Below are 457776 nucleotides of genomic sequence, written 5' to 3'. Positions count from 1 at the left end.
CTACTCTTCCGGGGAGAATAAAAACACATTACAAGCACACGTTACAAGCACACCCAGTTCCTTACCAAACAATCCAATTAAAAGTGTTCTTCCTTCAGCAGCTTTATTTTATGACTTAGGAAGAGTCTCTGCCTCCTGATGTTTGGAGCACATGTGAGGTAAGCAGCTCTAAACCCTCCCTATTCCTAAGGGTTGCAAATTTTTGCCACTTCATCACAAGAGTTTTTAGTAATGTCATTCAAAGCAGCTCGTCACCAAAGAAGTCTACATGAAACATGTCAAAAGCTGAATTAACACAGGGAGAAGAGAAAGATATATTAAGTAAATACAGAAAGGGCTTTCTCTTACAGTTTTGCATAGAGCAGTTGAAGGTCAGGATCTGATGGACTCCAGGCAGAGCACCCTTGCACTCTGGCCCAGCAGAAGTCTCTGCCCTCCAGCAGGGGCCTGTTGGGGCTCTGCTTTGGTTATGAGTGACTGGTACAAGCAAAGTTACACTCAAAAAAAGATGCTTCTCACCATGTACACCCCAGGCGTTGACTCCTGCCTATAGGAGTCTGCCCAGGCACTGGGCTTTTTGCAGACTGCTGACAATATGTGAGTAAGCAGACCAGCAGGCAGGACAGCACACGCCATTTCCATACAAAGGGGATTTGCACATAACTACTGCCTGATCCACATGAGCAGGGCTATATCTGCACCACCCTGACACCCTGTTTATCACAGACTAATTTTAGCTTCTCTCAGGACACATCTTGAGACCTTGGTAACTGAGTTCACTCAGCACATAAGTGTTAATCCATCAGAAGATCAGTCCGAACCGCACCACTGACAGGCTGGCCAGGTGTGGCTGATGCTGCTTCAGGGGATCACAGAGATACCAACAATTCAAATGCAGTATTCAAATGCACAATCATCTCTGCTATTACACATAAGCTGGCTAACATTCAAGCTATTGAGAAAAAGCAGCCATTTGTCTTCCTGGGTCCGCTTTTATGAGCTTCTAAATTACCCACCATCATCCAGAAAGCGATCAAACTGTATTTATGAGTAACGCATAAAATTCAAACAAGACCTTTATTTACATTAGGTTTTCAAGCTCTGGTATTGCAACATACATAACAAAATTTCATACTACGTTTTTATAAGAAATCAGGTTGAAAAACTGATCTACAGAATCAATTTGTCAAAACTGACTAAGCAGAAAATGCATCAGCTCAGTTTCAGAGTACTCTGTCAATTTTATACCGCCTGCTATCACTCGGAGTATTCGCGACGTCATGGTTATAGAAACAGAGTGCTCATGCAGGTTAATTTACAGTGAACTCTCAGAGAGAATGTTTCATTCCTCCTTGTTCAGAAGAGGCCAACGCTCTCCACATTGTCTCACAAAGCTATTAAGGATCCAAATGGGGAGAAAACCCGGTTTATTAGGAAATATTCAACAGAAATGAAACAAGATTTGGCAAGACAGAGTCAGAACTTAAGCTGCTTGATAAACACGATTATAATCTCATTCTGTAGAAAACAAGGTGTACTGTAAAGATTAATCAAGTCATTTTATTCCAATATTAACATTATGCACCAACTGACATGAGTGTCTAGGTAACGTGAAATGTGCTGCCAAGCTGACTTCTGTAATGCACGCGAAGGATAAATGCAACAGTTCTGCTCACTGCCAGAAACAAAAAAATGGCTTCAGGAGCAAATAACACTGATTGATACTGTGCTCAAGCACTACCTAACAAAATCTATTAACCTATGGACGGGGAAAGAAAAAATAAAATCTTTTTTTTTTTAAAGCAGCTTTGTTATCTTACTTGTGACACCTTATTTAAACCCCAAGTATTACCTCTTTCTACCAGCATAAATACGGAGCCTTCTGCACCCTTTATGATGTGGTTACAGACACAAAAATGTTATAGTTGAAAGCAAGAGCTAGGTCAAGGAATTTCAGACTTTGAAATCAGCAAGATACAAAGCTAAAATTCATACGTTCCATTTCAAGTTATGAATACTTTCACTAAAACATAAATATTTTAACATATATTAATTTTCTGACATTCAAAATTGTAAAGTCAATATGGCAGAATTATTGTTAAAAGCACATATTTACAAATATTCTTTTTTCCATACATAAAGTATTTGGCATAATTATAACAATCTTACTGCATACACAACTGTTTGCTTCTTTTTCACATAATGGTACACTCCTTATTAAAATTTACCAATTATGTACAAAAATACTCGAACATTTATTATAGAAAACCTCTATAACCACCCTCAGCAGCTTATAACTACTGAAGGCTTCAGAGAATATAAAAAGTGGTCACTTTCTTCCAGTTAAGCTATCAACAAATTGGACACAGCTAAAATCAACGTGAGCTTCCCAACAAAAGAGGGAGAATATCTTTAGCGGCGTGATTTAAAATGCAGTTCATACATCTGTTCCCAAGCACGTGTTAAACGGTCAGTAAAAGAAAGAGGATACCAAAAATACATACAGAAGGTGCTTTTGTCCCTACGGCTTGGCATGGTGTTAGCTTTCCAGATGCCAGTCACTAAGGTACACCCTAAGGCCAAACACTGCCCTCTGATAGCAGATGATGGTGATGAACTTGACCTAAAAAGCGAACCCCAACTGATGCACTGCTACATACACATCCAAAGAGCCATTTGGAATTTTTGCTAGGTTTATACAAAACTGTTAACGAACTCTGAATTTGCTTTTGAATTACTTTACTGTAATTCATACTGTAATTCATATTCATACTTTATTTGTTTAGTGTATTGCCTTGGCACGACTCGGTGCTAACTCCAGCAATCAAATTAGATGAGTGTGTTTTTTGTACCCATGAAATACAGTGATTGTATTTTAGGGTGATCTCTCAAAAACAGCAGAGGACCTCCACTAGCAATTAAAACAAAAAAAAAAAAAGACACTAACTGGAATAATAAAGGTCGGTTGCACCTCAAAAAGCAAAGGATGCACTGGGTACAGTAAAACACTAATGGCACCAGAATGGTGCTCTACACTGAATGAAATGCAGGCATCTTTCCATCTTAAAAATAACAGCAACCAAGTGTTTGCTTCAAAAATTCCAAAGCACATTCTCGCTCAGCTCTCTGCAGTATAACTTGCATTGTATCCGTTCTTCCACAGACATTTGAAACAACCAACCCATCCACTGCATGGGAGAAACGACTTCCCACCTACTTGCGGAAACAGCTGAGCCTACAGACTGCTCGATTAGACCACGTGCTGCTATTTCTAGCAGTAGAGACCCAGTCAGAATGTTTTGTTTTGTCAGGAGCATTCATCTGGCTCACATGAGAATTGCAGGGTTTAGGTTTAAATTTTTAAATAAAAATAAAGTACAAAGGAAAGCATTTATCAGTATTCATCATCATGACATTAAAAAAGAGTCTCTCATTCATGCTTCCTATAATATCTGGCAACCTAAATTAGTAATTTCATTTTAAAATGTGCAACGTAACATCAATAAGCATTTAAAAGTTACTGAAAGGGAAAGGTGGGCAAAATATTAAAGTGCCTAACTAAACGCATTTTACCATTTTTAAAAAATATTATTCCTTAAATGGTAAAGAATTCCTTGTGATCAGATCCCAGATGGCTCCTCATAGCTGGGACACCTTGCGCGGCAACGGCCTGGGCCGCGGGGCCGGCTCAGTCCTCCTGCTGCTGCTCTCTGCGTTGCTGGGCCGGCCCAGCTGCGGCTTGGGCGGCAGGGCAGGGGGGTCGGTGGGCGGGATGGAGAGGCTGTGAGGTAGAGGGACGGGGCGCTTCAAAGTCCGCTCGTACACGCTGTAAGGCGGCGGGGTTTTGCTTTCCTTCCTCACGGGCTCCTCTGGGACGCTGTAGCTCGGGACCGTCACCGGCGGTTCGCTGCCTTGACTTTCAAAGCCCGATGTCTCCGAGGTGCTGCATCGGCTGAGCGAAGAGATACCGCTGCTGTAGCTCCCTGACAGCACCGGAGAGTTGGATATGAGCCCCGTGGAATGGTACTCCACCGGAGACGGCGTGAATGACTGCACAGACCCCTGCTTAAAAGAAAGGGCGTGAGAAGAAATTAGCGGCACTGAACTGGGCAGGGCACTCCGGTGCTCGGACTGGAAACGCACAGAGGCACTTGCGCAGGTTCTGAAGCTTGGTAAATGTAGCATTGCATCTTGGTTTTAATTAAGATTCAGTAAGAAACCAATAAAAACTCATTTCAGGAGTGCCCAAGTATACCCTAAGCAGTGCTCATGCCAGTAATTCATTTAAGTGAAAGCAAAACTGTATTTAATTGTTGTCTTACTATCTGGAAAAATCTGGAAGCCTTTAAAATGAGCTCTCAGCTTTCCCAGTTCTTTTAAGTGAAATCCATACCCACGCATGGTGTCTGCCTAGTGATGTCCTGCCCTCTAATGCCAAAACACAGGATTTGCATCACCTTCCATGCTGATGCTGCAGTCTCTCCTTCAACATTCATTTTCCAAAGTTTTTCTCACAATTTCAGTGCATGGTCATGCAAAAAAAGCACATTTACATTGTGGAGTTTAACTGCAGCCTAACCCCATCACCCAGGTGATTTTTGGATGCACTGTGCCACTGTGCATGACACAAAACACCATCACAGCTCTGGGGACAAAGGAGGGTGAAGACATGAGGGTGTGTGGGAAGGTGAGAGCCAGGGAGCTGAGGGCTCAGCACCAGCACTGACAAAAAGCAGAGGGCAGGGACAGTAAAGCCACCACGGAGAAGTCCTATTCTAGTGGAACAAGTTCGGCAACTGCTCTAACAGGTTAGAGTACACCTTACAAGTTGGGAAAGTTTGGCAACTTACCTAATTGTGACTAGAGCAATCAGACAACCTAGACTTAACAGTCTCAAGCACAGGCTGAAAAATGGATGGAAAAATCGTATCAAAGAGAAATTCCTGACCGCAATTCTTATTAGACTGCTTGGCATCCAGCTGCTCAGCTTTAGATGAAATTGTGAGCTGTGCAACAAGGGTAGGGAAGGATGGCAGAGGAGCAAAAACGTATAGAGCTGGTTGCACTGACTTCATTCCACTGAGATAATCTCAGATACTAAGACTGGATCCACAGCACACTGAAACCAATGGAAAGATCTTCATTTGCATCAGGTTTTGTACTAGGATGGCAGCATGTAACAGTTGGAACAAAGACTAAAAACTGAGCCATGTGAACAAAGGAAAAACAGAGCAGATTTTCCTGCAACCTCAGTGCATGCTGAAGATATTTCACACATTGTGGAGATGCTGAATATTAAGCATTTGCTTCAGATTCAAACCCTCTGTTTCTAAAGAAGTCGTAACTGCACTCCTATCCACGCAAACATCCAGGGTCAAAGTTTTCAAGTAAATAATGTAATTGGTTCAAGTTCCAAGAGCAGTAGATGCTTGGGTTAAGTGACTATAGATAAAAATTAGGGGCTTGGCTTTTGACATTCAGAACACAAGCAAATACATGTAAATACTGCCTACTTCAATTTAGCAGCTGAGCAGGAGCAAGTACTTCATTCCTGACAGTGCTGCACACTCTGTGTATCATAATGAATAGCAGTCTAGACACCAAAGGAGTCTGGATATTCATGGCTGTCTAGAGTGAAATCCAGCAACTCTCCGAAGTTCCTTTGGCCAGCATTCCTCTACTCTCAAACAGCAATCCAGAGTTTGGCTGTAAAATGCTTAAATTCCATCCAGGCCTTTAGAAGGAAAGGTTAGGACAAGTTTTAAACACCTTAGGAACCATCAATTCAAGAACACAGTCAGAGTTGGTCACCTTTTGTGCAATATTCTAATGCTCTGAAGAGATTCCTAGTAAGAATTTGATCAGAAACTTGGCATCAGCGCTCACTTCAGCACATGTACCATGGTAACGGGACTACAGGACACTTGATAGCAAGCACAATTACTCTCTGTTGAAACTGAGCCACTTTGCAGCCACAAGTGGAAAACTAATAGGTGCGTGGGACAATAAAGAAGAAAATGACTGCAGAATTATGATTAAGAACTTCACGGGGAAAGGAGGTCTTTTGGGGGTGTCACTTCCCTTCTCCTCAGGAGATGTGCACGTTTGCAGCATTTATTATGCACTGAGTACCTGAGGAATCACTTCAGCAGGAATGCTCTCTAACTGAAGCACCAGTCTTGCTCGTTTTGAGTTGCTCTAGGTTGTTGATCCCATATTTCCAACAGCACAACCATCTCAGCTTGCATGCGTTAGCAGAAGTTAACCCTGAGACTAATATGCTGTCCGTCAATAGCAAGGTTTTCTTGGAGAATGCACTGATGCCTTGCAGTGCTGCTGGAAACAAAGATTTCCTGGTCAAGTTTTCTAACCAATAAGCTGTTGCACAACAAATGGGTACCAATATCTTCAAATACACTGAAACAGAAATGAAACCTGCTAAGAGGAATCCTTCTTGCTACAGGTGCCTAACTGTTAGAGAAGAATCGATGTTCATTCACAGCCTCTGCTTAATGTTTCCTACTGACAGGCTTTAAACTATTTCCAGCTTCTCCCCTGGATTCCCTGCAGAGGCAATGAGTATTAAAATTAGTGGAGCAGGGATTACCCTCTGAGACTCCTAACAGAGCAGCTTTGGATGTTGGAGGAGTAAGAGGAATGGGCTGCACAACAGGTTCTCCTTCTGACACTGCTGGAGATGGCATTCTGGACTAAGTAAATCAGATGACACTTCTTACATTTATTTTGTACACTCCATTCTTTCCCCTTACTCAAGAGAGCTTGATTATGCACAGAGGTGAGAAGTCTAATACTGACACTGTGAAGATAAGATTTCTTACCTGCAGTTTTTAAAATCGTCAGATCTGCCGTGATTGTTATGGCTTTTTATTCTTGTGAATGTATTTTGTACAGGCATATAATAATATGTACAAAATATAATAATAATGAATAAAAATGCTAATATAATGGAAGAAGAATATAATATAATCTCAAATAACATATTAAATATATACGATATACCCTACAGCACATACGATCTGTCCCACAAAGGAGGTTGAGTTGCAAAAAGTCAGTACCTTCATTGGTGATCTGCCAGCAGGAGAAGGGGAAACAGAGGCTATGTGTCTTGCTGGTGATGCTGTAAAGTGAGAAAGATTCCAATGCAGTCTTTGTCTTACAGTTTTCATTAAGAAATCTCCGTAAGAGGTAAGAGATCATTCCACCCACAAATATCTCTAGTGCTTTCTGTGTACTTGCTCAGTAGTTGCAAGTAGTCTTAAAAATTCTGTTTCTTTTTTCAGGATTATCTTGCCATACAACAAAATGTAAGAAATTTCTGCAGCCATCTTCCATGACCAATTTTATATCATGAAAATTTGTTTATACCCTATCAAACAATAACAGGATTCAAAGAGAGTGTGCATTTTCTGCTCCCCCTTTTCCCTTTCCTTTTTCCTAAGAAATACATTCCATATTTAATGTCAAATAAGAAAAAATACAATACAAAATGTATTTTGAGGCATAAGGCTGAAACTTCTAAAAGTTTTCGCTCCCTTGAGAACAATTATATTTATAATACTACTTAATCTGTCTGATCTTTACGTGGAAATTAGTCTTTTGAAGGGCAAATTAGTTACAGTAATGGAACTCACATACTTCCATGACTGCTGAGCATTTTCTGGCAAGTAAGATTCTTTTTCATTAACAATAATTTCCAACTGCTAACCTCTAATTATTGTAAGATCAAAAGATTAAATTTGATCATCCACCCTAGTATCAGAATAAAGTGTCTGAAATTCCTCAGTCATTAAGTGAAGAGGCAGAGTACTGAAAAGAGAATGCTACAAATAAGCTTAATGAGAGGAAAATATATGCAGTTCTACAGCCTTCCATGTCAGTAATTGAATAATAAACTAGCCTGCCCAGAAAGTTAAATGTTAGTCAGAGTGGAAAGAATCAAATCCCTCAAGTAAATCATTTTTTGAATGGAGTTTAGACCAAAATGTCCATTAACTCACCCGTCTGTGCAGGTCTTGGTGGTACAGGAGGAGATATAAGCTTCCCACTGTCTGATGTGTTTCTGGCTTCTTTCCCACTGTCCAGGCTCCAGCTGCTGGGAGTGGCATTTACAGCTGGAAGAGAATGGAAAAGCTGACACGGGCATCACCACTTCTAGCTGTCACATTCAGGCTCTCTGACTTGCCTTTCTTTGTTTGGCTACAAATATACAGAATGAAAACTAACTGCATGCCTAGAAAGCTCTCACACTTACATCAGGATTTGAAAGGTTCTTAAATAACGTCTGTCAGTCTCCTGATTTGCCTAACCTATACATTTGGCCCTCCGGTCAGTTTGAGGCTGTACAGCAGTTTGGACTTCAATAACAAGAGCAGCTGAGATAGGGCCCTGCTGCACTGCAAATCCGGCCACAAAAGGAAATAAGCTTGAAGCCTGTTAATATTATCAGTTTATCTTTGTACCAAACCCTTATTTAGAAGTTTCTAGGCAGAGGAGGACAGATTATTCACATTCTGTTTCCATTAACTCATTTTATATACAGAATGGACTAAAGATGGGAACTCGCTGAATTCCAATCAACATCCTTCAGAAAGCCTTCAGTGCTAGCAGGCTTTTGTTGCCAGAACTGAAAGAAGGTGGAAAGAAGGGCACAAAATTGAGAGAGAATGGGGAGAAACAAAAGCGTTTGAAGAAAATCAAATGAATACATTATTATGGATTAGCACAATTTATATACACTGTTTACAGACTGGTTCAGGATCGTGCAAATCAAATATCACCTTGACATGTCTAAAATGGATGTTCTGTTTATCTGTGTTACTTTTTACCAAACACCATGACTTTAACCAAATGATCCCCATAGGGCTGGGAACAGCTTCCGTACTAAAACTAGATCACTACTTGTCTTCATATAGTCACTACTATCAGAAAGAACAAGTCAGACAGAAAGTTAGGGCATTTAACACGAACAGCACACTAACTAAAAATCTGCAGTTTTTCTTACATGTCCTGAGAACAGTGAAGAAGCTGCTTCCAAAAACTAACAAAAAAATGAGACAAGTTAAAAAAAAACAAACACTGGGAGGTGAAGAATTCCTGAGACTTTTAAAACCCCAAACCTTTCACCAAATCCAAAGCTTTTTCAGGAAATAACACGATCATGCCTGGCTTTGACAGTTTCCTTCTCGTTGGCTCATACCGCAAATGTGAGAAGAGACCTACCTGGATGGACTTTGTGCTCATTTACAAAGATTAAATGAAAAGCAAAGTACTGCTGCTAAACACCAAATGACGTTATCAGTTATTGCTATTGCAGCAACACTAAGGTATATCAGAAGGACTGAAAAGGCACTGTGCTACTCTATACAAGACTTAACACAATAAGTACAGTACAAATAACATTTGTTTTATAGCTGTAACAATATTGGTACAGTATAATTGCACGTTAATTGACCCTGAGAACAGCACACAGAATAATCAGTCTATTTTCTAGAGGATCATTTTGCCTTTTTATTGGATTCATGCAATTCATTGTTTGCTTTTCATTGTAAGCTGTCACCTGGCAATGTAGTTTTGCCTTCATCCTAAAAACGACGTGGCACCAGGCCTGGATACTTCAAATTCCTGAATCTATCGAGAAGCTACTTTTTCCTTTCAAGTTACCCAAGCAGTTAGTTTTTTGGACTGCTTATGTCCCTGGGAGATAGTATTTATCTTAACAACTCTACAGTGTACTTGGCTGCACAGGCTTTGACATTTTCACATCATTATATTATTTTACATTTTTCATTATGTGAAAAATTTTACATCAAAGGATGTACAAATTCTTATGCAAATCAGCTCTTAGTGAACAAAATCTGATTCCTAGTCAGTTCTTGTCATAGTTTTGAAATGTTTTTAATTCATCTATTTTATTGTAACCTTAAATCATGGTGCAGCAAAGAGTAGCACTTAACGAAATTATGGAGTATATAATGGATGCATGGCATATAACAAAATACTGGAAAACAACTTTGCAAACAATATTGAATTTCCCCATGTGAAAAATTATAAAAGAAAATACTTTGTTTATTGACATTCATTGATTTCTTATTTACTCAAATTAGGCCAAAGTGTAACCAAAAGCACAGCGAACGTTTGTCAAGGGGATTTGCAGGCAGACAACTTCAGAACTCTGCCCATTTCTTTAGCTTCCTTTTGCCCCAGCCTCAATAAGTTCAACTTCTCTAGGCTTCAGCTTCCCACATTTCTCTCTAACATTTCTAACATCACAGTTGAATGGGGGCAAGGACAGATTTCTCAAGCAGCCTGCTGCAATGTTTTACTGCACTGTCCCTTTCTGCAAACCTTTGGGCCCTTCAGAGCATAACACTCAGTTCAAACAGACCTGCTTTTCCCCTTTTTCGGCAGTGTTTTGAAACTTAGGAATATTAGCATGTTTTATTTGTGAGAGTTGCTCCAACAGAAATGCTTCCGATGTTAATATGTTGGCGCATGACATCAAAGGTGGATATTGGTGGTATGGCTGAACCTTCTCACCAATATCCTATTGCATTTTGTTGCCTTGAGACAGATGGCAGCAGAGGAACACTCTGACAGAATGGTGTCTGCCACTTCTTCATCATCATTGCTGCTGATGGGTTCAAGACTATGACCTCTGGACATGCGCTTTCATCCCCCCCATCCTTTCTCTGTCCCCAGTAGGCTGACATTGGAACTCCTCAAAATAGACCAGTGATCTTTTTTCTGTCTGTCTCTCTGACTCTTGTTCTCTCTGTTTCTCTCAATTTCTCTTGTGGGTGATCTCTTTTCTGTGTCCATCTCTCTGTCTCCTTTGCTCTTTGTCCATTTTCCTCCATTTTCTCTTTCTGTTCTTTTTATCTCATAAAGTTGTTAAGTGATTGCAAGATTTATTTCTCTTTCTTAGAAGTCATAGCTCTTATAAAGTCATTAAGTGATAAACTTGTTAAGTAATCGTGAGACTGATTTTGGTTTCTTAAGGTCGACTAGTTTAGCTCTGCAGTTTAAGATAGATTTTCAGTGTGCCATCTTCTCAAGTCATATCATTTAGCTGTGCAGGTAGAACAGATTTAATTGTTAAAGTGCCAGTATTTCATGTGCCAAAATCCAGGGATAACTGTAGTAAATAGATTCTTCCTAAAACTGATGATTGCATATGGATCTCTGCATGTCATATCTTATGGACAGGACATGACATTGCTGACATTCACTGATGCTTGCTGATCAGTTATGGAGACTTAACAGTGGATGTGAGCACAGTGAGGCGGTGGGTGGTGCGTTTCAGCTGCAGTGACAGCGACATGAAAGACGAGCCACGTTCCAGACAGCTATGCACAGCTGTCACAGCACAGAATGAAGAGCGTCTCTATCAGTTCACCCACATGAATTGGCTAAGGGTGGTGACTGCATTGAAAAACAGTGTTTTGTAGCTGAGAATTTGCTCTATCATATAGCGTTACTGTGCTTTTTGTATCTGTTGTATTTTCCATGGAATTAAATTGAGGCACTACTTTCAGAGAGACCTATGTAATATTTTGAAACTCAGAGATAATGTTATATGCTCAAGACAATGTGCATTATATTTTCGCTGATTAACACAGTTAGTATAGTGCAAAATTTCCACTCACCTTTGTCAGGGCCAGGCAGATTAGAATCACTTCGTGGCAAAGCACCATCTCCAATATGATTAAACAACATTCTCTGTAAATCAAGAACAGAATGGTTTATTCATAACTGCAGTTGTGAGTAACCTTTGAGAGAATAAATATATTTTTGTTATTATCCCTACCACATGGGACTACTTGGAGGTAGAGTGATAAATATCACCTAAGAACATAAATACTTGAATAAAAACACAAAATAAGGTGTATACTAGTCTGAAAACTGTACACACTGAAATCAGTGGGAGGATTATAACATACTGAATTCTGACAGTTTCCTGCTCCCTGAATGACAAAATAAGGCTCACTCCTCAGTCAGGTATCTGACTGAGTTAACCTGACTGAATACTAAACACATGGAGGATCTGATTTGCTATCTTTGAAAAGCATTATGTGTTATTTCCAACACTAACCTCTTTCTACCAGTATTACTCTTGCTTCTCTTCAGGAAAAGACCTGATCAAGTCTCTTCTTTCTTTTTGGGTTGATTTTAAAAAATAATCACAGTAAATTTATGAAATGATTTTATAATTCCACCAATTATTTCTTTTGGCAACATTCAAATAATCAGTGGATCACTATTTTATCTTGACAACAGGAACAAACAAAATATAGTCAATCCTACAAGTAATACAGATGTACATTCCAAAGGAAACAAGAACAGAGTAAACATTATGTTTTTTTTTTTTTTTTTATAAGAAAAAATGAGGCAATATGTGAAATCCAAATCTGTAAATCTCTATTCTCTTATCACCTCCCAGTGTTCACAGAGCCAAGTCATTGAGACATGATGCTATGGTTGCACACAATGGCAAATCCTGCTGCAGAGCAATCATCATGGATCTAACACATTGCAGTTCCGTATTACAGAATGAGGAATAGATACTTAGCCAATCCTACTTGATTTAAAACATCTCATATGAGAATGAGTTGGCAGATTTTGAGTAAACTGGGTTTGCTGTCTGTGCTGTATTAATCATACTGGATCAGGCATCATCTGTTTTCCCAGAGCTACCATTAAACTGAGGTGGCGTAACTACATAATTAGTGATAGAAAATGTGATCATATATTCCTATCTGATCTGGATCAAATGTTCACTGCATAGAGATTCTGTGGATATTAGGTGGGCAAGTGTGGTGATGTTGCTGAAATCTCTTATGTTGTGAAGGTCAAGAGCAGAAGCTGGAAAAGCAACTGAAATTGGGGAAGCTAAAAGAGGCAAAAAGCTTCATGATTTACAGAGACATGAGGACATATTGAAACAATGGAATATAAAACCATACGGAAGAGCAAGAGCAATCACAGGATATTTAATGAAATTCAAAAGAATCAAAAACATGAAAGCCAAAAAGCTCCACTAAGAAGAAGTAAAGCACAAAAACTAAAAGAACCAGTCAACAACAAGAGACATTCACCCTCAGCGTATGGGAGGAGCTAGAGACACACCATACAACTGCTCAGCCAGAGATCAAAAAGCAATCACAAACAGATGGTGACCAAACACAGTTGTACATAGATGACCTTGAGCAGCAATTTCAATGAAGAGATCAGATGAAGTACTGCTGTGGTATGGTTCTATGCAATCCATCAAACTTCCTTAAAAGAGAGAGCTGGATTTGGACTTGAAAAACGTGAATTTTGCCTGTGCATCTCATTCTTCCAGGTTGAAATCTATTGTGAACCTTGCATTCATTAAGCCAAAGACCTTCATAAATGGGTGATCTCTTTCTCGTGACTGCAGTGTGAAGCTCTAACCAAGACTTAAAAAAGTTAACTTGTGTTAGAATAAAAACGGAGAGCATGAGTTAAAACTTGACCATCTAAATTCTGATAAGAGTTCCAAGTATTCTTAGGATGTATCTCCCTACAATTGTTCTTTGAGGATTTCTTTTTCCCATCTTCCTCATGAGGCAGAGAATCAGAACTTGCCTTCTGATCACAGTTCATTTTTAACGCTCAGAAAACAGAGCATCAGAGAAAGAAATTGCACCTTTTCCCAGAAAGATACATCCTCATTCACAGTTATAAGGTAAAACTGTCAGACCTTCTCATCTCTGAAACATGCTTCACTGTACAAGCAAGATAATTTTCTACTTACCCTCTCTTGGGACACTGAGGGTAGAGACAGATTGGGAGATTTTGCTGCCAGGCGAGTCTCTGAGAGCGTGGAGGCTGGGCATACATGCTCCTCAGCCTCCCTTATCGAATCTCGGGTGGAGTGGGAAACAGAAGCCGCATTCCACTTGGCAAAGCAAGAGTTTGCAGTCTGGGAGCAAAAATGGGATAATTTTTCTTTGCGGCAAGCTGTAAAACCGCATTATTTAAAGAACACCTCCTCATCTTTCCTGTATGTTGGTTTGGCTCCACAACTAGTGAGAAAGTGCCCAGCTGATAGACCAGCAAGCAATTACTGACACCTGTTGTTAAGTCTGGCTCAGTTTTAATAATAATTCTTAAGCCCTCAGGTAACAGCAAGAGGACTTCAACAGAAAGGAAGAAAAAGTTAAATCAAGAGTCAATTCAATAACTGAAGAAGAAAGAGACAAGAATACAATAACTACAGAGAAACCAGAAATCCAATTCTAAAATTCAATCAGAATCAAAACTTCTGGTGGAAATGAGAACTACTGCTGAAAAGAGGGCCTTTCACAGGATACTTATGTTTTCTTCTTTCTCAGCTTCAGCAAGATGAGCATAGTGTAATACTGTGGATTGAAACAACATCTATAGAAAAGGAAAACACTTTAGGAAAACAGGTCCATTCAGAAGAAAAGATGAAAAAAGGATTCAAAACTGCCTAGCTTACCAAGACCATTTTGCATTTCAGTAACTAAAAAAGATTCAAATTTTATACAGACCTATGTACCAGTAATTTTAAGATAAGGACTCAACTCATTATTTCCTCTGGAGTAACAAAACATCATTCTTTTCCAAAACTCTGCTGAAAATAGAAATTGCCACATGGAGTGGGTTACAATCTCACAGTGGCTAGGATTATCTATTTCAGAAGAAACTGAGGGAAGTTTCCAGTTTTTCTTCTTCCCCAGATTGAGCAAACACTGCTGTTTCAGTCAATCAGGATATGCAGGTCTTTTTCCAATGAGTAAATATCAAAACTAGATCTCAACCTTAAAAAGGAAGCAGAAATGTAGCCAAATACAGTATATTCTCTTCACATCTCTTTTGTGTGCGTGTGTGCGTGTTAAGAAGCTTTCTGCTTATAGAAACGAAAAAACTGAAAATTAACAGCACTGAGCAGACAGTGAAACTGTCAAAGTTCAACAAGTGCCTTTATCATCTTCTTAACTAGAGTTAAGAAGTTATCTTCCTACCTGTGAGGCTTCCAAAGAAGTAGGGTAGATGGCACTGCAGGGTCGCTCTCTGGGAGACAGGCAAGAGTTTTCTCGGGAATGCTTATGTTTGTCAGACAACAGAGGAGAGGCTAGAACACAAATGTGTCAAGTGATTTCACAATGAAATTCAGTCATCTCAATTCTATAAGACTATTTATGACAAAGAAATCCTCAGCCACTACTAATGCTCATTCTCAAAAAAAAAAAAAAAGAAAGAAAAGGAAAAAAAAGGCCAAATTTGATGTCTGGTGACATTGTGCAAAAATTATTTAAGGATTCAGCTGTGAAACAGATCAAGAATCATTTAATTCAGTTTACCACAGGAGGACTGACCTCTTGCACTGGATGGAGCAGAACTGGTCACATTAGGTGAAGCAGAATGAGTAGAGCTCAAGCTTGAGGTAGATGGACTTGGCTGTGTATGGAAAAGATAGTGTTGTTACCACATCATACTTATTAGTTTGGAAAGAAAAATTTTTAATGTATTTCACCCAAACTTTTTTTTATTGTAAAATAAATAACTAATAATTTGTTATTGATTTTTCAGCAAAACAGTGTAAAGAATATTAATGTAACTAGACAAAAAGCTTTAGTACAGTATCAAATAAGTAGAAATACAACCAATATATTAACATAACTACATCAGTGTGATTACTGAATAGAAAAGTCTGGATAAAGTCAGATAATTTTGCATAGCACATTGAATTTGTCAAAAATTCTTACTCGAAGTTTGAAAGAAACTGTTATATAAAAATTGTTCTTTGTAAGTCAAGGAGACTAACAGCCCGTTTAAATATTTGTTTTTAAAACGTATCAGCAATAACTTCTAGATTTCTGAATGAACTAATAGAAACATCAATTTAGTAAATAACTTCACAAGAAAAAGAAAAGGAGTTTGAAGAATGACAATAATTTGTACCTGCATGTTAAAAACTTCATCAGAACTTTCTGACTGCCCAGTGATATTGCTGACTTCGGCAGAAGCTTGGGATGACAGTGATGAGGACGAATACCGATTGACAGCTGGGTAACTCAAAGGACTATTTTAAAAATAATGAAACACAAAATGATTTACTCTAGTTGTCAGTTATAATTTTTCATGTGAAAACAATACATGCTATTAATCTCCACAATTTAATCTAAATTTTCTAAAGAGGAAGAAGAGGGAAAAGAGAGACAGAAGCAGCTATTCATACCTGAAGATACTTCAGACTGACCTTAGAGAAAGCACACACACAGTAAAAGTATTCTTTGGATCATCTTCCACGAGTAATAAAATCTATCAATTTCTAGTAATTTAACTTGCCTGCGTCGCGGTATTACCCGAGCACCATCTGGACTCATAGAAACAGGTACTGAGTTTCGACACACACGAGGACTTCCATTTGGAAAATGGATAGGGCTAGCTTGTACACAGGCAGAATATTCCTGCAAGTTGTTAAAAGAAGATTAATTGAAATGAACATTTAATTGAGTAGTTATATCTGCATTTTATCCTGCCAAGAAGGACTTGAGGGGCCTGGTGGGTGAGAAGCTGTACGTGAGCCAGCTGTGTGCTCTTGCAGCTCAGAGGGACAACCGTATCAAATGATAAAGGGGTGACCAAGGGAGGTGACTGTCCCCTTCTGCTCTGCCCTCATGAAGTCCCAACAGGAGTACTGCTTTCAGGACCTTCAGCACAAGAAAGGCAGAGGCCACGAAGATGATCAGAGGGCTGGAGCACCTCTCCAGAAGAAAGGTTGAGGGAGCTGGGCTTGTTCAGTCTGGAGAAAAGAAGACTCCAGGGAGACCTCACTGTGGCCTTCCAGGACTTAGAGGGAGCTTATAAGCACAAAGGAGGCCAACTTTTTACATCTAATAGTAAACAGGTCTAATAGTAACAGGACAAGGGAGATTTAGGTTAGGTGTTAGGAAGAAATTCTTCAGAGTGTTTGGAACTGGGTGGTTTTTGAGGTTCCTTCCAATCCAAACCATTCTTTTAGATTAGCCTCATCAGTAGAAAAAATATATTTTAATTTTTTGCTGATGATACTTTCCCTGTAGTCAAACATGATTATCTAGCTGTAGGTGCCCCTGTTCAATGCAGTGGAGTTAGACTAGATGACCTATAATGGTCCCTTCTAATTCTAAGGATTCTATGATTCTATGATTTTTCTCTGCACTGCATGGAAAGTTAATTAACTTTCCCTATGCTCTGTGATACTGTAATTCTGTAAGATGTAATGTGAACAAATAACCAAAAGATGTCACTATTTGTTGCTTAGAAAAATTAACCACTGTTACCGTGGTGTCTTCTGGTTCATCTGTGCACCTGCTCATATACCTGTATTCCCAAGCTAGACTTCATCACAAAGAACTGATCCACCAGCTTTTTGTGCAAAGGCCTCATGTCCTGGGGTACAAACTTCTCATGCACAGCTAAGCCAAACTCCAGAATTTGTGCCTGTAGGAGAGTCCGGAGGAAAAAGAAGAAAAAAATACATTTTAGATCTCTTTTCTTTACACTTCTAACTTTGAACAATCCAGAAAGTATCTTAGGAATCCAAACAAACAACAACAACAAAAACACAACTAAAATGCATATTAAAATAATTTGTTTGCATGCCTGAGAGACCTGTAATCAAAGCAGATCTAAAAGTCTGAGACCAAAATCAGTGATGCACAAGAGGATTTATGGTACTTCTTATTTTACTTGGGCAACCCTGCACACAGCAGGGGATTGGATGTTTCTATGATTATATGAATTGATAACCTCTGAATTATAAATTAAAAGAGTTAGCGATATTAACCTGTAAATTCAAAAACACTGTAATGTAACATTAATATATATTACCTAATTTAAAATGAGCTTAGTGAGTTTGTTTTTGTTTATACTATGAATATCTGTGCCTTTAGCTGATCTGACCAAAAGATATCACTATACTGACAAAAAAAAAAAAAAGGAATTTCCATCTTGCCAAATTCCAATATTCTAAACTTTTTATCCTAATCTGGCAAGAAAGCTTGAAATTTCAACATGCTGCATAGAGTACAGATAGGTAGAAGTCAGTTAAAAGAGCTGAAATGGTATGATAAATTGATCAGAATAATTTGTTTCAGCATTTCCAGCCTTCTTATGCATAACTCCCCTCTTGGATAATCTGCCAGTAATCTGTATACTTAAACTGAATTACAATGGTTAGGTCTCTACATCCTGACATTTTCTGAGGGATAGGGAAGATGGAAACATTCTCCTTTCATGTCTCCCAGTGAAAAATTCTAAATCTTTTCCTTTGGTTTATTTATTGTCTCTTAAAAAGAGACTATTTTAAGTTTAATCATTTGGCTTATTGCATGAGCAAATCAATATCTAGGGATAATTTTATAATCATCTTGCTTTGCTGAAACAAATGTAAACAAAGAGTAAAATAAATAATAATTAAGAAACCCAGTGACTGTTTTATAACATAATCAAATTCTAGAACCTGAGACTTCCATCAATTCATACACAGTTCATTTATTTTTAATTTCACAAATTTTGGTAGCAAATTCTACAGGAATATTCATAATGACAGGACTACAATAAATAGGGAAATGAAGAAATAACAGAATAATTATTTAGTGCATAAAAATTCAATTCTGTGATTAAATCACCTGGTGTTTATTTTAGTGCCTAACCAGACAGGCAATTGTTATTAGTGCTATTAGATATCTTCCACCATGTGTGTGTGTGTATTCTCATATACTAAACACTACAGTAAAAATGATGTTTGTTCTGTCCTTGTGGTAAAATGCAATGTACAAATATTTGTTTAAGCCAAACCATTTGCTGAGAATACTGTTTATTCTGCAGTAGCACTAAAACACATTGTGCAAATATTTGCACATGATCAGCACTGTACAAAAATTTGCCTCTTGTTCAACTCTTAATTTATAATAGTTTGATGTGCTTAAGAGGGACAGAAGGAACTAGGGAGAATATATTAACATGATCTGGAAACATGCTCATATACGAAGCTGCTGTCTATTTGCAAACTAAATCAGAAAATACTGAAGACCACTAAGCAGTTAGTAACCTGTGCAGCTTGATCTAGCATGCTTACTTTGGCAGGGGGTTGGACTCTATGATCTCTGGAGATCCCTTCCAACCCCTACAATTCTGTGATTCTGTAACCTCTGAAATTTTGTACTTTATTTTGGGACGCATCATTTCAGCTAGAAATCCTAGCCAGGATTTTTCCCCACTTTACCTGCTCAAGCATCAGCTCCCTCAGGCGTGTAATCTTCTCTCCATCTTCTGGATGGTTCAAAACATATTCTTTGACAAAGAATGCCTAAAGGAAAACAACAACAACAAAAAAAGAAAAACAAACAAACAAAAAAAATCACAAAATAACAAAGCCAGTAGAAACAAATCTAGTTTGTTAGGTTTTTTTGTTTGTTTTTGGTTTTTTTAACCAACAGTTTCTTCATTGTATTTTTGAAACAAAAGCTCTTTTTGCAAAGCTAAACAAGTAATTTTTCATTTCTGCATTGGTGGAGAGTATGAATAAATAAAATGGAGCCCTTCTTGAAGTGGAATTCAACCAGTTGTTCAATATCCTGGACATATCCTGAATCAAATCTGGAAACTGGCAAATCACAGACGCAATGAAGTAAAGGTCAACTTAAATAAATATCTCTCTCCCATTGATTGTGAACTAGGAGTTTCAAATAATTGCAGAGAATTAGACCAGAAGCCTTTTCATACTAGGAGGTTTGCTATCGTTTAAATACGAAGATACCATAAGGACAGCATGGAATTGTAAGCTACTATATGTATCAAAACCGTGCCAGCATTGTGAGAGCGTTTCTCACAGTATCTTACACACTCTTATAATTAATATTTGAAAGAACTCATGATGACATTGATTTCAGAAAGCCACACTTTTTCACTACAGGAGTATCTGACAAACAATACTTGAATGTGTTACATGACTTTCCATCCCACTTCTAGTGCTCTAATACCCTGTCATAATACCCTGAAGTCATTTTTATCTGCCAGCCATGGCCTGGATGTAGCAGTCACTTTTTGTTCATACCTGCATCTTAGTATGGCACCTATCCTATCCCACAAGAGGACTGTACTAAATTCACCATTCTGCTTAGCTCTATTCTATATAGAAAATGCCCAGCAGCTCATTTGAGAGATTTACAGACCATCTCAGATGTGCATTTGTCACAGAAGATCTCCGTTTACATACACAGTTTTCTCTCCATAGAGTTGAGAGGATAATAGTGGCTGCTTTATGCTGTGTTTCCCACTTGTCTTAGTGATTCACTCACATAGCCCTTACAAGGCCCTCCAACCAACTTCAGCTATTAAAATTTTTGCTGTGCATAATCATTTGTAAATATAAGCAACAGTGGAGCTGGAGATTAATATACCCCTTTCTCTGACAGTTCCAAAATTTCATGCTGTGGCAACTCATGAGACCTGTCTAGAAAATGCTGATACTGTAGCAAAGAATATTTATTTTACATAGCTTTCTCACTGCAGATAAGTCAGTATGAATTCTTATAGGTTTAAATGGCAAAAAGGAGCCCTCTGATACTGCTTGCTAAATTCTCAAATCCCAAGCTTCTGACAGCTGGTTTTTTTCCCCCTCATCTAAAAATCTTGATGTGTTTTCAATATTGAGCAGGTGGTGTCCCAGTAGTTTTGGGCTGAGATTTATACAGAACTGCAAGAACTGTAGTATGAGTCAGAGACGTAATAATTTAAGCAAAATCCCCAGTATTTTATGAGGAAAAAAATAATCAGAATTCAATTAAATCTATTAAGTCTTGGAGCCTGTGGTTTCCAATAATTAAACATGAAAGTGCTTCTACTCAGTTCCAAGCAGATGCAAAGTAATTAAAAGAAAAATACGTTGTAGCACAAAGTGCAATGTAAGAGGTGTTATTTAATGAGCACAAAACACACTTCATGCTTTTTAGCATACAGCTCCCAGAAAGAAACTGCATAAGAGCTATCACTTCTCTAGATTTTCCTAGGATGTATTTCTGTACTAAAAGCAGTGAATGAAAGGGTAGCTCTAACAGACGTAATATCAGCCAAATTACTGCGCAGTTAGAGACAACCCCTTTTTATTAGCAGGAGAAAAAATGGGGAAGAAAAAAAGCAGAATCAAGAAGGTAGCAGTTGACCAAAAGGGATTATTTGCTGGATCTTTTACTTTTTAAAGCTGGGGAAGTTGCCAAAAGGGAAATAAAGGGAAATAAAGTAAAGACATGGTCGTACCTACCTCTTGACCACATGCTTGGTGAAACATGTATGTTGTAATGTCCTATCTTAGATATACAGCCAAAGAGAGAGAGAAGAGGGGGGTACAGGACAAAGGGGAATAAGCTACAAATTAAGACTATCTAGGAGAAAAATTGTAGCTAAGAACAGTAAAAAGAATGGAATGAGCTAGAACCTTCAATAAGCTCACGAACAATGGAGAACTATGCAGAGACGCATAGCCAGCTCAGATGAAATTTGTCTATACTGCTAATTCAAACTGTCAAACTATGTCAGACACAGCTCTGGCATGTCTATATTGCTCCAGCAACTCCATCTGTGGTGCTCTGTTTTGCTAAATAAGCTTTGTTGTCCCTTTTCTTTAAATGCAGGTGGGAGACACCAAACATAGCATTGCTTTACCTTAGCCCCACAGCTTTCATAAATGCTGCAGTATGAATGACAGTTTCTAAGACTATAGCAGAATGAATCTCTTGTAGTTTAACTTAAATGCAGCTTTATCAAATTTACCTCTGTTGAATGAACAACAAATTTTACAGCCTTTAAGACAAGTGGGTGGTTATTCAACTTCAAATTTTCAGTGGAAAAGGCACAAGTAGCTAATTCAAGTGTTTCAAACGACCACTGTGAAAAACTGTGAGATCAAGCCAGGCTGAGAAAAATAGCCCTCCTTTCTTTTTATTGCTATTTCAAAATCTCTCATAAATTTGTGAAAATACACCATCCCCAAAATTTAAGCTTTTCTTAAGATGATTCAGAGATTATAATAACCAGGCACAGCTTCTGGGGACAAATCTAGCACTGAGATAGAAGTTTGGATATTTTACAAGTATATAGCAGTTACAGCTCACTAGATTTTTCTAGAAAACAGTTCTCTAGAATATGGAGAGGCAGAAGAATAAGGATATAGAAAAATGATTACATAAGATAAATATATTTGTTGTTATGAACTATTTGTCTTAAATCAGAACATCATCTCACAAAAGGAAATGTGCTGGTCAGCCAGAAATATCTCCTTACTTGGGGTGGGGTGTACATATTACAGCAATATAGTTAGAACTGACTACTTTTTAAGAAAGATAACGATAAAGAAAAGCACTAACCACTAAAGAATACAAGGTGAATGTTAATGTTCTCATCACTGGAGTGTATTTATGACATTATCTGCAGCAAAACAGTTGTTCCCATAAAGCTATATATATTTAACATCAGCTCACACCTAATATATAACTGCCATTAAATGTATAATTTATAATAGTTTCTATCCTCAATTCATACAGAATTTATCAGTTCAGAGAAATAATTAGAAAGAAACAGTCTTGTAAAAGAATTTTTATAAACACAAAATAAATTGCTCACCTCTTGGTATCTAGTAACACCACCATTAACTGCTGCATCAATGACCCCATTTAGACACATTGTGAGAGGGTTAATGTTTTGCATCTGTCGAGTTTGACACTGACTGATCAGTGTTCTCAGTTGCTGGTTCTTATTTTCTAAGACTTCGATGGCATTCTCAAGGGGACTCATTTCCACCTGAAAGGGGAGTGAGGAAAATCAGTTAAAAAATGAATGATATTAAAGGTAATTCTTTTGTTGAATTCTAAACCTGAAAATAACATTATTCTATGTTGTAGTGTAATGTGACAGAAAGATTTGTTTTTCAACAAAACAAATATCTGGAAAGGGAAACATCACGTAATCAAGGGCCAAAGCAAAGAACTCTCTCTAGCAGGTTAATTATCTGACCCTGGGAGATTGCTCAGCATCTGCTACAAAACACATACTTCAGCATGGTGAAACTTGGGGTTTAGAAGGTTTTGTGAATTGTCCTTGGTAACTCTCCTTAATTAGGGGGGAGGTCAGAGAATGCTTCATTGCACTTAAGGACACAGAGCAAAGCTTAAGCATGGGTGAGCTAATTCCCATACCCGACGTATAATATAGTCAACAGTAGATGGTATGGATGAGAAGTTGGAATACAGGCTTTGATGATAATCGAGTTACAGTCAAGGGCAATCACTGAACAGGATGTGCCTGTCTTCCAGAGAAGCTCTACTCACTGTTGGCATGAACTGCAGGAAAAGCAAAAAGCAGAGAGATGGGAAGAGGGCCTGTAGTTGGCATAACTTACCAAAACATTTAAGCACAAATATGAGTCGTGATCTAGTACATGCCCAGAAAAAAATATGAGAACTAGCTGTAGGAAATGGTGACTATAATGGTAATAAAGTAACTGAGGTGGTTCTTCTATATTCCAATTTCCATGTAATCATTAATTTGAGGTCATATGTAAGGTCTTTGTGGAAGTCAACTAACAAAATTTTGTGTTGCACTTTTTTTAAAAAAATTTTTAACTAAATTACATTTTTTTGTTTTCTGCAAGACAGTCCAGTTTTACAACAGTAACCCTATAATTAATGGGAATTTTGTTAAGAATAGCTTTAATAGGAAGGGGAAAAAATTACAGATGTTATGTTCTCTGGCTCAACAACTGACCAATTTTTTCAGAGATTTTTAGAGTATGAGCACTCCTTAGAATACATTTGGAAAGTATTTAAGGATTTTCTAAGAAATAAAACAAGGCATGAGAAGAAATTACAGTGTGTCAGTAAAAGATTGCTACATTAGACCCTATTCCCACAAGATCTGCGTAGGCATGCTTCCATGGCCATGCTGAGAAGTGACAGTTTCAACAGAGCTCTAGGTAGAAACAGAGATATACCCACATGGCATTTATTACAGTACAGAGAATGGTAAATACTTACATTTCAGGAATGCTCAAAGACACATTAAACTACAGATATTCTAAGTATTAAATTTTATGCCAAAAGAAGTAATTTGTTCACAATAAGCGTTGCCTTTTACTGAGTTCTGGCTGCCCGTTATTGTTCATGGCTTCTTTTTTTCCTCACCTGTTTGAATGAACCATAAATCTGGTTTCCTTGTAATATTTTATGGGATAAGAGAAACTGGACAACTCAAAATACTTTGTAAATAGTTTTGTTGTAGTCAGCTTCAAAACATGCACAAATAAATTACGTCTGGACAATTGATCTTAAGGTTTTCCAATAAGGTATGGATGCAGAACTAAAGCAACACAATACACATTGCAATCAGTCTTATACTCACTACTTCACGTTTTTCCACTTCAAACCAACGAGAGATTCCAGGTAAACTTTGCACCAAGATCAGTGTAGTTCTCTCCACCCACAGGCTCTACAATATACAAAATCAATTTATTTCCATAATTTACCTCTAGAAGTTTAGTGACTATTCCCAGTTTTCTTTGTAAATACATCCACTTAACAAACAGCATACATAAAGAGAAAAAAAAGTACTAATATCCAGGAATCTATTGAAATGTCCATCCCAAAAGCTAATGATTTTCACATTGCTCAGAACTTTCTCAACTAAGCAGTAATTTCTGCCACTTCCCTACTCTTACACACATGGTATTATTCTATATTATTATCTCTGAGACAAGCTGTAAGTTCAAAGGTAGTTTTTAGTTTTAGTCACAGGAATGGAACATTATGCTATATCTTAGCCAAAACTGTCTTTCCTCTGCTCTCAGTAGAGGGAATTTGTGGTAACGCTATCTATACCACAGAAGATTAACTTAGCAATGTTTACCTGTCTGCCTTATAGGCTTCTCTGGAGAAGGCTGCTCTCCTCTCTGCAGTTCTGCCTTCGATGTATCATCAAAGTAAAAAAAAAAAAACAGGTATTTTTTGCTCCCCTATCATCAGCTCCTATATAACTATTACAGGAATGTTAACTAAAATGAAGAGTAAAAGAGTCAAATTTGACCTACTGTTTCCTTTAGAGAATTTGTCAGAACACACTCAGTTTAATAACACAACTGTAACTGATGTTTCAAATAAATCCTTAGGTCTAGTAGTTTGGGAAAGTGCATGGTACTCTACCTTGAATTCATTCTCCTTGTCCTTGGTACCTTTGTGAAACGGCCTGTCATATCGGAATCGCCAGATGTGATTTACTTTGTAAAAACTCTTGATGTTATCTGGAATGCCATCTCTCTGCAGGACTTCTTGATTTTCTGGGATTGGTGTCACAGCATAGATCTGCAAGTCTGCATATAAAGAGTTAAGGCTATTCCACGTCACTGAAATTAGCAAAGCACATTGCCTCCTGAGATATGACAGAATAAAAATTGTTTTCAAAGTCTGTATCATTAAATGCTTCTAGAATACCAATGGCTTAGGAAATGAACTTCAGACACTTTTTGGTTATTTGGGATTTCTTTGTATTATTTTTTGTTGAAATCTCTTATTTAAAAAAGAAAAAAAAAGAAAGAAATAGAGCTACTTACATGGAATAGTACGTGGAATAAAAGGATTTAATTAAATATATACTTATATACTGGATGTCATGCCATGCCAGCATTATATTTTATTGTAAGAATTTGAGTTATTGTAACTTGAACTGACACACCATTATCAAAGCTATGAGAGTTCCATGAGCATTTTTGGTTGAAGTAAGAATCTTAATAATCAAGAAATTTTTAAACAAAACCAACAATTATGTGAAAATAAGTCTGAGCAAAACAGAGTGAGTGGGACAAATTGCAGGGGACTTCTTACCTACCGTTTATTCAAGTGGGAGCTGCTAGTTATTGGTTATATTGGTTATAGGATTACCTACATTTTTTAAAACCATAAAAGATTAAGTGGTATGGGTTTGTGATTATGTGGATACACTGCGCTTCTGCCTGAAAGATTGTCTCATCTGGTTGATTTGCATGTTGCATAGCAATGGCATGTGGGAACTCATTCAACATTCGCTGCTGGAAGGCCTCCAGTCTTTCGTAGTCATGTCCTCGGCAAACGAATTCCTTATTCTGAGAAAAAAATATGAAAAAAAAACAAGTGCAAGTTATGCAAAAATGAATGGGTATCATTAAATAGATTTAAACAGACAGTCTTAAATACACTTTAAGGGCAATTCTTACATCATTTTATCATCAAGAGGGAAAAAGATAAGAATCATGAGGCCAGGATGAAAATAAGATATCTAGATGAAGGAATATTTACTAGATACAAGTTTTACACCAAACATGAGCTTTCTGGATCTGAAATACTCACTGGAACTTGTCCCCAACTGTGGTGCTGCTGAGGGCTTCTTATAGGTTTGAAATAAAGGAAATTACCATTTTTCTAAGAAATAGTATTATACAAACTTTATATCTATATTAGAAATCTCTCATAAGTCACTACTAACGTGTTCTTCTCGAAGCTGATTTAGATAGAAATTGTAGTTTTCCTTACAGTATCTTTTCAAGGAACAGGAAGCACTGAAGTCTGACATCCTGGACTTCCATGGAAACTGCTACAAGAAACCAACTGCAATGTGCAACCAGAAATTAAAATTTGAAAGCTTTACTCTTCTTTACTGAAGCTTTATTCTTTATTCCTTCTATGGCAAATATACCAGACTTTTAAAAAGGCACAAACTTTCCCCCCCCCAAAATTAAATCTAATGTAGTTAAGTTTTGAGGTCTTCCTTCTGGTGCAGGAAGCATAAATCTGTTCTTTAGTAGTGTCATGTATGTTTAACTTGGAAAATGCATCAATACTTCCTATGCAGATGTATAAATAGTGAAAGACTTACAGGTCTGAAAAAAAGCACTCCTGTACAGACTTTTTCCAGTACTTTTACTGTATTGTTTTTAGGCATTATATCCTTTCTAATCAACAATTTCAAATTGGTTTCTCCAGAAGATATATACAGACAACAACAAAACCTATGTGCCCACAAGGCTGTTTTTGTGTAAGGATTTAAATGGAGACTTTCATTCTATATTTACAATCTGGAATTTGCAACTTTCCCAGACATTAAGAAAAAATTGGCTTTTTAGGCCTCCTCCACACAGAGGTGGTTCCATCATCACTTATTTGAATTATTACAGGAAGGGGAGCTTGGATTATGACTGCAGTGGCTTCACAAATAAGATGGATTCTGTTCTCTTCCCAAGGTGACAGTCAATGCAGCTAAACCACTGCAGACTGTGGAAGAGGGGAACAGAATGACAAAAATAACATTTTCAAGGGCACTTTGGTAGCTTCAGAATCTAAGATTAATGTTCAAGAGTAACTTTATATATCTTGTCAGTTTTAGTATACTAATAAACAATGGAAGTCAGCATGCTGAATTTCCAACTCACTTTAAAAAAGTGAGATTGAGAATGTAATTCCTTCAGTGCTAAATTACTGATTTTCCAACTGCCAAATGACACTTCTTTTGATAGCTGCCGTCTGAGCAGCCACCAGCAGAAACAGAACAATGGGAACAAGCTACCATGAAAAGAAGACAGTGATTTGTGGAATAGTTCAGGTGCATGGTTTCTAACACAAACTACAATCTTAAGCCTATGTGGGACTCTAGAAGCCCATCATTTGTCTTTCTGTTAGATAGAACCTTTTCTTGCCGTTGATAACATGAGGATATCACATTTACCACAGAGAATTCCCTGCTTCTCATAGAACTTATATATGGTATGATCAAATTCTCAGGTAGAGAAAGTCATTACGAAAAACAGCACAAGTCTAGAATTATTCAATTTGGTTCATTTTCAATTCACTTACTCTCAAGAAGAAGGGAAACTTTTTCCCGTAAAATCCAACTCTGAAAAATTCTGGTTCCAAACGCTGTTGATCCATAATTTTATCATACAAAGATGCTTCCATCATCTGGTTGAGATTGAAAAGAAATGCAATTAGTGCTCTTTGAAAACATATTTTTACCTTAAGCTGTCACAAAACACGAGGTGTTTTGACGCACTGCTCTGGAATACTGCAATTGCAGTGCATCTCTGAGTAAAAGTAAGGAGCCATATTCAAAATAGTCATGTTCAAATCATACCAGTTTCCAATGATTTCAGTGCCTAACATGACTCTTGAAAAGTCTCATGATAGTAACTTTATCATTTTTATCAATATATCCCACTTTTATTTTACTCAAAATATTAATACATAGTCATCTTTATGTCAAAGTCTTTTTTCTAATCATGAGATTTCACCAAAAAATTCCCTGTTCATACATTTTTTTTATGCTGTGGAAAAAAAAGCATTAACCTCATTTCAGCTAAAGTAAATAGCTATTTAATGTGTATGTGATATCTGTAACTGCTGAGTTTATACTGCTATAGAAATCCCTTAGCCCTTCTTTTTGGGTTAAAACTTAGGTGGCACAGATATAGTAGAAAGATACTGACTAATTCAAGCACAGAACACATTAAGTACAATTAATTAAATGTGCATAAAGAAATTATTTTATTAATATGATGACAGTCATTTTTTGTTCTTGCCTACAGCATTCTGCCATTGAATTATCTAAATATATATATAAAGTAAGCAGATCATAAGGAGTATTATAGTCATTGTATTATGACTGTGTCATAAAAGACTCCTTTTGTCTATATGAATTAAGCAGATCATATTTTTATGCAATACATAGATCAGCAAAGTTGTATGCTACTTGTTGCAAGCTGTTTGTTTCCAAATACAACTGCAAAGATATGCTGCTGCTCTTAACTAAGGACTGCATAGAGCACATTCCCTGGACAAACAATAAGAAATCAACGAAACTGCATTGATAGATACAATATTTTTGCATGAGCATGCACACAAAGGGAGCGCTATACAGGTACAAACACTGCAAAATCGCCTCTTCTTATTCAGCTTACACTTCTTTTTATAATCTGTTACAGAAAACAAGTACAAGCTTTAAAAAAAAAAGTGTTTTCAAACGGAACTGAAGTGGCAAACTTAGGTTTCCAGGTAACATTTCATATTCCAAAGGATAAAAGCTTTTTGATCTATGATTGATGAAAAGTACTTAGGTACGTTACCCTCATCTTGCTAAGGTTTCTGTAGTCATAGTAGCTCTCATACTGTTCAGCAATTTTCCTGCATAAAATAATGCCATTTTCCCAACACTGCAAGCAAGTAAAAGATGTTTAGTAATTTCACAACTGTTTGACAATTCATGACTTACTTATTATTGAAGTCTGTTCTTTCTACACCAGATCATACTTCCAGTATGGAAGTGAAAATAACTGAACATATTGTTCATTAGACATACAGATAGCTGTTAAGTAATACTGATGAATTATTTGATTGATCTGTTTGGAGACTTATTTAATATATGATTCTTACAGGACAATCACTGCACAAGATATAGGTAATTATTGCTTTTGATAATACTTATAAGACTGATTCAAACAGGTAGGATTTTCACATTTTAAAAATCTGTTCCTCTTAACATATCCTGCTTAATTTTTCTTGTTTGGAATATTTTATTGCACAATATGATTTAAACTATAAACTGATCAGAGAATTTTCTGGAAAAAATATGATCATCAACATCACTTTAAAAACATTTCCAAGGCTTACCTGGATATTATACTACCTATGCAAAATTGCACTGAATTGCCTGTTCATCCCTGAGATAAATAATCACACAAAGGGTATACAAAATTTTAAACTACAGGATAATTGCTCTTGCACAATTCAGAATAATCATTCTCAGAGATGACAATGAGCTGTGACCTCCCAAAAATGTTCTCCTTTTAGAGATTCTGCAGTTGATATTCAAAATGATACACCACAATTTAGGAGATGCAAACAGATGCTCAGAATGTTATTCCTCACTTGGTCACTCAGTGAACTGTATAAGGTTCTTTTGCTGTAGGGCTCATTTTCACCACCTTTAAAATGGGGAGAAATTATAACATCTTTTAAAAAGTCCTTTGTCACTTGCAAAGAGATCTGCTACACAAGTGGAAATTATTCTCACATTTAAGTGTGGGAGATTTCTAGGATACAAACAGAATTAGAAGGAACCTACTGTGTCGCTAAGTAACTGCTTAATCAGGCAGTGACAAATACTTCCCCTCTATATTAGAAAATGCAAAACTGGAAATAAGTCATGGAGTGAATTAACTATCCTTTCCAGATTTATTCAGTAAAATAGGACTATTTTACCTTTCCCCTATCAAAGTTTTGAATGATAGTCAGATGGAGATACTCTTTACGTTGCCACTCTGTTTGCATGGGGTAGTTTAGAAATTCTCTCAGGGGCCGATCAGACCATTCCAACAGCTCATCGTAAAGCAAGAGCGTGTAGGCAGCCTCTGCAAGACAAATTACACCACAATACATATGAACACCAAGCAAACAAAACACAGAGAAAATACATGGTAATGTGAATACTCTTACCAAGATACAACTTTTTGAAGGAAAACTGATGTATTTGAAGTAATAAAACCAGTGGTAGTGATGATTTTGGACATTCTTAAGCTGCCCATTTGACTTCTTTTACTGCAGATTTAGTGCAGACCTCAGATACGCTGAGGTAGGTGAACTTGCCCCAGACAACTGTACCCTACTTCTGATTCTTCTGCGTACATTTCTCTAACTCAGATGATGTTTGCCAGGCTATATAGGGATTTTTTTTTCTAATAGTGTTCCTGTTATGTATCTAGCCTAATAACATGTGGATGAAAAGCCATCACTGCAGAAGATGTTTGTGGGAAAGCGTGCTTTGAATCCAAGTGTAGTAAAATGCTAAGTATGGTATAAAGCAATGCTGCATTACAACATGTATGTGGAAGGGAGACCACTTGAAGTTGCACAGTCAATCTTAATTCTGACATCTCACAGCTTTCAGACTGCTTGGCTAGCAATATACGTTTTCCAAGTTTCAAGCTACAATTCTGTAGTAAAAACATGCAGCATGTTTACATAACAATTAAGAAAATATCCATGAAGTTAACAATTGTTCAAAATTGAAAGAAAGAAAAACAGCAGAGCATAAATAGATGTCAGGATAGCTTACTATGACCCTTCCTTTCTCACTTGTCACTCAAATTCGTAGCCAGGATTTTTATTTTCTAAAAAAAGGACTTTTTTATTCACAGAGAATTAAGACGCATTAGAAACAGTCCTGTAAATAGACTCCTTTTCTATTCTCATGTACTTGAATTCAGTCAATTCAAAAAAGATCTGTATGTTGCCACTGACTGATAATCAATGCAATGGACTACATAAGTCTATTTTCAAGTGGAAAGACTGCTTCTAACCATGGGTGTGACACAATTCTTCCTTAAGTCTCTCACAGCAAAAAATCTTGGAGTCATGGAATCTACCATGGCAAAGAATGCAGATGCTAAAAATAGATACACAGGAAATATAACAAAGTCCTGGAGAAAAATTGTAAGCAAAGTACCATTAATACTAGAATTATCATTAGAATATTAGAATTAGGATGATAAAACAAAATGAAAAGGTTCATATCACTGCTGAAAGTAAATTGGATTCATATTTGCAGTCAATTTCTAAAGGGAACGCAGCATTGCTTAAAGAGTTACTAACATCTGTTATGTAAAATCAGGAAATTAATAATTTGGCAAAAAAGCCAGCTGGGACAAAGATAGTAGTGCTTGATAATCAAAACTCTCTTGTGATTCACTACTGCCAGGTCACATGAGGACCTCCTTAATATACCCAGCAATTTAGTTTAGACTTTAAATCCATGAATAGCAAAGGGACTGTAAAAATTCCAAGCTAAGGACCTTTCCTATGGATCCTAGGAAATTCACTACCAGTATATACCCATAGCCTGTTTATTAGTGACCACTAGCCAAAAAATCTACTTTTAAGAATGAAAACAATCTGCAGAGATTCTGAAGACATGAAATTGCTGTTGCAATCACTGGGAAATGGACAGAGATATTACAAGGTCACTTGAGTATTTTGGCAACCAAAGACTTTAATTTAAAGAGATACTGATTTTATTAATTCCAGCTATTCTTCATAACAGTCACTCAGATGAAGTTCCCCTTTTATTGTACAAAAAACAATATGTGCTTATCTTCTTATTTTTCCATTTAAATGATAATTGTCAGCACTGGTGCTAAATTGACATTGAAAAATACTGGACAATAGAACTGCAAAATGTGATATGCAAAGATTCACACTACCAAACTGATTCACATAAACCTCATCTAAGCTTTACTCCTCTTGGCTGAAAACAACTCATGACATATATTACTAGCATGCATCAGCAGTCATTGTTTCAACAAACAGAAAGTAGCAGAGTTGTAGGGCTGAAAGGAAGCCCCACAACTCTTAAAGAGACAAATTGAGCAAGAAAACTCAGCCTGAATTTGCGTATTCTGCACTGCACATAACTTTGAAGGTTTGCAAATCACAGCCTAGTCCTAGATACTTTTTCTAGTTTGCATTTAGTTACCTGTAAAGTTTTGTGCTTTCAGATGTAGGTCATAGAGTTTATGAATATACCGAATATACATCTCTTCTTTGTTCAGTTCAGTCTTGTAAAAATTCTGCAATAAAATTTAATTTCATGATGAAATGTAGTAGATACTAAATACATCTATCACATACAAAAGGTATTCAATATAATGTTTAGTTCCATTATATATTTGGTAGACCACTCAACATGCTCTTTTTATTTATTTATTTATTTGTAATAAAGAAAAAAATGTGACAGAACTGAAATCTGATGTTTCTTTCCCTATAAATATAAACCCACCCCAAAAATACACCCATCTACTCTTACTTAGAATATTTAACATCTTGCTGAAAGCTCCTTGTTGGTTTTAAAATGCTGACAGTGCTCTAACTTTTGTAGTCATATTTTAACAAAATATCTACTGCCTAATATGTCTGCTCTTCATTTTGTCATAGTGAAATATCAGAAGGACTTTAGAACACTGCAAAGAACTGTCTGGTACCATAAATAGCATAATGCCAAATGAAAATTTGCTTCCTTCAGCCCTGACTTATGCTGGGAACTGAATACATAAATACTGAATGCACAATTGCAATACTAAAAGTTGCACACTGAAGTAATATTCAGGACAAAATTTCTCTAGCTAGAGATTTCTGGATGAGTAACTTCTGTTTTCTGTATTTTGGATAAAATATAGGATGCAACATCAAAACTTTTATTTCAAAACATTCAGTATTTGCAAACACTAAAATCAAGTATGAAAAGGTTATAAGAAGAGGATCACAAGTCTTGCACTGTCCACAAGTGTTCCATGTAGTCACTGTGGGCATGCAGGTACAGTTCCCCTTGTAGCTACATTTAATGTTCAGGATAATATACTTTGGTTAACAAAAATGTATAGGATAGAAAAATCTAGCACTGTTTCTCCTTAGCAATTAGCTATTTCTGTTCTATTATTCAAAACTCTTAATATATGAACTCTAAGCAAGTAGCCAAAATGTTTCTCTTATTGGAATGTATTCTTACTGCGTGACAGTTTCCTACATTGAAATATTAACAAAGAGAAAACTGGGAGAAACATTAGAATAGTATAATGAAAATACTATTGAGCTTTTAAAAAAAAATTGAACTAACTTCATAAAATGACTTTTAGGCCAACATACGCCTTCACAGTACGAAGACTTCCCTTTTCCTCCCATAACATGTAGAGCTAAAGGCTCTAGGACTTGTCACAACTTTAAACTGTACACATCAACAGGTTCTCTGAGGCTCAGCACTGGCAAAGTCCAATAGGTCTATCAGGCAGACTGCATCAAGACAACCCAGTCACAGCTCAGATTTATCATGCGAATATACTGATAAAGGCATTGTGTTTTTTCAACAACTTCAAGACACAACGAATAATAGACAAAGCCTTGATAAGGAACATAATATAAAAAGCAGAATCCTTAATTAAAAAGAACAGCAAACAGGCAGCATTCTACTCTATGATATCATGTAACATTCCAGTGTAGATCACCACAGGAAAAATCTCCTCTTTCTAAAAAGATATAATTCTAAATGAATAGAATCTGGAATATGAATTAAATGGCAAGTATTAGTGAAGACTGGGGAATGCCTGAGAAAAACTCAGCAAGTTACCAAAAGTTAATCCACATTTTTTCAACACTTTTCTGTGGTTCTGTAATGATCCAGTTATTCCACTAGAAATTCATCTTTGAAGTTAGGTGATTTTTACATTTAAGGAACTCTATTAGATACCTTTTAAACCAGCTTTTCTGAACAAACATTGCTAATGTGAAACCTCTCTCTGATGATCCAAAGACTGGAGAGAACAGGAAAAAAAAATCCAATGTGTTCCTTTCATCGAAGTTACTGATACTTGTACCTCTGCATATTTCATGATATAGCATAATTCTAGTTAGTTTGATAACTTTGTTAACTTGTTCAATTCTACTTCCCAGTAGAACAGCATGTACCTTCATGGAAAAACATAAACATTCTCTTTTCAAGCTAATCAATCCTCTCATCTTTGGAAGTCAGAATACTTTTGAAGTGTTAATGAAAAATGAAGTATTGCTTCTTCCTCTATATTTAAAATAATTTTAGGATTATACATTCCTTTAATCATTTGCATGGACAAAACAAATACTGAGTTGACAAACAGTTATCCATCATATGGACAACTAAATGTCTTAAATTGTGTGTGCTATTTTCGTAATCAAACTTTACTTTTCAAAATTTGGTATTAGTTGTTTCTCAAGTGGGCAAACAGTAACAAAATGTGTCTGAAAATTATTAGGGTAGAAAATCTTCCTTAACCTGTACAAATTATAGAAAATCCTATTAAAAAGTATAATGGCATTGGGAGGGAGGAGGGGGGAGTTTAAATGCTTGAATTTTGTTTTTGTTAAAATCTTGAATGATTTACTAATAAGAGTTTAAAAAGTCCTTCCTGATAGAATGAAAATAATCCAGGTACTTTACAGAATTCAAATCATGCCAGAGGTTCTGATAGAAAGCCAGCTGCTCTACGGCTGTGTAGTAAACATTTTCCATATTTGAAGAGTATGATTTCCCTGCTGAAGAAATCCTTTATTCTCTCATGTATAACTGCTACTTAGAAGTGCTACCAAATTGTTTTGCTGACGTCAAAAATGCAGAATTATGAGTCAACTTATTCTGTTGCTGTTTTTTCCCCATGGCTAAAAATATAGCTTTCCAAAACAAACATCATGAAAATGGAAAATTTCCAAGGTTAACAGAAATCAACAAACTTGTCAGTAGAAATTGGCCTAGAACAACAATGTATCCCATTAACAAAAATGAAATATTTTTCATAATACAGATTGACACTGATGGTTGGTTACATGACAGGAGGAAGTCTCAAGAAGCATTCCGGGCTGAACCAGCTTTGAGAAAGATAGGAAACTGGAGAAATGACAGTTTCATTGGGTTTTGGGGAAATAGAAAGGTTTGTTTCTGTCTGAGAACTCGGAGGCCAATTACATTTAGAAAATACTTTGGCAAAATTTACCTAAAAAGAAGGGAAAGAAGGGGAAGAAAACTGAATGAAGCAGTATTAGAGATCTCTCAGAATCCAACTATACAAAGGAAACAACTGTATCAATTTCATCCTGAAAAAATGATCAGCAATACTAATCATAGAATAGCTTGGGTTGGAAGGGACCTTACAGATCCTTTCATTCCAGCCCTCCTGGCATAGGCAGGGTTGCCAATCACAGGATCAGGCTGCTCAGGGCCCCATCCAACCAGGGGATGCCTCCAGGGATGGAGAATCCACAGCTTTGCCAGGCAGCCTGTGCCAATGCTTCACCACCATTCTGTCAACTAAAACTGCATCAAGAAACAGGCTATTTCCCATTCAAATATATGGCTGTAAAATTGAAAATGCTTAACTGTAATCAAAAGGGGCAGGAAAAGTTATTATACAAACCAAAAGGCTAACAGTGCAGCCAATTTTTTTGCCATCCACTTCTCCCATTTTCATGCAATCCCTAAAACAGAAAATAAAACAAAAGGAACAAAGTTTAGCCTTTTCACAACACAAAGCACACCTGTCATTCACTTGCTACATGAATCCTGGAGATTCATTTGGTTTCCTCACACCTTGATCTCAAACCGGGGCAGCAGAAGCCAGCAAGGCAGTTCTGCTCCCCTATGGCTCTCAGGCACTCATTCTCAGTCCTGCACTGCTGCCTACAGAATTCTCAGGAAGTGAAGCAAGTTAGGCAGCATGTTTTGGTTTACATTTTGGTAACATTTAGGTTACATTTAGCCCATCTCAGTTAGACCACCACAGCCCAGCACAAACATTTATGTTGGCACAAGGAACACTGTGACAGGAGTGAGGAGATGAATCTACTTTCTTCACAGATAGTGTAAACCTAAAGTGGTCATGGAATTACAACACTGGTTCTGTGAAAAAGCAGAATGATACTGACCTCCTCTTTAGAATGCTCTGAGGTCCCCTAAATTTTCCTAGTAGCACTCTATAATCAGTATCATTCATTATTTGGTGAGGGAACACACCTGATTCCCAGCCAAAATTTAAAATGGAACCATGAAGATTTTGATTAGTCAACGAAGATAGTGTCAGTACAACCATACTGGAGTAAAAAAGTAACAAGCAGGCACTGTGCAGTAACAAACAGTGACTGTGCAGTCACTAAAATAAATTTTACATAATTTTAAAACATTCTTGCATACATGAACTAAACAATTGTCTCAAATACTCTTAAAACCACTTGCATAAACAGTTGTTCTGAAAGTTGTTGGATTCACAGCCCTGGAGGTAGTAATCCAACTGGTCCCTGAGGAGGAACAGCACTGCTCTATTCCTCCCCGAGGAGGAAAAACACTTCTAGATGTTAAGAGTTTGTTGTTGTTGTTGTTGTTGTTTTCTGTTGATGAAACAGCTTTATTCTCAAACTGTTGTTGAGGATAGCAGAAGTATCAAGTCTCACCATATCTCCCCCGCAGAACTGGATAAAAACCAAATCCTTAAGCTCTAGAAAGTACTACAGCTTGCCAATGAAGAAGACTAAGCTGTAGTCCTAAGTTTCTACATGGACTTCACAAAGGACTGAGAAAATCACTTGCAGTCTTCCACTCAGGCAGAGCAAGATACACCTCTCCCTTTCATTTTTTGGTGTGGTACAGTCAGATGCAAGAGTCTCACCGAGAGATCATGTTTCTGTATACACACTTAGTGTGCCAGCTGACACTACTACTAGGGGTGATTGACATAGTGATAAGAATTTACATATTCTTTAAGACAGCTGTCAGGTGATTAGCATTGAACTTAGTGACTTCAGACAAACTTGAATCACTAACCTACTGCTGAAAGATCCTATATTCCAGATAAGAAACTGGTGCAAGCAACTGGATTTTCATATCATGTGAAGGATTCTCTGTTTTCAGACATGCTGTATAATTTGCGAGTTGACTAAGTAGCTGCTGCCAGAGATCAAGTTGATACGTCCATGTATAGTCACTATTTGTACAAGATCCCAGTGCTTGTCTCCTAACATTTTTAAGATGACAACCTTACTGAAAGATAATCACCTGTAGTCCAGTAACCTTTCCATGAGGCGGGTCACTGTAGCAATTAATGAAACACCACTTTCTCTCCATGTTTCCCGCTCAATTTTCTTCAGCAGACTGAAAAAAAAACAAGAAGCCAGAACAATTTTATTATTTAACTGTCACTATGACAACCACTCTGCTTTTACCAGTATCTTAATGCCTTAGCAACAACTTCGATACTTTGGTTTAGTTTGTTTTTTCTTTCACAAACACCCTCCCAAGAAGCACAATTTGCAAACAATGTCTTACCTAGGATAAGGACCAAAAAGTGGAATTCTAGTCCAGGAAGCATTGACAAAACAAATGATTTTTAAATTAGCTGCATCAGGTTAAAATATATCAAATACTGAATTTTCAGAATATATTAATACGCCAAAGACTTAACAAAGCTTTCACATAAAATTCATATATTAATTCATGCCAATACTTCACAAAGCAGAAATTCTCTAGATGTATTTAGAGAAGAACATGTACCTGCTCAATAAACCTTTTTAGTAGAACCTCAACTTTTTAAACAAAGATTTTTCCTCCTCACTTCTCTAATATTTTGGCATACATTAAATTTAAGAATGAGAAAAGTATTTTAAAAAGATGATTCCCTATCACACTTAGTATTTTCTTCTGAGAACGAATTATTATTACACATAAAATTCAAGTTAGCTTAAACTGCTGTAAGATTCTTAATCAAAACCCATGTTGAGCTGAATTCTTATCTGAATACAAATTACAGATTGAAGGAAAAAGATTTTGAAATGTTCTGTAAGTGAAGCTGTCAGTAAAATTATACTTAATACATCTGCTAAATATCTCTGATTTTCTCTAAGTTTATCAAAGATTAATCATTTGTGCATGGATTTTCAACATTTCTTCTCTGGGGATGAACATGGAAATATTTATCTACATAGTTGTTACTTCTCTGCTTTGGCACAGTACCTCAGATGGATAACATGTCTATGGAGATATTATGGCAGTCTCTCTGAAAACACACTCAGGTATGGTTTCCATTGAAGCCTCTGAAAAACTGCTACATCTGTATACTCAGGGCTTTTTAGAGAGCTGCTAATAGCATTTCCAAACCTCCCGTCTGCAGTGGGCAAGCTGTCAGCTCCACTGACCTTCATCTATACTGAACATGTTCAGTCCCATAAAACTCCTACGTTCAAATTTCATCGAATACACAGCAGCGCCCAATAACTCCTACATGCCAACTGCAGCAACTATGCTCTCCACTTCTGTTCAGCTCCTCTATACAGAAGGATGTCACCCATGCAATTCTACAAGCTATTTTGACCTAAATAAAGCTGTGCTGTGCTGGAGGAAACACTCATCTTCATTCTGCATGCTGATATTGATCTTAGATTTACTACTTCTTTTTAGGGGGGCAATGAGATGTCTTCCCCTCACATTCGAAGACTGGCTACCTGTCATTGCTAGGAGAGACAGGTGATAAAGCCGTCCCTATAAAACAATGCTGAAGCACTATGGCATCTCTGCTTTCCATAGACTAACTTAATTTGCCTTTAAACCCCTGATGTTTCCTTTCAGTACAAGTTTTTGTGTCTAACAGAAGTACAGCCTGTTACATTATTAAGTACTGATTACTGCACTGACTTTTCCTTTCTATTGCTTTTCAACTCTATATTAAAAAGGAACATTTCACCAAAATAATTACCTACAGTTCCTGTAAAAAATCAGTAGATGTCTGAGCTCTCTTTTAAAACAGATGAGTTCAATCTACACTTGAATTATGTATTTTCATTAAAAATGCATTGGCATATTTGTTATAAATACGCAATTTCTACAGATGGGTGGTGAAGACCCATCAAAATACTTATTCACACTGGCATGAACATTGTAAGTGGACAATTTTATATCTTGCCTTCTGATGCATGCCTCCCACTCTCCACCATACACCTTTCAACACAATGCACAGAAAAAAAACATTCAGAACAAAAGATCTACTCAAATAAATTCCTTGGCTTCCTCATGGCAATATTCAAAAAGAATGTGACATAAGTGACTTGCTCAAGTTAAGCATTTTTTCCTTCTAACACCTTGTGTTTGAAAATAGACATGCACTTTTCTAACATCTCTCTTCTATTTGACCCCATTGCTGGATCTATTTGCTTTCTAAATGCAACCTCTTCCTTGAGTGTAGACATAAACACAGGCAAAATTCTTCCTTTGCCTGTGTTGTGCCTACCTCCATCATACAATTCCTTCACCCGAAGTATAGCCAAGATGCTAAATTATACAAGGGAAAAAATAAAAACACTATATCTGGGCTCAACTGAACATTGCTGGTTTTTTTTATCTAGGGTTCTTAAGAATAAGGGTGTGGGGTGCAGACCCAGAGGATCAGAGCTCTCTGGGGAAGAATGCCAGGCTCTGAACCATGTTTAGACTATTTAAGCCATGTGGTAAGTCCCAACATAAGTAGGTTTTATATATCTTAGCTACAGAGCTATTTAGGTCACTGACTTTAAAACACTTAATTCTAGAATTACATTCAGTTACCAAGATCTCCATCTTGGAGTACAAAGTTCTTCAGATACCTCAATTTAGTCAGAGACATCCTCGTTTACTCAGACAAGTCAAAGTCAAACTTTGCTGTAGTTCAGAAATGGGAGAGGAGCTTCCCAAACCACAGAATGCTCAAGGTGAACTAAAAGACTCAGTCCAGATTCTCATGGAACAGGCAGGGCTGAATTCAGTTACACAGCCAGAGGAAGAAATGGAGAAGACTGAAGACAGCATGGGAGAGAGAGCAGTCAACACTTTTTATACAACAGCTTTATGTCTAGTGAAATCACCCAAGATCTAACAGAGATAGGTATAAAGTGCCAGATTCACTTGAATCTTAGTTGCAACTACTTCACAGAGAAGCTCAACCAACAATGGAGCCTGTTGTCCCAGGCTTTGTGTTTCAATAATGCAGCCACCTACCTTCCACATCTGAAATGGCTTGTGTTAGGCCAAACTGAAATATAGTTATTGATGTGATAAACTCTCAGCATCTACCAGATTAGATTCAGAACAAAAGAGTTACTCAGGTAAACCCTTTGGCTTCCAAAAGTTTTGCTCTCATTTAATAAAATTGTAGGATTCTTTGCGCTAGTTAATTCAGGAGCTCCTTTTCAGGGTTACAATGCAAAAGTGGATCAGGACACCTTCCTTACCACGATTACACTAGACAGCAACATCTGGTTTCTCTTGATAGTAAAATGTTCATCACTTTCACATTCTTAATAGAATCACAGAACTATTAAGATTAAGATCGGAAAAGATCTCTAAGATCATCTAGTCCAACCATACTGGAAGAGCAGGAACAATGGCAAAGGGACATTGTTTTATATCTGAGTTATTCTCCTCAGCATAGTGATGCCCTCTACTGCATCATGAGCTAATCCCTGTGTGGTCATGTTCAAGTCACTAGAAAGACATAAACAGCAGCCATCTTCCTCCCACTTTCACTGTGTGTTTTCATTTGATAAAGATAATTCCAATATAAGCAGTGAATTGCAAGCATGCAGCATTTTAGAGATGTCCAGAGTTGCTTATAATTTGTCTCTGAAAACAGAAGACATTCAAAGAAAAGAAGTGGGGGGGGGGGGGGGGGGGGGGAAGTTAACGTGGGAGTTGAGAGATTTAAATTTGTTTTCTGATTCAGACAAAATAAACAAAAAGCTGGACAAAAACAGAATGTGTCACACCCACTGTGGTTACTACAGTGTATCCAAACTAGGTGTGTGCATCTTCTTGGCTCCCAACTGTACCTATCAAAACCAACCCAGCCACATCTTCAGACTGATCAGGTCTGCAGCACTTGTTTTTGTTAAAGACTACATAATCACTGCGGATCTTAGACCTAAAATACTGTTTCACATTTTCTGTGTACATACCACAGCCCTGTCACTTACGTCTAAACAAGTCTGTTTTCATGCAGACTGTGTGAAGACAGTCTAATACTGCTTAGATTAAATTACCCATGGAAGGAAAGAAAAAAAGAGGAGAAGTCTTACGGTAACTGACTCCATACATTCCCTAAACTTTCTGGTTTTAATCATTTTCCTTCACCTACCTTGGAACACTGTCATCCTCCATTTTAGATTAATACCCTCTCTAAGCTCTCCTCTTGAGAGGTGTTAATGTATGGACTCTAATCTAACCCAACTGAAAAACTAATGATAAATAAGTATTTTCAGTTTTCTTGAACTGGAAATGAACTTGAGCAGATACTTTGAAATGAGCCAAAAAGTCTTGTTATAATTCAGTTGAACCAGAACCGAAACAAATATACTGATGCTGTGAGACATTTTGCAATTTAGATTACTACATCTTCAGCATTTAGACCTAAAAAAAAAAAAAATGCTCTCCCAGTTTTTCACCATATCTTGTTTAACTTCCCTCAGTTTAAATGTAATTCAAAAATATAAAAGAAATTAAAAACTGTATTTCATACTAATATGAATTCTTACAGAGTTAAGAGTTATTTCAGATTCCCTGATGTATTTTGCAAGAGGATGTATTTAGACTTAATTCTATAACTAGAGACTCTCCCTTAATGACTTATTTTAAAGTTAGAATACTGTCAATACATACTGAAACATTCTTACCTGTTATTATCTTTACTCAGACTATGAAAGATCAATGAATAATTACAAGAAATGTCTGCTTTAGCATATTGTGCTGTTGTTTATCATCACTCATCCAGTCTCTCTACCCACTTTTGCTTTTGAAATGATATTTAGAAATTCTATATTTTTTCAACTCATCAGCATTGCAGATTATTATGTTTGCAATTCACAATCATTATATGCATTAGACTAACAACAAACCTGGGTTTCGTATTCACAGATCTGAATGTTGTAATTTAAGCAATGACAACAGAGGTAAAATTTAATATTTAATGAAGAAGAATGGTTAAGAAGCCACATAAACAAAAATATTGTGTGCTTAACAGCATTAAAGAATGCACAGCTTGGAATCTTGAAGAGGAATAACACATCTCCTATTATAACACACCAGAAATGAGTGAAATCTTCCACTTAGGGAGAATAGAGTTCTAAGAAACAGCAAAGAAGACAGAGTTCAGTTAGTTATTTTTCACTCTGTGACAATCATTTATTTCAATCAGTGGGATAACTTCAGTGGGGAACCTTAGGAACTTCAGCACGATAGATTTAGCTATTGGATTTCAGTGGCACATTGTTTATTAAAATATATTAAATGTTTAACAAGAAGTTGTGGAAGAAAATAAAAAATAATATTATTAAAATAAATAAAATTCTATACATCAATCAAGAAATCAACAAGTGAAATTACACAGATAGTTACAAATCCCTGGCAATAAAAAAAAAATCAATTAAACACCATTTTGTTGAATTCTCATGCCTAATTTTCAAAATGTCCCATTTGTGCACTACCTGCACTCTGTGCAATTATGAAACATTTCTTGTTTTTCGGAATTTAAAACTAGAAGTCAGAGAATGTTCTGTGATATAACAGATTTAGCCTTTCCCAATTATAGCTTTATACAAGAAGTACAGCCAGACTTTACAGATGACATCCACCACTATAAAATGTTTTTATTCCTCATATTTTCAGCAAAAAAAGATTCACAACTGTTCTAAGCATTACTTTCCTATACTGATATTAGCATCTAATACAGCTAATGGAACTGAATGAACCACTGTAAAATAAACACATTACTCACATACTGTTGAAGAGCTCTCGGTACGTTTCGTCACCTTTACCTTCCGACATGAGGCTGTCCAGTTTGTCAATCAATTTTGCTTCCACCTGCAACATATAAGTGTGGTGTAAACAGCTTCTCTTCCCTTTAATGATGATTTTAATAGTAGATTATTTTTTTAATGTATGGGACTTTGCTAAATGTATATTTCAAAATTACTGGTCAATCATGTAAATCTGATAAGTCACTTCATGTCTTTGAAGCTGTTATTCCCAAGGTTTTGGGTTTTTCTCTTTTTTTTTTTTTTTTGGTGATTTTTTTTTTTTTTTTTTTCCTGGAGGGAGGGAACTAATTTAAATTGAGCAACGTGACTTTAAAACTACAGGCTGAGTAGCATTTGCTGCTGCTAAGGCAGCTATCTATTTATGGAGTCAGACAAAAAGCACACAGCCCAAATAAATTGCCTGAATTCTCACTGTGGGTTGTAAGCACAAGCCATGCTCTTAGACTTCAATAAAAATTTCATCATTTCTAACCTGTATCACACTCTCTACAGACTAATTTTTATAAATGCCTGCATGGTTCAGAACGTTTTGAGGCTCAGACTTACTTTCCCAACCTTTCTTACCTGCCAATGTATTTGGCTAGAAATTCAGCTTGCTGGTTTTACATATTAACTATCAAAGAAGCTTAAAGAACATCTCAGGTGGCTAATTACTTCAACACATATTTTCAAATGTACTGATTATAAAAAATAGAGAGAGAGATGAAGCTACAATGCAGGCTAATATTTCAAATCTCATTTTTAGCTGTAATATATTAGCAACCACAAATCTAAGGGAGAAACCAAGCTGTTGTCAAGATATTTTATTAGATAATAAATCTACTACAATTTACGTTTAAACCCAAGCAGAAAACAAAGAGGTAGAACAAGTGGATTTTTTCACTTTCACTCCTTAAAAAAACTCTTCAATTGTTATCTTAATAATAAGCTTATATATTGATAGTGAAAAGCTACCTACTTACATCACATGCACTCCTCCATTCTTAATAGTTTTGTCTTTCTGATACAGCTCTTACCCTAAGCATTATGATTGCTTGAGATTAATTCAAATACTTCTGCTTTCCTTCATTTGATGCAGCATGAAGGAGGGCACTGAGAAATAGTTTGAGGCAGTCTGAAAGAAGTGAGTGGGAGCTGTAGGAGCAGATGGCACACTTAGTCTTTCCTTCCTAGCCCGTTATAAAGGTGTTCAAGCAGCAAGAAAACTTGGATCCTTACAGAATAACATTCCTTAAAGACCATCTGATCTTTTTTCATACTAACCCAAAAGGAAGCTACGTGAATCTTATCTGCTACTGTAAATTAGAGACAAAAAAACACCACAACAAAATCAGCCTTGTTGAAAAGAAGTGCCGTTCTTCACTTTGGCAAGCCATAGATTTTATCCTTCCTCTTACATCACTAACATGAAGGCAGAAGTGAATTCATTGCAGAATCTTACTAACCCTGCACAAAATCAAAAGGAAAAAAATCCCAGTAATCTCTCTCCAACAGAAGTAACAACACTATGGCCATCCTCTCTGGACTCAACCACCAATTGTTTGGACCAGCGCTCTTAAATTCCAGTCCTCTTTTATAGACAGTTTCATACTTGCTTAAAGTTGCCACTTCGCCTTTGCTCCCAGTCCATCATGTCATGGAAAATGGGAATCATTACATTCCTCAGGTCTGGTTGAGGGATCAAAGTCACTTCCAGGAAGGGGCCAATCAATGCTGGAATAAAGTGAAGCTTGTGTTCCCCTAAAATGAAAATGAACATGAACTTGAATCATGTGAATTATGAGCTAATGAACAATACAAACATTATCTAAAAATTAAAAAATACAACTCCAAATGTCTTCAGATTTTTACCTAGTGTTTCAAAGCATGGCTTATTTCTTAAATGCAAAATGTGAAGGGAAAAGCTGCAGACAACAGAAGAATACAAGGCTAGCCAGATTTTATTATGCAATACTGAGGTCAAATGTGATAGTGGGTTACTGTTATCCCAAGTCAGACTTCCAGAAGGAGAACAAAGACAAAGAACTCTGGGCATTTCACTTTTATCCCAGGAATGGTTTGGTTTCTGTGTTCTGCATTTGTGTTCATAAAATGGTTAACTATTTGATATTACATGTTCATCAAATAGACATAACTACTTTGATTTTATCTATTTTTAGTTAGTTAGTGAGTAAAGAAATGGAAGTGTATGTTGTGACTGCAGCAAAGGGAAAATGTGACTCAGCAGTTCCCAGAACAACTCCTTTAAAAATCGGTGTTAAAATACCTTCAATTAATTCAGCAGAGACTGCAAAACTTTCTTGTCGCGAAAACTAGGAATGGCATACACTAAAAACTGACCATTTTGTTTCAGTTCTCCAGGCTTAAGACTTGATCTTCATAATAGGAGAATTATAAATGTCAATATACTAGCTGTCCTAGATAGAAATTCATTTCCATAGCAGGGCTACACCAGTGGCCGGTCACACCAGTCTGACACTATTTGGTATTCTGCAAAGGAAAACTACACTCCTCTGTTGGAGTAATCCTAGGATGCTTATCCATATGAAATCAAGGTGACCACAAAAAGACCAAGACTTATGATGAATCTTACTGACAAAAGAACTGTGTAATGTTGACTACCGTAACAGCAATTATATGAAATATCCTGCCTGCATGATTTAATTAGACAAATTATCAGATGAACTTCATGGTGTCCACAACAGTCCTTGCCCCCTGCTGAAAGACATCATGACTCCCTCCTTCTAATATAGAAATTGGCAGGTTTCTGTTCAGTAGAAAACAATGTGAGGAAGGAAATGATGCACACTGAGGTTTTATCCAAGCATGAGATCCATGAGTGGGTTCCTGATAAACCAATTTATAAGTATCTATCATGCATTCAAATAAGCTAGAGTACAGATGCCTTAGAGTGAATAGTTAAGAGTAATAAATAGTAAATATTTTAAATTAGTAAAATATGCTACATAACAAATGTTAACAACACAAATAAGCAAACGTATCTCACTTTCAATACTTCTCTTCCTAGTACAGGCTGAGCAGAAAGTCTAGTTCTATTACGACTACATATCTTGTCAGGGAAAAGATTTATGGAAATGAGATGATAGATCTCAGTAACCAATGACCTTCATCTCTTTCACGAGCCCTTTAATGAATGAAACTAATGAATAATTGAAATATAAACATGACAAGCGTGGTATTCAAAGCTTCTAATTGGTTTTGATACTCTTCCCAAACATTTAATTGCATTTCCCTGAGGCTTACACTTTCAAGCAATTTTCACAGTTACTGCTTATAAATATAAAAATGCTTCTAAGTTTATATCTAAGAATATATTTTTCTCTTGTTGTCCAATGTGTCATTTATGTATCAGTTCCTGATTTGTTTATGCCTTTATGGTTTAGTGGAGCTAGGACTTTGGGGAAGATTTGATGCAAATGCAGCATCTCAAGAGAGTTTCAGAATTAAGAAATATGCATGTTACTTAAACTGTTTGGCAACAGAACTAAAATTGTGAGCATAATTATACTTCCAGGCATAAAAATTCTGCCCAAAATGAGCAGTACTTTCTCTTCTAATTTTCTTTGACAGGTTTCTTCTAATTCTCTCTGAAGAAACAGGGATAGGTTCAATACCGTATCAATGCTTACAATTGATTTAGCTACAAATGACTAGGGTTTTCTGACATTTGAAACAAGGCTTCATATAACCATAGAATCATAAACGTGGAAAAGACCTCTAAGATCATCTAATCCAACCGTACACCTACCACCAATATTTCCCCACTAAACTACGTCCCTTAGCACTACATCTACCCTTTCCATAAACACGTCTGAGGATGGTGACTCCATTACTTCCCTGGGCAACCTGTTCCAATGCCTAACCACTCTTTTGGAGAAGAAATTCTTCCTAATATCCAACCTGAACCTCTCCTGGTGCAACTTGCAGCTCTTCCCTCTAGCCCTATCACACAGGATAGGGAGCAGGAGAAGGTCAATCCCCATCTCACCACACACCCCCCCTTCATTCTCCCCTGAGCCTCCTCTTCTACAGATTGAAAAATCCCAGTTCCCTCAGCTGTTCCTCATAAAACTGGTGCTCCAGAATCTTCACAAGTTTTTTTGCCCTTCTCTGAACATGCTACAGAGCCTTGACACCTTTTTTGTTGTGAGGGACTGAAAACTGAACACAGAACTTGAGGAGCACTCACCTCGAAGTGAGCACAGTATGGGCAATCCCAACTCCTCTACTACTGGTAACTCTATTTAATAACTGAAGTAATAATATTTGCTTTTTATTTTTTGAGCTACTGAAAATGTCTTTTAACTCCTTACCTAAATTCTGCCACATGCTGAAGATTTCACATCCCATTGTTACCCGCATGTCACCATATCTAGAATATATTAGAAATAAAGCAAAACAGTGAAAGATCATTTAAGAAAATCAAGTTCCTATAGCATTCTGTGACATAGTTAAATGAAATGTCTCATTTGTAGCTCATAAAAAAAATACTTCAGAAGTGATGATTTCTTCCAACTTCTTGCTCCTCACATTGTATCCAGCTAAAACTATATTCCTAAAATCCAGTGCATTCACAATATTGTCCAAAGTACTTCTTACTTCTCAAGGCTGTATATCAGCAATGAAACTATGAAGCAGTATCTAACTTTCACAACAATACACTGTAGGTCACTCAGAATAAATAGTTTTGCTCTAACTTAAAGAAACAACTGAATGACTGAATTAACTAACACAGAAACTGGAAATCTGTGGCGGCACTGCTACAACATGGATAATTTGCTCCCACATCTGAATAAATTTAGGCACTTCCATGAAGGCTGCTATCATCTCAATACAAAGGTTTTTGTAGTGAGATACAAAATACAAAATACAAAGGGCCAGAACTAACTGTCATTCAGGAGTATTGTTACTGTGATTTTTGGTGGGACTTTTTGCAACCTCCCATATTTAACATTTTGAAAGCAATACTTACTTTTCTAAAACCTTTTTTTTCTTGGAAGGTGTGAACATCTCCAGTTGAAGACATAACTGGTTTATAAAAATTACAGCAAGAAAAAAGTAGGAATCCCATATCTACAATAAGCAGATGGCATTTGGTTACTTTATTTTCTCAGTATTACCATATTGTGACCACCCAAGTTTCAAATTTTCAAATGACATCACTTGAATAATAAATTACTCAAACTGTTTTTAACTGAATTTCATTGCACACAAGTATACTTTTCATCGGCACCAAAATACTCAGAAGAAATAAATCTATTTTACATATTTTACATCTCTTAAGTGCAGAAGTTGCAGAGTTGCAGATTTTTATGGTTATTTTTTTACATCTGCGAATCAGAAAAGTTTACTTTCTAAGTTTGGACAACTTAAAAGCTATCACATGACAGAACTTTCATTTTCTGGCCTGTTCTCCTTTATAATTTTATTTCCCAGTCTCACCAGATAACAGCTGCAGGCCTCACCGGACAAAGCTAAAGCCAGGACGTGTTCTCATATTGTAAATACACAAGTGTTTGTGAGCATGCTTTTAGAACCAGATATTGAAACTTCCACATAGAATTAAAAAAAAAACAACTGTGTAAGTAGTCTACTACAGAGACTAAAATAACAAAATGAAAAATAAAAAGAAATTAAAAAAAAAAAAAGACAAAACTAAACACAACACTCCCAATTTTTAGGCCAGTCTGGTATTTAAGAAAACATTTCATTTCTGAACATCTGGAGTTGCGGATATAGTAAAAGTTATGGGTGTTCAGAAGCTGGACCATCTGATAACAACCAGGCCACAGGACGATGCAGCAGCAGGTGCTATATCTATCTTTTGTTTGACATATTTACTCTACCTTGTAATCAAAGTTTTCATTTAAGAAGTTTTTACGAAGGGCATCTGAAAGGTACAAGACTGTAGTGATGATCACACTGGAAAGAAAAGAATAAAAGAGAGTAGTTTTCATTAAGTGGAAATTCATAAGTAATACTGAGAACCAGAATTTTTTTCAATGAAAAATAGGTGACATTACCATACAGAGTGACATTAAATACCGCATTTTAAAAATATACAAATACCTGACTGCTAACAGCATTTGTTGACAGAAAACAGCACATCAAGAAAAAGAATGGGTGTTCTATACAGAACAGTATAAAACTTATCAGAAAGACAAATCATTAATTCTGTTATGCAGATAATGCTGATATCACATTGACTTTGGGCAATTTCCTTTGAAGTTTCTTGGTCCTGAAAATACATACACAGAGATTCTCAATATAAAATATCTAGTAATTATCACATGTACAACAGTGAAAACCCTATGGAGAAGTCTTTTTAAAGACCATAGGTAAATGCAAAATTGCATGAACGCGGCCAGAAAGATCTCTTTTCTGACTGTTGCAAATGGTTGTACATTGTTCATACACTGACATCTCCCTGATTTATACTGCCCTTAGATAAATATGGGCAACCAAAATCTTTTCCTGGCGGCTGTCTCCAGATGTCAATGACAATCTTCTTTACAAGCAAGCAAACAAGATTTGCCAAGATACATGTTTGGGAATCCACAGAATCAGATCATCCTTCAGGATTACTTAGATATATTCGATTTCAATAAGTGAACCTTTAAGCTGACCTGCTGCACTCATGACTATTGACTTGTTTAGTGAAATCAAAAATCTATATAAGCCAATCTTTTTCAAAGCAGTCGGAAGTGGATGCTTATGGGAGAGGAAAAAAAATTAACAGTGAACGATCTTTTCACTGTCTCACTCATGTAGCTCACAACAACCAACGGTTTAAAGACCTCTTGCAAAAAAGACTACATCTGCAACATTTCATGTAATTGCTATCTATTGAATGTTAATACATTCAATAGTTCTTTGAATGTTTATCAACATGTATCATGTTACAATGTTAAAATTGGTTTCCCTTTCCACACTCCGTACTTCATTTTTCACTTTTTGCAATGAATCTAAGACTAAACGTCTCTTACTAAATATAGTAACAACTATATATATATATATATATATACATACTTAAGGATGTAATATTTTCAACTCCACAACAGCGAGCAATTATACATTAATCAACCCATCTAGGAGATAAATCATATCTTTCTTCAGGCATTTTTGACGGATTTCAAGTTTATAAATATAAAATGGCTATACATCATTTAGGTTATCGCTAGCTCAAACGTTCACTTCCATTTCTCAACTTCTAAAATGACTGTCTCTGTCATGCTTTACATTCTCGTTTGATGTATCTGAACACCTGGAAAAATTGAGCCTCAGACTGTAGACCACAGCTTGAGTCTCAGATTTCCCTCGGTCTAGTTATATTGTTCAAAGGTAATCTCCTTACATGCTATTTTTTCAGCATGTACATTGTATCTTAGCTTTTCTATCCAATTAGCCTTCCACGTTTAGTGCTCATCTGTACAGTTTATCCCACTCTTACAGCAACAGGGAGTTATACTGTACAGCACTTCCTGTTGCAGCATGGAAGACAAAGGGAAATGTTAGCAAAATGTTAACATAATCAAAGCTAAGAATGAATGCATGGTAAGAAAAACAATCATCTCATTCTTGTTATGGTGCATGATTTAATTCACATCCCAGGTGTTTCACAAAGTGAAAAGCGTTTGTGCATTTCAGGAAGATGTTCTGGTAAACAGGTCAGTTCATCAGAACTATTGCTACATACAATTTCAACCCACAGTGCAAAGTAATCTCCGAAAAATGGTATACGTGAGAAAATAACAAAATATCCCCAGAAAAACAATCATATTGCCAAGTTTATAGTAGGTAGAAGTATTTCTATCCTTTCTTGCCACATTCACATGGCAGGTGAAACTAAAGAGTCTTAAATACTAACTAAAGTGTCTAAAATCTGCTTAAATATATAAGAGAAATAATTAGGATAGAAATTTTAACTGTAATTTTTAGGAGACTTTCTCAGAATTTTCCTGAGATAGCAGAATAACTGCATTGCAAGTGTTTGTTGCTATAGGCAACATAGCTCCACTTTGCTTTATTTGTTAACCAGAGATATCATATGGATTAGTTGATAAAATGTACGTCTGTAGAGTGAGAGTGCATATGTAGTAGATTAAACAAACAAACAGCACAGAACGATGATGGCATTGTTTCTGACCCACAAACTGAATCCACTTGAGCTACTAAAATCAGGAAGGACAGAAAACATTGCTGTGACTTGCAAAGCATATGGATCATCTCTCTCCCACCCCTGCCCTTCCCCCCATCCCTTCCCCCCCCCCAAAAAAAAGTAGATTCTATAAAGAAAAGAATTTTTAAAATGCACAAATTAGGGACAGCAACCTGAGGACAGATGAACAGCTGAGTGATTCCAGTACAATATTCACATTCCAAGTTGCTCCCCAGCCAACAATTTCAAAATAGCACACATTTATTTAAAATCTAATGGAGTATCTATTGAGAAAACATTGAGCTTGAGACAAACTTTCCTTTCTTCCTGCCACAAATTTGTTCACTGCTTTACGTGAGAAAACATCGGCTTGTAGCTATTACATTATTCAGGGCTCATACACAGAATGCTAACCCAAGGTCTGTCAGAGTGACTTTTGTCAGAGTGACTTCTCCATCCAATTATTTCTATAGTAAGATTTTTCAGTAGTCCACAACAGTCCCTATAAGTTCAAGAATTGGTTTGGTACTTGGACTGTGCTGTGACAACTTGAATTTGTTTGGGCAGCCAATTGTAGAAAACAAAAGGTTTCTTTTTCCATTCTGGTATGGGGCAAATATAGAACACAGACTTCCCATTTTATCCTTCACTTTCAAAAATCTTTCAAAGCACAGAGATGTTCAAAAAGAATAAATTGTCTTTCATATTTCATAAATTAACAATATGAACAGAGATTCACTTCTTTGAATACACCTTCCAATGTATCTGTACACGTATGTGCACATATACTCTGTGACAGACTGTACAGTGCAGAAGAATTTTTACAGCTTCAGTTGAAAGCAATTGTTTGTATTACATACAACCAGGAATGCTGTTGGTAACACTGTGTATTACATTAAAGCAAGAATTTTTGTTCAGCGTAGGAGTCTCAAACTCCCACACCACGGGAGCTAATAGGATTCTTCAAAGCAGCCTTAATGATGAAACTAATGCTACTTTGTTGTCATGATTCCTTTATTGTGCATTCTGTTTGAATATTTTTAAATAATAATAGTAATGTCTTCCAGTTGTCATTGAATTGGATAACCAAAAGGACTTTCTATTTAAAGTCAATATGCCCAACTGTCAGCAGACGCATTTGTAATTTTATTATAAACAATACATTAGAGTAAATCTTACTCTACAGATCAATGATTTTTCTATAATCATAGTCATGCTTTCATTTGGTATGCTCAGAATTTGAAGTGAGAATTGGGAGATCTAGCATCTCTACCATTCAAGAAAATGCTCTAAGTATACACATCAGTTAGTTAATCACACAGAAATCCTTAAACAAAAACTTATTCAATAGCAAGGGAACTGAAAAATTAATTCCTTGTTACATAACATGTAGGTGCAGTATGTTACAAATATCAGACTTACTCAGCAAGTCACAGGAACCTCACTTCCCTTTCTGCTAGCCTTCTCAATTGTTAACGAAACATGGCATATCTAGAGTTTAGCTGAGTCTGTTCAGTGCTCTCAGAAGATGCCAGGCAACTAAAGCATTTGACAAGTGATTCTTCTCCTATGCTAAGGGAAAACTAAGGGAATAACCATTACCCTGTTATGTCCAGTGGAGAGAGACATTATAAAGGTGTTATGCAAAAGCTTCAGTTTTAGTCCAGCCTAACTTACTGCCTAGATCACGTAGAGAGTAGCTCTATTCCATAATGAAACAAATGAAGAAGAAATGAAGAAGGTATTTTCTTTAAAATGTATTAAAAACAATTAGTCACTCACCGCAGAGATCCCTTTTACAAATATTAGATAGCCATAAATAATCATTTTGCTTTGCTGAATGTATCCTGATTAGCTCAACAGAGATGTGCATGGTCATGTGTTTTAAACAGAGTTAATTTCTGTCTCATTGCTCAACTAGTAGAAGTTAAAAAACATTAAGGATTTGTTGCATGTATTCCTCCTTCCCCCACAGAGCACAACTCATATAAAGAACCATTTGTCTGATTTAGTGCTTTGTCTGTCTTTTTTTATATGTTACTTTGTTTCTCAAATTTTAGAAGAAGTCACATGGTGATTCTCTAATGCTAGTCATTAATGTTTTTTCATCATGGGTATTTAGACATTCAAAATTACAGACCATGAGTGCTGCATCATCATAAAGTATCCTAATTTCTGGATAGATTCAAATTTGTCTTCTTAGCTCACAGTACTTTCTCTTCTGTTTTATTTCAGACAGCATCCAAGTATCAGATGCTACATAATTAATGAAAATACTGCAACAGGAAATAAAAAATTCTAGAAGCAAGAGAGCAGCAATATTTTTTTAATATTATTATTATATATTGAAGGACTCTGATGGCTTTTAAATCTAAAAATCTTTCAGGTAAATGAAGTTCTGCATTTATAAATAAGAGACCAAATGAAAACTTTTTTCCCCCTTCAGGAAAAGCTTATTACCCGATTATATCCTTTCCAGGACTCATTTTTTTTTCCTAGGCTCAGTCAGGCTAAATCTCTTTTCCTGTAAATACCAGACAGATTGAATATTTATATGACTCTGGGGAGTGGGGAGAAAAGGCAGTGCTGCTGGTGATACAACTGCAGTGATGGGGGAAGCACCAAGATACACGCTGCCTGCAGATCGGTGCCTGCTTCTCGGGCTGGAGCCCGGGTGACAAGGCAGCTGTGTGACACAGGAAGCATGACAACGATTTTATTCCTGGGAAGAAGGAGTGAGAAAACATCCAAATTTTTAATGAATTACTTGATTATGCTCTTTAAAGGATGGGCTACACCTTATCCTCATAGACATGAAGTTCAAGAAGTTTTGCATTCAATCACAAAGTGACTTACTGGAAGTGTTCTGGCTCTGCAAGCAATGTTAGAGGAGAACAGCTCAAGTGTGCTTCTGTCCTTGGTGCAGGCAGTGCCATAACCTCTCATCCTGCCTCTGTGATCTTCCCTTCCTACTGAAAGACTATGGGTTGGGAAAATCTCAGCAAAGCAATCACTTTCATGTCTCTTTGCTTTTGAATTCCTTGGGGAAGATGAAGGAAGGCAGCCTCCAAAATGGCAGTAGGGAAACAAGTGAAAGGAAGGCATTCCCGTTCAGAAAAACTAGTCCTGAAAAAATCTGTCCACAGCTAAGGATTGAGGTGGATTTTCTCCTCTGCTCTCTCAAAAAGAAACAGAAATTAAGCCAATGATATAAAAAATGCTAATGATGATTCTTCGGTTTGCAAACAGACTTTTTAATACTCCAAACACCCAACCAACACTCTCTTTCACAACACAAAGCATAATTTCTTCCACAAAGGAGCATACACCTAGGAAATAAAATTATTAAATGCTAAATTTGTAAATACGTGCTTACATAACATTTGCTGCAAGTAAGGTTTATGCAATCACACATTAATAGGGTCAGTTTGCCAATTCCGTCTGTCTTCCATGCCCGACAGAAGTACATAGTTTGAGCCACAGTTTGACCAGAGATGGTCAAAACCAACCGACAGGGATTAATAAAAGATGTTTGATGCTAACCAGAATACAAATGCAAGCACATTCTTTTGCAGAACTTGACAACAACATCTTTAGCATATCTGAACACCACCAGTCCAAGAAACACGCATCAAGGTCATTCCTAAATCTTAGTTTTGTACATGTCAGCTGTTGCAAAGCCATCTGCCAAGCCAGCTGTTTCTGGAGTATGTAACTTCTTAGACGATATGCTTAGTCTAAGAATACCTATGTTTTTCCCTCCTTCCTGTATATCTCAATTTATATCTTAAGCATAATTACCAGATGCGCCATATCCATTCTCTGATTATTAACACTTTTTTACTGGAATTCAAATTAGGTAAGATTAGTATCACTGAACTATTTAATAAAAATGAGCAAAAATATTATTTTATCAAGTCATGATAAAGTTCAAACAAATACTGCGATGTTTTTATGTCCATGCATACACACAACATTCATCAGGATCATAATTTTGCCAAATTTAACTGCAACCATTAGATTGTTCTTAGTCGTCTGCATAGACTGTGAATTCAAATTCCTTTAGGTGCTGGTAAGTGCAATGAGACTAAAAACCAATTCAACAGGCATTGTTGTTCATGTAAATCCTAAAGTCTGGATTCCTCTGTCTGCTCAGTACAACCCCCCTCTTCTGCTGACTCCAGTGGTTAGATAATTCTGTTGACTGGTCAGCTGGCTTATCTGATCAAAACTTAAGCCTACACAGAAGGATAGCTGGTGACATTGACGAAAGAAAATTCAATTGTTTTAGACCTACTGTAATGACTTCTCAGAAATGCTGGGAACCTGCTTCTGTAAAAATAAGGCCAGAGCACAGAAAGAATGGCTCAAGTGCCATCCCAATATCTCAGACTATCAGTAGGGAACTCCTAGAGCCCCATGCTACTGTTCCCTGTGTTGATTTGTGATTTTCAATCTGTGATTTTTCTCTAAATATGCAGAAACACTGTTAATGATGTTGTAGCAGACAATTTATTCTGGAGAACAAAGAGATATCTACTAACTCAGCATTTCAACAGTCAGATTTGAAATGAACTTCTATTGAGATTTGTCATTTGCTATGTGGAAAACAAAGCTGCTGATGCTTAGCATCTTCAATCTGTAAAAGTGTTTCTGAGTTTCCAGTTATGCGTGCTTACTGAAATACAGAGTATATGATTATTGTAAATTTGTCATGTAAAATAAGTGCAGCAATTTAAAAAATTAAATCAAACCTTAAACTCAGAAATGAAAAAATGCAGCCAGCATTATAAGCCATATTTTGCTTATTTTATTATATACATACTAGAACTGTATTTATTTACATTGTGATCTTCACACACTTTTATGCAATGTCTTACTTGTTCGCAACCAATCGCATCACTGTCCAGTCTTTGGGAAACATCTCTGGTCGTATCAGTATCCGAAATACAGTGAAAATCTGTAGCAGGAAATCCTTTGGAAAGAAAAGAAGTAGTCTTATGGCTTTGATGTTTTACAAAGAGCAGTGAGCTTTAGAAATATTTTAGTCAGAGACAAAAAAAAATCATTATAGTAATAGCAAAATAGAAATGTAACCCTGAAACCCTGAACATTTATTTTCAACATAGATCTACCCCAGAATTTTTTTTTTTCATTTTTTATTCCCCAAGAAAGCTTCAAATAGCAATCAGATTCATTTTTTTCTTAAGAGGAAAATAACTTAATCTGCTACTTGAATGATAGCAATACATATGATAAAGATGCATTTGGTTTCCACCCATACACTTCCACAAATGTGATCCCAGGAACACTTTGCAAATCAAAAAAGCACTTTACAAACACCACAGAATTCTGAATACCTCCTTAATCATGTCAGGTTTTCATCACATTCAAGACTTATTCTAAAAGAGGCATTATTTGGTGGGAAAGAAAGAGAATATAAGGACAACTGTAACACTGGGTTTGCAAATACTGGTAAAGTCAACAGCTGTGTTCAGACCCCTGAACTGTTACTGCAGCTGCCTGCCTCTATGCAGATCACTTAACCTCTCTGCCTCTTCTGTTCAATCTATAAAAATATTGAATGTATGTGAGCTATTCTGAAGTTAGAAAGCACTGTTTACGAGCTTAGTGTTATCATCTCCTGTCATTTAACTCACTAGTAAACAGCTAAATTAAACTATTCTTCTCAGAACAAGGTTTTTCAGATTTCCCTTTGATAAGTAAAACTATAAATAGAGCAATATTTCTAATGGTTGATCTCGATTGTGTATAATATCACCTACAAATTTTTAGTAAGTCAAATGGAGCTTTTGATATCAGGAGAAGAATGAGGCAAGTGATACAATTCACCTAACAGAACCAGTGTTGCACCTGACCTTGAAATGTTTCATATTGATTCTGCTAACATCACTTGCAGAGACAGACCTTGAAACATGATGAGATGAAGACACAACCAGAGGATATCAAATAATTCTGAACACCAGAATATATTCTCAAGTACATTTACCAAAGTGTAGATGGGTATTGCATAACAGATGTCTTTCATTAGAAAATCACTGTAAAGGGGGATGAATGCAGGCGCTAGGAAAGGCAGCTGAGATCCCAGCACCCACCCACCAGAGAAGATTACATAAAAGAGACAACCTGTTTTCTAAGTAAGTTGCCAAAAATTTCTCTGTATTAGAGAGTATAAAAGTGATTCAGTGCAGATAATACAGTGTTTGAATGCAGGTGACCAGCTTTACAAATAAACAAGTAGCTCCATAAGCAACAGACTTATCCCAGACTGCCTAAATATAGTTTTCCACCTTACTAAATTTCAATACTTTATCATCTTCTTTTTTTTTCCTTTAGGGTTTACCTACATTTCCTTTGCAGTAACTTCTGCAGTTCTGCACCATTATCACAACAATATGGCAATACCCCAAATGCTGCTGTTTGTCACCTCACAGTAATTCCCCCATTCTTCCACACTATCTACTGTCCAGACACAATACACGTTGCTGCTGTTACAGAGCTACTGAATGGCTGCCAACCTGAAGAGACCAAATAGTTGCTGTTGGAAAGCCCGAAGAATCATAGAATCACCAAGGTTAGAAAAGACCTCTAGGATCATTTAGTCCAACCATTCATCTATCACCAGTATTTCCCCACTAAATCATATCCCTCAGTACATCTAAACTTTTCTTGAATACCTCCAGGATGGTGACTCAACCACATCCCTGGACAGCCTGCTCCAGTACCTCAGCACTCTTTGAGAGAAGAAATTTTTCTAATATCCAACCTGAACTTCTCCTAGCACAATTTGAGGCCATTCCCTCTATCCCTATCCCTATCCCCTATCCCCAGTTATGTGGAAAAAGAGGCCGAACCCCACCTCACCACAACCTCCCTACAGGCAGTTGTAGAGAATAAGTTCTCCCCTGAGCCTTCTCTTCTCCAGACTGAACAATCCCAGTTCCCTCAGCTGCTCCTCATGAGACTTGTGCTCCAGGCCCCTCACCAGCTTTGTTGCCCTTCTCTGGACATGCTCCAGAGTCTTGATGTCTTTCCTGTAATGAAGGACTGAAAACTGAACACAGTACTCAAGATGTGGCCTCACCAGAGCTGAGTACAAGGGAACAATCACCTCCCTGCTCCTGCTGACTGTACTATTTCTTATACGAGCCAGGATGCCATTGGCCTTCTTGTCTATCTGGGAACACTGGGTCATGTTCAACCACATGTCAATGCAACCCCCAGGTCCATTTCCTCAACACAGTCTTCCAGTCAGTCTGCCCCAAACCTGTAGCATCATGTGAGGTTGTTGTGGCTAAAGTGCAGGATCTGGCACTTCATTTCCCTGGTCTCAGTCCAGCTATCCAGTCTGTCCAGATCCCTATGAAGATCTTTCCTACTCTCAGGCAGATCAACGCTTCCTCTCAGTTTCGTGTCATCTGCAAACGTACTGAGGGTGCACTCGATCCCCTCATTCGGGTCACCAATAAAGATATTAAAAAGGGCAGGCCCCAGTACTGTCCCCTGGGGAACACCACTGAATGGTTTAAGGATCACTTAAAACCCCACATGTGCAGAGGTGTAAACATAGTGTCTTTGAGACCCAACAGGCCAGTTCCAAAGCCTGCTGAAATTCATAGGCTTGTTTAAAAGTTGTTACAGAAAGAATGACAGATGGAAAGGAATATGACATATGCTTCATTTCTTTAGGCAGCTAGGTTAAGAACAGAATAAGCTTTTTATTCCAGGGAAGCTCAAAAACAAAGTAAATGTAGACATTGGTGTTATATTTTGAATTAGGAACATTAGGCCAATTTTTCTCATATTAACAGAACCTGTGTCATCAATTCAGTGATATGTGATTTATTAGATATAAAATATGTATTTGAAAAGCCCAAGATTGAAGATTTGTCTATGTTACTAAGTATGTAAAAAACATACAAACATAATGCAGTGCAATTCAAGGCTAAAATATAACTGAACGAAAATTCATAATTTATTTAGAAAAGAATAGCTTTAGCAAGATTTGCAAGATACAACTATTAAATTTCTACTAACATAATTAACATTAATAATTAATAATTAATAATTAAAACTCTCATGATTAAGTCTGTGCATATTTGGTAATACATGTCTCTAGGAATCCATTATAAACACTAAAATAACCAAACAAAAAAATGTGAGTTGACTAGCCTAACACTTTACCAGTCATAAAACGTTGTTTACATAGGCTTAGATTGGAAGGGACCTCAAGGATCAACTACTTCCAACCTCTCTACCATAGGCAGGGTTGCCACCCACTAGGATCAAGCTGCCCAGGGCACCATCCAATCTGGCCTTGAACACTTCCAGTGATGGGGCATTCACAGTTTTTCTGGGCAACTATTCCAGTCCCTCATCACCATAAAGTAAAGAACCGTAAAGAAGTTCCTTCTATCATTTAATTTAAATATCCCATCTTTCAGTTTAAAGCCATTTCAGTTTCCTGTGTGATGAAATTATGAATCTGTGATTCATTCTCACTGTGATTCAGTGAGAAGCACTGCCTTCTGAAGGACCAGAAACTATTTATTCAGTTAATCAACAACAATTTTTGAATTTCTTTTACATTTATCTATAATACATGCAAAATCTTCTTTAAAGTAGGTCAGACTCTACACTGTATTTTTCAGGATAAATCTATGTTAGCATTTCAGTTTGGGACAACAGTCCAGCTACTTGCTTAATCCTCAGTGTCTTGGTTTGCACTGCAGTTATCAAGTTACTTCTTATCAGGTCTTTGTACAGCATCCTAGGGATATTTTGCAGAGTGCCAAGGTGCCTACAAGGAAGACGATTTGACGGCTGTCTCTGCCAGGAAAACATATCCATCCAGATTTGTTCCCCAGATCTCTCCTTCACTGTGTCTGCCTACATCATAAGCCACCCAAATATTTGTTTTAGAGCTATCTGCTCCAGCACCAATCCTTTTAGAAGTCCCACAGTGTGTAAGTGCATGCATGAGTGGATACATTTATATAGCAGCAGAAGAATGGTGGCTACTTCTGAGCTTCTTCACCAGAGACATTCCCCATGCTAGCCAACCCACACAGCCTTTGTCCCAGCAGCAGAGAACAGCGTAATAAATTGCGCTTGGTGTTAGGCTTTGGTACCTGTTGTACCCTGCTTGGGTTCCTTTTGCTGGAAGAAAGGGAACAAAAAGAGGTAAAGTTCACACACAACCCCAAGAAAATATGATCTTTTCCTCCGTTTGTTTTCTCCTATGTATCTATTCTGGTACATTATCTAGTGTCCATCTCCTATCCAGTAGCAGATAAAGATTAGGCCTGACAGCTTTTAACCCAATTATTAAAAAACCACTCATATTAACCAAAGCCATTTTGCTGTGGTCAAGGCTGCATTATGCTCATTCACTTTCCTACTTCTCACCTCCTATTTATAATTTCCTCTGTTAACTTTTGTCATAAATCAGATCTGAGCTTTTTTGTGGCAACAAATATAACCGCCTACAAGGGAGCTCTGTTATGTAAATTGCTATAAAATATATTTACGAGAAGAAGACGATATTTTGTGGTAAGCAAAATGAGCATATCTTTAAAATAATACTGAAATATAAACAAAAGGAAGCATTTAAAATTACTGCCTTATTAAATTAGATGTTTCAAAAAGAGAATGAAATACAGTCTTTGGTGCTGCCACTCAGTCATTAATCTCCTGACATCTCTTTCTTACTTCATTTGCATATTTTAAAATATAAAATGCTTTTTCCATCTTCTACTTTCTCTGGAAAATAACTGACTCTCCTGAAGTGTGACTAAAATAAAAATAGTCATTGTGTCAATTACTTAAAGTAAATATATTTCAAAAATAGAAAAATCTTTCAATAAACTACCACTTATTTAAAGCATCACTCAGATGTCTGTCATATAAAAATGTGTAGATATAAGTGTCGTTTTTAAATTGATGCAATTCCTTCAAACTCCATTTTCTATACTGTGTTGAGCAAACTAGAAATGGTCTGTAATAATTTGGTATAAACTGTTCTCAAGAAAGACTGAAGATATGTTTAATAGGATAAACAATAATCATTTTCTTTTTCACATGTACTTACATGAGTGAATTTTTGTTTGGAGAAATGGTTTGATGGAGATAATTTTTGAATATTAGCACAAATGCTGTGCAAACATGCATTCGTGCAAGAACTAGGTATAATTACTTTGAGAATTAGTCAAAGAAAGTAGAAATACCTTGTGAAATCACTGCCCAATCATTCAGAATAGAGGGATGCCTATAAATAGAAGTAATCAAAGCAAAAAAAGCACAGCAGATAGCAATTCAAAGCCCGGGGTTACACTCAGATAAGTCACTTGCAAACTCTGCATTACATCTCTTATTTAATGTAGCTTAGAGAAGATTCAATCCAATTTGATATAACTGATCAAAACTGGTGCAAAAAGAGGATTCAAAACTGCAGCAAGTTGATGCTAGTTACCACTGACGCTTAAATCCCAAAATATGTACTAGCTAAGAGAATAATAACTATGATTACTATTTCTCTAAAATCACCTCCAATAAAAATGTCTTATCACAAGTATTTACACTCTAAATCTTATTTTACTCATACTGATGTCAGTTCCTAAAGAGCATGCCTTAACGCAGTATAAAATACGAAAGAATTTCCACGCTTGGCAAACAAAGCAAAGAGGTAAGTGGGAAGACTGTTTAAGACAGCCTAAGAAATACACAGTCACCTCATGATTAACAGCAGTGTCAGACAAACACATTAGCTCTCATCTTTCCCTTTTCCTGTTAGTCAGGATTTCAGTGATATTTGATATTTCCAAGTTAACAAAAAATCTACTTCTTATATTACTTAAGATTCAGAAGAGGAGTGCTGCATTAATTATGATCAAACATATTGCCACTTAATCACTGGTGAAGTTGATGCTGATTTGATGAGATCAGAATGGAGATAATAAACTCTGGACTCAAACTCTTACAACCTCTATTTTGACAGCTGATGGCACTAGCTATAGCTACTTTCCAAATGTCTTTGTATAATAATAGCATATGTATGTGTAGTGAATATAAATGTGCCACCAATCAAACACCATTCAAGCAACAATTCTAGAGATTTTCATGTTCTAGAATCATGAAAGTCTCAATAAACTCAACACTGTACTTCACAGATATACCAAATGTAGGAATCAAGTTTGAAACATCCAGCAAATATAAAAATCTAATCCTAAAAATATATACCAGTTCAGAATTCAAACAGCAGGGAAAATATTTTCAATAAAAAAAGTCTAGGTTCCACAACATATATGAATAATTAGCTAATGATTAGGTAATTACCTCCACTGTGTGAAAACAGATGGTCATTTTACTATTACAGTAGTAATAGTATAAAAATGTCCCCCCAGTTTAACTTCTAGGTAGAAGATCTTTTGTTGTTCTTGTTGTTTTTTAATAGGAGAAGAGGAAATAGCTTTAAACTAAGAGAAAGGGAAATTTAGGTCGGAAGTTAGGAAAAAAATCTTTACTCAAAAGTGGTGAGGCACCGAAACATACTTGAGTTTATAAATCATAACTTCCAAAGTAACATCAAAAAACTATACAATCACACCATGATGTCATGACTTTCCTATTTGGGTCACTGCCTGAACAAGATTTATTATATAGACCAAATGTGGTTCTAGATTAGTTTCTCGGGGTTTAGTGGAGTAGAAGCCTTGGTGCTATGTCTTTATGCAAATAACCTTAACCTTGCCTTTTCTTTTTTCATCTTTCTTTTTTCCTCTTCAATCCATTCTCCTCTTCCAAAAAGGAATTAAAAATAATGAATCTCCATGAACCCGTTAAGTCCATCAATAAAATTGGTACAAGCTGCCCTGAAAAAGTTCTGCAGCTACTCTCTTCCATAATCAAACAGGAAAAACATTACAATATGCCAATGGACTTGCTACGCCGTTAAGAAAAATAGAAAGTTTTTTGAATATGCATTTCTCAAACTGTGTGCTTGCCATTGCCATATGTAAATAAATGAATAAGTAAATAAATAAGACAAATAACTGTATATCAGAAAGAATCAAGCAGAGCTGTGTAACATTAGACTGCCATCATCTATAAAACAAGATCTGAGGTTAAGTTTATTGCTTTAAAACAATTATACAGTCCCCCATTCCGTATTCTATCATCTATCACTGCAGAAGCAATAGATTCCTAGCCTCATAACAAGAGTTGACCTCAGTACATATGGAAATCTGGGTAAAAGTTAGCTAATCTATAAAACAGATTGCATTTAAATATGTTTCATCAAAGCACAGAAGTATCTGAAAGGGAGAAATCTAAAAGAGAATCTAATTAGAGAAACTATTACATCTAATGGAGACTTGAACAAGTAGAAAAACATTTCTGTTACTTACTCTCAGGTCCTCCTTTGTATTGAAGCTATCAAGAAGCTGTTGATAATGTCTATCGGTCATTTGTCGCAAGAGTGACAGTAAACAGGAGACAAACTCCCCCTGTTAAGATACAGGCATGAAGGGAAGCATTAAAGATTATAAGGTCTTCTGTACTTGTACTTAAATTGTCATATCATAAGCATTTTAATTAATTTAAAAATGTGACAGAAATTAATTATACAATTAGAAAACATTATTTCATATTTAATGAAAATACATTAATTTAGATAAGAACATCCTACCCATTCAAAGAATTAATTTCCCCTCAAAGCAATTCACTTGCTCAGCAAAATCTGTTTGAAATAGTTCCCAAAAAGCTAAAGCAATAGAAGTTTGATTTGCCATTTGTTTCTTTTGTATTTATATTTAAACAGATTATTAAGATTGCTAAAATTACAACCTCTTAATCAACTCAGTTTTGAAGCAAAATATAAATATTTTGCAGCAATTCTGGGAAGAGTCCTATTGTTATCCTTTAAAAAATAAAGAGCAGAGAATTTTTCAAAATTAAAAATATCGTATTAGTTTAAAAGAAAACTCATAAATAGGAGTGGAGAAAAACTGAAAATGTTTTTGATAAGAAGTTTTCTTGGTCTTGCTATGGAATTTCTCATTAAAACCAGCTTAACCACTGGGTAGCCACACTCGCTTCCACTGTGTTGACTTCCGGATTCCCTCTACAGCATGTCTCAAACTCTAGGAAGGTGTGCTCCAGGATGTAGCCAAGGAACTTGTGGGCTGCTCCACGGATTTCTCCCTGCCTCTACAGATGCACATCCTGGATGTCCCCTGAACAGCACGGGATACAGGAATAAAAAAAAAGTAGAGAACTGCTCTGAGTTTCTCCAGTGAGCAATCAAGTAAATGAGGTACTACGGGAAGAATAGGTTCTCCCTCTCTTTGCCATCTGCTTCTTCTCTTTTGGCCTGGGAAGAAACAGTGAATGGTATCAGTATGGTCCAACTGCAGAGTGGATGAGGACAGGAAAGAGTGAAAGGTCTGGACCACATCTCAATGCTGTAAGGGAGTAATTCTGGTATCATGTATGCTTGTTCAAAAATAGGAAACACATTTCAGGCCCCCATCCACCAGAAACGGGGAACAAGGCAGGAAGGACAGGTATAATTACATTACTTTAAAATGCTGCCTTTCACTTGTTTTTAAAGCAAAATTTAGCAACAATTTCCCCAATCTTTCATTAAAAGCATAATGTAACATTAAAAGAAAAAAGGAATATGTCTTCACAGAAATGTCTGATGTAGCTTTTACACTTGAAGGGCTAATACAGTTGTGATTATACCTAATATAACTGGGGGTGTGTAAAGGGCTTGCTTTAACACACAACATGGTGGTAAAATAATAATTATGCCTTGCTCATAGTAAGACTCTGCATAGAAATAATGCTCACAAATTCTGTAAAACCACTGTTCATAGTGAACACAACTTTCTCAAAACAATATCCAAAGTCTATAAAGTTAACCTTTAAGGTCCAGGCATAGCCACCAAAGTCACAGCTGTTATTTTGTATATATCCATAAGGTATTTGAAAATCTATTTCCTATCAGATTCTTTTCAGAGATCAGAAAGACTTTGGTCTTTTATCATTATTTTTCTGTAGTTGCAATTTCATTTTATCTAGTCTCAGTACTCAATATTCAATACTCTAGATGGTTTCCTCTCTGCCACATCCTTATATGCAGCCTCATTTTTCTTAACCTAAACATCTAAATCACTGGCATCCTAAATGAACTGAAGTATAAGCTTCACTTTCACCTCTGTATTTATTTCAATGTTAGTTAGTACAACTTCTGTAACACTGATCCTCTCCTCAGGTTCCCTCCAAGACCTGTTAAATTTGCACTCAGTTTCAAGCACCACATCCATTTTGCAGGTTACTGTCCAGCTTGCTACAAATGGAAACAGTACCAACGTACCAAAACTATCTGAGACAAAAAAAAAAAAAAAAAAAGAAAAGAAAAGAAAAAAAAAAAGAAAAAGAAAAAAGGTGTAGCCATGAAACCACACAGCTTGCTGCTGACTGCTTTTATGCTGCTTCCTTATAAACTGCACACATGGGCCTAGAAAATCACACTATGATGTGTTGACTACGTTCCTACTATATCTGATGAAAAAAGTTTGATAGAGTTTTATCTTGTGCACTGACATAATACATCTCTCAAAGACTATTTATAATATGTGGAGCTTGAAATAATGGTAACATACTGGAACAGACTCTACTGCGGTACTCCTGTACTTCATCATACTTGCTTTACAAATAGTTCCAAGAATCTGGCTCAGTGTGTTGCCATAAACCCATACTGCATGATTTTTCTACATAAATGCATATAATCGCCTTATGCTGTGCCATGAGTCACTTCCACATTAAGTATTCTTTCAGATGCCTATGGTAACAATGACATGGCTCTCCTTGTGGACAAAAAGAAAAAATTGAAACTTCAAAGTAGTTTCAGCCTAAGTTTTTGATACCTTGGAAGAATTAGACTGTCATGATGTTTTACAAAAACTTAACCCGATAGCAAGTGGATGTGTCAGAATAAACCAATTATCTCAGCACTTTGTAGCATTAGGACTTTAATACTACAACCAGTCCTTCAGCTGAGATTTCTAGTAATAATCTGATAGAGAACTGTAGAATCCTTAGAGTTGGAAAGGACCCTTAAAGGTCATCTAGTGCAATGCCTCTGCAATGAACAGGGACACCTACAGCTAGATCAGGTTGCTTGGAGCCTGATCTGGATGTTAATTTTCTTATTATTTTATTAAGCTATAAGGATTGTTCAGTCTGAGTAATAGGACCTATAGATATAAATCAATGACATAACATTAATTTAGCCTTAATGATTTCGCAAGGTGTATGCAAGTTTGGCTTTAAAGCAAGACAACGTACAAGGAAAGTCAATGAAAAAGTAAAACAAAAGATAAAAAAGATTCTGCCACAGATTACCTTTGTAATTTTGTAATTTACAAGGAAAAAAAAAAAACTCTTAGATGTATACTCTTACTGAAACACAGTGATTAAAGCATGCTGTTATCCTTCTACAGAACTTGGTCAGCCCCATAAACACTTTAAGTAATGTTTGTTCTTTGTCAGAAAAGTGAAATAAACAAAAACAGAAAAGGCAACAATGCATTTCTTTCGCTGGTATTAAACACTGTTTGAAATGTTTGATCTCAGAGGAAATTCCAGTTTGAAAAGCAACTGTGTATTTGTTAACAAAAAATGTTACAATGTAAAATCAGGCAATTAATTAAATGTATAATGAGATGGCAAATCACAAGACCTATTATATTCTGCAAACAAAATATTAAGCCCTCAACTCATACTGGAATCATGTCCCCTGCCATATTAGAACAGATTTGCCCTTCAAAAGCAAACTGGGAACCTTACTGAAAGCAAAACAAAATAACACTTAATTTTGTTTCACTCCATGATTAGCTTTCTTGTAAATGCCTCAATTTCAACCTTCTAATTTTCATGGCTTGTTTTATCATATTAACCAAAATATCATTTGTTAATCTTCTAAATCCATCTTCTGTGCTCTACTACATGTGACAGAAATAAAGCTCAAATGCTCATCTCAGAAAACAACAAAATGACTTTCAATTAATAAATTTGTGCAGGCTAGCACCATATATTTTGGAGGCACATTCAGAGCTGATTCATCATCTAAAAAATATATGCATTTTAGGAAGTAAACTGTTATTAGCTGACACTTTTCCACTTTCAGGAAATCAAATTCAGTGAGAGATTCAGAAAGCTATTAAAAATGTCAACAAATGAAACACAGTGCAATAGTTAATTCTCCCAAACAACCTCAAAAGTAACTTCTTTTTAATGTCAAAATACATAAATAAATATAATCAAAAATATTATCATTTCCACTAAAAATGAATAAAATGCAAAGGGTTTTCTTTGTTTTCCTCATTCTCTGTTTTTTACACAAAATATTACCATAGTGACATAAATACAGAATTCTCATAAACGCATAAATGCAGCACTTCTACCAACCAGTAACAACTGTGCAGTATTTCACTGTAAGGAACTTACAGTCACATCTTGAAACTGAAGGCGCATAGCAGAGCCTGATGGTTGTGGTCGGCTGGTGATCTCTAGTATCGTCCTTAACAGAATATCTAGCAGGCTGCTTACAATCACATCAATTTCTTCCAGAACAGATTTCTCCTTGAAAAATAAATAAGATACTTAAATTATAAAAACAGAAGGATGACCACAAGAATATTTCCTTTGATATGGCTTTAAAAACCAATGATAGCTTTGTTACAAATATTTCATTTGAGAAACAAGATCTTTTCTCTAGTTAAGATATTGTTTAATTCCACTGATGTTATCTTAACCATTTTCAATTACACTGTACAGAAATACAGAGGACAGTTAAGAGGATGACATTTAAAACATTTATCAAATTAGCATATTCCTATTTTCAATTAATGTTTAAAATAATATTGGTGGGTTTTTCACTGAAGCTGATAACAGGTAATGCCCATATATTTTCTGAGGAAATCAGCAAGTGAGGCTTAAAGTCCAAACAGTAGAATTAGGTTTTCAAACTTTTAAACTACCACCAGGAACAAATAGATGGTACTCAACCTTCAAGACCTGCTTCAGCGGTAAGGACCAGCTACACTGTTTTCTGTCAACTGAACAGCACAAACAAATCAGCCATTTATGTAAGACTACAGCTTGTACACAACATCAGTGCAAAGGAGCCAAAGTGTTCATCGCCAAAATAGACCATGAATATCTTAATTAGACACAAGAAAACACTTGATGCAATCAAGTTTCCTTTTTAAATCAGACAGAAATATGTTTTCCCTGCTTCAGCAATGTTTTCTGTCTCCAAGGCAGCAGACAACACCATCTTCCTCTAAGCCATTTTATCCACTGGTTAAGATGACATTTCATTGCAGAAATAAACACTGCATAATCAAATGCACACAGCCAAGCTAAAACTCAGCTGACAAACAGAATCATTCAATTCCACCGGCATCGAAGTGTAGGAATGAGATCTTTATTTTGTTCCTCCTACACACGCTAAGCATATGATTTGTAACAAAATTCTTGTTTGAACTCAAGATGAAACTAATGTCATGGCGTGCTCTCTGTCATTTCACATAGTGTCAAACTACTGTTAACTTTGCAACTTATGAAGGCAGGCAGTATTCAGTGTATTGAGGAATCGCTATGCCAAGGTGTGAGGATTCATGAACAAACTACTGTTAGAATGACCAACAGAAAAAAAGAACAGTTTTCAACAATATCTCCATGTAAATCCAGTTGTTCCATCAATCTCTGATTTTTCTGGATCATTAACAGAAGGAATCAAGTTTTGAATTGATCCACAAAAATCTTATGGCAGTCATCAAGTTGTTAAAACTCTAAGTGACTCAAAGACTACTGAAAAGAATATCTGAATGTCCTGCACACTGGAGAGAGTTTTATGCAGACATCAAATTCAGGTTGTGCACATTGCTGGAATTCATGACTAGAAGAACTTGGTGACTTCAAATGAAGGTTCTACTGAAGTTAAAGTCAGACATACAAGCTTTTCTCCCAGTCCAAAACCACAGCAACGCTTTTATCCCTTTCCCCTGTAAAGAGGTACTAATACTAACAAAGAGCAGTTGCAATAAGAATGTTATGATGCCAAAGTTGCATGTTACATCTACATCAAATCAATGACTTTAATTACTAACAGTAGTTCAAAATGAAGGAACAAACACAAGAGTTCTCACCACTGCATTACAATTCAAGGTATGCTGGTCCTGATTTGTATGTAATGCACGAAATACAAGCAATGCATGTTTCTTGTTACCTTAGTTGCCTGTCAGAACTTCACCATCATCTTTCATGTTTGCAATACACATACCTAAGGTAGCTCTTACATGCAGCTTTCACAGATGAATTTGTAAAGAGAAATACTAGAAATATGCCACAAAATTTACCAGCTAATCTCCAGAATCAATACTTCCTGCAATACCCTTATCAGTTCCTTCCCTATATCATCTTCATGTCTTCTATGATTAAATAACTCACAACATAATACACCTCTAAAAGAAAGTGGACTTTTTTTTCTGTACAACACAACATTCATAAAGTCTCAAAGCTTGGAGGAAAATAATGTGTTACAATTAAATAATCTTGCTTAGAGAAACAAAAAAACAAAAACAAACAAAAAAAAAGGTGCCTGAGAAATCAAACTACATATTCATGTAGAATATTACACAGAGAGCTCTTTAAAATGTTCTTGGTCAAGGTCCAGCCTGTGTCATTACTGCGTGCCATTTAAAGAAGTTCAATAACTTATGGGTGTAAGATTGTGTTTACTTACTGAGCTGTTCTTCTTGATGAGACAAAATATGTTGCTAAGGATACGTGCACACATTATAAGGTCCTTCTGTTCTTGTAAATGCATGTGGAGATGATGTAAAACTACTGGAAGAAGAATATATCGTGAATCTGAAATAAATGGAAACGTCTATGAGTAGAACCCTCTCGTAGAATCATTTCAGTTTAATACAGGCATACAGATAAGTCCTGAACAGTGTTCAGAACTGTGTTTCTGATAAGCAAAAGCTCTTACATACATGCTTAAAACAACATTTTTATAAGCAGAAGCCTTTAGTTAATAATTTCATATGAACTAAAAGTAAGTTTTTAAAGAATGAATAACATGCTGAAAGGCAACATGTTGTACTATGGATGGAGACAAACACCACTGTGCCAAATACATACAACAGAAATAATGTATTTATTGAATTGTCATTTAAAAAACCAACCAAACAAAAATCACAGCATAATAATACTTTATTTAAAAGAATGAGGAATTATATTCTAGTGTTTCCTGCTTTGTGACAGGATCCCTTTGCATGCCGAAGTCACAACCAACTTTATCCTGAAGCTATGTTATTCTGCAAAATGAGCCTTGATTTTTAGACCAGCAGTACTTTCAAATTTCTTTCAGGATTTTTGCTTTCCCAGATTCTTCACTCCTACTGCATATAAGCAATTTAGAGTACTGGTGTCTACATCGAGTAATTTGCCTTTCCCGTATTCCATTTCCTAAACACAGTTCCTTGGTGCTATTTTTAGTCCTGAATTCTGTCAAAATGATGAAAGAACTTCAAAAACATACTACTTTTTCTTCCTTCTTCTTACAATTGAACAGTGTTAAAATTGAAAAGTTCTAATACTTAAACTTGTTATAACATAAAACACCTATCCACAACTTGATAAAAGGAATGGGTGTTATCTGCTTTCATGCTGCCGGTTCCAGGTGTTTTCCTTAATTGAGAAATGATGCCCTCTGGGACAATTTCCTGTACTAAAATATCAAAGATGATTTTCTACCTATCTATATACACTTGTTTTTCTGTACATTAATGAAATTATTTCCTAAGAATTGAATATATCTAGCAGGAAAACTACCTCTTCAAAATCATTTTTCCAGCTAGGTATCATTTCTGATGTTTATGCAAGCATTACTGTGTTGAGTGTAGTAATCCATCTTCAATGGCAGAGATGAAGGATTTAGAGTGTAAAGCTGCCTGAAGCTCTATGGCAAGTACTCTTCTGGGAGTAATACAAGTGATACAAAGCTCAATCATAGAATTATAGTAATTTTTGAATTGTAAGGGACCCTTAAAGGTCATCTTGTCCAACTCCTCTGCAACAAACAGCAATACCTACAATTAGATCAGGTTGCTCAAAGCCCTGTCCAGCCTGATCTTTTATGACTCCAAGGATGGGGTACCCACTTGGCAACATGTTCCAGTGCCTCACCATTATTATTATAAAAAAGTTCTTCCTTATACCCATGTCATTGTTTGGCCTGGTTCAGCCTAGTTCCATGACAAGAAGGTAAAGAGACCCACAGACCCACGCCCTTAGAAAAAGAGTGGAGAGGGGGAGGGAAAAGGTAGGGAGATGGGAATACATGAGGAAAACAGTGGCAACAAGCTAAGGGAAAAAAAATCTTAGTTTACTGAATATAATAGTAGAAATGTGAGATAATACTATATAATACAATATGATTGGAATTGAAGCTAATAAATCAAGTAATATGAGAGAGTTTCTGAAACCAAAGTCCTTACTCTAATGCTGTAGGCAAAATAGCCAGAGGGCAAAAAAAACCAAAGAAGGGAATTCTTGTGACTCCCAGCCAGTTTTATCTTTCCGTCCAAACGGAAAATGGAAACAGACAAATGAAGTCTTCTGGGAGTTGTTGTGAATTCTTCTATTATGAGACCATGAAACCACAAATATCAACAATCCATAGAACTACAGCATTAGCTCTTTAACTCCAAGTGCACTGCATGATGTTCTGATGTGTAATATCAACAGAAAACCATAAAACCATGTCAACTCAATCTAAATCTCCCCTCTTTTAGATTGAAATGTTTTCCTCTTGTTCTATCACAACAGACTTTGCTAAGGAATCTGTCCCCATCCTCCTTATAGCCCCCTTTCAGGTACTGAAATGCTGCCTCAGGCCACCTAGAGGCTTCTCTTCTGCAGGCTGAACAGCCCCAGCTCTCTCAGCCTGTCCTCAAAAGAGAGGTGTTCCATCCCTTGAATCATTTTTGTGGCCCTCCTCTAGACATGCTCCAACAGGTCTGTGTCTCTCCTGTATAGAGAACTCCATATCTGGACTCAGTACTCCAGGTAAGGTCTCACCAGTGCAGAGGAGAGGGACAGGATAACCCCCCCTTCCTTGCTGGCCATGCGTCTTTAATGCAGCCCAGGATATGGTTGGCTTTCTGGGCTGTGAGGGCACATTGCTGTCTCATGTCCAGCTTGCCATTCACCAAAAAACCCAAGTTCTTTTCGTCAGGGCTGCGCTAAATCCTTTCATCCCTCAGCTTGTGTGGGTAGTGGAACTTGCTTCAACCCAGGTGCAAGACCTTGCACTCAGATTTGTTGAACCTCATGAGTTCACCGGGGCCAAATGATCAAGCCTGTGTAGGTCTCTCTGGATGGCATCCTATCCCTTGGGCATGTGGACTGCACCCCATAGCTTGGTGTCATCCACAAACTTGCTGAGGATGCACTCAACCCCACTGTTGATGTCATTGTTGAAGATACTAAAGAGAATCGGTTCCAGCACTGACCACTGGAGAACATCATTTGTCACTGATCTCCATCCGGACATGGAGTCATTGACTATATGCTCTGGGTTTGATCCTGCAGCCAGTTCTTTCTTTATGGAACAGTCCATCCATCAAATCCATATCTTTTCAATTTGGAGAGAAGGATGCTGTGGGATATCAGGTGTCTGGCCTTACTGATGTCGAGATAGATGACATCAGTGGCTCTTCCCTTGTTCACTGACACAGTAACAGCATCATAAAAAGTGACAAGGTTGGTCAGGCACGACTTGTCTTTGGCAAAGCCATGCTGGATATCTCACATCACCTCCCTCTCTTCCATACGCCTCAGCTCCCACTGGAGGATCTGCTTCGTGATCTTCCTTGGCACTGATGCGAGGCTAACAGGTTGGTACCTCCCTGGGCCATCCTTTCTATCCTTCTTAAAAATTTTGCCATTTTTCCAGTCACCAGAGACTTTACTTGACTGCCATGACTTTTCAAATATCAACAAGAGTGACTTGGTGACTATATCAGCCGATTTCTTCAAGATTCTGAGATGCATCTCATCAGGACCCATAGACTTATGGATGTTCAGATTTCTAGGGCAGTCATGAACCTGATCTTCACTTACAACAGGAGGGGCATTGCTCCCCCAGTTCCCACCTTCCAAATCATCAATACAAGGGCTGTGTGAACAGCATTCTCTTGTGAAGTCTGAGGCAAAAAAGTTGTTGAATACCTTGGCATTCTATTTGTCCATTGCCACCAGCCTTCCTGTGTTGCTCACTAGGGAGGGTACGCCCTACTGGATTTTCCTTTTCCAATTGATGTACCTAGCGAAATCTTCCCTTTTTTCTTCTTTGCACTCCTTGCCAAGTCTAGTTCCAGCTGGGCCTTGGCCTTCCTGAACCTCTCCTTACACTACTTAGCAGCATCCCTTTACTCCTCCCAAGTTACCTGTCCCTGCTTCCATTGCTTGTTCATTTTCTTCTTGCTCCCTAGTTTGAACAACAAGACCCAGTTCAACCATGCCTACATCTTTCCTTCCATTCCTGACTTCCCGCACTTGGGGATGGAGAACTCTTGTGCCCTAAGGAAAGCTTTCTTAAAGATCTGCCAGCTCTGCTTCTGCTGCCTTGGCCTTCAGGACAGATTCCCAGGGGTTTTATTAACAACCTCCCCAAAGAGCTGGAGGTTAGCTTTCCCAAAAATTAGCAAAAAGCATGCTACAATGGCTTGTAACTATAGATGAGAGGTAGCAGTGCCACTTACTGAATTAACTACTACATATAATAGAGCTTTAGAAAAATTCCTTGGAATCTCATAATCTAAATGCCTGTCTTGATCTGTTTAAAAGAGAGATCTAGTGGTACTACAAGAGAGGATAGCTAACATCACCACTGCTCAGGCTAAACCAAGGATTATGAGAATGTTTTGTGAACATAGTATATATCATCTGTCTCAGGTTACTCTTTTTTCTTAAAAACTTGCAGCTGCAATGTCAGCCACTGTGCACTGTAAAATTAATGAGTGCAAGGAGTGGTGCAATAACCAGGATTCCTAGCAATCAGTCACTGTCTTAATTTTTCTTCTGTGCAGAAAGCTGAATTAGCTGACTGTTTAAAATGCTAATACTTGTCCTTCACAAATATTATACTGAAAGAGAAAAAAAAATTATGATATTAAGCTTTTCAAGTACATGCTTAGCAAGATTAGAAAGAGATACCACTCTGGACAATCTTTGTGACTTTCCTATGCAAGCTAGATTAACATTAAACATTTAACTCATAACACAGTTCTTCCCCTCGGTTTTTAGCAGCAAAACATCTTTACAGACATACAAAAAATTGAGCACTCCAGTGTGTTTTAAGGATTAAACTCAGAAGGATGATATTCATTTCAAAGACTACATCTGATCCAAGGGACAAAACTTCAGCCTGCCAGGAAAAAAAACTAGTGTAATTGAGCATCTTAAATAAATTAACAGCAAGAAGCACTTGAACAGTGAAAAGCAAAGATGTTGTCCTTTGGTTTATTTGGACTTATTCAATTTATGCAATCACTGGACTCAACGTGGATAGGAGAAGAAAATGATGAAGTCAAACAAACAATTATCACCTCATTTCCAAAACCAAACATATATGCCAGCTCTCCAACTGCACAGACACATCACTGTTTTCAGAACAGTCATTAACTGTTTTCAAAACTGCCTTTAGTGCTGAAGAAAACACGGGTATGGCTGAAAAACTCCCTTGCTCCTTCAAAAAGAGCCACAGATGCAAAGAATTACTTGCAAAACTTTTCCAAAATAATTTCCGCTATCCACTGTAGTGATACTAATATAGACTGAATTTCTGAATAAAATATACATGAACACATATATCTCCCCCAGCAGTTTTGTGAGAAAGTATGAAAGAACATATGCAAAGGAACAGAAACTATTAAAGGAACAGTATATTGCTGGGGAAGTCAAATTAGGAAATAGTAATTAGTCTGAAGAAGATCCTGGAGTACTTGGAAGCAGTATAAAATCTTTGCACTTTGGAAAAAAAAAAAAAGAGGAATTTTTTAAAAAATGCAGAGGTCTTATCAACCAGCCATAGGGAAAGCTAACTGACCTTGGGCTCAAACTTTTAAAGTACAATCCTTAAAACAACACTTTTTTTTTTTTTTTTTTTTTTTTCCCTAGGATCCCTTTCTTTATTTTGCAGCATATCAAAATATTTACACATACCCCAGGGGTACTGCAGTCTTCATCACTGTAGTTGTTCTATCATGACTGATTTAGATAGCAAAAGCTGATGTTTCTACTGAACTCCATCAGCCAGCATCCGAAGAGCTCTCAAGAGAGCTTCTGGTTAGAAAATTAACACTTACTAATTTTTTAAAAATCTCTTCTATTTTAAATTGCTTAGTACAAAATTATTTCCTCTCAAAATTAATACTTGGTCTTTACTATGGGTTTTACTTAGAAATCAAAAAAAAAAAACAACTGTGGGGTCACCACCACTCAGAACCTTTTTCTTCCACATAGCAAAAAACTATACTATTTTATATGATATATATTGAGTATCACTTGCATCTGTGTAGGTTTTTTATGTTGTTTTAATAAAACAGGATCAAATCTGCTGAACTAGCAAGACAAACAAAACTTAATGGATAAATGAGAATCTGTTTGCTGAACTGCCCCCAAAGAAGAAAAAAAGACGACTTTACATTTGTAGAGCTTTTCCCCTTTATAATTACTTTAAAAGTATAGTGAGAACTTATTTCACAGACATAACCAGCAGCAGTTTAAGAAAAAAATGTTTTTTTTTATTTGTCTCTAAAAACCCAACTTCTAACTGACTATATTCTTGTTAATGAGCAGCTTTTACAGAACAGCACTTGAAGAAACATGACTTAGGAAATGCAGTTATGAGGGGCACTGTTCTCTTCAGTACCTGCAGACCTGCATACCAAGCATAACACTGAAGTTCCTAACACAGGCAGCCCAGGGCAACCTTACCTGGGTTGGTGTACAGGTGACTCTCTACAGTTTTCCCAATACTCTGAAGTTTAACAGCTTGAAGGGATTCATCCCCCTGCATGACTGTCGGCAAACTGCCCAGAGCATCATGAACCAAATTTGCCACTTCTCTTACATCAAAGAGCTTCAAAAGTTCAGAGTACACAGACGGGAATGAGCTGAGAAACACAGCCTAGAGGAATAGGGAAAAAATTGGACAGTTAGATATTGCAGTATAATTTTTACATGTATAGAATTTAAATAACTATAGTGATACAAGTACCTGTAGAAAAATTACTCTATTTACATTTCAAAGGCAGTGAACACCTTTAAAATTGGCTAGATTTTTCAGAAGAAATATCCTCACTTTCGTTAACGTTCTTATAATTGTGACTAATTTCCCTTAAACACTATCACAGGACTGTACCTATCCTTCACAAACAAGGAAAAAGCTCAATTTAGAATAAAAATAGTTATAATTTACAGGTTCCTCATGATCTATGTGTAAATTTTTGAAACAATAACGTAAACCAGCTGATAACAGAACAAAAAGAGAAAACTTTTATTCTGGAGTGAGACAGCACTGACAGAAGTGGTTCACTTCAACAACCTTAAAACAGGTTTAGAAATCTTTCAGTGAGAATAATGAATGTGGAAACACTGAAGAAAGGAAAGAGGACAATGCTAGAGAAAGGAAGCGAGAACTTACATTGCCTCCTTCCTCTCCAATTCCTGCCAACGGAGAAAACCTACTTATACTTCAGACCCTTTTCATGCTGGTTTAACAACAGACGATATTCAAGGTTAAAGATAGCAAGGAATAATTCTAAATATGTTTGTTTATATCATTTTGCTGCAGACATTACACTCCAGCTACTTATGTGATATGAGATGGAAGAACCACTTCACCACCCTGTTCTCTCTGATTTTACTATCTTCTTGGAAGAACAGACCTTAAACAGTCACACTTATAGTAGCAGGAGACAACGACTAAGAGGTACAGCTACAAGCTGTGGACACTGCTAAATCTACCACACCTAATGCAGAGATCTGTCTCCCGAGCGTTTGCCTTTGCCCTTCAGCACTAGTAAATTCTTGTGGTCTCAACTGAAATAAAGACATACCAGCTGAGTAGTAAAAATACTGTTCATCAAGATTTATATTTTTCTGTAAAGAATAAAAAATCTGACAGCCTTTTGTTTATTTCAAATTCTTGAACTCAAAAGTAGTTAAACAAAGTTGTAAAGTGCTCTAAACAGAGAAATCCCTTGATTACTACTCAGCAGTTCTGAAATGTCATTTCAATCACTGGCATTGTCAAAAGCATAATACGAATTGCTTGTAATTCAAAACTATATATTTGATTTAGGGTTATCTTCGTCATGCATATTCAGAAGCTGCTGGTATGAAAATTTCACAGAACAGGACGAAGGTATGAGCGTAAGCTGAAATGTCGTTTTGCTGTAACAAAAAACATTTTCTTTTCCAAGAAAACATAGGTAAAAACACATATTTTTTTAATACTGCATATGGAAACTAGTCATTACCAAGGCACACTCACAAACTTACTTGCAGTTGGCATAAAGCACTGGCTCCTTTGCTCTCTTGAGAAAGGAAGAAGCGTACTGACATCAGAAGTTCTTGAATACAACAGCGAAATTCTTCCTCATTTTGTCCACCAGTAGCAATAGAGAATAACCTTCGAGACTGAACTATATACTTAAAGATATATTCCTGTGCCTAAAATGTCAAAATTAGAAATAACTCATAAACATAAACCAACTCATCTATAAAAAGATTTATGCTTATATAACTTCAGTAATGACAAGGGTCTGAAACAGAATACCATGCTATTTAATTTTGGCAAACTTTTTGTTTTTACTTCTAATGCAACACTAACATTTGAAAAGCCTTTTGCCTTTTATAATCCCTATATACTAGGGAACACTCATTTATTTTAAAAAAGTAAAGCTGCAAAATCTCAGCACTGTCCTCTGCAAGACATCCATGCATGTCTGTGGCTACAAAAATATGTAGAGCTTAAACATGCAAGGCTGACACAAGAAACTGAGCTGTCCTACGATTTCTTTGGCCTGTTACATGTTAAAAATGTTTTCCTGTCAACTGTTAACCAGATAATGCCAAAAAATAAGCTTAGTCCCAAATGGAATTATTCTATTCTACAACTCAGCCTTTCTCTGCACTGTACTCTGTTGATGTACAAAACAGGATGAGAGCAACCAAATCACCATTTTAAGTAGAATTCCTTGTTGTCAGGGTTGAATCATTAAGTCAGCATTCTTGTTTACCATTTAGATTCAGTTATGTGACAGATGTTAATACTACCAACGCAATTTATATACAGTTTCTTAGATGCAACTCCTACTTATATATATTCTCATTCAGTAAGGATGACAGAGTCTAGGGGTTGCAAGCTTTATTGACAAAAGAAAAAAAAAAACAACTGATTGCACTCAGAATGCCTGCAACTCCTTAGAATTAATACTACAGGTTCATTATTTACACATACTGTGTTCCTTTTACTGAGTTAAATCTGCTGGTACCATATAATCGCCTTCAAAGGTGATTCTCTTACCTTCAGTACTTCCTGTATGTGCTCATGCAGCTCCACTTCAGTGACTCGATCAATATGCCACTTCAGTACTTTTATCAGATCTCTAGAATACCACATCAGAAAGTACTATAAAACACTGGTTGAAGAAGAGTTTGCTCTTAAAATGCAAATTAATCTTTCATAAAAGACTGAAAACATTGAAAAAGTAAAAAACTTACGACAAAACTCTGCTGATCACTAAAAGACCAATATTACAGTTAATTTCAGACTTTTGATAGATCTACTAGGCCTCTAATAAACAGGGAATAATTGTCAGCATTACACACGTAGTAGAATTATTTTGACATGAGTACGTGATCTCAGTTGAGCTTTAGGAGACTCTGCCAGCACAAACTACCCCTGCTATTCCATGAATTGTTTGGCAGTCTCAGTAAACCATATTTGTTTTAATGAAAGTCTAGTGACAAAATAAATACAGAGAACAGTGTAAGTGAGGCTTAATAGTGCACTGCAATACACAGTGAACACAGATCTAACTGAATGGTGTTAAAGTTCCTATACTTTTCAATGTTATTTAAATAAAGAAAGCCAATGAAGAAAAAGAGACAAAATTAAGCCAGCAAGAGGGTCTTAACAAGTAACCTTTCTGGTAACTAAAAAAATTTGACTATTCATATAAACATTGCTTGTTTTTTTTTTCCTACTGTAACATACAGATAACTTTCAGTGTTCAAATCAGTTAGAAAAAGTACAGACTTCACCTGTATGCAAGTGCTCCTGCAAAGTGACTTTCAATGTAAGTGTCCATTACTGGCTTAAAGTGGTGAAATTTGCTGTCCTGCAGCAGATTTATTATGTGAACCTAAATGTGAGGGAAAAAAAATAATTTTTTTGTTTCATTTTTTACTTAGTTTTAAATGGCGTTAAGCATTATCACAAAATGAAACTTACCAAACAATCAAATACTTTTGATCCATATTTTTGAGCGTTTTCATCTAAAATTCCAAATAAAGTGTCTAGTGTATCCTGAAGAAACTAATTGGAGAATAAGAGGCAGTTTGTTATTGAACATGTATTTTTGAGACACACAAGTAAGTTCACTTGTGACAATTATTTCCCTCATATTATCTAAAAGCAAAACAAAGGAAGGAAAGAAATAGTGGTATATACCTTTACTATTTCTGAACCATCAATTTCTTTTAATTTTGAGAGGCAACCTGCAATTTTGTCTGGATGGGTTCTCCACTTCAGAAGGTCAAGCATATCTCCTGCCAAAACAAATTGCAAGATTAAAGCTGGAACCAAAGCAGGGTTTCAGATTATATATTCTGCTACTGCAGTCCACTCAGCAAAATTGAGATTCAATAAAACAAAAGAAAACATCTCAAGATTTCCTATAATATATAATCAGTTTCAAACCAACAACTTTCCATTCCAACCCCTAATTGCTTCACTAATAGAAATGTAAGAACTTGGTATTGGGTCACTAAAATCAATCTCCTGTGGCAAATATATCATGCAGTTTTGCTCAGAAATTTGTCAACTGCCTGCTTAAGAGAAGTAATTATCTTGCTGTGTCTTATCCTATTAAAGAATGCCTTCCAGAGCTATACTCTGACAGCTAGAAACAGTCTCTTAATTATTTTGCATGTATTGTTTGCTTGTATTTTAGAATACTAATCTTCTTATGTCTTTTAAAGAACGAACATACTGCCTCTAAGATCCTTTTTTATTAATAAACAAGACAATTTCTACCAGAAAATAAACTCTTCTAAGCTAAAACACACTTCATTGTCTTTGTGCTTACTCAAGTTTTAATACATCCTCTTTAGCCTTCTTGACCAACATGGTACATAACATTAAGAGGAGGTCCCATCACTGTTTTCTTTATCATCATTAGCAGGCTTAAATGTCCACTGCATATGCACTGTAGAGTTTTCATTTTTTGAGATTTATCATGTTGGTTACACAAATAGCTCTTTCTTTTTTTAATACTGTCCAGCTCCGTGGCTATAGCAGAATCCCCAAGAATCTTCATATAAGCCTGCCTTTCATACCACCAGATTCCATGTAAGTTCTATTCTAACTAATTATTTAAATTAAAGTTGCCTTGCTGTGCCTATATCATATTTTGGTTTTATTCCCCTCAGTTGATGACCCCTTTCATTTGCCTATTGGAAGCAAACATCATTAACAGGCTCTCTGCAGTCTTAGGTTTTAGCAAAGCATCTCCCACTAACAACCCCTTCCACCTCCACTCAAATAAGAGGAGTCAATCCCAGGCCAAATACTTCAGATCTGGTATTATTTACCTTCTGTTCAGGAAGGAAATCCCTTCCTTTACAGTGCAACCTGCTCTTTCCCTTTTAGCCTGTTATTTAACAGTTTTAAAATTCTTATTCTAATCTGTATCGCTTCTATTTCCCATGTGGTGTGTTACTGAAGTCCAGATGGTTTCGATCTGCTATGTTTCCTCTGAATAACAAAAAAAAAAAAAAAGCCTTAGTAAAGAAAGATTAAGAAGTTTATTCTGGCATGAAATGCCTTTTACAAACTTATCTTGAGTTTTATAGCATATTCCATTTAGCTACAGGTCCATTACTTCATCCATGAATTCTTGTAAATACTTTCATAAAATTCATTAGAGGGTGATGGCCCAGATAAGGTCATCCGCTCTTTCTCCTATCTTAAGTAGAGGTTCTGTATTTATTATTCTTAAATCACATGTTGTTGGTTTCAGCTTCGGAAACAGAATAAAAGAAATCTCAGCTTGGTGTAAGATTGAGAACTTAATGTTCAACACCATTCAATACCCAAAAACAGAGTTTTGCAAGTTGGCTTGGCTTTTTAACAGTTTTCACTTCATGCTGACCCCAGCTGAACCCTGACAGATTGCTGTTATTTTTCTGCTTTCTGTTGCAGGTTCCCTGCTTACTCCTCACATTTTTCACTTGTGACTCTCTCAGTTAGGTCTGCAGTACTCCTTCCAAGTCATGTTCAGAGCACAGAAGTTACTCATTTATCTTCAAGTATACTACTGCCCCATTTCACTGACCAGCTTTTCAGAATTCCACAAAGCCAGACTAGCTTCTTGAAAAAAAAAAAAACCTTAACCACTGTTCAAACCTTCAATCAGCTTAAACAGAAACTCTCTCTACTTGATCATTGTCCAGTATTGTTTTAGAAGGGTTCAGTTCCTTTGAAACAACCCCACTATTTCAAACTAAGTAGATAATAGCAAGTTTTCCTCTTGGTTCAGCAGCTATTTAGGTTGTTATTACCACAGTCCACTTTCACACTAAAATTCCATTTGATTCACACCCATTTTGTGTCAGTTCTTTTCCAGTTTGCCCCAGGAAGTTGAACTCTCTCATAGAATCATAGAATTACTCTGGTTGGAAAAGACCTTAAAGACCATCAAGTCCAACCACAACCTAACCATACTACCCTAACTCTAACAACCCTCCACTAAATCATGTCCCTGAGCACCACATCCAAAAGGTTTTTAAACACATCCAGGGATGGTGACTCAACCACCTCCCTGGGGAGCCTATTCCAGTGCTTAACAACCCTTTCTGTAAAGAATATCCAAGCTAAACTTACCCTGGCACAACTTAAGGCCATTTCCCCTCATCCTGTCACCTGTCACGAGTGAGAAGAGACCAACCCCGCTCTTGCTGTAAGCACCTTTCAGATACTGGAAGAGAGCAAGAAGGTCTCCCCTCAGCCTCCTTTTCCCCAGACTAAACAGCCCTAGTTCCTTCAGTCATAAGAAGGAATGAAGTAGCATTTCTGCCTTTAGTAATATTACTAAACATCTCCACCTATATTCATGTCTTGCCAAAGTTGTTAGTAGCAAGCCTTCTACACATTATTCCACTACTGTTTTGCTGCTTTAGTTAACTTCAGAAGGCACAGTTTTTTAAAATACATTTACACACTTCTTTTTGTTTTGCTTTAGTGTGCTAGCACAGAATGGTTTGGATTAAGAGAGCCACTTAAGTTCCACTGAGAGTGAGGAAAAGTTCCACATGTGTCAGGGACACATCCCATCGATCAAGGACAGGTGATAGGTATTATTCCTTCTGTCAGAAATGTTCAAGAAACAAGCATTAACAAATCCCTACTGAGCTTTATTTGTCTTCTGGATAATTAAATGGACTTCTACACTTTATTCTCTTTAAACCACTACTTAAGCTGAGGAACAGTGAAACTAGCTAAAGCTGTCAGTTCATAGTAGGAAAAACACTTCTTTGCAGGTTTGCTGGAGGTTCTTGATGGGTAGAGACTTGACACTGAATATTAGGGATTTGTTGGAGGATTTAAAGGAAAAAAAAAAAAGCAAATGTAAGGCACTCACTTCAAAGCACGTATTTCAAGGAAAATGCAAAGGCGGGAAGACGTTGCTGAGATGGCATTAGTGAATAGCCTAAGCTTAAATGACATGAATAGAAAATCTGACGTGAATCACAAGGAGAAGGGATAGCAATGTGTCATGTATTAAGAGAAATGAGAATATAAACTGTCCCCTAAAATAAATCCACTATGAAAATACAGTTTTGGAAAAAGCCAATGCTGCTGATACACTCTGCTGAAGAGGAAAAGTATTTCCAATACCTTCTCTATATCATGAGCTGATTTGTACATTTAGAATTGTTCACACCTGAGCTACCACCCTTACAAAAGAAAACAACTTCCCTTCTCAAAGCAATCTAAATTTAAATCCAAAGTACTAGGTGAAACAAAAGATTAAGGTGTATAAGGAACAGGTTTGTGGTCTTTCCATCTGTATAAATCCCAAGTTAGCCTGGTGCAGCATTCAAAATGAAAAAGCTGAAATTCAGAACTGGAAATCTGTATTTCTCTTACAGTAGGCAGCCAACACTTCCCACCCACCCAAGGAGGGGGAGGTCACTCTTAAAAGTTTTCCTTGTTACTGTTGTTTTATAAATCACGAGTTTTCCTTTTTTTTTTCCTTTCCTTTTTTTTTTTTTTTTTTTTTTTAGTGTAGATAGATGGATTACACCTCTGCATTGCAAGAGACATGCTGTATGGCAGCTGCTTACTGAAGATGTGCTGATGACTGCTGAGAAATGACTGGATGCCAACATGCTAACATACTCCAACTTGTTGGATGGATCCTGACTCTCTGGCAGGCAGAGTCTTCCTAAATGTCAAAACCAAATAGGACTATTTAGACAGCTAGTAAGTGGAAAAATACTATATTCTCTCTTGCTCTCTCTTTTAGTTTGTTCTTTCGAAAAATGAATTATAACTGAAATACAAATGAAATCCAGGTAAGAAGCAGGTGTACTTCTTTTGCTAACATCACCTGAATAACAATCTAGGACTAAAGGTCAAGCTAAAGAAAGATAACCATCAGACAGATTAAACAAGGACACGTTCTTACAAGAGTTGTTGATGAATGCACAGAGTGCCCTGTTAGAAGCTCTCTGAAATCAGCTTGGAAATAATCCTAAAATCCCCTCCAAAGCATGTGCAGTAAGGAAGTTATGGCTCCCAACAACTGGGCAACAACCTCCTTCTCCCACTCCTCATAATTTTAATATTCATGAAGGCTGATGGCAAGTGGGAACAATCAGTGAGAGAAAGAGAGGATCTTTCATTACCCCACAGCCAGACCAACGGCAAGATTTCCATTTCAATTTTGTTTGTAGACACATGCAAATCATTGACAACTTCAGAAAAATCTCCAAACAGATTAAAAAATAATCAGAAATTTTAGAGATACTGCTACATTTACCAAAAAAGTAAATATACAGATCTTTTTAATCCTGTTTTCTTTTTGTTTTTTAAAAATATGCTATATTCTCTCAGGGAAAACTGAAGCAATGCTCACATAACCAAATATCCACATGCTTTGCTCTATTGTCATTCTTTGAGCATGCAATAGATTTTGGCAAATTTTTGTTTAAAAGAATGGGGATTTGGAAACTCACCAAGATGAACTTCCCAAAGAAGATCCTTGGAGAAAATATGAGCCTGTCTATTGAAAATATTTCCACCCTCTGAAGTACTGCTGAAATAATTGTTAACTCTTTCAGGGCTGAAAAGGGGATCAATATTATTCAGATACTCTACACTCTCTTACTCTGTATATGGTAAAAATATATATATACATATATGTATGGAAATTTTATGCCCTACATCACACATCTTTTTACATCAACTATTCAATAGCTCCTGTACTGTGAACATAAATCAGTGAAGTTCCTATAACTGCAGCCAACACCCAAACTACTCATCAGTGAGACACTTTAGTCCAGGCAGCACTTATAGGCATGTGTAAGCATCAGGAGGTTCATGTGATTTCCTAAATCAAGGCTTTTAACTGAAGTAAATTTAGGCTATGATTGCCTATTAGCATCTTTGGGGAAAATCTTCTACTGACTAACTTTTATTACTTTGAAGCTAACTGTTATGAGAATACAGACTGGATGTGCACAGTGAAACAGACAATTTACTCTTTACATATAGTTCTACTTTGGAAACATGCTTTCTAATGGTGAAAATTAAGATGAGTATTTACACTTACAAAGCTGCTCTAGTTGTTGTAATATACCTACAATCAATTTGCAAGTAATTAGCAATTTTATCAACATATATATGTGAAGAGGTAGCACAAGAGGTAGCTAAGCAAGATCTTAAAAATGAAATAAATAGCTCAGAAAAAAATATTATAACACTGTGACGATACAAAAAAAGAGTCATAAATGTATAATCAAACAAATACACCATATTTAGAAGACTGTGGGAAACTGTTTCAGTAGTTAAACTGTAGTTAGTATGGCAAATAAACAAGAATTTTAAGATTTTTATGCAGAGCAATGATGAAGAGTACATCACACATGCATCTTCCGCTCATAATATCCACGTATGAAGTTGTCTTAAGCAGTAGTATTTGTAGATATAAAGGAAGAGAATGATAGAATAGGCAAGCAATATGTACCTAATTACAACCAAACTGCCACAGCCTAAAGCCTAAAATAAGTATTTCATAAAACCTATAAAATAAACAGATTAAGATGTTTTGTAAAACAGCTGGGTTTTGCTAGTTGATTCCAAGAATGCTGCATTTGATTCCAAAATCATGTTAATTTAAAAGCATTCTTGAACGACATAAAATTAGTGGTTTATCACGCTGCATTGGTTTCCATCTGGATATCAAAAATATGGAGAAAACTAGTCTGTAGAACTGATAGAACATAAGCTATTTTTGAGGATATCCATCCATACTTGGCACAGAAAAGGCTATCACACTCATTGTTCATGATGTTTTAAATAATCAACATAACCTACCATTTTGTGTGAGCTTAGTGGAGCAGAGAAAGGACGTAATCCAGAAGGACTCTTTAGTGGTTTTTACTGCTTGGCTGTTGTTTGCTAGGAAAATTCCCTTTGAAAAGGGGAGTTTGAGGTAGCGACTGGAATCCTGAAGGTTTGCGTTTTCTTCACACTGTGAAAAAAAACCAGTTAAAATCACTGTACTGTATGCAATTCCTGAAATTGTTTCTTTGCCAGAAACCATAGAATTTCTAAGGATCTCATACAAATGAATTCTAACAAGTTGAGTTCATTAAATATTGCTTCTATTCAAAACATATGCACCAGCAACAAACACCATGCAGCTATGCATGTAATGTTTTGAATAAAGAAATCTCATCAAGTATAGAATTCCAGTCAAGTACAGTTTAAGGTATGAAAAATTGCTTTTACAATGCATTCAATACATTTGAATGTATTTTAAAATAGCATTACTACTAGAAAATGCCCTAAATAAAATATTCACACATTTTTATAATTCAGAAAAAAAACTTCACCAAGCCATCCTAAACAAATATTATCTATCTATATATATATATACCCACACACATGCGCACACACATGGGTTGCTCTGAAAGAAATGCCTCCTAATTATTTCCATGGAAACCACAACAAAGAGCACAAGAACACTATTTAACAGAGAATAGTCTCAGCTGCAAAACACTCTTTTTCAACAGTCACCTCCATCAGCTGTGCATTTTTGCCAGCGATGAACAAGAGCCTGCATGCCACGCTCTTAAACATCTGCACCAGACCAGGGACACTTCTGCCACTGTTACCAGTGCTGAAAAGCACCACCCACCGCCTTACTGTGCTTGCATCCATTCTTTGGACTCCATATACGTTGCAAGCATCACTGAATGTCAGTGGGCACAATTTTTTCCAGATGGAGGAACTGAATGGCACATCGTTGCTTCATACGTGCACTGCCACGTCAAACACCATTTTGTCAAACTGCCTCTCTGCTGCCATCTGTTTCACAGCAAGAAAATGTAATGGTATATTGGTGTGAGGTTGAATCTCTACTGTCATCTCTCTCTGACATTATGGATGATCAGAATAAAATAGAGGCATTACTTTCAGAGCAGCCCTCACACACACACACACACACACACACACATATATATGCACACACATTCATACACATAATCAATATAAGAACACATCAATTTTTTCTCTTTGCTATTATTAATATTTTTTATCCATAGAAGCTATCTGAAGATCACTTTTTATCAACAAAATTAAGTGGCACTAAAACACACTAGTTTCAGATGGGAAACTTAGATTAAGCTGTCATATGAATAGATAATATTTTCCAGCACATTTTCCAGCTCACTGCTTTCATGGGTAGTTCTCACTAATGGGAAACGCCTGTTGCAACTTCATTTCTGAATTACAGCTTCATATCTGACATTGGAGTCATAACAAAGTAGCAACTTTGTATGGGTTATGCCAAGTTAATAGATATGAATTATGATGCTTAACATTTAAATCTATCTGGAAACATATCAAGCCCTCTGGACTAAGAGATAACTGGAAAATGTGGAAACAAATAAGAAACTCCTCAAGATAGAAATATGTAGAAGAGATAACACTGATTGGATCTGCTTAAATCCTTTAGCTTTATTTTAGCTTTATTTTCCATCTTCAGCAGTTCACTAAGTGGGTACCATCACTCTGTGTGTTTAACTTTGTGAAATGTATTATAAATATAATGTAACATAGTAAGACTTCATAGTACTACTGCTGCACTGAAATGCACACCTAGATTCAATTGCAGTTTGTAACAGGAAATAAACAATCAGCAACAGGTATTTTATTGGTGACAAGATTATCACTCATTTGGTTATGAATACAGACTTTCTCAACCTAATGCTTCAAGGCATTTATAGTACGTTCCAGAGGAATCATTATAGTTAATGATTTCTAATTCAAATTACCTTGTGTACAATGAGTTCATGGGTGCCATCTGGCAGAGTCCTCCCATTTTCTTGCATCAGGGGCACAAAAGAAAAGCCAAACAACTTCTTCTCACCCTTTTCTTTTGCTGAAACACATATATAAATAGTTTGAGTTAACATTATAAATATTGGACAAAATAAATGGATATAATCCTGGATAAGGAACTTTACTGGAAGCTGTTTGCAGCTTGTCAGACTAACAATATCTTAAATTTCTCTATGGATCTGCATGTTATCTCCTGTAATGGTGTTTGCTATGTTATTATAAATCAGAAAGGAATGTGATATAACTATTATAATATGAAGAGAAAGTTGTTCTGATTTTGCTGTTTATCCATTATTGACACTTCTACTTATTATTCTCCATTTTAGGTCAGCCTCAGTACTTCTGTTTTCAAATAAAACATCTACCTCTATAGATATGACTGAAGATGTCACTGTTCCCTGTGGGGACGTTACACTTCAGATAACATTTTCAAACTAGGATGGTTAAGGTTAAATTCCAAAACACACGTATCAACTAACATCATCTAAATATGGAGGTTGCTCAAAAAGTAATGTCTCCTATTTATTTGCATTGAAACTGCAATATATTCAAGGAGCACAAGACACTATTTGATAGAGCAAGTTCTCCTACAAAACGCTCTTTTTCAACATAGTCATCTCCATTAGCTGTGCATTTTTTTTGCCAGCAGTGAACAAAAGGCTGCATTCTGTGGTCGTAAAAATTTGCACTAGTGCAAGTGACCCACTGTCACTGTGGCCACTGCTGTAACACACCGCCCATCGCCTCACTGCGCTCACATCCACTCTGTGGTCTCCATAAACATTCAGTAAGCACCGATGGATGTCAATGGGTGTTATTTTTTCTGCATGAAGGAATTCAATTCCACACCTTTGCTCCATATACATGTCCATATCAGATGCCATTTTGTCAGATTGTCCCCCTGCTGCTGTCTGCCACGCAGCAACAAAGTGGAATGGGATACTGGTGGGAAGGTTCAATCTCTACTGCCACACCACCAACATCTGCCTCTGTTGTTGTGGACCAGTAGAATAAAATAGAAGGCATTGCTTTTGGAGCAGCCCTTTATAAGACAGACAACAAAATTGAGAATGTAGAAATTTTACTGAAGCCAACAAGAGTGTTGATGCCATATATTTTTCAAAATCAACAAGTTTTAATCAACTTTACTTATATACAAACATACTATGCATGACTTTTGAGTCTGAGTTAGCACAGTTGCGGTGGTGCAGTCAACCAAACTGCAAAAAAAAGATCTAACTTAACTTATACTGTATAAAAAACTGTGCAAAAACATATAACCAATTGGAAACTCACCACTGACATTTTTCCATTATTACTTCATTTTTCCTTTATTACTTATTGCTAGCTTTATAAAAGAAATCTTGAAAAGAACTCAACGAGTATTTCTTCCTTTATTATCTGTTACTTACATTTTAAGTCTAGGTACCTGAAATCCAAATATACTTCCACATGTGTGATTGCCACAAAGGCAATCTGAATAGTATTGCTATATTGGAGTTGGATACGATGACCCTTATGGGTCCCTTCCAACTCAGGTCATTCTGTGATTCTATTATCTGCTTCACCGGAAAGAGCCAAACAACAGCAGCCACTTAAAAGATTTAATGATTTTATCCACGTTTCTCTATCAGCTTGACAGTGCTCAGCAACACGTGTAACTTGTATATCTTGCTGTGCAAACATGGATATACACTTCAACAGTAGTATCATTTTTACCCTCAAAATCAACTTTAAAATTGTTCATTTAGGGAATTCTGGAATTTTATACAATAAATAAAAAAAAAAGCAAAGTGCAAAAATACAAAAGTTATATTAATAGACAACACCATGCATGCATACTTCTCCAACTGGCAGATTGCCAAACAGGTACGAAGAAGCAGGTATCATTTTAGAATGTTTCACTAGGTAAGTTCTAAATTTGCCTTTGGAAATTCTGTTTCAGAATACTTTTCAGTTGCAGTGTTATCTATTACTATTAATAAAAGTAGATTGTTTTCTCCTTGTGTTTAGGCTTTATCAAAACACCAAGTTTTATTAAGCAGAGCTGCATGCCTGAAATGCTGTGTCATGAAAGCATAAAGAGAAAGTTTATAAAACATATGAAGTTTATGCAGCTTTTTCCCAAGGTGTTATGGAAACTCGTGTGCTGACAGCAGCTTTAACAGAGAGGACAAGCACAAGTTGTAATCAGCACTTACTGGAACAGTGTCGGAATTCACAGCGGATGTGTGCTCCCCTGAATTTATCCACAGGAATAGGAAGTTTCAGCAGCTCAGCCCATCTGGGACCATTGTTATGGTAAAGCACAAAGGAATGGTACTCACTGGCTGGTGGCTCTCCAGAGCCAAATGAGATAAAATCCTAATGAGGACGAAATATTGATTAAATTTTTAAAGATATATTTGTTAACACATTAGTAACATTTTTGAACACTTGCTGATTAGAAAAACAGCAAAAAATCATCCACACAGATGAGAATCAAAGTATTTTAAAGGAGTAATTGGGTGACTAGGAAGGCTTAAGCAACACGTGCAATATGGAATTATACAGGGTGGTCCCTGTAGTAAGTACGTAAGAATTTAAGTGATACAAGAACAGCACAGACTATGGGACCCCTATTCACATGAAATAAACCTGAGAACTTTCTGTTGCCAGTGATACGTGCCAGCATGAAACAGTAAAGAAATCCAGATCCCCTGACTGCTAACAAGCAATGTATTGGGTTGCCTTTGCAACACCCACAATGGTCTTTCCTTAGCAAAGAAGGCAAACAGGTTTCTCAGGATCTTGTCTTGGGGATATCTATCAATTCTCTGTGGGAAAACTATGCTTTTCTGATCAGCAATTATAATCTTAATATTCTTTATAAGTATATATATATACATGCACATATATAAAAAGCATTTTATATAAAACACACATACACAGCACTCCATGCATTCACACACAACTTCAATTTGCAAATATGCATTCAGGTATGCAATTTGAACCAGGCTGTATGTGTCTTCATTTTGTCACCCTGTAACTCTCAACATCATACAGAAGATATGAAAAAAGTACATACAAAATATATGAAAAAAGTACTTTCTAATTAAACTAAGAATTATGAAATCAAAAATTCTCCAGAATGTAATCCTGCTTGAACATTTTACAGTATCTTACTGAAATCATTAGTTATTTGATTAGTGATCTTAGGTGTTTATCTGGATCATGTAATTGATTACAGAAATAAAATATATAAAGTGGAAATGCTTTGAATATCTATACAGAGCAAAAGATACACAAGACCTCTTAAAATCAATTTTGTATTCGTTAAATAATGCCAACTAAAGATTATTTAATCTGAAGAAGTGTATCAAGGTTAACTACAGCAAGGAAAAATTCACAACAAAAGTACCCTTAAAATCTGACCACCGCTGTCCACAACATGCATTGTCACTTCCACATTTCTGGCCACGCTTTTCCCTCCTTTCTCAAATTCTCCTCTTTCTACAGTGATGTATAAATCATTCCTCATTTCACCTAATTAAAAAAAAAAAAAAAAAAAAAAAAAGTGCAGAAGTCAGTTCACATTGATTACTTTTCACTACTTTGTAGTAGTGAAGAGAACCAGACTTTCATCTTTTCTTTCAAAGAACAATATCACAATTTACCATCATTTTCAGATTTTAATGACAAGAAAACCAATAAGAATTTTCATAAACCAAGAAAACTAACAAAGCTTCATTCTGATAAAGGCCCAACAGATTATCTTCTATAGTAAGCAATGCTGGCAACTTTTATTCATGTTAGCTCTTTTGGTATTTCCCATGGCACCTCCATCCATACTGAAGCTTGGCTTCATTCCTCTTTTAATCTACAGCAATATCAACATATTTTTTTCTCAATTAATCTCCACATTTCTCTGTTTAAAGACCCCTCATTAGAACTTTTTTTATACTTAATCTCTAATAAAGTTACTACTTGGCTCATTACTCTTTGAAAAAGCAAAAAAACAAGTTGGAATTCATTTCTCTTTCTCATCTAAGAGACCTCAACATATTTTACATTGATAGGTTATCCTGAAGATCAGTAATGAAAAGCAAGCTTATTTTACTGTTGTTGGAAAGGTTTCTTAGATTAAAATCTTCATCAACATATTCAAGGCACAAATCCAAGGCAGACAATACCTAAGAGTTATCTAATATGTATTAGTTATACAATACCTCTTATGTGTTTAAATTGAAAATCTTTCCATTTTTATCCATCAACAGAATAAGTAACTCACTAGGCCTTATTGAGAACTTCTGGATGAGATCTATGCAGACTTCAGTTTCAATTCAATACACACCACAAAGTTTATGGATAATGAAAGAAGAATAGTTTGGCTCTTGTCAAAGACTACGCAGTAGAAGTGGTGGTAGGAAGCCACCCTTTTCTTTGAAATTCTAAACCTTTTTTCTAAGAAGGAAATATTAACCTACTTCTGAACAAACACTGCTAGAACTACTTGGAATTTTTGGGAAAAATGAAGGGCAAACAGCATGACCACAGGAGCATCTTCTAAAATTCTAATTGCTAGAAAGAAAAAGAAATCGAGAATACTTGCTTTCATCTAGTGAAATGCAAATTAAGAATTAAAGTTGATTTTCACTGTGCATCAGAGAAAAAACAACAGTTTTGTGTATTTACAGGCATATTATTAAAAAGTCAAATATGATTATAACTGATAAATAATCAGTTCATCTTCAATTTTCAGCTTTGTTTTAATGTGCAGGCAGAATATGACCTGCTCTTGTGTTTCATATTTGTTGTGTTTATTTTGCTGCATGCAACTTTGCCAACTAGAAACATTAATCTTGCTGAAGCCCTCTGATATTTTATAACATTATTCCATCACTTATGAAAATTAATTGTGTTCTCTAAAGCACAATCTAAACCACTGTCAATCTGAAAAGAAAAAAAAAAATCCAACTTTCTTATCAAACTCTCAAGAAACACACCTATTAAAAAGAAGGGGAAAACTGCCATTGTATTAACTTGTTAGCAACTGTCTACTGATACACTGATGCAAGATGTTAGAGAACAGATAGGCAGCACAAATAAATACCAGGAGCAGATGGTATTCACTTAAGAGCTTGATATGAAGTCAAGGATGAAAAAGCTGAACTACTAATAAGTGTGTGCTACCACTGAATCAGTCGCTGGTACCCAGTTTCAAAATGAGCTAAAGCAGTGGTTATTCATGTAATGGACAGCAGACTTGCGAAAGAAAACCCAGAACTTTCCAAATGATGTTGTGAATGTTAGAAATTTGATCTGAAAGAATGGGTTCAAGGGGAGAACAGAGAAGTCTTGGAAGACAGATCCACTGAAGGATATGAAACAGACGGTCACAAGGAGCTCAGGAAATCCCTTGAGCTGAAAATAGCTGGAGGCTGAGAGAACAATTGAGGTAATCATCACATATGCATACATTCCTGTCCAGTTCTCTCTCTTCCTTAGGTACCTGTTTACAACAGCCAGCTAGCAGGCCCTAGCTCTGAAGCAGTAGAGCTGTACTTACAAGTCAAATCATAAAATTACCTTTAAAATTACTAGATTATGATTATTTCTACATTTAAGTAGATCTTTTTTTATCTTTTATTATAAAAGGTTTACAAGTATGGCCACCAAAGAGCACGCAATATGTTAGGTCCTTACTTTGCATGTGCTTATCCTAGAATTAGTCCAGGTTAGAGCTGGACGTCAGTCACCAACAGGAGTTTCACATTCAGAAGAAATACACAGTAGTAAAAAATAGAAGGTTTGTAGTATAACTGGGCTTAGCAAATAATTTCTATCTGCAGCAATATCTCTATAAAGTCTAAGTTGAATTCTGCATCTATGCATTTACGCATTATTGATCAGCAAGGAATTATTTCCACTTTCCATGAGGTCTGCACTGAAATAGAAACAAAAACACATTTTCACCACAGATTTCATGACCTAGCCCAGATAAAACTCAGTGAAAACTACTCTTTTTTTTTTTTTTAATTTTTAAGCAGAGCATACTCTGATTTAAAAGGATTTAAATGGAAAAAATAAAAAAGTATTTTTAAAAAGTAATCACAGTTTCATAGAATTTAAGAAGTCACAGTGTCTGTTTTTAAAGGATTTTAAAAAATGTGCAAAAATGCAAACTCATTGTCAGAAGAGAAAAAAATAAAAAAAAAACTCACTAGGAAAAAAGACACAGGAGGATGTATTTGCACAATTCCTATCTTGCTTTGCCCTACAGATCCTTGGCTGTGCTCATAATCAGTGTCTTGAGAGAATAGGTCAAACAATTTTTGTCCTTAGCTACAAACATTCAGGAAGCTCTACTCTGTTTTCAGTGTTTCAGAGTAAGCCATACAGTCATCTTGTTCTAAGAAAATGTCATATTTTTTCCATTTCATTCAAAGCAAATTAAATGCAAGTGGAGACAAGGACTCACGCTATATGAGAAGCAATGATGTATATAAAATATGATGATTTATATGGAAACAGATGGACAGAAAAGCAGAAGGGAGATAACTGAAATAAACTAGAAAATTAAACCAAAATAATGTAAGCTATGGGCTATATATCAAGGGTATAGTCTGCATCAGGCAGATGAAACAACAGGTTCTTTTCTCATAGCATGCAGCATATCTGACATTTTGTAATCTTTATGAAAATGTAGCTTCTGGTTTAAGTTTGGCCTTGTCAGTATTGATCTGCACTCACACAAATTTCAATTTTGCTTTACAAAAGATCACTATTTTCAACTAAAATACAGAAAAACCTAGCTACATTGAATTTGTATAGTTTAGATAAGGGTAGTAGAAGGTTAAGAACTTAAAACCAAGCTTCCAATAAATCTTCAGCGCAATATTTATGTGAACATACTATGAGTAAAAGCTCAGAAGATTAAAAAGTCAGAGGGGTTGTAAAAATAAACACAAAGACTTATCAGAAAATAGAATTGCTGATTCAAGTAATGAAAATGGATTTGGGAAGTGAACTTCAATCAGGAAAGGGAAAAGGAAAGAAAACTGTGATAAAAGCATACACAAATATATTTGGAATGACTTTTTAAAAATTTATTTAACTCTCAATACATTGTTCTGGAGACATCTTAACCTCTTCTACTTCCCCGATGTAGAAATGCCATTGCTTCAATCTTCCTTGACAGAAATTCTCAAAATCTTGAAGTCTGTACAAAATTAATATAGGGGTTTCTTTTGCAAATCCTCTTCCACTAAAAACAATTCCATCTTGTTTTATGAAATATTCAAACATCAGACAATGTTTGAATTTGTTATTTATGTTCCTTTCACTAAACTTTTTCATTTATGGAAATTATAATTACATATTTTATTACAAGAGTATGCACACTTTTCCTATAGTATCTCTATACCAGATGGATAATTCTCATATTATATCATCATGCTTTTACCAAGAGATGTAATTAAAACCACAGGGAGCCCTGAAAGTCAAACTTCTACTGAATATTTAAGTTCTGAGGTAGACTTTGGCAAGTGCAGATACTATCTTCTGCTAAAATACCTGCATGACTAAGTAAATCTCCTCTGGATGTATGCGTACTGAGATTTTCTACTGTCTTACACTGGAACAAATGTGAGGAATTTACAAAGAAACAAACAAGGGAAATCTCAGACATTAAATAAAATCAGTTTTTAATTACTGTTTGAAAACATGCCTATAAAATCGAATCTCAAACAGGCAAGCGGAGATTTCAAATATGATGAGAAAAGCAACGTATTCCTATTAACTGCTCAGAAATACCAACATTAAATAAAGACACACAATTGTTAATTTCAGCATCAAGTTTGATACAGTAAAAAGCAAGTGAAAACAGAAAACGTTGCACAACTCTAAGGTGACAAGCCCACATCTAACTACAATGAAGCTGTGTGGTAAAAAAGATCTAGACCATTTGAAGAGTTTTCTTTCAAAAGAAAGGGAAGCTCATTTTTGCCTGCTGTCTCTGCCTCAATCCTGCCTGTTATTATAAGAACTGGTTTTCTTCAAGCTTTCTGAATTCATCAGAGCTTCCAGACTGTGCAGTGCACATGTGGATGTAGGCATCCAGTTAATAAGTTTTAAACAAAATAGGATTGAACCCCAGAGTAATTCAGTTTTGTCTAAGGCTAACATACAGTTTTCTGGGAAAGAAAAGGCTACAATACTGAAACCACAAACACAAAGATTCATTAAATGTGTTCGGCAAAGATAAATCACTCCCGAGAAGCAAATGGCACTTCTGGACATGTGGGTTATAGGCTGAGTCAACAGAAGATGGAGAAAAGGAAATTAAAGAAGATACTCATTGCGTTTATGAGTTCTCTGAATCATTCTGCTCGTAAGAAACCTGCTCCTTGTAGCACAGATACCTTCCAGCCACTATCACAAAAAAAACTGAAGTTAACATGATACAACCAACCACAGGTAAAACAGAAGGTTGGTGCAGATTAGATGTAAGATGACAAAGAACAAAGCAGAAAAACAAAGCTTGGCATTGATCCCTGCTGGAGTAAGAATTAATAAATCCTCTCTTGGCAAATGGATGAACTGTGAAAATCAGCGTGTATCTAGGGAAGCTGTTATTGCTCTTTTCAGGCAATAACACATCATGTTGAAAAATTATATCAGTAGCTTCTGTGCTAATTACAGAAGCTACCCAGTAGACCCCAACAATACTTAGTTAGTGCCCTAAGGTTTCATTTGTTTGGCTAATCAAAACTACATTTTAAAATATTACAGTTACACCCAAGTCATTCCTACAAGAGCTTGTAGTATGAGGGGAGGATTAAAGACAACCAAAGATGGAAATCAAAGTTCCACAGAATGTAATAAAGAATTGCAAAGCTGTATTGGTGTGGTTGATTACAAAGCCTTGATTTCCCATGCAGTGCAAGTGTTGAATGCACACGCTGAAGGGACATTCGTGGTGGTAAGTGAATTTAATTGCATGTGAAAGATGTGGAATTGAAATGTCTGAGTTGCTAAATCAAAATGTGTACAGCATAGCATTGGCAGTAATTGCTTCTTAAAATGGTCCTGCCAAAACGTTTCAGCTTCGACCTGGCAAAAACATCTTGAAAGCACTATTTATAGGCCAAAAGGAAAAACTCCAAATCTTTTTTAAGCCAGATGTAGGTGCTAACCAGGCACACTACAGCTCAAGGTTTCTGACCTAAGAAACAGAAGCAACTTCATGACTTCATTTCAGCTAACAATGAGGTATCCAAGCACTAAACTTGAGTGGAGGATGCATGAATTACATGACACAGGCAAATAAAAGGAGAAAAAAGAAAGGCCAATTAAAGCCCAAAAACAACCACAAAATAGACTGTCGAGAACACACTTATCTAATGGAGGTCATCCTTCCTGATGCTGTCTAAACCACAAACTTTAAATAACCAGAAAAGAGAAAGCAGCCAAGAGTAATTCACAGGCTGGAGATGACAATGTGTGCTCAGGGGCCCCATTATCTCTGTTACCCAGTTTCATTATGGATGGCTCTGCAGGCTTTCTTTTCTTCACAAATAGGAGGCTGAATTATCACTATTCAGGAGCTTGCATACAAGCAAAGGCCTGCTGCTGCTCAGTAGATGTACCCCCAGATACAGGACACACACACAAGCTGACCCTGGCTCACAGAAGTTTCACAACTGAACGTCAGCCAATGATATGCAACATATGTAATCACTGCAGTCTAAACATGCATCATGAAAACGTGTGTATGAACGCAGTATTTGTTCCATTTTTTTTTTGCCTCCTACAGTTTCTATTTGTCTTCTACAAATAGAAGTATTTGTACCTATGTGTCAAAAGAACGATGAGAATTGCTTATGCTGAGGAAGCTGTGAGTTGCAACTGCAATGCAGATATTGTAACAACCTTTCTCATATTCCAATCCCATTTAGAACTGTAAAATTTGTTGTAGCACATTTATATGGAATGATGTTTTCAAACTGAAGGTAGCTATTAAAGATCAAAAGCAACTGTCTTTGTTAGAAAGGGAGTTTAGTTTGCCAGCCATTCTCTAGAAAGCTTTCTAGTAAAATAAATTCCAATTTGGTTATTTATTAATGTAACAAAGGAGTGTGACTGTATTTGACTGTAACAGCATCTCTGATAGTTGCAGTTTACAGTGTGGAAATCTGAACTATTGCGAGAGCAGCTGCTAATTTGAAAATAATTACACACAACTTACTAGCTGCTTTGGTTACTGGCTGCCTTTTTGAAAGCTTTGTGCAGAGTTATAGGTCCTTTAGAACCAAGAATTGAACAGGGGCATAAAATATTATTTTGTTTACAGAAAGTTCTGGTAAATTTACATCTCTGTAAAATGCAAGCTAAGGAGATGCTTTGTTTTATACCTTAAGTGCAAATTTAACAGATTTTAAAAAGATTTCAGCTGCAGGGACCAAAGTTTGCTGGACACAGCAGATGAAATGGCATTATGCAGGATTTAAATCTTGTGGATGAAAACTGTTTTATAGAAAACCTTTTGAAAAGACTTTGTAGAATAGGGCAAGTGCAATGTAGTCGTTGTCAGTAAGGGAGATCTCAACAAATCACACTGATGATGGTGGTGATTTTAACTTGATAAGAAGGTCAGAGACTCTTATAGCACATTGCCTCCTTTGAGTCAGTATGCTCAATGCTTCTTAGCAGCTATGAGGCTGTAAGTGTATCTGTGCTGATATATTTACATCAACAACCAAAACAAGTTGGCCTTTTTTAAAAATAGCACATTAGAAATTCATGTCAAGTTCCAGATCTGTATTTAACTTAAAAACAAAAAATCAAAACCAAATTCAAGTTATGCAATTTCTTCACCATTTGTGAAAATCATAGTGCAGAAGGATGTATTAAAGGACACTGTTAAAGAGATCAAATCAGGAACATATAGGCACATGGCATTTCACAAGTAATTTCATCCCTGTAGTAAGTGAATTTCCCCAAATGAAACAATTTCTCTTCTGTTTTGCACTGTAGGTGATACTGAAAGAGCAGTTGGAGCTGCCTGTCAGTGAATGTAATCCGGAAAAAAAAAAGCAGATCTGAAGGGAGAAATACTACTAGCACTTCAAATAAACAGGGCAAATCTCACAGACGTGACTGAAGCTTCCAGTGTAAGATTTAAAGTCTGTGACAACCACCAGCCAGCTTTATGTTCCCTAATTTCTCTCAATATAGAAAACTTCTTGCTTATCGTGGCAAAGAAAATTTGTTATTTGCAAGAAACAGAGACTCACAATAATTACTATTGATCAGTAATAGGGCTCAAGAATGAGAGAATGTTGTACTGAGTGCTCAAATACAAACATTGGAAGAAAAGGTCTGAGACTGGAACTTTCCAAGTGACAGTTGGCAAAATCTTATTTGGTGAGCATGTGCAAATTTGTCTACATTTAAGTATATGACAGGGGATGGGCAGAAAGAAACAAGAGCATTTCTTTATTTTTGTACTGCTAGCTAGTTTTTATATAAACATCAGTAATACTATTAAGGAAAAATTAAAACAACTCTGCATGTGTTGGAATTGCAGGAGCACTGGTAATTTTGGTAACAGTACTGCCTGTTTACTATTAGATTTAGTAAATTTTGGCATTTAAAATGAAGGATAAGATGAAAAAAAAAAAAAAAAAAACATTCCTTTTCTCAGTTACTTCAGTGTCCCTTTTCAACAGAACACTATCTGCATTTTCAGCTTTATTGCAGAAACTCTCAATAAGCCCTAAAAAACATTCATCCGAAGAAAGCTGATAAAGCAAATGAAATGCCCTTGACACAAGGGATTCTCAAACTGCAAAACTTTCAGATTTTAAACAAAATGTAGATCTAGCTTGCATGATTGCTCTGTGACTCTTCCTTGCTCTCCCTTCTAACGAGATGTAATATAAATTGATTTGAACAGCGGGGAATTAAAGATTTACAAGCTTGTTTAACAGAAAACTTGGATCTGTTGATTTTGGGAGGAATTTAACTGAATTTTGAGAGATTATTGTCCAAGCGCTTCTTGAACTCCATCAGTCTTGGTGCCATGCCCATTGTCCTGGGCAACCTGTTCCATGCCCACCATCCTTTGGTGAAGAACTGTCCCTAACCCCCAGCTGCCCTCCCCTGACACAGCTCCATGCCGTTCCCTCGGGCCCTGTCGCTGTCACACAGAGCAGAGCTCAGCGCTGCCCTCTGCTCCCTGTGAGGAGCTGCAGTTACCATCAGGCCTCCCCTCAGCTCTAGGCTGAGCAAACCCAAGGACTTCAGCCACTCCTTCTTTGTATTGCCCTCAAGACCCTCCACCATCATTGTTGTCCTCAGTGCACACACTCTAATTAGTTTTATATCCTTCTTGCATTGTGGAGCCCAAAACCGCACACAGTACTGCAGGTGAGGCATCTTCAGCATCACTTGGTCCTTGGGGCTACCAGGGAACTCACTGTTGACTCATATTTCAATTGCTGTCAAACAGATTCCCCAGACCCCCTCTTGCAGGGCTGCTAGCCAGCCCTTCATTCCCAAAATTGTACATATCATAGAATCGTTAAGGATGGAAAAGACCACTAAGATCATTTAGCCCATCTGTCAGCCCATCACCACCATGCCCACTAAACCACGTCCCTCAGTAACACATCTACCCTTTCCTTGAAAACTGCCAGGGGTGGTGATTTTACCACTTTCCTGGACAGCCTGTTCCAAAGCCTAACCAGGAAGAATTTTTTCCTAATATCCAACCCAAATATATGCATATATCTAGGATTGCTCTGTCACAGATGTAGATTCTGGCTCTTGTTAAAATTCATATAGAAATTGTAAATTGAGGGAAGTTCAATTAAATTCTGGCTTTTCTTCCCTTTCCATAGTCCTCTTCCATTTTTCCTTTGGTTGCTAATGAATCAAAAAAGAAGGGAGACACTATGGGAAGGAGAAGGAAAACAATATAAAAATTCCTTGCACTTGCCTAACCAAGTACAGAGTCATGTATTAGTATCTTTGTTTTCTGCAGTGACTCGAAAGATAGATAGAAAGGAAGATAATTCCTTTGGTAGAAAAGATCAAAGCTTCTAAAAAGTACTGAAATAGGATTTGGAAAGCAGAGCATATTCCCCACAGAGTACTATGGTTTTGTGAAAGGTCAAAATTCAGGGTGTCTTTACTTGACAATATTGCTTAAATATATTTTGTGTAACTAATATATCCAGGCAATATTACTTTCAGTAATTAAAAATGTGTATTTCTGGATTCTTGGAAATCAGAACAGCTAACAGTGGCAGGTGGATATTTAGGCTGTTTGTACTCCATAGAGACTGATGAAGATTGGAAAAAATTATACCACTCCTCATAGGAGAAAAACATGGAAGGGTGTGAAACATATTTTTCTCTTCCTAAAATCAACAAATCTTTCCTAAGTCCAAGCCTAGTGACAGCTACACAGACACATGAAGAGAACAGATTCCATAGCTTTCTCTACATTTTTGCTCTCCAGATTCTTATTTTAAGCGTTGAAAGGAGGAATATGCTTCTAGTCAAAATCACATCATTGAAAAATTCATGTTAATCACATGGATAGCATTTTGTAAGATCATTTGTATAAAAAAAAGACAAATATTCTAGTTACAGTTCCATTTTAAAAGCTTGTGAAAAAGAAAGGAAAAAAGAGAGAAAGGGAGAAAGAGAGAGAAAAAGAAAGAGAGTAAGAAAGAGAGAAAAGCAGAGAGCATACTTGCACATGAAAAGAACAAAAGATCTTTTAATAAGCCAGATGAATAATAGTATGTTCAGCAGCTTTCAAAGACAATTCTGATGAGATTTAACTGGACAGCTAAAGGATACCTAATGGACTTAAATGATAAAAAAAAAATGCAAAGCAGTGCATTTGTGATGGTTAAAAAAGGGGGAAAAATAATTCCTACATTAAGCATAACAAAGCTTATATAAAACTTGTAAGCACTGCAGCATCCTGGGCTGCTCACTGTACCTGCTGAATAAGCAAAAACTGTTAAAAAAGACAACACTGAAAGACAGAATGCAAATTCTGTGGTTTGATAAACATAAGAGACATCTGGAAGTATTAAATTCTGTTACAGAAATTAATACTGCAGCTTCATGTGGATTCTTAATTGTGTCCTTTGCAAGGTGATATCACAGTACTAGAAGAGACCAAAAAAGACCAAAAGGTTCTGAGTGAAGGATTACTAGCCAAGAACATTCCAGTCAGGACTGACTAGCTCAGACAGCATTGTTTTAGACCACTTACGGGTACGTACAGGGAAAATAATGGTCACTGCAATACCATCGTGCTGACTTGTCAATTCTTTAGCCTTTTCTAGTTTCAAAAGAGTTTAATAATTTGGATGAGTAGGAAGAAATATAAACTCTGATCTTAACTCACAGGAAGCTGTGGTCAGATCTCAGCAATGGTAATGCCACTGGCTGAAATCCAAAGCTGAAAAAGGGTGTCTATAGATAACTGGTATCTGTCTATGAAAATCTGTTCAGACATCAGTCAACAGGCCATTTGTTTATATTCTGTAGTATACCTTATGGACTTTCAAATATATATAGCATTTCAACTCTCTAGCTGTTTTAAATAAGAATTCTTTTTTAGATTATGCATAAAGCAGCATAGAATAATATGCATGTAGAATTTCAGGAAATAATGGTTCAACCTGACTAAATTTCTTAGTGAAGAAAGAACTCTACAGAAAGCCCTGAGATTATTTTGCTTTATCTGCTAATGTCTCACACTGAATAGATTCTGGCTTTGAGTGTACCAAACAGCAAAACATGCTAACAGTAGTAGACTTAGGACTGTTAAGAAGACTGTAACTTAAAGCAAAACAGATGCAGTTCTAGTTTGATAAGCACAACAAAGTAAGATGTGCAGCTATACAATGCTTATCACGTGACAGCTCAGTCTGTTTACAACTGGCTGCCCTAGCAGAGAGCTCTGGCCCCTTGAGTAAATCCTCATTCAGATAAACAGCTGCATTAGGGTTTACCACCACACACTAATGAATGGGTTTCTTTAATGAACTAGGTATTTTCTACAGAGATGAAAAAGAGCCAACGCATGCATGCTTACATGTCAGAACACATGAGCGTAACATCCAGCACTTAAGTTATGCAGAGATACAAATGCTATATGTTAAACTTGGAATCAGATTCTATTATAGAACACTACATAAGAGAGCAGAAAAGCAGGTAACATTTTATATAGAAAGATGTGAAAGGGCTTTCACATTCCATCAACTTCTACATGTGTTAAAGTATTTCTCAAAAAGCTTAGTATGTTCATAAACATCAAAAGGAAAATTTTATATACTAAATATATGATTGTCTGTCCTTTCAGGAAATGTTAAGATAGAAATTCAGAGAATAAACACAGTTTTCCTTTGACGCAGTACAAAGCTTTCCAAGAATACCAGCTTGCTCATCTGCCAACTGTCACACTTGGATGCTGGAAAGGAGTGTACTGGTTAAATCTAGAAAAATGCATGTTGATTAGGCTCCTAAAGTAACACGTTCACTGCCTTTCCTTATTCTGCCAGCTAGAATAGAATGAATTACCTATTTAATAGCCTCCTTGAATCATATATGCCTTTTTCTACTGATCTACTTCATCTCCTTAAACTCTTGAATTTCATCATTAAAAAATTTCACGAGTCCCGGAAAGAGCACTCTGTGGCTTCACCCTGTCAGGCTCCAGTGACATAAAAAGTACTGCTCTACAAAAACATGCATTATTATTGTCATCAAAATTCTGGTATGGCATGTGTGCTGGTGCTAGTTATTTTCAGAAGCAAAACCTCTAAAGAGAAAAGGCTTGATACAATGCAAAATGAAGGTCAGTTAGAGTTTAAATACATCAAAATAGGAAAGCAACTTAAAATCTGGCATCTTATAAAAGAAATACTACGGTTAAGCAGCATGTAGTATTTCTTATTAAATAATTCAAGAGTCTGGTTCAGAGTCCTAACCTAAGTGCTAATTAGGCAGAGCAACACACTCAATTACAACAAAAAAAAAGACCTAATTAGTGACCATTTTCAGTTGCAAAAGATGAAGTTCTTTAATTTATCTCTGAAAAAAAGACACTAGAGAGATACAAAATGAAAAGGGAACTTTAAAAGAAAAAATCATTTCAAAGGCTAGGCTCCAGCAGGCATTTCATTGCCTAGAGCACACTGCCCTGCTTAGCCCTTGGAACTTGTCATTAGAGGAATAAGATGATTATTTTCCTCTAGGAGAAATTTTTTCTATGCCAGCAAACACAAACTAGAATTGTACGTTTTCTTAACTGAGGTAAGCATATATTTGGACGAAGAAATCAGCACACCAAAGTTCATAGATTTTTTATCAATAAGAAAGGGTCAAACTGAGCCTGTGCAATTCTTTGAGTTGCAGCAGCTCACCACACAGTGCTTGGCTACAACATGCTTTTAGCAGTTGATGTTACTTCACAACTGGAAAATCAGAGCTATTATAGAATAAAGAAAATTTGATAACACAGAGCTAAAAATCACTAAATCATATGTAGATAATCAGTAGATGAAGAAAGGTTTCTTAATGGGAATTATAGCGCGCTCTGTAAAACTGCATTCAAAATTATCAGCCATATTATCTATAATATTCATTTGATTCAAATGAGACATCCAAGAGTAACACAATCAAAAAACCTAGCTAATAAGCATTAAGATTTCAAGTGAAGACTTTCATTTAACATATGTATATAATCTGCCTTTAAATTAAATAACACCTAACTCCCATTTTATTGTTCTAAATATTGTGGTGATTTCAGTAGAACAGTTTCATAATAATGATGAAACTGTTTTATGAACTTGTGCTCTGTGCATATTTTAAGTGCATAGTAGTACTGATGAGGGATGCAGAAGGACAGATGTTTAACTGGCAGTAAGAGCAGAACAGTGAATTCTCAGCTGTCAAGTTTCAGGCTGAAGTTCAAGAAAAGTGCATACCCACAGCTAAAGCTGAGTCTCATTACTACAGACTCTTAAGACTCCTCTGATTAGTGAAACAATGAAGCTTACCAATTCTTGTCTCAGAACCACAATTTATTTTCAATTTATGTACACAGGAATGAAAAGACATATTTATAAAGGAAAAAGTAGTTCCTATTAAGAATCTGCAAGTCCTGAAGATTATTTGTATCTGAGAGAGCCAAGGCATTGCATGCAAACTCAGAGCTGAAACAAAGATGTGAGCTCCTCCCTACAATAGTCCTCACTAACACCACAGCACCACAACAGTTGTGCCAAAGTAGGCTGCTCCTAAGTATGCTTTTCCTTTGAAGAGACACTGGCTAAAGATTTCATTTCTGGGAATGACCTATAGATTTTACCTACCTTACCACTACCTGTTTTCTCCCTGTATTTGCTTGGTCACATTCATAGTGGCACATTCTCTCAACCTTAGCACCTGTTTACGCACTAACATAGGTTATCATACAATCTAATGAAAATAAATCTCCACATCCTTTCTACTGTCCATTTCCAGTATCTCTGTTTCCATCAGTTGAGGCATCAACTGTGTGAAATCAGAAGCTGCATCATGTGAGTCCTTATTTAGAAGTTATCTGCTCCATGTTCTGCTGGTTGCCTCTTTATCTGTGTAGAGCTCAGCAGTCTTGCATCCAGTCATCTTCACTTCCAGAAAGCAGACAACTATCTCTGTATGCTCTTTTGACATTGACTTAATAACTATATAATACACAACCTGGGATGCAGTTTTCTTTTATTTGCATCCAAAAAAAAGTCTCTGGAAAATTAAATAATTTTCAGAATTCCATATTTATTTGGAAAGCAAATGAGTACTCATTAATTCCTCACTAGTTCTTACTCTTGCTCCTTAATGAAAATTTGTTCTTTTCAACTTACCAGGCATGATAATATTGGAAAAACCTAGTTTCCTTGTTATGGACACTCCATGGGTAAACATAGATGTATACTCTCTCCTAATTTGTTCTATGTCTCCATGAAGCAACTGAAGAGAAACTGCCAGACCTGAAAATCAAGAGAAAAACAAGGGAAACTAAGACATTCAAACAGGCTGTGATTATCATTATCAAATTATCAGTGATGTGTAAGTAAACTACAATGACACATCAGATCAAAATCGTCTCAATAGAGATGGATGGTGACTTGCATTGGAGAAAAATATTAAAGAAACATCAATTTAGAGAAACATCAATCAATAATATTTGCTAACATTTCTTTTTTTCATTTACTTCAACTCAGTGCTGCCTTCAATGTTATGCAGGAAATAGTACAACCACAATGCTCCCAATCCCTTTGAAAAACATGACCATTTCACTACAGTGCATCACTTCACCTTATACAAGGTTATATAATATCAGAATATCCAATATCAGAAGAATTAAGTTCCTAATAAACAAATCTATCATAATTGCTATTTGTCACATAGACTCAGTAATTTCATAATGACTGAGATTGAAACTTTTCATCAATAATAATCAAATTTAATCAATCATGTTCTCCTGTTTGCTAGAAGACACACAAAATTTAAGGCTGGTCGTATAATCATTTCCCAGTGTTTATTCCTCAAGAATCTAGGAAGAATAATTTCACCTATCATATTTGCAGCATGCAAAATCACTGCAGACAGAGCTAAAATTAGCAAAAACAACAGGAATGCCTTATGGTTATTTCAAAAGTAATCACCAAGACAAGTGTCAGAATACAGCTTGTAGAGATTAATCTTCCCTGACCTTCAACATTACTACAGCATATCACGTGTCAACAGACAGATCAAGGGGAAGATAAAACTCTTCACATACACTCAACAACTGAAGATAAAGGAAAATCTCAGTCAAGTCATAATTAAACTCAGATTAATCTTAAGTAAATAGCATACACACACAAACTGAACAACAAGGTCATCAGTCCTTTGGGCTTTGGCAGAAAATTTCCCTACAAGCATGTTATATTTAAATGAATGAATTTTACTGATGGTTCTAAATTGCAGCCTGAAAAATCAGCCTTGAGTATTGCTAGTCCAGTCTCATGCATGTAAGAGACCAGAGATCTGATTAGCTTGACACCTTTTATCTTTTTCCTCTTATTTTCACTTATGATATATAATTTTGGCACCTATGGAGAATGTGATGTTCTGACCAGACTTCCATTGTCTTCACATGAAAAACAACACACCTACACATCTCCAATTAAGTGTGTAAATAGATCTTAGAAGGAAAAGCATTCAGTGAAGCCTATTTTATTTTAAGGTCTAAATTTAATACTATCAACATTAATTATCCCAGTAATGGTAATTTGTTCTGTAGTAACCACTTAAATTTAGGAAATAGTAATAATTATTATCAGTGTAAGCCGGAAAATAAACCATACAGTGGTCAGATTATAGTACAAGAGCCTTCTTGTTCTTTCCCCATTGGTAAGAGGTTGCAGAGGCAAAATCCAGACACTCTTAGAGTAGGTGGAAAGTTTTTCATTGCTGGAAGGAAAAAGCTAGGTTGGATCTGTTGAACAGTTAGAAATACTGATACTTAGCCCACTGTCAATCTTGTTCCTTCTATATTTTGAGATGCTGTTATACATAGGTACGTATATTCATAACCCCTTGTGTGTATTCATACCCCCATATACCTCCACTTCACTGTTTCCTTGGAAACCTAAAGAAAAACATTTGTCACTGCCCAGACCAAATCAACAACAACAACATTAATCAGATACTGTACACTGGTGTTGTATAAGGTGACTGTGTTTTCTAAACACCAAGTTCAAGACCTCAAAACCAATTATTACTACAGTTTTGTATATTTTTGTCTACAGATTTCACAGATTTCCATGAATAATTTTGTTTAGGTAAAACCCAAGATAAATATCAAAAGCTCATCAGTGGCAGAACAGTTTTAACTTGAGAAATATACTGTCTGTCAAGAGTTTGGTGGTTAAGTCACCATCCCTGAATGTGTTTAAAAACTGTGTGGATATGGTGCTCAGAGACATGATTTAGCAGAGGGTTGTTAGGGTAGTATGGTTAGGTTGTGGCTGGACTTGATGATCTTTAAGGTATTTTCCAAATTATTTTTTGTTCATTCATTAAATAGGGGTGGTTTTGGTTTTTCTTTATTTATCTATACGCATGTTTGTTTTTAATTTTGGTCTTTTCCAACCTGAGCAATTCTATGATTCTATGAATATGAAACACTTGTTCATGCATGGGAAGAATAGTATTAGAGCTCTGCTTTTCACAGTATTCATTATTCATAAACGAAAGGTCATCTGCTTATGTCTGAAGAACCTCTGAAGATCAAGGTTTCAAGTTAACAGCTGTATTACTGAGGACCCAGCTTCCAAATGAAAAGGGAATTGGCACTAGCAGAAGAACCGATAAGTCTTGTAAAGAAGCTGAAGTCAGGAGCATAAACACCATAATCAATGAAATATGGATATTTAGCCCTGCTGAAAAAGACCTTGGGGTACCAGTGGATGGGAAGCTGGACATGTACCAGCAATGCGCTCTCATAAAACAGAAAGCAAACTATATTCTGGGCTGTATCAAAAGAAGTGTGGCCAGTAGGGCTGGGGAGGTGATCCTGCCCCCCTGCTCTGTGCTGGTGAGACGTCTCTGGGAATATTGTGTCCAGATGTGGTGTCCTCAGTACAGGAGAGATAAAAATAAAGAACGTGCTGTATATGAAAAGCCAGGAACTCATTACTCCTAACAGAATTCATAGCAGTCTAACTAAGGAGTCCAGTTACAATGATACTAAAATACTTAAAATTAAGTACTGTTACAGTAACATATTTAAATACAAACCTTCTAGCATTTACTCCATGGGCAGTACTTTCAAGTCTCAGGTATCATTGTACATCTTTACTCTCCCACATTCCATTTCATTTCATTACAGAGAACCAATTCTATGCATAGTAACTACATGTTACAGTTATCTATTACATAGGTTGCTCTGAAACTAATGCCTCCTATTTATTTCAATGGAAACTATAACAGATACAAAGAGCACAACAACATTATTTGATAAAGAATATTCTCAGCTACAAAACACTCTTCTTCAATGTAGCCACCACTATTTCCCATGCACTTTTGCCAGCAACGAACAAGAGCCTACATGCCACGCTAACAAACATTTGCACCAGCAGACTTGACCACTGTCACCACTAGCTGCAAAGCACCACCCACTGTGTCACTGTGCTCACATCCACTCTTTGGTTTCCATAAACATTTAGCAAGTTTCAATGAATGTGAATGGATACAATTTTCTTCCATGCGGAGGCATTCAGTTAAATGCCTTTGCTTTACAGGCACACTCCCATGTCAGCCACCATTCTGACATTGCCCTTCTGCTGCCATCTGTCACACAGCATCACACAGCTGAACAAAGCTAAGCAAGAGCTAAAATAAAGTAGCTGTAATTTATTGTTTTGTCATTAGATAAATGCTGTTGAGAGTCAAAACAAAGCTACAGGCAGGCCAAGACAAGCCAGAGAGGTCCTGAGTACTGTCAGCTCAACACAAAAACTGTGGTCAGGTATGTGTAATAGCAACTCCATACTCATGGCTTTGTAAAGACGCCACTTCCCAACAGCAGCTGCACACCCATCGTAAGTGAGAAAACATATGTCTGAAATAAAAATCCTGAAAAAGGGGTACTTTGCAAAGATAAAATAATTCACATTTTATGAGGATCACTTAAAATTTGACGACTTACCATGCTTATTATAAATCAGGCTACCTGATTATCAATTAGAGCTAAGATAATTTACATTATACAGACACAACACAGAGCCATTCAGATTTTATTAGGATGCACATTCAATTGAAGTGAAGAAGCGATCTCTCAGACACAATGAAAAACAAAGAGAAATGAGGAGGAGCCAATTAGTTCGAAGACCACCTTTCTCACCAAGACGTAACCAGAATTTTGTGCAACACTGTAATGGCCAGAAAGTCACTGAATTCAATTTGCAAGTAATTATAGCTATCTCTATGGAGAAGAACGGAAAGTGGAAGATAAGATTACTGCTCTGAGAAAGGAAGGTTTAATCAACAGTCAGCAATGAGACAGGGTCAAACAGGAATAGGCTTCCAATTTGGTCAGCATCTAATTTGGGGAGATGGAGAAGATACTCAAACAAAAGAAATGCAATGAAGGCATTAGAGATACTTTTTTTGTATGAGGCGATAGAAAGATAAATCATTAACTTTTCTCCTATGAAAAAATGAACTTCTATCATATAACAAAATTAATACAATTTATTTTTAATTAATTGCACTCTGATGATGTATGTTAACACTAATTTAACGGAGGAAATTAGGTGAGAAAGAACAATAAAATTATCAGCCAAATCTAAAGAGTTCAGTTTCAAAAAATATATAAATAAATACTATTAGACTACTCATGCAGGACCAGTTGTGCATGGACAAAGAAAAACAGAGAACTGTAAGATGCCACCATATAAAGCAGCTGATGGTGGCTGATAGGTTAATCGCAGCATTTAGCAGCCCTAGAATCTCTTCAAAACTACAAATTTCCCATTTCTAGAAAATTTGGAGCTAAAACATAAAATGAAAATGATGATCCAGTGTCTAAATGACTGGTATATTTTCTTTAATTAGATGTATAGTCTAGTTTTTCCCCCTAGACAAAACTTCAATCACCTTCGATTATATTTTAATGGTAATTAAAATCTATTGTGTTAGATATCATTTTTTATTTACTTCTGTTTTTAAAATATTACTACAAAGCTTCGTGTGCTGTTGCTAACAGACTTGTTCTTACATCTTTTGCAAGCACAAGAGATTTCTCACAATTAACTTCCACCATAGATGATTTTTATCATTCAGATGATAGACAATACAGAAATTGAAAACCTGCTGAATAAGCATTCTGTATTTCTGTTAGATATGTGATTTTAACTTAAGACAAATTCTATACTGCATTATTGATTTCTGCATTTAGTAATGACAAAAGGCAACTGTTTATTATGCTTACATACTCATTTGCATTTGAGCCTCTGGGGGAGGGGAAAGCATTTATATTCAGCTTCTATCTACTCGCAGCAAAGCATCCTAGATTACATTAAGGAGAAAATGCCTAGCAGCTGCTCAGGAAGCCAACAGAAAAAGAAAAGAAAAATACCAACAAAACAATAAAGCCAAAAGTCAGACAGAAAAGTATTCAGCAGTGTTTGTATTTTAAGAAAGATAATGAAATAAAGCATCTGTTCAAATTAAGCTGCGTATGGGTGTTAAAAGTATTCAGAACACATACAGGTGTTCACATATTTGTTAGTATTTAAACTATCCAAATTACAACTGCAAAGATCAAACCAGTATATTTCCATATTATAATTGGAAAACAAAATTAATTATTAATTCAATGTAATTTAGGTAAAATAATTGCCTAAATCTCTGTGAAATTTGTGAAATTTGTTCACAGTAAAAATCTCTGTAGTAAATCCCACAAATTACAGTCTGGGAGCAGACAGAAAAAGAGAGGTAAATTCGATCTCCACAGGCCTTGTTACAGTTACTCTGAATGAACAAAATAAATGGCTAATTAATTTAGGTACTTGCATTCCAATTACATCTTGTTTCAAATAAAGAAACAGGCAACATTTAACTGAAACCTACAGAAAGTGTTAAAAACAAATCCTCACAACCAAAAAGCCCAGGTAATGTTAGTAATGAATTTGTAACTAAAACCACTGGAGGAGATAAAATCTTGTGTGTATGTTTCATTAATTTTATCAGTTGAAGCAGTCTTAAGACTTGTTATTCTTTCAGTAGGTAAACATAAGGAATTCAAAGATGGCATTTCTTAGTAACAAGCAGAAACAGCTTTTTGGAGCAGCTTTTGGAAAAGTTTTTGTCCAACAATACAATTTGAATTTAATTTGTCTAAAGTGCTCATCTTCAGCAAAGTCTACGAGTCATAGTCATGCTGTGTGAATCACAGAATCACAGAATTGAAGGAGTTGGAAGGGACCTCAAGAGACTGTCAAGTTCAATTCCCCTGCTAAAGCAAATTCCCTACAGTAGGTTGCACAAGTAGGCATCCAGATGGGTCCTGAATATCTCCACAGAAGGAGACTTGACAACCTCTCTGGGAAACCTGTTCCAGCACTCCGTCATCCCTCCTATAAGGTTCTTCCACATGTTTCTATGGAACTTCCAGTGTTCAAGTTTTAGGCCACTGCTCCTTGTCTTATTGCTGTACATCACTGAGAAGAGCCTGGCCTCATCCATTTGCCTCCAACCTTCCCTTAGATACTTAGGAAGGACGCTTATGGATCACTACACCAAAAAACATCCTGAATCTGACTTATGTTTTCCTTTCGGTAAATCTAGAACCTTCACAGACCAGAAGAAAAGCTCATGCTGCCATACAGACATACAAATTTATATCTGATTTATTTATGAGTCTGACACTTTTAAGGATTGATATCTTTTCCCAAAACTACTGCAGTTAACACTATATGCTACACTAGGTAACAGATATGGGTTACACTTGAATTTGGAAGAAGGGGTTAAATATTCAATTGCTGAGCAGTGTCAGGCATTCTGTTAAAATGTGCTTGAAAAAGGAAATTTTTGTCTAAAAACTTTCATTAAAACTGGCTTTTCATTACTTCATAGCTGTTATTCAAGCCTAAATGAGCTTGAGGAACAACTTGAGTAAATTCTCTATTTAATCTTACTGCATTTAATCTTTCAGCTTTGGCATTTGTTTAGAACAAAATGGAATGCCTTAATTCATTATGTACTTACGATGAAGCACATACAACTGCAGTTCTTATTTTAAATGTATTTCAAATATCAGCCTTCAGTGACAACTAATTCTTAAACACATCACAACAGAATACTCAGTCTCCTTGTCACAAAATGTAACAAAAGATTAAAACTGGCAAATTAATAGATTGTCATAGAAGTAAAGTAATTAAATAAATATATTTTGCTCTGAAATGTTAGCTATGTATAGCTACAGAAAACATTTCAGAGAACTGATGACACACCCGGGCACCCTGCAGAGAAGAGACAAACACTGTTCTCAGCTGAGCACAAATCATAGAATCACAGAATCATTTGAGTTGGAAGAGACCCTTAAAGGTCATTTAGTTCAACTCTCCTGCAGTGAACTGGGACACCTACAGCTAAATCAGGTTGCTCAGAGCCTGACCTTGAACATCTCCGGGGACAGAGCACCTACCACCAATCTGGGCAACCTGTTTCAGAGCTTCACTACTTTTTTTGTAAAAACCTTTTTCTCCACATACAGTCTAAATCTCTCCTCTTTTAATTTGGAACCATTTCCCGTCGTCCTTTCAAGATAGGCCCTACTAGGTATAGTCCGTCCCCTTCTTATATCCTCTATTTAGATACCGACAGGCCTTTTGATACTAAAGATGTAGGTTGAAGCTGAATGTGATGAACCATAAGTTCAGGAGTTACCTGGTTGTCTACTTTCTTCTGTTTCTTCTCTTTTAAGCACATCACCACTCCTGCCCTCATTGTTCCTCATGTCCCTCCCTTCCTCTCTCCACCATGAGCCCAGTCTTCCTCCCTATGACTAACAGCAGTAGCTGCTTCCATAAGGACATTAACACATTGTTTCTCACCCATCACTCACACCAACTCAGGAGAAGGTTTCCTCACAACTCCAAGTAGGCTAATAATGTGAGCTGCTGGGGTACTGTCATGCTGAATCATAGAACCACTAAGGTTGGAAAAGACCTCCAAGATAATCCAGTCCAATCATCCACCTACCACCAATATTTTTCCACTAAACCATGTCCTCATTACAACATCTAAACATTTCTTGAACACCTCTGAGGATGCACTACATCTTGTATCCAGAAAATACTGTATGAAGTTGTCACAGTGTTGCCATAGAAATACGTGTTCTATAAACTCTTACACCGAGCTAACAAATTCCCTTCTGTACTTGATTTCTTATAGGTTTTCATCATAAAAAGTGGGGGAAAATGATGCTTCTCATGAAGCTTCCACAGTTTCAGCACTGGAAGGTAAACGACTCCAAAAGACTCCCCCACTGAATCATATAATTTTTAAGCCAAAGCTTACCTTTGGTAAAACATTAGATGAAACAGTCAGAGTATACTGTCTTCTACCTGCTTTTTTAATATCACAGTGTTTGATGGTAACCATGGAGAAAAGATATTATTGGATTGTCAAGAGGCTGCTGAAAGCAGAGAGGTGCAGGAAGATGTAGACTGTCCCTGAGCACACACTCCTGTTTCTACTCATATGCCCCCAATGCCACACTTGTCTCAGAGCTTGCATCTTGCCAGATAGGCTCTTTCTCTGAGACTGTCTTCCTTGTGGCTCACCTTCTCTAGCCACATCTTACATGAATGCAGAGATAACCTGAGTTTCAGTACAAACCCACATTATACTTGGGAAAACAAATATGTGAGGTGACACTAGTTCCCCTCAACTAGGTGGTTTGCTTTATGAAACTTACTTTGGTCTGCTTCAATTAAAATGATAGCAGCGTAACAGAACTTGCCTTTAATGAGCAATCTCCCTGAACTTCAAAAGAGATTCCACAAAGACAGAAGCTAGTTTTGCTTTGAGTTGGGGCCAGACCACAAGACCTTTAGATGATGCTACACCTGCAGATTTTTGCACATGTATCACAGGAACAAGTTTCAATTTATTAGTGACAGTAAACCATATATTTGCAGAATATACCTGTGCATTTTTCTCTTTTAAAGAAAAAACATTTAAGTTTATGGCTGTCATGCTTAGGATAGTCTTTTACAAATCAAACCACAACCTGGATTTGTCTTCAGGACAGCCTCCCCATTCAGATATTGATTGCATCTGCTGTATTTAAAATAAATATTTCTTTCTGTCTCCTATGATATACAATACAGTTATTTCTGATTTTATTGTTTTAATGATCTAAACTATATGCAAGAGGGTATGATTTAGGTAGCTTTATCAAGAACTATTTTGATAATTAAAACTGGCCACCATATCGAAAATAAAAAACAAATGGGAAAAAAAATCACACTCATGACAGGAATGGTAAGAGAAATTCCACTATTTTCAACACGTCTCCTCTAAAGTTTAAGGCCCTCCCATCAATTAAAATTAATGTGTAGTTACCACGCATACCCCGATGGAGCAAGTATTGAGACGTGCTTTCAGCTTCAATCAGTGGCAGAGATAACACATCTTTAGGTGTCTATGGGAAGACACCTTGTACTAGAGGAGGAACTTTTGAGATGTTGATGATGTCTAAATAGGGATTACATTAAGAATGATCACTGTTTAAATGGGTGATTTTTTCAGTCAAAACCTCCATATTCAGATCCCAAAGGACTACACTACTCAAGGACATTCATTCCACATAGTATGCTGTATTTAATCATACTTCAAGAGTATAAAGAACTGGATAAAAAATGTGGTAGCATAAGCAAGAATATAAGGTTATGCGTGATAAACTGTTACTAAAAAGAAAGAGAAGAAATACAAGACTTTGCATAACCACAAAAATCAGAGTTGCACTCACTGATTTTTATTTATGTATTATTGTATAAAAAAAATATTCAGTGACAACTAGATTTGGCCTTGTTCCCTTGCCCTTTGTCCTAAAATGCACTTTAAATTCAACAGGTTCACTCACACATAGTAATTCTGTAGGCAAATGAAGCACTTATTATATGATCAATAACAGTTTACAAGGCACTTTGCACACTAGTTCCTCATTTATTAAAGAGAAAAGCAGCCCACGTCCAATACTACTTACTTAATAAAGACCTAAGAAAGGTCCAGAATATAGTTTCACAGCCACACAGCCAGAGAATAACATCTGCTACCACAACCTACACTGCAAACCCTAAAAAAAAAAAAATATTACGTTTGACAAAATCCCAAGTTTCGATGTGAAAACAAAATCTTTGGCTAGGCTCCACTACCTAAAATATACTATTACTTATGGTTATGCTATCACAGGCATTGAATATTTAATTTATCTGAAATTACACATTCCTTTTGAAACTTTTATTTCAGAATTAAAAACTAGCATGAAATTGGCTTTTTTTCCTTTACAATTTACTGGAGTTTTTTCATTCTGAAATTCAGACAATTAAAATAAGAACATAATAAATGTGCAGTAAAGTGACATGCAGTAAACAAATATGTTTACTATTTGCAGTCTCAACATAGCAGCTGCATAAACTGGAACTGCCCAGATCTGAATGAACTAATGAAGAAAACAGCAAAAAGGAGATAAAGGACAATTTGGTACGGTTTTAGATAAGCAAGGAACTGTTTTCTATATCTGCACCATACATTTCACTGCTTTTTGGTCCTACAGACTGATAGATACAAATGTGGTATTTTCAATGCAAGACTGGAGTAATGGGGTGTGAACATCTAATAGAAATATTCATTTGCCACATATTTTTGCCCTGAAAAACAAAGCAATGAGTCTTTAATACTTTTGTCTTTATTTGGCCCTTGCTTTTAATGTAGATTCAAGCTGAGAAGAAGATTCATGAAGATCCTGCCCAAGAAGTAAAAGTTGCCATGAGTTAAAGTGGGAAAAAGCACTCTTTTCGTGGTGGGATTTTGAATGTTAAACAGAAAAGCTATAGAATGACAATTTGTTTTTTACATGTAAGACAAGTACAGTTTGGATTTGTTTTTGGTTTTCCACAGAAAACTGGAAGACTTTTCTTTGCTGAGGAATAATATGAATTTTCATATATAACTGTTTCAGTAGTGAGAGACAGTCACTTCTGGAGACTAAAACTGTATGTGAAAATCTGCTGAGCTAGAAGAAACTGTACAGGACAAAAACTTCAGAGGAAGCAAGCCCAGAACATAGATAACAGTCTGATGAATTTTTGCCCTTGTGCCGATTGTGTTTCAGTTCTTAAGCCTTTTTAAAGTGACTTTAAAAAGCCAAATGCAAGCTCTCTTATGTTTGACTTATACCTACAATGGATCTTGAGACAGTAAAAAACCTGTGTGTCCCATAATCATAGATTTACTCTTTTCTACCCCTTTTTCACAAATATAAAATAGCAGACAAGTCTAGTGCGCCTTCAGAACCAGTTATTCAAAACTATTGCAAAGACAGCAAAAGGAAAATACATACTAGTGTAACAACAACATTTTCCATGAGGTGTCAGCAGAAGTATCTGAACATATTGCTGAAGTCTTTCAAGTGTTTTCAGGCTTCTAAGCAGTCAGAAAGGAACAAGTTTCACATGTGTGATGTAAATAACCTTTCATAGTTCGTGTTTTAGTCACTCAGTACTCGAAGTGGCACTACTACTTGCATCCCCTTTCCCTCTCCAGCCTCCGCAAGTGCTACTCTCTCTTGCTTCCCTCTCCAGACAACCCTTTATCAAGACGTAGCTGGTATTGAATGTGCAAGCTTTATTTTCCAGCACTTGCAATCAGGAAAAAAGTCACGTCCCACATGTCTTTTATGTTGATAATTACTTAATTAAGAGAATTCAAATTTATTGAATGTCTCCAAGGACAAAAGGGTATTTAGCTATGAACTTCTACTTCATGAGAATGAGAATCACAGAACGGCTTGTGTTGGAAGGAACCTTACAGACCGTCTAGTTCCAACTCCCTGCCACGGGCAGGGCTGCTACTCACCAGATCAAGCTGCCAAAGGCCCCATCCAACCTCGCCTTCCAACACCTCCCCATCCAACACCTCCAGGAATGGGGCATCCACAGCTTCTCTTTGCAGCCTGTGCCAGTGCCTCACCATCCTCTGAGTAAAGAATTTCCTCCTAACATCTAATCTAAGTCTCTCTTCTTTTAGTTTCAAATCATTCTCCCTTGTCCTACCTACAAAGTTGGTCTCCCCCTGTTTATAAGCTCTTTACATTCTGGCAGGCAGCAATGAAGTTTCCCTGAGGTCTTCTCCAAACTGAACAAGCCCAATTCCCTCAGCCTGTCTTCATAGCAGAGGTGCTCCAGCTCTCTGATCATTTTTGTGGCCGTCCTCTGAACTCCAACAGCCCTCCATCTTGTGCTGGGTGCCCCCAGTCTGGACACAGTACTCCAGATGGGGTCTCACAAGGGCAGAGTAGAGGTGGACAATCACTTCCATCTCCCTACTGGCCACCCCTCTTTTTGGTGCAGCCCAAGATAAAGCTGGCCTTCTGGGCTGCAAGCACACACTAGCCTTGTAACCTGAATCACGCCACTGCCAACAAGAATCACCTAGAAGCATACAGCATGCCACATTATACTACTTTAACTGCCTATTCAGAAAGTAGCAACTCTTTCTATTTTTCTTTTTCAAGTGAGGACATAGATGGACAAGTTAAATGTTTCATAGCAATATTTACACAGAAAACCTCACTTATAAACAACAAGCCACCTTTTGCAAACCGTGAAACTTGCATTAATGCCAGAAGCAATGTACCTATTTAGAAACCAAAATGCATGCATTCTTTATCACACGTTGGATTTTCCATCTAATATTCAGAAAAGGTATTTGTACAGGTCTTGAATTATGTATTTTTAAAATGTTCCATGGCTTTACAAGTTGAGTCAAAAGGTATGCTCCAATTTTCTAAAAATTCAAAATATCACCTCTATCTCTAGATTGGTTATGCAGAAAAGACTTGTTATCATTTTTAACAGTAAATAAAGATATCAATTTTTAGTAATGTGCTTTTATATTTTTACTATATTATTTTAATAATTGTAGTCCAGTACAATGCTCTACATTCTAAACCTTAAATGTATGCATGTATGTGGCTAGACACTGCAAAAATAGAAATAATAAAATTATAGGATCAGATTGATTAAATACACAATTTCAGTCTTGATAAATATCAGGAGTTTTTATGTGCTTCTTAGACATCCACTAAAGACTGCTGAATATACAGTTGCGAGATAAACACTATGCTTTAAATCAAGTCAAAAGAGCATGAGGTTTACTACATGGGATTATAACCACAGTGCAACTTAGAAATCTGAATTCATTTGAGATTTTTCCACATTCATATTTCAAATAACGAATGTTTCACAGGGGCAAAATAGTATTTGAATAGAAGCACAATAGATTTGTAACCTTTCATTTATGGTTTCCCTTCAGGTTTGACCATTTTCCAGGACAACAGCACTAGAAAATGTTAACAAGCTGGCATTCCAAAAACCAAAAAAAAAGCAAATCCAGCATCTCCTTCGGTTTAAACCATCATCTGACATTAGCAAAGGTCAGTCATCACTTAATTTCTAAGTCTTCCAGTTGAGTTTACTCTGATGACACTTGGTGACAGACAATTAAATATGGAAGGCTATGGCAAGTCCCTGAATATCAACTTTGCATCTTGCTCTGTTGGCCAGTAGAAATGCAGAAAGCACTGGCTCCGTATACAGGTCTGTAGGACCTAGTTAATTTTTTATGATTTTTTATATTTGTAAAGTGGAAGTATAAATCATCAAGCAATGCACATCAATACTTAGATCGGCCCCACTCAGAGTTCCATAGCAAACTGTAGCTCTTCAGCAAACAGCAAGTTTAGTTTACATAATTTCTTGAAGAAATTTCCATGATTTTTTAAAAAATGTGCAAACAAAAGGCAATAGCACATATTTTCATTCAGTACGAGTATTTTTCTGAATATGAAGTATGTTTCTTTCATAGATATTAGACTTCATTTGCAGACAAAAACATAAAAAACATTACTCACCTGCATTGGAACCAGTCAAGTTGTAACGTGCATTCAGCTTTTTAATGATATTTTCATGGATCTGATACCAGTCACTCTCTGTGTTGCACCTGTAAAAATGATTACTTCTTTAACTCTTAAATGGGAACACAAGATTTTCAGACCTGCTTCACCACAAACCTCCACGTAAATCCTTTTTTGTTCAAAAAACTAACTCAGTGGGACCAAATAAAGCCCCATGAAACTGCTTGGATCAATGGAAACAACTAGAGCAGTTGTATCATTTGAGGAAATATCTGCTTCTTGTGGAAAAGGGCGGGAGAACGACAGGAGCAGTTATGCTCTGGAACTCATCATGAAGAAGTTCATCATCTATAATTCTATCCTTCAGTTCCAAAATACACAGAATATCTGTCCCACGACACTCAGGAAGACACATGGGACTCAGAGCTGGTCTTAGACAAAGATCTGTACTGTACACTTTGAAGTTATTTAAAATGGAATATGATCTTCAAGAGACAGTCAATTAAAGAGCAAATTATATCTCAGTATATATTTGGAAAGTAGCACCTTTTTCATGAGGAAAAATAGGCCACACTGAAAAGTGAACGGCTTAGACTTGACCTGGTCTTACTAAATCTGCTTCTCAATAATGTTTCTTTGTCCCTTCTTTTTTTTATATAGAAAATAGAGTATAACGGGCAGATATATAAATCTAACAATTTGTTATCCAACAGCGAACACTTATTTGACTTCAACATCCTGGGAGTCTTAGTAAGAGCCAGCAAGCATTTTCACTGTCACACTTGATTGTTTTTCTGCGGCATCATCTCCTGCAGCTCTAATTCAGCACAGTATGAGTACAGAGAAGAGAAAGGCTGCCTAAAAGCCTTCCATGTCTTCAATATTTGAGTGCAAACCCTGAGAGTCAGAACTTCCTCATGCACTCGACAAAATGCTTCCCAGGTTTATGTACTTAGAATAGGCCACTGCACAAAACAGCTCTTACTATAATCTCTCAGATCACGATCAGCAGGAAATTACATGCACTGTGTTGCTACGAACAGAAACACGAACTTTCTTCCAAATACCGTCAAACTCCACTATTTCACGAACCACTCATTTTAAGATCTTTTTTTGATTTTTCATTCTTCAGCATTAACTGCCTCTTACACTTATGCTATTTCCATTAAACTATTGCTTACCTACGTTGCCTTCTTTTTTCTCTAAAGTTACTTCTGCTAGATGCCTAGGCAGCGCAAGCTGTCTAAACAAGCCTTGAAAACACTTCATGTTGCTTTAAAGAGAGAGCTCCAGAAGCTCTTACAAGGATGTGATAAATGCTGAAACATACAAGAGGATCTGAAAGGATGCAATCTTCATTTTTAACACTGTCCCTTTTTACAAAGAGATCTGTAGAACTAGCCAAAAGTTCTCAACTGTGATGAAAAAAAGAAATTAGATACTATACTTTTTTTTTTTTTTTTTTACTAACACCACATTTAAAACCACTGTTTTTGATGTAAACCTACTGTGAAATAGTTCCAATAGTTATGAAAAAAAAGCCATTCCTTACATGTACACTTTTAAGATGAGGTCATCCTTTGAATCTCCTGCCAGCAAATCTGCAATACTGAGGACCGCGCAGCCAAAGGGCCGTCTGTATTGTACGTTGCAGGCATTTTTCTTTTCTCCAGCTCCCATTCGCCCTGACAAACAAAATATACATTTGATGCATAATGTACAAAACTGTCTCCCTTAAAACCACAGAATGGAGGCAGGGAGCAATCCAGCTCTGTATGTTGACAGCTCTGAGTACGTGATGCTAAGCGTACTCTGCAAATCTAGTCCACCCCTCTTTACACTACATTAGGATAACAAATGGTTCAGGAAACCCATTAATGATGTGTTGATCTCGTAATACCAGAGGTACTGTTCATCCTCTCATGACCTCGAGTCCGCAGCTCTTCCTGATACTCAGTGACAGCTCTACTTGAGACACCACCAAATAAAATTTAGTGTTCAGACATGACAGAGTGTCCACCACCATTTGCTGTCCAATAACAATATTTTACGTGGCTGTTGCTACTTCTGATTTATATGAGAAGTCTTGTGACTGAACCACTACAGTTTAGAAATCAAACGCTGCCTCCAAGCAGGCAACTTGCTAGCAGGAGGATAAAATTGCAGAAATCAAGGAGAGATGAAACTCGGGGAGAAAAGATGACAAAGGGCAGGAGAACAAATTATGGTACAGAAAGAAGGCAGTCAAGGAAAATAGAGTTGAAACAAAGTATTTTTCTATTTGATTTAAATGCAATTCATCAGTCTTCTTGTGGTGTTTCTGATAGATGAAGCTGCCCTCTTTCTAGCCATTCTATTCAATTATGTTCTGGCAGCTATGTATCTTTCCTACCAAGTCTTAACTTGTGACAAGAAAAGCCTCTGGCTGTACTTGCCACAGGGCAATGTCCTGTGTATATTCTATACATCACAGAAGCTAGAAGAGTAATTGTTCACTTTCACACCACAAAGCATATAAAGGTTATATTAACTTTTTAGCATTTCACTCATTCGTATACAGACTTGCTGTGAATATATTTTGTAACTACACAGAAGGGAAAATTCTATGCCACATTGTTCTTTAAAGCATTTACTCTCCTCAAAATAACTCATATTACATCAGAATTTACTACACTTTTTCCCAGCCCTTGCCAATAAAAATGCAATATTTTGATATTCCAGTGAAACACTACAACATCATGAAAGTGCAAGGAAAAATCATCCATCTGAGTTGTAAAACAGTACTTACTCTATAATAAATTGTTTCTGAACTCAGCACAAGTTATAGCTACCATATTTGAAAACAAAATACCTTGCAAAAATAGGAAGATATATTTAGTCATGCAGTGATGCAACTAGGGAGACCATTTACAAAAAAAGAAATAGATCTAAGAGGTCAAAAGCAGACCCAAAGAATCTTGCTTCAAATCAGCACAACCAGGAGGTTAACTTCTTAAAATACATATGCAGCACACTTTTTGACTCTTCATCTTTGTTTCAGAAGACACAATATCTGCCTGTATCATCATGGATTAAAATTATTACATGACATCGTTCACTTACTTCCTTCTCCTCTTTATAAAGGGATCAGGGAGAAGACAAAATTTATCTGAACAATTTCATCAGATACTATTTAATTTCTAGGTAAGTTTCCTATGAACAAACGATGCTTGAAATTACTCTCTTTGTAACTAGAATGGACTCCCCAGTGACAACTCCATCATTTTAGTGCAGTTCACATATGATATGCCCTAATTTAGTTTTGCAATAGGAACAAAAAATACTGTATCAAAACTCATCAGCACACTTGAAAAATAACACACAAGAGTGCTGAGAAATTCAAGGCAATTTTCCCATTAGAAGAAAGGCATTTGCTTCATGAAATTTATACAGAGACTTAGCAAATCTAACAGATCCCGAAGCTGACCCCAAGTGGTTTTCTTCACTGTTATATACCTACCAAATGTCAGATTTCTACTGACAGACTGTTATACCTACCTATTCGGATAATGTGCACAGTGATATAGATGTCCTTCCTGAGTTCACTGCTACTCAAATCCTGCACAAGACCAGAACCTCATTATTTCTGCCTCCTGATTAAAACATGATATTTAAAAAGATATTTATGCATTGCTTTTACTGCCAGTAACAGTGATAAATGAACAGTGAGGTCATTTATATAGAATTAACAAATTATCCATTTAACACTTCAAATTGGTGGTCATGCACTCAATATGTCTGTCCTAAAATACCATGGGCAAGAATTTGTCAGGCAGCAAAATGGGAGAGGAGGACAGAAAAGATTCAACGTGTGCCCTGAAGAGTAATGGTGCTTTTGTGCAACTCCTAATATCTTGAAGTTAAAAAGAGCATTGCACAAACCATCTTGTGGGCCTAAAACTCACAAGTCTTTGTTGCAAGAAAAAAGACTGCTATATATATATGTACATGAAGTACATACATCCACATATTAGCAGAAAACATTCAACTTGAGATTTTAATAATACCCATTAACCACCCTTTAGAACTAATAAAGTAAAATCTTAGGGAGTACCACTGAATCAACTACAGAATAACTTAATCCAAATTTGGTTTTAAATACCCAGCACAAAAAGGATTGAGAATAGGAATAACTCACCACAAAAAGAGAACAGTGTCTTTCAGGCTTTTCTGGACATTTTGGCAAACCATTTCTATTCAGTCTTAAAAAAAATCGTTCACTGTAAGAAAACAAATACAACAGATACTTTGAACAACACTACAATAAAATTAGATCTCATATTGATCTTATTTTTAGATGTAACCTTTGTCAAGATATAAAAGAATGAAATAATTTCTTATTAAAAGGCTGAAACATATCAAGAAAAAAAAAGGAAAAGACTAAATAAGAGTAGTTAATCATCTAATAAAATTACTGAAAACTCAATACAAACTAGAAGACTGATTGTATTTTGAAAAAATGATACTATATCCCAGCCCATAGAGCAATAAAATTCTTATATCCTAGTACTGAAATTAGATCCGAGTGATGTTGTATTGATTCTTGCTAAACAACTGTCAACATTGCCACATTCGTATTCAATCAATATTCTTTTTCAAAGACAGGAAGATAAATGCCAGGGGATATTTTTCCTGCCTAACTCTATGAAAATTTCTTTCTATACTGCACTGATTTTGGCAGTCTTACAAGTTCCAGCAGGCAAATTTCATTTTCAGAATTCTGTTTTGCAGTCGGCTGCAGGGTGCCATGTACTGCATCAGATACAAATAACAACAGTGATAGTAGAGAGATGCAGAGAACTCTTATTTTGGAGTAAAAATGGGCACAAGAACCCACTGAAAGAGAAATTACTCTCTGAAAAATTCCTATTTGATAGTAGCTTCATCATGGACAATCTCTGGGAGAACTTGTCATTTCATGCATGGAAAACTTTGGAAAATTCAAGCTTTCCATGGTTTGGGTAATTTTCTACTAGATACAGCCTCATAGCAAACATAACCATAACATTTATGCATTGAGAGACATGCAATGTGAGAAAAAGTAGAGGACTCAGAAATGGCAAGTTGTGCACAAGTGTTACATGTATGTAGCACAGAAAGTAACGCCTCCTATTTATTTCCATGGAAATTACAATAGATACAAACAATACAACAAAACTATTTGATAGAGCAAATTGCCAGCAAGAAAACACTATTTCTCAACACAGTCACCATCATTAGCTATGCATTTTCATCAGTGATCAACAAGAGCCTGCATGCCATGCTAGTGAAAATCTGCACCAGCAGAGGTGACCCACTGTTTCACAGCTGCTATGATGGCACTGGTGCTTGGAAAATGTTGCCCATGCAGTCCATTTTCATCGGCCTAAACAAATGGAAGTCAGAAGCTGCCAACTCCAGACTATATGGTTGGTTTGGTAGGACAGTCTTGTCACCAACAATGATGCCAGGAAACTGCCACCTTCAGCCTCATGTTGGTTCAATGATGCCAGGAAACTGCCATCTTCAGCCTTGTGTTGGTTCAATAGATCCCAACAAACTTGCTTGCAGTGTTCTTTCTGTTTGATACTCCAGTGTTGCCACCATTGTTTCCAATGCACTGAAGCCAATATCCAGCTGTGTATACAGTCCCCTGGCCATAATCTGCCAATTCGCACAGAGAAGCTGACTGAGACAGTCTTCATTTTGTGATGTGACAGCTGTGCATGGCTTTCCAGAACGTGATTTGTCTTTCACATCACTGTCACCACTACTGAAACACACCATCCACTGCCTCACTGTGCTCACATACACTGTTCGGTCTCCATAAATGTTCTGCAAGTGTTGATGAATGCTAATAAGTGCCATTTTTTACACATGGAGGAATTCAACTCTACACCTTTGCTTCATATGCATTTCCATGACAGACACCATTCTGTTAGACTGCCACTCTGCTGCCATCTGTCACACAGCAACAACATGCAACAGAAAACTGGTTTCAAGGTTCAGCCTCTACAGCCACACCAACACCATCCAGCTCTGACACCATGAGCTGACATTATAAAATGGAAGGCATTACTTTCGGAGCAGCCAGTGTATCTGTTACTCTTCACACTTTCACCCCTAGCCCTGCCTGGCCAGAAGTTGAGTCTGAACACCCTGTAATACTCAAATACAACAAAAAAAATTCCAAAGTGAGATTATTGCAACTGGTTTTCTCCCAGCTGTACCCGCCTCTCCTGCTTATTCCAAAAGCTAAGCATGCTTTACCACTGCTCTCAAAATGCAGCTGGCAAATCACAAGAAATATGTTGGATAAGATGCGACACAATATAGTCTAATTAAATTTTTACTATACCAGCATTTGCTTTGTACAAAATCTGGATCAATCATTCACAGAATCGTTCACATTGAAAAGGACCTCAGAAGATCTCTAAGTCCAACCTCCTGCTCAACACTGCACCAGCCATAAGGTCAGATAGGCTTGCTCAGAGCTCATCCAGTCAGGCCTTAAAAATCTCCAGTGATAGAGGCTGCACAGCTTCAGTGGACAATGCCTGACTGTCCTCAGGTTTTTCCTTACATTCAGATGCAGTCTCTCGTTTCATTTCTTGTTTACACTCATTGATGGTGCTGACCATCTTGCAGGTACAGGCAGATGCCTGTTAGCCCCCTCCCCAGGCTGACCAAGGCCCACTGCCTCTGCTTCACCCCACAGGACAACCAGCTTGGGGTCTTCTGCTGAATTGCCATCCAGTCATTCATGTCTGTCTTGTATGAGAGGATCCAAACTGGCATGGTTTAACCAAAACTGCACAGGAGGGAATAATCTCTTATCTAGATCAGCTAGCCACATTAGTGTTGTTATAGCCCAGGTCACTGTTAGCTTCAAAAGCACATTTCTTAAAAGCTATGACTGCAGAGTACTTCATGAAATGACTGCCACTTACCCAGGCTGAACCTACAAATGCCTAGACTTTTTTCTTGGGAGCATTTAAAAACGTTAGTGCAGTATTCAGCTATGTAGGTTTTGTTTTTTTTTCATCAGACAGCATGAAAGGCAGAACCTAAGAATAGTACAGTTGAACTCAAATACCTCTGAGTGCATGAAATGTTATTTTCTCAGAAACACTCTTGTTTTATGGTACAGTCAACTTCTGCAGCTTTTGTCTCCATGGAAACTTTAAAACTGAGTTTTAAAGAATGTTTACATGGATATATTTTTTTAAGAGAAACAAGTTGGTATTTTGCTGTTGATTTAAAAATGTTATTCAAAAGACTTATGTCTTTTCGTTTACATTTACTTCATTCTCAATATCAGAAAATACCATAAGAAAGCACAAAGCTTTATTTATGGAATCTCACGCAAAGTCCAGGTTTACTTATATTATCAAAGCAGTTAAAGCTTCAGAACCCATTTTGTTGGATAATGTGCAAAACTAAAGAAAAAAGAAAACAATGTTGAATTTAAGTGGGACTGTTCTCTTCCTTCACTGAGCATACTTTCTGCAGAAATCAAAGGCACGTCCTTTAAAAGCTTCCTACTCACTATCCACCTGGATATGAAATTTGCAAGTGCTGCTTACACTCACAGACCATGAGATTATGATTCACAACACAGTAAACAGCCAAAGACTTTGGTCACACCACAAAGAAATGCACTGATTGCAACACATGCGTAATGGTTGTGCTGATCCATTTTCCTCATCTGACTTTGAAATTTTGTTTGACTGAAGCACGGGAGGTAGCAATAAAAAAGGCAAACTGAAATAACCCCCACAGAATCTTAATCCTTCTTCAGTGCTACAATGTATTTCAAGCAAAAAAAATAAAAAATAAAAATAAAATAGCACCAGTTACAGTTCAGATAAAAACAGTTACCTTTGAACATTACCGCAGAGCAAATGCAGATATACTTGCAAGATCATGAGAATAAAATAACTTTTTAATAAAATATAGAGAGCATTCATGTTTATAAACAATTCAGAGCATTTCTATAGAGAAAAATAGGTTAGAAAATGGTTGAGGAAAGTAAACAGCCTTTCAAAAACAAAATAAAGACTGAGAATTCCCAAGATCTGAAAGCTTGGCTTCAAACAGTTGCAAAAGCTCCAGAGGGTGAAATCTAGGGCTAGGATCTTATTTCACAGCAGCTTTCTCAGCAGTCATTTACACATACGTATATACAGCAACCACACACAGCAGAAATCCCAAAGCAGAAATATCTTTCCTTTCTATGAAGTTGGTTTGATTTTAGTTTAGATTGCAATGCATTTTTTATGAGCACCAATCTTCACAGATAAATATGCTGCACAGATTTAAACTCTGCTGTCTTCCCACCGAAAATAAGGAAATAACTAATGCTGGAGAGATTAATTTAAGAAGGTCAGCAAGGGATTTCTGTACTGTAACTTCCCGTGTATTAGTGAAGCAACAATGTGTTCTAAATCTGCAGGCTTAACACATGAACTTAAAAGAAACACTGCCACAAACTGTTCTATTTTCATAAGCGACCCCTATTTCCTCAGTATTAGCAGGAAAACTTTACCAGTCACATGTTAGCAGTCTAGACAGACTGCTTGTTCTATGATTTATAAACACTATCAAAAACCAAAACAACAACAACCAAGAAAAACAGCCACATGGCATACGCTTGCAGTAAAGCTGTTCATCCAATACGCACAGCTCCCAGCACAACTTCCCTTTCTGACATCTTTGCAAATGGTCTCTATGTAAATAAAGGTTTTAGTGTTTTCTAAACTAAATGCTGAGAGACAATAAGAGAATATTGATGTGCACTGCATGAGCTCAGGTCTACCAAATTCCAGAACACCATTAGGGGATGCTCACTAAGAACTAGAATCTGGATCTACTGAATGTATAGCTAAAGGGTCATTGACATCATAAAACCACAGTCAGACACAGAAGGTTGCCCTTTAACTTAGGGGTGAAATGCAGAGGAATGTGGTACAACAAGTCATAAGTTACTGAAGTAAATAGACAAAAAAGCTTTAAAATGTGCCAACATGACTTTGCAGTACAAGCTGTTCCACAGTAAGTCAGTCCCTGTACTTTAACTCGTTTACATACTTTTGTGAAAATCATACTCCCATTTCAGGCTGAAAAAGAAGTAGCAATGAGCGAAGATGGAAAGGAAGAATGAGTATTAGAAAAAAAAGATTTCAGCCAATTTCAGATAAAAGCACTAGCACAGACTAAAACATATCACCAAACCAATATGATGATGCTATATTGAAGCTTATCATCACATCTAGATGTGCTGACAATGTGGGAAGAACAAAAAATTATTTTGAATGCTAGCTTTGTGCTGAGGAGTCAAATTTTCCCTATGTTAGAAGTAGAGTTAATGAGGAAGGAAGGAAAAGTGAGAGAATAAAGGGAGATAGGAGAGAAGACTGATGGAAAAGAAAATCAGATAAATATATTAGCTAAATCAAACTCCATCTTCCATCTCTTTACTAACAGAAGACAGCCTTAAAAAAACAGTTTTTGCCAACACACTCTATATTGTATTATACTATATATACTTGCAACTGTATTTTAACTAAAAGGTGGTGTTACACATTTCCTGAAGAGATTAACAAGTTACATTGGAAAATGACAATTTAAAATTATTATTTGATGAAGTACGAAGAGTGAGAGGAAGATAATGTGTTTTTGAAAAGCAAAAAGCACACTGGAATCTCTCATCATGTATTTACAACTAAAAACAGAACAAACCAGAAGCCAGAGCCTTCAGTAATGGTGAGCTTAGTCTGCCACCAATGATAAACGTTTTGCAGCACGGCATTATCGGCACACAGACCTACAGATCCCTTAAGCTGAATTACAGATTTGATCATTATCCCAGTAGCTGGCTGAGGCAACAGTACGGATACAAGTAGATCTGCTGTATTTTAACCCCAAAGATTGAAATTCTTTGGAATTCGTAAATTCCAAAGAGGAATTGGTAAAGGTTAAAGGAATTTAAGAATACCCCACTCCCTCCAAAAGCCCAAAGCTTCCTGTGTATTCATCTTCATCTGGGGGCTTATAAACAGCAATGTTGTGTTGTCTTGCGATGTCTCTGCCTTTTATCAGTACCCAGGACATTGAGTTCTTGCTAAGATGATCTGTAAGCCCATCAGAAAACCTCTGCTGTTAAACATCTCTGATGATTACTTAAACTTGTCACAAATACATCACGAGTGGTGCACATACACACCTCTATTCTAAAACTTCGCTCATTTTTAAAGAATAACCTACCATTTAACATTCAAATGGTAAAACACCAGCTACAGGAGAGGTCACTCCTTGCAATGTTTTTATCACAGCAATTAAAAACAGTGATTTCTCCTGTTGCTTTTCAGTTTTTACATTGCAATTGGTATGAGGGCTATTTGTTAATGCTCAAGAGAGACCTACTCCAGACCAAAGGTTTCACTTGGGTTAGTTTATCTGCTTTAAAATGGGTATGTCTATCCAAGAGAATCTCCATATAAGTGAGCACCATTACTCCTGACACAGCAAGTAGAAGATATCAGAAAATCTCTGAAACCTTTCTTTCAGTGAAAATGAAATTTCGTAAGAGGAACTGAGCTATGTAATGAAACAGCTAACATTTAACACACTTCAATTGGGAATAATTAATCTGTATTTGCTGATTTAAGAGCATATTAGAAAAACAATGAAAGAAACAAGTTATGTCTTCTCTTAAATACAAAAACTTTAAAGAAATGAACAAAAAAGGCCTTCCAAAAGCATATTCCTGCTAGACTACACTCATACCTGTCTTTGGCAACTCATTCTTACCCCATTCTACCTCAGTTATGAAATGCTATCCACAAATTTAGTTTCCTTACCAGAAATTCTCCCTTACAAGTGTTAAAATGTTACAAAAGCTGCCTTACAAGCATTAAGCAGAAAAGTCTAGGCAGACCGACCAATGCAAACGGTCTTGAGGAAATGCCAGCTCCTCAAAAAACACTTGGAACACTACCCTGAAGCAAGAGGCTATTATTCTCTTACAGTTCTGGAATGGTTTGAAATTAAAAAGCAATTTATCAAAATTCTCACTAATCACAGCAAATTACACAGCATTGCACAAAATTAGATTAATGGAACGATCTATAAAAATAAGTACTATTAAAACATATAGAATGTCTTAAAGCCAGGATTAACCTTTCTGATCACTTGGCAATGAGTGGAAGTAAAGATCTGTAGAAAAGACATTTATTACAGAAACCACCAAGGCCAAAATGTTTGGAGGACGCAGCTGTGCCAAACATTCCTTTTATACACATTCTGTCTGCAACATAAATCACATCTGCTTATACTACTGCTGTTGACAAGTAAATAAAACTGAGCTACCAAAAAATGACTTACTTATAAAAGAAAGATATATTTTTGCTATTGATATCTGAGTGCCATGCACATGAGATGCTAAGCTAATGTCACCTTACTTTCTATATGACACATCGGAGTAATTTTCAACTTAACTGGAATACCATCTGTGGAGAATGGCTACTGTAATAAAGGTAAAAATATCCAATGCTTTTACCTTCCTTCAAACAGACCGCTTGAAGGAAAATAGGCATCCCCCAAAATACCAAGTACATTGAAGAAACATGACAGAGATATAGAAATCTTTACAAGATATACACCCACCAATTTTGAAATTTCTCATTAGTTGGGATGTGTTCCTGTGAAGTTTCTAAATCCCAAACAGACTTTTCAGGTCAAAAGCAAACTGGGGACAAAGAATTAAAAGAAATCCTTGTTACACTGTGAGAGGCAAGTTGCAACTGACAGACTGTAGTTCCAATGTATTTATTATTGACTTTAAATGTCAAGCTACTAGCTAGCACAAGTGTTTCTACTTTTCCTTAGGAGTTGTTTTTCACTGTAAAACAAATGCAAATGTAACTAATTGGGCAAACTGACCAGGCCAGCATTCTTCCTTCTGGTGTGAAGGAACTCCACAGCAGGGAATTTAATTCAGTATTCTCAGGCAAAGAGCATTATTCACTTGAGACACAACCTTTACATTTCCAATTTAAAGTAATCCACCTGACTGCAACCAAGAAACCTTTGCTTATCTTCTCTTGATGACTCCTACTACAGAATTTCTCCTCATTCTAGAATCAAGAGATGTCATATGACTTCTGTTACTTCACTACCCTGCCAAGAAAGGCCTGAATATATTCTTGTACAACAGAATCATTCTGTTCACAGTGGATAACTGGAAAGAATGTTGCACAGTTTTGGATGGGGAACTTTTAAAGTTTCCAGAAGTTCAAGTTTCTCCTTCAAGCTGCTTCTTATAACTGTACGTGTACTTCCACTTACAATCACATCAAATATATTCTTGCCCACATGTGTGGGCAAGAATAATTACCAGGTACCTTGTCATAAACAAAACCAATAGTAGTGAGTACATCAGTCAATATAAAGGATAATACCAAAATGAAAAAAATAGCTACCTTACTCAATGAAGTATACACCACTGTTAATCATTCTGTGAGATATTTAGATATTTTTATTCCAAATGTGTAAGGGATTGTTTAAAGAGTAATGGCCCCTCTTGAAAAAATGATTTTTAAGTTTCACCCTCGTACTAAAATTACGAGTCCTGAATGAGCAGAATAAAACCAGGCTCCTCTTGTGTTACCTTGTTTCTAAGGAGGAACAAAAGAGAGTAATAAGTGGCTCAGCTAGAATGAAGGACATCAAAATAGCTGACAAAGCCAAGATTCGTAATCTCTCCTGCATTTACAAGGTACAGATACACATGCACTGATTTTGTGTAATTCACCATGCTGTAATTTAAGTACTGCACGAGATTAAAAATGCTTGCACACGATGCACAGGAAACTAAAAGTAACGCTGAACCCCACTATGTTGTGGTCCTATAAAAGTAAAAAATATGTTTTTGTGGAAATACTGTAAAGGAGACATAGCCCTGAGCTAGTTCATTTCTTCCAGTTCCCCTAAGTCACTTCCCCTACCAGAAGCACTGCTAGCTTCTGTAGCTCAAATCCTGTCCAGGATCCAAGGCTGCTTCAAGACAGAAAGCATTCATAGATAACGTTGAGGTATTCACGTAACAAATCATTTCCAAGGATTTCTGTTTAAGTGTAAGTTATGCATGTTAAAACATAGTATTCTAAGAAAGAAAGGCAGAGTAGCCTTAATGACAGATTACAAGGAGAACCTAGACTGTGTGTAGTGCATTAGATTGCATTGTACTGAGTACACTATCACCTACATGTGTTTTTTTTCTGAAAAACATCCTGCTTCTGAAAAGCTACAACAAAGACCAGTGTGAATTGTGCCTCTCTAGTCAGAGATCACTCCTTCCAAAAAATTCTGTGCTATGGGAGCAGGCAAGTGATTCTGAGACAATTAAAACATAATCTTACACATTCTGTCTTTTCCCCAAATGACATTAGTTCTTTTAGGTAACAGTGGAAGTGAATCTCTCCTTCTATTAATCAATCCTCTGAATTTTCATGACATTCAGAAGCACAGAATTTAAATATCAAACAATCAGATATGTACAGTAGCAGAAAATGTATGTGCACATGTAAAAATAAATGTGTGCACACTGTCTCCAGCCTTTGTTTTAGAAATATATTGCACCATCTAAACTGCTTTCTGAATTTAATTTTAAAGGGTCTCACTGATTCCCCAGTCCTCATTTGTTCTTTTCACTGTAGTTTCAGAGAATAAAATAAAGAATAAGGTGTCTGGAAAGAACAGTAGATGCACACATTATGTTCAACAACAAGAAAAAATTTCAAATAAAACTCCTAATGTGGAACATCTGCATGATGACATGGAAAGAACAAAAAAGAAGCTAAAATTCATGTAGGTGGTTCTGAATTGGAACCTCTGGAATATCAGAAAGACAGCACCAATAGGCAGCTGGGTCTTTTGGTTTCTTATGGAAGTATAGCTCTTTACACATTTTTCTCAACTTTTCAACTCTGCTAGATAATAACTACCCCATAACTGCCATACTACAACACTTCACCACTTGTCTTTCCTTGCCCTGAATTTCTAAATAACTATGGCCAGTGAACTGCTCCCCACAGTACACTGAACAAATTCTTCATAGGTAGACAATCACATACACAGCATATGCCTGTATTTTTAAATAACTACTGTAGTGCGTTAGATAACACACCATACCATTTCACAAGTATATTTTTCCATCTTCTTCATGGCTTAGTGTCCCACATTACTGAGAAGGAAGAAAGAATTCAGCTATTTGAGTGCTGATGTCTGCAGCACTGATCCTGAGTAAACTGGATATTAAAACTCAAGTGTAACCCCATTGATTTACATGTTTAAAGTAATACTGACTCCTTGAGCTCTAGCTCAACAGAGGCCACAATGATATCTCAGCTTTCAATGAAAGACATCTCAGGTTCAAAACAGTGAGACTTCTGGGAAATGGAAATAAATCATTAGTTAGGTTGGAAAGGTGTTCAAGCCATCTTTTCATTGCTGTTTTTCTGACTGTCAACAATTAACTCTAGTCAATTCTGTACATTTCCAGTGAGAGGAATGGTTAGAAGTTTGTTAATTTAAGCTGCCATGATAGCAACTCTTATGTTTGGGGAAGCTGCAAAAAGCATGTTTAGACATCTTTCTTCCTATGCTAAAATTCTTTAAAATTTCCACAGAATAGGGGCCAGTGGGAGGGGCGGGTAGGGGAAAGAGCATTTGCTTCTTAAATGGAAAAAAAATGACATCATGGCTTCTTCTCTGGAAAACAAAGTACCAAAAAATAAATTGTAACTCAAATCAGCAAATATTTTGACCCATCAACCATGGGTTTCAGTTTTCAGCAGGAGATAAAAATGATTTAAGTAAGTACACAACTAAAAGAAGAAATACATTAAAAGGTTAATGATTTGTATTAAGAAGTTGAGGTTGAGACTCCAACAAACAAAAGGTAATCTGTTTAACTTTGATACGGCATAGAGTCTACACAGTCCTTAAACATATAACCAAAAGCTTACAAAATAGAAAATGTAGGTTACTTTTATTTGCCTTGGATAAGCAGTCTATTCCTCTTTGTGTTGATGAAGAATCTGCACTCATTTGAGGGCAGTATGATAGTAACAAACAAGGTTGTTCAAGGTGACAGAAAAAGGAGGATTAGCATGCCAGCTTATCTCCGCTTCTCCCGCAGATGTGGCCAGAGGCATCAATCATTTGTGATAAGACATTCATATCATATTGACACAGACACGAAATGTATATCAGTTGTTAAGGAAATTCTTAACACACTCCATCTTTCTAAAGTGCTGCCTTAAAATTGCTCTATTAATAGCATTGCTATTTGGAGAAAATGATAACATTAAGAAAGTGGCTTAGAGAAGATACAGCTAGACAAGAACCGTGTATGCCATTGCAGATTTAAGCAAAAAATGTCAGCATTCTACTGCAGTATGTTGTTGTAACACACAGAGGCACAAACACTACATAAATGTAAAGGTCAGCAAAACAACTGGGACTTTGGGCAGGAGACAGAGCAGCATCCTCATACATATCATCAATAACAAGAACAAAGCCCACTTATCTGAACAAATGCAGGTAACTGCATTTGTGGTAACTGGCTTAACACCCTCCATTCCCTTTTTCATAGTGCACCCACAAGATGATAATTGCCTGTGTCTCTAAATTTCAATAAAGAAACAGACAGGATTTCTGGGTAGTGATGTACAACAAATAGAAATATGGTCTTCCAATAGCTATACTGGAAAGGTAGGTATTTCAGAGCACACTGAGATATTTGACTTTTGGAAAGCAAAATGTGTGTAGCATCAGAACATTATTGTGGCAAAAAATAGACTGTGAATAATACACATAATCTTAAAAACAGCAAAGTTGGTGAGAAAAAAAGCTGGTGAGATCTTTCAGACAAAAACAATAAATAAAACAATATATACTTCTTACTGAAGATTTTGTCTCAGATCTCCAGTGCCCAGAGCCCAGCTTCTTCTGGTTATACTAAGGTCACCACTTCCACAACTGCTGTGCTTAGTAAATGATATGAGCACAACCAGGGAAAAGAACATACTATGATCAGATGTCCTATACTTGTCCAAAAATCTAACGGTGCAAACTGTGATCTGTGTCATCTATCAAGTATGCATTGTAGACTTGGTATGTGCAACCTCACTGCTGATTTATTTACTAAACTTTTATGCTGGTAAGAAAATAAGATACCTACAAAGCACCTACAAATCATCACCACATTCTTTGAAACTCTAAGTGTTGAGAATCTTCTGAATTTACAGAAGAAAAGCTACCAGTTATTTCTTTAGAATAGAAAAATATCAGAAGCTTCCTAAACTCCATAAATAATCACACATTACAACAGTTTTAGAAACTAGCTAATGAAGAACACAAGATTGTTGAACTCCTACAAAATGTTTTAGAGAACACACTTTTCCAGTCTTCTTTTGGAGATCCATAGTATCCTATCTTGTGCCAGGAGTTTAAATGATGTATTTTCCTGCAAGTGCACCTCACACTAAACTCAACTCAAATCAGGCATCTAAAATCCCATTTAACTATGAAAATGTCTTTGTAATGTACTTGTAATGGCTAACGCCCAAGGTAAAAAGTGATAGAAGTAAAGCTGAGTTGCTCCATATTCTACACAAATTTTCTCTGTTCAAACTATAATCCTGTAATATTCACCTTATATATGCTATTTTAAGATCTACATCAGCTTAGTTTGTATCAGATTTTTGCTTTCGAAGAAAATCTCTTAGTTGTCTCCACAATCCATCTTTTGATTCACAATCCAAAATAGTTTTAGTGGATTTCTACTGAATTAAACTGGAAGACAGACTCTCACCATTGCTGGGCATTCAGATCACACAACCTCATAAATTGTCTTTACTAAAATCCTCCGAACATTTACAGATGTTAACATTGGGCTCTGAGCATCCGCTGCTGTTCTGCAACTCCCACTGGCCACCACTGCCTGTACACCGCAGTCTTACAGCAAATTTAGATGACATGAAACGAACTTTCAAAGCTCAGTATTACATCGATAATCCCTTTGGATTTTGCTTTTCTCAAACATTAGCTGAGCACGCCAGCTTCAAGGAACAGATTTTATAAAAGCATTTTAGAACAACGCTAATTAACTACTGTCTGGATTCTCGACACATCTAGACTGAGTATGCTGAGACAATGTTCTTTAGAATAGACTATGATGCTGTACCTCTGAGTACCTGGTAAAAGCTCAGCAGCAACCAGGAACATAGGATTGAACCGAAAGACAGAAAAGTTTTAGGAGAAAATAAAAAATATGATAACAGACTTCTTACATTTTCCAAATACAAAACTGATACTACAACTGTGTACTCTCAAAATTTTGCTTGTATATTAGTTTTTTTCAGTGCAATTAGTGCAACAAACGAAAGCTTAATCAAGACAACTTTTCACTTTTCTAAAGATTAAAAAGCTTTAGAATACACAAACAAGGCTTTTGACGGGCACAGAAATAAAAAGAGAAGAAGAATATAAGTTAAGAAGACATAACAGTGCATAAAACAAAGAGTTTAACTGAGGCAAGTCATACGGCTGCATCATGTTAAAATAGAGCCATTCACAATTTTACCAAATACCATGCAGGGATAACACAAATCATTCCTACAGTTAGTTTAGCTAGAAAATATGTATATCTACATATGCATACACACAGAATCAAGATAAGTTACTATGCACTAACAAGGCAGAATATTACAATTGTAGTTTTAATGAAGCAAGTACATACACATCATTACTCAGATTTATACTTGGCTATCAAGAGAAAATTTCTACAGTTTCCTAGTTTCCACATGAAGTAAATGTTCTTGACAATACATAGCTTTTTAAAGTGTGAAGGCATGTATTAAAATCAGTGTAATCATATAAATATAGAAATACTCTGCAAAGTAATATTAACTGTAACAGTTTATTAGCAATAACAAAGTCATAAGCAAGCCTGTATTTTACTACATAATTAATGCAACAGAATTGATGCTTTTGCAAACACCAATATGATTAAAAAATTAATTTTTAATAGTAATTTCCAGCCACAAAAAAAGCCTCAAGAAGAATAGTGTCTCATAGCATCCCTAACAAACATTAAGGTTCCTACCAACAGCAATGCAGTGATCACAAAAGAGCATTTATCTCTAACTCCCTAAATTCAACAGAAAAAAAATTTGTTGACCAAAGTGTGTATTGATTACACTAAGGTGGATGCAAGCAAAACATCACAGCTGCTACAAATCTACAGAAGTCCTTAGATGAAGCTTGAAGGTCAAAGACTGACTTTGCCTCTCCCAGCATCACTGAATCTTTATCACTACCTGACTTCTTCTCAGGGCAAGTCACTAATTTCTACATCATAGTTTCTCACATCTCACCTAAAAAGCTGTTATTATATACCTATTTGTACATATAGGAAAGACTGTGAGCTCTTCAAAAGAAAAATTATTTCAAAATGATGTAGTTACAAATTTACTTAACTTTCATTCAAAGCACTAAAAATATTAGGATACATTATCAAAAACAGAAAAATGTTTCTACAATTTTAATTTCTGCATCTTATTTACTTTAGCAGGTACTTGCTTAGGAATGCACACAATCAAAAGATCAGTTTATTGGAACAATATTCCTTAAACATAACTAAAGAGTCCTTCAGATAATCATTTTTTTAATTAAGAAAACAATTTCAAAATACACTGAAGCAACAATTCTAAATTTGTACATACAGGTACCACAAATTTTTGATCCCCCTACTGTAGAATTCTTTGCAAATATTTTAAGAGCAAATTCAGGGAACTTCTCTTTATAGATTTCACCGTGTGAGGCTAACGGCAAGAAGTCAGATAAGTAATATTGAATATCCATACCCTTTTTGATTTCAACAACAATTATTTCTGATTTCAAAGGCTCAAACTTTGTGTAGACCTAAAATAGCCACATAGAAAGCAAGAAAGAAATAGGATGGATTCAGCTCCAAATTACTTTGGGGTGCACTGGGCAGCTCTTTAATCAGCCCAGTCAATGGATTCTAGAGAGCCAAGGAGATACAGACATTTTATCGGCTTATCCAAGCTTCACTGACTAAAACTAACTGTAGTAGAAGTCTAGATATATAATTCAAACAAAGATCTTAAATTCACATCTTCAGAGATGTATTCGAATCATACAGTCCACGTACTCATCATGAAACCTTCTAAAATTAAACAAAAAAGAAATGCTAAGCATTGGCAGAAGTCTTAATTTTGGTGTTTCGTTCATTACTCCACAAGATACCTCCATCTAAACAGATTCCAGAGCATGAATCAGAGGTCTTTTAATCTAGGCAGTTCTTAATATTGCTTGAGAAAACTAATATTTTACTATGGCCTAAGGACAACCTTATTTTCGCGCTTTAATAAAAACTCAGCTATTAAACCATACATTTCTTATGCTATCAAGTATCTTCCTTTTTCTTTTACTTTTACAGACTTTCCACATGGTAACATATTATGCACTTTTCTAATTAAACACAATCAATTAGAGAAAGTGGCAAAGAGCATATACAGAATTTAAATATGAAGAGTGGTGAAACCATTTTGGATGTTTTTGCTTATTTATTTTCTTTTAAAGAGCAACAAAGTTGTGGTGTAGTTGAAAAACATATTAACAGGTTAAGTTCTTCAAGAAAACAAAGGTCTATGCTCAGTTTCTTGCTATGCCTTCCAATGTTTATATTTCCATACCCTATCTTTCAGGGAGTCTGGACTGTCTCTTAAGCTAGAGCAACCATCCTTAAAATATTTTATAAAGAGAACTGAAATCACTAGTATTCTCCTTTTCCTCATCTGGTTGTCTTTACAAAGAAAAACAGTGGCTAGCAATGCAGTGTAGGAACCCAGCTCTGCCAAGAAAACATACTGAACTTAGTTCCTAAGGCAAACCATAGGAGACATGAGAATTAGACAGAAGCTGTGTGCTGATATTCAGGATCACAGTTTTCTATTTTATATCTATACAACAATATTCTTCTTACACATCACTATGTTATATTTTATTATTAGACAGAATTCTAACCTCACTATGTTAAATGCAAGACCTGTTAACACAATGGGCTTTCTACTTGTAACTTTGCCACAGTTGCTATGGTATACTTTTTCAGAACAAATCTATAACTATAGCAACCAAAAAAAAAGTTTCATTTTCCATCATTGTTCAGTGACAATATTCTAAGTATGAGAGTTCTTAATATTGTCTCAGAAAACTACAATTTTACAATGTCCTAAGGACAGCCTTCTTCTTGTACTTCAATATAAAGCTCAGCAATTAAACCACAGCTTCCCTATGTTGAGTATCCTCCTCTTCCCTTTTATTTTTTTCCTTCCCTGAGGCGCAGACCTTTCCACAGCAGCACGTTATCCACATTATTAATAAATTCAGATAGGTTTAATATAAAGGAAGAGGAAAATGAAAACCTTTCAAATGATTTCACAGCACAGTTGATCAGAAAAAAAATAACAGCTGAAAATTCTGTAAAGATCATAAGATCATATTGTTCTATGCATGCAACAAATTACATCCTCTTATCAAAAATCTTTAAACACTCCAAATATAATGAAAATATTCTGTACAAATTCTGCAGCAGTATACAAATAGATTTTATAACATATTAATATATGTCACAATAAAGTATCAAGTATATTCTCTGAACAGGATAAAAATTTCTTGACTGTGAGGGTGACAGAGCCCTGGAACAGGCTGCCTAGAGAGGTTGTAGAGTCTGCTTCTCTGGAGACGGAACATGCTGCATTCCTTCTTGAAATTTGCTACTTGTTTAAGAGCAGAGAATCCTACACCAAGTCTGCTTTTTTCTTGCACTAGTCTGCAGCTGGACAAGGAAAGTTGCTAGACTCAAACTTCCTAAAGTGTTACGGTTCTGTAGATACTTGCCTCACCTTAGTACCTACAACTGCAATTCATTTTACTGACGATACTTGAACAAACTTTTCTGTGCAAAAAATTTCACTGAATGTATGAAACAAGTAATGTAGAACAAAGAATGGTTTGGAAAAAAAAACACTCTATCAACAAGAAAACACAGACAATATTGCTTCTAGTCCCCCAACAGTTTTTAAATCTGCTATTTCAATTGCATGCACTTGGGGTTAATAAAAAGTGAAATAAGCATATACAGAGATCATATGCTTGCAGGTTGATCTGATAAGAAGCTATGGTAGTCTTAAGATAGAAAAATATCAGAACAGAAATTCTATCATTAAATCTCAATTCTTCTCTTTTTACTTTCTCGACAAGAACTCCTTTAAGAAGCAACAAAGTTCACCCATTTTATGTATATTTACATCAGCTGGACAATAAACACCAGATTGAAATCTATACAAAGTTGTATTTTTGGAGCAATTTTAACCTCTGGACTTGTACTTAACACTGTGCATTCCAACTGTCACATTCAAACAAGCAGAATTACCACCTGAGGAAAGCTCGGTACACACGTAGTGCTTGCCAAACTAAAATTAAAGTAAAAAGTAAAAAATTCCAAAGAAATGAAACCCCCCATTCTAATACTATAACCACAAAATTGAAGACATACATTATAAGTGATATATTCCCATATTTTTATCTGTCAAATGTTCTGTTTCAGGACATAAATTGTCATATATGGTTTATCTGTGCGATTAACAAGAGTTTAATTTAGTATTTTTATTGCTTTTTTCTTGTGGGCTGCTTAGCAATGACTCAGGAAATCAATAAACAAATCACCCAGGTAGGTTGTGATAGAGATTAAGGTAATGCTAAACACAGCTTTTTGACATGCTACTATCATCCAGAATTAGGAGAAGATTACATCTATCCAGGTATCACACTTTGCAGCTCACGTTTCTTACTGCCAGTAGGCCTTGCAGGGTGTGAAGCTCAGTAACCAATGACTGCACACAGTCTCACACATCATCTCCTCAGGGTTTATTGCATGCATGTATCAGCATACATACAAGGGCATAAAGCTCTCTGAAATATCCTGCCAATTTGTATTCAACGAAATATCATATTGCTGTACATATACACAAGACTTTACACTAACTTATATGCTCTAACAAGCACTCAACTGACTGAAATACAGAGTAGGTGTGGAAACTACAGCCATGCACGTATTAAGCAAGAGCACAAAAGCCATGTCAGCAAGCCCAGCTAGCCTTGGTTTAACTCTTGGACAACGCGGTTATGTTGCTTGCATATCTAGTCCACAAAGACCACAGCTTAGACACATCTGTGTTCCAACTCGTGCTGTGATACATATATACCTTGAAATCAAATCCATTCTTATGAAAACTCCCTTGCTTTCATTTGTTTCCATGTGTTTCCCATGTTTTTAATTTGTGAGAGGTGTGGAGGTGTGTGTGTTTATTTTAGATAGTAACAAACTGCTTCCCCAAAGTTCATCTTGTCATTCCTCCCATGTACTAGAAGGCAGTTTGGATTCATGACAACACACTTCTTCAAGGTTTGTCAGTAATGGGATGAGGAAGTTCACACAAAATAAAGCAGCTGCAAATAGACACTGGAGTCAGAAATCAATACCTAAAGGTCAGATCACAGCAAGCATGTGACAAACAGCTCTAGAATTTGTGCTTTCATGTGAATGTGAAATCCAATCCATTTGCTTTCATACAACCACTACTGCCATAACCTTGTTTTCAGCAATCCATAACACTCAAATTGTTTTCTGTCAAGGTCTGAAGCTCTCATCTAAATTCATCACCTGCTATGCCATTCACTGAAATGGACACAAAAGATGTGCCCTGATGCACATTAAATTCTCAGAAATGACAGTAAACTGTTTTTGGTGACTAATGTCCAAAGTGCATTCCAGGTCAGTATTTAGCAGCTAATGTTCTAACAATTTAAAGATTTCATTAGCTATAAAAATCAATTTATTCAGTATAAACTTCCTTCAAAATAGTGGGTAGCTATTTTGCACAACTACATAGCACACAAATCATTTTGCCAAATTCAGTCTAATGTGCATGTGCAATGCCCCAAATTCCTATTACCACATGTATAAAGACAATTAGTACACAGTCATGGCTTTGCACACATTCTGAATAACACTTCTTATCCTATTAACAGGCTTACTATAAAAGGTTTTATTTCTGTTTGTGCATTTGTGTTCTGACTTATCTGAAGCGCAATTTGTTTTTAAGTCTAGTCTTTCATTTCTCCAGTGGCTACCCTTAAATCAGACTGAGGTGTGTTGCCTCCAGTACCTGTAGTGAGAACACAGAAATACACCAAGTAACACACCAAGTAGTGACGAGCAGCAAATTCTGAATGAGAGCCTTCTGACCAGTCTTCCATCACCAATGTACGAGTGTTTAGTGTGGCACCGCTCCTTCAATCTTCCTGCCATATTTCTCATACAGAACTCAGAAGGCTCATCCACCAACTCTGCTCTCCCCCTATAAATCATATCTGCTAAGTGCATCATGATTCTGATCCTGTTCATTCCCTGGTCCTCTCTCTCGGCCAGAAACATGCTAGGAATAGAAATAAGTACCGAACATTTAAAAATTAAAAGGATTTCAGCTCTAGGATAAGCAGAAGAATGGTTACAGGATCAGTTCCCAGATGAAAAAAAAGGCCAGCAAAACCTAAATGGATGTGAGATCGGGTTTGACTGCTTCATTAAGAGCATGCACCTCAGGCTCCTATTATAAAAAGATTTCATAACTCACTAAGCTCTCTGGTTTGAGGTACCTAGGAGAATTCATCTTATAAATATTACAGAGCAAGCAACAGTTGTAAGTTTGAATGTGCACTGATTAGGAGAAAGGAAAATAGAGATATTAAAAAAATAACCTTTGAGTCACAAAATTAATATTCAGTCTGTATGCACAGGTGTATATATGTTCCCTTCAAGTAAAACCAGCTGAAAACTGAAATAAGTAAAAAAGCCAGAGAAAAATATATTATTTAAATCCAAAATGATATTGGCAAATATTAAGTATAGGAACTGAATTACAAGACAAATTAAAAAAATCTTGTTTCTAAACGTGGAATTTATTACCAAGATCAAAACAGTCAGTGAGCACTGACAATTTAAAATCAGTATCCCACTGAAAAATTATATGCTACCTGATGGGTCGATTTTCTTTACTATCAAAGAGTGAGAAGATTACTTCCAGTTCCTCTCCCAGATTGGAGCACATTAGACTCTTCATCTGAACAAAAAGATGGTGGCTGCTGGCTGGTACAGGCGTGTCTTTTTTTCGATGACGATGCTCCATCTAAACATATCACAAAAAACACAGCAGTCAGTTTGAATTAAATGTAAAGATCTAGGAACAAAACAAAAGGTAAAAAAATACAATACTGGATTACTTTCTTATTCCCAATTTTTAAGCTTTTAATTCAGTATTAATTTGTTATAGTGCTTTATTCTTTCTGGTTTTTTTTTCTTAATGTGAGAAGGAGAAAGTAGGAAAGCCACTTTGCCAACATTACACTGCATCATAATTGTCCCTTGGAAAAGCAGTAAGTTCTAGAAGTTTGCCTTTTTTTCTGCTCAAGAATTCCAACCCATTTTAAATGTCCATGCTGTAACTACATTGTACTTCATAGCTGGTTTAAATAGTTAATGATCCGATATTCTACTAATCAAACACACAAAGAATGCTTTGGCAAAAGACTACAGAGAAGTATTTTGAAATGGAAAAAATTACTCCCGTATTCTCTAATCGTTAGCAAAACATTATGTAAAAGTTACTAAGCTCTCCTGATTTGACTTTACAGTTTATATCTTTACCATTTAGTCACCAATTAAGGTTATACTGTTTTTCTATTATGTCGTACCAAAACCAATTTTAAAACAGCAATCTTTATAAGTTACTGAGCCCCCAAACCAAACTTTTCTTGGATCTTTTTTTTCTCATTATTTTTGAAAGTGCACTCCACAATTTTCATCATTAATTTTCTGGACTACTCTTCCTCTGTATGTTTTTTCTTATGATTGATGCTTTCTCAGTGTTTGTCACTTAGTGCTTCAATATAATTCCATATGATTACATATGACTTTGAACCTGCCCAAAGGTATACTGATTCCAGAGTGAATAAATTACTATTTGACTCGACAGCGTACAGTTTCAAAATCTATCAGTAAAAATTATTAAACATATTAAAATTTTGGCTCCATAACAAATTATCACAATTTTCCTACATTCTATATTCTGCATTAAATCCATGCGTTAGCATAAATAAAATTTAATTTAAATAAAAGCTTAGTTTTAAGCAAGTAAGGCTCAGAACTCTATTACTGTAACTGTGATAGTACTATGAACCAAGGCCTGTAGAAATGAATTGGAATGCTTTCTTAGACCTCATTTGATATAACATCAGAATAAGAAATACCAGTACTCTTTTTAGGAAACCAAGATGGGCTTTCATGCCCAAAGGAGAGCTTTTCTATGTAGCTCAGCTGCCAATAACATTAATGTATTAGAAGAGATCAACAAGCCAATATGATTAATCATGACAATACTTGTACCATGAGTATGTTATTTTATTTCCACTAATGTTATCTAATGGGACTCATGGGCCAGTTAAAGCACTAATGATGAAGAGTCTCATAAGCTTTTATTGATGATTAAATTCATGTTAGAACTCATAAATTTAATGATATATCAGAAAACAAATCTGTCAGTAAATAACGTGGAATGTACGTGTGCAGACAGACAATACAAAATCAAAGCATCCCATGCAGAGGAGGAGATGAAAAAAATATTAAAAATAAATCTTCTTTCATCATAGTAAAACCCATTGCATTAGCAAATTCCAGTGTATTTGAGCAGAAAAAGTACTTTTGATTAAGTAGAAGAAAGTTATCATGAAAACCTCAGCATGTAATCTGTCAGCACAAGGACAAAATATTAAGTTCACATACCAGCCTATAGAGCTCTGTAATGCTGATCTCTTCAGGATCCACCATAGCATATTCTTTTCTTGGAACTAAGTCAAGTCCCAGTTGTCTGTATGAGGAAAAGAGAAATAAAGAGATACTATAAAGCACTAGAATAACAGTAAGTAGTTTCTACATACGAAGGAAATAAATTAAGAAATTTATCTAATTTTCTTCATTTAACATCAATGTTCCATTTAACAAAGGAAATACTAATTGGTACTCCGAACTTGTTAGGGGGCTTTTTTGAAGTTCATGCATGATTCCTCTCTTTTCTTCACTTCGTAACAGTAATGGAATATCTTTTCCCACAGTATTTAATTCCATTTCACACCACAGCAATGTGCAATGGATACCATCCTTAGTACTACTGTGGACGTTACACAATGAGAATTGCACTGGTCTTGTCATTTTGAATGACAACCGCAGAAGATAATACAAAAAGAAAATCCATACAACGTCAAATGATGGGTTTATTTTAAATTTGGACTGTACTGCAGCAAAGCCGCTTGGCTGTGTCTCCTGAATGAAATAATTAAATACACTTCAATCAACAGGAATAAAAAAAAATATTTTCAACACAGCAGCAAGTAATAAAGATCATATATGGGGTAGTCATGGAATTTAGAGAAAAAATGACAGATTAGAAAACTTTAAAATATTTGCTTTTAAAAAATGGGAACTGATGACTTCAGAAATTGCCACAATTCTGAGCAGACAGTTCTTCTACTGCGCTACATACTTAGGTTTTCAGATAGCAGTGCTTTCAGAATCCCCTGAAATTCAATTAGTTCTACTACTGAGTAGTATTCAGTCAGTTTGACTGAAGAATCTATGGGCTAAAGAAAAGATTTTGGAAACAGCACCTCAATGCCAAAAGTTATTTCAACTTTTCAAAAATTGTTAGAGAGTGGTTTACCCTGTGATCAGGCAGGAATTAAATAGAAGGGAATGCAAAGAGAGATGGATCTGACATGATCCATTCCATCTCCTTCAAGTTGAAAAGCTGGAAACAAATGACGTTGAAATTCACACTTTTTAGAAAAAGGATGCCATGGCAGACATACTCATTTATGTAAAGTAAACTTTACCTGTATACAGTGGCTGTACTCATTTTTTGTTTGTTTGTTTTTAAGCTCCACACTTCAGATGTAAAGTACTTTCTCTATTGAAAGCTTTCAGTAAGTACATACTATAAATCACATCACTTTCACTCATGCTAAATGAAAGTAGACTTGACATTGTTAGGCAAAAAATACATCTTTAGAACTCATTAAGGGATTTTTTATAGTTCTAATCAAGCCAAAATTGCATTTTGCACCATCTTTTGTGTCACTCTTGCTGTGCTTTCACAGTTTCTCTCAAAGGTTTTGAATAAGTTTTATTTGGTATTTAGAAGAAAACTATAAATTCCTCTTCATGCACTCAAATTCTACGGAAATTGAATTCTTAAGAAAATAAAAAATCTATTAACAAAAACAGAACACCCTTTATTTTACAAAGGAGACCTTAAGAGTGAAATAACTGTAAGGCTGGTTTATAAATAATGAAGTAAGAAAGATTTGCCACAGTAGGATGTTAAGCTGCATTGGAAATGAACTCAGAGATGACAATAAAATCTGATATCCAACAAAACTGCCAGTAGCATTCTTTTTGCTGCTTACTACAATAAATACAAACTCAAACTTGACTAAAAGAAAACAACATGATGAGAAGTATCCATGGCATCTGCATAACAGATGTAACACAAACACAAGTAGGTGCAAAGTGGTTTTATTACTGATACACAAAACTAAGGATTCAAATATCTGACCTCAGGAAACTTGTTTAGGAAATATTGCATTACTCTTCCTACTTGTAAACTTAGAAAGCTGAAGAAAGTCCAATTCTCATTATCTTGTTCTGTTTGAAGCAGAAAATTTTCAAAACAATTTATAGCCATTTCTGTTTTTGTCCTAAACATCAGCTTTCATGGATGCTGAGTCTCCTTCGTTACAATGAACTCCTGCACTGGAAGAACAGCGCAGAATTTGGAGAATGTTATCTGGTTCAAAGAATGGGGAAAGACCAATATTCTAGAAAAAAAAAAAAAAAAAAAAAAAAAAAAAAAAAAAAAAAAAACCTCATTGATATTTTGATGGCTCCATACCTGTAGAATGGGGAGGAAATACTACGGATAAGATCCAAATCATACTTATTCCTACTGAGAGTATTTCTTTCTGCTATGAGAGCTAGAGTGACTGAAGTGCATTTCAGTTACAAGCTTCAAGGAATATACCTACCTTTTTCAAAGGCTGATTCAGACTTCACAAGTTCTATATTATTCTATTCAGGGTCATACATTTTGTAAAAAAGCTTGCTATGGAACAAGGCATAGAGCACTGCTCTGAGTAGACTATCAGCCTGTATCAGGTTATCAGCCTGTTCTGGTATAAGAATTACTATTCCAATATACAGGACTTTAATCTATGAGATTAGTTTACTTTTTTTGTTTTAGTTTAGTTTTCCAAGGTCAAATTTATTGCCTCAGACGAATCATAGAATCACCAAGGATGGAAAAGACCCAGTCCAACCATCCACCTACCACCAATATTTCCCATTAAACCATATCCCTTAGTACAACACATCAGTAAACACTTGAACACCTCCAGGGACACTGACAGTCACCTCCCTGATGATCAAAGAAATCAAGTGTTTTTGTTATCTTCATGACCACATAAAACACTGATGGTACTGCCTCGGGGTAGTGTACTGTGAGGGAACAGAGATGCTCCTATCACTCCTGATGCACATACCAATCTTACACTTGTCCTTTCGTTCTCAGGGACCTAGCAAAGTAGCCAGGAGTGCTGCATTGAGGAGACAAATACAATATATGTAAGCAAAGGGCTACAAATGTAGCAAGACAGTGTTACTATGGAGGAAGCACTGCAAAGCATGCTGTACAAAACAGCAGCAAAATTTACTGTCTGTGGAGCCTATTTCATTTGGTCTCAGATTTCTGAACTCAAAGCAAAATCAGCACCAAAAGCAAGGCATGCATGCCAATGTGATTAACAGCAGCACATTCCATTTTTGCATTTTCCATACTACTCAGCTGCCCAACATACCAAGCACACACTTCTTTACAAGAGAATGACGAGATTCTGATGCCTCATTGCTACAAGAGCCCAGACTCATGCTGGTTTTGACTGTCATTGTAAATATCACAATGTTTGTTAACTGTGCTGTTGTTTTCACTAGTAATACTGGTGTTAAGAGTAGCCTCTTGGGTTTATTATTCTCATGGGTGAGGTATCTGGAACAGAGATTAGTTTATTGGCCTTTTAAATTATGCAAGATAGTAACAAGATCTGTGAAAGTTGTATTCAGAAAGTGATTTAGAAATCATTTTCATCATTTTCATCATCATGCATTATGCTAACAAATCTCTATCCCTACAAGTCTTTATACTATTAGGCATTTAGTAATACTGAAGAGATATTATTTGAAGTAGTGTGGGTTTAAAACAAATGAAAATTTCTTGCTTTGAAAAAAAAAAAAAAAACTTAAGAGAATATAACTGGGGTTATCAATTTTTATTTGTCACTCAAATAAAAGAAAGATGGATAGAATAGTATCAAGATGAATGCTAGAGATGCTTAAGTAGAAACTGAATCATAGAACACAGATCAAGAAGATTAAGTAGTGTCAGCCAATATAATTTCAGTTAATACACAGAGCTATGCCGCATAACAATCTGGGCAGATATGTTTTTAAAAGACTTAAAAGGAAACTGCAGAAATCCAGTATTCCAACATACTATCTGCAATTCTTTTGCAGGTCATACCAGTGCTGTGTAAAATAAATTGAAGCAACTATGTCTCTTTAGAGGGAGGAAAAAAGAAAGGAAAAGCTGTAAGTCATTTTTTACTGCTAAAACATAGTGGACAAAAAAACAATGAAGGAAAAAATCCATTGAAAAAAAGCAACATCTGTCAGAAATTTGTTCCTTATTTCAACATTCTATATTGAGCCTAAAAATGACATTACACTATTTTCCTCCACAATTATAGTTACTCACTCATTGCCCCAATCCAGACGAGCAGTGATGTGCCGCTTCACATCCTTCATTCGATCATGGGTGAGGTGGCCAACCAGGACTTGCCTTCGCAGGTCTAGGATTTCATTCATTATATGCCACAGTCGGTGAAAGAGATCCCCCTCATTTCTCTGTGAGATAAATAAAGAATTGCATCTACACCAACTGACAGTCCTAATGAATACAGATGTGATATGGAAATCAATACCCTTACATCCTTATTCCCTTAGCTAGTCATGATCCTCTTCCTCCCTCTAATGCTGTGACTTCTTTACCTGTATGTATGCACGCACATGTGCATAAAATCATTTCAGAACTTATCACAGATAACACCTTTGCACTGTCCACACTCCATAATTTCACTCAAACTCCTAACACCACACGTTTACACAGTCTGATTTATATGACAGATATGACAAAGATTCAATAAAAAATTGCTGAATGTCACAGCACTGTTTTATTCTGAAAGCATTTTCATTATATGTCGTTTCATCAAAACTGGAACCATGACAGCGTAATTCAAGACCATTTGAACTCACACACATAAGGGATCAAAAGGAAATAGCTCCTAGAATTCAAACTCTGAATCACACAGCATTAAAGTTCTTTTAATTCTTTCAGGGACATAAATGTACACACTATGGCCTAACTGTAAATAAATAGACTCATGTAGACAGAAATCTCTCCCAGACTGTTCTGCTTCACCTAACTGCAAAATAGAAGAAATTACATGAATATGAATAAAACACATCCTCCTACTCTAATTACATACCAGTTAATGACATAAACCATTTCCCATGATGGTTTCCTCCCTAACAGCAGAAGTTCTTTTAACTCTTCCTTCACTTTACTGTAGGCAGTTTTACTTAATATAATTTTTCTAAGAAACTGTATCTTGGGAAATTATTGCAACCTCCATTAAGCAACATATCACCAAAAAAAAAAAAAAAACAAAAAACAAACAAACAAACAAAAAAAAAAAACCAAAACACTGAAAATTCAGATCTGTTCTGCCTATTTTTGCTAAAAACAAAAAACACAAAAAAGTAACCACACTAAGCCACGCATTTCCCTTTTACTTCTTCCTAAGAAAAAAATGACACAAAACCAAATTTCAGCTATTACTGCTAGATAATTGCCATGAAAAACTAAAATTCACTTAGAAGCACCATTATTCTCTGTCAGTACACTTTATATTCCATGAGCTCTGAAAAACACTGCTGTGTGACAAATTTGCCTTTTTTATTTCACATTCATTCACTTCATAAGCTTGCTAAAATAAGCACTGATTTATTGTTTCTTTTGGCTGTCTGGGAAAAAAAGGAAAATCAGTGTGTTTTAAACACACAATAATAATAGCAACAAAGATAAAGGCTGATGAAAAAGTCAGCTTCAGTAAGAACAATAGAATATATGAACTTTATAAGTAAAAGAAAACCAAAAAAACAGGTCACGTAAATAGTGTCTAAAAGCAAGATACTGAAAAAGTCTTTATGGGAGCATTACATAGGCTCGTGCTCACAGTATTCCATTAGTTAAAGAGATTTCATCTTTCATTAAAAAGAAAACAAATCAAATAATCACTAATTCATGTGTATCTTTGTTTTTGATATGCGATGATAAACTCTACTGAGGTAAAATATTTAGCAGAATACAAGAGACATGCTGGTATTTCACAACAACACTAAGCTCAAAATAACGTTTTCAAGGCAGCATCCTTTTTTCCAAAGGTTTAGCACTTGTCTGAGTTTCTTACATCTCAAAGTGCTGAGTGGCCCTGCAAGCAAATGTGCCTGCTTTATAGATTTGGTTCTCTACTAAAGCAGATTGTGATTTTGCTCCTTTTTCACTTACATCCTTCCTCATATGTAAGCACAGAAAGCAATTACACCTAGATGTGCTTAAGACAATTAGGAAAAAAACTTCCCATTGTAATCTAGAGAAATTTCAATATAGTTTTGAAGCTCACCTTAGAAACAGTTCATACTGCTTAACTTTTTAGCTTGACTGTCAAGTCTAATTTGATGCTGTAAAACACTGAATTCAACATGATTTTTTAGGTTCTTTCAGGAAAGCTTTCACTAAGCAAACTAGCCACTGTACCAATTGCAGGTTTCAGAAGTGTCGCCTGGTTCTGAATAGTCTCTCTGAACACAATCCCTACAATCATCACTCAAAAGGAAGCAGTCCAGCTGCTTCTGAACCATTCTGACTTGTGGACTGTATTATATAACAAAAGCAGGCCCTCTACAAGTAGAGCGAGAAGATAGCTAAGCTTCTCACAGTTTAAGTCATAACCATCAGATCAGCAAGGAGTTAAGAACAGGACTTGGAGGTCTGAACTATAAGGAGATGCAGAAAAACTATGGAGATGCAAGAGAAAACATTTTGATTCCATCTGATATGTGTATATGGTGTCAAGTCTAAGGCATGGTTAGGATTCAGTGTAGCAGATCAGGAGAAATGTTAAGAACCAAAGAGGATCACAATGAAAATCAGAATTTAGTAAGTTTAAATGGAGGCAACTCTTCAAATATTTCATTTCAGTCTTTAAGGACAATTCCACAGTTAAAGTTAACTTTCCACAGGGAAAGTTAAAACAACAACAAGAACAAAACCTCAAGTGAAGAGAGGAAAGAGAAGGAGATATGAGATGAGGGAATTGATGATAATTATTACAAGTTAGATTACAAGGATTAAAAAAAAAAATGAAAAGATGTAGAATGGTGACAGAAGACTAAATTTCGGTAAAAATACAGAGATTAAAGATTTAACAGTTTTATATGTGTTTTAAGTATACCAAAACCAAATAATTTCTGTCTTTAGTGGCAGCCAATTAAGTGATGCAAATGGTAGAATTTTTCACAATGAAGAACAAAGTAACTTCAGAGAGAGATCTTCTGTAAGCAGTTGTAATAGAATTTGTAAGACAAGTGCAAATGAAATATGGAAATGTATACATAAGAAGAAATTAAAGGCACAGTACATATTAATTGCCACAGAGCCCCTTAAGCATGATTTCAGTCAAGCAAGGGTGACAAAAAAAAAAAAACAGAACTGATGATGTCAGGAAGAAAGAGAAAAGAACCAGCACCACAACATATCCAGATAAGGAAAATAAGAACTGAGAAATGTGGGACTTTTGCTGAAGATATATGAAGTGTGAGACAAAGTACCAGACACCACTTCAGAAGTGTGTAACTGTAGGCCCCAAATTAGCTCATTACTGTTAATGAAGAACCACTTCTGACTCCCTTTATCAGTGAGGACTCAGCAGCTGGCATCCTTTGATCTCTGCATCACATACAAGTGACTCTGGTCAAGTAAAATGAACATGCCTTGGTACTTATGAATGTGTAGATGTAAAAGAAAATAAAATCTATAAGAAAATGAGCATGAATCAAATCAACTGGCTTAGGGACTTTCCATAACTGAAAATGTAATTTTATTTATATAATACTTTGCCTGAAAATGCAGTTCTTTTTTGTATTTGCTGTTTGTTAATAATGTTTTCTAAGTCTTTTGTTTCTTCTTCTTATCTTTGCATATATATATTCTGGTTATTCAACCATTAAGAAGATCATTTTCCCTCAATTAATGAATTGGACCTGCTATTATAATCTATAGGTATAATAATACCAGTCAAGAAGTCTGACATTCCCACATTTAATTATTTTTAAAATTATATTAAAATAAGAATTGTAGATTCTTTGACTTATTTACTGAGTCAGGGTGAGCATTAAACTACAAAAGACAAGTAAAAAAAATAAACAGAAAAGCAACAATAAAATAAATCCAGTAGGAAAAGAGAATCACAAATTGTCCACTACCTTTAATTATATTTTTTTCTTTTTTCATGCAGGAAAAACTATATTTTAACAACATATCTGGTCTTTTGAGCTGGTATTCAATCAAAGCAACTTATTTAAAGTACTTGCCACATAGAGTTGTTTCCACATCGTTCCCCAGTCTCTTAAAGTTGATGTCATCTCTGTAATAACAGAATCTTCTGTTGGAATAACCATTTCAAATTGTCTGAAACGTGCAGAAGAACACATGGTATTACATAAGCATTACAAATCACAGTACAGTTACTAACATAAAGACTTCCTCCTGCCAACAGCAATGTCAGTTAAATTACAAGAGAGTTACTTCAACCCACAAGACTTTTTATTTATACATTTTCTTTAATCCTCATGGAAAGTACTGGTCCTAGAGAAGTCAAGGCAAGCATTTTGCCATGAGATAAGCACATCAAACACTACTTTTATGTCAAAGTAATTCCTGTGGTTTTCAAAGGATTTCAAAATGATCTTGCCACTTTAGGTTAGACTGCAAATGAGTGACTGCTGCCACACTTTTTAAACACATCTGTTTATAGAAAAAAAGACAGAAAATGTCATTTATTCAGCTGAAAATGTATATTAAACTTGAAAATAAAATTGGTACAGTATGAGTGAGTTCCTGACTCTTCAATGCTGAGCAAGAAAAACCTGAGTTGGCTTGATCAAGACCAAAGTCTAAATCATACCATCACTTTATACACCATCATCACTATCACTTTGTTTTTACATACAGTACATTTTAAGAGTCTGTACTCATGCCTTAAGTACATTTCTCATGATATAATTTCTCCTTCATCAAGTTAGCATAACAATGTGAGAGCCCCCAGTCCTGATGCTCTGTACATCACCTGAACAGGAAACACTGACTACAGAAGAAAATGCAGACAAATAAGATTGAACTCCCTGCAAATGTTGTCATGGTGTCTGTTAAGAAAAAATTATTCTACACTTAAGCTTTGTTGACAGTTTACAACAATTTTATTTCACTGAACCTTCAGTTTAATCTACAATCACTTTCAAAGGAGAAATGATCCTAGGGTATAATAAAACAAAGGTACACTGAACTCTATAGCAAACAAGTCTCTTGAGCAGCATTGCAAGTCTCATTTTCACCTGTGTGAATGAGTCGTTCAAATATTTACTTAAATATATAAAAAAGTCTTCAAGGTTCATTTTTGCCAGTCAGGAAACGCTGACCTACACACTCATCCAAGCACCCAAAATCAAAGCCATCCACACCTGTTTTTTTAGGCCTCCATCTAATTTGATAATAAATGCTTTTATTTAAAGAAGTTTTAAACCATTACGTAAATGTGAATACTCCCAAATTACATAAAACTTTGGAAAAGACTGTGTTAACATCACTGCCAAGTATAACTTTTTAAAGTGGTACTTTCAAAGTAAGTATTAAATTTCCAAAAAGATCACCTCATTTTACTCAGAACATTCTAGTTTCAAAAAACTTTGTACTAATTTTAATCAATTGTTCCTTTTTTTTTTAACTATTCTAAAAATGAAATGAGATCAGTCATTATCAAGAATAGCTATTTGCTTTTTATCACCTGAAGGAAGGCAGTAAGGAAAAGAACATCTCTATTCTTTTACAATTTTAGTGAAATTTTTGGCCCCTGAATTGATCCTTAATCTTAATATTTGTTTTTGTAACATGTCTGCCATGGTACAGCTGGTCTCTTTAAAGAAAACAACTATTAATATTAAACAAATGCTTCTGTACAGAATAATTTCTAATTAGGGCAGTAACTTTTTTCTAAACCAAACTTAACACCAGGCAGTGAAGATGTGACTGTTTTCTCTTTACTTTAGACAACACAAACTGATATTCCCAGCCACACTGCGTGTTCTTCAAGCATATAACACACTGATTTTATTACCATGCAGGAGCACCATGTTAGCTAAGGACAGCCACTTCAAGTCTTCTGACCAAAAGCTTAAGATGAGATATTATAATGAAATCATCACTCCTTGCCAGATTCACAAATGAGCTTTGGCACAAGTAAGTTACCATGTATAAGTATGTGAATCCCCAAAATTTCACCTACCCTTTGTTCTTAACACATGCATTTTTCAAGTGAATGTAGTTGGATGGAAAGATACCCTGAAAAACAAAATAGGTTAGGTAAAAACAACCAAAAAAATTCCCTTTAGTGAGTTTGGAGAGTAATCTAAAAGCACTATTTCATATGCAAATGCATGCTGAATTAAAAGTCCTCCAAATAATTACCAACAAGCATACACAAAAAAGAATTCAACATATACTCAGTACAGATCTAAAGGAAATAAAAATGCCTTCAGTAGAATCTTAGTCTTTCAATATTTAAGAAAATTAGAAGACAAACTTGTAAAGTATGTATAAGATTGCTTGACAGCTCATTTAACCTAAATAATTTATTAACATTTCCCCTGAGAAATTTTTTACCAACAGGATCTTAACAAGATCTCTTCAGTACAGATTTTCAAAATAAATGAAGTTAATGAATTTCAATAAAAATAAACAAAGATAGATTAATAAATAAAACTTTACTTGGGAGTTACTGTGCCATACAGTGAACCCGAAAGGTGCAGTAGAGGCACACCAAAGAGCTTCAGTGTTCAGACAGGAGTGGTCCTTCCTAGTTAGCTAAGCGTTCTCCACTGTTGTTTTGCATGGATAGCAGTGTCACAGCACTTACACCACCCTAACCATCATTAATCAAAACGGTAAGCAAAATTAAGCAATTCAACTTCCAAATTCTGGCTTAGAACATAATACACTATTGCTAGGTACATAATGCATAATGCATAAAGGAAAATATAAGTGTGCCCTTCCTTATTACAAGCCCAGCTACATACAGTTTTCCACTGTGAAGGTGCTCAATTTTCTTATAACGCAAACCACTGTTAGACCTTTGAAAAAAAGGCATCTACTGTGTAAAATATCAGCTGCCCTTGAGAATGCTCCCTTCTCCTCAGTAGCGCAAAGTAGTTCAGGAGAGCATCTCCCAAGGATAATAAGACGTGTAGCTTTGGCGTTTGTAACAATGCCCCAGAAATCAGGATGGTGCATACACAGGGGTACTGCAGACCAGCTGCCACAGATAATTTTTCTGAGCATCCAAGCTGATGGAATAACAACGGGAGAATCTTGACAGAGCAATAGCAATTATAAGCTGACTTACAAGGTGTTCTTATTTTACTTTTGGAGAGAGAGGGTCCTTTGAAAAATCCAGTTCAGAAAACTGTTTGCCTTCCTTTTTTTTTCTATGAAAGTAGAAAATATCTATCTCGTTCCTTCACACATCAAGTCATGTTTAGAAAACCTATTCATAACTTCTATCAACACATTTGACAGACCACAAAGAAAATGACAGCAAACATGTGGTGAGAACTGCAACAAAAGACACAGAAGATACGATAAATACCAACCGCTCATGTCTCATAAATCAAACCGTAATATTTATCAATGAGGTCAAAGTAGTAAATGTCAGATTAGACACTGGCAAAATTTATTTCTCACACTGACCCTCCACGTAAAGCAAAACAAATTTATGTGAGCAGAGACTGAAAGCTTAGGGACAAGAAACAGGTGACTTGTATGATAGGAACCCCTAGAAACTTCTGAAATTTATATATCATATGCCCTAGTTTGCAGCTGAAGAGGCTTGGAAATGAATTAGGAAAGGGAAAAAAAAAAAGGGAGATAAGACGAGTAAGATGACAACATGAGTTAAAGGAAAAACAAGTGATTTTAGTACTGTGTTGAAGGAAAAGAAGTCTTGAAATGGTTTCCCCCATGAAAAACGAGTACTTTATACTGACAGACGTAAGTCAACAGGAAAGTAAGAAAACAGAAATACAGTTAAGATAAGAAAATCTAAAATGCATTCAAGATGAACAAATGCTGAAGAAAGTAAGTGTATGAATAACATAATATTTCATGTCTGAACACAACAAAAACCAAACAAACAGTGAATTCTGTCAGCTACACTCCCATGGAAATCAAAGATTACACAAGAAGGAAAAAAAAGACAAAACTTCTTTTATGTGGAAACAGACAAATCTTTTTCAACTGATACTCCACATACAGCTCCAATGGCTGTTGTGAACTAATATATACCATCAAGAAAATAGGCATAGTCTAATTAATTAACTTTTCTAACATTATTTACAGTTTCCATTCTTGGTAGTCTTCTCCCTTTACCTTAGCTTCTAAAAATCAGATTAAAAGAAAGTTTGCCAGAGCCTTGGATTTGTAAAGTCATCCAAATGCACAAGAGCCTGTGAGAAGTGTAATCATTGTCCAAATCCAATTCACGCAATATCAATAATATACTTAACACCAAGCTCCAGTTTTCTTTTTAGACTAAGTATCATCTACTTACACGCAGACTATAAACTTTTTTAAAAGTAAATACACATTTCTGCCAAAGTGTAAAACTGTAATTGATCTTTACCTTAACATTGGGGTTTTTTAAGGCAAATCCTCTGTACCATCCTGTGAAGAAAGAACATTTTTGTTTTTCAAAGTATGCAAGTCATTTCCATATGTAAAACAGATTTAATTTTTCCTTTTGGACAGATACAACTAATATGCAGTGATGTCAGACTGCACTCATTTCCACATAACGAGAAGTAATTTGTTTAAACCAGCTCATATTTAGATGACTTAATTCACACTTATTTTCAGGAATTCCTCTTCTCCCCTTTATCTCCAACTGTTAATAACAATGCAACTCAGATATATTTTGCACTAGACAGAAAGTCTGATGCAAAAGAGGAAATAGATTCATATTCATTGTAAACATTTACAAATCATTTTTGAACTTCATAATCCAAATGTTTTGATTGCATTGCTATACAAGATTCATAACATACCCAGTTCAAAATGATAGATCCTATGCCTTTTGTAGAAATGTTTCTTACAAGATTAATAGTATATCATCCCAAAATTAAAAACAAACAAACAAACAAATAAATAACAAAACCACACCTACTTAATGAATGAATAAAAAATCATTTGGAAAAGACGTTAAACATCAAGTCCAACTGCAATCTAACCTTACTGCCCTAACTCTAACCACCCACCACTAAATCATGTACCTGAGCACCACATCTTCTTTATATTGATGACTTCAAAAATCTGTTCAGTTAAGAAAATTAATAAGTAGCAGTGGTGTTCAAGTCAACACCAAAAGATCCTTCATTACCAGTGGAAGTCCAGCCAGAACTCACCATCACACTTCTCCAGTATCTGAACTGTGTCTCCAATCTCCAGTGAGAGGCCATGTGGGACTGTTCCTCGAAAACCAGCTATTACTGAAAAAGACAAAAAGTTTTGATTATTTGCATGATTAAAATATAAAGCAGGATTCCTTGTTAATAAAATTCATATACTAGCGGGGAAAGTTAAGAATAGAAGGAGTTGAAGAAAGAGTCGGAGTTTAAGCCACTGTTATGAACAGAATATCTAAAACGCAGGATTCACATAAAAGAAAGAAATGCTTACAGACCTACTATGCATGAATGGAAATGCTGGTGAAGGCTGTCAGCTAGTCTGTTACTCGGAACTACCCTCAAGGACAGAAACTGTTTTATTCCAAATGTTCCCACTAACAGATAGCTGACCTCAGACGTCTGCAAGCAGAAAGTGCCAATATTTTTGTTACCATCTGTACCACCAGCATGTCACAAAAGGCAAGACTTATTTCTCAGTCATTTAATGGGTTTGTAGATCCAACACTCCATATAGTAATTCCAGCTAAGGAAATGTTCAATGAGTGCAGAACAGCAAAGAAAGCATGCTAACACGGGCTGTTTACTAAAACCCAGTGGCACACACTGCTCTGCCCACAGCCTGCTGGCCAGAAAAGCTGAGCATACGTGGGCATGACCTCGGGCTGGAGAAACAAAGTGCCCACCAGAGCAGTGATTTTTCCAAATACTTAAAGCAATCCAGCTTTAAGTCTTACACTGTAAGCACTAAAAAAGAAACAAAGAGACGGCTTTTTTTTTTTTTCTCAGAATCAACACATAATACCAAAAAAACTGCCCAAAAAACTCCTTCCTACAGTTGCTAAAAATTGATTGCCATGCCAGATGACAATTCAGCCATTCAACCCAATGTTTGTTACAGCTGAAATTCTGAATTAAAAAGCTGCCTCACTCAAGCTAATGCACTAAGCAATAGTGATTTCAATTCTCTGAACTGCAGTATCATTTTGAAGTTTAATTTTGAACTTGAAGAGGAAAATGGCTTTCTAACCCTATCAAAGGGACAAAATGCAGCAAACCACTTGGTGACCTGACACAAGTCTTGCTGCTATCTAATATCTACTAACACAGATAGGAAAACACTATTCTCACAGTGATGTGAAAAAACAACTCAGGGCTATACAAACAAATCTTCACATGTAAAAGCAAAAAAGGAAGCCTGTCAGTGCAGCTGTGCTAAGTAAGCAACCACTCTTTTACGAAAGGAAATGCAACATTTGAAGCCACAAAAATCCCTTTTAGCCTCTGGTCTTCTGCCTGGAGTCTCCCCCACCACAGGCAGTGACTCAGGCACAACACAGAGGCAGCCTCCTGCCCATGTCACAGTGCCCCTAAAGCAGCAGCAGCTATTAGCTGACAGAGACCACAGAAATCTAAAATTCCTTTGTGAATCTTTGCCAGAAAGTTCGAGCTTTTCAGTCTGAGACAATGGCATATGTTCTATACCACAGGATGGTGCATTCCAAAACATGCAGCAGTTCAGAAAAAAAAAATGCTTTATTTGGATGGTATGCCAATTTTGAAAGGTTGTGTGAAATTTGTTTCATTAATAACTGTAAGTAATGGCAATTAGACAAATCTCCCACTGCACAGGTGGAAACAAAAGCTACTAAAACCCAACATTATCTTCCCTCGAGCTCTATGAGGCATTACTTTTTTTTTTTTTAATTTAATATCACAGAAATAAATTACTTCAGCTATAAAATCAGCAGGAAGTTTTAAAAGTCCTTCACATGCTGTGATAGAAGGATTTAAGAGCATAAATCTTGTCCTCGGGTGTAAGCACAGTTTTACTTGACTTTGCTGAAATGGCAGACATGCCTATTCCCTATGATGTTTCAATTCTCTGAAGCACTGTCAGTGCTTGGCAATGTGTAAGGCTAAACTAAACACTCCATGCAAATTCTGAAGACAAAATACTTCCTTCACTCCTACAACAAAGTACATTTTTGTCAAATCCTTTCCAGAATTTGCCAGACATTACTGAGTCACCCTTACCTGAGGTCTTTATTCGCCCTTTTGGAAAAACCCTTTGAGATAACACACCTGGTCAGCCCCAAAGAGTCTGATATGTGAGCAGAACTTGCAGCAATGAGACTTCCCTTTTTTGAGGCATGTGTACCGAATGATCCACATTCAGTTTATTGCTACTCCTACTCTCCAAGTTTTTACATAAAAGCAGAGTACCCAAAGATATGCATTACTGAAATAAAAAGAGCTGCAGTGGGTCACACAACCAAAGAATCGTGGGGGTTGGAAGGGATCTCTGGAGATGACTGAGTCCAACTCCCTGCTAAAGCAGGTTCTCTACAGTAGGTTGCTCAGGAAAATATCCAAGAGGGTTTTGTATATGTCTAGAGAAGGAGACTTAGAACCCCCCTAGGCAGCCTGTGCCGTTGCTCTGTCATCATCACAGTAAAGAAGTTCTTCCTCATATATAGACAGAACTCCTTGTGTTCCAGTTTGTGCCCCTTGTTCACACTTTGGAAACCACCAAAGAAAGCCTGGGCCCATCCATTTCACATTAGCTTTCTTAGATACACTGGCATAATATCTGTAATGAAATAAAAATCTTACAGATTGAGACTGGAATATCTTAACTCAATGATGGGCAGCCTAGGATATGCAAACAAACAGGAAAATTATGATGCTGCCTATCTATTCAGCGTCCTTCCCCATAAGCAGCAGGAGGGCACAGAGAAAGAAATAATGCAGCTTGCAGCAGAGGATAGCCATCTATGCAAGCAATCCAAGTGATCTTCACCACATTGTTGGTGCTGCTCGTCAGATGCTGGAGCAATTAGTGAAAAGTGCAACTCCACTCAGGCAGAAAGATTCCACAGAAAAATTCAGGGATTGAACAGCTTCTCTTCAGCTAGCATCTTTTTCAAAATTATATTCAATGCCTTAAATTGTCAACAGGCAAAGCAAAAATTAAGAAGGTAATTTTATTCCTGTTATGACAAAAAGAGACTATCCAAGTGTCTCCCACCCCAATCAAGTACCTGATTTTTCAGGTTTTTTTAATAGGTGCAAGAAAATATATTCCCATTGAAAATGTTTGTTTAAGAATTAAGAACTAAGAATTTCCCACTTAATTCTTAGACAAAAATCTAAAAGCAGAAACAGCTTTCTAAAAATGAATAGATTTGTTTTAAAAAGCAGATTGTGAATAAAACACGTACAAATTCCCCTATGGCACTGGAATGCCTGGTGCCATTCTGGTCAGCTTTCTAGTTTCAAAGAAGTGAAAATGAATTAAGAAGTTTGCCATAATAGCTCCCATATATGGAACAAATGAAATAAAAATTAAAGAATTTGCAGAACTAGTATGCTAACAAAATCTATGTCTTATTATAGTTGTGAGATGTCTTATTTTTAAATTCCATGAAAGAATGACATTAATTTTCTCCTTAAGAGTCAATATCTCCTGTCACATTGTTATGATACAACTTTGCTCTGACATCCAGTTTTTATAACTTCGTTACTAGATCTGATAAAGAGTTTTTTTCTTTTTTTTCCTTCTCTTTTTGAAAAGAGATTAAAAAAAAAAAAAAAAAAACACCTTCTAGGACAAAGAAAAAAGATTGAAATCTGACATACAGTAGAAAATAGCCAGAACTCAGAAGTCATTTCAGAGCACATATGGAAGACAAAATTAGATCTTGAAATATCCACTGAAGGATAGCCTGCAGAGTCCAAGACAAAGAAGGAAAGAAAGAAATGAGGGCATCACCTGCACCACGAAGCCAGCACATTCACTACAGGTTTCTGGCAGGAGTGGAGTCTAACAGAGGTCAGGCTCAAAACAGACAGATTTGTCTTTAGCAACGCCACTCAAACAAATGAGAAGTGCACGGCAGAGCAGAAAGATAAGGCTCAGAAACCCACAGATGAATTACTGTGCATAGAGCAAGCAAGTCAGCACTGAAAAGATTCCTTGGGTAACTTTCTACTAATCGTGTCCAGAACTGAGACCAAGACAGGAGGCAGCTATTCATGCCTTGTATCTGTGGTGTACATACACATGTAGAATACTGGAAGGATAATAACGAAGTTGTGGAAAGAGGTGGCTTCAGTCCTCTAGAGAGGATCCCGGGGTTCAGCAGCTTGGTTGGGACTCAAGGCTATTAGCAAAGCTGTGATATGATTCTGATGGGACAAACTTCTTGCCCTTTCCTCCAATGGACACACCGCTCCACAATGTGGATCAGAAGCATGTGCACCCAAACACATTAATGTCATTATAGGACCAGAAGGTCTTACAGTTTCCTGTTTGCATTTCAAGCGCAGGCACAGTGATCAATGTTCCCTTCAGTCACCTCTCAGCCTTCAGAGAAAGAGGAAAGTGAAATTCTAGAATAAAACTTAGTGGGAGGATACATTCTTTGCCAACAACACAACACCCAACTTGGCACTGTTAAATATATTCATGCTGCCAAAGGGTACTCAGAGGATGGGAAAACAAGATAACAACCAAAACTCAGTTCACATAGGAGGTGAAATAATGGTGAGATCTATAATGACATGCAATATTAAAGCAGCTCCAGAGTCAACATTTCTATGATATTGCAAGTACACTGAAATCCAAATTATGAAACAACTCATTTACTTGAGAGCATGGAAAGGGAACAGGTCATCTCTTACAGGTTCTTTCTTTGGGATTAAGTTACTTATCTGTGACTAACTGCTGAAAATAATCAAAAATGCTAATATTTCCTCAATATCCTTATCTATTAAAAAAACACAGCAGAAAGGCAGTTGGATCAGAAATGTGATTAGAGATATCAGAAGACATCCTTTTGATGAGTTTCACTTTTTCACTATAAGGACCTGTGTGAGCAACTGGGAAGAAGTTTCTAATCCTTGCATACACATCAGAGCACTGCTCCAATTAGGAAAAAGAGGAAAGAGGAGGAATAATCTGATGGCATTTCTGTTCCGCTTCTCAAAATAATTTTGTCTTTTCTCTCTGTCATTATCCAAACTATTGCCTATCCATGCTCCCTGTTGGGCAGCTTTACGCATGCAGGTCCCCAGCCTATGAGCAGATCAATCCACGACCAAGATCTTTATGCCTAAACACAGTTCTTTTGTGCAGGAACCTCCTGTCCTCCTGCAGCCTGTATTGCATTCTGACATACAGAGCTCAACAGCAGGAAGGAAGGTATGGGCATGCTGCAGCTCCTGAGTGTCACACAGGCACAGCCCAAACTTAATGACACCAGGAACAGCAGAGGGGACATCCCAGCAACCACCAGGCTGGGCACAAAGACCATAGCAGCACACTGGGTCTTCAGATGACAAAAATCAGTCCTTCAATTGAAGAAAGTGGAGAGAAGGAGAGAGGGATAGTATAAATTCTTTTAATAATTACTCAGCCACACTGCGCATATTCCAAAAAAACCAGACTCCGGCTCAGTGCCCTAAGCCTGATGTCCCAGCTATTAGAGCACATATGAACCACACAGAAATGTAATAACTGATGTGGAGGGTGGGAGCACAGTGTCAGAGGAACTGGTTGTGACAGGGACCAAGATGCAGTGATAGAAATGGGATTGACTGCCTGGTAGCAGGGCTGGGTAGCCCATTTCAAAGTTTTGCTCGAGGATACGTTCTTAAAATTTTTATGCCTGAAATAACTTGAGACCTGCATATAAGAACTAATGAGGCAGACACTGTTGTTCCTTTCCTCCTAATAGATGACCAGAAGCTATTATTGATTCCAGATATTATCTGCTATAATTGAAATCAGGTCCCCTCTGTGGCAAAAGCAATTTTTAAGCTTTTTGTTCTGGACTTTAAGTGCCATTCTTTCAACAAATGGAGAGTTTCAGGTAAATCATGTCAAGGGGGTTAAAAACTAAAATTAAAATTAAACAGAAAACTGTATAGAATTATACTGGGGAGCTTTTAGCATTAAAACACAGCTGAGAGTTCATTTGAGATAATAATTTCGGCTGTCTATTTCAATTATGAAAGAAAGTTAAGCTTTTTTCAATGCAATTCCTTTAGCTGATCAGTAATGATAGATACGTGTGCATGGGCAGCAAACTGTTACAACAGACATCTAGCATGTAAGCAGTTGCAGAAAATTCAACACTAGAGAGAGCACATCATCAAAAAGAGACATTTCCAACAAAAAGAATCAAAACATCAGATGAACAACTCCACTCAGAAATCTGTCAAAGTCCTCCTGGATGCCATTGATCACTGGCAAATACTGCAAGCATCCAGCAGCACAGCTCTCAGCATTTGGGGCACTCGGATCTCCTGAGCCAGACGTGGTAATTCTGTGTTTGAGTTAAGGAATGTGTGTAACCAGGCTTTGAATGCATTGCATTGGCAGTACCCACAAATTCCCCTGACAGTGAGCTTTCCAACTTAAATATGCTTCAGAAAAACAAACAAACCAACAAAATATCTCTCTTTTATTTTATACCTGATGCTTAAAATTTTGTTTCGTACCATTCTGTCCTTTTGGAAAGTTTGAAAAAGTATTCTCTAGTCACTCTCTCTGCACCTTTCTCCAAAGCTTTCCTTAGCTGTACCTTTTCCAGGATGAAGTTTTTTCTCCTCAAGAGAAGCTGAAATATCTTTTTAGATTTCTAAACAGGCAGAATTTTTACAAACAAAAACACACACAGGAGTACAGTTTTGCTAATGCAGAACACAGAAGGCCACCACAGGCGCTCATCATTGCCTACGTGTCAATTGACCTGGATGAAGTGCCACAGAAGCACTGCTACATGCCTGTGCTTCTAATACAGGGGTTAATTCAGGCATCTGTTCAGTAATGCATTCTGCTGCCTACAGACATCCTAAGAGGCTTGCTGCTAACCAAAAACAAGCTAATAAAAACAATGACAGAAAAGCAGAGGGAAAGGGGGGGGGGAATTTTAAAAAAAATCAATCTAATCTCTCCTCGATAAAGACATTACATATGAGTGTTAGCCTCAGTACAGAAGTGATCCTTAAATCTCCCACAGGACACTGAGGACAAGGACCCTCAGATTTACACTGAAGTGAAAGGATGTGAGCTCTCCCCCCTCCCTATCCATGTACATCACAACTAGAAGGATCAAACACACAGCTCAGAGGATGACAGCCCAGGACTCCTGAGCCACGTGTGAACATTTCAAGTGCAGCACTGACCCATTCTTAAAGAGACAGGTTGCTGTGTGGCATATTTCTAACAGCTATTGATGCAAATACTTCAAGGCACTTCAAAAATCATCAAAAATGTTTCTATCAATGTCCAAGCTTTGAAAATGTAGAATCATGAACCTTTCCATATGTTTGTTCTTTGCTTGTTCAAAATACAAATCTAAGTCATCCCGAATGCCTCCACTAACAGCACTAGCTACTTATTCAGATAAGGTAAATACCACGTCTGAAATGCACAAAGAACAGCAAGCAGCAGCACAAAGCACACCATCCTGTTCTGGTCTCATCATTTCAATTCAGCAAAGTAATCACTTTCAAATCCCTGATGACTATGCTACCAAAAAACATAGGACTATTCTAACACGGATAAACAGTTTAGTGTGCCTGTCTGAACCTTTGTCAAGCTCTTCTCATTCTGCAGCTCAGCTTCAGGGAGAGCTTTATCACCTCTTTGGTAACAATTCCCCCAATATTTGCAAAAACCTTCGCACTCCACCTCCTTGGGTACCCTAGTTATCAAACCCTGTACCTTGGAAAAAGTGTTAGAAGTAACAAGTGATGGCTACCTGGTGCATCAGCTGCCATTAAGAATGGCTACCCATCTAAACACACCTGGGATAATTCAGGATGTACCACTGGCTCCCTATCCTTGCAGGTATGAGATTTCAATAATTGTTTTTCTTCTCCAGTCAGAGAGTTGAGCATTTCTATAAATACTGCCTCTCACTATGTCTACAAATTACTAAGAGCAATTTCTTGGCTTGCATTAGTTCTGGAAAAAGTAATTTAAAAGTAAAAAGAAAAGTAGCTGGGTTTTACACATCTAGAAAACAAATCTAGAGTACATTTAATAGATGACAGTGCTCCTGAATAGATGAATTGATTACACTGCCCCCCACTAACAATTTGCTGAAGAGTTTCTTTCTGTTCAGATAAGGAATTTCAATACAAAAGCTGTCTGAGCTATCACAGTAGAAAGCAAGGTAAACTCAGTACCGTCAAGTGTAGATTTCATGCTTTAAATCATTGTAATAAGGGAGCTAAGCTACACACCAGCTGGTTCTGTAATGTAGAGCTACGGATGTGGTATTGATAAACCAAGACTGCCATCATGAACAATAAGTGTGAATAAGGCATCATTTTCCTTCATTACTCAGAAACAGCAACAACTTAAAAATCCAGGTGCTACAAAGGAGAATGTGTAGAAAAAGTAGATTATGTTAAGATGACATTATCCATGAGAACAACCTTCTACAGGTAAAAATAATAGTTACTGTGACTTTTATTTTTACTAAGTATTTCTGAAGTATTAAGTCTTTCAAGTGACTATTTTTAAACTTTGTTAAGTAATTGCCTTGATTTTTTAATAACATGGTCAAGCAGAAGAGTTACTGCAAAGTTAACTAAAAAAAAAAGTTTTGGGGTTTTGTCTACAGCTTTTGGGGAACCAAGATTTCTGATTAAAATCAAATAAGCTACCAAATTTATTTATTTATTTTTATTTTTTAATCTTCCTGCCAGCATCAGATTTGGAAAAGGTGGGACAATGATGTATGACAGCATAAGCCCAAGTGCATTTGAGCTCCTGTCATCGCAGACACCAGGTTTCACTGTGACTCTTCAGTGTATTTGCAGCCTCATTAAAGCAATGATGGTGCTCACAAAAGCCTCTAAGAATTTAAATTCATAAGATTTAAAACTGGATATAATTTTCAATTCAGATCCATGGTGATATTCTTGCATATCCACACACAGACAGCAGAAATGGAATGAGAAAACTGGATGTTTCACACAATTATAGACACAGGAAATATTTTCCATAAAGCTTATATATAGGTGGTTTTTTTTTAAATAACACTAATACGTGTTTATTTTAAAGAACACCTTGAATAGCTAACAGCATCCTTACCATTTTGTGCTGATTTAATGCAACAGCACTGAGTCAAAGACTAATGACCATTTCCCTCCCTATTCTCCTCTTCCCCCCAAAGAGCATTATATCCCAACATGCCATATGAATTTGGATTCCATAATTTCACATCCTTTAATAAACTGCATGTACTGCCATACAAACACAAGCTGAGAAGAGCTGCAGTCTTGTGAACAGCAAAGAAAAACAAGACCACTGAGCAAGCTGCAACTCCAACTTTCAGAACCTCCCAAGGGAACACAGTTAGATATCAGTACAGCAGCTGAGAAACGCCATGTGTTGGGTACAGAAGAGTCTGGCAAATTAGATCTTTTTCCCCTTAAGATTTCACTTTTTTCTCCTGTTCAAATAATAAGTAACATTCAAGGAGGCTAAGAAAAGCAGAACTTAAGGTTTCTTCACTAATAAGAAAAAGATATAGACCATCCATCTTCTGCAGTAAAGTTTATTTTACAACAGACAGGTCCATCAAATGAAATGATAGATGACATACTGTGCTGTTTTCTTTTATTTCCTTCATAAGAGCAGGGCTTAACTCTGTACTTGACCTGCCATCAGTGAAAGAAAACAAAAATAAAATCAGCGTTTCATGGAATTTTTAACACTAATACTTCTCAGCTTGTCTGGTATCATTACACTGCCTAATAGCTTTTGTCTCTTAGTAATCCATATTTCTCTGACATTCAAACATTTCATTATACATTTATTGTAAATAATGCCATTCTATGAGTAAGAATTCTGTTAACTTTGACTTTAACCTATCTTTATTGTTCTCTCTGCCATTTTATAACTCAGGGATTTATTCTGCCTTTGTAAGCTATGAATCTTATGCATCCTAAGTAGCAAAATGATTATCTATTAAATGCCAAACTTTGCTGTACATCACAAAAATCAGTACGGACCTAATGAGCTGTCATATCCTTAGTAATGAAACAAACAAACAAACAACAACAACAGAAAGAAAAAAAAAAAAGAAAAAAGAAAAACATGCAACAAGCACACTGTTTAATTTATTTAGCCTTAAAAATAATCCGTAACTGTGAACTGCTGTGGCCTGCCGTACAGGTCAGCCAATTATCCACAGACATGAGATAATTTCTTGATAGGTTGGACAGTTTGCCAGGAGTGGAATTAAGTGCAACTAAGGAAAAGGATGATTACAAATCACTTACAAGAACTCCGGTGCATGGTTGTTGGTTGTTTTTTCTTTTAATCTTAAATGAAGCAGAACTTTCTTGATCTCATGTAATTAAGAGATGTTTCAAATATACTGGAAATACTATCACGACTGTTGAAGCAAAACTTTCTCCTGTGCAAATCCTCAGAGACTGCTAAACTGAAGTTTAAACATCCCACTCTGGTTTTAAGCAGGTTTATTAGGTTTAATGGTGGGAAACAGCCATTTCTCTTTTCAGCCTGATTTCAATAGTTGAGCCAGCAGAAATCTGTGCAGTTAGCCCTGCTGAGTTTCATCACTAATCCATAATCTCCATGAAGTTAAAACTTGTGGATATTTAATGTAATCCCACAAGTATACCCAAAAAGAAACATAGCAAATGCGCACACTTACTATTCTTATAATCAAAGCTCTGGAAAGAAGTTCTACTTGGATGTATCCATTTTCACAGTATCTCTGCAGTCTTATGGTGTGTTTTCAGAAGGCTCCTCTTGAAAAATTACATCCTGCCTGTGCTACTGATGCTTGCTTAGGAGTTGTGCCTAAACTCAAGGGCGAGGAGAGTTTAAATTCAGTTGGCTGTTTACAAAGGCGCACAAAAGCATCCAAAAAAATGTATCTGAAAAGAATATGCTACTGGTTAGTATAATGAAGACTGCTGAGCAGGGATTGATGTCTGTTTGATGTGATAGGTGGGAAGGAAGTTGTCAGAGGAAGCAAACAGCTCTCTTCAGACGTTTATATTACTGCTGCATCTGTAGATGACGTAGACATTGCTGCATCTGAGCATTTATCTTTTTATGTACAAATCAAGATAATTCTTTTGTTTTTCAACACTGTTTAACATATCGGGAGAGTCACTAAAGATAACAGCCATTCTAATAGGTCTCTCATTAACCCTTCCTCCCAAGATGGCCTGGGGCATGTTTGGGACACCACGAGTCTAAGAAAGCACAGAAAACAGATAAATATTTCTCAGAAATCAATACTGAGAGACTCTCATTATCATTCCATACCATTAAATACTTCCTGAAGGAATGAGTTGAAGTCTTGAGAGGCAGCTGGGTGGTACCTGGCAAACTGGACACAGTACACTTTGTTCTTTGGTTATTAGTATGGAGTTTTCCCATCTTTCTCCAGATGAATAAATCCGCATTACTGTTTTCTGAAGCTGTTTAAAAGCAACACAAGTAGCAAAGGCTCTACTTGATAAACAGAACAAATTAGCAGCCACAGGTAAAAATACTCACACCAGCCCAGCATCAGCCAGCAGGTTGCTAACAAAGCTGACAGAAGCAAACTCAAAACAGATTTTCAATCAATTGATCAATCCACTGTCCACCACGTTAAGACACATCATGCACTTGCCTTATACCAACCCAACCCAAGGCTCAAAACTCAAACACTTGCCAGAAAAGCAGCTGCCAAACTTCATCTGAAAGGGGCATGGGTGAGGTAGAGAATGAGGAGAAATGAAAGCTAAGCAAAATCAGCAATGCAGACCAAAGTAAAGCCTCCTGAGATCCCCAGAGAGGGACAGCAAACACAGGAGCACCGAGTTCTATAATTCATCAATAGGTCATCACTTAATGCACACAGGCAGCTGATATTACTATATAACTATTACACTAATTTAAAATCACTCATTTTTTGAAAGATTGATTTTCTTTCCTACAGTTCACAGCTCCCTGGGGATCCAGGCTGAACAACAGTGGCCCCATGGGATTTGAGGTAAGGAGAAGAAAAAGTTGCACTTTCCTCCCATACTTAAAAAAACTTCTGAAATGAGAACATGGAACTCAAGCTGAAAGCAGATTCTAGAAATAAGTAAAGCACCGTAAAGCAACTGAGAATTTTCCAAGTGATAAACCAAGGTGATCATACCTTTAGTTGTAATGCATGTGGTTAAAGAAATTATTTGGTCAGGTAACGGAGTATAAACTTTTCCATTGCACAAACCACTCTGTTGTTTGACTGTGTACATTAATTCAGAAACTAATTGGCAGGAATAAATCACCCAGACCTTACCACTGTCAGTTATAAAACCCGAAACAAGATTTCATATATGACTGTGTCATAAAATGCTTTATCTGTAACCTGTAGTTAAAACACAAAATTGTACTGTTCACAGAAGAACTAAGGACAGACTGTTGCAAATTTCACAGGGAATTCTGTATACTTTCCACTCTCCTATAAACACTTTAACATCTCAGAAAACACATTTATTCCTTAAATAAATGCTGAAAGAATCCTTTACCATAAGCAGATATCAGTTTTTTCTAACCTTCGTTTAGAAGGTATTCTATCGGGCATGTCCAACCTGTCCAGGACCCAGAACAGGTCATTAAGAGATGTGTGACCCCAGAAGCTTCCAACTGTACCTGTTCTACATCATTATCTGCAAATCATTTCCTAGCACGTCATAGCAAGAGGGATGTTTATAATCACAAGCGAAGCCGCATTTGTACAGTGCCACAGGAAGAAAGCTGTTCTGCCCAAGGGTAATGACAATGCACAGGAATTTACCAGGCAAGAAAAGTGAAAAGAACAGAGTTCCTGACAATCTAACATAAGAAAAAATTACCTTCTATGTTAACCTTAGAAGTATGACCAAAATATATCAGGCAGTCAACTCAGAGATTTCACCTGGATAAAGAGGATCACTTCTACCCCACACCCTACCACTTATCTATCTCAAGGACCAATGCTTCAAAGGCTGTAACTGTCAATGTGACAAAGACAAGTAAACAAAAAACCTTCAGTTAAGATACAAGCAAAACCCTGCTTAATCAGGGTCAACTTGCAGTGAGTAGCAATTGAAAATCTATGCATTACATATTCAAAGCTTACAAAGCTCCAAAGTTTTCAGAAAACTAACTGCTGCAGTACTCAGAAGTTCTGCCACAGCAAATCCACAGTGAGCCCACAGTTGGCCACCCTGCAAAATTCAGTTCTCCATTTTTTGAATAAGCAGAAAAACCAGAACAGAATCTGGTTAAAGAAAGACAGAAAAGGACATGGGAGGCACGCATCCTCTGTGAACTGAGCCTGGAAGAGAGAACTGTCTGGCAAGATACTAGTGAGCATATAAACCCATTAGTTTGTAGGAAAACAAACAGGAAAACAAACGTGTACTTCCTATTTCTCATAGCATAATACCTTAAATCAATGAATGGTCCAGCAGTAGGTCTGAAATGAAACAAGAAATATTTTCACACAGGCACAATCAAGCTGCAGAACATCACCATCAAGGTCAACAATAAAGGGAGTTTAAAATGGGGTTACCAATACAGGAGGACTTCACTGCAACAGTCCTAATGCAAACTTTGGTTTTGGAAGCCTCTAACAAGTATGGTTAAATCTGCATTTCCCTTATTTCTCAAGCTTTTTCCCAGTAGAAAATTAACAGACAGATACCTGCAGCTTGATGCGCCTTGCTGCCTGTATACGCTATTCTGTAATAGCAACATCTTCTGGTGCCAAATTCACACACAGTAGCAGTATATGGATGTTGAAAGTTAGTAAATTAGATGATTAGTAGACTGATAAGATGTTTCTGAAATTGAGAGAAACAAGCAAAAGAACTGATGAATCATGTGGCAATTCTATTACGAGTTCTCGTTTATAACAGAAGGTTCCCAAAACCACTGAAAAGAATCAGTTGCTAAGAGCCAAGCCAAATGCTGAATCTGAAGATGAATAAGCACAAGCATATTTTAAAAACAAAAATAATTTTCTCTTAGACTTATCTGATTTTAAAACAGCTTTAGTACTTCTGCATTACTCCTTCTCCTCTCTCAGAAAAATCGTACATCTCCAACCCCTGAATTCAACTAGTTCAGATATCAACTGAAAAATAGAACCACTGGAAACATGCGCATGAATAACCACTGGTTTAGACTCAGTTAAGCAGCAGATTTTGATCCATATCATAAACCTCAACACTACTTAAAAGTATTATAGGTGTGTAAATCATCAGAAACACACCTAATCTGTGATGGGTCCATTCTTCCTAACAGGGAATCGGAGAGAATAAATTATTACTCCATGAAATATGATTTTGAAGTATTTGCAATGCAATAAGGCACACCAAGGCTTGTAACAATGCTTCTAACTTTCATTAAAAATTTAAATGTAGTATATTCAATGCATTTGCCAAAAGATATGCAATTTATTAACTCTAAAATTACCATCCCAATTAAAAGGGTTTACTTTTCCACTTCAGTAGGATTATCCGAAAGGTCAGCCAACAATCTCTGCTTGGCTTGCACTGAAATTCATTAGCTCCAACCAGCAGCAGTGTCAACAGATATGCTAACTACCCTCATTGGTCGTTTGGTTACTTGTAGTGCCAGAAAGAGATACCATATGCGACCAGTCTAATCTCATCCAATCCTTGAAAGCCTGCATGTAAATAAAGCACTGAAGTGTCACAGAAAGGAAATCACACATGAGCAAAATCAGGGAAGTTACATGTTTTGACTTAAGATTTGTTATCTAAAATGCATGGAAATTAGATGATTTTATGCTCTCTGTCTCCAAAAGAATTGAAGGTGTCAAGCATGCTGAAACAGACTATTCTCATTCTTGTGGAATCCGCAGCCTTAATATTTCAGCTGGGGTAGACACAAGATGAGAGAAACTGGAGATTTTGATAGAAAATTCCCCTCTAGCACTCACCTTTTCTGAATAAGAAGTTAATACCAAGACTAGGAAATCACAATTTTTATCTGCCCTGTTGCTATTTCACTGTTTCACTTCTGTCCCCTCCCTTTTTCTTTTTAAGGACTGAAAAGATCACCAACCCTGGACCATAAAAGAGAGCAATGAGAGAAGCAATAGATGCGATGGAATTAAAACTTAAACTGAAGAGATTTTAAACTTGTATCTTTATGAGAGCCCTGCAGAAACCACCAGGACACAGAAAGTGTCCGTGTGGGACAAGTGCGTAGATCAGCCTCTGCTACACTGCAACGCTAAACTGATTAATGGACTTACTGCAATGTAGGGCAAGTACATGCAGAATAAAGACTAAAATATCACCTTAATGATTCCATCCTGCAACTTGCTTTGCCCAGGTAGGATTTTGAGTTATGAACATATTCCATCAGGACTAGGCATTTACATAAAATATTCAGGGTTGACCTGGTTTCATGAATATTAACCCTATTTAACATTTGTATGTTTGTGATGGGGAGGCAGAACAAGATGACGGGACAACAATATTGCAGAGCCCAGGGCCCCATCCAAACTGGCCTTGAATACCTCCAGGGATGGGGATTCACAGCTTCTCTGGGCAGCTGTGCCACTGCCTCCCTGGAATGCTGCTTTCAAGTTTAGATTCTTCTCTTATTAAAACTAAACCAAACAAACCCCACAACCCTATTTTTTTTTGCCATTTATAACTTCAAAATAACTTCCTGTTTTTCCAACTAAAAATATGAATGCACAATAACTGGTAATTTATGCATTTCCAAAACATATGGTTCAAGTAAGGCCATTTAGCTTTTCACATATTTCTAGTATTACTGAGTTGGGAAAAGTAAAGACGCCACCAGAGTTTGTCATAGCTGTGGTGACAAAAAGAATACTCTGGCAATGACTTCAAATTTTGGCCAGATTTGAATGTTTTTGGTTGGGTTCGCCCTGGAATTCATGGAGTGAAGCTGACTGCCAGCACTGCGAAACTGCAGCTGCTACGTTTTGCCTGATACAAGTCAGAAATATAAACCCACCAAAACAAAGCAAAGAAAAAACAGCGACTCAGTAGAGCAAACTGAATCAAAGGCTTACTCAAAGGCTTACAATGAGATACTGTGCACTATTTCCACTAAGACAAAAGTCGTAAGGTAAACATAAGTGCTAAAACTACTGCAGCACAGAATTCATTGCAATTCTTAATCTCATCAGAAGACTCTTAAGTAGGTCACAGCAAGCTTAACAAAATTTGATAGAAAGCAAAGTAATAGTATGCAAATCACTTTCCTTGTAAAACTTGATACTTCTATTATTTTCCCCTGTAATTTTTGACCAAGACTCCAATATAAAAGGATCCACTTTCCCTGGAAACAAAGGAATATTTTAACACTTTGAGTCGAGCATTTAAAGATGAACTGTGTGCTTCTAGACCACTTCTAAATGGCCTGGAATTCCTTCAGTGTTTGTTTTGTCTTAAGTAGTGATTTACAGCTGCTCAGTATTATCTTAAATGCTACGATTAGAAGGTATTAGAGACTGAATGCATTAGATATAAATCCCACTTCAAAACATACTTGGATTTATCAACTTTTTTAAAAAATGTACTCTCATAAATCAGGATTTCTGAAGAATAAAATTGAACTTTTGTGCAGAAAAATTTTTGACCAAATTTCAAATGAATGATACTTCTGCAAGGTAAAGGGGAAAAAACAGTTAATTCTTTGTGAGCAGCACTTGCAAGTAAAATTTATGTCACCTTGTTACACTATTTTGATCTTCAGCACATACTAAAAATTATGTTTAAAATTATGTTTATGGTAAAACAAATTAAAATCAAGCAAAGAATGAAAGAAGTTCAGCAAAATGGCTTCCTTACATTACAGACTGTAAGGTTTTTCTGTGTAAAAGGTAACATGACAATAATGATTCTTAGTATGTGACAAGCTTAAAAAATAAGTTAAATAATTAAGTGAAATTGTCTCCTAAATTCAATAAGTTAACAGCTTGAACCTGGGGATGCTACAGCTTCAAAACTGTGTTTTTACTTTTTGGCTGTCTGGTTGTTCTCGTTTTCTGAGGGCATTCCAACACCTGTGGATAAAAGTTGTTCACTGTAATAGAAAGTCGTAAGAAGTTCCCAAATCATACTTTTAAAATCCATATGGTATATTCTGATAGATAATAATGTATCATTGTGTATGTGGGTTTTGTTACTGGCTCAAAGTTTTAGATTTCACCCTGGGAATACAGCATTACATTCATAATATCAAAATTTAAAAGTAAGGCAGTACTGCATCAATGCTGCATTTCAATGCAGCACGTCAATCTTCTAGATTACTGCTTCCCAGGAAATAATCCAGCTCATTCCTGCCAAGCAGCTTTTGTTCCTTTTCTTTTTAAACAAACAAGAGAAACACAACCCACAATGAAAGAGATATTGTTTCTTTTATTTCTTTATACCTTTTTTAAAAACAGCGTCTTCACACTTAGGCACTGTTCTCTCACTGAGCTTTTATTCACATATATTGGAAGATATATTGGATATACACAGGATATAACAGTAACTAGGTGAATCTGCATATCTTACATTTTATGCTCTGCTCTCTACATTGTGAAAACCACAATATCAGGCTGGCCTTTCATGCTGAGTTTTCAGACTGTCATATTCCAGATATTTGATTTGTCACTGAGGGAGCTGCATGTAAGGAAAGGCTTTTTCCAAACTGAGGTGTTCCACAATAAGCATTTAAGGGTGTCAGAACAGAAATTCCTAATGCTGCTTAATGAGGTTTTAAACATTCAGTCAGGTGAGAACACTAGTTTTGAGAATCTGTCAATCCATGCCCACGACATTAATACCAGCTTAGTTGTACCATGCATGCTTTCTCCATTGCTAAAAGGGTGGTGATGTGTTAACCAAGTGGTGTTTGTGTGGAGAAGGTGAATCAAGGATCATTAAACTGTCATGACATCTCTCTGTGGAAATCAGACAAAAAAAAAAAAAAAAAAGACAGAAGCATTTTTGGCAATTGCAAATTCTTGAAATCTTGGTCTCGGGAGACAAAGAGGTACTGGAGGGGCAACAAAAGGAAGAATTGAGAGATGTAATGAAGTCACAGAAAGGTTATGCAGGGGACCAGGAGACTGGAGGCAATGTCAGTGATTCAGAGCTGATGCCACAGGAGAGTGGGGAAACATGGAAAGGAGCCATGCAGAGAAGAGAGAACAAGGCAGGTAGGAAATGTAGGAATGTTTTGTCTGCTGAGCAGCAGAGCAGTTAAGTGAAGAAAACTTTAGGAAACTTAAATGTATTCTTAAATGTTTTAATACCTTAAGATCTCAAAAAAAAAAAAAAAAAAAAAAAGTTAATACCCTTTCATTGCCCTGGACTTATAACTAAATGTGGTCCCACCAGAGCAGAGATGGCTCCAGGGCCCTGCTCTCCTGCAGGGACAGCATATAGGCAGTCCCCAAAAGTCCATGCAGCCAAAACACAAGATGAGGCTGCCATAACTTGAGAAATTGACAAGCACATTGAGATGATGCCCAGTAATGCTAATGGGTTTTGTTATTTACCGAAGAGAAAGCCAACAGTTGTCATAAAGGAAACTACAAAGAACTTTAAATCTTAAAGGAAAGAAGAGGTGCTGAATAACATTGGCTTCTCCAACTTTTTCTTTATAGAAAATGAAACAGGAAGTAGCCATTTCTTCATTTTCTTTTAATAATATTGTCACTTGTCCTTAAAGGGCAGAAATGAAAGTGGAGGAGTCACTGCTTGTAAGCCATTAAACAGCCACCAGACTGCTGTGACTTCTGGATTACATTCAACATTTCACAGGTGAATGCCCTTCCTGACTAGCCATCAGCATCCTTTCCTATTTTGGAGTACTATTTTTGTCTCACTCAGACACAGGCCAGTGAACGACAGCAGCACTTCATATTTGACAGTTAAGGACATAGCATGAAGTGACTTGATGCTAATTACTGTACACAAAAGCCTCAGCATTGTGATTTATCACACCAAAGCACTGCAATAAATAGGTGACAGTGAAACAGCACAACTGCCTGCAACTGCTAGTAGCACTTGAAATGGCCATTTTAGCAGTGTACAAAGCCGAAATTTCATAGGAAACAAATCTGAATTTTCATAGACAGCTGAATTCAGAAGATTAATTAACATTCTGATGTGTCAGAGAAAGTTAAGTGCCAGGATAAGTGCCAGGCAGAAAAAAAATAGAAAGGTAATAACTAACGTTTCTAGAAAAAAAAAAAAAAAAAAAAAAAAAAAAATTAGAAGCCAATTTATCATACTGCAACTATCAAGCAATTTAACATCCTGGGGGGGATGGGGGGTGGGGGGGGGTTCTGACAAGGGGAAGGGTAAAACTAAAGCAGTCCTCTGACAGAGATGTAGGGCAGCATTCTAGGTCAGTGTGTGAAGAGGAATGTGCTGCGGAGGCCAGCAGTAGTGGCCCTGCAGTCTCAGTGCTGTCCATGGGTGCTGCTATGGGCAAGAACCCCACCAGGAAGCAAGATCCAAAAGCAGCTCTTGCAGCACACTGACCTTGGCACAGAACAGTGCATCCCATCATCTGGCATTCTCTCAAGCTGACCACAAAGGCACCAGATTCCCCCATGGATTCTTTTTCCCAACCATGGCTGTTATTCAGCTGCTATTTTTGGAGGAAAAGTTACATAGTCACTGAGATACTGTAATAAACACGGGCTTTTATTCTTCAATGTGAGCCCACCACGATGACCTCTCTGTTCTCATTCCCTGCAGCTATCAGCTCCTCCGTCCTGCTCATAGCTAACACTGCTGGTGGGACTTGGCAACCCCACTTCAGAACAGGCACTGTCAAAAGTAAGGCAGTCCAAGTGCTCCAGAAAGGCAGCTGAGCCAAATGCACTCTTCTGTGCTTTGAGGATACAAGGAAAAAAACCCAATAGCCACCACCAACACAGCCACCGCCCCCCACAAGATTTGCATTAGTATCTGAGTCCCAAAGGATGACAGCATGTTTCTTCAATTACCTCCCCCAAACCCTTTTCTAAACATGTGTTAAGTAAATTTGTCACATGTTACACTGTATTTTAAACTCAAGATGACTGAAGCAATTATGCTGCCATAAATGTAACTTTCAAAGCCTGCTAGGCAATCCCAAAGTGGGTTTTTTTTCAAAACTAAAGAATTGCAATTTACCCTGGGGATCAGTCTAGACATGCCAGTGTAAATTACAAATATCTGTAGCCCCAAACAAACATTCTAGCAATGTCCAAACTCCCAATTACAAAATAATTAACTATTTCATTTAAGGGGACAACTATCAAATAGCGTCTATAAAGGTAAGGTATTTATTATTGAAACAACCTTCAGTTAAGACAAGCCTGCAGGAACAGTCCTAATAGCTAGAAGACGTTAGCCAATAGACAAACACATTACATGCTATAGTCAGTTAGTTAGTTAGTATAGTAGAATGAGGTGTAGCTGTTGAAGTAATAAACCATCTAATGCTCTTTGGATCCAGGTTTAGCTGGATGAACATAAAAATGTCTAATTCCTCATTACCTTACCCATGAAATAAAAAGTTCCTCCATAGCATAACAAAGGAAACAACAAATTAAACCCAGAGGAAAACTGAAAACATTTTATTTTATCCGTCTTGTGAAATCTCAAAAACCTCCAACTTCCCTGAGAAAGCAGACACAAATGTGATGCCTGGTAAGAAAACATCATCAGGAGACACTAAGAAGCATCACAGCTGATTAAAAACAGGCAATTATGACGTATCCTGCAAACCACGCTTCATTATCCATGCCACTCACTGCTGTAATAGCAAGACCTACACCAGCAGCACAAAAACCTATCTAACATACCTTCAGCAACCATCAAGAAATGGACACTGCGAAGTACAAAGCAGAGTTCTACAAGCAGAAGATCAGCCTGTGCAATTAGAAAGAATAATTAACGAAGAAACAAAAGCAGACATTGATTGTTCAAAATCCCAAACTCCAAGGAAATACAAAGGGACTTTCTTCACTTCTAAAATTTTATGAAAGGCTTCTGCAAAGCAACAATGAGGGAAAGCACATTAACTCAAGCTGCAGAAATGACTGCACACACAGAACAATCTGTTTTGAGGCTGGAAATACAGAACAGCAACTGTTTGTATAAAGCCTGAACAAAGAAGTAGCGACCTAGAACAAAATAGTTCTCTTTTAAACAGCTTGTCAAAATCTCTATGATCTACTACTGAATCAAATGAGACTTGAGTTGATAAGGACAATGTTTCATGTGTGTTTTCTGCTCATCACTTTATCTTTCTGATGACAAAATTTTCCTACTCCAGACAATAATATATTTTACTTCTCAAGTCTGCTGGACCTTATTCCCTTCTGTCTGCACTTCCAACCATGTAACTTTATCTCTAAAGTGTTTTGAGCCTAACTTTTGGTGTGAAAATTGCAAGAAAAGGAACAAAAAATGTGTTCCATGTGCTAGGCATCAGTGAAACTGAAAATGGTTACCGCCTCATACTTCATCCAGCCTGGAAGCATTCAAGGCAAGGCTTTGAGCAACCTGGTCTAGAGGAAGGTGTCCCTTCCTATAGCAGGGGGTTGGAACTAGGTGATCTGGAAGTCCCTTCCAACACAAACCCTTCTATGGTTCTGTGATTCAAAGCCACTCCACCCTGTAGCTGCTGAATTTCTGCTCGGAGTAGAGTAAGTACGAGTCCTGCTCCTCTCACCTCTGCATCAGATAACCAAAGAGGTTCATCTCTAGTGTGAGACATAAAGAGAACTACAAGGATGGAAGCACCTTTGAAGGCATGTCGTTTCTGAGCTCATAGAGTAAATACTGCAATATTCAGTAAGAGCAGAAGAGTCCATTTTTGTTATCTCAGAGATACTAGGTGTTGTAGGGCATAGGAAAGAAAACAGAGAAAAAGCCTCAGAGGGTAGTAGCTACATAATTTGTCGTTGGTTTTTTGTTGTTTGTTTGCTGGTTTGTTTTTTTTTCAAGCTATTCCCAAAATTGTCTCCATTTTTTTCTTTGTTTGTCTTCCTTCCTATTAGTAAACAAGACATCCAGATGGAATGAGATGAAAAATCAAGAAATGGTAGCGTCTATGCAGTTTTCAACAGAGGATAACAAGCAGTTTTATAAACATTTGAGTTATCAGGTGGTATTTTCCCGTGGATGAGGCAAGCATCTTCTCTCTTCAGAGAGAAACAGAAAAATTACACTTACAACAAGCTACTGGCAAGGCTAGGATCATGGTCAAAGTGAAATATTATCCACAATTATGGCTGCACAGCCTTCAGAAGCAGATGGCTTGAAATGCTTCACAACCCAAATTTGATGGTGATCATCTGAATCAGAAAAGGAAAATAACTCCACTGATTTGGGGATACAAATTCCCATTCAATTCTTCATTAGAAAGTTTCCTCCAATCACCCAGTGTTTCCAGCAGTCCATTACTAGTTGGTTTGTGTTTGAGGAAAAGATATATGCACAGCATTTTTGATGCTTAACTTCTTGTTCCTTTTCCCTCAGCAAGAAAATTTAAGTTTCAATTCCAATTTCAATGAGTTATGTAACTAAATTTTAACTGCTGCAGTGCATTTAATTTGCATATGCAAGATGACAAGAAAAATGTAAGGGTACTTCCATTTTAATAAAGTTATACATTCTCTCAAAGAAGTATCTTCTTCTCTATTAAGTGTTATTACCCCAAAGCCTGCAACTCTCATCCACTTTCTGTAGGTCACAGTAGCATCCTAACTAGGAATTCCTGGAAATGATCTCATATCAGGAAAGATCTTGAAAGCAGCTAATCCTTATGCTGATGGATTTGTAGGAACAAAAAAAGAAAAACTTATGCTCATACAGTGAGACAGTTCATAATTTCCTGAACCATGAGGAGGACTCATGTAACAACAGTAACAATCATGACCGTTTACATGGTTAATAGTGATAGGACAAGGGGGAATGGTTTTAAACTGAGACAGGGGAGGTTTAGGTTAGATATTAGGAGCAAGTTTTTCACTCAGGGTGGTGACACACTGGAACAGGTTGCCCAAGGAGGTTGTGGATGCCCCATCCCTGGAGGCATTCAAGGCCAGGCTGGATGTGGCTCTGGGCAGCCTGGTCTGCTGTTGTGACCCTGCACATAGCAGGGGGGTTGAAATTAGATGATCATTGTGGTCCTTTTCAACCCAGGCCATTCTATGATTCTGTGATTCTATGACTGTAGATTACTTAATATATTATGTCTTATATATATATAATGATATTTTATATATATATATATACACACAATATAATTATTCCTTGGTATATTAATCTGTATTATATCACCTCTGAGATGACTTGTTAGGAAACTTAAAATCTCTGAAATCTATCGAATCCACTTGTTACACAAAATTAAAAGTTATTTCTGAAGGTGAATGACATTGTATTAACCATTTTTTTTTTCCCCCCCAATTTTTCAACAGTCTTTGGATTTTCAAATTAAACTACATCAGCAAGCATTTTATCTACAGCACCATCAACACATTTGGGAAATGAACTGCTTTTCAGTTCCCAATTAGTCCATAGCTCCTCTCTTATTTCACGTCGTACCAATAATAAATCTGCAAATAACCATTTTTGCTTTATTTCTGACAGAGAATAAATTAGATTCACTAATCTTAGCTACTTCGTTTTCAGCTGCAACATCAGTCGAACACTACTCTGGCTGAAGGCAAATCACCATTTCAGTGGATACATTTTTCACATTTCCCCTATACATTTTCAAAACAGCTGTAGAACAGTGTTTGCTTTGAATTCCTGCTTCAAACAGGACACAATTTCACTAAACTGACAAAACCTGCTATTACTACTCTCCCAACCTCCAAATAAGGTATCTAAGGCAGAAAAGCAAATTAATAAGTTGTGGTTTTCATTAATATAACTGGAGTAATGCAATTTAGTTTGTTTTCTGACAGGTTTTGCTGGCCTGGGCCTGGTTAGCACCTTGCTGTGTTTCTGTTAATGTGGGCAGCAGTGTGCCACAACACACGGGGCAACATCACCTACTTATACAGTACTCTGTAGAGTATCATACTGTAACCTTACTGGGGGGGGGGGGGGAAGAAAAAAAAAAAAAGTTAATTATTTTGTAGCCTCTGAAAGCATACTCTTTCAAGAATATTTTTTAACTCATATTATACTGCACTCACCTTAAGCAGCTAAGAAAAACTGCAAAAAATAACCACGCATATTCCTTTGCTTACCACCTGCACCAGGCTTTGTGCATCAAGGATGCAGTAGTTTCTTTAAATTCAGTGCTACCAGTAACGCATTCTTTGCCTAAGTTTTTTTAGTCTTCATCTTTACAAGCCTTGAACAAGAAATGCTTCAGGCGATGGATACATCTAACCAGTGGCAGCAGGGAGATGTAGCAGGCCTGAGGTTACAATACAGACTATAGAGCACGAGGGAAGAGGTTACAAATGAGAAGAATGGAGGGGGAGAACACCAGGCAGATTCTTTTCTCCTCATTTTGATGCCCAGACTTTTTATATCTGGCTTCTAAGTGAATATGAGGAAAAAATTTGCCCAGATGAGGCAGTCCAGCAGTACAAAAGGTGTCTCAGGAAGGTTATGCAGTCTCTGTCAGTAGAAGTTTTCAAGACCACCAACCGGATACAAGGCAAATCTTAACCTTTTAATACTCAAGCAACACACTGAACTCCAGGTAATCACCTTTCAAAAATGTCTTCTGCATAATTTGGTACTTTTCATAAGGATACAGTAACCCGCTCTCATCTCACAGCTGACCCTGAGAGCAGCAGGAGGTTACACCTGAATCTCCTCTCTCTCACCTTGAACACTGCATGGCTTACTGTGAGCTCTCAAGCAGGGTTTCTGGTTGCAGTTCTGAGCCACGCATGGAAAAAAAAAAAGAATAAAAACAACTGTCAAGTAAATTTTGAAGAGCCCTTTTACTACGTTTACTATCTTCCTGCCTGTTGTCATGTTCAGAGGTAATGTTAAGGATAATCTGCTTGATCTTCAAAAGAAGGAAGAAACAGTGTTACTCAGTATTCCCACGAAATTCTGTTTCTTTGTAAAGCAATGCAACTGTACATTTTGTACTCCGCTCAGATGAGACTACAGTGAACACAGCTCTATTTAAATAAAGACAGACTTGCCTAAATGAAGCCTGGAGTTCTTTTTCTGCAGAACAGAGCCTTCTGCCTGAGCCCTGCTCACACAGAGGGCAGGAGGGAATTTCCATCAACCACTAGGATTAGCAGCACTCCTGGATCTAGCCCATTTACGTCTACCTGGGCTATAGACACTACTACTGGTGGCTGTATTGGTACCCAAAATGACAAGAATGTAACAACACAAACTGCTGAAGGCTAGCCAGGAAATCATGAAGGTATGCCATGGCAAATCCCCCTGAAGTAAAAGCAAAATAGAAGGAATAGAGAGGTATTCTGTTGAGAAAAAAAGATTTTCAAAAAATACTATTTGGGTCTGCAAATTCCTGTACTTAGTGGATTTACTAGCCTCCAAGGATGAGGTATCCACAGCTTGTCTGGGCAGCCTGTCCAGTACTTCACCACTCTCTGGGTGACAAGTTTTTTCCCCAACATCTAACCTACCCCTCCCCTCTTTCTGTTTAAATCCATTCTCTCTTGTCCTATCACTATCTACCTACATAAAAAGTTAGTCCCTCTCCTGCATGTAAGCTCCTTTCAAGTACTACAAGATCATAATGAAGTCTCCCTGGAGTCTTCTCTTCTCCAAGCTAAACAACCCCAACCTTTCATCACAGGAAGGGTGCTCCAGCCCTCTGATCATCTTCATGGCCCTCCTGTGGACTCACTCCAACAGATACCATCGGCATTCTGGGCTGCAAAAGCCCACCATCGCTCATTTCTTTTCATTCATTGCGACCACCAAATCTTCTTAGCAGGATTGCACTCTAGGAGTTCCCATTTCCCATTTCTGTATTCATACCTAGGATTACCCCAACCTATCTTCTCTATTAGCCCAAAAAAAGCACAAGCACAGCCTTACCGTGGAAAAAAAATAGTCTCCAAAACTGGTGAAGTGGATAAAAGCACTTTTGCATTAAAAGGAAATGTCTGAATGACCAGCTCAGACAAGCAGCATGCGAAAGAACTAAAACCAGACATCTGGAATCCAGATTTCCATCTCTGCGTGACAATCAAACAGAAGCATCTTTCAAGTCATCACAGTGTAGTGCACTTTCAACCACCTCTTCTGTAAGACTAAAAATTAGAACAGAAGAGACAAGAAGAGACTCTATTTATTGCCGTAAGGACTGGGGGGAGAGAAAGAAAGGAAAAGAAGTCTATCCCTACAAGCAATTCACGGAATCAAAATATCAAATATTTATTGTGAGTGGAAGGCAAAATGTCCTTCATTTTTGCTTTTATTAGACACACATAAATATATGTATAATTTCAGCAAAGGGCATAGAGCTGAAGTAGTTGAAAGGTTCAGGTGACAAACTCATTTACTAGGAGACTGATAAAAAATATGACAATTAAACAGTAACTTTAATTCAAGTTTTATTTTTTCCAAACAAACACATTCACCACTCCACCAGCACACATTCAGCAAGTTGTATCTACAAAAACATACGCAGAAGAAAAATCCCAGGCATAATAACATCACCTTTCCCAGAGAGCTGAACTGATGAGCTGACTCTCTTTGTTAGTAATCAAATGACTGTCCATTTTAAAATCTCAACTGATGCAGCTCTACAAAGACTGAATTGTTGCACAGGCCAGCAGTCACCATCAAGTCCATAAAAATATAAGGCAAGTCTTGCTTTCTCTTCTGCCTAAATTATTTCCCTGTGAAAAAATTAACATTCTAGGTCTGCCTTCTAAGCAAACAACAGTTAGAAATAGAAGCTTATCTATCAGGTCATTAGTGAATTCCTCTACCAATGCAAAATTACATCTTGCAGTACACAATAGTGGTTTATTCAGTCTAGTTAAAATGTCGGTCAATAGCACTTTCCAGGGATGATTGATCACATAGATCCCACTGGAAAGAGCATTGCAGTTCAGTCCAAATATTCTTTATTTTCTTCCTACCCGTGGCAGGGAAAACCCTCATCAGAGCCCTGCCCTCTTTGCAGCACTTCAGATGTAGCTTCTTGCTTCATGCTGCCAGCCGTGTCCCAGAGATGGCCACAGCCCTTTACAGTTCACTGGTGGAATTCTCTCCACACTTTTTCCGTCTCCCACCGTGTAACCTTATGTGACTCACGTAGTACTTTCCACTACAGCAGCTCTATCCCATATTGATTCAACAGGCTGCTCAAAGCAAGACATGAGTCTAGGGGCCACCATTTCATATAGCTCAGATGTTTCAGAGAGACTGCTAATGTCAGTTTTAAGTAATTAAGGGGAGGTAAACAGGATGACAAACTGAAAACACAAAAACTCAGCAATCCTCAGATGCAAAAAGCAAGAGGTAAAGTAACATACAAAATAGGGCTTACATGGCAAACCTTGAAAAGGCTTATGCACAGTACACAGAGCTGAGCTAAATCCTATCCAAACTTTCTCCACACTTTTGACTGCAAAGTTTCTGTGCATCAAAACTTACAAGCTGGGCCATTCAGCACAAACCAGGCAGATGTCCATTCTTCAGCATGTTGCCTTTAATCCATTTGATGGGGAAGATGAACCTCTACTTTAATTTGCATATTTACTGCTATAACATCACATCTTTCAACTGCATATATCCTGCAGGCCCACACAATCTGGGAATGATGAGCAATTCTGCTTACCTCAGCAGGGAGATTGGCAGCACCTCCCAAGCAAACAGCCACCCAAGATGGCTGCCACCGCACAAGCTGCCTGCGGCAATCCTTGTTTGGCAGCACCATAAGAGAAACCTGATGATGAAAACTCAAACTGTCCACTTGTTCAAGAAAAACTGTGCCCCCATGATCAAAGATCATAAGCAGGGTAACAGAGACATGTCCCATTCCCATCGTATGTTGAAACAACACGCTGCATTTACTAAGATTAATCTTCAGCACACAAGCATGCAATTTAAGCAAAGAACTGCAAACTACCTGGGAATATGCAAACAGAACCATTATGAAAATTGCATAAAACTGAAGGATGAAAGCTATAAACCACTAGGCACTTATGCTTTACTCCCCATGCTATCTCCCTTGCCATGGAGAGAGCAGGCTGCCTCTGACCCAACCCAAAGTCAGCACCGTCAGTGGCCGCTGCCTCGGGGACACTTCTGTGGAGAGGGTTTCCATAGCTAACACTAATAGCTATGCAGCAAATCATTTTTATTTCACTTTTCTGGTGCAGTAAACCCGACATCTCAATTAGGATTACAATATTGCAAGACTTACATTCCCAGACATTATCTCATAGAAAAGAAATAAAAAAGGAGAGACAAGAGAGTGTAAGAGAGGAAAGAGATTACTTACTGCAGTCACATATTTCTGTGTGCTGTTACAGTGTTTAGCTGAGTGGAATCTCCACCTTTAACTGCTAATATGGCATTAGCAGCAATAAATGCACCACTTTTCCCCTTCATCCTTTCTAAACAATGACCACAAATAAAATACATTTCTAGCAATAGATAATTTATTTTTGGACTATCTAGTCTACCTGCTACAAAATAAAAAAATTATACCTATAACTTAACTTCCCAGAGGACACATGATGGAAAGATATTTTCCTAAGTAAAAAAGTCTACCCCCAGAAAGCTAAAATAGAAGCCAAGAAAAAAAAAATGGCTATTTCTCTGAACAGAGCATTGTTCCCACCCCACAACATTAAAACTTGGGTAATACAGCTTACTTCAGTATTAATTTGTGAGTGTCACTAAGACATTCTGTGTTTTCAGCCATTACACATATGCAGATGAAATAAGCACTCTGCATTCTCAGGGAGCTTTCCCACGTCAAAAAAAGCTAGCAAGAAAGCCCACATTACAGAGGCAGATGTCATTCGCTCTGTGTATAACAAAACAAGATTTTCAGTTATTTCAATCTTCAGGGTAGATACTTGCACAACACCAAGGAAAACACTAAATTAGTCCAGCATTTTTCTAAAAAATGCACTGGCTAGGCAGATCAAAAATCTGCAAAAATTTAAATAGAAGCATTCAACTGAAAGATCAGAGGATATAATTAAGAAACTGTGACCCATGTTGTCCAATGCCTATGCTTCTAATTTCAAAAATAATGAAGACCAACTAGCACTCAACTAAACACTAGGCCATTTTCTGCAGTGAAAGAATGGAAATCACAATGTGTGTGTGAAATTGCTGAGATGGAAGGGCTACCACTTTACTTCTGAAAGTACTGAGCAATTCTTGGGACCTCAGACACCTTTACAATTTGCTTAATGGGCACAGCCACTGCACACCCAGTTGGCACATACATTTGATTTTAGCAAATGTGAAATGTCTTGGACAAATAGGAGGCGAAGACAGCCAGTAACTCTGTGTGAGAAGTGCTTTGCACAACTGAACTCTGTCCCACTTTCCAGCAGAATTAGGCTGGCTGAGCTGTCAGCCAAGCAGCCCAGCCCTTCCACTCACATTGCCTGGCACACACGATGCTTCTCACCTGCTTTCAGCACGTGGCAGCCAAGCCAAAATTCCATAAGGAAATTACTTACAAATAATAAAATAATAATAGTAATAAATATTATGGATAATACTGATGACTCTTTATGAGAACACTCAAAAAGCATTTTGAAGTGTTCTCTTAACCAATAGTAGTCACATGTAACACCAATGGAAAAGTACTGCACAAAACACATCTATTATTTAATAAGCTATTTAAACAGACTATAGGCACAGAAAAAAATATTTACTTTAAAATCTATAAATCTGCTATTAAAGGCAAAAAGTTCTTCCAATAGTACACATCAGTAGCGCCTCTGAATGATGATAAAGTATTACATCCCACAAGAAATGGCAGTGGCAAGCAGGTAGAGCATTACCTGCAAGTAGTGTCAGTGGCTCTGCACTGTCTTCTCTCTTCAACATCACACCACAACTGAAAAGTAATTTACCATTCTGTTCACAGACAAAGCAATTTGCATCTGTTTATATCAATTCCTAAAGGCAGGAAGAAGACACAAAGTACTTCATGTTGCACAACATTGAGCTTTTCTAATAAGAGAAATAAGTTTAGCAATCCTAGGAGAATGGAAATAAGTGCAGGAGAGACAGCATGACTCTGATGTTTCCCACAGCACAGGAGAGCCCTACAGAATGTTCAGTCCATACAGTGCAGAACCTGAATAGCTGCAGAAAAATCACCTGGGCTGTGCCTAACTACTTGGTTCAAATCCTACCCTTCAAGTGACAAGTTTTAACAGCTGATCACCATTTATTGGACAAAACCTTCTGGTAGCAGTTAATCTACTTTCTGTTCCACCTGCTTATCCCTTAATTCAAATATATTTCCTTACATCATATAGAGATTTTCAACCAAGAACAGAGCACTTCATTAGAACTTTGATTTTCAGTAAGTGCTGATGTGACAGGCTTTAACAGATCAGCCTTCCTTTAAAAATTTCAAGGCAGCACTCAAAGTTTTAGAATCACTCCTAAAAATCTTGATTATTCTTAAAATGCATCCATTATAATTACTGTTGAGTCACCTAACAGAAGATAAATTTGTATAGAGCAGACTAAGAATGTTATAACGGAAACTATTGAAACAGTAATGTTTTACATTGTTAGACATTCATGTAACAGTAATTTCTGAGTGAATTACTGATGCTGTCAAAAGTACAGGTGTCAGTGCAGTGGATCACCTCCCTTCAGAGATACGTCTACAAAAGCCTCCTTTTGTGATTTCCCTGTGCCTAATCTGCAGAGAAAGCTGATGCACTGCCTCCAGCCAACAAATAAACATAGACCCTGCCAGAATAGGAGGGGTGCTAACTGTTCAAAAAGTACTTTTGCATTAGAGGACCTGGAGGGTCCTGGGAGACTTCAGTCAGCAGTGTTCTTCTATGGCCAAGAAGACCAATGACATCCTGGGCTGCATTAGAACAACATTTCCACATTTCCAGTAGGTTGAGGGAGGTGATCATTCCCCTCTCCTCAGTGCAGTGTACATGAGTGCTGGGCTTCTCCAGAGAAGACATGGACCTCCTGGAATGAATCTGGCAAAGATTCTTTGCATACTAACCCCACTAGAATCTACAGCTACAACAAGTACAAAACAGGAATAAATTAGGGACCAAATTTTCGATAATGGATACTTTGGGACAATTAAAACAACTGTCCAGTCTCAATTTTGATTTTGGAAAATTCCTTATCTGAGTGAAGCACGAAAAGAAGAAGTACAAATTGAAAGGGTGGCCACAGACCTACTAGCTACACTAATCAGTGCTTCTGGTTCTCTTAATGCAGCACAAGTTTGCAGCCTTTCTGAGGCTTCAACACCTTCTCTTTTTCCTGCACTTTTTGTAGTTACGTTCAATTACTCTTGTTACGCCTCTACTAATTGTTCCAAAGGGACAGAAAGCCAAGCCTGAAACACTGAAGAAACTGAAATTCCTAGCAACTACGGACAGGATATCATGGAGGCTGTCCCAAACCTACCATACTTTAAGCACCCAACCTATGGTCTTGAGAAGCTTATCATGGGAAGCTGTGAAAAGCTGTTTTCTCTTACCATATTAAGGCAAAAAAGGCAAATGATAAGTAAAACAAGCAAGTGGAATAAGTAATGAGAAGTTGCTGGGAGATTAATCATTTTTTATTCAAATTAACTTCAAATCCATTTGTTAAAAGTATCCATTACTGCAGTTCAACATACCCACATACCCGCTTTTCAGCAGTGCTTGGGAATGTGAGTGACAGAAATTCCTACTGAACTTAAGACTACAGGTGTTCACCTCTTAATAGCATCTAGTTTAATGCAATCAGATTTGACAATCAGTGAAATCTCATCTGAACAAAACATAAATGTGCCATCAGATACTCCCTTGCTGAAAGTGAGCATACTTTTACACTTCCTTACCCCTTCATGTACTTGCTTGACAAAAATACTAAAACAGCACTACATTTTCTACAAGTATTTCTATACATTCCTTATAAGCTTTAATAAAAAAGTAAGACCAAATATACATTCCTGCTGCCTTCTCAAGCTGATATCAATTTGAATTCCTTCAATGCTTAAGTCATCTGTACAAAAGAAACACAGAATTTAAGAAAAAATCTTCTGTTGCAACACAGATGCAAGCAATACTGTGTTTTCTTACTTTCCTTTCTCTAAATTCTTCCCAACAGGTGAAGAGGGTGAGGTTTATACACAGAGACCACATATCTTATAACAGATTTTTCATCAGCTACCTACACCTCACTGCTTCTTTGTCTATACCAAAATGCACCTGGCACTCCCATCTGATGTCTCTGGACAGACAGGTACATAGCAACTATTTGCTACAACAAGGAACTGAAAGCACAACTCTCTTGGTAGCAGTAATTAAATCCCGCATAAGTATCTCAGACTGTTTTCATTCTTATTACTGAAGGTTCATTTCAAAATGACTGTCAGACCTAGGATTTTTATACATTTGAAACTATGCCTGTCAGGGTGCACAAGCATTTGAGCTATAGTTCGAGTAGATGGATTTCCCAGCTCATCTCACGTCATTTGAGAGTCTGAGTCATAGGAAGATATAAAACAGATTTTCTCCACATAGGACAGAGAAGGTTGGAAGAGCTGAGCAAAGGAGATGGAATAATTTTTTACAAATTAACAAACACCATTTAATTTTTACTATACCCTAGAGCACCAGGGATGATTCCACATAAATCTGCATGAAGGCCATAAACATGATGATCATTAATTTAATGAAGTAAGAGGAAACAGAAGACTAGAAAAGCCAAAAAGACTATGCACTTTGCAGTGCTATTCTCCCATTCATTTTTTCTGTATCAATCAATTGCTGTCCTTTTTAACAGAACGCTAAGCTAGTTCAAACATCCCATTCACTTACTACTCAATAGAAATAATACACTCAGTGGTTCTGTACCATTGATCTGTTGCAGATTAAATTAACAGTGATCATGCAATTAACGGAAAAACAGATATATTAACACTACAGGAGAGAGTAATGATGGTTTCCAATTGGATCTTTGATATAATCCAACAGTTTTAGGAAGCAGGGTTATTTAGTGTAGTATTAGTATGTCATTCCTGGCATCAAGAGCCAGTAATGCAGTACTAGGTAAGAGATTCTTAACAAGCAATGAGAGTGTTTTTCACATTAACAATTTACTTTAAATATTACACTACATAATGCTTTTAATCCATACTTGAAGCAAACAAAAACACGTCTAAGCTTGCCACTCCCAGAATTATGCTATGAGTTGCAGGTTGTTTTTGTGTAATTGTGCTGAGCACTCATTTTGATTCATTTGTTCTGCACAGAGTCATGTAAAGCAGGGTTTACATTCCTTATCTTTGATCTTCTTTCTCCACGTTGTTAATTACTCCCCTGTGATGGTAATGAGAGTGGCTGCAGCAACAAAATGATCATGACAGCAGTGGCAGCAGTCTGCGCTGTGGCAGCGACCTTCCAACATTTTCTTATCTTCAGCATCTCCTCCCAGGAAGGAGCCAGGAATGAGGGAAAGGCCCTTCAGTCTCATCTCTAACAGGAGTTTGACAAGATTCTTTTCTTATTCCTGTTTGTCCCCAGAGGAACCCATTGCAGGGACATCTCCAGAGCCTATTCTATTAAATCAAGAGCTCTGCTGGGAAGGCCAAATGGAACACAAACTATAAAACCATAGAATATATAAGGAAACTTAGGAGGCAGTGAATACATGAAAACAAGTAGAAAAGGGAGAGGGAAAAGGGCATTTCAGTCACAGGATTTTTGGCAACTTTATTTGCTTTTGTTGTTTAAAAAAAAAAAAAAAAAAAACACAGAAGAACCCACAAATGCAATGACACTGAGTATTCCTGACAGCATTCACGAGTTTCTAAAGCATATCCTGCCCAGATATCCATCAGGAACCAGCAATGGATGACATTGTTACCATGAGAGTCTTTCAAGTTCTTTTCTCCATTCACAGAAGCCTGGTGAGCAATTGATAAAAATTCTATAGCATTTTGGAGCCTCAAATATGATACAAATGCAGAGGTGCCACTAAGTCCCAATAGAAAAACAGGCTCATTTGAAAATGACACTGCACACTCTCTGAAGGACAAGGAAGGAGGATAAGTTTCCCAGATGCCCTAACCTTATAGCCGTGTGTGAACTGAAGTTGCTCAAAAGATAACCCAGGATCCTTTCCATACTGATCGAGTCCAGCCTGGCTGGGGGACAAAGGCATCCTGCTGGCCCCCTTTGCCCCTTACCCCACAAATCCAGGAACCTCTCAATACCATAATCCATCATTCATCCACAAATAATACTATTAAATATAATTACTCAAGAGACAAATATCAAATTATTAAACATTTACAGCTTAGGCAAAAAGAAAGGTGTAGATCATTTTATGGAAAGTAATTCTAAAAATAGGAGATGATAAGGCTATTGGAAAGTATGTCTATTATGCTCAATTACAATCAATGGATGATTTCTACAAACTAAATGTATGATGAGTACATAAATATTGCTTGGATGATTACTGTATTGCAGATGTTACTTCAGTTTCTTTAAAGCAATAAAATGACTTCAGGTTGTTTTTATGGATATTTGGTTTTTATTCCTAGTTTAATTGCAGAAAATTATCCAATCCTCACAGCTGCTATACATTACTCTGGACTTTACAAGTATAATACACTTTATACCAGAGAAGAAAGTACGTAAGAAAAAAAAACAGAACTGTCCTCAAGTCTGAATGGAGAGCATGAGGACGTGTAAGAGCTCAGCTGACTTCAGCTTAACTGAAGAGAATTACTTGTTGAAATGATCCCCAGATCACGTAACAGAGAACAGAATCAACTCTCCTCTCACTTCTGATCTCTATCTCAATCACTTAGTGGCAAGGAGAAAAAAAAAGAAAAAACAACCTAACAAAATAAGAGAAGTAGTTTTTTGTTTTCTTAGAGGATTTCTGTGTTTTCCAGCCTAACGCTAAATGAATCCCATACTTACACTGCTCTGCAAACCCACATTGACTGAAAAGCCTCAAAAGGCTCAGGGCTCCCTAAGGCCCCCTATTCTAAGGACATGAATGCTGAACACTGCTTTTTTAACAATATATAGGAAAGACAGCAAGAACACCTTCTCTCATACCTCCATGCTTTCTAATTGGTTATGTTACAAGCATACTTTTCAATCTCTTCCAGATGACAGTAATTAAGTTATGGATGTCTAGTTATGGACATTTTCTACAAGGAACTTACTTCTTTAAAAAGCAGTAAAAATAATAATTGTGTGAACTATGAACATCAAGAAAGTTTCATTTCCACTATCTAACTGAAAGAATATTGAGTAAACAAAACAATCACACCCAGCATCAGAAGAATTCTATATAAATGTGAATACACAGTGAACAATGTTGAACAAAACCAGAAGTAAAAGCATTAGTACAGAGATAGCAGCTTCCATATGTTACAATATCTTGATGTTTGTGCATACTGAACCTCTTAGTTTTTAACTACCATTATTAGAGTATTACTTCAGAAGTGATTATTCCCTAAACACTCTACTTAGAAGATGAAATAAATTTCAAGGATTTTATTCTATACCACAAGGCTCATGACCAATAAAAAGTGGCAAAGTATCTCATGTTAATGGATTCTCAATTAGTCTGGGATGCACAAAAGAAATTTAACATAAGAGTAACTTCTAATTCTAAGCTTAAAATACCAGAGAGCTTCTCAAATGTCTGTTCGAGTGTCACAGTAAATATGAAAGCTAGAGATTGTTGTAACCAAAAGTTCTAACTAGAGAGTTCTCTTTCTTCTGCGGAAGTAGAAAACTAACCTCAGAAAGGAGAACACAGGCTCCATTTTGTAAGCCAAATGTAGAAACAAAAACATTTCTTTCACAAGTATTTAAACCAAATTAAGTGATACAAAATTGATTTTACGCATACATGTACCAATGCTAAATATAACATGTACCAGTGCTAAAGAGAGAGAGAGAGAGAAAGAAAGATAAAAGCTCAATTTTGTTCAAAAAATGTGCCCACCCATTCTAAATGGGGAACAAAAGATCCCACAGATGCTCCATAAGCCAGCCTAATACAACTACCAAGTGTCTGTAGATGACCACAGCCATGCACTGCAGAGTAAACTCACTTCTCATTGTGGCAGACCAGAGGCAGGATTACTGGCACAAGCACTATTCATGCCTGGGAGCAATGGAACAAATTCCTATATCTATTTATTTAATGTCTTGAAGTCATAGAGTCATAGAATCATTTGAGTTGGAATGGACCCTTAAAGCTCATCTAGTGCAACTCCCCTGCAATGAACAGAGACATCTACAGTACAATCAGGGTGCTCAGAGCCTGTCATCTGAACACATTCCAACTTAAGAATTTGGCAAAAATTCAGGATATTATACAAGCATATCCATGTCATTTTGGTTCATAAAAAGATGACAAAAGTCAAGACTGAAAATCAATGCACTGCTCTAACAGCCAACATGAGAGCACAGCAATCGTGCTAAGCTAACCTGCTACTTGTGCGGCGGAGCTCAGGGTTACATCTCCTTGTGCAACAGAGGATGAAAAATTTGAGTAATTGTTGGTTTCAAATTAGACTGGTAACCTACTACTGAAGCGAGCAAAATTTGTATGAATGTTTTCAAAGAATTTAGATGGATTCATTTAATCAAAAGTGCTGTGTTTTTTGAAATACTAGATCAAACTGCAAGAACGTTATTTTTACTCTATATTCTGCTTATCATGAAATACTCTTTTCCCATATGTGCTCTTCTTTCTTTGTCTCTAGACACCAAAAATGAAGATGTAGCATGTTGAATCAGTCACAATGGTCTTCCGCAAGGGGGGCAGAAACTCAATTATGGGTAGATGTAATTAAGCCCTAACAATTTTGATGACGTTCAAACATGAATAAATTCAGCTCTCTCCCGTGAGCTGTTTAATTTACATGGCATGTTTGTGTTTAAGGCAGCCCTGTCAACAAAGTTATCCACTTAAGTTCTGAGCAAAGTCTTTGTCTAGTACTTGAAGGTGTTTCAGAAGTTCCTCGTCATAGTTCAGCCCCTATAATCCCAGGTGAAGATGTGTCTACTTATGCTGGCAACCAAGAAAACTTCACTAAAAAGAGTTACTTAGGCTGCTCCTTGTATCCAATGAAGCTGTCTTGAAGCTAGCCACCAACACAAGATTTTTAGAACAGAAACACAGCCATCAGTAAGTTTAAATGCAGGGTTCTGCATCTCAATTACAATTTTTCCAAGTTCATATTGTATGTGAATTGGAAGCACGTTTCTTAGTTTACAAGTTTACAACACCAACAGAATTAAAAGAGTAAAGTGCAGAGCAGAGAAAGCAGCAGATATCAGTGGACATAAACAACATATACAAGGCCATTTCAACTAAACAGTGTCACAGAATGCTAGGTCTGACGCTATTTAAAGAGAACTGACCATTTTTCCTCAGGCTGATAACTGAAGTCTAAACTACTAGAGAGAAAAAAATCATCTCAATTCTCATTAACGCTAGCAGGCACTGACCAGCTAAAGAACTACATAGAGTTATGTTGAATATTACAGCTGCAATTCTAAAGATAATTTCAAGCAAAGGTGTGGGCAGCTGTTAAAAGCACTCTGTAATAAAACTAACTGCTGAAATAAAAAAAAAGGGGGGGGGGGGGACACAATTTCACTGAAACCTTTATTTGAATAACTTCAGAATTTTGCCTCCTACTGATAGCTCAACATCCTATAGAGAACAATTCTAATTTTTTTATTTTTTTTTTTTCTCCAACAGCTCTTTTCCCTATGAACTCTGGTAAGAGTTCAAATTTGTAAAACTCAAGCTACAAATAATTTCTTAGCTAGGAGCAGATTTTTCAGATTTAAAACTACCATGGGCAGATCTCCAAACAAGCAGTGGTGATGGTGCCTGAAAAGCCTTAAGCATTTAAGACACATAAAACGAAAAAGAAGAGCTTTACAGCAGTAGAGTTTGAAACTGCCTTCATTTCTAACACTCTTATTAGCACCCAAGACTAACTCCAAGCAGTAAAACTATTTAATAAAAACATACCACTCCAGGAAAGGTTAAGATGTCAATCAGACCTCTGCAATAATTAACACAAATAACACAGGACATCTAGTCATGGGTGTAAAATAAGATGATGTATTTCTTTCTCCTACAACCAATTTGATCTAAATTCTTCAGTTAGGTTTGTGCTGTCAGACTGGTTGAAACTTAGCACAAGCTAAAAAGGAAAGATGGTCAAAGCACACAATCACAATGTTTTTAATGTTCCTTCTGGATGACAGTCACTTTACAATTTTGGTTCCTATTCATCCTCACAGTAGTGAGGTTCACAGTAGTGACCGCAGACTAGAGCAACAATTCCACAAGTAAATAAGATCCAGATGTGTCTAAACATTTCATCGTGGTTTATAATACACTCCAATATTTGTTTTCATCTCTATCATCACACACAAGGGAAAAACCAGCTACAGCTGTGATCACAGGAAATAAGGCCAACTCTTAAAAGAATGAACATAGTTTACATGGCCTTTTGCTACTCCATTCCTTAGTACATATGTTAATGGCTACTCATTCATGTATTTTATAGCCAACAATACAGTAGCGTAAGCATTGTCAATGAAATGTTGGAATTACACCCAACATACAAAGTCATATCTTCATTTTCATTTCTGATAAAGAACTGATGTGGCAGAGGCTAGTCTTCCAGCTCTCACATAATTGGGAAAGTAAAAACAGCTTGTATTGGTGAGTCTGCAGCTTCGAAGGAACTGAAAAGCTTGTTACTTTAGAGATGTAGAGCAGTAGCTGAAGATTTGGTAGTTTTCAAAAAGAAGACTACAGGGAAAGAATTGGCTTTACAGAGGGTGATTGCACTCACGAATTTTCTTACATATCAAAAAGGAGAATTTTTCAGTATCTACCTAGAAAAGAAGCAGAAGTAGCTGGTAAGCTGGAAAGTCTGACCACATCTAGTACAGTTCTGTCATGCATTTATACTTGCAGCAGTGCAGCAGCCACCTCTCACAAGAAAGGCAAAAGCATAAAACAGAATCCCAGAAACAGTAGCTTCTCATTTCATCTACCTGTGTTTCAAAGGTCAGAATCACTGCTTTTCTCCTTGACTCCCTCCTTTTACTTGCATTTGTGGTTTGTGTTCAAGTAAAAATATAGCAAAGCTCATAAGTGTACATTAGCAGTATAAGTATTGAGCTGAATCATACTCCAGACCTCTAAAAGCTGCAATTAGGGATGAAAGGACAGGGGTGCAATCCACAACTTGCATAACTAACCATAAAAACCAGGCATCCTTAGATGTTGAGAATGGATGGAATACAATTAAGATTGCAGAGCACAGTTTGGTCACAAAATGAGTGTTTTTGATAGTCTAGGGGACAAAATATTTTGTGACCCACTCAAGACCTGTAAAGGGACAATGTGGGGAGAAGAGAAGAGGCTTAGAGAAGGAAAAAAACAATGAGCAATGAGTTGTTGGAATAGGTGGAAAGTCCTGAAGAGTTCTTTCACAACAGCACTGACTAAAAAGAAGCAGGGATGAAAGAAAAGAGGTAGAACAAGTGACAAATTTCTTACAGTCAAATTTGTGTGGTTTTTTTGTTTGTTCTTGACACACAAACTCCCAAGGAAATAATTTAAACTTATTTTCTTAGTTGTGTATTAGGATGGCTAATTAATCGTCATGGTTTTAGGTACATACTTTCCTGGTATTTTCATTGTATCTTTTCCCTTAGTACTTCTTTAGCCTAATATTCCAAGGCACTTAGTGGATAAGCACTACACAAACACACAATGACAGAAAGCTGCTACCCTCAATACTCCAGGATGCAGGGGAAAAAAAAAAAAAAAAAAAAGAGAGAGAATTTCAGAAAGGTTCATACTAGCATCAGCCAAACCAGAAGGATACAAGTATTCTAATTCTCAATCAAATGGCTTATTCACAGTAAAAGTAACTGCTTCCCTGCATCACAAGCACTAATATTCTTTCTGCAAACCCAACAACTAAAATTTATCTTTTCTAGAAACAAACACAAAGCCAGTCTCTTCCTTAGCACTAATACTGAACTGTTTCTATGCTTTTCTTGAAATAAGAGCATCATAATTATAATAAAATAATTTTCAGTGTGTAGTCTTAATTTGCTTCAAATGCTGTATGAGAAAATTATATAGAAGAGCTAGTCTGAATGTATTCATCACAAGACACTACCAGCAGCAGTTAAACCAACCATAATACAAATAACGAAGAATGGTAGGATACGAGAATTGGTTTAGAATTTTAATGTTTATTTTACAATGAATTCTGCACAGGAGAAGTGCCCTGTTTCAAATTCCAGCAGAAGGTCCATGGACACAGTGAGAACGATTTAAGACAAATGTGCAGAGGGCTAACAATTCAATAGTTCTTTTAAAGGAAAAACACTAGTAGTCAGAAAACTAAGTGTTTTAGAATTTATCACAGAGAATTAAATAGCAAGCAGAGATATTTACGACTTCAAGTCTCTGAGTTTTTGAAGAAAGCTGATGGAGAGGTTAGAGAACTTCAAAAACATAGCCAGCTTTCAAGCATTCACGATGAGCTGTTCTGTTATGCAGCACTAATTGCAAGGGAGGCAGAGACAAGGATGACTGAACACCTCTATCACTCCTAGTACCAGCATGGAACTGAAGAAGTCTCTACCCACTCTGACTGTAAAGCTGAGGCAGTTTTATGCAGAACCAGCTCAGGTGTATTAAGACTGTAGCCCTGAAACTGCCAGCATTGGGAACTATGTGCTGTAGCATCCTTCTGCTCCTTATGTTTCATTTGAGTGCAGCCAAGACTGGCAAGCTGCAAGGAACAGGAGCATCAGAAAGGCTCTGAGCTGTCTCCATCAGCAATGCTGTGGATGCTAAGGGTTGGGGGATGGGGGGAGGGGTTATCCACCATGCCAGGTCCCTGCTGGCCCTATGCATTTGCTGCATGCAAGCAGAACCCAAGCACTGCAGGCACACTTGTTAGGATTTGAATCACTTTGGGTCCTGTGTGGCAAACGCTCAGCTGAGAGCAATAAATCCTGCCAAAACCAAAGGAATTTCTGTAAGTCACTGAAGTTCCTCCCAGCATTAACACGGTTTTTCCCTTCTTTTGAGTATATAGTAATCAGATAACAAACTTCTAACTATAGTCTGATTGGAAGGCTTAAATTCAGTTAGTAACACTGTCAGGCCTCATAACAGCTCAGTTAGTACTTTTCTCCAATGAAATCATCCTGTAGAAAGAAAGACTTTTCACTATCAATTTATCAGTGCTAACTCAAACTACCTTAAGTTCAGTGGTCACTTCAGGTGACAAGAATGCTTTCATTTTACTTACTGCATTTTCAATAAACAGTTAAAGTAATATTTTCACTATTGTCTTTTCTTAGAGCAGAGCAACATTTTAATGTAAAATACAGGATTAGCCTACTAGAGGCATCAACTGATGTCCCAGCTAATTAGTCCAAGTGATTTTAGAGTAAGTCCAAGAACTACCACTGTTCATTAAACTCCTTGTTCTCATGAGCAGCAGAGCAGAAATCTTTACATAGCCAGATACATCTGAGGTAGGAAGCGTGAAGAGCAGCCTTCAACACATTAATAGATTTGGTGGGGTTTTTTTTGTACTAGTAAATGCTTCCAACAACTTCCTAGGACATTGAGAAGACCTTTGTCTTCATTTAGATCTGTCTAAGCTTTACAATTTCAGTTAGAATGAAAAACTTCATGTGTTTTGATTATTCAAATCCGATACATATAAAAAATATAAGAACATTCTCTTTCAAGCTTTTCTTATCAGTTGTAGACATAAATACAGAATGAAGGAATTAAGTTCAAAAGGCCTAGGCAGAATTAGGTTCCATCAGTCTACATCTATATCATAACATCTGTTCCACAAATTTATACATTGGCAAAGCAAGATGAGTATGCAAATAATGAAAGTGTAAAACTCATTCAAGCAACTGAAAGGAAATGTTCCTCCAATAACTTGCTCTTCCATTAAACAGGCTACACGAGGAAAGCCATACCAGGTAACAACAAAGCCACAGGCTAAAGTAATATGCTTTGTAACAGAGGACATGTATTAGCGCTCAGCACTGAACCACAAAGAACCAACAGCCTGGATTCCTCAAAGCACCAACAGAATCAGATAACAGGTGTGTGAGCTGATTTACAACAGAATTTCTGCTCAAGTTCTTGGTTTTTAGTGGAAACTCAGACTTCACCTATACTGATTTTAAAAGTTTTTTTTTGCCAAATTGATTTCTTTAGATTCCCAGTTTATAGCTGCATATTGCCCAAACTGCTGAAGACGACTCTATATGAGATAGAAGAGCAGGACTTCCCTTCCAATGGTTTAACTCTGCAAGCAACCACCAACAAGCTGTACTTTTGCTGATGTGACTGAATGAAAGCATGCATGAGCAATGTATGGCTTCCTGGCTCTGCCAGAAGTGCTTGAAAAAGGATCTTCCATTTTTATTCCCCAAAATGACTAACACAAAAGCATAGGCTTGGCATTCTGACCAAAACCCAGGACTTCCCTCCACCACCACTCTGAAAGACATATTCTACAGAGCTGCTCCAGCTGGAACACTGTTGTAATTGGAAGCTCACAGGCATTTTCCACAGAAACTCTGATTCTGAATTAATGGCATTTTCTAGCAGCAAGAGGCCAAATATAGTGACTCTCCAAAGTCCCCAGATGTGAAAGTCTGTTTCTGGTGGAGAGAGAAGTAAATAATGTAAGGGTTTTTTTTTAACTGGGGGTGCAACTTTTCATTCACATGCTGCTTGAAGTATCGCATACATTTCACGAGGAGACAGTCATGCAACTGCAGTTTGTTTGGGAAGGGCTCAGTAAGAGTTGAGAGACATTTACACCTGTTTAAGATTGAGCACATGGCCATAAGCACTTCACACTTGTTCACAGTCTCTCTGAATGCTTTACTTTGAGGGGAAAAAAACTCAGCAAGTTTTTCATAAAAGCAGAAAAAATGAAATCAAGACTGCTAAGCACTTTGAGCTTCAGAGTGACAGTGACGAGCTGTTCTGGATTGACCACAAGCTCCATTCCCATCCTCATCCTCCTGTGCTGGTCTGCAGCAGGAGGGAGCAGTGGCAATAATGAAAGAATGAAGATGAACTCAGGAATGAAGAGAGCGGAGGAGATTAAGGAAGATGTTTCAGCTCTACCTTTGTTTCTCACCTTTCTGTTGAGATTTTAATTGACAATAAATTAAGTTTCTCCAACCAAAGCCTGTTTTGCCTCTGACAGTAACAAGTGATTTCCCTGTCTTTATCTCAACACATAAGCTTTTCCATCCTACATTCCCACTCTATCTTGTAGAGGAGGGAAGTGAGAGCAGCTGGGTAGGCATCTGGCTGCCAACCAGGACCAATTATCACATCCATGTGTGTGCTTATCCTTAAAACCTCTTATCTCAAATCATAATCCTTCTGTGCGACCCACCTGAACCAGTTATTAGCTGCTTTCTTCTGCTATGTACCTGGAACAGTTAAGATTTTGCTAATAGCTCCCCAAAGCAAAGCAATTTTGAATTCTAATGGACATTAATTTTTAAATAATTTGACAGGAAGCATTATTCAGGGTTATAGGCTACATTTTTATCTCATGAAGTAAAAGCACCCATCATTTAACTTTTTATAGGATTTATATGTATGCCTAACACACTTGGAAGAGCCACTTCTTTTAAATCTTTCAGTCTTCAATTCCTTTTCCATTATGGAAATTGTGTTCAACAATCAGTTTAGACAACTTAACCATGCCTAAATATTCATCTAACTCCTTTTTAGCTCAGAGTGGAACAGAATTTTATGACAACCACCAAATCTTTCATATTCCTCCCCTCCCCAAGTCCAGTCCTGTTTCATCTTTGCAATTACCATTTTAAATGTCTCAGTAATCATTTTTTCCAGCTGCTTTCTGCCTTTTACCCTGCAGTAGCCCAGCCAGCATTTTCTTCTGTGCATCCTCTGTACTTGTGACTTGCACAAACCAACTGCATTCCCACTGAAATACAGAAAAGATTGAGAGACATTGTAGACAGCTTGAAGGTGCACATGTGTACAGAAGTGAAGCCACAGATAACACTTGTGCAGGATGTATTCTTAGGAAAATTTGTTTCCCTTCTGCAGTTTGGCTAAAGCCTACATAACGTGGAATTTGCAGAAGAAAAGAAGTGTGCCCACTGTATTTCCACTGTTATTCAAATTTCTACTCTGAAGACAAGTTTCCATCCAATCCATTCCTAATATTTTATTCCTTAATCCCCTTATAAGAGTGAGGACAGCAGGAAAAGGAAGGACTTTCCAAGCCTCCATTTAAACAGTGCATTTAATTGGAAACAATGTTTTCATAATGCCAATTAACATGACAAAGAAAATGGAGAAAATACTTTTGGACAGTATTGGATCAAGTCTACACCAACATTTAGCTCAGACTTTCAGTGAAGTAGGAGTTTTCTACAAATGGCTGTTTGCATTTGAAAAACAACAAGTTTATATCATAAATGCTTCCAATTCCTCACTGAATATATGCATTCAAAACAATAATCCATACAGGTGACTCCTTACCAACCTCTTAGAAGTAATTGTGCATACAATTCTGAGAGAAGTTCAACATGAGATCCTGCTGTCTATTCTGAATCAAGATTCTAGAAGGGTGGTGAAAGCCTCTGAAAAGAAGTCAATCATGCTAAACATTCAGCATAGGCTTGTTGCTGCATTGTTTTTCTTTTTTTCCTCCTCCTTTTCAGTCACTATAGTTTCAGTTTAGGTTATTGTTCCTTTAAACTAGTTACATCACCAAGAACAGAGCACTGTGACACCAGTATCTGCATTTTCTTTCTGAAACCTTAAGCCTAGTAAAACCTTTCTGCAGTTTCTGTCAGCTCTACAAGGTCTTCTCTTAATTTCCAAAACAAACTGAAAGCTACTGATGTTTCTTTGGGAAAAAAAAAGTCAAAGTTCTCATAACTCTCATTTAGTACTTTTGGTGGGTTGTCTTCCTATACTGAATGAAGTGTCCTTCCTCTGCATTTTGATTTAGCTGAAGTGTTGCAATTAACATTCAACTTCAAACTAAGGTTCTGTCTACACCACATTAATTGTTTGAATCAAACTTGTAAATTCTTCCAAGAGCAGTTTTTATTAACACTCTCATGCCTCCAGTCAGCCATGTTAGACATATAAACTCAATTCACACTCGCCAATAATTAGTTTGACCTTTTAGCCCACTGCTGAACTTGCATAAAACTCATTTGGTCCAAAAGGACTGTAACTTCAGAAGTACTTGAGATGTAATTACTACCCAAGGAGCAGCCATAAAATTCGGATTCAGAGACTGAAACCAAATATGCCAGCATACAAATCAGATTTTGCAGATTATGACTGTGTTTTCCTTGTACCTCGTTCAGAACTGCACATATTTTTGGCTGCTCAGCAACTGGCACATCATCCAAGGCCACTGGCACTATACAGCTCATTACCAAAGCAGATGAAATACAGAGAAAAAACGTTTCATGAATGAGACAGGTATATCTTATGAGACAACCAGCAAGTGCACAGATGTTCAGTTTTAGGTCTCAGTCTCATTTATTTAGGTAATACTAGTGCCCATATTGAGTTAGAAGATACAGAAGAGAGAGAAAAGTATGATGAACATCATCAGTGTGTCATTCCCTGTGTTTCAAGGCTGACCCTGCAGACACCTTAACATGCTGAGGTTGAAAAGGACAGACAGGACAGAACCTCCCCAGACACTTAGGAACAGCCTGCTGTGCTTCTGAGGGGATGTGGAAGGAGCCAGTAACACCAACAGTTTCTCACATCAGACTCCCAGCTTTTCTCAGACTAACCACTGTTTTCTTCCACTCCCATACTATGAACTTTTATATTCTTTAAAGTACCACTGTAAAATGTTACCCCCTAAGTGGGGAAGTGTGTTCCCTCCCAACAAACTTCAGCTTTTTCAGATTTCAGAAGTCCAGTCTTCTGCAGGAAGCAAAATGAAGAGAGTAGTAAAATAAAACTAAACAAGACTCACTTGCTTTCAACTTCCTCCCCCCAAGGTTATTTTCCACAGTTCTATAAAAACAAAGAACTCCAGTGCATATATATGCAGTTACTGGTTGCAAAAGGGATGGGCTGCATTCACAAAGAATGCAAGGGAAAAATAGTTTCTAAAAATATTTGTCTGGTTTCAAAATATGGCACGATGGAAAAAGAGGAACCAGCACTGACAGTATCACTCCCTGTGCAGGAGTAGGAAGACAGATGAAATATTTTGCAATCATTAGAGAAACTCATTACAGCTGGGGGTTGAGCTGCATCTCTGACTTTTCCTCCACTCTCTTTTGCGGAACGTTATTGAAGTGACAGCCCTGTAGCTGCATTCCCTGCAGCACAAAACCCACATTTCACCTGATTTCCAATGAGATCTCTGCAGTACAACTCATTTCTCAGCAGACTGTCATGATTACAGGGCAGAGGATACCTTGTACTGCTTGCAGTCACAAACCATGATCTCTTTCCATCACACCTGCCTCTCCTCCCTGAGTGAGCTGCTGCTTTATCATTCAGCATAGACCCAGGAGCGCAAAACCACTTACTAAATGCATTAACATACAGGCCCATGTTTGCAGTTGTGCATGGTGACAACTATTCAGGGGCCACTAGCAGGCTGTGTACAGGATATCCTTCTTTCAGGGCTTGCAATCATTGTGTTACTAAAAATGACCTCAAACTGCTTCCAGATTGATTTTTCATATTCTCACACAAGCACAGCATCAGCAGGAAGGAAGGGTTACAAAAGACCTGTGCACAATCCTCTCATTTTCTTTCAGAGTTTAATGAACACCTACCCATCATATATGTCCCCCTTCCTCCACAGCTGCACTGTAGTGTACCTGAGCCAGCTGGTGAGCATGAATGTACATGACTACCCATATATTCAGAAGAGAAGGCTAGAATATATCCCTTATGAAGAAAGGTTGGGGGAGCTGGGTTTGTTTAGCTTGGAGAAGAAAAAGCTTGAGGCAAACCTCATTGCAGCCTGCCAGAATGTAAAGGGAGCTTAAAAGCAAGAGGGAGAAAAGCTTTTTACATGATCTGATATTGATAGAACAAGGGCAAATGGTTTTAAACTAAGAGAGAGGAGACTTAGATTAGAAGTTAGAAGGAAATTCTTTACTCAGAGGGTGATGAGGCACTGGCACAGGCTGCCCTGAGAAGCAATGGATGTCCCATCCCCAGAGACATTCAAGGCCAGGCTGGAGGGGTCCCTGGGCAGCCTGAGCTGGTAGGTGGCAACCCTGTCTGTAGCAGGGGGGATGGAACTAGCTGGTCTGCAAGGTCCCTTTCAACCCTTTGATTCTATGAACACCCACATGGTGGGCATCTTGCAGAGCCCCTGCAGCCTCACACTCCATCATCTGCAAAGCAGTAGGCATCTGCAGTTCATTACTTTGGTACATCTTGACATCTCAAAATACCTCTTTCAGGCAGAAACTTTTAAGGGCTTAACATTCTTCCTAATCCTAGGCTCTGACTTTAGGAAAATACAGGTATCTAATGACAGCCTAGAAGTCATTTCCTTGTGATCAGCTTACCCATAGTTTCCTGGAAGGCACTCTAGATGGATGGCATTTTTAAAATATTTTTGTCTGGGTTTTTTTTTTTTTTTTTTTTTTTTTTTTTTTATTCCATTTCACACATGTAGCCAGTCAGAATATCATTGAGATGTTAAATTAAGGTATACCAGGTACCTTCCTCCCTCTCAGTATTTTCTGAATGGAAAAATAATACCCATTTCTCCTTTGCATACAGATTGCCCTTTAGAAAGTGAGCAGCTTCTTTGCCTTTGTACATAAATTCCACTTTTGAACCCTCAGCCAGATTTAAGATCTTTGTTCTTTTGCACTATCACAAAAATACGAGATAAGAGACATGATCAGGCAAAGATTACGAACATCGCTGTCTTAATGTTTCCCAATAAAACATGTGGAAACATGCATGAAAGTCTTTTTTCCAAACTTTATGTATGCCTAATCCTATAAACATAAGCACATTTTGTTCTATGCTTCAAATTTACACAAGAGGCAAAAAAGACATGCTTCCCAGAGCTTTTCTCCCCCATTGAAACATAACTCTGCACAACCAGCCCCCAGGAAGTCCTGTATGGTAAAGAGCAGCTATTATACACCATGGAGAGATGATGGAACACAATCCTAAATTATGAAATTTGAGATAACCACCAAAGATCCAGTGAGAATGCGCAGTAAATAGCTACTGTGGATGAAACAAGTTCAACATTAGACAGTGCCTAGGACTGATCCAAGTGTCCTTTTCCTAAAAGTTAAACAACTTTTAGAGAAGAAATAGAAAAAAGCTGATGCTTCCTTAGTCCTTCCGCAATAGAAGTCATGAAATAAGAAAAAAGTTAAAAGTCAGCACATGCTCTGATTTTTAGGTATTACCAACGTTACCTTGAGGGCAGAAGGACAATCGCACACAAGTAATTTAGTATCTAAATATAGGAATGCTCATTCCTCTGTCCTCCTGGAAAGATCTTCATCTTGCCAGAGGGCAAGAGGAGCAGTCACAAAGTCTCTGGAAGAGAACCCAGTGACAACAAGGTACTCCACCTCATAACATTGACATGTCTTGTCAGTGAAGTACAAAAAAGGAAGAGAAAATTTCCCTGGGGAAAGTAGCTCTCTACAAGAGCTTTCTTATAAACAGCAGAAAAGGAAAGAAGTTTTCTCCTTGGGGACTGGCAATATGGAGACCAAAGCTTCTTAATTTAGCCAAAGCGAGATTTAGAAAAGAGTAGTGGAAATGCATCTGTATAAAGAGATAGCAGGACTTGTTCCCCCCTAGAAAACAAACACCCTTGAAGGGGCAACATGGTAAAGATATACAGCATAATAAAAAGCACAGAAAGTAGGCCACAAACATCTATTCAACCTTTCTCAGGACATCACAGCGGACAGTTGAAAGGGTATTAAATTAGAACTGGTAAGAGAAAAACCTTTTCATAGAGAAATCCCTGTTCATACAGTAATTACACTATGTAATAGCAGCAAGAAACAGAAGACAAGCACTTAGTAAAATTGCCAGAACTGGATATTTGCAAGCGTACCCAACATCAGTAGAAGTAACATTTAAAACATGAACTGTTTTGAAAGGGCACAAACCCACAAGCTTTAGGTCAGAGCCATTACCCTTACAGCATCACAAGGAGCCAGCCCTGCTGGCAGGTGCCATGGCTCCCAGCAGCTCCTTTCACACCTCCCACTGAAGTGCAGAGCCCAGCCTCTTGGAAATGAATCACTCCTCCAATTAAAAGTGTACTTTCCATATTCTTACTAGGGAGGCTACGTGAGCAGTCTGCAGGAGATAATTTTCCATTTTACAGTTTAGCTCTGTGGAAAAAAAAAAAAAAGAAAAAGGAGCCTACATTTTTAAGCATGACTGAAATACTGGTAGTTTTATTCCAGTCCAATTTATGTATTTGCAGTTATTAATAGTATTGCCAGTAATGCCAAACTTTGTCACATGCATGTTTTACCTCAACTTCCCATTTCTTTCAGCACACGTAGGCAGAAATGAAAAAATGAATTTGTGACTATTGTGAAAGGAAAAAAAAAAACAATTATTTAACTGTAGATTATTAGATTAGAGGGGAAGTGGGGAAAGGTATCAGAATCAAAACCAATAACTCATCATTAATGAAAGCAAACTAAAATTCTGGCCTCTTAGCTAGATTCATTTAAATTTAATAAAAAATACTCATTAATCAAGTATTCATATGACAATCTAACTTGCTCTGTAGTCCCACTGACATTCTTTTGAACTTTCAGGGAAGCCAAGAAACACAGAGCCAGCATGGCATTTAATAAGCACAGAGTGTTTTCTGTGTGTTTAAAATCAGAAGTGAGGCAGTCTGCACACATAAAACACTCAGGGATGATTAATTTCCTGAACAACTGCTAAATCCTGCTTGATATATATCTCCATTTTGGTTGATTTAAAGCATTTTACTGCTGTTGCAACACCCAACCCCTTAGTTTATGAACAGCAGAGAAAGGAGTTATATCCAACAGTTTAAAACTGATAAGAGTAGAGGTGTCACCTGCAGGAAAGTAATAGGAATGGATTGCTACAAATAAATAGTCAAGTTTTGCTCCTTATATCAAACAGAATAAACAGGATTGAAAGAGCAGAAACATTGTAAGAAGACTACTTACTTGGGGAGAGTTACACGCTAAGATTCATTCATTGTATGTTACACTAAATTTTAAATAGTTGTTTGATTTGAAATATGCAAGTCTGAGTTTTATGAAAATAACTCAAAGTGTTCATTACCAAATTCTGAAATAAAGCCTCAGAAATGTACCTCTTCAATTCATTTTACCACACGTTCTGCTACAGCCTAATCTGTATTAGCCACTGTTGTCATGGTTATAAGTACCATCCAAATTCATAAGCCAGTTTCTCATTTCCTATTTCCCCACACACCATGAATAATATCAGCTATCTGTTCCACGGAGTTCATACCTTACGTTTTTATTGCCTGGCTTGGTCTTTGTCACTTTCCCAGATTCTCCCATATGTTTGTTTTTAATACATGAAACATGCCCAATACCATGAAAAATAATGAGCTATGCTCCAAAACAAACACTCAGGAAAAAGTGTAGGGGAAATAAAATGAAAACACTGCTCTTCACTCAAAAAGTCTGATCCTTGTAGACAGAGGTTTCATAGTTTGAGAGTCATAAACAGTATAAATAGCCCCATAGGTCCTAACCACTCACAAAATTTGCTGCCTTGCAAATGTCAATGAGAATGGCTTCAGTCAGAATTTGCCCAGTTAGGCATAGGGAGTCCTTCCAGGTGGGAGAGCACTGGGAGAACAAGGCCTCTAAAACAATCACCAGGTGCTGCTGTTCTGGTGGATCTGAAACTCTTCTGTTTGTTGCAGAAGGCAGGCAGTGATTTGGGGATTTTTTGTAGATGGTAGTGATGGTGGTTTTGAGAGCATTTTGATTATTGTGTTGAGACCCTGGACTTCAGTCTTACTTAACAGGACAACAGGATCCCTGAAGCACAAATGCACAACTGAAAACAGTCTCTCAAAGCACACAGTACTGCCCACCGACCTCACACTGACCTATTCCAGCAGAGCAGCAGGAAAATGCTACCATTAAAACTGCATGCAATGAAAGGCACAGCACACTGTTAAAGCACAGCGCCACTTTCACTGCTGCAGACTGGATTTCAGCATTTTATACTTTACCAGAATGTGCAGAAAGGAGCCTATCTTACCACCCATAAGTTGCAGATTTCCTTTCTAGCCAGTGAAAACAAAAACGCCCTTTATGGTCTGCTTAATATTCTAATAAATATCCTGGTACCCTACCTGCAGTTGTCTGTAGCAGTGTGATTCTAGTGGTAGTTTGCTCATGTTTCTAAGATTATTATTTCCTCAAGCTGCAAATTAAATCAAAACTTAAGCGGCCATACTTCCTCCTTAGCCTGGGCACAGCTCAGACAGAGAAGCAAGCTCCACTCCACAGGGAACTGAAAGCAGCAGCCAGATTAACTGCATAGAGTTAGCTGCCCAACTTTTATGAACTGCTGCCAGCAATTAAAGACATTTCAGAATTCCCCTTTTAGTGTCAAGCTTCCAGCTCACAAGTACAGGTTTCCTTTTTTGTGGGTTTGCCTTTTTTTTTTGGGGGGGGGGAGGGGAGGAGAGAGGGTGTTCATTTAAGCTGGAATGAAAGGATGTGCTTGTCTATTTGAGAACCAGCAAGCAAGATAGCAACAAGCTTAAATAATCCATCCCAACTTTCTGTTACTGATCAGCCTTGGATTTTTGTTTGTTTTTTCCCCTGTTGCATGCACATGAATCCAAGCCCTTTGCTAAAAGTAAACCTAAACTGGTGTAATTTATGAAGCATGCTAAACTGTTTCAACAGTTTATACTTGATATACTTAAAAGAAATGGATATACTTGATATAGTATATATCAAGTATATACTTGGATATACTTGAAAAAAAAATGTTGAGCATCTGCATAAACTGATGGAATCAGAAGGAAATATACAGTGAAACTTCACCTGGGAAAGCTGTGTACACAAACAAGAAAAGCAGTAGATGAGGTGAAGTGTTACTCTGAAAGAGCTCTACACTCCTAGAGTCACTTGAAGCTTTTAAGTAACTTCAGGGACTCGTGCAAAACAAATCCCCATACACATATTTGGAATGCAATCAGATATTTATGTCTGTCCTTTTAATATTTCCTTCCATTCTTGATAGCGTTTCTTTGGACTATGAGGTAGCAAAAAACAAGTCCTCTCAACACTTACTCATTATCCATGACAAAAGCTAAAAATATTTTCTTTCCAAGAGGAACATCTGCCACAGCAATTCCTCAAAAAAAATGGGTAATATTTCCCTTCACATACATGCTCAACTCATTGTTGCAAGACCAAACAATGTCCAATGGCAATGAGAATGATATATTGCTAAGCCCATACCATAAAAAAAATACAAAACAATTGCTGGAACTAAAACGTAACTTTTAATATTCTACAGCAATTTAGCACATTACAAACCCAAGAGACATTCCGAAAAATAATTACCTAAAAGTTAAGTTCAGCATTCCAAATCAAATCCTTTGGAAGATGACATTTACTATTTGAGATTTCTGTTCATCAACAGACATGAATCAAACAGCCCAAATAAAAGGATCTCCAGTTCTATGCAAAGAAGCACCAATTGCAGTGCTCAATCTTTGCAAAAACTAGACAGTGTTAGGACCATAAATTTTTAAGAGGGTGAATTCTCTGCAGGAGAAGCTCAAGTTAATGGAACTGTGCCCACATACATCAGCCAACAGCTTGACCCCAATTAACTCTGCTACTTCTAAAAATGTCTCCGTAAAAACAATTACCATGTAAATACAATGACTTCTTGCTATCAACATACAGCTGGGGTCAACTCACAGCAATCATTTCAATATCATAGACTACCTAGATAAACATTAACAAGGTATATTTTATGCAGCAATATGCACTCTTTGTAAGTACTTCTGACACAGGAATGCTCTGTGGCATTCAAGAGAATTCTCCTCCTGTTCATCTGGCCAAGTAGCTCACGTGTTTCTCTGAGCAAAAAGTGAAATGAAAACTTCTCACTGGAGTGACTGAAGTCTACTTCAAGCAGGTTTGCACTGAAGATTATTCATTCTGGTTTTTGCTACTCCTATGGCTATCACTTATTTTATACCCTAAAATTAATGAAAAAAAGAAAGCTTTGAACTTAGCAGTTCATCTTCTGGACCCTCCAAAGAATTCTAACTGATCTTAGAGACACACACACCATATTTAACCAAATCTGATTTCTTTTTATTTATAGCTTCTTTCAAATACAAAGAAGTTATCACATATCAACTTTTATTGAAGGCATTTTTCCACCTACATCAAAAGCAATCAGAAAAAAATACATAACACCATACACCAATTAATTCTCTCAAGCACATTCACATTTTTTTTTTTTATAAACATAAGAATGTAATTTTATTCACAAACTTGACAAATGAGTATAGACAGCTATTTAGTAATTTGTTGCACACGCAGAACTAAATAAAAGCTAGAAATAAAACAATCTTCTTTATTTCCAGCCCAGGCCCTGTATATTATCCCGTAACTTTTATTGCTAAAACTACTGCAAGGCATTTGTGGCTGACAGCAGCTGGAAGGTAATTAAAGGAAATAAATGAACAATACAAATCCCACAGTGAAGTCCTTAAAGTACTTCTTTTAATCCCTAAAGAAACGCATTTGTTTTTTGTTAAAATTAACAAGGCAACTAGAGGATGCTTTGCCTCTACTAAATATTGAAGCAAGAAATCTATGACCAGGACTTTAAGGTTTAAATAACAATCACATGTTATCTGACACTGTACTACTCTACAGATATCGGGTATCCCAGAGCAACCTTCAGCATCTCCCCCAGACTAGTTCTGTGATTTTCTTTTTGCAGAGGGGAAAGATTTGAAGCCATTCCAAATTCTTCAGGTTAAATATTACATGCATGCACAGAGATTAGTCCCCTTTCTTCCCAGCCTTTTGATTCAGCTACAGTGTCTGACAAATCTCAACCAACAGTTTTCCCCAGACCTGTCTATTCCAGAGCTCCTGAAGGACTTGGGTCAGTTGCAGCCTTCTCAGCTTGCCACCCAGCTCAGTTACAGATGCTGGAAGCTGCAAGTTAGTTGAGTCATCAAGAGCTGACTGCAACATCTGCTAAAGTGGCATCTCCAGAAAGCATCCATCTCTTTGTATCTAACAAAGACATTATGGGAAGGATAAAAAGAAATATTTTCCAACAACAACAACAAAAACCTATAAAGTAAATAATAGTTATAAAAAAAATCTTGCTGTCTTTTGCATCTTTTGCTTGTTTCAAAAGAAGGGGAGCTTCTCTACTAATATTTTTTGCAGAATATGACATTGGAAAAGAAAGCGCATTACAATTCCTCCATGATTGATGCAAGGAATGTAGTCCTTATTTCATTTTATGTAATCAAGAATATTACAATCTGTAATCAAGATACTACAAACTGTAATCAATCAATTTGGTATTCAGTCACAGGACAAGGCTGCACTCAAGACTATGAAGTGAGATGCTAACTCGGTACCTATGTGACATCTTATCACAGACCCATAGGGGTTGGAAGAATTGTTATTCCTCCCCAGATGCACGACTCTAGACCTTCCCTCATGAAACCTCATAAGTTTCCTCCCTGCCCAACTCTTCAGTTTCACCAAGCTCAGTCAAGTGAAACTTCAAAGATGCTCTGTATCTCTACCATAGAAGTTACCACCAACTGCCACAAAGCAGTATTTTGGCAACCTGACCTACAACTGTAAGAGGCATTAATTTTCAAATAACACAGAATATTCCACAACTATCTCAACTGTGTCTCACAAGTCCTTCAACTTCCCAAAGTTTTCTATCAATCTAGTGACTTATTAACAACCAAAATCTAAGATATCCAACCTGGAACATTTGAAACTGAAAGTTCCCAGTTTAGCAATTACTCCTTATTTTGATTCCTAGAAATTTGGGTTAAAGACACCATACTTCAAATAAACAAGCAAGCCTGTAACATGAAACAACCCAAGAAAATTCACAAAGTACTCTAAGCATAACACAACCTAATCCACAAGAGCTAGAGCTTTTCTTCAGCCATTCATTTTCTGAAACTTCATGAAAAACATGTAGATAGAGTCGCCAGAACAGAAACTCTTGTTCAATTTGACACATAAAACAGAAATTTCATCTAAAAGATGTTACACAAATCTTACCATAAACACCTACATAAAAAGCACTTCAGAAAACAAAAGGTTTAAGGTTACCCTCACATAATTTATTTACCATTACTTTTGCTAAAGTTGAACCATTTGAAGTGTGTACATAAAACATGTCCATTTCAGAGACAATAAAATGGAATGTTAGTTTCCACGGCAACCTGGCAAGAATGGGACACTTCTGGGGGTTTTATTTGTTTTTAACAGATGGGAAAATATCATAATGCTGTCCTCAAGCATTGAGTTACTTGTGTTAAGCTTTAAGGCAGAACTGAGAAAACTTTCTGTAGTTTTATTTTTGAAAAGTGTAATACTAATTACAATCAAGAAAATCTGAATTACATACGATCAGATCAAACAAATCTACTGATAGAGCTACTGCACATCATTCCTTTGTTACTTTTAATTAAAAGAATTATGAAAACTGAAAGTTACAGAGCCAGTTACAGTTTTCCACCATTAATAAAATTTATTTTCACATAATATAGCATCAGACATTTACCCTAAACAGAAGAGTCCAATTTCAAGCATGAGATTCTAGGAAGGATTTAAGCAGTACAGATTCTGAAGAAGAGCTTGTCAGAGCAACACTTCTGAAGCTACTAGTTAAATACTCACCTGCACAAATACATACCAACACAATAACCTTATGAAATGAGGAAATGATAACATGGACAATGAGAGAAGAGCAATGGAAAAAGTCTACCTGGACTTCAGTAGGACCTTTAGGATTGTCTGATGCTAACAAAGCATGGGCTGGAGGAGCAGACTGAGGTATACTGCAAACTGGCTGGGACCAGAACCTGATCAGTGGTACAAAGTCTGGTTTGAGGCCAGTAATTAGGCATGCACCTCAGAGGCAACTCTGCATACAGATCTGTTCTACATCTTAATTAACAACATGGATATAGGGCAGAGTACATCCTCAGCTCATCTACAGATGATACAAAACAGGGAGAAGAAACTGGTAAATCTGAAGGTCATACTGCCATCCACAGGGACCTGGACAGGCTAGAGAAACAAGCAGACAGAAACATCACACAAGAGGAAGTGAGAAGTTCTACACTTGGAGAAGAGCACATTTGCAGGAAAGGACAAATGGGTCCTTGTGGACGACACCAAGTTGAAAACATGACAGCAGTGTGCCCTTGCCGCAAAGAAAGCTAATGGTATCTGAGTTGGACTGGGAGGTGCACTGCCAGCAGGTTGAAGGAGGTGATCCTTCTCCCTCTCCCACACCAAAAGCACAGAGTCCAGAACCTCCCATGGATCTACTGGAGAGAGTTCAGAAAGGGCTAAATGATTAAGGAACTGGAAAGACTGAGAGAGTTGGGACTCTTAAGTCTGGAGAAGAAAGGGCTTGATGAACAGGATCTCAGTCTGCACAAGCAATCTGAAGAGAAGGTGCAAAGATCAAGCCAAGCTCTCTGCAGTTGTGTCCAGTGCCAGGATGAGAAGTGACAAGCACAAACTGAATTACAGGAGATTCCCACCTTAATATCAGCAAATATTTTTTTCTTATAAGGGTGACTGAGCACTGGCACAGGCTGCCAGAGAGGCTGTGGAGCCTCCACTCTAGAGATCTTCAAAGGCAGCCTGGGAATGGGCTTAGGTAACTTGCTCTGGTGGCACTGCTTAAAGAGTAGGGGTGGACAAGAGAACTTCCAGGAATCCCTCAGCCACTCTCTGGCTGTCTCTGCTCTTTCATGCCATCTATTTACGGAAACTCACTATTTGAGGCAAAGTCTATAACTGTACTGCATATTTGTCTCTACAAGCAAGACTCAAAAGTATCTTAATTACTACTAATAGATATCAGAAATTTTCCTGTGGTTTGAGCAAAATGGAGTCTTATGAAGTTACTTCATTTTTTGATTAAGTTGCATTTTAAAACACCTCTTGAACTGCACCCTCAAGAATTGCTTGCATTAAGTCTGCAACAACAGTTGAAAAAAACTTCTGGAGTAATGTGGGCAAGTATGAGGTATGAATATTTTAACAGACTTACCTACTCAAATGGTTAACAATCAGTGAACATAAAGCTTTATGACATGTGGTAAACAGAAGAAAATAAACAGTCCATTGAAGTCTAACCTTTGCTTTCACTTTTCTACAGCAAGTGAAAAAGTGAAAAGGCAATAGAAACAGTAATCTTTCCTAGAGGATATACTAAATATTTACTGAGCTAAGTGGTTGAATTTAAACATTTGAATTCAATTGCAGTCTTGAAAAAGAAGTGATAAATCACACTTCTTGAGCGTCAAAAATTTAGGGCAGCTTCCATGTTTCATGAATAACAATTACAGCTCACTAGCTGGAGCACCATCTACTGTAACAGTAGAATTGTTTTCTCCAAAGAATTTGTAAAAACAGAGACTGGCATTTATTCCTCCATAAAATAAAGGCTCTCTCATATCTTACAGAAGTACTGGCACAGATTAAATAAACTCAGACAGGGAAGAACTTTAACAAGACTCATCTCTATTAGAGTTCCTCTTTCTAAAACACAAAGAAACTACTTCATTTTCATCAATCCTTTGAATCATCATAGACACAAACAAGTCCAGTACAAGAAAAACAACAGTACTATATGTACATTGACACAGCAAGAAATGCTAGACCCACTTGAAAAAGAGAACTGTTCACTACAACTGTTTCTGGAAAAAAAGTAGTTAGTTCTTTGCAAAGAGAAGTGAAGGCATAGTTCAGTTTTAAATACCAAACCTCAAAGCTCATTTTACAGGAATTTTAGTACGCTAGACTAGTTATTAAAATTATCTAAAAATTATGCCATTTTCCCAAGTCTTTATAACTCAGCAATTATTTCTATTTACTAGCCTGCTTTTATGAGTTTAAGTGCTTTTGATTAACATTATATTCATTAATATAAAACAAATCATTTTATAAAGGAAAAATTGACTGCTAATTACCAGGAAGTTGCCAATCATGAATTATAATACTCTACAAAAACAATTTCTTAAAACAATACAACCACATGAATTAACACTAATAATACCATTCCATGTACTCAGTGAATAACTCATTTCTGAGTTATTTAAAAAAAAAAAATCAATATCAACTAAAAAGATCAGTATCCACTTTTTAATTAAAATTATGTTTGATGATATTTATTTTGTTTGCTTTTGTCTACTTGTTTTATGTATGTCTTTTTCTTCAACAAAGAAAAAAAGCTTCCAAAAGGCTTCCAAAAATACTCTTATCCTCTAGTTTAGAGACATGCAAGTTGTTTCGCTAGTTCAGCTTTCACAAGTCATTCATGAGAACAAGATTCACTCCATAATGTCCACTTTAAATAAATTTAGACCAGCTAAAATCTGTGTTTTGCACTATGTTAAATGTGGAAAGATGATCACTGCTACTAAAGTAAGATGGTCCCTGAGTAAGACTCGATTCTTTACGTGTCAAAGAGCATAAACGTTGAACAGGGTACTATAACCTAATGTATTGTCACCTATCTCTGTACAATCTTCTAACTCTTAATAGTGCATGATATACACAAACTTCAGCCTATATGCACATTTTATTATGTGATATAGTCATATATGCAGTGGAGATTAATTTAAAGAGTAATTTAATGTAGCTTACACAGATGCTTTGAGGGCAAACTTAAAACATTCTCAAGTTTAAGTCTTAAGTTCTCCCACACCATGATCCTATTGTTTAGAACCCTCCAGAATTTTTTCCTCAGTGATTTCCTGGTGCAGCCCAGATTAGAGTATCTGTGCTGACATCTGTTTGTGGACAGAACTGAGGTAGCTCTCCAAGTATCCTTACAGCCATCCACCACGTTTTGAGATGGCACTACAAGGAACTTGATCATAAGACTTGTGATCAGTTCAAGGTGTACTACTTGGCTGTGGATGAGGGTGGAGATCTAGAGACCACAGAGATTATTTCTATTACAAGAGAACCTAAAGGCTCCAGAATCTTTGCAGGTTAGACACTAAATATATTTAATGACAGCTTTTAAGCCATTCCTAACAACATCTTTCAGGAACATTACATAAAAATAATTAAATTATTGACGTAAATACAATTTGAAGCCCTCCTTATACTTTCTAAATCAAAAGTATTTTAAATGCATTTCCTTGTGCATGCAGGTGCCAGCTTGAATGGCCCTCTCAGCTGTCTACCATCATGTCCCAGGCAGGACCCTGAGGGGAGGCCTGCATACCCAAGGCACATGCACAGCTGTATGCTCACAGACAAGATAGATGCGAACAGGAGGTGACCTGCATCAGATCTGAGCTTTTGCACGATCACAAGAGCTGGGAGAGCATGTGAACAAAATTAAAATAAAAAAAAAAGTTAGCACAGGGAGTCCTGGACAGGCATCTGCCTGCAATCAGTCTTTTTTCACTTCCTGTCTTGCAAATTGTGCCCAAGATAAGTTCCACTTCTCACAACTCCAGGATGTGACTTCCTCAAATCAATCCTGCTGACTTCTTGTCTTCAGCTGTCTGCAGTCACCTGCTGCAAGACAAGCAAGAACTTGGAGAGACACTAGCTGGGGATTAGCTGAGGAAAAGAGATTTAAAAGGGCCACACACACCTGCTTGGTTCAGGCTGCAAAGGCAAGCAGCATCCTAACACATTTATTCACCCGTGAAGTCTCTGCAGAGACCACATCAGAGCACCCATGTTCTCAGCTGGTCAGTGCCAGCTAGACAGACAGCTTGTTGATTCCCTCTGTGAAAAGGAAGAAAGTAACAGCTCATTTCCACTGCCAAGTGCTTTGAGGTGCTAATAAAGAAAATGCTGCTAAACCACAAACAAGAGGTGATGCTCCAAATCCATTTATCTGCATATATTTGTGAGCTCAGCAGAACTCAAGACCTGTCAGAGGCATAGACCTGTCACTTCTAAGTGGGAATTCTGGGGCTTCACCTTACCAAATCTTGAGTTTTCCCAACAGATCTTGTTTTCCTACAACTAATAGAAACATCTCTAATTTTCAAGTCAACTGGGAGAGCTAACAATTTGACCACATAAACCCAGGATGCCTATATAGAGGAAGTGCGGAAAAGGTTAAGTTTCCTGACAGCTTATAATGTATCACCTTTTTAACTGCAGACATCTCAGTGGAGCCAGACCCTCTGCCAGATCCCCTCTCTCTAACACAATAGATATATTTTTAAATGCTGAAACATGTAGGTCTTGTGCCTCACAGGCCAAAGTTCCCACTTAAGTATTGCCAAGTCACCGTAATCTGCCTAACAAGCAAAAGAGCCAACAAACAACACCGCACTTTTCCATCCAGTATTGTAAGAATGTGCACAGCTGACTTATGTCTAACTCAAATCCATCGCCAGCATCTGCTCAGCAGACTTTCTTCTCCTACTCAAACGTCTAGAAGACAGTCCAGATAGTCAAGCCATCTTTCAAAAGGTATCAGTTCTTGCAGGTATTACAGAATATAATGGAAGAGAACATCAAAACAGAAGTCAGTGCTCTTTGGCCACCTGTACAGCTTCTGCAGTACTACCTATTTCATCTCACTCTTCTGCACATTCACCACCTCCTTGGTATGACCCTTCTATTCCTCTTCTGCATTGAAGTCCAGTGCCAGCACACTGCACAGTTCCAAGCGGTACGGAGTGTCACTTGAATCATGTGGAGACTGGCCCTCCAAGGCTAAAACATGGACCCTCCATAGCTAAAACATCCTCCTTCTATGAGCATGCGCTACAGACAGCCCAAAAAATGGCACAGCAACTCCTGCAGTGCTGTTCCAGGGGTTGGGGGGGAGGGAGGGAAGCATATACTGGTGTTAAGCAAATCCAATGCCCTTTCAGTCTTACAACAGATATCCACAAGCTACTTAAACAGTAGCCACTCCAGTGCCATCCTTTCCTTTTTTTTTTTTTTTTTTTTTTTGGGGGTAGGGAGAACAGTAACACGCAATACCACAGAGTGCACCTGGAAATCCATTTTCCTTGTTATCACAAAAGCAAAGAATTGTAGGGGTTGTATCAGCTACTCCTCCCAGCTTTGTATCATCACCATTCTTGCTAAGAGTGAACACCATCCCCTCATCAAGGTCACTCATGAAGATATTGAACAAGGCTGGGCACAACACCAACCCCTGGGGAGCACCACTAAGCACAGGTCTCCAACCAGACTCTACACTGCCAATCACCACCCTCTGAGCTCAGCCAGTCAGCCACCTCTCAACCCACCTCACCATCTACTCATCTATCCCACACTTTCTCAGCTTCATTATCAGGATGTTGTGAGAGACAGTATCAAAAGCCTTGTCGAAGTCAAGGTAGACAACTTCCATTTGTCTCCCCACATCTGCCCAACTGTTGATGCCACCATAGAAAGCTATGAGGTTGGTTGAGTGCAACTTTCCTGATGGCTTTCTTCTTCTCCAGTTGCTTGGAGATAGCATCTAGAACAAGCTGTTCCATCACTTTTCCAGGGACGGAGGTGAGACTGACTGGTCTGTAATTTTTTGGATCCTCCTTCTTGCCATTTTTGAAGGCTGGAGTGACACAGACTTCCCTCCACTCTTTAGACACCTCTCCTTTTCTCCCAAGACCTGTCAAAGATGATAGAAAGCAGTTCGGCAATTACCTCTGCCAGTTCTCTCAGCACACATGGATGCATCCCATCAGGACCCATGGATTTGTGCACATTGATCCCACCTAGACACTCACAGACCACCCCCTCCTCAACTAAAGGGAAGCTCTCCATTTTCTGGACTCTCTCTTCAGACACCATTCCTTTTCTTTCTTACTCATACTGAAAAGGACAAAGGGAAACTGCTTGTCCTTGGGCCTCAACACCAAGTTATGACAGTATGTCCTGGCAATGGAAGATGTAGAAATGGATATTCTTCACAGAGTCATTCAGGTAGGTCAAGCCTATGAGAACTCCAAATGTGTAAGTTAGTCTATAGAGAAATTTTGGCAGTGGATGCTAGAAAGCAGAGAGCCTTTTCTACTGTAAAGCAATGGCGACATCCAGCAACATGATGTGTGTGACAGTACCAGGTACAGATGCACTCTGAGCAGCATGGTACAATGAGGCACTTGTGGAAATGCAGGGTGGTTTCATGCAGCTGATGCCATAGGAACTCACTGCAATGTAGGCAAATTCTGAACAAACTGAAAGCGTGCCTTGGGCTTGTGAACTCAAAGAGTTTCAATTAGATATGGCTTCTCAAAGGTGGTCTTCAGAAGCAACAGACAAAAGAAACAGAGATAACTTATTTATCTATACGATTAATGAATTTTAAAAAGTTTAAGATAAAAAAACAATTCATTAGCATTTGCACGGATATCAGAAATTCTGATTCTTTTTTTTAAAAGAAAAGTGGCTCCTTTATACCTGCGTTCACCCAAATCACTGCATCATGGTTAGACCTGGTGACAAATGAGACAAATTTTAGAACTAACAGCAGTATTTAACACAGGGAGAAGACACACAACAGCCAACTCTTTTTTCTTTACTTTCCCTCAGCTATTCTCAAAAGTGATCCCTGAAGTATCTCAGCTATGTCAGAGGATACTATCACACAAGCTCTCAGTCATCAGTGAAAATTAGCTTTCAAGCACCTGCTTTACAAACCAGGCACTGAGGTCACACCACCTGGATGTAGACGTTGGGTAAGCCAGTAATGGACCTGGGATATCACTCACTACTGCAGACTACCCATTCAGCACTTTCACTTGAAACAGACTATGAAGAGTTTTATGTTCAGTAATGCATTTGCCATCACAACTTCAAGGAAGATGTGTGGTCTGTACTTCCTTTCCCCTGTTTCCCCATTCAGTTTTTCATGTCAAAGTGCAGAGATGAAAAACTTAAGCCACATGTTTTGACAGCTTAAGGGACACAGCCACACCCCAGAAAAAGGGCAGTGCTACCTGGACTTCTCTGGGACAACCACCAAGATTTACTGCAGAGCAGGAAAACTGCAGGGTGACAAAGCAGAGACAGACAGCTACCATTCTACCCTACAAGCTGACATGCACAAGCCTAGCTGGAAAGCACAGATGCAAAAAGCCACCACCCTCTGTTTTTTTCCTCGTTAAGGCCATGCTTGAACAGCCAGTGAAAATTCAGCAGCTGCAAGAACTGCAAAGACCACCAAGCACAGACGTTACCCACGTGGTTTACTTTCTTTTTATGAAAGGCAAAGCTGAGATGTCAGAAAATGAACAAAACCTACATTTGCAAAGGGAATGGAAAAACAGAAGCAGGTGGTCAAGTAGCTAAGCTGGCAGAGCATTTGGACAGTATCCGAGTGGCCTGAATTCAGTCCTTAGTAAGGTCACCAGTGTGTCTCCCACAACACATAGCTTCAGCACGTTAAAACTGAAATCATATTGTGAGAAAAAATAAACAAACTCTAATACATATTTAAGATTACAGAAGTGAACTATAGAAGAGAATAGGAATATAAAATATGTTAAAATGATCTACTGTATTTTATCAGCAAAAAGGCCATTTCTCAAATACTACAGGCATTCCTTGTACTTCTGCAGCATGTAATTTGTGATGAAACTGGTTCAATTCCCATCACACTCTGCAAAAGCTTTTTGTGATGGTATTTTGCACAGTATTGATACACCAGCACTCCTGCACTTGCTCCTAAATAAAAGTGCCTGCCAGCAGCTCCAGGAGACTCTGCCACATGTGAACTAAAAAAAAAAAAAAAAAGCAGCCCTATGATGTGCAATCAACCTTAGCTCAACCAAACCACACTCATTCATCACTTTCTACACTTCCAAACAAATACTTACTCTTTGTTTTATTTAAGAAATGGTATTTTGAGTACGCAACCACAAAGGACTGCTAGCCCCTACGTTTCACTGGTTCTAAGCGAAGTGGTACAAACAATACAGGGAATGCTAATACTTCATGTAGAGCAAACAAAGGATCCCTCAGAAGCCAACTGAACGTGTCATTTAATCAAGATTGGTTTTGCCACATGAAAGCTCCCCTCCAAATGAAATTCAAACTCAATTCCCACAAGCAACAAGGTATTGACAGAATCCACTACCCCAGCAAAGCAGAATTAAAGATAACATCTCTTCCTGCCACCATCTGTATCTTTCAACAACTAGCACCACTGTGGTCATCCGTGGGTCACATAAGAAACCAAAACCTCAAGATGTGGCTGAGCATTGCCTACAGCTTACTGATACACCAGCAGGTTAGCTGCTGGAGGACGTAATGTAGGAAACAACATTATGCTATCAGCTCTTACAATTCAGGAACTCTTCTGAGTTCACAATCAAGCACTCACTAAAAGTTTCCAAGCAGCCTTCTCGAAGCGAGAATTTTCTGTGTTCAGGAACAGCTCGTTCAAAGAACAGCAAGCTCTGACTTAGCACCACAGGACAAGGACTTTTGATTAGCTCAAAGCTCATTAGCAACTTTCAACAGCCACTTGGAGTCATTATATAGTAAACTGAACCCTGCATGACCTACAAAAACTGAAATATAACTGACTACATTAAGTTCAAATCTGAGGTCCTCACCTAAAGTCACAACAAAGTGCCATAAAAATACAGTCTGGATGAAGTACTTCAGAATCCTGATGCGGTCATGTTTCTGAAGTACATTTTAATTAAAGACTCAAATACCACCATAAGCAATATCGTGCATCCCTTACAAAACATAACCCCTCGCAGCACAACATCTAGAAGTGACTGGCCCAAATTACACAAGTTTTACAGCAAGTCCTAATTACAATTTCCACCTCGTGCAAGCAGGTTGCAGATGCTACAAAAAGGCTACGAGCAGGGCACAGGGAGTTTCCCCACACTTACATCCTTTGCACCTTTCACTTTGTGACTCTTCCTGCGCCTGGCCACCAGCTTTCCCTCCCATCAGTTCACTAAGCCATTCACAAATCCCACCTCATGACCTGATAAAAGCAGGCTGCAATTCCGACCTCTGCCCCTACTTATCACTCAGCTTAGGCTCCAAAATCCCTCAATCCCATCTCTACTTCCCAAATCCAGTACTCACTATCCCCTACTGTGTATGCCAAGCCTAGCTCTGTAGGCTTCTCTCCAAGGTTCCCTTCACTTCTGACTGAAGCTGCTGCAAAACCCTTCCAGCTTCCATGTTTACAAGAACAAGTTACAAATAAAAACAAACAGTTCACATGTTTTTAGTTCTCTTGCACTGCTTTATGACCTACAGCAATTGATCTTTACAAGATTACCAAAACAACTGTAAAAATAATTTGTAACTGAACAAAATAATTGGCATAAAATCTTTCCATACATCTCCACGTAACTGCAGAGATCCACATTTTTCTAAGCTCCTTATATTATGAGAAATATAAACTAATAGACCCGATACTAACACTGCACAGAAAAGATGGTGTTATTTGGAAGATGTACATGTAATTTGAGTTAGAGGAAGGGCAGCAGTTCTGTTTCTCAGTCCCTGTTGTAGATGTTAGGAGAGCAAAGAGCCAACGAAGTCTGGCAAAAGCTGTTCATCCAGTCACACATCTGTATAATGCAGACTAAGAGAGCTAGATATGAGATTACAAGGCAAACAATATGAAATCCTTTTCCATCTCTAAGCCTGTAGAATTCAGGGTATTTAAATCAGGTTTCCAGCACATGAACAGTACAGCATTATTTTGCACAAGCAATATCAGCAGCTCAATGAGGCATCTGAGGCCACAGCATTCCTCTCACCTCCCAGGACTGGCGTGACATGCCACAGGCTGCAGGAATGCCTTTCCACATTCATTAGACCCACATTCATGCACAACACAGTTATTCCGAACTAGTTAATAGGATTCCTTTTGACTTTTCTCTAGCACTAATAGAAGAGGGGTTTTGACTCAACTACATACTGATGAATTTCTGGAAGTAAAATTCTCTCCAAAGAAAATTGCTCTACAATGGACTTCTGTATCTAGCCTTCAGAACTGAAGAGAAGCAAAGCCAGACCAGGTTGTCTATTAAATACGTATTTGATGAGACTAACATATTCTCTAAATCATTTAAGCATTATATCATTAAACTGTTTCCTTATCTACCCTTCCATACAAGATAGCACAGACAAAACTCTTCTTTTTGAAAACTGATAATGTAATTTGTAAAGAAAAATAAGTGGCATGTATGTAGATGTGGCTGCTGAGGGTTATTAAGCTACCTATATAAAAAGCTAATACTGAAGCCTCAGAGCAGCTACCTCCTTCAATTTTAAAGCTACCTCAAGGATTCAAGGCTTCAATGGAAATAGTTTAATATTAAAGCCTACAGACAAGTTACATATTTTAAGACTGTATTATGGAACTCACAAAAAAAAAAAAAAGAACACATGATCTGACACATCTCAACGATCAAACATACCATTGCTCTTCTTCCTCCCCATCACCTTGCTGTTAATCACCAAACAGCAGACACAACAAACTGGAAACCCTGCATGAAAAATGGGTTGAAAACACACACAGTAATTGCAAGCGTCACAAGCATGTGACTGTCAGTGTGGAGAAGCTTGGAAAGAAATCCATGCACAAGTCACACACCGCATTCCAGTCTCTATTCTCACAAACTGAGCACAGTGCAGCAAGCACACTCACCACACAATCTCCCAGGGATGTCTTTAATTGGAGCAAAAAAGTAAAAAATTAAAAAAATGCTTTGAAAGTGAAAGTTGTTTTGCAAGTCCCCTAATTAAGAAAGGAGCGTGGGGGAAGCCATACCAAACTGCCTCCAATATAACAAACATTGTATATTTTTCCCTAGTATTATAGGTATCTCACCAGAATTAAGGATAGTCTCAACATCTTAAATGTGACAAGTCTAATACCCCACACAACACAGGTAAATTATTTCTCCTGACCTGAAAGGTACTTGTTTTGTGTCTGAAACACATTCTGCTACAGAACATAGAGACCACATAACTACCAAAAAGGAGTATTTTCCCTGAGTTTGAGTACCAGGTTTGGGGTGCAAGGTTGAGACATGTGGCAGAATGACAGGATTTGGACAAAGGAGGTGGGTGGCAAGGGACAAGGTCTGAAAGAAGGCAGCCCTCCTGCATCAGTGCAGGAATTCCCCAGACATGCTGCTGAACATTTCCAGGAGGATTACTGGAAAGCTTGAATAGGAAATGGAGCGAGACTGGGAGAGGCAATTGGCAGGAACACTTGCCAAGGCTTTTCCTCCAGGACTATTCCCATAACCACCCTGACTAAAGAAGTAGCAGCAATGCTTAAACACTATCATTTTTAGGAGAAGCCGTTCTCATTAATCTCACAATACTCAGTCTTCTGCTATCAGCTACATAAATGTTATCACTGTAAAAATACATATTTTGATTATGTCAAGCAGAAATGTTTAATTTCCTTTCCCATATTGCTCTATTGAAACAATTCATTTTTTGTCTATTTAAGTTCTGGATGTGACAGTGAGACACAGACCCTTTGAAAGGATGTCACCAGCATCACACCCTGTGCTCATTCTGCTTGAGGTAGGTGCTTACATTTCACTGAACTCCTGCTGTACACTTGCTGCTTTTTGGTTCCACTGTTGTTCCATCTTTTTCTGAAAGTTTTGCATCACAGAAAAATTGGAAATTCTGTATCAACTTAAGAACTCTAAAGTTGCAATGTCAGTTACATTTCTAATCTTGTGACATTCAAATTGCATTTTAGTAGCCTGCTCTGAGCTGACAAGAACCAGCAACAACTTGGTTCCACAATATGTTCTTGGGCAGTTGTCCTTGTTGCATGTTAACACAGTCTGAGACAGCAGGAATAGGACAGTCTGAGCTAGCAAGGACAGCTTAATGAGCAGCCTCAGGAAGAGCAAAGAGCTCATGGCCATACTAGTCCAAGAGCTCAAATTAAGACCATCTTAACAAACAGCACTAACAAGTAGAAATAACTAAAAGTTTGCTGATCCAGGGATCCCTCCATGCCCAAGAAGTAGCTAATTGATAACCAGATCAGCTCTTCATTCATTCTTCAGAAGCTGTTCCTAGCACCATGCCAGGGAGCACATCCTGCTGCTCTCCAGCCAGTAACACTCTGCATACCCAAGATCTTTCCATGTCTTCCATCCAAGACTGTATGAGAGCTGTTGAGTCATGGCCTGAGCCACTGATTGAGCACCTGGGTAAAGGACCCAGCCAGCCCTGGGAGCACAGGTGAAGGCAATTCAGCTGTGTGGTCAGAAGGGGTGGAGCCTGGCTGCACCTCTCCTAGACCTCACTTAAGGACTGACTGCCACTGGGGAAGGATTTCTTTCTGGAGATCCCTTCTTGGTGGAGCTTTCTCCTGAAAACCCAGGATGTTCCAATATAGGTGAGCAATCTTCCCTTCTTTTATAGCACCTTTTGTTACACCTCTGGTGTAATGTCTTTCCATCATGTTGATCTTTCCAATTGCTACAAAGACAATATGCTACACAGAGCTTCCTGAATTATTTTAACATATGGTACTGCAGCTGTGCATATTCTTATTCTACACAAAATGCATATTTTAAACAAAACCTAGTATTTGTAGTCTGCAGTATTTGAAGCTTTGCATAATGCCCATAAAAGCATAAATGGTACTTTATGTTGATCATTAAAAAGCCAGACCTATGATAGTCTGCAAATAATACATCCATTTCAGAGATTAACCAAAGAAATTCTAGCTAGCAAGGAATCTATTCAATACCTAGTGGCTAAAGAATATTATTCTCTCCTTCTGTTTCTGACACCAAGCCCCTTCCACAGCTTATTATATGCTGTTATTGGCTTTGCACACAGAGACAGACCATACAGAGGCAGCCCGCAGATCTCTATCAACTTCACAGCTGCATGGAGTCTCAACTGTAATGCAGTTATTTAGCTGCTCAAAGAAAAAAAAAAAAAAGGCAGAAATTGTTATTACATATATAAATTCAAAAAAGTCTTTACAAGAAATCACTTTGGTTTTCATGCTAATTCTATTGTTATGGTTGCATTGTTTCTTTGTTTATGAAGTTACACTGTTATAATAACCTACTGGGGAAAAAGGAAACCACACAATTTGTACTTCTTTAATATGACAACTAACCTCTGTGTACTTTATCTCAACTATCTTTAAACTCGTGTTATTTTTAATGCATCTATTAAATATGCATTTTAAATGCATTGCTATTCAAGCCTCAGCCTCTTCAGCAGAACAATCTTTGCAGAACATTTTCCTTTGCATGAAAAATGCATTAAATCTCAACAGTTTTCAGTCTCACTGTCTTCTCAGTGAGATTTCTGAACGCAAGTATGACCACGTTTACGTGAAGATGCCAGAGCTGGGGATGTTGTCTCACACTGAACAGCAGACAGGGAACAGCACTGACCCACACATCCTTCCCCTGCCAGGAAGCCTAGTGCTCTTCACCAAGGGAACAAGCTTTAAATACTGCTTCTTAGAACAGATTATAACTGCTCAGCTTGAGAGAAAGCTACCACTTACCCACATAGGAAAAAAATTATTAGAAAAAAAATACACAGGATGACAGTGTTTTCCAGAAGAAAGTACAGAGAGCAACCTAAAAAACCCTGAGAAGTCTGCAGGTGGCCATGAAAAAAGTGATTTCCCTACTACTCTGAATATTGTTTAGTACAGCCCACCTCAAGATCCAACATCCAAAGAGGATTTAATTCTAAACCAATAGCTGCCTCAGATAAGCAAAAACACTACAAATTTTCCTGAAAAAGACTGCATTACTTAAAAATGTTCCCTACTTTCAGAATCTTCTACTATACTTTTTTCAATTAACTGGTGAAAAATTGTTTCAGGTCTTCAGATAATAAAATCACCATAAAAAGCCTAACTTGTTGGCAGAAAGGACTACAGGCAGATCTTCTGTCTTCCAGTCTGACTTGCAAAAAAGAAAAACAAGTTTTTAAACATCAAAATTAGATTTAATACTATGTAAATAAGTGGACAATGTGTAACTCAAGATGTGCACCACTCTCCTTAACAAACTTTCCTAAAATCAGTATAATGGCAAAGTATGAGCAGGCAGATGTGTACCCTTTACCTACTTAACCTGATACAGGATAGGATAAGTCCATTAAGTTCAGCAAGGCTGTGCACTCAACTACAGCTGGCCTAAAGAGAAAGGCGATGTAGCTTCTGGGTCTTTGTTATTCCAAGCAGAAGAAAGGATATAACAAAGTCATGGCATTCTGGCCCGAGTTATAATTAGCTATTCAATTTTACTTCAGTATGGGAGCGTGCAAGAAGAGAAGCAAGTACAGCTGAAGGAATGAACTCTGTCCAGCACTGCCACACGCTCTCACACCAAAATAGAAAAGCAGTTATCTTCCATTGTTTTCCGCCTTAGGATTTCCTCTCTTTTTTTTTTTTTTTGGTCCGAAGCCTTACAGACCAAAAAAGGAAGGAAGTCGGGGAAGAAGGGGAAGGTGAAAGAATAGGGAAGAGACAGATAAGCGACGAAGGTTCAAGAAGTTTCCTTCCACAACTAACCATGAGTAACACTGCAGCTCTGCAAGCCCTTATCCACTAAGTTGTTTCAGAAATACATACTCAGATTTCTTCTGAGGAGGATAACATGAACACCAACAAGGAACAATTCTGATCTCCATGCACAGGCAGAAGCTGCAGGTCAAACTCCTCACAGCAGCAATGAAAGGGGAGAAAGCAGCAGCACACACTCTTCAGGTTACCAAACATTAGCTAAATTTGTTCTTTATGAAAGCCATGACTTTTGTTCTTTACTGCCATCACTTCCCAAAGGTGGGTACTTAGAAGTGATGAGCCAGTCCTCTTCCATTTCAATTCAGGCAGCATCTCTCAGTTGTGCCCACTGAATCAGAGCTGCCTTTATGATTTCATTTAAGTTTACCCAGGCTACTTCCCCCCAGCCTTCCATAGGGGGAAAAAAAAACCTACAATTCACTTAAAAATAATCATCTTTATGAAGAGCTTTTTCTCAGGATGTTACTTAACAGATATCTACTTTATTATGAAAACAACTGTTTATAATTGCATAGGCTACCACACCACTGGTAATCAAGCCATTTCCGATTGCTATTTGCATAATAAAACTGCAAAGCAATGCAGTTCTTGCAGCTAACTTGCATTTAATTTATATAAGAAACAGAGCATCAGAAATGGAACTCCTTTCTTCACAAGGTATTTCAAGCATTCTTCACTTACTATATTGCTGGGCAGAGAAGTTGAAACTTTGTGAGGCTTTGTGGAAAAGAGTTGGTTTTTTGCACTGCGATCTGTAATTTCAAATAATTCCAGAACATGAAACATTAAAGAGTTTGAGTTCTGATACAAAAAATGATTTTTAAAAAAACTCTCAGAACAAATCTGCACATTATCACAGAAACATCCCCTACTTTGGAGTTGGTGGCCACCTCTTATCCAGTCTATACAGATATGCATTCATTCAATACAAATTACTCATGAAAAGGTGTCAGTACACACATGATATTAATAACTCATTTTACATTTCTAAAAAAAAAAGACTCAGGTCTTAAATTCAGCACAAACAATGACAAAAATCAACCAAGCAAGCAGTGAGTCAGAAAGGGCAGCCAGTTTCTCCTCTGCTGACAGAAAGACAGAACAAGCTCATCAGTTACCTCCTGACTGCATGGGATCAGCCACAGCCCTCCCACAGTTCTGCAAGGACGCAGACAAAATCCAGTAACACAGAAACAAAACTGAAATGCCCGATTCTGAGGTCTGCTAACTAACAACCCTATCTTTTATTCCCTTTTCTACTATTGCATTGTTCTGTTTTTCTACACACAAACTATTAAAACCACAAAACCTGATGTACCGGAGAGCTGAGTAAGCAGACTTCCCCACATCCAGTTGTAGCAACTCCAGATGTTATTATTTGAGCAGATACATACTGCATGTGAAGCTGAGAATTCAAATTGACATAGTTTCTTAATTGGCGAGAGATGAAACATGCAATCAGTGTCAGCAAGGTTTTCATGGAACTAACACTCTTTCAAGAGCACTTTTTCTGGCAATATAACAGGAATGATTTTTTATTTTTAATCCTGCAAAATGCTTACTTGATTTTCTCCTGTTTTCTTACTCAGGAAAATAGAAGCCAGCAAGCACAATGTACTACAGTGTGCAAAATCCAACCTTCTCTCTTCGTCCCCAGCACAGGTGATGTCCAGAGCTGCAGCATTTGCAACTCTCATATAAGCCACCATAGAGCATCTGGACATTAGATCAGCATTATTAAAAGAAAAAGAAGAAATTAGATGCCCAAGAAAGCAAAGCTGAGAAGTTACCGCATCATATTTAACCTACACAAATGCAGCATGCATCCTAAGCAACGAGAAACATGCATTATGAAGATGAACAGAAAGTAGCTATCACCTCCAACTCCTGTCATTGCAAAGATCTGGAAAAAAAACATTCCGTTACATGTACAAAGATCTAAACTAATGACAAATCCTCATGGCGTCCAGGTGTATTTCAGCTGCTCATCAAATTCTGCTTCTGTCAACAAGCACAGATCTTAAATTGCATCTCACAACAAAGCTGTCATACAAGGTGTTTCCAACAGACTGATGTGAGAAAGGAAATTTGGCAGTTAGCAGGGCCAAAAAGCTGGAGAAACAGCTTTGGAAAAGGTGCCAATCATTAAGAACAAATGTAAAAGTGCCACACAAGCAGAAATAATCAGCTGACAAACACTGGGTGGGAGAACGACTGTTTCAACAACTTCCAAAAAAGGGTCTGAAGGACTATCTGGGGCTCCCACCTGAATGAAGAAGTGCAATGCTACAGCAAAAGGCACAGATCCCATGCTGGGACTGACCAGCAGACACACTGCTTAACACAGAAAAGTTCTCCTGCCTTACCTGACAAAGCTTTTTGATCCAGTTTTTGACACAGATCAAGGTCAAGGGTACAAATGACATGATCTACAGGGAAAGGATGAAATAATTGGAACCACTTCATCCAAAGAAAAGAAGTCTCAGCAGACTTTCGTATACACATAAAATACAAGAGGAAAAGTGTACTCTAATGCTAAAATCCTTCTGGTATTAGGATTGCTAAGCACTGGGCTACACAAGTGCAGATGCTCCATTAGAAGAATTTTGAAGAACACGCTGGCAAGTTTCCTTCAGAACAGATAAAGTTGACTCAGCATTGATAATGTAGCACAGACTAAGTCTCTCAAAACCTTTTCTAGAGATTTTTCCTATGTTCCTATTGATCATCTCTTAGGCACAGCTAAACCTGGGATACTTCATTGGTGTTAGAGCCTTCCTACCACCAGTAAAATGCATGCAACTGGAGAAAAAAAAAAAAAAGAAAGAAAAAGAAAAGGGACATCTCCCTCTGGGTTAATCTCTGCCTTCCAAATCACTGCAAATTGTACAAAAATGCCTCAGAGGCATTCTGCCCAATTCCTCACAAAAGGACACACAGAAATAAACAGTAACCCTTCTTGCAAAACCACAGATAGGCTCAACAAGACTTTGAGGAGTTATATGGATTGTTTCCCTGTACACTCACAGAATCAAACACCAATTGAGTAGAAAAAGAAAAAAAAAATCAAAGCAAAACCAAAAAAAACTGTACAGTTCTACACCATTCACAATCATTCAAACCTAAAGAAACAAAGCAGTGTTTCTTGCATGGGGCAAGAGCTGTCTGCTGGAAGTGAGCTCTCAGTCACTGCATACATTTAAGTATCCCAAATGATCCAAGACACCAAAATGCTCTTCTCAGAATCTTCTCTAATCCCAAAGCTCAAATTAGGGAGAACTTAATAGACCAAGACCTGCACAGTGAATTACACTCAAATGAACTGGAAACTATGGAAGGTGGTAGATAACGTGTTCACCTTGAATTAGTCTGGAAATGTGAAACACTGTTTCCTGCTGCAGTTTTGTTTCTCAGCTTCAGGCTATGGATGGAAAGAGGTGTGTGTCCAAAGACAGCCCTGGCCTTTGGGGTATTTAATTCACCACCATTCAATCATCTTTTGGATGAATCTTATCCACCTGGTAGCTACACAAACCCAACAATAGAAAAAAGAAAAAGGCAAATAGTGGCAAAATACTAAATATAACTGAATTGGAAGAAAAAGGCAGTGTAATCAGTATACAGCTGGCAATGTAGCAACATCAGCCTTAACTCTTCCACTAGAAGCTCCATACACTCGATGAATAGTAACAATGAGAACTCTGAAGAGAGCTGGGTAAGAAGGTGCTAATGAACCAGCCAGCTCTGGGTTATCCTCTGGAGAGGATGACATTCAAGTCATATCCATATTAAAGATTCTAGATGTATAGAAGCAGTTATTACAAACCTTTTTATTATATATATATCTTGTGTTGGTTTTATTTTAATGCAATTTCACTGATTTACCAATCACTGTGGAAGTTCAGGATATATTTACGAACTTTAAAAAGAAAAAGTTGGAGTGGTTCCAGAGGCCACAAAGATGAGTGGGCTGGAGTACCTCTCCTATGAAAAAAAGGTTGAGGGAGCTGTTTTGTTTTTTTGTTTTTGTTTTTTTGTTGTTGTTGCCCTTTTTTTTTTTTTTTTTTTTTTTTTTTTTTTTTTTTAGCCCTGGAGAAGACTATGGAAAAACTTCATAGTGGCCTTCTAGTACTTAGAGTGAGTTTATAAGCAGGAGAAAGACTTTTTACATGGTTTGATAGTGATTGGACAAGGCAGAATGGTTTTAAACTAAAAGAGGAGCGATTGAGGTTAGATGTTAAGAGGAAAATCTTCATTCAGACAATGGTGAGGAATTGGCACAGACTGCCCAGAGAAGCTGTGATTGGCCCATCCCTGGAGGTGCTCAAGGCTAGGCTGGATGGGGACTCGGACAATCTGATCTACTGCCTGATTTAGTGGTTGGCAACCCTGCCCAGAGCTGAGGGCTGGAATGAGATGGTCTTTAAGGTCTCTTGCAACTTAAGCCATTCTACGATTCTATGATCTGCTCTCCAACAGAATGCAATTAGTTGTTTTTAAGTCCAAAAGCTGAAGGTTGAGACTACATCATTTCTGAAGGATACTGAAAGTTATTACTAATGTAGACCAGTAAAATACAATCTTCATTTAAGTAGCATCCTAAACTGGTGTGAAAACCTTCACAGCAGTGTGAAGACCCACAAATCTTGTAACTCAGAGTGGGAATTCTGGGAGTATTTCATGAAATGCTAATAGCTCCCCTTGCCCCAGTGGCATGCAAGGAACGTGGGCACTCCGACAGCTTCAGCCTCCCTGCCTCATCCACCTCACATCCAGCTCTTGGCAGGCACTGGCCCCCAGCAGCCACAAGCTGTAATGAGACAAAGACCACCCCCACCTGTTCATCAACCAAACAGGGTTCATGAGCCTTGAAGAGCAATATACATCTTCTCAGCCCTGCTTCTATGCAATTATTTAGACAGCTTGACACACATTCATTATCATAGGTCTTATAAGTGTAAGACCAAACATAAACCAAATTCCACATAAAACTGCCAGGCAAGATCAACACTGGAAAAGGGAGGAAATAAGAACATTGCTTCTATTTTTAATTTTTTGGGCAGGATGGACAAGGCTGTTTTTAAACAGAGCACCTTAAATTAGAAGTCTAGCATGCTTATGATAAGGACACACTGTGACAGTTATCACATTATGGTCTTGGCCTTTTGTTGCTGTTGAGCTACAGAAACCAAGCTCATTTACAGTAATGTTACCTTGCAGTCAAAAAAAAAGTACTTGCAGCTTGAAGATAAAGGTAGCTTTCATCAGGATTGCTCATGAGACATGTCCAACTGCAGCTCAGAGAATGGGGCAAAGCCCATCACTTCAGCCTTTGCCTGAGTGCCAGTCAATACAGCTCCTGTGATCAACTAATATACTCCTGGCTTATTCCACCCACAAACCTCAGCTTATAGCACGAAGTCATTTAATCCTTCCGTTTCCCTCTACAAAAATGGGAGATAGCCACACTTCATATCCCTTTGGGAAGCCAGATTTATAGCTTAAGCACACTAAAAATACCAAGCACTATTTAAACTTGCCTGAGTTAAATTGGCAGATTATGCTATATGGAATGACTTCGGGACTTGGAATAATATGCTGCTGATAAAGTGGATGAGGCATTCAGTAACTGTTTAATTATTCTCTAATCTTCCTATTCTCGTCTGAAAATTATCTTTCCAAGAAATGTTGGCAAGCGATGTGCTCAGCAGACAGAGGTAAGTCATTTCCATTCCAGAGAGCCAAACCATATCCTGCACGGATCAGGGAAACCAAAGCATACAGATGGTAAAGCAGTGTGAGGATCTGACGGTCCTTGACATTCAGACCATCTAACAGAACTGCCATCACAAGTCCAGACAATGTTTACAAGACAATCACTTGCTCCTTTTTAGCTTTTTAATTTTTACTGCAGCAAGAAGTTTTGCGTTTGCACCAGACAGCACTAATCACCTTTGAAAGCTACATTCACTGGTCTGCTGTCTGCAGAGCATCCACACCTATACAGCCTTAAAGGACTCATGTAACAAAGGGTTTGGTTATTGTTCTAAACAATGCTGTGCTGTTATGTTCCACATTCATACATGACAGCACAATTTTCTTGAGCCAACTCCACTTGACACCTACCTGTTTTAGCAACTGTCAGCAGCCACACAACAAACCCACAGATCTCCCTTCTCCTGCCCTTCCAGCAGCATACTTTGTGCCATGCACTCCACAGAATGGGTCAGTGGGTGCTCTGTATGATGCTGCCAGCAGACTGTCACATCAGCCAAAGGTACGACATAACACAAATGAATTATCAATATGCGATACCAAAGTTTAAGCTTCTGCTCAGAAAACAGAGTTACCAAAACCCAGACAAAGGAAACTTTCTTAGAAACACCTACATTGCAATGCTTATTTCACCTTTAGCATCCTGAAAAATAATGCACAGCTGATAATATCTACAGCCTTAGAAATAAACACGATAGAACTGCCCCACAACATGTCACTTCTAAATGTAGTAACATCCACTACAGACTATGGCAGTATGCCTATCTTCAAGCAAATGCACTCGAAGTAGTCTGCTCAAGAAAAAAACATTGCATATTATTGGTGGCCTGCAAGCAAAAGTTTAAAATAAAGAAGAGACGCTCATTCTCTTGCATCAACTGCTCCTCAGAGAGAGGATCTATCAGGCAGTGCAAGCGTCCCACAGCCCCTCGGCTACCAGCAGCCCTTCCATGCAGCCAGGTGGCTGCTGTCTGGGTGTCCATCCATTTTGGCACATCACAGCAGAAACGTTGCACAACTCAGACTGAAAACGCAGATGAGGACTGATGTTGATGTAAGCCCTAAGCTGTGGTACAAAGGATACACATATGTTTGGTACAACTCATCGGGTGCCTCTAAGGGTTTCCTAATGCACCCATTTTAGCAGAGCAGATAAATACATTGTTAATAAAAATTGCTTCGAAACAAAAATAGCACGGCATTAAAAAGAATACATAAAAGCAGGCTTCTGCTGCACAATGCAAGTTTGCATCAAGGAGGTTTCATAAATTAAAGTTGAAGGTTAGGGAAGAATTGTGAGAGATTCAACTCCTTCTCAGCCTCCCCCAGCACACAGCACAATAGCTGACACTGTAACTGGGTGTGAAGATTTTGCAGATAGCACTCTGTGCAGGTGGGTGAGCACACAGCAAAAAACACAGTCCCTGCAAAAAAAAAAAAAAAAAAAAAAAAAAAGATGACTTCGGATCAGCATTTCATTGCTTTGCAATGGTTGTAAGAACCACGATACACCCGCGTCCCAGGGGTGTGGACGGCCCGAATGGAACAGTGGCTTTTTGTTACCATCCTGAATAGCCTTTGGGAGGCAAATCACAGAAAACCATGGAACGCGTTTAAATAAGAACAAGCATCTGAGACTATATTATATTTACACAGGACTCTTTTAGCGATGACATTTCCTCGTTGACCCAATGGATGCGTGTCCTCCCCCCCCCCTCGGGAAATCACAGCAGCACCGCTCTGGCAGGAGCAGGGCTGCAGCCAGACGAGCATCCCCACACTCAGAGCTGCCGGACAATGACCCATGGCCAGGTGCCTACAGGACTCGCTAAGAAAAACGTATGGGAGGGCATCAGCTCATTGTTCGGCAGCCCAGGAGGTGGTTATTCCGATAGGGGGAAAGCTGTTTAGCCGCTTGCCGTCAGCGTTAACAATGACTACTGAGCATCTTTTTCATCTCGCAATCAGAAAAAATGCTGCAGTTGTGAAAAAAAAAAAAAAAAAAGTCAGGAAAATAGAATGGGAAGGAAGCAGCAGAAGCAGCAGACAGCCCGAGAGCGCGCAGCACACAGCCGTGCCGCTCCAGGGCGTCCCAGAGCGGTCCGGGAGCCCCTGCCCACGGCGGGGCTGATCGACAGCCGCAGCCCAGCTGTGACCCGACCGGTGAAGGAGTCGAGGAAATAAACGCCACCGATAATGCCTATAATTTAACATTCATAGGACGGCAACATCTGGGATCAACTCCAAGCGGGACGGAGCCGCGCTGGCTGCTCGCGGAGCTCTCACGCGTACACACACGCACGCACAAAAACAAAGAGAGCTCCGCGCCGCTCCCGCCTCGCTCCCCCCCCCCACACACACGCACCCCCCGCACCCAAACACAGCGCACACACGCGGGGAGCGACCAACTCCTCCGGAGCTTCGCGCACCGCGTTCGGCTTCGGGTCCATTGTCCGGGACGAGCGCACCGCGATCAGCGCTTTTCGTACGGCGCGTCAAGAAGAAGGCACAAAGCAGTCGCAGCGATACCCGGAGCGCTCCGCAGGGCGGTCCCGCGGGCTCCGCAGCCCTGCCCCGGGCAAAGTTGAAATAATACGCGGCTCGGCCGGCGGCACTTTGTCCGTCCGCGCAGCGCGAACAATGCCCGGCAGAGCGCGGACCCCTCCCGGACCGGCGGGCGGCTGTGCGGGCAGGTGGGGCGCCGGGCTGCAGCCCCCCGCCCGTCTCTCCCTCGCTCGCTCACTCACCCACGCCGTACTTCTCGTGCTCCGTGGGAATCCACATGCTGGCGGCGGTTCCTCCGCTCGGAGCGACGCCGCTCGAGGAGCGCGTCCCGCCCGGCTGCTCCGCCGCCCCTCAGCCGCGGCTGCCCGGCTCTGGCAGCGAAGGCATTGTTCTGACGGACGGCCAGGCGGACGGACTAGCTGAGCCGCGCTCGCCTCGAGCCCCTTATACGCTCGTCCCGCTGCACGCCGCGCAACGTAGCGCGGTGCCTCGGCGCGGCCGCGCCCCTCGTCGACAGCGGCCGGCGAGGACTACGAACCCCGGCTGGCCCCGCGCTCCCGGCGGGGCGGGGATCGCGTCACGGGGCGGGCGGGACGGGAGGGACGGGAGGGCGGAAGGAGGCGGGGAGGAGCGGCGCGGCGGCATGGCAGCGGCCCGCGGGGACGGGGGCCCGGCCGCACGGGGAGGTGAGCCGAGCTTTGGGGCGGCGGGAGCTGCCCGTCCGATGGCCCCGAGCGTGCGGGGCTGGGGGTGGGCGTCCGTCTGCAAGAGCCGTGCCCGCAGTCGAGGGACGCGCGTGGCTTTAACTTTCCTAAAGGAGGGTGAGGCGAGGAGCGGCGTTAGGAGGCAGCCCGGCGTGAAGGGGCCCGTGCGGGTAACGCCGCAACTCCCCAGCAGGGACCCCGTGCTCTGTGTCCCACCAGCATTCGCAGGGCGTGGGTCACGGCAGGGCCGCCCCGGGTGGTCCGAAGTGAGAGGCACAGCTGCGCTGGGTCGGGCCAATCGCTGTTAATTGTTGCATCTGCGATACCCGGGTATGAAGAGAGGCGGGTGTTCGGGGCAGGCGTTCGAGGTGAAGATGGTTCAGGTCATTTTTCTGGTCCTAATGATACTACCCGACCTGAGCAAGGCACCGCAGAACCCCTGGGTTTGGCACAGGATGCTGAGAGAAGGAGGAATCAGCTGACAGACTGGGGTCTTTATGGTTTCCCAAATAAATCCACATCTTTACAGGCATGTGTGCAGAGATAAAAGGAATCACAGAATGGCCCGGGTTGGAAAGGGACCTCAAGGATGATGACTCTCCAACCCCCCTGCCGTATGCAGGGCTACCAACCTCCCCATTTAATATTAGACCAGGTTGCCCAGGGCCCATCCAATGTGGCCTTGAATACCTCCAGGGACGGGGCATCCACAGCCTCTCTGGGCAGCCCGTTCTAGCACCTCACCACTCTCTCTGTAAAGAAGCAGATGGTGCACGGTGAGGAGCACAGGTGGAGCATCTGGGGGACAGCCAGGGGCAGGGTAGGCACAGCCAGCAGCACAAAGGCAAGGTCTGCATCTGGGGTGAGAGGCCTACATATCAGAACCACAGAATGACAGAATTGTAGGAGTTGGAAGGAACCTCCAGAGACCATTAAGTTCAAACCCCTGCTAAAGCAGATTACCTACAGTAGGTTGCACGGGAAGGGGTTTTGAAGGAGGGTTGCCCAAGGAGGTTGTGGATGCCCCATCCCTGGAGGCATTCAAGCCCAGGTTGGATGTGGCTCTGGGCAGCCTGGTCTGGTGGTTGGCGACCCTGCACATAGCAGGGGGTTTGATACTAGATGATCATTGTGGTCCTTTTCAACCCAGCCCATTCTATGATTCTACAGTTCTATAAAGAAGACTGAGGTGTCTGTACTTCTATAGAAGCATCTGAGCAGAAGGTGCCCATAGGTAATGCAGACAAAGTCCCAAGCCTGAACTGATCGTTGCAAGGTTGAGTGTTGTGAAGCAGAAAAATGAGCCTGTGTTGTATGCCCTAGCCATGTGGAAAGGAACAGATGGGAAAAAGGGGAAAGAAATCCAGTGATATGATGCTGCTCTGCTTTACAAAGCATCTCTAAGATTAATAATATCTTAAAAAAAAAATGTTCTCCAATCAAATCATTATTCTGAACTGGGATGATTCTGTCTGAGCTCAACAAAAAAATTTTTTTTAATGTTCTCACATTTAAGAGAGGAAAGTGGGTAAAGGTTTGCTTTTTTTATTTTAGACTGTCCTTTAGCCTTTGCTGTCAAGCTACATAGGATTTCTAAATCACTGGTACTGCGGAGGACACACTGGAAGGAAAAGTCACGTGCAGATGTGCAGCTTCCAGCCTGCAGTTAAATGCACTTGAGCCATGTTTGTCTTTCTCCACATCAAACTTAGGTAGTAGTGAGTAACTTAAGTACCCTTCTTGTTTTTTCACTAGTATGTACCTTGCTCCTGTTCATAAAAGTAAAATTTTTTTGGTAACTTTTTGGTAGTTAAGGCAGTTCTCTTAATTTCTTTCTGTAGCATAGTGTTGGCATGAGCTTTGCCTACATGAAAAGCCAGACCCTTCCAGGGCACTTTTACACTTGCGTAATTGCATTCAGAGGCAAAGCTGTGTTGGATTAACTATTTAAAAGGTCACAGCTTTCATCTGTTCTCATCTTCTGCGTGAAACTGTATATAGGACTCGGGTGTGTGAAACAATGAGTTAAGTTTCATAAAGACACTGGGGTTTGTATGAAGAAAGCTTACTTTCTTCATACTGGAATTTAGAGATCTGATCTATGGTGTTTTCCTGTTAGCATATTCAAAAACTCATTGAAAGGATTGATGAACTTTTGATAGCTTTGATTGATTCCTAACATTGGTTTACGTATTGTAGTAGCTCCTTTGGAGTCTTGATGTAATAATATGTGTAAAAGTCACTACTGAAAATCAAAACAGTAAATGTCAGGCTGAATTAACTTCTGTCCCAGACTATAGACCTCCATGTACGTCCAACCTATCTTCCTCTCCCTGAGAGAGGACTGCCAACACATTGGCTGGCAGTCATAAAATTCTGCCTGAATTCAGACAGCATGTCTGCTGTCTGTCATGCTAACCATGACTGACTTCAACATGTTTGCACTGGGCTCAGAGCCCGTCTTTCTTCTTGCCTTGAACAAAGACAAAGCTAGCCAGTAGCTGAAATTCCTTTTCAAAATTATTCACTTAGGGCCCAGCCACTTAGGATGAACAGATCTTATCATATAAATCACTTTGTAGGCAAAAAAAAAAAAAAAAAGTCACCCGGATATTTATCATTTTCCTATTTCAGAGCAAAATTCCTGTTCTTTCTGCAAAGCTGTTCACATGTTGTACCCGATGTGCACCTCAGAAGATGTGTCACTTCTTTGGAGACAGAATGTAGGAAAATAAAATATAACATTTTTTCCTGTCCTGCCATTTCCTGTGGACGGGAAAGCCTGGGCTTGTATATGCTAATCCAGGGCTGTGTTGCTTTCTGGTTAATTCCCTGCAGCAGCTGTCACTGAGTGGCTTATAATAAACATATCACTGTCCACAGTGCAAGTTATTCAGTCTACATTAATTATGCTACATAGCAGCATTTCTTAAAGCATCTGTCAATGGATTTTTAAGTGTTCTAAGTTTTTCTTTTCTGAAAGTGTGTCTTCCGTAGCTTCATAGGCAGTCTGTAAGTTACAATTTCGTATGTAGGGTTTTAGTGTGCTCAGATTCTTTTCAATGCAGTACCATTCTCCTGGAGCATTCTGTGCGAGAGCACGCTATTCCTTCTGCATCTCTCTTGTGTCCCATTTTTAAGGGGATCTGACTTGCTATAGAAAACTAAAGTTTCACCAGACTTGCAAAATCCCCTCTTTCTTGTTACTACCTAGACGATACTTCAGAGAAAGTTGTTGCTTTTTGTTGTTGTTGGTTTTTTTTTCCTTAATTCTATAAGTATCACTACTTTTAAGCTCAATTATAAGTTCCCTTTGTGAAGGATGTTACGAGAACTGCTCAATCCACTAGGTCTAGGGAGTTCTCTTTCTTGGTTACTGAAGCCCAGTCCTATGTATTTTCAGACCCGAGAGATTTCACTGTTCTGGTTCATGGATGTGTCTGCTGCTGTTCTTGTCTTCAGGTCTGGCCAATGGCAAGACTGAGTATTCAAGGGAGGCATGCCAAAACAGGATAATAAATTGGTTAACCATGCAGACAGCTACAGAGCAATGCCTTTATCATACCCTCATAAACACCAACAGTGCTCACATAACCAGCAGTACATATAGCCCAGTCTTGTTCTTCCTTTCCAGTCAATCAGGACTGACATTCACTAGAGAAAACATGATTCCTCTCTAGATTTTTGGGACCCACCATGTCTGCATACCTCTTAAATTTGAGCATGGGCTCTAAGTTTGTTTAATACCGTCCCTGGACTTTGGGCCAATTATACAGCCATTCATTCAGACACATTGTTTTAAAACATAACCTTCTGCTCACTATTCCAGTTTGATTACACATACAGACACGAGATGCTGTGGAAATACACCCAGGCCCCTCCTGTTGCTGCTGTTGAGATCTTTCACATGTATACTCCAGTCTCCCCAGTTGCTGGCATCTAGACCTACAAGTTTTACAAGATGTGGTTCCTGTGTTTGCTGCCATTTCAACCTCTTGCGTTCTGGGCTCTCCAGTTGCTGGCATCTGGACCTGCAGGCCCAGTGGCCTGCAATGTGTTCTCCAGTTGCTTACATTTAGACCTTGCAGCACTCTTGTCTATGTGGCAGAGTAAGAGTATGCATAAGTGAAGAATATAATTTAATAGAAAGGTAGGTAGACTGCAGTGATCGTGTGCAGGGCTCAGGAATGTGCTTACATGCAAGTGGCTGTTTTTATGCCCATCTTCTCTGTTTTCCCATGCTTGTTCTTCTCCCCTATCTGTTTTTATCTCTCCATTTCTCCGCCCTTGTCTCCTCCCACATAAGTTTGCCTCTAATTATTTGTTTCCCATTTGTCCTCGGTCAGCTATATACATAACCAAATGTGTTCTTTCTGATGCTCTTTCCTAGGCCTATGGCCTCACTGTATCAGTTAGCCCTGCTGGCCTCTCAGGATTTTACTCTCCAGAAAATCCCAGTATCCTTCCCCGTTTCTGTGTGAAGCCTGGCCACCTCTCGCATAACTCCCCTCTTTATTATCTGAAATCCAACCATTCCTCAGTTTTCTCTGTAGCTCACTTGCCTACTCAGAGCTTAGTAGCTACAAGTGAACTCAAATATGTATGGAAGTGGGGAAGTGAAGCACTTCTTGACTCCCATATGCTAAATTAAAGATGGGATTTGGCCTCCTTGTTGCTGCTTCCCTTCTGTCCTGGAAGCTGAGAGGTAAGGAGGGATGTGGATGAGTATTTCTCTTAAGTTATGTCCCTAGATTATTGCTAATTTCTGATAATAGCATTGTAATAATCTTTTCCTCCATGTTTGCTGCTCCAAGCTATGTTAAGGGTATGGTGCTGCAGAGCACCTTAGATAAAGCTTATGCGTGTATCATGGTGGCCCTACTGGAGAAATGATTAAAAGAGTTCTTCAGCAGTAGCTCCGCTCCACACAGGGATCTTCAAAAAAAGAAACTGCCTCTCTATCTCCCTGTCTGGTTGCTCTGCCCTGGGAGAGCCAGGCAGAGAGGGAAATGTTAATATCACCAATGTCTGTGCTCTTCCTTAAAGCCAAGTCTCAAGATGTGGAGGATTAAGGAGTGTAGTACCTTTGTGTCCCATTTGGGTGGCAAAGATCAGGGTTGAAGTCCACTAGTGAAAATGCACACCCTGACTGTCATATCCAAAACCTGCCCATGTTTGTGGATCCTTTGCACACTACCATGGTTTTTGAACCTATCTGATACCTATACTGAGGCCTTCTTATCCTTCCTACTGGGCAGCTAATCCATCCTGGTGTTTGCTGGCAGAATGGAGACATGCACTGACGCTTCTCTCACTGTTACCACACACTCATGGGTCCCTCAGATACTAGCAGCCTTAATGTCTGCTGCTTGGCCATGCCCGAACCTTGGGACTCTTGCCCAGCCACTGACTCAGACCTTCAGTCTTCCTGGGTACAGGTGTCTTTATATTCAGTGGTTACTTGCTGGCTGTCCCAGTTTCAACTTTCCTAGCAAATTACACGTGCACACAGAATTCAGTTCACTAAGAAAATACAAATAAGAAAATACAAATGCTGTAATCTCTGTAGCTGCAGATATCTGGACCAGTGATGTGCAGACTCTTGCACAGTCTCTGGCATGTGGACTTTGGAACAGTATCACCAATAGGATAGAGGATAAGTTATACAGAAAAGTAGTTAAGAAAACTATGAAGAAGTATCACCTATTGTGATCAGATAAGAGGATTGGTGAGAGAAGCCTGCTGGTGGCCTGTTTAAGTGCAGTTGTCTTTTTTATTCCCATTGCTGGCATTTCCATATGTTTGTTCCCCCCTGATCCCTTCCTTTCTGTGCCGTTGGCCCCTCTTAAATTTCCCATAATAAGATTTACATCAATCCGCATTCCGCTGTTGCACACAGTTCTGCAAGCACCCTCAAGTATTCCATAATATTTACAGTAATCATACACTCAGTGACAGAGTTCAGTTGAATCTCTTCAACGCTGCATCTGAGTAGTTCCTTAATGGCATTCATTCCTGAAGTGACCAAAGACTTCTGGTTTTCATTACTCTCTGTCATCACCTGCTCATTAATATGAGTGTGTTTGTGTGTGTAATCTATCACTTTCCATGTTATCAATTATAAATTTTATACAGAATAGTTCTTAACCAAATAAATTAATGAGCCAAATACTCTTCCATCTCACATACCATTATGTTACCCATCCTACCCAAACCAGCCCTTGGGTAAGTAGTTTATCTCCTTCCTCTTCAAACATCTGCCATGTGTGTTTGTGAGCTGGGAGATGATGGCTATTTGCTGTCATGGCTTAAAATCTCAGCAAGGTTTACAGAGCAGTCACTACCCAAGCTTGTGTCTATCACTTGTCAGTTTATTCACGAGAGTTCCTCAGACATTAGCCTGTGAGAGGTAGGTCATCCAGCCCACCCACACTTGCCTGTGTCTGCTTGTTGGGTTTAGAGTATGGCATCCTTCTCAGTATTCTTCTTTAAAACCCCAGCCAATTGCAAATGTTTGCATACTTGTTTGTGTCCTCGTTTGTTCCCCAACAAGGGGCTTCCTCCCATGCAGAGTACCACCAACTCTCTGTTTCTTGAATTGAATCTATGCATTCGATTCAGGATTCCAAGCTGTATGCCATAGATTTTAGGGAGAAGGGAGCGCTTCTGCTGGGAGGCATTATGAGCTCTTTAGAGAATCTTGACTTGATGCAAGTTAATCACTGTGAAAAGAACAACTAGCAATTACACCTGGAGGGTAGGTTCACTATTAAATTCTGTGAGTGCAACACAATTTATTGTAATGTGATTACCAGAATGAGCCTCCTAAACGAGCATTATCTGAAAATGTTTTAAGAGCATATTTGTTATGGTGTTTAATTAAAAATGTAATTTGAAATGAAAATAAGGATGAAGGTCACATGGAGGACTGGAAATCGTTAAGTCACAACTGGTTAAATAACCTTGTATGTGCTTCTGTGTTTGAATAGCAGAATCTTTTCATGTAACCGTTGCAATAAAACTGTAGTGGTTTTTAGCCTTTCACAGGATATTTGTTAAAAATACTGAACACCTGGTGACAGGTGAATATACAAGTGAAATTAAGTATCTTCTTAAATAGATAATAATGGATTAATTAAAAAAAAAAGGATTGTATTGCTTGATACTGGTATCTGAACTGCTTGCTATCCTGTCATAATTTTACAAATAGTTATGTTAAAATGTGCAGTGTGTTTTATCTGAAGACATAGGGTGTTTTCACACCTTCCATGAATATGTAACTTACATTAGTACAAGACAAAGAATATGTTGAATTCTCTATAGGTACTCAATAAAGACATGCAGGTTGGTTTTCTCCAAATTCAGAAAACTTTCATAGCTTAAATGAAGAAGAAAATAGATGGTCTTTGTCTTTGTTTGATAGAATTCCTTAACTGTCTACTAGTGGAGGTACAGCTGCAATTAAATCCAGCAATCCAAGCCAATTCTTACCTGCTCAAGTTCAGATAAAGGCTTTGGCTCATGAGCACTCTAGCAAGTATCGGATACTCTATACACTGACTAGAGCTCTCTGAGAGGTAAGCTACTTCAGGCTATCTAAGCATGTGTGTGTGAACCACAGAACAGCTTAAATGCGATAACTTGTTTACGTGCTAATGATTTTAAGTTGTCTGAAATCTCTGCTCAAGCATTCTGTTACCTGTGGTGAAGCAATTGCTGAGCTACGGTGAGTGATGATTACTACATCTGCAAGCTGATGAAGTCCTTTAAACTATCTCAGTATTACTGAAAAGTTTCTCATTACTAGAAGAAATAATAGATGTGCAAATACCATATAAAGATGTAGAGGTGTTACAAGTTTTTGAGTATTCTGAGTATAGCACAGATGTTATGATAATTTGCTCTGCCCCATGGAACACCCTGTTGAACGGAGTTTTTTTTTATTTGTTTTGTCTTTGCTTGGTAACACCAGTTCTCTCTAAGACTCCAAACCTGTAAATCATGTCCTCTCAGGTGAGCCATAAGATGTGCTTGTCGTACAAATGATCGAGTTCTTCCTCTGAGTCTTCAGCCAGGTTTCATGAAGAGGCAATATAGGGCTTAATCTGAGATGCTGCTGTGATAGAGTGTATGGTAGGATAGGAGGTAAAGAACTTGAGTATTATGAAGTTGCAAACTTTAAATATTTTAACTTCATTATAGTTGAATTCTTGATTTGTCTGTCCAGACAGTCCTCATAAACTTTCTCAACCCTGCATGCTTCCTTCCATCATGTCTGTCTTGCAGACCTTGCTAGAATTCTGTGCCTGTGTGTTCTCAGTGTAAAAATGTCAGTTACTCTCAGATTGTCTCTAGGACCTCTGCTTCACATTCTCATCCATGAACCCTCAGCTGACTGAAGCCAAGAGAAAAGCTTGAAAGCATTTGAATGTCTTTCTGTGGATATTTTAAAGTAGCTTTTAATGTTGCATCAGTATATAAATAAAAGAATTGCACAGTGTGGGAAGAACTATGGCACTGAAGAACTGGAGGGAAGGAAAAAATGGAAATTTTGTACAGCTTTAAAGGAAGACCATAACCCTGGAGAGCTGGGCGTGTAATTGTGACACGCAGCTCATTCAAGTCAGTGGAATGCATATGTGAAGATGCAGATTCTTTGCAGAAATGTTGTCTCAAGTCATCAATAATTACTTGAAATGAATAAAACTAGTGTCCTGTGACTTGATAGTTGTTGAATTAAATAGTATATTGTCAGTACTTTTAAAACTACATAGCCAGACTGGAACTGTACTGCCTAGGCTGTGATAGTGTGCAAACTCTTGAAAGATGCCAAACTGCTAAATAGTAAGATTAGGTAGTTTGAAGGATGTATACACAGTATACCTTAAGGATATATCAGTTATTACAGAAGAATACAAACATGATATGTATGGTTATTTAAGCAATACTGTATCATGTTAGGGAATGACTCTGCCCTATCTGATGGCGCAGTAGATTTGTACCCAGAGATATAAGCAATAACGCCTTCTTTACTGTACAAATGCAAAGTGCTCAGACTACTTCCTAAAGAAGTAGTACCCATATTTGATGTTTTAGTTATGGTGGGGAGTGCTAAACTGAATGCTTCATTCATTTTACATGCTACATGTTATGGCAGCCAAATTGTAATTATGAAGTAAATGTAAATAATATTGTGTTTTACTTGAGTTTTCTTTTTAATTAGAAAGGATTATAGGTAATCAGTGTATGGCAGTAACTATAAACTTCTAAAATTTTTGAACTATAGGAAATGGCATACTTGCATTCTGATTATCTGGTTGTTGATATCAAGGCTGAGTTTCCCAGTCTGTAATTCCGTGTCTCAGTCTTCACTGCTTGTTTTCCACTTGTGTTTTGATATAGTAAACCCATAAATGAGAAATTGTGGTAGATGTTTTGTCAGTGGCTTCGTTAGTCCAAAACTCAGACAGACGCCATCTGTTCTTAGTCATATATTTCAGCTGGCTTTCTTAAACTTTCCATTTGAGTTTTTTGCTTCTTGTTTTCTCTGGACAGTCTCTTCAAAATGGTGGGGTTTTCTCCACATTCTTTTATATTTCTCTCATTTTTAATGAATGATGGACTGTAACCATTGTGAAATGGCCCAGCTGCTTCTGGTTCATTCTGGCTCATTTAGATGTCACTCTCCTATTTGTCATTGGTTGGTTGGATGCTGAGGAGTGGCTGTTCCTCTTTCTTGCCCTGTATAGTAGCTGCAGGTTAAACGCCTTCTCTTTATCTGTTTGGTGTAGAATTGTTATAACTGATATGCCGTCTATTTCAACCTCACAAGCAGGTACACTGTGGCTGTTGTACATTGACAGATAATTTGCCATAATATCAGTGGCATGGTAGATAAAAGCAATTGGTGCTGCGGTCTCTGCAACTGTATTCCTTGGTTTGGTGTTTCTACTTTGGATTACATGCAGTCAGTGTTCCCACACCAAGCATGTGTTTCAAAGATATCTGAGACAGTGCTCCTTGTTTTAGACCCAAGTACCTCTCTTAGGAGTTGGAGTGCATTTTGCACATAGCTGGACTCCAAATAAATCTAGTTAGCACGCACCAAACTTCTCCCTAAACCAAACCAATCTGCAGAGCATCTGGAGGACGATCAGAGGTGTCAGGGAAGATAAGTGGCTAGAGAGCAGCTTGTCAGAAATGGATCTGGGGGTGCTGGTTGATGCTACTTGAATATGAGCCGGTGGTGTGCCCAGGTGTAAACCAGGCCCAGCATGGCCACTGGGCGAGGGAAGGGGCTGTCCCCTCTGTCCCCTCTTTGCTGTGTGGCCTCACCTCCTGCACTGGAAGGACATAAAACTATTACAGAGCATCCAAAGGAAGTCTGAAGATGGTGGAGGCAAGACATGAGAGGAGTGGCTGACATCCTTGGGTGTCCTCAGCCCAGAGCAGAGGAGCTGAGGGGAGCCTCATGGCAGTCCTTTGTAGAACTCAGAGTTGGCCTCAATCCCTTCAGTGTCTGAAGGGGAGCTATAAGAAGGAAGGGGACAGGCTTTTTGGCAGGATTTGTTGTGACAGGACAAGGGGAAGTGGTTTCAAACTAAAAGAGAGGAGATTGAGATTGTATTAAAAGGAAAACTTTCTTTGCAGTAAGAGTGGTGAGGCACTGGAACAGGTTGCCCAGAGAGGTGGTGGATGCCCCGAACTTGGAGACATTCAAGGTCACGCTGGACGTGGCTCTGAGCAACCTGATCTAACTGTAGGTGTATCTGTTCATTGCAGGGGAGTTGCATTTGATGAGCTTTAAGTGTTCCTTCCAAATCAAATGATTCTATGAAACTTGTGGTTCCCCTCTGTGATTCTGTGTCTCTTGACATGGGTCAGATCTGCTCCAAGAGGTGCGAGAAGAGGGAAGGGGCTCCTGAGCAGACGCGGTGAGCACAGCACAGTGCTCAGGCACAGGTCTGCATGTGCCCCAGTAGCTTTGCAGTCCCAATGCAGGATTGCACAAGACTCATAATATGGAAACAGCAATGGTTATGAAGCAAATGCTTGCAGTAATAAGTAATGTTGCTGTCACTGAAGCTTCTTGCTAGCATTTGTCTTTACCAGTGTGCCAGCACAGAATTTTATTATGACTCAGTAATGCACGAATAAATGAGATAGAGCTTTTTCTCTGAAGGATGGCATGTAACAGAAAACATCCTGCTAGAGTTTTTAATTTGATTTTGTCTTCTATGGGATGAAAATATGCAGTCTGTGTTATTACTGCACTAATTTAATGTTGAGGAGTCTGCATGTATTTATACAGTTAACAAAATGTTGCCTGAAAAACATAAGCAATTTGTATCACTAATTCTAACATTCTAATTCTGTTTCTTGAGGAAATTTAACTTCAATTATTTTATCATCCCCATCTTTGAGCTGCATTAACCGAAACAGTCATTAAGTGCATACCACACTTAAGAAGTTAAGATCCGTGTCATATATTTAGTAACTGCTTAAAGGACAAGATAAGTAAGTATAGTATCATGAAATGTTTACTTCAAATTCTGGGACACTGAGTATGTTCAAATTTGCTGTGAGACGTCACCAAGATCTACAAGGCATTAGAGCTCTGACTTGAAAATACTTTCTTCTGAAATTGGTTTTCAAAGATTTATTTATAAAGTGTGTAAATAGAGGATTATTTGAAATACAGTCAAGGCTTTGTTTTCCTGAGCTAAGATATCAATTAGGCTGAACTGTATTGATCCACATCACTGCACATTATAATGAGCTGTCCTTTTCAGCCATTGTTTTTTTCCAGTTTGAATACCAATTTATGGAGGTTTGATTCTAAAAGTAGAAACAACTTCTTTTGCAGCTCTCCATTTGGAAATGCTCCAGTTCTCTGAGAAAGCAGCAGCATCCACAGAGTTGCCAACACACAGTGCTTCTTCATTGTACTGATTCCTTGTTAAATACAAAGAACAGTTAAACAAGTCAGCCTTGAAGTCTGTCTGAGTATTGGGAAAGCGTTAGAATAGCTGATCTCCACCTGTTCTGCCAATATAACCTACAAATGTCACGACCCCAGAATTGGGGTTTCTAGGGATGCACATTGAAATTAGGATTAAGTTCTATTAGTCTTAGAAAAATTCAAGTAAAAAGAATGTAATTTTTAAAAAATATATATACTTTTTCCTAAATAATTGCATTTCCCTAGGAATGTCTACCGTTGGAAAAGAGCTAGAAACTCTGCAGTGCAAACAATTTAGTCAGGAGCATGGTAAAAATTCCTATCATAATCACATGGCAGTATCTCATTGGAATGTTGAAAAGAGGTTTTAAATTTTTAAAGGAAAATCACACAGTCTTGCCTTTATCTGCAGAAAAGAAAGCAGTAATTTACAAAGATCACTAGGAAACCGTTTTAACACCAGGAGGAACAAAAACTGAATCTGTGTATGATAAACATGTTCTTGGGAATTGAATCCTGTTAGAGGAATAAGACAACTAAAGGGAGAAAAGATGAGGAAAATTCCTGTAATGAATATTTATTGATCTCTACTAAATAACAGTAACAAAAAAGTACAAAGTGAAGTTGTTAACACCTCATATTTGGCAATGCTGACATAAAAAACACTAGTTTCAGTACAAAAGTTGTTAAAGGCATGGTAAAAATCAGTTGTAGCAATCCATACAAAACATATAGTTAAGACCCCCTCTTTTCCTCAGAGCTAAGGTCACAACTGCATTAAAGAGAAACTAAAACAGGCCTAATTTCAAGCTTGCTAATGTTTTCACAGATGTCTGTGGAACAGTGGCAGCAGTAAGATTTGCAGGCTCTAAATTTTTCATGTGAAAAAAACTGAAATTTAGTCTTTATATCTCAACTCTAAAACAGTGTTTAATAATTTATTATAATGCCTTTGATATGTCTTGATATAATTAATAGCAAGCTAAACAGAAAAAAAATCTGGTGCTTTTTATTAGTTAGATGATGAGTACAAAACAAAAACCAAAATGATCACTTCTGTCCTTCCATTTCAAATTCCTGTGTTGGATATTGTCCTTCTCTTCCTGGGAACTTTACATTCACAGTCTCAGGCTGCATAATTACCTTGGTAACCTTTCGAGATAGTAAGGTGAGTTTTAATCATTGCTTCTTAATCCCTGATTTTAGTATCTAACTTGGATCTCAACTCTCCATATCTACCTTATCATCGCACTAAACAATATAATCAATATAATTTACTTCAAATCAATATACTTCAGGTCTGTATAATTTACTTAATTTACTTCTAAGATATCTTCTTTGTTGAAGTATCTTATTGTTGTCTGCAACCTGAAATCAGTATAACAATTCATATAAATTGAAGTGATTAATAAATATCAATTTTTATGTCAATTTTTGAAGTTAAACATTCAAGTACAGAGGAAATGTCAGGGGAGACCACTAAGTATTGATTACCACCAGTCATCCTGGTTTGCTTTATTGCTTTTCTTATTAAAAAACAAAACAAAACAAAACACAGACATAGTGTTCTGTATGGATGTTACAACAGTCTTTGTGTATTTAAGATCTGCAGTTCTTGTCTTGCCAAAGCATTGAGGTGAATAACAATAGCCAACTGAATGAGATCCTTCATGTGAGTACAGTGTCTGCAGAGATAAATGTTTGTAGAACCACAGAGTTCTCACCACAAACTGCATCCAAGGCCAAAATTCAGGAAAGGAAAAAGGAGATCGTATGACAAGTGTAAAAATAAACAAGTATTCTTGGAAGGAGAGAGCTGGAGGATGATGGCTGGTGGTGCAACTCATACATGTTCTGCATCTGTGCTTGTGAGTTGTGGGTAAAGAGCAGAGGGTGGAGTGGAAGTAAATGAGAATTATGGTTTGTGGAAAACTGCGTGAGGGACTTAAAATGAACTTGATTTCCCAGTTTATGTCACAGCCCTTCACAGACTTGAGGACTGAAGGTGTTAGGGCTGCAGAGAAAGAAAACTTTGGTAAGGGCAATCCAGGAGAGAGTGGGCAGAGTGGGTTAGAAAGGAAGCTACGGCAATAGGTATGGAAGGCAGGCATGCTGAAGCTCTAGAAGGCATTAGCAGTGAGAGTAATGAAAAACACTGTTCCCTTCATAGTGCACTTCATAATAGCCGTGACCTTTCTGCAAGCCTACAGCAGCACCCATAGGTGAGACTAAATCCTGAAGCATCTCCAAAGTGGGGAAGAACTTGGAGGAGTGGATGCATTGGGACTTGGGAGATACTCTGAAGGTGTTACTGAAACCAATGAGATGTCTGCTGTAGGAAGAGTCCAGAAAACAACCTTCACAAACAGCAAAGCAGAAGTTCTGTTAGTAATCATCATGTGGGTTGTCACTTACAAGAATTACTGCAGCTGCAGTTACAGGAAAGGTGGAAAAATTAGGTAAACTTACATTCTCTTGCTAATTTTTTCACAGTTTTGCTATGAGTAGGAATTGACTTTGTATTTTATTTGTCTGTTTGCTACCATTTCACCATATAGGTATTCTGTAAACAGAAATGGTAGTAATTTTGCTAAACAACTGTGGTAACAAATCAGAGTAGCTCTAAAGGATATAAGGGAAATGTTCAAAAATTCTTTCTGAATTAAATATAAACGTTATTTCATGTTTGTGACAAAGGTATCAAACATTTAGTTAAGCCAAAGTCAGTCCATGCTGTTCACTCAGCATTTTCACGCAGAAATGAGGCATTGTGTGGCTCTGAGCTTGCACAGAATGTGTCTGTAATGTGTTAAATATTTATAAATGGCATATTAACATCGGCGGTTAAATATTGTTATGAATACTTATTAGGATCACTTTCATCTGTGTCTGCACACACGTATGTGTGTCCCTCTCAGTGTGAGTGGAGTGCTTTTGCTCTGGTGTTTTTTTGTAATTCATGCAAGGTTTAGTCTTCCTGGGCTTAAGCAGAGGGATGACCAGCACTGGCATATACCTGTTGGTGAACTAGGCAATCATGTAGTCTATTATTTAAACATGATCTCACTGGCAGGCAGATTGGTTCTGTTTTATTAAAATTCCAACACTTCACATTTTTATTAATCACTTTCCCACTTCTTCTATTCACTTGTATTCCGATGCCTCTACGCCGGTACCCATAGCAACACTTGTTAATGCTAATGAAACTGCAACATCCTAAGCTCCCCGACAGAGCAGCCCTGTTAAATATGGCTATTTAGCACAGTTGTATTTCTGTTAGTTCCAGCTCCCAGCAGACACCTGCTCTATAGAAACTCAATCCTGTGATACTGGGATTTGGTAACTTACAGCTTTTTCATAGAGCTGTCATTCTACTGAAGTAAAAATTTCATATTCCCAGGCAGTGGATGCTACAGAATCTATAGAGTTTCTGTAAAACTGGCAAGGTTTAGCTGTATGATTAAGTACACTTTTGAAGTGCTCATTTGCATTCAATGAAAAACTGCACAGAGCTGAGGCTGACTGATCTTGGGGGAAGCCACAGGATGCGTTGTCTCCTATAGCACATGGGCATTTTAACTAAATATCATCAATAGTGTGTTAACAAGCAGAAGTAATAGCTAAATAATTCCTCATGAACTCAGACTGAATGATAATTGAACTTAATAGAAGTACTTGAGTGCTTTAATACATAAAGCGAGGAAATTGTTGTGTGTATTGATTCTTCGTTCACTGAGGCACATATTTGCATGTAGTGTTCGTGAGGATGATGACAGGGTGGTTTATTTCCTTTATTCTGAGTTTTGGTTTTGAATACTGTTTATTTGGCAAGTCATTAGTCATCCATCTTTCATACTTCTGGAAACAATGGAAAAATCCTGTAATCAGTAAAAAATCGCTTCCAAGAATACAACCACAAATTAGGGAATGCCATAGTGCCAGCAAATAGATCTTGCAGTGCCAAGGTTGCAGAACAGGGAGGCTGTCATGTGTCTAATTCAAGTGGCAAGCCTGTGCTTCTTGATACTCGTTTCTATCATAGCTCAAGAAAGCTTGAATATCAGACAAGCTTTGTGCCTACTCTTTCTAGAAGAATTTTGAATGCAGCACTGTTTTGCGCAGAACTGAATTTAAGAATACAGCTCAGCTCCCTAATGTGGGGGGACTGATTACTTCAGAAACTAAATAGTTTTGCCATGTAATCAGTGTAAGCTTGGGGGAGGGTGCTCAGCCTTTCTGCCTTCCAGTAGGCATCTGCTGTGCTGTTGTTACAGCGTGCCAGGTTTGCTCTGCGCCTTTTGTTTTCCTGTCATTTTTACTCTCCTTTGTTCTTTACATGTCTGAAACCTCCCATTTTTTACTAATTGTTTAGATTCATTTATTTGCCTCTGTATCTTTGTTACATTTATTTTTGGTTTAAGATCATTTAAAGTTTTCCTGCTGATCTCCACCTAATATTAACCAGCAGTATTAATGAGATAATAAACCAGACTTGTTGGTAATGACTTGATTCATTCAGCTACTGGATTTAATTAGAAAGACACTTAACATTCCAGCAGATGTTCTTATTTTGTTTCATTGTCCTTGTGTTACCAGCAGTGGGCTTATAAATATATACTGTACATGACTGTATTTACATAATATGCTCTTCAACTTGAAGCCTTGTTGCTGTGCCATAAACTGCAAGAAATTACCTGAAACCTCGAAATTTCTATCTTAAGTCAATTTGCACAACTTCCTCTGTCATCATTTAATTTCTTAGAATACTCACAGTCTTGAATTTTCACAGTATTCTTCGTCTAATAAAAAAAAAAAAAAAGCGTAATTTTCATAAAAGAAGTTTGATTTCTTCTTTCCTAGTTACACTAGCCTTCTAGTCCCATAATTGTCATTCCTCTTTTTCCAGTGGCAAATCTTCCCAGGGAAGGGTGTGAGTTGAGCATTCTCTGCAGACTCGTTTGGTAGCTCCTTCCTGGGCTTTCTGAGTGCCTTCTGCAGGTATCTGCCGTTCCCTGAGATCTGGCACTTGAATCCAGCCCAAGTCCAAGCCATGTCAGTGAGCCGTGGGAACAGTGGAGCTTTGTTGTTGATCTGAACACTGTCTAGCTGGACAATGTGTCTTATGCAGCAGCTTGAACTTTTCTCCACTTACAGTTAAGCTACATAGCTCTTGTGTGTGACCAGAAAGAGCAGAGCAGGACGCACGTTAGTGCATTTGGTGACTCAGGTGTGCCTGCGCTGAGAGCAGTAGGTTTTGCTTCCCATGTCAAATGTTATTGTTAGGAAGCACAGCGATAAAATCATAGTACTTTCTTTTCCTTTGTGTGTAATGCTTTTCATGGAATCTCATAAACTTTATAAGGCATGCTTACAGTACAATTACATAGAACAGCTAAGGCTGTTAAGCAGCTTGCCACCATGAGAGCAGGAAGGTCCTGATTCGTTGCAGTGCTCCTAGCTGCATGCTCCTCAGCTTGCTTGTGCCCTTACTGGAGCAACTTCAATTTTACTGTGCGAAAATAAAGGAGTAGTTCTGTCTGGTTAGAGAGCTGAGTTGACTCAGCAAAGGACTTGGCAAGTATAGGAGTCAGCACAAGCCATGGGGCAGATGTGGTGGTTAGCAGTGGCAGGATCAGGTGCAGGAAGATGGGATTGCAGGGCATTCCATCCCCCGATGGTTAAACCATCTCCTAGAAACATCTTTCACAAGTGACCTTTAAATGCACAAATCTTTCCTTGCTTTTCTGTCTGCTATTCAGATCTATTGTATTGGCTATAAAATTGCATGGCATATTGCTTTGTGATAATTGCATGTGGTCGTGCAGATAGAGTACACTGCCTGTATTGCAAAAGTCTTTATTATGCCTTTGTGGGAAAACATTTACTTAACGTACAAACTTACATTAGTTTTGAGTTGGGAACAACCGTATTTAAAACTAAAAATGTTCCAGTAAGGAAAATGAGTCCATTTTGAGTTTGTTGCTTCATTAGCTGTGAAGGTTAAATAGACTGTATTTAACAACACTTAAAATGAAATAAAGCCACATAATTTCTCTAATGGGCAGCCTTCTTTCATTTTCCTTTATCATTGTTAAGTGGTGTATAGAGTGTGCAGTGTGTAGGAAGCAGGATTATGTTGTACTAATATCATATGTATACCTGTAACAAAAAGTAGGGCCTGTTCCAGTTTTGAAAGTAATTCGTGAAATCCAAATCCTTTTCTATACTGGCTCATTGTCAAATGTCTTTAAAGTATTCATTTTATTTTTCCCCAAAGAATAGGGTATACCTTTTAGTCTTTGTTTTCAGAGAATATATTCCTGTAGTCTTTTATTTCTAGTAATTTACATTTTTTAGCTCAGAATTAGCTGTAAAAGACTACAATTTTATCTGTCATTGTTAGAGGTTGAGCAACGTGATGTCAGCTGTCAGCTGTCAATTCTGTAAATGAGAGAGGGGTTTTCTCAGCTCCTGAGTAAGATGGACTTTGCATGAAGTCTTCGGAGTATCTACTTACATAACAGCCATGCAGGTTTTGCATTAGGTAGAGGAGGAAAACTCAGAGGGATGATTTGGCAGAAACTTGATGGAGGGATTTTACAGAGAACTGTGTACTGTGCTGTCCACCACAGGCACAAATAAGAAGGGAATTATGTGATACATTTTGCTGTTATCTTGTTTTTCAAGTTATAACAGCAGGGCCAACTGAAGCACTGCAGAAGAATCTCCTGGTATTTGAGTGAACTAAACAACAAAAATGCTCTTCAGTGTTAACAAATGAGGAATAATATACCTGGGTGTGAACACAAAGGACATGGCCACTGTCATGTACATTAATAAGTGATTTACTTTTCTGAAAATTTCTGAGAATTGAATGGTTAAGAATGATCCTGAAAGCAAGCAACATGCTCGGAAAAGAAAAGAAATAGAGAAGAGACTGAGCAAAAGCTGCGCTGGTTCAGAAATCGATGTTCTTCTATTCTTGTTTTCTTACTCTTCCCCCCAAATAAAGAGAGTAGAGTGAAACAGGCAAAGAGCTGAACAGGGGCAGCAAGGAGTGAATGACCGTGTGGAGAATGTGAAGTGCTGCTACAGATTTGGACAGGGGCTAGCAGAAAGACACTTTCCAAAAGTGCTGAAACAAATCATGAAAGAAAAATCTACTAAGTGCTGTTAAACTGAGACACAGACATGGCTTAAACTCTGCACCCTCAGATTGCTGTAAGATTCTGCTATCTGTGTGATCACTGTTGTTTTGCCTTGTTTTCCAAGGCATTTGCTTCCTGCCACTGTCAGACAGGGTACTGGATGGATGCTTAATCTAACCATGTGAAGTCAATGTCATGGCAGTAGATTCTGTGAGAAACTTGCAGCTTTCCGCTCATTTTCCTGTTGCTGCAAGTGAGAGATGCATCCCAGTGCCCTCCCTCCCTGCTAAGCCCTCATCTGTTCTTCAGAGTTCAGCAGCTTTTCTCCAGTATCCGTGGCCACTTGACTCCAAACGTAGCATCAAAATTAGCTGCTTTTTCAGAGATTTCGATGATATGAGTAGATTTATTTGTTCTATTTTGATGTTTGTATTATGTGCTAATCCATTAACTTCTACGCTAAAGGCTGTGGCCTTTGTTCTGCTCTGTGCATTTATCCTCTTGTTCAGTGTTCTCTTGCAGCAGATGAGCACAAAGGTATTTTCATGGCTTCTTTTTTACTTCACCTCCTCCTTTGAAATAAATTGCATAAGCTTTGAAATAAATTGTATAAGCTTCTTCAGTTGCCACACTGGTCCAGCAGTCAATATTTAAGTAATTCTCTTTCAGTATTAGCCACGCTCTTCGGGCATCAGTACTTCACCCCTGTTTATTCCTGCTGTCACTCACCTGTGCACTGGAAGATTAACAGATCTGTTCTCCAAGTCCAATTCTTCAGGTCCAAACAATTGCTTCTCCCCAGTACTCATGCTGAGTAACTGCATCAGCTCCTTGTCTGTGTCACAAAGAAATTCCTGCCTTACACACTTGTCTCTCGAAAGTCAATTTGATGAGGCAGACAGGCTTTTGTTTATTTGGACTTATGAATGTTCAAATAGGTCATTGCAAGAGATCTGCACCAAAAATGAGCAAAAAGCACTGTAGGTGCTTACTGGGCAGAGCTGAACTGGCTGGCAGAGTATCTGCTTAGTTCTCTTGGCATCGTTAAGAGTCAGCAAGTGCAAGGGAAATTAAGTTGCTCTACTTGTCACTGTAAACACATTTTAATGACGCTTCAGGCTATAAACCAATACTGTAAGAATGCAAAAACCTAGAATCTTGCAGTTAAAAAGTTCTGCTTAGAAGTGCTGACCCTTTTGATAGGATTGCTGTATCATTTAGAGTAGCAGCTGCTGTTCTTAAAATAGGAAAAATTGGAACAATGTATACAACCTCAGTGTAATAAAGAAATGTCTGGGGGAAGGGAATAGGCTGTAGTGCAGGTAAAGCTAGCAGAGGAGGAATGTCAGGAGCAGCTGTATTGCTGCAGGTAACTCTGTGTGCTGTGCACTACCATCGCTCCGTGCTGTGCAGTTTTACCAGGTAAACGGAATTCAGTGTATCACGCCCATCAGTCTTCTGTCAACACACTGCCTTGCCAGAGTATTTTGTATTTTCATATGGCGTAAGTAGAAGCCTTAACGGTTGTGCAGGGCAGATTTTGTGTTCCACAAAAGCAGCATAGAACTGAAGAAGCTGTATTTCCTATGTTTTTGTGCCCTCTTCCCCTTGTGGCTCCCAGCAGCACCTGTTTACCTCTGTCCCCATCTGCACTGCAAAATTTGTCACTTAGTCAAAACTACTTTAATTATTTTTTTATTTGTCTTCTTTACAGAGTGTATTTTGGAGCCTCTGTCTCTACCAGAAAGTCCAGCAAGTCCCGATGGTGTTGCTGCTGTAGAAAGTTCTTCTTCTGTGCCTTGCATTTTCTGTGAAGAATGCTATGTCTTAGCAGAACAAAACCAGCTCCTGAAGCACATGATAATTGAACACAAGCTTGTCATTGCAGATGTGAAACTGGTTGCAGATTTTAAAAGGTATGGAATGTATTGCTTATACTGGATGTGTATTTGAAAGTATATAAAGTTTCAGAAAACAAGAAATTGTCTTTCTAAAATACTGGTTTTACAGTGGATTGTTGTATGGTTACAACATAGGGCAATTCCTCTGTTAGAAATTCTTTGTCATATCCTTCTCAACTCATGTTACTAACCAGCAAGCTAGAGAGCTGTTTATTTCATAAAGCGCACTCTAAACAATCAACTCTTCCATTTTTTTGTCTTATTTGTATAGGAAAAGATTATTTCTACCACTATATAATGTCCTAAAGCTGTATTGTGTACAGAAGCTGCTCAGCACATGAGCTTCCACATTCTGGGGTGAAATTCATTTACCCTGTCTTAGGGATGCTAGTATTTCCCCACAGAAATCAGATTTAATCCTTAACTGTACTTCACAGGTCTGTGATCAACATGTAACTGTGACTCCTACAGCTGTGTCACTGATCACCTCAGCAGGATCACATTTGGCTTGCTTTCTTTTCATGTCCTGTGGTAGCTGGCACAGCCCCAGCTGGCTTGTGATTTCAGAGACTGGGCACTTGTTTGGCATTTTGCTTCCACACACAAGGATGTATGGTCCTGTCAGTAAGCTAGACAGTACCTACTAATTTGTAGCTAGCTCTGTTGCAGTGTTTAGATGTTAGGTGGCTGATTTCTTAACTAGAAGGAGTTTTCTGGTAGGTCTTCCATGACAAGTTACTCAGGCAAAGACAGTAATTTGTGCCTAACCTGAAAGATGCAAAAAAATTAAATATTAGGATGAAATTTGGGAAGATAAAAGCCGTATAAATCCTTATTCTGACATATGAGTTTAACATTGCTTAAAATTGAAGACTGATGCTTGTTTTTGTTTGGTTTTGTGCTGAAAGCAGCAGAACAAGAATTCAGTGTTCTTCGGAGATAATGCTGTTTTCCTCAAATAAATAAAGGGATCAGAACTGCTCAGTAATGGAATGCCAGTTTAAGAGTGCTTGGGGGATTATTCTGGGTTACTAAAAATGTATTTGAAAACCACCTCTTCAAGAAAAAGTCAATTTAGATTTATTTTTTTTTTTCTGTTAATGCAATTGGAAGGTATCCAAATGTTATAGAAAATGGCCCCAGGATGTAAACTCATGGAGTTGTTACTCTGAAGTGTCTTCTCTTCTTTGCTGCATCAATTATTAGCAAATTAGTCTAATACTGTGAACAAATAGGCAAGTATAATCTAAGGTGTTTAAGTGAAGTGTGGAAATTAAGGGAAATTAAGGGAATATGTATACAAATACATAACATTGTGCATACGTAATATATTCAGCAAAGTTACAACCAGTCTTAGTTACACCTTTATTGACAGAACAACAAGAGCTGAAGGGTCCAGAGAAGAGCAATGCTAATGTACAACTTTTTTTTTCTTAAGCTTAGAAAAATAAACATAAGTTGGCAGTAGGAGAAGGGGTAGAAATGAGGGGAATAAGCTTTCAACACGTGCATGATGTAGAGGTCACTGACCATTTATTCTCTCTATCTGGAAGTGTGACAAGGTATTGGCTTTGTCTGAGCATCGATTCTTTGAGTTAAGTTGCAGTCTTATGGTAGCAAGTTGCTTAAGAGTAAGCTGGCTTCATGGCATAGAAATTATGGTGTGATGAGTCTGTTTAAATGGTGTTCGCTTATTTCACTACAGGGGACAGAGTAGGTGACATCTTGAATCCTTTTGCACGTTTATGTCCTAAAAACTCCAGGAGTCTTTATGACAGCATGTCAGTAAGAAACAGCCACTGAATAGCTAGCCTGACCAACTCTATCATGATTAATGTCATGCACCAGTCATAAATATAAATGTTAACATGTACTTAAGCATTTCCCAATTCATTATTATTATTATTTTAAATTTTTGAATATAAGCACAAGGGCTGCTTTACTCCTTTCATCGCAGAACTGAGTGTGTAATAATTATTTTTTTTTTGCTAGACAATAGCTTCTATTTCAGTGGAGCCTAATCTCTGATGAGGTCTGTTAATGGTGCTATAACAAACTCTGATAGTGCAGGCATGCTTTTAAACAACTGTTGATGGGTTAAACTTTCAAGATGTGTTTAGAGCCTTTCTTATTCTGTCTGCTACCTCACCCCCCACTGCTTGGGGACTTCGTTTTTCTGTCTTCCTAGTTGTCTGCCAAGCTCCAGCTTTCAGTAACTCCACGGGAGACCTGCCAAGACATCACTTTTGACAAGCTGGTGTTTTTACTGAGTTTCAGATACTTGCCTGCATCTTACAGAACACCAGCCTCAATATTTTGGGAATTTGAGAGTACTCTGTGGTATATCTTTTCAGTAAAGATGCACCTGAATGGCATATCTGTTCTGGTCACAGTGTTCATGTAAAGCTAAATGTAAGTCTTTCATTTTGACAGGGTAGTTGAACCCAAGTTTAATGAAGCTGAGTAAATTTAATGAATTGGAAAACCAGATTAAAGGAGGAAAATACTGAGAGAGGAATTAAAGGGAAAAAAAAAGAAAAAAAGAAAAACCAAAACAACTCCACCAAGATCTCTAAGAATTTAGAGAATGAAAGACATGAGAGCAGATCAGCTGTTTATTAAATCTCTTTCATTCCTCTTTCTTCACTAATTATCTCCCCCTTATTTGTAAAGATACATCTTATATTGGAAGAAGAGGTTTGCAGAACAGCCCGTCACAGACTTTTGTAGTGTGATAAGAACAAATTCGGAAGCTCCCTTAGGTGAGTATACTGCTTATTTACTTTTGGCCAGATCTCATGATAATTACATGCTTTGAGGCAGTCAGATATGAAATATCCTGACACTAGGTCAGAATACTCAAATCAACTGCATATTTAACTGTACCCTTTTGAAGGATTGCAGCATGCTTCAATACTGTGCTAATTAAGGATTAAGTCAACTCCAGGCTTTAAACACTGCCAAACTGGGGCCAGTTGCACATCAAGGCCCAGAAGCAGTGCTGATCCTCATAATGGCTAGGGAGGCCTTGGTACCTACTGCATAAATAATCTCTGACTGTCCTGGAAATGTGGAGAAATGTTCACAGGGAACTGTCTTCTCAAATTCACCCTGCTCACCACTATTGGCTTGTGCCACTGACTTCTCCTAGGCAGCAGGGCCACAGTCACATACATTTCCTTTCTCCTGTTCCTGTGCTTACTGCCCTGGAAATGTTAGGAGAAAATCCCCTCACATAGGAGTACAAGGCCTGCAATTTTCTGCACTCTGACACACAAGACCAGGACTGTACTTCAGGGCTCTGGCCCTGTTTGACAACCCATGGTAATGTCAGAGTCTGATTGTACAAAAGAAGTTTTTCTCTTAAGTAGACCAAAACTTATTAAGTGTGGGAATAAATTTCCTGTTGTGAACTTCAGACCTTCTGTTCCAGGTAAATGTGTTTCTTTGGCTTCCCATTTTGTAACAGAAATACATAATTTACCTAAAAGCAGATAGGAGAATATTAGGGCTTTTCTGCATCTTTAATACTCTATGGAGAGCTCATAAGAGAGGAAAAATGCATGCAACCAGTGCCAGAGATGGGTGGAAATAAAGTATTTTAATTGAAATGCGTTTTAAGAAAATGGTTGTAGAAAATGTGGAAATCACTTTGAAGACTGTAATTACCTTTATCTCACATATGAATAATTTTGCTGCTGAAATTTTAACACCTACCACTCAATTTGAAAATTGCAGATCAAGCACCTGAAGGTCCTTGCCACAATTGTAATCCAGCAGTAGCCCTTCAAGAGAATAATGGGAACATTTTGTTAATTTTAATGATGAGCTCTTTGAAATGCAATAGCCCAGAAATCAGGAGTTTTGTCTTATTTCATATGGAGTTCTATGTAAAAAGATGGGGAAGTCTGAAATCTACCAACTTTAAATGGTGCAAGACTTATTAATAGTTCAGTCCATTAACCACATAACTCTTTAGTAAACATAAACTGTATATATTTAAACATGAAATATGTATTTTAAAATGTCAGTATATGTTATTAAACAGTTGTGATATATACTTGCAGATGGAATGTGATCTGACTGTAAAAGGTGACTTTGGCAGGGCAATTACCACTGCAAATTGGTAATTATTTGGAAAATAAGTGAAAAATCCCACGTGAAAAATAGAGTTAAAAGTCATTTCATTTTTCTTTCATGCTGACTTTATACTGTGAGGAATATCAGTGATTAAAATTACTTTATGTCTCCAGAAGAACCAATATAAAAGAGAATAAAGATGGTAGTGTGGAAAACCTGTGCAAGACATTTGTCTTTATACTGCACTATAAATGGTATAAACTCAATTCAGTTTAAGATCAGATGCATGTTTAATGGCTGATATAAGGTTTTTTGAGTAATTGTGTACAAATATTTAAGCCAGTTTCATAGTGTAATTAAAATAGCTGACTTTTATAGATTTAAAAAGTCATTGCATCCAAGGTTTAGCTGATTATATGCCACAAATGTTCAAAACTGCAGCAACCTCCCATGCCTTACCCACGCTTCCTGATCTCTTAACAGAAGAGCAGGACAATTATTTTCTTCTTTGTGATGTCTTACCAGAAGACAGATTACTTAGAGAACAGCTTCAGCAAAAGAGACTGGTAAGAAATTACATTTACTTCAGTTTTAAAGTAAACAGTTCCATTGTATAAAATACTGGAATGTAGAGGGTGTTTTAAAGTTAAAGCATTTTTTGCTAAACTGCAGAATGATCTTTTTTTTTTTCTTAGTTCATTTCCTTAGCTGCTACAGAAGGGCACAGAAACTTCTTGTTTGTCGATTTTTTCTGAGGAATGAATTTACAGGTTGTATGTCAGTGTTCCACAGGAGTGGAAAATATGCCCAGAGCACAAGAAAAGGCTGAGTGTACTGAATGTTTTACTTCTTGGAAGAATCTGCAGTGCACTGACACACTATCTGTTGTGTATTCATTTACATCTAGGGAAGTTAGCAAAATAAAACTCAGTGTGTAATATCGTGAAACGGAAAGGTGATACTTAAAATTATTAAAGCAAGTTGTTTCTGTGCTTTCAAACACTTTGACTCAAATTGCTTTAATTCACACTCACATACTCCCATGCACCAAGATGCGTGATTGGAGAAAGTCTGGCCAGGATCATTTCTGACAGCTATTGAGTCCTCATGAAACCCTCTGGAGTTCTTGCCTGGTGATGACAACCTATTCTTTGGACAGATCTCTTGTATCTTAGGAGTTATCAGTTTTGACTGGGTAATCCTTTGGTTTAGGCTTTCACTGACTTCAGCTTCCATAAGTCTTAGTCCAAGCTGCTAATCACTGTTCTGTTTTGTTTTGTCTTCTTGTTTGAAATACGTTTATGTAGTCTGTTTTATTCCTTAGGCTAATCTAAAACATGAGCAAGGAGCTCATGGATAAACTCAAAGGGAAGAAGAAGGTACGCTATGTGTGGAAATATTATTTCCACTTGAGAAGAATACAGGAATGTTGTCAGGGCCTGTGGGTATGCAATGAGGAAGGCTAAGGCCCACTTGGAATTTGATCTGGCAAAGTCAAGGATAGAAAGGCTTTTCTAAGTATGTCAGTAGTAAAAGGAGAAATAGAGAAAATGTGGATACGCTATTGAATGAGATGGGTTTCCAGGTAACACAGGATGCTGAGAAGAAGGAGATACTGAACGCCTTTTTTGCTTCAGTCGTTGCTACTAAGACTGCTCCTCAGGAATTCCAGACTCTGGAAGTAGGTGAGAAAGTCTGGGGAATGGAAGACTTCCCTTTGATCTAGCAGGATACAGTCAGAGACCATCTAGCCAAAATCAATGGACACAAACCCATGGGCCTTGATGGGATGCACCAACATGTGTTGAGGGCGCTAGCGTAAGTGACTGCTGAACTGCTCTCTATCATCTTTGAAGGGTCTTGGAGAACAGAAGAGGTCCCTGAAGACTGGAGGACAGCCAGCATCACACTGGTCTTCAAAAAGGGCAGGAAGGAGCATCCAGACAATTACAGGCCAGCCAGTCTCACCTTCTGTGATGTCATAACCAGCTGGGTAGATGCAGAATGAGCAGTGGATATTGTGTACCTTGACTTCAGCAGGGTGTTTGATGCTGTCTCATGTAGCATCCTTGTAATGAAGCTTAGAAAGTGTGAGATAGATGAGTGGACAGTGAGGTGGACTGAGAACTGACTGGCTGACTGGCAAAGCTCAAGGGTTATATTCAGTGGTGCAGAGTCTAGCTGGCAGCCTGTAACTAGTGGTGTTCCCCAGGGGTCAGTACTTGGTCTAGTCTTGTTCAACATCTTCATCAGTGACCTGGATGAAGGGATAGAATGCACCCTCAGCAAGCTTGCTGATGAAACAAGGCAGGGAAGAGTGACTGACAGCAGCAGAAGGATGTGCTGCCATTCAGCAAGACCTGAACAAACTGGATTGTTGGGCAGAGAGGAATCTGATGAGGTTTAACAAGGGCAAATATGTAGTCCTGCACCTGAGGAGAAATAACTGTATGCATCAGTACAACTTATGGGATGACCTGCTGGAGAAGAGCTCTGCAGAGAAGGACCTGGGTGTTAGGTTGGCCATGAGCCAGCAGTGTGCCCTTGTGGTCAAGAAGGCCAATAGTATCCTGGGATGCATTAAAAAAGGCGCGGCCAGCAGGTTGAGGGAGGTGATCCTCCCCATCTACTCTGCACTAGTGAGGCCACATCTGGAATATTGTGTCCATTTCTGGGCTCCCAAGTTGAAAAAAGGCAGGGATCTTCTAGAGAGAGTCCAGAAGAGGGTGACAAAGATGATTGAGGACCTAGAGCATCTCCTATATACGGGACTCTTCAGCCTGGGACTCTTCAGTCTGGAGAACGGAAGGCTGTTTATAAATATCTTAAGTGTGTGAGTCAAGTCAATGGGGATGCACTTATTTCAGTGGCAAGCAACAATAAAATAGGTGCCAACAGGCAGAAACTAAAACACAGGAAGTTCTGTAGTAATGCAAGTAAGAACTTCTTTACTGTCAAAATGACAGAGTATTGGAACAGGCTGCCCATAGAGGTTGCAAAGCCTCCGTATCTGGAGGGCCAGAGAGATGATAAAAGGCCTGTAGCACCTCTCTTATGAGGAAGGGTTGAGTGACCTGGGTCAGACTTAAAAAAAGAATACTCAGAGAGAATCTGATCAATGTCTATTAACATGTAAGGTATGGGAGGCAAAGGGACGAGGCCAGACTTTTCTAAATGGTGTGTGGTGATAGGACAAGGGGAAATGGCCACAATCTGAAGTATAGAAAGTTCTGCACAAACGTGCATAAGAACTTCACAGTAAGGGTGACAGAGCACTGGGATGGGCTGCCCAGAGAGGTTGTGGAGTCTCCTTCTTTGGGGACATTCAAGACACGCTTGGATGCCTACCTGTGCAACCTGGTCTGGGGAGCCTGCTTTGGTAGGGGGATTGGACTTGATGATCTCTAGAGGATTGGACTTGATGATCCCTTCCAGTCCCTAAGTTCTGTGATTCTGTTTTTCTATGATTCTGTGAAATATTCAAGACCCATCTGGATGTCTACCTGTGCGAACTGCTGTAGGGACTCTGCTTTCACAGGGTGTTGGACTCGATGACAGCTTGAGGTCCCTTCCAGCCCCTACAATTCTGTGATCCTGTGATGTTTCCTCAAATTCAGAAGAGTGCAAGGCTTTAGCCCAAAGCACTACTGATTTTGTTTACTACATACTTAAGTTATGAAAGGAAGAGTTACACATTCTTACTGTGATGTGAAATAGCCTTTGCTATAAACACTGCTTTAAGTATCAGAATTGTATCTTGAGTTTTTACAGAAAGTTTTTGTGAAATTAAGCTGCTGCTGTAGTTGTAGCTAAAGGACTCACAGCTTTAGTTAAAGCATTAAAGTCTGTTTAGTTTTTTATTTCCTTTACTGCAGTCTGAGTGTTGACTTGCAAGTTAAATACTTATTTTGCTTTGCAAAGCCTTTTACCTCTAGACAAGTGTAGCAATGAAGAGTGAGCTGGCAAGTGGGCTCATGTGAGTTGCACAGAATAAAGACCAGAACCGCAAAACTGCCAGTGATTTTGCTGCAGTCTTTGAACCCTAACTGCTGTCTCCAACAGTAGGCTCAAACAAGGACAAATGCTATCTTTAAAATGTGCTAGCTACAGCACCAGTATAGGAATATTTTAGGCTGTATTGCAGCAGGGGAGCTAGCCAAGGTGGATGTCATGCCGAGACATTATGGTGACTGTGATGTACTGAGGGAGACCAAGAAATGAGTCTATCTAGGTTAGAGTGCAGCTCGCTAAAATAGCTGACAAGGCTATGTGATAAAAAACAGATACGGTCTTTTGCAAAAACACAGTTTTGTACAAAAGAATTACTGGTTGTGAAGATCAGTAATGAAAACAGGCAGGGCAGTCTGGAGTCAAAACTCAAGATAGTAGGAAAGGCAATTTCATTGTAAGTTCTTGGGGTTATCTTTAAGGTTTTTCTTTAAAAAAGTAAAAACCCCAAACCTACTTTTGAAAATGTACACTTCCTACCGCAGTGCCGGCCTTGTGTTGCTGTGATGTTCACGTGACTGGTAGTTTTAGATAAAGAGGCTGCAGTTCCACCCTGAAAGGCAGTCTTCACAAGAAGTGAAGAAGGGACAAAGAGATGTTTGAAATATGGAGCTGTACCAATTTCCTACCATGAGTTGCTCCTATTATCTCCAGTGTTTCACAAGCTTAAGCAGGGATAAGTTTCAAGAAGCTGAAGGTATGCACTGAAAGAGATTGAGATGCTAGTCTGATACGGCCCATTGCACCATCTGAAGGACTTACAGATAGTGTTAGCATGTTACTACCTACATCATTGAAATTCAGTAGGTCCTCTTTCCCTGTTTGAAGTTCTATATTCAATAACTTTTCTCAGGCACTTTGGAACTTTGCCCATCCTCCACAGGCTTTTGAAGAACTAACAGTCAGAAATTGTTTTATCTAATTCCATAATGACTCTTCAGTAAATTCCATAAGATTTGAATATATACAACTTTGAGTATTAAACCCTTTTTTAGGTTTTGTTTATCTGCTTCTTTTAAGTGCATTTTGTTTATAGTCTTAACGTAATTAACCTTTTCTGCGAAGACTGAAGTCCTAGGAATCCTGTTTTTGTCTATAGTTGGTCTCTTATTACCTTAAGGAATAAGGTAGTTTGCTGTTTTTATTTGCTGATTAGTTCTAATGGATGAGGAGGGTGATGTTTTCTGCTACTGCATTTTACTGTGTTAGCCTGTCTTAATCTTCTTTTGTTCCTCTTAGTTCCAAAATACTTTATGTCCAGCTTCAGCTTGGTAGTTCTACTACTTGGTAGTAGTTCAGTGTATAGTTCAGCCTATGTAGTAGTTCAGCTTACAGTATGTAGTAGTTCAGCATATAGTTCAGCCTGTGTAGTAGTTCAGCCTATAGTATACATCTACTGCAATTCACCCTTCTTTTTCTTTTCCATCATCTTTACATAGTTATTTAGTTTATATTCATATCATGAAAATCTTACTCTCTTTTCAAATTGAGTCAGTTTCTTGAACAAGCAGTAAGAATGTCTTCCACATCAGTGTCACAGTGCCCTTCAAAATGACCTGAGTCATCCATTCCATCACTGATTATAGCCTCTTGAAGTGTAGGTTCTAGTCTCTATCCGTTCAGCATCTAACTCAATTCAAGAAGAGACGAGAGGAAGCATCTGTGAACAAGAGGGGCAGCTAAGGAAGCAGTGCCTTACGGCTGTTCCAATTAGTCTTTGTCACTGGTTACTTAGAACCTGAGCTCTGCAGTCAAGGCTGAAATCTAGGGTGTAAGGAATGAAAAAGTCATTTTGCCTATTTCTGAGAGGCAATTTGCCATATAAAGCAAGTCAGGAGACTGAAGATAGTGGAGATAGAACTAGAATACTCTTAATTTCTACACCAGGCGGACAGACACTCTTAGATGATGGTAGATCATTGCCCCATTGTTTTATCTGTTTCCCAGAAGCAGGTTTCCATGACATCATCCTTCATTTCTTAATCTTTGATATATGCAGTTCTGTCTGTCCAGCCAGCAGGGCTCTGTTTATGAACTATGGACTACGTATGAATTTTTAAATCCATTGCATTTTAAGGGAAAGTACGAGAAGTATTCAGCAAACACATCTGTCTTGTTGGTATGAAAGCTGATTTCAAAGGTGTTGAGTGCTTTATGGGCTGGAGGTCCTATCCTGACAAATACATTGTATTTCCTTGTACCTTAAGCTCTTTCCTGAAGCACTTTTCCGGCAGGTGTCTGATAATGTTAAAGAAAAGGCACCCTGCATGAGGTGGCATTGAAGAGGATTCAGTAATGATTACAGATATATTTTTTTTCTGTACTCAGGAGGCAAGAGAGTAATGCTTGAAGTGGCAGAATCGAACTCAGAGATCTGTAAGGGGAGAAGATAAATATAGAAGTTAGGACGCAGGTTGTTGATAGACAGCTATGATTGCATGTCTTTATACAAGTATAAAGTTTCTGACACTGTAATTCTTTATTTTTTTTTTCCTAGCAGCCACAAGCACAGCCTGAAACTCATCAGCCAGTCTTTGAGGAAACTATAGGCACAAAAACAAATTTAAATCTCTTAATCTAAAAATAGTTTGTCCTGAAGGTATATATAATTGTCAAACTTGGCAAGTGTTTAGAGTCTCAGGTCTCACCAGACCCAGTATTTGTCACTGAGTGCTGTACAGTTGGTTTTGTGTTTTTTGTTTTTTTTTCCATTGGCAGTAAAGTATATAAGCAGCTTCTTGTGATATGTCAGCATGATTCTTTTATTTTGTTATGTTATTTTTTTTTAAACCAGAATCTGTTTCACCTGGTTCCTTTGCCTACAGCAATAGCTAATTTCTCTGAACACACAGCAGGAAAGTGTAACTCTTACTTAAATTGGAAGAAACTAGAACTAAAGCCTCACACTGTGTATTTGAGAGATCACCTAGGAGGGCTTGATAAAATATGTATTCTTCTTGTCTCTATCTGTTGTTATTCAGATCCAGATTCACACCCACTTGCTGCCTCTTGCAGTATCCTATTTCCCAGGCAGACAGTCTGATTTCAGTAGTATTAATGAGTCAGTTATCATAACAGCAGAGAGCGTGGCTTGTAATTTTGCACTCTTTGGAGCAGGGAGTATGGCAGCACGTTCAGTGCAGCAGGACTCTGCTGATTCAGATATTTGCATGCTTCATACTCAAACCATTGGGAAGTTTCCTCTTCAAAGAAGCATCTTCAGACAAACTACCTCCCCAGGGGATGTATAGTTTATAAAAAGCTTTAATTGGAATTTCTGTAAAATGTGAATTTGCATAACGTTCTATCTTTCCAGTCTTTTGCCTAGACAATTTAAGAGCAGAAGACCAAAACTGGCAAGACAGATGCCAACAAGAATCCTGAAACTTCAGAATTGTCTTTCTGTAGTCCAACCCAGTACTGAAATACTGCATAAAGCTGTGTATGCTTCATTCTTTGGACTAGAGATTTTAGACCGTCTTGTCAGGGTTCAGGGCGGCAAACTTTTTTTCTCCAGAACATCTTAAAAATGAAGATATACTGCTGCCGGTTCCATTTTACAGACTGACCTGCAGATTCCAGTCTTCCACTTCACAAATGGTTCATGGACTGAGGAACAATAAGTTCTCATCTTATTGCAGCCACAATTCACTGCATGATTTCGTCCCAAACTGCGCAGTGTAATCTACCTCTAGCTTATAGCTAGAGAAATCCTGCCTTGATTTCTTTCCTCTCAGAAGTGCTGTATTTATAAAAAACACAGGATTTTAGAGAAAGAAGTGATGGTTTTTGCCAGACCAACTGATATACTTGGAAGAAACAGGCAGACCACCAGTTTCTTAAGGTTGCCCACAAGCAGCAAAGCTTGTGCAGAGTGCTCATTGTGAATAGTTGTTCTGTATAATAGACCAGATCTATGCATTTAAAAGGTAAATTGTTTGTTAGTAAAGAATTGTATGCTAACAGTATAGTAGTCTGCAAACAGTAAAGTAAGGCAACTTAGCACCTCAGCTACAGTATAGGATGGAGAGAGGGGTAGCAGGATCAGAAGAGTCTTATGTGTCTCAAAATTAATTGTCCTGAGCTCCTGGCTTTTGGTTCCAATGGAGCTGGTTCTCAGTCTTACCTTTTGAAGGTACGTCTTGAATGTATTTTGAAATATAGACAAGAAACAAAATAATTGTTTAGGGAAAAGTGCTTACTAGCTTAACTATGCATTTTTCATCTCTGATTATCAGTGTGAATTCTTGCTGATGCACAGTGCTTAAGCACTTCTGGAAGAAAAAAAAAAACAGTAATTTCATCCAAAATATTGCTTCCAGTGAGAGGAACAGGCACATTTTTCAGAAACACTTTAAACTGCCACCTCCCATGAGCAAGACTGAACTCCTCATAACCTTAGACTGAGCATCAGAATGTGTATGGCATTTTTAGACACTAGGTTACAAATTTTAATGCAAATGATCAAATTTCTTTTGTATTAACAGCTTAGCTTAGAGTGGTGATATATTCAAAGATAGTTGTCCTGCTATAAACACTTGTACATCCTTACTATGTTTTTTTTGCTTGCTTTGATTTTTTTTGTTTGTTTTGTTTTTTGTTAAAACACAGCAGAGATATGATCTTAAAATTTGTCTGGATTGGTTCTTTATGGTAGATCAGCCATATACTGAAAACTGTATAACTGCAAGCTGTAGAAGAGTATGTGCCCACAGAGAAAAAAGGGAATTGGATTAATGGCTGTTTCACAAGTAGTTTGACAGTCTTCAGTGAAGTAATGCATTTTTTTTAGTGTATCACACAGTATGATGGGAAGATTGAAAAATGAATAGCTGACAGAACTGCTGAGAAAAGATAAAAAGAGATGGGCATCAGGAATTATTCATCAAACAGTATCAATATTGTACACTAATTGCCTGAAATCAGATTCTGGCATTTGAGTCACTTTCTGTTCTAGTGTTTTGGAATATCTTCTCTGCCTTTACTCAGCTCTTATTCGTTGTGAGAAAATAAAATTAACATATGTTCAGTTTGTTATCTGTATGCCTTTTCCTTGAGTAACTTTGTCTTCTTATTCTCTGACACTTTGATATGATACAATGTCCTAAAAACTTTTGGAAAATCCTTATGACTGAAATGTTTTTGGTTTTGTTTTTTTTTCTTAATATAACAAATACAACATTACAGTTCTGACAATTTGGAAACTGGTGTAGGTAATGAAGTAAATTGTTTATTTCTTGCCCCACAATTTGAATTCAAATTTGGCTTAAATTTTGAAGCTGAGCACCTTTCCTTAGAAAGACCATAGAAGTTTTATACAAAACTCTAATTGTCATATCCCATCAAAGTACCAGGAATGGAGTTAAAGGCTGTTTGGGAGTGTCATTAGGGAAGAGTACTGTACTTGATTTGAGCCACTGCTTTCAATTTCTCACCTCTGCAAGTGCCAGAATTGGTTTCTGTCTTGGAAAGTACCTGCCAGCAATGAATGATATGAACAAATGATAAAAGGAGTGTCTACATTGGAAAATATTTTTTAAATTCCACCAAGAAAATTTGTAAAGCAGTGGTGCTGTGTTAGACCTCTTAGCTGCCAGGCATGCTCGTGTAGGGAGAAACCAGAAGGGTGAAGAGCAGAGTAAGAAGAGCAGCATCTGACTGAAGGATGCAGTGCTGTTCTCATTCCCCCTCAGGCATAGCTGTGAATCGCAGCTCCCCAGGGCTCCAGTAAGCAGTTTGTAGGGAGTGGGAATCTGCAGTTTTGCAGCCAAGTGTCAAGTACTTTAGAACACTTCTTCTTTCACAGTAGAGTACAATTAGTAAGCTGTGATGTAATGTCATTAATGGGTGAGGAAGTTGCTGTCCTAACACTCAATTTGTATGCAATATCTTTTGATTTCCTTATAGACTGTTTCTAGTGTATTTTGCAAGTTATATAAACTACATGCCAATGCCTTCAAATTCAAAGTTAGCAAAACTGTGTGAGACATGCTACTAAAGGGAGAGAGGTGACAGCTCAGAGTACCAGCAAAAATTCCAGTTCTCACTGCTGTGCTATGGGATGCTTACTGCCCATGTGGAGCACAGATATTCCTACTTAATTGCATCTCTGCTGAAAGACTCTCACAAGACATGTTATGCTCCACTTATCTTTTCCTGCAGTCATTTTTTTTTATTTTATCATTTTTTGTTTATTTGTTGACATTTTGAATAACACTGCAGGATATCTGAGGATATGGTCTGGAATTTGAGTAGATACTACTGAACATGACTCCTACAAAAAAAGGCATGTCTTGTGCAAAATGAATAAAAAAGCCCCAGAATTTGCATCTGGAGAGTTGACAGAATCTTAGCTGATGTGCAGTAGCTAAAACACTAGAATATTTTGATTGAATATGGGCTGTAAAATGGTCTAAGACATGGTGCATTCTTTCATCACATTTGTTATGGGCTTGAGGACTAACAAAACTCAGGTATGATATGATACTTTGCTCTCCCTCTGTCCTTTGCTCAATGCAGCCTTCTGCTATTTAAAAAAAAAAAAAAAAAAAAAACAGTTATCATATTTTGGTCAACACTTGGCTGATAATGAGCCAACAGTGTGCCAAGGTGGCCAAGAAGGCCAATGGTATCCTGGCTTGTGTCAGAAACAGTGTTGTCAGCAGGAGTAGGGAAGTGATCATCCCTCTGTAATCAGCCCTGGCGAGGCCACACCTTGAGTACTGTGTTCAGTTTTGGGCCCTTCACTATAAGGAAGACATTGAGGCCCTGGAATGCATCCAGAGAAGGGCAACAAATCTGGTGAGGGGTCTGGAGCACAAGTCTTATGAGGAACAGCTGAGGGAATTGGGATTATTTAGTCCGGAGAAGAGGAGGTTCAGGGGAGACCTTATAGCTCTCTACAACTACCTATAAGGAGTTGTGATAAGGTTGGTTGGCCTCCTCTCCCTCATAACTAGCAATAGAACTGGAGAGAGTGGCCGCAAGTTGCACGAGGGTAGATTCAAGTTGAATGTTAGGAAAAAATATTCTCCCAGAGAGTGATCAGGTACTGGAATGAGCTGCACAGGGAGGTGGTGGAGTTATCATCCTTGAAGGTGTTAAGAAACATTTGGATGTTGTTCTGAGGGACATGATTTAGTGAAGAAATATTGGTGATATGTGGACAGTTGGACTGGATTATCTTGGTGGTCTTTTCCAACCTTGGTGATTCTATGATTCCATAATTTATTTGCCCAGCATCAGCCTCCTGAAATCCCTTGGTGCTGTGGTAGGCTGACTTGCACAACCAGGCAACTTCCAAGTATGTGTTGCAGCACATACTTGGGTCTTCAGTGCCAATGATTCAAGCTTTCCTCTTTTTCTCTTCTTTTTTTTTTATTTTTTTACCTGCTATGAAGTTTACCCACTGCACGTAGCTTAATGCAAACTTACACACAGGCTGTAGGCCAGTTTGGGTTTTAATCCGCACAAAACAGTACTGAAGAGGTAGGTCAGAAACACAGCGCCTCACTATTGCAAGCTTGAAGGAGATTGAGAGATTGAGAAAGTCTCCTAAAAAATTCAGTCAGGATCCCAAGCATTGGAGAGCAGACAGTTGCGTGTCTGAATAGCACAGAAAATAAACGTGTTACCAGTTGTCAGTTCTTAAAACATAAGCTCGAGGCAGTGTACTGTTAGGCTGAAGATGTGCAAAATTGTAATCCAAACACTGACTCCCTCGTGTCCCAGATGGTCGAGGCCTTTCCATCTGAAGTGTAAGGTAACCCGTCAGTAGAAACACGTCACTTGCTATGTGATTTTGTTTTTGTTAGGAAAATGGTGGTCAGCTGTTGCAAAGTGTCTAGCCAATTGCTCTCAGTTAAACAAGGCTAGTGGTAAAGGTGATTAATCAGCTTCTCCTTTCCCATGAGTTTATTGCATGCCGCAGCTCCTTGCAGAAACCACCATCCTTCGTCATCATTCTTCGTCGGGAAGAGGTCTACTAGACTGCCTGTGATTAGATGTGTAAAAGGAACATTATCATTCCACTAGGGTTTATGTGGTTACCCAGAAACTTGCTCACTGATAGCAGGGATAAATCTGAACCTACAAAGCGACAATGAAGTGTTACGTTATGTAAATAATCATTTAAATAGCTGCGTAAAATATCTCCGTGAGTTGTATTTCCTTCCACAGAACTTGCATAACACTAGAATTTTACTGGAACTTCACTAGAGCACACATTGCATTTGGAAAAACTACTGTTTATTTTGTGAGGAAATTCCCTCTCCTCCAATACTAACCTCAGGTTTCTGTCAGCAACTTTTCATTTTATATGGTCATTGGTAACAGTAAGGATAAAGAGGTATAATACTTACATGATAAAATGATTTTTTTTTTTTTAATCTGAATAACTGTATCTGTTTTTTTTTCTAGAGAGAAATTCTAGAACAGCAACAACGAGAGAGATATGACACAAGTTTTCATAGCATGTGTATGTTCTGTGATCAAGAATTCACGGGAAATAGGTTTGTTTATCTATCTTTTTGCTTTTAATTTATTTTTTCACATCTGCTCAGCTTTTTTGTTTATGATTTTAACATTGTCAAACCAGTTAGTGCCTAATGGTAGGAGTAGAAGCTAGAACTCTTTTGGGGTTATTGTTTAGGTATTTCTTTCAGCTGCTATTTTAAGAGGACTCTTCCCACTTTTCAGTCCTTTAATTATTCCAGTACAACTTTGTGTAATTATATGGTAAGCTGGAGATGAGAACAAAACCATTCTGAAGAGAGAGTTTTTCAGCAGTTGTGTTGGTGTTCAGAAAAGCAGTTTAAGCCAGTATGGATAATAAAAAAATACATTTATCTAGTAACACATTTTCCTGTTTATATTCACACTGGTTTGACAGTGTTTAAAGCTAGAATGAAAAAGAGAAAAGGAAAAATACAGAATCACAGAATCACAGAATGGCCCAGGTTGGAAAAGACCTCAAGGATTGTGAGTCTCCAATCCCAGTGCCACATGCAGGGCCATCAACCTCCCCATTTAATACTAGACCAGGTTGCCCAGGGCCCCATCCAATCTGGCCTTGAATGCCTCTAGGGATGGGGCATCCACAACCTCTCTGGGCAACCTGTTCCAGCACATCACCACTCTCACAGTAAAGAACTTCCCCCTGACATACAACCTAAATCTTCCCTCAACTTAAAACCATTTCCCCTTGTCCTGCTGTTACCTACACTTTCAAAGAGTTGACTTCCCTCCTGTTTGTAGGCTGCCTTTAGGTACTGAAAGGCTGCAATGAGGTCACTTTGCAGCCTTCTTTTCCCCAGGCTAGATTAGATTGAAAATAGATTGAGAATGGAGTGGTTTGCAGTACTGATCAAGTACCAGCAGAAGCTGCATTCACTTTTTTTATACACAGTTTCAGCTGGAGAAATTGAGTATTGTCCCTGAATGTTTGACTCATGGGTAGCTCTGCTAGTCTGAAAATGCAGAACCTGTGGTCATATCCCTACAGATCTTCCCAGTTTGGAGCGAGTATCCTATTTTCTTTACTGACAGATTTAGAGAACTCTAGATCATTCAGCATCCAAGATCATTGCTTTCTGCTTATTCTTGGGTCTGACAGACAGACTATGTGGTTTGAAAATTGCACTTGGACTGTGATGAGAGGAAGGTTCAGCAGTGTCTGTGCTTGGATTTTTCTCTAGTCCCTAAAAGCAGAAGATGATGAATAGAGATGTCAGACACCAAAGTAATTAACCAGTGCATTTCTATTAGAAGAATATCTTACTTTAATATTTGTTGTGTTAGTTCATGAACTAAGCGTCGTGAGACTGGTTAGTTTTACCCTACTGATGACGTGTTGTTGTGCTACTTTTGAGTGCTCTTTGTGTTGCTAGTGCTGCATGAAGCAATAGTGCTATAGAAGAGTATCACCCAAGAAACTTTTGTTAACCAGCATAGAGAAAACTAACAAATGGCTTTTTAGAATGTTTCTTAGGGCCATTGTTTGAAACGTGTTATTTGCTCATTCAAATTAATAAATGAGATTTGCTAAGAGAGGGTCAAAATAAAACTGTGTTGTAATTTTCATTAAAGGATTATATGGCATGCGTGCAGATTAGCCAGTTGAAATGTCACTTCACATACAGTAGATCTGAAGTTGAATACTTCCTGTTTGTTTGTTTGTTTGTTTTCTAGCTGTGGCAGCAATGCTATTATTGTTTATTTAATGTTGACTTTGCATTTTTAGAGCAGCTAGCATATTTTGACTGCGTAATTCTCATGTATATTCAAAAATACATAATGTTCTTTTTGAATGTCTTTTTTAGATCTGTCCTTCTCAATCATATGGCAAGAGAGCATGCTTTTAACATTGGGCTGCCAGATAACATTGTGAATTGCTACGAGTTTTTGGCTGTATTACAGGAGAAGCTTGACAAGTAGGTTTGTTTTTCATTGTTATTGTATTTAAATGGACTTGAGTGATATTTCATTTAACCTTGGAATTAAGTTGGGTTTAAATTAATTCAGTATTCATGGCTAGTCAAGAAGAAACTAAAAGAGAATGTAAGTTTTGCATGGTTATCTTAGAACACCTTGATTTATCAAAAGCTAATTCATAATACTTTGTAGGACATGTTGGCTGGAATAATAGTTACAGGTAGTGCTTTAGTTATTATGTGTTACAGTTTCCACTGACGTCAATAGTAGCATGCACCTTTTCCTCATAACTGCTAGTCAGTGATCTTCTTTATCACTGTAACCATATTTTTGTTAAACATCTCTTTAATCACTTAATATAGAGTTCTTGTGCCAATGATCTCTTTTATATAAGTAAATATGTATCAGTAATATGTGAGATGTTTGGTCTGTGCATTTGCTACTGCTTTCAGAGTATATCCCAGAGCAGAAGGGGAAGGCCAATCAATGTACATGCTGATTCAGAAGCATGTAAATCTGAGATGGCTGAAGAAGTTAAAAAGAGAAGAACTCCTTCGGGAGAAGAACTTTGATAGCAAAGACCAACAAACAGTTAACTTTGATTTTTTTTTTCAGGTTTATGTGTGCCCTTTATGGATTTAATAAATGGGACAGGCAATATGAAGTATGCCACTAATATAAATTGGGCTCTAGCAAAGCATGTACTTCCTTAAGACTGAAACTGCTGCTTTAAGAAGCCTACTAGATTTTAATACAATCTGTAACTAAAGATTCTAGGAGAAATTTGCATAAATCTTAAACTTCAAAATTAACAGCAACAGAACAGGGATTTGTGAAAACTGTAATATGGACATTAGATTAAGTACCCTTCCAGATGAATTTAGGATCCTTGGCACATACTTCTGCAAAAAAGAAAAAGAGATTCAAAGCACAGAAATGGCAGTGGTGATCCCTAATTTACAGTCTTTGGCCTATCAAAGAACATGCAGTCATGACAGATACAGGTAAAATCCCTCTAGAAATGAAGATATTTTTAAAATATCTTTTATGCTATGATTAGTGCTTCCTAATACAGCTCCGTATACGATACCGATGAATCACAGCTTTACTGTTTATCAGGAGGAGTTCGGAGTATCATTTGGATGGAGGTTTTTGAAAGTCAGCTAAGTCTGTAGTTAATACGCACACTCAAGTTCCTTCCAAAGCAATGAAAAACCACTCTTCTCCTACTGCTAAGAATAGACTTAATAGTTCTGCTAGTAGAATAGTACCTGAAAATACTTTCTAGAGCAGAAAAGTCTCATTTTAGACAACCATGACTACATTGTATATACTGGGAAAAAGCATTACATACATTTCCTGGGAATGCCTTACACAAGCAGATCATACTTTAATTGTTAGCAGATAGAAGTAAGCTGATTTTAAAACATATTTTCTGCCCTCAGACCTACAATCCATCAGCAAGGCACTAGTCAGATTTTTAGACTGCAAGTACAATTAGAACTACAAATTTCTTGAATAGCCTAAACTTCACAACAATTCTTGAAGGCTTTCTTTTACTGCTATAAGATAAAATGATTGGCTCAAATGTAATTAAACTTGGAATCCTACTACATTGCTTTCAGCCTCTCAATGTAATTCATTATTTCTCCATTAGGAATTTCAATGGTTCAACAATTCTAGCGCTGTACCCACTTTGTTCATGGTCATGGCCATGAGCACCCACCTGGTATTCTGTTATTTATGAGCTGTCCAGTTCAGGGAACGGTCACATCGAGGCCGACTGTGGTTCTTAAGGCTGAGAAAGACTTCAGTTCAGTGTATCCATCACAACTATATAGAAGTTCAAGATCTACAACCATTAAACAAGGACATTCCTGTAACCTCAGTGCTCAGCTGTTTCTCTGCTGGAAAAAAAAATGGCTGTTGTCTATTATCTATCTATGGATAGATGTCCATTTAGACTAAAGTGCAGATTAGTCTCCTCATAGTCCACTGTCTGAGAAGAGAGACTACTTAATGCTGTCTAGGCTCAACTTCAGGTACCAGTTGATACTTTAGGAGGGAACAATTCTTTTATAGTACTCTGCTTGCAATAAAGAATTTAAGACAGTGGATATAATTCTCTTGTGTTTGCACTGGAGGACATACTGTAGTAAAGTTTCCATTTGTTAATGAATATTTTCAGTTTCTTAAGTAACATATAAATGTAGAAATGTAAGTATATAAATAAGAATATAAGTACAGATATATAAAGTGTGAATAGTATTAATGAATTTGATTTGTCAGGATTACAAAGCCTATTGATCACCCTGGCAAACATTTTTTCAGCCACCGTCCTGGGTTAGATGTCTAAAGCTCTGTTTAGCTAGTTTAAATTGCTCTTAAAGATATGTGGCACATTCAGGATTGTTGTTGTTTTGTTTTTTTCTTCCTAAATTTCAGTGCAACAATTACTCATGGGTTGGATTCCAGGGTAAAGGCATTCCAAGCATACATTTCTTAACCGATCAGTAGCCCTCCCATGTCCTGCTGGGGTGATTTTGGTAAAGCAGCCTTTTCCCTCATTTTACTTGCGAAGCAAACAGTAAACTTTTTTATTATCTGTGCTTTCATTTTCAGTAGTTTTTGTTAGGTGCTGTGTTACCTGCATGTATGATGACTCTTCTATGATCCAAGATGAGGTTTTTTGCAAATAAACTAATTTTCCTTTTCATTTAGCTTGCTTTCAGAATTAGTCTTACTGTATACATCTCCATCTTACTTAAGGGTATTATCTTGTACTGTTTTTAATGTGTTGACCTGTTTACCTTTTTGTTTTAGTTTGCAGTGTTTGTACTGTGAAAAAGTCTTCAGAGACAAAAACACACTTAAAGATCACATGAGAAAGAAGCAACATCGCAGAATCAATGCCAAAAACAAAGAATATGACAGATTTTATATCATTAATTACTTGGTAAGAGGTTCTATAAATCAACTAAAGAGCTGCAGACAATGTCTTGTTAAAAATGAGTAATTGCATTTCAGCAATTAGTAAAAAGGTCAAAAATCATGTCAAGGACTCTTAAGAAATATGCTCATTTATGGTATGATAATCTGGATAATTGTTAAACTAAGAAATGGTAAACATTTGTTGTTGAGAATTGATTCTGAGAGATGCAAAAATGCAGCTTGAAGAGATGCTAATCATCATGTCATTAGTGCTCAGTCTTTGCTTTAAGTATCAGAAGGGAAAATGAGATAGAGTAATGAAATAAATGCAGATCTAACTTGAATGCTATTGGTTTTGAGCTTGTTTTCTACAAACCTTAGTCTGGAAGTGCTCTTCAGAGTATAAATTAGATGCAAAGAGGAGGAAAATGAAAGATATGGAGATGAAAGAAAAAGTTTTTGCTCTTAGCCTCCAGGTAGATGTATGCTTTTAGGTAATACTGTTTTTTATCTCACATCCGTGAGAGTGTGTATGCATGTGTGTAGCAAATTTTCACTTGCTGTCTTCAGCTCTTGAATATAAGAGATGCTTCAAAAGCTTCTGCACTCTCCTGGAAATAACTATATTTCACCTGAACTAGTCTGTGTGCCACCTGCATGTATTAATACCCAGGTTATAAATGAATTTTTCAGGCACCTTTGACTGTTTTACCTTCTCTTTCCATTTAATCTCTCCTTGGGTTTTACTCCAATCAAGAAGTTGGATATTTAAAGCTCTGCCAAATTCCTCCTACCTTAGGTGGAGTGAATTCCCTTTGTGATCCTGTATATCTTCCTTCTAAAGATCAGTGATCTGAAACTTTTATTTTCCTTTCCAGAAACGTGAATGCCACTTTAAAAACTTTAAACTTGCTTTAAAAACTGATCTATATTTGCTACATAGTGGTGAAAAGGTTATGAAGTTCTGCATATTGGATGTTCTCAGCTTCTCAATGGAACTTAGTCACTTCTTCCTTGAAAGTTAACAGACTCAAATTTAATGTTTTAATTGTTTTAAGTGATTTTAATAGCTTTATTCTTTTCTATTAGTTCTGTAGTCTTATGTTTGCAGAATGCAGCATCCTCTTTAAAATCCTTTCCATCTCAACTTTGCATTTCAGTTCAGCTTTGCATCTGTTCCAGCTTTGATCAGGAAATTGAACCAGAAGCACAGAGAACTGTGTGATATGCATTCAGAAATTTTAGAGACAGTCAGAGAGGTTATAACATCACAGAGGATACAGTGGGCTATCCCATGTTCATAATCAGAATAGCCTAGAGTCAATACAACAAGATTAATGTTCGTATATCTAACCTCTTTTCCCATTCTTCCCACTTGCTCCAAAGCAAGTGACCTTGTCCATGCTGTCTACTGAGAATGATCTGTGCCCTATACACTTCCTGAACCATGTCTCAGTATTCTTTGAGTAGTGCTTTTGGCATGGCCACTGAGCATTCAAACAGCATGGGCAGTCACAGAACTGGACAGAACAATGCCAGGGAGGTGGTGGAGTCACTGTCCCTAGCAGTGTTCAAGAGGCATCTGGATGAGGAGCTATGAGATATGGCTTAGTGGCTTGTGATAGCAGTGGTAATGGGAGGACAGGTGGACTGGATGATCTTGTAGGTCCTTTCCAACCTTGTGATTCCATGATTCTAGGACAAGGCTCAAGCCAGTGCCCTGGACCTCTGTAGTTATTGTTGGGATTCTGGGCAGGACTTTGCAGAGTGTCTTCTTAAACCAGCCTGAACCAATTCAGATATTGCCTATTTATTGACATAACTTAGAGACATATTTTTCACATCTTTGACATTACAGAGAGAGGACAGCAAATGTCATTCTAATCAAAAACGTCAATCCACCAACATGTTTAAAATTAGCTGGAGACTGCATGTGCAAGGTTTCTGAGGGTGAGCTTCTTGTGCAGCTTCTGGGACACACTCTCAATGATCACAATTTCTTCTCTGACTGTGTACACACTGCTGCAGCCATAATTTTTTTTTTTGCACACATTTTGTCTTTCACTGCATTCTACACAGCAGATTGTTTCTACTCTGTTTCTGATCCTTCAAAATGTCTCCATCAGGATTTTTGACATTTCTTCTTTTAAATAAGGGATTTTTTTTAAATAAAACAAATGAAAAACTCTGCCTTAAACATTTACAGAATAGCTCACTATACAGTATGTATTTGCACACTGTTAACATGGGACCAAATTTTTCGTTAACGCGAAAATGTTAGAATTGTCTTATGTTGTATAAAGCATGTGTTCTCAAAATAGCTTTTGGTAAACCCTTTATTTTTGCACAAAGTAGGAAAAGAAATTAATGGGAAGAACCTTAATTTGTTCACTGAGGGCTCAGTAGGTTGGCCTTATACATAAGGAGAAATACCATTATTATCTACTGCTATCACACTATATTTAGTGTACAGTAGACTAAATTAATATAAGACTTTTTTTCAATCTTCAAAAATTCATTGAATTCTGGATGTTATGCAGAGTGTGTTTTCTAATGACTTGAAGTCATTTTAGTTCCTCTCCCCAAGCTCCTCACACTTTACTGCAGGATTTTCTTTTCTGATGAATACTATCAACCTTCACTGACCTCTCAAGAAGTCTTAAAGATCCATTCTTCCCATTGCTCCAAATGTGCAGGGGAATTATGCAGTTTCACACATACAGACTTGAACTGACAGATATACTTTCAATATTTACTAAAGATTTAATCTTGACCAAAAGATTTAAACTTACAGTTTATTTATTTTTTGTATGTTTTTACAGAACAGTTTGAGTTTGGGAGTGTAATAAAGATCTTCCCTTCTGCCTGTTTGGTCCTGTTTCTTTTCGTCATAAAGACACTGTGAGACTAAGTAGGTCTCTAATGATAAACATCAGTCTTATGCAGTTTGCTTTTAGGATGTGTTCCAAAAGCTTTTTTATCAACAACTGAATCTTAACCTATTTAAATAGATAATTATTTAGTGCAAGCATCTTACAGAGACCTTTTTAAGCATCTAAATTTTTAAAAGTTGTATATATGTTAATGTGCTTTTTTTTTTCCATTGTATATTATCTTCACCAAGCACTGTGTAAAATAGTCTTTTTAAGCCAGAACTGGCAATTGCCTTTATTTTGCACTGAGGGGTTTTAAAACCTTTTTGTTCAGATGTTCTGAGAATGCTCACTGCATTGCCTTACAGTCTTCTGGACGGTGCTTACCAGTGTTTTTAAGTTGATGGCAAAACTCCCATTGACTTCTTCTAGAACAGTAGGCTTTCCCTTCATTCTTTCTGCCCATCCACTCAACTATTCTTTTTACTTGAGGTTTTAGTAAAGTTATGAGAATATGTTTTCATAAGAAAAGTTACATTTTTTGTATGTCAGTAATTCATTCTCCAAAATTTTCTATTTGGTATAGCAATGATTAATATTGCAAATTCTTTTGTAAATGTTTTGGTATTCTGAGATTTTTTATGACTTCTGTCATGACCCACAAACTGCTTTGATTTATCTACCCCATATTATCCATATTATCCATTCTTTTGCTCACAGGTCAGTGTAAAGATACTGTATTACATCTTACGGTTAGTAAGAATAGAAGGGTTTTTTTGTCACGTGCATATGGCATAGATTTATTTCATAAGTATCAAAAGTTAATTACTAGGTACTTACTGAGTTAGAATGGGAGCTTTGCAATGATGCAAATGACTCAAAAGGCACTGGTGTCACTTCCACAGTGGATTTGGAGACCTTTTTTTGGTATTGCATAAGTATAAAAGATGATATCAGTCCTATTCCAAAATGCTTGAATTATAAATTGGAGGAAAAAAAAAAATCAGGCTGAAGAACTGAGCAGCAGTGCATCTCACAGATATGTTTGGGTTACTTTATTTTCCTCTTCTCCAAAAAAACTTCCTACCTAGTTTTGTCTCTATGCCTTTCTTAGCCTCCGTCCCCGAGAGTCATCTTGTACCAAAGACAACTAAAAATAGGGAAGGAAGAACTCTGGAGTATATGATACGTGCTGGGAGTCAGAAAAGAACAAGGCAGTAGTAAAACTCTCCTGTTCCATCCCAGAAAACTGAGGCAGACCTAAACTGAGGCCTTCCTTTGTGTGTTTGAGAGATGGTCACTGTCAGCACTTTAAGCATAGAGTATGTGTTGTAGTAGATGATGATGTTTATTTGCAAATTGTCTAATGGCACTTACCTGTAGTAATGTAACATCACCACAACAAATGTGCATATGACTGAGTTAGCTGAAAATGCTACCTATCACCTACTAGAAAATCTGTTTTCCAAAAGGCTTTACTTTTCATCTTTGATATTTTCTTATTGCCAAGCCCTGAGTCATCATTATTAGCTGTTGCTAAAGAGGGAAAGGAAGAGCTATGGGGGTTACTATATATATTTAGCCTGTTCTGACTTAAGTAGTGCACATTTTGTAAAAAAATAAATGGAAAACCTCCTTCAGTTGGTGATAGTTCCAAGTCTTCATAAAATGTGCATGTTCATTTCTCTTCAAGGAGAGATGCAATCACCAAGGAGGAAACAGTTCATGTTAAATTGAATCCAGTGTCTATTAACTAATGATGGAGTAAGCCTTTTTATGATAAAGCATTACTAAATTCTGCAGCAATATAAAGCAAATCAGATGATCATAATAAGGCAGGTGAGAAAAAGGGTATGGGGAAGTTTGCAGGGAAAGCAGCAGCTATTTGGATTTTCTGAGCTTCCCAGGCCTGCATGTCTATTTGCATGTAGTTCAGTAATTGCTGTTTGGGGAAAAATGCTTGAGATAGCAGCTGCCTGCCTGATTTCTTCCATTTCAACACTGCTCATGTTGGGGTATATTGCCTCAGTGAAGCATGCTGGCTGTCTCCCAGCAGAACCCTTGAAGCTCTGCTCAAGTTGAGGAGATAAAGTGCTGGGGAGGCAGTTAATCTCTGTACATTTAGACTTCATTTTAGAAGTGGAAATTCTCAAACCACACCCATTTGCATGCTCTCCTCATTCATCTGCAGGGCCCTCATCACCATAAGGTATGCAGCATGTATTCAAGAAGTAGTTGGTTTTACTTGGATATATAGCAAGGCCTTTAGTTCTTTTAGTCATGCATTTTCTATTTAAACTATAAAAATGTCAAGTCTAGGGGTTTTTTTTGTTCAGGTTTTGTTAAAAATTTCTTAGGAATCTCTAGAGATGTTACTGAGAGCTCTTGCATCTCAGATGAAAGAGCAAGGGAACTTGAATATATAACAAAGCACCCTTGGTCCCAAATGCTTATCAAGCTGTAATGCTTTAAAAAGGATTGAAAGCTTTAAAAATCTTCCGAAGAACTCTTTCCCATCCAATTGCTCAGTTCTGTATTTTGACACTTTCATCATCATGTCCCTAGTTATCCATTTACCTTGGAATTTTCCATTGATACAAGTTCTGAATAGCTTTTTCCTTTTGCCTTTTTCTCTCCTCTGAATACAAGTAGATAAGGGAAACAGACTTCTTACAAGGTCCTTTACTGGCTTCTTTGCAGAAATACCATAAAGAAACAGCGACTAACAAAGCATGTGCATAGTTCTTTCCCCCTTTCACCTTTAATTAAAAGTTGAAGCTTAATATTGGCTTCTGTTTTGAATATGCTTTTTTGTGAATATACACTCCAAGCTGCTAAGGGAACAACTGTGAGCATTCTTCCTTTTGCAGTGGTTATGAGCTGGTATCCTCTCATTAAGGTGTTAACATTAGAAGCCATAGGAAGCTAGTGTACAGCTGTGAGAACATGTGGTGAGATGTGTTAATGGCTTCATGTTATCTCATGGTAATGGTGACATTAATGAGTCTCCCTCGTAACTCAGAGAGTTTGCACACTACCATGTAGCATCCCTGAATTAATTACTGAATTTTCATTCTGTAATCTATAATGGCATTATGTTTAGAGCTGTCTAGAGACATTTGTGTATCATTTATCTGATAGACAGTAACAGCTTTGAAAATTCTCATTAAATTGTTAAATGATGGATATCTTTTCATTGTTTCTCCAAACAACCATTAAGACACTAATAACAATTGCTACTAAGGATTTTATTACATATATTTATTAGATAGTTATTGGAATCAAATAAATGAAAGAACGACCTTTTTATTTGCCACCTTTCCTTGTTGGAGATGAGACCATCCACTGTGATCTTTGTGAGCACCTCACAGCCATGAAAGGCACAAATTCAGAAGCACTATTTCAGTACTGGTTAGTTGGCTCTGGTTTACTTTCAAAGGCAGGAAGAACCTGTCAGTGGAAAGAAAAACACTAGCTAAAGATCACTGCTGGTACTTCAGCTCTTTATTGTCTGTTATTTATATCGCAGTCATGCTGAGATGGCCTGCCATTGTGCTGTAGCTTCACAAAAGTATGGCGATGGCTGAAGATCTTTTAAGTATAAATAAACAGTACAGAGGGTGAAAGGAAGGACAGACCATTGTGAGTAGGTATGCTTACATTGAGCAAGCGTGGTGGCAAACAGAACAGTGTTAGCATAGCTTCCTTAGGAACTAACTAGTAGTATTGCAACACTGGCTTTGCACACTGCTTGGATGCTCTTCTTGGGAGCTCCATGCTAAATCACCTTCTTCCCAGATGCAGGTGGGGAATGTCCCACTAAAAGATAATACAAATTCTTATTTTAAGTTATTACTAAGGCAATGCTGTATGACTGCCTTTAACTCACAGAAATACCATGACCTCCCAAATATTCATTCATTTGATACGTAAAATGTGGTGTGAGTCAATAAATGTTTTATTTTTCCTTTTCTTCTTTTTTCCCCAGGAATTTGGAAAGTCCTGGGAGGAAGTGCAGTCAGAGGATGATCGGGAATTACTAGATAACCTTGAGGAGTAAGAGCTATTTGTGTGCCCTTATAAAGAACTGTAAGAGCATTACTGTTGAAAGCAGTTACAGGAAAAATGCTGTGCATAGTTAGTACACAGTTAAAATTCATTTAAGCCAGTGTAATCAACTCCAAATTGTTTTCATCAAAGGCATTTCTCCACAATGAGGGCTATAAATTTTGTACTTCAACCACAAGCCTATTTGTTAATTTACATATAGCTCCACCAGCACCTTTTAGGTTTTACAGTAATGTAGGCAAAACCTTTTATTTTGTACTTAAAAGTGAACTGGATTTTCTCAGATTTAAAATTAAGAGTAAGTTTGAAGTGAATTTGTCGGTGGTGCTGACTGAGGACAAAATCTGCCTCTCCTCTGTGCTCTTCTGGGCTCCAGGCCATCTGATTACTACAAAGGTGTTATCCTTGACTGCAGAGATTTGGATAAACAAGGAGTGGTTTGTGGGCACCAGGCTCCCTGACCTTCCTTAAGCTTAATTCTGTTGCTTAAAAACTGAGTACAATCATGTTTTCATCTCTAAGCAGTATTGTGAATCTTAACAGACGAGTGCTGGTATTTATTCTCTGCATGCATATCTAAATGTGGCATAACTGAGTGTCTCTTTCAGAAATAATATTTGATGAATAAATATCAGACTGATTAAAATGTGTGTGATGCTTGTATCTGTGGCTAACATATTGAAAGACTAGAAAAGTTTGAAAGACCTTATAAAAATAAATTCTGAAAGCAATAGTTTATAACTTGCCAAGCTGATTAGAAACCGAAGTTGAGACCCTGACAGTAGTGGAGGGAAGTTCAAGCACGATGTACTGCCTGCCTGCACAGGAGGTACCCAGCAATAATTGCTCTGTTATTCTCAAATTTCCAGGGGTTTTTTTTTTAGACAGAAAACTAGTTTCTAATCATATATTTAGCTGTAAATCCATACTTTTCCACTCCTTCAAAGTATTTTGTTTCTTTGGATTTATTGTGCCGTGAAAGCAGAATCTGTAGTGCTTTTTCACAGAATGTCTCTTCTCTTTTCCATAATTAAATGATTTTTTTTTTTTTTTTTAATTCTTAATCATAAGAGACTGGTCTGACTGGGAAGAGCACCCTGTGTGTGCAGTTTGCCTGTTCTGTGAACAACAAGCAGACACCACAGAAAAGCTGCATCTTCACATGCAGGTAAGCCTTGTGGTGATGGTTTCATACTGATGCTTCACCACACCATTCTCTCATTTCCCCCTCTTCAAAAACATAGGGGGAGAAAATACATTGGAAAAGGGCTCAAGATGAGGATATAGAATCACTCACCAATTACCATCATGGGCAAAACAGCCTCAGCATAGGGAGATGAATATTATTGCTTGTTGCTAACAGGCTGAAGCAGTTAGAAACTGAAACAAACTAAAAACACCTTCCCCAGCCCTACATCCTCTTCTGCTCCTCCTCCCAAGTGGTGCAGGGGAATGGGGGCTGCACTCAGTCTGTATTGCTTCTGTGGTCTCCTCCACATTAACCAAGTACTCTAAATATCAGTTCTTCCATCACTTTTGAATTCAAAAGTGGGATTGTAGCATCTTTGTTTGATGCTATCAGTTCAGCTGTTTAACTCTTTCTTTAGTGCAGAACTAAGGCATTGCATCTGTAGCATCTACATCTACAGTATTCAGTTTTACAATGAGACAATGAATAGCTGGTACTTGTAACTATGTAGACTGATACAGACAATAAAAAGGTGGGATTTTTAATATTAAAGTGGCTTAATGATTTAATAAGTTTGATGGTTAGCATCCGTGTTTCAGTTTTAATGCACTATCTAACAAGAGCATTGCTGTTCAAGAGAATATGAATGTTTCTGATGAGAGAAAACATTTGGGGGGTTATACCATGCATTAATGTCTGCATATGTCTGTGTCAGTCTATGAGAAGCTGTGTTTAATATGAACTAGTTGAAATAGCAGAAATTAGATTTTTTTGTTCTTCTTTTTTTTCTCCAGAAATCACATGGATTTGACTTTCATAAAATAAAATCAGAGCTTGGTGAGTAAGAGATGCTGTACTTGTCAGCATTTGCTGTTAGTCTGAAGAAAACCACATCATAAGAATATTGGAAAGCAACTGTATCAATTTGATTTCTGTTTGGGCATCTAACTTTTCCATTACAGATACTGTTTCAGCTGGCTTACAAAAGACAGCCAAACCACTATTTTTCTGAAACTGTTGTTAGTGCCAAGGATGTATGCTATTTTCTGTACAACCATTGGATTCTTTCAGAGTAGCCCCTACAAATAGCCATTCTATAAGTCTCATGGCTGGCTGCTGCAGCCTTGGAATAATCATTACTATTAAGATGATTATTATGCCTGTTAAGACTTGCTTGCAGCTTAGGAGGCTGGGTTCTCAGCTTTGTTTGGCCAGTGTTTGCATTCTGTAGACTAAGAGGAGGGAAGCTGTAATTTTTACAGTAAAATAAGAACTGGTTCCCCTTTGTCTAAGAAGAAACATTTGTTCAGTTAGTTTGCAGTACTGGTCTTCAGTAACCCTTATCAACCTTTATGTTTAAATCATAAAAAGCATTCGTAATTTAAATTTTATCTCTTAAGTACTGATTTGCTGCCGTTTCTCTTAGGTCTAAACTTTTATCAGCAAGTGAAGCTAGTGAACTTCATAAGGAGAGAAATCCATCAATGCCGTTGTTACAGCTGCCAGGAGAAATTTCAGTCTAAAGGAGGATTGATAAGTCATATGCAAGAGACAAAACACATTACATTCCTGCCAGCCAGGTCTACCTGGGACCAACCACAGTAAGGGGAAACATCTTTCTTCCAGTATTTATACTGCTACTTGATAATGTCTGTAAAGCAGTAAAGTTCTGGTTTTTATCAGTGCTACAGTGCTCAGAGCTCAGATAATAAGTTGTGTCAAAACGGCTCAGAATTAGAAATCTCTATTCAGTCTAAAGCTAAAATAAACATGGGGTCCTGCTCTTTTAGTTGCATGCTGGATTCAGTGTCACCACGAGTTGTGTCTGCACTGTCAGGTTAGTATGCAAGAGAAGTTCCTTGCTGCGAAGTAGTCTTTTGTGTGTGTTTGCTGTGTCTGGCATGTATGTCACTGATAGTAGAGATATGCTGTGGATACACAGAAACACTAGAAACAAATCAAACCCCTTCTTTTGCACATCTAATGGAGATATATGTATAGTATATACCTAATTTGAGCTCTTTACATGAGATTTTTTCTGTAGCAAGTGGAGAGGGAGCATAACATATCACTGATTCAGATTGCAAGCAGGCTTCACAAACCTAGGGGGTGATGCCACAGGGACTGTTCTCACTTTAAAAACCTCAATTCAGTGTTTGGTGTGGGACAGATCTGGATCTGTGGCTTCAGTCATGACTGAGTGGGGAAGAAATACTGGGAAGGCTTGTTGCTGTCTCTTCTGTATAACTTCTAAGGTGCATGTGTCTGCTGATTTTTTGAGCATGCTTGCTTAGTCGTTGCAGACAACCAGACTTTCTCATTTTTCTTTTTTTTTTCTTTTAATTTAATCTCATAAAATAAGTCCAGCCTACTTGAACCAGAATATGTGTCTATCTAGTAATATTCTATTCTATCACACCTTGTTGCTTGTAGGTATTATTTTCCTACTTATGAAAATGATACACTCCTCTGTACACTGTCAGACAGTGAAGATCTGAAACCTGAGGATCAAAGCGAAGATGTCCCTGTTGTAAGTGAAGATATATCCAGTCTAAAAGCTCTCAAACAGAGCAGCATTTTAAACCAGCTACTGTGTGAAGAGATTGGCAGCCATGATAAAAGTTGACCTTGAATGATCTTTGAGTGTTTCTCCTGGAATACAAAAAATACATTCTTTCATTCATATTGAAATATGGTGTATGTGTTGTCTCTGGGCAAATATTACATGTATGGGAATGCTAAATAAAATTTACATGTAAACTTTTTTGGTTTTATCTTCCTTTAGCTTACAGCTTTGTTTTAAAATAACTGCTGGATTTTGTGCTTGGTTCTTAGAATATTCCTGGTATTATTCACAAATAGGATTTTTATTCTACTCTTTCTGAATCTGTCAGAATCAAAGTGCCACTTTAAGGCCATCTTGTAAAAGACATGAACAATTGAGGCAACATGTCTTCATACATGAGCCAATCCATTTTAACTCTTGTTCTGTTACATAAAGCATATTTTGCTGTTTTTAAACTTAGGCTTCTTCAAAGTGAATGTGGACCTGCATAGCTCTATTATTCATTATTACTATGTAAGATACATAGCTCCTGTTCTTAAAACTTTACTTCAGTAAAGCTCTCTCTGGCTCATGGATATCTGACTGCATGGAATGCTGCCAATCTGAAGCCTAAAAATGTATTGGAAAATTTCAATCTTGGTAGAATCAAAAATCCACAGCCTTTAAAGTAGACTTCTTGTATGGTCATGAACTGAGATACCACTATTTAGATTGTAGACACATAAATCCAGATTAAATCCTCAGAATCTTTATTCAGCTGTCCATTAAAGTTTCCATATTTACTTTAAGACAGAACTTAAAAGTTCCACAAGTTACAAAAGGTCTTCAGCATGTTCAGAAACACCCCAGTGTTAATAGAGCAAAGCAGCTCATAGCATAGCTCACAGCATTGGATGATCAAAACGAGGTATTCCTGCCTCCATTTTTCCTCTTCAAATTTTATTTAAAGTAGTTCCAGAGTTCAGGTTTGGCTTCCTATAAAATGCATAACTGCTTTCAAAACTGGTAGCGCGTTCCTTTTTCTTCATTAGTGCAATGTGTGTGAGTCTTAGCGCAGTGCCCTTCCCTGCCTGAGAAGATTCAAAGGCATAGTTTTACCTTTGCACACTTCCCTTTACCTGAAATAGATCGCTGTCAATAAGAGTTATTATTTGTCGTTATATGGTGATTGAGAATGAGATAGCAATCCCTAGGAGCAGGAGCTAAACCTCAAATCTTTATGCATGTTCTGGTAAGCTTCCATATCTAGCCTAATTCACCCTGCAACATATTTGGATCAGTTTCTTTTAACTTGTAGTGAACTTGCATTCTCCTGGCATTACTCATCACACACTGGCACTTCTTTTTGCTTTCCCTTTCTTATTTGCTCTTAGGCCCAGGTGCTCCAGAGGTAAATTACAGCAACAAGATACTGAAAATGTATTGTGAAAGTCAGAGCAGCCTCCTAACTGCACAGTCAAGCAGGCATAGAAGCGATTTCTCACTCTGTCAAGACAAAATGAGATAGAAGTGGATCAGCAGGTGCTGAGAGTACAGGCAAAGGAAGGGAGCAGGTGTAGTCACATATCTGCATTGGCTTTGATTAAACTATTTGGGGGTTTGGGTTTTTTTTGTTTGGTTGGCTGGTGGTTTAACTGGAACATCTGACTGTCTAAAATAAGCTGTACTCTGTACTTCTTGTAATTATATTAATGTCAGGTAGTGATTGGCTGTTGCTGTTGATTTTTTTTTCTTTTAAATAGTTTTCTTCCAAAGCAGTTACTGTTCTTCCTAAATTAGAAATTGATTTCATTAACAATATGAGTGTTGAGCAGTGTTAAAAATCAGTGAGGGAACTATGGGTAAATCAGCAGCCCATGGATGTGTTTTATGGCACGTCCATCTCAGAAGGGCACACTAAGGGAAAGATAAAATTTTATTGATATATCATAAAGTGAAATTGCAAAATGTTTCCTAATCAAGAGAAATGTCATGCTGAGTCACTCAAGTTTCTACGAAGTGAAATCAAGACTATTAGCAATATGAAATTATTTTTCCTGCTTCTAACAGAAATCTGATTTTTGTGGTTTTTCAGGGTAGAATTAAGAAAGGATGTCAAGAGGTATTTTATAAATAATATGGATTGCTTGACTTTGAGTAGAGCAGTAAAGGTACATGTGAAAAAATGAACAGCAGTGTGTAATTTCACTGAACATGGAACATGAGGAATCAGGTTAGAGCTGACCTTGTTACTTCAAGTATGCATAGTGGGCAACGAATTAGTTTAGTAAGTTCAAAAAGTCAGGATACAGTTTCTGGATTAAAAATTCAGCATCTTCACTTAGCATGATGATGCTTCTACTTGGGTTTTGCTAGAGCATACTGTCTTTATATGATGACCACAATTTTCCCAGAGGATACTTGTCTTCTATCTCAAACACCCAAATCAGTGTCTGTTTTAAATCTGGAGTAATCTTGCCACTAGATAGAGGACACAGCTAAGATTGCAGACAGTGACACTCAGCTATTACATGAACAAATACATACTTTTAACACAGAAGTATTTTTGGAAGTCTAACCTGTCCTTCAGCTTAGCAAGTCTCATTCCTCAATTTCCTCATTCCTTGACAGAAGCATTAAAAGAACAGTTCTGCTGTAAGCCATGGAATTAACCAAGTTGGGTTGGCAACTGGGCTTTTTACAGTCAAATTAGAAGAATGAGTGGTGCTGATTGGTATGAGAAAAAGCTACACTGGTGAAATTCCAACACACATTTCGTAACACAATACTTCCTCTTAGCTTAGATCCTCACTCCATATGCATATCCCTTTGCTTTATCTAAAGGTGTCCTCTTGTTCAGAAGAGTAAAAGGAGGTTTGTGTCCTGGTGACCAGTGATTTCTCCTGCTCACTTTACAAGCACCTTAATTATGTCTCTGTTACTCTTCCACACACAATTTACTCTGACAGTTCTGTGCAGACTTGATTTTTCTTAACGAGTCATTGGTCACTGACTTTCATTTAAAACACTGAGTGTTTTCAGTTCCTGTATTACATTTGTCTGGCATGCTGTGAAAGAACTGTCAGTGGCTGCTCTCAGCTGCCTAACCAGTAAGCCACGTGTGAAACTCTGACGAAGGTCTCTGCAATGCCTCTCTGCTGCTGTCATCTCTCAGTTCCATCACTGACTGAATCCTGGAGAGATCAGTACTGGTAAGTGAGATTATGTTGTCCAGAGAAATTTTTAGCTGCCTCTAACGTGAGTTTACAGTTTCTTTTCTCCAACTCTTGCTCATGAAGATACAGATAATAGGTTACAAATTGCCAGGTTACCCATTAGTTGTAATTACATTTGATATTTGGAATCCACGATCAATATATGAAGAGTGGGGTAATTTAAAATACTTACAATCAAAAATATATCAGTCTTCACTGTATTAATTTAGATAGAAACAAAAGCATCTTCTTGCTACAAATGTTTTTTGGAACACAATTCTCCACCTGGTTTACCATCCAGGGATCGAGGAGCTGCGGTGTGTAGATGATGTACAAACCTATTGTCTAAACTTCTGTTAGAAAAAATCATCGTAGTATGATGTAGTATGGATCCTAGAGATCCTAGAGAGTCATTCAGCTCACTCTGCAGTAAACACCTGAAACTTTATTCCGTTCCTCACACAGATGTCTTAGGAGTCATCTGAGATACTTGAAGCTATCCTGCTTCCCAGCCACTTCTCCTAAAGGATGCTGATCTCTCAAAGGGTTTTGTCAGCTCCATCAACTGTATATGAGCATTTCAGATGGCACTGAGCCATGCCAAAGTCTGAGCAGCTAAATCCAGCGCCTTTGGCTGGTAGCCAAATATCTCTTATAGACTGTATTAACTGTAATGGAAGCTTAGGCACCAAGGTAACGTCTGACATCTGGACTTCTGCATTTAGGTATGTTAATTCAGAGCTGAATCCTATTCTACTATTTCAATGTTCATTTAAACTGAAGGTGGACCCCTACATGGATCAGATGATTTGCCTTCTGGAAAGGAGTACTTTGATAGCCACACTGGACATGTGTCTGAAATTAGCCATTTCACCTCTGTTCTCATAACAGTTTTGGGGACAGGAGGACAACTGAAAGAGCAAAAGCATCACAATGTCTACATTCTGTAAGTGATCTCCTGAGCTGAGGAATCTCTATTACAGTCCTCTGTTGAGGAGACATGTACTAAACAGGGGTAGTAAAGTAGCTGGACAAGCTACTTTCCACAGGTACGTTGTAACATCTTTGTCATTTTGTCCTTCTTTTCCAGCACTTAGCATGCAGAGCTCAACCAGACTGAGGCCAGCAGACACTATTGCAGTGCAATGATATTGTAATGATATTCCAAAAAGAAAAAAATGCCTATGGTTTATGGTGATTAATTTAATCTGACTCTCCATATTACAGCGGTCTTTGTACCAACTCATCACAGAAGAATGCAATAGATAACACTTTGAATGGCACATCTCCTCTCTGGCGCCTTTGCAAAGGCAAGAGCTTGTAGCTCTGCAAAAACTGAGCCTGAAAAGACTCCAGTGAGGTGCGACCCTTAGGCTGGCAGCTCGTAGCTTCAGCATCAAACAGGAAGGAAGAACATCACAAGGACTTAGGTGTGAATTCATATTGCAGGATCTGCTGCAAGGTGTGAAACTATGCTAGATATTAGTCATTTCTGTTATTTTTAAATCTATGGGCTAGTAGTTGTTCTTAACAAATAGTTTCTCTGGCTATACTGCAAAGAAAGTGCAAGGGCTATTGAAGGAAGTATCACAGAATCACAGAATCACTAAGGTTGGAAAAGACCTATAGGATCATCCAGTCCAACCATCCACCTGTCACCAATGGTTCTCATTAAACCATATCCCTCAACACAACATCCAAACGTTCTTTGAACACCTCCAGGGTCGGTGACTCCACCACCTCCCTGGGCAGCCCATTCCAGTGCCTGACCACCCTTTCAGAGAAGTAGTATTTCCTAATATCCAGCCTGAATCTTCCCTGGCGAAGCTTGAAACCATTCCCTCTAGTCCTATCACCAGTTACACGAGAGAAGAGGCTGACCCCCAGCTCGCTACAACCTCCCTTCAGGTAGTTATAGAGAGCAATAAGGTAAGTAAAAAGATACTGCTTTTTATCTGCACTTGATGTTCCAGTGTGCCCACACACTCTTAGCACTCCTGCTACCTCTCATCTGCAAGTACCCATGCCATTACAATTAAGCACATGAGAGATGCCTGAACCCCCCACCCTTCCTTTTGGCACCACGAGGTGCCTGGAAAGCAACAGAGGCAGCTCTTCAGTGTTATGCTAAGCACCTGAACACAGGTAAACTGCACATGTATTTCTTCAGGTTAAAAAAATGCTTCAAAATTTCAAACTTCGAGGCAGCTGTGCAATGCATTTTTGTATCGTGTCACATCAGGATGTAATGAAATCCATCAGAACAATTACAGGCAGATTTCTGGCATCACCTTAAGGCATGGCTCCGTTGAATGTCGGGAGACTTGTTTTTCATTGGCATGCTCTCTGGAAATATTAAAACAATATAGAAATAAATAATGCAGGAACTACTGATTCCTCATTAGAAAGGCTGTCTTTGTGAATTGCCTGCTACATATTTGCAGAGTTGAATGTTGCTTTAACCTTGAATTGGTTTTAGCTTTAACCTTCCAGTTGTGCTGTGCCTGGTTTGTTACTTTCTGATGCACATCTGTCCGAATACCACATACAGACACACTGCTGTGAGTCTTCACAGATACTTGGCCCACTTTACTAACTGCTTACCCTGCGTGGCATTTGGTGTGAGTCTAGGTGAAATAAAGAACAAATAATCACAGACATGGCTTAGCTTTGTGAAGAAGGCTCATGAACATGTGGCAACGTTGGCCTTGTGTATTCCTACAGTCAACAACCATACATCCCTTGGCAAATGTTTCTTCCCTGTGTCTCAGTTTCCTAACCAGCAAGATGATGATTGTGCAGTGATAGATACCAGATAAAAATGCCACATATCAGACACGAATACAATGTATGCATGCAGCTAATACATATTGGTCAGGTTGTGGTATTTAAAATACTTTGCTTATCAGGTGACTAGATTGTCATCAGAAAAGCTATGCATTCACCAAGAAACTTCATTTTAGGGGGCATTCCCATAAGTTTTCAGAATTTGTCTAACTTGCCGTCACATGAGGTTTGTAAGTAGAGAAATAACATTCTGAAGATGACCCTCTGAGCTTCACATTGCAGATCTTCCAAGCATTCAGCTGTATACAGACCAGTAAGGAAAGAAAGCCATTGCAGAACGTAGAAAGGCTATGTTCCACACTGGTTTAGAAAAGACACTCATGATAGCCTCCTCCAAGTCTTCAAATCTATAAACCTGTGGATTTCCTGAAGTGAAAAGAAATAAAGAAGATAAAAACATTGTGAATCCTTTAATTCACTTAATTGTTACTTTGCTGTGCAAACAGTGTCCATTTGAAGTCCTAGTTCCCTGAGAGTTTTCCAAGCACAGGTTTCATATTCTCATAAAGTATATGCATTTGAGGTATTTTTAAAAAGATTTCTAAGGATTCCCTTAAGCTCATGGTATTTTATGTACCTTACTTTTGCTTCTGGGTAGGAAGGTTTCTAAGTAAGAGGAAACCTTTTCTCTTCATTATAGCTGATAGAATCCCTTCTCAAATGTGCTGTAATAATGCCTTCATCTGTATTCTTTTCTTGGTCAGATGCTTGAGCCCTCTGGGCTCTTCCCTCTGAGCCAGCCAGACAAATGGGCCACATTTTGGGTAAGCAAGATATGAAATTATGGATCACTTACATATATCATACCATATACCAGATGTCACTTGTGTCATACTGTTTCTGCAGATGTAGGGTATGAAAAACATCTTAATGAATCTTAATGTCATATCCTCGATTTCTTTTTTTATTTAATGGAAAACAATGGGAATCCAGCAAAAAGTGTTTAATAAAAGGGCCCTCAAAATCCCTGGACATTTAAGCCAGATGAGTGCTTACACCCAAGGCAGTCCCACAGCTGCAGGTGCCACTCCACTGTCCTCAGTGACTAGCGACCTTTAAATATGAAAGAGGTGGGATTCCTGCTGGATTCTAGTGCCACCAGGAACGTTTAATTGCCCTCTAATGACTGCTTTAAAATCTGTTAGATAGGATTCCAATCAGTATCTAATATGAATGTTGACACCTTACTGAGGAAGAATCTTCTGCTATTCTGTTTTTTTTTTTTCCATCTGAAAAAAAGATTCCTTAGCATTTGGCAGTGCTTATCCATTAGATTTCTTTCTGGCTTTGTGCTGATTACAAATAGTACAGACGAACACTGACATCTTTGTTCCCAGCATTCCACCCCCATCTTTCCCCTTGCCACCACCCCTCCCATTTCCCCCCACCACCTCCTGCCTCTCATCCAGCTCTACCTGGCAAGCGAAGGGAATGCTCTGGCTCTGGTCCTCCTCCCGTGGGATGGCAAAGCTCAATAAGATGGCAGCAGCTGCTGAAAGCTGGCCTGAAAAGAAAGAGAGGGCTGTAGGTCTAAAAGATTGGAATCTGTAAAAATTATGCCCCAGGTGCTACCATAAAAATAAGACTAAAATGAAAAATACAATTGGATAATAAGCTGTGAAGAAATCACAGGAGGGACTGGGGCTCTCTCGGAACACAAAGTGGAAATTTGCACTGACCTCCAGAGTGACAGCACAGGCTAGAAGGGGAAAAAAATTAAGAAAGATGATATGACTATTGCCAAGCATCTTCTATGAGAATAAAAATATTAAGCTGAAAATACCAGGGCAACACTGGCCAAAAACAGAGCTGAGAAAGCCAAGAACATCAATCTGCCATCTATGGGGCAGCAGCAGTTGCCAATGAAGCCCCATAACTGACTACAGCACCAGGATAGCATCTCAAAGCCAGCCCAAAGATTATTTCACCCAGTATTTAAATATTTAACAGAGCTCAGCACCCGTGCAGGATGTCTCCCAGCAGATTTAGGACTTAGCAAAGGCAGTGGAAGCTTGTAAGTCCTGTCACACATGGTCTGTGTACGCTGGTCATAAAGGAAAAAGCAAGAACACACTTTCTGTATGCGTGTGGGATGATCCAAATAAAATGTGGTTGTTATGGGATCTTGCAAAGTGGCTTTTGTAAATCAGTACTGATAATTTATGTTCTCATCTATTGGACATAGCAGCATTCGAACACAATGTAAGCAGATGACTGGTGTCATCTGTTGTGCAAGCTGTGAACTGTTGTCCTGGTGGCTACGGAACAGTAAAGGAAATCTGGATTTTGTTTCTGTTTCCAAGGAACCAATTAATATTTCTTCTTTTTAAGTACTGTGTTTCCACGTCTACCTGTGAAAAGGCTATACCCATCCAAAAGATGTCGTCTTTTTGCCCACATGTTTAGAGTGCTCACAGCCTGCCTTTCTATTTTATAACACATTTAACTCCTTGCCCCTCCTGAATTTGGGCAGCAATTGAAACAGTCTGAGCATAGACTCGGGATAAGGCAGCCATCCGTTTAAGCAGTGGTCCAATAAATCTCATTTTTAGGCCCTTTTATTCCATTACCTTGTTTTATTAATGTTTAAAATTTATTTCTGCCTTTTTTTTTTTTTTTTAATTATGAAAAAAATATATTTTCCGGAGGCTTAGAGACAGGAAGCTGAAAGCATGCAATGGTGCTGTAGCTTGAGATGCAGGATTTCCTAAAATATCAAAGGTTTGCATATACATGGCTCTTCCACAGAATAATCAGAAATCTTTAAAAAAAAAAAAAAAAATCTGAAATAAATGCATTTTTAAATTTATTTCCTGATATTAAACTTAATGTGTCAGGAGTGGGAGCCATACTGGGAATACACAGCACACAGGAAGTATTACAAGGCATATTTACAAAGGGGATGTAACTTGATTACACTCAAGCACCAAGAAATAGAACAGCAGAGGTAGAAGTGCACTGCCTAATGAATCTTTCCAAGAGGCTTCCCTTCCTTCCCAACCCGCAATTGAGTCCTGTTGTCTCAAACCTCCTATATGCTTCCAGGGTCCCTCTGATCTCAATGGGAGCTGCCAGCTCCCACCAAATTAGAATCATAGAATCATAGAATCACAAGGTTGGAAAGGACTACAAGATCATCTAGTCTAACTGTCCTCCTATCACCATTGCTACCACAAGCTACTAAACCATATTTCATAGCTCCTAAGCCATACTAAACTATACCTCGTAGCATTCCTCTGTTGCTGACTGAAGTAACCAGTACAGCAGTAAGTCATGCTGTACTTCATCTTTCTGGTGAGCAGCACTGATTTTTATGCCACAGAGCAACCATAAGGGCTTGCAAAGGCAGTGAGAAAGAGAAGGTCATCACTTCCCTCCCATTCCATTCTTCAGCAGCACTGCAACCAATTCTCCAGCCCTTGAGCTCCTCTGCAGCCAACCAGTGGCTGCCTGTCCTGTCCCCACGGAGCTTGGAGGTCACAACCTCCCTGTTGTCTAAGGAGAGCCCCCACGGTGAGACAACCTCCTGGCTCCTTACATGATCTTGCCTCCTCCACTTTGCTGCTGAACATGAGCCTTTGTCCCTGCCTCAGCAGATCACAGCGGGCATTGTAGGTAGATGGCAGATAGATGGCTCACAGAAGAGGCCTGCTGTCCTTAATCCCTTCTTTCCCTCGAAGGCAAAAGGTAACACAGGCTACAAATACAACTCGAAGCCATTTTAGGCTCAGGAAGATGCCGGATCAGATCCTCACTGCCTGTGCAGTCGCACCAGCTGGGCCCTCCAATGGCAATTCTGCTCACAGCAGGAAAGAAAATAGAGAATATCGTTCTGTAATTTAAAACTAAATGCAGCCTCCTGTGGGCTCCATGCCTCGCCTAGCAGACACATCTGCAGCCTGCACTCACGCAGGCGCACTTTACCTGAGCTGCTTGTAGAGTCCCTAAAGCACCAGCAGTCCCTGGCTGCGCGTGGAGCTGGTGGAGAGCCTGCTGTGCCTGCAGTGACTGTTGGCATGAGCAGGGGCAGGACCCAAGCCTGGTGCTGGAGGCAGCACCCATGTGTCGATGCTGCCTAACTCCCCAGAGCCCTGCAGGTAACTGCTAGGAAGCAAAAAGACACACGTGCCGTAACAACTGCCATTATTCGATTAACAAACTGCAGAAGTCTCTCCTGTCTTTTCCTACACAATGTTTCTGTTCCTGTTTGAAATTGGTTTTGTCTCTTGTGACAGATTGCAAACTGCCTTACATTTGGAAGCCGACTGCTTCAGGCTCTGCGTCCATTACTCTCATTTAGCACACGTGGAGAAACGTAGAAACAACTGCTTATTCAACACACTGTGCCACACAGCTCCCACAAAGATATCAGAGGTGAGGCTTTGGCAGCACACACTGCTTAGCACACGAGACTCCTGAAATTAGCCACTTAATATGCTGGAGTCAGTAGAATAGCTACAAACGGCGGCCTGCTCTCTCAAAATGTTGAAATAATTTCACAAATTCATTCTCACTGATCTTCAGGGAGAGTCAAAATGAATCTGTGTCCTCCGCAAAAAAGAAAGTAAATATACTTCCACCTGTGATGGTGGACAAAATTGCTATTGCTGACATGGAAAGACCAAAATGTGGCAATGTCAGAAGCACAGAAATACAGAACTATCCACCCATCCACATGGTGGTTGCACTCTGACACAGCTGAACTCAGCACACCACTCCATCACTCCCCTCCCACAGGAAGGACATACAATGGAAAAGGGCTCAAGATAGGGAGATCATGGGCAAAACAGACTCAGCACAGGGAAATTTATTTCTTATTGCTAATAGTCTGGAGCAGTGAGAAATTCAAACAAACTAGAAACATCTTTCCCACCCCCACCCTCTTCCATCCCCTCCTACAGAGTGGCACAGGGCAGTGGGGCCTGCCTGCTTTGTCTCTGCCATCCTTGGTGCTTCCATGGCCCCTCCCAGTGCCATCCTGCCCCAGCTGATCACACATGGCATGTCATAACCAATGTTATAGAGTAGCACTGATGCCTTTGCAGGCTGATTTATGGAAGAATGCTAAGCTGGAGACCCTGGTTCAGGGCAATGTCTCCATCCAGCAATAGGATTTTTCTTCCTTCCTGATGAAAGTGTGTTCTTGCAGAGCAAGTTTTCTTTGGTGCTCAAAAAGTACTGTATCTCTATTGATATTTTTCCTAAAAGTCTTCTTGTATAAACGGTGTACAGATGTTTCTTTGAATTCAAATCCCATCCAAACCAGGTTTTTCATATGTGCAACCTGACATATATATAACTTTTATATTAAGGGATAAATTAACCAAGAAACACAGGTCTTTTCATAGATATGAAAAGCTCTTCTCTAAGTGAGAAAAACTCATTCTTCTCAATGAATGTATCTCAGGTGATGGGCAAGAAATATTGGTAGCCCTTTTTTTTTTATTAAACTTGAAGGTGAAAAAGCTGAATTTGTTTATAAGGCTGTTTATTTATGAAGAAAGACGTATCGAGGGAAAGACTACATTATACATACGTCTGCATATTAACTGTGTATTAACTTCCCACTTGTTTTTCCCTCTTTTCCAAGCATCCCATGACTCCATATCAGTGTTCTTTGCCCCTGATGTGTTTCACAGTTCTGTCAAGGGGGTCATGTCTTTAAGGAAGGGACAGGCTCTGTGAAGCCCAGCACCCAGAAGTGCCTTGCACGTGTGACCAGCAATTGCAGCCATTTCCTATTGTGGCTGCAGGAAGATACAAGGCAGGTGGAGATGTTACAAACTAGGTGGAAATCCCGTTTGCGGTTGATTCCTAAGTCCTTGTTTTATAGGTTATTTTCCTTGGCTAGGCAGGCAGACTGTTTAATGATTCAGTAGATTCTCATTAAAAAATATTTGGAAGTCTTGATGTTACATTAGCCAATACAGACAATGTTATTACAGTCTTACTACTGCTTCCCTCTGCTCTTCCTGTCACATCTTTATCCTATTTAGGTGCTGAGAATCAGGAAAATATCCATTTGTATTTGTGGAGTGCCAAATTATCATGAGTACATTTTCTGACCTGACTTAGCTTCTGGCATAATATAAAAAATGAAGGATAATATTAGTTCCCAGCTCCTTCTTTCAAGCACAGGGTAAGTGCATTCTCTCATACTTCATGCTCAGTTATCATTAATTTATAATTAGGCTCAACTATTTCTCTATTCTACACACTCTTCCAGCTGGCATACGTGGCCTATGTGAAATTGTATTATTAATCCCATCAGTACATCTCTTCCATTATAAGGAAAAGTTCAAGTTTTCTGGTCATTGAAGGGAAAAAAGGAGGAGTTGCAGGCACCTTTGAAATCTGAGAATCACACTGTGCTTAATTCATTTCTTTAACAGTTAAATTCATTTCTTTAATACAAATTGTCAAAATTTAAAGTTTCAGAAAATTACAATTTGCTTTTGCTTACTGCTGCTGAGTGCTGCAGGCTTTACTACATGCTATATCACATCCTCTGAATGATTTAAATGAGACGTGCTTAATTTTCTCTTAAGCCACATCTCTACCTTTCTAATGTCTTTCATCAATGTTTCCTCATGCTTTCCAGGATAGACCAGTTCTGTGCTACTATGTTTACAGAAGTTGTTGGACTCACCTAGAGCATGAACTTGAAGGATAATATAGTCATAATGAGAAGGCCTACCTATTACACACCAGAGCCTTAAAACTGGTAAAAAATCTAGTGCAAACATATGCCCTTGTGAGGAAAGTTGTTCTTCAGAACTGCCTGGAAGTCATTTAGGTACGTGCTAAGCAGATTGGCACTATTTTCCCCCAAAATTCCAGCACAAATACCTGGATGAACCTGAGCTGAAACCCGTTGTGTTAACTGTGTAAAGCATTTTTTCAGCATTTTTTAGGTCTTTGAGTTAAATATGCTAAAATGCTCAAATACAGTGGCAGTAAAGCAATACATGCCATATGCACATGGTGACTAATTTTGAGCAGTGGGGAAAAATACTGTGCACTATCCGACAAGAATCTAAGCCTCGCTTCTTGGGTGAACCTAGCAGGATCGTGTGGAACCTGCATGCTGGTTTTGCTTATTATGTATCTGATTGCAGAAAATGGTTTTAGGATATTATACTGAAAACCTTTCCCTATCTCCAACGCGCATTCATTTGCATTCACGTGGGACCTTGTGCTGCCTTTGTTACTAACTGGATGCTGATTAATATCTTACTTTTCCAAACAGAGACATTGCTCAACAGGAGCAAAGGAATTTGAATGCAATCCATAGTTACCCAGTGGGAATGAAGAAACATTTCTTATCATCTTTCACCAATTTTGACTTCAGTCAACTCACAGGGTCATATGTGTAACTTTAATCATCTGTGTAGAGAGAGTCTTTGCTACTCTCCAGTAACTTAATGAATTCTGCTAGAGAAGCTGTGAAAACATGGCTGTATTTTTGGCTCTTTTTAGACAAATATTTTCTCTGACTTGCCCCAGGTCTGGTTTGAGTTTAAATTGGAAACCTTTCAGATAGAAAACTAATGAGGGTACATGGCTCTGGCATGGGCAGTTCTGCAGAGAAGCTCCGAGCTACCTCCAAGTAAGAGCTTCATGCTACAGCACTGTACCTTGTAGGCAGTCCTCAAGCTGTGCCCATTTTTCCCTTTGATCTGAATATTACAAAGATTATTGCATATTCTTGTTGGGTTGGCAGTTGAAGAGATTGCCATGTTGGGTGGGAGGACAAGGCAAGGTCTGCTACAAGTCTGTGCCAATGAAACACCCTCACTTGAAATTTCTGTACACCGTAGGCCGACATGCCAAGTGCCTTTCAGAAACAGGCCCTCTGTTTTCACTACCTACTGGCAAGGAGGCAGAAGTTAAGATTGAACTTGCCAAGTCCTTGCTAAAACTCACTGGTCCCACTGGTCCCAGTGACCGTCTTGCTGTGGGTGGAGGCATGGCCTTTAATACACAGATGCAAAAAAATACTTTGACATCTGCCCTGGGCTGTGCTAGAAAGTCAGAGTCAGTAGGACTCAGTTAAATGCTTAATTACTGTGAGTACCCTGAAAATTTGGCATTTCCAGAGATGGGGCATGCAAGTTAGGTGCACCACACAGACTTTCGTACACTGCCCTCTTGCAAATCAGGCTGTACGAGCCCAGAAGCAAGCTGAGAAAACAAGTGAGACAAGGGGCAGCCTGGATGCCTCTTTGTGAAATCATTCTTTTGGAAACAGGATCTGTGCCAGCTTTTCCTTTTCTACGATGTTTTCCTTTCTGGTTTGGGTCCACTGACTACCTCTGCCTCTTTTGAAGATTTTTTCCTTTGAACACTCTGTTCTTGCTTCACAGGAAAGCAGAGCCATGGGAGCACCAGCAAAAAAGCTTCAGCACCCAGAGTCCTGGCCTCTGGCTCCCTTTCCTTAGAGCTCCCCGCATATTCAAATCTCAGCAGCACAAGTCACTGCTGGGAGCAGTGGGTTTGCCAGCTCCCAATTTCTCTGAGTGTTAGAGGTATTATTAGGGCATCACCTGCTTTTGTGGGAGAGGGAAATTACTCGGAAACATATGTAGCAATTGGAACATAATTTCCTTAAAAAAAAATGGAGAGGCTTTTTTTCGAAAGAAAACTTAAAGTAATAGGATCCCAGCTTGATAGTGCCTAACAAACCACTGAAACCCTTGCTGAGCTGGCTGAAAGACATAGATCTAAATTAGGTTCTCTGCAGGTAGCTACAGAAGCTTGAATCTAAAATATCGATTGGTTGAGAAGCGCGGCTGCTGGAAATGTATGGTGATGTAGAGCTATAGTTCACAGCCTATCTTTGCCCAGTTGTGTTTCAGATAACAGACCTTCGTGTGCTTTTAAGGTGCAATCAATGGCCTGCATTAGAGTCCGAGGTAGGAACATTACCTTCTGGAACAATAATTTCTCTTTTTTGTGTGTGACTTACATACTCCATTTGGAGGGCTGTGGCACCAGGATGTGTAAATAAGACCACATGCCTTTAGGAAAAGGAGACACGTGCACTTCTTTGGGGTGAATGTGCATTTCGTAGCATGTTTACAGAAGTTAAAAGGTGCACGGAAGACCCTGCAAATGCCATGCACCCCATCTCACAGCAGTCAGCTCTCCTGGGAGAGCTTCCCGATGTGCCACAGCCATCTGCTGGTAGAACCCTTATCTGTTCCCAGGTGTGGTGTAAACTGCATGTGAATCAGGGAATTTTTAGACCTTCAGATGGGAATCAAGCACTGAGAACCCAAGGGAATACCATCCAATAGCTGAGCATCTGCCTTGCTGTTGCTTACACTCATCACTTAACTCCCCAAGCCCACCCTTGAGGAGCCCGGTAATCCCAGAGACAGCTGCATCACAGCAGCAAAACTGCAGCTCAGAATGGGTTCTTGTCAGAGAGCTCAAGAGGCAGATACAAACTTGCTCATTTTATCATACTGTATTTTATAGAAGAGCTTGTAGTGAGCTTGCGTGGTATTCCCTGCATGCATCTTCCCACCAAGGCAGCACAAGGATTAGATGCAAGATGGCAGTTCCCATTTGTGGCAAAAGCAATGTTAGATAAATTGCTTTTGCTTGCATGAGGCAAAATGAAAGATTTCAAAAATTTGTTGGGGTCAGTCAGATACATTTTGCTTTCCTCTTATCAGCTTAAAGTTGGAATTGAATAAATGACAATAAAGAAAGAAACTGACAGTTGAAAACTTCACTTACTGCCCATTAAAAAAAAATGCTTAAGAAGCCATTCAGGGGCCAGTTGGCATTCCAGCTAGGAGCCTGTTCTAATCACTGAAATGCACTACTATTAAAGAAAGAAGTCCCTTTCTTTCTTTAATAGTAGTGCATTTCAGTGATTAGACTTCTTTCTTTAATAGAAGATAAGAAAAAGATTAAATATCCCGTGGAAAATTAAGGTGGTGTCAAAGCAGACTTGTCTCTGTAGGACCTGTAGGACTAGCCCAGGCTAGTCAGCTGTTTCAGCAGAGAAGCTGAGTGCTATAGAGTTTGTGAGAGCGAGGGGGTGGCTCTAGTGGAGAGAAAACCTGTCAAGGGTTTTCTGGTTAATGCTGCAAGATGGGCAGAAGAGTCAACTGCTGATCTGCATAGAGCCCAGAATTCCTCTGGAGGACAGGAGAGCTCTGCGAGGACGAAGTTGGACAGTGTGCTTCCATGGCCACCACAGAGGCGGTGTCCCACGAGCCTGGGCAGCAATGCCCTGCAGGGTAGGGGTAAGCAAAGCCCCACTTTCAAAACTAAGCAGGCTGAAAAGACATAAATATCGGCTTTCAGTTTTGTTCTGCAAGGGTTACAACTGCTCACATCTTAGTACAATGTCACGGAGTTAACTAGATCAGTTTATGCCCGTGACAGGGGGCAGTAGGCCCCTGCCCTCCTGACCCCCCCCTGGCCCCACAAAATGGGAAGGAAGGAAGGGGGGAAAAAAAACAGCGGCAACAATCTATGGAGGTAAACTTATTTTACTAACTATGATATCGGAATGCAAGATAACACAATATAATACAATCTAATTGAAATTGAGACTAATAAATCAAATAAGATATGAGAGAGAGTTCCTGAGACCGAGTCAGACCTGAAAAGCTTGGAACGGCTGGGAAAGCACCCTCCAGCACCCACTGCCAGGCAGTAAGAGACCGCCCCACCCAGAAGGGTCAGATCCCATGAATTCCATAATGTCTAGGAATAGGTACGTAGAGTTAGAGCATTAACACTTTAATTTCAGTACATGATGTTTTGATGTGGAATACTGAAAATCAAAAAAAACATAAAATCATGGCATACAAGTACATTGCAATGCCAGGGACTCAGACATTCTGCACTGAGGTGTATTGCTTTCAGGCTGTGGCAGGGAGAGGCAGGTTCTCATCTTGGAGTTTTGGTGCTGGATTCTGAAGGCAGTGTGCTGCTGCCTGCTGTGGCACATGGTTGGCTGTCTTTGGAGGCTGTTTCAAATAGTTCTTTTCAGTGAACGCATACAAAAACGGTCAGCTTAAGTGTCCTTCTGTCTGGGTCCAGGCTGCTCTGCCCTTCTGACAGTCTGATTTCTTTGCACAAATGAGGCAAATTGGTCAAATTGCTGACCCCACCTGCAGCACCATTTCACGGCTGTGGGCAGAACCAACCAAGAGATGATAATCTGTTTCTCTGCAGATGCAAACATTACAAAGAGCAGGGCAGCCTGCTGGAGAAACCTGAAAGAGAAGGAAAACATCTGACTCTCCTTTTAAACAACTGTCACCTGAACAGTGTGCTGCACAAGTCATAATGCTGATGGGAGCATAGAGCAGAATTCAGACCTTCTCAGCCAGGTCATCACCAGAAAAGCACACACGCCAGAAGTGAATCACACAGGAAACCCATCCTTCTATTGTGGTAAATCATTTTGGTTTTGTGGGTTTTGCTTCCCATGTAAATAGCTTCTAAGAGAAGATCTCCAGCCTGGAGACCTCAGTGCTGCAGGTGCTGCTTGTTCGAAAGTCGATGCAGCAGCTCCCTGCAGGACCACTGGGCTGCAGCCAGAGGCTGAGCACTGTACGTGGAATATGATGTGAGTAAGCTGCAGTGCACAGGCTTCCTTCTAGAGGTCTGTGCGGGTACTGACAGCCGAAGTGCTGAAAGGAGAACTAGGTGTCCAGCGAGCCCTGCTGCTGGCTCCTGGCCTTTCCAGCTAACCAGGATTGTGGCCTCTGCGAAGGCATGAATGCTTCAGCGCTGTGGCAAAGGCAAGGGGTGCAGGCTTGTGAGCTGTAATGTCTGCAGCTCAGGAAGCGTTTGGACAAAACTCTCAGACATATGGTCTGACTTTTGGGTGCTCCTGTGTGGAACCAGAAGTTGGACTCAGAGATCCTCATGGGTTCCTTCCAAATCAGGGTGTTCTGTGAGGACGATTTTCATCGCAGTCATCCTATTTCTCATTGCTGAATGCTGCAGCTCTTTCTGCTTAAATAATGATAATAAAAATAAAAATACCAGCCTTGCTATTTTTGAAGGTTGATTTTATACATATTTTTGGGGAACAAAAGCATCAAATATAACATGGATGTGCCCAAAAAGACAGAAATTAAGGAGCAAATTAACAGAAAACAGAAGGGGCTTTAAGTAGCATTTTAATCCACTCCTGCTCCACTACTGCACCTTTTGAAGGGGTGGTTTGACAATTCTGAAGATGAAAGGAAAGATACTTTTTAGGAACAGTGCAAAGACTTCCAAAAGGCTTTCAGAGCCCTTTAATCCTACTATTGTGCTCTGACAATCTCCCTCAATTAAATACTTCCTCAGCATCAAAGATGCCCTGGGATCCCACAGCAGCTCAGGTCTCAGAACTGCAGCAGCTTTGCCCACACTTTGGGCGGGTTTCTCTGCTCAGTCATGGGGGTTTTCTCAGCAGGCAGAAAGATGTGTGAGGTGCTTGGCTTTGTTCTCCTGTTTTGTTTTGTCTTGAGTGTCAGAATAGCACACAGGTGATGTTTCCTATACATTTCAGCCCCCCCACTCTTTTGCCTTGGTTTCTGTCTGGCTGATGCTCAGTGCTATTCCTCACCACTGCTCCTATTTCAACCTGTACTACCCACAGTCAACTTCATTGAACAAACTCCCAAACAATAAAAACACTGCAGTGCTTAATTTCTTTTATACATAAAATCCTTTTGTTTGCCTCTTTTAGTCCTACAGTGAGATTTGGGGTGTGGGTTTTTTTTTTTGTTTTTTTTTTTTTTTGGTTTTGTTGTTGTTGTTGTTGTTTTCCTGACTGCACTCAGTATTGTGCAATAGGAAAGAAATGGTAGGCAAGCTCCATGACCCCCATGAGATATGGAGGAAGGCAGCAGCACCTCTTCCATAAGGCTTCTTTCTGCTTTGGGCTGTGCACAGCAACTGGACAAACAGGCAGCTGGAGATAAGCTGGTGGAGAAAAGGAAGCCAGATTGCAAAAATAAAGGCAACTTCTCCTTGGGGATAATCTCCTATCTGAAGAACTGAAATCTCACTTCCTTGTGCTTGTCTTCTGCATGATAGGAAATACTGTCACAAACAACACAGGAAGGAAACAGTAAAACCATTTGAGGGGAATAATGTTACTTGCAAATAAATATCTGCGAGCACTATTAGGTATCCCCATTTGTCTTCTCTGATAAGAGGTCTTTAATAGATCTTTGCATAATCTAATAAATAAATCAATATCTGTGGACAGTTGGGTTCCTTGTGGCTGTTTTAAAATAGCAACAGCTGCATCTGTATCTATGAGCACACATTTAACCAGGACAGACTCCACACAAAGGAGATGCACTGATAGGAAAAGGGGAAATTGACAGAACAAGGGGAAATGGTTTCAAACTTAAAGAGAGGAGATTTAGATTGGATGTGAGGAGGAAATTTTTTTACGGTAAGGAAGGTGAGGCATTGGAACAGGTTGCCCAGAGAGTGGTGGGTTCCCCATCCTTGGAGACATGCAAGGTGAGGCCGGACAGGGCTCTGAGCAACCTCATCGAGCTGTTCATGGCAGAAGAGTTGGACTACATGCACTTTAAGGATCCCTTCCAACTCAAAAGATTCCATGATTCTACTTCAATTACTACCTAATCCAGCCCTACAGCTGTAGACCTGGGACCAAATGCTGTTTGTTCAACGCTGCTACTGCAGCTCGCCTTGATGGCTGTGTTGTCTGCACAGGAGCAGCCCAGCAGCAGCCATGGCTCCCCAGGCCCCTTTTCAAATGTGAGGAGTGGGCTGAGCACCGGTAGGGCTGACCTACGGCACAACCTGTGCACAGCCCACACACAGTGGTAAAACCACATGGAACGATCTCTTCTTGCTTCAAAGGCAGAAGAGATTGCCATCCTACAAGCAGGTGAGAAAGCTCCCAGAACACCACTGCCTACAGCTCCTGTGTGCTTTGCAGTGGACCTGGGCCATTGCACAGCAGCCAGAGTCCCCAGTCCATAGCATGCTGTAATGGAAATAATACGGACTGACAGCTCCTCTAATTTTCAGACAGCCTTATTAGTCAAACTGCAAAATTGAAATGGGAAAGCATTCGGGCTGACTGCAGTGGTGTGCAGAGGTAAGACAATATTCTCTCTCATGCTCAGCAATTCTTACTTTTTATACTCCATTTACACTGTATTAAGTATTTATAAGAGATCGCTTTAGATCCGCTTTGTAGCCAGCATGCGTACAATTCATCTGAAGGCTCCCAGCTGCTTGTTGAGGCTTTGCAACTGTGAAAACACTCTGTGGGTAATTGTTACAGGGAGGGTTCCAACTGAACAGGTAAAGAGTGTTGGGTTTAAGTGGCTCTATAAAAAAGCCGTTTTTCCATCTTCCCACTCTTACTTAAGTGCAATCCAAATTCATTTAGAAAAGAATGGCAACATGTGCTTGAAAAGAAGATATTAAACGGGGGACAACGTCATGTTTTGGGATTGGAATATTACTTTTTGCCCATGGGTAGAGGCTGAGCGCTCTTGCAGGAAGCAGTGTGCAGTGTGGTACTGCACCCTGTTGGTCTGTGGCATCGCCGAATCCCAGCGCGTTCGCAGCACAATGCAGTGCCGTTTATTCCACATCACAGCTTTTGTTCAGACAAACAGCCACAAAATGCCGTGCGGAGAAATGTGGGAAAGAAAGAGAAAGAAACTCACATTCTTGCAGAAAGAGCGACCTACGAGGGCGAAAATGAAAAGCTGGCTTCAAAAAGCAGGAGAGGCTGAAGTGCCCTGCCTGCATGGTTTGTGAGTGGGAGCTGCAGGAGGAGCAAGGAGCGAGCAGGGAGCAGGGGTTGTGTCTGGGATACAGAGGCAAGAATAGTGTTTCAAATCATCAAAAAAGAGTGAGTCAGAGGAGAAGTACCCCTTGTTCAGATGTATACAGAAGAGAAGTTCAGAAGAATCTGAACAAGATTTTGGGAACTGGATTCCAAAACTCTGATTCCAGGGAAGGCAGTGAATAAAAATATCGGTTTCAGTTAGACTGCCCTGAGTACACGGCGCTGAGCTCGCTGTGACCCAGAGGGACATCAGGCAGCTCTCCCAGCAGAGCATCTCTGGGAGGGGATAGGGCAAATGGCAGCGCCTTGGGGCTGGCGTGCTGTAGTAAAAGAACATACAGGGCCGAAGTGACACCGGGTCCTGAATGGCAGAATCAGAGAGGACGTACCTCTCATAAAGCAAACCAGGCAGAGGCAGCCAGAGGCAGATCCTCAGCTAGAGTACCTGGCTGCAGAGGAGCCATGCTAGCCTTCCCGCTGCTGGTGGTTGGTATATGACTATCCATTAAGACTATTGTATAACTCAGTCAGGGAATGAAGCATACTACTCATCTTTGCCCATCAAGTCCGTAAAAATAAACTCATCCCATTGGAGCTGCTGACTCAGTGATTACGCAAGACCATAACTAAGGTGTGTCAGTTTTAACAACTCCTCTTAACAGCTCTTTCCCAACCCCAGTCCCACCAATTATTTGTGCTCATCACCTGCTGGGTGGGGACCTCACAGTCATTACAGGGATTAATGAGTGGCCATTCAATCCTCACTTGCTCTCACACTGCCCCCTCCACCCTCCCCACCTGCAGTGGGCTGTCAGAGGCCCTGGTCCTGCCTTGCCTTTTGTTTTAATTAGCCTTGGCCTGAATGAGGAGTCTTTGCCCATTGTCATCATCAGCCTCAGGCCCTGAAGCTACCTAGGATAAAAATGAATGTCAAGGACAAGCAGCCAGCTGTAGCTGCTTCTGGACTAGCACCATAAGGGAATGGCTTTTTAGGAAGTTGAGCTGGGGAAACTGCAGTCTTTTAGTAGCTGACAGTTCTGCTTTAAGTCTGATGCATTGTAGTAATATCAGAAGGGAGCTGGGGATAGGACTGGTATTTTATTCTCTTTAAAACACATGTTTCAGTGACTCTCTGTCTCATTACTCAGTTGGAATTTAAACTACAGTGCAGCACGGTCTGTACGGCTCAGCATCCAAATGCCCAAATGACACACGCAGGCATGGTTGGGGGTGATCTGCTGTCACAGAGTTGATGCAGGAGACAAAGACGGATTGCTGAATAAAGAGAAGGAATGTGTTGGGATGGTGTGAGGTGGGATGCGAGGACAGAATTGCCATTAACGCCTAATTAAGGGTTTTCTGGTGTTCCGTGTCATCACAGATATGTTGTAAAGCATTTAGGTTGCACATTTGAGGGACAAGGGTGCTTAATCAGGGTTTGAGGGCTCCTCTCAGCCTCCTTATTGATAACCCAGTCCTTTTCCTGACATCTTCTCTGCATACAGCTCCAAACCTGGTTTTAACTTAGATACACACCGTCAGCTTCCATGGCTTTCTGTCTTAAGCATTCTGTGCCCCTTTCCTTCCTGCATGCATGCACAACTCCATCATTGAATGCTGGTCCCTGCAATTGTCACCAGTGCCCAGGGACAGCCTTTGGGCCCAGGTTCCCTCTGGGCGCTGTGCCACAGGCAGAACTCCTGCTGATACGGATCCTATCCCACAGCAGAGCTTGCTGCTTCTCCCCACACATGTGGGTGCAAAGCAGCTTCGTGCCAAACAGCCTAGGAGAGTTGAACCCAGCATGCAGAAGGGCTCCGTGCCAGTCAGTGCCTGTGCCCTGCTGCTCTTGAAGGCTGACAGAGCTCAGCACTGTGTGTGAAGGCAGATGCCACACTGCAGAGACTGTGATGTTCAGCGACTGATTTCTGTGAGAAGCCCCAGCGTTCCCTTGTTTCCATTTCCTCCATTGCTGGCATGTAGTTCCCAACAGGAGACAGCTTGATCCCATCAGCCATTTGTCACATAGCACAAGGGAGAACCACTGCTGCCCCAGATGAGAGGCAAAGAGGTGAGAGCCAAGCACAGACCCCAGCCCTGGCTGGATGCATTTGGTGGCAGCATGTCACTTGGGAGCATTAAAAGCAATGCACAAAGAAAGCTTGCATCGAAACAAGGCAGGCACAGATGTCAGCACAGCCTTCGGCAACAGCTCGTTTGTATCTGCAGATAGGGGAAGCACAATTGGTGTAAGGTGGAGCAGCCCAGGGCAGGTTTCCCTGCATGGCTAGGACCAGAGAGCACAAGAGCAGTGCAGGGAAATGGTTCAAGCTGCAGCTCCAGAAACAATGCACCCCAACAGAAAGAGCTTTTACTGAGTGCTGGTGGGTGCCACGCAGAGCTGGCATAACACAGAGAACAAGCAGGCAGAGGGGCATACCAAGAGGAGTGTGGGGGTACCAGGCCTTCGTTGTCCAGCCCATTTCTTCCGAAAGCACTCACTGATTGGAACTGGTGGTTTCAGCACACGGTGAGACAGCTCTCCCTGCCCTCTGTGATTTATAGCCAAATCTGATTTTCCACATCTGCTCATTCCCAGCCAGATATGGGCCTCTGCCACCCCACCAGAGCTATTCGTAGGAGGAGATGGCATGGGGCTTTTCTCACAGGCTCCTGCTGAGCATGGTGCAGCTTTTGCCATCAAAGCCCCCCTGTATTGAAGATAACTTTACACAGGCAATGCCAGCTAATGCCGCAGTTAGATGGCTGATGGTTATTGCGTGTTATCTATTTCTGTCCTCTGCCAAACATAGCATTTATTGGGTTCAAACTAAGGGTAACAGCAGGTATCTAATGCGTGTGCTGTGAAAATGAATTCTGTAAAATCAGAAACAGAGCTGCTATGAAGTTCTCCATCTCAGATTGGCTTCTGCTCCAGCAGATGTTAAATCTCAGCAATAATCTCCATCATCTGGGTCCAGATTATGGGCAAAGCCAAACCATGGTTGTGTGGACTTGAGGATTGCTTTAATGTGCAAACCCATCAACAGAGGATCACAATATTCCCAAGAGTTGTAATGGGGATGTGGCACCACATCTTTTACCCACTGCATCAGAGAAAGAGAAATTTTAATTTGAATAGCTCCATCAGCAGGGGAATTTAATGTACATTCTGCAGGACAGTGACCATAAATACCTCCCCATTCAAAACCTCTGAGAACAGTCTCACTTCTCTGTTTCCAGTGTTTTTCATTTATTCATCTTAGTTAGATACTTACTGCCTTTTCCTCCTGTGTGAGCTAACCCCCTCCGTGACTGCATTCCCCTTGTGGCAAGCACGTGTATCACTCATTTTTCCTGCTGTTCAAATCAACCACATAAATGTTTAACCACAAAAAGTCGATTCATTATTTTAAGGTGTTTCTCAGCCTCCGTTGCCAGCACTGAGCATTAAGGCAGGGTTTCAATCACTCCATCCCGCCTCAAACCACCCCAGGGATGTTATTATCTCATGATGAACACAACTTTCCTTGCTTTATTATACCTTTGCAACACCCAGCCAGCAGATCACCTTCTGCAATTAGCTCACAGATCTGTGAGGAATGCCATCGTGGTGCTAATTCAGAATCTTTTTTTGCTGCATTACGTGCGCTGCAATGCTCCAGCTATGTCGCCCACCATGCCAGGCCTTGCTGGGCCCAGCCGTGGGCAGCTTGGAACTTGTCACTCAGATGACCAAGAGATGTGTGCTGTCTCCCAAGGGTTCTTGCCATGAAAACTCCATGACAACAGATTTGGAGTGATGACCTGGTGCACTTTGTGTCAGGAGGTCACAGTGACACAAAATTTATCAGATGGGGAAGAGAGCAGCTGGGGAAGAGGTCAAGGAGCAGTTTTCAGCATCTTCAATCATCATGAGGTTTGAGTTCACAGCTTTGTGTGCCAGGCTTTTCAATCAATTCTGTGAGAAGAGGTTGCCGTAGAGAATGAACCTGGTTGAGCCCTGTATATTTCTATGTTATTACTTTTTTTATTACTTAAATGGGCACAACAGAGAGTAAAAATATATTTCTTGCTCCATGGACCTTGTAATCAAAATTCAGTATAAGAGAAGAAACCTGGTAGATGGATGAATGGTGGTGAAAGAACAAGGTGGTGTTGGTATTGGTACTGAGCCCAGGTCCTGATTATGTTTTCTAATATAATTCATTTTTTGCCTGATTCTTAAGAAGCTGGAGCTGCATAATTACAACAGCTGCACTGTCGCCTTTCTCTCAGCCCCTTAAGGTCTCTGGAAGTTTCTGGGCTATTTTTACCAAATATACCTGAGAACAAGGAGTTTCAAAGCTATTTATATCTGGAGGAGTCATAGAATGCAGTGACAGGGCAGGGCAGCACGTCCTGAGGAGAGAGGAAGGCAGTCTGGCCCACTCTGCTGTGAGAGGCCATGCTCAACCTAGCACAGCATTGGGTGCTGGCACTCTGATTGGCACATGGCTGCTCCGGGCCCACTGCAGCATATGCTGCTCCTGAGCTGCCAAATGACAGAGGAAAATGGAGCACTGCAGTGAGGAATTGCAGCTGAAGGAATGGGAGGAGGGAATGAGGAAAAGGGGAAGAATCGTCCGGTGCTGCTTTCCAGTAAGAGGTGGAGAGGAGGGGATGGCAGCTACTGTAGGGGCAGGATGTGTGCAGTGACCCATGGGGAACCAGGCTCTGCTCAAAAATCAACTGCTTGTGTGCACAGGATGTATCTGTATGCACATAAAAGCCACAGGGCTGAAAAGCATGGCCACTGAGGTCTCAGAGTCATGTGGAGATGGGGCAGAGTCAGCAGCAAGTCAGCATTTGTCCCCATGGTAAGAAATACCCTCAAGGAAGGGCAAACCTGCCACTCACCAAGCTCCCATCTCTCTCCTGGGATCCATGACAAAACTGCCAAGTGGTATAACAGCAGCAGGAGCATTTTGGAAATTGCTCTCAGCTGTACCTGTGGGGATGTGCACGCTGCCTCCAGCTCATTGCCGCTTGTGGCGGCCACAGCCAGCTGAAGGATTTTGCTCACACTGTAGTTTACTCACAAATGCTTGCAGGCACTTGCTCCTGCCAAAGATAAGGTGACTTTTCTTATAGGCATGCCAGCCTCACAGAGCAGTACTGACAAGATAAACACATGGCAAATGTTATATTGTCCTCTGCACTCCTTTGTTCTCCCGCTGTGTAGGAAAGCAGTGAGAGGTGTGCCCTGCTGCACACTGCACGGGTCTCTAACAAGTGCTAATCCCTTCTCTCTTACACACCTTTATAAAGCATCCCACTAAGGTGACATGTGAACTCAGAGAGCCATAAAAGCAGCAGAGAAGTGCAACTTTGGTTAGTGTACACTGTATAGCAGTGATAACAACTACCAAGTGAAGCTGAAATCTGATCGCAGTTCTTATGAGTCATCCCATTAGGGTGGCAGTATCTCCCAAAAGTCACTGGTAGTGAGGTTAAACAATAGACAATGACAGATGACATTTACTTACCTCATTGCATGGGATAGAGGCTCATGCAGAAATCCTCATCCAGCACTATTGCTGTACCGCACCACATGAGAAAAATAGCTCTTCGTAAGAGTAGGTTTTATGTTTCTGTTTTTTGCATACATTTGTGTATGCAAAACGTTTGTTGAGCGTAAATGACTGCGCCCCAGAGAATGCTGCTTGCTCTGAAGTCATTTCTTATCCCAAAATAATGTAACCTGATCATATGGAAACCATGCTGAACCCAAGGAACTTGGATGCCATGAGGGCGGGCTGCCAGGAGGCATGAAGCAAAGACGCACTGTCCTTGGGGTGGGAAAGGTACGCTGCTGGCACCTGCTCTAAAAAAATCAGCATCAGGAAGTATCTTGGCCAAGAGGAACTTGGCACAGCATTATTTTAGCTTTGCTGAGGGACTGTGTATGCCCATTGAAATCGTAACATCTGTGGAGGAAGGGCAGAGCGCACAGATACAATGCAGTTTTATGGCAGCACTGCTTAGTCAGGGAAAGAGAATCCGAAGGGAACTGATGCAGCCAGCTGGCTGGGTGATGAATGCAGCGACGGCTGCGGAAGGGAGCAAAGAGCTCAATCCTGCCTCGTCGTCCCGGGGAACAGCAGCAGAATGAATTTCTGAGGAGTGGTGAAGATTGCAGTCAAAGTGCAGAGGTGTGATGTGATATGCGTTGTGCTCTTTTTGGATTCTTAATCGTTAAAAATAATTTTGATATGTGCAAAGGTCTTGTGAGCGAGTTGGTGCAATGAAAAAACTACAAAGAGTCTGAAATTCAGCATGTGTGAATGGAGTTAAAACAAAATACTGCACTTCTGTTCACAAAATAAGGGCAGAAATTAAACGTATTTTGTACTTATATGATCAATATCTGTTGTATATAGATACAATATCTGACCCTCCACCTCTCCTTGAACTTCCCTAGGTCATTTCCATTGCTTCCCATTTAACTGCTTAAACCAAAAAACATTTTCCTCTCTTTTTTTCCACGCTTTGAAAGGATTGTACAAACAGCGGGGAAATCATTTCAACAAAACCACAAAATTGGCTGCAGATCCACTATATCAAATGCCTTCCAAAACACAGAGAGACACATCTTTTCTTATGAGTCCTATTGTCATCATCAGTGTTACACTGGTGGGAAAACAATGAGCAAGACAGTTGCAGAGGGCATTGCAATTTCCAGTTGGCAGTGGTCCTTCTGGTGTGCCTTGCCTCCAACATGCTTTCCCAGCATATAACTGCTGCCTTCAGGAAGATTGATATGCTATTTTAGTTTAATTTCTCTTCACTGTAGATGTGCCTTTGTTATTGCTCTGACGATTTCATTAGCTGGGCCAGGAGATGGCAGCAGCGTAAGCTCCTTTTGTGCCCTCCATTCATAATTATGGCTCACGCTGAGCAGCAATCAGGGATGCGATGATGTCAGTCAGTGTTTAAAAATTGTTTTTAAAAACAGGAAAATTGTTTTAAAAGCAGCTGCTTTCACAACTGTAGGCACTTTATTATTATTATTATTATTTTTTAAGATGCAAAATGTGCTCTGTTCCCAAAGTTTGAAGGTTGTTTTTTTTTAATGCCTAAGTTGCAAAGATCAGGACGAGAGAAGTCTGTAAAGCTCTATACAGGGACGATTCTCCCTGGCTACCATGACTGACAAGTCCAAAGTAGCCTGAATTCATCTGATGCAACAGAGGCATTTAACTCTAGAGGGGAAGAGGACTGGGAAGATTCTGCACAGAACTTACAAATATAGAAAAGCGTTTTGAGTCTGTTATATTTTGACCAATGTTAATGATGAGGTGAGAAGAGGCATGGGAGTCAACTGTTTATATAAATGTTTCTATAAAACACATGAAGGGACGTGCAGGGCCAAGCAGAGCATTTCCTTAGGAGGAAGGAGTGCTTACACGACCAAATTAACATACATATTTCCCACAGGACAAAAGCATTATTAGACCTGTTATGAGATTTGTCAGCAACCACCAAGGAAAAAGAGCCTTGTTTATCCTTCTAAACGTGGAGCAGTCTTAAGGGTACTACAGTTGTTAAACTTACTGACACAAAGGCTTGCATAACAGCCAAGATTTATCATGCTAAGTTTGATAAATGCAGAAGTGTCTTTAAGTGCCTTCAGTTACAAGCTTTTTCTCCCAGAATAAGCACCCTGAATAAAGGCCATGTGGAAAACAAGGGTACTGCTTTGTGCTTGTGTGACACCAAGCGTTAGAAGTGGAGAAGCTGCCATCGAGGTAAGCCCTGATGCTGAGAACCAATGCAGCCCAGCTGGCACAGATGCTCTGATACTTCCACAGTGAACTCTTGGCACATACCCCCGTGAAAGGTGAAGAGGCAAAGATTGCTGGTTACGTGCTCTCCTGAAAGGAAATTTGAATGCTGGAAAATGACACAGCCCTTTGTCACAATTGTTGCTGGATTTGGGGATGTAAGTCAACTTGTCTTCTTAGTGAGCAAACAGGAGTTTCCATCCTGAAGAAACATCTGCTGCCATCATCAACTTACCTCATAGAGAAGTCAGTAACACCTGACATTTGGGCTAATTGCCTTTTTTTGTGAGATAACAAAGTAAATCATGTTATTGGAAGTAAATCTGTCCTGGATTGCACTCTTTATATTAGTGAGAAATGTGTTGTGACTAATGGAAACAAATGATGTCATGAGGTTTTATGACACTGTCCTGACTTAGAAAGGCTAATATTTCTGGGAAGCATAGACAGCTTTTGTACTTAGACTCCATTTCTATCACGGTAGATAGCTCTGGGTAATTTCTCTTTCTGAAAGCCCTCCTGAAAGCTCACCGGAAACTCTCAAGGTGTAATAAGTTTTATTGGAAGAAAATCTCAGTCATGCTGACATTCCTTGGGCAAACCATACCAATGACTGTTTTGATGTAAACCAACTCAGTGTAAAAGAACAGATCAAAAGAAACCTCCTTTGGTTATACAAAAACCTGTAATTATGAGGTTAGCTAATTCTCAGAACAAAAGATTGCAACCTCATTGCAACCTCTGGGTTTGTTCATAGGTTAATGTATTCTGCCTGACAGCACATGAGGAAAATGGACTTTTGCACCTTTAATTGTTCCTGTGGTTAAACTGTAGGAGACGTGCCTTCTCTCCAGCACCTCAATCGCCATTATGTGCTATTAAAAATCATGTCAAAAATGTTGTTGCAAACTACAGTGATTACTCATCCTATTTGGGTCTGTAATAGTCTAACATGCAAATCTGCTTTCCTTCCTTATTTCTAGCTACTCAACTGCATCAAAAGGCAGCCAGAATTACACCTTCAGCATGTTGCTCCACTGTTCAGGAGATGCTTTCAAATAACAAATGGAAGAGATGGTATGTGCAAAGCTACTGGGTCATTGTTAGCCTGTAGGGTATGCCTTGTCCCTATGGCCCTATTTATATAGCACATAAATATACTGAAAAGAGTTAAAGAGATTCTAACTGGCTGAGGTATAATTATGAACAGACAAATTCTGTGATACAGGAAGAGGAAAACAGTGTCTGGTTGCACTCTGAGGACATTTGCTTAACCCTGGTGCTGTGGCATGCAGTGATGTGCTACCACAGAGAAGCACAGAGGACCCAAGCAGAAACTTCCAGAAGAAAACTGCTCTGTGTTTTCACTCCACAGAGTTTGCCCTGCAGTTAGAAGGAAGGGTCCTTGAGGCTTTCTGAGCTCAACCTCTCTTCCTGTGCAGGCTGGGTGCCTTCAGCACACACCTTTACTTGGGAGCCTCCTCTAAAAATCAGGTGCCCTCTGAAGAGTCTGGATGTTGAGACACATGTATTATTCAGTCCACAGTAGTGATTAGCTCCCACCAACATCGAGAGACAAAAGGGAACTTTATAGTTAGAAGTGGGATCTGAAACAAAGGAAACCAACCTCCCCTCACCTTCCCCCTAAAAAAAAAAAACTTTAATCCTTAAAAACACACAAATGAACAAATTATAAGCCCCAGAAGACTTATTTTGTCCTTCCTTATCATTTGACCAAGCAACAGATTTTCTAACAGTAGCAGTCATATCTTATGCAATACTGCATTGTATTTATTGTATGATATCTTACAGAATCTTATCTTTTCCATTTACGCTCATGCTGTTTTCTGTCCTGAGTATATTGCCTCTGTGCTAGAAATAGCAAGAAAACCAGAGGAGCAGAGCTGTGGAGCATCAGGAGGCCACTTACCAGGCCTAACCCTGGCTCCCATCCACCCATGGGCTGATGTACCCATTCCCTGGTCTGTGCCCAATGCCTGGGGCTGGCAGAAGATGGCCAAAGGGCAGCAGAACACTGAATGGGGTTTTGGCACTGACTTCTCTGAGGCAAAGATTTGGCTTTTAATGACAGCGTTGGAAGGTGTTGCACAGTGCTGGCATCATCCTGACTACTCCGGGGTGCTGATCTCAAGGCAGAGGAATGCTGCACATCGTTATTAGTGCCTTTAATGAGCCAGCTCATAGGGCACTGTGCTGGTTGCTATTTCCACGTGTCTCTACAACAACCTTCATGGCAGCTCCCATTAAACATGAGCTTTCAGGGCACCTGAACCTTCCTAGGAATGCGGGGACATTCCCACTCCAAGTGATGGTGCTGCAGCTGTCCAAGGCAATGGTGTGGGGACCACAGAGGGAGCCAACTGCAGGCAGACAGATGCCATTTGGATAGTCACTCAGACAGCAGTTTCAGTGGGCCGGGCCTGATGTGAGGAAGGGAACTGCTGGTCCGGGGGATCTCCAGCAAGGACTCTTAATCAGTGAAACCATGCACGCTACATATTTTCCTCCCTTCTTCTCTTTTCTTATAATTTCTTCTTCCTCTTTCTTTCTTAAGGTCGTTGTCCTGAGCACTTTGCAAGTTCAGGAGGCACGGGTGGGAGCCAAGCAGTGTTCTGTGGCACTGCAATAAGAGGTGTAGGTTGCAGGCATGGACCAGTACTACAGCCTGTTACTGAGCAGCTGGTTGGGAAAAACACTGCTTAAACAAACTGTTGTGTGCATTTCCATGCCCATACCTGTCTGCCCACATTCTTATTTTCAAAGTGCATCACTTACATGTTCTTGAATGAGTCATTATTCTTGGCTGTCAATGGTAGCACCTGGAAATCCTAAACTTTATTGCTCTGCATATGCCCTGCGCCCAGTATATTGCATGGAAGATTTCTGTGAGGGTTGCATCCTTTTTCTGCTCTATTTGCACCTGGTTTTCTGTTTTCATCTGACAGGATACTTGTTCTGTCAGAAAGGGCCCTCTAGTTCCTGTAGGACATGCACATTTCTCCCCTCAGTGCAAAAGTCCCTCTGTGTAGTTCCTTACTGTTTAAATGCTGGTAACTTAGCACTAGAAATTTGATTTTTAAGAATATTTTATTCATCAGTATCTGAAATGGTAAAGCAGCTTTTGCATCCAGGACCTTGAAGGCACAGCCCACACAGAACTTCATACCCATGTTTGTTTATGCTTGACTGTAATGTGACAACTTTACTATATTACATTTAGTCATTTCCAGAATATTAGGAATTGCCTGATTTTGAGGACAATCAACCAGTGAGTGATAGTTGGAGCTGCTATTTAACATGCCTAGCACTTCCAACAATAGTTGGCATGCCTACCTCTCAAAATACAGGTTGATAAAATCTTCCAACAGCCTGAAGATCTCAGCTCTTCTGAGTGTAAATCCAAAGTGTTTAATTCAGTCTGTGATGGAGAAGGGGAGAAGGATGAGAGAAAGGAATCCTGGTGGCTGTGGTAGAGAGAAAATGAAATGAAGGATACAGAATCCCTTGGAGGATAAATTGTACCCAGAGATAGGGCAATGCAAAAGCCCTGGCAAAAATGGGAACATGGAAAAGGTGGATCTTTAAATAGAGAAGGGAAGGAAGAATGAAGTCATCCTGTGTGGAATAGGAATGCAGGGATGCCAAAGTATCTGGGATGTAATAAGGCTTTGACTTTGAGGTACCACAAGGTATGCAACCAGATATTCCCTTGTTTTGACTTAAGTAGAGTAAAAGCCATGTACAAGCCCTCTCGTACCACAAAAAAAAAAAAAAAAAAAAAAAAACAACCAACAAAACAAACAAACCAACCTACTCTTCCTTCCGTGGAAACGTCATTCCTTTCCTTATCTTGCTCAACCACAACTCTGTAAGCCAGCAGCTGAAACAATCTTTCTGCTCCAACATGTAGACACTCTTCATATTTTCATTTTTTGGTGTAAAGAGACATACAAAGTTTGAGTATTATTGACACTGCAGAGCATGGGCTTCGGCAGGTCCTAAGCAGCTTCAGTGCAATCTGCAGCGAGAAAACACCTCCCAAATAAGCAGCAATCAAATAATCTACTTTCAAACAAGAATAATTTTCCACTCACTGAACGGAAATAGAGCTGCAATTACCTAATAGCTGATAGCAGTTTTATCGTTGCATTTCCTTCTGTTAAGAAATTATACCTTTCAACAGTCACTGTTTGGGTGGCCTGAAATAAGTATAGGCAACAGCTGGAGGACTACTCAACACAGAAAAAGGACTTCTGATAGGAATCTCTTAATCTCTTGTTTTTGAGAACAGGTAGACCAACTGATGTTGTCACTGATGGCCAGGATACAACAAACAAGATGGTGAATTTGAAAACCACCGTGTAGTTTTGGGGGGATGTCTTTATAGAGGGTGTATTTACAGATTGAAAACATTGCCCAGGAAGAACTGAACATGAGGTCTAGCCTGACAAATAAAGTAAACTTTAATCATCTACTTAATAAGTTGAAGTGAAACATCACAAACTTCAGGATTATCCTGAACTTCAGGTCTAAACTAGAGTTAATGAACTGTAAATCATGGGGAGGAGGGAAAGAGGACACAGTTGATACCTGTTAAAAGTTAACATGCTGACAAACTATTTCAGATGGGGTATTTTTAATTGACAGAGAAGTGGGAAAGCTATTGTTGACAGCAATGAAACATAATCTGGAATACTGGCCAACAGTGTCTTTATCATAGAATCATAGAATCTTGGGCTGGAAGGAATCTTAAAAGGCTATCTAGTTCCAACCCCCCCAGCATGGGCAAGGTTGCCACCCACCAGCTCAAGCTGCCCAGGGCTCCATCCAGCCAGGCCTGGAAGGCCTCCAGGGATGGGGCATCCACAGCTTCTCTGAGCAGTCTGTACCAGTGCCTCACCACCCTAAGAGTAAAGAATTTCCTCCTAATATCTAATTTAAATCTCCTCCCTTTTGGTTTAAAACCATTCCCCCTTGTACTATCACTATCTACCTGTGTAAAAAGTCAGACTTCCTCCCTTTATCAAGAAAGATAAATTCCCATAAGAACCAGCACAGAGAATTCAAGACAAGTCAGGAGATTGAGAACAGCATTAAAACCTTGCCTCATTCTTCCCAACTTCAGGAACTTCACAGAGATATGCTGGTTAAAAGCACAGTCACCTGGAAGCCCTGCAGTCAAAGCATCATGATGGTTCAGTCTGCCTAAGTTCTGACTAGGCTCCTAAATTAGATGTTTTATTCAAATATTTTAAGATACATGGAAAATTCCCTAGGGAATTCACACGGTGCCCACAAAAACAAAGGTTGTGAAAGCAACCAGCTGCTCTCAGAAGAGTACACACCACAGAGCAGGTGAAGGTCAGGTTTATCATCAGAACATTGATTATTCTGCATGAATTGTTCTGGTAAAGAGAAGGCTAATGTTTGGAAACGGCCTCCCAGAGGTTGAGGATTCTGGACAAGAGAATTAGAAACTTGTCCAGAACTAAGTTACGTCCAAATGAGTTAATTTCAGAATTGCCTGGAAGAGCAAACATTTGGACAAGCAGATAGAAAAAAAAATCCCTTCCAATCTTTGCACTATGTTGTTTTATTTGAATTTTTGTCAATGAAAACAAACAGGAACAATCCTTTATATTTGTATTAAAAAGATGTCTTACAAAATAATATGTATTTTGACAGACAACTAATGGAAGGTGCACTGCTTTGTCATTGCTCACCTGCATCACACAGAGACAAGAGGAAGGACAGCAAAATCTGTTTCCTGGGATCAGAATTGCTCAAGAGTACAACAACCAAGAAGAGCTATTGGAATGAGTTTCTGAACTACTCTTTTGTAGTTAGGCAGCATATTCCTGCAAACTGTGTGAAATGCTTTTGCTGTCTGAGGCGAGGGAGGGCCACTCTCCTAAGCAAAAGGGGAGCACATTACAGGATATTTTTCGGAAGGAACTGAAATGCCATATATATGCTTTCAATAGTCACTTGCATACGCAGCAGATGCAGTGGTGCAGGCAGCTGATATCCAGCCTGAGCCAGGCCAGCGTTATTTCACTTCATGCCTGTTGCAGTAATGGAAAATCATTGCTTGCAGACCAACCCCACACACAAGCCTGAAGTGGCTGGACAAGCAGTTAGAAGTTTGCTTGTAGAAACAAACAAGGATTATTGATTGCAGGTCTGTGTCTCCAAATGAGGCAGCAGAGCACAGACAAGTACCTGGCAAACAGCTAGAAAGGGACATGGGACTGTGAGCACGGAGGGGTTTGGCTCAAGAATTGGCAGAAACTAAATTTGGAGTATTGTCTCTTGCTATTTAATTCTCAATAATTTTCAATGAAATGAGCCTATGTGCACACTGCATGAAAATAATGGGGCAGAAATGGAAAAATATTTGATTTCTTTACAAATACCACAGAATATTGGCTAACTGCTTGGGTCAGCGGGGTTGCAATGTAATGAAAACATGTTTGCTAAGCTAAGGGGAACAAGATGTCTACTCCTGATTGGTGTGCTGCATGATAAGGGAAAGGCTGTGTCACAGTCCTCTAGTTCTTTCTAATTCTGATAGTTTGAAAACAGCTTTGGGAGTTGGAAGTCATTAGGAATTTTAGGTTTGAACTTGAATGTGGATCTAAAAAATAATTTTACAAAATACTTCATTTTAAAATTGCTGCTTTTTCTCAGCAATACTGAGCAGTAGCTGATATTAGGAAACACAACATTTTGCAAAACAGGCAGAGAAACCAACTGAAGTAAGATGCAAACTGACAACACATAAGGCCCTGAGAAGCATGAAATACTTGCTTCTACAACAGTTTTACAACAGCACAATGTTTATTATCCCAAATTGTTGTTTCACTTAAGCATCACAAGGAGCAATAAGCTAGAGACAACCTAGCATCCCATTATACTGTTTTGTTTGTACTTTTTTTGTTTTTTTTTTTTCATTTGTTCACTTTTATTCTAGCAAAATGTTTGCAAGAGTTGTAAGTTTGACAAGGACTCTTATCACAGGGGGCAATTGCTCTGTAATGCTGGTATGGTTAGGACTAATGTTTGTGGTCAGTTGCTACTGACAGTGATGGTCCAAGTTCAGAAAGCTAAATTTAGATGTGAAATTAATAACGGCATATATACCAGAGAGGTTAAGGATCCATTGTTCCCTCGTTACTTACCAGGAAAAATTCTTAATGAGGTTCAATAAAGTTTTGCATGAGTAAGTCACAGTGAAGGATCTGCCACAAAAAAAGGAGGTAAGTCTCAGTAAAAAAATGGGTAAAATCAGACAAAAGCTTTGGACCAGAAATTCATCTGAATCCCCTTGCCTTGGAAAGTCAGGGTACTGCACAACTGAAGATGTGTTCAACTTAGTAAAACATACCAGTGTTTGGTAAAGTACATATATATTGTACTGTAGAAATTGTTAACTTAATAATTATAAATTTGAAAGTGCATGATCCATCTCTCTCTTATGTACAAAGTCCAACATATGCCTTCAGCACTGTTACATACAACATAAACACCACCAGGGCTCTGAGAGCATGCTATTTGTTTCCATTAGCCACCTACCCGATTTGCATGGTCATGCCTCTAAGCAGGCAGACTTGCTAAATCCATCCACTCACCATATATAATTGAATTTCCTTCCTGATTGCTTTCTTTTCCCTTCCAAATGTTTTTTGCGTGTTCGCATACACAGTGCTGCTGGAATTAGGGAAAGACCATGGAGTGCTTTCACATTACTTTATAATACTGGACTTCAGCCAGCTGCAGGCACCAGGAACCTTCAGTGCCTGCAGTTCTTCAGCTAAAGCCAAAGTTCCTTCAGAATCTAATAATAGCTGCTCCAGTAGTTATCCTGCTGTCACATTTAATTTTATTCTGGACTTAGAGTTTTAAATGTTTGACCACAACTGGTCAGGCTTCCAAAATATAAATAAGAAGGTGGGAGTTAATGAAAGGACTGAAAGGACCTCCGACCTGGATACTGTACAGCTTTTGCTGTAATGTAACACCCCTGAAATACTATAGCAGGAACTGTTTAGCCCTTGAACATGCATTCCAGCATTCAAAAGGAAGCTCTTGTCTTTTCCTCTCTGTATTTTTCTTTGAAGTTTGTATCCTACTATTGCACATAAAAATTGCATGCTACTTACAATCACTAGCTCAGAAATCTCATCAGTCACCCTGTAACAACTGTTGGCCACATACTGTGTGCATGTCTGGAAGCAGATGTGTGTATCTGAGTGTCGGTGCAGTGACAAGAGCTTTCCCTTCCAAATATTAGCTTTTTTTCCCAGATTCAAGTTCAGGGGCCCTAGCTATGTGAAGGAAAAGAATGACTTAGGTCTTTGCCTACAGAGTCAAGTATGTCACAAACAAGTACACCTCTGCAGCAACTGTGGCCAGAACAGAGGGAGTTTGTGGTTACAATTTGTTATGGGTAGACTTATTTTGGGCAGTGAGGCTACATATCAATTTCGAGAGCATTAATTTGGAGCATTAAGTGTTCCAGGGTGAGGGCTGTGGCACTGCTAACAGGTTCACACTCTTTCAGTACATAGTCACTAGAAATACAGTTAAACAAATCAAATAGTTTGAGTATTTTGCCAGGGATGTCCTCAGCATGACCTGTGTTCCAGCTTTGTGCTCTTTTCTTGAGCATTTTTCTTGAGCATCTTGAGCATAAAAATCTGAGAGTTTTATGATTGCAATTAAGTTGATTATGCAGTGCACAAAAACCAATACAAGTCTGGGACTCTTTTTTGTGTCTTAAGAGAGACATCCTCAAAGGAACAGCAAAAAGGAAGAAAAAAAACCAAGGGATTTTGTTTGCAAAGATAGCAGAGCCTTCATGTCAAAAGATGAGGAAAATGCCTACGTGAATTGGGGTTCCATGTAATCTCTTGAATTCCTCTTTCCCTTCATTTCTGACTTCTTTACAACATTCAGTGGCGTAAACAGAGTATGTCTGGCTACGTCTCTAATTGTTTGTTGTATGATGATGACCTGTATGTATCCACAATAAACTCTGGTAATCAAATTCTAAGCCCCAAATACTTTCTCAGTGATACACGTATGCCCTTCAGACTGGAGCATAAGTTCTTCATTACACCCTTTCTGAGGTCCACTGCCTGTTCAGCTGCCTGTACTCAAGCCATTTCTGCCATGCTGCTGAGAAGCCTTGGATCAGACAGCTGTGTGGGAAAGAACTTTACAAAGTAGGGTCTGCTTCCTTTCACTCGAGAGCTGCACTTACACTGAAGTGCTTGTCTGAGCTATATTAGAGACATGCCTTTGCCTGGCCATACACCTGCTGGTCTACAGTCTGGCCCAACAAGGCTGATCTCAATCCTCTTCGTTACTGTGGGTTTGTCTGATGATAACCACACCGGTAGCTGGTTCTAGTTATTGTCACTGACCCTGAGCTTGCTGGCTTCCTTTTTAAGCCTGACCTCAGACCAGATCATCACTATGGTCACTGGGACCACCTGTCAGCTTGTACTCCTGGCTGACACCCCCAACAACTGTGGACCTGCTTTGTTCTTCTTGTCTGGGTTCTGTGGGACTTCACCTGCCCAGCAGCAAGATCACGACCACTCTCTGATGCAATCTTTGGCTCCCAGCTTACCTCGCCTTCCAGGCCTGCCTGCCCCAGCTGCCTCATGGCACGCTTTTCCCAACAGGATGCTCTCACTTAATGCTGATGCTGTTGGTGTCACTGTTATGATGGCTTCCTCATGCACCAGCTGCTCCAGCATAAGCCAGACAATAGGTATACAGATCTCTAGCAACATGTGACTCTTTTATTATCCAAAGATGTTTGTGGGCTCTAGGCCCACTGGCGCCTAGTGCTCCTGCCAATATGATAAATCAGGGTAGTGGGCAAGAACTCAACAATCAAGACAAAGAGTCTGTTCTGGCATAGTGAAACTGCAAAACTAAGCAGTGATACGCAATCCTTGTTGTGAGATCTCACTAAACTGTTGTCAGATATCCAGGGAATCTTGGTAACCTGGAGACTGTGGGTATCAGAATACCCAGTCACAAGCAGAAGTCAGATGCAAAGTGGTTACAAATCCATACCCGTGGATTTTTTTTTTTTTTTCCACCTTTAGTAACTCATTTTGGTCATCTGAGAGTATTAAAACCTAGTGCCTCAGCAGTGGATTTTCCCACCTGAGCCAGGACCTTCTGTCCTGCCCCAGAGGCTTTATCTCCTCTATTCTGGTCAGACCAACTTACCACTCCTTGCTTGACTCTTCCAACTCCACCCATTACTGATGTTACTGTTGTAGCTGCTGCCTACAGGACACCTGTGCATGGCACTGCTCTGCATTTATGCTCAGATTCATCACACTTGCAGGGAGCTCAGTGCTCAGCCTCATCCTTGCCGGCAGCTGAAGACAACACTGTGAGGGACCAAGGCACCAGCTCAAAGGTGACTATTTCACTTCAGTCTATGCTAAAAGCTCATCCTGTACCTGTGAGAATAACCTACAAATCAGAGGGCAAGCACACAGGAAGCTGTCAGGGCACAGCTGACCTTACTGAAATGGCATTGGCATCTTGGATGCAAAATACACCCACCATTCATGTTTCCTTGGCTGCTATTAGGAACTGTTGCTTATTCAGCTTATTCTAATACAGGGCATTGTGTACCCACGGCTGCAGCCACGCCTTCTGGATTTAATTAAAACCTCCTCCACCTATTTACCTTGAAGGCTGTCTTTTTCTCTCACGTTTCACAGGAACCCTCTTGAAAGAGAAAAATCGGTGCCTCTGAGACACTTTACTTCTGTCCTCCACACAGGCAGAATGTACTTTTTTTTTTTCCTCTTTTTCAATAGGATCCTAAGAGCACAGGGCTGAGCAGGCCCTGCAGCACTGTGCCCTCCCATGCCCTACAAGGAACGGCTGACCACAGACTCGTGCTGTGTAGCACCTACAATCATCACAGCTAGCAGTAACCATTTTCCAGAAACGGGCCGTTTGTTAGCAGGTGCTCACTCAAAAGTAAACAGCTCATTAAGCCCCATTTCCTTTATGCTTTCATGTAGCACTTATGGAGAATCACGATGAAAGTTATCCGTAGTGTAAACGCTTTATACGCAGAGGAATTCAGGTAATGCAACCAGCACTGCATCTTATGCAGCTCCTCAGCACGTTTTGCAAAACCTCCTTCCCTCCTCAGATGCTGCAGTGCTGCTGCAGTCACTGTCCAGCAAACAGAGCGCGAGCAGGACGTCAAACCACACGGGCTTAACGGCGCGAACCTAAACTACGGCATACAACCGTGTTTGTGATACATGGCACAGACTCCCGAGGGGGAAACACGCAAAAAATGGAGAATTCTTGTCTGCAATCGCCAAAAAAAGGTTTCGTTCCCTGATTTTCAGATGCCCGGCTCCTGACGATATCTATTTGTCATTCCGCACGGAGGAAGCGCTGCGCCGCACGCAGTGCCGAGAGCCGCGCCTCCCTAGCAGCACGCGGCTCCTTTGTCTGCCGGGTCGGGCCCCGCCCGCGCGGCCTCACACGACCCCGTCCGCCGCCCCTCCCTCGCTCGCTCTCCGCCACTCTTCGCTCCGGCTCTCGGCCGTGCCTGCAGGGGGGCGGAGGCCTATTTTTAGGCGCCCTCAGGAGGCCTCGCCGCCGAGAGCTCCCGCGCTCCGCGAGGCCGCCACCCGCCAGCTTCCCCCCCCCCACTCAGCCCCTCGGCGCCACTCGGCTCCGGCCGCGCCGCCCCCATCCTGCACCGCGAGGCGCCATGACGCCACGCCCCCCGAGCGCGTGGCAGCGCCGCGCGTCATGGACTCGCGCGGCTGAGTCACCTGCGCGTTGTCGCAACGCTCCGTCATTGGTCGCGGCGGCGGCGCGCGGCGAGGCCCCGCCCCCGCAGCTCGGCGCTATAAAAGCGGCGCCGGCGCCCGCTCCGCGCTTTTAGCCCCGGGTGTCTGAGAGGAGAAAGATGCATCGACTCCGCTCGCGGGCCTTCACGGGGATTTCTGCCATCGCCGCCAGTTCGTCCTTCGCTTGCCTCCGCCAATCACCTCCGCTGCCCCGGCCCGAGAAGTCGGCCTCGCAAAGGCGTTGGAATAAAAAGCGATCCTGCTCTTCCATCGGCTGATTGTCGCTGATTCCCGGGCGGGGGGGAGCAGAGAGACCGAGACCCAGAGAGGAACCGAGGAGCCGAGCCCAGCCGAGCGCCGCTGCGACCATGCCCAAGTCAAAGAAGCGAGGGAGCAACCACCAGCGGGGGGCCGGTGAGCCGGGCGGGCGGGGGCTCCGCGCATGCGGCCTCGTGGGGCCTCGGGCCGCGCTGCCTCGGCCGGCCGGGCCTCCTCAGCGGGGCGTGGCCGCGGAGCGCCGGGCCGGAGCCGGGCGCGGGCTGACGGGAGCCGGCCCCGCGACCGCCACCTCACGCCGTTAGCGCGCATGCGCCCGGCTGCGCCGCGCCGGAGTGGGGGGGGGGGGGCAACGGACGTGCCTGGCGCCGCCGGCAGCGCCCCGCGGCTGGTACCGCCCGGCGCCGCTGGGGGCCCGCAGGGGCCGCGGTAACAGCGCTGCGGCGCGTCCCGGGCACGCACGGCTCCGTGTGCGCTCTGTGCCGCCGGCAGTGCGGGCCGTACCGGGGACGGGCAGGGCGCTGTTGTCAGTCCCGGGGTCTGCGGCGGCTGCGCGGCGCTGCCTGTGCGCGGGAGGCCGCTTATCCTAAAGGAGGGTTCCAGAACTGTCTTGGTAGGGAGCGGGGTTCGTGCGGAAAAGAGGTCGATGAGGTGTTGGTGACTGGAGAGCGCGGGGGCTTTGTGGGGTGGTGAGAAATCTCACTTGGGGCTGTCATCGCGTCTGTCTGACTCAGATAAAGCAGACGATTCGCCGGGTCCTCGTGCAGCTGCCCTCATCACAGCTTGAGGACGGCTGCCGGCGGTTTTTTGCCGCTTCTCCCGCTGAAGAAGCCTGCCTGGCACAGGCAAGCGTTGTGCACTGGGTTCTGGCATAATTTTTTTGCGTTGTAAATGATCCAAAATTAAGTGGAAAACTAGAATTCTGAGTTCTGTGAAAGGCTTCTGAGAGCCGTTGAAGAAACACCGGTAGAACTATTGATTTTGTTAATCAACTACGGCAGGTACTAAGAGCTAGGATAAGGCAGCAATAGGAGTGCATTATCAGCTCAAACCTCAACTCTTACTGCTCTAAAAATAGGGTAAGTTTGTGGAAAGCTACAGAGATCAGCTTCTGGTGAAACAACGTTGCTTTCTTTGAAGAGGCTGATGGAACTAAAAGGAGGCCTTGTTGCAAGGATTCCCTCCTGTTGGATGTTCCAGTTTTTTGTCTTACCATTATTAAAAGTGAACGAAAACTACAGCTCTATGCTTAGAATCTTAACAGCTGGAAGGGTCGATGGGAGCCCAGGGTCAAGTGTTGCTTCTTATGCACATACTGCACTTAATCCAGTAAATCCAGTACTGAACTGGGTAATGTATGTTTGCCTGCATGTGTATGCTTGAAGTCTCTCAAAATTGGAAAAGATTTTAGAACAAGCTATTTTAGGTAGCTGGTTTTAACACATAAAACAACGCTATTTTTAAAACACAGTCACAGGAAGTTGCATAAACTTGACCTTGATTGTAGGAAGATACTAAATACTGAGTTAGGAATTCTACCAATACTTTGAAAATGAGATGAGTTCTTTACCTATTATACTTGGTTTTCCTAGAACAAAGCTAAACAGATCTTTAGGAAGGGTGAGAGTGAAGGAGTTAGCAGGGGGAAGGCCTTGCTTTTTGTATGCATGCGTGCTCAGGGATTCTACTTTTAGTATTTGGATTTTTTTCCACGTGAAAATGACTAAACTTGTATTCATCTTTCTTTAAGGTGGTCAGCCCAGAAATGTGCAGCCTTTTAGTGATGAAGATGCTTCAATTGAAACTATGAGCCACTGCAGTGGCTTCAGTGATCCCGCTAGCTTCACAGAGGATGGTATATTATTTAATTTTTGTCTGTTCCTCTTGTATGAATACTAGACTGTAAGTAGCAGTAGCAATATAATGACATTCTGTTAAATACTGTATGATTGTTCATCTAGTGGAGAAACTGGTAGGCTTCTTTCTATTGGAATTATAAATTACAATTTTTAGAGGGGAAAAAAACCCCACAATTCTAAGGTGTATTGCAGGACATAGAATTTTTATAACTTAGTTGAGGTGGTAGGGGTTGCAGGAGAGATTGACATGGAGTGAATTGCATTGTGTTTTGAACAAGATTTATACTGTAAAAGACTCTTCTGTGGAAGCAGTAACTTGTCTCATCTGCCATCTCTGTCTGGGCTCTTGCTAATAACACTGTTGGGAGGGTAGGGCTTGAAGGCCTGCTGCTACAATGGGATGAGGCTGGGAGCCTTGGACATGTCCTACCTGAGCCACTGTTGCGGAGATGTCAGAAGTGATGCCAGGAAGAGAGGCTGTTGATGAGCTCAGTGCATCAACAGTGAATGTTTCACTGTACTGCAGGGGTAGATGGAGTGGACAGAATGAAAATTCACTGCTGACTTGACTGGGTACTGGTTTTTCAGTTGTACAAAATCTATGTGAGACCTAATTAGCTTGTACATTCTTTCTTAGCGCATGTACCAAACAGGTAATAGGAACAGCATACCTGTATCAACAGGTTGTTTTTCATGAAGATATTTCTAGGAGAGATGTTGAATATAGTAGTAATGCTAAAAAATTCTGTTGCTGTTGTCTGTCTACTTTCTTACTAATACTTTTTTGATAGATCCACTATTTAGTGATAGATGTGACTCTGCTAACGTGTATCAGTAGGACTAAACTATTTGTTATGGTTTAGGGCCTGAAGTTGATGAAGAAGCCACTCAAGAAGACTTAGAATACAAATTAAAGGGATTCATTGATCTTACATTGGACAAAAGGTATGATGTGCTTTGAAGAAATGAATTCATATGTTGCTGGCTTACTGATAGAGTAAGGAAACTTCTTTTTGAAAGTTTATTGAAATTCTGATTATTTCATGCTGGGGAGGACTTGTGTTTCTTTAGGATCTGAAGAGAACTTTCTCCCTCTGGGTTTTTAAATAAGTGAGAATCAAATTCTCCTTTGCTAATAGTTCAAAGTAGCCTGGTTTACTGTTGTGAAATGCATCAACCCAAATTTTTCTTTTCTTGAGGGAAGGGGATAATTTGTAATGCTTTGTACTTAACAGTGTGACTGTAGATTGCTCTTTCGTGGGGACTATGCAGATGGAGACTACTGTGAAGTCAAAGACTGAGCTTTAACTGCTGTTGATTTCAAAGGAGATTTTTTTTTTCTTCCAACAGTGCCAAAACAAGACAAGCAGCTCTTGAAAGTCTGAAAAGTGCTTTTTCTTCTAAAATATTATATGAATTTATAATGGAAAGGAGAATGACACTAACTGATAGCATTGAACGCTGCATAAAAAAAGGTAATTAATGTGGTTACTATTAAAAAGCAGCAGTGGTGGTGAAATGCTTGTTTTAAAGAAGTTATCTTTAAGGCTTATCTGGTACTTTATAGAGCAGTTAATTTTAGTTCTGTTAACTAATTTTCTTTGGACGTCTTATTTTAACTGACCTAGAAAATTAACTGAAGTAATACTGTCTATGATTTCTGAATTTCTACTTAAAGATTTTTGAACAAGTGTCTTTAAAGGAAGGAAGGAGTGCACAAGGAGATCACTCATCTAAGTATTTTAATGTCTAGGTAAGAGTGAGGAACTGTGTGCAGCTGCTGGACTGGCATGTCTTCTCTGCGTGCAGATGGGGTCGGGAATTGAAAGTGAAGAGATTTTTAAGACCCTTGGTCCAGTTCTGAAGAAGATTGTCTCTGATGGAACAGCTAGTATCCAAGCCAGGCAGGCTGTAAGTGTTTAAAAAGTTCATATATTTTGCTTGCTAGTCAGGGACAGAGGGCAGATTTAGACAATCTCACTGTTGTGTAATCCAGAACTAAAGGTTACTACACTAGTGTAAACAGCTAATGTTGACTTAAGTTCTGAGTGAAGCATAGCTGTTTTCACTATCTTAAAAAGCTCTACCTGAAGGTTGAATGCCATTCTCCTTCAGCATGGGGACTTCAAAAAAGAAGTGTTCCATCACCTATTTTCTCAGGTGCCTAAACTAATATTTCAGTAACTGTCTTGTTACTACAGTTCTGACGTACCTTTCTGTATTTGTTTTAATAATAGAAGATTATTATTCATGCAAATGTACATGAAGAAATTATTAGCAGTAGATCTAAAATTACATACTTCGTACACAGATCTGGTATTTGTTTGCCCAGACATCTTAACTGTAAATCAGTAGTATACTCAAAGTATTAACTGAAGGTAATCTAAAGCTCTTCACAGTAACCTTTCGCAGAACAGCAGAGTTTTAACAGATTTCTCTTAACTTGCCATTGTCTTTATTATTACTTTTCCTAGTGTACTCTAGCTGCATTAAAATAGGTACTGCTAGCACAAAAAGTTTACAGTAATACAGTAGTATTAGTTCAATAGCAGTTGTTTCTACAAACCAAAGTTATTAAAGCTTGCTCTAGCATTTAACTTTTTAAAGTTTAGTTCAGGATGTTGTGTGGTTAGTACAAATGTTGTTCTTGAAAATAAGATCTTTTTTGTAAAAACAATAGTACAGGCAGTAGGGATGGGACTTGTTGGTCCTTGCAGTTAAAAGCTGGACTGTTCCAGGACAGGCTGTTGAAGCTGGTGTTTTCACACTGTTTAACTGAAGAGTGGGCACAGAGGCAGAAAGATTTCCTGCAGCTGTAAATAAATGTTTTATACAGATCAGATACTGGCATAATTTTTGCCAGTGGATTCCAGTGGGATTTAATATAATTGGGTGAAAGGAGTGCTATGTACACTGTTTTGGAAGGACTTTGTATGTTGTACAAAAGGAAAGGTGAAAGCTTGAGTGGCGTATGTAGTATCCTGAGGGAAGAGAGGAACTTAGGTCTAAATGTTATGAAGTAGCTGGCTTAAGCTATTGAGATTAATGCCTTAGCAGCTGGGGTTATAAAGACTTCTATTCTGCTAAGTTCCAAATGTCAGATTTAAGCATTTTGTCAACAATGACATCACCATCAAATGCTAACAATTGTTTGTTTTTTTTTTTGTCTAGTGTGCAACCTGCTTAGGGATTTGCTGTTTCATTGTCACCGATGACATTACGGTGAGGATAAGTAATACTTTTTCCTATTGTCAATTTAAGAAAAATGTGCAAGTCTTCAGCAACTTCCATGTTCTTTTTTTTTTCTTTTCTTCAGGAACTGTACTCTACTATGGAATGCCTAGAAAGCGTCTTCACAAAAGCTTATCCACGAGATAGAGACACTAACGGGGTATCAAGTACACCCAGTACTGTGCTTCACATCAGTGCGCTCTTAGCATGGACGCTGTTGTTGACCATTTGTCCAATGAATGAAGTAAAGAAGAAAATTGAAATGTGAGCATTTTTCTGCAAAGCTACATTTGTAATTATCTTTTTTTATGTGCAGTGAAGCAATGTCAATAACGTGTTAATGAAATATGACCAATTCCTTAGGCACTTGCATAAACTTCCAAGTATGCTGTCTTGTGATGATGTCAACATGAGAATAGCTGCTGGAGAAACACTAGCTCTTCTGTTTGAGCTGGCACGTGAAACAGATGCTGTAAGTATTGGTTTGCTGTTTGATTGCGTTGAAGTGATGACGACAAATGCTTTAACCTGTGTTCTGTGGCATCTCTGATATCAGTAAGCGTCATGTAATTCCCTGGGTGTGTTCTTGGTAGCAGGATGACCCCAATATAATTGGATGTATAGCAAGACTTCACTGCAGTTCAACTGTAATTTTTATGCTGACTTCAGTGGTGCACAGCAGGACTAGATTAAAAATAAAATAATGCCAAGTAAGAGTAACTAGAAATACAATATGTAAGCTTTAGCACTTAAATCGAATACCGGCTTTTTAAAGAGGAGAAAATATCCTTGGAAATAGTGTGGTGTTTATTTTTTTTCCAATGTAAAACACAACTTGCTATAATGGGAATATTCATTAGATGTTTACTATTTGGAAATGAGTTCTAATGACTCGTAACCTGCACCATTCTGTTCTCAGCTGAAAATCCATCCTTCTGTAAAACCAGTGTTTACTTGTAGTACTGTTTTTTGGTATCCTTGAGAGGAATAACTAGTATTGTATAACACACAGCACCTCTATCTGTTGTGGTCAGTTTGCAAATTAAGAAGGAACATTTTGAGTAAGGATATACAATGCACTTAACACTACAAAATTTGAAAGGATATGCTGATGCTTCTGTATAATTTCAAGCAGTAGGGAATTGAGTCTCAGCTGTGGAGAGAAAGTGAAACCAGAACTTGATCTTTTACTTGGTCAAACTGTCTGCAAATAACTATAAATTCATTAATTAATAAGTCAGTATTTTCTCTAATCCTGTTCTATTTCATTGAGGAAAAGCCCCCTTAATCACTACAAGTAATCTTTGGATCCTTAAAAGCCAGGCAAATTAAAAATATTTTACCATTGGTAAGTTTAATTCAAAAAGCAAGCAGTAGATTCAGTCCAGTCAGCTGACATGTTTAGATGAGATGCTTGTTTTTACATAAGTGGCTTATTCATCCAGTTCAACTGCACTGAGCTAGTTAATAGAGGGGAGAAAATATCTCATGCTGAAGAGTGATGCATTTAAAAAAAATTCCTAACGATTTTCACATTTCCTACTTCATACAAGATTTATGACTACATTTTCCTTAATGTCAGTCCAGTAGCGTCTTGTGATCCATCTCCAGAGGCATGAATTCTGTGCTAATGACCTGAAAGTGCCCTCAGCTTATCAGCAGGACTGCCAGCCAGGTTCAGCAGATCAGTTAGGCAGTTTGAGGCCCTTGGAATTGTGGAGCAGAACAGCTTGACAGGTATATGTTTATATGCACAGTGAAGGAGCTGAACTGTTTCATGGGGCTCTAAAACCAGCACAGAGTTGATAGTTTCCAATTGGATAAACTGGTGACTCCATTCTTACTGGCTTGAAGGTCTTTAGTGACATCCCTGCCTCTTTAAATAATGAAGTATCAGCCTGTAGAGGTCTCCATATCCAGAATTTGGAAAGACCAGTCTCTTGGAGGGACAGATACTGAGACCAGAAACTTTAAAATGTTTTCTTAATTTTTTGTTTGATTTTCCTTTTTTTTTTTGTGTGTGTGTGTGTAACAGGATTTCTTTTATGAAGATATGGAACTTCTAACAGAGAAACTGCGAGCTTTAGCTACTGATGGAAATAAGCACAGAGCCAAAGTAGATAAAAGAAAGCAGCGATCTGTGTTCAGAGATGTTCTGAGAGCTGTTGAGGTAATTCTTCCATCTTATTTGAGTGCTTGATTGTAACTGTGTAGTGTACAATTAATTCAAAATGCTTCTATGGTGAAATAGAATTTCTGTGAAAGGGGCAGAGAATTATTTTAAATATGATTTCAGATTGTTCTTCTAGTTTACGTTAAACAGAGCTGCTTTTAGGAATGTATCAAAGTCAAATTTTACTTTCTTAACTTGGCTTTCATTTTGAAGAGGGCTTTTTCTGGTCAAGAGGTTAAGCATCGTATTAAACACTAAATTCCTTTTATTTTATACCACAAACAGATTTTTTTAATACAAAACTTTGCAGTACGTTCAGGTTATTTTAAAATACTGTAAAATTTTTTAATGAATTGATATGTGCATAATGAACAAAAAGAAGTGTAGAAGTGAGACACATTCCTCTGTCGAGAGCCAAAGAAAAGGTTGTGTATTGGTAGGTGGGGGTTGTTGTCCTAATTCTTATGCATCTCAGAAGCCAACGAGAAGGCTTTGAAGTTATTTGAATTGACCTTTGAGACTACCTGCAGAGGAATCTGAGCCATTTACTGGCAACTCTTATGTCCCACTGTTTGCAGTGTAGCTCTCTTCAAGGTGGGATATAAATTTGACACACAGAGTGAAAGGTGACCCGTACTTAGAACTATTTTTTCTGAAGATGAGCTCAATTCTTTAAGTCAGATGAAAGTCAGTTACATATTCTTTAAAAGCTTTCTGACTTGAGAAACATAACCTTCAAGTCTCTAGACGAGATTTAACTTCTGGTACATGTTGGCTTATGAATTGATAAGACTTACAGAATATACATGTTACATTATTTGTGAAATTTTGATATCCAGAATGAGCCTAATGAAAATAAAGTACTGGAGAATATTTAAATTGAAATTGAAGTGCTTTTTCCTTTCATTTTGGACAGGAGCGAGACTTTCCTACAGAGACAGTGAAATTTGGACCTGAGCGCATGTATATTGACTGCTGGGTTAAAAAACAGACTTATGATACCTTTAAGGAGATTCTGGGGTCAGGGATGCAATATCATCTGCAGGTGAGCTGCTGTTTGTTACATGCTCAAACTGCTGTTATCTAGGGATTATCTCTTCCCTGTCTGGTAGTTGAAACAGAGGCCTAAAATCATGGGTGGAACTCGTTAAATTTGTTTTTCATGTTAACCAGTTTTATAAGACATCAGTTATAAAAAGTAATTAAAAAAAAAAAAAATTGTTTTGAAATACTTTGCTGTTTCTTTCAATTTGGCAAAGTAAAAGCCCTGCTTGCCTGCCTGTATCTTGTATCAGGACGTATTTTAATATTCTCCTGAATTTTGTTTCAGTAGAACAGTGTAGTCAGATGGCTGCTACAAAGCAGTGTCCATCTCTAACTAAGGGAAGTGTGGGCCCATAATAAATACCCTAAAATTTTCAAATGTAACTTCTACAAGCAGATGCAACAAATGTGTGTTGTGAAACATACAGGTCTGTGTCCAGTTACTTAATCTTGTGTACAGGATGTAGCAGAACAGTGTCTTACTTGCTGGGATATATGAAAATCAGTGGGGGGGGTTATGCTTTCTCCCAGGAGGACAGCTTTAGTTCTTGGCTGCCTCCTCATAGGAGGAAGAAGTGTTCCCTGGTGTAATTGCAAGAGGTTTCTTACTGGGATACTGGTATTTCTTAATAGCCCTTTTTTACCCTCACTGGAAGGGAAACTTGCAATGTGATATGTTTTTTCTTTAGTCAAATGACTTTCTCCGGAATGTGTTTGAGCTTGGTCCACCAGTCATGCTAGATGCTGCAACTCTTAAGACAATGAAGATATCCCGTTTTGAAAGGGTAGGTTATTGCACCTTCATGTATTTATGTATCATGCTAGTTCTCCTGAATTAAGTAGTGTTCAAGTCATAGACTTTAGAAGATGTAAGCTTTAAGCTTGTACCTTGAAACCAAGCCCTGTATTGTCCTGCATGAAACTAAGTCTTGCTTGTAGTTGTCTCTGAGCTCTTTAGCTTTTACACTGGCACCTTCTTCTGCTGTCCTCCCAAGTGTGGATCTGAGGATTGATTAGTTTGCTGATTTATTGTCTGATTTATGCTCCATACATGTGATGTGTGAGCTCTTACGAAAGCACTAGGTTTTTGGGTGGGAATGTTCAGGAAGTAGTATAAACTGAGTCTTTATAGAGACAGTTTCTTCAAATCTCTAGTGAGAAGGATACTGGGAAGATGGATGCCTTTGTTATGTTGGCTGTGCAAACATGAACATGTACATATGTCTTATACAGTTCCCTTTAAATGTTTGCATATTAAAATGAATTTGAGGAACGTCAACCTTTTGAACAACTGTGTGATTAATTTAATTTCTTTTTATTTTGTAGCACTTATATAACTCAGCAGCATTCAAGGCTCGGACAAAAGCAAGAAGTAAATGCCGTGACAAAAGAGCGGATGTAGGGGAATTTTTTTAGATCTCTGTGGAGCTTAATTTTAAGTCTTTGATAATTAAAATAAATTTGTAACCTTTGAATGACTTTTTTTAAATTTCAATAGTCACAGCTTGCACTTGTGCACAGGGATATTGTATAAAATCTGTAAATAGAATGCATGTTGCTCAGTTGCATATACACTGTACATAGATGGATGTAAGACTGGGTGTGGGGTACATTGTAACACTTGGATTAGGTGTAACTTAATCCAAACCTGAACATATTGTAACTCAACTGTTAAATGGGGTGCATACATGTAATCAACTGCCATGTGTCAGATTTGATTACTTACTTTATAGTAAGGTAAATTAAATATTCATTGACCAAGTGTTTGGGTAAGATTGTGTTAATATGGAAGGATGAACTTGTTCATGTGAAATGATTTTTAGTACCTTTTAAAACTTTAAGTGGCAGATGAACAAATAAATTCCTCTATAGTATGAATTTATGTGAAGGGAACTGTGGAGCTGAATTACCTTCACTTACAAGGAAGCAGTAAATAAGATATTTGCCTCAGTGTAAAATAAAGATTCTTATGTTTTGAAATCAGGTGTTTAATTTTTGGAATAAAGATGTTTCTCACTGTGTTCTTTGTCTTAATCTGATTACTACTCTGATGAAAAGTTGAAGTGCTGGCGCAACCTAAATGGTGAAAGAGAGGGATTTATTTTACACACAACTACTGTTGCTTGCCTGTTGCAGAATGTGGCCGTGGTAGTCTTAACTATGTTACCTGAACCGACTGCTTTGTTTGGGAGCTGTATCTTGTATATAATCTGCATAGCAGTCGGTCGTTGCTTTCTTATCAGTTTAGTAATGGGCAGCAACCTGTGGACTAAAGGTCAAACATTTCCTAGTTTTGGTGCTACAAAATATCTCTTGCCTGACCGGAGTCATTCTAAATGCCGTTCCATATTGAAAGCCACCTCCTACCTCCAGTTTCCTTCTCTAGAGGACTGAAATGTGCCAATAACAGACTTATGTGGGGACAGTGAGGAAGTTTATGTGAAGACCAAGATCAGCCAGAGCTTCTGCATCAGCCGCTCTGCGAACGTGTCTTCTTTCATTCTGATCTCTGACCTAGATCAAGCTGACTGCATTTGCCTGGCCTAAGGCTTGTGATTCTCCCCTTGCATCATTTGTTCCCACCAGCCTGCTTGTCTCTGGCTGTGGGTGGTCACCTTTGGTGAACTTCACCAGCATAGAGTAGCACTTCTGAGAGCTTTATGTGCTTCCGGAAGTTTGCAAAGTATCCAGCGCCCCTGTGCAGGTGGCCGGGCACGTGGTTCCCCTTTCCCCCAGAATGCTGTAGGTGCCAGCGGCAGGGACTGGGATGGCGTCCAAGGTTGTTAGAGCAGAGGAGATGGGCTGGGCTGCTTTGCTGCCTGCTCGAGATCTGGTGATGTTTTAGACTTTCAAGCTTAGAACAGGGGAGTGTTAAGTCTTCATCTTACAGTTAGGATGGTGTCAGGAATCTTTCAGTGATAGAAGTGGGATAATATATATATTTTATATATAGATGGTTTTTTTTTTAATTATTTTTTTTTTTTTTTTGCTTGTCCTTGTTTAAAGGGAGGGTTTCTAGGGGACCAAGCAGGAAGGGAGCAAGCTGCATTATTGGCACAGCTACTGGTAGTGCAGCAGCAGAGACTGTCACCTTATAGAGGGGAACTGAGTCAGTAGGTGCATCACCTTGTGATCTTTTCTGAAAGAAAAGTACATTCGTGGTCAGTTTAAAGTAGATCAATATTATGGAAGTAGAGAACTGCTTGAGAAAGGATTTGTTGTTTTGACCCACGCTCCCTGTTAGCATCAGCTGCCTGTCAATGGTGTGCTGTAACATTATGTTCTGCAATGTTAGCAACAGAAACAGCGATTGAAAGATCTTTCCATGAACCATCAGTATTTACAATCAGCTTAGAGTTTATTTTCTGGATGCTGTACAAATCGGTCCAGGTGGTAATATACTTGAATTTGTAAGGTGTTGGAGGAGGAAAGTAACTTTTCCAGTTGATGCCTTTAAAGTACATACAACTGCAGTAATGTAGAAATGACGTCTGCATAGCAAACTTGTTACTCATAACTACAGTAATATTGCTATGACGTTTTTTCGTAGCAAACTAGTTTTAAAAAGGAATCATAAAGCAAAGGTTTAGTGAAATATTGATCTTCAATAACACATTATTTTTCCATTATAGGATATTTAATGATTCCAGTATATTAAAGAGCTGTGCATATGCTGATTTCCTTTTAAACAGTTCAATACGGTGAAGTCAGTGTGCTTGGCTGAGATTAACGCTAAATATAGATCGAAAGAGACAGTCTGTTTCATGACTGCCTTCATGGGTCCTGCAGGGGCTGACAGGCTCCTATGGGGCTAAAAGTGGAGGGGAAGAGCAGTACAAGTTTTGCTCTGGGGCTTTGGCATGGGCTGAGTTCCTCCATACTGGCCTTTTACCTGAACGTGGCTATGTTGTAAGTAACATTTCATTTTCCTGTTATTTTAAATCCTTCTAAACTGGTTTTTTTTTTTTTTTTTTTTCCCTGTTAAGAACTTTCAGTGTCTTCACACTAATTTCTCATTTTATTACAACAATTTAGGGAGAAATTTAGAAATCAAATGAGGAAAAGTTCTTTAAAGAAGATTAAAGTGCGAGAAAGACTGGCAAAGTATAATCAATCCAATGTTTTATTTTGTTGGAAGACTCATCAATACCTTTGGCCAGTGACACTGATGTATCCTCTCACATTTATTTGAAATATCACTGGAAAATAAAACATAGGGGTTTCCTTCACTGCAGTTACGTGCACAGGGAGGAAGTTGGTTTTAAATAATTATGAAATTAGAAATGTGTAATTCCACTAATAGTAATGCATAAAAGGTACTCACATTTATTACAGCTCAAGCTGTTAAGGAGAGTCTTTCCTGAAGCAGCAGAGAGGTACTAATCAGAATATCCCAGAGAAATAACTGCTCTTTGGAAGCTAAAAATAACCAGAAGCATTTGTGCATGAGATGGTAGCTTTGAGCCTGCTGTTGTAGGAATGCACGGCTCTGTGTGGCTGCAGCTGGCCATGAGTGTGCTTGTGGAGAGACAGCAGTGAGAGTGCAGGTGGCAGTGGGGCTGGCCGAGGTGTGATCTCACACTGTGTGACGTGCCAGGGCAATGGAAGTGCATACAACCTTCTGCCTGAAGCTACTGCTACACAAAGGGAAGTCAGGTGCTAGGTACAGTTCACCACTGCTACCTTATTTTTGTGTTTTTCAACAATTCTGAAGGGAGAAAAAACCAAGTTGCAAGCTTTTCTTATGCTCTATTAAATATAAGTGTAAAAGTATACATGTAGGCCTGTCAGTTTAAGCACTCACTTTTCAGTGCTTAAAACTCAGGGAATGCTTATGTGCTCAAATCTGAGGGAATTGTGGCAATCTTCTCTTGTAAGAGAAAGGTGTTTTCTATAGCCATTTATGCCTGTATTCCTCAAACATTTTATTTAGGTTTTCCAGTGAAGTGCTGAGTTAGGAATCCAATTACAATGTTTTTAATTTATTGGCGATGGACAGAGGGAGTGGCATGTCAAGGGGACGATTCAACTTATCTAGGATTCAGAAATCACCTGTAGGTGCTTAACATCTTTCATCAGGGTGAGGCTTACATCTCATGAAATGTTGAGTTGTATTTGGCAGGCAAGACTGAACTTGGGGGATTTGATAAAATATACAGTGTGTAAGATTTGTTCAACATTAGGGCTAAAATAACCACTGCAAGCACCAGCTTTACATTCATTGGCAAGGAAAGGTATTTTTAGACTGCAATTCTAAGGTCTGGAAAGACTTATCTAGATAGAAAAGGAGTATTTCCTGGAGAAACATATTTTTCTTCAGTAACTGCAGTGGGAGCTTTTGGTGAACATTGTGGTCTAAGTTGCCTTGTTAGAGTGACTGCATCTCTTTATGGCTAGAACTGTGTGCTTCAACACATACAGGAGCTTGCTTAGGTAGTGCGTATTCTTTCTATACAATCTTCATAGCTGAATTTGTTTGTATAATCACTGAAACATTTCATGCACCCAGACTGCAGTGACACACTTCCTTGTTATGCTCAATCAATGTTTTTCTTTAGGCAAGGGGTAATGGTCTGAAGAAAAGGTTTTGTCATCAGGCTTTAACTTGTCCATAATTCACATTTATATGAAGTACAACTAATACATATTTTTTTTTCCCCCATTATTCACAAATTATAACTTCACAGTGACACTACAAGGTGCATAGGCAGACCTATATTCTTGCTTATTCTTACCTCCTATACCCATACCTGCTTTCTGGCCATGTCTCATCACTGAATAGTTTGGTGCTGAAAGTGCAGGTTCTATGTGACATCCTTACTGTTGATGCTGGTGAAGATTTGGCTTTCACTGTGGTCAGGTATCACTCTTCTTCTTCATAAGTATCCACCAAACTAGAAAAAGTTACACGATTGAATATCTAATGCCCAAATAAATATTAGTGAAACAGATATTCTCTCTCCACACATACATATATGCATACATATGTGCAATTATATGTATATATGTGTACATATGTGCATTCACAGGTACACAGATAAAATGTAGAAATGAAGCTTTGTAAGAATATATAACAGATGCTACACACTGGGTTACCCATGCCTTCAAATGTGCTGGTCCTTCAAGTCCCTAAATTTTAGTGGTTGTTACAGCTGCTTCTCAGATCAGGACACCTACTATTAGCAGTCGGTTTACATCTTTATAACTTAACTTTTTAATTATTATTTCTTCTAGATACAATGGAGAAAACTTCTTTGGAAATTAACCTCCCCAATATCGATGAAGAGAGAAAGCTTTACGTAGTTGATTCCTTAAACAACCTAAACAAACTAAATGTTTGCCCAGATGAATTCCAGCGTCCTCTGGGTACGTATGACAATGTTTTGTGTTTATTCTTTGTACACTAATAAGCTATGAAGCAAATGGAAAACACTAACAACATCGTATTGCACAGGTGTCAACAGCCCAATAGATGAATATGTCAAACTCTGCGTTGAAAATTTTAAGGGAAAACAAAAAAAAAAGCTTACACCAGATGAATGGTTTAGCTACCGCTGGTGACTACTTCAGGTGTCAGATTCTAGGAAATCCTTACATTTGACTAAAGATTCACTGTGAAGCCTGAATTTGTCTCTCTTTTCTACTTGGCTCCATCAGACAAGGTAATTTCTCTAATACTGCACAGTCTACACTTCTTCCATGAATAGCATTGTAACTCTTCCCAAGCTAAAATTCACTTGTGGCAATAGAAATGCCAGTGAATTTCTGTTCATTCTTTTAAGACATATCTCCTAAGGACTCAAATGTGAAGCTTCTTAAGAGGCTTTTAAGCATTTTGATTCACAGAATCTCTTTAGTTTCAGATATGAGCTCTCCCACTTCTACTGCTTTTCGAACCAGAAAATCATAGAATATCCCCAGTTGGAAGGAATCCACAAGGAGCCTAATTCCTGGGTCCACAGTGTAACACCCCAAACTCAGACCATATGTCTGAAAGTGTTGTTCAAACACTCCTTCTACTCCAGGAAGCTCAGTGCCATGGCCATTGCCCTGGAGAGCCTGTTCCAGTGCCCACCACCCTCTGGTGAAGAACCTTTTCCTGGCATCCAATCTGTACCACCCCTGACACATCTTCATGCCATTTCCTTGGGTTACTTCACTGTCACTAGAGAGCAGAGATCAGTTTTTATTTACTGTAATGGCAAATTTGACTGAAGAAAAGGTATGGAACTACAGAATGTTTGGGATTCAAAGGGCCATACATTAATAATCCTTCTAGTTAAATAGCTTAATATATATAATATACCTTTCCGGATTTAAATAACTTTCTCCTACTCAACAGTAAATAAAAGGTAGCCTAATGCATATTTTACGCATCCACTTGTAAAGTGCTTTGTATTCATCTAGGACTATTCTTTTTAACACAGAGAGTTGTCTTTTTAATGTTTTTTAAAGCTTGGAAATTCTGTAGGTAAGATAAATAGATGAATTTGCCTTATTCAGCAGCATGAAATTCTGGTTCTCTTGCCAGAAAATCAGTGAGAGCTGTGTCATACTTTTCAGTTCAGTAAATACTACATTCTCATGAACAATCTGTTTAGCAGTATAGCAGATGCCCAGTTAGGTTAAAAAATGATGTTTCAGGAGTATTGCAGTACTCATGGCAATCCTTTCATCCAGTAGCTCAATATGACCTGGCATAATCAAACACATTAGCATGTTAAAAGCTATTTAAAATGTAAACACATTTGGATTGCCTTGTAGCAGCCATGCAAAAATTTCTTTGTGTTTTAAACAATAAAATGTTTTCCCATTCTTTGCAGCATGACAAGAGTCTGTATTCAGTGATTCTTTGAAGCACTATAGCCTGGCAAGCTCAGCCAGTAAGAAGCATTCATCATGTAGAGCAAGCATGGAATATTTCTGAGAACTCTGTTGATAGCTTACTGTTCTTGAGAGACAGTAGTAGCAGGAGGTCGCCTTCCTTTTTATTCTAATTAGAAAGCAATATTGGTGCAGGTGCATGGTATATGATGCATTTGTTATGAATGCTAAGGGAAAAAACACAATCCCTCCCAAATATTAAAAAATTTAATCTTACCTGAAGCAGGAGCATGTTAAATGCAATAAAGAAAAACTGAGATATTCCTGAAGATCTCCTGCTAGTTCAGCCAGTTGTTCAGAGCCCAGGTTTGTTCATTGTTGAAGTGCTACTATGGCACATGCATCCTTCCCTCAGGCTTATCACTACAGGCTCAGTTGCAAAACTGTCAGAGATTTCTACCATGGAATCTCTGAAATCTCATGAAATTCGCATGAACTTTCTCATGGTCTTCACTTGACTTCACCTATTATCATTAGGGCTTATTGCCACATTTCATAGGATCATAGAATTTATGTCGTGCTTATTCTAATGAAACTGAACAAACTTCATCACTAAATGACTTGTCATCTCTTTACAGATGAGGATGTTGAGAGCACCAGTGGCACTAGAGAGGACATGACAGGGAGTAAAACAAGAAACCAGTGCTACTTCTTCATTGCCTTCATTCTTACTTTGATTGTCAGTTTGGCAATTGTTTCATTTGTAATATTCTTAATAAGTAAGTAAAGCAAACAGTGATTCTTAAAAATTTGGGAATATGGGGAAGAACTTTGCTGAAATGTGTCATGCTACTTCATGCTACTTTATAACATCCTACTGCTGTACACGCATGACTAAAGTCTTTAGCTAGATGTGAGCTGGGTCCTGGGTGTAAAAGCACAGGCCTCTGTTCTCTGAGCTACAAGGCACAACTTTGTTCTTTGTGCAAAGGTTTTGTGAGCTTAAACAGCTGTCAAGAATTTAGTTCAAAGTGTGAAAGCGTGTCCTTGAAAACTCCGACTGGAAATGAAATTAAATTTTTAAGACAGCTATATGGCAATGAGTAAGCTTTGTATATTTCCAGAGGAAATTCAGTACTGGTGGCTTTTCACTGAAAGTGGAATTACACTAAGGCTAGCACCTAAATCAAGGTCCTTTAAGATATTATCCTTTATTCAGAAAGACCTGAAAACTGCAAGCTAAGAACTGATCGGAAAGTGTTTGGAACTAAGAAAACCTCAAATAAACAAAAAATCAGATAAGATATATCAAAATTGTCACATGGCATCAAGTCTGTAGACATATTTACTACCCCACTTGGGCTGGACAGATTGGGATAGATCAGTTAATGTTGCTGAGCTCATAGCTACAGGTGGCCTTACTTTATGGAGCCTTTGTCATCTTGGGGATTTTTGTACTAATTGCATTGGACAGCATGAGGTATGTTATTTTAATGCACAAGTCCATTTTGAAAGAATTGTAATCCATGAGAAATTAAGATTACTTTTACTCTATAGTAGGAAATTCACTGGAATTTAGCAAAAATCCTTTTTTCCATCTTGAGAGGAAATCCTAAACCTTGATTGAACTTGCTCACAAGCTCACAAGAGACAAAGCATAAGACAAATATATGAACAAAACATTAAGTGGCATGATTGTAAAACACTAATTAAAACATCTACTATTTGAATTTCAGATATATTTAACGGGCTGCTGGTAAGTGTGCAGATAAATGAGTAATGTGTCCCTCAAGCAGAAAAACTGTAAAATAACTAATAGTGAAAAGGGTACTTGAGGGATTAAAGAAGTTCACTTGGGCTTGGAAATGGTACGAACCTGCGCTTTTAGAAGCTAACTACTGTTAGTGTTTGTCTGAGATTATGCTTTAAATCCATAGGCATAGACTTGTTTTGCATTGGCACACCACTAGAATTAAACTTTTGTTGGCTTCAAAACCCATGGGTAAATTTTGTCAGCCTTAGAAGGATGAAATAAAAATAGCTCCAGAAGTGTATATAATGGGTATTGCATACTGGTGTTCCAGAGGAACACTGCCTTTCAATGCCAGTATTTACTAGAATTTTCCTCTAACCTAAATGCTTTAGGAAAACAAATGCTGTGGCTGTAGCCTTTGTTGTGCTTTACTAAGTGTGCTTCTAGAAAAACATAGGTGAGTAGTGCCCAGAAATAGCAACTTGGAGCCATTTAATATCACATTTTCTCATGGACACAAATGGAATGGATACACTCCTGGAGACTGCAAAATTTGTCTGAGACAGAGTACTTGGTTGTATTATACTGCTCTGCAGTTAAAAAAAAAAAAAAAAAAAAGATAATAAACACAAAGAATTCAGTGAGCAGGCTACTCCCATCAGATGCCTAACTTTTTCCAATTGGATTCTGCTTTTGTTTTCCTGTTTAATATTCTCTCCTGTCATAATTCTCAACAATCGCACGTGGGAATGCAAGAGAGGGTAGTGATGCTTTTAACTTAAATGCTGAAAAATTAATGTGATATATTTTCCTTTCCAAGTTCAAACTAGAAACAAGATGGACCAAATATCAAGCAGACTCATATCTGAAAGGAAGAACATAGAAGAGCTTAAGAAAATGAACAGTATGATACTAAAGTATCTAAATCAATCAGAAATGAAGGAAAAGGAAAGATACCTCTTCACACAGTCTCCTGAACTTCATGATTACTTCTTCACCCATCCAGAGATGAAAGTTTCTGGAGAATAGATCTACTTTGGAATGAAATTCAGCATCACTTTATTCACGTACTCAGATGTTTTCACGATATACTGTAACATTCTGATATGGTCACAGGAACATTACAAAGGCTATCTGAATGAAAAATATTAGAAAAGGATATTTGATTCTGTTTGACGTGAACACAGATTTTGAAAAATAAGCCCACTATAAACAGTGAATGGTCAACAATTTTCAGTAGTTTCAGATTCTCTGCGCATTGTAAATTACAGGGCTAGGGGCTTAGTTTTACTTCAGATGTAAGTGATCACACAGAATAATGATTTTTATTCAAGTGATCCCTGCATGGCCTTGTTGACTTTGGAACAACTTCTGTCTTTGCTTCTATATTATTTGTATTCAAGGATAACTGCAGATTTCGTCACTTACAAATAAATTCAGTTTTGCCACTGAGTTTGTGGTCTGTATTTCTGTGTATCTGAACAGATTGATGCCACTTCTGGAAAAAAAAAAGAAAAAGAAAATCCCAAAACCAATAACTAAACCTGACTAAAAAGTAATCCTTTCATAAAACATCATATTGAGCCCTAATTACTAAGGACTGAAAGTGGGAGTCATATTGTCTTACATGGGAAATAGGCTTAGATAACTTGGTCTATCTCATAATACTGCTAGCATGTTCTACTCAGTATTTGTTAGCAGCTGTTGGGGGAAGACCAAGTGTTTTTTATAAAGTGATATGGGGAAAATGATATATGTACATGTTCTCTTCCCTATGGTTGCTGTTGGCCACTGCCAGAGAAAGGCCACAGGGCCAGATAAAGATCTGCACTGAGTGTTCCTGTTTTAAAAAATGGTCCAGAGACTAAAAGCAGTAGCTGCTGCTTTCTCAGTTTGACTTCACACAGCTGCGGAGACCAAGACCCAAAAGTGCAATCATCTAAGGAACTGGTGGGTAACTTTGTCATTTTAGTATTCAGATTCTGATATGGTATGCACATTAAGAAGCCACCTCAATTACCAGTAAACAAACTGGTTACTCCCCTCCCAGCAGTTAAATGGCAGCTGACATTCAGCACCTTCTCTTTTACTTCAAGTTCTCTTTTCAATCAGAGCTTTTTTTATCTCTCCTGGACGAGTTCATAAAAATAGTCACCTAGGTCCACAACATGCAATGCAGTCTCCTTTCCCAAAATGAACAATAATCCTTGCTGTGGTTACTCTGTTGTCTACATATATTGTAGAAGTGAAGAAGAACTAGATCTGGGAATCTTTCTTGCTATGACTTTACCTGGATTTGCCCACTGATTCCTAGGAGTCCCATTCCTTCTAAGAGGAATATTTTGGCTTACATCTATGTTTTGCATCACCTTCTTCCTATTTCTTGAGCACTGTTTTTCTTTTCCTGCTGTATTACTGACAAGTCATTCACATGAAAACCGTGAGTTTTGGCTGTAAGAGCTTATTACTCCTGCTGTTAATTGTCAGCTGGAGTCTTAATTATCTACTCTGGGAATCACAAGTGTTTGTTACAAAAATAACTTTAATACCAATAAGAGAATGATAAAAGTGTAGAATATGTTGCAAGAAAAGAAACCCTAAAAGCCTAGAATAAATATCTTCCTGTAAGTGCTGTTAAATGATGACAGAAAAAGTGTCATACAACGAAGAACATGAAACTCACAGTGCTGCTTCTCTGTTCACCAAGCTGTCAGCTGCTTTTAATGGCAGTATTTTCATCTCTCCCACTCATCTTGTAGCTACCATAACTGCTTTCAAGCTACTGTCTCACCCTTACACGCATCTGTACTTGCCAGCCAGGGAGAAACAATTCTAATACTTGGCATCCAGTGTATCTCAAACACGTGGATTTGGCACATCCCTCAATTTAACTGCAGCTATCAGAGATGTCTGTGCTTCTCTAGAAACTGACACCAATAGCCTGTAGATTTTTTCTGGCAGGAGATGGTGTAAATAAAATATGTGCTACATCAACAGTCAACAGAAATTGAAACTTCCTCATGTCTCTGCTGTTGTTGTCAACTACTGTTAATCTGTTATTCAATCAGTAATCACAAGAAATCCACTTTTTCTGTCCCTTCTTTTGACTACAAAAGTTTTTTTCCCCTTCATAATTTGAGCTTGTGAGGTGCTGAGTACCCTCAGCTGCCACAGATTTATATAGGACCAGCAATAGCAGGCATGCTTGGTACCAAAGGGACTGAACCCCCAGTTCATACTTTTTATATTTAATTGCTACTTCTCTTGCAGTGATTAGTGATTTAGAGCAGAGATATAAAAAGTGCAAAGGTCCAAGGAAATCTTTAAGCCTATCTTAGTAATACTGTTGAAATATGCCTGCTTTTGGACCCTTTTGTATACAGGGGGACATGGTGTAGCACTGCATACAGCTGCTCAAGTTGCAAATATCCATTTACAGTGAGGTCAGCTCCCATTTGAGAAAAGAGTGAGGGCTAAGATGGACATCTTGACAGTGAAGTGCCACAACCACTCCACCAATGCTTTCTGAAATATCTTCAGAAGGAGAAGAAAACAATGGCTACTTCATGAATATGGCTCATCTACTGATGGTGAGAGAGTCCCAGACAAACAAATACTTGACTTAAAATCTTCTCCAAACTTGAACCTGAACTAAACCAGCTCATTCCAGGGCTCCATAATCTTGAATAAGTAGTTACCTGACTAGTGAACTCTGAGCTCCAGCAGCACTTGGCATAACTAATGTATAGTATATCTTACAATTTATCTCCTGTATATGTGGATAAGATCTCTATCATGGTGCACATCTCAGGAGTCTGCAACGTCTAGTGGTGTGACAAAGAAATATCCATGCGCCAAGATGAGCTGGTGGTAATAAATAAATTCATCTTACAGTAGTTACAGTCATTTGCCAGTACTGCTTCTTTCCATTTTCTTTAATTTGCAGACTATAGAGGCATCTATCCAACGTCACTTTTCCATCTATCCAAGTCACTGGCTTTTCAGTGTTTATCTGAGTCCACTGTAAATCAATCCGACATGCAAAGGGGTCAGATAGATTTAATAACATGCCATCAATGCTCATCTGCACCAACAGGTGCAACTACTATAATTACTGAAAAGGCAACTTGACTTCAGCAAATTTTCTGTGGAATAAATCTGGGCAATACTAGAAACATTCTGATAAGTAAAGAGAAACACTTGGAAGACCTAACCAAGAAATTATCTTCGGCTTCCATCAAAGGCAGGATCTGTCCTTGAAATGCTTGGCTGAATCTTCAGGCCACCAAGTAATATCAGTGTAAAGTCCTGTGGAAAACCTCTAAAACTGTCTTCCATGTCTTAATCATTGCTGCATTGCTTAGTTCTGAAGAAGGAAACTATGTTTAGTTTGCGTTTGGAATTAGGGAAGCAAAAGTGCTTGCCAAAGAGGGTGCAGAATATGCTGGAAGATGGACAGCTCTACTTCCTTGCTTAGGCAAGTTCCCCTGCTTTGAGAGAAGCCTACGTGACCAACGTGATAAGGGATAGGGTCTCTTCAGTCCCCAGCTCAAATGGAGGGAAGGGTCAATGCTACTCTTCCTCCTTCCACACATCTGCACATGGTGAATCCTACCTACTCCTACATTGCAGGCAAACTACAGATACATATGAAAAACCTCTCTATTTGGCAATAAATATAAAGGACTACAACTCAGCAGTCAGGTGTGCACCAGCCACCTGAATATTACTGGACCAGAGATTACACTGAAACCAAGGGTGGTGATCCGAGTTTTCTTTCCCTGCTATCTAATCTCCATTTTCTCTTGTGCTCTCTCTCTCCTTCTCTCTCTCTCTTTTCAAGTTATATTACAGTGTAATGCAAGGCTTATCATTATAGCTTGTTGGCAGTAAGGCATAGATATATATGGATATACACTACATCTTGTGCTAATCATTGTAGTGTGATACAAATAAATATTCAACCAATTGTTCTGTGACATTCCACCTAAATTTAGAGGGAAATTAAAAGCTCAGCAACACTGACTCGATTGTGTCAAACCTAAATGTTGTGTTGTCTCCTTTTGCCCCGCTTAACTGTGAGAAATTCCCTCCTTTGTTCCTGATGTCCAGAATAGTCCATGTTTTTTGTTAATAAAAGTGTGGACTGTTGTATCTGACCTGATGGAACTATGCGTGAAGATAATATACAGTAATAGATAGTAGAGGGCTAGCTAACACTGGCATTTTCTTGCCTCTTCTGGGGTAAAACTATCATGAGAACACCAGGTTGAACAAGGTCAGCTTCCAATGCAATGTCAGATTTGGTCCTGTGCTCAAACAAATAGAGATCAATGGGTACAAGCACCATGCAAGAGCTGAGGAAATAATTATTTCTAGAGATCTGTCTATGAAACGATAAGAGGTTGGGTAAATTCAGACAGTGAGCATCTTCAGGAGATGAACAGATGAATATGGGGGGAGGGAGGTGTGGGGAGGATTTTGAGAGGCAATCAAACTCATCCCTTTGTCTGACAGCAGCATCAGATAAACTTAACTCATTCCTGACCGTTTCTTGTCCAGTCTCATCATAAAATATTTAAGAGATGAAGCTTCCACAAATCTGTTCTGGTGCTTAATAAATGGCATGGTTAGAAAACTTGTTGAAGTCTGACTCAAATCTTCCCTGCTAAAATTTAAGCTAATTATTATTACCCAGCCTATTGCTTGCAAACATGAAATATAGTTTATTTGTTGCTTCCCTCCCCCCCCCCCCCCCTTTTTTTTTTTCTTATTTTATATTATACTAACTCCGTGAGACAAGTTCATTCTTAACAAATCTTTTTTAGCCTCTGAGATACTTGGAATCTTAATACATCTATTCTTAAACTCTAGTGTGTGTTCAGTTTTGTTCTGGAAAAAGTGAGTTACCAAAGCTTCAATGAAAAGGACGAATAGATTTGCTATTACTGCTGATTTACATAGAAAGCTTCACATGCTTTGCTCACTGGTAATAATACAAAGCCAAACATGAGCAAAAAATAATAATGATGCCTGTACTCTAAATCTGGGTGCATAAGAGAAAATTCCAGGTCTGTCACAAGTTTTATTACATCACATGCTCTTGAAGGTGATGTGCTTTGCATTGCACTGAGCTCAGACTATTCAGGAACACTAAATGCCGTGTCAAGGTATTTGCCAAATGAACAGAATGGAACAATGCTCAGTGAAGCAGAGGGACAATTGACAGAAAATTATCTGAACAAAAATCCTATTTCATGTTTTGTTTTTTTTTTTGTTTTTGTTTTTGTTTTTGTTTTTGTTTTTTTAAGATTCTGAAAATAGAATCAGAGAATCACAGAATAATAGAATGGCCTGGGTTGAAAAGAACCACAATGATCATCTAATTTTAACCCCCCTGCTATGTGCAGGGTCGCCAACCACTAGACCAGGCTGCCCAGAGCCACATCCAGCCTGGCCTTGAATGCCTCCAGGGATGGGGCATCCACAGCCTCCTTGGGCAACCTGTTCCAGTGCATCACCAACCTCTGTGTGAAAAACTAGTGTTTCTTTTCGTTCCACAAAAACATAATATTGTAAAGTTATAAATGACGTTGCCCATAAATATCCATTTGCAGAGCAAAAATTTCAGGTTTTCTTATTCATTTCACTATATTTGATATGATATATCCGATATGAGTTCCTGTACTCAGGTTCAGAATTTTTCCCTATTGGAAATATCATCAGAGCAACAAAAGCTTTAGTATTTTGAAAATATTTATTCTGGTTTATTATCAACTGGTTCTAATTAGAATTCTGATTAAGCAACATCTGCATAGAACAAATGCCAAATAAAATCTACAAATTGAATCTATGTTTTGACTCATAACTGAAAATCATCTGTCTGAGATGTTTAACTTGATCTGCTTATGGGTTGTTGGTTTAATCTATCCTAGAAGATGCTGTTGAATAATAAAAGTTGGATCCAATCCTTAGATTGCATCCTTGTGCTACTGGGATTAAGGGATCTACTCTCTTCAATTGAGAAAAAAAAAAGCTCATTCAGTCTACTACATGTTACTGTTCTTTCCTTGGCTGATTAACAAGAATACTGAGATTCAAAGAGAAAGACAGGGGATGTCACTTCCTCTGGGATATGTAAGAACTAGCAACATTATGACCAAAGAAGTTACTCTTAGCTGAGAATTCGATCAATCTTATAATCCAAGAAAAGGTTTTTATAGACTGTTTTCTATCCTTCCTCTAGTTCTGGGCCACATTTCAGCAATTTAAATGCTGCCCACGATGCGCTGATGAGCCAGCAAAACCCCTGAATGATAATGAGAACCTTCCAGTGGAAACAGTCTCAGCACAGTGTTGCTGCTAGTTCATCACTGTGAGGCAAATTGCCTTGCACAGAAGGTGAAAGAACAATTTAAAAATCTATCGCCTGCCAATTTGAGAATGTATTAATAATAGTGGGTGTGTTTTTCAAGTTCTGCTCTGCTCATTTACTCTTAATATCTTCTGCACCACATAACTGACTGCGGAAAACACAGCTTGTCTACATACAGAGTAACACGATGTTCTGAAATTGATAAACACCCTTTAGTTCTCATGGAAAGCTTGTGGCTAATTAACTTCCAACAACTAATGAATGTTCTAGTTTTGTGGTTTTTTTTTTTTTTTTTAAATTATTGTTTGTTTTTCTGAAGGGAACATGAAAGTGTTTCTGTCAGAAGACCTCTCTCTTGGTTCTCAAAATCATACAGCTACATAAATTACTTCTAACTTATCCTTCAGCAGAAAGTGAGAGATGATTTGGGCCTTCTTTTGAGCACCATCAGCGACTTTGTGTCCTGGAGCAAGCTGAAGTAACTAGCTTTGCTACCTGTTAACAGCAACAAACAGTACTTCATGATACTCTTTTAAACAGAATTTTAGATGTGGGTGGAATAAATGTGGGACAGGAATATTATCAGAGAACGCGGTGAAATGAACACAAGCAAGCCCCGAGCCCTGCTGTTTTGGGGCCGCCCTCCGCACAGCCGAGGCGGGATGGGCGGCGGTGTGAGGACACCCCCACGGCGGGTGACTCAGCTCTCTGGTGAGCGGGGAGCCGGCGGCACCCAGCGAACTGATTCAGCAGCTATAAACAGACACTGACTGATTCATTTGGGTCTTTTCAGGGAGGAGGAGAGGTCACAGCAAGACCTCAAGCTGATAAGAATCAGCCACCTGACTTTCAAAGCTCCTCCTAACGCGCTCCTAAGTGTATCCTAAGAAACGCCTCCTCTGTGCACTCGCTTTAACGTCTCTGCTCACATGCCTCTGCAGGGGAAGCAGGGAGAGAAGAGGAGCTTTCCCGCCCACCCACCCTTTCAGCGAGGCTGGCGGGCACCCAACGGCTCCGCCGCAGCCCGGAGCGACCCCTGGCGGCAGCACGGCAGCTCCGCCACACCCGGAGCCGGCGGGGGCGCTGCAGCCCCAGCGCGGCGGGAGGCGGGCGTGGCCCGGAGGGACTGAGACTGCAGCGGGGAAATGGCGGCGGGGCGGCGGCGGGCGGCGTGTGTAACAGCGGAGCCCTGCGGCTGAGGCTCGCCGAGGGTGCGGTGCTGTGTGCACGGCGGAGAGGGGGCGTCGAGGGACGAGCGGTTTGCAGCCGAATGATCCAAAAGTAGGCTGAGGCCACCCCACGGCAGCCTGACAGAATGTTGAGTGCTGAAAATGAAATGCTGCCACGCACCTCATCCAAAAGGGCATTGCTGGCCAGAGTCTGCTGTCAGGCTGAGCCTGGCTTTCTTCAGTGATTTCTGTTTTTTCCCCTCAAGGGCAGCAGTAATGCCTTTTTAATGGGGTTTTAGATGCTTGTTGCTATTTCCGTTGAAATTGTTATCTACTTTCCTGGCTTGGAGAAAAAACGAGGGGAGTTGGCAAAAGTTCAGCTGATCGAAAGCATTGTCTTAAAAAGAGAGACGTGAACATATTAAATGTATTTTTTTCATTGTTTTCAAGCCAGTCACTTCTGGTTTCATTATCCTTGGCCCATGGAGCAACTCCGCTGTATCCAACAGCAGTACACCCAGCGGCTCATGGCCAAGTCTAAAAAGGAATTAAAAATTTGATGTGTCCTTGGGTTGCTGCTTTCCAACAGGGCCTCCTGTGTGTAGGCTATGTGGTAGGGCCTTGAAGGAGCTAATTACCTTGCTGAAAGGTAATTAGCTGGGAGCCCCTTGGTCCATTCAGCATCTTTCTTTTCTTTTTTTCTTTCAGATATGTGATAAAATGACATTTTTCCACTGATTAGAATGGCAATTTGCACACTAATAGGAAATGCACTCCTAAAACTACTAGACAACCGTTGAAATGGATACATATACTTAAGTCATTACTTTGACAAGGGTTAGGCATATCCATTGATTTGTGGGAGATCCTCTTGAAAATGATTATAACGCAAAGTACAATTTTGTATCAGTGATCTATCCACTCATTTTGAGATGGAGAATTTCTAATGTCACTTAACCCTTCCCAGTAGCCTGGAGAGCTAGTGAAGATTATGCCATTTCTTTCAATGAAGATCCTCCAGGAAACTGTGTTGTTGAAACTATTAGGCTTTATAAACAAGCGTTTGCCTTTCTATAACAACCTGGGATTTGTAGTTTGAATTTCTTGCTAAAGTAGATGCGTAAGTTTTCCCAGTATTAGGTTATTATACAATACCTGCCACCTCAAAGAATAAATCTTCTTTCTACTCTTATATATCCTCAAATACCCTGAAGTGAGCTGGGTCTATAGCAGACAGGTTGGACTTCTCATCACAGAGATTCCAGCTCCTTTGTTGTTCAGGTTCAGTAGTCTCAGGATAGCTGCCATCTGTTTACTCTGTGTGATCATAACCTGTTGCAGTTTAAGGCACTTCAAGACAAACTCTTGTCTGTTTTATTAAAGCTGTCATTCTGACATACAAGGAATTTTGTCTGGTATTTATAGCTACTTTAACTGTTTGTCATGGCAGAAAGAAGAGCATATTGTTTCTAACAAATATCATAACTTTACACATCTTAAGACATAATTCTGTGCATCTTAGTGCAGAATTCCATTTACAGAACCACAGCTTTCATATTTTTAGTGCCACAAAAGTGTTACACAGGCTAAAACACATTTTTCTGGTTAATTTAGTCTTGTACCTTTTGCTTAGGGATATCAACCACTAATGCCATTACCTGGCATTCAATAAAGTTTCCATCCAAGTTCTCCTTTCCAACTCCAGGTGTCCTTGATGAGCATGTTTAAGTACAAGGTCTTTATGGTGGTTTCCAGCAATTTGTGTTGTACAGCTTCGTTCTAGTTCTTTGTTAAGTATTGAAAGTAGTGATAGGCTTTCTCATTTCTAATTCACTTGTCTCTTAGGGGATTTTTTTATGATTATCACAGACGATACTTCTCACCCCCTGTTAATTTCCTGCTAGCTATTTATGCACTATATTTTCTTGTTTCTCCTGCAAAAATATAAACTTCATATGAAAGAGCTACTGATACATTTACTTGAAACCTTTCCTCTCTTTAATGTATTTTCTTCATGTAATTGATACAACTGAAGCAGGTGTCACTGAGGGCTGCATTTAAACCCGTAATTTGAGAGCTGTAGTCCTCATCTGGGAAACTGGAAGCAGTAGCTGAAATCTTCTTAAGCCTGCTGCATCATAGCTACTGAACAAAGCAGAAGTGGGGACAGTAGTACTACTATTGCCTATTTTTTATCTTGTGTAGACCATGATTCATCAGACGTGCTCTGAAAAGCTGAGCAGATTGGGCACTGTAGGAGAAAGAGCCTTACAAACAGCTCATTTCTGAATCCTGGCAGATGTTAGCTGTGAACTAGATGATAATGGATCAGCATTTCCAGGAGAGGGTACTTAGATGCTCAGGGAAATTTTCTGCTGTAAAGATGTGTTTGGAAGCTTCCAATGTGACATGGCAAATTAGATGGAGTTCTGAAGTTTTCGATTTTGAGCACAGATAAAGGGGCAGTTAGCTGGAAGATCACTGGAAACAGCATACTCAAAGCTGGAACCTGGAACCTGATCCAGTAGGTTGGGAAGACAGCCAAATAAATGGGGATCTCTGAGGATCTCTATGGCACTCAAATCCGAGTAACTCTCCACAATCATGGCTATTTTTTCCCTTTTTTTTTTCCTTTTTTTTTTTTTTCCCCTCAGGGAAAACATAAAGAAAAATCCTGCTGGGTTCAACAACCACAGAATTTTCCTCACAATCATTATTCCATCTAGACAATGTGAAGAGATTCTTAAGAGCCTATTGCTCTTATCTCTGGCAATTCAGATTCAGAGGTGGATCTGTAAAATAGTTTCTTCTTTTCTGAAAGGCGAAAGAAAGCATCTTGTTGTCTTTGAAACAGGTGGGAAGGAAGAGGATGCTCCTTCACTATGCAAGGGGTAGTGGCTTGTCTGGTACTGCTCGCATTTGCCTTTGCTTAACAGTATTTCTGGCATTTTCCCTCTGTCTCCATTTAGCATTTCAATCCCAGCACCCAAAGTGCAGAGCCAGGGCTCACAGAAAAGCAGATGGCTGCAGGGAAGCAGTGATGTTCCTTGGTAGACCTTGATTAATTTTCATTCTTCCCAATTTCCCTTTCACATTACGAATCTCTGAATTAAGAGAAACACATGAACGTGCAATTCCTGTACATTAGTACATATGGTTTGTGGAAAGTGTAACGTGTAATGTTCTCATACCTTCAAGCACAGCTGTGCACTCCTGGGCACGTTCACCAGGGCACTTGAAAAAGAAGACTTCTTTGGTAGCAGGTGCTCCTGTTAGGGAGTAGTGAGGTTGAAAACAGGCCTTAGCAAGAAATCTGAACAAAGCTTTTCAGGAGACAATACAAACATTTTCCACTAGGTGGTGGAAATCTGCCACCGTCCAGAGCTTTTAAAAAACAGGAAAAAAAACCCACATAATTATGAAGGGCAGGCTGAATTAAGATAGAAAATAGCTGTAATAACAGCTTACGATGTATCGATTAAAATGAGTTCTCTGCCTGTCGAAGAGACAATCACAGAAAATTATTCCTAATGCTATCCCTGACACAAAGGCAAAAATGTCAGTTAGGAAGGTTTTCTGATGTTTTAGAAAAGAAAATGAAAGGATAATTTAATCAAAATGAATTCTCTTACCCTCTACCGAAGGACTGTCATCTGTAATTTCAGACCATAGGAACTCAGAAAAAAAATCTATCATGCTTTTATTTATCTTTAAGTGACAAAATATATGTTTTTTAAATTAGTACTTTTAATTTTCATGCATCACAGATCTCCTATAGCCCAAGTCTCACTGCCACGGAGGCTTTATTTCTAAAGGTATCCTCATGGTGGCAGCAACACTATCAATTATTTAAGAACAACAGATTGGAGAATTACAGAACTTTCTGCTGTTGTTGGCATAATCGATGGATGGAACGCCAGAGACAAAGCACGTGCTCTGATGCTAACAACAGAGGAGGAACAAGAATTTGCAAAGTCGTTTGCTCCTTCTAATGCAGTATCATCAGACAATCACTGCTGACTTTATTCCACACCTCTTGCTTCAAAGCTACGGGCACAGCACATCTGACATAAGGTTCATATTTTATGAAGGTAGCTGTCATGAACACAGTTTTCAAAGATATTCAGAGCCTTTCTTTTTGTCAAAACTCTTGACTGTTTCCTCACTAGCAATTCTCAGTCCCATAGAATTGAGTTGTCAACAGACCATCATCTTGTAAGGAAAGAGATTGCAAGGTGCCTGGTTTAAAGAAACAGCCATTAGATAGTAAGCTTGTCCCTCATTTATTTATTATCGATATACAATAAATCATGTTCTTGTTAGTATCATTCTGAACATGCTGTGTTCATTTCCTGACCCATTTTTATGCAAATGCTATACTGCAACATCGAAACTTACAAATTATAACCAGTGGTTTACATCTTGTTTCCTGGTAAAGTATCAGAGCTGAACACAATCTTAATCCATTTTTACCCAGTGCTGTTGTTAGGAATCTTGAATTCTAATAATGACACTGAAATCTGTCTTCACCTGTCCTGGGGCAGACCTTAGTCATTAGACCTTAGGGAATACGGTCTTGTCATCTGACCACCCTGCTTCATCTATCTGCCTGGTCTCTGAGCAGCCTGTTTAGTGCACGGGTACCCACAGATACAAAAGTAGTTGTGATACTTGCTCTTTCTGCCAGAGTGATCTTGGATTCCTGGATGCTGTAAGATTTCTTCAGATGTACATGCCTCTGCACTATTTCCCTTCTTATCTGGCTCTCTTCCTCCCTGAGTTAGACACTATAGTTATATAGCAGTGTTGAAAGCAGGGAAGCTGTGGAGAATGTGGCTAGCTTTGCGTCCAAAAATCTTGTGGTCAACCTTGTTGTTCAGTCTGGTATTTTTACAAGAGAACTTTAATTGCCTGAGTTCTTGCACTCAGTTGTGGCAGTATCAATCTCCTCTCTGCTGCTTTCCTAATCCTCCTTTGTCCACCCAGGGACTGACTTTAGATCAACTTTAGATAAATATCTTGACCAGTACCTAGTAATTAGACCTTTTGTCTGAATTGCACTTTTTATTTGTCATTTTCAGAACATCATAGTATTTATTTTCCTGCTCTCTGTCTTCTATACACAGACCACATTCTATTGAAATTTACCATCAAGTTTGTTGTTGATAGGATGAATGGTGACTGAAAATAGTCTCATGAGAAACTTGTTTGTACATCCCTGTCATCAGCAGGATGGAATGGAAACTCTCTAACAATGTGTCCTACTGTGCTAATGGGTCACATTGCCTGTGCTGTACTTCTGTCACCAGAGTTGTCTGAATAGGAAACAATCACAAGCAAGTTGTATCCTTGTTCTCTCCACAAAAATCATGCTCATTATCTGCAGCAGACTGAGATCTGTGAAGTTCCCAGCTGGCTGAATAATTAAAAATTTACATAAATAAATGCTAGAAACAACAGGGTTTCTTTATTTCATACATATGTAAATCATATATACGATTTTATATCTCTATATATTTGTATAAAAAGACCTCTTTTTTTGCCCTTTTGATGCTTAGTGGATTAAGCTGTGCTATGTAGTTAACGTGGCCTGATAGTACCAGGACAAGTTTGAAACTGGAATTCACTGCCAGGTGAATCAAACCAGAAAATAGTTAGCACCTTTGTAGGGAATCACCATGAACTGAAATAGTGGTAGTGCTAACCACAGGAGAGCTTGTTCAGTTCTGTCTAGTTTAAGAGCTCATCTGTTCATCTTTCCTTTCCCAAGATAAAGTGATTCTGCCAGAAGACCTGGTTTCTGTTGTCTCTAATTACCAAAACTATTAGCATACAGTAGTTGTTCTGAAAGTAGTATAAAATACTCTTCCACAAATAGGCCATTCACATGGGTGATCACAAATGTAGATATACTTTCTCTGATTTTATTTAATTTTTAAATGAACATTTTTTTAATGAACAGTTAGTTATTGCTAACTAGGCAAGTATGCTTGTCATATATACATTACAATGGGAAGTCCAGATCAGAATTTACATGCAGTGCTAATTGCAGAGGGTGACATAAAATCTCAAGTTAGCTAGGAACACCCAGACAGATGTAGCCATATTTAATTTACTTTTCTCCTTCTCATAAGGAGTCTTTCTCCTTTTCTTTGGTGTGTTTTTTTTTTTTTTCTTTTTTAATTGTCATCTGTTTACCAGAACAAATAGTATTGCAATGGAAATGCTAAAAAAAGAAGGTGGTTGTTGTCTTTTTGTTTGATTTCTACAGTGTCATTCGAAAAGTTGTCCGAAGAACTGAAGTCAGCCTTTTTTTTTGTCCTGCCTAAGTAGAAGGAATAGAAGCTCTGCATTCTGCAGATGCTCTCTAATACTTTCCAAAAATCCATTATTCATTAAATATTACACCTAATTTTAGGTCTTTCACTTTGCAGTGTTATTCTTCACCCTCAGAAACTGAGTATCACTTACACAGAGATTATTTTAGAGGCTTCTATTACACAGGCCCACATTAGCAACCCAAACCATTTCTTCTCCTCGCAGATTTCCAGCTAGGACAATATTATTAAAATACAGAAGTTACAGGACTTCTCTTCAACTTTATTTGCCTTTCAGTGGTTCTGGTAAAAAGCTATTTCATTTGCAAATGCTTCCTATCATGGAAATGGCATATAAACACTGAGTTGTCTTCACTGATCTGGCTTGAGGACAATTGTAGCAGCATACATCTCAGGAAGTACTGCTCACCCAAGGGAGTATGGTACAGGGCAAGCCTATGCTGAATGCTGTATTGCAATGGCTACATTTCTATCAGGATCTATGCTAGCTAATCTTAGTTTAGAATTAGGTGTTTATTGCAGAAGAGAGAAACTTCACAGTCTCTAATACTACTTGCTGCAGTGCGAGTGTAAATCTAATGGTTCTGGACAAACTCAGTTCCAAGTCTTGGCTTTATACCTACACAATTTATAGTTTATTTTGTAATTTAATGAGTGCATATGATTTGATTGAGAACCCATCTGTTGTAACATTGATTTTATAATTTCTCTGTAAAGTCTAATGAAGACATAATCAGCACTTATTAGACCACATTTTGATACTGCATCCAGGGACTTCCAGGACAAGGACCCTGATAAAATGAAAGCAAGCTCAGCAGGAGGCCACCAGGGAGCACTTTCCCTGTGATGAGAAGCTGAAGGAGGGGTCTGCCTTCAGACTGATGGACAGATGGCTTTGGGGACAACTAACAGCAACCTGGAAGTACCTTTGGAAATCAGGGGTGTTTTAAAGAAGATGGAGCCAGACTCTCTAGAGCAGTCCATGGCAGAAGAGCAAAAAAACCCGAAGGACACAAATTGAAACTACAAAGGTTCTGACTGGTTATAAGGAAAATTTTCATTCCTTAAGGACAGTCCTGTATGGGAGCAGGCTGCTTAGAATGGCTTGGCCTCCATCTTGTCCATTGAGGTTATTAAGAAACAATTGGACATATAGCTGGGCAACCTGGTCTGATTTTACAGAGGAATTTGCTTTGAGCAGAAGTGTGGACTAGAGACTTCCCCTGGTCTCTTCCAATCCAAGTTATTCTATGATCTCAACTGTTCATATTTGTTGAAATTATTCATTCCCAGACAGGTTTTAGTTTGATCCAACACTTAGAGGTATTGCCTCTACCTGAAAATACTGTGGCCCAATGGTGGTTTGCCAGGATTGGAAGATTCTCAGTTTTAATAGCCTCAGAGACAACTGATAGGTCTGTCACAGTCTTGCTGAATGCAACCTGGCACTAGATGGTTTGTTGGGATGTCTTCTTAGGAACCCCTTTAGCACACACATTGTTTTGAAACACAGTGCTTTTCTGTAGAGAGAAGCATAGCAACAGCAATCTGAATAAATTATGCTTTCTCCATTCTAACTTATCTGGTATGATAATGTACCTCCCTGTGTAAAGCAATTACTCAAGTGATTGACTCCCAAATGGTACAGTCCTTACTTTTCCTGTGTCTATTTTTAGTGTCAACTTTTTGCAGTAGGTGTTATTTGCTATCTCGTACTTATATTTTGTTTAGGACAAATCAAATTCAAATTCAGTTAGTATCAAGTCTTTTCAGTAGGGGCTATTTGCTATTTTGTGTTTGTATTTTTTTCTAAAATAAAGAAAATTGAAATTCAGTTGATCTTAGGTATCGTAAGCCCAACAAATAATATTCAAGGCATGAGAGCTTACAACACATAGGTGTATTATTACTAAATGGATCCTGTTGCAATTCTCTAAGTTGAAGAAAGAAAAACAGATGAAAGTAATCGAGATAGTGTGAGGACAGGGCGCTTCTTATGTTAGAATTCTGTAAAACCAACCACCAAGACTTGTTGCTTCAGACCTGTGATGTTTTGTAACCCCTACCCTTATTGCAAGAGAAGAATTTTGCTTCTGACCTATGAAATGGAGAAAGCATCAAAGGATTGGTAGAAAATGAGAAAGAAACATGATGGAGGAGCAATTTTAACCTCCTAATTCCTTTGTTCTAAATCTTTGAAGGAGAAAATGATAATTCCTATTCTTCAGAGTATGAACATGGAAAGGAAGATGAAGTTAAGAGGTGGGTCAATAACAATTATGATACAGCTATATAATTTCTGTTTGTATGTGCATGTGTTTTTTGAGAGCTTGATAACTCAAATTTACTGTATGCATGAGTGGAATACGTGTGCATACCTGTGTAGTGCATCTCGATGAATTAGAAGCTGCAGAAATACTATTTAAAAAGTATCTACCACACTTTTCCTTCTGGGAAAGGGAGCCAATAATGGTGTCAGCTTTCATTCTAGCATTTTCTAATTTCTGAATGCCTGAATTTGCAACCTCGATATTATTTTGCTAGTGGCTTTTTTACATTACACGTAGACATATGCCTATGTGCATATCTAAATGCCCACATGCAAACAATGTTAAATTCACCCACATCTAAAATTGCAAAATGCTAAATAAAACCCAGTGATTTATTGTTCCTCCAAGATACCTGTAATCTTACAAATCAGTAGCAAAAAATCCAGAAATGGACAGTACAGATACAACATTTAATCTTGACATGTACTTTTTTAAATGAAAAATGATCACATTTCATTTTTATTAAAAAACCCTTCTGTCCAAAAGGGGCAGTTTTACACTGGCCAGAAAGATTACTTGGTAAGCATGAGTCAAATTCTAAGTGTTAACAATGAAGTCTGACCGAATTTAATGCACGATGGGAAAGTGCAGGCTGAACGTGTTACAGGAATAATTTTCTTATATTTCAAGGTTCAAGATTCTATAAATCCCTCACCAGGTTCTTACAGCTTCCTAAATTAATGATTACATGAGATGGATTCACCTGCTCTTGTACTGAAAATAGCTCCCTAACAGTTTCTATCCTTTTTTTTTTTTTTTTAATTTATTTTCAATTTAATGGCCCTCCTGGTCTTAATGTCACCATGAAAGCGAAGAAAACCACCTGTACCCTCAGACAGTAAGGATGAAATTAACCTAAGTCATTGGATTTGCTGACTTGTTTTCTCAAATCTCAACCAATACCAGTGATAATACAAAACTTTCCTGTACTGATTGCCCTGATGTGTGAGATGATGGCCACCAACAGTCATGCAAGGCTGAAACAGGTATGAGTGCTGAAGATACCATTTGCTTAAGTACTGAGTGCAGGATTGCCACAGGTTTTCTGTAGATGCATGTGGTGAGAAATATATATATATATTTGCTTCATTACATCTGAGGTAGTAAAAATTGTCCTCACCTGAGGACATTGCTCCCTCAGTTAACATTTGGCCCTAATGGATATAATGGGAGTCTTGACAGTGACTTCCGAAATTTCATCCATTTATATCTAAAACTAACTGCAGATCTACCCAGGCAGTTCACCCAGTGACTGAATCTGGATCTGGTCTCCCTTTGGTTCACGGGAATTTCTGGGCTGAAATACCTTATTCCCTAACTGGCATTGCTTGCAGATAAAAAATAACAGGTGATGCAGTATACTTAGAAAGCCTTGAATAGGAGCTTGGACTTCCACCTGGATCTTATATAACTGCCTAGCCATGGTCGAGGTTTTTTATTTTATAGATTCTTCTCAGTCTTATATCTTGAATTTGTATTTGGCCATTTGGTTCACTCCTAGTTTGCAGGATTCAGCAAAATAGATCTCATGCAGCCCTGTGAAAGCAGCACTTGGTTGTGTGAGGGCTTCAGACTCCATGAAACCAAGGAGCTCGATTTAACATGGCTTCTCCACTCCTTGTTCTGTGGATGAGTACATGAGAGGCAATGGGGACTGAGTGCAGCAGCAGCAAGGATGAAAGTTTCTGAGGTTACCCCATAAGCCTCCAGCCTCATGGCTGCTAAGAGAAAATACAAATAATCTCCTGAATCACTGCCCTCAGCAGACGGATTCTGTTAAGATGCCTTGTGGGATGAGGGCTATGAAAGTGAAGAGAAGAACAGATTTAGAGGGAGGTGGACACTACGGAAATGTGAAAAGAAGAATATGGCTGCATTACTGGTGTGGACATGTGAAAGCAAGGGGGAAGAGCAATTGGTTGCAGTTCACATTTTTTTATGCACTGTCAGGTTTATGTCAGCCCTTACCTAGGATATCAACATCATTGGCTCTTCAGAAGAAAAGTGTGGTAAGCAGAGATTTCACTGTGTGAGCTGACTTAAAACAAACTTTGCAGTTCTTTCTCAGTGCAGCCACTCATCTTTCAAAAAAAATATTTTGTGAAGGCTCCAAGTCTTGGAAGAACTCCAAGTCAATTTTAATGTGATTTTTGGGAAAGTTTTAATAATAAAAATATTTTGATCTTGTAACTAAAATCTCTCTTCACATCTGAAGTTTGAACCTTTGCCCTTTTTCTTCTGTTTTGAAATCTAGAGGCTGTTAAAAATATATTCAGTTCTGTGGTGAATATTTTAGCATCCTAAAATCTCACTTGGGAGTGCAGTTTTGGGCTTTCATTTTATTGATATTTTTCCAGAAATTATTTCGTAGAGATTTTTAAAGATTTGGAATATCAAGCTTTGTATATCAGTGTGAATTAGATGTATATTGAGAGTTCTGGAAATGATATGAAGTGATGTTATCAAATTTAAAAAAAAATTAAGGCAGGCTGAGACTGATTCTACTTCTTTGAATCTACATTTTAAAAATTGCTATTTTGGTATCATGGAATTTTTAACCAAAACTGCATTAGACTTTATTGGCTACAAATGATAAAGTGTAACTGTATGAGAATAGGACACTCAGTCAGTCACAGTATGTGAACTGTTACAAAAGAGAGAAATGAGTACATTAAGGACAACTTAGCTGCAGGTTATTGCTTTACAGTGTTTTTCCATCTATGCATTTTTATGTAGAAATAACCGAGGAGCTCAATCACTGTAAACCTAGGAATGCCTTTCGAATTTTAAACAACAAACAAATGAAAAGAGCTGATTCGGTTTTCTATTTTTATTATTTTTCCACATGAGGTACTTCGAAACTGACAGTTTGAAGGGTCTGTGAATGTCATGCATATCCAGCATCCTGAGCAACCTCAGCTGGAATGCAAAGGCCCAGTTGAATGGAAATTAGGTTTTTTCCTATCACTTCCTACTTCCTAACGAATGCTCTAAGAAAAAAATCTATCCTTTAGTACCAGATTTACTTCCTTTCTGATATATTCTCTGACTACAGTGGCAATTAGATAGAAACGGCCCAGGCCAAAGCTGTTCTTCCTCAAACACTTCCCTTGAGTGCAGTTTGCACATAACAGCCATAAAGAATTCTGTGGAAATCCTGAGGGTATTACTGTATGAGAGAAGCTGCATCCGTGAAAATGTATGTCTTCCACTTTCATAGAAATCTGTGGATAAATCCAGCACAAATCCCAATTAAGTAGGATTCCCTGATGATATATGTTATTACAGTGACACAAAGCAACTGAAAGGACATGACCTACCTTATCAAACATAAAATAATGGGCTTTATTCACTGTATACCACCATGTCCAGTACAATTCCACTTTTATATGCTGAGTTATTGGAATTGTGTCGAAATAAAGCAAAAGTAATAGGAACAAATTGGGTGCTGTGTCTATGGAATGACTAGAATTGAATAGAGCCAAAAGGTTTTTTGGTTTGTTGGTTTTGTTTCCATTTTAGAAAATTTGGGAAAGGCTTAATTGTATATAACATAAAATGAGGCATATTCTTCACTGTCTCCTTTGCGTATATAGTAATTCTGCCAATACAAAAGGGATGCTGACTGCTACCATTCAGAGCTCACTTTATTTTACACAGCATGCAGATCATCTTAGGAAGTTCCAAGGCAGAGAAGAGAAATGCAGAAGTAAAGTAAAATACATATCAGGTAAAGAGAAGTAAAGGTCATGTAATAAAGATATTTATATTAGAATATATATATATATTCTAATATATGCATTTGAGGTTCAATTTTGCTATTCTTTCCCAGGAAAATGTCCAACACTATCTCATTTTTGGAAACAAGGAGAATGGAACAGAAAGTTTCACATTGCTGTCTGAATTCCACTGGACACAGTCAGTAATCTTAGGAGCTGATCTCTGCTCATTCCCTAGTGCCCTTTATATTCCTTTATTCAAAGGACAAGAATATTTAGGACCAGAAAATAGATATCTGGTATTTTCTGCCAGAGATCTACAGTGTTTAATCACATTAGGAAACCTATTAAAATTCATGGCCATCTTAGCAGATGCATAGATAACAGTCAGCTGCTATTCCCCACTCTTCTCAGATCTGTGTGAGAAGAGGATAAATCTACTTAGTAGTGAGTAATGGTTATTACACTGACATTTTTTTCTGTTTGGAGTTACATGTTTTCCACAGATATCTTCCCCTTGCTGTGGAATTAGAAACTGTTTTTTCCATTTGTAGGTAAACATTCATTTTCTATGCTTATGTATCATTTAATACGTTAATTTTCACCATAAAATTGTAGGAATGCTTGAGAAATGCTGCACTTTTTTTTTTTTTCCTGTTACTTCTTTTTATTCATGAAAAATAGTTGTGACTTCAAAGTGTATCTGTAGAACCAGTTAAAGATTCCTGTATTTGTGGATTCCTTGAGAACAAAGCATAATTTGCACTAATTTGCACATAATGAACATGGTGTAGGAGGGGAAGCAGTTATCAGTACCAAAAAAAAAATCTTTTTAACTGGGAGAAAAAGAAAAGAAAAGAAAAAAAAAAAAAAGATGTATCAGTATGCTGGACTACTGGAATTATGTGTTACAGATATTTTGAAATCCAACTATAATATTTAATTCAAATAACTTTTTCTTCTGGGTGTCAGCCAACAGAAACCATGTGACACTTTGGAAGTTACAGATCTGAATGTTACTTAGGCAACAAAACAAGGATTCCATGTATAAGCAAGTCCTAGCCTATGGGAATCAGCCCCAGGTGGTGTCCAGGACACATCCCAAGAACAGAGTAAATCAGACCTCTCATCTCTATGGCTTGTGAGTGCAGTGCTGGAACAGCCCAAGCTCAGCCTGATCTGTACTTGTGTGGATGCAGAGTAAAGTTGGACTGCAGAGCCCTGTGCTCTTCTGAGCTGTAGATATAAGTTTAATTGTCCAGTGATATGTCTCTGTCATGTCATTAAACACAGAAAGACTCATGAGACATATGTTTAAGCAGAACCTCAAGAATGTTTCCTTTCTCACTCTGCCAGTTATGCAATAAAAGTGGGGGAGGACCACGGTGACTGTGAACATGAGCATTAGTACAAAGCTTGAGGCAAAGCTGGGTGCTCCTGGTCCTTATCCAGAAAATAAGGATCCATATCCACATTTGCAGTTCAAAAACCAGAGAGAGAAAACAGGATTTATCTTTAAACATTAACAAGAGGCTGAAGATAGGAACTACTAATATTGTAGAAAAATTAATAAAATTAATAAGGCCAAGTTCTCTGGCACTGAGAACCAATCAATGCCGCAACAAAAAGATGCATGCTATTTTAGCATTTCTGTCCTTTTTTTTTGTGAAGGTAATTCTTGTTTTTGTTTACCTTCACAAAACAAAATCAGATTTCAGTAGGCAAACGGCAACAGCTGCAGTTGGAGTCCCTGTAGCTTTTCCTTTCTGCCCATCAAATAGGACAACCACTGCCCTTTAAAATGTAACTAAAAAGAAAGCATATCATTAATGCTTAATACTTTCAGTTTCTAGTGCTTTCATTTTCCCCTTTCACTGTCTGCATCTTTGATAAAGAGAACAAAGGATTTTTAATGGTAATTGACAATAAGGAGACTTCAATATCCAAACCGACAGATTATATGCAACTATTGTATTTCATACTGTCACAGAGCAGTGTTCACGCTTTTGGTTCTCCATGTTTGTGTACTGCATTGAAATGAATCCAACAGCTCTAACAAACAAGCATATCCAACACTGGAAGGGGATTTTGGTCTGTAGATTTCAGCAATATTCTTACCACATCTGGCTGACTATCACCTAATTTGATTTTTTAGTGCTTTGCCACCTGATATACTCCATAAATTTGACTTGTGCTGCTGTGCTTTGCACACATATCACCACTGCAATATCTCCACTAAAGCTGTGGAACCTAGGCATATAAGGTGGGCAGGATTTGTAGGCATAGCATCTGCTATAGCTGGAATAACTGAGAGTGCCACAACTGAAGTTAGAAAACTCAGTGTGCTGATCTGAGGTCACTTAAATTGAGAGAAGTGCCTTGTCACAGAATCATAGAATGCCTTAGGTTGAAAGGGACCTTAAAGATTATCCAGTTCTAAACCCCTGCTGTGGGATTGGGTTGGAACTGCTATCAAGCTGCCCGGGGCCCCATCCAATGTAGCCTTGGAGATGGTGTATCCACAATGTCTCTGGGCAGCCTATTCCAGTGCCTTACCGCCCTCTGAGTAAAGAATCCCTTCCTAATATTTAACCTAAATCTCTCCTCTCTTATTTTAAAGCCATTCCCCCTTGTCCTATCACTGTGAGACCATGTAAAAAGTCAGACCCCCTCCTGCCTGTAAGCTCTCTTCAAGTAGTGGAAGGCTGCAGTGAAGTCTCCCTGAAGCCTTCCTTTCTCCAAGCTGAACAAGCCCAGCTTCCTCAGTGTGTCATCATAGGAGAGGTGCTCTAGCCCTCTGATCATCTTTGTGGCCCTCCTCTGAACTCACTCCAACAGCTCTGCCTCTTACACTGGGAGCCCCAGATCTTGATGCAGTACACCATATAGGAACTCACAGAGGTAGAGGGGGACACATCCCTGCTGACCACTGCTCTTTTGATGAAGCCCAGGATACAGTTGGCCTTCCAGGCTACAAGAGCACACTGCTGGCTCATGTCCAGCTTTTTGGCCATCAGGACCACCAAGTCCTCCTCCACAAGATTCCTCTCAGTGAGTTCTTCTCCCAGTCTGTACCCATATCTGGGATTGCTCCAACCCAAGTGCAACGCCTTGCACTTGGCCTTGTCGAACCTCATTTGGTTCATGTAGGCTCACTTTTCAAGTCTATCCAGGTCCCTCTGGTCCCCTACTTTTTGCCATATGAACTGCGCCACTCATCTTGATGTCATTAGCAAGTTTGCTGAGGGTACACTCAGTCTTACTACGTCATTGATAAGATATTAAAGAACACTGGTCTCCACATGGACAGAGAACAGTTGACCACAGCCCTCTGGCCATGACCATCCAACCAGTTCTTTATCCACTGAATAGTCCCACCCTTCAAATTCATATCTTTCCAATTTAGAGAGTGTTGTGCATCACGATGTGAAAGGCCTTACACAAGTCCAGGTAGATGATATCAGTTGCCCTTCCTATGTCCCCCAAAGTTGTCACTCCATCATAGAAGGCCACCAGATTGGTCAGGCACAATCTGCCTTTCATAAAGCCATGTTGGCTGTCTTAGATCACCTCCTTGTCTTGCATGTGCTTTACCGTATCTTCCGGGGTGATCTGCTCCATGATCTTCTCAGGCACAGATGTGAGGCTCACTGGCTTGTAGTTCCCCAGGTCTTCCTTTCTCCCTTTCTTGAAAGTGGGAGTGACAATTCCCTTTTTCCAGTCACCAGGGACTTCACCTGACAGCCCTAACTTTTCAAATATGATGGAGAGTGCCTTAGCAACCATATTAGCCAGTTCCTTCAGAAACCTGGGATGTCATCAGGCTCCATAGGTTTGTACACATTCAGTCTCATGTGGCAGTCTTGGACTGCTCTTACAGAGGAAGGAGGAATTTTGCTCTCCTGACCCTCACCTAGAGGTTCAGGGATGTGAGAGGTGTGGGAAACCTGACTGCCAATGAAGACTGAGGCAAAGAACTCATTGAATACCTCAGCCTTCTCCATCTGTTGTAGCCAGTTCTCCTCTCTCATTTATCAGAAGGGTTACACACTCCTTGGTCTTTCTGTTCTGACAGATGTACCTCTAGAATTTCTGTTTGTTATTTTTCACAGATCTTGTCAAGTTTAGTTCCATCTATGCCTTGGCTTTCCTGATCCCATCTCTGCACATCCTTGCTTCCACTGCCTGTGCATTTCCTTCTTATCCCTCACTTTGAGCAGTAGGTCCTTGCTCAGCCGTGCTGGTTTCCTGCCTCCTTTGCTTAATCAGCCTTTGAGGAAAACTGAACATCTGTCAGCAGGTTTTAAAGTCCTGCCCTCCAATACTTTGCACCTACACAGAGAAGAACTTTGTTCTGGAGAAATGCACTTAAATTCTTTATATGAAAAAAAAAGCCTGAGTAGATGTCAGCATTGTACATCCCAAGAGTTCAGCGTCCCAAGGTCTTGTATCTTCAACCATGTGTTGACTCTGCAGGTGTGGTCAGGAATGTTCACTTGCTTGCTCTGTGGAAACCCTCAAAGAAATACTTGGTTTGTGAATCCCCAAAAGGTGAGAGCTTCTCAGCCCTACCAGAATTCAGGCACATCTCCTGCCTGCCCAGAAACAAGTACTAAAGCAACCAGGAGATATCACTGTAAAAAAAACTGGTGCTTATAATCTTGTGCCTAATATAGCCACTTTGCAGCAACATTAAGAAATACTCTTGAAATGCAACCATCAAGCACTATTTCTGTTTTTAAACATCTCTTTGCAAAATATTGAAATAAATAAATAGCAAACAGTATTGTTCAAAGATTAATTTGCCACTGAGATTGTTTATGCAAACTATATCTTCTGTTGAGTACTTTAATGATTTAGTGAGTCATATTGCAATTACATTTTTCCCCTTAGTTAGATGGCAGTAATTAGCTATGCTACAGGAAATTGCCTAAATGGAAAATTTTATATAGGCTTCCTACAGATTTATAGAATATATCATGGAAATGATTTTAGTATGTGGCTGGGAGATGTAAGACTTCTCCCTCACCCCAGTTTTACACTGTTTTAAATCTATTGACTTCAGGAAAGTTATGCATGATTTACCCAAGAATGGCTTTTATCTCCAAATGAGAACAGAATCAGGGTCCTGACTCTGCATCAGAGTCAGTAATGAGGCACCATGTTGCTTTCTTTGCCATTTTAAAAGTATGTTAACACAGTTGCTTATGTCTGAATAGAAGAAAAGCATTTCTGGGTTTCTGGAATCTCATTTATTTGGTCATTGAGAATATCTTGTGTGTTTACTTGCCCTGGACTTTTAAATATATTACATCTTCACTTTTATTTGCACATACCAATGCACATGTATACACTTCTAAATCTACTCTTAAAAGGAAAAACAAACACACGTGTAGTTAACTCAGTTTTGTGACAAGTACTGATAGAATCAAACAATTATATTGCTTTTGGAATGCATAAATGCTTACAAAGACATTAAATAATTTAACTTATTTTGATTTGTTTTTTTAAATGAAGTCTATTCACAAGATTTGTGAACTCTAAATGTTTTATCTCAGGGTTGTTGTTATACTGTTCTTAATGCAGGACAAAAGCAGTTTTAATAGAGCCAGATTTAATTAATTTTTTTGTCAGAAAGCAAATGAATTCATTCCTAAATGCAAAAAATACGTGGCTATATATGATGAGTGGCAAAAAATACGGCTATATATGATGAGTCAGTGTGGTGTCTTAATGTTTTTGTAAGTAGGAAGTAACTGAATTCCTATTTTATGAAAAATAAGCTGATTGGGTATAGTGATCAGTACATCTATGGAACAAACACTATTGCAACAAGTTTAACATGGATGCAGAAAGGCTAAAATGTTCAGTTTGACAACTAAAACTTGTACAAAGGGAGATCATCGTGGACAGATGGCTACAGGAAGTACAGAATAATGACTCGAGCATCAGGACAAAAGCAAAATAATCCACGTCTTATAATGGTCAGAGGGCTGGAGCAGCTCTCCTATGAGGAAAGGTTGAAGGAACTAGGCTTGTTTAGCTTGGAGAAGGCTCCAGGGAGACCTCATTGTGGCCTTCCAATATTTGAAGGGGGTACGACTGTTTACAAGGGTGGATAGTGATAGGACAAGGGGCAATGGTTTTAAACTGAGACAGGGGAGGTTTAGGTTGGATATTCGGAGGAAGTTTTTCACATAGAGGGTGGTGACACACTGGAACAGGCTGCCCAAGGAGGTTGTGGATGCCCCATCTCTGCAGGCATTCAAGGCCAGGCTGGATGTGGCTCTGGGCAGCCTGGTCTGGTGACTGGTGACCCTGCACATAGCAGGGGGGTTGAAACTAGATGATCATTGTGGTCCTTTTCAACCAAGGCCATTCTATGATTCTATTTTCATGAATAATGCTGTGGACTCTCTAGGGAGATCACAGAAAACACTAAAATATACTGATGTGAACTTTGTTTACCTTTTAACTATGATACATTTTTCTCCTTCTTACTGTCCATGCTGCGTAACTACAAGAGAGAAATTTCCTTTGTTTCCTTTCTAACTACTTAGACTGCACTGTGGAAACTGTGTTCTGAATCTACTCCGAACCTGAGCTTAGTGCTGCCCTCACTGCTGTTGTGGCCACTGAAATGTGATTAGTAAACAGGATTTAAAGTTATTGCTTTTTATATTTTATGCTAAGTCAAACTAATTACAGTCTGTTAAAAAAATAATATTAGATTCTGAGGACTATAGCCTTACATTAGTAGCATTTGCATTTCAGCTACAGAAACTTTCCATTATCTGAATGATAAAAATTGTTGAAATAGCTTCCACTGCATATGGTCATTTTAAGATACTTAATGGGATTTCGTTTTATTTAAAGCTAAGTATTGTTATTCTTGTTTTAGTAAAGACCTTCTAATGCTGATAATGTTGTCACTAAATGTGCCTCTATTGAAGAAGAAGGTGTTTTTTATGTGGTGTATCAGTCTTCTGGTAAGGGCAGCAGTGCCATATTTTAAAGTTTTTATCATAATCCTGTGCATAATGACAAAAACAGTGAAAAGAATAAAACAACCATTTTTACAACCCACAGTGTGCTTTGAGTCTTGTTCAGTACATCTACCCTTGCTAATTGCATTTGTTCTGAAATTCTTGTTATCTAAATGTTTTCCCTTGTTCTGTAAGAGGCCATGGGTTTTGACAAAGCTACCCCAGTGCGAGAGCACAATTTCTAATTAGTCTTTAGTGCTGTGTCTTTGTATGGTGTTTTTACACCACACAATTCATAGAAATGTTAATGCTTTCTTTTCTGGGATAATTAAATTTGTTCAGTGAGAGCTAGCTCTAAGTCCTGCCCGGATGCCCTTCAGAAATACATGCATAGGAAATCTGCATGGGAACCAGTAGTTTTCCCAATGTGTTTCTTATTGGGCTGCATAAATACCCATATTTCAAAGATGCTATTTCTGTCTGCTCCTTAAAATGATTTTCTGGTTTACTTTTCTTTACACACAATGTTACCTGTAAATCTGATTGTTTTAATTAATTTTGGGGGACTTAATGCATTAAGCTTTGTCCATTTAAAACTAGAGAGACAAAAAAGAGAAAAGCAATGTTTTAAAATGATGAAAGGATTTTATTTGTAAACTGCTCGTGAAAGAGCATATAGAGCTCTGGAAGTCTTGCTTGCTGGCTGCAAAACATCCATCTGTTTTTATGTTGTGCAACTCAAGTATGACGTTGCAGCCTGGCAAGAGATTAAATGATTTATGAGAAAAACAGTATTCAGTGAAAGCAGATCTATAAACACAGCCCCACTGCTGAAATCACTAGTGATACTGATCAGTGAAATGCAGCAGAAATTGTGGGCCCATTGCAAAGATAAAGTGCATTTTTCTCACAGAAAGTATTTCTCAAAATGACATTCACTATTCCAACCGTGGCTAAAAGGGTGTAAAATTGCTTAGCTTAGATCTTAGCTTGGCCTAAGTGTTATCCATCTCCTATCACGTATTGCTGTAATACTGGGGGAGAGAGATTACATGGGGGAAAGAAAAAAAACATTATGTGACTTTTTGTTTTGTTAAGTGGCATCTCTTTGAGCAAATCGTGATTTTGGAATACTATAATTTGCACTGAGAGAAGGATGCGCTAAATTAAGCAGGTTAGGTAGCTGTGCCAGTGAGTTCAACTGTATTGTACTTCTGAGGTTAATATCCAAACTTTAACATAGTTTTGCCAAACTTCAGATTCCTGGTGAGTGCCTGATTCACAGTGGATTTTCTCTTTCCCCTCTTCATCTCCCTTCTCTTTAAAGTTTCATCTGTTTCTGAGAATGAGACAAAAGGAAAAGATGTTCTGATAAGTTAAAAAGAATTCCATCAGCCTTTTCTTCTGATCAGATCTTGCATCCAGAAGTTTAGAGTAAGGCTTGAAATTTGCCAGTAAGCATTATTTGTGGCCAGAACAACTCATGCAGTGCAATGCTGCTCCAGTCTGTACATGTCAGCAGAAACTGGGAGTCAGAGCCAAAAGATATCAAAACAACAAAGCCTGTCTGATCAGAGCCCAGAAACACCTACATTTACCTATAAGGTTCCGGAGTCAGCTTCTTGAGATTAGAAAAGAGCAATCAAGACCAGGAAAGTCTGAATCTGATGGACTAGGTGGGAACACAGGGAGGGAGAAGGCAGAAGTACTTAGAAGCTTGGTCATTGTTGCTCTCTTAACCTTCCTAACATGCCTTCTTTACATGTTACAGGTAAAATCTTAATGCAAATAGTGATAGTGACAAAATTTACATGATTCTCCATGATTATGTTTCTCCATTCTTTACATGTTACAGGTAAAATCTTAATCCAAATAGTGATAGTGACAAAATTTACACTGAGATCAGTGAGACTGAGATTTCACTCTCAGTGTAAATTTTCCATAATCATGGAGAATCATGTTTTGTGATTTACTTAACTAGTGTTCAAGATTTAAGAATGAACCAAAAGAAGTGGAACAATAACTGTGATGGAAATAGTAAGAAATTAAATATGGGACTAGTGTATCTGAAATTTGGTGATGATTAAATGACAGAAGTGTTGAGGTTACGCACTGAGTACCAGGTTTGCTTGCAGTGTGATCACCCCACCCAGGTGTCTGAAGGGCCACAGATCAGTCTCTCTCAAGCAACTCCTTGCATAGGTGCTGTGATCTGTGAAAAGGTATTTAAAGCTGTTGCTCCGGGAGGAGTACAAAGTACGTCTAACTTGCTGGTTTGATGTGTCTGTTGCATCTTTCTTTTCCTGTGTTCAGTTCTGAGATCTCTTTTTACCTGTTTGTGTGTCAAGATACAGTTCTAAATGTAAGAAGCTATGTTTATGTCATTTTTCTGCTTGGTTGTCTCTTTGTGTTTTTGGCGAATTCTCCCTTTGTTTCATATATTTATACATAAATTTGTTCATTCTCTCATTCTCTTTTCCACTCTAACTTTAAATCCACATGGAAAGTACAGACAGTTGGTGCCGATCCTTTCTGTAATCCTTTATAAACTTTAAGTCCCCCATTGTCACTGGCTTTTCTGTCCAATATCTCCCGAGATATTGATGTCATCTCTTTGTCTGGTTGCTTAGACTGCTATAGATTAGAATCTCATTTGTACTTTGTGGTTTTCTAAAATTATCATTTTTTGTAGATACAATCCTTTCTGATTTAGTATCTATTACAAAACTGTGGATTGCCTCTTACTGTTCTCCAATCCTGCCCTGCAGGTTGCACACTTGTATAAACAGAATACTTTGCCCTAACCACGGCACTCTGATTCCTTTTCAGTTGGTATGCAGTGAAATATTGAAGTCCTAAGGAACAGTCTTCACTCTTACAGGTGTGTGTGTGACTTCAGTTTAATGGAATTACATGAAGAAAAAGCAAACTTGTGTGAGAATGACAAGTACTGTGACCGCCATGTGCTTCTTAGCGAGGTGGGAATTTGTGTGTAATTATGTGCTGAATAATTCCATTATGGTTCATCTAACCTTATTGACAAAACATTCATTAGAATGGCCCCTTGGAAGAAACATGCAAGCATTGCACGGGGAACATTTCTGCAGTGGTCCTCTCAAGCCCTCAATTTGCTTTAAATATATTGGCGGCTATTTGGGAGCTGCTGTTAATTGGAAGATTGCAAGAGATTAAAGTGAGGTTTTCAGAGAATAATAAAAAGTAAAAGAAAAGGAATGCATAGACATTTTGGGCTCACTCCTGTTGAATGTGATCATTTAGAAAATTCATTTATACACAGTAAAGGGCAATAATTATTTTTGTTAATGACAAAGATGTAAAACCAAAAGCAGTATATTCTTTGTTTTCTGGTGATTGATCTTAAACTGGAAAAAACGGGACTATGTTAAAACAGACTGTTGGTAAAAGAAGTGTTTTAGATTATAAATGCTTAGGAATTAGGTATTAGAATGCTAAATACTTATTGCTGCTACTGCTGATAGCTGAATGCTTGTTTTTCTTTTTGTGTGCCAAATCATAAAACAACAACCGTCTTCAAAGACTGCATCTTCTCTTGTGATTTATACCCCCAGGGATTAAAACTGCATGGAGATTACATTCCCCAGGTAGACAGACCGATCTTCTGTAGAGGCATATGATTAACTTCTGACCCTTTTCTCAGCATTATCTCTGTAAAATAAGACTTGTGCACTGATCTTTTTACATACATAGATCTTTTTCAAAATTTATATATGCTATAAACAAGCAAAGGCATTGCATGCAGTATGTTGGAATTGAAGCAGTTTTGTATATTTATGCTTGCCAACACTGAATCGTGAATTACAACTTGGCTTACTCACATGTTTGTTTTGTGATATTTGTACTCACCTTCTGAAGGAGAGGTTTGTGATTAACAGTGGCAACCTCCCTAATGCAAAATTCAATGGCACAGGAGGACCATTTGGGAAATTTTTTCTCTAGCACGTTGAGGTGATTGCTGTCTGAAACCACACATACCCAAAAAGTCATAAAATATAGATAGATAGATTGCTACACTTGATCTGGACTTTGGCTATTTAATGCTTTGGCATCCAATGTAGAAATAATTTTATCTGATCTGAATCTAATGCTTTGAAATGGTGAGAACTTTTTACAGTTTATCATTATTGAATTCCATAGGTTTGAAATTTGTTGCATGGCTTGTGTATATTGCATTCTTCAAGGAGGAGAAAATCTCCAGTAGAAATGTTAGAAGTTGTCTTGAAAGGAAAGAATGTAGTATTAATACAATTGCAAACTATTGCTATCCTGATGCTTCTTAATGACTTTTTGCTTCAAATGTACTATTTCCTTGTTTGCTTTCCCAGCTTTCTTGATTCATAAATTCTATCAATAGTCTCATCAACAGTTTTCTACATTTTCTCCTCATGTCATTGGACATCTGTGCTTAATTATTTCCAGACTCCAGTAGCCACTGCTGTGTGCATGGCTGGAAGAGTTACTTTTCTATTTTTCATTGAGGTAGGAAGATAGCCGGTACTAAAGCTGCACAGTTGATGTTTTCTTCATAAAATATTGTTTGATGTTATATTATTATGTTGCTGTTCATTCCTTACCCATCATCTGCTTTTAACAAGGACGTAGCTGGGAAAAGCTGGTTCAGTGCTTCAATCCATGGCAGTGTTAAGGAGGCTGAGGAGACCTGTGAGAAGACATGGAAGTAACACATCTGCACTCTGAGGGAGTGACTGCCAGCTGTGTTTTAAGTTTGGATTTGTGGAGAACTGTGTCTTGCTTGCAGTTCTCGGCCAGCCACGGCAGTCTGTATGTTGGATTTCTCTGCCTCTGCTACCCAGTATGTTATGAATATTTCTTTTGGAGGAGGATGTTGGTGCCCAAGCCTAAGATTAGATTCTGGTATGTGATACGTTGTTTTCTGTGTAGTATCTTACCTAGAAAAATAAAGTGAAGCCGTGGAAAAATGAGCAGCAGGCACACTTTCTGTTTTTCTTCCAGGAGTGTGCAATAACAGTGCTTTATGAAGCATAATGCCCATGTATTCCTACACATGGAGGGGGAGCAAAATACCAGTGACAACTTACAGTGGAGAGAACGGACTATTAGTCCAGCATTAGCCTTTTGTTACTTGATTATAAGGTGAGGGATACATTTTCTCTATCCTTCTATGTGATTCTTTTGTTACAAGGCAAAGGAACGTAGAATCTTCAACAGTGTCATTTTCGTGCTCCAATTCTGAGTAAAGAAAGCATGTTCAGAGCAGCTGTGTAGAAGCACAAGGTCTTTGGACAGATGGCTTTTGCCTACGGCAGTGTTTCCTACAGTGTTTCCTATGTCTATATAGATACCAGCAATTTACAAAATCTTCTGATTTTTTTTTTTTTTTAAATAGAAAGTGAAAGTATTGAAATTTTATTATGTATCATTGGATGAGAACTTTAAGAGCATTTTCCCTGCTCTTGCAGCTATACAGAAAATAGACTAGCATCTTATTCACCGCCCCCTGACCAGACTTCTACAAATCAGGGGTACATGCTATGCAAATCTGTTTTGAAAGCTGACAAGGAAGCATACCAAATCATCAGGGGGCAGAAAGCATTCGTATTCTTTGAAGCAAAAGCATACAATAATGAATATTAGATTACCTAATATTAGATTCCACATCTCTAGTTTACATTCAAAATGATATTTGCGAGTACTATTTTCCTACTTTTTAAAAATAGCTACTATGTTTTGTATTAATTGTAATTTTTAGCCCATTTTGTATAACAAAACCAGTATTCAGTTAAGATTTCATAGCAGAACATGCCCATCCATACAAAGAAACCTAAAGCCTTACTGTGCTGTTTATCAGGCAGAATATGAATTAGTTTACTTTTTTTGATAGATTCTATGTTCTCTGGATTCTGTATCTGAGGTCTGGTTAGCTTTCCTCTGCTTCAGGAGGAGGGGGAGGGATGCTGCACACAACCAGGGACGCTCAGATTTCAGTGAAATGCTGGATCAGCTGTAAGACTTAAAATGATCGATTTTGTATCTAAAAGCTTCTATAATTTTTAAAAAGATTAAACAATGTTAAAAATAGCATATGTAATAACTCTTGGCTTTGTAAAATTATGCTTAGTTTCTGTAGTGAATTTATGTGACTGTATGTCTCTATAGTACCAACTGCCAGATCACATAGAGGACCTAGGGTTTGGAAGTGAGGCTCAGGAAAAAGTTAGGCACCAAAATGCAATATTGTGTTTTTGGAAAAAGCCACCTGCACCTGGATGTAGTCAGGACCACCCAGATGCTGAAGCTTTGTGCATAAACAGTCTCAGCCCAGCCAGAACCAAGCCCAGCCAGGCACTCCTCTGCTTTCATTCCCAAGAAGGACTGATTCCAGAAGGCTTTGTCATAAAGCATTTAATGCGCAGCACATGAAGAAGAGAATTACTATATTTTAAAGCACAGATGATACATGTTCAGCAGCTGAGACCCATTCCATGCTTCTCTTGTGAACTAGAGAAAGGATAATTCAAAGATCCTCATTGCTGCCTTCCAGTACCTAAAGGAAGCCTATAAACAGGAGGGTAGTCAACTCTTTACAAGGGCACATAATGGCAGGACAAAGGAAAATGATTTTAAGTTGAGGGAGGGAAGATTTAGGTTGGAAGTCAGGGGGAAGTTCTTTACAGAGAGAGTGGTGAGGTGCTGGAACAGGCTGCCCAGAGAGGTGTGGCTGCCCCGTCCCTGGAGATGTTCAAGGCCAGATTGGATGGGGCCTTTGGCAGCCTGGTCTGGTATTATATATGGAGGTTGGTAGTCCTGCCAGTGGTGGGGGGTGTGAGCGTTGGAGCTTGATGATCCCTTCCAACCCTGGCCATTCTATAATTCTATGATTCTAATCTAGCAATAGGTTGTTCTTTTTTGTGTTTTTTTTTTTTTTGTTTGCTTGTTTGTTTTTTTAATTTTCCCAGTCTTCTGATCAGATCTTAGAGTCTTTGTTCATTCTATTAAAGCGTTTTTTTTGTTTGTTTGTTTTTAAAGCCCTTTATCACCTCTTCAGTCACTGGCGCATAAAATAGATTGTCATTACTGGCCTGCTTCTGTGCTCTCAAGACCTACATTACAATTTGGGGAAGGTGTCCTGCATATCCTGCCTATCATACAGGCAAAATGATTTTAATCTTGAAAAGTAGACATTGTACTCAACTGCTAAATTTTATTAGCACTATTTGAACTACCTCTTTTGCAGGTAATTCTAGCATCTATGGGCAGGAAAACTAGAGCTAAGATGAAGGATATTTTTCATACAATGACATTTTGTTATGAGTTAGATTTTCAGGTATTCTACAGCACAAATTTGAGAGGTCTCTTATTTTGCCATTTCAGTGGTTTTATTCTGAACCTAATTGAGCTAATAGTTTAAAACAGACTTGCTGTATTTTATATTTGGTAGTCTGGCCAACCAAAAATGTGCTTGTAATTAAGGTCTGCAAAATCAGACACGGCAAAGTACAAACTGCAGTTGCTGGTCTCCTTTTCTGCCCTTAATAGAGCCTGATGGGTTGGATACTGTCTTAGAGGTTACTAGATGTGATCTAAACACTTAATGCTCTCCATACTGCTCTCCCACATAGTAGAGGCATGCTTTCATGGCTAAATGTCTCTCATTGTGATTCTAAAAGTAATAATAAGCCCTAATATGTTCTTGGTAATGCATTTATGAGTGTCAGCTCTTAGGACACTTAGCTTTAGCCTCTGCTTCCCATACAGATGAAAGTTAGTTCAAGAACACAAACTCTGCAGAAAGAACAGGATTTTGGATTTCCAGTTGTTCTCCAGTTGTCTCTCATGCATTTGTGCTTACCCAATCCCTCAGCAAGCTGGTTCAGGTTTTTCTGGAAGCTGGCTCCATGCACTGCATTGTCAAATCCTACTATGAAAAGACTAGAATAACTGTAATATTTCTTTAATTCATGTGATTTACCTCTTTCTTCATGAGGAAAGTTAACATGGCCAATGTACTGACTTACAAGATGAAACAGATCAATACATGTATAACCTTCTTGTTTACTGATCTTGTACTATTTTTTTTTAAAGAAAGACAAGGCAGTGTCTATTCTGAAACAGGCACAGATCAGCTTAATGCTGATGGCAGTTCAGAAGTACAATCTTACGCAAGCCAAATTTTTAACACCATCCTGCATAGGAGGAGTAGAGGGAAAGAACACTGATTTATTATAATACTAGCTGTTACCATCTGATACACAATGGAAAAGCCAAGGGGAAATTAAGCCGGATCACTCACTTCATTGATAAATGCACAACAGAAAACTGAGTTGACTGAAACAAAAATTTGAGAAAATTCTGGCCCTGGTCATTTTCTGTCTGAGTTTTTAGTTCTTAGAAGTAACTTAATGTAGCAATCCATATCTCTCCCAAGGGCTCTCCCTCTCTCTTCATCACTGTGTTCCACATCCAACAGACACTAGTTCTGTGTTTTGTTGATTTACGAAGAAAGTAACTTACTACATTATTGTACTGAGTACCAAGGTCTCTTGTTCATCATTATCATGAGCCTAGATTTTATAGAAGTCCTTAAAATGCAGATAGGCTTAATGGCATTTCCATAAAAGACCTTCTGCTCAGCATTGCCTTTTTCTTTGTGGCATGTGACATTTAAAGGTATGTATGTTACTAAGCACTGAGACTGCATGCAAAAGCTTGGGACCCAAGATGTATGCGGGCAAACTTTTGAAGCATTCCCACATTCTATGCAGTGGTGTTTTTCTGCTGCTCTCCCTCCTTTTGGGTCACTTCTATTGCATCTCTCTGAACCTAAACACTGGTATGTTGAAAAACTTATGATATTTTGCATAGATCATCGCAGGATTTTTTATTTTTTTACATCAAGTACATGCTTTACATTTTTCAAGTGACTGCATATAATTTTTAATACCTGGATTTTTTTTTTTTTTCCGTTAAATGAATAAATGTTTGTTGGCTTAATGTCCAGAACAGGATAACTTTCTTTTAATAATTTATTTCAGTATTACTAATGAATTAAAGCACAAGTATCGAAACATATAAAAAGAATAATAGTAAAGGGTAGCAAGAGACATAAGTATTGGAAGCAGTTAATGTAGTATTTCTGCCTATTTCTCAGCACATACTGAAGGAAAAAATAGCATTTCAAACACTCTTCAGCCCCACAAAGTAAATGAATTATTCACAGAGTAGCTGCTGCCATGTTTTTATCTCAGTAGAAACTGGGCCTGTGCCATCCACCCTGACCTTTTGCTGCCCCTTTCTTTGAGAGGAACCTCTTTGAATACCAGTGTCCTTTCAAGGAGTGTAATTATCTTTTGATAGGGGTGCTAACTATTCATAGTTGGTAATCATCAAATTGTGTCATAGATTACAAACAGGAGATCAGGGCTCCTTGCTTCCATCCCTACTGTTATGTGATTGCATAACAACTGCAGTTTCACTGTGTAAAAATTGGAAGCTTCTCTCTGGGAGCAGCTTTGTTTCCTAAATATTTCCCTCAAAAAAACAAACAAACAAAAACACAACAAGAAAACAAGTCCCCAAACAATGAAACACAAACACTAAACCCAAACAAACACTCAATCCTGAACAAAATGATCCAAAGAAACCCAAACACTCTCCAAAAAACCCTAACCAATCTCCCAGACAAAACAAGCAAGCAAGCAGGCAAACAAGAACTCTCCAACCAAACAACAAACCTACCCAACAATGACCTCAATAACCTTAGTGATTTCTGAAGACTACAAAACACATGAGGTGACAAGCAATATGTATTCTTTTTGAAGTCTAGTACTCCTAAGTTATGTGTGGTCAGAGGAGGAAGCCCGCTCACCATTTTGGAATCTGAATGGAAATATCCTGAGCAAGTGGCATTTCATAAAATAGTAGCAGATCTTTTTCTTGGCCTGAATGGAAGGACTGGTTCCAATCTCAGTGAGGTTTTTGCTCCACCCCTAGTTTAATCACTAACAGAATTTTAGAAATGTTTGTGCTCTTTCAGCCCTATTCTTTCATCATCAATTTCAACTTGCCTGAATACGTACTGAGTCCACAACATTATATGAAAACTCAGCAAAATTTACAATAATCTTTCAGATTGCAAGACACAAAGCATTGTATCACATTTAAGATGTTTTAGTGTAAAAAAACAGGAATGTGTGTTGTACAAGATGCCACAGACAGAGACAAAGAGTGACAATGTGTGCCATGTGCTGTACTCCATATTGGAGAGTAAAGTGTAAACGAGAAAGAAACAGTTTTCTTGTAAATTTTTTTTCAGGCCAATCTGTTTGTTCCTAAGCATGGGAACAAGACATGCTAGCCAACTGCTATGGAATTGAATTATTTGTTTGACTTACAATAACCTGAAGTGCTGCTAGGAAGTCTGGGAGAATGTGTGGTGTGGGTCACCAGAATAAAAGAGGCAGAACTTTAGTTGGAATGATGAATGCCAATTTGGTGCAGTATGACCAACACCATTGCCAGTTTTATTGTCCCCTGTGTACCACAGACAATTATAAAAGGACTAGCTAAAAATTCAAAAAGCATGAAGGCTAATTTTCATGTTACTTCTCAGATTTCCCTTGAAGCCTTTGCTATTTCCCCATCTTTTAAAAGGTGTTGAAGTCTGATTGCTTTACAATCAACAGTCAACGCCCTCCTGTCCAGTAGGAAATTAGGTTTATGATTTATAATTTTGTTGCAAATTTAATATTGAACATCCAGAGATCCTGCCCTATTGCAGCTCCCACCAGCACATTTTTCAATTGCTAAGCTCTATGTACTTGTAGGATTTTTTGGCTCCAGGACAAAATCTTCAGGTAATCTGTCCTGCAGTACGTTATCTGGATTCTCCAGGTTTCCTAGTTTTATAGTAGCTGCTTAAATGAAATACTTCATACTGAACAACCCAATGCTTTCTGATTTTTTTTTAAATAAAATTTCTAATCGACTGCAAATGTCCTTATTTCTTAGATGCTGTGATTTCTCTGTAATAATAACCTTTGCTACTTAATCAGTCCAGTTTGAAGTTTATGTATCATTTTATGCTAGCATTCCAAATACAAATTTTTTACAAGTCTGAAATAAACTCATCTTTGTGGCTTAGTATTGTGATAAGTTAGTGGTGCTTAGCATTATGAAACATCTCCTTGTTTATTAGAAGGACTGAAGACACTGTGATATGAAATAAGAAAATAGTTCTCACATTGGCGGCAAGTGTTTTTGTTCACTAACCAGTGTTCAAAGTGCTAGATCTTCAGCTCCTGCAAAGTGGCATATTTCCATTAAATCCTGTACAGCAGACTGCTAAGAATGCGTCCTCATAGGATTGCTGCACAGGAAGAAGAGTAGAATTAATTTTCACTACAATAAAATGAACTTAACCAAGACTAAAACTACAAAAACTGATTTGTAATTCTAATCATACGTTTCAGTTATTTGAAACTTGCAGTCACTTAGCTGTTACCTTGCACAAACAGAGTTGCTATAAAAAGGCTTTGGATGAGCTCACTAAAGCAACAGCAGTTCCATTGATCCCTCAGGTACATCTGCAGAGGAATTTTACGGTGTGTGCATTGCTTAATATCCCACTCTTTTGTAGAGAGAAAAATATCGTAGGTTTAGTGAACTGCTACATTTTTATCAGGGAGTACATCAAAACAGTGGTTTTTAATACACGTTGCCCTGTGCTATCTTGTAGTCTTTTATCACATTAAATCTATTCTAAACTAAGTGACTGCTGCTTACAGCACAGCAAAATTAGATCAGTGAATGCAACAAACAATGCTACATTTGGAGGCTCAGATCAGACTAAGCTACAAATAATCCATCTTATGAATATATTAGGTTATCTTATGTTTGCACATTGCATTAAGCATATTAAAAGTTGACTTCTGAAGTTTTCTTTTTATTATTTTTATAAGGTACTTTATTAGATAATGGTAAGAAAGACTGAATTTCCCAATTTTTCTATTAAAAAAAAAACCCTATCACTAGGTTTTGTCCTTAATGGTCAGCGTTTCTGAAATCATGGCTTATTTCTTGATCCCTCTGATATACTTGAATCCTTTAAAATTATATAATTAGGAAATTATATCCACTGTTAATATTAGGTTTATCTTACACAGTTCTGAAAGCTCTTGTAAAATGTTGTACAACACTTATGGTGTCCACCACCTTCTAGTATTGAGTCGTTTCCATAAAATCCCATTCCTTCCACTTTGTGATTAATATCTATTAGATTCAATAACATCAAATAACGCAAATGTAGAAATGGATTCCTATTTATGCTTACATTCCCAGAATTTATCTGTGATGCATTTATACTCATTGATCAAACATACTGATAATGGTAACCTTGCACTGGCTTTGCAATTTTTTTCTGTAATCTTATTAACTTCTTTTTTCATTTTTTTCCCCTCTGAGGGAGTAAATTGATTTATATGAGCATGCTGTTAATGTTATAACTCCTTGTCTAGCCCCATGGGTTCTAATGTTTTTTAAACACAGTACAATTATGGGAAACATTATATTGGAATGACAACATAAATCATCCCCATAGGAGTCTGAGCAGTCTGGGGTGTGATCATGTAGAGCCCTGCCGAGGTATATAAAAAGAGTAATTTGAAATAAATAAAAGACCAATGATGCTAATGTGGATGTCTCAAGAATATCATTAAATTTGTAATGACAGTGTTTATTCGGTGTAACGATACTGGGTGTAGTGTAATGCCTCTGTTTAAATCACAACTTTATATAGTTCATGATCTTGTTTCTTTTTCTTTGGAGAGAATATCAAGTTGGCTGTGTTTCCACATCTGTCCTCCAAATCCAACATTTTTTCAAACAGCACATGCACTTGTGAAAAGTGGTAAGATTCCAGGGACAAAAATATACTTATCGGGATGTATTTGTTCTTGTTCTTACATTTACCATAGTCAAGGTGTTGGAAAAGTAGGGAAATAAGGTAATACAAATACTTTATTTGGCATGTATTTACATACAGTGGTGTAGTTTAGGTTCAGGAGGGATCTTAGCCCACATACTCTGAGCACAGCACAGATCAAACAGTTGACAGCTTGGGCAGCTACCTGACTTTGCAGTACTCATCCACCAGTAATTAATTCTCACTGATACTTCCAGCTATTGTTTCTCTGATGACCTGCAGGGAAATTAAAGCATGGGCTTAGGATACAGAAGAAAAGCAGTTAATCTGACAAAGAAGTGCTTCAGGGATTTTTATCAGTCTTTAGGCTTTTAGTGTGTACAAATTTACATAATTGAAAATACTTCAGATCTATGACTTTTTTCATAAAAAAATTCAGAAAATCATATAATAAAAATATTCTGCCCATTGAAGAAATACTGTTAGATGTTGCCTTTTTATGTACCACTTAATTCCAACATAGCATAATAAAACCTTATTGTCTTAGGACATCACTTGGAAACACTTCAGATTTTGTCTGATATTTTTTAATATCCTGAGGAACAGGCAAGATAGCTTTCAAATGAGTGATGTGATATTCTTTCTAAAGGAGGCTAGTGCCCTATATACTGACCGTTTCACTTTCAAATACTGCTCTGCAGTACCTGCAGGCCACAACACAGTTTCTGGGACTATACCAAACTAAGAACAAGCAGTATGTAACCATTTTCAGTGCCTGTCCAAAGAGTTCTGCTTTTCTTCACAGCAATAATGTGGCCTTTTTAGTAATTGCTGTCATTCATCCAAAACTCTATGCTTTCTCTCTCTTTCATTATTTTTCCTTTTTAGACTATTGTCTCTTTTCAACAGAACTAACTTACTGAGCCTTTGGGGATGTTTGTCTAGAGATTTGCACCTATTCAGCCATGAAGTATATGTTTCATCCATTTGTGCTGGCTTCTCAACCAGGTCATGGCTTACTACAGTGGAATAGTTGTGAAGTTTCAGCTTCATCCTACCTCTGGTTGTGAAGTAGTATCAGAAACACAGACATTTCTGAAAGCAGACCTTTAGAACTATGCTCATTACCCTTCTCTTCACACATGCTATGCTGCAACAAGGAATTTTTCTCCCACCCTCCCTTTAAGAAGAAAAATACCTGCCCGTCTTTTGTCTATTTTTACTATTTATTTACTATAATTATTTTTTTATAACAAGATTTTTCTCTTTGTAGACCACCGTTCCTATATATTTTGATTCATATTGCAATTAACAAGTCAGTTTCATTAGACATTTTGGAGTGTTTCAGTCACAGATCTATATCTTCCAAGGAAATTTAGAATTCCTGGTTATCATCTCTGTGCACTGAATTCAAGTATATTTTGATCCTGTTAGGGCTATTGTGGACACTGATATTCAATTTACGTTTTTCAAACAAAAAGAAAAAGTTTTTTTCAATACTAAGAAAAGCTTACATCAAAGTGTCATTTGAAGCCTAAGATTTTAGACAAAAATATTTTGTATCAGTCTTTTCAGATGTAATTATTGGAAAATACCTTATTTTCATATCATTTAATTTAGAACATGCCTTGGTAATTTCACAAGTCTGGGCTGCAAGGCTAGAATGGCAGTTCTTTAGTACACACACTACTTGAGTTCTACCCTGAATTTTCCTCTGAGTGTCAAGCAAGAAAGAAAGGTGAGGAAGAAAGTCCTTTTAGAAGAATAATTGTCCGTCATATCAAGTCTTCTTCTCTGGAGATATTCAAGATCCATTTGGATGCCTATCTGTGTGATCTGCTGTAGGGAGCCCGCTTTAGCAGGGAGTTGGACTCAATGATCTCTTGAGGTCCCTTCCAACCCCAGTGATTCTGTGATTTGTGAGGATAACATGAGGTGACAGTTAGTCAGCTCAGCTGAGGCTTCTAGAATATACACACAATTTCAGAGTATTCAGATACTGTGAAGAGAATGTTGTAAAAATGTGAGTGTTCCATATGCATTCCATTCATATTAGATGCTCTGTTTTCCATGTGAAACGTGCCTAATCATAAGAGAGATATCCATACTTTCATTTGTTGCTTTACCTCAGTTGTCTTGGAGTATTGGAAAGAAGCAATACAAGATCCTAATAACGCTATCCAACCAGACCCTGCAAACTCTGTCATTGTGATATGAATTCTATGTTCTAACATTCAACTTCTATGAGTGTTTGATTTTATTCATTTAGCTATTACTGATTCCCAGAAATAATTTATCTACTCTGCCGTATTTATTACAGGAGAGCAACACTTTAACTCACTTTCAAATAGTACTACTAAAATTGAAACAATCCTACATATATTTGTATAACATGTATTATTACGTAAGATATTTTGAAGTGGGAGGAAATGATCTTTTGATAGAGAAGTACTTGCAGATTTACATTTTTGTATCTAAAAATTGTCTATCTAAATGGAACTCTTTTTCTCTTAAGCATGTCAACACGGTTGTGTATTGTATATCTTTCAAAGACACTTTCAAGCTACTTAGTTTGAGTACTGGAAAAAAACATAAAAAATCCTGAATTTGCCATGAGCTCAGACATTGAGTACATTATTGCATCAAGACTATACTGAGTACAGAATTGCACAGCTTACTTTCTTCCAGCACTTGAACTACCTGAGGAGCTGTGTGTGCAGAAATCTGTGGTGCAGATGGACTTTGAGTAATACCATATATAAGAAATGAGATTACTGATGTAAACTTACCAATAGTGGCACAGTCACACAGGGAGTGCTATCACTGCTTGAAGAGTTGTAGCTAGAGACAGCAGGATTACACAAAATACAAAGCTACCAGAATTGGTCTGGGGTGTCAAAATTTAAGCAAAAATGTTGTAACAGATATTCTTCATGTCAGAAATGTGTTGCTATATCTTGGCACACGCTGGCAAGATATATATAGTTTTTGATCAGAGCTGGCTCTGCTAACAAGTGTTTGCTTGATGGTGCTCTCTGAGTCTTCTGTGTACTTCAGAGGCATCTTTAAGATCTCAATCTGCACTCCAGAAAGCTGTAAAATAATCATTAGCTTCAGGATGGAGAAAACCGTGTGAGTTTATGCTTTGTTTTACAGGTCACATCCTATCTGAGCTCTTGTGTGGAGTGCTGTGAAGTAAAATCCGAGAGCCACTGTTCATTTAGACTCAAGCCTCAGGCTGAATCCTTCTTGTGCCTGTGCTTTAATCAGAACAATGCCATTGTAATTGATCAGGGCAAAATATGGCCTACAGATTTACAAAAAAAAAATACCGTGGCAAGGCAGAGACGTTTGAGTTTGTTTGATTCCTTATGCCATGTTTAAAAAAACATGACACCAAATTAGGCTTTAGTTTAAGCATGTGCATATCTTATCTCAACCACTGTTTATGCTGAAACTGAGATGGACCTCCCATGCTTTTGTTTCTTGAGTTTTTATTCTCATACTATAGGATGCTAAAGGAAAAGCTTTATTTCTGGATCAACTTTTAGTTATGATTCCACATCCTTCCTGCTCTCGGTTAAAAAAGATCGAGCCTTGCTAAAGCAGAATGCTCCTCAGAACATATAGCCCACCCCAGGGGGAAGGTAAGGAAGCAACAACACGTGGCAGAGGTTAGTCACACTGCTGTGTGTACTGCTGGAAGGCATCAAGATTCTACTGTGATAAATGTGAAAAAGCTTGTATGGAATAAACCAAGGAGGCAATATGTAGCAATTGGTGAAGAACTGTACTGAATTATGTGACCATCAATATCTGCATGTTGAACCCCATTTTATCCACTGTAATCTGCCTGCTATCAGGAGCTTTCCCTTTATCAAAGCAGTTCTCTGAAAACAGCTGTCCTTCGGAGAAGAGACACCAGTGCATATTTTACAGTGAACACAGCCTTTAAAGGAACCAAAAGAACAATTATTATGGTTTGAAATGAATAGGAAGCTTCCAGTGATTTCCCAGGATATACTGATATGACTGAGACACTGAAATTTGAGTTGATTGTCCTCTCAGAAGTGAGGATAATGTCAATGAATACCTGCCCAGAAAAATACCCAGTCCTACCAACCCCCACTGTGGCAGACAAGGTTTTCTAAAATTAAAAAAGTTTTAGAATTCATTTAAAGAACACTTGTAGAATGAGGATGGGAGTAAATTGAGCCAAAAGATCCAGGAGCGCCTTTTGTTTCTGACAGTGTGACTAAATCCTGATTTGGTTTTGACGAGATAAAGAAAGGGGTTACAGGTAGGTGTAACAATGTCACTGAAGTTAAAATTAAAATTACTAAGTATAAAGACTTAGGTCTGAGCAGAATGTGCGTGCACATCATAATGTGGAGCAGTTCTAGATATTCTTCCAGTTCACAGAATAAAGCAAGTATTTCTTTGGGTTTGTTTCAACACCTCCTGGCACATCTCAGTATCAGTAAGGATATCATGCATTCAAATATCAGAGGATTAATCGATATTAGATTTTATTCTACCTTTTTTTTTTTTTTTTTTTTTTTTCAGTTTAAGCAGTAGTCATAAGACTTTTGAGCTCTGTATTCGATGCAAATTACTTGGCATGAGACAACACTGTAACATCACAAGGTGAGAAACTAGAGCTGCATCTATATGAAACATAGAAAATGAAAATTCAGGAAATCCCTCAGGCAAACCTCAGGCTGGTTTACTGAAGGTTACACTTCTTTTACTACATAAATAATTGATTTTTGGAATATTCTACAAGCAAACCTTCGATTCAGCAGTCCAACAATAAGATAATACTTTTCTACCAGAAATTAGTTTTATGCAATATCTATACTATTATGTCATATCTTTGGGCAGATAAAACATCAATTTCTATGGTACCAACATGGTCAATGGTGATGGAGCATACGAAATATAATTAATCACTCTATAAAGCTAAAGGAATGAAATAATCTTTCTGGCTGGGAATTGAGAATATGATTTTGAAGAGTCTCACTAAACAAACTGGATGATTAGACTTCAAGAAACAACAGAAGAATATGCTTAATTATAAGAACAAAAGTAATGTAATAGAATTCTGTCTGACTTCAAATTAATGATACGCTCCCTGAAACCCATGTTTGAACTTGTGCAAATACACTGGACTGTTTTGCATTCATTTGCTAGATGGCTTCCAATTTCCTATACTACTGTATAGGATTTTGTTGCAAATCCATATGTACATGGTGATTAAAATGCACACAAAAAAGAACAATGAGAAAAACTAAGATGTTCAGTCAACAATCTGCTGCTTTTTCAGTGTGACTGCTTGCCTCATGTCAGTAGTTCCAGTTAGACCATTTCTTTGTGATTAAACAAATAGAATCATGGAATCATGGAATCATGGAATGGCTTGTGTTGGAAGGGACATAAAAGATCCATGTCCAGGTCATGCCCAGCTTCTTGTCCCAGCAGGATCCCCAAGTCCTTCTCTGTTGGGCTCCTCTCAGTGAATTTTACTCCCAGTCTGTACACATATCTGGGATTGCTGTGACCCACATGCAACACCTTGCAGTTGGCCTTGTTGAACCTCATTTGGTTCATATGGGTTCACCTCTCAAGCCTGTCCAGGTACCTCTGGATGGCATTCCTGCCTTCTGTTGTGTAAACTGCACCACTCAGCTTGGTATCATCAGCAAACTTGATGTGCCCCTTTTCCCAATCACCAGAGACTTCGCTGTCACAGCTTTTCAAAGATGATGGAATGTGACAGAGCAACCACATCACTGAGTTCATTCAGGTCCCTGGGGTGCATGCCATCAGGACCCATAGGCTTTTACATATTCAGCTTCACGAGACAGTCTCTGAATTGTTCTCCTCTTATAGAGGGAGGAGTTTTCTTCCTCAACTCCCACCTAGAGGTTCAGGGATGTGAGGGGTGAGGGAAGCCTAACTGCCAGAAAAGTCTGAGGCAAAGAACCCATTGAGAACCTCAGCCTTCTCCACCTCTGTTGTACCAGTTCTCCCCTCTCATTTATCAGAGGGGGTACACTCTCCTTGGTCTTTCTCCTCTGACAGATGTACCTGTAGAATTCCTTCTTGCTGTTTTTCACACCCCTCACCTAGTTTAGTTCTACCTACGCCTTGGCCAGACCACCCATCCCTGCTTTCACTGCCTGTGCATTTCCTTCTTATCTCTCAGTTTGACCAGCAGGTTCTCACTCAGCCATGCCAGCTTCCTGTCTGTTCTCCTTGATTTCTTGTGCTGGGGGATGGAGAACTCAGAAAGGGATCCATAAAGACCTGCCTGCTCTACTCAACTCCTTTGTCCCTTAGGACAGTTTCCCAGGGGATCTCATCCAATAATTCCTTAAACATGGAATTTTGCTCTTCTGAAGTTCAGTGTCCTGACTCTGCACTTTGCCAGGCCCATATTCTGCAAGATCATAAACTCAAGCAGGCATAGTCACAACAGCCAATGCTATCTCCAATTAACTTCTTTAATGAGCTCCTCTGCATTGGTGAGCACCGGGTCCAGTAACACTTCTCTGGTTGCTTTATAGTGATTGCTGAAATAAGACTGTGAACTCTTCTTATAACAGATCAGATCTCCGAATTTTTGAGATCTGAGTTCTGCTCCAGAGGAAATTTTTGTTCAGCTGGCTAAAATGCTTTTTGAATGTGTTTATTTCTTTGAGCACACTCTTTGACAAAAAGCTGCTTAATCAATAGCTATTGCACATGAAAGTTCAGAAATTGAGTAATTGTTAATACTCCTGGTAATCCTCTTTTGCATAAAAGGCCATGAACAATACTGCAAAACAGAACAATGAGTAGTTCTGATCTGCCATAGGGACAGAGTTAGTAAAAAGCCCAGCCAGGCTGTTACACTAGCAAGAGTTTAAGAACCAGCTTGTTTATGCCAGAGAATGGTAACAAGTCATTTTATAAAGCTGGGTACAAATATTGTTCTTTTGTGCCTTGAGAACAGGCCTGGAAACAGTTCTGTTTCAGCTGAATCTCATTTTCATGCTTCTCATATCTGAGAGTTTCTGTTCAGAAAATTGAATGTTTGTAGTAAAACTAAATCTACCACTATGCAGGCCTTAAGGATAGCCATATGTCATTGAAACTGAAATTGCAGCACTTGTTTATTCAGAACAGAATTAGGTAAAAACAGCTTTATGGTGTTTTTTTATTATTTTTTAGATGTCGTTTGTATTATTTTATGTATATTTGACAGTGCTTTTATGTAAGTAAGATTAATTTTTAGTAAAATGGTCACTTGTGGAGATAGATGCTGTTTCGTCCTGCAGCTCTCTTTAATTAAAGGAAGCTGTGCAACTCGGCTGTTATCCTTTGTAGTAGAGAGTTGTTCTCAAATCTGAATCTTGATCATCAGAGTAACGTGTTGCAGCAGTTCCTTATACATAAAACATAATCTGCCAAGGTAATGTGGATGAATTCAGCTTCTTAGCATGACAAGTTCAGCACACAAATACTCCTTGACTGTTATTTTTATTATTTTTTAATTTTTTTATTATTTTTCTCAGCTCAGTACTAACATTTTTGTGTATGGCGGATGGATTCAATACTGATTTCTATCTGATATATGATACGTGGTTGCCATGGCTACCATTTTATCTAAAAACTATGGCAAGATCATGAACAGTTGAAATGAAGCTAAATTATGGATGAGAATTCTGTAGTTTTAATGTTGATCCAAATAAACATGCTTGTTTATCTCCCTGTATTTGAGAAACATTTATAAATAAGACTCTTCTGAAAAATACATAAACACAAGTATCATTTTTGGAGAGAACAAAACACACATTAAAATGCAGTTCACATAGTGTTGTGCAAAACATATGGTTAAAATTCAGCTGTATCAGTACATGAATCATCTCTATTACATGGGTTTTGATCTTGTGGTTTACCACTGGGTTCTTTCTATTGTTCGGGCACAAATATGTTTTGTTTCATTGCTAAAAAATATGCTGCAAGTAAGAAAAAAATGTCCAGACCACAGATTGTTATTCTTGAATGCTGTGGTCACCGTTAGCACAGGACTTCAGGCAGTGCTATTCTCAGTTTTGAAGTTGAATTTACAAATAACACATCTTTCTTTGTGGTATCTCCAGTGAACGCTGGGTCTTCAAACCGAGGAGAATGCCCCAATCCCTCTGAATTCAGGGCTTGGAGCAGATTCAAATTGCCCAAATACCTTTTGTATCTCAGTGCGAGAAGGCCAAGATTCAGATGGATCAGTTGTCTGTTCTTTGGCTTTGTCAAATGAAATCAAATGATTTTGTTCCTCCCCTTTGATTTTCAAGTTTTGATGGCTTGATCAGCTGCTAGAATATGCTGAGAGGGATCCAGATTTGGGAAAGCAGTAATTTATGTACTCTGTAACACCTCTCATGATTTAATAATGGGAAGCAAAGAAAGTGAATTCAGTCTAAATGACTAATTGAATCTAAATCCATTTGCCAGCACAGTTTGCTCCTTGCTTAGCATGCACTGAGCTCAGTGCAAGTCTCATCAGCAATGATGGCTTTAGAAGGAAGCTTAATTCTGAGGCTGTGTAGTAAAGCTGCTCATATTGAGGGGGAGTATCTCCAAGGTATTTTCCCAGTGTTCTGTAAAGAGGGTGCTTATGCATTTTTCCATTTAATGGCCATGGGAAACAAGGATTCAAACATGGGATTCTCCCTTCTTTGTCAACTACGACTGAAATTAATTCACCCCTTTGCTTCAACTGTTCAGTTTTTACAAGTGTTGGATTAAGACAGGCACCAGGAAAACAAGCAGTGCCACACTGAACAAATAGCACACCAAAGGTGTTTTCACATAGAGGGTGGTGACACACTGGAACAGGTTGCCCAAGGTGTTGTGGATGCCCCATCCCTGGAGGCATTCAAGGCCAGGCTGGATGTGGCTCTGGGCAGCCTGGTCTGGTGTTGGTGACCCTGCACCATAGCAGGGGGGTTGAAACTAGGTGATAATTGTGGTCCTTTTCAACCCAGGCCATTCTATGATTCTGCGGTTCTATGATTCTATGGTTCATTAGCATTCTACTTGTGGGCCAATGTACGTTGTCAGACATGACGATACACTCTTTGTGATCTTGGTGATATTTTTCCAGTGGTCATATTGTAGTACTCCAGAGATGTTTTTAGTTGCAGTGGGAGAAATGCACAGCAACAGACCACTCAGAGGCTGGTGATTCAGTTAAGTGTGGGAAAATATCTACAGGGGCCTCATTGTTTGTTTTATGCTTAATTTGAATCCATTTGTGCTGCTCCATAGAACTTGACGTTTTTGTTATTTTGTAGATTTTGTGTTGAAAATGACTAACTGTAGCAACCTTGTTATCAGCCAGAGCTGAAGATTTAGCAGCTTGGCTAGAGAAAGGTTTGCCTCCTGGGTAGGTGAGAGGGAGACACTGATGGTGCTGCTGAAGTTTGTCACTGATTAGCTGGTTCTAATTCTTGGTAGCAAAGCAGGGAAATTAGTTGAAGTCAATGTTCAAGACAAAGGATTGTATAATTTGATATAAACTAATGGAATTCCTTGAAACAGAAAACTCTGTAGGTCCATACTCTGTAGCTTGCTTTCTACTGAATAAGTTTATATAATTTATGAATTAAGTTGTAGGGAAATACTTCTTCGTTTTAAGAGCTATGAACATGTGTGAAAAGCAGGCACTACTTAAAAATCCAGTAAAACTTCGCAACCCTGACAAGCTTTGCAGCAGTACCTCCAAGACAGCCTGCAGGAAAGTTAATCTGATCTGTAGTGGATGCAAACACGTTTTAGAAATTAACGTCTTAGACCTATGGCTTAATAGGCAGAGAACACCTGAGAAAACATAAATGTTTTATCCCAGCATAATGAAGAAGAAGGGCAAGCAAATAACGGTGTCTTTTTTTCAATTGATACTTGTTAGTAAATTTAAAGAAGTAAAAAGGAAACGTGAAGAAAATAAACTTCAACCCCTTCTATATGAATGACTGTAAGAACAACCTACCTCTCTATTGCCTTCATTGAAATCTGGGAACACTGAATCTCTATAATCCTTTCTGCGAAGTGTGATACATTTCTTACACAGTCCTCAGGAGGTTGTCTGCTGAGCTCCTGCCTTCTGCCAGGCCAGAACACACTGCTGTATTTATCTACAGGCAAACAAAATACACTGTAACCTGCTCTCTGTCTCGAGCAAGCTGTACATTCTGATTTATGGTGTTATGACCAACCCTTCTCTTTGCTGTCTGCATGAAACACTGAGGCCATATCATGTTGTCTGCTGGGAAAAATGCCTGTTCCTGCCCATCTCTTGGGAGAGCAGTATCAGACGTGGCAAAACTACAGCAGAGGGTCACGCTAGTAGTTAAATAAGTTAGGCAGTGTGAATAGCTGCAGAGCAGTGCTCAAGACTCTCTGAGTCGTGTTTAATTCTCTCATATTGTCTGAGCTTTTGAGACTTTCAGTAGGCAGAGGACGCTGCCTCCTATGCCCAGACTTCACCTTAATATGTGGATTGTGAATAACAGAAATATGGACTTTGACTGACTCTTTATTTTTAAGATTTCACCTTGAAACTGTGAAATGTTCCTCACTGGTTTGTAACACTGATTTTAATAAATGATGCAGCTGCATACTTTTCTTCCATTGAGGCAGAGAAGCTTGTTCCTGTGCTTTCCATGCCAGGCTTCAGGAGGCTTGTGGGTAAAGACAAGGGGAAAAACCCACTGTGCCTGTCCTTTACTTACTGCCTATTTTTAGGCATAGCCTCTTGAGCAAACAAACTTCAAGCCAAAGGAAAAAAATTATATGTATGCTATACAATTATTAACACCTAACGGTAAAGAAATGAGCGAATTGGACTGGTTTTGTGAAGTTTGGAGTTTTGGTTTGTTTGACCATGAAGCAGGACCAGATATGACCAAAATATGAATGTGGGACTGAAAGGTGAAGTCTTGGGTCCCTGAATAAGGATCCTCACAATTGCAGTTATCCATCTCATGTAACCTTTTGGTTTGACATCACATTTTTTTCAAGATTCACAATATACATGTATACATGTATATGTGCACATATGCATGTTTCATTTTTCTTTCTTTGAATGTAAAACTTCTTGATTTTTTTCCTTTCCTTTTTTTTTTTTTTTTTTTTTTTTTTTGTTCCTCCAGAGAACACCCCCTCACTATTTCAAATTCAGATGTCGCTGCTGTGTATAAGCAGACATCCTTCTTTCTATTGTAAGTAGGCTGTGTGTTGTACTTCTAGAGCCTTTGTTGTGTAACAGTCACCTTCCCTCTGTGCCTGCAGAGGAGTTGCTTTGCTCAGGCACCTTTTACCAAAGAGCATTGTGCACACAGAACACATCCAAGTCAAACGCAGAAGGCAGCTTTCATTTTTCAAGGCTAAACCATACAAAAGATCACTAGGATTAATGAGGCACTTGGTTCACTGCCCCACTAAGGCACCTGAAGAACATCTGCTGTCCAAGAAAGGTATCAGTCAAATGGGGAAAGAACTGCTCCTTGCTGAAACAGATGCATCACAGTGCTGCACTGTCATCCTCTCACTCCTTGTAGCTTTTTTGTTTGCTTGTTTTGACTTTTCTTTTTGTTTTCCTGAAAGATTTCATGTATTTTTATGCTGATTTTTAACTCAAACTCCTCAGGTCCCCAATATCAGCAATCCTCTACTTGCAGTTTTGCCCACCTCATCTTGCCTGGCTTTACTTTGCAGATCTTCTCATTCCTTTTTCTCAGCTTGCAGTTTCCTCAGCAGTCAGAATGAGGTTGCAGCAGCAGCACTGGGCCCCATTTCTGTGGGCCTGGGCAGCTCTGGCAGTGGGAAGCAGCCCAAGAGAGAGTAATGGCTGTGTCAACACACAGTCCCATTACACGTGCTGTAATCAACATTTTCTATGTATACAAATGTTTATATTACCAACTACATATTTAAAATTATTTTTGTACAGGTCATTGTTCCAAATGCATAAAGATTAAATTACACATTTTTTCAAGTAATTTGTTTCCAGTCCCTAAAGCTTTCTCTACCACAATTTTGACATTGTTTCATTTTTTGAGAGTCTGTTTCATTTCAGCACAGCATTAAAGAAACAGCATGCAGCTGAACAGCTTCTACAGCAGGAAGCTCAGTCATTTGGGTAAGGTACTCCAACGAGATACCTGGATGGAACTGCCTTCCTAAAAAGGACGTCAGTTGCAGAGGCAGAGAAGAAACTGGATGGAACATCAAATGGTAGTAATATATCCGTTCTTACTGACTGAAAACCTGTCCCAGAGGCCTCTTTCTCTTCCTCTGGAATATTCTCTTTACTTATTTTTATTGAGAAGCATCTGTATGGACATACAGAAGTACAAAGTGCTTTTATGGAACATGAAACAGTGCCCTACCCTATCCTAAAGTGCTGGCTGCCTTTGTACTTTATTTATTCATTTATGTTAAATAAAAAAACAGGAGGGGAAGGAATGGACAGGTTATCACAGAAAGGCTCAGAGTGGTGGAATTTGGAGGCAGGCATATACGTCTGATTTGCTAATTTATCTGCAAAATACAGCACCTGCAAAGCATTGCAAATGAAATAACTGTGTGCAAATAACCAAATTGCATCTTTTTATACATAGCCACAAGTATGGTTAGCTTGCTAGAAATACATCAGTGCTTTTTAGTGATACTTACCATTTTGATATACTGTGTTGCTGGTTAGGAGCAGATGTTCTTACTAAGTTGAATTGATGAGAAAGACACATTTGTTTGTTTTTCTTGAATGTATCGAAGGTATTAAACTGATTAAAAGCAGTTTCTATTGCAGTTATCAAGCAGTGACACTCTTGAGCTAGAGTCACCAGTAAAAATTACTATACCTGCAGGAATGGCTCAGAACAGATTTTTTAAATTTATATTTTACAATAGAACATAACTGTATGATAATGTCAAATGCTGAAACATAAGACGGAGGAGAATTTTAGAACTAATCAAAATGCAAATGTAAGCTCATTTCTGGTGGTTGTTTCCCTGTACTTTGTATTATTGTGTTTATTTAAATACTTATGTGAAGGTAAACTGAGATTTTCTTTTTCATAAGTCCAGAATATATGAACTCATGAAAATAAACAAATAATGAGAAGTGGTAATCTTGAAACATGCCCAGAGGAGGGAATGGTGGTGTTGGCATAAGCCATTTTAGAGGTTCCCTTCCCACTGATTCCTTCATATTTTACTGTAATGAAATATGAAAGAATGTGAAACTTTTGGCCATGCTAAAACGTGTCAGTCTTGTCAGATTTATGGGGATCCTTTCAGGGAACCCAGATAGACAAACTTCAGGATTGCCTCAGTGTCCCCCTGCTGCCACTGATTCTGTGCTGCTGGACCATAGAGGTAAGGGCGGATGTGAACTTTTCGCTGGAGCAAATACTAATCAGCTAAATTGTTACCTTTGATAAGAGAAATTTATAGATCATGATTTTTTTATATGGAACATCCTAAAGCTTCAGCAGTGAGCCAAAATAAATTCCCGTATTCTCATTGGGTGTCTTCCCATTCAGGACTTGATAGAAGATACATCTAGTTTTTTAAATACAGGTTAAATTTTGACCAAATTTATTGTAATACTATTTTGAAATTACTTTATAGATCATGAAGATGAATAGCAATTACATTTGTGAGAAAATGGGGAGAATAAATATTTATGTTATTTGAAATGACAGATTTAAATAACAGTCTACAGATTTCAAGTTTGTTGACAAGGTAACTATGCAGTGTTTTCTTAATGGTTACTTTAAGGAGGTAAATCACAGCAAAGATAACAAAATTGCATAGATTTTGTGGAAATGTCAAGAATTACGTAAATATATTTTGAAATGTAGAGATGCGTGAAGAGGAGGACAATGGATTGACCAAAAAATGTTAGAGAAATGCAGGGGTGGGAAGAAGTAACAGCTTAAGATGGCAATGTGAGATGAAGAGGTGTGATTACTGGTAATGGCTCAGTAAGCTTCTATTTAACTTAACCAGACAAATTGTTTGGAAGCTGAGTTATAATGGTGCAGCATCCCTAAGCAGTAAGAGGGGAACAGAAAAGATATGTGATTTAGATTCTTAGCTTGAACAGCTTTGGAACATTTTTTGTGCTTCTTTAACCAGATCTTCAAAGTAAGTCTTGAGGTACTGAAACAACAGGTTTTCCTCTCCTGATGGAACTCTGGATTTGATCTATAAGCAGTCTACTCAGTGAGATATTTGACCTTATTAGCACCATTTCATATTCCAGAAGTAAAAGAATGCTAATTTCCTGCCATCAGCATTTCCTCAGATTTAGATGAAAGATGGTGAAAAAAGAGTATTTCCTTGTGCTCAGTCTTCATGTAGTAATGCTGGATATTAACAGTTTGTCTGCCTTCTACTGTATCCTTTTTTAGTCATAATCTTGCCTAGGATATTTAGCATTTATTTGTCTCTTGCTGTGACTTCCTACAGGATAAGGATAGAGGTTACTGAGATGGCAGAGAGCAGGGTGGAGAACACAATGCAACCAGAGGTGGCTGTGCAGGAACCCCCAGCTGAGAGTGGGTAAAATCACAGTGTGGGTATTGCCACTGCTTCTTATTTGTGTTACCGAGAGGAGTAAGATTGAAGGTGACCATGCATTTTATTTAATGACTGAGAAATTGCCACTGTCTATGGGAGTAAAAAGACATAATGTGTAGCTGGAGTATCAGCATGTTTTTCCACTGGTAATAAATTTCACCCAGGAGTCGTGCCAACTAATTAGATTTCCTTTCAAGTGAAGTTCCACATTTTTATGTTGGAGGAGATTGTAGAGAATTTTTCAACTCCATGTTACTAAAAATTAAAATCTTCTTGAAAAAAATGCCACAGAATGTGATTTTCCCCCTGCTGTATTTTCCTTAGTGTTATCTTTGTGAGTTTCCTTATAGCTTTTTAGCAATTTCAATCAGAACAAGAAGTCCAGTGGCCAGTTTACACATGTACACATCTATACATGTAAATGGACAAATGTGCATTGTTTTGTTCTATAGCAATAAGCCTCACACCCAGGAGGAGGAGTTTAAAATTAATCCAACAGACAAACAATGGCCAAGCATTGGTCCTTGTGTCACAATCACTAGTTCAGGGATGGCAGATTCTGTTTGACACCAAGACTGAGAGATATGTGCTTTCTAAAAGTAATTCTGACATCACAAAATGGAAAGTGCTCCTTGGTTTTAAATTCATCATTTGCTTTTCATTGTAATTGACCAAGCCACAACACTTTACATGTAACATTCAAAGTGATACAAAAATGTTTTCTTCTGATTTTAATATTGAAATAGATGTGTATTTCATACAAAGATAAATGCTGTGAGTGCTGAGTTAGTGGGAAAGTGATTAAATTATCCTTTTTTTCCTCCTCCATTCACTATTTTCACCTCCATTCCCTTTTTCCATTTAAAATAATCCAATGCCAAATCATTTCTGAATTCTCACAGAAAAGAGCTGAATGAAACTGCCTTTGCCAAGAAATCTGTGTTTTTCTCTGATTTTCTGTCAGTGAGGTGCCCCTCTTCATTGCTTTAGCTACTATGCACTTGTATTCTTGATCATTCCCAGAACAGATTTGAAGAATCTAATTTTCCAACACATTGCCTTCGAGATTATCTGCTGTTCCAGGCACAGTATACAATTTCATAAGGAAATTGTATATGGTTTCAAAAGGAAAGAAATCCAAACCATGGTGTTTCCACAATAGTGAAAAACTTGCAGCTAATTACAGCATCCTTTGCATGAAACCTGTTTAGTGAATCTTTAGTGTGCAGGCTATTCCAATTTACAGAATAGCTAAAAGCAAAAACACGTAGCAATCTCCCTTCTGTCTTCAACTCATCTTGTTCAGAAGAGGTGCTGAATGGGTTCGGAAGCTGTGTTTGCAGATAGTGTCTGGCTGTTTCAGATCTTAACTTTACCAGTTATTGTTAAGAGCACAGATGTCTTACACACAGCAGGGGAAATGAAGCACCTTAGAAGTGAGTTCAAAGAAGCTGCAAAGATGAGCAGAGAAATACAGGGAAGTTAGAAACATAGGGAATAGGAATACGGTCTACATTTCAGATCTCAAAGGTGCTAGCTTCCAATGGGATTCTTAGGTCTTAATTTTCTTTCTGCTGAAGTAGCTTCATTGTAGTGTCCCTGGAAAGAACAGAAAGATAACCTTAAGGATGGTACTGGCTGATTTACACTGTGCTGAGTAAGGCAAAATCTAGTCTATTTTCTGTAGTTAAAAACAGAAAAAAAGAAAAGAACTCTATTTCTCCCAGAATAAGCACTTTTTTAGCTACATGCTTGTTTTCTATTCTTCAGACAGAGCTGTAGAAATACTGGTTGGAATGGATCTTTGTATGTCAACTAGTCCAACTTCTACAACGTAGTAGGACTGTTGTGAATCTAAATCATGCCAGCTGTGTAGCTGGCTGGGCGCTGAGAATCTCCAAGGGTGGAGATGCTATGACCTTTCTGGCTAACCTGTCCCAGTGCTCAGTATCTTCCTGGTGATGAAGTTTTTTCTAATGCTCAGTATGAACCTCACAATCTACAAGTTGAGATCATTTTCTGAACAGTTTAACACAGTTATTTTTTGTAACTTCTCTTCCATAAGTTCTCCTATGCTAAGCCTTCATCTTCTCTTTGTCAAACTAAACAAGACTGCTTTCTTCTACTTGCAGGCCAGGCGTCCTCTGCCTCGAGAGCCCTCTCCTATACTCTCTCCAGTCTCTTAATTTTCTGCTTTAATTAGGAGGCACAGACCTAGACACACTATTCCAGGTGTGCTTTATCGATCCCAAGAAGAAAAAAATGTAATACGATGAAGTTTACTGGCTGTAGTCATTTTAATGTGTGTGTGGTTTTCTTTATATAAGGGGAAGCTAATGATTTATATGTAAATTGAGATCTATCATCACAATCCAAGAAGTTTTTCAGAAGGTTTGTTCTTCAGATAGTTGGTTTCCATCTGTCTCAATGCATCTGAGTGTTCTGTCCTGGGTGCTGAATGTGGCACTCCTTGTTGAACTGCATGAGATTTCCATTGGCTTGATCCCCAAGACCTCAGTGAACTACAGGTGACATCTTTCAGGACAGAGTTTTTCATTCAGTGTCTGTAACTCTGGTTTTATATTTGAAAGGTCTGAAGTACTTCTAGTGGCAAGTAACTTCATAAAATTTCCAAACAAAATTATTTGGCCAGAATTTGCTGCTTTATTGTAATTGTTTTATTGCCTTAGAAGTTAGGTTGCATTTGCAGAAATGGTGTAATATTAGAATGAACAAGGCTTAAACCTTAATTGTAACTTCTTTTTCTCAAGTCTTAGAACCATTAGGTTTGAATTTGCCAGTGATCTATTTTTACACCAGATACAATGGATCCTAAAGAAAGTTTTGCAGAGAACTGAAGTGACTCAAGGTATCTGAGTCAGACCTAGGACTGTTAACAGTGATGGATGTTTTCAATTCTATGACGAGATTCCATATAAATCAAAAGCATTCACATTCAGATTACCAAATTAAATCTCTGTTCATTTAATGCGGGTTCAACAACTTGAGAAGGAGGTGAGGAGAATAAAAGTAACATTCTAGCGTTTTTAGAAATGTAGCAGTGTTGACTGAATCATACCTTTATTGCTAACAAACGTCATTTACCAGCTGGTCGGTAGTATGCCAAAGACTTTGCCTATTGCTCTTTCACAGCATGGTTACAACTTTGTAATGAAATCACGGATTCATAGAGGTGAAAACGCAATGTTTAAGCTCGTACAATAAGAGGTTTACAAGAAAAAGAATAATCAGTATCAAGTATTTTGTCAATTATATATTAACAACAGAGAAATAGAAAACTATGCCTATTTGACAAGACACTGTTTTTAAGGTGTTATATTTGCATAATGTTTGTCTTTCTTACTATAGAAAGCAATGAGACATCATGAAAGATATATATCCATTATTCATGAATTTAAATAATCTGACATGCATGCAGAAAACAATACCGATCTAGATTTCATATTGTTGTAGTGGCCTTCTAAAAAATTACAGGCAATTATTGTTTGTTGTTTTCTTAAACTAACCTTATTTCTTTGGAGGTTGATTCATTGCACGATCCTGCAGTTAGGAAATTAAATATTTTCTAATTAACCTCAGTGTAATTGACATCTAGTATGACTTGGATTGCTGAGAGTAAACAATTCAGGCAGAATTATCCTGTCACATCTTTGGGGCTGATTAGATGCAAACATCAGTCATGACAATTTAGATTTGCTTTGGTACATGTGGCTTTTCCAGATGCTTCTATACTATAAGTGTGGATGTCAACTAAGGCTGGTTACCTCATCTGTGTTTGGAAAAAAGAGAAAAGCAACTTGAAGAAAGAGCAATCTTTTTTATTGCTCCATCTTATTTTTCAGGAAAGAACAGCTTATCTAAGCATGGAATTAGTGACTATGTATAATCATCAATGAAAGAAGCATAAGCAGACAAGTCTGTATTTGTTTACCAAATAATGTATAACAGAACCATACTAGAGAAAATAACACCTCAGATTTGGTTAGCTCAAAATGCTTGAATGTCTCTTTTTATCAGCTGTCCTGAATGTATTCCAGAAACACTTTCTTGTGGAATTTATATTTGATTCCTGAACATTTCTTACTCTGTGTATTCAGGCTTTTTCTTTCCAAATACTAAAAGCATCGTTTCAGCTTAACCAAACTCCCTTCGTATTTCTAACTCTTATGAATTTATTCTCTCCAAAGATGACAATGTATTTTGAATCATTATTTCTTCACTTCTTATTTATTTTGATGTGTTCTTCCTTTGTTGAGAGTGTGCTTTCTAGTAATAGTATCACTGTAGTTCTGATAGTTTGAGGTTATAAGACAAGCAAAGTTTATAGGTCTATGTAACATCTTACAATTTCTTTATTAGCTGAAATATTCCATAAAGAAAACAAGACTTCTCTGACATTGGTCCAAGGCAAAATGAGAGATGCAGATAAATACTTGATAAATATCAAGTACTTGATAAATACATAATTAAAGGAGTGACAGTTAGCATAGTTTTACTATATGTCATCAGTTAGAAAACAGATTCTTCTTCATTAATTCCATATTTTTTGTGTCTCAGGAGTGATATTCTATAATCTTTACTTACACCATAAATTAACTTTCTCATTTTAATATGACAAAGCTCAATTTGAACCAGGAAAAGAGAGTTTCTAACTGGTGATGTGATCAGGAATCTTTAATATAGTCTGTACAGGATAGCACCCTTAAGAACTTACTTTTGTTTTGTGGCCAGTTACAAATGGATTAGAGATTTAAAGACCATTTAGATGCCTGTCTTCAGTAGATTCTCCAATATGAATTAAATTTTGAATTTGCTTTGCAAATCCCCAAACTTGAACAGCAGTTTTGCAGCCACTATCCACTAATCTTGGAATCAGCACAACTACCTTGAAAAAGAAAGAATAGGTATGTAGTTTACAGAAACAATGACTGAAGTCATGTTGTCGATATGGATTCCACGACCAAGCCAATTTTTCTTTGTAATTCTGTGGGATTATATACTGGAAGAGAAACAGGATTGTTTAGAATGAGACATTCAGGATTCAGTTGCGGCTTCTTATGACTGCTGCAAGCCAATGAGTATCGATACCTAGAGTACATTAAACTGTAATTTCTGCAGAATATATATTAATATATAATATATATATATTATTTCTTGTATTTCAAGAACAAGTAGAAGTGTTTATTTTTCCTTCTTCATTTCATCATCATCATCTTCCTGTCTCTTCACAGTGTTTTTAGTCTCATCTGAAGTATTATAGTATTTGTTGTCTTCAGTTACAGATGCATCTTCCAACCTTGTTTTTTAATCAGTTGCCTGACTATCTGTGTAAATGCTTGTTCTTTATGTGCTCTTTCACTTAGTGAGTCCAGAATAGTATTGTAGGAGGACACTTCAGTAATTTTTGAAAAAAATCTTAAGAAGTGCTCTCATTTTTTCCTATCATCTTTGTGGTTTCTAACAGTTTCATGACTACCTGTCATAGCACATTAAATTCTGTTTTTATTTGCAAGTTTTAAGATCTTCTTTTCTTTGTTAAGAGCTACATTTAGTTAAAAATTTGACACAATATTCCTTCTTTTATGCATTACCTTGCATTTGCCAACACTTTACTTTGTCTGTTTTGCATGTCATCACTTGAATTATTTTCAGGTCCTCTGGATCTTCTCACGTTGAACTTCTGCACTGACATGAGATTTCATGCTGCATTTCTCAGTTTAGATGGAATGGAGGTTATGGCTGTTATTTTAAAGCAGCATTATTGTTTCTGTATGAAACACACTTATCTTTAATTTATTCAGTTCTGAAGAATTCGGTGTTTTTTCAACAGTATTACCTATTCTGAGAACTGGTGAGTGTAACCTTACATTTATTTAATGGAGGGTTTTTCTCTGAGAGGAAGAAATTTATATACTTGGGAATATTCCAAGAAAAGCTCTGGTAAAAAAACTTTTCTTCTCAGAAATGTCTAATGTTATATTTTACATCCAGGGCTACTCACATAGAGTACTGGGGAGCAGTTTTAGATCATCATTCTCCCTGATGAGAATTTAAACTCATAGGACCTAAGTCCACAAGAAGACAATTTTGGCTCAGTGAAAGGGCACTCTTAACCTTGTAAGAATTTCTCATTGAAATTTCTCCACTATTAAATGATGTAAATATCCTCTGTGCCAGAAGGAGTGTATGTTGTGAGGCAAGACTACTACAAATTAAGTAGCCTAATCAAAATGGAGAATGTTTTAATCACCATTCATGTGGCTGTTTAAATGTCTTATAACAAGATGAAACTTGTACCTCTCTTCATCTTGTGAAAATTTTTGAACCTCTGCTTTGACCGTCTATGTCAGATTTCAGTGCAAGTTTTTGATTTAATTTCCACTCTGGGCACTTAAATCATTCCGTGAAATCGGAGTGAAATGCTTCCTGTTTTCCAGTGAGCTAAAATATGTCATTTCATTAATCATAGGCCTTGAATTTCTCCAGGGACAGGGCACCCACCACTTCTCTGGGCAACCTATTCCAGTGCTTCACTACCCTCACTGTAAAAAACTGCTCCCTGGTGAAGAGTCTGTCCCCTTCCTTCGTAAAGGCCCCATTTATATCACGAAAGTCTGCTATCAGGTCTCCCCAGAGCCTCCTCTTCCCCAGGCTGAACAGCCCCAGCTCTCTCAGGCTGTTCTAGGAGAGGTGTTCCATCCCTTGGATCATTTTGTGGCCCTCCTCAGGACGTGCTCCAACAGGTCTACATCTCTCCTGTACTGTGAACTCCACATCTGGACACAGGACTCCAGGTGAGGCCTCACCAGCACAGAGCAGAGAGGCAGAATCACCTCCCTCAATCTGCTGGCCATGCTTCTTTTGATGCAGCCAAGGATATGGTTGGCTTTCTAGGCTGTGGGGACACATTGCTGGCTCATGTCCAGCTTGTCATTCACCAGTACCCTCAAATCCTTTTCAGCAGAACTGCTCAATCCTTTAATCCCTCAGATTATACTGATAGTGGGGGTTGTTGTGACTCAGATGCAAGACCTTGCACTTGGCTTTGCCAAACCTCATGAGGTTCCCCTGGGCCCACTGCTTGAACCTGCTGGGTCTTTCTGGATGGCATCCTGTCCCTCAAGCTTGTCAATTATTGTGCCTGTGGATCCAACAAGAGCATCTCTGTGCTGCTGCATGGTGAAGATGCATCTCAACACTCCTCTGTTGTTTCCATTCCTTGAATGGAGATCACTGCTATAATGATTTATAGTCCAGTAGCAGCCTCAGTCTACAGATCCTACTACTAATTGGGCAGTAGATACTACTACTGATTAAGCACCTATTAAAAATGGAGGATTTATTTTAAATGTGAAGTGCTAAGATTTCAGGAAGTATGTACTGCTACTGAAGTCTACATATATTGATTTTTACTTTAAAAAAACCCCACAAAACTTCCATATGGAAAATGAAGCTGTCCTACTTCATATTCCTGATTCCAAATTAAGCTGACTCCCTCAGGTTTCTGCCACTCTCAGGTTTTGTTCCTGGAGAATGAATATCTTTCACCAGAATGTTATTTCCTGTCAGCATGACTGTAGCTTCTGAGAGCACTTCAGCTGAGGGCTCGTTGTCCTGTATTTGCAAGTTACTTGGCATCTTAATTCATAGATGTATCAACAATTGAGACTCCAAAAGAGACTACCTGCTGAGAGAAAACAGTGTGTGGGTGCTACAGAACTGATAGCAGACAGCATCCTCTGGGAGGTGCTGGTGCTTTGTAGACCACGTTCCCAGCTCATACGCTGTGGGGCGTATCTTTCTAGGGAGGCACTGAATGCTTTTTGTTCTTACTGAACTTGGGAAAGCAGTCTTGGAAAAATGAATAACCATACATTTTGCTTCTTTTAAATGAGTTCTCTGAGTGGCACTTTTAGCATTTTACAACTACGGCTTATTGAAAAATTTTATAGAATCTTTGCAAAATTCATTTTCCAGTACAGAGTGAAAGACTTTGACTAGAAAAACAGAGCACTGTTTCTGTCCCTGTGATAGCACATTAATCTACAGTGATACTAGGCAAGAAAACCACCTCAACCACTCATTTTCATCCAAGTGCAGTTGCACGTATGTTGTTTAAACTGCCATAACTATGATCAAAATACAGCAAAGCCTGGAGATAATCCCCTACGAGTTTGGAAAATAAATAATTTAAAGAGAACAGACTTCTCAAGGCAATACAAATAAACTTCCTGCCTTCATAGTTTTCCTGTCAACCTTTCAAGTTCTTAGTGAATTTTCTCCGGGTAGGTAATTCAGATAACTACTCCAGCTCCCTCTGTACCCACTTTGGATCCCACAGGGACAGCTGTTCTTTGTAGGGCTGAGGACCTGTGACCACTCTGTGCTCTCTCTGCTCCAGAGGGCTCTCACGCTGCCTTTGCTCTCCAGGTGCAGGTCCTTCTCTGGCCCTGCTTTCATGTCTCTCATCTCAACCTTAAAAAGCTCCTGCTGTCTTCTATGCACAGTTTAGAAACCATTGTCTGCACAGTTCTCCTCACTGTAGTACTGCACCAGTTTGGGTTGTGTGGCAATCCCATATTAGAAGGAAAAAAAAACTAACACAGAGATTAAATCGAATTTTGGCGTAGTTCTGTTTGTCATGCTTTACAGAATGGCACAACAGGGTGAGGCAGTGTTACTCTGCCATAACTGAACATACCTTGATGTATAAGGCATGTTTCACGAAGCAGAATTGAAGCAACCCATGTGTGAATCCTCTCAAGGAGAAAAGATAAAAATAAAGAGAATTTTATTAAACCTGCAGCACTCAGGCTTTGGATGCTCTATGGTAGAACTCACAGCCAGAAACCCTAACAGCCCCTTGGTGCAAAAAGTGACCTGTGTGTCACCCAGCTGGTTTGCTGATGTTTGCTATCATGTTCCCACAAACTTTATCTGGAACCTTACACTTAGAGGCCTTGCCTCCTCAGATGATGTCACTCACACACACACACACACACGCACGCACACACACGATCCAGGCCTGTTTAGAAAAGACAGTGAGTCCTTCTGGCTCTGAAGGATTGCTATCCATTATGTTCTCTTCATGTTCACATGGGATTTGCGGGGTTCCTTCTCTTTGAGGAGGTACCTGGGAAATGCACCATGAAGTGCAGCTCGCTGCAGAAATAAGAAAGAGAGCTTAACAGAGAGATTTCTAAGCAATAATTCTGTGTTCTTATTACATCAAGCTCCGTGCAAAACAGAATTTCTGCAACTAATCTCCTCTTTAATGTTTTGAGGGATTTAATGTAGACCTAGACTCCTCCAACAATCAAGATGTTTTTTTTTTTACCTGAGGGATCACAGCTTTTAAACCATTCATCTGAAGGTTTTAAAAAATGTTTTCATTCCCTCAGCTCTGTCTCCATGAACAATATAAGGAGAAACAATCTCCTGACTCAACTCCCCATGCAACTTGCTCGGCTATTGCCTGTCTCATAAGGAGCTGGCCTACTTTCCAATTCTTGTGCTACAGCATTCCAATTCTAAGATGATCCAATGCTAAGAACTCCAGAAATCCATTTTTATTAATATTAGTATTTAGAAATACTGATTATGTTCATGACTTAGAAGAAGCATTTAAAGGAATATTAATGACTAATGCAGTATTTCTTCCCTCTTTGGAGCAAACACTGTGTAAGCCTGCGTGCTCTGCACAGCCATAGCATGAGGCCTGCCCAGCTCTCAGGTGCATACAGAAAAGTCCTCAAAGGAAAAGTGTCTGTTTAAAGGGTCATGGGGGGGATGCAAATGGTTGGGGAAAAAATGAGTACAAACAGAAGAGAACAGCAAAATCCCAGTAGTTTGACATGGCAGGGAGAGGCAGAGATACTCCTTGAGACTAATGAGTTCAGGAGCAGCTTTGGCTCAGTACAATTACTAAAAACATTTTAATCCAAGGTATTGATGACTTAATAGCTGTGCAATTTTCCTTATCAGCTTTAACAGATACTGGTGTGTACTCTAGAAAAGACTGTGACTGAGTGTTATTTACTTCCTTGTGTAGTGAGTTGTTGTGCCCTTAAACAAAAAGAGAATGTTATGAGGTCGAGCAAAACTGCTCTCAATACATTATGCCAGCTTTACAAAAAGGCATCTTTGAAATGCTTGTATCCCTTTGGTCAGTATCATCCATTTTACCATTGTAATGGAGAGGAATTGCTGTCTCCTGTCAGATATGTGACTGTGCTTGTGAGCAATGCAAAATATATCCAAAATTAGTACAATGTATGTTAGTGAAGAAGGAAGGGGTCTGGAAGTGCTGGAAATTATGTCCCTTTATTTGATTTTTCCTTCTGACTGAGGACTTCAGTTTGTGCTGTTACTTGGAGCGGGTCCAGAGGAGAAGCCACAAAGATCCTCAGAGGGCTGGAGTAGCTCTCCTATGAAGACAGGCTGAGAGAGATGTTCAATCTGAAGAAGAGAAGGCTTCAGGGAGATCTCATTGCAGCCTGCCAGTACTCGAGTGGTGCTTACAAACAGGATGGGGACTGACTTTTTACATAGTCTGGTAGTGATAGGACAAGAGGGAATAGATTTATACTAAAACAGGGGAAATTTAGGTTAGATGTTAAGAAGAAATTCTTTACTCAGAGAGTGGTAAGGTGCTGGAACAGGATGTCCAGAAAAGCTGCGGATGCCCCATCCATGGAAGTGTTCAAAGCTAGGTTGGATGGGGCCCTGGGCAGCCTGACCTGGTGGGTGACAGCCCTGCCCATGGCAGGAAGTTGGAACTGGGTAGGCTTTGAGGTCCCTTCCTACCTACGCCATTCTATAATTGTATGATTCTACTTGAGCTACAAAATCCCACAAGCTTCTAGCTTTTATTCCAATGTTATTGCATTCTCAGGTGAGTATGTAAAAGCAGCAGAAACACTGCAGTTCACAGGTCATCTAAGATTGTTACAACTTTTAAGGAAACTTATTTCTATGTTTCTGTGGTTACAGTTCAGTTATTTCAGAAAAGAAACACTGTGTGGCTCTTTGTCAGGGCCAGAGACTACAGGATGGAAAATTAGGGAAGGAAAAATCTGGAGCCACAATGAAAAGAAAGGGAAATTATGGGAAAAAGTGAAGCTCTGGATCAGTGTCAGGAGGGTGTTTGTGGAGAGAAGAGGGGTGGAGAATTGGAGAAGCAGTTCATAGAGGAAAGAAGTCTGCAACCTCTCACTGTGCAGCAGGGTTTTGGAACAGCTGAGATGAGACATGTACACTAAGGGCTAGGAAAGCCTCCTGTCTAAATCCCCTTCTGAGCAGGCTGAGGAGTGCATTAGACAAGACAGAGCAACCTTCAGCTTTCGCCAGCCTCTTCTTTTTTTGTTGGTAAGGAATAATGCTGGCAGGCTCTGGCTTCCTGCTTCCTTTGCAGGTGCTCAGCACAAAAGCATACAGGCCACTGTGGGTGGGAGGCAGGGAGCTGCTGATGGGCTACTGGGGCTGTTCTGTGCTCACCTACGCTCAAACTATCATGCTGCATTACCCATTCTGGGAAAATTCCCTATCATTCCGTGTTTGAGGGTATCCATTTTGTTCTGCTGGAGTCACATTAACTGTCTCACAAAGTGTCTTGAAAATTGCTTTGCAAAACAAATCAAGAGTATGGCATAACAAATAAATGTTCATAAGAGCCATTTATCACCTTAAAACAGCTATTTTCCTGTGACACTGATGAGATGGCAATTTCAAATCTGAAAAAGCGTCTTCACAGGAATATTTATTTTGCATTAAGCTTAGCTCTGTTCACAAAAGCAGCTGCAATAACAATGCAATAATTAGAGTGCACTGAGTGCCAAGATGGTGTTTGTTCCTCTCTCTCTTTTAAAGGTGCTTGAAGTTCACTGCTTATTGATGCAGTGCAGCCAAGGAGATCTCCTTGATTTTGGGCAAGATGGAGAGGATGAAAATGGGCTCAAGAGATATTCTCTGGAAGGGAAACTGAACTGGGATACATCTGGGCTAGCCAGCAATTGTTTTATTAACACAGTGAGGTAAGGGCAACTCACTGAAAACCCAAACAAAATAAAATCAACAGATTTTGTGAGCAGCAAAAACCAAAGGAATTGAGTTACTTGTGGATTTGAACCTCCTACTTCAAATCTCTTTTTAAGGATGGATTTACTCTCCATTAGTAAGGACATTCAGGATGTAATTGCTCCTGTTCAGCCCTTCACTCAACAGCAATGCTTGCCTGTGGGATGTCTCTGTACATCTTCTCTGCGTAATTCCATGATACTTGTAGGAGCCACATATCTTTACCATCTGTAGCTTGATGTGAAATGAAATTTATACAGGCCACTGTGTTCAAAAGTTAGAGGGAATGTGTGCAGGCACACAAAGGGTTATTATATGCTATCTCCTTACGAAACTGGCCTCAGACCTCCTGCAGACTTTTTGTCATATCCATGTCCCGACAAGCTGGATGGAATTTTATCAGAGGACAACCAGCAGAAGTCTCTCTGAGCTGATAACAAAGCCAGGCCTTCAAAGGTGAGGGCAGCTTCTGGGTCACAGAACTTACAAGAGAGAAGTTCAAGAGAATTCTGGAATCAGCAGCCAACCTGCCTCTGTCTTAGTGGCATTTTTTGTGTGCCACATGCTAGGTTTTGGGGTAATAAAACCTTACAATGAAATGAGTTTCTGAAGCAGCCTGGAAGCAAAGCATCAGTTAAAGTACATTTGTTCAGTTTTATCATTGGGTTGTTGAGATGTTACTTACAGCAGATGACTCACAGAATTATGTCACGGTGATAGAGCATTTAATTGCCCAGCTCCACAAGTATTATTATACCCAGCAAGAGAACCTCATACATATCTGCAGGTTACACAAAAGGTACAGCTGTAACACTGCCAGGCAGCACTCCCTTTTCATCTGCTCCAGCGCATGAAGTTGCAACCTTGCATGCCAGCAGCATTTTGTGAGGGTTCAGTCTGTCTGTGTCTTGCTGAGTTCTCGTTTACCCTCTGAAACAAGCACATCTGTGCTTTTGAATACTAGATTCAGACTGCCAATGGAAGCTGCTGCTAGTTCAGTTCACTAGCTTACTTCATTCTAAGCATGCTATTTCTTTCATGGATTTCCCAAGTATTTCCCTGTAAAGGCCCTCCTACAGCTCTTCTTCCCATCCTCATTATGATGATGGAAAGAACAAATTCTGACAGGTCTTCTTGGTTGTTCTATCCCACAGATAAAGAGGAGACAAAAGAGTCTTCACTGGAAAGAAGACAGCAACAAGGGTGCTTTTTTTTCTCCTTGCTATCACAGATTATTTTCTGCATAGGTCATTGCACATTGCATTAAGAACTGAAGGTTGGGTTTTGAGGCTGAACTAAGATAGGATAACAGCTGAGGGCTCTCTCCCACATGGGATCTTGGTCCTCAAACATACCAGAAACAAAGTGGGCAGCAAACTGTAAAGCTGGAAACTTGAGATCTCTTGGACATGCAATAATTTCTATAAGCACCGCAGTTTAATGGTTTACAGTTTTTATGTTTGCAAACTTTCCCTTCTGGTGTGGTTTATTACAGCAAAATGGCTTCTGTTTCTATATAGTTTTGAAAAGAAGGAGCGTTTCACATTGCATCTGCATAATTGAAAGAAGTTCTATTAAGGAGTAGCTTTCAGCCAAAGAAGGTCTACTTTCATACTCGGCAATTTTCATGAGCTACCTAAAGCAAGAAGGCTCCCTGAAGTTTTCATGAAATATAAATGCCAGTGATAAAGAAATGAATTAAGATCTCATTGAAATACATTGTAAGTTGGGAAGACTCCAGGACAATATATGCCCACTTTTCATGAAATTGTATGTGTTGCATTCCATGAATTGTTTAGACCACATATTTTACAATATTAATTAACTTTCACAGCAATATTCATGACATTTAATAGCAGTGTTCATGCAATATTAAAGAAAACATTAAAAAAATCACAATGACGAGCTTAATGAATCACAGGAGCACAAAATTCCTTCTGAAAGGTAAGAGAACAGTCACACTGCTTTATTTGTCTTATAGTTCTTTAAAGGAAGACAAGCAGTATTTGTTGGCAGATTCACAAAATAGGTCTTAAAGTTCTCAACAGGCATTCGTATGCATAAAGTCAGCACAGACCCAGCTGAAGTGGAATTTATTTTAAATCATTAACAAAAAAATAGTCCCTTCTTGTCATGACAGCTTTCATCTGAGGCCAAACAACCTTCTGCAGAGATTGTCTTTCTAGCTGCTTAGAATTTCTGTGTCTTGAGGCAGACAATCTTACCCCTCAAAGTCTTGCAAATTGCCTTTAAGTTTTCCAAATTCATACTTCATCCTTACCTTGCAGCTCATCAGAGTAGCTGAAGAGAAAGCTTTGTTGATCAGAGAAGCTAGGGAGAAATGAGGTGGGGCTCCAGGACGAAGATCACCAGCTCTATCATTTACAGCAACTGTGCAAGTAATGGATGCTTTACAGCACAGTGCATTGATGCTGACAAACTGATCACTGTGATAACACATTTTGGACAAGCAAGACTCTATCATTCCTCAGTGTGGGAATTGGAAAGGCTTCCCTTTAAGGGACATGGTTAGTGGGTACAGTGAGGATGGGTTGGGATGGACTAGATGATCTTAGAGGTCTTTTTCAACCTTAGTGATTCTATGATTCTGATTCCTATGAAAAAAAGGCACAATTAAAAACAGGAATAAATGAGTTTCTTTAGTTGTGCCCAAAATCCATCCTTCCCCACCTGCCCAGCTGCAGGCTTTATGCCATGGAGCACAAGGCTGTTGCCCCCAGACAAGGCCTGGCTTGGAGACCCTGGCCCTGACATCAAGAGTGCCCCCCAGGTGTGCCTGTACCAGGCTGTGTGGGTACTGACAGTGCTGTGGAGTGGATCTGAGCGTCTGCCACAAGCTCATTGTAAGCTTTACAGTAAGCAGGGAAGTGTGGCCTCAGGCTCTTTGATTTACTTTCTTACTATTTGGCTGTACTTGCCTATCAGTGCCCGTGGATGGCAATACTGTGTGAAGGTATTAAATTGTGTGAACTGCTGCGGGATATTTTAGATGCTCTGTAATGTTGAAGGCCTCAGTCAGTAAGGTTTGCTACCGGAGGGAAGTGGTGTATGGGGCAGACAAGGGAGATATGTACTGGGATTGTTTTTGGAGTATTAGATGTGGAGGTTGGCAGCCCTGGGAGTTGGAGCTTTATTATCCTTAAGGTCCCTTCCAATCCAGGTGGTTCTATGATTCTGTGGAGTTTATTCAGTTTTTACTTAAGGAAATGTTCCTCTGATGGGAGTTTGTAAGAAATGAGTTTGTAACTTGGCTCACAATGACAAAATGAGGAAAGAAAAGGCAGTACTTTGATTTAGTTTCTTTGGTTGCTCCGGAAAAGAACACACTTACTTGTCAAGAGGGGCTTTCAAATATCCTCATGGCCTCCCCTCAGTAGTCCACTGGGTGAAGTCTTCAGTTTCTCAGTGGGCAAAAACTGTTTGGGCAAGATAGGGCTGAGCAAAGTCTGTGGAATAATTCATGTGAGTAGGAAGCAATTGAATCCCACACTATTTTACTACTTTCTGTGTATGAATGAGAGCTCTACTGTTGACATTTGTGACTCACATTCGAACACTGACCGCTTTCTCTATCAGCAGAAGAACTGCTTCTCTATAAATATTTAATAGTAGTGTTTAATATTTCCAGACATGACAGAGCTGAAGTACGATGTACAGCAGTGACCTGCTTTTATAATGCGTGTGGTGGCTGAGAGAGGAAAATCTCCTTTTTACTACTTGGAAAACAGCAGAACAAAATGACAACCACATGGGCTAGGGGGGAGAAATAGAGTTGTCATAAGGCACCAGAAATGCCTGGAAAGCACTGCTAACAGTAGGATGTTCCTGTGAAGCCACCCTGTGCCAGCTCATTAGAGGGCTCTGGCAAGAATATTTGGCATAAAATAGATTTTATTTAGAATTAGGAACTCTGCTGCCCTGCTCTTGGCAAGAAGTGAACTTGCAAATTAAACTGTCTTGTAAAATAATGACATTACCTTGTATTATGAATCGTTGTAGAACTGGAAACATAAGAAATGAAACTTGAGATGTGGAGAAGCATGGACAGCTAACATTCAGGGAGCACAAGCGATGCGTGCACTGCATGCTGTCACAGCATGAAAGCACTGCTCAAGGTCCAAGCCTGTGTTGAACACACAGATCCTTTTTGCTAAGGATTTCAGTTACTCCTGTGGTTGCTTCAGTGGGTATCTTTTTTCAGGTTCAGCCTCTTTAAAAAATTTTCTTCTTCACTGGACATCTCAGGTGGCTTAGTATTAAAATTTCATATTTGCCAGGGGCTTACTTTTCAATTAGAACACGTTTGGAAAGTCTGGGCTAGGTGGAAGAAAGTTTTAAAAGCAGGAAGATTACGGCTGGGCATGCGATGCCTCTCTAAATGTTTGATGAAGCATAGGGCTCAGTTCTTGCTCCCCGTGGGAAAAAGACCAACAGGGATGGTTTTGCCTTTTTTGAAGCAGCTCACTACATATAGGTATGGCTTATTTCCTAAGATGGATTCAGTACTTTTGAAACACAACAGCAAAAAGCCTAAGTCAGTCTTCAGGGTAGGTGTAATGATTATGAGAAATCGATACATTTTAGATAAGATCAGTTTGTTTCCCTTGGCACATCTCAAACTCACAAAGTTACAAGTGGAGAGAGTTTCTTTGATATTTCCTTGTGATTATTGCTCTCTCAAATTAAAGGCAGCATCCAGTCACCTGAAGAAAGCCAGGTTATGAAGCACTGCATCTATTTTCCTCCAGCCTGAGCATACAGGAATGAAGTATGCTTTCTGCATGTGCTGTGCCTTAGCATTCATGAGCATCCTCACGAAGCCAAGCTGTGAGTCAATGCTGTGTCAAACTACAGGGAAGAAGAATATCAGTCATATGGCATCCTTAATCACGAGGAGAAATGGATTTGACTAAATGAATATGCAAATGCCAATTTACAATTAAATCATGAGCTCTTCCTGATGTGCAAAATGCCCTGGTGAAAAATATGTTACTGTATCGGTTCTTTGGTGCTTGACCTCAGGAGGCTGTCCTTAATGAAAGGAAAAACTAAGCAGGGAAAAAAAAAGCCAAACCCGTAACAGGAAAACAAAACTAATTTAATTTCTTCTTACGTTGTGCTATTCTCAAAGCTGTTGGTATTTTTCTGTTTTGAAGAAGTGCAACTGACACAAAGCTTTTACAGCATACTTTGACATTTAAAACGCAGCTTCCTGTGCTTGCATTCAAGCGTGGTTTCCTGAATGAAGGGTGGTAAGTAAACACTCACTGCTGTTTTCCTGCGCACAGGATGGGATTTGTTATACACAGGGGCAAGTTGCTTCTGTAACCTGAAAACCCTTTGCCCTAACACGTCAGCAGGTGCTGGGAAAGGAGGCAGGGCTTTTCCTTCTGACCCAGTCTTGGCATTTATGGCTGTTGGCCATGGCATGGGAGGTGACGGTTTGCTTCCCGCTACTCACTCAGTGAGAATGCCCCCTCCAGGTGTCAGAGCAGGGCTCAGTGGAGCACTTGTCCTGCTCTGCAGCTCAGTGTTTCATTTTGTCATGGTAGGATGGGCTGGCTCAGAGAAGGATGCCGTGCTGTACTCCAGAATAGCACATTTTCCTGAGAGGGGAAGACAAAACCCAAACAGCTTTACACTCTGTGCCGAAAGAATTGGAGTGCCACAGCTGAGGCCGGACTTCCACTGTCCTTAGTGAGCACTTGAACCAGTCATGTAGTTGGGTGGAAACACCTTTCCTCTCTTACCAGAGGGCATGTGTTTGGAGATCTTGTCTAATCCTACTCACAAGGTCAAGCTCAGCAAGGAGGAAAAGGTTTAGACCCTGAGGGGTGCTCGTGAGGCTGAGCAGGGTGTTTCATTGGCAGATCTGCACACAGGGCTCTCAGCCACACGCAGCAGCAGAACAGAAGGGGACAGAAATTCCTTTGTCAAATGCAGATCCTGGCAGAGTTCAGATCTCAGAAAAGGTGAGGTGTAAGCACCAGAACTGTACCGTGAACTAGGCATTGTGCCTGTTCACAGCAACCTGCTCTGACTGCCAGCCCTGCGTCCATCAGCTGCCTCATGGCTATCAGTCCCACTGTTCTTGTTGTCTCCTCCTCCTTCCCTCAGTATGTTTTAGAAATACTATTTCAATGGTGAAGCGAGACTCCAGATGTTAACTTGGATGTTCAGCTCCAAACTTCACAGTACCAGTCTGAAGCTGCCCACCTGCCTGTGCCTGGGCTTTCAGCCCCTTCCTCATGTTTCATGACTGATGCCATGCCTGGCCTACAAGCCCTGCCGAGGAACCTTGCTTTCTTCTGGGGCTGGAAAATCAGAACTGGGGCACCACCAAACCCTCCTGCATAGCAGCCTTGTCCCAGCCCCTTGCTCACAGAGTTAGGGCTGCAGTAAGCAGAGCCCAGGCTGGTTGCACAACACATCTGAGGCTGGCAGGCAGCTGGCCATGGCAGGTGCTCTTCCTGTGCATGAAGGAAAGCCTAAGAGGACTGAAAGCTGGGCTGGACCTGCTTAGATGGCAGAATGATGTTGGGTGAAGTGCTAGCTGAGTCCTGCTACCTATCTTCTAAAATCCTGAGTTCTAAAGTATGTTACAGCTGCCCTTTGGCATGGCTTTTTGGTAAAAAGCCAATAGGCAGAGGTGTAGGACGCAGGGATTGTTTGGCAGAAACAGCAGCAGGGCTGTGCAAATCTGTGCTGACACGGAGGACCACATTCTCCCCCTGGGCGCTGAGGTGCTCCCAGCTGCAGCTGTCAGCTTGGTGTTGTACCCCTGCCATCACCCTACCATGGAGTGGGTTTGGGGTGAGCCCAGCACTGTGAAAGAGGAGCAATAGCTGAGCCAAGAACTCAGACCAAGAATTCCTGCCGCAGAGATGACAGGCAGAGAAACAAATGAAAAGTGAAAGATGGATGAGCCGGAATGAGCTGTGAAGTGACAGCTTTGTGACTGGTTCTGACTTATTTCCTTTCTGAGATCCAAAGCTGAGTGCCTCATAAATTCTAAAGACATCAAAACAGTAACTAACATATCAGAAACCATCCTAGATCTCTGGAAATTTAAGGAATGGTGACTGTAACCAGAAAGTAAGAGACAGTGAACATGGAACAAGTCCCCTCACCAGAGTGCTCTTTGGGGTATTTATTTCAGCTTTGACATTGGAGGCTGAGCCAGCATACTGACACACTTGTGAGCACCGGGGGTCACCCAGGGACTGTAGTAAATTCTAACATGGACCTACAACTGAAAGCCAATTCACGGTGCGTAACTGGATGTTACAGACTGTTCTTAAAACCCCTGTGATCCTCAGGCAGATGGCTGGATGCTCCACATCCACGGGCACATGGTGCCCTGGTTTGGTAGAGGGCTGCAGGCCTTTATGGGGGAACCTAAACTGAGAGTAGTTGTGCCAGGCCTGCAGGGGGACCCACCTAGCACCATGTGGTGCTGCTGAGAACCTAAAGCTGGGGAACAGGCCAGGAGGGTTGTAGCCCAAAGGGCCTCTGTATCTCCTTAATTCACGCCAGCATCTGCAACAGGTCCTGGCAGTTTGTGGCATAACCCCCTGTTAAGGTTATTCATTGAGGAATGGAGGAAAGAATTTGAAAATGAATGATGGCAACACTTACCCAGCTGCAAATTATTTAGCACCAAGCAGTGACCAGCATTTCTCTTCTTGATAATAATGAGTGATAGCCATGAACTTTTGGGGGCAATACTTTAATACTTTACCATGCAGTTGTACAGCAATCTCCCCGTTACCACCATTTTTTTTCCCTCAGAACAGTCACAAGGCACCTACTGTCCAGCAGTGAATTTCAGAAACGCACTAACGTCTTGCTATTTAATTATGTGTTTATTGATCCCTACATGGATCGTCTCTAAATAGTGCACGTTACAGTGAACTTCAGCCATGCTGACAGCATTCCCTGGAGGGGCTGGAGCTGCTGTGGGCGAAGGCTGGGCTCAGCGGGCAGCTGGGCTGCAGCTCCTGTGGTTTGGAAAGTCAGAGCATGACACTGCCGAGCAGCTGCTGTGCACGGCGCAGAACTGATCAGCTGAGGAACCCCTCTCTGTCACAGCTTCATGAAACCTGCTCTTGGTCACAGCCCTGGGTGGGGCCTGGCATTGCTCTTCCTCCAGGCTTTTGTGGGTTTTTTTTTGGTCTTTTCCTTCCTGGAAAAGAAGTAACCTTTCTCTGAGGATAAAATGTTTATACTCTCTCACAAGGCAGAGCTTTCAGCTATATAAACCTAATTCGTTAGATTTTCCCCCACCCCCAATCTGTCTTAATGGATCTCTTATGCATTTATAATGTACTGGGTACTGTGGTACCTAGGGACCTTATGCACAATTCATAAAGCAAACTTGTTTTTGCAAAATGTTTCGACTTCTTTTTTGGCTGTTGCCAATCTCCACCAGGCGGCTCTCCTCAATTTGCAAAGGATGCCCACAGTCCATGTCATAGGCTGACAGATTGTCTTCCAGCATCCTGGCCTTGTTTGTGGGATGGCTTTGTTAGCAGTTATTACTATCAAACAGCCTGCCATCAACAGAGCTTGATGCATTTCTCTGCCAGCATCAGCATGAACATCAGTCAGCAGTTAGCTCAGCCGAGTGGTGTCTGAGGTAAGAATCCAAAGCATCTCAGTGCACCTTGAGGTGGTGATACTACTGTTGTGGAGAAGATAATCAGGAGATAATGAGGATTGAAATTTTAATTTTTCCATGCCAATGGTTGTAAGCAGCTGCACACGTGGATTTGGAGTAGCTTTCTGCTTGGACCTGAACAGTGTGCCAACCCTTCCCAACGCCTGAGGTGTGCACCTGGCTGTGTGAGGAGCTGCGCTCATGTTGGCCCCAAACTCCAAACATGAGCCCTGTAGGACTGGCAGCCTTCTTTTGGATCCAGTTTTCCCACCTGTAGGCTGGCACTGTGCCAAGAGCACGTCTGTATTTCACTCCACAGTGGTACTGCTCAACATATTCAAGAGCAAACCTCAGCTAAGAACTGCTCCCCAGAAAGGAATTGGGATCCTCTGTGCCTTGTGCCTTCAAGTATTTCATGCTCCAAATCAATGTGCCTGATCTTTTTCCACTAAGAGGTAATTCTGTTAATTTCTTTGAGGTTTAGGTTGGATATCAGGAAAAACTTCTTCACAGAAAGGGTTGTTAAGCACTGGAATAGGCTCCCAGGGAGGTGGTTGAGTCACCATCCCTGAATGTATTTAAAAACCGTTTGGACGTGGTGCTCAGGGACATGATTTAGCAGAGGGTTATAAGGGTAGTATGGTTGGGTTGTGGTTGAACTTTATGATCTTTAAGGTCTTTTCCAACTTGAGTAATTCTACAATTCTACAATTCTATTTCTCACCCCACAAGCTAGTCAAGTGTAACCAAATCCCGTGTTTTCCACAAGCCTGTTTCCTCTTCTTTCCTAACCAACAACTACGTCACTTCTACAACTGAAGGTTTTCTGAGAAGAAGACAATTTTCGGAGAACTGAATTTGAAAAGTGTTTTAAATTATAGCACAGTAATGGCCTAGGTAAAACCTCTTTAGTAAGTATGCTTAAGTTATACTTATTTTCCAGCACAAGTATATAACAGCACCTAATGAGAAACGTTTTTTGAACATTCATACTGACTGAATCCAACAGATTTATCTTTTGGGCCAAAAAAAATTTTAAATGAAACAAAAATTCCAAAGCCTGTGCCATGGATGCTCAACTCCAATCAAAGAGAGTTAGGATAGCTGCTGAGCAGCACTGGGGTAATAGTGTGACGCTCTCCAGGGCTGCCTCTGAATTTAAGACTTAACAGACATGATCTACAGAACATTACACTGATGAACATATTGCAAAAGTAATGGATTCAGTCATAAGTTAGAAGTCAAATTCTGACTGTACCGAGCTGGCCAATGTCTTAAGGCACTGCAGACTGCTCCAGTCTCCCAGACTGCTTCAAGAGGAGGGAGCATAAGAGCCTCCCCAGCAGCTTTTGAGAGGAATAAATGTGCAGATTTGACCTCTTCAGCATTATATATTATCACAGTTTCTCTCTGCTTTGTAATTCCAGGCTTCATCTAGTTCAGACAGGAACCTTCATTACCTTTAGAGTCAGATATTACTGAAAAGGACAAGGCGAAAGGTGTGTTAATAATTTAAGCAAACATTTATCCTTCCTATTAAACTGTTAAACTACAGATAATCCTTAGAGTATTTTTAGAAATTGCTGCTGTATCTTCTAACTGAAAAAATATATTGAAACAAGCTGTACGCACACAGAAAGACCCCAGATGTAATTCAAGGGGGCACACAGATTTTGGAAAGTTTTGGAAGTGATAAAAGAAGCACAAAATGGAAATGAGCATCCAAACCAGCAAAATATATTTAAGTAATATCACAAATACACACGCACACAAAATCTATTTACAGATGTAAAATCAGTATGTCCAGTAAAAATCCTCCCACAGAAAAGTATTTAGAAACAAGAAATTTAACCCAGTTACATCGTCCACTGCTGGTGACAGAGATGCTTACAGCTAGCATAGCATTAATTAGGTCTTAGCAAAATAATGGGAAAACTTACTGAAACTGATGAAATTATTTCTAGAAAAGGCCAGACAATGATAACCACGAGGCATAAAAAGCACAATGAACTGCAAATACTTAACTCTGGTAGTGCAAATATTCAGAAGATGGCTTTACCCCCATACATGTTCAGAGAAAAACATTGTGAAGTTCCAATCTGAACTCTCTTAAAGATTTATGTTTGTAGGACTTAGTGCATTTCTATGTTTTAGCAAAATTGATCCTGTACAGGAGGTAAATGAAACGAAGTCATCATAAAATTACTGCTGTGATACAAACTTACAGCAACCTTTATAACAAAATTCCTGAATGTGTGGTACAAACAAGCATCTCAAAAAACCCAACAAAGTTCAGTTTAGACCACAAGCTAACTTTCTGAACCCACACAATAAATTCTTGAGCATGTTACCCCCAAATAAAAACAACCTGCATGCAAATGACAGCATATCTAACATTCTTTGGAATTGGGTTTATATTTCTCTGCATTCCACACGGGGCACAGCAGAGAGATGATTCCCACTGCCACGTGCAGCTGCTGGTGTGTTCTCAAGGTGCAGAGAGCAGCGATGTGCATCAGCAGAGGGCAGTTGCAGAGAGTTCTGCCCACACCTGCTCCTTGCCTGGGAATATGGGCTGTGTGTACAGGTGGTGAATTAATACTGCTGAGATCCTGAGGCTCATCATCCCGCACCCTGGCTTTTGAATCACAAAGTACAGTCTCTTTGTCCAGTAAAAGGCCTCACAGTCTTAAATGGTTGTAAACACATCTTTTAGACAAAAGTGGCATTTTCACCATGCCTTTGCTGTTAAAAAAAATATTAGTCAAAAGTAGGAATACCTTAATGTTAAAACTATTACAAATTCAGAAAACTAGAGTTCTTTGAGAAACAAATCTGAGAATGCATGATTAATTTTGTGAATAACCTTTTAGCAGACCGAAGAGCTGACTCATTTACTATTCAACAAACTGCTAACAACCACCCAGCCTGTCCTATAGAAAATCCAAGCCTGATAAATATCCTGGAAACCATTTAATAAACTGAGGCAAGAGATCAGCACCAAACGTTCTCTGTTCTGTACAAAAATAGGTGTGTCACTGCACTGCAGAATGCATCTTTCACATGAAGCAGCTCACAGATTCTGGACAGGTCCGAAATCTGAAGCTTTCCTGTTCCTCTTGTAGAAAGATACAGATTGACAGTTATAATGATGTAACAGTGATACAAACAAAATAAGATGCACCCGTTGTAATCAGCAGAAGTGGTGATGTTCAAAACTTTCCCAAAATAAAAAGGACTAATGTCTCGATCTTCAGAAGCTTACAGGCTATCAACTATTACAGTATTGCTTTAAAGGAACTTTGTTAAAAATTCATCTTAATTAGTGCTCCGCTTGAAACAGTTTGTGATGCAATCAGATCAACTTTACTGAAATGACAGTTTACAAGCCAAGTAGTTGCCTTATTGGAAACTTCTCTTCTCCACACTCAAAGGTATGGATGAGAAAGGCTTCTGCAGAAGAGGTAGTGCTTCTTTGCTGGTCCTTAACAGATGCTGTTCAGTCTAACTGTAAGTATCCAAGTTAGGTGCATGAGTGAGGAGCTTATGTATCCGGCGAGGCTCCTGAGGATGACTGAAGTTATTTAACATAAGTAAGGGATTTGTCTGCTGGACCTTTGGCATGTGAAAGTAAAAACAAGACAAAACTATTAGGCACAACCAGTGGAAGATTTGCTTCATCCTAAAACAGATCAAATGAGTCTTTCTCCAGGAACATTTACTCCTCCTTGTTAATGAGCAATGGAGCAGTGCAGGTCACTAGCACAGATTCAGTCCAATTTTCAGGCAAGTTAAAAGATGATACCAAACCCACTTCAGGAACTTAAACGGCATACCTGAAGTGAGATGGTGCCATTACTCTCCGTTCACCCTTCTGGGTGAGAGAGTACCAGTGACTTTGACTTAAAGAAGGGTCAAGTGGAACTGAGCTTTGGTAGGATGTCAAATTTCACATCTCATTCCTTTATCCACTTTCCACTTTTTCGATGATGAGGCAGCAAAAAGTGGGGTGAAGGGGGCAGGGAGCGGGGAAGGAGCGAGCGATTTCTTGCTGAACAAAGTCGTGCAATACACAGCAATGAAGAAACTTAGTGGCTTCCAATTGTAAATCCTACAAAATCACCCCTGGGAAGTTGGTGGGTCCAAATTACTGTGGCCACTTCAGATCTCATAATTCAATAACGTTTTGTTTTCATGAATTACTAACAGATATCAGAGTTACCAGAATCTCTGCCTGAGAAGGTCAGGTGGAATTAGAAAAGCCTTTGAAAACAAAGACTTACAGAGCTCCTAAAAATATGCATTAAAATTAAAATACCATTGCTATACTTTAAATAAATATCAGCTACCACCTGAAAGTCCTATTAAAATACTGATGGAAAAAAAATGAAGTTATTCTGGATTGTACACGTGTGCAACAGCACCAATTTTACTATCTTAGTGGCTTAGTCATTTAACTCCTGATTTACTGTACTTATGCAAACAAAACAAAAACGCAACACAGCTTCTCTGAAAAGCACTGGACAGGCTTTCTGGAGTCCCATCCAACTCTGTAACAGGAAGGATTAAGACCAGCACCTTCTGGGTGGAGTTAAGGAATATTCAAGGTTCAGTGCTGCCTTATGGGAATAATCTTTTTGACAAACTGCTTGCTCATGACTCTGATATGTTTTGGGGTGAGCTCATTGGTCTAATCCTGGACTCAGCATTTCCAGGATTGAGGCTTTAGACGCAGATAAATGTGGAAGCAAGGAAGGCAGCACTTGTATTTCCACTTATTATCTACAGATGATTTTCTTGGTTAAATTCCTCAGGCTTTGCTTCCTCCCCAGTTTTTCTTTCTTCAGAGTAGTTTTTCAAAAATACAACCAATTATGAGCCTGAAAAACACAAAATCACCCTGACCAGTGAATAAAGAACTCTCTGTGCACTCTTTATTCCACCTAACATCACAAGGTTATCTGATTTCCTGTGGCAAATTCCCACTGACGGCAGTAGAGAATGAGGTGGGAGCTGAAGATGTAAAAAAAATAAAATTAAAGATCCTTGCAACTTACCTACAATGATTTTTCATTCTTCTCTTTTAATTTTGGCTCAGTGCTATAATATCCTTGAACCCGCCAAATAACTTCAAGGACATATATTTTAATTTAAATATTAGCTTGCTTCCTTTCCTGTACTTGAATCTAACAGTGATATAAATGACAAATAAGCATGCTCTAACATTCATATGAGCTGTTGTCTTTCACGCTGGTAATTCTGAATAAAGGCTGCTTTAAGTAGCACATATGAACATGCAAACTGTTGCCAAAATGCATGGTCTCATTAAGTCTCTTACATATGTACATATAGTCCAGTAACAAAACACAAATATTATAGTCCTACCCTCTTCTGTTTAAGACTGCAGTTTCTAACTGTTGCATATACTGTAGCTGCTCAAAGAGCTGAACAAAGTGAGTGCAGCAGATTTATTCAAAGAAAACAGTCATATAAAAAACCTGTGAGGAAGTTCCCAGAGCCCTCACTTCATTTTCTCTTTGGTTCCAAATTAGGATTTGACGAGTTTGAAACCCTGTCCTGTGTCCAACACTGTAGGAAGAAACCAACTCATTTTCAATCTTTTCAAGCACCTAAAACATGCTTTACAGACCCAGAACATATTGAGACCGCAAAACCAGTTTGCCAAATGCACTAATGGATAGGTAACACGTGGGAAATATATCATCCAGTGTTTGGCAACATCACTTCCTGTTGGCAAGTGCAGAGTATAGTCACTCCAGCGTTTTGACACGCCATACACTGCTTTCACTGTACGCCCCTTTTCTGACCAGCTGATGTTACTGTCAGGGTTACAGTTGTACTCAACCCATTGCCTGGTGAAGTCTCCAAGCTGCGGAGGGTCTGCTTCTTCAACATCTACAACTCTGGCCATCTCTGCTCCTTGCACTGCGACATACTGGTCGTTTACTTTTCTTACTTCTTTAACCCAAGGCTGAGAGTTCTCACAGTCTAGAACAATGATGAGTCGAGAACAAAAAGTGCCATTCTTCTCTCTCCACCACTCCAAAAGTGTGTCAAGTCGCAAAGCATCACCTCCTGCCACAAGGAAAACATATTTAGTATCAGCACAAAGAAACCGAAAACTCTATAGAACGTTAACTGGATTCTGAGACACTTGCAACTTGAGTGTCACAACTTTTCATGTTCCATCTCAGCTTATGCTCCAGCTTTGCTTTGAAAGAGCACTTTTTTATTAAATATATTAAATACCTATGATGGGGATTTCTTCTGCCTAAGTTTAAGGGATACTGTAAGATCTATGCAGCTTTGAAAACTGAACTACTTACTGAATTGTTTAAGGGAAACATCTTGCAAACAAGTGAATAAAACTTGAATAAAAATCCAGTGATTATTAATGTAAGAAACTGATGTCTATGTGTTGGAGGTTGGAACTACAGATTTACAACAAAACTCTCTGGTTTGAAAGCGTCCACTTAAAAAAAAAATAAAAAAATTAAGATAACTTACAGAAGAAAAGTAGGAAAATGTAATTTAAAATAACAGCATTTCAATTCCAGAGTGATTTTCATTGTGTAGCATAAGTACATTTAGCAAACTTTAAAATCTTGTTAATAGGAACTGAATTGCACAGATGAATCTCAAACACAATAGCTGCATATTTCAGCACTCACACTTCTGTCTGTAAGGGGTGACAAAAGAAGTAATTCAAGTTAATAGCCTGGAGTTCAAGCTTTGAGCATAACACTGCAGCTGAAGTAAAATCAAAATTACAAGGCTACAACTTTCTCTAAAACGAATGCAAACTTGGGAAAAAAACAGTACCAAAGAAAACCTTAAGAATCCATAATAGCGATTTAATCTTAGTACATGATCCCCAGATTGCTATATTTTAGTGTAATTACAATACAGACTTGTGTAGAAGCCAGTTTCCTTTTTTTTTTTTCTTTCCCTAGGTAAGCCTTCTCTGTTAGTTATCAGTAAAAATTTGTCAACATTCGAAAGGCTTATAAACAAATTTTATTTTAGTGTAACTACGCAGAGATACAGGTGATTTAAAAACAATGTAGTTGTTACAACTGTTCAAAGAAAACCACCTCATCCTTCATCCACAAATACCCCCTCTACTTCCAGCCCTACTAACCTCAACCATACAGACTGATGGCCAGTACAAGATTCAGGCACAAAGCTGTGTGAGAAATCTATGCATCTGGCCACATCTGGCTCAGGCAGGTTTCACAAGCAGCTGGGCTGACAGTTTCAGCAACAGAGACAATGTTTGATTAGCCCAGCTCTTGCCTTGCATTCACTGGGAAGAACACGACCTCCCAGGTCGTTTGACTGCTCATGCTTTATGCATGACTAGTTAACAGTTTCTTTTATACACCACTGTGCTACACCCCACCTTCCAACTACAGAGAAACATCATTACTGAACTAATAAAACCAGAAAGGCTTCTTTAAAAGATATCATTATAAAGCACAGACTACACTGCTACTGCTGTGCAGTATCACTGCATAAGTCAAGAGAAAGACATTGCTTTTTCTATTAGATGCAAATGATGTATTTCCTTGTTGCCATCTCTTTACTCCTCTCCAGAGGTCAGAGGACAGTACACATTACAGGAGCTAATGACCAAATGTTCCATCTGTCACAAAACGCCACTGCCCAGTACAAAGTACGTGCTGTACCACTGTATAATCAAATACCCTTCATCTTTTCCGTTTATACTTCAGGTTACTCACAATAGCAGTGCTGACTGGAAGGACTATCAAGTTGCACCCCATAATTTATCTAACTCTCACAATGGGAAACTAATCCCAAAGTGTATTCAAGGCAAGTGGTAACTGCCTGTTCCCTTTCTTTACATGACTACACATTACCTCCAAGTCAAAATTGAAGATGTGCTTGAAAAGAGAACTGAAAAGGAACTGGTTAAGAGGGCTGAAAATCACTGCATTTACACAGTGCAGTAAACTTTATTGCAACTGTTACCTTGTCCCTTATTCCAAAAGTAAAGACAGAGCTTAATACTGGCTACAGCTACCCAAGCAGGTGCACAGAGAGCCTAGGCTCCTCTGCCACACTCCAAGCTAGCCAAATGTAAGTCATGATCTGGATGCTGTTAAATTTCTGCATCAATGTTTGGTCATACATACCCTAGTAAACTAATGGTATCTGTGCTGCTGGCTGGAGCACTGACAGTAGGCAGAGCTGAGCAGTTTGAGGCTCCACACTGTGCGTGGATAGGCTTGGCAACTGTAAGAGGTGGCAGCTGCTCTCCTGAACACAGACACCTTATTCTCAGAGAAGTAATTCTGCCATGCTGATACACACCATGTTACATCACTCATGCTTAGTGACTACTGCTGCAGCTTTTTTTTTCCTTTCTTTTTTTTTTTTTTAAATCTACCAATACAGATGAAGCCTTTGAGAAAAAAATATGCACTGCTCTTCAGCAGGTGTTATAGTTCAGGCATGGAATTGCACCAAAACAGGTGTTTGGCCTCCGGAAGAAGACTGACCTGTGTCTGAACAGCTTACCATGACCGCATGCCAAGCTCAAATCTGTCTACTCTGCTCAAGAGCCCATGTCTTGGCAGATCGCTGATGAGCAGCCAGCAGCTCAGAGGCACAGTGCTATCCATGAAAACTAACTCTGACCCAGGAAGAAAACAAGTTTCACAGTTACTACAAGATTCGTATTTTGCACACAGAATTATCAGAAGGCCAGTTCCATACAGCAAGAGAACATGGCTAAGCTTACCACCAATGTGAAAATTTCACAGGTTTACTAAACAATCATTCTTTTACAGCTGATGTAGAACTGCATAAAACAAGGAGATCAAAAAAGTGACAAAAGGGGGGAAAATGGTTTGCAATCTTGAGGCTACACTGCTTCTACAATGACTCCCAAACTCTAGGATATCAGCAAACCTTTGTTTTTTTTCACAATACAAGGTCTCCTTAGTGTTTGAAGAGCTGCTTTTCTAGTGTGGTTGTATCAGCTTTTATTAATTTTAACTTTTCTAAAACACAGAATACATCTTAAGGACACACATGCAGTCTTTCATGACAGCCTAGCTGTCACAGTGGTACAGGACCCTGTATGATTCACTTGTAAATGTGCTGGCTCTGCCATGTCCAGGAAATGAGAACAGATTATGTCTGTTCAATACAGTGAGCAAATATTCATCAAAGTACAGGGGAAATCTGTATTTAGAGCAGGAGGCTGTCTTTTCCACATTAATTTGCTGGAACAAAAAGAAGTAATCTTTAAAGGTTACTTTTCAAATTGTAAGTGCAATAAGAACCTGTTTAAACTTGTAAGCATACATTTGGGGTCAGTGATCGTAAGAAAAGTTAGCTGCAAAAAGATTTTTATCAAATTGACTAAATACTACAAATGACAGAAGTTCATGCAGTTCATACTTGTCATACTGAGGAAGGTAAGGAAAGGGTTGCTTCTTTAGTTAACTGCAAAGAAAAGAGGCTTCTGCATTTCTCTATTCTCTCCACTAGCAGAAGCAGTCAGCCTGCAACCTTGCCTATTTTGATGATTCCCTGTAGCCCCTGAATTTCTTAACAGTCATGCCCTATATATTACCAATTCCTTTCTTCCATCAGAAGAGGGCTGGCCAGCAGGGACAGGAAGGTCATTGTCCCTCTCTACTCTGCCCTTGTGAGGCCCCATCTGGAGTACTGTGTCCAGGTCTGGAGTCCCCAGAACAAGAAAGACAGAGAGCTGTTGGAGAGGGTCCAGAGGAGGGCCACAAATATGATAAGGGGACTGGAGCATCTCCACTACAAAGACAGGCTGAGGGAGCTGTGCTTAATCAGCCTGGAGAAAAGAAGGCTGTGGGGTGACCTCATTGCAGCATTTCAATACCTAAAGGGAGCCTACAGAGGGGAGGGGAATCAAGTCTTTGGAAGGGTAGATAACTGCAGGACAAGGGGAAATGGTTTTAAGTTGAGGGAGGGGAGATTTAGGTTGGATGTCAGGGGGAAACTCTTTACAGAGAGAGTGGTGAGGTGCTGGAACAGGCTTTCCAGAGAGGTTGTGGATGCCCCGTCCCTGGAGGTGTTCAAGGCCAAGTTGAATGGGGCCCTGGGCAGCCTAGTCTCATATTATATATGGATGCTGGTGGCCCTGCCTGTGGCGGGGGGGTTGGAGATTCATGATCCTTGGTCTCTTCCAACCCAGATCATTCTGTGTGATTTACTGTGTTTGTGATTCCTTCCCTGCTAGGAGCTCATATGAACTTGTACTCCAAAGATGTGGATCTCTGCCATTCTGGACTATGAGATAATGTGACTTTGAAGTTTTGCAATATATCATGAATTATCAATGCCAAAATTATCAGTAAGAAATGCACAAAAGTTACCTGCCAGTGCCCATTCACCAGAGCCATGTGAGTGACCACTGTAATATAAAATATATGTATCATGTCTGGGTCCATCTGCAGTCCGAAGTTCAAGAAAAGACTTGATCTTGGAGTGAAGGGTATCAAAGGACAGTCCACTTGTAGAGTAGTCACAACCATATGTCTCAATCATGTGATATGCAAAAAATCTTTGGATGGCATTAAGCATGCCTGTAGATCTCAGGTTTAACTCTTGCACATGATCAGGTGGAAGAAGAGTTGGCTGGCCATCAGGACTAAAGAGAAGAAAATCAGTTCTGATCAATAATTACCTCAGGTTTAGCAGACTTTTAGCAATTGGCAATTTCTTCCTGAGGCTCATTTTCTCTGCTATGAAATACCACTACTGTAAATTCAAATTAACTTGAAAAACAGTTTACAAACAATGCCAAACACTGTATTTCAGTGAGGAGCCACTATCTTCCCCTCCCTTTTGTCACTTTCTCCACTTCAAAGTGTGAACCTTTACTCAGCCCCATACAGCTTTTTCCATGCAGGGAGAAAGAGAGATAGTGCCTCTGGACTCAGATTCACTCTGCCCACACTCTGAACTTGCTGGGTGAAGACAAGCAGTGATGTGAACATGCCAGGCTCCCCTATTTCATCAAGTCCACTGAGAACACTGCCATGAGACAGGCACTTCTTCACAGACATCTGGGTGTAGGAAAAATGAGTGCTGGTTTGCACAAAAAAATATCAAGCGAACTAGTTTTCAACAACAGACTAGTAGAAATGCAAGTCACATTTTACTCTGATATTTTTAATTCATGCATCTCTGTTCCAAAATAGTCCTTATGCAATATGGTACTCCCTTATTCAGATACAATAATCCACTTGCATGTACTGGTTGTGTGTGCTCATCTTTCAGCATAAGAAGTAACTTTCAGATAAAGGCGTTCACAGCTTAGAAAATGAAAGTTCTAAGAAAATGATGAACTGTAGCTGGAACAAGCCAAGTGCATTCAAGTATGTAGGTGTATGTACCTGAATAGTAATGGAAGAACCTCATTATTCCAAAACACAAGCCATTCATTAATCATAACAGCAAGAGATTTGGCCCTTCAAGATACACAGTGGAGTTAGTTACTCACTCTTTTTGAAGCAATACAAAAGTACCTAAGTAACAGCACTGGACTGCCTCTATTTGCTAACAGTTCAATTATGCTACTGTGAAGTTGAAGTACATGGTAACTATACCTGCAGAAGTTGGTGGGAACCACAACAGCATACCCCACACATGTTCCTCCCAGACAGTTTCCCAACTCATGGAACAGCCCATGAGCCATGGACTCCAAAGGCAGAACAATGAGAAATGCACTCATGAAGATCCCATTGGATGGCTAGAAAGAAAACAGACAGATTTAGGTACTGCATAAAAAGTTCTTCCTATATACAGTTTTAATGTGTTTTCCTTGTGTTGATCAAACATAACATGGAATGAGAATTATTATATGTAATAAATACTTACATCTTTATATATACATTAAACAGTGAGTACTCTAAGAAAAAATGAAAGGTCAATTAGGAGGTTTGGGAAGACACTGGTGGTAAGCAGGGATCACTCTTCTGAAAGGAATGCATTTGAAATCAATAACACCACAGGATTTAGGTTTGAAAGCCCTGATCATAGCTTAAGCTTCACCCATTTAAGCAGTGATATCAAATGCCACAAAATTACCTATGTGTATAAAATAAATACTTCTGTAAATATTAGCAGGATTGGGATTAATCAGTAAAGTACTGCAGACAATATTATGCACCTAGCATGAGATGACAGTGTACTATAATACAGCATTAAAAATAAATGTTTCACTATTCTTGCCTTTTAATGCTAAGAGATTTTATGTATATATACACATACATACACACACACATACATTTATTTATATGTATCTCCTCAGCAAGGTACAATTTAATGTGTCACACAAAGACATTAAGAACATTACTGCGATTATTGTATTCTGCATTATTGTCTTTTTAAGACAATTCTTTATGTATCTTGATACATAGGTATCACAAGAAAAAGAGAATTACTACAGGACTTTGTAGCATTCACACAGCTGATATTCTTCATGAAACTTTCCTGTTTTGTAGCTAAAAAGCAGTTTTGGAAAGGATTACTTCAATAACAGTGAAAAGTAGATCACTTCAATGAAAAATGTAAAGTTCCAAAACTCAGTTGCAGCCACTAATACCAGTACAATAAAAATAGCCTGCTGAAGTGTCAGGTGCCAGTGAGAGGCAGATCAGATTCAAGTTTCCCTTATTTATGCGATGTGACTGGGTTTAATAAGGCATAAAATGCTTTAGGAAAGGTAGAACGATACAACACATAATCAACCAAGAACATTAATGTTCACGGTAAAATTATCAACTACTCACGTTCGTTTTGCAGCAAAGGAAGTAAATTCATGCCTACAGCCTCCCGTCTATGGCCTCCCATCACATTTATTTTACGTGTGAATGTACAGCATTAATATTTGCTTTAAACCCGGATTTTGCTTTCCTGTTTAACGCTCTTAGTGATTTGCTGCAGACTGGTTGTTGAGCTTAGCACACAGAAAAAACAATTTACAATTTGGAATGCAAACCATAGTGGAAAAATGATATTTAAACCAACTCCATTCTCACTGGCACACAGAGCTAACACAACAATATTCAATTTTTAAGAACATTGCATAACTTCCAAAGAAAAGCTTTACTCATCTCCTGTGCTTCCAGCCCTAAGATCCTGTGGTTTCTGAACGTCCCAGTTTTAAATAGTAGTCCATTGTACTTCTGATAGGATTTCACCCGAGTCCTTGAAATGGTGACAGCAATACTTTTACCACAAATAAGCACCAGAATCTGATATGACCCGATAACTAACTGATAACATTATTAATTGATAGCTGATAGCACTGCTCTCAAATAACTGATAACTGTTAACTGATAGCATCGTTCTCAAATTCCACCACCTGAAACCACTATAAAATTATATCCAGACCTGACTAAGCTTTAGAGAATTCCTTACCAATGAGAAGTTTATTTACCTAGTTTCCAGTGCCGAAGAGCAAGGCCATGACACTGAACAGACAATGTATCACACCATCAACAACCAAGGAGAGCTTCCCTCACTTGCAGCACAGCACACCTCATCAGAAAAGTGTTTAATATGTTGTGATTGGCTAACATTTGAGCAACAAAATCAGTTCAAATAAGAGTCTGTAAAAGGTGATAAGTCTCTTGATAATAAAGCAATCAGATTTCACGTGGTGTAATGTAATCTTATATTTAGTGCTAATAATTTGAATCCACAAGGAATAATGCCTGCCTATTAAATGCACATACATTATAGGAGATTCATAATCACCTTGATGTGCATCATTTTCTTAGCCATCTCAGAAGATACCTTCCATCATTCCAGACATATTCTTTACCAATTATGCCTATTGCTCAGTGGGTCAGGATCACTGGATGAGTTAGGAAATGGGAAGTACTCACAGAAGTACAAAGAAGCACTCATGAAGCAACTCTCAAATTTTGCGTCAGACCACAAGGATTTTCAGAGTAATTTCCTCAAACCACAGTATAACAATTATAGCACAACCTCAACTTTTTTTGTTGTAAATAAGGAGAAAAATAACCCTGTAACTAATTTTTGTGCCAAGTGTATCAGCAGAAACAGCTCAGATCCCCAAACTCTGAAAATAAAAAGGACTCAATTACAACTTAAAAAATCCGCCTAGCATTCAATCTTTAGAAACTTGGTATACGATGTTGATGAAATATTGGAGCTCTGGCTAAACTAATTTCAAGATTTGGAAGTTTCTGAAACTGTAGATGCCAGAAGATAACTTGCCTTAAGTTACTGTAAAAATTGAAGGGCTCATCTGGAAAAGTTTCCCATTTATCATCAGTTAGCGGTTTTTCTAAACTTCGAGAAGCCTGAATGCACAGACCATGAAGTGGTCAAGTTTTAGAACTATGACAAATCCAGCATTTCCATCACATATAAACATGATGTATATAAATATGAGTTTTGGATCTTGTTATAACAAGCTGCTCCTATGTTACATTAGTGTTTTAATCACAATGATCAAATTACAAATTAAAAAATACACTGAACCATAAAAACAAAAGATATCAGTTAAAAAGGACCACTATGATCATCTAGTTTCAACCCCCCTGCTATGTGCAGGGTCACCAACCACCAGACCAGGCTGCCCAGAGCCACATCCAGCCTGGCCTTGAATGCCTCCAGGGATGGGGCATCCACAACCTCCTTGGGCAACCTGTTCCAGTGCACCACCACCCTCTGTGTGAAAAACTTCCTCCGAATATCCAACCTAAACCTCCCCTGTCTCAGTTTAAAACCATTCCCCCTTGTCCTATCACTATCCACCCTCGTAAACAGTCATACCCCCTCCTGTTTATATTCTCCCTTCAAATACTGGAAGGCCACAATGAGGTCTCCCCGGAAACTTCTCCAAGCTAAACAAGCCCAGTTCCCTCAACCTCTGCTCATAGGAGAGGTGCTCCAGCCCTCTGATCATCTTAGAGGCCCTCCTCTGGACCCACTCCAAGAACCACATCCTTCCCGTACTGGGGGCCCCAGACCTGGATGTAGTACTGCAGATGGGGCCTCACAAGTAGAGGGGGACAATCACCTCCCTCTCCCTGCTGGCCACCCCTTTTTTAATGCAGCCCAGAACACAGTTGGCCCTCTGGGCTGCAAGTGCACATTGCTGGCTCATGTCCAGCTTTTCATCTGCAAGAGGAATCTCTCTAAGAATATCACAAAGAATATCATTATATCATTAATTTAATGAATTTGTATTTTGGAAGTTTACTTAGAAAATGCTATCATGTTCTAAACACTCCCAAGCCCCTAAAACATACACTACAGAGCGTTTTGCAATAACAGAACTTGAGATCATCATGAAAATTTACAGTTTTCATTACATTTCCAGCTGAGTTAAAATTAAAAAATAAACAAATTTACAATTAATTGCTGAAAGTACTCCTATTAATATGAAAATACTAGCAGGAAAATTCACAAGTGCTTGCTGGATACGGGTCTTACATAAAAAAGTAATCACCTCTAAGATCTACCTTGCTCCGTAGTTTGTACTAAATGTTAAAGAAGGGGAAACGTGCTTTACAAGGTTATGAGTCAACTCAGCTCCACCTGAGGTTTCAACTCATCTTCATTTAGCTTCCATCTTACGCTACCAAGTAGTAAAGCATATTTACCGTTAGGATATATATTTCATGTGTATAGACATCTATCTAATGTAAAGATGCTGGCACTTGCTGTCAGCTCTTCATCATAGTTTTGATTTAGAAGAAATACACCACTAAGAAATACAAGAATGATTAACAATGTTGGAGAAACTCCACACTAAGATGAAATATTTTAATTCAGCGCTGCCAAAAAAAAAAGTAAAAAAAAAAAAAAAGGCCAACATTTTAAAATATCCAAGCTATAATACCACAGCAAGAAATAGCATCTAATTAACTAATTATTGTAAGTCTTAAGGTGGGTCCCTAAGATAGCAGCTCAGATGCCAAGTGGAGACTTAGTAAATCCAAAGGTTTTGATGACTGCCCCTAAAGGAGCAGATGGCTGTGCACTCACAGGTGGAGCCAGAAAGGGATTTTGTTCTTTCAGCAGCAGTTCAGCCCGTTTTCTCTCTGCTGCTGACTGCTCAAGCAATCTCAGCCCAAAGCAGCTCTCTGTACTCCAAATGCCCACTGATCCCAGACCACGCAAAAAGCAAAGAGAAGACAGGGACTACAATACCGCTGAAAAGATAAGAAGCTTTTTTTATCTCTTGGCTTCTGGTGGTTTTTTTGTTTGGCTTTTGCCTTTGTCTATGTTCTTCTAAAGAATATTTAGGAAATATATAATGCATTCTCATTTCAAATAACGTGGAAAAGTTTTCAAAAAATACTTCTTGCTTTGGCTACTGAGATGAGAGACAGTGAAAGATGAGTGAGATTTACTGGCAGTACTATCCTTTGGCTTTATTTAGCTTTTAAAGCAACTTCATGGTTAAATGGAACTTGTTAAAACACCAGAAGTTAGAGGTACCTTATATCCCAAGTATACTATTTTATATTCACAGATAGGAAAACTCCATTCCCAAGGAGAAAACCATTGTTGAAACAATTCCAACACAGCATTTTATAACTGAGCATTAGTGACATATGACTGATCAAAACAACAACGAGGAGGAAGAAATAAATAAAGAAGCATTAAATTAAATCAGAAGCCAGTTACAAATACCTATCAGAAAGCCCTTCTGATTAAATAGAAATTCATAAGCAGATGTCAGCTCAGATTATCAAAGAGCTGCCAAATGGTGAGGCTGGCAGGGAGCTCTGGAGGTCATCTGCTTCAGCCTCTTGCTTGGGCAGGGCCAACCAGAGCAGGCAGCCCGGGACAACCTGCACCAGAGACACGACTGAGGAGGCTTACAAAGATGGATTTGTGCATTTGTAAGGAAAAATTCTGCCCTGCATTTCAGTATCCAAGCTGAACAGTAGCTCTCTGTTTTTACCTATCTTTGGTCTTGTGCACTTAAGGAAAATAAACAAGTAATGCTGCTCAGCTGCTCTCCAGTCATTCTGCAAACACAAAGCCACATACACTCCAGGAAGAGAGCTCAGGAAAAAAAGAATAACTTGATAACTCATCTATGAAGGATAGCTTGTTCTAAATGAAAACAAGAGGAACTCTACAGGAAGAAAGACAACTTGGAGACAGAACTTGTGAAGTCCAACTACCAGAAGAAACAGCCTTATAACAAATTATTTAATGAAAGAATAGTCTCTGGAGAACAATAAATAATCCATTGCTTCTGACTAATAAAATAGCACTGAGAAAATCAAGAAAATGGTTTCAGAAAATAGTCATCACATGCACCATGCAGGAAGATTTCATGCACTGTGTCCCATCCCTGATCTCGGCTCTAATCACAGGAAAGCCCATCTCTCAGCCAACGTGCATTTGTAACAACAAGACCAGAAACAGTTGTCAATTTAAAAATGTATCTACTGGAATTCTGATTTTTTTTTTTAATACAAAAACTTGAATTCTGCAATTAATCAGACTGACAGTAATGCTTTAACATAATTCAGACTCCTCTTACCTTGGCATACAGCACTTAAAAATTTGATTTTTATTTTCTTAGAAAGATTCCTCCAAACCTTCCCAAGATCTTTGCTTGCAAATTCCAAGACCTTCATGTGCAATTTTTTCATCATTTTATTAGCATCTGAAAGAAGTAATGTCTGAGTCATTCGCATGTCTTCTGCTGGATTCTGTATCAACCAAGAGCCTAATTACAGACAGGCACATGAGTAATTGCTGAAATGAGTAAGTGCTATTGGAGTTAAAGAGGCTATTGATCTGACTAAAATTATTTACAGAAAAATAAAGGCAGTGAAGAACGCTTGCTGCAGATTTTTGCAAGAAAAATTTCAGTGGGCTTCTACTGACAAGTCAAGGTGTCCTTCCCTTCCAGCAAAAGCAGGGATTACTCTCAGAAGCACACCATGTCATTACATCCCACTGAAAACCTGCTACTCAGTTTTTGAATGCAATCAGCTTTAACAAATTACTTTTACATTTCTTGTGCTTCCTGAGCAAATCCTCTGACTTCAGGTAGACTCTTCACATTTCAAGTTTGATCTGTCGGAGACAGAATCAGCTTAGTTCTTCCTAAGCACATACAAAGTCCCAGAAACAGAGACTTACAGCCCTTGGCTTATTGCAAGGGCTGAACTTCCTTTAAAGAAAGGTCCTTGGCTAACATGCCTTCCATCCTCAACAGTCTTGCTTTGAGACAGAAGAAAATAACAACATGAAATGTAAGGGTGGCTGTATTAGGCGACATCAAAGGAGAATGTTGTCTCCACAGAGTCTAATCAGATGCCTAGGTAAGACCATAAGGACAAACATTTATGTTTCCTGAGTATTCCAACTACTGGTGGCTTACAGGCTCCTAAAGCCAGACATAGTTTCTTATGAGAACATAAGCCTCAGGAAATGTGCCCCCATCAACTTGTCAGGTTTCCTCTTGCACCTCAGTGACCACTCAGTGCACGCTGTGATATAGTCCAAGCTAACCTGGCTGTACTCAAACTTGTCTCACGCCAACTTGATTCTCATCTGCTTTTGGACTGGAACTTACTTCCTGACACCACAGTATTTTATATTCTTGTATTCCCACTTAGCTCATTTTCATACTGAAGCATTCTCATTTAGCCATTCCTGTTTCAAGTCTCTAATGAATTTCATCACTCTTCCGCAAACCTTCTCCTGTCCTCTTATCTAATGGGTGACAAGTAAGAATTGCATGATTACTGAAAATATTGAAGCTATGGATTTATGCAGTGCATAAGAAAACCTCCAGTTCTTTCCCAGCAATTCCCAGTACTTAATTTGCTTTTTTGACCACTAATAAACATTAAGCTGATGTTGTCATGGAAAGGCATCTACCAGTCTTAAAATCTTTTTCTATTACATACTGACATCAGCAGTTTTTTTTTTGAGCAGGAGTTTTTAAAAACTAGAACACAGCATATTAAATCCTAATTTATACTGATAAATTGTATGTTGATATATCATTACTTTCTTATTTCTAATTATTTTGAAAACTGACATTGGCCAGAAAGATACAGAAGAGGCACAGCTTCTTGCAGTTCCTGTAACTACCAAGGTACCCTTTTATTAAGCCATGCTCTGGCCAGGTCTGATAAAACACCACCTTTTCTGACAGCAGAAAAAATAGGCAGAGAGTGATCTGTGAGGCAAACATCACACCTCTGAGACAGGAATGCTTTTAGCTGAAGACAACTGCACTCATAATCTTAAACTAATTCATTACTGTAAATACACAATGCAAGAAACACAAATACAGTAAAATAAGTGTCAACATAATTATCTCTGAAAATAATTACAATTATAAAACGTATTTCCGGATGAGTATGTGGTTCAATGCCTTTCATTTCTGCCATATGATTACTCCTCTTCCCACTCAATAGGTAAATACGCAACCCATCAGACAGAGGTGATGAGTGACAGCTTATCTTATTTACACACAGGATGCCAGAAACTGAACTTAACCAAAAATACTAAGGTTTTAGCTGAATTGTCAGCTTGCCTCTTGCAACATGTCCTGCACAAGGCATTCTGAAGCACAACAGCACTTCCCCAGAATTAGAGAGGTCTGAAAATGATCAAACACGTAACAGCTGCAGTTATTTTGGGGCGCACAACAGGGATGGAAAAAAGTTGACATGGAATTATCAGCACAAAGAGAAAAAAGTAACAGGATGAGTTTGAACCCAATCTTCCCTGCTTATGCAGGCAACCCACACTCACAAAGCAGCCCTCCTGAAGGCAGGGCTGGAATACATCAGTCAGATCAGTGGGGAGGGGGAAGCCAGCCCTGAAAGGCTCCACACACGGGCACTGGAAACCACCAGAAGAAACCATGGCCCCCAGCTACCTGGCCAACTTATACAGCTGATCTGTTCCAACTGCTTTGCTGGGTACAAACAGGTGGAGCAACTCCAGCCAATCCATTTTTGTAATTATTAACCCAAGAACGTTAAAGGAGTAGAGCATAGACAAAGAAACCAGCAAGAATGTTTGAGAGATTGTGAGAAATTTGCTTTTACTGAAGAAGTTATCTGGCATAGCAAAATTAAAGATCTGCATTCTGCTCAATAAAAATCACATCATTAGCAGAAGAAAAAAAATATGGAAGTCAACAGTATTAATACGCTGATATTCTGTATTTACTGCTTTGTTTCCCAATCTATTGTTTCATTTCTTTCAGTGCATTAGCACCTTCACCTTCTGTAAACATAGTCACAGAATGGCTTGAACTTGAAAGGAGATTCAATACCATTCCCCCACATTGCCTCAACCCCTTTGCACCCACCAGCTCAGGCTGCCCAGGGCCCCATCCAACCTGGTCTTGTACACCTCCAGAGATGGGGCATCCACAGCTTCTCTGGGTAGCTGTGCCAGCACCTCACTACCCTTTGAGCAAATAATTTCTTCCTAACATCTAATCTAAAACTATCCTCTTTTAGTTTAATGCTGTTACACCTTCTCCTATCATTATACTCTCTGATAAAGGATCCCTCCCATTCTTTTCTGTAGGCCCCCTTTAAGTACTGGAAGGCTGCAATGAGGTCTTTCTGGATGTTTCTATTCTCCAAGCTGAATAACTGCAACTCTCGCAGCCTCTCTTCATAGGAGACATGCTCCAGCCTTTTGATCACTCCTGGCTCTCCTCTGGACTTGCTTCAGCAGCTCCACATCCTTCTTAGGCTAGAGCTGAATGCAGTACTGCAGGTAGGATCTCATAAGGGCAGAGTGAAGGGGGACAAGCATCTCCTTTGCCCTGCTGGTCACCTCTCTTTTGATACAGCCCAGGATACGGTTGGCTTTTTGGGCTGCAGGTGCATACTGCTGGCTCACATTGAGCTTTACATCAACCAGCACCCCCAAGACCTTCTCCTTCAGGCTGCTCTTAATCTATTCTCCATCTAGTCTGTATTCATGAATGGGATTGCCTCAACACGTGCAGAACACCACACTTGGCCTTGTTAACTTCATGTTGTTTGCATGGGCCGATTTCTCTTGAGCTTGTTTAGATCTCTGTGGATAGCATCCATAGCATCCCCTCCCCCTAGCACATCACCTTCATCACACCACTTGATGTGGTGCCATCCATAAACTTGCTGAGGATGCATTGAATCCCACTGTCCACATCACCAACAAAGATGTTAAATAGTGCTAGTCCTAATACAGAGCCCTGAGGGACACCATTTGTAACAGGTCTCCACCTGGACACGAAGCTGTTGACAGCAAATCTTGGAGCTCAACCATCCAACCAATTCCTTATCTGCCAAGTGATTCATCCATCACATCCACATCTCTCCAATTTAGAGACAATAATGTTGTATAGTACAGTTGTCAAATGCTTTGTCCAGATGGATAATGTGTGAGAAATACATTCTGGGCAATTTTCTTCTCTACTATTTTTTGGGGTTCTTTTGTCCTTTCTGCAAGTTCAGGCACTGTAGCCACGCACGCCAAAACTTCCCATGCTCTCCCACCACAGCTTTTATAAAACACCTGTTAATTGCCTTTTCAAAAAGTTCTGTAATACCTTTAATCCACAAGACTATTTAATCTAAAGAAACTCTGCAGGAATGAGAAACTGCTTTGGAAACACTACAGAGATATTTCTGCTACATGTAGCAATTTTAGATCTTTGTATTTTAATATCTAATCGATAAAATTCTTTTGAGAGATGCATGAACATAAAAAGAGATTGGTGAAGTTTTTCAGATCAACCTAAAAAAGCAGACAGATGCCAAGCTCCCTTTTCACCCTGCTGCTCCAGTGATAACACGCAATGTACTTTAATTTGGGCACTGAACAAGCATTTTGAGAGGAACGTATGTTTTCTGATAAAGAAATCACACAGGTCCTAAGTGGGGGAAAAAAACCACCACAACAAGTCTAAAGATAAGAACACTGTGATTTTAAGAACTGGTCTTTCTGAGGACATTTCCTGTGATATGTACAGATTTGAATGTAAGCCACTGAGAGCACTCACACCAACCACTTGCTGGTTTGTCAGACTCCTGACTTCCCATAAATGATTAAATAAAAGGCAAAACCATTGAAAAATGCATTCTAAAAACAAAGGTTTGCCTTAATTCTATTAAAACAGTCCATAAAATAAAGTCCTCAATATGGTGTGTGTTAGTGGGATCTGATGCAGTGATTTAGTTTTAGAATAAATTTTGTGGCGCGAATAATTTGGAGGCAAAATAATTTTCTAAGTAAGTAAATTTAAAATACTTTTCACACTTCTTTTACTCTGAAAACATGACCTGAACTTCCCATTCTGGCCATGAAGAATTTCCAGTTGCTTTCATTAGCCACAGTCAAGGCAACACAAGGCGTTAAATCAGAAGAGGAAGTTTCTGAAGCCAAAGGTTCCAACTCTGAATTGCTAAGCTCTGATGACACGATACACCACCAAATGTCACAAGAATTTTAAGAAGCCAGTAATTCTCAGGGACATTCTCGAGGGGGAGATCAAAATAAAGAGATTATTACTTACTTGCCAAGAAACTGCCCCCAAAACAGCAGTTGCGAGAAGGCTGAAAAATACTAGCTGTTTTGAAATCAAACAGAAGTGACGCATTCCTTTAGATGCCATAACTCTGTCAAGGCTGTTGTTTTCTGCACAGTGGGTATAGTACACTTTATGACAGTCATTTAACTTTGTGTGAAATCCCCAAAGAGTTATAAAAAAGATCACGTGACAGATCATCCAAAAAATACCAAAGATAGAAAAGCCAGGTATAACAAAGTACCAGAGATCCAAATACCGTAGCTTGAAGGCAGCAAGAATGAAAAAGATTAGTTCAATGACTCCAACTGAGATGACAGAAAGCCTTCTGCAGATTTTACCACGGTACAGGTAGGGCTTCCATCGTTCTGTAACCGAAAGTCCACTGAAGTAGACGTCGAGGAGGGGATCTGAAATCAGGCAGCTGAAGAAACAGGCCAAGGCAAAAGGGTTTGTGGGAATTTGCAGTGATGGAAAAAAGAGTAAGGATGCAATGGCTCCAAAAATTGCCAAATTTGGAATTGCCAAAAAAGACTTCATACGTAAGTCAATAATCAACATGGCCAAAGCCATAACCAACAGAATAATACTCATAGATTTTTCTACCAGCATAGTTGTGCTGGCAATTGCAAATCCAACTAGCTCCAAAAATTCAACTGTTGTCAGCAGAGTCGGTCGATGATGGATACATCCACAAATCCTCTCAACCAAAGAACATAATACCCTCAAAATAATGGCAGAAACAAGTAGATATTTAGTAACTTCTTCTTTCACATCATTTTTGAAGGCAGAATTATTGAGAAAACAGAGAAGGCCAAGCAAAAAACCAAACCAAAGATTGGAGAGACTCAGACTTGCTGTTTCCATTGAAAAATAGTAGTACAGTATGCTGGCAATTCCAAGAACAAACAGTCCAAGAATAAATATTACCAAAATCAGTGCATCTGCAGTTTTTTCCCACCTGACATAAAGGCCCATACAAATGGCAGCCAGCAAGTTGATTCTGGCAAGATAGCCAAGATATCTGACTGACGAATGCATGTTCACTTCTCTGTTTGCTTCTTCCAGCCTTGTCATTGCTGCATAGAGACAATGACTAACGCAGTAACGTAGTGACCCACACATGTAAACAGCAGTTAGTGGTTTTTACCCACTTGACTGAAAGAAAATGTTTGGGTTTCATCCAACAAATTCAATGCGATAGCCGCTTTCTGTAGTATCATTTCAGCAACAGTGATCCTGAATCTTTGAAGTTCCTGGAAGAGAAATTTTAAGAAGTGTTAGTGGCAATTAACTCCCTTTAATAGTGTACAACATAAACACAACAGATCCATTTAGCACCTGAAATACAAAATGAATACGAGATGAGTGTGTTCTTAAAGGTTGTTCAAATTGATATAATTATTAATGTATCATACTGTTTCCACATAAATCTTATTTCATAATTTGAACAAGAAAAATTTAAACCAAACTCAGCCTGTGCAGCTTTGCCATGCAAACCATCCACTGGGTATCTGTATTGGATATCTAAGGGTATCCAAAGCATTTCTGTTTTACCCATTACCTTATAAAATATTTCACTGTTGCTTTAAAGCATTGTTTTACTTTACTTTACATTTTTTCTACTCTACTTCACATTTTTAAGTTCTGCCTGTACTCTAAACCTTCTCAATATGTTTTGCAAGTCTTCCTTTTACCAGCCAAATAGCTTACAAAAAGAACTTCACAATCAGTTAACAACCTTCAACCCAAAATAGATCACAAAAAAGGCAATTATCATTATCTCCAATTCTCAGAAGGGGAATGGTTATATCATTTATCAACTGATTTGGCACTCACTGTATTCAGAGATAAAATTCAGCCTTTTTTCTTTTTTTAACATAAACTCAGTGCCTTCAGTTTTACATCTGAGACATTTTTCCTCACAAAACAAACAACAACAAAAACAAAACAATCAAGATAAACATTATGTTTAGAATGCAAACTCTTCCTACCCAGACCTATTTAACTGCCATGGTTTTCTTTTCAATGCAGAATCATAGAATGGCTCAAGATGGAAGGGCCCTTGAAGACCACCTCATTCCAACCCCCTGCTGTTGGCAGGGTTGCCACCCAATGGATCAGACAGACCACCCAAGGTGGTCTGGACTTGAAAACCTCCAGGGATGGGGCAGCCACAACTTCCCAGGGCAACCTCGGTGAAAAAACTTTCCCTAGCATCTAATCTACATCTCCCCTCTTTCAGTTTAAAACCATCCCCCTTCGTCCTATAATTATCAAACCATCTAAGAAGTCTGTCTCCCTCCTATTTATAAGTTCCTTTTAAGCACTGGAAGACCACAATGAAATCTCCCTGATCTTCCCTTCTGCAGACAGAATGAGCCCAACTCACCATAGAAGAGGTGCTCTAGCCCTCTGACTATCTTTGTGATAGTGGCTTTCTCTGAACATGCTCCCACAGCTCCACATCTTCTGTGTGCTGGGGATACCAGACCTGGGCACAGTAGAGGGGAATAATCACCTTCCTGGCTTCCGATTCAGCTCGGGAACACACGGTCATATTTTAGGTGAGATCTATGGAGATCTCACTAAGGATCATCAATATTTTACAGGATATGCTTCTTCCTGGTCTGAACTCAATTTTGAAACATGAAAACTACTGCAATCCTATTGGTGTTTAATCTTACCAAGTTTACATGCAAACAATACCATTAACTTTCAAAATGAGAATTCCTTTGAGAACTTTCATTTCTATTTCCATCAACATCTACATTTCACTGTATTTATTTATTAGGAGAAATATTAAAGAACACTTTGACTGAAATTCCTAACTTAAGGTCACGTTCTCTCTTCAGTTTTACGTTCCAGTTTCTTTAAACAAGCCAACAAGAAAAGAAGTGAGGGATTGATTGGCCTACATGTTTTGGTTGCTCCAAAGACTGATATGCAATATTAAACCACTTTGAGTAACTGGTTTAGTGACAAACTGAGCCTAAGGATTCCTATTTTTTAAATTACTTAAGATTAGTAATATTTTCAAATCACCTAAGATACATTGCAGATATTACTTAGAAAGAATTGTGTGTATTCTGTTTCAATTAAACAGATTTTTAATGCACAACTACTCACAAGGGATGGCTATTACACGATGCTCTGTGAGTTCTCTGGATTTCAGCAATGCATTTCACAGTACTCATTAATGATTTATATATATAAACTGAATTCACAACTGTCTGGATGCTTAATATTTTGCCACTCACCCAGTAATACAGATGCCTCTAAGCATTTCACTTGTTCTCTGCTTCACGTAGCTCGCACAGCCCAAAGTTAGCTATCACGTTCCTGGTGACAGCATATCAGGTATTACAACTCTGTGCTTACTCCTGTATTCTTGTAACACAACCAACATTCGCTCTGTAGACAACTTGAGCCTCTATTAAACTTCCACATACTCTCTCCCTCCACAAAAAGCTCCCAGTTAGCCCTCATTCGAGCCACAAACACAGAGGAATAATTACACATTCTCTTCCAACTCTCAGCACTGATGTTTGATGGCTGCTACGCTGTGCTGCATGTTCTGTCCTGCCGTCACAGAACCTTCCTGGCATCCTCCAAGACAAGGATTAATGCTGGAGGTATTCATGGAGACAACAGCTTCATACAAGCCACTGGACTGTCCCACACACAAAATGTGTGAGCTCCCACACAATACCTGGCTTCAATTTTTGCCACTACTGCTAAATCACTTTTTGTAGGCTGTTAAACAAGCTTCCCCACAGCAAGCCTCTCTGTCTGGCTGAGCACACGTCAAGCTGGGTTTTACTGTCATCACATCATGAGAAAAACGAAACAGAAACTGCTGCTACTGGCGTCAAGATGTCTGCATGGGCATGTCGATAGCAGAAAACACAGAGCTGGTTCAGGTGCTGAGTTACCTGCAGCACAGCAGCATTCTGGCAGCCTAGACTCTGAATCCAGCCTCCTCTTCCTGATTTTCTATTGGATTAGCAAAAATGTCCACTAAGAAACCATTCTATTAGCCACCAATGTTCTAATCAAAATGCACAGTCAACATTTTGGTTAAAAGCATAAAAAAACATATTTTTGTAATTTATGTATGATATGACACAGATTTTACCAAATCTCTGTAACAGAGCAAATCCAATGGGGAATTCCTATATTGGATTTATTCTTCAAAATATAACTATCTGCTCCTTTTGTCACTCATCTGTGTTTAAACCTGGAACAAAGGACAGTTCAAAGTTTGTCTTTCACCTCAAACTAATGGCCTCTGTGTTTCAAGCTGCCACTTCTAAGTTGAACAGTTGATCAAATCAAACTCAGATACTGAGTAAAACAGCACGTGCACGTTTCTTTGTAACTACTCTTTGAATTTTGCAGACTTACAGCTGCAAGAGCCTGGAGCCTGCAAACAGATTTAAACACTCAACTCTGCAGGAGCTTTTCTGCATAAAAAGGCACAGCGCTCCTTTTTGTACCACCATTTGCACAGGCAGAAAAAAAACCCAAACTGCACCCGAAGTAGCACAAGGGCGGTTCGCTGGTTTCAGGGCTGGGCGAGGCCCATCGAACTGGATTCCCAAAGCCTGCTACCGGACCTCACCTCCTCCTGCCACGTTCTTCCAGTTTTGCGAGTATTTGTAGCAAAAGCGACTTTCGGCAAGAAAAATACCGTTAACACGGTAACGGAACGGGCTCCAGCCTCAGAGTAACGATTCCGTTCGTCCTCAAGCGGCAGCACGGAGCGCAGCCCGGCCGGCTGCCCGGCCCCGTGTCGGGGCACCCGCCATCCAACGCCGTGCCAGGCGCCGCCGCTGCCGGCGGCACAGGAGCCCGCCGCGCCTCGATGCGCGACGGCCGCTGCGCGCAGGGGGCCGCGCCCCGGGGCTTTCCGCCGGGACACCCTCGGCCCCGCGAGGCCCTTCGCCCCGTCCCGCACTCACCTCAACAGGCGTCCCGCCAACTTCCTCCCGCGCCGCGCCGCCGCCATCTTGATGCTGAGGCCGCGGCTACGGGCAGCGCCAGGGCCCAAACGGCGGCAGCGGAAGGGCCGCGTTACGGGCTGCCGGCGATGGGAGCGCTCCCTGGGGCGGCGCCCGGCTGCGGGAGGACGGCGTAGCGCTCCGAGGAGCCGGGCGGAAGGGAAGCGCTGAGGGCGGCGGCTGAGCCCGAAAGCGAGGCGGGGAAGGCGGGAGAGACGCGCTCCCGTCGGCCGCGCCAGGAGCGGGCCGCTGCCTGCAGGCCCGGCGCGGTACTCGCGGCGGAGCGGGCTGCGGCCGCCGGGGAGGAGCATGCTGCGTTCCCCGGCCGCCTCCTGCCAGGGGAGTTCGGCAGGCGGTGGATACGCGGGAGCGACGGCGCGTTCGCCGTTCCACAGGCGCACAGGGTGCAGTGCTGACGGAGCGGAGAACGAAAAGCAAAGGCGCGCCCCGTAATCGGTCCGCCGGTGCTCAGAGCAGAAGGAGGCTGTGCTGAGGCACGACGCGGCGAGCCGTGCCGCTCTTGCCTCCCCGTCATTTGCTGGCAGCCGCATTCTGCAAGGACAGGATTCAGAGCCATTTATTATGCAGAATAAAGTCCGCGTTTCGCTGCACCGCACAGCGCAGTCGGGTGGGTAAGAGGAGGAAGTTTCAGGATCTTAATAGCTCCACTGCTTACGCAGACGAAATAATACGAGTTTGAAGTTCAGACAGCTGCCATACAGCGGCTCTTTGAATTGCAGGAGTGTCCTTCCAGCCCTTTTTCCCGCAATCCCTTCATCGCAATACCACCCGCAGTCGAAAAGCAGCATTGCTGAAAGGCAACAGCTGGACGCTCGAGGAGCTCCAGCTGTCATCCTCCCTTTTCTGCACAGGAGCCTCAGTCACCTCTGCCATCCTTACCTCTCTTCCAGATTTAAATAAAACTGGCCAATTGGCCTAATTCTTTTTTACATATAATTTTTTAAAAGCCACGAGGTCACCTGCTTCTGATGCTTTAGCAATATCATGGACAGCAGTTAGTTGACACTATTTTTCAACTGTGATTTTGCTTTTCAAGCAACTATTTGAAGACTTCTTAAAGGATGGTTTACTTAAAATATAAGAAGAAAATCCAGGTGTCCATGCAAGCTAGCTAGATGCAACCCTTCTAGAAAACTTCCCCCCATTCCACAGGTGAGGAAAAAGGAGCAGAAACTTAAATCACCCATCTTTGCACAAAATCAAAGATGTGCTGTGGATAAATGGAGTTGTGATGAAAAGTACTTTTAATAATCACTTTCAAAAGCAATTCAGCAAGTCTCTCTGAGACAGGAAGATTCTGCAAGATGCAATACCCAGAACAGCTGTGAAACCATGCTTTCTAATCTTCGCTCTCAGGTGACAGAGCATTGGAACAAGCTGCCAGAGAGGCTGTGGAGTCTCTTCCGCATTGGCAATATTCAAAACCCACCTGGATGCTTTCCCATCCAACCTACTGTAGGGAACCTGCTTTAGCACAGGGGGTAGACTGATGATCCACAGAGATCCCTTCCAACCCTTACCATTCTGTGAAGAATGAAATACACCAGCTAAGCTCTACGGTACTAAGGGGACACTCCAGCTCTACTGAAATTTAATTTTCCTCAGTCTTGCAAGACTTGTGTTTTCTATTCTTTAGGTTGCTTTTCCCACTGCCATCCTTTCCCCATACCTTCAGTCTCAAAACCATCATATAGAGGAATATAGGAATGATCCCAAAGGGCAACAGGTGCTGAAAAGATATATTTCAGAAAGATAAAGGGGAAATGAAGAACATCTAGAGTGGTAAGATCTGCATTAGCAAGTGGGTCATGTTGTAAGCAGGCAAGTGAAGAAATAGGAGATGGACTGGAGGAACTTCAAAACTCCTTCTATAAAGCAAAGACCACAACTGAGCTGAAGCAGTAAATTTAACATCTTTACCATAATTTGGGAATTTATAAAATAAATGCAGCTGTTTTATTGAAAATTACTATGCATTGGCTTTACTGAACTTTAGCATAAACTGACTGGACCTGCTGCTCACCAATGCGGAGGAAATCATTAATGGTGTTAAGGTTGGAGGCAGCCTGGGTTGCAGTGACCACACCCTGGTCGAGTTTGTGATCTCGAGGGATGTTGGCCTGGCGAAGAGTGGCGTCAAGACCCTGAACTTTGGAAGAGCGAACTTCAAGCTGTTCAATGGACTGTTGGCTGAGATCCCCTGGGATGCTGTCTTCAAAAACAAAGATGTTGAGGAGAGCTGGTTACTCTTCAAGGATGCCTTCCTGAGAGCACAAGAACTCTC

At 38.7% G+C, this 457776-nt stretch overlaps 5 protein-coding genes and 2 long non-coding RNA genes across 15 annotated transcripts; 3 read left to right on the top strand and 4 right to left on the bottom strand.

The window, feature by feature from the left end:
• Positions 1–1058: 1058 nt before the first annotated feature.
• On the bottom strand, positions 1059–239585 carry DOCK4 (dedicator of cytokinesis 4). Of its 3 annotated transcripts, XM_090137617.1 has the most exons (54): positions 239265–239585; positions 159604–159687; positions 158826–158866; positions 156435–156490; positions 154468–154564; positions 150512–150660; positions 146434–146518; positions 144630–144781; positions 124600–124681; positions 123960–124020; positions 121975–122107; positions 120420–120508; positions 106591–106716; positions 92073–92197; positions 90874–91036; positions 88606–88712; positions 86642–86798; positions 80492–80589; positions 80273–80356; positions 80083–80183; positions 79343–79424; positions 78316–78486; positions 76747–76939; positions 70481–70608; positions 68179–68313; positions 64071–64169; positions 56526–56620; positions 49334–49409; positions 48460–48560; positions 47801–47859; positions 45058–45206; positions 43424–43509; positions 37957–37983; positions 37687–37782; positions 36056–36116; positions 32596–32689; positions 30327–30475; positions 29192–29278; positions 27927–28031; positions 26041–26182; positions 25248–25414; positions 24451–24537; positions 22678–22854; positions 19283–19366; positions 17377–17496; positions 16360–16481; positions 15973–16093; positions 15387–15468; positions 15033–15142; positions 13799–13966; positions 11667–11739; positions 8019–8132; positions 7077–7138; positions 1059–4062 (listed from the first exon to the last, which is right to left on the bottom strand). In XM_090137617.1, the coding sequence occupies exons 1-54, from the start codon at positions 239299–239301 to the stop codon at positions 3640–3642; spliced, it is 6072 nt and encodes a 2023-aa protein (XP_089993743.1). In that variant the 5' UTR covers positions 239302–239585; the 3' UTR covers positions 1059–3639. The 3 variants fall into 3 exon arrangements, with proteins under 3 accessions (XP_089993743.1, XP_089993749.1, XP_089993756.1); XM_090137623.1 differs by lacking the exon at positions 37957–37983 and having other exon boundaries at positions 1059–4065; XM_090137630.1 differs by lacking the exons at positions 13799–13966; positions 37957–37983.
• A 48-nt stretch (positions 239586–239633) lies between these two features.
• ZNF277 (zinc finger protein 277) lies at positions 239634–293081 on the top strand. Of its 2 annotated transcripts, XM_090137609.1 has the most exons (13): positions 239663–239708; positions 247150–247303; positions 260551–260752; positions 263411–263499; positions 265259–265383; positions 277244–277335; positions 279145–279255; positions 282080–282212; positions 289049–289116; positions 290200–290296; positions 291112–291154; positions 291744–291918; positions 292751–293081. In XM_090137609.1, exons 3-13 carry the CDS (start codon positions 260694–260696, stop codon positions 292941–292943), a joined length of 1185 nt encoding a protein of 394 aa, XP_089993735.1. In that variant the 5' UTR covers positions 239663–239708; positions 247150–247303; positions 260551–260693; the 3' UTR covers positions 292944–293081. The 2 variants fall into 2 exon arrangements, with proteins under 2 accessions (XP_031471511.1, XP_089993735.1); XM_031615651.2 differs by lacking the exon at positions 247150–247303 and having other exon boundaries at positions 239634–239708; positions 265301–265383.
• Positions 260618–267095, bottom strand: LOC149919468 (uncharacterized). Its single transcript, XR_016465188.1, has 4 exons — positions 266590–267095; positions 264455–264522; positions 261378–261505; positions 260618–260684 (listed from the first exon to the last, which is right to left on the bottom strand). It is a non-coding gene; the product is annotated as an uncharacterized LOC149919468 (long non-coding RNA).
• Positions 293082–333682: 40601 nt separating the features above from the next.
• Positions 333683–343571, top strand: IFRD1 (interferon related developmental regulator 1). 2 transcript variants are annotated; one of them, XM_031615633.2, is made up of 12 exons: positions 333683–333858; positions 335471–335575; positions 336443–336524; positions 336930–337054; positions 337333–337490; positions 338751–338801; positions 338896–339074; positions 339174–339282; positions 340846–340980; positions 341900–342028; positions 342717–342812; positions 343354–343571. In XM_031615633.2, the coding sequence occupies exons 1-12, from the start codon at positions 333813–333815 to the stop codon at positions 343441–343443; spliced, it is 1305 nt and encodes a 434-aa protein (XP_031471493.1). In that variant the 5' UTR covers positions 333683–333812; the 3' UTR covers positions 343444–343571. The 2 variants fall into 2 exon arrangements, with proteins under 2 accessions (XP_031471493.1, XP_031471497.1); XM_031615637.2 differs by lacking the exon at positions 333683–333858 and adding an exon at positions 334103–334333.
• Positions 343572–344132: 561 nt separating this feature from the next.
• Positions 344133–353241, top strand: LSMEM1 (leucine rich single-pass membrane protein 1). Of its 2 annotated transcripts, XM_090137595.1 has the most exons (5): positions 344133–344860; positions 345660–345936; positions 348262–348393; positions 350490–350630; positions 352425–353228. In XM_090137595.1, exons 3-5 carry the CDS (start codon positions 348267–348269, stop codon positions 352631–352633), a joined length of 477 nt encoding a protein of 158 aa, XP_089993721.1. In that variant the 5' UTR covers positions 344133–344860; positions 345660–345936; positions 348262–348266; the 3' UTR covers positions 352634–353228. The 2 variants fall into 2 exon arrangements, with proteins under 2 accessions (XP_089993721.1, XP_031471803.2); XM_031615943.2 differs by lacking the exons at positions 344133–344860; positions 345660–345936 and having other exon boundaries at positions 352425–353241.
• A 30174-nt stretch (positions 353242–383415) lies between these two features.
• LOC149919467 (uncharacterized) lies at positions 383416–385889 on the bottom strand. Of its 2 annotated transcripts, none has more exons than XR_016463594.1 (3): positions 385799–385889; positions 384135–384220; positions 383416–383519 (listed from the first exon to the last, which is right to left on the bottom strand). It is a non-coding gene; the product is annotated as an uncharacterized LOC149919467 (long non-coding RNA). The 2 variants fall into 2 exon arrangements; XR_016463593.1 differs by having other exon boundaries at positions 385805–385889.
• Positions 385890–429588: 43699 nt separating this feature from the next.
• On the bottom strand, positions 429589–455571 carry TMEM168 (transmembrane protein 168). 3 transcript variants are annotated; one of them, XR_016465160.1, is made up of 6 exons: positions 455093–455285; positions 450457–451724; positions 439511–439653; positions 438275–438549; positions 432929–433967; positions 429589–431486 (listed from the first exon to the last, which is right to left on the bottom strand). XR_016465160.1 is itself a non-coding variant. In XM_031615615.2 (5 exons), the coding sequence occupies exons 2-5, from the start codon at positions 451591–451593 to the stop codon at positions 433420–433422; spliced, it is 2103 nt and encodes a 700-aa protein (XP_031471475.2). In that variant the 5' UTR covers positions 451594–451724; positions 455433–455571; the 3' UTR covers positions 429589–433419. The 3 variants fall into 3 exon arrangements, 2 of the variants coding, with proteins under 2 accessions (XP_031471475.2, XP_031471483.2); XM_031615615.2 differs by lacking the exon at positions 455093–455285 and adding an exon at positions 455433–455571 and having other exon boundaries at positions 429589–433967; XM_031615623.2 differs by having other exon boundaries at positions 429589–433967.
• Positions 455572–457776: the final 2205 nt, after the last annotated feature.

This window comes from Phasianus colchicus, chromosome 1, assembly GCF_987193195.1.
Source record: "Phasianus colchicus chromosome 1, bPhaCol1.hap1.1, whole genome shotgun sequence".
NCBI classification, from domain to species: Eukaryota; Metazoa; Chordata; class Aves; order Galliformes; family Phasianidae; genus Phasianus; species Phasianus colchicus.
The sequence above is the reverse complement of the archived record's forward strand: the minus strand, read 5'-3'. Positions and strand labels throughout refer to the sequence as shown.

Excerpts from the sequence above, each read along its gene's own strand:
- DOCK4 (XM_090137617.1), bottom strand. The coding sequence starts at position 239,301 with ATGTGGATTCCCACGGAGCACGAGAAGTACGGCGTGG. Across the intron at positions 88,713-90,873 it reads TGAATTCCGACACTGTTCCA|CAAAAGAAAAGGGTGAGAAG; the intron begins GTAAGTGCTGAT and ends TATGTGTTTCAG. Across the intron at positions 13,967-15,032 it reads CTTCTTTGGAAGCCTCACAG|ACTGCAAACTCTTGCTTTGC; the intron begins GTAGGAAGATAA and ends TTTTGCTCCCAG.
- ZNF277 (XM_031615651.2), top strand. The coding sequence starts at position 239,666 with ATGGCAGCGGCCCGCGGGGACGGGGGCCCGGCCGCACGGGGAG. Across the intron at positions 282,213-289,048 it reads TTTATATCATTAATTACTTG|GAATTTGGAAAGTCCTGGGA; the intron begins GTAAGAGGTTCT and ends TTTTTTCCCCAG. Across the intron at positions 291,919-292,750 it reads TCTACCTGGGACCAACCACA|GTATTATTTTCCTACTTATG; the intron begins GTAAGGGGAAAC and ends TGTTGCTTGTAG.
- IFRD1 (XM_031615633.2), top strand. The coding sequence starts at position 333,813 with ATGCCCAAGTCAAAGAAGCGAGGGAGCAACCACCAGCGGGGGGCCG. Across the intron at positions 333,859-335,470 it reads CAACCACCAGCGGGGGGCCG|GTGGTCAGCCCAGAAATGTG; the intron begins GTGAGCCGGGCG and ends TCTTTCTTTAAG. Across the intron at positions 335,576-336,442 it reads CGCTAGCTTCACAGAGGATG|GGCCTGAAGTTGATGAAGAA; the intron begins GTATATTATTTA and ends GTTATGGTTTAG.
- LSMEM1 (XM_031615943.2), top strand. The coding sequence starts at position 348,267 with ATGGAGAAAACTTCTTTGGAAATTAACCTCCCCAATATCGATGAAGAG. Across the intron at positions 348,394-350,489 it reads TGAATTCCAGCGTCCTCTGG|ATGAGGATGTTGAGAGCACC; the intron begins GTACGTATGACA and ends ATCTCTTTACAG. Across the intron at positions 350,631-352,424 it reads ATTTGTAATATTCTTAATAA|TTCAAACTAGAAACAAGATG; the intron begins GTAAGTAAAGCA and ends TTCCTTTCCAAG.
- TMEM168 (XM_031615615.2), bottom strand. The coding sequence starts at position 451,593 with ATGTGTGGGTCACTACGTTACTGCGTTAGTCATTGTCTCTATGCAGCA. Across the intron at positions 439,654-450,456 it reads TGGGGGCAGTTTCTTGGCAA|CCATCCAATGGGATCTTCAT; the intron begins GTAAGTAATAAT and ends TTTTCTTTCTAG. Across the intron at positions 438,550-439,510 it reads GTTCCCACCAACTTCTGCAG|TCCTGATGGCCAGCCAACTC; the intron begins GTATAGTTACCA and ends TCTTCTCTTTAG.